The 470,592-nt window shown below is 50.2% G+C and overlaps 18 protein-coding genes and 3 long non-coding RNA genes across 48 annotated transcripts; 10 read left to right on the top strand and 11 right to left on the bottom strand.

The window, feature by feature from the left end:
* Positions 1 to 6,850: 6,850 nt before the first annotated feature.
* On the bottom strand, positions 6,851 to 35,302 carry RPH3A (rabphilin 3A). Of its 7 annotated transcripts, none has more exons than XM_039561023.1 (21): positions 35,196 to 35,302; positions 27,701 to 27,891; positions 27,294 to 27,308; positions 26,467 to 26,601; positions 18,886 to 19,015; positions 18,613 to 18,699; positions 18,121 to 18,283; positions 17,679 to 17,705; positions 15,528 to 15,665; positions 15,311 to 15,418; positions 15,113 to 15,175; positions 14,824 to 15,042; positions 14,063 to 14,142; positions 13,460 to 13,534; positions 12,347 to 12,456; positions 11,686 to 11,812; positions 11,237 to 11,293; positions 10,910 to 11,061; positions 9,776 to 9,857; positions 9,183 to 9,279; positions 6,851 to 8,897 (listed from the first exon to the last, which is right to left on the bottom strand). In XM_039561023.1, the coding sequence occupies exons 2-21, from the start codon at positions 27,775 to 27,777 to the stop codon at positions 8,767 to 8,769; spliced, it is 2,073 nt and encodes a 690-aa protein (XP_039416957.1). In that variant the 5' UTR covers positions 27,778 to 27,891; positions 35,196 to 35,302; the 3' UTR covers positions 6,851 to 8,766. The 7 variants fall into 7 exon arrangements, with proteins under 7 accessions (XP_039416957.1, XP_039416958.1, XP_039416953.1 ...); XM_039561024.1 differs by lacking the exon at positions 35,196 to 35,302 and adding an exon at positions 32,980 to 33,088; XM_039561019.1 differs by lacking the exon at positions 35,196 to 35,302 and adding an exon at positions 30,149 to 30,386 and having other exon boundaries at positions 27,294 to 27,305.
* A 4,542-nt stretch (positions 35,303 to 39,844) lies between these two features.
* On the bottom strand, positions 39,845 to 56,903 carry LOC109144409. The gene is made up of 2 exons (XR_005603175.1): positions 56,746 to 56,903; positions 39,845 to 46,223 (listed from the first exon to the last, which is right to left on the bottom strand). It is a non-coding gene; the product is annotated as an uncharacterized LOC109144409 (long non-coding RNA).
* Positions 56,904 to 58,358: 1,455 nt separating this feature from the next.
* On the bottom strand, positions 58,359 to 81,436 carry PTPN11 (protein tyrosine phosphatase non-receptor type 11). The gene is made up of 16 exons (XM_039561026.1): positions 81,331 to 81,436; positions 77,015 to 77,137; positions 75,779 to 75,973; positions 74,566 to 74,758; positions 73,384 to 73,500; positions 72,793 to 72,906; positions 69,977 to 70,073; positions 69,419 to 69,498; positions 69,158 to 69,316; positions 66,222 to 66,353; positions 65,381 to 65,535; positions 64,677 to 64,744; positions 64,394 to 64,545; positions 62,296 to 62,408; positions 61,982 to 62,073; positions 58,359 to 61,658 (listed from the first exon to the last, which is right to left on the bottom strand). Exons 1-15 carry the CDS (start codon positions 81,342 to 81,344, stop codon positions 62,004 to 62,006), a joined length of 1,782 nt encoding a protein of 593 aa, XP_039416960.1. The 5' UTR covers positions 81,345 to 81,436; the 3' UTR covers positions 58,359 to 61,658; positions 61,982 to 62,003.
* Positions 81,437 to 81,815: 379 nt separating this feature from the next.
* Positions 81,816 to 85,663, top strand: RPL6 (ribosomal protein L6). Its single transcript, XM_039561327.1, has 7 exons — positions 81,816 to 81,890; positions 82,448 to 82,699; positions 82,790 to 82,888; positions 83,278 to 83,421; positions 84,304 to 84,352; positions 84,882 to 85,066; positions 85,458 to 85,663. The coding sequence occupies exons 2-7, from the start codon at positions 82,448 to 82,450 to the stop codon at positions 85,608 to 85,610; spliced, it is 882 nt and encodes a 293-aa protein (XP_039417261.1). The 5' UTR covers positions 81,816 to 81,890; the 3' UTR covers positions 85,611 to 85,663.
* A 1,391-nt stretch (positions 85,664 to 87,054) lies between these two features.
* Positions 87,055 to 90,320, top strand: LOC109144416. The gene is made up of 2 exons (XR_002045184.2): positions 87,055 to 87,473; positions 89,257 to 90,320. It is a non-coding gene; the product is annotated as an uncharacterized LOC109144416 (long non-coding RNA).
* Positions 90,321 to 98,606: 8,286 nt separating this feature from the next.
* On the top strand, positions 98,607 to 165,460 carry HECTD4 (HECT domain E3 ubiquitin protein ligase 4). The gene is made up of 76 exons (XM_039561307.1): positions 98,607 to 98,863; positions 108,096 to 108,613; positions 111,387 to 111,476; positions 111,832 to 111,962; positions 113,054 to 113,162; positions 113,843 to 113,981; positions 115,194 to 115,364; positions 116,168 to 116,360; positions 117,722 to 117,883; positions 117,979 to 118,092; positions 118,300 to 118,440; positions 118,771 to 119,003; positions 119,405 to 119,550; positions 121,321 to 121,391; positions 121,918 to 122,023; positions 122,596 to 122,716; positions 123,565 to 123,693; positions 124,860 to 124,984; positions 126,117 to 126,270; positions 126,558 to 126,658; positions 127,473 to 127,671; positions 128,553 to 128,699; positions 129,831 to 129,935; positions 130,596 to 130,759; positions 131,081 to 131,314; positions 131,448 to 131,640; positions 131,796 to 131,900; positions 131,983 to 132,071; positions 132,387 to 132,562; positions 133,222 to 133,357; positions 133,509 to 133,650; positions 133,743 to 133,909; positions 134,444 to 134,590; positions 134,883 to 135,067; positions 135,479 to 135,632; positions 135,869 to 136,149; positions 136,564 to 136,753; positions 137,587 to 137,668; positions 138,245 to 138,447; positions 138,625 to 138,760; positions 139,382 to 139,564; positions 139,794 to 139,964; positions 140,383 to 140,552; positions 140,878 to 140,993; positions 141,813 to 141,916; positions 142,151 to 142,312; positions 142,448 to 142,596; positions 142,816 to 142,895; positions 143,013 to 143,176; positions 143,640 to 143,877; positions 144,303 to 144,439; positions 144,608 to 144,734; positions 145,345 to 145,482; positions 145,599 to 145,735; positions 145,888 to 146,048; positions 146,217 to 146,398; positions 147,756 to 147,961; positions 148,284 to 148,414; positions 148,580 to 148,785; positions 149,651 to 149,830; positions 150,134 to 151,440; positions 152,951 to 153,158; positions 153,776 to 153,999; positions 154,081 to 154,232; positions 154,657 to 154,763; positions 155,591 to 155,714; positions 156,430 to 156,620; positions 157,162 to 157,308; positions 158,253 to 158,372; positions 158,490 to 158,645; positions 159,461 to 159,564; positions 160,471 to 160,692; positions 160,994 to 161,160; positions 161,581 to 161,776; positions 162,063 to 162,285; positions 162,807 to 165,460. The coding sequence occupies exons 1-75, from the start codon at positions 98,693 to 98,695 to the stop codon at positions 162,255 to 162,257; spliced, it is 13,122 nt and encodes a 4,373-aa protein (XP_039417241.1). The 5' UTR covers positions 98,607 to 98,692; the 3' UTR covers positions 162,258 to 162,285; positions 162,807 to 165,460.
* TRAFD1 (TRAF-type zinc finger domain containing 1) lies at positions 165,112 to 174,148 on the bottom strand. 2 transcript variants are annotated; one of them, XM_039561308.1, is made up of 11 exons: positions 173,619 to 174,146; positions 172,065 to 172,200; positions 171,938 to 171,991; positions 170,558 to 170,813; positions 169,683 to 169,943; positions 169,243 to 169,316; positions 168,844 to 169,059; positions 167,851 to 167,977; positions 167,338 to 167,635; positions 166,863 to 166,935; positions 165,112 to 166,746 (listed from the first exon to the last, which is right to left on the bottom strand). In XM_039561308.1, exons 1-11 carry the CDS (start codon positions 173,666 to 173,668, stop codon positions 166,705 to 166,707), a joined length of 1,587 nt encoding a protein of 528 aa, XP_039417242.1. In that variant the 5' UTR covers positions 173,669 to 174,146; the 3' UTR covers positions 165,112 to 166,704. The 2 variants fall into 2 exon arrangements, with proteins under 2 accessions (XP_039417242.1, XP_039417243.1); XM_039561309.1 differs by lacking the exon at positions 169,683 to 169,943 and having other exon boundaries at positions 173,619 to 174,148.
* Positions 174,149 to 174,211: 63 nt separating this feature from the next.
* On the top strand, positions 174,212 to 200,831 carry NAA25 (N-alpha-acetyltransferase 25, NatB auxiliary subunit). Its single transcript, XM_039561057.1, is given in 25 exon segments — positions 174,212 to 174,292; positions 177,016 to 177,101; positions 178,128 to 178,266; positions 179,885 to 180,003; positions 181,639 to 181,713; positions 182,536 to 182,643; positions 183,039 to 183,117; positions 183,604 to 183,715; positions 184,547 to 184,636; positions 184,959 to 185,128; positions 185,900 to 186,012; positions 188,105 to 188,290; positions 188,292 to 188,313; positions 188,786 to 188,872; positions 189,740 to 189,920; positions 190,477 to 190,576; positions 194,154 to 194,305; positions 194,824 to 194,949; positions 195,197 to 195,440; positions 195,619 to 195,742; positions 196,112 to 196,177; positions 196,603 to 196,700; positions 196,917 to 197,027; positions 197,435 to 197,581; positions 197,714 to 200,831. Coding segments are annotated over 25 exon segments (2,916 nt in total). The 5' UTR covers positions 174,212 to 174,234; the 3' UTR covers positions 197,837 to 200,831.
* A 617-nt stretch (positions 200,832 to 201,448) lies between these two features.
* Positions 201,449 to 206,148, top strand: ERP29 (endoplasmic reticulum protein 29). The gene is made up of 3 exons (XM_039561366.1): positions 201,449 to 201,603; positions 203,005 to 203,143; positions 204,388 to 206,148. The coding sequence occupies exons 1-3, from the start codon at positions 201,484 to 201,486 to the stop codon at positions 204,888 to 204,890; spliced, it is 762 nt and encodes a 253-aa protein (XP_039417300.1). The 5' UTR covers positions 201,449 to 201,483; the 3' UTR covers positions 204,891 to 206,148.
* Positions 206,149 to 206,639: 491 nt separating this feature from the next.
* Positions 206,640 to 220,863, top strand: TMEM116 (transmembrane protein 116). The gene is made up of 11 exons (XM_039561365.1): positions 206,640 to 207,004; positions 207,352 to 207,398; positions 207,530 to 207,593; positions 211,523 to 211,654; positions 215,268 to 215,372; positions 215,825 to 215,874; positions 216,313 to 216,396; positions 216,478 to 216,616; positions 217,323 to 217,467; positions 217,557 to 217,630; positions 218,302 to 220,863. The coding sequence occupies exons 1-11, from the start codon at positions 206,957 to 206,959 to the stop codon at positions 218,500 to 218,502; spliced, it is 1,089 nt and encodes a 362-aa protein (XP_039417299.1). The 5' UTR covers positions 206,640 to 206,956; the 3' UTR covers positions 218,503 to 220,863.
* A 347-nt stretch (positions 220,864 to 221,210) lies between these two features.
* Positions 221,211 to 241,814, bottom strand: MAPKAPK5 (MAPK activated protein kinase 5). 3 transcript variants are annotated; one of them, XM_039561363.1, is made up of 14 exons: positions 241,566 to 241,814; positions 237,673 to 237,746; positions 236,634 to 236,709; positions 235,665 to 235,762; positions 234,588 to 234,696; positions 232,625 to 232,714; positions 231,929 to 232,024; positions 230,830 to 230,910; positions 229,231 to 229,418; positions 227,034 to 227,154; positions 226,334 to 226,464; positions 225,620 to 225,741; positions 225,218 to 225,322; positions 221,211 to 224,254 (listed from the first exon to the last, which is right to left on the bottom strand). In XM_039561363.1, the coding sequence occupies exons 1-14, from the start codon at positions 241,599 to 241,601 to the stop codon at positions 224,160 to 224,162; spliced, it is 1,422 nt and encodes a 473-aa protein (XP_039417297.1). In that variant the 5' UTR covers positions 241,602 to 241,814; the 3' UTR covers positions 221,211 to 224,159. The 3 variants fall into 3 exon arrangements, with proteins under 3 accessions (XP_039417297.1, XP_039417298.1, XP_010396615.1); XM_039561364.1 differs by having other exon boundaries at positions 224,040 to 224,254; positions 225,626 to 225,741; XM_010398313.4 differs by lacking the exons at positions 235,665 to 235,762; positions 237,673 to 237,746; positions 241,566 to 241,814 and having other exon boundaries at positions 224,055 to 224,254; positions 236,634 to 236,711.
* An 816-nt stretch (positions 241,815 to 242,630) lies between these two features.
* On the bottom strand, positions 242,631 to 250,982 carry ALDH2 (aldehyde dehydrogenase 2 family member). Its single transcript, XM_010398314.3, has 13 exons — positions 250,812 to 250,982; positions 249,627 to 249,731; positions 248,460 to 248,600; positions 248,147 to 248,226; positions 247,695 to 247,806; positions 247,137 to 247,265; positions 246,579 to 246,692; positions 246,131 to 246,233; positions 245,295 to 245,479; positions 244,837 to 245,001; positions 244,410 to 244,567; positions 243,554 to 243,668; positions 242,631 to 243,258 (listed from the first exon to the last, which is right to left on the bottom strand). Exons 1-13 carry the CDS (start codon positions 250,932 to 250,934, stop codon positions 243,226 to 243,228), a joined length of 1,563 nt encoding a protein of 520 aa, XP_010396616.1. The 5' UTR covers positions 250,935 to 250,982; the 3' UTR covers positions 242,631 to 243,225.
* A 2,289-nt stretch (positions 250,983 to 253,271) lies between these two features.
* ACAD10 (acyl-CoA dehydrogenase family member 10) lies at positions 253,272 to 264,470 on the bottom strand. 3 transcript variants are annotated; one of them, XM_039561070.1, is made up of 14 exons: positions 264,389 to 264,470; positions 263,594 to 263,815; positions 262,960 to 263,108; positions 262,210 to 262,404; positions 260,894 to 261,052; positions 260,445 to 260,604; positions 259,934 to 260,075; positions 259,579 to 259,647; positions 258,656 to 258,837; positions 257,950 to 258,100; positions 256,896 to 257,041; positions 256,205 to 256,378; positions 255,426 to 255,775; positions 253,272 to 253,666 (listed from the first exon to the last, which is right to left on the bottom strand). In XM_039561070.1, exons 2-14 carry the CDS (start codon positions 263,748 to 263,750, stop codon positions 253,589 to 253,591), a joined length of 2,112 nt encoding a protein of 703 aa, XP_039417004.1. In that variant the 5' UTR covers positions 263,751 to 263,815; positions 264,389 to 264,470; the 3' UTR covers positions 253,272 to 253,588. The 3 variants fall into 3 exon arrangements, with proteins under 3 accessions (XP_039417004.1, XP_039417005.1, XP_039417006.1); XM_039561071.1 differs by having other exon boundaries at positions 263,594 to 263,751; positions 264,389 to 264,465; XM_039561072.1 differs by lacking the exon at positions 263,594 to 263,815 and having other exon boundaries at positions 264,389 to 264,465.
* Positions 264,471 to 264,493: 23 nt separating this feature from the next.
* On the top strand, positions 264,494 to 278,722 carry LOC104688819 (BRCA1 associated protein). The gene is made up of 12 exons (XM_039561073.1): positions 264,494 to 264,657; positions 264,812 to 264,970; positions 265,506 to 265,707; positions 266,490 to 266,679; positions 268,097 to 268,210; positions 268,623 to 268,771; positions 270,652 to 270,727; positions 271,237 to 271,375; positions 271,793 to 271,902; positions 273,455 to 273,544; positions 275,345 to 275,448; positions 276,440 to 278,722. Exons 1-12 carry the CDS (start codon positions 264,576 to 264,578, stop codon positions 276,798 to 276,800), a joined length of 1,776 nt encoding a protein of 591 aa, XP_039417007.1. The 5' UTR covers positions 264,494 to 264,575; the 3' UTR covers positions 276,801 to 278,722.
* Positions 278,723 to 288,167: 9,445 nt separating this feature from the next.
* Positions 288,168 to 337,700, top strand: ATXN2 (ataxin 2). 16 transcript variants are annotated; one of them, XM_039561180.1, is made up of 25 exons: positions 288,168 to 288,359; positions 294,997 to 295,033; positions 296,660 to 296,719; positions 297,412 to 297,483; positions 297,702 to 297,852; positions 304,411 to 304,535; positions 305,737 to 305,828; positions 308,464 to 308,661; positions 309,166 to 309,344; positions 310,872 to 311,081; positions 313,200 to 313,382; positions 314,841 to 315,029; positions 315,772 to 315,879; positions 316,764 to 316,834; positions 317,517 to 317,824; positions 318,254 to 318,317; positions 318,436 to 318,588; positions 319,541 to 319,601; positions 321,540 to 321,724; positions 322,328 to 322,460; positions 326,603 to 326,656; positions 331,705 to 331,850; positions 332,514 to 332,741; positions 336,030 to 336,198; positions 337,039 to 337,700. In XM_039561180.1, exons 1-25 carry the CDS (start codon positions 288,247 to 288,249, stop codon positions 337,065 to 337,067), a joined length of 3,318 nt encoding a protein of 1,105 aa, XP_039417114.1. In that variant the 5' UTR covers positions 288,168 to 288,246; the 3' UTR covers positions 337,068 to 337,700. The 16 variants fall into 16 exon arrangements, with proteins under 16 accessions (XP_039417114.1, XP_039417111.1, XP_039417121.1 ...); XM_039561177.1 differs by having other exon boundaries at positions 319,541 to 319,607; XM_039561187.1 differs by having other exon boundaries at positions 313,200 to 313,259; positions 319,541 to 319,607; positions 336,030 to 337,700.
* A 542-nt stretch (positions 337,701 to 338,242) lies between these two features.
* On the bottom strand, positions 338,243 to 362,226 carry SH2B3 (SH2B adaptor protein 3). The gene is given in 10 exon segments (XM_039561193.1): positions 338,243 to 342,530; positions 342,823 to 342,994; positions 343,296 to 343,489; positions 343,492 to 343,509; positions 343,700 to 343,794; positions 343,889 to 343,980; positions 344,241 to 344,342; positions 354,869 to 355,168; positions 355,170 to 355,652; positions 361,873 to 362,226. Coding segments are annotated over 9 exon segments (1,716 nt in total). The 5' UTR covers positions 355,626 to 355,652; positions 361,873 to 362,226; the 3' UTR covers positions 338,243 to 342,243.
* A 99-nt stretch (positions 362,227 to 362,325) lies between these two features.
* LOC109144417 lies at positions 362,326 to 364,155 on the bottom strand. The gene is made up of 2 exons (XR_002045185.2): positions 363,626 to 364,155; positions 362,326 to 362,886 (listed from the first exon to the last, which is right to left on the bottom strand). It is a non-coding gene; the product is annotated as an uncharacterized LOC109144417 (long non-coding RNA).
* A 2,593-nt stretch (positions 364,156 to 366,748) lies between these two features.
* Positions 366,749 to 369,220, top strand: PHETA1 (PH domain containing endocytic trafficking adaptor 1). 2 transcript variants are annotated; one of them, XM_039561410.1, is made up of 2 exons: positions 366,749 to 366,880; positions 367,384 to 369,220. In XM_039561410.1, the coding sequence occupies exon 2, from the start codon at positions 367,395 to 367,397 to the stop codon at positions 368,172 to 368,174; it is 780 nt and encodes a 259-aa protein (XP_039417344.1). In that variant the 5' UTR covers positions 366,749 to 366,880; positions 367,384 to 367,394; the 3' UTR covers positions 368,175 to 369,220. The 2 variants fall into 2 exon arrangements, with proteins under 2 accessions (XP_039417344.1, XP_039417345.1); XM_039561411.1 differs by having other exon boundaries at positions 366,749 to 366,891.
* Positions 369,221 to 370,511: 1,291 nt separating this feature from the next.
* Positions 370,512 to 398,269, bottom strand: CUX2 (cut like homeobox 2). Its single transcript, XM_039561086.1, is given in 21 exon segments — positions 370,512 to 373,123; positions 373,577 to 373,850; positions 373,953 to 374,141; positions 374,366 to 374,635; positions 375,109 to 375,268; positions 375,723 to 376,498; positions 377,176 to 377,277; positions 378,198 to 378,701; positions 378,704 to 378,832; positions 379,050 to 379,149; positions 379,249 to 379,297; positions 379,437 to 379,495; positions 379,604 to 379,795; positions 380,250 to 380,354; positions 381,048 to 381,096; positions 381,800 to 381,866; positions 381,949 to 382,025; positions 382,851 to 382,959; positions 383,112 to 383,249; positions 387,783 to 387,861; positions 397,763 to 398,269. Coding segments are annotated over 21 exon segments (4,191 nt in total). The 5' UTR covers positions 397,862 to 398,269; the 3' UTR covers positions 370,512 to 372,459.
* A 45,026-nt stretch (positions 398,270 to 443,295) lies between these two features.
* MYL2 (myosin light chain 2) lies at positions 443,296 to 447,266 on the top strand. The gene is given in 8 exon segments (XM_010398327.3): positions 443,296 to 443,347; positions 443,350 to 443,408; positions 444,293 to 444,382; positions 445,019 to 445,094; positions 445,921 to 446,025; positions 446,693 to 446,768; positions 446,856 to 446,904; positions 447,015 to 447,266. Coding segments are annotated over 8 exon segments (606 nt in total). The 3' UTR covers positions 447,114 to 447,266.
* Positions 447,267 to 447,853: 587 nt separating this feature from the next.
* On the bottom strand, positions 447,854 to 454,354 carry CCDC63 (coiled-coil domain containing 63). The gene is made up of 11 exons (XM_039561330.1): positions 454,319 to 454,354; positions 454,091 to 454,245; positions 453,488 to 453,677; positions 452,262 to 452,381; positions 451,603 to 451,784; positions 450,970 to 451,151; positions 450,082 to 450,290; positions 449,610 to 449,981; positions 449,009 to 449,180; positions 448,038 to 448,358; positions 447,854 to 447,987 (listed from the first exon to the last, which is right to left on the bottom strand). Exons 1-11 carry the CDS (start codon positions 454,352 to 454,354, stop codon positions 447,854 to 447,856), a joined length of 2,073 nt encoding a protein of 690 aa, XP_039417264.1.
* Positions 454,355 to 470,592: the final 16,238 nt, after the last annotated feature.

Below are 470,592 nucleotides of genomic sequence, written 5' to 3'. Positions count from 1 at the left end.
CAATCCCTTTTCCCATCTCTTTCCAGAGCCACCATTGAGCCCATTTCCCCCCGGCCAGGCTAAGCTGTTTATCCAAAGCCTCCATCATTAGGTTAACGATTCTCAGCAAAATTATTTTATCCAGAGCCCAGCTCATCTCAAAAACAGAGCAGGAATGCCGGCAGCTCCATCAGCCACAGGAGGGATGGACGCCGGAACCACGGGATGCTCGGCACCGTTATCCCCCCTGGGATATCCCACAAGGTGCAGCATTCCAGGTGCTGCTCAGGACCCCAATCCTGGCTCCATTGGAGCAGGAACAGATCCACCAAGGAGAAGGGATGGCTTTTGTCTCCCTCCATCCCATCCATCCATCCCATCCATCCATCCATGGAACACATGGAGGGCACGAAGCTGCACCCTCCAGGCTCCTGCTTCCCAGTTTAGTGGCCAACCCTCCTGCTCTCCATAGGGATTTGCCACCTGTTCCTGCACCACACAATGCTGGAAGCAATCCCTGGAAAAGCCGCAGCCAAGAGGAATCCGAGGAGAGCAGGAGGATGCCAAGGGCAGGGACAGGGATGCTGCAAGGACAGCCCAGGGTGTCTGGGCTCTGCTCCAGCCCTGGGGACACCTGGACCGCGGTGACAAGGACCTGGGGACGAGGTTTATTTGCCTGGCTGCTCCTTGTCCTGAAGCCACCTCGTGTCCTCACTGCTGTCCCCAAGGCCACCACACCACTCGCATCTCAAAGCCGCGCCAGGAGCGCACTTCCCGTGCCAGCGCCGCATCCCGGCCCATCCAACCTGGCTCCAGAGCTCCGAGGCGCAGCGTGGTCCTCCCGGGAAGGGGACACGCCCGGGAGGTCGGGATGGCATCGCTTGGAAGGGGGAAAGGATGAATTCCCAGCTTTCCGAGCCCAAGCAGGCTCCGCAGCGCCGGCTCATTGCCATTCCCCGGCCGTGCGGGGCTCCCGGCGGGAGCGGCAGCGCTGCAGAGCCTGAATTATTCAGCTCCAGGAGGGACCGTTCGCTGCTGGAGCAAGCGAGGACTCGGGAAGCTGCTCCTGGAGCAAGAGAGGACTCGGGAAGCTGCTCCTGGAGCCAGCTCCTGCGGCAGCGCCCTCCCTGCATCCCGGGGCTGGCTCACACCCCGAGCATCCGAGCTGCTCCATGGATTGGGATTTGTCCCACGGATCTGCTGCCGTGAGTTCAGCAGTGCCAGATCCACGGCGCCGGTCACACCCGCCCTGAGGAGCGTCTGTCGAAAATATCTGAATAAAAAACACCTGGGGGGAAAAAAAGTCAATAAATCGCTGTGTTTCCTTCCCACGCCGAGGCCAAGGCCGGCGGTAAAGAAGTGGATGTGTCTAAAATGCTCCATTCCACCCCAATGCTTCAAAATTCCTCCCCGTGCATCTGTGGCCCTTCCACAGGCCGGCCGGCGTTTGAGGGTTTCAGGAGGTGCGGATTTGGCTCAGCACATTCCCCATCAGGCAGGCACCGATTTTCCAGGGGCTGAAGCAAAGGGAGGAATTCCCACCCCATCATCCCCCAGGCAGGGAAAACAAAAGGTGAGGTGGAGGGAGGAACCTGCCCCAGAGAGCCTAAAGAGGTGCCAGACCCCTTTCCAAAGGCAGGAATACCCCACCCCTGGGGTGTAAATCCTTCCCATCCCAGGGACACGCCAGCATTCCCCGGCCGTGGCTCTCCCAAGCTCTTGGCTGCAGCCGGTTGGCACCAGGACAGGAATTTTTTAACTCCATTTCAGCGTAAATCCTTAAATCCTCCTCTGAGTTAAATGTCAGCGCACCCCACCTCCCTCTGCCTCTCTCCCCAGCTCCTGCGTGGGATGCTGACGAGGGTTCCAAGTCCATTGGGGAAAAAGGACATGGAAAATAACCCGGCATGGATGAACGTTGCGCTGCCACCACCAGCAGCTGTTCCCACGGGTGGGTGGCCCTGTTGTCCCCACCTCCTCCTGTCTCAGCAGCCAGCGGCCACTTCCACGAGCACAGGAGACTTCCCAGCACTTTTGGCCACCGCTGCAGGACCGTGAGATTCCAGGGATCGGGAAAAGGCGGAGTGACCCGCACGGGTCCCTGTGTCACACGAGCAGGTCCCCAACCTGTGGCTCAGCACCTCCCCCGCAGCCCCGGGATGATTTCCAGGGCACCAACGCCACCCCCGTGTCACTTTTCAAACAATTAAAGATAAAGAGGCCCGAGCTCAGCTCATATTTCAGCGTTAGCGCTGCTGCCAAATATCATCACGTCAGCGCCGCTTGTAAAACAAAGGAGATCGATAAGATTCCCACTCCAGGAGGGCAGCTCCGGCTCGGGGTTATCCCGGTGCGCCAGAGCCCGCCAGCTCCTGTGAACCCTTCCCAGGGCCCTGCTGGGCTTTGTTTTCCCTTTTCCTGGGTTTTAAATCCAGCAGCTGCTTAATGGGCTCTGCTCCGTGCTTCTGCTTCCTCCGCCAATCCCAGAAAAATTGGGGTTGGAAGGGAACTTCAAATTCATCCCATTCCACCCCCCGTTATTTTCCACTATCCCAGGTTGCTCCAAGCCCCATCCAACCTGGCCTTGAGCCTTTCCAGGGATGGAATGAGTCTATTTTCCAAGGATATAACCTACCTCGATTACCCTCTGTGCTGCCTGGCAGAGCAGCTTTCCCTTAAGCAGGTTTTCATTCCCACTTTTCCTGCCGGTCTCCAAAGCCTTGCTTCCCCGAAAACTTTCCCGCTGCTCGATCAAAGCCAATTTGCAAGGCCAAGACATTTAAAACACCCCGAGAGCAGCTGGGGATGAAAGGTGTGAGCTCCAGCAAGGTGAGAGCTCCTGGAAACTCCTCCTTTGGGAGAGCTTTGGAGATAAGGCAGCGGCTGAATTCCCCCTCTGGAAGTCCCACCTGCCTTCACAACGGAACGGGAGTCACACGGAGCTGAATAACTCGGATTTTAAAAGGAAAATACTCTTTGTTAGCGGCTGAATAAAGCCCTGATTTGCCGAGGCTCTGGAGATCTTGGCTGCGGTGCTCAGGGTTTCCATGACAGGGCTGTTATCAGGGAGATACCGATCGGCTCCTCAGCTCTGCCCAGCTGGCCCTCAATTAACGATGCTGACCCTCACCAGGGGACAAAGAGGAGTGACAGAGACACCCGTGAATTTCTCAGGCTCCTTCCCTCTCAAATTCAGCCCATCTTCATTTCCAAACACCCCCAAGGCTTCTCAGCGGCAATTCCCTTTGACCCGACCTAAATCCATTTCCCCCCCCCCCCCTCCTTTTTGTCTGCCACCGCTTTTATTCCCCAGTTTGCCCCGATCAAGGCGAGGCTTTTTTGTTTGGACAGCTTTTGAAAGGCATTCGTTGGGATTTCTCCCAGCAAACCTGAGAAATCTCTTATCTCTTATCTCTGCAGCCCGAATGGACTCAGGGAGCTGCTCAGATCTCTGCAAGCAGAAAGCTGCAGCTTTCCAGCCCGACTCCAGCTGCTCCATCCAGCTTGGAAGGCAGGTGCCTGCATCCCGCTTCCCAATCCACCTGTTCCCTGCCCTGGGGGGCTTGGATTCATTGCCCAGCATTCCCAAAATATCCCCAAAGGAGCCGTGTCCGTGTCCCCCACAGCGAGGATGGAGCACCCTCTGCTTCCCCAGCTCCCATCCCCGCTCCTGCCAGGCCCACGTTCCACAATGTTCCCAGCTGATCTCAACTCCACTTGGATTCCAGGAAAACGCGGTTTTCCAGCTCTTAGTGCAGCAGCAGGATGCAAAGGGCTGGATCTGCACGGCAAGGGCTGGCGGAGGGAGAGATCCCCTTCCTGTGGGAATAACATCCCATCTAAACCTGCTCTCTCCCAGTTTAAACCCACTCCCCGTGTCCTGGACAGCGCTGCTCTTTGGGAATGCAGTCCCCAGGGAGCAGCTGAGATGAGCTCAGCGCCACAGCCAGGCTGGGATGGAGCGGTATTGGCTGGGAAACAGCAAAGCCATGGAAGCAAAGCCATGGGATGATGGGAGCAGGGCGGAAAAGGTCGGATTTTTGTGCTTGTTTCTAACGAAATGCCACTTTCCACTCTGGGTGGAAATTATCCCAGGTGCACAAATTATCCCAGCTGAGCCTGGCATGGAGCCAGGTGCTGGATATCCCATCCCATCCCATCCCAGCCACCTCTGAGTGCATTCCTCATTCCAACTCCATCTTCAGGAGCCTGCTCCATGTCCTGGAGCCTCTCCCAGTATAAACCAGTCCCCATCATGCCCAGTTAACATTCAAGCTGTGCTTCATCAGGCTCCCTTTCCTTTTCCAATTCCCTTCCCGTTATCCCGTGCATCCACTGCTACTTTTGTTGGAGTGCGGAGCCTCCTGGAATCCGAGATTTACAGCAGCTGCTGACCACTCCTCTCTCCGATGGCCGTGAGTTACACTCCCGTGCTGCAGCCTGCGATAAAAAAAGGATGATATTTATTGGTTGGGATTTTTCTTCCCCCAAAAAACTCGGGAAATTCGCACAACCACTAAAACACGGCTCCGTATTCCGCTGGCGTGGGAGGAGGTGAGCATCCCCTCAGGGTCTTCATTGGCCTCTCCCACTCAAGATCCAATGTTCCCCTGTGGACAAGACATCCTAAAACTCAGCTTCTTCCAGGAAAAATCTTTTTCCAGACACCACCACAGACCTTGACCCCTGCAGTGGCCAGTAGCCCAGAGGAGGTGGTAGCCAAGCTCTGGGCGTTGGAGTGGAAAGAGAAGGGTTTCTTTTAGGCTGAGGACTGATGAGATGAAAACCATTGATCCCGGCTCGTAATTACATTGTTATCTCTGCCCTGGGAGATAAAGAGATTTCTCCCTGCTGGCTTTTGGAAAAGCTGGGCTCCAAAGCAGATAGAGGAGGGATTTATTTATTTGAGCTCCTCTATTTTTAAAGTGAAATGTTAAAGAGGAAAAGCTTGGTTTATTTATTTAAATTTTTTTTTCCCCCAGGAGATGGAAAGCCAGGGAAGGTTTTGCTCCTGCTCAGTGCTCTCCTGATGCCCTGGGATCAGGCAGGAGATGAGGAGAGCTCCATAACATGGAATTTTTAGAGAAGCAACCAGAAAACAGCACTGCAGGATGAGGTGGATCCCTGGGCGCTGCCATGACCTCCTGGAGCCACAGGAGCCTTGGAGAGGAGCCACTTGGATTTCGCAGGAATGGAACAAGAGCCCAACATTTTGCCAACTCCTTCGTCCCATGCCTTTTTTCCTGGGGTGGTCCTGGCCCTTTTCCAAGATCAGTCAAGGACCTGCCTCAGGTCCTGGCAGCTGCTTAAGGTGCTGCTGCCATCCCCATTTCCCAGCCCCCTGGATGAAGAGCAAACCTGTATTGATTTCCCAGCCACTGCAAATTCCTGCTCCCGACTGGCCTGGCTGGAACCAGGATGAGAATCCATTGATGGCTCCAAAGGTCCAAATCCAGCCAGAGCACGAGGAAAGCAGCTGGAAGAGTGGAATGCTTCCAATGTGCTGAGATGGAATTAAAACTGGGAACCACCTACAGAAGCAGGAGATGCAAAGGATGATCCTGAACAAGCCCAATCCAAGGAATTTCCTTCCGGAGAGGCTGAGAAGAAAATGGGAGGAGAAACAGGAATCAAGGGGACAAAGGATCCTCTCTTATTCCCACGGATTTGCTCCAAATCCCTCCTTGGAATCATTTTCCATTCGGGAATTCACAACCAAGCACGGCTGGTGCTGCCTCACCCACAAACACCGCAGCACCTTCATCCCAGGGAATGTGGGAGATCCTCATCCCAGTCCTCAGCTGGAGCTGGGTGGTCTCTCTGCTGGGACCTCTTGGACTGGATTTCTTGGCTGGGAGGTCTTGGATGGGACTTTTCCACTGGAATTCCTCCACTGGGACCTCTCTTCTGGCCACTTGCTGGGCAGGAAAAAGAAAAAACGAGGAGGAAAACTCAATGGGAAGAACTCAACGCTGGAAAACAAAAACAATAAAAAGAAGTTCAAAAAGCTCAATTTTAAGGCTGCTGGACTTCCCTAGAAACGTTTTTTTCAGAGGAAAAAGCCCCAACTCTTCCCTGCCACTGAAGGTTTGGAAGAAAATCAGCAGCAGGAGCGGGGTGCGATCGTTCCCCCCCAAATTCCCAAATCCCTGGGGATCCTTCCGGCACCTCCTTCCCGCTGCATCCCTGGAGCTCCAGTGACATCTGCTGCTGTCTCTGGGCATCGCCAGCGGCCCGGCCACCGCCGCCACCTCGTCCCCGTCTGGGCACAGCGAGGGGCGATGGCACCACCGGGGATCCGCGGAGCCACCGCCCGCTGCGCCCGGGGGCTGCCACCAGCCCTGCCCTGGGATCCGAGCCTGGAAACGCCCGAAATAAAAGGAAATTAAAGGAAATCGTCGCTTGGTTGGAGCAGCGGCACAACGGGAGCTGCCACCGCCCGAGGGAGCGGCTCCTGCTCCCCAAACTGGGGGTGAGGGAGAGGAAAGGATCTCCCACCACCACTCCTGCTTTGCCCCAGGACATTCAGGCACCAAGCGAGGGGGAGCCCAGGGATGCTTTAAACCTGCACGGTTAACCCAGGATATTCCCAAACACAGATCCCTGTCACCCACAGGAGAGCCAGGAACTCTCCCCCACCCCCCCCAAACTCCTCAACACCCCCAGCCCCACCCACTCCCAGCACCCCCAACCCACCAGGGACTCCCAGCACCCCCAGCCCAGGCTGGTCCTATTCCCACAGGCAATGAAAGAAGCCAAAACCCGGGGTTTTTTTTGTTCTTTTCCAATAGTCTCACTTTATTAGATACCACACCAAGAGAGGATGTTGTGCTGCATGCAGCGGAAGACTGGAGGATTTCTAATTCCTGTGTAACATTTTCTTTTTCTCTTAAGAGTTGTAAACTGATATTTGGCTGTAAAATCACTGCATGCGAGTCTGAATGCAAACAGCAGTAGAAGAGGCTTTGAATTTTCTTTTTTTTTTCTTTTTTTGTTGTTGTTGTTTTTTGTTGTTTGTTTTTCACCATTCCCAATCCATAGGTGCATGCTTTATTTACAACGAAAAGAAGTCATTCAGGGCAGGAATTACCATCAGAAAAACTGAGAAGGGGGGGTGGGGCGTGGTTTTGCACAATACTGAGGAGACTGGCGAGTTGCACTTGAATTTTGAAGATGCAAAGAGGTGATCTGAGCATCCTTTTCCCAAAGAAAGCAGGCTGAACAGGGAATGGGAATACAGGACGGGATAAGGGTGACCTTAAGTGAGCTGTTCTGCACATACAAAGGAGGCTGGGCTGCTGCAGGGCTGGGAGAAATCAAGGAATTGCTTAAATAATGATTTTTAAAGGTATTTTTACCCTCAGCCACACATTTCCCCAGCACAGCTCCGTGCCCAAATGCTGCTCTGGGACGAACAGGAAGGTTTGGGCCAGGCCCATCCCTCTGGAAAGGTTGGAAAAGGGAGAACCCAACCAACTCCAAGAGCGAGCGGCCGCAGCAGAGGGTGCGGGGGGCAGGGAGGTTTCACACATGTGTGGTGTGATGAAAAATTCCCTATATTCCGTAGTGCTTATGGTGCTCCTACCCACAGGGATGTGCTTGGGCTTTTCCAGAGCCAGGGAATGGTCCCAGACCAGAGCAGCAGCAGCTGGAGAGAGCCTGAGCTCTCCTGCTGTCCAGGGTAGATCCAACAGCTCCGGGCCATCCCTAAAAGCACAGCTTGAGGACAAAGGTTCTTGTGCAGAATTAGGAAAAATGAAAGAAAACCAAACCAGGCCAAGTTTGGAAGATCTGGGACTGCTCCAGCTAATTCCAGGAGCTGTGGTGGATTAAAGCAATAATCCTCACACACATCAGGGGGGTGGGGGGAAGGAGCAGCTCCCTCAGCTTCCCTCCTGAGGAACAGCAAGTCCTCGGAAGCAGGAGGGGTCTGAGGGGAGCCAGGGACTGCCCTCAGGGCTCAGCTGGTCACTACTACACAGCTCAGAGGTGAAGAGGAGGTAGTCACAACCCTAAAACACAGCTGGGCTCCCACAGCAGTGGAGCCCCCGAATTCCTGGGGTGAAGGAATCGCCCACGGCGGCTCGGAACGACACGAACCAAGCCAAATCTGCTTCCCTGCGAGCACAGAGCTCCCTAAACCCTCCTTGCCGCTGTTACTGTGTTGGTGGTGGATCTTCTCAGCAAGGGATGTGCCACAACAGTGCTCGGGAGGGCCAAACCAGAGGTGAAGCTCAAGCGGGACTCGCAGGATGGCACCGGTGACACCGGATTTGGCCTAACCACGACGACACGGACACCAGGCGACGGTGACACCCACACCAAAGCCGAGGAGCTTTTTTCGTTATTGCAACTGAGGTATTGAGATCACACAAGCAGGACAGGCTGATGCTCCCAACCTCAGCACTCCGATCTCCCGCCGGGAGACGCCGGAGCCGCGGGGAGCGGAGGCTGGAGGGACACGGAGCGTCAGACACGCGATGGGAACGCTGCCACGGGGACCGGGGAGAGGGAGGGGAACAGTCAGGAGGGAGCTATTGCTTGCCAAAATCACACACCAGGGGAACTCGACGGCCTCCTGCCCCAGCTGAAAATAAATAAAGGAGAATAGAAAAGATCTGGGGGAGTCTTCAGGACGGGGAGGGCTTGGGGGAGGCGGAGGACCCTGGGACCGGAGGCTGTAGCAAGGCGTGGCTGCGCTGGAAGACGGGACACCGGGGACACCGGGGACACCAGGGACCTACAGGGGCGTGGCACAGGGTGGGGAGGGCCGGGCAGAGGCTCCCTTTAATCACTGGCAACGTGGTTCTCGTTCTGCAGGGTGTGCCAGCGCTCGATCTTCTTGTCCTTGTTCTTCAGGCACTCGTACCAGTGTTTCAAGCGCTCACCCTTGGCCGTGATACCCAGCTGGCACCCGCCTGGGAAAAGGGGAGAAGAGCAGACTTTGTACCCAGAGGTGATGTTGATGTTCCAGGAAATACACCTCACACTCTCCTGGATCCAAAAATCACATGGAAACACCTGGAGATGCTCTTCCTGCCCAGAAGATCTCCCAAGATGCTGGAGGTGGGGCAGTGTGGGGTCTGCACTCACCAGATTCCATCACCCCACCCGGGCAGGTGACCCCCACCCCCAATCCCATCCAGCAAACCCCACACCAGGCACCAAACCCCTGCCCCACAAGGCAGAGCCTTCCAGCTCACCAATGTAGTCATTGGATTTTCCGATATCATAATCCCAGACGGAAATGTCCAGGGACTTCTTGGCCAGGTCGCTGTGTTTGATGTCGTAGAAGAACTCCTGCAGAAATGGGAACACTCACATCACGCCCCGAAAGAAAAACATATCCCAAAAGCTGCAGTTACAGGGTTGGACATGATCCCTGTTCAGTCTGGATTCAAAAATCCAAGGAGAGGATGGTTAAAATATAATTAATGAAGGGAAAACACTCCTTCCTGCAGCGCCTCTTTTCCCAGGATCACAGCACCCAGGAGCTGAGCTCAGCCCTTGCACCTACGTGAGCCCTTTCCAGGTGTCCCACCGAAGCAGCACCAGCTGAGAACTTCCAATTCCCACCCCCAGGAATGCTCATCCCACCCACATCCCCAGCTGGGATGACACGGAGCCGGCAGCAGGGAGCTTTCAGGGTGTGCGGTGCTGCCATGGCAAAGCCATGCCCAAAATATTCCCAGGTACAGGAGAGGGAAAGGAGCTTGAGCAAAGAGTCCTCCACCTCCTCCACTCAGCACAGTGATGAGTAAATTTATTTAATAATATAAGAAATATCCATCCCTACCTCGTTAAATTCAGGATTCAACGTTTTCTTCTTAATCTGCGTCTTGTGCTTGGCCTTTTTCCCCATGTCAGGTTTCAGCCAACTGGGGGCAACAGAAAACAGCTCCAAATCCAAGTGCAAGAACAGTGGGAGTTTGTAAGCTTTAAAAGTGAGTTTCTGGGCTGGAAGAGATTTATTTAGGGCCAGTCTCCCTTCCCACCTCCCAGAGGATGTGGGAAAAGTGTGGGGCTGGGGCTGTGGAGCCTGGCTGCAGCTCCAGAACTCAATTTAGAGCTGGGATTAATCAGATCTCTGCTGGAAGCTAAATTAAAAATGGAAAGCCACCATCTTCTGTTTGTGGAAATGGAGAATCCAACAAATAAAGAGAGACTGGGAAGGGAAACTGCTCAGTCCCACTGAGCTACAAATCGATGAACAGAATATGTTCAATGTGAGAGCTACTGAGTGAGTTTTAGGGAGAGCAGAGGTTTTTTTGTGAATACAAAGAATAAAAACAGGAAAAAAGCCCCACCAGGAATGGCCACAGGGACCTCTCCGTGGTGCAGCTCATGAGGGTGGAATAAAAACCTTATTCCCACACATTCCCAGGAGTTACGTGGGTTTCTGGGGCAGCAAGTGGGGCACAGAGGGACATGGAGCCACCTCGGGTCAGAGGTGAAGAGAAGAACCCCCTGTCCTCCAGTTTCCACTGTCCCTGGATTCCCACCACGCTCCTGACGAGTCACATCAGCCCAGCCACGGGTGGGAATCCCTATGGATACTCCCCCATGGATACCAGGGAAGTCAGGCACCTCCACCTTGGGTTGCAGCCCCAAACCCATCCCCACATCCCTCACACGTCCTTTGTTTGCAGACATGCAGGGATCAAAGGTGGGACTCCATGATCTCGAAGTCTTTCCCAACCTTTAACAATTCTGGGATTCTCCACGAGGTCACCATGAGATTTGGGAATATGGGGAGCTCCACAAGGGTTGGGTCAGCATCCCCGAACATCACCCACAACGGGGACACCACCGCTGCTGCTGGACAGCTCCTGCTGCCCCAGGGCTCCAGAGCCTTTGGAAGAGCTCCAAAGGACAGCAGGTGGCTCCATGGCCACGTGCTCCAGCCCGGAGCCGTTCCCAGCTCACTCACAGCTTGACGAAGGGATCCGAGTATCCGTTGGCATCCATGGCCGCCAGGTGCACGCAGCGCACGATGCCCACGATGAGCCCGCCCTGCTGGGTGCTGTACATGAGGGACACCAGGATCTTCCCGCGCTCCTCCACGTCCCCACCGCGATCCACCTGCGGGAGGGAGGGCCTGGAGGAGCCGAGCCAGGAAAACTCGGCGGCGGAGCAGGAGGGATGATGAGGATATCAGGGAATGTCGGATCTCCGTGAAGGGGGGGGGGGATAATGGGGTTTACACAAGGGGTGGTGGGTGGGACATGGATGGAGTTTGGATGCTCCAAGGACTCACCTCCTCTTCGTACAGGGCCATGCCGCGGGATGCGCCGGTTGTGCCGGTGCGCTTCGTCTGGGATGGGAAAGGACAAAGGGATTGCCATGAGTGACCGGGAGAGGCACCATCCCACCACAAAAAACCCTGGGAATGCAGCCCAGCTCCAGCACTGGAATGGAAGGGCCTCAGGAATGTCCATCTGCTCCACCCCAGCAGATTCAACAGGGGACAGAGCAACCAGTTCCTTCCTCCACAGTGACATCGATCTGGAGTCACTTCCCATGGATTCCCACCATGCCCTTATCTCCTGGCCTTGATGGATCACATCAGGCATGGGTGGGAATCCAACTTCTAAAGGTGCCAGGGAATTTGGGCACCTCTGGCGCCCACAGCCCATCCCTGCGCCCCTCAGGAGCCATTTGTTTGCATTCCCAACGGGAACGGAAGGAATTTTCATGGACACTCACTGGTATTACTCTCTCCAGGCAGATGTTGAAGTTCTTTTTCTGGTTGGCTTTGAGTTTTTTCAAGGCAACTCTGGTTTCTCCGATGAACTCATTGTGGCCGAATTTGTCCTCGTCACACACGGAGATCCTGGAGGGAAGAGGGAAATGGGAATGTCAACCAGGCTGCAGCAGTGCCCAACTCCAGAGCCAAACCCCCCCAACCCACCCCTGATCTGGATCTCCTCTGACCAAAAGCAATCAACTCCCAAATTTCTAGTTTGCCCCAAAAACCAAAAAAAAGCAACATTTTTAAGACATGCTTTGTAAGAAATCAAAATGTGGAAGTTTCCTGAGTGGGGAAAGAGCCGCAGATTTTGACAGATATTTAAATAGGCTTCTTTTTTCTGGGATACTGCCAAATCAGCAGAGATACAAAAACCACACACCTCTGTGATGATAAAAATTACAGCAATATCAACAATTCACTACTAAATGACAAGGTCAAAACGCCGCTTTTCCTCTCTTAGAAGGACCATCCAAACGAGCAAATTCATGTTGATTTTAACCCAAAACTGCATTTCCCAGCATCCCCTGCACTCCTGGGGAAGGCTGGGCGTGATACTCTGAGTCAGGACATCCACAGCCCCATCCCATGGGATCCCCAGGCTCCTGCTGTGCTCGCCTGAGGGTTTTCCTCTGCATGTCCTCGTCGGTGATACCGTGGTACACCAGGGTCTCGTTCCACACGGGGTTCCGGGTGTTGCGCAGCGTCTTCGTCCTCAGCTTATTCGACTGCGGACATCCCAAAAAACACGGAGCAATTACACCCCGGAATCCCGCCCTGCCCAAATCCCAGCTCCTGCCAGGGATGCCCCATCACATCTGGGTGATGGTGAGCCAGCCACCCCAGGGGAGCATCAAAGTGGAGCTTGGCATGAGCACCGGGGGCTTGGTGATGCGTGGTGGTTGGGAGAGCCTGGATTTTGTCTCTCCCTCAAGGAGAGGGGGAAAAAGGTGCCCAGGACAGGCTGTGAGGGCTCAGGTCACAGCTGTCATGGTCTAAAGGAGGTGGCAGTGGGGAATCAAGGAGCTGTCACTTGCTCGTGTGTCTTTCACAAGCATGAGTTCAAAATTAAAAAAAAAAAAAATTAGAAGAAGTATCAGCAAAGGAGAACAAGAGAAATCAAAGCAATTCCCAACATCACTCCTGGATTTCCTCCCAACAAGAGCAGGAATCCCCCGTGCATAAAGCAAAGCTGTAAAATCAACCCAATGATTTTATCATCAGTTTTCCCCTGCTTTTACTCCTGGTTCCTCCAAGCAAAACTCTGTTGCAGCCCCTGAGCAAAGCTCCAGCACCGCTGGTGGTCATCCCTTCCTCAAGCTTTGCCCACCAAGACCAGCTCAGCTGGGCTGGGCAGGGAGACTCCCAGGAATTTCCATAATGGAGCCATCATTCTCTCCCCACAGCTCCAACAAGAACGTGCTGCAACTTCCAAGCAAACGGATAATTCCAGCCCTGGCCATAATTAGATTTCAGGGCAGATGTTTTGTGATGCTCCTCTGGAGCTTCCCTCCATCCCTGAGCAGATTCCTGCCTGCAGGATGAGCTGTTCCTCAGGTCTGGGAGAACATCTGGGAGCGTCCTCCCTGTTTGGAGAAACGCCCGGGGGAAACAGCAACGAGCGGAGAAATCAACAGGGAAAATCTGATCCGAGGGAGGGACCTGAGGGGGATTTGAGGAACCTCTGCTCCATCCCGATCCCAAAATGCACCGAACACGGCAACACCTCACCTTGCTGGCTCCGGGCAGGAGGTGCAGCTTCACGTAGGGATCAGCCAGGCCATTGGAATCCATCGGTTTTAAGCCCTAAAGGAAACACAGGATGTGAATCCTCCTTCAGCAAAGCCAGGAGACAAAGCTGCCCACGAAAAACTCAACAAAGAGAAAATGTGGTCAGTGACCCAAGAGCCTCTGCCCTGAGCGGCCGTGGGTGCCAGGATGTGCTGAATCTAACCCACCCCTGGAAAAATCAGAGTTGTAGGATCACAGAATGGTTTGGGTTGGAAGAGACCTCAAATATCACTGAGTTCCATCCACTGCCATGGGCAGGGACACCTTTCACTATCCCAGGTTGCTCCAAGCCCTGTCCAACCTGGCCTTGGACACTCCCAGGGATGGGGCAGCCACAGCTTCTCTGGGAGGACTGTTCCAGGGCATCAGCACTGCCACAGATCTCTCAAGGAAAAAGCCCCCCAACCCTCCCCAGCCAGGAGCAGCCGTACCTGGGGTCTCCCAAGGGAGCAGCCACATGGCTTCCATCCCATTGTAGCAGAGAAACTGGGAGCTAGATGGATTTAAATGAGGGGAAAGATGGGAAAAAAGAGGAGCACTTGCCTTAGCCTTGATGAGGGTGCAGTGCAGGGAGCTGTTCTCCTGGTCGTAGAGCAGGCTGAACTCCAGGGCTCCCAGCGTGGCTGACAGCGAGGGAGGAGGAGGAAACAGGACCTCGTTAAAACCCCAGCCAATAACTGTGTTTAATCATCTCCGATTAGTAATAATTAGAAAGATTTGCGGGTCAAATGTAAAAGCTGTTTAATGCAGTGAGACCGTGCTGGCAGCAGCCAAACCGCCACAAATCCAGGCGGATTTGGGAGCTCTGGACACAGCTCTGCAGAGCAGGGACCGTCCCAGGAGGGCAGCCTGCGGCTTTGGAGCTGACTCCAACATTCACCAGGTAAAGGAGGAGTGACCCCAGGAATTCCACCCTGGAGCAACCTGAGAAGAGGCTCCAGCTCAGGAACAACAGCTCCTCCAAAGCTGGGGCTCAGCATCTGGCCCCTGTTTTGGCTTGTTGGAAACCAGCTCAGGCTTGCGTTCCTTCATCCCAGGGATGAAGAGCAGGCACAGAGGGCATCAGCTGCTCCTATCCAAGCACCTATTCCCGGCCCCGAGCAGCGCTCCCCACCCAGGATGTTCTACCACACATCCTCCCCCCTCAAATCCCCACCCCGGCTCCCAGCCCCACAGGGAAGCAGCATTCCCAAGGACTTTCAGTGCTGGACACCCACCGCCTTCCAATGCGAGTCACGCCCGCCCAGCAACCTCCTCCAAATCCCACATTTCCCAAAGAAACAGCTCCCTCCCTGGGTACATACTGCCTTCATCCGAGTCGTAGCTGTTGGCATCCTCCTCCTCCTCCTCGCGGGGCTGCTGCCGCTGCGGGGCCGCGGATGCCGGCGGGGCGGCCGGGGGCTGTGTGGCAGCAGGGGGCTGCCAGGCTGGCCTGTCCTCCCTGCCGGGGGCCGCGGCAAAGCCCCCTCCCCGCTCCTCCCTGGCGGCTCGGGCCGGCTCCGGGGGTCCCAGCGGGGGGCTCGCTGCAGGAGGGACCCCGTTAGCCCCCGGCCCGCTCTGCCCCCCAGCCCCCCGCAGCCAGCCCGGGGTTACCTCGTCTCTCCGGGAAGCGGGCGGGACCCCCGGGACCCGGCCTTGCTGCTGCTGCCGCCGGCGCTGGGGACAGAGGTGGCATCACCTGGGACATTCCCTCCTTCCCTCTCCCACCGCGCCAAGCCGGAGGGTCCCTGCCCCACCCTGGGGTGTCCCCAGGGACCGAACGCCTTGGCCGCATTCCCATCGCATCCTTACCTGCGGGAGCTGCTGCCGGACCGGAGCCAGCGGCAGATGCGGCAGCGGGACCGGCGGTGGCCGGCGGCGGTGGCCGCTGGCTTTGCACGGAGTTGGTTCTCTTCACACCTGCGAGGACAGGGGACAATCAGCAGAGACCACCGGCAGACGGCTCCCGGCTTTGTGGCCCCCCATTTCTCCTTCCAGGAGCGCAGGGATGCGGGAGCACCGCTCTCACCGGGGCTCCTGCTGACCCCGCTCTCGGCAGCGTAGTCCCGGCTGCCGCTGTCCCCACCGGTGTCCTCGCTGCCACACGGACCCGGCCGGCCCTCGGCCGCCCTGCGGCTCCCCCGGGCGGCTGCTGCGGCGTCGCTGCCTGCAGGGAGAGGGGTAAAGGAGCGGTGAGGCCGGACAAGCGAGCGGCCATCCCTGGGCGCTGCCCAGGCTGGGTGCCAGCAGCAGGGGGACAGTGGGCACGGCCACTGCAGCAGCACCTCCCGAGCCCTGGGCACTGCAGCAGGAGGGCTCTGCGCCACCAAAGCTGCACGCAGCGCTCGGGAAATCGCCAAGGACACGCCGAACCGTGGGGACACCAGAGTGCCACGGGAAAACAAGGCCAGAGGTATCCACCAGCTGGTCCTCAGCACCCAGCAAACCCCTGATGGCATCACAGCTCCGCATTCCTGGGATGGGGGGGGGGGGGGGCATATTTTCCTCCTGCTGATCATCTCCCATTTATTAAGGAGACAGCCGTGGCAGCTGCCTCTGCCTCTCCCTTCCATCACCCAGCAGCCACCATCCCAGCGGATCAATCCCAGCCCGGCGCTCCAGGGTGATGAATTGCAACCCCACGGACGTGACGGAAAAGGTCTCGGCGCTCACCTGGCTGCTGCTGGAGACGCCAGGGATAAATCTTTGCCGTCACATAAATGGGCTGTTTCTCCTTGGCTGGGCTCTCAGGGTCACCGGGCGCGAGGACAAAGCGCAACGCAACAGATTGTGGGGGGAAAGGAGGAGGGAGAGAGGGAAAAACACCGGGAATGCTGAAGAGCAGGGAGGGAGCGAAACGAGCATCCAGGAGCAGGAGCCCCGTGGTGCAGAAAGAGCGGTGCAATAAATAATTTTCCAAGGGATCTGTAGGAAAATCACGGGTACGGCAGGAGCATGCTGAGCACCGGGAGCGATGTGCGGAGCTGGCAAAGCCTTCCCTACTCCGGGAGCCGTCGGATTAATAAAAGCTGCCTGTGGGGCTGGGAGGTTTAACGGCACCAGCCACGGGCGTGATTAAATTGCTGTAATTAAGTGCTTTCCCCAACTGCTGCTGCATGGGAAGAGGGAGATCAGCAGCTGGGAGCAGCAGAAGCTGAGCTGAAGGAAGGGGGGGGATGGAGGGGACCATTCCGGAGGGGAACTGTCCCCTCAGCCCCCTCGTTGCCTCTTCCATGGAGCCAAGGAAGAGGAGGATTTGGAGCCACTGTGCTGCTCCCAACTTAATGATCACCCAAATGAGGAGCAGACGGTGTTGGAGGGGGGTCAGGGATCCTCATCCCCTTGGAATCCAATGTGGAAGTGTGAAAATGGGGGCTTTACTCAAAATGAACTCCCAGGGAGACCCTGTCACTCTCCACAACTCCCCGACAGGAGCCACACGGGGGTTGGGCTCTTCTCCCAGGGAAGAAGCCACAGGACAAGAGGAAATGGCCTCAAGTTATGCCTGGGGAGGTTTGGTTTGGATATGAGGGAAAAATTTCTTCACTGGAAGGGTTGTCCAGCCCTGGCACAGGCTGCCCAGGAGTCCCCATCCCTGTGGGGATTTAACAGCCGTGTGGATGTGGCCCTTGGGGACATGGGTCAGTGGTGGCCTTGGCAGTGCTGGAGGAAAGGTTGAACTCGATGGGCTTTGAGGGCTTTTCCAAAGGGAATGATTCCACGATTGGAAGTGCTGGAGGGTGCAAGGAATAACCAGAGCAAGCCACCACTGCCTCCTCGCCTTGCTCTGCCTCCCGTGCACAGCACAAGGCTCGGCTGCTCCATCCCCCACAGACAGGCACGAACCCCCACAAGCCTCCTGAACTTTCCCCGGCAGCTTTTCCAAGGATTGCCAGCAAATAACCAGGGGGAAAAAAAACCCCACCTGCCCCTCCCAGCAGGACCCACCACCCACGGAGGCGGCTCTGGAACGGCAGCGGCTCAGCCCCAGCGTGTGCGGGAGGTGGGGAAGCCCTGGAATAACCCGGGCCCCCCCCGCAGGGTGGGCGGCAGCAGCGAGGAGAGGTCCTGCTGCAGTATCCCGGGGAAAACTGTGCGGGAAAACGCCGTGGGAAGAGGAGGAGGCAGGGAAGGGGCTCGGCAGAGGCGGCGCAGGGAGGGGACAAAGGCCGATGCTTACCCTCGGTGTCCTCGGCATCCGCCTGGCCTTGGGGGCACAAACAGAGCGAGAGGCGGTGAAGCCGCAGCCCACGCACCCCCAACCCCATCCCGGGACACGCTGCCAACTCTTTCCCCGGATTTCCCTTTTTATCCCTATTTTTTTCAAGGCTTCTCCATCACCGCATCCCTACCCAGGCACTGCCCAAACTCCCAGCCGGGCGCCCTGACCCCCACCCGGGGTTGCTTTGCTCGCGGATGTCCTGCAACCCCATCCCATCCCCACTTGGCAATCCTGGATAAAACCTCTCCAGGCTCCATTTCTACCCCCTTTAGGACACAGGCAGCAGCCACACCACTGTTCTGGATGCTTTTTTCCCCATAGTTTTCCCTTGCCGAGGATGGGGAGGAGCCCCACAGCCTCGCTGGCAGTGCTGGGGGGGTCAGCACCCGCTGTCACCTACCTCGGGTGGGTGCCCGGGAGGGGAGTTTGGGGTCCGGAGCGGGCGGCTCGGCCGGGCGGGGCTCACCCGGGGTTTGGGGTCCCTTCTTGCTGATGGGCATCGGCTGCGGCAGCATCTGCTTGGGCAAACCCTTGAAGAACCAGGCACCGGAGCGTTTCCACACCTGCGGGAACAGGGACGGGGCTCTCAGGCCTTCCTCCAGCAGGTAGGAGGATGTGCAACCCCACATCCCCACCCTGCTAATTAATTAATCAATTAACTCCCTGGCTCGCACTGCAGGGAGCCAATCTCTGCCCACAACAGCCCCTTGGACCCCAAACCTTTTTTTCGTGAAATAAAAATGTCATTTTGTGTAGAAAACAAAACCAATCCTGGAAAGAACCACGCTCAGACAGCGGCTGGGCGGTGCTGGAGGCCCCTGGGAGGTTGAGTCGGTCCCGTCTCGGAGGGGTGGGGACAGAGGGGACAGGGGGACAGCGGGGCCACACGCACCTCCCGCTGCTCGCTGCAGATCTTGCAGAGCCAGATGGCCTGGGGCCGGTTGTTGGTGGTCTGCACCCCGCACTTGGTGCACACGTTCTGCGGGGAGAACAAAGAGCTGGGTGACACCGGGGCCACCAAAATGTCCCCACCGCCAGCGGCGGCTGGGCAACGAGTGACTCCGGGGATGCCGGGCTATGGAAATGGGCACCCAAAATCCGCGGTGCCGCCGGGGTGGGGGTGGTCTGTGGGTCCGGGGGGGTGGAGGTGGGGGGGGGGTCTCACCTTCTTGCAGTCCTCGCAGACGACACAGGCAGAGCCCCTCGTCCCCAGCTGCTCCCCGCAGAGGATGCAGCGGTTCACCCCGTCCCCCAGCACGCTGCGGCGCATGTCCTCCAGCCGGCTCATCAGGCGCCTGGGAAGAGGGCACAGGGCATGTCAGGAAAGGCGCAGGGAATGCCAGGAAAAGCGCAGGATACCAGGGCAGGGTTCTGCTGCCCGGCGGCTGCCTTTGGTCCCGCTGTTCCTTTCCCTCTCCCTTTCCAGCTCTGGGACAAAACCCCGTCCCAGCGGGAAGTAGGACTCCAACAGGTTTCTGTGGCACAATACTGACTTCCAGAGCCGACGCCGGCCCCAGCTCCACGGACGGGGAAAATCCATCCAAGGCAGCACCTTTGCACGGAGCAGTTTGTCCCTAGGTGGAAACCTTTCCACCCAGCCCCAGCAGCTGCCCATGAAGAGCTGCACGAGATCCTGGCAGGGCTCTGGTGAGGACTTAATTAATTAATTGATTTTCTTATTATTTGGGGGAAAATATTGCGTATATTCGATGGGAATTATTGGAGCAACGTGAAATCCCACTGGAGAGCAGGCTGTAAAAACACACCTGGTTCCTGAAAAGGTAAAAAAAACCAAAACAAAACAAACCCAAAACCAGTTCAGGGAGTTTTGGAAAGCCAGCATTGGCTGCAGGAGTTTGGAAAGCAGGAACGAGCTGCCTGCTGAGCAGCCGGGAGCTGGCGGTGGCATCGTGCGCTTGGCTAACCCAGAATCCTGGCCCTAAAAATAGCACAGCAAGAGAAAAAAGGCTGCATTATTGATGCCATTCAGTGAGGAAGGAATGGAGAAACGGAGGAGGAGACCCAAGCCCACCGGAGAGAGCAGCCCCCTGTGGCAGCCTGACCCAAATCCGACGGAGCGTGGCGGGAAAAAACCACTCAGTGTTGCAAAGACGTTTTCCCACATCGGGTGACGGCATCAGATTTGTGGTGACTCGGCTGCCAGTGCCTCTGAAATGCTCATAAACCATCCCCAAGTTCCCTGCATGCAGAGTGCCTCTGGGGTTGGTGTTGGATGGCCAGCATTCCACGGGATCCGTGGGGAAAAGTCAGATAAAGGAACAGCAGCACGAGGGGGAGAGACAATCTGAGCATGGAATGGTTTGGGTTGGGAGGGACCTGAAAATCATCCCATTCCATCCCTGCCATGGGCAGGGACGCCTCTCACGAGGCCAGCTTGCTCCAGCCTGGCCTTGGACACTTCCAGGGATGGGCAGCCTATGCCAGGGTCTCCCCATCCTCCCAGGGTGGAATTTCTTCCCAAAATAAAGCATTTTAGGACGTGCAGCCCATCACAGCCCATAAAAGGCCTCGCTGCAGTCAACAGGAGCATCTCAGAGCCACCAAGCCCGGCCACGCTCAGGGATGGGGATCTGTAATTCCACACATCATCCGAGCAAAGCCCCGGGAGCCCACCAGCTCTGCCAAAACCCACCCAGGAATCTGCTGCTCCTCCCCACGCAGGGGCCGATCCCGCTGGGCTCTGGCTGCCGCTGCAGAGGCGCCTCCCGACACTTCCTAAGGAACCCACAGCGGGAAGCTGGGCTGGGTGGGCAGCAGTGGAGCCAGACAGAGCCAGCAGTGGGGACAAGGCTCTGTTTTCACAGCTCTGGTGTCAGCAGACAGCAGATGGGAGAGTTCACGAGTTCCTGACAGCACCAGGAACAGGGGGGCTCGAAATCCAGCAATCCTGGCTCTCCTCCTCGTGCTGAAAAACACCGTCTTTGAAACCACAGCGAGGGGATTTTGTGCTTTCCCGCTTCAGGGAGGAGCTCCCTGACAGCCTGACTCCCTGCTCCGGTGTGGGATAAGGCTTGGAGCAAGCCTTGGTGGAAGGCATCCCTGCCCATGGAACGAGAGGAGCTTTGAGGTCCTTCCAACCCAAACCATTCTGGGATTTACTCCAGAGGCACCGTTGTCCATCCCTGCCCTCCACATCCATAGGTGATTCCTTCCCAGGGGATAACCCAGCTCTGGAGCCACCACTCACCCCCGATGCCTTCCCAAGCTCCACGGCCTGGGACGAACACAGAAATTCCAGAGACTTCAGCAGAGCTGCATCATCCCATAAACCCCCAGCCAGCAGTATCCCAAAGAAAACCTGGATGCTGGCTGTTCCCCAAGCGTTATTTAAATGGAATGAACCCCAGCTCACATCCCACATCACGCACGATCCCCACAACACCCGGATTTTATCACAGCTCATCCCCACCTCACCCAGCGGGAACATTTTGGGGGAAAAACCCCTCTCTTTCCCAAGGAGCCAAGCACATGGACAAACCCCGTATATCCCCTGCAATTCCTCCCGCTGCGCTGCAGGAGCTCCAAGCAAAGCAGCTTCCAGTTGGAAATCTGCAAGCCCAAACAAACTTATTATAGAAACTGGAACAAATGGCACAATCAAAGGGAGCAGAGGAGGGGAAAAAAAAAGAAGAAAAAAAGAGGAAAAAGCCTTTGCATTTCAAGAGATTCATTATTTAGCTGCACAGATCTCTCCCAGGCTCTCATTTACCGGGAGCTGCTCCTTAAGTGGGGTTTTTGAGCCGCTGGAAGAGCTCAGCAGCCAGGACAGACCTGTGGCACCACTCACAAGCCAAGCACATTTCCCTAATTAAAACATCCATCCAAGAGGGAGAAATTGGGATTTTTTTTTTTTTTTTTTTTTTTTTTTCTTTTCCCCATGACTCAAACGCTGCTGGGAGAGAACTGTAGAAAAAGTTCAATTTCAAGTCCTGGTGTGAACCTGGCAGGAAGAGCCCTGGGAAAGGGGGGGGTTGTGCCCAGGCCCCTGGGCTGGGAAGCTCTTGATAAAGGTGATAACTGGGAGGAGAAAAGCCTGGGTTTGTCTCCAGCTCAATCCAGAGCTCCACATCCATCCTGTTCTCCCACCAAGAACTGAGGGAAGCCCTCACCAGGAACGAGCTGCCTTCCCAAAAGCTTTCCTCTCCCCTAGACATCATTTCCTTCTCGCTTTTATTGCGCAAAACCAGCTCTCCAGCTCATCCCTCCGCCTTTCACGCCTCCAGCAGCATCTTCCTCCCCACTTTCCACACTTCCAAGTGCCCATCCCTCCGGCCTCTGCAAGCCCGACTTCAAAGAGCAGGAAATATCCTTCCTGTTGTTAAAACAGGGGGAAAGAATCCAGGGGTGGAATGACTGGAGCCGGTGGCAGGGAGCTGGCTCAGCCCGGCTCCCAGGGACAGCCCCGGGCAGGGGGAAGAGCATCCCTCACCTGCTGGGGAATCAGGGATTAGTCACTGATGGGAGAGACATAGGAGAGCTGGATCTGAGGTGTTCCTCGTGCACCTGAGGTAGCAGGAATGAAGCAGGGCCCTGGTGGTGGAAACCAGCCCAGGCCCAGAAACACGGCTTGGAAGGAGAAGGTGAGCGGTCCCAGGGTGGTGAGGGACATCCCTGGCTGCTCCTGCCCCATCCCAGAGCCCTGGAGCAGGCAGGGAAGGGCTCACTGGCACATCCAAACATTTCCCGTGGTCTGTGGCAGGATGAGGATCCCACAGGGATGAGGGATCACCTCAATCCTGGATGGCACAGAAGTGCTGCTGGCTTTGGCAGTGCTGGGTTCAGGGTTGGACTCAATGACTTCAGCAGTCTTTTGCAACCTAAATCATCCCATGGAAGTCTCAGCAGGAGCAGAGGGATGGAAAAGGGACAGAATGACTGGAATGAAGCGCTGATGATCCCGGGAAATGAGACTTAACAGCGGAGCAGGAGTTTGCTGTGTTTAAATATTCATCAGCACAGCAGAAATGAACAGCCAAGACGTCCTTAATGGGCTTTAAATTGTGGCAGGGAGGACTTTTAATGCAGCAAAAAGGGTGGGAGAAGAACCTGATCCGTGAGGAAGGACCTGATCCACGTGCTCCTCAGCAGGGATGGACTCAGCCGCCACATCCACGGCGAAAAAATTCCAGAGAAACACAAAGGAGGTCACCAAGAGCCTCGTCTCCCTGGGGAAATCGTGTGCCTTAAAGGGCTGGATATTCAATTAAGGCTCATTTTCCTGGTGGAAAAGGGACAAGAGAAGCAGCCAAGCTTCAGATTAAGGGAATAATAATTAAAACTGGGATGAGAAATGAGAAGCAATTTCCCTCCCCTCCAAGTGTGCGAGGAGCTACAGGTAAAGCACCACCAGGGCTTTTCCAGGCTGAGCCCTCACCCATGGATGAGAGACACCCACAGAGTTTTTCCAGGTATCCCATTCCATGCTCAGCCAGCTGCTTGCTGAGTGTGCTACAGCAGGGTGGTTCTTTTTGCAGTGTTGGAAATGAGAGGAAGGGGTTTTTTTGTGGGGGGAAAACCCAACTAAAACCCCACAAAATCCCAAGCAGCACAAGCTGTCCCCTGGTCACAACTGAACCTCATCTCCTCCAGGAACTGGGATCTCAGGAGACATCCCAGGACACATTCCCAGCTGTCTCCAGCAACCTCCCTGCCTTGCCTTGAGCCTGAATTTTGCTGTCTGCACTCCGGGATGAGGATGCCAGGCTGTGGTTCCCAGGCAGCATCCCTGCCACCGAGGTTAATGACTGAATCCCCGGGGACTCCCGTCTGCTCCAGCGTTATCCCTGTGTCATCCCAGCCATGAGCAGCCAAATTAAAATGCAATCCTGCTCCAAAGCTGCTCCTCTCAGAGCAAAGGTGGGACCCACAGGGACACAGGCAAGCCACCGCACTTTGAGAGGGGACCAGAGGGCCATGGCCAGCTCCAGGAGCCAGCTGTCACCTTCCCTCTGGGAGAGCCAGCTCTTGGCTCTCCAGAAATATCCATTTCTACCTTGGGATGGTTTCAGATCTTCCCCTCAGTGCCAGGACCGTGCTGGAGCTCATTAGGCAGTGGAGCAGCCTGGCTGGGTTATTGATGGCCCCCAATTAGAGATGCAGAGTGGAGTCAATTAGTGCCTGCAGGTGCTCCTGTGGCAGCTGGAAAAGTGGCTCCTCATGGATTGCAGCTGGAATAGCACCACTGTCACCAGAGTGTCACTGGAGCCGGCACAGAGCCACCACAGAGACCCCCCCGAGCACAGAGGGAGATGGGACAAGAACAGATCCATCCCTGCCAGCATGGATGATCCCTCTTCCCGACAGCTGTCCTCATCCCAAAGGATGATCCTGATCATCCAGCAGCTCTGACACACGTCAGCTCCAGCCCAACGTGCTCCTGCTGTGTCATGTTCAAGATGATTCCAGCTCCTCTCATCCTTCCCTGCACCACGAGACAACGGCCCAGCCAAAAAAATCCCCCACGCAGGAAGCATCCCTGTCCTCCAGCCCTCATCAGCATCCAGCTCACGTATCCCGCAGGATCCGTCCGCCCTCGGAGCTAAAAATACTCCTTCACGGGATTAATTTGAGCTGGGTTTGACACCAAGTCCTATTCCACAAACAAAGGCTCAACAAGAGGCATTGATTTGTTCCCAAGACAAGGGCCTGGTGGGACGGAGGAGACAGGAGATGGAGGGCAAAAAATTGGGAAGGATTTGAGGCACAAGGAGGTTCATCCCTAGCCTCAGCAGTGGGATTTGGGATTTCTCAAGGGCTGGCTGTAAAGCTCAGATGAATCCCACAAACACCTCCACTTATTGAGACAACCCCGAGTATTCACCCCATATTCCCCCTTTGGAATCTCACTCCACGTGAGCTATTCCTTACATTAACCAAAAGCAGTGTTTCCATGGAATAATGGAATGGTTTGGGTTGGAAAGCACGGTAAAGCTCATCTAATTCCATAGGCAGGGACACCTTCCACTATCTCAGGCTGCTCCCAAGCCCTATCCAACCTGCCCTTGGACACTTCCAGGGATGGAGCAGCCACGAGATCCTCAGGGCGAGTTTTATTGGATTTATTATTCCCTTTACAGGACTAGAAAAATCCCAGAAAATCCGGCTTTCCAGGAGCAGCTCCCTCAAGCAGCCCGGCCGACCGAGGGCCACCCAGCACCGCCGCCTCCCTGCCAGAGGCCAGCCTGGCAAACCCGGATTATTTTGTAATAGAAGGAGCTATCCTGGATAACGTCCGAGCTGCTCCCGAACGCATGATTCCGTACGAGGCTGATCCAGCCGCTGTCCCACATTCCCGGGGCTGAACATCCTACAGCTCTTGTTGTGCAAGCCAACAAACACAAAGGGGCTGGCACGGCTCCCGCTACGCCTCCACGCGGGAGGGAGATCAGCTGCGGCCGCACATCCGCCAGAATTCCCAGCTTTTCATGAATGGGGATGAGCAAACCTCCTCCGGCTCGGCAAAGAGGGAGAAAGGGAAGAGTCGCTGCAGTTGGGAAACAGCTGCAGGGAATAAATCTCTCCCCGAGATGATTTACGCCTCGTCCAAGGAGCATCGCGTTGGAAAGGAATTCTTACCGGGCTGCAAACGGGCAACGCCAGGGAAAGCTGTTTGTAGGCACTTCTCGGGCATGAATCACCGCCACTCGGAGCCGCTTTCACCTGGCTGCTGCCAAAAAGCCGGGAGAGGGAAGCGCTGCGTGTTGGGAAGCAATGCCAAGGCCCGGAGACACATCCATGGGGCCCGTGCCGAGCCCAGGCAGGGAGAATGGCCGCTGGAAAGGCAAAACCTTCCCAGGGTGTTCACGGACCCCTCCTAACCGAGGATTTCTAAAAACAACGAGGGGATAAATCCAGCACTTCTCTGTAGCCTGAGCAGCCCGTGGCTGCACAAATACACCCCGATATTGAAGGGACAGCAAACTGTTCCTGAGCTGTGAGAGGGAATTTGGAGTTCCCAAAGTGTGGCTCCTGCCTGGGCCTGAGTGTTTTCCCTGCTAGGAAAAAAAAAAAGCAGCAGTGGGTGCTTAAACTCAGCTGGGAAAAAACTGCTCCTCTGTCAGGAAAAGAGGCGTGATCCCAAGGGGATTGTGGAGATCCCCTCTGGAAAAGCATTCCCAGCAGAGCAAGGGGACAGCTCGGCATTAGCTCGTTTCACCTGGCACCGTGGTCCGGGCAGGAAAGGAAGCACTGGCACTTCCCACCGGGCATGCCCCTGGTGAAAAGTGAGGGACCAGTGGCCATGGGGACCCCAGGACCCGCCCCCCCCCCAGCAGCTGGTGCCAGCCCTGAGCCTCACAGACAGCTCATTCCAGGGTGGGCTTAACCCCGGGATGGACCCATCACCCCCCTCCAACCGCATTCCCAGAACAGGGCCAAACTCCTCGGTGCTCTGGCTCAGCACTGGACAAGCGGTGAGCTGCTATTAACGATCCCTTTTCGACTGAAAACGAATCGCACCGGGATGAGAGCAGAACGCCTGGCTCCAGCCCCCCGTGGCACACGGAGCGACAGAGCCACGCCGAGCCGCTCCCTCCCCTGCGCGCAGCAGGTCCCTCCTGGCCCGGGCCCAAAGATCCCCCGCAGGCTCCTTTCAGGAGAAGCTCCGCAGTGCAGAGGCTGCTGCCCAGGAAAGCAGCCAAGCAGAGCCTCCTCCCGCGGCCCCGGCGGGCTCGGGGTCCCTCTGTCCCCGTCTCTGTCCCTCGGTGTCGCCAGCGCCGCCCCTTACCCGATGCGCTCCTGCTCCATCTCCTCCATCTTCTCGGCGCGGGCGATCACCCGGTTGATGATTTCCTTCTCCTCATCCGTCAGCTCCTCGCCCTTGCGCTGCCGCTCGGGCTGCGCTGCCCAGCCCGCTGGGAGCCTGTGGGGACAGCGGGAACAGGGATCCAGCCACGGATCGTTCCCATCCCTGGGTGTGCCCAGGCACCGCTTCCCAAACCCCGCATCTCCATCCTGCAGATCCCATCCAGCCCGCAGTGAGCCCCCAACCACGGCTGGGAGCTCTGCTCTCCATTTCTAGGGGGTTTCATATGGAAACATTGGTTTCAGACGGAGGGAAATCTCCTTTTCAGGAATATTCCCGCTATTTCCACTTTTCCTTTGGCACCCTGGAACGCCAGGTCTGCCTGGCAGCCGCGGGACCGGGGCGGTGGCGCAGGAGTGGGTGGCTTTTTTTTGGGAACATTTCGCCAAACATGGGAGTGTTTCTCCCTGTAACATCATTCCCAACGATCCTCTCTCCCAGCCTGGGCGTCAGGCAGCGCTAACCTGGTGACAGGGTAACGTCTGCCACTCAGGGATGCAAAAGGCAAACATTCTTCACCTTCCTGCTCATTCAAAGACCTTTCTTGGCTCTTTTCCCCTCTGGATTGAACAGCTCCACATGGTCCTGAGCCTTAAGTTCATTAAAACTCTGCGTGACACTTCCCAAAGGTTGTTTTTTTTTTTTTGGGGGGGGGGGCATCCAAACCCTTTTTTTTTCCCTTTTCTCAGACCTTCAAAGTAGCAGGAAAAGAGGAATAAGTGAAAAACAAAAGCAAAGGAGATACTTACTGCTCCTTCTCACTGCTGGGAAGCACAGGGAAAGAGAGGGAATAAGGAATAGGTGAGAGCAGGGATGAGGAGAGCCCAGCCTGGCACCTCGGGGTGACAGTCCCCAACTCCCGCTCCCTCCCCATGAACTCCCACTGCTCCAAAAGAGCAGCTCCAAACATCCAGGCACCACAGCCAGCCCCCATCCAGGCTGGAGATGTGCTCCAGAGGGGGATGTGGTGTCACCGTGCAGGGTGACAGGACAGAGGGACAGGGCTCCTGAGCACCTGCACACCCCGGCTCTGTCCCCACCCCCTCGCTCAGGGGCTTTAGGAGCGAACACGGCAAAATGTCCCCATCCAACGGCACAAAAACAACTCCCGGTGTCCCCACCCACCCTGGGGACTGTCCCTGTGCCCTGCTCTCACCTGGCTCGGAGGGACATGGTCCTGTCACTGGGGCACATCCACCGGTCAGAGGAGCCGCCCAGCACCGCGTCGGTCATCGCCGGCCACCCCGGGCACGAGTTTGGGGACACCAGTGCCCCGCTGGCCGTCCAGCAGAGACGGCAGTCGCTTTGCTCCCAGATGCCAACGGAGTCGTGGAGCTTCCAGCCAGGCTGTAGGGAAAAAACCAACAAAAAATTCCTAAACATCACGCCAGGAAAGGCTTTGTTTGTGGGATTGAGAGGGTTCGGAGCAGGAATGTCACTTCAGCGGCTGTCTGGGTGTTGAGAAGCAGGAGCCTCCAGCCACCTCCTTCCCAGGAGGGCAGCACAGCCTGGGTGTAATTAATGAATCCCCAACCTCACATTAATTATGAGGCTTCAGAGCCAGAAGGGAAGAGGGGGATCCATTCCAGAGCAACAGCTACAAACAAGGGAACTTCTTCCCCAAAGTCCAGCACGTCTCGCTGTCCTTTCCCAAACCACATTCCCTCCTTTTCCATTGTGGTTTACTGAAGCGGATCCAGGAGGGCAAACACAGCACCAGGACTCCAGCATGAGGGCCCATCCACTCCTCTCCAAAGGTTCATCCAGAGAGGGTTCTTCAAACCCTTCTCCTTAAAATACCAGTGGATGTCAGATCCACAGGCTGATCGTTGCTTTGTTCCCATTTTTTGGAGGGGTTTTGCCCCTGTTCACTGCAGGGGGATTGGGACTGGATGGATCCATTCATCCCATCAAGTCTTCTGAGGGAAAACCAGGGATTTGATGGATCTGCCTGCAGCAGAGCTAAAAAATTCCCAAAAAACCCTAAACCCCTCTGCAGAGCCCAGCCATGGACAACGAGGCTGCTCCCAGCCCACGGATCATCCATCCTCCCGTCCTGCTACCCTGGGAAGACACTGCCTTGGATTCCTCCCTGCCTGGAAGGGACTTCTCAGTTCCCCTCATCCCACCAGGTCCCAAAACCAGCATCCCAGCAGGACCAGAGCTCTCCCCAAACTGGGAAATGCACCTTTGCAGGGCATGAAGCAGCTCCAGCAAAACTCTGGCAGAGAAACTGGGGAGATTATACCATGGAAAAGATGGGAAACGGGAGCTTGCAAAACCGCCCGGCCAAAATCACCAACTCCAAGCCAGGAGAAAACACCCAACTTCCCCCAAAAAAAGAGGGGAAAAGGCTCTGCAGCACTGCAGGAGTTCCTCCTCACTCCCTGAGGAATCAGTGGAGGCTTGAGGCTCACCTTGGCTTCATGGAAAACTTGGGGATGTGGAAAAGTATTTTTGGAAAAGCAGGAGAAGAGAGGCACGTGGGTAATTAGTGCTCTGCTGGTTCACACAGCGCCTGTTCCTGTGCCAAACCAGAAGGCTCCGATTAACAAGGTCACTTAACGAAGCAAATTGTTCATTTGAGCCCCCCCCGCCACCTCCACAATCCGCACTGCAGCAGCAAATTCCCACTGGGAATGAATGTCCCGGCACAGCCGGGGGGTCCCGGCGTGGGCGCAGGTTGAACAGGGAGCAAGGGCAGCACCTCGATGCCACCACCCATTTTTGGTGGATAAGGGATTTGCCCAAGGTCACACGGAGCAGGAATGTCCACCCCAAACACTGCAGCTGGGGAAAAGAGGGGAAAATCCCTGGTTTTTCCTTGTGAAGAGGGATCAGGAAGGAAAACTCCTTCCCCGAGCTGGAACTTTCTGCTAATGACAGCGAGGCCGCGAGCGTTCCGCTTTGCTGCGGATGGAGCGGAGCCCGGGGCCGGCTCCTGAAGGAATACACAATCCCTTTCTCCACCTATAAATAATAGATTTGGAAAAATCTACTTTGCATTACTTCCAGCAGCTACCCCCGCTTGCCCTAATGCTTCCTTCGGCATTTTTAACGTACGGGAAAGGACAAAAAACAGCTCCGGGTGGCTTTTCCCTCCCTGCCAAATCCCGGCTCCCGAGCACAAGGATGTGGCCATCCAAGCGGGCATCGATGGGATGCAGCAGCATTTCCTTAGTGAAACGCAAATATCCCAACCTAGGAGGGTGCCAAAACCTTCCAGGGCTTGGCTGAGCCCGGAGGGTCCCGGATCTGCTGCCCTGGTGTCAGTGGGGATGTGAGGAGCTGTCTCATCCCGCCAGCTGCCCGAGGTTTTCCGATGGATGCCGGCAGCTCCCGCCGGCGCCAACGCGGCGTGTCCCGGGCAGAGCCAGGAATAGCAGTGAGGTCTTAATTTCTGGCCTTAAGGAAGGGCCACATGACTCCAATCATGCCGCTCCGTTACTTGTGTGTGACGGAGCCCGTGGATTCCATCGTGCCTCAATAAAGCTGGACTGAACACCTTCCGTGGATCCCTCTCCCGGAGCTGTCGGCTCACGGGCCCACCTCCAGCACCCAAAATCTGGCAGGTGCAGCGTCACAACCAGCAGGTCACACTCACCCTCCAGCAGCCGTGGGAAGGCTGGAAAGGCAGCAGGATCCCCATGGAACGAGCCCATCCGTCCCCACAGCGCCGGCACTGCAGGGCCCAGAGCCACCCACAACCGAGCACAACCCCAGCACAGGGCTGCGCTAACACACCCCTCGAGCCACCTGGAAATGCCAAACCAGAGAAAATCCCGTATTTTCCAGGCTCCCAGGGCAAGGGTGAGGTTTTACTGGTGAGCTCCGCACTTGCCAGCCGATGCCTGCAGAGATTGTCTCCAGCAGCAGACACTGACACAGGCAACCTATTTCTCCCTCCAGCCTCCCGAGCTCTGCAATGCAGCTTTCTTAAATATTGAATAAGTCTGCTGCTCTCACCACCTGCCAGTGCCAATGATGAGGTAATTTTTCCATTGACAAAGCTTGATGTGATTAATCTGGGTGGAAAAAGGCAGGTTTTGGGGATCATCCACTCACCTGGAGCACGGAGCAGCGGCAGCAGCCAGACCCCAACCAACCAACCCAAGCTGCTGCTCCGGTGCCAGGTGGGAGATTATTGGGTGTCATCACCAAGCAGGAGGTTTGGAAGTGGAATGGATCCAAAGTGATCCTCCTTTGGGATGCTGGGCTTTGCAGGTTGGCACCGGAGCAGGTTTATGCTCCACAGCTGGAGCTGGGGGTGGAACAACACGGGATGAGGATGGGATTGCCTGATGGGGCTCCCCAGAGAGAAGAGGGGCATATTTTGGGGTGACAAGGACCCACTGAGACCCCCCCAGAGGAGCAGTGGGACGAGCAAATGCCAAAGTTGGGACGAGCCAGGATGGAATTGTCTCCTCACCACTCAGGGCACACATCCCGAAACACCAAGTTTGGCTGGAAACCTCTCCCAGCTCCTGGGGACGTTTCCAGCCATCTCCCAAGTCCCTCAGGACCAGATCCTGCCCTGCTCCATGCCTGGCACCCAGGAAGGGCTGCAAACCACAGGGAATTCCAAGTCCTGTGCAGACACCTGGCACGGACATCACATCCCACATCCGGCTGAGCCCTGAGTATCTCCCAACATCCAGGCTCATCCTTTCCCAGGAAAAGGAGCTTGCCTACCGTGCACCCCACACCATTCCCTGTGGCACATGCTCACAGCTATAGGGGCAAGCAGCAGGTCCTCGTACTCTCCTCTGGCTCCAGGCAGGATTTGGTACTGCTGGATTTACCCACAGATGGGGAAAAAAGGGGAAAATATCCCCAAAATATCTGCAGGAGCAGCGGTGTAACACTGCAAGATGATCAGCAGGTCACCAGGAGGGGCAGGAGGGCAGCCCAGCCCTGTAGGGTCCCACACACCCAAACTCCCTCAAATCCTGGCATTCCATCATTCGTCTCATCCCACGTGCGAATGGTTTTAGAAAGTTCGGGCAAAATTGGGCAAGCTGCCCGAGGGACGGTGCTCAGGGAACAGCCCACGGCCCAGGCTTTCCTTTAAAGGCAGGAAGGAGGGAGGCAGAGCTCGGCTGGCAGGAAGCTGCTGGGGCTGGAGCTCCTGCCGGACACCTGGACACGTCCGGCAGCAGGACAGGACAATCCCAGAGGGAGCAGCAGGTGACACAGCACGTGCTGTGGGTTCCCACATCCTCCAAATCAGAGCCTTGGCTGAGGCTGAGGGGTCCTGGGAATGCAGCTTTGGGGAAAGACCCAGAGCCAGCGAGTCACAGCCCTGGGGCCACCACATCCGTCAGCCCCACACCGAGCCCTTGCAGGGAGCAGCAGCCCTGCAGCTTCCCGGGTCAGCGTGGCACTAATTAGTTAATTAAAGCTCAGCGTGACAGCCACGGGCCACAGGTGACAGTGACACACCAGAGACAGGAAAGGCAAAGCGATGCCTCCACTGCCCTCCAGTTAAACCCACTCCACAGCCGCTGGGAACAGTCTTTGGGAACACCAATTGCTCTTGGCTTGGCGAATTCCACTGCTGCCTTTCGATCGCCACAAGGTGCTGAGAACTGCCTTTATTCCACTCCCCCTGAATTCCCAGCTCCCCGCCATCCTCCAGACAAAGCTGCATCCCAAGGCAGCTGAGCAGCAGCTCAGTCAGTTTTATTTAAGCAGCACGCTGACATTTCCTCCAGCAGCTCCCTCCCCAAACCAAACACTGTTAGGATGCTGTCGCAAGGATTTATTCCCCTTGATTAATTACAGGAAAGACAATGGGGGGAAAAAAATTTAAATAAATAAACCACTGCTAGGCGTATCTGACTCACGCGGGGCTGCCGGAGGGGCAGATCCAGGTGATGTCTGGGCACACCCCGAGCACGGCAGCAGTGGTGCCATCGCTCCTCAGGAGCTGCTTAGCAACGGAAAGATCCCTGCACGGCTCCGGCACAGGGAGCCGGCATCGCACCCTCGATGCCAGGGACAGGGAGCATGGCCAGAGCCACCTCGATCCCAGCCGGGATCCAGCGCAGGGATCCTCGCACCGCGACAGCGGCTGGGGGAGGTTTAGCCATGGGAAAAGGCTGGGAAGCACCAGCCAGGTGAGCTCGGAGGTAGCGGGTCCTGCTCGCTGCCAGGGGAGGGTGACAGTCCCCACAAGGCGCCCCAGGGACGGCGGAGGGCCGCGGTGTCACCCCACAGGAGCAACAGTGGGGGTGGCATCCCCAGGCTGGGGCAGACGAGCCACGCAGGACCAGGCCTGTGAGGAGGGGTCCCACTGCTGGGGGATCCCTCAGCACCGCAGCACGACCGTGCCACAGGCAGAGCAGCACACGGCCACCAGCTCGGGGTCTGCACCAGCCTGGGACACTCCCAGTTTCCCCAGTTCCTCTCCCCCCACCACAACCCCCTCAGTACCTGGTTTCACGTGCGCCCCATCAGCGGCACCCCAGATCCAAAGCGGAGAGCTGGATCCAAACCTCCCAGGGCTGGAGAAGGGAATTGCTGCCCCCACCACGTGAACCTTTATAAACCAGCACGCCCTCCCCCCCCCCCCCCCAGCCACTCCCCAGCCGAGGGAGGGAGGGGGAATTAATGAGCCCGGCCTTGGGAAGCAGAGCCCCCTCCCTTCCCAGTCCTTGAGCGCTGGGCTGGGACCACCTGGAGCGGTTCATTACTCTCAGCGCTAATTGGCGGTGACTGCAGCGACAGCGTCACCGAGCTGCGGGCGGGAGGAGGGCACCGAGGGCCACCGGCGAGCTGGCACGGGGGTCACCACTGCCTGCACAGCCCCGGCACCTGCGGTGGGCACGGGGAACCGGCTCATTGTCATCCCCCACGGAAAGTCCCTCAAAACTTGAGCGCAAAACGCGGCTGAGGCCCCTCACCTCCCTCAGTTTTCCTCCCCTCGCCCTTCCCAAAGCTGGGAACGTCTCACCCCGCGCGTTCCACGCAGAGCCCCGCAGTGGGCTCCGGGCTGTCACCCTCGCTGCAAAGGGTGCTCCACACCCCAAATGCGCCTTTCCCACCGCCAGCAGGAGCCAGCGCAGCGCGGAGGGAAGTCTGTGAAGGTGCGGGAAGCGGAGCTGGAGCCGGCGCCGAGCAGGGCACGGGGTTGGCACCCAGCGGGGGCTCCGAGCAGGGCCGTGGGGTTGGGATGCGCTGGGTTCCCACCCTGCAGGGGACGGCGAAGAGCTCCCACCGCATCGCCCGGCGCTGCCACAGCGCTGCCCGAGGCTGCTGCGGGCGAGCAGCGCCCACCCGGCGCTCCCCTCCTGCGGGATGCCCGGCGAGGCGCCCACGGGATGCGACAGCGATTCCCGGTGCCGCGCGTGGGGCTCAGCCCCACGGCTCCAGGGCTGATGCCTCCCCACGGAACCCCTGAGGCAGATCTGAGTCAGCCCTCACAGCTCGCTCAATCCCTCCCGGATGAATGATGCATCAAATAGAGCCCGGTGTCACAACATTAACAATATTTATTTTCAGGCTAAGCTGCAGCCTGGGCTTTTGATACCAGTAATTAAAGCAAATGGTTCATCTGTTCTCATCTCTGCATCCCCGGAGCCAACTGGCCGCGTTTGGATTATCTTGTGGTTTTTTGGTGGGGTTTTTTTTGTTTTTTTTTCTTGCAACCTCACGGGAAGAGGGGGATCAGGCTGATCCCACACACGCTCCCAGGATCCCGGGAGGAGCGTGCCATGGCCCGAGCCCAGAGCAGAGCCACGGCCAGGGCAGCTGCCTTCGCTCAGAGCTGTTTCAGCAGGGGAATGAAGGAGTGTTCATCACTACACAAAGACAAATCGCTGCTCCAGCTCATAACCAGAATTATTAGAAAGACACCAGCAAGAGACACAACCAGGTCCCTTTTCTGGAAGAACCCATCCCTGCGAGCCACAGCTTCCAGCAGCCCCAGCCTCATTCCCGAGGTGGTTTTGCCTCCTAGAGGTTCCAGGCTACTCCAGAAAGGTTTTTGGTGCTGTTTGCACCACTTTGGCCCATCCTGGGAAAGGAGCAGCACCTGCCAGAGCCCTCCGGCCGCGCTGAGCCGGGCAGCGATGCCCTTGCAGAGCCCCACCAGGGAGCAGAGCACCCCAAAATGTCCCCGCAGCAGGGTCAGGGCGCTCCCCACATCCCCCCGCTGCCAGGGTTCTGGGAAGGGGCTCATCCTTGGGGCCACCGCAGGGTGTGCTCAGACACCCACACCCCGAGGCCGGGGATAAAAAGCGTATTTTGGGGGCTACAACACCCGCAAATGCCCAACACGCTTCAAAGTTGTCCGCACACGGCCAAGACGAGCAGCAGCACCCAGAGCCTCCCCGCACCCGCACCCGCGGGCGCTGCCAGCCCCACCGCACCGCCGGGGACCCGCTCCAGCCACCGGCCACCCACGGGCGCCGCGGTCGCGGGCTGGGGGGTGTCACCCACCGCCCGCACGCTCCGGGCTGCCGCAACTTTCCCCGGGCCACGAGAGGGGTGCGGGGGCGAGGAACACCCCGGGACGTGCATCCCGACCCCCCAGAGCTGCATCCCGACCCCTGTCCCTGCAGAGCCCCGCGGCACGCCCGGCATCTCCTGAGTCCCCCCTCTGCCACGCCCCGCTGTGGCGCCGGGGGACCCCTGAATTCCCCCCTTACCTGGGCCGGGGTCCCGGCGTTTCGGGGGTCCTGGGGTGCCGGGGGTCCCGGCGCCGCTCTCCGCGCACGGCCGCGCTGGCGCTGCGCGGCTCCGGCGGCAGCACTGCGGACGGCGCGGGGAGGGGACACGGGAGGGGACACGGCCGGGGCCGCCCCCGCTCCGCGCCCTAAGGAGCCGCCCCCCTCCCGGGCGCAGCCCCTCGGCCCTTTCTGGGACCTCCCTCCCGCAGCCGGCTGGGGAGGGGAGGCAGTGGGACCCCCTGTGCCCGTGCTCTCCTCCAGCCCATCCCTTCTCCATCCCTCTTTCATTCATCCTCCTCCCCAACCCTCTCCCATCTTCATCTTCCATCCCCTCTCCCATCCCATCCCGCCCCGTCCCATCCCATCCCACTGCAGGGTGAGGGAGGGGATTCTCCCTCTCTTCCCTGCTCTGGAGAGATCCCAGTCGGCAGAGCTGCCTCCAGCTCTGGGGTCCCAGATCAGGGAGCATGTGGAGCTGCTGGAGCGAGTCCAGGGAGACTCAAAGATGCTCTGAGGGCTGGAGCCAGGCTGGGAGAGCTGAGGGTGTTCACCTGGAGAGGAGAAGGCTTCAGGGAGAGCTCAGAGCCCCTTCCAGAGCCTAAAGGGGCTCCAGGAGAGCTGCAGAGGGACTGGGGACAAGGGATGGAGGGACAGGACACAGGGAATGGCTTCCCACTGCCAGAGAGCAGGGAGAGATGGGATTTGGGAAGGAATTGTTCCCTAGGAGGGTGCTGAGGCCCTGGCACAGGGTGCCCAGAGCAGCTGTGGCTGCCCCTGGATCCCCAGAAGTGTCCAAGGCCGGCTTGGAGCAGCCTGGGATGGTGGAAGTTGTCCCTGCCCGTGGCAGGGGGAGGAATGGGATGAGCTTTCAGATCCCACACCCTCCCCACCTGCAGCATCCACCAAAAGCTGTGGGAGCTGCTGCCCCTCCCGGTTCCCGATTCCTGCAGATCCCACAACCCGGCAGCCCTTTCCCAGATGGATCCCAAATCCCCAGGCACAAGCCAGGACCACGCTGCTTCTGGTCAAGACCTTGGAGAAGGAAAATTCCTCGTTCCTCCAGCTGGATTTCACCACTTTGCTATAAAAGGTTTTCACCCAGCTGCAAGCAAACCCCTCATGAAAACCCTGCTTTTTTGGGGATTTAAACAAATCCCTGAAGAGACAGAAATCCTTGAAGGATGGAACATTTTCCTGCCTTCAGCCAGGAAAGTATTCCAGCAGTCGAGGCTGAGTGTTGATTGGCATCAGCTGGATTCTTGATGCACATTTTCCTCTCTTCCAGGCCCAACTCGGTGTTTCTATTTAGCAAAAGAGTTGCCTCACTTATGCAAAATACTCGGAGAGAGCAGCACAGGGACTTTCAAGCTGATCTGTCTTGACACCTTCCTTGGAGATCCACAAAGAGCAGCAGCGATTTGAAAATCAGATCTAAAAGCGGCTTTCCAGAAAGGAGACAAAGCAACACCTGCACTCCTCTGTTCCAAATCCCTGGCACTTCCACTCTCCTTTTTTAGCCCCTCTTCGACAATAAAAGAGCCAGTTGGATTTTTTTTTTTTTTTTTTTTTTTTGGTGGAATTGGAAGTACAGTTTGGCAGTCGGGGAGATCCTGCAGCAGATCAAAGCAGGGTTATATATTTTTATATATATATTCATTTATATATTTATTTATATATTATGTTCATTTATAGAGTTATTTTTATATTTATGTATATATTCATTCATCTCTTTATTTCTATATTCATTCATATATTCATTTTAATATTCATTTATATCTATGTATTCATTTATATGTTCATTTCTATATTCATTGATATATTTATTTCTATATTCATTTATTTATTCATTTATATATTCATTGATATATTTATTTATATATTCATATCTATATTCATTTCTATATTTCTATATTCATTTCTATATTTATTTCCTCCCTGCTTTATCTTCACACTCGCTGCCCCTCTGGTTCTTCAGGAATTGCTGTGTTTCCCTTGGGATCTGACTGAGCATGGAGCTTCCCGCTCCATTTGACCCCCGAGCCATCCTGCCAGGACGTGGATGGAGCATCAGGCACGGCAGGTCCTGCCTGGAGGCTCGAATTCTGGTGGAGAGGCAAAAATCCTGGGAACTCTCAAGGCTGTGCAGCCTTTCCCTGCTCCAGGCTGGATGCAGCCTCCACTCCGTGGTCTTGGCTTTGTCCCCATTGGCAGCCCCGCTGATTTCAGTGGGAATAATTGAGGGACAACCCCAAATTCATGGATGCAGAGAGCTCCAGGTATCAAATCCGTGCCAGATCCAAAGCTGGAGGTGGCAGGGCTGGGCTCTGCTTCACTTCCAGCTGCTTCCCGTCCTTGGATGCGGCTGGGGATGGGCATGGAGCTGGGCATGGAGCTGGGCATGGATCCAAGCATGGAGATGGAGACAAGGATGGGGCTGGGGATGAGGCTGGGAATCCATGGGGAAACCTCTCCCCTCATTTCCAGCGCGATGAGCGGCACCTAATTGAAGCACCAGACTGGAGATAGGGAGGGATGACGCAGCTCCAGGCCGGGATGATCCCTTTGCTGTCAACGGAGTCCGGTGGAAAATGCAACGTGACCTTCACACAACAACTTTTCTTCTGGTTTTAATTAAGATCAAAAGAGTTCCAGTGGCTGTGGAGAAACTCCCGGAGCTCAAGCACACAAAAACTCTGGATAACAGCTGCTGTCGCCAGTTCCGATACAGGGGAAATAAATCAGGAGCGCGTCAGGCCCTCCCTGAGCAGCTCCAAGGAGTTAAATTAAAAGGATTGATGGCAGCTCAGGCACCCAGGGGAGCGTTTTTCACTCCTGTAAATCACTGAGCTGCTTCCCCCCGAGCCTGTCTGGCCACAGATCCCGATGGATCTGCCTCCAGGATCTCCCTGGAATGTGAGGAGGAGCGGCTGCGCTGTAACTCAGCCTCAGCACGTGCTGCCCATCACACCCACCGAGGGCTTCGGAGGGATTTAGTTCTTGGAGACACAAGAAAGGTGGGAAAGGATCCATGATCCAGCACCCCAATTCCATACCCATCTTCCCCTCCCTGGGAATGACGCTTGGGAAAAGAGGGGGAGGAGAAAAGAGCGGGAGGAGGGTGGAGAAGGAGCGATGGGCACAGCCCGAGCTCTCCGAGCAGCAGGAGCTGAATCTAGGCGGGTTGTCCCAGAATTTTGGGGACCACAGAGTTTGCATCTCCTTTTTCCACGAGAGAAAACCCCAAGCCAAGATTTAGGCTGGAGCATGAGAAAACCATCCCTGGGATTCTCCCTCAGGACCTGCGAGGCCTTCAGCTGGATTCCCCCAGTTTCACCAACGCCCCAAACCCCTCCAGCCCACCCTCAGAAAACACCAAACAAGGCACAAGCCAGAGGAGACATCCTTGATTCATCCCCCCAGTGAGAGTGCTGGGATTTAAAAAAAAGCCAGGAAAAAGAAAAGAAAAGGGAATTTCCCCCCTTGTCCATTGATTCCGGTGGTGCCACAGGGAAGCCAGCTGCTCCAAGGGCTGGAGAAGGGATTTTCTCCTCTGGAGAAGCAGAGGAGGAGCAGCACCTCGGGAAGGATTCCAGGATGTTTTTATCCACCCCCCGTGCCTCCCCCCAGCCTGTCAGCTCCCAGCCTGCCAGGGATGCCAGGGAGCTTCCGCAGCGAGGCGGCTCCGGCATCCCACCCTGCTCCCTCTCGCTCTGGGTGAAAACCCCCCCTCCCCAGCCTCTTCCTGCCTCACCCCAGAGCCGAGAAACCCCACAGGGACCCCAAATCCCTCGGCAGCACCCCCATGTCCCCTCCCCGAGGTGGCACAGGCAGGATCTGGTGTGGCAGCGCCGCAGAGCCCCGAGCTCAGCAGGCCCAGCTCATCCTGTCTGCAGCTCATTACACCCTTTTAATGAGATATGTGCTGGTTTTACATCCATTTCCCGTTCCCGATAACGCCCTGCCCTATAAAACTGCGCTGTTATCCTCGCCGAGGTGAGGGGAAGAATACATTTCCTCACAGGCTGCCTGCATTAATTTTGCAGCGAGTGCCATCAAAGATTTAATCTCCAGCTCCTCTTTTGTTAATGGGATTAGGAGAACTTATTTACTGATTTAATTAATTGGCCTGTCTTGCGCTCAGCCGAAGGCTCAGAACCTTCCCGGGTTTGGGGCTGAGGAGAGCCGAGTGTTGCTTCATTTCGGAGGCTGCGAGGAGCACGTACCTGTGAGCTTTAAATAATTGAAATTCCTCCTGACAGCGCATTAAAAAGAGGGGAGGAAGGAGCTTTCTCTTCAGCTTCCTCTCCCCTCCCCCCCTCAGCGAGCTGTGCCACACCGTCGCTGAAATATTCCATAGATAAATTCCATAACCCTCCAGAACCTGGGACCCCTGGATTTGGTCCTGCTTCATCCTTGCCAAAATCAGGGATTGATCCATTTATCCGCCTCTTATCCCTCTGAAACCCCCAGGGATGGTGCTGGGAGGGTCCTGAGCTGCAAACCTGGGGCTGGAGGAGCAGCACCATGGTTTTATTTAGGGGAGCAGCACCCTGACACCTCTGAATGATTTTATTTAGGGGAGCAGCACCCCTGACACCTCCGATTTTATTTAGGGGAGCAGCACCCCCGACACTTCTCCATGGTTTTATTTAGGGGAACAGCACCCCTGACACCTCTGAATGATTTTATTTAGGGGAGCAGCACCCCTGACACTTCTCCATGGTTTTATTTAGGGGAACAGCACCCCTGACACCTCTGAATGATTTTATTTAGAGGAGCAGCACCCCTGACACCTCTGAATGATTTTATTTAGGGGAGCAGCACCCCTGACACCTCCGATTTTATTTAGGGGAGCAGCACCCCCGACACTTCTCCATGGTTTTATTTATGGGAGCAGCACCCCTGACACCTCTGAATGATTTTATTTAGGGGAGCAGCACCCCTGACACTTCTCCATGGTTTTATTTAGGGGAGCAGCACCCCCGACACCTCTCCCGTGGCTTTATTTAGGTCACCCTGTGCTCGACGGCCCCGCTCGCAGCGGGGGAGGTTGGACTTCACACTCCTGCTCCCGGAGCTGCTTTTCTAGGTCACCAACCCACAGCGGTGGTTTAAAATAGAGCCTCTCCACTTCCCATTCCCACGGCCGGGGGCTGCTGCCGTGCCCGGGCTGTGGCAGCCGCCAGCCGGAGGGAAGGGATGGGGACAGGGCGGCTGCGATCCCGGGATTGGGTGTGCGGGAATGCCGGGGGCCAGCGCTGCACCCCAAAAACCCCCGGCTCCAGGGTGGGCTCGCGGGAGCCGGCAGTCCCTGCAGGTGCTGCTGTCCCCAAGGCCGGCGCCCCGCGGCACTGGGTGGCACCTCCGTGCCGCAGCCGGTGGCCAAGGACAATCCCCCCGCGCCAGACTCGATATAAAGGGATCCCAGATCCCAGCTCAGCCCGGGAGGAGCCGCCTCCAGCAGCGATTTTGGATCCATCTGCAGTCATGAATTCCCAGCCCAAGCCATGTCCAGGCTGTTCCCGGCCGGCACAGAAAGCTGGGAGCGCTCTCCCGTGGGGAGGGGGTGGCTCCCGTGTGCAGCAGGGAGGCGTCGTCCCGCTCCTATCTCCCTTCCCAATGGAAATTTTGCACTGGGAAAGCAAAGGCCGGCCCGGCAGGTGTCTGCTGGCTCCACATCCCGGCTCCAAGAATATCCTCCTGCTCTGCCAGCACACGGAGAAGGATTTCAGCTGGCGGCTCCCCCGCCCCTTCCCAGCCGGAGCATCGCGCATGGGTCACAGGGAGAGGCACAAAGGCTGCCAGGCAGTGCGGATGGCAGTGCCAAGCACCGGGAAGGCCGGGACTGGTCCCGAGCTGGATCCATGGAATTCATCCTCTGATTTTTCCGAGTGACTATCCACAGGTTGTTATCCCATCCAGGGACTCCCTGGCAGCACACAGTGGGATTTGGGATCTGTCTGTTGTTAGAGGGTCCCTTTTCCCACACCCTGGGCATTCTGCTCTGCTCCTGCTTTCCCAGAGAAGCTGTGGCTGCTCCATCCCTGGAAGTGTCCGAGGCCAGGCTGGAGCAACCTGGGATATTGGAATGTGTCCCTACCCATGGAGGGGGTGGGATGGGATGAGCTTTATGGTCCTTCCAACCCAAACCGTTCTATTATTCCATAAAAATGTCACTTCCCCATGGAGAGGGGAAAAATCTCTATTGGATCAGGAGCTTCCAGCAGCACACACCATTCCCACATGGGGATGAGCAAGGAGAACCTTTCCCAGCCACGCCTGTTGTTTAACAAGCTCTGGGATCGATGCTGTCACCGAGTCCTGTCCAGCACTGCCACACACAGGGATTTGGCTGTCGAGTCTTCCCAGCATGGAATGATCAATCCCAGGGGCAAATCCCAGCCTGGCCAGGAAGCTCCAGGGCAGGCAGAGGGTCCAGGATGTGGATTTGGGATCTCAACTCAGCATCCCATGGGACACACTCAGAGCCACCAGCATCTCATTCCAAGGGCTGTTTTCCAGTTTGTTTTGCTTCCCAGCAAATCCTGCAGGATATCGATCCCTGCTCAGAGGAATTCAAGCAGCAGCAGCTGAGATTCCCACAGGAGAAGGGAAAGGTTGCCAGGCCTGCAGCACAAGGCTTTAATTTGGGAGCTGGGAACGGGCTGGAGCCTCACAGGATGTGGGATGGGATATTTCCAACTGCCGGAGTGCCCTGATTTGGGAATAAACTCAAGTGATATCCCCCATTCCAGGCAACACATCCTGCTGGGATGGCTCCTCACAGAGCAAACTGGAATTCTGCAATTTCCCGGCCCCTGGAAGGGTTAATCCTGGAGCATCTCTCCATGAATATTCTCTCCAACACCTGCATCTCCTCGGCAGGGGAGGGAGAGGAGAGGCTTTGAGAGATGCCAGAACCGTGGCTTTGATCTTCAGTGGAGTCACCTCTCTGCTGCTTAAAGGAAAAACAACCTCTGGGCTTTGATATTCCTGAGCAGACAATCACCGGGAGAAAACATTCCTGAATGCACAAACACTGGGAGAAAACAGCAGTTAGCGTGTATTCCCGCTGGATAAAGAGGGTTTTTGTGGGAAAACCTCCTCCCAGGAGGGTGTTTGTACCTTCCTTTTTCCAGGAGAATGTGGAGAAGGTCAGGGAAAGTCACCCGGATCAGCCCAATAAACGCAGGTCGCCCGTGGCCGGGCAGCTGTGGCCGCTGGCTTGGGATTTATCATTCCATGGGCTCCTCCTGAGGATAAAACGCTGCTCCTGGAGCTGTGACCCGGGAAGGGGCTGGGCATTCCCTGGATGGACACACGGACACAGGGCCGGGATCCCTCCGGGATGCCACAGCCAGGGATTGATTGTGGTGCTGCTGCCCAGCATTCCCATGTGGGGCTTTCCAGGCTTTTTCCATCTCCTCGGCTGAGCAGCTGCTCCTGCTGCAAAGGGAGATTTTCCCAGCTCCCTGGCAGCGGGAGGGATTGTAGGGAAAGAGTTAAGGCAGGATACAGCTCAGGATCTCAGTGGTCCCTTTCCCAAAGGATGCTCTGGTGCAAGGACCCCGCGCTGAGTTCCCGTTCCCACTCCGTGCTCCAACAGGGCCACAAATGCACCTGGAAACCCTGACCTGAATTCCCATGGGAACCTGACCACAACTGGCTGTTCTTTCCCAGAGGATAAGGTCTGGGGGTTTGGCAAATTCCATCTTTTCTCCAGCAGACGCAGCCAAAACCAGAGATGGATGCTCCGCTCCGAGTCCTGCACTGGGATATGATAAGAGATAATAAACGAGTTCTATTGACAAGGGAGGAAAGGAAATGACTTGGCAGTAGCTGGAGCCTGCATCCAACCACAGGGATTTGGCTGGAGGCAGCACAAGATCCCTGGAGCAGCCGGCAGAGCCAGGAGAAGGCACCTGGGCAGTGCCAGCCCCGCTCCAGCCGATGGATTGGGATTGACAGCCTGGAATCCTGTGGCTGTAACTGCACATCCACAGAGCCAGGGCTTCCAGGTGGGAATCTAACCCATCCCTGCATCCCTGCTCAGGAAGGGAGATCCAGCAGGAAGGAGCCTGGGGTTTAACACCAGTGGGAAAGGTAGGAAAGGTGATGAGGACATCATGGAAGCACCCGCATGACAGCCATATCCAGCCGGGATCCCTTGGAAGAGGCCATCCACCACCAGAACCAGCCTGTGCCAGAGCTCCTCCTCTTAAAACAGAAGGAAAAAAAGATCTTAAAAGAACCCAGGATGAGCTGCTCTCCCTGGACAGCCCCCCCACCACAGCCCAAGTCCAAATTTCCCTCCAAAACCTGAGTGGGATTTGGAGTTCAGGGGATCAGAGCAGGGGGTTTGGCGAATCCAGCCCTTTCTTCATCAGCGCTGCTTGTCCTCATCTTCTGCCACAGTCGCCACACCGTGGGTGGCTCCTGTCACCCCCTGTCACCCCCTGTCACCGTGTCCCAGTGCCCAGGGTGGCACTGGGGACAGCAGGATGGAGCACATGGCTCCTTCCAGCGCTGATGGATCAATAAATTTTCATCTGCATCACTCTGTGCCTTTGCAGGGAAATAAATCCAACACGTAGGACACGGAGCAGCCGGATCCAGGTCCTGTTCCATGGGACAAAACACCCCTTGCTCCATCCCAACAGGACAAGGTGCGAATCCAAGCTGAATCCAAGACAAGGCACAGCCAGAACTGGAAGTCATCCCAACCCTGGGCTGCTCTGTGCTTTTTTCCCCTGGATTTCTTCATTTCCTTCAGTTCCTTTGAATCCTGGATACCATCCCAGGGGAGCTTTCCCCATCTTGGAGAAATCCTGTCCTGCTGCCGGGCGGGGAAGGTCCTTCGCAGCCCATCCTCAGGAGAAACCTCTGGGATCACCCGAGTGGTTGGAGATGGATGGGAGGCACCGGGAAGGTCCCGGCTCCAGCCCTGAGCTCAAGGAGTGCAAAACCTTCCTGGTGGGAAAAAAGGGAAGGAAGGAAAAGGATAAAAGGGGGGAAAGAAGGAAAAGAGGAAGGAAGGAAGGAAGGAATCAAGGAATCAAGGAAGGAGCGAGCAGTGCTCCAGCCAGCATGGGAACCACCAATCCTGCCACCACAGCTGGAATTTTACACCTTTTTTCCCCCTCCACCTCCCCAAACGTGCCTCTCCCAGAGCCTCCAGCATCCCAGAGGCCCCAAACCCACCCAAATCCATTCCCAGGACCCTCTCCAGAGCTCCAGGCAGTCTGAAAACAGCTTCTCTTTCTCTTTTTCCCAAATCTCTGCCCTGGGAGGGAAGTCAGGAGTGGTGCCAGCCCCTTCCCAGCTGTCCAGGCTGAGCCTGTTCTTTTCCAGGGCTGTAAATCCTGACACAGAGCCTTTTTTCCCCCCCTGCTTTTTCCCATTTGGCAGCCGTTCAGGTTGTATTTGTGTTTTGGCTGCCAGCAATGCAGCATTTACAAACCTGCCCTGGATTTATCCGCTGCAGAGTCGGGCACGGAATTACGCGACACAAAAGTTTGGGATGGGTTGGGAAAGGCAATTTGTAACAGCCGGGATGCGCTGCTGGGCCTCCTCCACCCACATCCCGCTTCTCCTGCCTCGGCTCCTTCCGCAGGGTGGATTAAATGCACATTTTCCCTTCCTTCCCACCCTCCCAGCTGAGTTTTCCCCCTGCGGCATCTCCAGCAGTGATTCCCCACAGGTCAGCCCCACCCCTCTCCTAATTTTGGGGTTTTCCTGGAAGAACTCGTGGTCCCACGGACTTTCCTCCCCGTGGAAAGGGGGTGCTGAGTGGATCCTCCAGCGACACAGCAGATTCCAGGCTGGGAAAGGCTTGAAGGTGCTGGCATGCCTGGCCCCATTCCCGCTGGTCCCCGTGCCTGGAATTCCCCTGGAGAAGGCGGCAGGGCCCCGCTGGGACATCTCCCAGGAGCTGAGGATGCTCATCCCGTCCACCCAGCGAGTGGAACAGCGGAGGGGTGATGACAGCCAGGGCAGGTGCTGCTGGGAGGTGCCAAAGCTCTTCCCAAGGGATTTTCCCATGACAGGGACACTCTGTTCCACTGCTCAAACTGGCAGAAATCCATACGGCTTTGGAGACATCCCACCTTCCCCAGACAGCCCGGGGTGGGATGAGCGTCACGCTCCAGAAATGACTCCTGCATCCATGGAACAGATGCCAGAGGGATCCAGCACCAAGGAAGGACCGAGGAGAGCAGCTGGAGCAGGGATATCCTGGCATTATCTGGGATATCCTGGATCCTGGAGCACATCCCTCCCTGCTGAGCCAAGCCTGGGGATTAAATTCAGTCACCCAGAGTTTCTCCTTTGCAGTGACTCAGCCCTGAGCTATCAAAACTGGCTGATGAAGGGGTTTCCTTCCCAAAACTGTAAACAATTCATCCAAACAGTGCCTGGAGGCTCCCAAACCAGAGGACTTTCCCGAGCCAGGGCTGGATCCAACAGGGCTGTGTGGAGTTTGTGGCCAACGAGCCCCTGCTTTGTCATTTTGGGGTTCAATTGCTCCAGGAGAGAAACCAGCAGCACAATGAATTGAGAGAAAATCGAGCTCAGAGCAAAGAGTGCAGCTGAAATTTCGGGGCCAAAATGTTCCTGAGCTCCCAAACTCCCGGGACAAGGAGAACATCAATAATCCCAGAGGAGCTGGCACCGGGCAGGAGCCTCACAAGGAAAACTGGCGCCTCTCGTTCCCTAATCAGAGCTGATGGGGACTTCAGAGCAGGATTTTGGTGCATTCACCTGCAGGACAGAGACCCAGCCAGATCCTCTCTGAGTCACAGGCACTGGCATCGGCTGAGGTGGCCGAAAATGAGGCAGGGAGGGAATTTTGGGAGCAGGGTGATGCTCAGCGACATCCTCGGCTTCCCAAGGGGACCGGAGATCTCAGCATCTCCAGCTAATCCCGTTTTTAACTCCTCTCTGAACTTCCAGCTCCCTCTCTCCCCGTCAGGGTTTAACTGTTCCAGCTCCCCCTGTGCATCCATGACCCTGCCAGTGGGAAAATGAAGGAATTGGATTTAATTCCGCCCCCATCACTCGGCGAGTCCCGATCTCTCACCAGCAGCCCCAACCCAACGCCACCATTTCCTTCCCCCGGGGCGACTCCTCATTTCCATCGGGATAATTGATATTCTGGCTCGTTAGGTTTTAACGCACAGCTTCCAGAGCTTATTTGAAATTCACTGGAGCTTCCCCAGCTCCAAAGGATTTAAGAGCTGGGGGGGAGGGGGGGAAAAAAAAAAAAAGGAAAAAAAGGGTTTCTGGAATTCTTCACAGCTCCAGAGGCAAAGGACGGAGCGGCTCCATCTGCTCCGCAGTGCAGCGGGAGCAGGGATCGAGTAAATCAAGGGGGTGACGCAGCGATCCCTCCCTTCCTTCGGCAGCACCGCCGCTCTCTCCCGCCAGGCACATGGAGAAATCCCCTCCGGCAGCGGGAAAAATTCCTGCCTGGCTTCCCGGTGTTCCCCGAGAGGGACAGCGGCAGCGCCGGGACGCTGCGCCGGTGAAAGGCTGGGACGCGGAGGGGACCAGGAGCCGCGGCTTGGTTTGAGCATTCCTCAGGCAGGGATGAGCTCGGTGTGGAACTGTGGGAGCTGGGATGGCTCCGGGGGGTGGGATGGGCATTCCCCATGATCCAGACAGCGGCGACAGCCGGGCAAGGAGGTGTGCATGGAGCCCAGCTCAAAGGGCTCATCCTGGGAATCCCAGATGGCATCACTGAAGCACGGAATCACAGGATGGGTTGGCTTGGAAGGGGCCTCAGAGAGCACCGGGTTCCAATGGGCAGGGAGAGCTTCCAGTAGGAATGGGGATAAGGATTGGGATGGGGACAGGGCCAAAGGATGCACTTCCCATGCCATGATGGGAACCAGGGCTGCCAGGACAAGGGAAATAAATCCCAGTGCTCAAAGTGCCTGGCAGCCTTGCCTTGCCTTGCCTTGCCTTGCCTATCCATCGAGGGACTAAACCCCTTCCCAGGGGATTCTCTCCAGGGGTTTGGGGCAGGCAGGGTGGGATCAGAAGGGCTCGTCCCTGGCTCACAGATCAATAGGGAGTGGGCACCCCCTGAGCTGCGCAGCACCCGTGGAGGAAGGAGAGATCCCGGGGATTTTTCTCTCTTTCTTCCCTAATTCCCACTGAGCCCAAAACCACGTTCTAGGACAAGCTGTGGAATACTCCAGAATCGAGAAAGACGAGACGAGGAGCCAGAGGGGAAAGCAAATGGAGTTCTTCTGCTGCCTGATTTTTCTTCCCCCTCCCCCCTTCTTCTTTTTTCTTCTCTTTCTTCTCCTGATTTCCCTCCTTTTTCCCTTCACACCCCCGCCTTTTTCTTCCCTTTGTTCTTTTCCCTAGAATCATGAAGGTTGGAAAAGACCTCTCTAAGATCACAGGATTCGCATTTGCTTCCCTTCCTTCTTATTATTCCCTTTCTTCTTTTTTTCCCTCCCTTTTTTTTTCTTCTTTCTTCCTTTTCTCCTTTTTTCCCCTCCCTTTTTTTTCTTCTTTCTTCCTTTTCTCCTTTTTCCCCCCCCTCTTTCTTCTTTCTCCTTCCCTTTCTTTTTTCCAGCCTGTTTTTCCCCTTTCTTACTCCGGCTGCCTCCTGACAATCCAGGAACCTTTCACCCCACAGAGCCAAGAACTGGAGGCTTCAAGAGAGAGGACAGGAAGGGAAATTTAAAGGATGTCAAAATCCTCGAGGACCATCACGGATTGTGCATCTTCGCCCCCAAGGCCGAGGCACTTCCGCCTCTTTTTCCTGCTTTTTTTCCGCTCCGAAAGAGAAGAAAAATAAGCGGGGAACAAACCGAGTGAATATTTGAGAGCAAATCCCTTCGCTCGGAGCTCTCCCGGCGCCGCGGCCTCTCAAAGGAGATGGGATTTTCCCCCCCGGAAAACGATCCGCTAATGGCATTCCAGAGACACCGGGAGAATCTAAAGGCACAAAAACTCTCGCCAGAGGCAGATTTTATAGGATTTGTTTGTCAGCGGCTCCCCCGCTGTGCTCACACCCCACCCTGCCCTGGAATTCCTCAGGGAATCACGGATAGGGATGCAGCTGCTCCCCCCAAATCCTCTGGACAAGAGGTTGGATTCCTGCGCTGTTGCCCATCCCAAAATCAGCTTTCCGGGAAGTCCAAAAGGATGTCAAGGTCCAGCCCCTGGTCCAGCCTTTCCTAGGCTGCTCCCCACAAACACAGCCCCTGGGAATCAAAACAGCTCCCAAAAGCAGATTTAATCCAAGGAAACCAAGAGGGAATTAAGGAATCCAAGAATCCCAGAGTGGTTTGGGTTGGAAGGGACCTTAAATCTCATCCCATTCCACCCCCCTGCTCCAAGTCCTGAGTTTTATTTTAAATTCAGCTCAGGATCCCTCAGCTCCCTCCTCTCTCCCAAGGCCCAGAGAGCAGCAAACAGGTACCCAAAGCCTCTCCACGGGGATCCCGAAGGATTCTGCCTCTGGAATCGCTTTGTTGAGTTGCACCGGGACACAACAAAGGCTGGTCTGACAAAGCCTCTCCTCTCTCCGCTGCGAAAGGGCTGAGACACAAAACCGGGAGGTGCCAGCGTGGAGAAAGGATTGAAGGGAAACCAGGGAGAGCTGGACACTGCTCGGGGACAATTAATTATTGTCAAAGCTGCAGAGGCAAATTCATAAAAGCCCCGCCGAGGAGGCAGCGGTAATGGGGCTTCAAGAGATTGATTGAAAAAATGAAATATACGGGGCAAAGTAGTTGCTGATTTGAAAGGGAGCAAAAGGAATGAGAGCAAGAGGTGCTTGGAAGAAATCCGTGGTTCCTATCCAGCCCTGGAGCCAACAGCTGCTGGGAATGCTGCTGATAAGGCAGAGAAATTGGGGTTATTTGACCCAGGAGATAAAGACTGAGCTGATGCCTTTGTGCCAAAGCCTGATGAGATATTTTGTGTAGCAACACACCAAAATAAACCAATAAATGGAGATAATTAATGCCAAACTTCTCAAGGATCAGCAAGATCTGGAGCAATCGAATTGGAGAGGTTTGAAAGCGCTGGCCAAGGAGTTATTTCCAGATATTATTTAAATTTTTTCCCTGCTTTTTAAGGCCTTTTAAAAAGTCTGCTCTGAATTCCAGCGGCGTTATTTATTTCCTCGTGGATTCCAACAATCCAAGTTGTTGGGCTGACACTGAAGCCAGGCAAAAAACAAGGGAAGATCCGAAACAGGACTGGCTTAATGAAGGAGTGGGATTTAATTAGTGCCAATCAGGACGCATTTTGGAAAAGCAGATTTCATGATCCCAGCTCTCCCTGAGATTCCCAAACGAGTTTGGGGCATTTGGTTTGACTGTGGATAACATTTGGATGGAGAAGCTGGAACAGTCTAAAAACCACCAGCAGAAGCTGTGAAAGCTCCAAGCAGCTGCTTCCCAAATACCAGGGAAGGGAGAGATGGATGCTGATGGGAACAGAATCGTGGAATAACAGTTCCTGGAATAACAGCTCCTGGAATAATGAGAGCTGGTAATGAAAGCAGATTTGGGGTAGCACCAAAGCTCAGGGTGAAAAATTCCGTAACACTGCAGGCCTGGGAATGGGGAAACATCTGGGAAATCAGAGCTGGAGGTTCCTTCTCCTCCCACCCTGTCTGGATGGACCCACGCACCCAGTTTGGGATATTGATGATCCCTGCAGCTCCAATCCGGGCTCCATCCCTGGATCTGCCTGCTGGCGGTGATTTTCCAGGCTGGGTTTGTGCTCTGGCTTTTATTCCTCTCCTGGGAAATCAGCAGCGAGCTCTGCAACAGGCAGCCAAAAAAGCAAAATGGGGGAAACAATCACTTATTAGGACAATGTGAGAAGGGAAGAGCTGGGAACTGGGATGGATCCAGGCCGGGATGAGGGCACAAGGATGGAGATGCTGCCGGTGCCTCCCCCTGGGAACAGGGATCGAGTGCGAGGAGGATCCCAGAGCCAAGATTCCTGAACGGGGAGTGGGAAGAGCAGCGCAGGGAGCAAAGGCAGCAGCTTGTGGCGGGCAGAGGCTCCTTCCTGCTCTGCAAACCCCTCACGTCCCCGCTGGGCGAGCGGAAAAATCCCCGCTTCCCACGGCTCCGGGCCCTCGGCATCCAGCCCGTGCTCCTGCGCCTCCGCGAGGGATGAGGGGACAGAACGGGACAGCCCGAGCCGGGCGCTGCCGCAATGTCACCTCTGTGCGGAGCAGCGCGGGCTCGTCAGCGTTCCCGTCTCCCGGAGCCGTGACAGGACCGGGAATTCATCCTGCAAGCTCGGCTGCACCTTGGGCTTGCAGGGTCTGGGAGCACAGGGTTGCTCCAGCATTCCCGTGGTGGTGCATCCCTGTCCTCCCCTCCTTCCCGCCACTGATTCCTGCTCCAGAGACCTCTCCCAAGCTGGGATTGATTTCTGCCCAGTGCCGGCATCTCCCAGTGCCTCAGGAGCACATCTCCTTCCCACCACATTCCCAAACCACAGCCAGCCTCTGGCAGAGCCCAAACGCTCCCATCGCGCTTCCCTGGAGAGTTCTATGCCCACGCAGGATCTTCTGGTTCATCCCCAGGCTGCGGGCATCCGTGTCCTCCCCCGCTGCCCCTCCTCCAGGAAAAAGCAGGAGGGAGGAGCACGAAGGACGGATCAGGTCAGGTTTGATGCTCGAGGGCACGGAGGCTCCGGAGCCAGCGTGTGACAAGGTTGGATGAAGCCTCCAGAGGTGACTCAGCGCTCGGGAGGACACCCAAGGATGCACATCCTGCGGCAGTGACCCGCGGATCCCAGCTCTTCCCAAAACCACGGATCACTGGCGGCGGCTTTGCTGGTTCCGAGGCAAAGCAGCACAGCCTGAGCTTCCCGAGGATTTGCTGGATAAATGTGCAGAGGGGACACACTGCCGGGAATTCCCACCCAGCAGCACCCACGGGGAGGGATCCCAGCAGGATCTCTCCCGGAGAATGCCGGGATGAGCTCTGCTCCTCCCGGAGAAGGTTAATTCCTGTGATCAGGGGGGAAAACATTACACCAGCTATCAGCAATTATCCCGTAAATCCAAACACGACAATGGCTGCAATTAACAGGATCCCACCCTGGCACTAATTACCCATCTGTGGGAGGGGAGGAGGGAGCCTGGAACCCACTGGAGCAGCAGATCCCAGCACCGGCTGGGAATATTCCTGGAAATCCCAAGGTGCCAAAATAGAAGAGTCAAGAGCGACTGGAGGGCTCCAGGGGTTCTCCCGCCTCCCAGAGACCCCTGGGTGTCCAGGGTCTTCCACAAAGCTCCTTAAAACTCCAGGAATCCAAGCCTTTCCCAGCAGCACCGTGGCACATTCCCAACCCTTGGATGTGCTGATCCTTGGTACTGCTGTCACACGGGATTTAATCCGGGAGAGGAGCTGATCCCATGCTCACCCTCCCCGCCTCAGAAACCCTCCAGGACCATTCCAAGGGTGTCACTGTGTGCCAGGAGGATCCCAGGGAATGTGTGGCGTGCAGCGAGCACCGTGCCTGCTCCACGCCTTCTTTTGGGAATGCTGAAAGCACCGGGACACCCGGCACAGCCGGATGAAACAACCACCCAACCCCTTTTCCTTCGGGCCCCATCCCCATCCATCCATCCCATGGATAGCAGAGCCACCTCCCCAGGTGGGAGCCAGGAGGATCCTGCTTCCTCCCAACTTTTAGCTCCTCCAAGAGGGATTTTTCCACTTTACTCCTTGAGTAACCTGTTGGTCCCTACTTGCAGCACACGGGTGGGGCTGCGGAGGGCGAGGCAGCGCAACAGCCGGGATGTCAGGAGGAATTACATCAATTACAGGAGAAAATTCCAGGGGGAAGCCACTTTCCTGATTCACATTGCCAACCAATTATCCCGCTGACAGCCCGGACGGCAGCGTTTTGTCGTGGCTGCAAGCTTGGGAAGGGAATTGTGTGGATCAGCTCATCCAGAGCCCCTTTCCCGAGCCCACTGCGCTGATCAGCAGCACACGCTGCGTTTGCCGGCCCCCAGTGATGCCCGGCGTGTGCCAGAGCTGATGGATTCCCAAGGAAAAGCAGCTCTGCCAGGGAAAGGCTGGAGATCGGTGAGTTCTCCCACCAGCACGAGCCGGGCTCAGCCATCCGTCCCAGGAACACGACGGATCCTTTCACTCGGAACAGCTGACGGCGAGACGGGCAGCCAAGGTCACGATTCCATCAGGAACACAAAGGGATTCGGCACCTCCAGGTGGGGAACACAGCCCTGGGTGACGGCTGCCCCCGGAGTGACACTGGCGCTGTCACCGAGGCGGCACTAACGGGGTCCAGCCAGGCTCAGTGGGTTTTGTTCAGGCACGGAATTCATCCCTGGTGTCTCATCGGCTGCCAGCTCTGTGGGAAGCCGCGGAGCTGGGAGCGATCCGGGGAGCCCTCGCAGCCTCAGGGGTGGGGTCAGCGCAGGACGCCCTAAAAACACCGCCCAGACAGAGAGATTTGGGGTGGAAAATGCAGCAAAGGAGCAGGGAGGGAGTCAGAGCATCAAACCCCAACCCAAGCATCAGCAGGAGTTTTAATCCCTGGCACGACCATGCCGGAAAGCAAAGGAAAATCTCCAGAGGTGAAAAGCTTCTGGAGAAGGAAAGGTTGTGTGGAGACCTCACAGCAACTTCTGGTATCTGAAAGGGCTACGAGGGAGCCGGAGAGGGAATTTCATCAGGAGCTGGAGTGGTGGGACAAGGGGGAATGGCTTCAAACCAAAAGAGAGGGGGTTTAGAGGGGATATTGGGAAGGAATTGTTCCCTGGGAGGGTGCTGAGGCCCTGGCACAGGGTGCCCAGAGAAGCTGTGGCTGCCCCTGGATCCCTGGCAGTGTCCAAAGCCAGGTTGGACATTGGGGCTTGGAGCACCCTGGGACAGTGGAAGTTGTTCCTGCCCGTGGCAGGGGGTGACACTGGATGAGATTTAAGATCCTTCCACTTATTAAACCAACCTCACCCCTGGGATTTGGACACTCTCACCCGTTGCTCTTGCCAAAACAAGGCGGTTTTGTTCCCAAGGTGTGCTCGGGACACTGCTCGGAGCCAGGACAGGGAGGTTTGGGGCTCTGCCTGGGAATCTGGGCTGGCAGGCAGAGCCACGGGGGCCTTCCCTCCCCTGGCCCTTGTTCCCATCGCACGGAGCTTTCCCAGGCGAGCAGGGTAAATATTTGCATCCTGGAGATCTAAAAGGAAAACCAAGCCAGCACCAGCTGCGTCCCTGAGGAAGAGTTTCTGACTCCGCCCATCCCTGCTCGTAAAACCCAATTCCTGGCTGGGCCGGGATCCTTTGGGAGAGGGGTTTCATTGGCGCTCGCTGCGGGAGCTTTCCAGCCCGTGCCAGGCTGGTTTGGGTAGCGAGGGGAGCAGCAGCTGCTCCCGCTCCTCTTCCAGCCCCAGCGAAGCGCCGGGAGCGGCAGCGGCTCCGGCTCCCCCAGGAATCCCAGCCAGCTCCCCCAGCCCCAGCTCCCACGGCAAAGGGACTTTCCCCCGTTTGTTCCCTGTGCCAAACCGAGCCCGGAGAGGATCAGGGCTGCCATTCCCACCGCTGCTCCTTCCCACGGGATCAGGAGCATCCTCCTGCCCCACATGGCAGCTTCCAGCTGGGCCATTCCTGGAGGAGAGGAATTCCGAAGGCTCTGAGAGCACAGGGATAAGCCCTGAGCTGGGAAAGCCCCATTCCACAGCAGGACGGGCATCCCATGGCAGCTCCCTCGGCAGCTTTCACCAGCATTCCCAACCTTTTGGCCATCCAGAGGCGCTCCCGGCACCACAACCCCACAGAGGCGGCCCCGGCCGTCCTTCCCAGCCTCCCAAACGCGCTCCCACCCTTTCCAAGGGGTCGGATCCTCAGCGGGGAAGGATCCCCGGGGCAGGCAGGTTGGGACAGGGCTGGCGATGCCACATGACACAGCATCCAGAGGGCCTTGAAATAAACTCCCCCTCCCTGCTCATTCCTGCCGAATTCCCTGCGGGAAGCAGGCGCCGGCACGTGTGCGGCCACACCCCCGCGTGTGCTCCCGGCGCCGCCGGCCCCGCAGGCAGCAGCGCACCCGTTATGTTCCAAAAAAAACACCTCCCCCCCCCCACCCCCCCCCCCCCCCCCCCCAAAAAAAAAGCGTTTTTAAAACCTCTCAGAATTTAGCAACAATCGCCATGGATACCAATCACCGACATCCCTGCGTTGCCATGGCAACGCCTTTCCCCATCCTGCCTGTTTGTCCTGGAGCTGACACACCATTTATCGGGAGCGATAGGGAGAGAATTTGAAAGCAACCTTCCCTCAGCGCACGGAAGCAGAAAAATCCTCCGTGAGGAAATCGCTATTAATAGAGATAAAACAGCTCCAGCACGGATCAGCCCCGGCCTGAGGAGCCCTGTGCTTGCACAGCGCTGCTAAATCCCAGGAAAACGCCACGGGGAAGGCGGGAAGGGGCAGGCAGGGATGGAAAACGGGAAGTCACAGCGATTTTTGCACGTTTAAAGCACAATTAATTAACGCCAAACCTGTAAGAGTGAGGCTGTGATGCAAAGGAATGGGATCCTGGCCCTGGGATGGTTTGGGAAACGCTGCTGGAGGCTGCCCTGGATGATGCCCTGTGGGTGATGCTTGGGGCTGGTGGCACCAGAGCCCAAAATAATCTCCTTTGTTCCAAAACTGGAGCTTCCAGGGGAGTGGATTTGGCAATCCAGCCCTGGGAACTGCACCTGGATGTCTCACTCAGGTTCTTGTGGTGCCGCTGGGGTAAAGAGAGTAAGTTTAGATGGGATATTGGGAATGTCCCACACTGTGAGGGTGGGCAGGCCCTGGCACAGGGTGCCCAGAGGAGCTGTGGCTGCCCCTGGATCCCCGGAAGCGTTCAAGGCCAGGTTGGATGGGGCTTGGAGCAACTTGGGATAGTGGAAGTGGCAGGAGTTGGAACAGGATGAGCTGTAAGGTGCCTTCCAAGCCAAACCAGCCTGGAATTCTCTCTGAAGTATCATCCCTGAAATGGGAATGACCACTTGAGGTCCTTGGACTGACTCAGCTGAATTCCAGGAGCAGTTTCCCAGACTGACATTCCTGGGTGGATCTCAGCCTGGGAAACGGACCAAAGAGAACAGCAATTCCTGCAGCCGCTGCTGATTTGGACAATTACGAGCTGCTGTGGATCAATAAGGTCAACTTCCAGCAGGTCCTTGTGGGAGAATCCTTAGGGATTGATTCCAGGCAGCTTTTGGTGCAATCCCTTTATTAGGGACAGCAGCAGGCTCCGGAGCACAGAGCTGGGAAGGAGGCGAGGGCAGGACCCTGGGAATGGCAGAGATCCAGCAGGGATGCTCCAAGTGCTGCCTTCCCTGAGCTCAGGAGCCTCGAGGGATGGGAATCAACAGGCAATATCCCAAATCTCTGATGGGCTGGAGGGCTTGGGAGCCTGAAGGATGGGAACACATTCCGCACCCATCCCGCCACCCAGTCCACAAATACAGAACCTCAATGCACAAAGATCAGTGGGATCAAGGAGTTTGGAAAAGCCACCGCTCGTCTGTATTTCTCTCTCCAACACTTTGTATCTCTCAAGTGCCATCCACAGCCAGAAATACCCATGGGACTGGCACCAAATTAAAAATTCCAGCCAGGAAAACAATCCTAAACTCCAGCTCAGACATAACACCATTAAATAAAAAGAGCAGAAGGAATCGCAGCACTTCTCAGCCTGATTCCCAGCACAAGAGAGACGAGGGAGTTCCTCCCCCTCCCATTCTCAACGACACAGATAAGGAGATTGGGAAAAGCAGAAGAATCCAAAGACTTTTCCTCCATCAGGAGCAAACCTGCACAGAGTCAGGAAAAGCAGGGAGCTGTCAAGATGAGATGTGCTAAAAATGTCACAGCCCTTCCAACACTCGAGGCATTCCTTGGGAGAGCTGGGATTTTTCAAATCCAATGTTTTGATCTCGGCATTGTTCCGCTGCCTGGCTCCGTGGGGAAAACGGGAAGAGAGCAGCATATTAAGGATGCTTTGAAGGTATCTTTCCCAAGATTTACCAAAGACAAAGGGAAAAATTAGAGACACACTCGAGCCTCAGGCCCCTGTTCAAGGCAAAGGAAGATTTCCAGGAGTTGAGGCACAAGAGCCACGCGCTGAGCTCTGGGGCGATCCCGAGAAAAGGCCTGGGAATGGGAAGGCTCCAAAGGCACAACCAGGGACATGAAACAGGAATTGCCACCCGAAAACAGAACCTGGTTTGCACCAGCTCTGCCAAGAGAGTTGGGCTGGAAAAACAATTCCTCAGGACACAGCAAAGATGTGGATTGAAGGACATCTTCCCTTTTCCTGCCCCGTTCGGGAGAGCAGCTGCGTGACTCAGAATTCCCTCAACCCATAGTGCACAGGAATTCATCCTGGAGAACAGTCAGCCAAAGTTTCAAGGGTTTAGGGAGATAAAGAAACTCGTCCTTGAGCAATATCTGATCACCTCTGTTTGTACAAACACCAAGAACGCCGCAAGAATAAATGGGTTTATACTCACCTACGTGGGAAACACGGACAGCTGGGAGCAGCAGGAGGGGCTGGAAGTGTCACCCTAAGCAGGAGGGGCTGGAAGTGCCACCCCAAGCAGGAGTCAAAGCCAGGAGACACCAAGCATCACCCCAGCACCATCACTTTCAATCTTTGTCAAAGTCCTCAGATTGGAACCTTCCCTCCCTCCCCTCCTTCCCTTTTTCCCTCCCTCCCTCCCCAGCCCCGGCAGGGATTACAAAACCACCCAGAGATGGATGCAAACTGTTGGATGTGTTCATAAAAACAAATAAATCCATCTTCCTCCGTGGGATAATCGCCTTAGAGCCAAGCTGCTGCTCCACAAAGCTCCTGGCCTTGTTTGGATCCTGCTGCCGACCCCCGGCTCTGCCTCCTTCCTGCCATTTCACTGGATTATCTCCAGGATGAGCCTCTGCCTTGAGATTAAAGCTTGTTTTACTCCAGATTCCGCTGCTGTTCAACCAGCACTGCTTGGGTTGAGCTGATTTATTCCCTGGAAAGTTCCAGCTCCGTTTTTAACGCTCAGCCCCGAAAGCGGGAGCGAGGGAGAGGCAGCACTCAGTGGGACCTTCCTGGGATTCAAAGCCCTTCAGGCAGGCTGGTTTCTGGGATCAACAACAGCAAGGACAGCCCTTGTGGGAACATTCCCAATGGATTTGAGAAGGAAAAACCAGTATCGATGGACCTAAGTTATGGAAAACCTCAGGGCAGGCGTTCGCTCCTCCGCTCTGGCCCAGAGGATGCAACATTTTGGGAAGTGCCTGGCTCCAAGTGCGAGGGAGTCAGGAATGCTGAGAGCTTTTGAAGAGCGGCAGGAGGAGCAGCTGGCAGAGGAGCCTGGGATAGGATCCAGCTCCTGCTCCGAGCACCAACCCCTCCCTGGAGTCCCTGCACGGGGCCGGCATTAAAGGACCTCGGAAACAGCAGATCCCCAAAAACAAACAGAGCAAGAGGTGGAAGACAGAAGGAAGGAGCAGCAGGAGTGGGAGCAGCAGCTTCTCTCCCTCATCCCAGCAGAGCTGGCTGGAGCTGAGGGTGACGTGGAGAGAGAAAGAACAGGATTGTCCTTCCTTCCCAGTGAAAACCGATCACACACAAAGAGCAAAAGGAGAGGCCAAGCTCCTTCCAGCTTCGAGCACGGAATCGCAGAATCCTGGAATGGTTTGGCTTGGAAGGGGTCTTAAGGATCATCCAGTTCCATCCCCTGCCTCTATCCCAGGCTGCTCCAAGCCCCGTTCAACCTGGCCTTGGACACTTCCAGGGGTGGGGCAGCCACAGCTGCTCTGGGAATTCCATCCCAGTCCCTCCCCACTCTCCCAGGGAAGAATTCCTTCCCAATATCCCATCCTTGGTGCCTGCAGCTGGAGAACACAGGGACTGACAAACCATGGTTAGAAAATGATTTTTATTTCTTTTTTTTTTTGCCTTTTTTGAATGCCTTTTTTTCCCTTTTTTTTTTTTTTTTAAATGGATTTTCTGCTGTTTACAGATATGGTTTATTCTTGATAACACAGCTTGGCAGCAATAAAAAAGAACAACCCCACTGCAACTGAGTTAAACCCCATAAATACCAGCCCAGAAAACAATGGACAACCACCACTATTTCTATACAGGAACTATTATTTAATGTCACATTTTGACAACTGTAAATGGGCTACAGACCGTGGGCAAAAGGCAAGAGGTGAAGTCTTTTTGAAACACCAGATGGAGAATAAACAGCTCATTTCTCAACATTTACATGATTCACATCAAATTGATGACATCCTAAATGTATTCCTTTTAAAGGATAGAAATTTTGCAATAAAATATTACATTTCATTTAATACTCTGGTACAATACTTCATACAGTGCAGGAAAAAAAAATAAATGCAAGGCCTATTCCACCTAATAAGATCCTTTTTTATTAGTTTTTAGTACTGCAATTAAAAAAAAAAATCACAGTAATGTCATAAATAAACAGGCTTGAAATTATTCATTACCTTTCACTATTGAAAAGGGAGAAATGAACAATTAATTTGAAATAATGGAGCTACGGGTAGAAAATCAAATCCTGACAACACATCTTAGTCCCAGCTGCAAATTTCCTCAGCCCTACAACGAAAAAAGGGAACGGGTTGGATTCTTTTGTTAGCTGTGTCCTGGTTAATCGTGTCTCAAACACTTCTTTTAGGAGGAAAAAAGGCAAGTTTGGTCAGGATTAATAGAACCAATCAGGCCTAACAGGAATTAGCTGGAATTAAGGTTGATCTCTAAAACATTCAGTAAATGGAGTCTGCAGCAGATTCACCCTGGCATCGATCATTGTGCCTTGGCAGTTGGGGTAAACTTCCCCCGTGCTACAAAGGCTTCTCTGAGAGAACCCTGGAGCCCTGCATCCCTTTCCCATCCCTGCTCCAGAACAAGCTCAGCCAGCACTGCTTCCACTGAATTCCCTACAACTGGGAATGCCGGAATCCCACATCCACCAATCTCCCCTGAACCAAAGGATGTTTCTCTTCGTTGCTTCATCTGTCAGAACCCCAAAGTGATTTGCTGGAATTGGTGTAGGAAATACTTTAAGAACCCTCCCTGCCTCTGGTGACAGATTTTAGGGTGCAGGGGCTCCCCTTTGGTGCCCAATGCTGGTTCAGAAAGGAGAATTTATTCCTTTACCCACAATCTTTCAGATCCTGCTCCCCCCTCACTGACATTCCCCCACTGTGTGCTCCCCAGGATTCATACACATTCTGCAGCAAGAATTCCTGCTCCCAAGGAAAACAATTCCAAACCAACTCCTCCAGAGGCAGGTTCTGAATGAGGTCAGGAGGCAACGTTGTGCTGGCCATGGGCTGATTGCTGCTTACACAGGTCCAGCTTTTAAGACACTTCACATGAGCTGAGTGCAGAGAGCCGAGATTCCCTCAGGATCCTTCCCTCCTTTCTCCTGACTTTTCCCCTCCTGACTTCCCAGTATGGAGCAGAGCAGCTCCAGACCCCACTTGGGTGTGTCCCCACCTCGCTACAACCTCTGAAGCACAGAATTTGTCTCTGCACAGAGTTTGAGGCAAATATTAATTGTTCCATGCAAATCTCAAAACGCTTCCAAGTGATCCCTGTTCAGCAGGAGGGAGCTGGGAATAGGGACAGGATGGCAGGGGATGGAGAGCAGGAATTTCACTGCCAAATCACCCTATTTCTCTCTCCTCATCATCTATTCCAGTCTAGGAAGGGCACAAGGATTTAGGGCTAGAGCCTAAGGCCATGACAGTTGAACATGTTTAGGGTGTGCTGGTGACAGGAGTTCCAAAAAATCAAACCCCAAAGCCCCCGAAGACAAAAAGGACAAGAGGCCAAGGAAGAAAATCCTGCTCAACATTAACAAAGCACCTTCATTCAGTTCAAAACTGCTCAAATGTTGGGATTTGCAAAGCACTCCGAGGACCAGGGAATGGAATCTCCCACTTCACCTCTCACAGAGCTGCAGTAATTACATTCCAGGCTCCAGCAGAATTCCACCAGGAAGGCCAATAACCCCATTCCAGCGGCCCTGTGCCCTGCACACACAGCTCAGGCATCCTGTGTGAGGGTGGGAATCATTCCTGAACACCACTGAAGTCACAGAGTGTCCCCAAAACCGGGGACAAGGTGCTGGGGAGACACCAAGCCCCGCTCCTTGGGCCTGGTCCTGCCATCCACGGCTTCAACAGGAGCTGCTGGTCCAGGCCACTGGAAGGAATTCCAGGCCAAGGGAAGGAATGAGTGGCAGCTCACCAGCTCTTCCCTGGGGAGCCTCTGGAAGAGGCTTTGTCTCCCTGACAACCACAAGTGGTTCCAGATGATTCTTCATGGGATTGGGACAGGAAGGTCCAGGCAGATCCCAAAGGCACTTGGGGTGGGACAGTGCCCCTGGTGTGGCCTCGCTGCTCCCTGTCCCACGAGGAATCCCGGGATCCTCCTTCCCCACTAGCACAGAGCCTTCCTAAAAATCCAGGAGGCTCCTCCATAGCTTCCACCTCCCCAGCACAAGGGGAGGAAGGCTCCCTGACACCAACAGTGGGTTACTGGTCTCACTGGTTTTAACATCCTGCAACTTCTTAATTAATACCTGAATTCTGCCGGTTCAATCTCATTGAATTGAGCATAAAGTCACCACAGAGTGTCCTCACAAAGAAGCCCCAGGTCACTGAGGCTCCTGAAGGACACTGGGAATTCCTATTCTGGGCAGAGATCACAGAAAAGAAACTTTGTTTGATGTAAGAGCAACTTTGCATAAATTCCTCCGAAATAGCCCATCCGGTCACGCAGCAAAATTGGAATCAAAGCCACCAATTATCACAAGAAAGCACCTTCATCTCAAGAACTGCTCACCCCAGGAAGCTCAGTCTGAGTTTGAAATGTATCAGGACTAATTTGATCATGCACTTGGTTCTATCCACGCTGGTGATCCACTGTTTTCCAACAATCCACATTGTTCCCAAAATCAGTGTTTTACATTTTAGTGTCACGGATTTATCCATGGTATCGCTCTCCCACCACCCACCGCCCACCCACTGCCCCCCAGAAACCCCACAACTGCTCAAATAAGGAAAAAAAAAACCCAAAACAAACCCCACTAACAGCCATACTGTGAAACCAAAATACTATTTAAAAAAAACCCAAATGGATGACAGTCCAACAGTTTGCAGGATTCAAAACTGACTCTACAAAGTAATTGTCTACCTTGTAGAAAGGATTTCCTTTTATTTGGAAAACGAGCAATTGGAAATTGGAGAGAAGAGATAAAAACAATCTTTAGATGCTCTGAAGTTTTGCCTACTGAAGGATTAAAACCATAAAGAAAAAGGTACCAAGCCCTCAGAGCTCACTGGTCACGTGAAGCTTCTTCCATCTCTTTCTTGACCTTTTTGAAAAACATTTTCATGTCTGAGAAAGGGGAGAAAAAAAAAAAAAAGGAAGGATTATTTAGGAGGAAACCCAGCAGTTCTTTCTTATTCAGGCATTGTACAGAAGTGCTCGGTTTGGACTCAATAAATCTTAACTCAAAGTCTCAACCCTGGCTTAGAAACTGTGCGGGTGCTTTGGCAGTAGAAGGTGAGACTGTGTATAGGTGTCACTAAAATTAAATTAAAACTAGCTTTTGGAACTCAGGCACCCCGAGAGGGATAAATTCCAAGCATTTTGGGTATTGCTGGGTACACTTTGTCCCAGGCCAGGCTGGACACAGACAGTCCCCTGGCCATACACACCTGGAAGGCTCTGAACATCTTCTCATCTGAAACTCTTCTGCTGTTGCATCAGCCCCACGTTTTCATATACTCTAGCACTATCTTCTCTCATTCTGAAATGAAATCAGGGTTATTTAGAGTCCCAACAATCTCACTTGAGACAAAAAAGAAATCCTATTGTACACACCACATAATTCAGGGACAATTAATTTTATTGGATTTATTTCAGAGCAAAGCCCAGGGCAACGGGGCAGGTTCTGGGGTAACTCAGCCTCGTTTGAGGTCTCTTAAGATGAGACAGAACAGCTCAAAACTGAGAGCAGGACTGAACTTACTCTGGACACGTTGGGGTTGGGGTGCAGGGGGGGAGAGGGCTCTGATCGCCGCTCGTCTGGTCCGATAACGAATATTTAATGTTTGTGTACTCGTGACCTTTCCTCTTGCTCTTCTGTGAAGCAAAACACACCACAAAAAGCCAGGTTTGGGGTTAATCCCAGCAAATAATCATTGAGACAGTGCAGCAATTCCAAGAGGAGATAACCACGGGTGGTTTTAGGTTTGTCTGCGAGGGGAGAGCTCAGTTCTGCAGGGAACACAGCACTGAGCACACCTAAAGCTTGGCTCAAGCTATCGCTGAGACAAAACCTGCAAATCCCCATTTTCCCCCATCCCACCACCTCCAGAGGAACACACCCAACCCTCTGAATGCACTCCATCCTCATTTCCTTGGCAGAAAACTCCCCACTTCATTCTTGAGCAGCCAGTGGGCTTCCCACTGACCTTATTTCCAGCTCGGAGCCGGGGCCAACGGAGCGACCCCGTTGTTTGCAGGAGCTCTAATGAAATAATATCTGAGCCCATTAGGTTTGATATAAAAAGCAGCCAAGCTGTTATTTGGATTCTGCACATATGCTCCAGGCTGCAGCCAATTTTGCTGGCACCCAACTCCAGATCCTGCCAGGGAACTACGCCGGGAAAGAGACGGGATATGGATTTTTCCTTTTTTCCAGGCGTCCACAATGCCTGAAAACACCAAACCTACAACGTAGAAATTCAAGTTTTGCACGGAGTTGGGGTGTGGGGAGGGGGTTGTGGGTTTATTTGGGGGTTTTTTAATGCTCCAGCAAGTCCTGAGGCCTGACCTAATCTCACAGCAGAGGCTGGCGGAACCTCTGGGGAGTTCTGACTCCTGAATTCCCATGAAGAACATTCCTAGGATTGAAGCTTTTCCAAGATGGTCTCCTGAAACACGCTCAGAACTCGCCCAGCTCGTTCTGGTGCTCCTGGTGATTCTTAAACCACTCTTAGCCAGCATTTAGCAAAGCTGTCCTGAGCTGTTCGTGGGAACACAGCTTGGGAAGAGTTTTGTTGAGCAAACCTGGATTTGCTTCAATGAATGAAGTCTGGGAGAGAAAGGTGGATTGGTGGACACATGGAATGCAGAATTTGTGGAATGGACCACAAAGACATTTTGCAGGAACCAGCTGATAAAGAGGAACTAACTCAGTACGTGGTGGGAAGTCCCTAGCAGGGAAAATGGTACTAAAAAGAGTAAAAATATGGACTAATTAGCATAGAAAGCAAAAGATACAAATCCCAACTGCTCCGAGGTCAGGGCAGGGAGCAGCAGGGACAGGGAGAAAACAGCAGCTCTTTATCACCAAACCAGGAAACTGCTGTAAAACCCCCCAGAACTGGAGCACAAGCAATTCCCTGAGCAGGAAGGGAGAGGGGAAGGTCTTGGGATGGTTGTCACCACGTATTCCCAAACATTTCTGATCCCACCACGCTCCTGGAAGCGCTTTCTGTTGGATCACCATGCTCACCCTTTCATTTTCCGCTCCAATAGATTGATTTCCTACCAATAAATTCCCAAATTGGAACTGGAGCGATCAGCATCTGATTTTCACCTTTCAGGAATGCAGGGAACAAGATTTGAAATCTCTTTAAAACACAAAGATCACAAGGTCCTGCTTTAATTAACAGACCCTTAACTTTTATTCTTCCTGCACAGGAAATTCGATAATAGGAAGGGAATTTGAGATCTGGGGGCAGGGCTGGGGACAGGGAGGGTAGGAGAGGATTCCACCTCTCACTTTAAAGAGAAAATTCCACTTAGTAATCTATGGAGAGGATTCCACCCAATAATGTAAGGAGAAGATTCCACTTAATATTTTAGGGAGAGGATTCTGCCTAATTTAAGGAAAGGATTCCACCTAATAATTTAAAGAGAAAATTCCACTTAGTAATTTCAGGAGAGGATTCCACTTGATAATTTAATTAACTCCTAAGCATAATGAACTGAAATACAGGAGAGTGTTCACACCTTCAGCCCCAGCCCTCCCACAACATAATTCCTCCCAAAATCCCCCCCAACGCTGCTCCCTGCTGGAATCCTGCCGGGTTCCTGTTGGATATTTGGGATGGACCCACCTGCTCCTCCTCGATCCTGCGCTGGAGGGTCTCGATGTAGTGCTGCACTGCCATGTAAATGAACCTGTACTGGGCCTCTGTCTGCACCATCCCTGAGCGCTGGGACCTCACCATCTGGATGGTCTTGGGGACATCGATGTCACAGTCCACTCCTGGGGACAACCATGGGAATGGGAAGAGCAGGAAAATCAACACGGTGAGGGTGGAGCTCACCTGAATCCTCCATCAGCATTCTCAGGGTGGATCCGTGAATAGGCAGGGAAATCAAGAGGGAGAAGGGTACCTTTCTCTCGGATGATGTCGATGAGGATATCAATGACAATGAAAGTTCCTGTTCGCCCAATCCCAGCACTGGAAGAAGGGGGAAAAAAAGGGAATTTAATTGTTTTGCTCTTTCTGAACGCACAGCAAAACCCCAGCTCAGGGAAGAGTCTGGCATTAGGAGACAGGAGGCTTCCAAATTATAGCCAGGGGCTTCCAAATTACAGCCAGGGACTTCCAAATTACAGCCAGAGTCAAACCACAGAGCCAAAAGTGAGCAGAGACCTCCTGGAAGGGACAGAAATCAGCACTTCTGTCCTTCAGTGTTTATAAACACCCCTGAATCAGAAAAAAACCATAAGGCCAGATGTAAAATTTCCTTGCCTAAAAAAGCATCTCTTTTATAAGCTGAGAACAGCCAAAAAGGAGAGAGCCTTCACAGGTAGGATGGGACACAGGAATTCCCATGATTCTGCACTTGAAATGCTCCAGCCAGGACTGGTCCAACCTTCTCATCCAACGGCAGAAATTCTCATTTATACAAAGTTCACACTCTGAAATCCCTTCCCAAGGGGATCCTGTGCCACCCACCTGGAATGTGACATTGTACAGACAGAAAACAAAGGGGATTCTGAGCAGCTCCCAGGGAAATTTGTCCTTTTTTGAAGGTCTCAGCTCCCCGGGCCAAAAGGAGGAGTAGCAGGAGGAGCCCAGCCCATCCCTCACCTGCAGTGGACCACCACAGGTCCTGCATCAGGAATGCTCTCCTGCTTGTGGTGCACCTCTTCCAGGAAATCCAGGACACCCCCGGGATCGCTGGGAACGCCGTGGTCGGGCCAGGTTCGGAAGTGGTACTGCCACACCGTCCTCTCCGTGTTCCCCTGCGAGGAAGAGGCCAGGACACGGAAACAAAAGCCTTCAGGTCCAAATCCAGCTCCAAAAGCATTTATGGGGCACAGCTGGGTCCGGTGGAGAGGGGACATATCCCAAATCCCACCTGAGCACAGCAGCCACGGCTTCACAACTCTGAAAGGAGGGAACGAGCCAGGGCCCTTCCTGGCCTGGCACCTCAGTCACTAAATCCCCTGATCTGCTTCTCCTCCCTGATCTGAACTGTTCCTTAACAAGGAGTGCCATTTCCATGCTGTTTCCTCACCTTTTTATCCCTTCCCTTAAGTGAATTTTCCACACCCTGGACCCACACACAACTTAACCTTACCTTTCCTTTCCTCTTTCCTTTCCGTGCAATCATTTCCATGAGGGAGCAAATGCCTGGCTGGACTGAAGTGTCCTCAGTTAAAAGCATTATCCCTCCTTCCACATTCCCTCCAAGCTCTGCAGCAGTGCCTCTCCTGCCAAAAGCTGCTTAGGTAGGAGAATCTTCAATTATCCCAAGGGCAAAGAAAAAGATGGATGGAACCAAACGTGGAGCTTCAAGGAAAGCCAGGGCTCCATTTATTAATCTCTGAGTGCTTTTATTGATTCCAGAGAAATGAGCTGCTCCTGCCATTTTTCCTTTGGTGATCCACAAGCTGAACTAAAAGGACAGAGTTACTCTGGGACTCACCTGGCCAACTTTGGAAAGTTTCAGCTCTCTCAGGGTGTAATCGTGTGCTGCACTCTCCTTCACATTCCGGACACGCATCACTCCGTATTCCTTCAGGGAATATTCATCTGGCCAGTACTTGACACACTTACTCTGCAAGATTTCAAAATAAAAAATAAATTAAAAAAAAAAAAAAAAAACCCAACAACAACAAAAAAAAGGGAATAATCAGGCAGGAAAAAAAAAAAAAAAGGCTGCTTTGCAAACTGGTGAACACAACCCTGAAGCTCTCATTTCAGAATCCACAGAGGACAAGCAGCTGACGAGGTAAAGAACATTTTAATGGGAAGTTTCTCCTCTCCATAACAAACACTGGATAATTTCAGACAGCTACAGGCCACGTCTCCTCCTAGCACCTTTTGGGATATTTTATGCCTGGATATTTTCGAAACCTGGAGCTTCAAATCCTGTTTTTTACATCTCCTTCCATCCCTAGGTCTCAAAATACAGAATTCCAGCAGAATTCAGCCCCACAGGCTGTTCCACAGCCCAAACCCTACAGGCTGCAAAAGAAGCAAAGGTCAAAGGTATAAATCATTTCCAGCAGAAATAAAACTGGGATGCTTGCTTTTCCATGGCTTGGGGCAGGAAGGGCTGACACAGCTCTGATTCCATCACCAAAGAGGGTTCAGGCTCCTGCAAAGAGCAGTTCAGGGGTCTGTAGCATCTAAAATGCAGAGTTTTTGGTGTTGCTGCTTCTCCATCCAGATTATCTTTGCCCAGGGATAAATTCCATCCCCTGAGGAATGGATTTTCACCTGTCAGCACTTGGATTTGGCTCCCGGGACAGGTCAGGAAAGAGCAACTCCTGGGAATGCAGCAGCAAAGTAGAAATTGCTGTAGGAGTAGGCTCCAGCAAGAGCAAACACCAAGTCCTACAGAGCAATAGGGTCTATCTGCAGTTATTCTCAATATCCAGGAGAGAACACAGCACAGGGAAGCTCCTTCTGCCAGCCCAAGGCAGAGTAAGATGGTTGAACACATCCCACGTAGGCAACAAGATGCTGTCCTGCTATTTTTGCCCTCCTTTCCCTGTCACAAGGGGAGAAACTGAAGCAAATACCGCTGATTTCAGGGGTGCCAGCAGAAATAACTTGCAGTTTTTTTCAATGCAGAGCTCTGAGCACTTGGTAGAGCAAGTCTGAGCAGCAACGTGATGTTCAAATAAGCTTTGCTCTGCTGGAGGGGTTGCTGAACTGCCTCCAAACCCCCACTCTTTTAATTTCTGAGGATTTGCTGCTTCTGCACTTTAAAGCACACCCAGGACTCAGTGCAGGGCTGGGATGTTCCACAGTTCCTCCCTTCCTCAGGCTATGAGCTCTTGGAGGCAGCTCTGCTGGAAAGGGTTCTCTCCTTCCTGCAAACTGCTTGGCCTGAGATAAAAAAAAGCTTTGATTTGATATCAGGACTGGTATTTGCAATTTTTTACAAAGTGAAATAGGCATCAAAAAACAATCAAGGGTAAAGAAACAAGCAACGCAGCACTGGTGAATTAATCTGGTATTAAAGTGTTTTCTCCAGCAAAAGGGCTGAGCAAACTTTGGGAAGAATAATGGAGAGACTGCAGAGCAGCAGAGGCCATCCAGGAGGTTCTTAAAAAAGAAATAACTTGAAGAAAGAAAGGTGTATTCAAGCCAGCTCTGCCAAAACAACTCTGTCATTTATTTCGGAGCCTCTCCCTCCTTCAGTGCATTCTCAGGAAGGAAACACAAATCCTGTCCCTTTATCAGGGTGATGAAGTGGCAGAACTTTACAAAGACTAGACAAAGATCCACAAGACAAAGTCAAAAAGTAAAAAAAAAAAAAAAAAAATCCACGAGACCAAGTCTAATGGCTCCAACAAACAGCAGCAGTGGCAGCTTTGACACCTCAGTTAGGGAGAGAATCCTGTAAAATCTTCTGTTATTTGTCTTCAGTCCACACACACGAAGTTCCTGGGGGTGAGGAACCCCTGAAATCATTGGTCACCTCCAGAAGAACTTCAGGTTTTAATTGTATTTTTTTTCCCACAAGTGATGCTCCCCTAAAAACAGCTTTCCCTTCAGAAACCCATCATGGGAATACGGGAAAAGGGAAAAAGGTGGGCAGCGGCATGTGGAAGAAGCAGAGAAACTTTAAAAGAAGTGGAGAGAGAACAGAAAGTGTTTATCAAGCAGAAAAAAGATCAGAAGCAATAAATTCCAAAGGTAAATCCATACTATCCCCAGGAAGCTGTATGTGGCTGTTGCCAGGATATCAGCGTTCAGCTACTCCTATTCTTTCCTGCCTCGTGTCATTAGAAAGCAGAAACAAACTGAAATATCCCCAGGTTTGCCAGAGGCCAGGGAGTAAGACAAGATCCCTGTGCTCCAAAGGGAAATGGAGGGGTTTTGGGATACACCATTGCAGGGAAAATTCCTCTTGAGAGCATTAAATCCTGCCAGAGCAGTTCCCAGGTAAGAAAGCATCATCTCTATGTTCTGTCTTGTAATAATAAAATCCCCTAATTCTGCTTTTTTAAGGAGGTCCATGCAGGCTTGATGAGCTAAAATAAATGGCAAGACTTTAGCTCCAGGAGCAGGGAATTCTTTTCCTTCAAGCACACAGAATTCCTGCTTGGCCACATCTCCCATCCCAGTGCCTCCTTCCTTGAGTAAGCTGGAAATCCAGAGATTCACATTCAGCAGCTAAAACTTCAGCAGGCAATCCTTAAGGAAGGGAGGATTGATATGACAGGGATATATCCCCAATTCCCACAGGCACCGGTAAAAAAGGACCCTCGGCACCTTCCAGAGCTCCAAGGAATCTGGTGGACCACCAGATTCCAGCTATAAATCAATTTATCCCAGTCAGTTTAGTTCCTTACTTGCACTCAAATATCACAACCTTTCCCAAGGGCAGCTGGAGTCTGGCTTTACCTTTCCTCTTTCCACTTCTTTTGTGGTCATGACAATAACTCGGGAATTCTCCTGGAACACCATCCTCCAGAAATCATTCACCGTGTTCTGCAGGCAGCCTTGGGTAGCAATGTAGCTTTTTTTTGGCTTTGAGTTGTTGCACTTGGTTTCAAACTCAGGCTAGAGGGAGGAAAAAAAACCAACCAATTTAACAAATGGTGACAAGATTCCCTCGGATTTAGGGAAGAGAAGCCATGGGATGGGAGGTGGGAATACACTCACCATAATAATATTAGCATTGATATAGTCTGAGACAGGTTCATTGGGATCGCCGTCGTGGAGAACAACTCTAGTGTGATCAACTGCAAAAATGGACGTTAATTAATTATCCAACTCAGTAAATTAGTGATTAGAACATTCCAAATTGTCTCTTTTGCTTCCTCTAAAGTGGCCATGACCAGCTGGACCAAAACACATCCATGTCCTGGGAATTCAGGAACACAGGGACACTCCAACACTAAGGCAAGGCAAAGCTTTGGGATTCGCACGTCGCAGTTTTGTCCCCCAAATTAATCCTCTTAAATTGAAGCATTGCAGCCTGTTGAGCAACAGCTGAGGGATATGAGGCTTTTAAATGAAAGCTGAAGATAAAAAGCAATATTACAAATATCCACAAAGTGCAAATGTTTGAACCCAAACTGGAAATCACGGGATAATCCTGATAAGAGGGGAAATTATCATTAAAGAGAAGCCAAAGCCCAGTGGTGCTTAATTAACCCTGTATTAATGAGGGAAATAAACCAGAGGAACATTAAATGGCAATGAAGGATCAATACTCACAGGGTAAAATGTTTTTGTATCTATTTTTGTTCTTGTTTTCCTGGCGCTGCCCTTCCTTGCGGCTGTAGAGGAGTTTGCATTCCTGCTGCTGCAAGGTCTGAGGGGAGAGCACAGACAGGGGGGCTCAAAAGAAGCAGGATGGACTGCTCCATGCTCACAGCAATCCCTTCTCCCAGAGAAAAGGGAGGAGAGGGGCATTAGGTGACTACAAATGGGGTTATCCATAAATTGTCCCAGTGAAGGAACAACCCGGAGAGGGGATTTCTGGAACACAATGTCCCAGGGACAGCAGCAATTCCATACTTTCACAGCCATGCTGTTTTCATGGCAAACCTCCCCACTCCCAAACCTCCCTTCTCCCAAAGCTCCCTGGAGCTGGAGGCACCAGGATCCCAATGTTTTGCTCCAAGTTTTTCTCCCCAAAGCAGTTCTGGCCCCACTAAAAGGAACACTCAGGGTTTGGAAGCTGCTCCCCTCATCATTCCCACCCTCCAGGCTCCTGCTTTTATTTAAAGCTTGGCACATTTGCTCCCTCCTGTCTCAGTCTGTTACTCCCTCACTTAATGACCTTGGATAATTAGGCTCATCCTAAAGCCAGGGAAAGCCAAAGAAATGTAAGAGGTACAAAGTTTCAAGCTTGTGACAAAGGACAGAAAATGGAATTTCCAAATGCACTGCCTGTGGAATTCCAGGCAAAAGGACTGAGAGCTAAACTTTCCCAGCGAGTTAAAGAATGGAAGCAATTAAATGTGTGGAAACCACATCTTCCTTCCTAGAGTTAATTATTATTGCTTGGAGCATCCCTGAGGAGAGATCCACGAGCAGCAGCGACTCCCAACAAGCCCATTCAGAGCTGGAACAACACAACCATAAATCTGGAATATCCTCCTCGATTTCGCTACAACACCCCAGCACTGAGCTCAGAAATAACCATTTTTCAGGAGGAAAAACATTACAAGGACTGTCAGCATTCCTGTCTGGTGGTTCCTGGGACAAGAGGCTCATTCCTGCCTGGAGACAAGTAATTTAAATCCACCATCTGGCCTGGCAGCTCCTGAACAGCACAGACAGGGATTCATGGACAACCTGGAGTGTGCTCCCCCCTCCTGCCACCACGGGGGACAGCTGGAGCTTCCCTGAGGGGAATGGAAAAGCAGGGCACTAAAACTGCTGGGAGAGGGCTTCATTCCCAAAAAAATGAGGGTTAATGCTGACCTCAGTGACAGCAGTGAAGAAGAAAAAGAAGTGCTATGTCTCTCACAGGTAAAATCCTTCTTTTATTTGCTTTTCCTCTAAGACTTTTCCTTCTGTAAGGAAAACACTTTGCTTCCAAGGCCCACTGAGAAATCCACTCCAAGACAGATTTCTTCAACGTGGACCAAGAGGTTGGGAAAGAACTGTGAATTCATAGCTCAGTTAGGTTTTGCCAAACCAACAACCCCTTTCCACACACACGACCTCTGCTGACTTCCTTCCCTCTCCAGATGGAATTCTGGCCATTCTGACCATTCAGCAGCCCTGGATCAAGGACTCTCCCCTTTCTCTGGAAAGAGGAAGGAGAAAGCTTAATCCTCATTTTACCATTTCCCACTGCCATGACCTCACCATCTGATATTCCCCTCACACACCTCTGTGCTAATTCCTTCACTTTTCATGGATTTCTTTTCCTTCTCCTGGCAGTAACCAGAGCCCACTGGACAGCACATTTAGCTAATGGATATTTCTGATCAAAGAGGGGTTCTCCAAGGATGGTCACTTTGCAAATCCATCACTACTCAGGAAGTTGCTCAAACCAGCCTCGTACAGCCCAAACCAGCCTCTCTGGAGCTCCCTCAGCACTTCCCAGTTTCCTGTTGCCATCTGCTGGTGGAATTCCAGACTCCACTGGTGGTTATGTGTCCGTGAAGGTATAAACCAGTCCATCATATCCAGCCTGGAGTGTTCCAAGAGAGGTTGGCTGGGGCTTGGAGCAACCTGGGATAGTGGAAGGTGTCCCTGCCCATGGCAGGGAGTGGGATGGGATGGGATGGGATGGGATGGGATGGGATTTAAGGTCCCTCACAATCCAAATCATTCCACTATCCCAGGTTGCTCCAAGCCCTGTCCAATCTGGCCTTGAATGCTTCCAGGGATGGGGCAGCCACAGCTTCCCTGGGCAGAGTTTCTTCCAAATTCTGGAAGGATTTCTTCCTAATATCCCATCTAAACTTCTTCCAGTTCGAAGCCATTCCCCCTGTCCTGTCACTACACACTCTTTCTGGAAGAAAATTAGAATTTTGCCTGCAGAGAGAAATGAAACACCAAAACAAAACGAAATCTCCAGAAGTCCAAGGAATGCATATAATCCATGTTGCTCCATCCCAGAGCTTTCTACCATTTCCCAATGGCTTTAAGATCCCCAAAGGATCTTAAAAGATCCCCAAAAGCCACAAGGACAAGGGCAATGGATTGACTGAGGAATGGAAGGTTCCCTAAAGAAATGGTTCCCAACTTCCCAAACCGCAGAAGGAATTCGATGGATTGTCCCGGTGGGACAAACACAGGGGTAACATGAGGCTCCCTCGTGGTGAGGAGGATATCCAGGAGGGATTGGATAAAAAGCACTCTGAGAATCAGGAAAAAAAGGCAAATATTTCAAGCCACGAGAGCAGAGCTGGCAAAACTTCAACCCCTGGAAATGGGAGCAAGAACAGGGATCTGAAGTGACGGAGAGGAGGAAATGCCAGGAAGGCAGAACGCAACGTGACTTTAGCAGTGTGAGACTGAACACTGCAGGAAACACTGGAGGAAACATTACTTGGAATGCAAGGAATCACCTCAAACTCTTCCCAGAAGCCCTGCTTGACTTTATCCGTGGTCTCTGCCAGTTTGCTGAGCTCCCTCACTCGGCTCTCGATCTCGGCAGCGTTGATCCGGGTGGTGTTCAGGGGCTGAGGGACACAGACCCCAAACAGCACAGGGTTAGCAGATCACAACCATGGAAAGACAATTCAAACACAAATCCCCTAAGCTAAAGATAATTTAATGAGAATTTTAGCATCCAGGCATCATTTTGGATGTCAGAACTTTGGAATTCAAGCAAAGGGCAGTGAGGAAGGGGATGGTGAACAGTTGCTTTTAAAGTCTCACAGTTTTTATTTAATACATTAAATTGTCTCATTTCTGGACTTGTTCTGCAATCCCTACAGACCAGGAAATTCTGCACTTCAGAGACAACACTCTATCCCTTCACAAACATAACAACAATTATTCCCATTTAAATGACTTTGTCACCCATTTCATCAAGTTTAATCCTTCACTTTTTGCCTCCGAAAAGATAAAGTCTTGCAGGAAGTGTGGAAAAGCTGCATTCCAACAACACATCCTGGAGGTGGCCAAGCTCAGGGGTGTCCTGTCCTTCCACTCACCTGTTTGAGTTGCAACACGGTGCCCAAAGTCTCCACCATGGGGTTCTTCTTGTAATGCTCCACCAGATCTGTCAGAGAGTCAAACTTCTCCCCTCCGCCAACGTCGTATTTGAGATCCTGGAAAGACAAATGCTCCTCAAAATCAATGCACTTCCCACCATCACAGCCCCTTCAGGCTGTGCCTTGCATCAGAAAGAACCTTTCAAATGATGTGTAGAAAACTCTACTAAAATCCTTCTGCTGAAGGATAGAACTTCAATAAACAGAAACACAGACCCTTGGCAGGACATCCCCTTTTTTGCCATCTCCTTGAAAATCAGTTTATCTGCTTTTTTAGAGAGCTGATTCCCTCTGAACTGGGCTCCAGGCAGCTCAAGCAGATACTGAAGCCATGGGGTGAGAATCCAGGAATTAGGAATTTGAATTGATTTCCAAAATTCAGTGTATGATTGGGTCCTGACAGGCTGGTACTGCCTGGCACCACCCCGATTTTAAGGAAGCAAAGCCAAGTTATTTTCCTCAATGGCATAAATGCTAACTGCAAAAAGGAGAGGTTTTCTGGAAAAAATAAACATATTCTGGTAATTCAGCATTTACAGTCCTGGTGGACCATTTTTACCTCCAAACTACTTCTGTTACTTCATTTTAGGTGTTTTTATACAATTAATTCTTTTGGCACAACAAAAGTAAAAGAGAGTGACAAAAATGTGTGATTTTTAAAAAAATCTATGATGATTTTTTAAATAGCAACCCATGGGCATATATTAAATACCAAAATTGTAATTTAATAGCAGTTCAGTGAAAAACAACCTTGTATTAAATTGAAGATTTAGATTTCAAGGCATTCCTTGGAGTGAACACTTATTTTCACAGACTGCTGATCCTCTATCAGGTGTAACTGCCCGAACTGACAGGAGAGAGACATCTGTGGATGAATCTCCATTTATCCAATCACTCCTATTTTGATAGAATCCATCCAGGAGGCTCCCTGAGCACAGCAAAGTGTGATTTGGGCCAGAAGGCCCTTGACAGGAGCCAGTCAGCCAAACAAAACCAATCCCTGCTGGAATTCTGAGGGCATCAGAGGAGTGAATTTGATCAAAGGGATGACCTGCAGCACCCCCAGGGAAAGGGGGAACGTATCCAGAGCTCCTGGGTCCATGGATTTCCTGCTTTTCCTACCTGGCAGTGGATCATGACGTGTGTCACCTTGGATTTGCCATCGTTGCTCTCTCCTTTGTCATCCCCCGTCCTCACGGAGAGGACAAAGTCCCCAGGGTGGCTCTGGCTCTCCCGCACCAGGAAACTCCCATGTTTTCCTTTCTCTGTCAAGAGTTTCTCAGCTTCTCTCCCAGAGAGATGTCCGTGAAACCACCTGGAAATAAAGGGACATAGAAGGTGACACCCTGCTTAGCATTCCACTCGTTCCAGGTATTTGTTATAAAATTGAATCCCTTCTGTTCACTCAGCAGTGGCCAGGTCTAGGGAAAACCTCAGTTTGTAAAAATAATGAATAAAATAAACCTTGGAAGTGTCCAGGTGCACACCAGTGAGGACAGAAATGCTTCAAAGCACTTCCATGGAACTTCCTGCAAGCTTCCAGTGAAGCTTTGATCTGGATCCTTCACAACAATCCCAGTGGATTCCAATACACACCAGGTCACACTGCAACCTTCCCCTCAGTCAAGGCATGCATTCTTCTTTCATTTCCTTCATGAAACTTTCCTGATAAACTTGTGGGAATTTTACACCTTTGAGACCTCACCCTTCTATCCCATCAGGAACTGGAGAGGATAATCCCAGCAGCCTCAATTCTTCAGGAAATAGGGCCAGAAAAGCATCAATCCTCCCCACCTCTGCTAAGCCATTCTGAGGACTGAGAGAACTTGTTTGAGTATTTTTTCTTGTTTTTTTCACTTCTAGGAATACACTGGTTTAGTTCTGACCCCTGACATTTCCTCAAATCCAGAGTCTCAAATTCTCCTTATCAACCACGCTCCTCAGGAGTTTGAGGAATCTGAAGATTTGTATGGCCCTCACTTTCTAGGAAAAGCACACAAAGTTACGCCCAGAAATATCCCTGGGAATTCCTTGCAGCAACAACAGCGCCAGGAGAACTTCTCCAATTAAACATTCTCCCAGTAAAAATAAAGGGAATTATGCCCTCTTCTTTAGTCCTGTCCCACCCAAGGCAGAATGCTGAAGGGAACAGCTTCTGAGGCTTGGATTGCTTCACCTTTAACCACATTTATTGATCTATTTTACAAGGAACCTCCCTGAAATGAATCCAAGGTTGTGGCCGCCCTTTTCCCAGACGGAGGCTGAGCATTAAGAGGGATAAACAGGGCATGTGTTAAGAAGCACAAGGACATCGAGGTTCCACCACTTCTCTGACCTTTCTGATGTGGGGTCAGCACAGTTGAGGGGATATTTCAGCTCTATGACATCTCCATTCTTCTCCTTGAGCTGCCCATGGTGTTCCATGTAATACTGGACCAGCTCAGCCAGCGTGGCAAACTTCTCTCCCCCGTAGAGGTCATAGTAGTCACCTGTGTTCTGGATCTTGATGTGGGTGACAGCTCCAGTTCGTCTGAGATTTGAAAGAGAGGACAAAGAACCCCTTCCCGAGTCAGCTGATCGATCAATCAATCAATCACTTTCACATTTGGTGATGCCTGAGGTGGAAAAATCCATACTCACAATTCCAGCACTGAACTATGGCAGAAGAGCTGAGCTACTGCCCCTCTGCTTCAGCTTCTCTGCCCACCAGCCAGGGGGAACAGGAAAACAATTCCGTGCTGGAGGGATCCTTGAAGGCAGCATAAATCCTGCAGCCTCATGAGTCCCAGCAGAAATCCCACACAAAATTCCACACCCAAGCACAAGGGTGGAGGGTGAGAGGAGTTTGGCATTCTGGAGGGACCCATCAGAGCTGGTTTGCTCCTTTCTCCAGAATTCCCACCAGCTCCCGAGGTCTCTCCCTCAGGAAACATTTGCCTTTGCCTGCTGCCACAGTCTCTAATACGAAGGAAGAGCAGCTCCCTGCAGGAATCCCCTCCTGTGCTACAAGGCCCGTTATCTCACAAGTATCCAAGCAGCACAAACTCTTATCACCAATCCCACTTTTCCCTTTTCCTTTATCTACTTCCTCTTGCTGTCTTTTCCCCATCCCCACCACACAGTGTCAGGGGACAACTGTCACAGAAGGCCTATTTTGGAAGCTGAAAAAGCCACAGTTGCCCTTAAAAACTTGCTGACTTTTCCTGTGTGAGGAGAGTCTGGATTTCCTGCTGGATCACGAATTCCCAACACCTCTGCTGCTTTCAGCTGGTTATCAAATGAATTTGGAAAGGGCTAAAAGCAATGTTATTATCAACCTATTTCTGCTTCCCCTTAACTTTTTTGTCTGGCTGTAAAATCAGAATTTACTCCCCTCCAACCTAGAGCTGGGTAAAAGTATTTGAGGAGCTCTTTGGGGAAAATGGGAGAAAAAGAAGAGGAAGAGGTGAACGACACTAAAAAGTGATCTGTGCATTCTTTCACCTCTTCCACAGAGTTCATCCACAGATCTTTCCCCACAGGACAGCAGCAAATTAAGATCATTACCAAGACTGGAAAGATCCAAACTCACCTAACAGAGAGTGTGAAGTCTCCTGGGTTACTTTTGCTGGGCCGTGCCAGGAAGCTGCCATCGACTCCTCTTGTTAACAGCAGGTTTTCTGCCTCCACCCCAGTGATATTTGGATGAAACCATCTACAAGAGGTTAAAAATAAAGAACGTTAATAAATAAACAGCAGGTTTTCAGGGTTAACTCACGCAGAGTGATCTGACAGCTTCCAAACCGAGTTTTGTACCTAAATTAATAACATTTCCATTTGTTATTAATTCCATCTTGCAATTTTATATACTGCAATTTTTTTGTAAGCCCAAGGATTACACTTATCCACACCCTGACTGCTTGCATTAAAATGATATCAAAGGTACACAACATAAACACAGACCAGAAATGGTATTTCCTTACTCCAGGAAAACAGAGCACACAAAGAAACTGAAAGACAAACAGGAAAAATACCTAAAAATAACACAAAACATCCAAAGTGACACTTGACAACATTTTGAAGGTTAAAACCTGAACAAAACCTCATGGTTTAGGGCACAGCTGAGGGGGTCAGGAAGGAACTCCCCGTGTGGACAGCCCACTGCTCTTCCTCCCAGGAATGTGGAGCCGGGGTCGGATCTCTCCCGCTTAAATACAACCACAGAGGAATCTCCTATTGATCCTCACCACCCACAAACTGCCCTCAATGTCTATCCCAGAGCCCAGGCAGAGCTGGGGCTGGGCTGTGGCCAACAGCTCCATGTCCCCACCTCTGGCATTGACTTTGGAGACTTATTTGGAGCCACTCGGTGTCACCACTGCCTTTGCTCTTATCTGGAATTACCCATTTTTATTGCAGCCCCAAACGAGTTCTGCATGAAAGGACTTGGTGAGAATTTTAGAAGCCAGACCCTAAAAATAAACCATCAGAGCAGGGATGTGAGCACCCCAAGGTCGGCTCTGTCACCCTTGCACTTGGCAATTAAAAAATCACCTTTAATTTTCAGAGTTAAACGCTCATTCTTGCGTGCAGAAAGAAGTCAGCCTGCTCCTCTTTGTACACCTCTGTGTTTTGCCGAAACACAGCAAAATATATCCAAAAAAACCCTCCACAGTCGGGCTTGTCACAGAGAGAGAAGTGTTATATCCAGAAAAATTGAACAGCATTCCTGATCCTTCCTGATCCAGTCAGCATTTCAGGCTACATTGCTAAATCAGCAAAATATGAGAGCACAGGTCTAAATGTAGGGTTATTATTGCAATTGTTGTAGCAATTCCTTCTCTACTGAACAGTTGCCAATATTCCCACCAAAGCCTTATCCAGACCATTCTCTTCAGAAATGTTCTGGAGTTTAAGGGTTCCAGAAAATCCAGATCTCTAGCAAGTCATTCAAATGGGAATTAAGATCCATTTTAGAAGTAAATTGTGTGAATCTTATCGTGAATCTTGCTTTTTTCCCCCTCAGTAAATAATATTCTACTTGCACCACAAAAATCTAGTGAATAGTCCCCATCTTTCACTGAAGAACCACACAGAAAATACCAAATTTATGCACAGGACATGGAAAAAAACCATTCAAAAAATGTTACATTTATCTAATGATTATTCAAGGTCAAGGAAAGTTCTCACAAAAGAAACTGTGCAAGTATCAGTACCTGGGATGAACTGAACATTAAATAACACATTTCAGCCTACAACAGGTAGCCTGGAGAAGCTGATAATATATTTACCATATTTACCACATTTCCACTCCCAAAATTTTACTTCCATTAGGAGAAAACAAAACAAACCCCGCCAAAAAATGTGCAGTAATAACTTGAACAGTTCACAAGCTTTTTAAATAGGCACAGGATTCAAGAGAAACCTCGGTAAGTTTTGGAGTTTACCTCAAAAAATATCTGAACAGACAGAGGAGAAATTATTTGGATTGGTTCTCCAGATTTATCATACTGACATTCCATAAACTTTCACCCATGGAATATCTTCTCTATCCCACCCTGAACCTGAAGGAAGTCGCTGTACATGAGCTGTTACAGTAAAGGAAAAATAATGGTTTATGTACAGAGGCGACTACAAACAACCTATTCTTTAACCAGCATTTAAAGGAGAGGTTAAACACACAAGAGATGCTTTAAACCCCAAAATCTCCCTCCCATAAAATAATCCCAACATAAAGATGCTGAAAACCAAGTGCAGCAAAGCCAAGCTACACCTGGGAGGGTTTCTTGCACTTTATGTAACTCTGGTTCTGCTGGCGCCTTGTCCTCCTGCTCCCTCAGCTCCGTATTTTTGGCTTTGAGTAGGAAGCTGCATTTGTCAGCCACCCCAAATAGCAGAATGGGGGTGTCAGTGATCCCTGCCAGCGGTTCCGGCCGGGAGGACGATCCTCCTTGAAGTGCTGCCATCCCTCGTGCTCCCAACCTTGGGGCTGCGGCCCTTCCAAACTGGGAGGGGACAGCAAAGGGCCAGCACTCCCCAGTGACACCACCCCCCACCCAGGACCTGCTCTGACGCTTCCTTTTATAGGGATGGAATGCATTTTGGGCTTTTTATCCTGCTTTCCCTCCCCATCTCCGTGGGAGCAGGTGCAGAGCTGCCCCAGCCAAGGGCAGTAAATACAATCACAGAAGTCACCCAAACCCACGCTCTGCTCAAACCGGCTCCTCACCGTCCCTCCCGCTGCAATTCCCGCAGCCGGGGGCTTGGAATACACCGTTCCCAATCCATAATTAGTTCACAGCAAGGTGGAAATGTTGGGAAGAAAGTAACCAGTGAAATAGCAAGGTCTCATTTACAAAACTGAGGGGGTATCAGCAAAGCAAGGAATCTTCTGATGGGAAAAAAAATCATGGTGGAAAATCCATCCTTCCTACATTTATCCCTTTTTTTGTTGTCATGGTCCAGCAAAGACCAGCAGGATCTGTGCTCCCTAAGTGACACATTGCCAGCACATCTCTCTCTTCCCAAACAAAAAGAAATAAATCAATACAATTTTCCATGCTGTGATTGGGTTTTTTAATCACCTTTGCAAGAGCAGGAGAGATGAAATCGGTTCTGTCTCAGCTGTCACAACCACAGCACTGGGGATGCGCTGACGGGTACTTTAATTACTCCTATTTATAGGCTCATCAGTTGATATTTCCCATCTTTTCTTCAGCCTCCCTCACAAGTTACAATTTAGAGTTCTGAGCAGAGTAACAGAATTATTCCTGGCAAGGAGGAAGTTCACAATGTTTCCAAAAGGTAACTTGTAGCATTGTTCCCAGCGTGAGCAGGGACATCCAGAAAATCCAACACAGACTAAAGATCCTCCACAGAGTTCAACAAGCCCCAAATCCAACTATAAATGGCCATGGATTGAAACCAACCCATCCAGAATCACCATCTTGAGCAGAAGAAGAGAGAGGACAACTTATCCTTGGAGCAATTATAATTTAATAGGTATTGCTGATAGAGGTGAATCAATTGAAATTGTGGCTGCCCCATCCCTGGAAGTGTCCAAGGCCAGGTTGGACAGAGCTTGGAGCACCCTGGGATAGCAGAAGGTGTCTCTGCCCGTGGCAGGGGGTGAAATGGGATGATTTTTATGGTCCCTTCCAGCCTAAACCATACTGGGATTCCATGAATCTCAGAATAGGTCTGTTTAAAAGGATAAACAGGTTTATACTTATTTCTGCGCCAATAATTCCTCTAAAGTTCAACATTCACCCAAACCTCTGAGCCCAAAAGGACACCAAATATTAAAAGGACAAATATTTAAATCTATTAAGGACAGTGAGAAGCTACAACAAAGAAATGGATTCTGCTGTTTCTCATCGTGCTTTAACAGTGCCACAAGGGTTTGAAATTAAAGTGAATGCTGATAACCGACTAAGAGCGCAGGAACACTCCTTTTACAGCTGGGTCGTGTTTTAGGGTCGGTAAACCAGCGGTGCCGGCCCTCGATGGAACGCGAACCCCGGGCCTCGGTACCGAGCAGGTCCCACACACCAACAGCTCATCCCTCGGCTCCGGTGCTCCATGGGGACACGCACTTGAACCCCCCCAAACCGGAGTCACCGGGACAGCTCCGGCCGCCAGCGGGAGTCGGAGAGACTCTAACCCACCCGAACCCTCGACCCCGGGGAGATTCCCCGGGGAACGGGCGGGGAGCGGGATCCGGGAGCGGGGATATCCCCCCCGGGAACGGGCGGGGTGGGCGCTGCCGGGGTGGGTCGCGGGGGTCCTGCCCGCCCGCGGGGAGCAGCCCCATCCCCGCAGCCCCGGGAGCGGGCGCGGAGGCGCCCCAGAAGCAGCGGCCCCTGCCCGCCGCCCTCCCCGCCGGCCCGGCCGCCGCTCCCGCCTCACCTCCGCGATGTCATCTTCCCCCGTGGCCCCGGCGGGTCGCGGTGCGCCGGCCCCCCCGCGCCGCCCGCCGCTCACATGGGGGTCCCGGCGGGGCCGCGGCCTTCGGGCGCTGCGGGGAGCGCGAACAACGGCGGCCTCGGGCCCGCGAGCGCGGCGCGGCCCGCCCCGCGTCACCGCCCGCGCCGTCATCGCCCCGCGCCGCGCCCCGCCCCGCGCCGCCGCTCCGCCCGGGGGGCTGCGGGACCCCCGGCACCGGAGCGCCGCGGCACCGGAGCCTCGCCCGCGCAAGGGGCAGGGCGCGGAACCGGCCGTACCCTGAGCGGACGCGGGTTAAGCGGCGGCGGCGCGGCAGGGCCGCTCTCCGGGCCGGGGGTCCCGCAGCGCCCGGAGCGGGCGGGGAGTCGGGTGTCCCCCTCGCTGGTGACCCGGGGCTGCCCCGGGCAGCGCGGACCCTCCCGGACTACGAATCCCATGGTGCCCCGCGCGGCGAGCTGACGTCAGACGCCGCGCTGTCCTTAGCCCGCGCACCCGGATGTGAGTCCCTTTTGCTCCCCCGGAAGGTGAGGATGGCGGAGTTGCTGCGATCAGCGCCGGGCCCGCCGCGCTCCATCCGCCGCCATCCGCCCGCCGGCGGCCCCGCCGCGGTTACAGGCGCGGCCCGGCAGCCTCGGGGAGCGGCGGGGGGGCGCGGGGGCCCGGATGGGCGCGGGGTGCGGAGGAGCGGGAGTGTCGCCGGCCCGGGCGGGCCAGGCCGCGGCGGGATGCGGAGGCCGCGCCGGAGCCTCCCGGGAGCTGGGCTGGGGCTGGACGGGGGAGGCCGCTGGGGCCGGCAGCCCAGCGGCGCCGGGGCATTCCCGAGCCGGGACAGAAGTGGCTGCAGAGTCGGGGTGTGTTTGCGTGTTCCCGGGCTTCCCACCGAGGAGCGCTGGAGCTGTTGTAACCAGAGAGCAGGAGCATTTTAAGTCATGTAGAGGCACGCAGGGAGCAGCGCTTGGTCAGCCATGGCTGGAGGAGGTGGCTGACAGGTACTGCAAAAGTGTAAAGGATGGTTTGGATTATTTTATTTTGTTTTCTTTGCTCTGTAACAAGCCCTAAACCCTGCTGTTTGTGCTCGCAGATGGCGGGTGAGAAGGCGCCCGCGGAGAAGAAGCCAGCTGAGAAGAAGCCGGCCAAGAAGAAGGCAGGGGAGAAGAAGCCGGCGGAGCAGAAGCCAATCCAGAAGGCAGCAGGGGACAAGAAGAAGAGGGTGAAGAAGTACCATGCCAGCCGTAACCCCACCCTGGCCCGGGGCATCGGGAGGTATTCCCGCTCAGCCATGTACGCCAGGAAAGCCTTGTACAAGCGCAAGTACACGGCCCCAGAGACAAAGGTAGGGTGGGAAACGCTGTGGGAATAATCGTATTTGTTGTGGTGCTTTTGGTTTGGACTGTGCTGAGTTTTCCCTGTTCTTTGCACACAGATAGAGAAAAAGAAGAAGGAAATGCCCCGTGCCACCATCACTAAGCCAGTGGGTGGAGACAAGAATGGAGGCAGCCGGGTGGTTAAAATCCGGAAAATGGTATGGAAAAGCACTGGGATGCTCGTGGTTGGGTCCAGGTAGCTTTAGGCTGGGTGATGAGCCTCGGGCCTGGGGGATGTGGGGACCTCAGCCTGTGCTGTGCTTCATTGTTGGCAGCTCTCCTTGAGCACAGACCCAGCGTTCTTGGGAGATGGTGGGAATTTAGGTGGGAATTCTGTGCCCTATGTATTGCTGAGGTGGAAGCACACACAAATACAGAGCTGGACTCAAAATATTCCAGGAAACACTCTGTGTGTTCCCAAGCACTGGCTGCAGCAGAAATCCTTCAGCAAGCTGAACTTCAGGGAAACAGGGACAACCCTTTCTGAGGGTTGTCCCGCTGTCCTGTGGAACACAGGTGGTACAAGATGTTTGTTCTCTTTTCCCAGCCCAGGTACTACCCCACGGAGGACGTTCCCCGGAAGCTGCTGAGCCACGGCAAGAAGCCGTTCTGCGAGCACAAGCGGCGCCTGCGGGCGTCCATCACCCCCGGCACGGTGCTGATCCTGCTCACCGGCCGGCACCGCGGCAAGGTGGGCACAGCTGCTGGCACAGGGGTTTGGCAGCATTTCAGCCACCCTGAATTTCTCAGCTGATTTCAGCTAACTCTTCTCGGCCACTGGGTGCAAATCTGTGGCTTCTGTCTGGGTGTTTTCCTTGTCCAGCCTTTAGGGGAGGCAGAGTTGGAATATTTGTTAAATTTAGGTTGTTCTGAGGAGAGCTGGAAGTAAAACAGGCTCAGCCAGTTGCTTGGATGACATGAAAGGAGTCTTGCTGCAGTGCAGAGCAGCAGAGACAGTGCCTGTTTCTGTTTCTGCAGCAGCAAACACAGAATTTTGTCCCACGGTAGTTACTGCAAAGGAAAAATTAAGAGTTTTATTCTTAATCTAATTATCAAGGTAACACTGGATTGTTACATTGGGTTCTCCATCCTCAGGATGGTCACCAACACAGCAGGCATCCTTTATTTTCTTGAGGTCTTTGATGTCATACTCTGTAAAGAATGCTGTCAGAGAAGGAAACCTTGACCAGAAGGAACGAAACACAACTGGGGAATAGCTTTAACCATGTGATGTCTTTGTGGTGTTTATCCAATTCCTGCCTGTAACTCGTACAAAGGATTTGGGTGATGGGATGGCTGCTGCCATCCTGTAGGATGGGGGAAGAGTAAAGCTGGAGTAATTGGCTTTGCTCAGCCTTGAGTGAGGAAGCTCATGGAGAGTCACGCTCAGTTGGAGAGGAGTTAATGAAGTGCTGGAGCTTGGATCACAGGGTGGCAGCTCCTCAGGTGGCACAGCTGAGCCACACCTGGAGCACTGTCAGTGCTTGTACCAGTAACAGAGTACAATTCCAGTTTGGCTGTGGTATGGAAGCACTGGGACCTGAGGATTGATACCACATCTCATTTTTTACAGCGTGTTGTGTTCCTGAAGCAGCTTGATACTGGCCTTCTGCTTGTTACAGGTAAAAATTTTTATTTAAACATGATATTTTTGTTTTGGGGGGTTCTGTGAATTTGGGGTGGATTTTTTTAAGTTTGTTTCTGGGGTCGGTAGCACAACAGATCTACATGTGTTTGCTTTGGCATGTCAGTGTGGAATCACATTTTGTGGTGGAGTAACCACTCCTGGAGGTGTCCACGGAATGACAGAATGTGGCACTCAGTGCTCTGCTCCAGTTGATGAGGTGGTGATCAGTCAAAAGTTGGACTTGATGATCTTGGAGGTCTTTTCCAACCCTGATGACTCTGTCATTTGTGACATTGCAGGGAAGTGGAGAGGAGATAATTAAGCTTCAGTATCTGACTACCTGGAAGAGCTCAGGAAGTAAATTTTTGTATTTAGAGGGCTTTGAGGGCTTTGACTGTTGAGATTTTAGCTGGAGGCAACTCTGAAGGAACTGGTCATCACACAGACTACAAAAATTCAGCTTCAAGGCAGCGGTTTTCACCAGAAAAGCTGACTTTGTTCTCTCTTGTCTTCTCTGCCTTCAGGCCCCCTGGCTGTCAACCGTGTCCCTCTGCGTCGGGCCCACCAGAAATTTGTTATCGCCACATCCACAAAGGTGGATCTCACTGGGGTGAAAATTCCCAAGCATCTCACTGATTCCTACTTCAAGAAGAAGAGGCTGCGGAAGCCCAAGCACCAGGAAGGAGAGATCTTTGACACTGAGAAAGAAGTAAGGGACAGGGTGGTTCTTTCTTTCTCAATGCTCCTGGATAGGCTGGAAAGGGGGAATTAGCAGGAAACAAACGGATTTTAAGTGGTCATTAATAAAGTGAGGTGATGCCATTAAAATGAGGTAACCTCCCTTTTAAATTTGGGGATTTTTCTCACAGGAGAAGGAGTGATTATTCCAGATAAATGTCTTTTTTGACCAAGAAGCACCTTTACTGTGTTGGCTCCAAGGGGTGCTTCAGCACTCCACCACCTTCCCATTATTTAGAACAAATAGAGAAAAGATTTCTTGAAAATCCCAAAACTTAGGGTTTGCCCTGAATTTTCTTCTCTCTCTAAAGGATTCTGCAGTTGCTCCCCAGGAATTTGATGTTGTTCTTTGTGCTTTGCAGAAATATGAGCTGACGGAGCAGCGCAAGGCAGACCAGAAGGCCGTGGATTCCCAGATCCTGGCACGGATCAAGAAGGTGCCTCAGCTCCGGGGGTACCTGCGCTCCACATTCTCTCTCTCAAATGGAGTTTATCCTCACAAATTGGTGTTCTGAGCCTTCTGGAAGCACCACATTAAACTCCAAGGGAAAAAAAGAAAAAGCAAGGATTTGTGGTGTGTTCATTTCAGTCTGTCACAGCAGGTGTTTTTCACAATTCTTGCAGTGTATGTTACTGTGGGTTAAACTCTGAGGGGCTGCAGGTAGTGACCAGAATTTGGAGTGTGCAAAGTTGGGAGGTGGAAGTTTTGGCTGTTTTAGTTTTGTGGTGTTTGTTGGATTTATTTTTTTAACTACTGAACATAAACAGGAATTCAGCTTAACTCTGAGTGAGCTGGGGAGGGATCCTGAAGAGATTTTCCTTCGGGAATAGCAGATAATGCTGGGCTGACACAGTCCAGGATAAAATCTGGATAAAATGTGTGTGCTGAACCTCAGCAAACAGGGAACTTTCTAGAGGTATTTCAGGAGCTATGCCTTAATTTTGAAGTGGAAATGCTGGGAATACTCCACAGTTCTGCAGGATAACTTATTCCTGAAACTAAAAAAATACAGACTATATGTCCCTTTCCTGTTCTTCATCCTTGTGGGATGTAAGGAGTATATCTGCTTAGAACAGAAAGCAAAAGCATGATCTTAATTCTGTAGGCTTGGAAATCGGTTCAAAAACAAGGTGCTTCTGTGAAGGGGAAGTATTTTTGTATCCTGGGAGACTTCTGGAGTCTCTACAAATTTTCCTATCTCAAAAGGTGGCTGAAAGTGAGTGGAGAAAGTTCATTCTGTGTTTCCTTTGTGTTGAACTCAGCAGAAAGCAGTGCTCTTACACAAACCAGGGATGCACAGATCACCAAGTCTGGCACTCTGGAGCTCTTCCTTAGCCAGACTTCTGCAGGAATCCAGGTTTATGTAACTGTACCATCTGTCTGCCCAGTAATTCTGAGCTGAAGTAGCCAACAGGGTTAGACTTGGTAAGAAATAGAGATTTCATCAAATTCATACAGGCTCCATGGAAAGGGGGTAGGAAAGGGAGCGATATAACCCTCCCTGAGGTGGAAGCCATGCTCAGTGGGAAAGAGGAATTGGGCTTGGAGTGCTCCAGAGGCAGTGAAAGAACTTGGACACCTGTGGAGTACCTGGTTTGCACCAAGGGGCTGTGGTCTGGTGCTGGTGGGTGTTACAGTGTGTGGAAGTGAAAGCACTGGGCACTCCCACCATCCTCCTGATGATAATTAACAGGCTGGGAGATCTGGGGGTGTTCACCTGGAGAAGGGAAGGCTCCAGGGGAACCTTCGAGCTCTTTGCACTGTCTAAAGAGGCTCCAGGAGAGCTGGAGAGAGACTTGGGACAAGGGATGGAGTGACAGGCCAAGGGGGAATGGCTTCCCACTGCCGGAGGGCAGCGTTAGATGGGATACTGGGGAGAAATCCTTCCCTGGGAGGGAGGTGAGGCCCTGGCACAGGGTGCCCAGAGGAGCTGTGGCTGTTCCATCCCTGGAAGTGTCCACGGCCGGCTTGGACGGGGCTTGGAGCAACCTGGGATAGTGGAAGTGGCAGGAGTTGGAACAGGATGAGCTGTGAGGTGCCTTCCAAGCGAAACCAGCCTGGAATTCTCTCTGAAGTATCAGTGAGGCTCAGCAGAGGGAGGCAGAGAGCTGCCTGTGTCCCGGTGCAGAATTCCTAGCCTGGCTGGGAGGTGGCTCTGTGCTGTGTTCTGCCCTGTGTTCTTTATTTTCCCTGCCATTGGAATTTTGTCTGTGATTTGTTACATCTTCTCTTGTGTGTGGTTTGGTGGATAATGGACTTAGTCAGAGGTTTTTCAGTTAAAAGGAGTTTTTCCTGCAGTTCTGGAAATGGCCTGTTGACATGAATCAACTCAAAAAAGATACAGAAGGGTTGCACTCATCCCCCTGCAACTGCTAAGGTAGGTCTAAGAAAAATCTTAACCAAATATGCTTAGAAAGTTCACTTAAATTAAAAATTGTGTGTGGGAACACTGAAATGGGGAAAGCCCCATCCAGCAAGTAGAATCAAAAGAGTTCATATGAGCATGGGGTATTGTAGTCTGCAACCCCAAATTCAGTCACACACTTGTGCTCTTGAGGGAAAACTGCAGCACGTATTAATGCTCCAGTCATCCCCTTCCCTCTGGGAGTGGGGAAGTTGCAGTAACAAAATATCCCCAAAACCAATTGGGTGTGGAGATTCAACCATGTTCTCTGGAATTCCTGGTTGCTCTGGCACATTCCTCCTTTGTGGATCAGGAGACACCTGGAACCATTAACCTTGTTTGCTGGGAGGGGAGGCTCTGTCTGCCAGTGTGCTGTCAGGAAGTGATTTGGAAATGGGAGTTGGTTATCAATAGATGCTGGTCTGCAGCAATGGCCTCGCGTGCTGCCACTGCCCCGTTCCTGTCACCTGTGTGACGAGGTGCTGACAGTAACACACCCTGCAAGGTGGGGAGGGAGGAAGGAAGGGAGGAATCTCTCTGCTCCTGTCAATCCCTGAGCTGAGTCACTGGCCCAGCTGGATGCCAGTGTCACACCAAGGGATGTGGGAGCAGAGAAAATTGGAACACCAAATCCTGCCTTCCCGAGGCTGAGCAGCTCCTCAGGCCGTGCTGCAGCAAATGGAGATGGCAAAACCCTCATGTTCCATAAGGAGAGGCAGCTAGTGATCAGCTGTGATGTGTCTGTCTCCAACCTCCCAAATATTTTCCCTGAATTCTGTGAAATCTGCCTTCTTTCTGACAAGCTGCAGGGTGAGGGATGGCAAACAGGAAAAACGAGGCCTGTCCAGGTGACCAGCACAGAGGGATTTTTCAATCCAGATAATGCTGGCCACTACCTGAGCACCACTTGCAGCACATAAAGAGCCTTTGTGTGTGTTCTGGCTGTGCCCAGCATTTCCCATTCCCAGCATGTGAACAGTTCTGCAGCCTGGGCTCGCTGAGTCACTGCTTTTTCCTGGGCAGCCCCCACAGAAGAAGCCAGAGACATCCAAAGCCTCCATCACCCAATGAAAAGTGCTGGAGATGTGCAGCTCCAAAAATAGTGACAGACTCAACCACAGCAGCACTTCATTAGCATCAAATGTGCTCTTTGCTTCAGCTGCCTAATAAAGTGATGTGTAATTATAATAAAGCATCCTTTGGAGAGGAAAGGGAGAGGGATGTTGGCTTTCCCAGGGAATTGATAATAAGATGTGATACCTTGTTATCTCCAGGCACCTATTTTTACCTGGCAGCTGTGCAGTGACCTGGTGGCTGCAGTTCCAGCCCAGTGAGGCTCTGTCCAGCTGCCACGGTGGGCAGTGGGCTCAGGGAGGCAGACTCTGCCTTTGCCTGTGGAATGAGGATCCTTCTGGGACCAGGATCCTCAGGAGAAACTGAGGCTGATCTGCAAGACTAAGTCCTTTCCAGTGCCAGGTTTGTAAAGAACAGTTACCTGTGGCATTTCAGCTGTGACACTCTTGGGTTTGACCTTAATTAAGAGAAGGTGCTCTGGTATCTGGAGTGTGAAGGTGCTTTCATGGGACTGCCACACCTTTTGGGCCAGGTGGTGAGGAAAATTTGCCAAATTCCCAGATGTCCAGTGGCTGGCTGCTCAGTTCACCTGTGCTGTAGGATGTGCCTTGTTATGAAGGAGAGACTGACCCTTTTTCTCCCAGCATATCCCACCTGATCCATGCCCTCTCTCTCTCCTCAGAGTTCAGAACTGTTGCAGAAAAAAAATCACTCTGGATGTTCCCACGAGCTCAATAAAGAATGATCAAATAAATGCCAATCCTATGGATACAGCATAAAGAGCCTCTGCTCCTATCCTGGTTTGGGAAGAGGAAATGAAGTTCCCAGCCACTATTTACCTGTTAATTTGATTTCTCCAGTTCTCCTGCATTGCAGGCTGCACTAAGCACTTGACAACTCATTGCTTAAGCAATTAAAGCAATTAAATACTTATTTTTCTAAGGATCTTATTCATAATAGTCCTTGCTATGTTTTGTTCTGGAAGCCACTGGTTGAGCAAAGACAGGCAGTGCCTGAGTCACTAGGCCTGGGATAGTTGCGTGTGGAATTTGCCATGGGTGCCAAGGAACAACCAGGACATTTTTCTTTATTTAGTTACTTTTTAATTATTTGTTTGTTGTTTGGAGTGTTTAGACCAGAGCAGTCTTAACCCTCTCCCAGATATCAGTCAAAACCCCCATTTTTGTCAGCTGGCTGGCTTTTTTGGCCTCATTTTATGTATTTTTCCACCCCATTATTTGAGTGTTTATCTCAGGGGAAATGACTTTGCCTGATGGATTGTACACAGAGCCAGCAGCTTCTCTGACCTAAGCATGGTTCACACTCCACCAGACATAAACACTTATTAGTTGTAATAGTGATGAGGAGAGAGGAAGCACAGTAGTGAAAAAAGGACTTGAGATGAAAGAAATTCTATGGTTTTTTCCTCAGCAATATTGATTTTTTTGTGCGATCCTGAGCAAGTAACTTATTTTCAGTGAGGTCTGGGCTCCCATACTGCAGAAAGCAGAAATTTTTTCTCATGTCTGGTCTCAAGAAGTGCTTTCAACTTCAGAAAATGTAAAGTTTATGTCTATTTTCTAAAGTACATAAAAGAATAAGTGTCTGCTTGGCTGACACTGAGAGGGGACTGATCTTGTTCTATAAGCTCATATTAACATTTCATACTAAAAAATTCAAACATTGTGTTGTGCTGAAGACTGGCACAGGTGGCACGAAGAATAAATGTTTTCATAGTCCTATTTATCAGTTTTAATGTCATTTTTTGCAGAATTTAGGCTGTTTTATTTGTACAGGGCAGCAGAGCTCAAAGATTCAGAGACTCTGGAGCCAATGTGTGTTTCTGCAGTTGCCTGATTAACAGTTCCTGGTGCTTTGCCTGCACCAGGTTTTAATTGGTTTTAATGATGATCACAACCAGCTTCTCATACTTTACATCTGCTGGGCACTTTGGCCTTGTGACACCCAGCACAGGTAAAAAGTTGCCATTAGAACACCAAGAAACCACACAAAGGTAAAATGATTTCTCCAATCCATTGGAATAAGCCAGTGCGATGCAGAGAGCCACCCCAAGGAACACAAGGAAAGGCTCTAAATCTCATGGAGAAAATAAAGATTAAACCAGAAGCAATTTCATCTTCATCTATGTTGTCAGTCCTAGTGGGTGTAGAGGTTTTCCACTGGCCTGACAGATGCCTTAGGATGTGGTTGTTTTCAAAATTAAGGCTTTCAAGTATCACCATGTGCTGTACATGGGATCCTGTTGTTCAAAATGGCCGTTTTCACAAGAGGAAGTAAAACCGAAGATAAAATGCACAAAAGCAGTCCTTGGTTCACAAGGGAGGAAGGGCATTTTTCAGAATAAGGCCCTAAAAAGAGTGATGCACCCTCAAAATGATGTCACCATTCAAATTCCTGGTGTGAGTGTCCTGCTGAGCTGAAAGGAAGATCTCTTTTGTGGAATTTCACAGAAATTGGTGGGGAACCAGAATTCTTCCTTCAAGTAAACACAAAAAACCTGACCAAATGCCCCTGTGGAATCAGGGAACTGAAAGCACAGCAACTCTTGCTCAAAGGAGAGGCACATGGCAGAGCCCCTGTGCATTGCACCTTGTCCACACGGCTTCCCTGAGGCCTGACAAAGTGCAAAAAGGAGCTTTGTGTTTGTGGGAGAGAAAAAAGCAAACACATGCCCAGAGCAGAGCATGGAGGGAGAAAAGGAAAACTGCTTTTTGAGGCTCCTGATGCAACAGAACCTTCGAGAGGGTTGGGGTTTTTTGTTCAAATTCTGGCTTTGGTCAAAGCACTGAGCATAAAAATGTGTGGTTTATTGAATCCAACACTCCAGGAAAGACTTGCCTGCTTTGTAATTAAACAGACTTCATCAAGGCAATGTCTCACATCATTCTGTAACTGCCTTCTAACACAGACAACCCATTAATCCTCAAACTGCCTGACAGCTTGAATAAAAAATATAATTAAAATAATACAAATAACAGCACAAATTGCGTGGTTTGGGCTCCCTTGAAATAACTGCTGATTTCACAAGTGCCTGAGAAGGGTGTCCCAGTGTGAGCCAGGCAGTGCAGCTGCTCCTGTGGATTTATAATTCTCATTAGAATTTCTATCACTCTGCCCATCCTGTCACCCTGAGCTTCAACTTTTCATGTCATTCAATTGCCACCACCCCAAGCCTGGGCAGACTGGGTAATCAAGCCTAAAAAATGGCTTTTTGATGTGTTTGTCAGGCCCAATCAAGAGCCACATGATATCAGAATGGAGCCCAGCACAAACAATGTGGTGCCTGTGCTGCAGGAGGAGGGCTGGGCTCTTGTCACCTGTCTGGGAAATGATAATCTCATGGAGGGGGAGATGCTGGTGGCTTTGGGTGACTGACAGCACTGCTCTAGTTCTCCTGTTGATTAATTGATTGTCTGTGAGTTTATTTTAGTTGAAGTTTAGTTCTTCCTGGTTTCTCTGTAGGCTGCTCGTGATGTTCTTTTTAAAGAAACACTGTGCTGTTGTTAAGCATAAAGTGAAGGTTTATGAAGCAATTCCTACTGCCTGTCAGGACCAGGATTTCATAAGCACAGGCCATTCCACTGCAGCACCATAAACTCACCTCTACCACATCACAAATGAAGAAACTCTCCTACCTGTAGCAGCATGAAAAGATTTTCAACCATCCTGGCTTCCCTCAGGGGCCAGTCCAGCCCAAATGCGGAATGATGAACTATTTGGCCTTTCCTGGTTTGTGCCATCTGGCTGGAAGGAAAATAGGGAAAAATAGGTGAGTCACTCAATTAGTGGCTCTCAGTTTTGGGTTTGTTTTGAATACCTGTCACCACTGAAGAGAAAATCAGCACAAACTAACATTTGTTTGGGTCAGGGATTCACTGCCCTGCCTTCCTTTTGTGAGGAAAAAGGGTTGGTAGAGCTGCAGTGCCTGCGCAAACCTGCTAATTAGGAATTCACAGCCTTGGAACTGATCTATGAATTGCAAGTAAAAGACAAAGATGATGAAAGTTCAAAAGCCACCTCATTTATAATCCTCATTTAAAGTCCTGTTTTGGCTCTTCTCTTTGGTGTCCTGTTGGTTCAGACTCTCTGGGGACACCTTCCACCATCTCAGGTTGCTCCAAGCCCCCATCCAACCTGGCCCTGGACAAGGGAATTGTCCCAAAATGCAGTTTTCCCCTGGAATGTTATATTGCAAATGTCAACATTTCAGTTTTTTATTCTGATTGTGATTGAACATTTAAAATAAATATTCTGTGAAGTTCTGCCCAGATCTCAGCTTTGACCAATGCGTGCACGGAGCCATCCATATGGGGAGAGAGAACTTTTCCAGGGATATCAGTTCTGGAATTTGGCCATTACAGCTCTTGTTCAGTGTGAAGTAATAGGAATTTCCCCTGTGTTTAAACCAATCCCTGTTTGAGGGAATCCCTCAAACACAGGGATTGCAGGATTAGTATTTCAACCAATTCACTTGGGAAATTAGAGAAAATTCTTGAAATAAAAATGTAGACACTCAAATTATTTCTTGATAGGCTAAGAGAAAACCAGATGATGACACTTTTTCTTTCCAAGGGTGTTAAATAAAATTTAGGTAAAAGATGGGGTAAATCTGAAGGCAGAGATGCCACCTTGTAATGTTTACATGTTTACAATATTGAGCAGAATATTGGAGCAGGTTTTTTTTCATTTATTTATCCCTTGTGTTACTGCACCAGTTTTCAGAGAGGTTGAATTTTAAAACAGCACAGAATAGCTGTATTTAAACCTACCTATTTTTGGATAGTAATAATGAGTCTTCTGAGACATTCGAGATTCAGAAATTCAGGACAACCACTCAGGGATCTGCTCAGCTCCCAACCACTCTTCCTCACTGATGGGCACCATTTAGGTATTTCCCTCCAGAAAAGACTATCTGAGTAAGAAAATGAGACCTGAGATTAGGGAGAGCACTGTTAAATGCCAGCACCTCAAGGGACATGAGTACAAGTTACAGAAAAACCCAGAGGAAAGATCAGGCTTCCAGAGTCCATGGCCTCCAGAGAAAGTTTGAAAGGACAGGGATTATTCAGTACAGAGATGATGGAGAGGAACTCTGGTCACAGCCCTCATGAGTGAAGACAGCAGGGGAGGGAGGAAATAAACTGTTCTCTGTGCCTGCAACAGCTGGAAAGTCAATGGAAAGGGTTAAATTGCAGTAGCACAAGTTCAGTTATGGATTAGGAAACTCCCTAAAGGTAAAGACAATTCAACAATGGAAGAGACTGAACAGAGAAGCTGTGGCTGCCCCATCCGTGGAAGCGTTCAAGGCCAGGTTGGACTGGGCTTGGAGCAGCCTGGGATAGTGGGAGGTGTCCCTGCCCATGGCAGGGGGTGGAATGGGATGGGCTTTAAGGTCTCCTCCAACCCAAACCATTGCGGATTCCCTGATTCTGTGACTGCAGATGGAGTCTCCACTGAGATGGGCCAGGTGTGGGTCACAGCACTGCATTGAGTTGTCTCTGAGAAAACATTCCACCATCTTTATTATGATTCCATAATTTACATGTTTCCTGTCCAATTTAAGTAAGGCCATGTTTGCAAGATAGTGATTCATACTCTTGTTTCCTATAACTCTTATTCATTTCAATAAAAATATCTTTCTATTTGTTCTTCCTCCCTCAAGCCCACCTTGCAATCTTCAGCAATTACTGCTCTTCTAAAAGAGAAAAATGTGAATATTTCCCTTTGCAATTAAAATAAATTTCTGAGGTTTGGAATTATTTTATTTCAAGGTCTGGTTTCTTCCTTCTCTGTCAAACACTGATTTTTTTCTCCACTTCAGTCCTTTCTAAGCGTTACTTGGAGAAACTGTATTTTTTAATCCCAGATAACGTGCCAAGAAATGCCAGTATTGCTTGGGTAGTGGCCTTATTAATGATGGCATTTGGGCTCCCTAAATAACAAGTACCAGGCAGAGGAGCCAGGATTCAGGGTCTGCAAATCTGCTTAGTGCAGACCACATAAAAATAGCAACTTGTTTTTCTTTTTCACACATTTCTTAGTGCCACAGTGGTCACTGAAACTGGAAGCGTCATTTCTAAATGAACAGGAAGATGCACAGCAAAGCCTTGGGATGAAAAGAGTGCTCCCCACACATAATAGCTGTTCATGTAAAATTAAACTGAAGGGTGAGACAATGTTGCTTTAAATGCCTTTACATAACAGGCAAATTTCAAGAAAGAATAGGGAATTTCCATTTGCAGCTCACAGGAGTTAATTTTTGCCCACAGACCACGAGCATCTGCTAAATCTCAGTATCTATGATGTCCAGAGAAGCACAGGGATACAGGAGACCTGCACAGGAAGGAGCTGATCCCGAAATCCTGCCACAAGAGGTAGAGGTAACCACAGCAGCTCAAAGAATGCTCAACGTCTGCCCAAAAACAATGGAAAAAAATGCAAAATAATGGAAGCAAAAGAGTGGCTTTCTGCAGGAGCCTATTTACAAGTTGAGGGTTTTATTCCTTCAGCTTGATGATCTGTGCCACAAAGTTATTCTGGTCTATTTTTTAAGTCTTCCCATAAAATAGACCAAGACTTCTTTGTAGTTGCTGCTGTACCCCTCTGACTGCACATTGAAGCTGCAGTGGCTGACATTTGCTGGTGACAGGCAGAACACAAATATTATATTTTTTTCATTACATTACACAACATCTTCTGCAGCAGATGCCAGGCAAACTGCATGGAGTTTGCTGCATCCAGTACAGCCCTAGGACTGAAAATTCCATGTAGGAAGCTATATCAGCATTCCATTAATTCCTGAATGGCAGGCACTTCAAATAATTTAGGAAATCACATTTACCAGTGATTATTTTATTTACCTGCAGTGAGGCAGGACAGGGCACATTTCTCACTTTTATTCCATTGCATTCATTCAATAACTGCTTTTTAACTTTGAATTGTCAACTCAATAGAATCCAGAAGAACTCCAAATAAGCAAATCAATAACTATAAAATGGTGAATATCCCTTCTGCTCAGCTTGGGAAGTCTTCACACAGATATGGCTAAAAGGAGGATTTCCAAAACACCTGCACAATGTGCAGCTCAGAGCCAAGGGAGCTGTTTCCACTGGGGGCAGCTCACGTTACTTCCCACAGAAACCCACATGGATTAGGATCCTTCCTGGGAGAAACTGTCACAAGAAAAAGCACAGACCCTGCCAGGGAATAATGTGGCCACACACCTCACTCAGTCAGTGCCTCACCTGCTGGGGAAGTTTCCAGAGCTTTGCTCGCCTCTCCTGGCTCTGAGTCAGCTCCTCATTCCAATAAAAGGCCTTGGCTTGCATCCCAAGGCAGTGGATTGAATCCACAGCCATGTCAAACACGGATTCTCCATGTGGGAGCTGCTGTAGCAGCCACATTCCTCTGGGATAAAGCAGTCCAGGAGGCCTTGGAAAGAGCACAGGAGAGCTGCAGACAAAGAATTCTCAGCCTGGGGTCACCCAGCCTGTGAAACAGCCCTTTAGAGAACAGGTACATCCAAACCTCTGGAAAACACTGCAAACCCCTTCTGCTGATGTCCTTCACATTGCTTGTGAAGGGAACATCCCTTTTGACTCCCAGCTCTGCCGTTTGTGTTGATTTTGTGGAAGATCCTCAGCTAGCACCATGATAGTAGTACCACAAGATCTAAAGATGGAATTTATTTTCTTTTGGTGGAATGTTACTCCCACTAAAATGCACACACGCTTTGTGTTTCTCTCCCTCTATTCCCTCTGTCACGTGTGGATGAATGAAAACAATGCAAAACTCCCACTCTGGTAACAAAACAATAACACCCGTGGCTGTCTCCCCATGAAATGTTGTGACTAATCCAACCCCAGCAGCTTTTCCTTTGCTCCAAGGAACCTTCGGGAGCCTGGCTTATCTCCCCTGCCAGCACTCAGCTGCCATGTCCCACCTGCCATAAAATCTTCCAATCTCAGCATTCCCTCTCTTCTGAGTCCTCTCAGGGCTCAGGGAGGATCAGGGTCCGTCTGCAGTCATTGTTCTCTCTGTCACGTCTTGACCAAAAATAACAGATGCCTATGAAGCTTCTCCCTCATAAAAACCTTTGATAGCAGCTCTGCACACTCTCCCTGTTCAAAAATTACTGCAGCACAGAGGCCAATAATATCTGTTTCTAGAATAAAACCAAGCCTGGAGACTCTTCTACTCTCTAACACATGAATAGCAGGGATGTCCCACCAAACAGTGCACAGAGCTATCACACAGATCTCTAAATTACTGCTTGTGTGAACTTACCTGAACCCTGTGTCAACTGAACCGGCCTCAAAAACAAGCTACACAGTGGTGTGAGTGCTCACAGTGCTGAATCAGTGCTACAAAAGGGCTTTGAGTGGGTCCTGTGTTGAGTGGTCACCCATTACATGGAAAAAAATGCTTCTTCTCAACCAGATTTAATAGGATATTAATCTACTGGCGGTAGATCTCGTTTTACTCCAGCTCTGAATAGGCTTTTCCAGCAATAGCACAGCACATTTGTTATAATGCACTAATATGTTAAATAATTTAATCTGATCAAACAGGTAAATAAATGCGTAGAGCTCCATCTCTGTTCAGTTGTGAACAGTCACTGTTCCATGAAAAGCAGACACTTGCAATGGGAATCCCACAGCAATTACCCACTAAAACTATTTAACATTTATCACCACGTCTCTCTCATTAACATGATTTGTCTCAGCGGCATGTCCTTTGCTGAACATCCAGGTACAGCTGCCTGTGACACTGGCTCAGGGCGAGGTCTGAGGGAGCTGAGGGTGAAATTAGACTGAGAAGGAAGGATCAATTTCCTCTGGATCCCCTTTTTTTCCACACATACTGAGGTGTTGCAACCCTTTTGCTTTACACCCTCTGGAATGCTCGGTACACAGAGGTATGGATTTTGAGGGACATACCTGCTCGCTCATGAGTCCTTTGGGAAAAGCTCCTAGAGAGGTGACAGGATTCCTGCAAGGAGTTGACGGAGGGGGACAAGGGGAAGGGAGAAAGGGAAATCATTCTGTGGGGAGACAGAGAAAACGAGGGTGAGCAGAGGTGCAGGAGAGGAGAAACAACCATGTGAGGAACGTGAGGGACCAAGAGGGATTAGCCCTGGAAGGACATGCGGAGTTTCAGAGGGGCTTATGTCAAGCCAAGAGGGTTGAGAGGGAAACTGAGGGGAACAGCACTGAGGGAGCAGCTCTCGGTCCGGGCAAATGGTGGCGGGAGGTGAAGGGCTGAGGGAGCGGCCATTGCGTGAGGGCGAGACCCCGGGGCAGCGCTGAGGGGAGCAACCCCTGGGGGATGAGGCGAGGCGCTGAGGGGAGCGCCCCGCGGGGCGGGTGAGACACTGAGGGGAAAACACCCGGTACGGGTGATCCGCTCCCCACGATGAGGGTGAGGCGCTGTGGGGAGCGCTCCCGGTACGGGTGAGACACTGAGGGGAGAACCCCGGTACAGGTGATCCGCTCCCCCCGATGAGGGTGAGGCGCTGTGTGGAGCGCTCCCGGTGCGGGTGCGGCGTGCTGTGCCCGGTGCAGGTGACCCGCTCTCCCCGGTGCGGTTGATACACTCCCCGCGGTGCGGCTGATCCGCTGTGGCCGGTGCGGGTGAAGCGCTGCCGGGAGCACACGCGATGCGGTCCAGCCGCTGCCGGGAGCGCCGCCGGTGCGGGCGGAACGGCGGGAGCGGCCCCGGGGGCGGAGCTCCGGCGTTGGGGGCGTGTCCCGGCGCCCGGGGCGGGGCCCCGCGGGCTGGGAGGGGGCCGGGTGTATTGTTCCCCGCGCGGTGCATGCCGGGCCCGCCTCAGCCCCCAACATGGCGTCGCGCTGTCAGCGGTGTGTGTGAGGCGGGCGCGGGACGCGGGGCTGCGGGCGGGCACGGCGGCTCCCGGAGCTCCCCGGAGCGCCGCCGCCGCGGTGGCAACGCGCCGCTCCTCGCTGCTGCCCGCCGCGCCCCGGCTGTCCGGCGCTCAGGCCGCTGGGGACGCGCCTGCCCCCGCCCTGCCCCCGCCATGGGCGGGTAGCGGGACCCGCCTCGCCTCAGCCCTGCGGAGCCCCCCCGCCCTCCGCGCCATGGGGTCCCCGGCGGGCGCCTCGGCGGCCGCGGCCACCGACTCGGCGCAGTGGCTGTCGGTGAAGGAGGAGACCATCTTCCTGCACGACGGGCTGATCCGGGTCACCGACCTGGCCGAGCTGCCCAGCGAGATCATTGGGGTGGCCGAGCCCGGCGACACCGAGCTGGAGGTGAGGCGGCCCCCCGAGCTGAGGGGAGGGACGGGGCAGGCCAGGGGGTGAGGGGGAGGATGCCCTCGGGAGAGGGGCACGGTGGCAGCAGAGGCCTGAGGCGAGGAGGACGGGGGGATGGGAGATGGGGGTGCAGGGAGGATGACTAGGGGAGGATGGGGGGTCGGGATGGAGGATGCTGGATGCGGATGCAGGGTGAGGGATCTGGAGTACGGAGCCAGCCGGTGTCGAGGCGTTCTGCTTGTCTTGAGTCAATCTAATTTATTTCAGATAATAATGAAAGTGGAGCTGGGCAGGAGGGTGGTGAGGTGTTGATGTAAATGGAGGGTGAAGTATTGGGGCGTCCTCCTTGTTTTGGATCCGTAAGGTTTGGAAATCAGAGCCGCACTCACAGATTTCAGTGTGGCCTTTGGCCCGTTTATTTTTATGAAAGGTTTTGTATCTTCTTGCTGTTACTTTTGGACGGTTTGTAATTCATCAGCCTTACAACGAGATGCTCAGGGCTGCCCGGGTGTTTTAGTCAGCTGTTGACAGTGATCATTATTACGGAGCCGGGAGGGCAGCCCAGATTTTCATCCCAGCTTTTTACCTTCCCAAAGCTGCCCGTGGTGTTGGCTGCAGGCAGGCGGTGCAGCTGTTTTATCTTAGGAGGAGCCGCTGAAGGACTGAATGTCACGGATTATAGGTTGCATCTATTTTGTAGACTGCATTTTTTTTTTTTCCCCCCTGTGTGCCTCCCTTCTCCTCTTTCACCCCGCCCTCCTCCCCAGCAATGTGGCTCGCAATGACACAGGGGCTTTGTCACCGGAGCTGAGCGGTGGGAAGGGACAGGGGGACGATCCAGCCGGAGCTTTATGTCCGGGCTGTGTTTGGTCCCAGGCGTTTTAGGCCAAAAAAAAACGCCTTTTAGTGAGGCTTTAGCTGCTGTCTGGGGTGTTGCTGAGAAGAACCCACGAGCAGTCCTGACAACATCATTGTTCATCGGGTCACGTGGAATCTTTATGGGGTTTGGGGAAACTTCCCCCAGCCTTATTTATCTAAGAAAAGATATATTTTGCTGAACGTGCGTTTTTTGTCCCGTGTGTTGGGACACTGGCATGGGAAAATCAGCTGCTCTCATGAAATGGATGTTGGCAAATATCACATGAACAGGAAAAGGGAGACTTTTAAGGTGGCTGACTTATCTCTGCGTGTATAAACATGGAATGATTCTCCCTTGTGATCAGAGTTGCTCTGGCATTCAGTGCAGCTTGGATGCAAGAAAATATTTTGATTCCATGACATAGTTCTAGAAGCAGCATTGAGTCTAAAAACTGTGCTAGGAAAAAAACATGCTCCCACAGCATTTTTCATGTTATAGCATAAGAAAGGAGGATATCCTTTAAAAAACAAACAAGACCTTATTTTAAGATCTTGCCAGGCAGGCCAGAAGTGTGTTCCAGCCTGAAACTTGACACACAGCTTCACTTGACAAACACTTCAGCTCTGGAGAATTTTTTGTTAGTGTTAGGAATGTCCTAAAACTCCAATTGTTTGGGAGAGATAGGAATGGAATTGGTGCTACTGTGCCTATATTTATTATAACGAGTGTTTCAGCAATCCAGTGCCACTGATTCACAGCATTTTTCCTGCTCCAGAGATTCTTTTCCTGTTGTTCATGTTTGCAGTGCAAAACTTTAAAATAAATAATTAAATAAGACTTTTTGCTGTGGTGCTTATTTCTGATCAGTACTGATTTTGACTTATTTTGATCTTTATTCTTAAGTCACAGCTTATTCAAACCTTTTATTTCTGTCCACTAATAGAATTGATGATCACAAGTGATCAATTTATTTTTAAGCTACCTGCAGATTGGTTTAGAGTTTGGTGTTGAGGGGGGAGGGTTTAAAAAAAAAATGAAAATTCACATGGTGAAAATGTAAAATATTTAGCTCATAACTTTTCTCTGCCTTTTTTTAATGCTGTTTTTATTTAAATAAGGGGCTACTTTGGTGATGTGGAATGGCCTTGAGGAGCCATTTTGTGGAAATAGGTGCACACATCTGATGGAAGCGTGGCCATGCAATCGACTGCTACACAAGAGCTCATTTACACTCTTTCTACTCCTACTTGCAGTGTAATAAATATCTTTGAAAATGGTCCAAACAGAAATCTCTTGGGATGTGCTATTGGCCAAGGGTAGGAGATGCTGCAGCTGCTGCTTTGATTAGGAAACTTCTTTAATTCACTTCTTGTGCTTCATCAGTGGTGGTCAGAAGCCTGGCTGAATTTCTGAGCTGAAGTGCTTAATTAAAAATGTATAATGTTTAATACTTTAATGGGTATTTTTTGGGTGGAGAAGTATCATTTTGGTCTGTTTTGCTTAAATACCCGTTTAATGAGCTTATTGGTGACTAATGTCAGTGTGTTTGGATGTGTTTCCTTTGTCCTTCTGTTCAAAGGTTCTGTCTATTTATAAAAAGAAAAGCAGAGGAAAAAATGTTTCAGTGCTGGTGTTATGCCAAGAAAGGCTTATAAAAACTTACTATTTTGTTATTTTGACTCCCATGCAGCTTTGATTTTATCTTTTTGTATATTTGTGTACAGATCTATTTGTACATATATATTTTATTGGTAGGTTACAAGAGCCCTAACCTTCTCTTTCAACTTGTTCTAGGAGTATGTTTAGTTTTAGAGAGTGTGGAGGTTTTTGCTTTGTTTTTTATTTTTTGTGATGATGTGTGCCAACTTCTTCGATTGTCTCAGCATATTTACAAAAAATGAGGTTTTTTTTTTTTTATTTGATAGAATTTTGTAATGATATGCATGAAACAGCCGCTCCTGGTGCGAGTTTCCCACTAAAATCCTCTAGTCAGGAGAGACCTGGATTAGTCAGTGATTACAGAAGCCTTTGGACCCTTGTTTTAAACCCTTTCACACAGAGAAATCTTTCGAAGTGCAAAGTCTTCTCCTTCTTGGAGACAACCTTAGGTGACAGAGCTGGAGGTGTTGCCGTGACATTTTGGCCGGTCAGTGCTCACCCAGGAGGGACGTTCAGTGGAGGAAGAGCTGTTCCTTAATGTGCCCCAATGGGAACTGCAGCACTTCCAGAACCTTCCCAACCACGCATCTTTCCTGGCGTCAGTTACCCCAGGAGCCTGGTCGGGGTTTGTCTGAAGGAGGGGAGGTCCCTTAAACCAGGGAGATGTGGTCTGGCACCTCTGCAGAGTCACCACAGAATCCAAGAATGGTTTGGGGTGGAAGGGACCTTAAAGATCATCCACTTCCCCCTCCTGCCATGGGCAGGGACACCTTCCACTGATTTTAACGTGGAGCTGGAAGTGTGGCTCCTCTCTCAGTAGCTGTTGGGATCATGTGTGTGTATGTCTGTCCTCATCTGATGTTTGGACTCTCGTTAAGCTCTACTCCTCTAGGACAGTGTGAGGTGCTGCTGGGCAGGTGTTGCTCTGCACTGAAAACAGTTACCTTTAATCAAGTGGAAGTTAAAGAAATAATAAAAATGAAATAACTAAAGAAAAAGTAGTGGCCTTTCCTCTTCCCCCCAGCATGGCCTGGGCTGGCCCTCCATGGAGAGGTTGAAGAGCTGAAGTCCGTGCTGTTTTCTCAGCATGTGCCAGTCCTGTGACTGACTTGTATTTGCCATAAAATGATTTAGACTGGAAGGTTTCTGCTAAACTTCGAAGTTTTCACCCATTTTCCTCCCGGCCCAGAGAAAACATTTTGTCACTTTCCCCTGATTGCTGAAGGAGAGAGCAGTTCCCTGCAATTATCTGGGTCAGTGCTTCCCAAACCTTTCTGCTTGTGACCTTACTGCCGTCTACAAGCGTCACCTCTGTCAAGCTGAAAGTCCCTGATGCCACCATCAACAATTGACTCCTTCCTAAGTGGATGACCCCTCCTGGGGTTGTGACCTCTGACTTGGGAACTGCTGATCCAGGCGTGTGGCAGGCTTGAAACACCCTCATCCTGCCTGTGCATCCCCTTCCAGTGCTCCAGTATTCCTCTGTCAGGACCTGGCATTTATTAAACTCCTCTAATATTGACCCCTGTGCCTCTGACTTCTGATTCTTGAAGTCTTATTTTAGTTAACCTTGTAGAGAAACATTAGGAAACTTCTCAAGGATGATTTTGCAAATCTGTTTCCCAAATATAGATCTTGTTACCAAATGCAGCTGATTAATTCAGTGATCTGCACTCTCAGATGTTTAAATTACAAAGATTTTTCTTTACCTTTTGCAGCCATTTTCACCTACTACTTGAGTAAGCGCCAAAGAAATATTTTAATGAACAAATAAAGAAGCAACACTTTATAGCATTTTATTTATTTACAGCTTGCTTTCACTCTGTAATTCATCTCCGATATGAAGTTTCCTTGGGAAATTTGTATGGTTACAAAAATTATTTGGGATAAAATTGTAAAAGTGTCTCTTAGTGCTTATTTCTGAGCAGTGAGATTTCTAATGCTTTCACAAAAGAAAATAGTTCCTGTTCTTAGCTGAGTTGTTAAAAACCTGCACTGCCCCACACAGGAGGCTTTGGACAAGAGAATATGGTTAAAATTTCTTGGAGCAGAAAAAATTGGAACAACCTTGAAACTTGTAGTTTTTAACTGCAACACTAAAGCATGGTGTAAAGTGCAGCAGCTGCTAAGAACCTATAAAATTTCAGTAGCTAAAACATCAGGGAGAAAATGTTCACACATATTTATATATTTGACACATGGTGTAGCAAGGAAAAGGCTGTAAAGAGAGGTTAGGAAAATGTTTTAGAAGAAATTAAGATGGGTTTTGCAGCAAGGCAGCTTCGTGCTGGGTGTCCCAGAAAACGCCAAGAGCAGGAATGCTGTTCCCCAGCAGAGCAGGAGACAAGGAGTAAGGACACAGGGTTGTTCATGGAGCAGTTTCAGTTGGGATGTGTATTTCAATCTTCAGGGTACCTTTAAAGCTGTCACTTGTGCTCTTTCTCTTACAGAATAATCCATACTTTCTGTAATTCAGTCTTTTTACATTGTTTTATTGGTGTTTCTAGAGACAAAAGAGCCAAATAAGCAAGTGGTGCTGCCTCTCTGCTAACTCTGTACAAAAGGAACGACCATATACCTGTAATGGGTTGGTAAAAGTAATAGAATTAAATTTTTTCATGCTGCTGTTAAAGATAGTTTGCAATTTTGAGGTTGTTTCTGATTTTCTGTCTGGTTTGTACCTCCTGTGAAATGGGAATAATTCCTGTTTAATACTCAGGGGGGTGTTAGGGATGTAACTGACCCTGATAAATGTTCCACCATCTTCATCTTCACGTGTGAACTTCAGCCAATTGAACTCTGGAGAAAAAGAATTAAATGTTATTGGGGAGATTTAGAGGCTTCCCTTTCCAATATGCAACTTTCAGATAAAAACCCCCCTTGGTGCACAACGTCACCGCTCCTCAGTTCCCTGTGTAGTAGAATGAAAACACACACACCCCACAGGCACCGCTGCCAGCACCAGGGAGAGGACAAGGTGCAGGGATTGTAGCCAGAGGAAAAAGCTGCCTTCTAGTGACAGCTCACATTTAAATTTACTTAACAGTGTCATAAAACCTCAGGCTAAAACTCTTCACGTAGATTAGTGTGTGTTAATTGTCCTAGGTCTAGTATTTACTATCAGCAGAAAAACCATGTTGCCCTAAAAATAGGGAATGTCAGCCACTCCTTTCTGGAGCAGAATTGGCAAACACTCTGTTTAATGGGAAGAATTACCTGGGTAAGGTCACATAGTGGGATGCAAAAGGACAAATATTGGATAGAGTGGGAAAGATGACACCTCCCCAGAATTCTTCTAAAATTAGATACCTTTTGTGCTTCTCAGTGTTGAAGAGGATGTTGAAGACCAATTAGAGTGATTGAACTTTGGCTCTGCCATTTTCTTATTAAAATATTGACTAAAATTGATTTAAAAGATCAAACAAGGAACTAATGTGTAAAGATAAGATACTGTAAAATTAAAACAGTGGGAATTAAACTTTCTGCTAACACAGTTTTAGTTCTATGTAAGTAGCTACTTGGGTACCTTGTTCCGTAGCAAAGTGATGTGTTTGTTACATCCTCTACATCCTCTTAGATTCTGTTCAGGCCTTGTTAGGAATGTTTGGGAAGTGATGGATCAGGGACTGGTTCAGTGAGCCGTGTGCTGGGCTGGGTTTGATGCCTGCCCCTGACACCTCCCCAGGTTCTGCACAAGGAAATATTGAGGCACCCCAAAAGGGTACTGGAGATCAGTCCCAGGTCAGAGCTGAAGCTTGGGTGTAAATCCTGAGGCAGCAGGAAAGGGAATTTTACCTTTTATAAACACTGGTAGTTGTGTTGTCTGTATCAGAATTCGTGAAAGAACACGATGGGGGTTCTCTTGCATTTTATTTTAACTTGTTTTGACTTCAGATGGTTAGAAGATGACAAACTTTGCCCGGAGATATGAGAACCCTGGCAGGGGCTGGGATTCCTGGGTGGAATCTTTAGTGTATCCAGAGGGAAGCACTGATGGATCTGGCAGGGACCAAGTGAAGCTCTGTCAGTGTTGGGGTGGAAAGGGCTGTGTTGGCTCCCAGGGAGAGCCAGAGCAGTTCTCTGGGATGTATCCAAACCCTGGAAGCTCCCGGGGTGTTTGTCCCAGCCTCACTGTCTTGAAGCTCCTTTTTGGAGGTAGGGCTGAGTATTGACCTCTAGTAAAAAGGCTTTTGAGGAAAACAACCTTGAATTTCATTTGCTGAAGTGTCCTGTGTAGCAGATGACCCCACACCTTTCTTCTAATATCTTCTTACTTTCTGGAAGTACAAATGCCTGCTTAGACCTTCAGATGATGTTGGATAATTAAGGATTTTTTTTCCACTGGTTCCATAAGCTGTGTGTGAAAATCAGATGATGTAAACTGCATTATCAAAAGTCTCTAAGTCCCATTTTGGAATGATCTTGTAAATGTGTTGAAGCTAATGTACTTCCTGTATCATTTACCCAAATTAGTGCTCATTTCCCTTATGAAAGACCAAAGCAAAACACTCGTACCAATCCCAGACAGACCATCCATGCTTTTAAAGCAAATTGGGAACTGTGAGATCAGGGAGAAACTAAAACTTCAGCAGGAAAACGCTTTTCATCAGCAAAACTGCACATATTTGACACCGACTCGTCCTGATGCTACAAGACAGACTCAGAGCTGTAGAACCATATCAAAGGCAAAAAAAAAATTCACTTTCCTGTTAAACTGTGGGATTCGAGGAGCAAGACATGCAACACCAAGTACATCACAGCTTGTCTTTTGTGGTGGTGTCTTTTTTATTAACAAAGACCACAGACCTGTTTTCTTCAGCATTTAACTCTCAAAATGCAAACATTAATTCTCTTTTTCCTCCATTTCTGCAGCTTGTTGTCACTTAGTGGAAAATCCATCCAGTTTAGTTCAAGAAAATCAAAAGCCAACTGTTGTAGAAAGTGATTCCATCTATAACAGGAAACAAACTTATTTTTGAGACAGCAGAACACAAAACTTAACAGGAGGTGGTTATTTTAAATGTGTAATATGTGGTTTAGGAATTAATATTCATAATCTCTTGGAGAAATTAATTAAAGGAGGTTTATTAGGTATGAGGAGCTCAATATAACATCCATTCAAGTGTAATTACGATGTGAATTCCTTTTGAGTCAACTTTTCCTGGCTCTAGTGGTAAATGTCCTACTGCAAAGCTGTTTCCCTGCCTTTAGTCAGGGGCTGTGTGGCACTGGCAGATGTGATTTGTCCTGCAGCATTTTAACAAGCTGTTCAGGAGTCTGCAATTAGCCAGAAACATTCATTTCATGATCTCTATGACTCCTGCCTGCAATTAAAAAACCCCACAAAACAAACAACCCTGGATGCCATTACCTGTGGCAGCTTTGTCTCTCACATTGCCCTTCCCACATCTATATTTATTTATTAAATGAGAGAAGGACAGTTTAAGAGAATAAAGATGGGCCAAAGATTATATTTGAGGGTGGATGAGATGAGGCACTTTGGAACGTGGCCAGAAGCCCTTTGGACACTGGATCCAGAGTATCAGAAAATGCTTGGCTCATGGCTTTCCTTGAGCCTGCACAGCTTAAATGACTTTGCTGATCTCCACTGTTGTTGTTTGCTGGAGGGAGAAAAGTTGTCTGTAAATTACTTAAAATTCTGAGTTTTCCAGTCCCAGGCTGGGTACTAAACCATAAATGCGTTTTATATCATGGTTTACTTGTTTTCCCTTGCTCCAACTTGGTCTCCAGTTTTATTTAGAAGTGCCAAGAAAGCCTCTTTCTTCTGTCTGAAATGATGAGGAGGAGACTTTTAGGGTTTTCAGCTATGGCAGCAACTGGAAGTATTTTGAGAAAGGTGTAGCTAAGTGCAAGATGATAAATTGAGGAGGGGAAAAAAGCAAGGGAGGGAGAGAGTGTAACAGAACTCTTGGTGAATTGGAGAGAACTGCTTGGTTTGTTTGTTTATTTGAAGAGCTCCAAAACTAGAACAAGCACGTTCTTATTACACAATATTAGTGACCTATTAGTTTTCATAGAAGGGCTCTAAACCCCTGGGACCCTCCAACCTCGCAGTTCTTTTGAAGTTTTTAGCAAAATTGCCTCGATTACAGAAAAAAGCTCCAGAGGAGGGGAGTGTTTATTTTCCAAGCTACTCTTTTGCGTGTGTGTTTTTCTTTGCAATCTGTGTTATTGTTGTTGTTTATTGAAAGTTTAAAAAGCCCCCTCAGCAACCCCCAAGCCTGGGTTCGATGAGGATGCTGACTCAGCAATAACAGGCTCGCAGAATCCCACAATAGTGGGCTGGGAAGGGATCTCTGGACATCGCCCAGTCCAGCCCTCTGCCAAGGCAGGGTCACCTGGAGCAGGTGACACAGGGACATGTCCTGAGAGGGAAACTCCACACCCTCCCTGGGCAGCTGTCCCAGAGCTCTGCCATCCTCCATGGATAGAGGCTCTTCCTCATGCCGAGGTGGAATTCCATGTGTTTTTACTTTATGGCCATCACTCCTCCTCCCGAGATGGGCACAACACCACTTGCCTGTTCTTTGGCCTCCAGTGTAGCTTTATTCATTCCCAGAAATTAAAAATAATATCCCTCCATCTGTTATAGAGAACAGCTGATCTAAAAAATCACACCACAGCCATATGGGATTTTTCCCCCCCCTCCCCTCTTAAAACCTCTATAAATACCCACTTTTCCCTTTCCAGATCCTGACCTTCGAGACCAAGAACCCGACGGAGCTGGCGGAGCGCTTGCGCTCCGTGTGCGGGAACCAGAGCAATGCGTACGCGCGGCTCCTGGAATACCGGCTCAACGCCCTGCGCGGCCTCTGGAACGCCCAGCGCCAGCTGGCCCTGGAGGAGCAGCACGACCGCGAGAGCTCCGGGGATGAGGAGGCCCTGGCCCTGCTCAAGCGCCAGGGGTTGTTACAGCAGCCGGAGCAGGCTCCATTCACCTCCCGCATGGGGCTGCTGCTGGTGTTCCCGCTGATCCAGTCCCAGAGCAGAACGGACCCTTCCCTGTGTAACATCACTGCTGAGGTGCTGCTGAATTGCCTTCGGGACTGCCAGCCCCTGAGCCTGACCAAGGAACCAGCCGACTGCCTCAACGGGATTGAATCCCTGCTCTGCTCCTGGCTCGAGGACACGGCGCCCTCCGGCCAGCACATCCCCTACAAGCAGAAGGAAAATGCTGCTGCTGCCCTGGTTGCCTTGGCTTGTGCAAGGTAAGGGAGCTGTGCTGAAATAACAGAGAATTGTGGGATTGTTGAGGCTGGTCGTAATGCCCTGGAATACTTAAATTCAAAGGTTAAACTGGGGTTCCTTTGGTTTGGCATAAGGAGAAATCCCAACCAGATGTTCTCAAGAGGTCACAAGTACACAAAAGTTTACTGGCAAAATAGAGAGAATTAAGGAACTTTGGCAAAGTCCAGCCATTATTCACCATTAACCATATGCCCAAACTCCACATCCGTGGTTTTTGAACCCTTCCAGGATGGTGACTCCAGCACCCCTGGGCAGTGCTGTGGTTGATGTTGGTAGTCTGTTTCCATTGCAACAAATAAAAAATGATGTGACTGCACTGGTGATACTTATTTTTAGCTTGCACCAGCCTTTCTCTTTCTGATATTTAAATATTGGGTTGGAAAGGGTGAAACTGCTAAGCATTTCTTTTTTGCATGTGTTTAGCATATGCAAAAGCAGAAGGATCTGGGTTAGCAATGCCTCGTGTGCATATTGCTGCTTCTACTGCAGTGAGCTGCTCTAGGAATGGTTCCAAATGTGTTTATCAAGGAGAAAAGTTGTCTCTTTTTCCCTTTGTCCTGCCCCTTTGTGCACCTTTAGTTGGCTGGAGAAGGTGGAACTGCCAGGTTTCAGGGCAATTCCTTTCAGATTTGATTTCAGTGTTGTCTCTCAAATGTCTGGAGGTATTTTTTCATTTTGTTGCCAGTGAAGAGTTCAACCCTTGTCCTGCATGGGTTTGGCATCAGGTGATTGAGGACAGATTTGGCAAAATTGCTTTTAAACAAAACCTACTTTTTGTAGAGGATGGGGCTTGGGGAGAGGGGGAAGAAATACAAATCCTTGGCAAAGCCCCATGGATGTGGCTTGAAAGTCACAAGGAGCCTTTTAGAAATGTTGCTTTCAATGTTTCTTCAGGTTGCAGCCTTGTCTGTGACATTTAACTCTGATTTAAGGTGTTGGGAGTTCCCAGGATATGGCACGATTTGCTTTAGGAAAAGATTTATTCAAATGAAACCCACTTAATTTCTAGCACACTTGTTTTAATGAAGTCAATGAGAAATTTATGGTATGTGGCAAATTATTCTGTCCTGACAACTGCCTTATCTGAAAGGCAATGTACTTGAACATAGCTCAGAGAAATTGGATTTGATAAACACAATCTCATTTCTTTTTTTCCTAGATGTCAATTTGCAGGAAATATGGGATGTTCTGTTGCAGCCGAGCTAAATTTCAAGTAGAGCTTTTGAACTTCAGGTCGATGTTTTATTTTCTTTGCAAGTCTGTCTTGCATTGCTTAGAGAGTTGAAATATCCCATTGTGCTTTGTTCACCTCTGAAAGCCTCACACTTTTCCTTTAAATATCTAAGTCATATGTTGAAGAAAAAGCCTTCAAAATGAGACCATTATTGACATTCCTGGTTGCAATCTTGGGTGCTTCTTGTTGCTAAAAATAAGGCAACAGGGTAAATATTGCTTTAAATAATTAATTGAGGTGCTTTAATGTGTTTGGTGTCAATTTTCTCCAGGCTGAGGTTTATCGGTGGAAGGAAAGAGCTGAAGATGTCACTGGGGAAAACAGGGATTGGGGTGTGGAGGAGGAAAGTTTGGGAGCTGACTGACCACATGTGACAGCAAAAGGTTGGATTCAGCAGAGTGCAGGGCAAGGATCTCTGCAGCTGATCACTCTGTTTTGTGAAGAAATCAGTTCATAACTGACCTAAGACATAGCCAAATTCTCCTACTTCGGTGGGCTGTAATGCCTGGGCATAAAGCTACCAGCTCTTCCAGAAAATGGCTCTGACTTTTAAAACAGAAATTGTAAAATACAGATTTTTGAAGATGTCTGGATCTTCCAAATTTGGGGTTGTGAGGGGACACCTCATCTCAATCCACAACTTCCTCAGGAGGGGCAGCTCGGATCTCTGGGAGCAGGGACAGGACACAGGGAATGGCTGGAGCTGTGTCAGGGCAGGGTTAGGTTGGATCTCAGGAAAAGGTTCTCCCCCAGAGGGTGCTGGGCACTGCCCAGGCTCCCCAGGGAATGGGCACGGCCCCGAGGCTGCCAGAGCTCCAGGAGCGTTGGGACAGCGCTGCCAGGGATGCCCAGGGTGGGATTGTTGGGGTGTCTGTGCAGGGCCAGGGGTTGGATGATGATCCTTGTGGTCCCTTCCAACCTGGGGTATTCCATGATTCTGTGAAAAACAATCAGAATCTTGATAAGAAATGGATGAGTCTGGTCTTTCCTATTTGAGTCAGGAGAGGCATCTCTAGGTGGGAGTGCAGCAGCCCTTGCTCACACTTGGGCTCAGCCCAGTAAGATCCACAGGTTGCACTGGAGACCTAAATGTGATTAATCAGCTCCGAGGCATCCTGAAAGAGCTGCCTCAGGAGCAGTGTTGAGATGTTTTACCAGGTGCCTGGATTGCTTCTATGAACCTGTTGTTGATGACCCAGCCTGTGGCTGCTGCTCTCCCTCCCTGCCTGGGGCTTCAGCCTCTTCCAAAAAAAGGGTGGTGGGATTTAGGCCAGAGGTTCCCCAGCATTCTGCCTCTCTGTCCCCCTCTCTTCCTCCTTCCCCTTCCTCCCCGAAGAACGAACATCCTCCAGGAAAGAGATGCCAATTAGAAAAGAAGCTGATGACATATCTTGGCTGTTCTCTTGTTGTGGTTCTGGGTGTTCTCCATGGCTGCTGTTGTGTGTGTTCAGTCTGGCTTCAATAGACATCTTTAATTCATGTTTTTCTTGTCCTTTTAGAGGGTCGCTGAAAACCTTTGTTCATACAGTGCATCTATTACAGAAACAGACTGAGCTGGGGTCCCTGCCTGTGGCTGATGTTCTCTACAGGTTTGTAGTGATTTTTCTCCTTACAAACTTTTCCAGCAGCTCTGAAAATGTGTTAAGTCCATGCAGGGAGAAATGTCTTTAGAAGTGATTAAAAGGCTTTAGAGTTATTGGAAGCTTTAGGAAAGACTGAGATTTAGTCATGTGCAGAAGACATTAGAAAATCAAATCTAAAAGCATTGATTGGGATTTGGGTGTTACGTTTTTCTTTTTTCATTAAATACTGGTGATTCCTTTAAGTGGCTTATGAACTCTGACAGAATAATTACTTCAAATATGGCTTTGTCTTAACTTTTAATTTAGCTCATTTTTGCTACCACTATTCTTTATGGAATTTTATTTTATTTTCTGCTTAAAGGTTGTTGCTTTTGGAGGGAGGCCCTGGATCCCCCTCCTGCCTGCTTGGAGGGAAGCACATCGTGTCCTGGGGCTTTGAGGACATGTTACCTGCCCCTGATGCCAACACTGGTGCCAGCAGTGAAAATAAAGGTGAATTATTTCATCCCTGTCACTGTTAGCAGGGGAGGACAGGATGCTTTTAGTGCTGATAATTGTTTAAAGATGAATGTAAAGCTTTAGTGTTGGGGCTCAGAAAATGTTGCTTTTTGGTTGCTGAAGAGCAGCTGCTGGTTTAAACTGGGAGGTTATAGGAAACAATCCAAAGCAGTTGATCCAGTGACCCTTCCTGACTCCAGTGGGAATTTTTCAGAGGGGTCAGACAGAGTTTGGATATTATCCCCTCGTTAGGCCCTCAGTGAGTATAATCACTGCCCCATGCAGTATCCCTGTATTCAATAGCCAGCTATCAGTGGCACAGCAAGTTTATTTTTAGAAGTACAAGTTCATTGGTTTTTTTCCTTCTTCCCTACTCTGCTTTTGTTTCTGCCCTGTTGGTTTTGAAGTTCTTTTTTTAATGCTTTCTTTTGTATTTCTTTCTCTGAATTCATTCTCAGTTTTTACTGCTTTGTTTGCTTACTTATTTTGCAATAAATAAGAGTTCACGTGGTTTTAGAAATATTAGTTCAAGCTTTGATGACATTTAATGCAGTCCATAGGAATTTAAAAATCTGAATTGGAGACATCTCTTTTTAGGTGGTTAGGCAAGAGAGTGAGTGGATTTTTTCCTTCCCCAGCTGAGTGTCCAGATCCTGTGAACTTCAACAGATTGACTGGACTTGTGTGTCCTATCTTGATTATTAATAATTACTGTTGTGTTTCAAATACATTTTGGCTTAATTGAAGTGTTCAGAGGTGGAAGGATCTGCTGAGAAGCTTTAGGAGAATCACAGAGTTTGGCAGAAATGCGATCAAGGCTCAGTGTTAGATTCTTCTTCCCTCTCACACTGAGACCATCTGGGCGCCTCTAAGGCTTGAAGGAGATGTGAAGAAACCACTGCGTCTCTTGGGCTGTGCCTCTGTTACAGCAGCTCTCAGAGGACCAAATAATAAATTCAGTGTTAAAAAAGGGTTGGTAGTCACCTGCCATGAGCGTGTGCTGGTTTCCATAGGGTGTAACACCCAGGGAGAATTCCCAGCTGGAATGTTACAGAGGTCTCTGTCTGTCCTTGCTCCTGCTCCAGATGCAGACCTAGGCCGGTGCCTTGCAGCTGATGGGCTCTACTTGTACACGACCAATTCCGTGGGCAGAGGGATAAGCAAACTGGGATCAGGATTGCATGGAACTCTGAGGTGAGGGACACTTCAGTATTGGCTGTTCTGCAGAGCTGCTTAAACCCAAAAGGTCCTGTTTTGGGAAAAACCTCTCTCAGATATTGGGAGTAGCAAGACTGGAGCCGTGTGGAGTTTGGAAGGAGATGATCCCTAAGGTCCCTCCCAGCCCAAACCAGTCTGTGATTCTGTGATATTGTGAATTTTCATTAAATGCTATTTTAATGTGTTGGTTTTCTCATCTGAAATTCTTCTTGAGTGTGTTTTGTCTAAAATTAAAGAACAATTGAGGTTGGAAGGGACCTCTGGAGGCCATTAGTTCAGCCTCCACAGTAGCAGAATTTTAGATTCAATTTTATTTTTTAATGTTTAGTAAGTTGGTTGATTCTTTGCTGAGAGGGATATAGTGCAGACCAGTTCTATGACTTTTTATTTATAGCTGAGTTTGTGAGTGTTTGTTTGCTAATTATGTCATTCGTTAAGTAATTAGTGCAGCTGTGACTCACTGTACCTCCTTGCTTCTTCGTGGCTTGAAAGCCTCGAGGCTTTTTACCCTTAAAGCCTTTCACAACAAAAATTGCTGACTTGAATATAAGTTCAGTCAAAGTTCAACACTGCGGTTGCGAGTTGTTATTTGAAAAAACCCCAAAGAAATGGGGCAGGGTTGAAGGAGTTTGAATATCCTGGTGGGTTTTTTCCAGGGGTTTTGTGTACTGCCGGAATGAGGAGCTGGAGACGGGCTGGGTGGCTTTTGGCAACGGCAAACTCCTCCATCGGCCCGTGTCCTTTGATAGCAAACCTCACTACCTGTTCCAGCTCGTGGATCAACATACCCTGCAGGTAAAGGGGCCAGGGTTCTGGGACAGGAACAAAACAGGCTGAATGAATCACACATGTTTTAGCTTTAATTAGTTTTATCCTTGAAGTTTCTTACTTTGTGAAACTGCATTTTTCTAACCCTGCCTTGAAGTGATTGTGTGGTGAATGTGTAAGTTATGGTAGAGATGTTACTGTTTCAGTGTGTCTTTTATAGATACATATGTATTTCTCTATAATTACTCTGTTCTATGTTATGGAGTCCTGATAGAGCTTGTTCAGCCTGAAGGAGGCTGAGGGGAGCCTTCATCCACAACTTCTTCAGGAGGGGCAGCTCCAATCTCTGGGAGCAGGGACAGGACCCAGGGAACGGCTGGAGCTGTGTCAGGGAGCTTTAGGTTGGATGTCAGGGAAAGAGTTTTGCCCCAGAGGGTGCTGGGCACTGCCCAGGCTCCCCAGGGAATGGGCACGGCCCCGAGGCTGCCAGAGCTCCAGGAGCGTTTGGACAGCACTGCCAGGGATGCCCAGGGTGGGATTGTTGGGGTGTCTGTGCAGGGCCAGAGTTAGACTTAAGATCCATGTGGGTCCCTTCCCACTCAGGATATTCCATAATTCCAGTGTGGTCACATCTTAAGCAATCAAACAATAGCAAAAAGGACTTGGATTTAAATCAAGAACGTGTTCTTCCTGAACAGCTTTGTTCTTCCACTGTCCCAAAATTCAGGTGTTGTTTCAGATCTGGCTGTGATTTGTAGATAAACAATTGTAGCTCTTTGTAAAACTGGGGTAGTTTGTTTACTTTGGGGATTTTCCTGCTGTGGTTTTAAGGATGGATATTCACATTTATGTCCAGTGTGTTTCCTGAAACTGAGAATGTTTAGATTCCCCTTTTCTTCTCAACTTTCAAGCAATGTTTGAGAGAAGTTGCAGAAAGTAGGTGGCTCAATAGGATGTGTGTTTTCCTTGTGGGACTGTGGGTTTGTTCTCCATCATTAGAGAGGAGATGATAGTTTTATTTTTAGATAGGTTAAATTGGAGATATATGAGCTGGTTTGGATATTTGGCAAATATCGTAGAATAGCTGTTGGTAATAAATCAATGTAATGCTACTGCTAAGTCCAATATTAAGCCTCTTCTGCACTAACTGCATTTGATCTCTATTTATTTTTCATACTGTTCATACTTCTAAGGCCAAGCTGCAAAATCAGATCCGTTAAGATGCTCTCTGTCTCATAGGTATGTCAGATAATCCCAATGCCAGTAAATCACTTCCCAGTTGGCAGCACTATGACCACCGTACATCTTTCTTCAGATGGCACCTTTTTCTACTGGATTTGGTCTCCTGCAAGCCTCAACGAAAAAACCCCCAAAGGCCACTCTGTCTTTATGGATATTTTTGAAATTATAGTAAGCAAATCATGTGTTTCCTATGCCTGATGTTGGTAGCATAACCCAGTTTAATTAATAATGAGCATTTTCTAATTGACATATTAGGTTTGGATATTTATGGGTGTGATCTGAATGGATTTATGTGAAATAACTGAACAGAACAGAAGGTGAACTGTCCAATTCCATCTCCAGAGGATTATTATATTTAGCAATATGAATTCTCTTGTAGCATAAAATGTATTTCTTAATGTCTGTACTTCTGCTCAGCGGAGGAGGATGGAGTGGGATGGTGGAGCTGGAATTGGGAGGCTGTAGTAGTACAACTCATGGAAAATCCCTAACGCTCTAAATCACATCTTCATTAAGAGATTCATCCTGCAGTAAAACATCCCCTGAACATCATGGGCTGAGGAAATCATTGCTCACACTTTTTGGCTGGAAAAATGTTTCAGAGCTAAATGATTTGCAAGTGAAACACCACTAAGAAAATACAAGAGGATTATATATTTTTAGGCAGAGTTTCCTAAATAAACTCAAATTTATGACAAGCACTTCTGTCTTTAGGGATAGGTGTAAATAGAAGATATCCTATTAATTATCTCAATATTAAATTATTCTATTGAACCATAAAGTCACAAACAAAAAAATACTCCTGTGTTGCTTTCAGAACTTTGTTTTTGCAAGAACTTCTGTCAGCAAAGTTTCACTTTGTATCCCTACCTGATACATTGTGGTGGTTCATTTTACAGCTCAGTTCGGGTGGCCTCTCACCTATGGATTTCAACATCTAAAGTAGTTTTTTTCCCCCCCCGTTTTACTAGGTAGAAAATGGCATTTGTATAGCAAATCCTCTGCAGGAAAGAATTATCCTGATGAGGAAGGAGGGGGAATCTGCCAAGAGCATCAATGAGATGCTGCTGAGCCGCCTGTCCCGGTACCGCGCCTCCCCCTCGGCCACCCTCGCTGCTCTCACGGGCTCCACCATCTCCAACACCCTCAAGGAGGACCAGGCAGGTCAGAAACGCTTTACTTTTCATTTCTTAACACACACAGCATCCATCCTGGTCATTACTGACCTTGTAGGACAGGTTTAAAAAAAAAAAAGTGTGTATTTTTTGTCTTTATTCCCCAAATACGTGTTTGGAAGATCCACACAGTATTTGCTTAATGCTGGAATTATCAGCCCCTTTGCTAAATTAGGATTGTGAGGAAAGTTTAGGAATGGAAAATGGGAAGAATGCTTGTAACACCCTTTTCCAATTCCATTATTGAACTAGTTTGGGGAATCTGATAATTGCATTTCTCTGCTGGCAGCTCAGCTGGGCTTCTAATTGGTGTGTAAAAATGGCCTGCAGGTTTGAAAATGGAACTATTGCTTCACAAATCACTGGAATATTCCAGATCTGAGGTGATTTTGCACTTTTTTGAGGTCATCTGCACAGTGTTTGGGTATTTTTATGGAAACAACCCAAGTTAATGAAGGAATCTTGAATGAACTACCTTGATGGCTTTCAGGATGATCCAGAACTTTGTAAGATTTTTCTTAAGATTTTATTCAGTTTATCTTGAATTATTTCTATTCTTCCTTCAAAAGTCATGAGTTTTCTTTCTTCAGTTTGAAACAATTGAAAGTATTTCCATAAAAATAAATTATACATGAAATAGCTCTGCTTCCAGGGAATTTGGCAAGGAGTTAGATTGGAGAGCTATTTTAAAGGTTGTGTTTTGCCATTTAACAACTCAAGTGCTACTGAAAAAGGAGAGTAAGTGGCTATTCTTGGGTAATTCTTGAGTCAGCACTCAAAAAGTGTTGATCAGCTGTTGCAAGAGGGAGATCATTTGGGCTGTCTACATTTCATGAGGAGCAGGAGACCTTAGAATAGTAAATGCATACTGAATCTCAAGTGATCTCTGTATGTGAGGAGATCATTTGGCTCCAAGTGTTTTCAATGTAATTCTCACCACACAACTCTTCATAGTTTTGGTTATACCTAATTCTTTATTGGTTTTAATTTGAAGTTGTTTTCTTTGGTTGAATAACCCGTGAAACTCTTTGTAGCCTTGTGGGGATTGATGCTGATTGTGTGGGGTTGGGAGGCCATCCCTCCACGGAGAAGTCATGGATGCCCCATCCCTGGAAATGCTCAAGGCCAGGTTCATAGAGCTCTGAGCAACCTGGTCTCATGGAAGGTGTCCCTGTCCACAAGGTTGGAATGGGATGATCTTGAAGGTCCCTTCCAACCCAAACCATTCTGGAATTCTGTGGAAACTTCTTAACGCAGCTTCTAAATACCGATTCCTTTGAAGCCCTGAGCAGAGCTCTGCCTTGTTCTGCAGAAATGCACTTTGTGACCTTTCTCTGGTGCACGTTGCAGCTGCCAACACGAGCTGTGGGCTGCCCCTGAAGATGCTGAGGAAGACCCCGATCTACACGTGCGGGACGTACCTGGTGATGCTGGTGCCGCCCCCGGGGGGCTCGGGCAGCTCGGCCACGCGCTCGCTCTTCGGGGGCACCAGCGCTTTGTCCTCCTTAAAAAGTAAGTCAGAGCCATTTGTGACAGATTGGGAGTCCTTGGCTGTCTGAAATGCAATAAACTTCTCAGGAATTGATTGGAGCTGTGTTTCTGTGTAGTTCTTGCCTCCAGCCTGGTGTTCAACATCTCGGATGGGCAGTTCACCAGCAGGGCAGATCTCATCGATGCTGCGGGCAGCTCGCTCGGACGGGGGGCTCTGGTGCCAGGGCTTGGTAAGGAATATTGCAGCCCCTCAGATCCCAAAGAATCCATCTGGGTTTGAGTTTGCAGTCAGCAACTCTGCAGTGGGCGAGGTTGCATATCTGTGGTGAAATTTTATAAACTTCTAAAGCAAATAATTTGGATTTACATCGCCATTACAAGATGCTTCAGTCTGGTTTTCTACCAAATTGATGTGCGAAATATTTTCCTTCTCTTAGGTGCCTGTTATGATACAATGAATAACATGATCTGGACGTGCTCCAATGATTATATTGATCAGTGGTGCAATCCTGGGAACCAGGCATTCCACTGTGTGTGCCAGAGGCTGGGAGTGAGTCACGTCATCGCAGAGCCCAAAGGTGAGGGAACCCACAAGTCAGCACTTTGTACAAAGGGGAAGTGAAACAGAGGAGATTCAGAGCATAAACAGAAACTGCCTTTCTTTTAAAAGCTGAGTTCATTCCTGAAAAGAGTTGTAAATATTGGTCGTGGTTTAGCTTTGATTTAAGAGCGGGAAAAGCACAGAATAAGATGTGTGGAAGATCACAGATTCTTGCTGCCTTCAGTACATTAAAAAGGTGTTTTGGGTAATCCTTTTGTGCCCTGAAGTTGATTTATTGCATTTTAGAAGCAAAGGCTGATGATGCAGTCTGTGTTTGTAGACAGCGTTTGAACTCCTCTCCTTCCAGGGGATGCAACAACCACAAACGAGGTCATTAACCAGTTACTGCACCATGTTGGTGCCATGTGCATCCACCAACTCAACCTCCTGGCAGCCAGCAACAACCTCCCCATCAGCAATTTTTTGGGGAAGCAGCATCCCATTGAAGCTCATCACTTGAGCAGCATCTGTGACATTATGGAGAAGGCCATGGTCAATGGAGACACCTGCATCATCCGCTGCATCCTCGTTGTCTTCCAGGTACAGAACCTTAAATGCACTTCAAAATTCACATGGAAAAATTAAAAACTTGCTTTGGAGTACAGGCAACCACTGGTTTCATTTTTATTCAATTTTTTTTTTTCTCCACTGGAATCCATGTAATAGAGGTTGATTTAGCAGTGGCTTTGCAGTATTTTGCATACTCATTTAAGAGCCCTAATTTAAATTTAGTCTCTATCTTTACAGATTAAAATAAAACCCAGAGAGTTTATTTCCTTTTTTCTTTCTATTTTTCCCTCATTTTTGATTCAAAATCATATTCTGGCTCTCAAATTTCTAGGCCCACACAAATGGTTCAAGAAACTGACAGCAGAAAATAAGTTAATGTAAGTAACGTTTATATTTTTAATACTAATATTGTTGTGTTTAATTTTTCTTAGGTGGTTTTTAAATTTTTCTTCAGCCCCCAAACTGAAAGGAACAGAGATATTGTCAGAAGGTCTGGCCTGTTACTGTGGCAGTTACTGATGGCCCCAAGGGATCAGATCTGCTCTGAAATCCAGAAGGAAGTTTGTCTGGCTATTAGGTGAGTATCTGTTCTATCAAGTTCAACTTTAGATTTTAGTTTGTTTGAAATGTAGTGACTGATGAACACAGCAATTGTACTCAGTTTAATTTTAAATTAATATGAGAAAATTTAGTGTGATGGATTTGAAGTCAGGATAAAATTATTACAGTTTGTCTGTGGGAGAAATGTGTGTTGGTCTTGATGAAGTAACAGGTAGTAATTACTTTCCATACTTTTAACTTGTTGCTTTTTTCTTGTCTTTCTTATGGATCTTTTTTTTCCTAATGTTTATTATAAAATAGTTGCTAAATTCAAGCAAAGTTTTCTTGAATGAGTTCCTTATTTAGTGGCTGTGGTGTTGAGAAAAAGGCAAAGCTGGTGTTGACAGCTCTTAAAGTGACAACACTGGAGTTCTCTTGAACAGAAGGAACATCAGGAGGAGCAGAATTAATAATACTGGAGGGATTAATAATACTTGAGGAATGCTCTGAGACTGAATGCCCAGGGAAAAAAAGAAGTGTGGTGGTATCTCCTGAAAAGGAGATAATGGAAACCTCAGGGCCAAGGAATGCTGGCTCCAGCGTGCCAAGGACAAATAGAACCTGTTCCAGTGGGAAGTGCTCCAGAGATTGAGACCAAAATCTTTTGAAGATCAACCTGCATTTTCTTGGTGTGAATCACAGCATTCCAAATTTCTGTGGCTCTGTGCAACTCTGAGTGAAGAGTTCAGGAGGATTACCTGGCTTTTTCAGGGACCTGCTTTCTGACATGGAAAAGTGTCTACTGTCACCTGCAAGGACACCTTGTTTATTAACCCTGGGTGTTCCAGTGACTTGTTAAACAGCTCCAACGTGGGGATTGGGTGATGTTTCCTTCCTCCTGTTTTCTCCTTGGGGGATTCTGGTGCCAATGGAACCCTCAAAGGTAGCTGGCAATGTGTGATAAGTTTTCCTGAGGTTTCTATCTGCGTGGATCAGCATGAGCTAGAGGGAAGGAAGCTGCAATAATCTGTGCTCTCAGTGTGAAGCTGAAAAACATCCCAGTTTTCTGTGAGAGTGTTACTGAAAAAGAAGAGGCAAAGGAAATGGCAAAGTTGCATAGTGATTTCAGTACTTCAGACAGGCATGAAGTGCTCCTTTGAAGTGATTGTGGTCTTGATAGGGGAATTCACATAGAAAGGACAGAGTTCATCAGAAGTTAGAGGGGAACAGTCTCCACCTGGAATGTTTCTGCAGAGCTGGGGTGTTCCTGAAATGCTCCTTCCAGGAGCTCCTCTGTAGCTTAAACTAACACCTCTGTACAGCCAGTCTTCAGGAAGTACAAAACTGTAGCATTAGTGACTGATTTCTTGATTATTGTATTTGTATTTTCCATTGTTCTGGTCACAGAGAAGCCTCAGCTCTTACCCCATCACCAGAGTTTTTGGAGTTTTTCTCTGAGCCATTATAATTTTTCCTGACACCTCTGTTTCTTAACAAACTGATTGTGCTGCCCTGTGTGCATGTGATTAATGGGGAGTTTTCCAGAGGGAAGCAAATAGCTCTTGGAGAAGCTTCGGGACCTAAACAATAAAATATAGTTGATTACAAGAGATTCCTGGAGAAAACAGCTGCATATTTCCTAATATTGATGTTAAAATCTGGAGGATGCTCTTCTAAGCCTTTACAGAGACATTGTAAATGTTCCATCAGATGCTGAGTCTGTGGTGCCATTTGTCACATGTCCATTGAAATGGTTCTGCTCACTTCTAAATTCATCAAATAATGCATGGCTTTATTTTTTCCTTAGCTCTGGTTTAAATATCCTGTATCCCGGAGAAGCAGAAATCAATAATTTGTTGAAATTGGTCTTAACTGAAGGTGAGAATGTCTGATGCCAGGTGAGAGTGGGGTTTTTCTAACTGAGAACAAAAATCAAATACATCTCAAGCTTAGAGGGAGAACAGTTTGGGGTATTGGGCACTACTCTGCTTTAAATCCATTTTAAATCTGCTTTTCTAGGAAATTGTGGAATGCTTCAGCTTCTGAGTGGCTGCATGGCCAAGGGTAGGTCAGGTGGAGAAAAGGAATATTTGCAAGTACCCAGGAATCAGAGGAAACGTTAGACCTCAGTGAAGGGGGAATAATGTCCTTGAGTTCACCAGGAAATGGGAATCTGGGCTTGGAAGCAGCTGATGCTCAGTAATTTGTCACTTCACAGGAACGTGTTGGGAATTTCCACCAGTGCCACAGGCAGGGAAAGTGCTCCCAGTCTGGGACAGCAGCTCTGCTTACCCTGGGAATGCAGCCATTCCTGAGCTCTAGTCTGTGTTAAACAAGGTATCAGGGGAAATGAAATCTATTCTGTAAAATTCTGCTTTGCAAAAGTTTTTTATTTCCTTTTTAGGAGAGAGGAACAGTGGCCTCTCCCAGCTCCGGGATGTTATCCTGACTAATTTAGCTGAGCAGCTGCAGAACAACAGATTTGGAAGTGAAGATGATGATCATTATAGGTAAAAAGCCTCCCCATTTATAGAGTATTTTTCTGTTATTTGCTTGAGGTGAACTTGCAGGAACTTCTGCTGGAATGGCTCATTATGTCCCTGCTGTGTGACCTGGATGTTGTTTGTGTCTGCGGGAAGGGGAGATTTCATTAGGATGAGGAGAGATTTGATGTTTTAAAGCAAACTTTGGAGGCTTCTGTACCCAGACTGGGTTTGGGATTCCTTGTTCCTTGCAGTGTTCATGATAAATGTGAATGATAATTTCATAAATAGGATTTTATGGCATTTCTCTGCATATCATAGGTGACTTTCCAGCAGTAAAACTGCCAGTCTCAAGTACCTGTTCAAGTTGGGAGGAGTCTTTTAGAGGAGCCATAAGAAATCACAGATTTACCTCAGCACAGTGCAGCAAACCCCTGGAAATCTGTTGCACTTGTTAAACATTTCAGGCTTGGGGGGTTTTTGTGTCCGAATTTGGGTTTCCCATAATCAGGGATCCAGCTTGCAGCATGAGCTGAGCTGTACAAAATGCACATTTAATTAATGATTAACATTTTCCACCTTTCTTGCCTCTCTTGAAGACTCAATGATGAGCTCTTGCACTACATCCTCAAGATTGTTGTCCGAGAATCTTGTGTCTTAATCACCAAGTGCCAAACTGTATCTAAAGATGACTTTCAAAGGCTTCTTTCAACTGTGCCTGTAAGTAAAATGTGTTTTGATAGAAGTAGCTCTGCCTTTGGCTTCTTTTCCTCCTTGAATCCATCCTCTTCACTGAGTACGTGGAGGTGAAACTTCCATAGTTGTGTCTTAAAAAATCCAGGAGAAGAATGTCTTTTGTGCTGTGCAAGGAAGAAAAGAATAATTTCTCACAGCAAAGTAAATCATTCAGTAATGCTGGAACAGGTTTATACGTGGATTTATTTTCCAGTTGCTCTGGTTCCTGTTCATTTTAAAGGAACTTTGTGAATCTCAGTATTCAAAGCATTGCAGCAGCTTAAAAAATCAAACATGTACTTGTGTATTATGGTTCCTACAGGCTGAAGGAATTATCAGTGACAGACAGAAATGAGTGAAAGCTGACATTTGATGGTAAAAGTACGGGCAGGTATTTTCAGCAGGATCAGCTCCCTGAGAAAGGCAGGTTGAGCTTCCATAAAAACACTGGGAGGGGACAGGAAGTCCTGGCCTGTGCTGCAGGAGGGTGGGAAAGGAGGAGTGGCATGGAGCCATCACCTTCAGGAGTGTGAATTACATTTATCCCTCTGGTGGCATGATCTTTTAATAGTTCATTAATTCTTAGAGTTCCTGAATATTCCTATAATGTTCCAAACCTGAACAAAGTTTTGCTGCCTCTTTATATTTTTGTCAGTTACTTCACAAAATTCAGCGTTTTGCAACTGGTTTCTTTACTTAAATAGAAAAAGTTACTTCTTTGCTCTTGCTTTTCTTCTTCCTCAACCTTTTTTACCTCTTTCCAACTTCCAAGTCTGAGGCTTGCCCAGCTCAAGGGTTTGGATAATGCAAAGTTTTACTTATTTGTGTTCAAGGCTGCGTCCTCGTGCTTGCGGTACCTGATGGCTGTGCAGAATCACCTCCTCAGTAACACTATTTTGATTAAACCTGATGACAATGATGACAGTGACAGCTCCTTGCAGGGAGAGACATTGAAGGTACAGGTAAACACCAAGTTTTATTCTAGTATGGCTCTCTCCAGTCAGTGTGCCTGTAACACCTTGTTCCTGCAGTGCATTTGCTGTTTGCTGCTGGTTCTTTTCCTTTGGATAGAGTTAAGTAGCTGGAGAACAGGAAAAAACTGTCCAGAGTAAAATCTGCAGTTATTTTATGTTCAGGATTCCAGCTTGCTTTCCCTGTTATCAGTGAGAGCAGATGCTTTCCTTCCTAAATATATATATATATATATAAATGAGATTTTAAATATATTTCAGCTAATAAGTGCTAGTAGGATTCCTGGCATGGGAATTTCCTTTCCTGGACACATTACCCCAGACATGTTTTCTTCTCCAAATCACTCAGGTGGTCCTTGAAAAAATACTTTTAAATAAATAGAAAAGGGGTTTCTCATTTCCCTTACCTGGCTGCTGCTTCATTGCAGTTTTAACAAACAACCTCCATCAGTTGTCTGAAACAGAGAGGATAAAGTTTGTGGCAAGGAAACTTTTAGAAGACAAAGTTTGAGGACAGGCTTTAGTTGGTATAAGTTTATTAAAATGCTGCATTTCACACTGCTTCAGCCAGCTCCCAGAAGCCAGGTTTGCCCTGGAGTGCAGGTTGTCTGGTCATAGTAGTTCTGGTAATAATTCTTCTCTAATGGAATTGATTTCTGAATTTCTGGTATTTTGCTTAGCTGGTTTTCTCTGCTGCTCTTTGAGGCTGTGTGTGCTTGTGAGCTGCTGCAGTTGGAAGTGATTTGTTCAGGCTTATTGAGTAAATGCTAAATATTGGAGTATTTTTCTTGTGTCACTTATTCACCCCGTGTTCATTGTTCAGTTTCTCTCTCTGCAGTGCTCCTCATCCCTGCTAGGACATTGTGTCACCAGTCCTGTACCTTGGCTGGCTCTCAGCTCTCTCCTGTGCTGGACTTGGGGCTTCCTTCCCTCTAGAAACTGGATGTGCATCCTGTATAAAACATGCACCTAGTTTCTCCCAGCACTTTGGGGCTTAACATTAATCAAATTTAAGTCTTGGATGAATCTCCTGCTGCAGGCCTGCCAGGTCACATTATCATTCTTTTCATTTGGAAATCCATCTTTTTGTTCTGTCGTCCTTTTTGGGGGGATTCTCTAAGAATTTAAGTATCCTGTAACTCTTTTTTTTTACTTAGGAACTCAAGACCAGCATTTTGTCTCTTGCCACACAAATTCTGACAGGATGTGATGAAGTCTTAGAAATGCTGCAACAAGTCACTACAGCACTAATTAACAGTGACATTTCTGACAGGGAGCAAAGGTAAGACAAGTGGGAGGATCCTAATTTGGTAACAGGGAACTGTTGCTCTTTGTGGCTTATTGTACAAGCACTGTTAGCATTAATTAGTCTTTATCACTTAATTTTTGAGCTCTGAATGCACAGGAACTGTTTCTTCCTGTAGCAGTTGTTTAGCACTCAGCTGGTGGAGAATTTAGAATCACTCTCCATGTCAGTCCTGATCATCTGTAGGTTGATATTTCTATAGGAACCTCAAATTGGGAAGTCAGTGAAATGCTATTTATGAGTAGGATACCTGGAAGCAAACTCTAATTAGCTGGGAATACTCCTGTAAGGTAGAACAATCTGTTTATTTTTAAATTCCTGATTATTACATCCCTAGTAGCTGGACTAGATATTTATCCATGACAAGCCTTGGATGTTGGTTTGATATCCCACATATTCCATCACCTGCCCTTCCCTGTCTCTCCTCCTCTTAAAAGTACACCTTGGGAATGGGATGGAAACAAAAGCTGTGAACTTTTCTCTCCTCAAACAAACAGCTCCGGTCCCAGCTGTGCTTCAGGTTGCACTTTCTGCTTCTCTGTGCCTGCAAGATTAGTTGTGTTTATTGACAGCACACAATTCCTGGGTGATATTTTCAGATGAGTTCATGTTCTAATATATTTTTGTAGCTGCAGATTCTTTTCAAGTCCTTTGAGCTCCATGTGCTGGGAGCTGATATCCACACTGGTGCATTTGTGTTTGATGGGGACTTTCATCCTGTGCCCAGGGGAGCTTATCCTTCTCTAAGTAATTATTAAACTGTTGATTTACTGTCTCTGCTCTCTGATTGTTCAGTGAGAATTGTCAGCAATTCAAGGTCACTGACATTTGGGAGAAATTGTAGTGGTTTCAAGATTGTTTTGGGGATTTTGTTAATAGAATACAAACATTCTCTGCTGAATTTTGAATTGCTGCTACAAGATAAAACAGTCCTGGAGTCTCTGATGGCACTGCTCTTCTCCTAAGTACACCCTCCTAGGAGAAGTTCTTGCACAGTCTGTGCGGATTCTCTTAAAGTCAATTTTTTGGGTAGTTTCAGAAGTGACTAAAAGCAGAAGTGCTGCAGTATGAAGAGAGTTGTTCTGTGTAACTTTGGCTCTCCTTACAGGTTAAAAGGCCTGGAGCAGATCACAAAGGCCACCATGCTTGGCCACCTGCTGCCTGTGCTGCTGACATCCCTGATGCACCCAAACCTGCAGACCCTGACCATGGCTGATGCCCTGATGCCTCAGCTGGTGCAGCTGGTCCTTTACACCAGCCAGGTATGGGCTCTGTGCCACCCCTGGGCTGCCCAGGGCCAACCCTGGGGCCTGCAGCCTCCAAAATGCTGCTCAGCCTCCTGCAGAGGCTCATCCACACATCAGAGTTCAGAGTTTCTCAGCAGCTGCCAAAGCTGCTGATGCTGAATGTTAAATTTGACTGCTCCAGGAGCTGCTCAGTAATGATTTATTGTCAATAGCAACAGTAGGATTGTTAATTATTTCAATAATGAGCTCTTAAAATGCTTTCCAGTTTGCATGTCCCTAACACTGTGTATTTTGGGCCACAGACTGCACTGCTGCTTAAAACCCAGTCTCCAGTTTTCTCAGAACTGAACAGTTCCCCCAGTTGTGCTCCAGAGCAGAAAGGGAAGCAGTTACCTGATGAGAGGTGATTTTTCTTTACATTTGGGTCTTTTCATGGGATAAACTGAACTGTAATGTCCATCTGGCCATTGCTGTGGGATAAAGCAGCAGTTTTTATTTGAATTAACTTTTAAAGGTATGCTGGAATGATTTCTAAGGCTGTCTCAGTTTTATATAAGCTTTTTCAAAAGGCAATTAGTTCCAAATTTTTTTCTGTATATAGAATTAAACTATTAATATCTTCAGGTTGTTTACACAGAATATGGTTTGTTTTGGTTTTTTCCCTCACCTCAAGCATTAGGAATTAATTCTAAATGTTCCTCTCACAATAAATTAGGCTAAGGAGGACCATCAAGAGGAAATGTAAATTGCTCTGGCAGCATGAGATACAGAATTAAAACCATTGCAAAGCCATTAAATGGTTTAATTTACAGACAGAAATAACATTTTTAACTCCTGCATTTAAATGCTGTGTCTCAGCTCAAAGTTTTCCAGCTCCTGCTTAGAAACAGAAACGAACAGCTAAAATCAAATGAAAATGCTTATTTGCAGCATTGGAGGATTTGTAGTGTTAAAGAATTTGTGATGATGTGATTTTTGTGAATAAGAATATGTATAATGTATGAATAATGGTATATATGATTATATTATATTATAATAATAATAATATATGGAATATATGAATTCCCTCAATCCAGTCATGCCTAAAACCAGGAGTCAGTTCCTTGTGTCCCTGTATCAGTACTGAGAAGTGATTTTAAGTATTTTATATCTTAATGTCTGATTGATAGAAATCCGTGTGCTGTATTTTAGGCCCAATTTCTCCCTCTTAATTTCAGGATGCTGGAAGAGAAGGAAGAGCCAGGATTCCTGACTGGTTTGAAGATCCCTGCTCCCTGGGCTGCTGGGAAGACCGTGGAGACAGTCCATCCCGTCAGGGATAACTATAAATTTAAGGAAACTGTCCACATTCCAGGAGCCCGCTGTTTGTATCTTAGATTTGACAACAGATGCTCCTCCCAGTATGATTATGACAAGGTAAGCAAGTGCCAGCTCAGCACCTCTGCAGTGAGGGAATTCCCTCAAAAAAAGTAGTGGCAGTTCTGCCATGGGAGAAGTGTGGGAGGCTTCAGGGGCTGGGGGCTCAGGGGTGGTTTGGGTTGGTTTTTCCTCCTCAGAAATGCTATCAATTCTGGTTTTTTTAAAAATGACTTCAGGCCGGCTCAGACAGTCCAAGTTGGACATTTTTACTGATGTTCAGTTTTCCTTATTTCCCGAATTTTAATCCAGCTGCCTCCTTTGATCAGCACAGCTGGTTTAAACTGGGCAGAGCTGGAAAGGTTCCTTTTTCCCTGATGATAAATAGCTTGTTTACCTGGATTAATAGGAACAAGTACTTTCATTTTAGGAAAACAACCAATAGCACTTACCTACTTTGTATTATCAGAGAGCTGCTTGCTAAGTGCTGCTGTTTATTCTTTGGCATAGAGCAAGCTCTGGGACGCTCATAAATAACTAATGGGAGTATCTTCAATATTAATGTCACCCATTACTGATTAAACTCCCCCAGGCTCCTCATGTTCCCACCAAAATCACTGACAAACCTTTGGCTTTGCTGGGAGCAGGATCAGCCCCTCACTGATAGGGAAGGAGTTTGTTCTATGGCTCAGGGCTGGCAGTCAGGATTTCTCCTGCTCTCTGCTCCCAGCCCTGCTGTGTGAGCAGGGGCCGAGCCCCTCGAGTCCCTGCGTGCCTCAGTTTCCCCATCTGTAAAATGGGGATAATAATACTTAACCCTGCTGCCCTCACAGAGCCTGTGAGGATTGGTTCATGTGCATGGAGCGCTTCGAGAGTCGAAAGCGCGGTGGAAGTGCTAAGTATTATTATTATTATTAGGTTTTCTTGTTTTTCTCTTACAGTCTAACAGTGTATTTTATGTTTTGAAGTTGGTGATCTATGCTGGTCCTAGCACAAACAGTAGGAAGGTTGCTGAGTATGGAGGCAATACACTGGGATATGGCAGCCGTAGTGTCTTAGGAACGGGGTGGCCCAAGGACTTAGTGAAGGTACAGTATTACCATCCACCCCTATTTCCCATAGAAAATTCCCTTTGGAAACCATGCCCAGCCCATTTTACCCTCACAGCTATGCATTCCAAGCTTTTAAATGTACAGTTATCCATGATGAGATCTGCTCAGTGAGCTGTTGTGTCCTTGGGGGATATCTTTAAACTCGGCTCTGTGTTCCGTGTGATGCTTCCCTTGGAGTTTGTTTTGTGTCTTACTGGAGTTCCTGATGGAGATGTTTGAGTCCTGGAGTCTCTGATGGCACTGCTCTTCTCCTAAGTACACCCTCCTAGGAGAAGTTCTTGCACAGTCTGTGCAGATTCTCTTAAAGTCAATTTTTTTTGATAGTAACCCCCAAATATATCAAGTAGTAAATGTAACAAACAACTTCCAGCTCTTTCTGTTGGGTTTTAAAATTTCATTGGCAGTAAAACTAAGACAGAAGAATCCCTTAAACTCCTTGAAACCTCAGCATTTCAATCCTTTGGTAATGTGTCCCCTCACACTCTCTGCAGTGTGATTTTATTTTTGTTTAATTTGTGCTGCTACCTTGTCCCCCACTAAAACTGGGCTTTTTTACATAACAAAAACACGTTGTAAAAAAGAAATCAAGAGGTAATAAACTGGAAAGCAATTTCAGACAAGAACTCCATTGTTCACAATTAATGGAATTCGGTTTATTTTTCACAATGGATTTTGATACAGTTCTTTTAGCAAGCTCCTTGATTAATTTGTTGTCATTCTTCTAATTGAAGAACTTGTTTGTCTTCATTCAGGAAGAGAATTGTTAATTATTGCCTGGTTTCTTGCAGCCAAACAGTGAAAATCAAGGCTAAGTAACATACTGATAATTTCTGCTTTTGATTTTACAGCTATGGTGGTTCTTTCTGTTTTGCTGTAGTCAGCCAGCAGCAAAATTAAGTTGTCTACTAAAAGACACCTTTACAAAAAGGGAAAAATCTTAAATCAGAGTATCTCATTTGAGATAAAAACAACACCCAGAAACCTGTCATTAAAAGCATTAACCTATAAAATAACCACTTGTGTGAAAAGCCTGCTTGTTTGCCTCAATTATTAAATATATTTTCTTTTCTTTCCCCCCCCCCCCTTTCCTGCCGTGGATATTTGAAGGTGGAAGGAGACACAGTCACGTTCTCCTTCGAAATGCGGAGTGGTCGGGAGCACAACACTCCGGACAAAGCCATGTGGGGCTTTGCCTGCACTGTCCGAGCACAGGTATTCCAGGGGGAGAATTCCAGGGGGAGAGCTTCAGCTTCCACTGTCCCCTGCCTGCCACAAATTCCAGATCGATAGAAATGTGCTTCCAGCTTGGCAGTTTGAAATGGAAACCAGCAGCGACTGGTTTGGGCAGTGAGACAAATCATGTGTTGGCAATGAAAAGAACCCGAGTTTGAGATGAGGCTTAGGGATTCATGGAGATAGCTGGTATCAAACATGTCTTATCTACCTCCTGAAGCCAGTTCAGCATCCCTTGCTGCTTGTAGGTCAGGATTTCTTTGTAACAACCTGAAAATTGGAGATGTCCTGAGGAAATAATGGTTCCAGCCCACGAAGAAGAGAGGGGAGGGATGCTGGGATCAAACACAGGGGATCTTGAATCCCACTACAAGTTAGGACTAGGGTGACTGAGCCAAAAATAACTTCACCTGTTCCTTCTTGGTTCGGGAAAATAATGTTTAAATCCCTTATTTCTTGCCTTGAGTTGTTCTTACAACTTGCTGTTAATTGTTGAGCAATTTTTGTGTGAGGGTTAAGATTGATATCGAGCTATACCTTACATAGAAAAGATTATATATAAAATCTCCTATCTTGAATAGACGGGAAAGGCCTTCCTGGTGGATTGCTTGGTTGAACTTCTCCCTGTTCCTTCTGCAGGAATCCTCAGAAGATGTGTCAGGAGGTTTGCCATTCCTGGTTGACCTGGCCCTGGGCCTCTCTGTGCTGGCCTGTTCTATGCTGAGGATCTTGTACAATGGGCCAGAAATTACCAAAGATGAAGAAACCTGTCAAGAGCTCTTAAGATCTAAACTCTTACAAAGGTAAAAATAATCAATTTTGATCTGAGTGGTTTCTTCTGAGGGGAGGTGACTTGTATAGTTGGGCTCAGGTCTTGTGCTTTACAGCGATGTTTGGATCAGTTTTCCTGTAGTTTGTTCAGCAGTTTGTGTCACCTAAAACTGAGGGAATGTTCTCCAAAACAGAGGGGTTTTTAGAGTAAAATGAGGGTTGGGTTATGCTTGATACAAGCCACACTTCATTTATTAATACTTAGTCTTTGTAATGTGTCATTGACTGAAGTGTCTTTCTCAATGAGGGGGGAAATAAAAATCCCTTTAATTGGTTTTTATTTCCTTTTGCAGGTGCCAGTGGCAGGTGGAAGCCAACGGGGTCATATCTCCAGCCCTTACTCCAAGCCCATCTCCATTGCCTCTCACTATAGAGGAGGATAGGGAATTCACATACCCCTCTGATGTGCTCGTGCCTCCTGTTGGACACTACTTTGATCTGCCCAGGATTAGGCTGCCCCCAGGAATCATGATCAAGCTCAGGGAAATTTCTGGACGTGCTCGGCCTCAATTTAGACCCAGTATAAAGTAAGGAGTCCTTGTTTCCCTCTGGTTTTTTAACCGCGTTTGTGAATGCAGCATCTGATGATTTATAAATATGAACTGTCCAAGTTGGTCTCTTACTCCTGATTAATGAGTTTGGCTTTCCCTGGAACCCTAGGGAAGTGATCCAGCCAGAAGTCATGGAGGAGATGGTGGTTTCCTGTGTGATTAAACATCTGAATTTAGTTGATGCTCTCCAATCCCTGATAAATTTCCAGTACCAGGAAGAACATGCTGAAGAATATGACTTACTTTGTAAAATTATGGGAGAGACCTTTAAGAAGCTGAATGCCATGGAGAGACAGCTGCAGGTAAAAAGAAAATGATTTGAAACAACAGAAAGCTTTTTTTGAGAATAAAGGTGTAATTTAGCAGCACAGAAATCCAAAATGTACTCAAGATTTCTTCTTTTAAACTCCCTTCTACACCTTAAGTGCAACAAGTGTGACTTCTGTCTCTTTATCAGAGTGTGGCTGAGCTGGAGCAGAAGTGGCAGAACGAGGTGGATGATGCCATGCACGGGAAGCTGGAGAACAATGTCCCCTTTTTTTATGATTATCACTTCAACGAGGTGAGCACTGGGGCTGCTGTGGGTGCTTGTGCCTCACTCTGCTCCCTCAAACCTGTTCATCCTTCTCCTTCCCTTTGTTTAGAGCAAGATGAAGGAGCTAGAGCTTCTGTGTTCAATGAAAGAAGTTTCTTTTGATGGAAGTGATCTTGAGAACGTGGTCCTGGCATTAAGGTCAGTATTAGTGAACATTTAGGCCTCAAAGGAGGGGCAGCTTCAGGGGAATTTCAGAGAGTTCCAAAAGTATCTGATGAAATGATTAGAAACTTCTGTGCTAAATATATTAATATTAATACCTACAACTCCTTGTGTTTGCTAGCAAATCACTTGTTTATTTCTTCCATGTTTTCTGCTTTCTCCATTGTTGGCATAGAACATATTGATGCCAAAAGTCCTCTTTAACTGACCTTTTCCACAGTAACACTTCCTTTCTGAAAGCATTCAGACATCATTGACTTTGCTTCTTTTACTTCCCTTTCATAATCCCAGGGAGAAGTTTTTCCAAGAGGTGAATTCCCTGATCCAGAAGACCTCTCATCCCTTAGCAAAGACAAAAACCTTGGTGAAGAGCTTGATGAACAGAGCAGAGCTGTTGTTGCATGTCACCATTGCAGCACAGTCTGGGATCACCAGAAGCATATCTGGGACCCCTGCAGAAACTCCAGGTACAACTCTAATTACCAGCAGTTCCTAAAGATAGCATTTATTTCTTATTTGTCCCTCTTTTGCTCAAAATTAAACGGTTTTTTTCCTAATTTAAGTGAATTCTTTTATAATAAAGTCGAGCCTTTGTTTTCTGATTGCCATGATGATGGTAATTTGAGATCTGAGTAATAACAGGTGGAATTTAAACTTTAGTCTCTTGATTTATTGGGGGAAAATACTTAACCAAATCAAAAGAAATCTGATTTGAAAAATACCTGAAACAGGAAAACCCTCAGAGCTGTTTTTGTATTTTGTTTGTAGTGAGATTGAGCTGAAACTTCCACACTCTTGTTTACGTGTTTCATATGAAAACTGCAACTTGCAGTTCTCCTTCTAAATCTCCCTTGAGAGATTCTTAACATGTGCTGATTATTATTTTTTTAAAGTTGCATTTGGAAGTTTGTGAATTGAAGCCTTCAGCTGCAAATCTTTAACTCCCAACAGGATTGAAAACAGGAAAATTCTCAGATCTGAGTGGCATGTTCTTGCTTAGATTGGGTTTTCTCTACCCTATGTTTCAGTTTTCAGTGGAATATCCAACACTGATTTTAAAGCCAGTTTGTAAATAATTCCCTGCACCAGGAATGAACTTTTTATTTATTATTTTATAATACTTCAGCCTGTAAATCAGCCTCTGAGACCAAGGTGATCTCGCACGCCGTGCGCCAGCCCGTGTTCCTGCGCAGCATGTCCGCCCCATCCGACCTGGAGATGATTGGCAACGAGGACATCGAGTTTGCCCGGGCCAGCCAGAGGTACAGCAGGGTTGAGACCTTCCCTTTACACCTCTGTGCCTGTGCTGTTCCAATGATCAACTTGATCAAATCTATCCCTGCCAGCACAGCAGGATTTGTGCTGGTTGGATCAGCTTCTGCTGCCAGGTGTAACATTCCTGTTCCCTCGCAGGCGCCGGCACGTCACCAGCCACAGGAGCAGCTCCTTCACCCTGCTCCAGTCCCTGGCCATCGAGGACAGCAGGGACAAACCCACCTACAGTGTCCTGCTGGGGCAGCTCTTCGCTTTCATCGGGACAAACCCCGACCAAGCCGTACGTCGTTATCTTATTTCGGACTCCAACTTGCACAAAACCAGGAGGTGCCTTGTTTGTGTCTAACAAAAATCCCATCCCAAACCTTGCAGGTGTCCAGCAGCAGCTTCCTGCTGGCTGCTCAGACCCGCTGGAGACGTGGGAACACCAGGAAGCAGGCCCTGGTGCACATGAGGGAGCTGCTGACGGCCGCAGTGCGCGTCGGGGGCGTGACCCACCTGGTGGGCCCGGTGACCATGGTGCTCCAGGGAGGCCCAAGGTGGGTGCATTTCTCCAGAATTCGGTGGTTTGGTCTCTGTGGAAGGGAGTAAATTGCTTTGTGTGCTGGAAAGCCAGAAGTGAGTAGCTGTGAGGCAACAAGTTGGCAGAGCTAAGGTTGCAACAAATACTTTGGCTCTTGTGGGGTAAAAAGGCAGAAACTTCTAAGAAATGCTTTTATTTATCAGTAGATGAACTTTCCTTTCGTACTGGGCTGACATGTTCCCAGGTATGTATAGAGGACATCCTTCTCCCTTGATTTAATTCCAAATAAATGTTAATTAGCTATTAGTGGTAGATTTAGCTGATACTGTCATCTAAATGTAATAAATGTTTTGTATTTTGTTTGTAGTGAGATGTCTGAGCTCTAACTCTCTTGTTTACATGTTTCATGTGAAAACATGAGTGACCTGCAGTCTTCCTTCTAAGTCTCCCTTGAGTAATTCTTAACATGCACTGATTATTATTTTCTTAAAGCTACCTTTGGAACTTTGTGAATTGAAGCCTTCAATTCCCAATCTTTAACTCCCAACAGGATTGAAGAGCTGACGTGTGGTGGGATGGTAGAGCAGGTCCAGGAGGCTTTTGGAGAGACAATGACGTCAGTGGTGTCCCTGTGTGCCCGGTACCCCATCGCCTGTGCCAACAGCATTGGCCTCTTGTGCACCATTCCCTACACAAGGTGTGGAAGCGCTTGGGGAAGGGAAAGGGGGCATCCACACCTGGCTTTAGTAGGCTTTGCCTTAAGGAGAAGCATTAAGTAGTATAAATACATCCCCTTTCTTCATCTTGGGGAGCATCTGAGGCCATCCAGTTCAATTCCCTCACAATTTCATCTGGGGAGGGTAAGGGAGAGGCAGAACCATCTTTCTGCCGAGTGAACTAATTACTTACTGAGCTAACAGCAAGTTCTGGATTCCCGTTGTGTCTCTTTGTGATGGAGAAGTTAATTCCACCCTGGATTTCTCCTGCAGGAGTGAGGAGAAGTGTCTGGTGCGTAGTGGCCTGGTCCAGCTCATGGACCGGCTCTGCAGCCTGAGCAGCCAGACAGAGTCCAGCTCAAATGAAAAACAGACCAAGAAACAGAAGGTGGCCACCATGGCTTGGGCTGCCTTCCAGGTGCTGGCCAACCGCTGTGTGGAGTGGGAGAAGGAAGAAGGTAGGAACACGGGAAATATCTCCCAGCTGTGTGTGTTAGAACTGCCTGATGAGTGGTGTAAATGTGTTTAAAATAGGGCAGTCATTCACCATGACATGGGACTCTGTGGGTTCCTAAGAAGTGAATACAAAATTCAGTTGATTTTTTTTCTTGTTTTTCGATTCTGGCTTTTTTTCTCCCATGGAAATAATTTCACATTTTGCCACTTGGTTCTGTGTAAACGTAATCAGAGAACACGGAGATTCTGAGGGATCATTTGGCATTTCTCTCATGGTAGAATTCACCCATAACGCACATAAACTTACAGACACGTGGCTGTTGGCTAGTGATGGATGTGTCAGGGGTTATTTCTGTGGTGTGTACATTGATTTTTGTGGATTACAGCTGTGTATTCTTCCATCCCTTCCAAAGGGGGTTCCACAGACGCTGTTCACTCCGGGCTGGCCAGGCAGGTCTCCAGCCTGCTCACCAACCACCTGGCCAGAGCCACCGAGTGCTGTGGCAACCAGGCTGCAGGGAATGATGCACTTCAGGATGTCCTCAGCCTTCTGAATGACCTCTCAAGGTATGAGGCCTTTGCTCTGGAGTATTTTTTTCCTATGTATCAAAGCCCATGTGGGATCTTTGGTGGATTTTTTCAAACCATTCTAAAACTGACCCTTAATCTTAGTGTTTAATCAGTGCTGTCAAGTTACGGAAGAACTGTTGCAGATATTTTGTCAGACACTGAAATTGCTTTTAATACATCTTGTAAATAATAAATTAATTTGGTTTTAATTTCAAGATTCTTTTCCCTTTCAGGAGTCACATTGGCAAAGCCATCCTGAGCCAGCCAGCCTGTGTGTCCAAGCTTCTGTCCCTCCTCTTGGATCAGCGTCCTTCTCCAAAGCTGGTCCTTATAATCCTGCAGTTGTGTCGTGCTGCGCTGCCTCTCATGAGTGTTGAGGACTGTGGAAACGTGGAGTTGCCTCCCTGGAGTTACTCAGTGCCCTCTCTGAACAGTGAGCAGGATGATCCCAGTGACCCAGCCTCCAAGATTGCCTCCCTGCTGCTGGCAAAGCTGGCGGATTATGTCGTGCCAGGTACCAGCAGCTGTTTGGTGTTGTGCCCAAGGGACTCATGTTTCATGGAACCTTGGAATGGAAGGCACCTTAAAGCCCATCCAGTCCCACCCCCTTCCACACCTTCCACTATGCCAGGTTGCTCCAAGCCCTGTCCACTCCCAGGGATGGGGCAGCCACAACTTCTCTGGGTAATCTGTTTGTTCCAGGAGCTTTTTTATTGACAGAAAGCTCAACTATTGGGAGGTATCTGTCAGTGCTGAAAGTAGGATATTCCTGTGACTTTCCATTTGCTTCCTAATTTCCCTGTCCTCAGACCAAGGTGGGTGTCCCAGCGATGTTTCAGACACATCCCAGGTGTGTCAGCATTAGTTCCAAGGGTAAGAAAATTCATGGTTGTGTTTCTTTGTTTCCTTTTCTCCTTTCTACTTCAAGGCTGCCAGACAGTCCTTTCTCCAACTGCCTCTGAGCCAGATACTACCTTGGCAAAAGCCAGCCCTAAAAACTCCATAAAAGGTGATAAAGATCCTGGAGAAGAAAGTGAGGCAGTGGATGGTAAACTCTCTATTTTTATCCATAAACGAGAAGATCAGTCCTCCCATGAAGTCCTCCAGCCTTTACTAAGGTAATTTCAGCTCACTGGATTGGAATTAGAACCAATTTTACCAATTCACTTTATCTTCTCCTTTTTTCCAGTGCTCAGCTGCAGAAAAATACATCCTAGATGGAAGAGTAAATGGGACAGCAAAGTGTCTGCCCAGTGTGTTGTGTTTACTGGCAAAGCAATAAGATAATGCAAAGGAACACAGGAACATCATCTGTCTGAAAACAATCACATGAAAAATTAGCTCCTTAGATTCTGTGTTTGTGATGGAATCTCATTGATCTTGTTTATGGTGTGACAGGCTGGGCAGGACTAACAAATAGAACTGTCAAGGCAAAGTGGCTTTAAAAGCACTGATTTAATAATGCATAAGTTGGACACTAATTTGCTATTAAACATTCTTTGGTATTCTCAGCACCCACCTGGATGTTGGGATCACTGAGTGTCAAACAGCCCAATGCTGTCACCTCCTGCATTTTGTGTTGTTTCATCTTCCCTCACTCCATGGGTTGATTTTGAACCTGTACTCTAAAAATTACACTGAAAGGTACAAGTGAAAGGTGAACTCGGAGCCCTGGGCATTTGTGATCAATAAAAACCATTTCATGAGACTTGTTCAGGGGGAAAAAGTTAAATTGCATTGCAAATAAATGCATTCAATAGGATTAAATTCCCTCTGTAAATGGGGTATATCCTTAACTGCCTCATATTTCTCTTGCTGTTGAGCATTCAGCTGCAAGGGTGGCTTCAAATCATTTCAAACCACCCCTAATATATGAAATTGGGCTGTGTAGCTCAGCTGTGTTTTCCAGCAGTGAGAACAAAGCTCCTGTGTTTTGTTTCCCCTCCAACAGTAGCTCAGAAGGCCGCCCATTCCGACTGGGGACTGGAGCCAACATGGAGAAGGTGGTGAAGATGGATCGGGACATGACAAAAGTAAGAGGAGGAATAACTAAGGAATTGTTCAACATCCTAAAAATTGGTGGCCAGTCAGAATTCTTGGGTTTTACTGATGTTAAGTCCCCTTTGTTAAATGTTGTTTTATTCATCATTCACCTCTGTAAATACAGATCCCATACAGGGGTAAATGATGAAAAAGAATTTCAGCTGATGCTTCCTGCAACCGTTGTAGGTCAGGTTTAAGCCCGTTTAATATTCTCTTTTCTCAAGTGTTTAATGCACATTGATAGTGCAAATTTTAAGCCACACACTTGAACTAAAATTTCATGTCTATTTTCAGGCATGTTCTTGAGTGTTTGCACCAGAAATACTCATTTGTAGCTTTTTGATCAGAGAAACTGAACTGTTAATCTAAGAATGGAATGTTAAAGTCAGTGAATTGATCCCTGATCTCTCTGTAGATGATAAAAAGCAAGAGACAGAACTTGTCCTATGACTAATCTACCCCCAGGAGGGGGTTTTGCTGTGTTCTCAGCACTTTTACATGAACAGAGAGAGCAGAGTGACCCAAGTGGATCTGACATTTGCCTTCCATGGCCATTTCCTTTGCAGAGTGGCTGCTGCGAGGTCATTACAGAAGAAGCTGCTGCAGCTCTTAGAAAAGCAACCAAGTGGGCACAATCTGGGCTGATAGTGAGTGTGGGGCCACCCATAGAGACTGTCAATCCAGAGACCAGCAGCGGCTTGTCCACTGGGGACAAAAAGAAGACTGCACAAACATCCATTTGCAGGGAGAGGAATTCAGAGCTCGCCAGGTAAATCCCTCAGTCTGCATTCTGCTTTTCTCTCTACCGATACTTGTAGCTCTCCCAAAAAATAATCTGGCTGTTCATAAGCTTCCTTTTTTGTGCTGTATCTTGTTGACAACTGAAGCTTCTTTTCCTTCTGTGGTTTTGAACTGAATGGTCCAATTGCCTGTGTCTCCTGCGCAGGACGGATCCTGTGAGGCCGTTCATCAGCGGGCACGTTGCAAACAGCATGGCAGCAGAGGTGATTGCCCTGCTGCACAGCCTGCTCATGGCCCCAGAGTCCAATGCAGCTCAGATCTGGACAACAACTGCTGAAAAAGTGAGCAAACACAACCACGAGTGGCACATTCCTCACTGGGGGTTGAGTAGTTAGAGAGTCTAATGATTAGCAAGGCCTGAGCTGCTCCTTTCTGATATAGCACAGAAACAGTTCACACCAGGGTGGAACTGCACAGACCCAGCCCTTTCTCAGCTGTCAGGGTGGGACAAATACTCAAAATCGACCCATCATTAGATAATTGCTGTCATTCTTTTCAGGCATTAACAAAGTTGTTTGTTAGGGAGTTCCCTTGCCTGTGGCAGGTTATTCTACCTTGGCTGTTCTCGTGGCTGTGGCCTCTGGGGGTACAAAGTGTTGGCTGGAACAAAACACGTTGGGTTTATGTTCCTCTGAATCCCCCAGCACCTAATCTATTCCATAGGTGAAATCCTCAGCAAAGACTTTTGCCAAGACTGTATTTATCCTAAAAGTTACCAGGGAATGGTCATGGCTTTGATGGTGCTCACACTTCAGAGAACGTGGAATATTCTGAGTTACATAATTCTCTTCAAGAACAAAAACGATTCTTCTGAGACTGTGTGGGCTGGAGGCTTGGGGCACTGGTTTTTGTTGGAACTGTGCTTTGAAGTCGTTCCCTGGTATTTTTGCTTCTGTCTTCAGGTTCTGTCTCGGGCTCTGATGTACATTCCACAGCTTGGGAAATACGCAGAAAGCATTTTGGAGAATGGGAGTAGCAGTGGAAGGAAACTGGCTAAACTTCAAAGGATTGCTCGGCAGGCAGTGGCTGCCCTGTGTGCTCTGGGTGGCTTTAAGGAGACAATTAAAATAGGTTCTGAAGTTCAGGTAATTCAGCACTGTTCACATTTGATATCTTAGATGAGAGCTGCTGCTCTCCTGAGGTTTTCCCTGCCCTGGGATCCTTGGGAGCAAGATGTGCTTGTGGAACAGCAGCGTGTGGAGCTTGTTTGCTACAACACCCCCGTGTGGTTGTGTGTGCAGTTGGTGTGTGATGTCAAACACGGATTCCTGCTTGTGACACCTTCAATCTCATGCAGCCCTTCTTTGGTTGTAGGTTTTAGGCAAAGGAATAGCAGGAAGCATTGGAGTTGTGGCATCTATTAATGAGCAAGAAGGTATAGCTACGGTCAAATTCCCACCCACCACTATAGACACTAGAAAGACCTCCCAGGCATCAGACACTTTAACTATTCCATTATCTAGGCTCTGTGTTCCAAGATCTGAGGTATGGGAGTTTTAAATATCCAATATTCAGTATAATCTCGATTCTTGCTTTATTTCTGTCACAGCATACTGATTGTTAACCTGCAGCATGTAAAAAAAAGGTTTCATCTTTGCTTATAAATGATTTGTAAAGTTTGCCTTGTTGTTTTAAGCATATATTAACAATATATTTAATTTCTCATTCAAGTAACATGAATATTCATCTTTTGTGCTTAAATATATTCCATTGCATACTGGGTTGGGGGTTTTTTTGGTTAATTTCTAGCTTGGTTTTGGGGTGGGTTTATTTCTTTTATTGGTGTTTGGTGCTGATTTTGTGATAGTAACATCTAAGAATTAACTCCAGGTAATAAAACACCCTCATTTCTTAGAAACTAACTACTTGAATTTAACTTTTTACCGTGCCCCCCCACCATCAGGCATTGCCTCTTCATAAACTGTCCATTACTGAGAAGGTAGTACAGGCAGTCCAGTCCATGTTGCTCCCTCAGGAGGGAAGTCTCTCTATTCACACCTCACTTCCTGCAACAGGAGATGGCTCAACCCCAGTAATGGCAGTGGTCCGGCTCCTTGCTGAAATAAGAACCAGGTGAGTCCTGGCTTTGTGCACCAACATCCAAGGGAGTTGCATGAGTTCCTGTGCCCTTCCTCTAGGGGTGTTGGCAGTAGAAATTCCTCCTTGCTCCCTTTTAGTGTCTGGGTGTTGTTCATGAGTGTCCCTGTAACACACTGAGCAAATGCTTCAGTAAATCCATCTATGAAGCAGCGAAAAGCTGCCTTTGGGGAGGGTCCAGCTAAAATCAGAGTTAAGTTTAAGACTACTCTTAAAACACCCTTGAATTCACTACTGTAAAGCCAGCTTTGAATTCAGCACACACTTTGTAACACTTTAAATGTATTATTTTTCTCTCCAGAGCATGCCTGGTGATGGCTCAGCTGTTGGAAGACAGCTCATTCTGTGAAGAATTCATTCAACAGTGCCCAGCTGCTGTAGAAGTTCTGAATTTGGTGGCCCAGGAGTGCAGCCCTGGTATGTAGCCAACACCTTCTTGGCATATTTGGGTCAGAGAGAAAGCAGCTTTTAAAATCATTTCAGTGTTTTGTCCTCCAGCCACTCAGAGTTTAGGAACTGGCACAGGACAGGGTGTCTTGTCACAGCTGCAGAGCTGCTGATGTAAGACCAGCTAATAATCAGCCTAAATCATTAAACATTAGGCATTAATTTAGCCCAGAACATGATAATTCTGTGTATCAAGGAAGCAAGTCCTGGGACTGGTTCTCCTCTGCACTCTCTACTTCTCTTGCTTCCAGCATATCCTACTCTGTATTCCTTGACATTATCATTTGTATGTTTTCTTTTGATCACCTTTTTTGCTGGTTTTTGCAATGCTTTCTTATATTCCTGGTCCTTGAGCTCTCCTTGTTTAAGGATCAGCAATGGGCCCAGCGGAAATCTCAGTTCAGGGGCAAGTTTTAGGAACATGCCAGAGGAAAAGTGGCTGAAGTGAAGGGTAGGAGCCAAGGGATTTTGGTGTAAAAGGGCAAGGATTGATTTTTTTGACAGTAGGCATGATTTTTTTTGCTTTCCTGCCTTTGCTGGGCCATAAACTTGCTCGATAACTTTATATCTTAATTAACACAGCATTATCTTTGCTAACCAAATATAAATTAAACATGAGAAAACACTTTGCATACGTTGTATTTTACCCTTAATTTCATAGTTCAGGTAAGCGAGGCTGATCAAACCTCTTCAAAGTGCAAATACCATATTTATTTCTGTACTAAGATCACACTGCTGGACTCAAGGAAGCAGCTGGAAGCTGATGCCTGGTTTGGGTTGTTGTTGCAGGGGAGAGGCTCGTGGTTGTGGAGATGCAGTGTGAGAGGTTACGGATGTTGTACCGCGACTGTGCTCGGCCCCCTCCTCCTCCCCTCCAAGCAGACAGGAGACAGGTGAGCACAGGGACAGTGCTGAGCCCTCTGCCCTCAGAGAACCCTCTGCTGCTGCCCAAACTGGGAGGATTCTTCTTGAATTATCTCCTTTAATGTGAATTTCTTGTGAATTTTGCATTGGGATGTGATTTGTTGTAGTTGTCTTAAACGTGCACCTCATAAACTGTGTGGTTGTATTTTAGTGGGTGACTTGAATTGTGATTGGTAGAATAAACTGCTCTGTTGTATCTGCAGCCCAAAGAAATCACGTGGAGCCCATCCAGGGTGTTCCCCCCAGTGAGAGCCTGCATGTTCTCCTCACACCTCACTGCTGTGACCTTCCTGGCTGATCCCAGTGCAGGCGGGGGACTTCCTCGGGGCACCTTTATCTATGCCACCTCCCCAGTCCCAGTGCAGGTGAGACCTCACAGCTCTACAGCACTTTGTCATTTAATATCCAACAGGGCATGAGAAGGAAAAGCAAGAAAATTGCCTCCTCAACCTTTGTTTTGTAAATAATTTTTAAAAACGTGTTATTATTTTTATTTCTAGGCACCGTCGTTCTACTGGGAAATTGAAGTGGTTTCCTATGGAGATACAGATGATGACACTGGGCCAATAGTTTCCTTTGGATTTGCCACAGAGGCTGAAAAACGGGATGGAGCTTGGACAAACCCAGTGGGCACCTGCCTCTTTCACAAGTAGGTTGGAGGTGCACATCAAAAACCATGCTCAGTGCATTTGTCAGCAAACTGGGGAGGAGGCTGTAGTGGGCAATACATACTTTTTAACTGAAATGCTAAAATGATGGACTGGAATATCTCTGCAAAATAAGGAGAGTTTCAGTATCACAGCTTTGGTGGGCTGTGATCCTGCTCTGTCTCGATGCTCTGTCTCATTCTGTCCTTGTTGCCCCTCAGCAATGGGCGAGCAGTGCATTACAATGGCTCCAGCCTGCTGCAGTGGAAGAGTGTCAGACTGGATGTGACTCTTTCCCCTGGTATGTGAGAGCACGGCTAAAATCCTTATCTGCTCCATCAGAAAATCCTCTAAATGTCAGGGAAATGCTGGATGAGAAAACTGATCAAATCCTTTTTGTGATTGTGTTTTTCTCCAGGTGATGTAGCAGGAATTGGATGGGAAAGAACAGAAGGAACTCCCCCTCCTCCAGGGCAGCCAGCAAAGGGCAGAGTTTATTTTACATATTGTGGGCAGAGACTTGTGCCCTACCTAGAGGATGTGTCTGGTGGAATGTGGCCAGTTGTCCACATTCAGAAAAAGGCAAGTTTGTATTTGTCATTCAGTGTACTTCCAGAAATATTAAAAACATGATATAAAATATTGAGCCTGCTCTGTAGAAAAGCAAATTGATCTTTTTTACCTTTCTCGGGTAGGCTGAGGTATTCATTAGCCCTCCCAGGTGCATGTGTTGTGTCATTATTTTGGTTTTCCCTGCCCATTAGCACAGCAGTGTGCAGCTGGCCTGGCAGGATGCCCTGTGCTGTGCCAGGAGCCCTTCTCTTAGCATTCCTTGCCAGCACTGACATTGCTTCAAAGCACCCAGCTCAGGCTGCTGCAACTTGAAGCTGGAAAGCAGGCGAATTCAAAGCATGTGTTTGGCAGCTTAAAGCTTTCCAGAGTGCCAGCTGGGCATCCTCGTGGCGGGGAGGTGTGATCAGCTGCTGACTGAGGCAGAGTGAGGGCTCAGAGCAGGATCTGAGAGCTTCCCTGCATCCTTTTGCAGAACACCAAGGTGCGGGCCAACTTCGGCTCGCGGCCGTTCGCCTACGCCGAGGGCCAGGCTCACCGCAACGCCGCCGACCTGTGCCTCGACCTGGCCGAGGAGATCAGTGCCAACTTCGAGGCCTTGCCCTTTGCCATGGCCTCTGACAGTGACAATGATGCTGGCACCAGCATCGCCTCCGACCCTGGCACCCACGGGCCCCCCTGCAGGATCGCCGCTGTCGCCACGGCTCAGCAACGTAAAGTGCCTTTAATTCCTTTTAAAGCTTTCCCAGCAGAAATGCCAAGCAAAAAAATAGGATTTAAACCCAGCCTGGCTGCAGTCCTTGGTCCTTAGGTAGTGCCTGTTTAGGTGGGGCAGTAGCACAGAAAGCCATGTTTATCTGATTTTAGACAAGGCAATTAAAACCATCTTCTTTGGTCTTCCTCTGTATGAATACACAAATTATTCGTAATTAGCGCAGCTACAATGAGAAATGAGCTCATTGGGGCTTGGGATACAATAGTATGTTACGGTGGATTGGATCACCAATTGGTTATGCTGTGTCAAAAGGAATTGCATTCCCACCCCCTGCCTGGAGAGCATGGAATGTTGTGTAGCTCCAATTTCATGGGATGTCTTTGCATGCATTAGCATCTCATTATTTCTGTCGGTGTCTTGCAGAGTATGACAGTGACACATCCTGCCACTATAAAATGGAGCTGAGCTATGAGAACTTCATCACTTCAGGCCCTGATCCTCACCCCCCTCCTATTGCAGATGATGAAAGTGATGATGATGATGACGATGATATTCCCAGGGTGAGGAATGTGGCAAACTTTGCCTCCTCTAACTTATAACCTACAACCAGATCTTGTCATTTAGGTTTTGAAATTTGGCCGCAAGAGTTGTTCCTGCTTCCCTAACAGAAATACAGCTGCTGGTAACTTACCACTTCTTGGTGTTCTAAAACACTTCTCTCTTTGTAGGAGGATCACTATGCCCTCTTGGTCAAAGCCTGGGAAACCAAAGTTTTCCCTACAATTAGGAGAAGATTCCGTAATGAGGCTGAGAGGAAGTCTGGGTTGGATCAGATTAAAGGAGCTTTACAGTTAGGTATGGCTGTAGTTATTTCCATGCACGTTATTTTCTGTGATGGGCAGGAAGTGTGAGAGAACACCTGTGTTTCTTTCATATTTTACCCTATTCAGGGCTGGAAAACTTAAACAAAAATTCACTTGCTGTTTCCCTCCAGTGCTTAGAATTTGGTTTGTGCTCATGCTTTTTTTTTAACACTTTTACTAAGTTGGACTATTTAAATAGGGAAAGTGGTTTCAGAAATAGTGACAGAATTCATTGTGATGTGAACACAGAAGCATTCTGGAATAACAGTTGGGGAAGAAACTATATCCAGGCATTTTCTGTCTGTGACTATCCAGGAAAAACTTACGAGGTTTAAATAATAATGAGATTTGGGAGTCTTGCAGAATTCAGGTCTGGCAGGACAATGTGTTTGTGGGAAAGTCACATTAAGAGCGAGGTAGAAATTCTGAGCCTTCAGCTCAGGAAAAGCTCTGCTTTCTCAGGAAAACTCCCAATTTCCATCTTTCAGCCTGACTGAGAGAATATTTAAGTAATTAGAAAACTCACCTGCTTGGGATCTTAATGAGAATAAGAAATTTCAAGTGGCTGAGGGAAATAACTTGCACTCCCTGCTGTCTTTCAGGAATGGTTGATATAGCAAGGCAAACTGTGGAATTCCTGTACGAGGAAAACGGAGGCATCCCAAGGGATCTCTACCTTCCCACCATCGAGGATATCAAAGATGAAGCAAACAAATTCACAATTGACAAAGTACGGAAAGGTAAGGGCAGCACAAAGGATCCTGAGGGGTAAAGAAAAGCTCAGGCTTTTTGGGATCTACTGCAGAAATTGTCTCCTGAGGAAAACACCTTCAAACCTGGTGTCCCTTTCTGCCAGGTCTCACGGTGGTGACTCGCTCTCCTGACAGCAACAACGTCACCAGCAGCGCTGTCGGAACAGCTCTACCCAAGTTTGCCATTCGGGGCATGCTCAAGACATTTGGCCTTCATGGGGTTGTTCTGGATGTGGATTCAGTGAGTAAAGACACATTGGGAGGGCTTTTCATGGGTCAGCATCACACAGCTGGGAGCACAGACCGCTCAGGATGCTGGGTTGGGGCTCTCTTGGAAGGAAAAATGTGGTTGCAATTATCGTGTTATTGACAGTGCTGGGTTTGGTGTTGCAGGTGAATGAACTGGTGCAAGTAGAGACCTACCTGCGGAGTGAGGGAGTCCTGGTGAGGTACTGGTATCCCATTGACATGTTGGAAAGGCCACCTGCAGGATACAGGAGGACTGCAACCAACGGATTGGTCACCCTGGATAACACCAACATCCAAATTCACAGGTGAAAAAAGAAATGTGGTTACAAGGCACTTCATTACCTGAATTTGAATTACCTGAAGAGCATTTCTTGTAGTTCAGTTACCTGCTACAGCTTCTTTTTAAGCAGTACAAACTTCATGGTTGGATTTAATGTTAAGGAATTAATTGAATTAATGTTTGTGTTCCCTAGGGAGCTGTTGAGGAGTGAAGCTGCCCTGGCCAAGCTCTACTGTCGCATGGCTCTGCTCAATATTTTTGCTCCCAAATCTCCCCACATGTTCACTCGGCTGTTCCACATTCCTGCCATCCGGGATATCACCCTGGAGCACCTGCAGCTGCTCTCCAACCAGCTTCTTGCACCACCTCTTCCTGGTAAACACTTGGTTTTGTCACGGCTCTTTTTGGTACAGTATTTTTCTGGGGACAAAAAAATGAATGAATTTGGTATGTCTTTATTAGCTGGTTAATAATGGTGGTATTTGAGAATGTCTCGATGGACTCCTGACCTCAATGATAGGTTCCAAACTCAAATTCTTGCTCATGATCTAATTAAAAGTGTTCAGGAGAGGTCAGAGCCTAAGATCCTAAGAGCCTAAGATCCTAAGAGTCCTAAGATCCCACCCAGTGTGTTCCTGTCCCTTTGTCACCAGTGATCTTCTGTTTATTGGGGGCACTGGGAGCATCCATGTGGGACAACCCCAAGGAACTGAGACCACTTCAAAGTCCCTGGGTAGTAAAGCTAAATGCCAGTTGGGTCTCAGAGTTTTCAAAATGGAGCTGTTCTTCATTCACAACGTGGTTTGTCCTTTTCCCACGGGACTCCCAGCTGTGGGTAGAGAATGTTTGTGCTGAATCATGGAACAGAAGCTTTGCCTCATTCAAGTGAGTGTTGACAAAGACAGTGATCGTGACAAAGCCCTTCTGCATGCAGAGAAACGTGTGTCACATGGCTGGAGTATAAGGAGGAAGTAGGAAGTGCTAAATATAGGTTATTAATAATAGAAAGTGATTATTTACCCTTGGAAAGAGTCCTTTTCCCTCTTTCAATTCCTTTGGAACTTGGCTGCCTCTAACAGATGCCGCCTTGGAAAGGATCCTCTTGCAGAGTACAGCACTACTTTGCATGGCTTTAAGAATAGTTTTGCAAGCTTTAATTTAGTTTTTCCTCTTTAAAATTTATCTAATTCAAGTCCTGCTAATACATCCAATTCCCAAACTGGCATTTTGGTGAATTGCCCACTCCTTTGAGGTCTGCTCTTTGGTTTTCCTTGACTTCTCCTGGGAGCTGCACGATGACAGCCACGAGGTGTCGGGGCTTGAGAGCCACTTGGGGCTGCCCAAAAATGATCTGGTTGCTCTGTGGGGAAACCCTGAGAACAGATAAAGCTGCTTTTCCCTCTGGTCACTCATCCTCATTGTACTTCAGCAATGGATCGATGTGTTCCTGCCTTCCCAGGGGAACAGAGCCAGGGTGATCCCACAGCTCCGTGTTGGCCCTCGCCAGGGCCTGGGCTGAGGCTGGTGAGGGGCACAGCTGGCACTGAGAGGCCATCCCAGCCACAAGGCTGGGCCTGGGTGGATCCTTTCTCCTGCTGACTTTTAGGCAAGGAGTTTTCCACTTGAAAACAGAGGTTGGGAATCTTCCAGGTGTTCTACACCTTTTGTTTCCCAGGCTACATAAACATTTGGAGCGATCTCCAAATTTGTGCTGTTCTCCTTGTTATTCCAGATGGAACCATCAGCTCAAGCTCCATTCTCCTGGCCCAGTCCCTGCAGCACTGCATCCATTCCCAGACCTGTGCTGCCACAGACCTCTTCTACCAGGGCAATTCCCAGGCCATCAGGGAGTGGCTCACTGTGGCCATTACTCGGACGCTGCATCAGGGAGAGGAGAGTCTGTTGGACCTCACCAAACAGATCTGCTCCTTTCTGCAGGTAAAACATTCACTCATGTTTTATGAGAGTGTTGGGTTCCCTTCTCAGGAGCCCTTGCTCTGTGTGTGATTGTAATTTCCGTGATGGTTCCCTCACAGGGAATTGTTTCTCTGGATGGATTCTATTATCCTGATTGCAGTGGGCACACTGAAAACACAAAGCAGTAGCAATGCTCTGGATTGAATTGAAATGAAGTGGCCTCCCACTGTGTCATAATTTACAATTAATTAAATACTTTGGCTATAGAGCAGTCTATAAATACAGAAGAGGGAGGAGGTTTGCTGCTGTTTGGGATCTTTCACGAGGAATTGTCCTGTTACAGGCGGCACCAGAACAGTTTCCCGCTGAAGAATTCCCAATTTCCGAATCCAAAGTCAACATGGATGTGAATTTTCCTGGGGCTGCCTTTGTGATCGTGTCCTGTAAGGAAAGTCAGTCTGGATTCCGAAAAGAGTGAGTCATGGAGAGGGGCAGAGCTGGGTCTGAGCCTGGCAGCCCCGGGGATGCAGTTACTGATTTTTTTGAGAGTTTTGTCTTCTCCGAGACTTGTTTTAAGCGGTGGCTGGGATGTTTTCCAGCCTGTTTGAGCCTAACCAAGCTGTGCTGCTGTTTCCCCAGCTCGTCCCTGTACAAGGCCCCCTGGGCTCGGGTGCTGGTCTATGGGCTGGGGCACAAGGTGAAGAGGAACGGGCAGCTGAACCTCATCGAGGCCGTGTGCTACCCCCGCGACGCCTCCCCCACCAACACCGGCCTCACGCCGCCCCCCACCACCAACCAGTACCCGGCTGTGATCACCCCCACGGACAGGGTGCACATCAAACTGGGTGAGCACAGCCTCAGCACGAGGGAAAAGCCTTCACTGTCCTCTCAGAGCTCGGACCAGTTTTATTATGGCTTCTGGAGCACCTTCCTGTGTGCTCACCAGTCCTAGCAGCGCTTAGGACAGGATTTTTGTACGAGGAATTCATTCTTAACCAAAAAAAGCCTGGTTTTATAAACACTGGCAACCATCTGATTCTCATTTTTATATTCCAGGAGTTCACCCAGCAGTGTTTGTATTCAAAACATTTTATTCAAAATATTCATTTCTGCAGTGTTGGTGCTGTTGGTGTTTGAGGAGCTGTTTCAGATGGAGAATAATTTTTTATGGCTTTTTTAGGTGTTTTTAGGACCCTCTTAGCCACAGAGTAATATATCTGCAGTGTAGCAATACTTAGGTCACCCCAGCTTCTCCAGCAAGAAAAATTATTAATATTCTTTTTACTCTTGCCCTAAGGGAGAGACAGTGGGATTTAGAGCAGTGAAGGTGACTGGGTGCAGTGAGTTCTTAAAACTTCCGCTTGGAGATCCTTAAGTTCTTCTGCTGATGTTGTTTTCAGTACCCATCAGACAGAAATAAATTAATTTGGGGCAAGTTCTGTATGTATATTTAGATATGTTCAGGCTCAAAATTGTTCTGTTTCTTTATGTGAATAAAATGTTCTCTGTGCATTTATAATTATAGATTATATCAATGTACCAATATAGAGAAACATTCCTATTTGTTTATTACAAGGTGCTGCAGAGAAAATTCTCACTTAACACAAGTTTAGCCTTGAAAATATCTTAAATATTACTGTTTTTACAGTAATATTGTTTTTATCAATGCTCAGAGTCATGATGAGGATTTTCTTGGACCTTTTTGCTTAGGAGTGTCTCCTCCTCCTGGAGCTGTGTTGGTCTTGCATTCCCTCCCCCTGGAATTTCCCCTGGCAATGGCATTCACAGAACAGCTCTTAACCTGGAAATTGGAAGATGGGGATGGAAAATCCGAAGATGAACTGGATACTATTCCTGCCTCAGTTCTCTTGCAAGTAGTGGAATTTTTAGGTGAGAATGGAGTATCTTCTTATTAATGAGCACTGATAATGTGCTGGCTCAGGTGGGGAGTTTAGGAAACAAAAATTACAGTTGAAATTTTCTGAGCTCTTCCACTATAAGGAAATTTTCTTGAAACTCCAGAAATTTTCTGTTGATTTGCAGTTCTTGGAATAACCTTCCTGTCTAAGTGCTGACACGACATTGCAATGAGCTTTTCTGGTGCTTTTTTTAATGGAGTTACTTTTGCAGCTGGTGTTGTAAAGCTGCTAAGAGTGAAACTGCTGACTGCCATGCCTTGCCTTCCTCACACAGGGAATTTCCTCTGGACAACTGACATGGCAGCGTGTGTGAAGGAATTGATCTTTCACCTCTTGGCCGAGCTGCTTCGCAAGATCCACAACCTGGAGCAGAAAAAGAATCCAGCAGGGTTGTCCTCATCCATTGCCCTGCAGCTGAACCCCTGCCTGGCCATGCTCATGGCCCTGCAGTCAGAGCTGCACAAGCTCTACGATGAGGAAACCCAGAACTGGGTGTCTGGGAATGCCTGTGGTGGCTCTGGGGTCGGAGTGGCCGACCAGGGAAGATTCTCCACGTACTTCCATGCCCTGATGGAAGTGTGCCTGGCTGTGGCAGAAGTCACCTTGCCCATCAACATGAGCGTGACAGCCAATGTGATCTCATCCACCAGCGCCCCAAATCTTAGTGACTCCTCCTCCTCCTCCTCATCTTCCCCAGGGCAGACACCACAGAGCCCGAGCTTGCTGTCCAAGAGGAAAAAAGTCAAAATGAAGCGGGAAAAAACCTCATCCTCGGGGAAAAGGGCTTCATCCAGGGCGGCCGAGACGGACGCGGCGCTCCTCAGCATCGGGGGCAGCAAGCCTGAGGACATGCTGTGGTTCCACAGAGCTCTGACCCTGCTGATAATCCTCAGGCACCTGACCAAGAAGGACCCCCAGGGGCTGGGTGTGACCAACGATGCCGTGGCCGATGCCTGCCAGGCCCTGGTGGGGCCCACGGCCCACAGCCGCCTGCTCGTCATCTCCGGCATCCCCACGCACCTGGAGGAGGCCACCGTCAGGAATGCCATCAGGAAGGCCTGCAATGCCCACGGGGGGGTCTTCAAGGATGAGATCTACATCCCTTTGCAGGAAGAGGATCCCAAAAAAACCAAGGACAAAGCAGAAGGAGGCGAGTGCAGGACGGAGCTGGAAAAGCCGACGGTTTCCAGCAGCGCCGACAGTTTGGACATCAGCAGCTCCAGCAGCGTCACGCCGGCCATGAGCGTCAGCGCCTCGGCATCCACGAGCCAGGCTTCCCTCTGCAGCTCCCAGGGCATATCCCGGACTGTCAGCGACATCTCAGTGGACCAGTTCCAAGCAGGGCTGGAGCTGGCCATCCCACCAGGATTGCTGGAACAGCCACACGTGGTGTCTAGCCAGGAGAGTTTGGATCTTTCCCACTGCAGCACCGGCAGCCTGGGCAGCCTGGGCAGCCTTGGGGAGCCGCTGGACAACGTGGAGACGGCGTCGGTGTCGGACGTGGGCTCCATGTACACGGTGACATCTCTGGACAATCAGCCGCTGCTGTCACGGCCCATCAAGGGCTTTGCTGTGGTGGAGGTAACAGAGAGGGGCCTCTGGAGCTGGGGTTTTCTGGGAGAATGGGATTGCACTCTAGGAACTGGCTCTTTCTCCATGGGTGCAGGGTCAATGTATGTCTAAGAATGCCATGTGAGTCCAGGGAGACTGGGAATTCTCAGCTTGGACAGGATGGCTGAGGAACACGGAATTCCCTGCTCCACATTCACAGTGTTGGGAACAATCCCTGTGTCTCAAAGGACAGAGGGGACCCAGTAGTGGAGTGACCCAGCAGCAATTGGAAAACAGAAGGAAGAAGGGAAGAAGTCTTGTGTGTTGCAGCTTGTAGAGCTTGTTGTCACAGGGTGCTGCTGAAGCCAAGACTGTGAATAAATTCCTAAGGGATTAAGTTCCTGGAGGATTGGTAGCTGTGGAGCACAGCAGCCACTGCAGCTTTCAGCTGAGGAAATCTTTAAACTGATTTGCAGAGGCTGGGAGAACACATCAGGGGGAAGATCAGTTCATTTCCTCTTTCATGTGCCTTTCTCCAAGGTTTGCTCTGGCCACTGCTGAGATGAATTTAGAGACTGGGGCCCTTTTGGTTTGACCCACAAGGCAATTATTTAATGTTTAATCAGTGGATTTTCACCTATTTTGAACCACCTATGGTTTCCTCTATAAAGCTACTTTAGGAGAGATGATAAATTTTGTTGCTGTCTGGTTCCAAATTAATTTCTAAAAGCATTGTGGGTGGTTGCCATCGGTGCTGCATCACTCCAGGTGTTCAGCTCTGCACAAGAACCTCCCTCTCTGCTGCTTCCACAAATTGCCTGCTGCAGATTTTATCAGGACCTTCCAAAAGCCCAGCCATTCCTGATAGCCTGGGAATGGAGAGGGATGTTTTTGTATAGTCTGGGATTGTATCAGTTCCCCTTTTAGAAGAAAAGCAGCTTACTCAGATGGAAACTCTGCAAGTTGCTATTCTTGAGCTGTTAATTGACATTAAGACATCATTGAAATACAGAATTAAATGTGTACAAAAAGCTGCCAGAGTGTTCACATGGAAACTATTCCAAGTCTGGAGCTGCTCTGACAGTGGTTATTCTAGGAATCAAAGGAAGTTACTGTTCCCCTTCCCAATCTGTGTGGCTGAGGCTTCAAGGCCTGTGCTAATTTTGATTTTTCTGAGTGGAGAACTGAGGCAGGGACAGCAGAATTATGAATAATGCCAGGTTACCTGGCTGACCCCTCAGCTCTTCCCTGCTGTTCCCAAGGGCTGTCTCCAGACTCACACATGGGATAGCTGGATCAGAGCTGTGCCTGATTAACTCCCAGCATGAGGATTTCAGTGGGCAGATGTTCTCAGAAAGGATCTTTTCTAGGCTGAACCTGAATTTTGGCATCAAATTATTGATGCAGCAGAGTGTTAGAAGAGAAACAATAATGATCATCTGGATGGGGAGGGGGAAAAAGCTTAAACCCCAAATTCCCATGAATGGAAGTGAATTTGTTTTCTCAGAATTGCTGTGAATTAATTTCAATGTTTGTACAGATAAGGTCAAGAGCTAAAATAGAGAAAATCCGAGCCAGCCTCTTCAACAGCAGTGACCTCATTGGCTTGTCCAGCCTGGATGGGGAGGATGAGCTCATGGAGATGTCAACTGAAGAAATTTTAACTGTTTCCACTGTAAATCAGAGTTTGTTTGACACCCAGGGGAGCCCAGCACTAGAGGATTATTTCAATGATAAGTCAATAAAAGGTAGGTGGTTTGATACGGGCAAATCTCACTTGTATTGGGCATTTTTGGGGATGAGCAGGGCTCAGATTCTCCTTTTCTGTATAAATCAGCGGTGACAACGAGCCAGGGAGAAATTCCAAAGCAAGTTTTATCCCTGCAGGAGCTATTTGCAAGCTGAACATTGCTCAGTTGTCCACCTAGCTAATCAAATAAATCATAAATAAATAAACAAACCGCTCCTCATCAACCCAAAAAACTACTGATTTAATTCTTTCGGGACTTCTTTTGAGAAAGTAGCCGCCGAAATAATTTTTGACTGCTTGGTTCAGTTGATAGGTGTTGGTGTCTGTGTGCACAGCGTAATTTTTATCCTGGTATGATAAATAATCTGCTTTTTTCATCCCCACTACTCCCACAAGTAGTAATTAGAGGATGTGGCCAGTTCTCTGTCTTTAATGGGGTGCAGAAGGAGCAGGTTTTTTACTGCAAAAGTGATTTCCCATCTCAAAGCAAGTGCCATGTAATAGAATATTTTATCTGAATGCAAAATGTATTTTCACATTTCCAATTCTAACCAATTCTCGTGGTATTTTGTACCAAATTGCTGTTGGTTTGGTTTTTTTTTTTCTTTTCATCAGGTGAAAAACTGGTGCCAGGTGCTCGGGAAGTTCTCACAGAGATCTTTAAAAGCTGCATCCATTCGGAACAAATGCTGAGCCTGACCCCAGCCAAGCCCATCAAGGTGGCTGACATTTACCTCAGCAAGGAGCAGATCAATTCCCAAACCCCTGGGAACCTCCTCCACGTCTTCTTCACCAATGTCCGCCCTCCCAAGAAGGTGCTGGAGGACCAGCTGACCCAGGTAGTGCTTTGCCAACTGTTCTCAGCCTCTTTTGGTGTCGCTTGAAAGCACTGGGTGACCATTCACTTTCTGTGTTGGAAGATTTTAAGGAAATACGGAGTTCCCAAGCCCAAATTTGACAAGAGCAAGTACAACAAGGCGGGCAAGGAGCAGCACCCGGTGAAGGTGGTGAGCACCAAACGCCCGGTCACCAAACCCCCCACCAAGGAGAAGTCCATGCTCAACAGTGTCAGGTGGGTGTCCTCAGCCTTGTGGCACTTGTGGAATGTTGGATTTCACTGTAGAAATGCAGGTTTTTATCCCCCCTCCCTCTGTGCTTCCGTGTGTTGGGATGGGGAAAGTGACTGTGACGTTATTGTCAGAACAGCTCAGATTGCTGGAAATTCTTCAGCAAAGTGGTTTTTTCCAGAGATTGGGGTGGAGTTGTTGGGATCTATTTATAGAACACTGGAATTGTGTTCATCATTATTCTATCCCAGTGCAGTTATTCCAAAATACGCATCAGGTTGGACAGGGTTTGGAGCGACCTATGGAAAGTGTCCCATGGCAAGGAGTGGGACTGGATGGGCTTTAGGATCCTTCCAACCCAAACAATTCTGGGATTCTCTGAACAGATGAAAGGAAACTTTTGATCCTAACACCTACTTTGTCCCTCAGCCGAACAGCCTTAAGTGAGAAGAAACCCACTGTAAAGCCCAAATCTCCTGAGAAGAGCAAACCTGAGGAGAAGGACCCTGAGAAGTCTCCCACAAAGAAACAGGAAGGTGGGAGCTGCAGGGAATTTTTTCTAGTTTTGCATCATAGAAAAGAAATATTTTTATTGACATGTTTAGATAACCTCACAATAGATTTGGTTTGTCTTTATTTCTAACAAGTCTAACTTAATTTTTTTTAAAATAGTGATTTAAAATTCTGCTTTTATTTGTGTGTCTGTGATTCTGGGCCCATCAGCATGAGAGCAAATAGTTCTTGCAGCTGTGTGTAGGACATGTCAATAAACCAGGCAGAGAATTCCCTAAAGGGTGTATTTCCAAGGCTTTGGTGTAGTGAGGGTTTGGGATATTATGGGGTTGAACCAGGTGGGTTTAAATTGTGCTTCTCAATTTATATTGGGAAATGCTTCAACCACAAGTGGAAAATTGGATAACGGAGATGATGGAGATACCTCAGAACTTGTGGAGGAGGGAGCACAGCCATGCCATGACAGGGGTTGTGCTCAGAGCTTTTCTCTAGTCAGGTGGAAGAGTGAACAGACACGAGTTTGGATTCCCCTCTTCCCTGTAGGAAGTGCCAGGTTAGCTCAGAAAAGGGGAATTTTCAGCATCCAGCCAAATAGGGATCCTTGATACCGGGTTAGAGGGAGCTACTCCAGAGGGCAGTGGGGGATTTGAGCCCCTTAGGGCAGTGAAAAAGGGCAGTGCCACTGACTGAGGTAAGCGTGACCAGCGTGTGATAGATAGAGCTCCCCAGGAAGGGATCCATGGTGGGATGGGAGAGCAGGAGGAAGCTGGCAGCAGCCACCTCCTGCTCCTGTGTGGGGTGAGAACTTCATGGCAAGTCATGAACTCTTTGCTGGTCTGTGGTTTGCCAGTTCCTGAGGAGAAGTACCTGACCCTGGATGGATTTCACCGGTTCGTGGTGGACCGCTCCAAGCAGGACATCCGCAGCGTGTGGAGAGCCATCCTCTCCTGTGGCTACGACCTGCACTTTGAGAGGTACAGCTTGCAAAGCTCTTTGAGAGGGTGATACTGATACTGTGCTCACTTCAAAAAACTTGATCCCAAGTGTTCCTAATCCAAGAAGCTTTAACACTTTCATCAGTGGCTGCAAGGCCTGTAGAGGAAATTGCTTATTTCCTCAAAATATGTTTTAAAAGTCACGTGCTGTCCAAATGCAGGTTCCTGACTTTCTGTGCACAGCATGGCCAACAAAATCAGATGCCACAGTGTCCTTTAGAGCTTCCAAACTGTATAATAAATTATCCCGAAGAGAACTGTAGCTCCATGTCTGTTTCTGGTTTCCTTCCCTAGCCAGTGCACTGTTTAGCTGGCAGGGTTGGTACTGAGTCAGAAATGCTGTAGAAGAGGGAACTGTTAAACTTCTTTTTATTATTGTAGAGGAAGAAACTCCCTTAAATGAATTCTCCTTATCTCCCTGTGTCAGGCCACAGGCTAATTGCCCCTTATCATCTCCAGAGGAGATAGGCACTAAGTGAGCTTAATAGGCTGTGCCTTTGTGCCTAATTACTTAATACCAGTGAAGGAATGGGGGTGATAAATCAGCTCTTGGCCTCACGCTGGGATTCTTGTCATGCTTAAGGAAAGGGGAGCGAAGAGCAGGGCACCAGCTTGTACTCCAGGTGTAGTCCTACTCCAGGTGTAGCTGCCCAGTGCACTGTGAGTGAGCAGCTCTGCCCCTGTCCCCTGCCAGGTGTGCCTGCATCGATGCCAGACACGCGCAGAAGGCATCGCGCAAGTGGAGCCTGGAGATGGACGTGGCCCTGGTGCAGTACATCAACCGCCTGTGCCGCCACCTGGCCATCACCCCTGCACGCCTGCACCCCCACGAGGTGTACCTGGATCCAGCTGATGCAGCAGATCCCAGGATTTCCCGTCTCTTGAGTATGTCTGGGTGGTTTGCACGGAGGCTTCTTTCAGGGCACGAGCTGGGGAGGGCTTCTGGATGTCCCCAGGTGGGGGGGACTTTCCTTTGGAGGCTCAGTGGGATGAGGGGAGTGCCGAGTCTGGCTTTTCTCTCTCTTTGGGTGTGCTTGGGCAAAGTCAGGGATGCACTGCAGCTGCTCCCTGCTCTCCACACAGAATTCCTAGCTCAGGCTGGAGCTGGAAATACCTGGTGAGTTCAGCTTGCAGGGGAAGGAAGACTGGATTTTCATTCTGGACTTAGGCAGATTTTAGTCACCTAAATCCTGTTCTAAGCACTTGAAGAGGAAAACTCAGTGATAGTGGAAGATTCTGGACTCACACCCAGAGACTGGAGATCCAGGGAGGAACCTCAGGGATCACGGCTGTTCCTACATCCTCAGTCCAGGGATCAGAGGGGCTGCTTTGGAAGGAGCTTGTGTGGCTTCTGGACCAAAGCTGCTGGGATTTGCAGGAGCTGGGGGATCTGTTCCTGCTTCTGACTGGGAGTTTCCCCCCGCAGATGTCCCCGTGGAGAGCCTGCGGCTGCGCTTTGCCCTGCTGCAGTCCCTCAACACCACGCTGGAGACGTTCTTCCTGCCGCTGGTGGAGCTGCGCCAGACCGAGATGTACGGGAACAGCATCGCTGCCTTACTGCAGGAGGCCAAAGGTCAGCTGGGCACTGCCCCCAGGGCACTGCTGCAGGGCACTTCTCTCTTGGTTTGCTTTTAAGGAGAGGGGGATTATCCTTGTGAGTAGCTCATGGACACTGTGACCACAGAGGGAGTTGTTCCCTCTTCGGTGTCTGTGGGTCTTCATCCTCTTGGGAGTATCCATAAATCAAAACTCTGACTTAGTCACAAGCAGATCGGGTGAAAGTCCCAGGACTTCGTTGTTGTAGCATTAGCAAGATCAAGAAAATACCTATAGTGCATCAGAGGATTTTTACAGCCTTCATTAGGCACCAAAACCCCCAAGATTTGGGTCATTACATTTCCCAGATTTGTTTTCTGAAGAAGATACAAAATTCACCAGGGATGTCACTGTGTGAAAGGAGGTTTTTGTATTGGCCCAGCTGGAAAAAAACACTCCTAAACCAGCGTGGGGGAGTGAGGAATGTTGAGAGATTTCTCTTCATGGAGATATGAGGTATTAAATGTATTTTTGGGGCAGTGTCACAGCCCTATTTTTTCACATCATTTCTTGCCTGTAGCTTTACTGTCAAAGCATCTCAGATTGCTGGAAACTATTTGGCAAAGTGTTCCTGTTTACAGAGATTGTGGTGGAGTTGCTGGGATCTATTTATAGAACATTGGAATTGTGTTCATCAGTGTTCTTATTCCAGAAAACATGAGGAACAAATAGATGGGACTTGGAGAAACCTGGATGATGGAAGGTGTTCCCTGCCCATGGCAGGGGGTGGAACTGGATGAGTGGAATCATAGAAACCATTCCATGATTCTATGAAGTATTTTTTTTTTTTTTTAAATTGGACTAGCCATGTGTCACCTACCTAATGAAGGGGAAATTTTTATTCTACCATTGTCCACTGGAGAATTTCAGGAATAAAATGGTGGGTAGATGAACTCTGCTGAAATGTGTTTGTTTCTTCAGGTTTAATCTTTTATGACACAAAAGTCACTGTCATGAACAGAGTGCTCAATGCCACTGTCCAAAGAACTGCTGACCACGCAGCTCCAGAAATCACCCTGGATCCCCTGGAAATCGTTGGAGGTACGGGAAGCACCGATCCTTTCCAAACCCCGTTTGCAACGAGTCAGAGCTGCTTTCCCCCAGCCCTGCTGCTGATCCATGATGCTGGAACTTGGTTTTTCCCTTTGTGTTGAACAGGGGAGATCCGTTCCTCCGAGAATTCCTACTTCTGCCAGGCTGCCCGGCAGCTGGGCTGCGTCCCCTCGTCCCAGCTCTGCGTCAAACTGGCCAGCGGGGGGGACCCCACCTACGCCTTCAACATCCGCTTCACCGGGGAGGAGGTGCACGGCACCAGTGAGTGGGGACAGGGGACAGGGAGTCTGCAGCACCAGGGAGTGGGGACAGGGGACAGGGAGTCACCAGCACCAGGGAGTGGGGACAGGGACAGCCTAGGTAACGTTAGGGAAATCCCCCAGGGACAGCCCAGCTTTTCACCGGGATGTGCCTCATGTAAACGCTAAGGAGCACAATTCTCTTGTGCATGGAAAAGAATGGAATCCCCCAGGATGTTGGCTCTCTTTGGGGTGCTGGTTCCTCAGTGTTTGCCCCAGGAGGAGGCTGGGTGTAACCCCGGGTGAGGGGATTCAGCTTTGCAGAGCTGTTCAGTGGGGTATTGAGGCAGATCCCAAAGAGCAGAGGGATCCCTGCTGTCCAGATCCATGTGGGCTGTGCTGGTTGTGGTCCTTGGTGGAGATCCATGGGGGAATAGGGAGTCAGCCCAGAACACACTTCTCCCATCACCAGCTCCTGTCACCTGCCTGAGGTGTAAGGGGAGTGAGCGTGCCCCCATCAGCTGAGCCATGAGCTCCATGGGGCCTTCTCCCAAGGGGAATTCCTGTCTTTCAAAGGGCTGTGGTGGCACTGACAGTGTTTATGAGGAGATAAATGTTCTGGCTGTGGCTCAGCATCTGTGCTGATCCCTGGAGCATCGCCTCCATTGTTGTAGGACAGCCCCATCCATCTCCTAATCCAGCACCAAATCCCATTTGCAGGCCAGCTGGTGGAACAAATATTCCTGCTGTTCTAGAGTGCTGGAAAGCAAAGCAGCACTTAGGAATTCAGCAGGGAACAAAGGAATATTGTCATTGTTTTCCCTCTCTCTTTTCCAGGTGGATCTTTCCGTCACTTCCTTTGGCAAGTGTGTAAAGAGCTCCAGAGCTCCTCCCTCTCCCTGCTCCTGCTGTGCCCCAGCTCTGCTGTCAATAAGAACAAGGTGTGAGATCCCAATGCCAAGAATGAGGGGGTTCTTCTCTTTCTGAATGCTGGGTTTGAACAGGAGTGGGACACATTTGGTCAGAGGTGCAGAGAGGCCTCAGATCCATGAAACCAAGCAGGTCCCACATCCTGGGAGAGCTGGAAGTGGGAGTTGGTGAATCCCGTGTTGCACCTCGTGTGCAACAGGTACTTGGAGAAGGAGCCCAGGCAGCAAAATGCAAAATGGAGCAGAATTAAAACTCCTGGGCAGAGTTCAGAGAGAGGAGGTTCAGCTGTCTGATTTAGAGGTTGTCTGTCCCAAACTGGTGAACTTCCAGGAATTTTTGTTCTGTGGCCTTACCCCAGGAATGTCACTAGGAAGTTCAGTCACGTTGCCAGGAGAATAAAATGCTCCATCCATGCTATTTAGAGTCTTACTTTGTGCAGTAGATGTTCTCTAGAAACAAGATAAAGCTGATGGTCCAGAGAATTCTCACTACCTGAGGTATCATTCCTTCCTGGGAATATTCTCAGAGTGGGAAACAGCTCCTTTTCCTCAGCTTAAGACCAACTGTGTAGCAAACCTGGCTCTGCAAATCCAGGCTAGAAACATCCCACAGCTGAAAAACTTGGATCTCAGACTGGTGTAACAACTGCAGAAAATCCTGTTAGTGCTGATCAACAGCTTGGCAAAATGGGAACCAACTTTTCTGGGGTTGATTTGATCAGGAGGTGCCAAGATAAGGTGATACCAGTGTGTAAAATACAGGGACTCCCTGCAGTGCTGGAGCAGATCCTCTGGTATCCAGCTGAACATCATCCTTCCTGTTCCAGTCAGGAACACTTCCACAGGCCTGCTAACACACAGCCCCTCAGGCTGGGGCAGCTGGTGAATCCTGCCCTGTGTGCCCCATTTTTCCCACAGGGGAAGTACATCCTGACCCCCAGCCCCATCACCTACGCCGAGGAGCAGCTGTTCCACTTCTTCGGGCAGCTCCTGGGCATCGCCATCCGCGCCGATGTTCCCCTGCCCCTGGACCTCCTGCCCTCCTTCTGGAAGACCCTGGTGGGAGAGCCCCTGGATCCCGACGTGGATCTGCAGGAAGCCGACATCCTCACCTACAACTACGTCAAAAAATTTGAAAATGTAGGTCCCTGTTCCCTCCTTTTTCTCAGGATTCCCCCACGGGTGCATTGCTGCCCGCCCTCGGTGGTGTTTTGACTCCTCTTTGACTTCTCCTGTTGCCCTGGAGAAGTTCCCTGCTCTCTTCTGCTGCCGGGCACGGTGGAATTACGGCTTCTGAAAGATTTACTGGAATGTGGAATTGCTAAACCAGAGCAGAACCCCCAGTGCAGGATTTTGCTGTTGGAATGAGTCCCTGTTGTGGGGAACCTGGGACGAGGCACTGCAGTGCTGGTCACAGGTCCTTGTCCTTGTTCCCTGACAGATCAGTGACGAGACGGAGCTGGAAGCTCTGTGTGCCGAAATCGCCTCCCAGCACCTGGCGACGGAGAGCCCCGACTGCCCCAACAAACCCTGCTGCAAATTCACCTACCTGAGCCTCACTGGGGAGGAGGTGGAGCTGTGTCCCAGGGGCAGGCACGTCCCTGTGGGGTAAGGAGCAGCCTTCCAGGCAGGATATGGCACAGAACATCTCTGGAATGGTTCTCCAAGCACAGCATCTCCAGAGGTGCTTTTGTACCAAGTTGGAATGATCTGGGAAAGCTTTGCTTTGGGAGAAGTTGGCAGAACTTGGGATCACTGATGCTGTTTGGGTCTGTAAGAGACAGCTGAGGAGCAGGGCTGGTCCCAGCTGTGGGGGACCACTTGTGAGGGATGGGCAGGTGGGAGGAGAGGAGGAAGCGGAGGACAGCAGAATTGATTGGGAAGCATCGGAGTGCAAAGCGTGTATTGCTCACTCTGGATTATTCCAGATCAGGATCTCTCCTTAAAACCCTTCCATGTGAAACACGGGGTGGGCCATGAGGGCTCTCCCACGTGCTCCTCCCTCATCCCAGATGTGTGTCCCTGCAGGTGGGAGAACAAGGACGTGTACGCGGCTGCCATCCGGAGCCTGCGGATGCGGGAGCTGCAGACCCCGGAGTGCATGACAGCAGTGAGGGCAGGGCTGGGCTCCATCATCCCCCTGCAGCTCCTGACCACGCTCACCCCCCTGGAGATGGAGCTGAGGACCTGTGGCCTTCCCTACATCAACCTGGAATTCCTCAAGGTGCTTTGTGGGACACGAGAGGGGGATCCTCCCGTGGGAAGGTGGGAGGGGAGAATCTTCTGCTTTTGGTGCAGCCGGGACATCCATGGGGAACTCTGGCCTGTGCTTGGACACCCCTTTGCCCCCAAGGGGCTTTATTAAGATTTCACTGGATTCAGGAAGTAATAGGGTGGGGTTTGTGCAGAGAGGAGTAAGAGTGTGAACTTCATTTATTTAAAAGCATAGTGGGGGAGATTCCTGAAGGGAGAGGGGAGAGCAGCAGTGGATGCGTGTCCTGTTCCCTCAGGCACACACCATGTACCAGGTGGGACTGATGGAGACGGACCAGCACATCGAGTTCTTCTGGAGCGCCCTGGAGATGTTCACGCAGGAGGAGCTCTGCAAGTTCATCAAGTTTGCCTGTAACCAGGAGAGGATCCCCTTCACCTGCCCCTGCAAGGACGGCGGCCCCGACACCGCCACGTCCCCCCCTATCCCATGAAAATCCGCCCCCCCCGACGGCGCCGCAGGTACGGAACAGCCGCTTCCCGAGGGAAAGGAGCTGGGTCTGCTCCCAGCACCATCCTGGCCTTCAGCCCCCTTTAACTGGCATTTAGTGCTCAATGACAAAGAGGGGCAGGTGGTTATGGGGGTAAATAAAGAGAGAATTGGGTTTTAAACCATGTAAAAATAAAACATCACACAAACTTGAACTGCATCCAGTGGAAAGTTCCCTGCCCGTGGCAGGAGGGTGGAACTGGATGAGCTTTAAGCTTTTAACCCAAACTGTTCTGGGATTCCAGTACACTTAAAACTTTGCCTTGTAGAGATGCAGAGAGACTTTGCTATTTGTCTGAAATACTTTTGAAATGATTAAACTATTGGAAAAATACTGGCATGAGGCCTGATGGAGAAGCGCAGAAACACGTAAGATTCAGAAGACCCACAACAGGCAGGGATTGGGTTTGGATACCCTCAGGAAGGGGCTCTGGGAGAGCAGGAGGGAAGTGCTGGGTTGAATCTTTAACCCCTCCCGCTGCCTGTCCCGCAGGTTCCCCGGATTCCCGGTACATCCGAGTGGAGACGTGCATGTTCATGATCAAGCTCCCGCAGTATTCCTCGCTGGACATCATGCTGGAAAAGCTCCGTTACGCCATCCACTACCGGGAGGACCCGCTCAGCGGCTGAGCAGGAGCAGGGAACGCCTGGAGGTGACTCCGTGACTCTGCCGAGTGGAACCCCTTCAGTTCCCGTCCAGCACCTCCCGTGGGACGAGCTGGGGGTTAATTTATTTCCTGAACCTTCGTTCCCGTTACAGTAATTCCCGGAAGACTTCCATTTTGTATTCGTAGACTTTGTGGTGGACTGGTTCTTTTGCTGCCTTGTTTGTGGAATATTTGTAGGATAGTTTAGTAAAGACCGGTTTGTGTATAATTTAATTGGGGAAAAAACCTTTCCACCTGTACATTTCTAATTTTGTAATCCAGAATGCTCTGCCCCGTGCAACCACCACCGGCAGGGAGGGCATTCCAAGGCCGGGAGCCCTCGGAGGGGAAGGCTCATGGATCACTCTCCCCCGAGAGGTTTTTGAGTACAAAAATGTCAAGTTTGGGTATGGGGAGGGAATCACATGGGCAGGAGCAGAGCACAGGCAGGATTTGTGGCACTTGCTTGAGGTTTGAAGCAGGAACTTCGCTGCCAAACTGCTTTTCCACCTTTCCACCACTTTCCTTGAAATTTTTTTAAACTCTGACTAAGCACACGGGGGCTGCCACAGGGAATTGGGGGGTTCAGCTCAACACTTTTGGGAAAATTTCCAATAGAACAGTGAAAGGGCCGTGATTCCGTTGGGTTCCTGCCCTAGATGTTCTTGAATGTCTGCTTTGCTTAGCCACAAAGTAATTTATTGTAATTAAAATATGAGCAGAACAAAACGGCTTCTCTCCAAAGGGTGTAAGATACCACAGTCCATCCCGAAAATCTGGGACTTGATCCCATTTCCCAATGAGCTCTCAGAGCAACTGGGGGGTGCTCAAACACCTGGAACTCATTTTTGTACTCAAAAATCTTTGATCCAAGAGCAAATTATCCTAAAATCCGTGACACCCGGCAGGAGGACGAAGTCACCCGTTGGAAGATAAAGCTTCTGTTTTGTATGGAAAGCCGGGAGCCGACTGCGGAGCGGGAACAGCTCCACGTTTCACTGGTGTTCTGTGGAATGTTTTGGGTGCTTCAGAGCAGCCCCTCCACAGGTGTCTCGTCCCTTACCAGGATTTCTGGGACACTCCAGCTTTGCTGATCCGTCGGATCCCGAGTTCTGAGGAAGAGACCATCCCGGAATCCGTCTGTGCCGCGGGCTCGGTGCTGCCCGTGAGCCGAGTGCCGGCGCGGAGCCGCCCGGGAGGCTCTGGATGAGGTGACTGAACCTTCAGCTCGGTGTCCGATGGCTCCGGAACATCTCCCGGGAATCCCAAATGTATTTATTGTACATTATTGTGAATAGTGGGAACGCTGAGTGCGTGGGATGCGGGAGAGGCGGTGTGAGTTCGGGATGGGTGTCCTTGTTCTTCCGTGAGCGAGTGGGAATGGGAATGTGTGTGCAGCAGTCGTAGGTAGTCGTCGGCATCCGGAGTCTCCCAACCCCGTGGTTAGGAAGCTGTTACCCTCCCAATGCGTACTGCCCTGTCCAGGGAACAGATCCATGTAGGAAGAATATTTACTCTTGAATCTCGTCCATTTCCTGGTAGAAGCGTTTATGTAGCTCAGAAACCACTCGGAGCAAGCGGGAACACCTGGAGTTTACAACGACCAAGGGAAAACGAAGCCGAAGGAGCGGCTTGGAGCCGGTTTGTTCCCGTTGGGAGATGTGTTCCCAAACAGGAAACGTGGGGAACGCCGGCTGAGTTCCATGGCAGAGCTGTGGCCCCGGGCTGGGCTCTCACTGGGCTTGTCCTGGGTTCCAGTCCTGGAATGCTGAGGGGCCATCCCAGTGGGCTCCAGAGCTCCGTGTGCCAGCGGTTCCCAAGGCTCCGGTTCCAGCTGTGAGTAAGAAACTGCTGCTACTGTGTGTGTGCTCCTTTGGGAAGCACATCCGAGTGGAGCACACCTGCACCGGCCCCGGGCGTGTGCTGGAACGTTACTTGATCCGTATTTATTACAGTTAATTATTTATGATTACAAATAACGAACTTCTCGTCGCTGCCGTTTGCACCTGGGGGTGTAAATGAAGCTTCTTCTACAGGACAAATGTCGCACCAATAACCAACTTCCATCGACTTTGGTTTGTTCTGGAGAACAGGATGAGCCCCACAAGAGGAATTGTGGGGGTTTTTTGGCTTTTTTTTTTTTTTTTTTTAAATTCCATGCTCCTGGGAAGGAAGTGCTGCAGCACCTCGGCTGTGGCTCAAATGGCCTTTTAATTAAAGCTTTTCTAATCATCCTTAATTCCTTGTGCTTTAAATGAACTTGACATTGTCTGTACTAGGCTTGTTTGTCGAAGCAAAGATTGGTTTGTGATGATTATTATTATTTTTTTTAATATATATTCATTCAGAATGTAAAATTATACTAAACAATGGAAAAACTCTGGAGCTGGGTATTAGTTCTAGCTTGGTGTGTGTCCATCTCGGTTCCGTACACGGCATTAACCTGTAAGTGCTCTTGGCCATCGAGTGTACACCTGCATAAAGGAGATTCTTAACATCCCTGGAGCTGTTTGTGTCCTTCTCTGGGGCTGCAGGGAATGGGATCTGCTGCTGGAGCTGCCCGAGGCAGAGGAGGAGAGGGGGGAGGAAGGCAGCTGCAGGTTCTCTGTTGAAATCCCACTTTTAGGGGTTCTTTGTGTGTACTTGGAATAAAATGTAAGGATTTTGTACCCAAGGGGAGCACGGCCACTGCTGAGGTTCTTCCTCTGGGATATTCCTTGTGCCTGAGGCACAGCACAGGCTCTGCCACCTCAGTCATCAGTTATTTGTCATACGACTGATTCCTGACCCACAGCACCCCGTTATCCGTCCCGAACCTCAGGGACCAGCTCCCATTCCCTGATCTTCCCACAGCCCTTCTCCCCAGGGAAGAACAGAGGTTTGGTGTCCCCCAGTTTTTAAATATCTTTTTTCTTTTTTCCTTGTCTAAATAAACACGTGGGGGGAGCATCTGTAAAATGTCTTTCCTTGAGGAGATCCCTCCAGCCATCGTTGGGCTCTGGCTGTTCCAGTGGGACGGAGCTGGCACCTGAGACGAGGCCTTGGTAATGACCCTGCCCCAGGGGTGGCTAATTAGCCCTGCCAGTGCCATCTGCTGCACCTCTTTAATTAGGCTGATGCCCACAGGTGTTTTCCAGGATCTGCTCCACTTCCCTAAGTCCCAGGGCAGGGAATAATGGTGGGAATGGATCTGCCAGCCCTCACAAGGTGGGGTTGGGACATGCCCTCGTGTCACCCCATGGGATAGATGGCACTGCACAACAGTTTGGGACAGCATCAGAGAAATTTTATTCCAAGGAACCTAAAAAGCTTTTAAATTGAAAATGCAGCACTGAGAAGCCTTGGAGCCCCAGCCCCTCGACCCTGCTCTGTGTGGGACAGCTCCAGAACACCAACTGCTCCCTGCTGGAGTCACCGGCTGTGCCTGAGCATTCCAGGGCAGGACACAGCGGGAGCTCGGGGTGGCACAAATCCCACGCTGGGGCGGCACAAGGAGCCCACACGGGCACAGAATTCAGGTGGGGCCCCAAGGTGAGATTCTGCTTGATGCCTTGGGGTGGTGCTCAAGGCGATCAGAGACATAAAAACCTGAACTTTGCTCTCACAGATTAAAAATAGAGATTTAAAAATGGTCACTGCCTAAAAATTGAAGCTCAGTGTTGAAATTTACTTGCACTCAGACCAACAGGTCTGGCAGAGCCTGGGAACGGGACCAGGCGCTCCACGTTTTCCACAGGCACCGGCTCACTCCTCCGCCTGTCCGGCCGCTGGGCTCTGGGCTTTTGCCTTAAGGGAGGGGAAAAAGAAAAATGCTGTTCTCAAGTATGACTTGATTAGGGAGGGCTGTAAAAAGCAGCTCCTTGTCCCGGCAAAGCCATCAGGAGCTGCCCCTGCAGCCTCACCTTGGAGCTCCGGCGCTGGAGGCCGCTGCGCCCGTCCGACAGCCCGAGGCTCCTTCCCCCTGCAGTGCTGGAGCTGTGGAGCAGGGACAGGGACACCTTCAGAGGAGGCAGGATAAACACAGGACAACACAGCAGGGAGACAGGGAAGGTCGAGGGGGAGGCCCTTTTGCCTCCTCTGACCCTGGCCCAGATGTTTCAGCAGCAGAACAGCTCCTGTTCAGAGCCCAGGTGAGAGCAGAGCACTTCCATGGACAGGGAATGAGGCCTTATCCTACATTTTATCCCAGTGACCAGTGGGCCTGTTCTATTTTGAGGTGAAAACCTAAATTTGTTGTTTGAAACTCAGCTAAGCACCAGTCAAATTCAGCTGGGTGAATCTGAAAGCCTTTGAAAACCCTTTCAGCCACGGGCAAAGGCAGGGGAATCCAGATTTGCACCACAGGAAGCTGAATGGACCAGAAGGCAAAGGTGTTACCTTGGCTGGGCTGGAGAAGTTCTGGAGGAGCTGGAAGTGAAGGTTTCTGCCTGGAAGCGCTGAGCAGGTCTCACTCGTGGCACTGTCCCAGCTGCAGAGTCACCTCTGTCCTTCGGTGTCCCCTCGCTGCCATTCCCCTTCCCGGGCTTCCCCCTTGTGGCAGGAGCGTCACCAGCTCTCCCTGGGGGGGACAACGCTGCATTCCCAGCCTTGGCCGTCTCCATCCTCAGCCTGGACCCCGGAGCAGAGCACAGCCCCAGCTTCCCAAAGCTTTCTGTGTGCCAAGGAGAAACATCTCCTGCAGGGACAGGACATGGAGCTCAATGGGAACAGCAGCTACAGCATCAGGAACAGCCCTGTGTCCATCCCAGGATCTCCAAGGACACGGTTCCAGTGATTTAATCCCTCCCTAAACCCAGACCGAGGGGACAGGATGGAAGATTTTAGAGACAGAACAGGGTAACAGCATCTCAGTGCAAGCACAGAGGAGCTCAGGCTGTGCCCTGCCCACACCTTGGTGCCGGATCCGTCGCCGAGCCGGCTCTGGCGATTCCCGTCTGTCCCCGCAGGGCTGAGGAGCCGGCAGCTCCCGGGCTGGAATGTCACCTGTGGGGCTGGCAGGACGCAGGTCACAGTGATGCTGCAGCAGAACACACAGTGCTGGTCAAGTGAAGCTCACTCAGGTGAAAATTCCTGGGAAAACACTGCAGAGCAGCAGCGCTCAGGGAGGTTAAGGTGAGTAGGGAATTGTTATCGTGGAACCCCAGAATGGTTTGGGTGGAAAGAGATCTTAAAGCTCATCCAGTTCCATTCCCCTGTCAGGCTGGACAAGGCTTGGAGCAACCTGGAATAGTGGAAGGTGTCCCTGCCTATGGGAGTGGGATGGGATGGGCTTCAACATCCCTTCCAACCCAAACCATTCTGGGATTCTGTGATATGCTCTGAAGTTTTATCAGATCTCATTCCCAGAACACAGATTTTGCTGTCCCTCAGGAGAGGAGAGGCCCAGAACAACCAACCCAACTCCAGCTTCACCAGTTTGTTGGGACTAAGAACGGGAAAGAGCCATGACACAGAAAATGGCTGAGCTCAGCATTCTCCCATCTTGTCTGTAACAGCAGCAAGTTCCAGAGGACTCTTCCCTGGGCACACCACTCCCAGGGCTGGAGTCTGTTCTCTGCTTCCTCTCCCACCCAGTTTCACCCTTGTGCTCCTCTCCCCCCTCAGCTGACTCATCCAGGGCTCAACTTCATTTTCGGTGTGACTCAAACGTTCTGATTGTGCAACTTCAGGCCCTTTTGTTTGGTTTCATTACCAGAGCTTTCAAATTAATCCAGTACTTCTCAGGAGGAGCCTCAGTGTGGCACAACCCTTCACATGGATCCCAGAGCCTTGTGTGGCAAGATCTGAGCCAGGGACAGCTCCCTGAATTCCTGAAACGTGCCACAAGAGCCCCCGGGACTGGGCCCATCCTTGAACTGTGACTCAACAGATCCTGTTCAGTACCTGGTGATGAAAAAGAATCTCCTCTTCCAGTTGGATGCCACAGAATTCACATGGAATCATGATGTCTCCTTCTGCCTGGACAGCTTGGGGCTGGGATGAAGGGACAGCCCTGCGGCTGTTGGACACCCCAGCTTGCAGACCACCGTATTCCCATGGATTTGGAGAAGAACTTCTCTTACTGAACGAGGCAAAGGCACTTGCTGGGTTACACCCTGTCTGTTAGACACGCAACACAGAAAAATCACCTTTTCTGATAAGCCAGGTGGGCATTAAAAAAAAACTGCTTTTCTTGGCAAAGACCCAAACACCAGAGTTCTCACGACGTCACCCACACCCTTTTCAGTGACAGCCACAGAAAAGTCTTCACTGCAAACCCCAAGACACAGGGAAGTCCCAAACCTGGTGAAGGATCAGATCTTCAGCAGGGCACAGCTCCTCACAGAACTCACAGGGCAGCATGATCACATCCTTGTCTGCAAGGGAGGGAAGGGTTATGTGCTCTGTGGAGTCTGGTAAAAACACCTCTTGCTGCACCATGAAACCCCTTGGTGCCATTTCTCCTCTCAGAACAAGCTGCACTCCAGGCTCCCCCCAGATCCTCCTTCCCACCATTTTTACTTCCACAAGAACCTCGTTCCCTGCCTGGGCTCCCACCACACACCAAGGTCAGAGACTACAGCTTTTATTTCTTCTTCACTTGCTGCTTTGCTTTAGAAGTCTCAAAAAGACTAATTTTGACCTTTTGAAATACCTAGATAATCTTTAACATTACCAATCCAAATTTTCCTTTTCCCCTCCCTCAAATTTAAAGAAAAACCCCACCACAGCAGCGTTTATACCTATTTTGCTATGGTTTGATGTATTAAAGGAGCCTGGAGAGTCACTGAAGATGTTGGACAGGTCAGTTCCACCCAGATGGGCAGACTGTCCAGGCTCTTTGGTGTAGTTGTCTTCCCAGAAATCCCTGGGAATCTCAGCTGCAGTATTATGGTGAGGATTATTCTCACTCTGCAGGCTGAGAGCCAACACATAGTCCAGGTCAGCATTCCAGTCTTCAGGAAGTTGGGAATGAAGGATTTCAGGTCTCTCCAGCTCATCCCCTTCAAAAGATAAATATTGTAAATTTGAGAGAACATCAACCCTGCCACCAGCAGCTCCCTCTGGGCATCAGACTCAACCCCAAGGTTTCACATGTGGACTCTCCTGGAGTTCAGCATCTCAAAGCCAAGGGTGTTTGTACCAAATCCAGGAGGATGAAGGAGAAAAATCATGGCCCAAATTCCAGTGAGCAGACAACTCCAGCTTCATTTTTAAGCCAGGTACTTTGAGACAAAGAAAGGAAGCAACTGGGCTTTCACCCCAAGCACCCCAGCACTCCTTATTCCATGGGTAAACATTCCCACTTGGGGCCTCTGGAGTGTTCACTACTCTGTATTTTCACAGAAAGGAATCACAGAACCTTACACCTGGACCAGCTACCAAATGAGCAGCCAGTTCTTCTTCCTTTCTCCACTTTTTCTCACTTTTGATTCCTTTGTGCTGTTCCCATAAATGTCCTTAAGGAACATTAGAGGTTCTGTCCCTCGAGTTCTGTCCTTAAGGGCTGTGTCCCTGGAGTTGTGTCCCTACGGTTTTGTCCCTGGACCTGTGTCCCACAGCTGCTCTAACTCTCCTTCTCCCTCCCTCTGGCTCTTCCCAAGCCCATCCCCGGTACCTGCTCCCGGTCGGCTCCTCACGGCTCCATCCTCCTTCCCAAATCCCGGCGCTCTCCTGCTCCCCTTGGCTGCCTTCTCCTCTCTCCCACAGACCCGGGGATGCTCCTTGAGCTCCCTGACCAGGACGTTGCGGCCGCAGCGCCCGCAGGGCTCGGTCCTGGCCCCGCAGTAGAGCTCGTGCTCCTGGAGCTTGTTGAAGGCCAGCTGGATGTCACAGAACTGGCACAGCACGGGGCGCAGGGGGCACGAGGATGCCTGGGAAAACACATGGGATTACTCTTCCCACGTGGAACACTGAGGTTCTCAGTTTGCTCAGCTTTGGAGCTCTCTGTTGTCTCCTCAGCCGCATGCAAAGCCTCGCTAAGGAATAGCCTGGAATAAGCTCCGACGTGGGAATGCAACAACGACGTGCTGGAGGCACAAGCTTGGCAGCTGAAGCTCTGCAGACACTCAGGACATGATTTTAAATCTGCCAGGGTCACGTGGAGCTTTCTGGAGCTGGGTTTTAGACACAGACCTGAAATCCAGCATCATTCCATGAGTACAGCTAAAATCCACGCTGGTGTTTGGGGAACAGACTTGCACCTCATTTACTGCTCAACAAGAACTGCCTGGACATGTTCTTTACCCCACATTGAACAGGTAAGGTGCCCTTCAAAAGGGGTTAAAAATAGATAAAATACAAGATATTTGCAGATGCTGCACCAATAAACAACCTGCACTAATAAAACATCATCATTTGCTTTACAAAGCCAAAAGCACCACACACACACAGGCAGGATTAGCTACTCCCAGGGTTTAGTACTGGACAGATTTCCAAAGAAAATCCTTTTTCCCCCAGCAATCAGCAGGCTGAGGTGGCAGTTCCAGAGCTGTCTCTAAAGGAGCCCACGGGAAGGGAAGGGACTGACATTTATAACAAGATTGTCTGTGACAGCAGCCAACTGGATTCAGAACTCAGAAAATCCCACTCTGTCCTATTTTAGTTTATTTTACAGGCTATTTTTAAAGTCTGTTTGGACAGCTTGAGTTATTAAAAGTCACATAATGGCTCCAGCAGAAACATGAAACAGTAAAGGAATGAAAAAAAGTCAAGTCAATCGTATTTTAAATAGCTATTTTTCAACTAACAGGGACAAAAAAATCACCAATTATCACAGATACCCCTTTGATATGAAGCCCTGAGCGGCTCCAGGACTTTAAGGCAGTTCCCAATCCCTTCTTCCAGAGGCTGTGAGTTTAGGAAGCATCACTCAATAAAAGGATGCACAAGCCCCAGGCTGGAATCCAGGTGCTGGCTGACAGAAAGGCTCTGGAAAATCAGGGCTTGGAAACACCACAGCATCCCCCAAGGGTTCAATAATATAAAACCCACCAACCTCGTGATCCTTCAGGAGGCTGCTTTCCATCTTCATCCTACACTTGCAGGTGACCTACAGCAAGGAGACCTCATTAGATTAATTACCACAGAAATGAGCAGTTTCAGAGCAGAGATGTGCCTCTCACCTGCACATGTTCAGACTCAATGTGGTTCTTCATCTCAGACTTTGGGATGGAGTCACTGCAGTAGGGGCATATTTCAATATTTCTTCTACAGTGGATTTCATGGATGATGAAATTAACTGCAGGAATATCCTTTTTGCTGTGAGAAAGTCGCTGAGGTTACTGAGCAGAAACACGCTGACAACACATCCAAGCAGTTGTACACAACAAAAAAGTAATGCTAAGAAAGATTTCAATGAATTCATGGTTCCAAGTGAGTAGAGAAAGGTGGATGTTCATGTACTTGACATGCAAAAGTCACACTGCATTAAGATAAAATCCAGGTGGATTTATTTCCTTACATGAAAGACACATCTTGCAGCACAAACAAGTTATCGCCAGATTCGAGTTAATAAATTAGTCTGAGAAGATAAAAGTTCCTTCCTGAAAACAACTTGGCTCTGAGAGGCCAAACAGCGGTTTTTTCTGGGGGAGGGGCAGGAAATCCTGACAGATCCCGTTCCAGGAATGATGGAACCATGGAATGGTTTGGGTTGGAAGGGACCTTAAAGCTCATAGGAACACCTTCCACAGACCAGGCTGCTCAGAGCCCCAGCAGGCTACTCAGTACCCCCCAAAATCCCCCAACTCATCTAATTTCTAATATTCTCACTTTCTGTCTTGAAACCAAACACAAAAGGACCAAAAGGAACTGAGGCACCTGGAGCTCAGTCCTTACTTCTGCCTCAAACAGGCAGCATCATTTCCACGTGGATCATGCCCTTTCCAAGAAATCCACCTTGAAAACACCCAATTTAACTTTATAACCTCTCGTTTGCTAAAACTACAGCTGTTTAGCTTTCTCCTCTGCCAGATCCCCGCCAGCCAAAAGCCTGGCAAAGCAACAAAGTCCAACAGCAGCAGCTGAACTGCACAGACCAAACAAACCAGGCTGATGTTGTAAGAAACTGTTTGGATTCTGATGTCTCTTGGGGAAAAACAACAACAGAAAAAGTTAATTTCTTTAGCTGCTTGTATTTGAGACAGAACTTGTGAGGTGACTCCTTGTCAGCCACTAAATTCCCAATGCTGGGGCTCTGCAGAGATGTGAAATCAAAGAAAAAAATTTCCACAACAACACTGCCTACTGACCCTATTTTTATATTTCTGCTCCTGAGCCACGGAACTGCTGAAAAAAGCTTGGAATCGTGTACTTTGTGTGGACCTCACTGAAAACCGAGCCTGGATTTTGATGCTAACGTTTCGGTTTCTATTCAGTTCCCCACTAAGCCAGAAGGGAAATCCGACGCCCAAACGTTTTATAGAAAGGCAGTACGGTCGTTATCACGCCGGATCCCCGGGATTTCACAGCACTCCGAAGAGTTGTACCCCGATGTAACGTCGGGGCCGGCTCGGCCCGGCCCTCACCGACCCCCGGCCCGGCCCTCACCGACCCCCGGCCCCGGCCCTCACCGACCCCCGGCCCCGGCCCTCACCGACCCCGGGCCCTCACCGACCCCCGGCCCGGCCTGGCCCACACCGAGCCCGGCCCCCACCGACCCCCCGGCCCGGCCTTACCAGTTGCCGCAGAGCCGGGACTCGGCCGCGGGCACGGCCGCGATGGCCATGGCTCCGTGCGGTGCCGGGCCCGCTTCCTCACACCCCCGGGCACCGGGCCGGGCTGCTGCCGCCTTCGCCCGGCGGGGAGAGCGCCGGGAGGGACCGGGCCAGGGACCAACGAAAGCGAAAGCGCGGCCCTGCGGGGGTCGGTCGGCGGTGCCGGTCTCGGGTCCCCCGGCCTGGTGAGGGTCGGCTGCGGGTGCCGGTGGCGGGTGCCGATCTCTACTACCCCAGCCCGGATCTGTGTCGGCGGCCCGGCCCGGGTCGGCTCGGGTCAGGTCAGGTCGGTGCCGGTCTCTAATGCCCCGGCCCGCGTCGGTGGCGGTGTGTGATGGCCCGGCCGGTGTCGGTGTCGGTGTCGGTGTCGGTGTCGGTGTCGGTGCCGGTGCCGGTGCCGGTGCCGGTGCCGGTGCCGGTGCCGGTGCCGATGCCGATGCTGCTCTCGGCCCCGCTGTGGCCCCGGCGCCCCCGGTGAGTCCCGGTGCCCGCGGCCGCCCCGCAGCCCCGCCCCGCCGGCCCGTTCCCCGTTCCCCGCCCCCGGCCGCGGCTGCGCGCTGCGTTCTGCGCTCTCATCATGGCGGCGCGGGGCCATGTGCAGGACCCCAACGACCGCCGCCTGCGGCCCATCTACGGTACGGACCCCCCGCGCCCCCGCCGCCGCCCCGCCGCCGCCGCGGCCCCGCCGAGTCCCCCCGCTCCCCTCCCGCGCTCCCGGCCCCGCGGCGGCTGCGGCGCCCGCCCGGCCGGGCCGGGGTCCCGCGGCGCCCCGGGGTGTCCCCTCGGCCTGGGGAGGGGGGGGGGGGTCGCAGCCGGCGCCGCTCGCAGCCGAGGTAACCCCGGCCGGCGCTTTTTGCGCTGCTGCGGAGGAGCCGGGAGTGGATTAATCCCTGAAGGAGCAGCCGCGGATGCCCCGGAGTTGTGTTGGATGTTGTGGCACGGAGCGGTGACGCTGTTGGGGGAATTAATTGGGAGGCAGGAGAGAAGTGGAAGGAGACGGTGTCTTTAGGAATTGTCCGGTGTTGTGGTGTCCCCGGGTATTTCCGAGGGTGTTCTGTGCTGTTGGGGTTGCTTCAGAGGTTGTAGGCAAAGGTTGGCTCTATGCAAATAGGGAGAAAGAAAAGGAAAACACTTCCCGGGGCTACGGTATCGTTTCGTCCCTAAAACTGAAGATTTGATAGAGATTTAGTAAAACGTTCTTAACTTTTTCAGCACGGATAAAAACCTCTCCCTACAGACGCTGCCCTGGTTTGGGGGCTGGACGTGCTTTGGGATGTCCTTTACTGGGGCAGAGGGATGGTGCAGTACAGGCTGAGTCCGTGATGGGTTCCAAGAAAAGGGAGGAAGATGCTTTTGTTCGATTAAAAGTGTTCAAGTTCATTGCAGTTTGTCTTTATGTAACGGTTTTAAGGTTTTTTCCTTAGTTTTCCACCCCTTCTGTGATTGGCAGTTTCATTGATGTGCAGTTATTTTTGTCATAACCTGTGTAAGAAATTGTATTAATAGAAAAATCTGGGTAAATTCGGCTGATTTTGAAGTAGATGATGTTGAGGATCTCGCCGTGTTCATTTTGGGGGAGAGCTTTAGAATTCCTTTCTGCTCGTTCTGGGAAGGATTATCTGCAGTGCAAGGTTTGAACTCAGGCTGTGGTGCTGCAGAACCCAAAATAAAGTGTGTGATAAACACACAACTTCCCCACATCATCAGCTGGGGAGCTGCAGTATGAGGTCCAAGGTCTGGCTCTGGATTTCAGAGTGTGCTTGGGTTTGTGCCGTGGTTCCCCAGGATTCCTCGACAGCTCTGGTTATCTTTGATCTTGACTTGTTCTCCCTTCACCTGAAGGTTCAGGTGTTGCATTTCCAGCCTTTGAACATCCCCACCTACAGACTAACGTAGGCTGAAGTTTATTTTCCTTTAGCTTCATTTCCTTTGGAAGCTGCTTTGACTTCCAACAACCTGACTTGTTAGGAAAATACAATCTCTTCATTCTGCTGTGGTTTAGGGAGGTTTGAGGGTTATTTGATTTACTTTGGGACACCCAAAGCTGAGATGTTCTTGGCACAGCTGTTAATCCCAGACAGGCAGCTCGGCGTGGGGGATAATTTGTGTGTCACTAAACTGGGTGACAGAGCCTTAAATCAAGAAGCCTCTGATGTGCTGTTCCACACCTTTGAAACCTCTTCACTGAGAAATCCCCCAAAGTTTTAATGTTAAAGGTGACACAGAGCTTTTCCTAAGTTAAAATACCCAGTGAAGACAGTGTCTTGTGGCTTCAAACTGGATTTCAGGCAGCAGTGTTTATTTTGGTGAGTGTGGAGAGACTGCCTCCTGAGAGGTTTGCTGTGGATGGGCTCAGGAGCCCAATTAGCTGTGCTTTAAATATACACCATCCACCTGGCCACGGGAGCAAACATAGAAGCTGTTGAATGTAAATCTGTAAATCAGAATAGATGCACAATTTGTGCCGAGAATTGCCAAGGCTCACCTCTCAGTAAAAGAGTTCTGGCTCAAAATGGGAAGGACGGTTTTGATGAGGAAAAGGTGTGTGATGTAATTTCAATTAGCTGGCAGGAGAGAGGCCAGAGCAATGTGAGCAGCCCCTTCCCTGGGCACGTGAGGGGCAGCAAAGCTGGGTTTGGTGAGGAAGGAGGAATTTTTGAGGGAAGGGGAGCATGTGGGGGTTATGTCCTGGTCTAAAACTGCTTGCTTGTCATTGTATAATAACATGAAGATCAATCTGAAAATTGTAATTCCGAGCTAAAAAAGGAGAAAATGGTCTGGAGATGGGTTTTCTGCAGCTGATAGTGGGATATCCCCCTAGGAAATACTGATATTTCACAGTTGTGTCTTCAAAACCAGTCTGGTGGAAGAGTAGTGATACTCCAAGGTGACAGGTTTGCTCTGCCTGAGGTTTGGATGCTGTGGACAAGTATTTCCCACTTTGCTGGAGTGTGAGTGTTTGGTTTCTAACCTCCTGCCTGTTAAAAGTCATTGAAAGTCTCCCAAAGACACACCAAATGAATTTCTACTTTTCCTGCTAAAGCACTGGAGCTGCATTGCCAGCAAAGAGCTGTTGCTGCAGAATCCTCTCTATTATGTGTCTCTTTTGTTGCTGTAATGATCTGTATGGAGTAATTACAAAAGCTTGTTTGAATGACTAAAACCAGTACAACGAGATGAATCCTTCATCCCTGAAATGACACGTTTCCTGAATGTTTGGCTTAGGAGGAACTGCACAGGGAAAATGTGGTTTGTGCTGCCGGTGTGACAGCAGATGCTCCATGGTAAAATTGGAGGTGGCTTTCCAGAATGGCCTTGGGTGTTCTGGTGTGATTTTGTGTGTGCTCTTCCTCTGCAGATTATCTCGATAATGGCAATAATAAAATGGCAATCCAGCAAGCAGATAAACTGCTCAAAAAGCACAAGGACCTTCACTGTGCCAAGGTGAGTGGGACTGGGGGGCACCGAGCTTGTTCTGCCTGAGGCTCGGGATGTTCTGCTGTCCCTTTCTCTGGGAACTTCCACAGTGATTTCTGAGCCCTCTGGAATGTCTCTGTTCCAGCTCAGCTGTATCTTGTTTGCCTGAAAACTTGTACAGACCCCCTGGTAGGGATTGGAGTGTTGGTCCCACCTGAGCTGATTGTCAGCACCACTCCAGGTGACCTTGGCATGTGGGCTGGGCCTTAAAAATGCCTCTTGGAGCCGTGGGGTTGGGATACTCATCTGTAGGAGTTTGGATCAAAACATTTCCTTGGGAGGAATAGCCTGAGGAAAATGTAATAAGGTGAACAGGTGTCCCAGAAAAGCTGTGGATGCCCTATCCCTAGGATTGTTCAAGGCCAGGTTGGAGCAGCGTGATTTATGGAAGGTGACTCTGCCCGTAGCAGGGAGTGGAACTGGATGATTTTAAGGTCCCTTCCAACCCAAAGCATTCCAGGATTCCATGATTTTGGAGGCATTTGCTCTTGTGCTGGTTCACCATCCTCTTTGCTGTGCCCCTGTTGAGGGAAAGGGGTTCTCTTCCTCTCTTTCCCAAATGTGTGACTCTCTTTCTGCTTTTCTCATTTCCCTGGGGGTTTCCCTCTGCACTTCACACCACTTCTACATTTTGAAAACTTCCCCAAGCTGCAGCGAGTGTCATTGACCTGAATCTCATTTATGTCACTTCCCTCTGGCCAGTTAGTGAAAGAAAATTAAGGAAAATTGGCAGGACAGGTCAGTTTGCAGCCTCTGGGTAGAGAAAACCATGTGGTGATGCCTCAGGGCAACCTCAACATTTATTAAGGACTCAGAGCCCTTCTTTGATGCTGTTGCATTTGGGAGTTTTCCTCTCCAGCCACGAGGATTAGAAGCTTAATAAAACCTGGAATTCTGCAGAGGGAATGAGGTGTTTGAGCTGTTCCCACCAGGAGGGAGAGGGTTTCCAGTTGCAAACTGTGTCTCTGAGAGCTGCCTGTGTTGTGTCCACAGGTGCTGAAGGCCATTGGCTTGCAGAGGACTGGCAAGCAGGATGAAGCCTATGCCCTGGCACAAGAAGTAGCAGCACTTGAACCCACAGATGATAATTCCTTGCAAGCACTGACCATTCTCTACCGGGAAATGCACAGACGTGAGTTTGTTCCTCTCCCAAAAAATCTCTCTTTGTGTTCTTCCAGAAGGTTTGTGCCCCACAGTTTGGTGGGAAATGTGCAAAATCCGGGATTTGTGTATGTGAGAGACTGTTAAGAGACCTGGAATTGAAGTGATGCCTGTTGTAGTGCCTGTAAGGCTCTAGTGATCTTCATAAAGCTAAAAAACCCTCGTTCAGGCTTCTCATGAACACGATTGTGTAGCAGGTCCTAAATGAAGCGTGTTGATAATGATCCAGCAGCCTGGGAGTTCACTTTTGTAAAGGAAACGACTGGAATTTGTTGTCAGTAGAGTGACAGCTGACAAATCCCACAGGGTGTGATGTAGTCAAGGGGTTCAGGCCTCAGGAAAATGGTGAAAAACAGGAGGGAAATCCTGACCTCCCAGTTTGACCACATCAGCTTTGTCAGGTTCCTCACAGTGATTTGTATTTTCAAAATACTAAATGTCAGTGTTGGAGTAAAGTTTCCTGTGCTTTTCTGAAAGATGCCAGACCTTCTATCCTGCTTTTCTGCAGCTTGAAGAGTTGTTGTTTCTGGCAGCTTCCTGGGGAGTGTGGTGTGGTGGTACCAGTGTTTATTGTGGAGTTTGGTGGGTGGTACCACCAATATTTATTGTTGAACTGCTGGAAAAATGATCAAGGGTGAAACAGCTCCAGAAAAGGGTGTTTGCATCAGTCTGCAAAAGAGCAGTGCTTACTTTGTCCCAGTTTATTTCTTTGTGTGTTTGTGGAGTTAAAGCATCATTTGTTGAGTAATACCAAAATTTTTTGTGTATTTTTTGACTTCAGCATAAACCCCTGTGAATCACAAGAGCCTCTCTGTGACTGTTAACAAATTTAAGCTGGGCTTTGTAACTTTTAGGTTTGTAACTCAGGAGCTGGTGGGTGTGAGGCACTTCCACTTTTGGTCCTGCAAGAAAATTGTAATTAGATGTTTTATATCTCTGTGTCAGGGGTGTATAAACTGTGTGAAAGACAAATTACATTTGGTTTTCTGTCACTGCTCTGAGCTACAATTGTTTGTGTAAGAAAAAAAATGTGGAAGGATGAAAATGTGAGAAAGTTTTGCATATTGTACTATCAGAAGTATTTTGTCATGGTAGACCTGCTATTAAAAAGTATAGTGTGAAGTAATTGTTTAGAGTACTGATATAGGCAATTGGGAAATAGCAGGGTGTGATTAATATAAATAAACCTGTGATAAGAATAATTAATTTGCTCTTAGGCTCTGAAAGTGTTTGTTTTGATACATAATTCACGTGGAGCAGTCATTCTGCCAGCAATAGAAACCTTCATTCAGTTTAATGCTCAAAAATAGACAAACTTACTTTAAAAATAGACTTAAAATTCTTCTGAACAGTTCAGTTGCTGCTGTTGAACTCTGTTTTGATTTAAGTCTATTTTGAGGTTTGTTTGGAGTTTTTAAAGCACTTTTCTCCTTTGCCTGATGTTTGTAGTGCTTGGGGGCCAGAGCAGCATTTCTGGGGCTGATGAGTGCAAGGAGTTGCTGTTCAGAGCATCCCTGGTGCTCTTTAGGGAGCTGTGCTTTAAAATATTCCCAAGTTGGTCTTAACTCCAGCATCTGGTTTTGGTTTAGCCGAGCTGGTGACTAAACTTTATGAGGCAGCTGTGAAGAAGGTCCCCAACAGTGAAGAGTATCACTCCCACCTCTTCATGGCCTATGCCAGGGTTGGAGAATACAAGAAGATGCAACAGGTATGACCAACAACTTGTGTTCTGGATGGTTTAGAGTGTGTTTTTCTCTCTCTCTTACTCTCATTTACTTGTTATGAGTAATCTTCCAAAAAAGCTGAGCTGGCTTAATGCAGAAGTTAAACTCTTGGTTGGTTTTTAGAAAGAGGCTTAAACCTCATATTTTAGGGGGTGGGTTGTCTGAAGACAAAAGTTTTCCTGAAAGCTGGGCCTTTTACTGGTCTGTGGTTTTGTATTGGCAATGTATTGCAAAGGAATTCTGGAATAGACACATCTAGGAAGAGCTTCTGATCCATGTTTTCACACCTGATTCCCTCCTTAGTTCTCTGTTAACTTTAGAAAGATAAATCCTCCCCGCGCTCTTACTTGAGCATCTAAAATACAACTTGTATTGATGTCATTCAGTGAAATAAAACTAAAAAGCACTTGAGATACCCCCCTCTCAGTTGGCAGCACAGTGTCACACTGGTTGGGTTTGTTTTGATCCCTTCCAAATGAGGTGCCTGGAGAATGCCTATAAATGGAAGATGATTTTCAAGGCCTGTGTGCTCACTCTTCTGTGTAAAAAGGCACAGAGAGCCAAGAAATAAATGCTAAACTCCCTCTTGTTCCTGCTGTGACTTGAATTTTTGCACAGGTTTGGCTTAAATAACTAAAAGGAGTTATTGGTGTACCTGAAATGACAAAGTTCATGTTACAACCCAAACTTCAGATGTGACTGATCACAATCACGAAAAAATGCCACAGATAACAATAATTAACATTTATGTGACCTGTTGTATGTCTGAAATGACATAAAAATGTGGATCTCGTTAAATTATCACTTTCAGTATCAGTCGAATCAAATCATATTATCAATATCCCATTGTCAGAGGGGGATGTTGGCCTGTGCTTTTGGATTTAGAGATGCAAAGAGAGTGTGGATGGGGACTGATTAGGGAATGAAAAGAAACCCCAGTGTCCTGTGCTCTGGAGTATTCCAGCTGAAAATCCTGGAAAATGCCAGCTGCAGTCAGGGAATTGGCACAAAAGTCCAGCTGTGGTGGTGTAGACTATTATGTAGCTTCTTAAAATTAATTACAGATTTTGTAGGGGTAAAACTGTTGTCCTTTTGTTAAGTACAGGCGCTGTGAGGGAAATGTGGGAATAGCTGTTAATGTGTGAGGGAAAATCATGAATTCTTTGGCTCTGCTTGGATTCAACCAAGTTTTCTGCTCGACCTTTTCTCCCCCTGCTTTGCATGTGGAGGCAACCCCAAATTTGGGGTCTGAGTGTGTGTGAAGTGAGTGTTGAAGGGCAGTTGGTTCCTCGAGGCAGGCGTGGGTTTGGTGTGTCCTTCAGCACTGGAGGTATCCCCTCATTCCTAAAGAAAAGATCTGCTTCCTCCTGGAGTTACCACTTCCAGTTAAAGCTGTCATCTGTGTAGGCAATCAGTGCTCACTGCTGCTCCTTGTCAGACCTACACAAAACCCTTGGAAACATTTCCAGCCTCCCTTTTCCTTAGGGATGTGTGTCAGGAGGGAAGAGCTCACGGCTGGGGAGAAGTCCTCCCATGTGCTAATCCCATGTTGTCCATCTTGAGAGCTTGGAAACCATTCTATTTCAAGAATGATGAAACTTGTGTCTTCTGTTTTTCAGGCTGGAATGGCACTTTATAAGATTGTTCCCAAAAATCCCTATTATTTTTGGTCCGTGATGAGCCTGATCATGCAGGTGTGTACAGTGTTGGGTTTGACTGTTGCTGCAGTGGCAGTGACGGTGCAGAAACATTCTGAGGGAAAATATTAGAGATGATTTTGGGTAAAATGTGGGTTTGAGCTGTTTCTGGTGTTGGGAGAAGGACTGAGCCCTCCTTAAGTAGCATTTTTGTTCTGGTCCAAAAGAAAGGCTGAGGTGTTTTTATAGTCCAATTTAAGTGCTGCCTTTCCACCTTTATACAGCTTAAATTATTCTCTCATCTGCACTAATACCCACCTGTCGTTTTGGCAGGGACATAATGAATAAATCCTCAGCTCTCTGCAGTTTCTCAGTCAGAATTGTTCCTCACTAACGAGGTTATAAAAGCTCTTGGAAGGAATAAATGAGAGCTCTGGAATTAGCAGCAAGTCTGCAGGAATAGGCACAGATCAGCTGTGCTGATTCTGGTTGAGGCAGCACATTTGGGCACTGATCAGACACAAAATCAAACAAAAATAAGCTTGGAGGGTTTTAATCATATTCTCTAAAATCCTGTGCTGTGTAAAACACAAAAGTGTTCTGGCTGCATGTTTTTACCACAAGGTTTGTGTGCTCAGACATGCAGGGCTCTGGTTGATCTGATCAAAAATGAGCTTTTCTGTGTAGCTCTGATTTTATTGCTGCCTTTTCCCAGAGCAGTTGCACTCTCAGGTCACAGATGGCAGCTCCAAACAGGTGGCTGGGGGTGATTGGAGCACCTGGGTTGGTTTTTTTTTTCCTCTTCCAAAGTGAAAAGAGCAGTGGGTGGGACGTCACAGAAAGTTGCTGAGCTGTTACAATAATCCCTCTCTTCCTCAGTCTATCTCAGCACAGGATGAAAACCTCTCCAAGACGATGTTTTTGCCACTTGCTGAGAGAATGGTGGAAAAAATGGTGAAAGAGGATAAGATTGAAGCTGAGGCTGAAGTAAGGCTTGGTTTGAACTTTGTTGAGACGAGGAATGCGCTGTTAAGGGAACTCGATTGCCTTGGAAAACTTAAAATAATCAACAATGTTCTGGAATTGAATGTGAATGTAGGGGACAGAAGGAAAACCAAAAGCAGGGCTTAGGAGGGCCTTGGAATGCTGTGGCTGAGGCAGTTTTTTGGTGTTTGATTTGACTGATGAAGTGCTTTGCTCTCTGGGAGGCCCCAAGAAAAACCTGAAAACTAAGAATGGAAAAAAAGACCTAAATTTGAGTGTTGCACCCTTTGGGATACTAAAGATAGCTTTGCAGGCCTGGTATCCCCTATTTGCTTTTTTGGCACACCTGGGTATGATTTTCCTGGCAAGTTTCATTGCAGTGTAATGTTTCTTTTAAGGTGGAACTGTACTACATGATCCTGGAACGTTTGGAGAAGTACAAGGAAGCCTTAGATGTTGTGAGGGGAAAACTTGGAGGTAATTGATTCTTTAATAAATCAGAGTTGTGTGGACAATACAGCAGTTCCCCTTTGCTTCAGACTCGTGCACTGCTTCAAAAATATATGTATTTTAGGAAGCCTGACTTAGCACCAATTTTAACCTCAGTGTAAACTCTGGAGGTGTTTGTGCAACCTGGTTTTATCCACTTGTTTATGGTGTTTAAACACTATTCAGTGCTGAGCTTTGCAGTGGCAAATTGGGATCATGTTCTTGGTTGTAGCTGCTATCTTCAAAAACGAAAAGTCTTCAATATCTGCATTTTAGAGGAGTTTAACTGAAGATTAAAATGCACTTGCAATTGGGATATGAAGGCTTCCATAGGAAATCTTTCTATCCTCTGAGGGCCTCCCTGCTGCTGTGTTACACTTGGTGCTTTGGTGCTGGGCTGGAATAAGAAGGTTTATGCAAGGAGTAGGGAAGAAATGCAGGGATGAGCTGAGCTTTCTGTGTTTTTTGCTGCAGAGAAGCTGACGAGTGAGCTGCAGAGCCGGGAGAACAAGTGCATGGCCATGTACAAGAAGCTGCACAGGTGGCCCGAGTGCAACGCACTGGCCAGGAGGCTGCTGCTCAAAAAGTGAGAGGGGAGGATTCCTGCAGTCCTGCTGAAAACATGGAGCAAAATCGCTGCTTGGTTGGGAATGGCCTTGTTTTGGTGGCTTTTGTGGTTAAAATAGGAGGCTATCAGGAGGCTTTTCCAGAGATTGCACTCCAAAGCCAGACATGGTGACGGTCACAGGGAGAGTCAGGGTCAGGACTGGAGCTGCTGCTTTTTCAGGCAGAATTTAGCAACACATTAATGCAATAAAAAGTTGTTTACCTCCTTATTTCTAAATTCTGTGCTGATTGTCCAGCTCTGACTTTGCAGTTCCCATCCTGTCCATGATTTATGTTTAATTCTCTACATCTAAATTTCTCCCACTTGGCCAGACTTTATCACGGGGAATGCGTGTAATGCTTGGAACAGATGCATCAGGAGACAGAACATTCCAGTGTGATCAAATCTGTCTCAGAACTGTCAGGAGAGATGTGGTGTTTGCTTTTGAATTTAGCTGTGCTCTCATCTTGGACATAAGTTAAATGCAGGAGAGAAACTTCTGCCTTCACATTTTGTGGGGATGTTGCTGAGCTCTGACTGGAATGTGAATTTTACGAGGAGAGTTTGTAGCTTGCCTCAGTTTTGAATTGAAATGGTTTTGCTTAATATGTTTCCAGAAATTCAGGATGAGGGTGCTCCTAAGATTTGAGACCTTTTCAAGGGGAAACATTTTTATGATTACAGTTGGGATTTTTCTGTAATATGATTTTGTGCTATTCCTTAATTAGCTTTGGCAAGAAATGAAGTTTTTAACTGTTAATTGTTTTGGCAATTCCCTAAATTTTGTCCTGTGCCTGATTTTTGTTTCAGCTCAGATGATTGGCAGTTTTATATAACGTACTTTGATTCAGTGTTTCAACTCATTGATGAATCCTGGACGCCTCCAGCAGAGGAAGAGCAGTAAGTTGAGAGTTTTGCTGTGGATTTCTTTTCCCTTTGTGGTAGAGCAAATTGTTTGGATTCATATATTCAATATTAGAGTGACTTCTTGATGTCAGAGCCCAAATGATGTGTTTTCCCTGCTTTTTTGTGTGTTTTCCATGCTTTTATGTGGAGGCTGGGAATAGCTTATGGAAGCAGTTTGTTCATTATAGAACTCTTCCAGCTCATGTTTTCTGTGGCGATTGAGTTGGAGAATCCATCATTTCCCTCTCCTGGGAGCGTGCTGAGCGTGTGTTATCAGTGGGAACTCTCCAAGAACCTTTTGCCTGTGTGCTTGCAGTTCTCTGGAAGGAGAGGTGCACTGTTCCATCGAGCAGGCTGTGAACTTCATCGAGGAGAGGATAACGGAGGAGTCCAAGAGCTCCCGGCCGCTCCGGGGACCGTATTTGGCCAAACTGGAGCTGATCAGGCGCCTGCGACACAGAGGCTGCAACGATGAGTACAAACTGGGTAAGAGCCCCTGCCTGGTGAGGAGTGGGGCTGTTCGTCCCTTGGAGAGAGGGGGAGAGAGCACAAACTTGGAACAAACTTTCTGCTGAATCGCTGAGTTAAATACAGTATTCAGTAGGAAAAAATACCTGCTGTTCTGTATGTAAAGAATGTTAAAAGCATTGGAAGATGAGCTTTGAGAAAAGGCAGGTATTTCCAGACTGCTCCAGGGCTTGGAACAGCCAGCAGGGAAGTTTTCAAAATGACCTCTGGGGTCTAGGAGCATCCAGTCACTGACATTGTGTTCCTGGTGGAAAGTCTTGCTGTTGACACTGGAATCTCTGGGTGGGTTTTTGATTTAAGTTTTTATGGCAGCACTGCTGGGTTTTGCTTTTTAAAAACCTGCATTACAAAATGGCATTTAGGGAATCAGTGAAAGGGATGTGATTAGAGCAACATCTGTGCTATTTCCTAATTCCTTTTGTTTTTCCATCCCAAAAGAAGCCGTGGTGAGATAAGCGGAGGTTGCGTGTGCCTGCTTGGATTGCTGAGCTCTTATCTGCTAAAGGAGCTTGAATGAAGCTCTTGGGCTTTTTTTAATGTGTCCTTGGTTACCAGAGACATTGAGCCTCTGTTAAAATCTGCAGTAGTGCATCTCTCTGTTTTCTAAATTGCTCTGTAATCTTGAAGGGGGTGAGGGGGGAAAGGCATGAACAAAGATTTCTCATAGTGATTTTACAGATTCCACTTGTACTGGAGCATGTTAAAAAGGTGACCTGGCCTTTTTCCTAGGTGATCCAGAGGAACTAATGTTCCAATACTTCAAAAAATTTGGGGACAAGCCCTGCTGTTTTACTGATCTCAAAGTGTTTGTGGATCTCCTTTCACCCAGCCAATACACAAAGGTAAGGAATATGAAGAAGTGCTGGCAGGAATTGCAGTGGTGGTTTGCGCTCTGGTCCCTTTATCATGAAATACCTGTGGATCATATTAAAAGACTGGAAACACCAATTTTTTAATTTCTGTTTGAAATTCAGGAACTCTTTATGCTGTAGAAAATAATCATGAACATCTGAACACTTGAGAAGTTTCATTCAGAGGATTTTTACTGGATGGTTAAAGCTAAGTTTGATCCTGCAAAGTCTCTGATCTTGTATTCCTTTGGCATTTTTATTTCCATTTTTCAAGGTGGCAGGGTGCTTTGAGCTCAAAGTTACCTGTTTAATGGGAAAAAGCTGCCCCCTCATTTAATGGAGGGAAGGTGTCACAGATGTTTTGCTTGGCTCTGGCAGTGCCAAAGAAGGGACATGCTGACCCCACTCCGGGGGTCGTGGAAGCACCTGTGGCAGTTTTTTCCAGAACCTCTTTCTGAACAGCTCTCTGGAACTGAAAAGCTCATTTGTGCAGAGTCATGAGCAGCCCAGAGTGACTTCAGCAGCTGGGAATTCTGTCACTCACCCCAGTGTTTGTCTGAGCCATTGTGTCCAGGGCTCAGCGCTGGGGAAGGCAGGGAATCTGGGATCAGCCAGAGCCTGGGGATAAAATGTTGGTAAACAAAGTGTAGGTGGAGAGGTTCTCTTGGTTTATTAAAATATTTTTTGACTCCTAATGCAAGCTCTTCCCACAGCCCCACTGCTCATGGGACTGGTGGCTCTGGCACAGAGGGGTGTTGCTGATGTTTTATGTTTAAAGGTGTGTTTTTAGCCCACTGGCAAGAAATGTGGCCAGCAGGATCCTGAAATCCTAGTCCTGGAAATGGTGATTCTGTTGCAAGGGAGCCCTGAAGTACTGAACAGCTTCCATCCTAACTTTCCAGGAAACAAATTCTAAACTAGGGGTGAAAAAACTATGTTTAATAATAGTTTAGACTACAGTTTTGTCACAGTGCTCGTAAAACCATGACTCTGACTCTAAAACTTTGTCTGCCCTTAAAACTGGTGCTGATTTACTGAATGTTTTCTGGAATATATATAGTGTCAAACTGATGTATTGGAAAGTTTTCTGGCTGTCCCTGAAGCAGCATCTGCAGCAGTTTAACTTGGTCAAGGACACGAGGAGCTGAGGAGGTTTCGTGGTGCTGAAGTGCTGATGAGTTTTGAAATGAGAGTTCCACTTCAGTAGCTGAGATTGTGGTGATCTTGCTGGGCCACAGACATGTGAAATAGTCCAGAAATAATGGTCATGACACCAACCTTGACTTCCTAGAGGTGTGAATTGGAGAGTAGAGCCAGTGATGTGGTTGACCTTGCTCAGCTTGGCAGAGTTTCAAACTGAAAAGATCTGTCAACACAGCACTCATCAAATTCTTTGGGAAAACTGGAAGTGGTGTGTGTTGTGCTTGGTGCTGCTCCTCTCTGGCTGTTGAGCTTTTTGCCTCAGGCTTGCATTTGATGCAGTTCTTACATGTCAATACCAAGTGTAGTAAAGCTGAATTCATTGGCTTTAACTCAAATTTAACTGTTGGATTTTAGAGCAAGAAGCTGCTGCCCAGCCCTGTGTGTTGTGAGGAGTCTTCTGTCTCCCATTAAAACTAAACAATGAGAAGCTGCTTTTCTTACAGCTTAATTCCAAAAAGAAGTCATTAATCAGAGTTGATGACCTCACTGAGTACTGCACTTTACTTCAGAGCTGAGGGAAAATGTAACACTGCAAAGCCACCATTGCCTACAAGTGTGCTGTGAAGCCTGTCAGTAACTAATTACTTTAATGCCTCTTATTACCATGAATGTTAACAGGTGCTTGAACTCCCTGGCAGTGTGAATGAATTGGAAACCTGCCTCTGATTTTTCTTCCCTCCATCTGTTTGATGAAACTTAGTAAAACCTATTGAGTGCAACTCAAAAAAAAAAAAATCTCAAAGGCTGCTCTTGAACCACTGATTCAGTGTGACATCAACATCGATATTTCCACCTTGCTTTTTTGGCTTGATTGGAGGGAGGAAATGCTGCTTCCCATTGGTGCAGCGCTGCAGCCTTTGCTTTGGTGTTTCTCGTGCAGTTCATCCGGCAGCTGCTGGACGTGATCCCGCTGGCGGCGGCGGCCGAGAACGAGGTGGCTCTGCCTGGTGACATCAAGGCCCTGCAGCAGCACCTGTGTGTGGTGCAGCTCTCCAGGCTGCTGGGGATCTACCACGCCATGGAGAAGAAGCAGAAGCTGGCGGTGGTGCGGGAGCTGATGCTGCGGGTACCGCCACGGGCTGGAGTTCGGTGAGGAAAATCTGTAATGCTGGTAAAACTTGGCTTTGTCCTTTCTGATTCTACCCTTCACCTTCCCTGAATTGTGGTTCCTTTTAATTTTTTTCTTTTCAGTTGTGTATCTTAAATGAGGCTTTCCTGGGTAGTTCAGATGGTATGTTTGTACTTTGCAGAATTGCCTGTGCTTTTAAGCAAAGCCAGGTTTTCTCACTGGTGTGCATAGGACACATTGGTGATCAGGAGTTATTTTGTAAATCTTGCAGCTGTGGGAGTCAGTTCTTCTTTCAGCAGATGTCAGTGTTTGAAGTGCCCCAAAGGCCACTCAGTGGTGTGTACAGTTGTTTGGATTTTAAGACAATTCTGAGTTTATAAATGAAGCTGTGGTGCTGTCTCTGATCGTGGTGCCACTCAATAATCCTGACTGTGAGATCAGCTGGCAGCACTGTTACTAATTCAAGGGGTAACTGGTTTTTTCTCTTTTTAGGGAAATCTTGTTTGAAAACTGAATTGCAGTTTTCAGATTATTACTGCCTGCTTGCAGTTCACCTGCTGCTTGATCTGTGGCTGGAAGGTACGTTCCCAAAACTGTGCCTTGCTTAACACCTCTGCAGGAGGTTGCGAAAGGCAGACTGTGTCCCTGTGGCCAGTGAGTGCCTGGCATGGCTTGTTAGGCCTGGAGCTTTCTGGGTTGTTTTTTGCAATATGAGGTATTTCAGGAGTCCCTCTGATCAGCTGGTGTCCGATCTGAATCTCACTGACCTCTAAACAGATTTAATTTTTCTGATTAATTCCTTTTTTCTCTCCCTTTGCATGAGTTCTGCTGACAGCTCCTTTCTGATATCAGAAGTGTTTTGAGAGTGTTTCTTTCTCTTCTGATATACTTTGCCTTTTGGATTCCTTGTTTCTAGACTTGCTGGGACCTGTTCCCTGAATTAAATTTGCCTCGGCTCCACCCCTGCTCCTTGTGTTAAGTCTCTTAATGCCAGTGTCCAGTGTGGGACGTTCACGTGTATATTCCTGCCCTTCCTTGTAGTTACCTGTTACACCCTTGTCATTCCCAAGGAAGATTCGGTCTTTAACCTGAGTAAATCCATGGTCAGGTTCCTGGCAGGAAGGTGGATGTTGGCTCTTGAATTCCTGGCTCTTTTGCAGTGTGCAAGCTGGAATTCCCAAACAGTCCAGGATTCATCAGGGAAGGTCACTTTGCTTGCAGTGTGCTCTGTGCAGATGTGAGCTAGATATTCCCTGGGACGGATTATTCCCCCATCATTCCCTCAGGGAGCAGCTGGAGTGCTGAAGCAGGTGTTACATCGGACCATCTGCACACTGAAATCCCAGGCAGCGCTCTGAGCATTGTGTAACATGGGGAAGGGAATTGTGCCGGGGGTGCTCGGCGCCTGTCCCTGCTCACACCTGCCTGTGTTGTGTCTGTCACCAGGTGAAGAGGCGGCCGTGTGGCAGTGCCTGACTCTCCTGGAGGAAGGGCTGTCTCACAGTCCCTCCAATGCTCAGTTTAAGCTGCTGCTCATCCGGATCTACTGCCGGCTCGGCGCCTTCGAGCCCGTCTCGGAGCTCTACTCCAGCCTCGACGCCAAGCACATCCAGCACGACACCATCGGGTGGGTGGTACATACTGAGAATAATCAGTCCTGCTGCCGCCCATCCTGACAGCTGCAGCATCCACATTTCAGCAGACTGTCACATTTTCGCGCGCTGTTGTGTAAAGTGTTCTGGGATTTTGGGAGGCACATCCACTGTATGCTCCCCTTTTTTGTAGGGTAGCTTCCCCATGTGGTTTTGATGTGTGTTGGATTTTTTTAGGGTATTAATTAATCTGAAGGAAATTGGTGGAATGGCTGGCTGGCTGCCAGGCAGAGCTTGGTGTTCCAGCTTGGGTTGTTGCTCAGCAAAGCCTGGGAGCACCAGCAAAAGCCAACACACCAAAAGCCCTTGGCTGGTGTGTTTGGGGGTATCTCACTGAGCAGCTCTTGCACACTTGAGGTGAAGACAGAACTCTAAGCCCTCACATACTGCTTTTAAAAAACGGAGAATTCATTCCACTGAAAGCCTGAACTTGCCCATGAGTGCTGTTAATGCTGTTAAATGCCCAGATGGCTCCTGTGCAGCTGTTTGCCAGGGCAGTGGCTGACGTTTGCCTCGTGCTGTTTGTTGCAGTTATCTCCTGACGCGCTACGCCGGCTCCCTGGGCCACTACGCTGCTGCTTCCCAATCCTGCAACTTTGCACTCAGGTTTTTCCACTCCAACCAGAAAGATGTAAGTTGAAAGAAACTCCCCCCATAACTTTGTAACACAGCAAAGTGTCTTAGAGAAGCCCCTGTGCAAGGCTTGGGGAAATGTTGTGGTTTAAAACATAACAAAGAGCAGTGGTAGGTGCAGCTTTGTAATAAAAGGTTGCTTCAACCTCCATTTTCTACTACAAGTTTGTGACTTTCTATTACCTGAGGTTTTGCTTCAGCTTCCTTTCTATTAAAGCCAGTTTTAATGCTCCTCGTAAAACAGGTAGGATTGCTTTTAAATTAATGCTTGTGATTTTGTGCAATAATTGAAGTGGAATGTCATGTGGAAATAAGTGCTGGTGTCATAAATCTGGCATTTTGGAAAGTTCTAGAGCAGCCAGGGATGGTGGGTCAGGATGGGGATGGCACATGATGAGTCCTTTATGTTACAATCACTGGAGCTGTGTGTTTTAGTGGATGGTGGGGGGTGCACTTCACATTAAAGGGACCATCCCGTTCTGAGGAGTGAGAATATATCCTGTGTATTTAAATTTTACACCTTGGGCACTGTTGAGAGGTAGGTGAAGAAGATTATTTTGATTTTCTAAGAAACAAAGGTGCAATCCAGTTGTAAATCTGCCAGTCAGTCACTGGCTAAGTTGGCTCCCGAGGCTCTGCAGTCACACAATTTGCTTTCCCACTATGCCAGCAATAGATAAAAACCACGGGAATTATCTGTACTGAGTAGTAAAGATGCTCACACAGAAATCACTCAGAAGTAGCAGCCTTGCTCTGTTGGCAGCCCAGGTGATTCCTGTGTACAGGATTCCCATTGCCATTTCCCTGTGCCTGGAGAGTACATGCTGAGTTCTGTGAGCTGTGTCTGACACACAGGTTTTCCTGAGGGATGCACGTGGATTGTACAATGGGATGGGAGCTCGCTCTGCTCTGCATCCCTCAGTTGCTCTTTTTTTTTCTGCTTGCTAAGAGGCTTTGGATTCCTGGGAGTGAAGCCCTGGATCCAGACAGCTTTTTTTTTTTTTTTTTTTTTTTTTTTAACTGAGGTGTAACTTTTCAGTCTCATTTAAAATTCCTTTGGTGGATGTTAATGAAAAACATCCCTGGAACCAACTGTCTGAATGAAACCCATGACTGCTGGGCGCCAGGTGGAGAAGTTAACTGAAAAAACTTCTGGATGTGATTCCTCTCCTTGGGAATGCTGTGCTGTAAAGCATCAAGAAATCATCTTTCCATGGAAAACAATGTGCAGCAATTGAGGTGTGGTTCCCTTGGGAGCAGGTTGTTCTCTGTGGCATGAATGAAGGTGCTTGTGGCAGAGAAGAGTTGGATGTCTCCAGTGGCTCAACATCTGTACATGGATGGTGATGGCTGCATTCCAGGTGCTGTTGGCAGGAAAACACAACTCGTGTTCCAGAAATCCCAAAAAGATGTTGCCTTGCTCCTACACCTTAAAATACTGGAATTTCAAGAGGGGCAGAAGTGGTGCAGCAGGAGGACAGAATTCCTCATGTGACAAGATGAGGATGAGATTCTGGAGCCCCCTCACATCTTGTCTTGGAGACAGTGTTGCAGCCAAAGGACCATGAGCTGTTGTTGCTCTCAGGTAGCCAAATCTCTCCTGTGTTCTGGACACTTCCAGTGGTTGTCTCCTTAAGATCCTTTTGTTGGGAAATGCCTCTAAAGCAGTTCTTGCAACCGGGAATTGCAGGAGGCGAAGGCTCAGTTCAGGGTGCTGTTCCCTGAGGATGGTGGTATGACAGGCGTGGGGATGAAGAAGGATTCCTTGCCATAAAACATGTCACAAGGTCAGGATCTGCTCCCAGTTTCTGACTGCTGCGGTTCTGCTGGGGTTGCCCCTTCATGAGGCAGCTCCCACTCAAGCCTTGTAAGCATATCTGCTGTGTTAAAGGAGGATTATCCTTTAAAAGTTCCCTTTTTACAGATTTCTGGTGCTGCCTGCTCCTCCCTAGGTCGATGCTGAGATAGCTGGAATGTCACAGCACAGAGCTGTGTGTGGGACTCTGCCTGGAGCAGGAAGTGTGGGATGTAAACCAAGTGGTCTGGCATAAAAATAGAGCTCCTGAATCAGGCTCCTTGCTTTGGATAAATCCATTCTCCTGACTTGCTGAACTTCACAGCCTGACGTGAATCCTGTGTCAGAGTGGTCCCATGAGTAACAGCCATGTGGGATGCTGTGCAATCCTGCCACTATTCCTGCTCTGGGAGACGATGCCAAGGACAGGGAGGAGAGAGAAGGCAGCATTGCTATATTTGGCCAAAACTAAAAAGGCAATTTTATCCTCCTCGAGATAGTCCTCCTTCAGCTATGCAGAATCACTAGTAATCTCTCTAATTTTCTTGTGTCCATCCATCTTTAATCTCTCCAGATACTGCAGGCAAACCACTCCACCGTGTCCTGGGGGGATTTTAAAACCACGTGGATGCAGTTGAATTAGAGCCCATAGCCCTGACAGTCACTTCTGCAAGGCTGTTGATCAGAGGGTATGTTGTTGAATATTTGGCATATTTTTTTCATTTGGTGCAAATAACCAAATTACTTAGGGGAAAAAAAAAAAGAATAAAGACAACTCCTTAGAGGACTTTTCTTGGTTTGGAGGGAAAGGAAAGGTGGTTTGGTTCTGTGAGTGTTGCCTTCTGGTCTCTCAGAGCCTTCCAGACAGGTTGAGTCTGTTAGGACCATACAGAATTCAGTTAAGTGGAGGCCTTTTTTGGTGCCTCTCATGTTTAGTGCAGTTCATAACTTTGTTCAGAAGAAAATACTTGATTTGCCAGAATTTCTCAGTTGTGGACTAATTCTGATGTAAAAACTCAGCCATTCCTCATGGCTGGGAGCAGAAATAGTTCACTCTGTGTTTACAGATAGACATTTTCACTAAAATACTGCTTGTTTGGGGCTCCTTCATCATAAAAATCTCTTTTTTTGGAGATTGCTTGGACTGAAGTGAAATATTGGCTGCCTGCCTTGTATTGCTGCATTTCATCAGAGGGAAAGCAAAATATCCCATCGACCCTGAGAGTTTCCTTTGGTGTTTGTGTTGTGCTATGTACACACTGTGTGATGCTATATTCAAAACTTTAATAAAAAAGAGAAACAAAAATTGTGTGAGTAATTTTTTTTTTTTTAAATCTATGTTGTGGTGATATGTGATGCACATCCAAGTCAGTTCCAGAAAATCTGGGATATATTTCTTTTGCCTGGAAGTATTTCTCACCATGAAATGATGATTGAATGGTTTCAGTCATGCATCTAAAAGGAAAAGGAAGGAAAAAAAAGTCTTCCAGAAGCATCTCTGTGAAGTATTTTTCATTGTGGTGACAACATTTAGTGTTGGTTTGGTTGTTAAACTTCACTGCCCATGGAGCATCTGGGCATTCCCAATTTAAAGTAGCAAAACTGCTGGGGTGACCTGGAGAAGCAGAAGTGCAAACTTCTCCCAGGGATTGAAGATCTGCCATGTCCTGCACCTCTGGGCTCATAAAAACCACAGAAATGCAGTTTCTTGGCAGTGATCTTGTTGGTTATTCCTAATTTGGGAAGTCACTAATGAGGGCTGGTGTGTGTTGTGTTCCAGACCTCAGAATACATCATCCAAGCCTACAAGTACGGGGCGTTCGAGAAGATCCCGGAATTCATCGCGTTTAGGAACAGGCTGAACTCCTCACTTCACTTCGCACAGGTTCGCACCGAGCGGATGTTGTTGGACCTCTTACTTGAAGCAAATATGTGAGTACAGCTCCTGCAGGGGAAAACTGGGAATGGGCAGAGCACGGGCCAAGAGGGACCTTGGGGAGTTGGACCTGCAGAGACCTGGGAGTTGAAGCTCTGCCCCTAAAGCTTCACTCTGCTTTAATGGTCTCAGGTTGCACCGAGGAGGTTTAAAATAATTCCTTCATGGAAAGTGTTGTCAAGCATTGGAACAGGCTGCCCAGGGAAGCAGTGGAGTCACCATGCCTGGAAGTGTTCAGAAAACGTGTGGGAGGGCACTGAGGATGTGGTTTATTGGTGACCATGGTGGTGGTGCTGCCTTGGTGGTTGGACCTGGTGATCTTAAAGGACTTTTAAACTTTAAGCATTCTGTGATTCTGATTTGCTGTCCCTTCACATCCTTGTCAGTGCCATGTGTGTCACATTCCTGGCACAGGGAAGAGCTGAGCAGTGCACACAACATGGTCTGTTAGTGAGTTGTTTTCCCTTTGCAGTGATCAGATGTTTGATTGAGTGCTGCTTGTTCTTACCTACAGATCAACCAGTTTAGAAGAAAGTATAAAGTCCATGAGTCTGAGCCCAGAGGAGGATGACATTCCATGGAAAGATCTGCGAGACAACAGAGACCTGACAGTCCTGTTTAGCTGGGATCCAAAAGACAGGTGAGTAGAAATAACTTCAACTCACACATAGCAAAGAAATTCCTTCCAGGGTAATTCCCATATTTCAGTGTTCCCTGGGCTGGCTGACTTAAGCACCATCCACCACTTCTGGCAGTACTGCCCTTTTAGATGTTAATAGTTTTCTGAATTTCTGACCACTCCTTCCTCTTCATACAGAACTGGAGAGCTTTGGGTAGGCTTTTGTGCCTGGAGCATTTGCCTGAAGAGCTTTGGTGCCTTTCTCTAGGGACATTTCTGAGGAACATCGGAAGCTCTCCCTGGAAGAGGAAACCCTGTGGTTGCGAATCCGGTCCTTAACTTTGAGGCTGGTGAGCGGACTCCCAACTCTTGGTCACACCATCCAACCAAAGAACTCTGAAAAGACTGCAGAGAACGGTGTCTCATCCAAGATTGACACGATCCGAGCCCTGCTGCAGCAGCTGGAAGCAGCAGTGGATTCAGGGAAGAAGTTTCTAGAACAAAAAATCCAGGTACCAGTAAGACAAAAGCTCTCCCCAAATGTTGACCATGAATGCATCGTGCAGGCTGCAGAGTGCCCTTAACTGCCCCTGGGTTTGTGGTGTGTGACTGACTGGGAGATGAGCCAGGCACTGGGTGGGATGAGGAAAAGCTGCAACACTTTTATCTTTTTCTTTGCTTCTTGCCTAGTATCCTGTCCTTGGCCCTCCTCCTACCCGAATGGCTGGCTTCTTCAGCAATGGCAGCTGTCAGTGCCAGACTAGCTTGTTTTATCTTGTTAGTGATATTTATGAACTAGATACCAATGGCTTAGGTAAGTGTTTGGGGCAGGGGTTTGACCACATTGCCGTGGTGTGTGGTGGGAGGGAGCCACATGTCTCTGTTTAGTCTGAAAACTGCTGGGCGTTGGAGGATGTGGACTCAAAACTGTTACTTGTGTGTTAATTTTCTGTCTGACACTAAATTATCTGAGAGCCAGTGCCTTCATTTAATGTTTTATGTAAGTCTTCATTTTTGTACAGTATATGTTGATGTAATACTGGCTTCTCTTTGAAAGCAGTTGCCTTTACTTTTGACTACTGACACTAAACTGCATTTAAATGCCTCTTGGTGTTCTGGAAGCAGAAAATACAGAAGTTTGTAGCTTATCTTTTTTTTTTTTTTTTTTCTTTCTTTTTTCCAGAAGATTCCGCAGAAATCCAGGAAAGAATAGGGAATAGTTTCAAGTCTTTAGTAGAACGACTGACAGGTAAATGGTACTTCAAAGAGCAGGCACTAAGGCAGAGCTTCCTGGCTGTCTGAGGATGGCTGTGGAGTGTCTGCAGGGATGGGCTGTGGTGATGCATCTGCAGACCCTGTGAGAGCTTCATAACAAGGCTGGGATTGCCCTTGGCTTGTGTGCTGAAGCTGCTGCGTGCTCAGAACGTGCTGTGCCCTTCAGTGCATTTATCTCACAGCCTGGGCAGCTCCTTCTCCTGGTGCTTGGGTCAGTGGGGGCTCATCAGGGATGTGGAAATATTTGTAATGAGCCAGAGGAGATGGAGAGGACTCATTGTCTCAATGGTCAGTGCCCTGACAGTTCCGCATGCTACCCTCAGATACCTGTTGTACAGAAAATGCACATTTAAGATGATCTACTTCATCCTAAACAAGGCTTTTCTTTTTACTTTTCAGACTTGTTCAATAAATGTAAAGGTGATTTGATTGAAGTCAGAGATGGCACCTTGAAAACTCATCCAAACCTGCTAGAAAATTTAGTCTTCTTTGTTGAGGTATTTTTTTTTTTTCCTTTGGAAGCTAGAAATTTGAGAGTACTGTGAGGTAGAAATGTTGGGACTAAAACACAGTGAAGGTTTGATCTCAGTCACTCATGGGAACGCGGATTTTGTTGCACATTTTAATCATGCTGAGTTTTACCAGGAACACTAAAATGAGTTCAGAAGCCTCCTGTAAATGTAACTTAGAACATACTTGTACCTTTTTTCCAGACGATCTCCATTGCCCTGTGGGTATCGAGTTACTGTGACAGTGTCCTCCGACCTTTTAAATCCAACCTGCAAAAAAAGAAGAAGAAAAAAAAAGAAAGCAGTGTAGCAATGGTACAAACAATATTTCTTTCTCTCTTCTCCCACCCCTAAACACAGCTTATTTATACTGAAAGAAAAATCAGGATAGATAACATGAACTGGTTTTCATAAACTTGTGGAGATTGATGTGGGGTAATGATTACTTGGGGCTGATTTTGGCTGTTTAAAATCAAGTGGTGACGTGTCATATGTGACATCATGTGACAGCTTTTGAATGGGAAATACAGTTCAGGGTGTCACTGAACTTCCTGCCTGGAATGCTCCACAGTAAACTTGTCAGCTGGGAGTGTTTATCTGGGTGGGTAAATTATAGCTTAGCACTGGTGGGAAGAAGAGAATTATAGACATTACAAAGTGAGTTACATAAAGTGGACATTAATGTGTGTTTATAAATTAAAGATCTGTGTTTGTTTTTATAGCCACCTGTATTTACCCATTTCCTGGATTATGTAACTGAACTCCAGACATTAACTTCCAATGTAATAGATCATATCAAAGGGCTTGAAATCATTCTGACTGCACTAAAACTTGAAGAGCTGTCCTTCAAGGACACTCTGCTTTTACAGGTAAGAGATTCCCTGTGCAAACACTGTGGTCCTCAGGAATTTCCTTTTGGTGTTTGAGACGTTGGAGAAAGTTTAAAGGGGGGGTTTAAACAATTGCTGTGGAGTGAGTGATTTCTCTTTTATACTTTGCAGGAAGAAAAAAAGTTTACAAAGACTGTGCAAGGGAAGGTCCAGAGCAGTTACCATCACTCAGTTCAGGAAATTGGAGAGCTGCTGAAAAAGAGACTCGATACCATTAAAAAACTAAAGATTTGAGCAATGCATCCCTGACAGACTCCACAGGGGAGTGACACCAGAGTCCCAGACAGAAGCAACATCCACTCTACCATCACTTTAATCCAGAACTTCCTCATAATGCATGAAGGACTTAAAATCATGAAACAATTTTTTTAGGTATTACAGATGTATTGAGCTGATTTAAATTATTGTACATAAATGAGAAGCAGGGACCCTTCCCGGGGTTTGACCACTTTTTATACATGTTCATAAGCATATTGCAGCAGGAGAAAATTCACTTTCTTCCCTTTTGATCTCTAGAACCAACTGGAGATGGTCTTTAGAAGCAGCAATAGCAATCCAGTGTAAAGCATCTATCTCCAAGGATATTTTCATCACCATACAGTGTTCATAATTTTTGTATGGTCCTTGCCTTAGAAATGCAGGAATTGTAGATCCACGTTCAGCCGCTTCTGATGAACTGAGCCCAGCTTGGAACTGCCTGTTTTGTCTGCAAACCACCTGGTCCTACTGACAGAATTCCATGTGTTGGTCCATCAGGGAGAGGTGAGGCCTCTATGGTGGGCTAGGAATCATCTGTGCCCAGAGCTGGGGCAGGTTCCTCCAGGAGAGAGTGGGAGGGAGGAGGTGTCTGTGCACACGGGTTGTTTTCTGCAAATGTGATGAGGAGCAGACTTCAGAGAGAGAGAGAGATGGGAATGGGTGTTTCAGCAAAAAAAAAGACAAAACCAGAGACCTTGTATATAATGGCTGCAGTGAAGTGTGACACTGCGCTGGTATCCTGTCAGTTTAATGTCAAACAGCAATGTCATGACTTTTTAAAAAAGTGTATTTAGATTACTGAAACTTTAAGACTTCAATATTTTAATAGAAATGAAATCCTATTGGCTTTGGTTTTAAGTTGGCAGAGGTAACTTTTGCTTCCGCTGTGGTCTGAGGCTGAGATCCTTTTTGTACCTGTGTGCTTGCTTTTTGCAGTTTGAACTTTGATTATCCAAGCACTGGCTCATGAAGCTTTCTGTTAGAAAGTGTGACCATATCATCTGCTCCCACAGAATCTGCATTTCTGCTGGGTTTTTTCGTGTTCAAAGAGCAGTGCAGCCTAAAATTGATAGGCAAAAAAAAGTTCGTGTACCTGCAATACAAGGGACAGGTCAGACTCAACAGATTCCTCATCTCCTGGTTTAGAGCTGCAGGTATCCGAGTCTAGATTTAAAGTTTGAAAAGAGCTGACTGCCTTTGTCATCTCCTCTGTTTTGTTAGTAATGCTAGAACGTTGATGAGAGTATTTTTTTAATAAATCCCCTGTATTAAAAAAAAAAAAAAAAAAAAAGTCCCATAGCTGCTCTTGCTGGATTTAGTTTTGCTTTACCCCATCCTGAAAGGGAAAGAAGAAGAATGTCTGCAGGTTGTCAAATTGTAAAGGATGTCCTGATGGTTGAATCACAATGTCTGGTAAGTGCTCTGGGCTGGAGGAATACCAAAATGTGTTAAGTCTGTTTTATAGTAATACTTTTACTGGGAAAAAAAAAAAAAAAGAAAAAGAAAAAAAACCCCAGAACTGTAATGTTGTATAGAAATACCTTTTTTGAAAGAAGGGTATGCTCCTTAAATTAAAGCAAGGCTGGTGAGTGAAGGTGATGCTGTCAGATGTGTAGGGTGAGTGAAAACAGCCCCAGTGCTGAGGTGGTGCAGTTCAGAGCAGCCCTGAGCCAGAAATGGGCACTGCCCTTCTCAGCTACGGGGACACAGTGGCAGTGCTGCTGTCCCTGTCCCCTCCCTCCCCACAGCAGTGCTGGTTCCAGAGGGCTTTGCACAAACACCAGCAAAGCTGACACAGAGGGGACGGTCCAGGGCTGATCCAGGCTGGAGTTGCCTTCCGCTGCTGCTACACCAGGTTGAACTCAGTCGTATCAATAAGTGATGGTGACAATGCAAGTGAGGTTTCAGGTTAAGAGAACCAAGCGTTTAAAATCCTCCTGTGTGCCTGAAAGCAGAAGTTGGGTTTAAAAAAAGTTTCCTGCATCCTTTGAAAGCAGAACTGAAACTGCTGGGGGGACTTGTGTCATCTGAGGCAGGGGCTGGGACAGGACGGAACCATGGCTCGCTCACTTCCAGCACAGGGAATACTGACTGTTCTCAGTGCCAGCTGCTGTTCTTTCCACTTCCAGCCACTGGGAATGACAACCTTGTCAAACACAGAACTTTTTGGATTACCCGGTGTTTTCTAAAAGCAGAGGCCATCTCTTCCCAAGCTGTAGTTTCTCTAGGAGGAAACTGTACAAAAATGACTCCGTACTGACTGACTGGGGGCTTGGTTGAGGGAGAATTTCTCTCCCCCTATAAATTGTGTACAGTTAAATATATTATATATTTCTTACGAAAGAGCATTTCCCCTCCAGAATACGTCCCACATGGACCTGGTAAGAAATTCAAGCTATAACCCATTGCTGCTGTTCCCCTTTTTTCCACTCTTAGGGTTTGTTTTTGTTTTGGATTTTCTTTGGGTGATGAATTGAAAAACATACCTAGAAGAAGCTACCAAGACTACTGTTTACAGACTGAAAAAATACTGCTTTTATACTACTGGGATCATGAGCCACGATCCTTTTACAGATTTCCTCAACTCCTCTCAGCTTAAAATCAGTGTCTCATGTAGATAAAGGTTGGAAATCTCCTACCCTGCTTTGTCTACACACAGGACAAACTGTACAATGCTTGTTTGTGTTGTCCATCATTTTTGTACTTTTTAACTGTTCAAAATTTGCATTTATATTTTGCAATCCTTGATAATCATGATTTTATTTTAACGGCTAGTAAACTTAGGGAATTTTTTTTTTGTTGTATTTGCAGCCTTATCTGAACTTCCTCTTCCTTGATTATTGTTAATTTATGACTGTAGGAGATATGTACGCCTCAGCCTTCTACAGACTTAAGTGACACAACTGCAACTGAACTGCTTTAAACTGGATGGGTTTATAATTTATATAAAAGTCAGTTTCGTTACAAATCAGTATTGTTGCCTCATTTTTCTGCCTGGCTGGTCTGGATGCGATCAAGTGCTCGTCTGCACTGTCTTTGTAAGACCCATGGTGACGCCAGATTACGCTGGTGCAGGACAAGCAGACCCTGCAAAGAGGAAAGGTGGAAAAAGAGGGGAAAATGCTCATTGTTTTCCATCTGGGGATTAAGTGCAGAATGATGTCTGCTGGGGGGAGGGAGCGGGGATGGGTCAGTGCTTTTACTTGATGAGCTGTCAGTCTGCTCTTTATGCATTGCTTGCTTGCTTTTCATCCAGTCTTTTGATGATAAGGACACGTTGTGTCCACACTTGAGTCTAAGTGCAGGCTGGCAGTGCATGAGATCTCCCATGGCAGCACAAAAACCTCTGCTTGAGAGGGCTGCGGCAGTGCCCACCTGGACAGAAACGTACACCCCACAGCTGCTCCGCATGGCCCGATCCTGCCTCCTCCCCTTTCGCTGCCTTCAGCCGCTCTGTTGTCCTCATTTCACCGGCACCAGCGGCGGCCCCGCGTGCTGTCCCCGGGGTCGCGGGGCTCCTGTGCGCGCTGCCCCTTCCCCGGGCGGCGGGGCGGGGCGAGCCCCCGGCGGCGGCCGTCGCGCCGTCACGTGGCCCCGCAGCTCCGCTCCCTCCGCGCTCCGCCATGGCTGCGGCGGCCGCCGCCGGCTCGGTGCTGCTCTGCCTGCTCGGCCTGGTGCTGCCCGGCGGCAGCACGCTGCACACCAAGGGCTCCGTGCCGCTCGACACCATCACCTTCTACAAGGTACGGCGCGGCGGGCGCTGGCGGGGCTGGAGGAGCGCTCGGGAGGGGGTTGGGCGTGGGTTCGCTCCGGGCCGTGTGTCCCGCGGCCGGCGGCAGCCCCGAGGGGCCGGGGCGCGGGGGGAACGCGGGGGGTGCGGCGGGGCCGCGGGCGCGGGGCCGCCACCGCTGCCGCCACCGGCGCGGGGAGCGCTCGGCGCTGGCGGAGCGGCCGCGCCGCAGCCAATGGGAGCGCGGCGGCCGCGGCCGGCAGCCAATGGGAGCGCGGCGGCCGCGGCCGGCAGCCAATGGGAGCGGTCCAAGTGGAGCCGAGCCGCGCGGTCCGGCCCGGCTCGCTCCGGCCCGGCGGTACCGGCGTGGGGAGGTCCGGCCGCAGCCGCGGGTGCTCGGCCAGCGCCGGCCCGGTCCCCCGAGCTTCGGGCAGCGAGCAGAGGGCCGCTCTGGGCCGGTGCTGCGCTGTCTGTGCCGGTGAGCGAGGGCAGGACCGTGCAGGGTTAGAGTCGGGGCCGTGAGCGCGCGCTGTTTGGGTGGTTTCACTTGTTCATCAAGCAGCAACAGGCTTTTTTTTTCCCACCGTTTTTTTTTCCCCTTCACTAAATCACTTTGTAAGGAAGGCATCTTCCCAGGGCCTTGTGCTCTCCCCACCAGGACACTGACTGCTCGGCAGGCCCAGGACGGAGCCTGCAGCCAGCTGTGCACACAGGTGTTGTGCAGTGCCTGAGCAGGGCTGGCAGAGCGCTGTGTGGGTGGGGAGCTGTGGTGCAACCTGAACCTGTTCGCTAGAACAAAAAGATTTTGCAAGGTCTTCTCCTGCAAGGAGGGGAAAATCCCTCAAGGAGTGACACAGTCCATTGCCAAGCTTAATTGGAAAAGGCATCATTTGAGCACAGCAAGATGGAAGTGAAGATGAATCAAAGTGTGAATTCTCCACTTCCTGAACCAGTACAACACCTTCAGCATCTCCACTGCCTCCCTGTGCCTCCTCTCGTAGCCAAGAGTGCAGCTCTCACACTGGGATGCTTCAGAATGACAGTACATTTGGTCTCTCTCCTCTTCATGTCCCACTGGAAAATGTTTTAGCTGATCTTCTTCCAAGATGCCAGTCAGAATTACAATAAGCAAATCTTATAATTAAAGGCATTATCAGATCCCCCAAACCTAGCAGGTGCTATCTTTATCATCTGGTGCAGGAAAACAGACACCCAAAGCTCAGTCTTTCCTCCACACAACAGTGAGTCATTTCTGAAATTATAATTATATAAAATTTCCATTCTCCTCTGCATCTCCTTATTGCACTGGAAAAAAAACGACAAGCAAAAGCAACCTTTTGTGACTTGTAGATTGCTCAGACCTGAAATGATCAAGCTTTGTCTTTTTTTTTTTCCCTTTTTCTTCTTGCTTTAGGTTATTCCAAAGCATAAGTTTGTCCTTGTGAAGTTTGACACACAATATCCCTATGGCGAGAAACAAGATGAGTTCAAAAAGCTGGCAGAGAGCTCAGGCTCCAGTGAGGATCTGCTGGTGGCTGAAGTGGGAATATCAGGTGAGGAACTCTGAGTGCAGGGGGACAGTGTGGGCTGGTGAGGAGGGGATGAATTTCACAGTGATTCCTGCAGGTTCTGAGGCAATTCTGGGGGTGTGAGGGATGGATGTGAGAGTGCAGCTCCTGCCCTGGCTGAGCCTGGCTGTGCGTGGGAGAGCTGCTTATCCATCTGGGCTGGGTAATGAGGAGTCAGCCCACGCTGCTGAACTGCTGCCACCCTCCTCATCCCTAGCACTTCTTGCCTTTTTTTTTTCTCTTCTTTGCTGAGAGAAACCTTTTTGTCCCACGTGCAAGCAACAGACCTTATAAGAATCACACTTTAGCCCAATCCTGCTCAGACAAAGAATATTTAATGTGATTAATTCCATGCAGCAATCTCTGGGGCAGCACAGCAAGGGGTTGTTGCACTGTGCACTGCTCTAACTCGATGTGATTGTGACTGGATTTAAGAGAAAAGGAGCGAAGAATAGATCACTGTCACCTCACATGCTCTGGTTTTGTAAGTTGAATTAAGAATTTAGGCTTAATTATCAAACTGTGAAGTTTTACCCACGCTGATATTTCTAAACATATGTGGAATTCTCTTAAGTAGCATAACTGAAATGTTTTTGTTTTCTGTCCTCAAGAATAAATATGATTTATGTAAGATGAGTAAATGTCTTGTAGCTTGGCATGCTGTCAGAACCAAATAATTCTCTGCACATAGACAGGAAAAACTCTTATTTAACTGTAAAATCAGATAAAATCAATGGATAGAGGAAAATAAGAGAAAAAAGGGTATTGATTTCCCATAAGGAGGACGGGGTTTGTACGAAAGGTCCTGCCAATGTCTTACATTCTCACAGTCACAACAAAGCACCATTACAGTCTTTTTCTTTGGAAAACCCAATGAATTTTTGCCTTGCACAAATGATTTTACGAGGTGTTTTTGTGTGTTTCAGTGTGTGGCATGTCCTTGGAACAGGTTCCCCAGGGAATGGTCACGGCCCCAAGGCTGACAGAGCTCAGCGAGTATTTGGACAATGCTCTCAGGCACAGAGTGGGATTTTGGGGTGTCCTGAGCAGGGCTGGAAGTGGGACTTAATGATCCTTGTGGGTCAGGCTCTTTCCATGGCTCTGTGATTTCCTGGCAGACAGGTTATTAGGACATGCTGAAGCGCTGGCTACAAATATTTGTGTAGGAGGGAATCCTAAATTAATTTTTGATTAACTGTGCTTTTCTGTGTTTTGTTTTCCCTTGACAGATTATGGAGATAAACTGAACACTGAGCTGGGGGAGAAGTACAAGCTGGACAAGGAAAAGTTCCCTGTTTTTCACTTGTTCCAGGATGGTGACTTTGACAATCCCTTACTTTATGGTGGTGAAATCAAGGCTGGGGCTATTCAGCGCTGGCTGAAGAGTAATGGCATCTACCTGGGGATGCCAGGCTGCCTGAAGGAGTATGATGTGCTGGCCAGCAAATTTGTGAGCACCACAGAGAAATCTGATCGCCAGGCCCTCCTGAAAAAGGGGCAGGAGAATTTAGGAAAAGCAAAAGAAACCGAGAAGAAGTCAGCGGAGCAATACTTGAAAATTATGAGCAAGATCCTGGAGCAGGGAGAGGAGTTTGCTGCTAACGAAGTCGTCCGAATCACAAAGCTGATCGAGAAGAACAAGATGAGTGATGGAAAGAAGGAGGAGCTCCAGAAAAGCCTCAATATCCTCGCTTCTTTCCTGAAGAAGAATAGTGAAAAAGATGAGCTCTAATGTGTTGGAGAACTCTGTACAAGCTGTGAAACATTGTCAAGAGTCCTAACCAGTTCTCCTTAATGCAAGCAAACTTCCCGCTGACTTCAAGAGGGCAGCAGATTTCCTTCTGGGATTCTCAGTTTAGAAGATCGAGAGGAAGACATTCCTTAAAAACACAGTGTTCTAAATGTTGGAAAAATCACCTAAGAGCAAGACCACCAGTATTGTGTAATATTCTCCAATAACAGTGTTAAAGCAGACAACAAAAAAAAAGCACTAGATTGGCCGGAAGCTCATTCCTGGTGGTTTTTACAGCTGTTCCCTGGCTAACAAATAACAAAATTCAATCTCACATACCATCTTACATGCTGGGAAAGGTACAGATTGGGTGCCCTCTACATCCCCACCTTTCCCTGTCCGTAATATCTTTGGGTTTTATGCTTGTTAATCTACCCCTCACACACTTTGTGTTGTACTAGCTGGGCTCTAAGTCTTTTTCTTACCTGTTGTTGACTAAGAGATGCAGAGCTTCCTTTTTCTGCCTTCTCCTTCCATGGCTTCTGTCCCTCTTTGGTTTGGGTATCATCCAAATGCTGGCAGTGAAGACCGTTCATAGCTTGCCCCTCATTTTCTGTCCAGAGCAGCCGTTTCATCAAATATTCTCCTGAAATCCTTTGTTATACCCTGACACAGTGAGTGATGTGAGTTCTGAGCAAGGACAGAGTCTCCTTGAGGTGCTATTACACTCAGTCTCACCAGTTTGTGCAAAAAATTCCGTTTTCAGAGGTAAATTTGGATGAGTTTTCTTAAAGCTGAAGAGGGGTTTTATCTGTCCAAGCTTCATGAACAAAATGTTCTTCTAGCCTCCAGAAGCAATTGGCACTGTCAAATTAAAGCCTCATCAGTGTTTAGTAGTTCTAAATATCTGATAATGAGGTCTTGTAATAGGAACAGAAGTATCTGTGTCCTTAGACGCCTCATTTGTGTTATTTTAAAGGAGATGCCTGGCCCAAGGATCAGGTCAATCCTCAAAACTGTAGTTCACACTCTGTGGAATTCGGATGCTTCTGGAAGGTGCTGAAGCCCTGGTCAGGGTTACAGAGCTGAAAAGAGAAACACCTGTGAGTTTTACCTTAGAAGTATGCTTTAAACAAAACTGATTCCTGTGGGAGCTTTGCTGCCTTTTCAGTCTTGGGGTGGGTACAAGGAGCAGATGTTGCTGCGAGATAAAATGTATTAATAATGCTGTAATAAAAAAAAACCAAGTTCCACTTCAGAGCTGCTTAAAGCACTTTATGGAGAAACCACTGCCGATTCCGTGGTCAGAGGGGAGGCTATGACTGATCGTCCAGATGATGCCAGCTGGAAGCGACGTGAGGGAAGCCGAGGGTGTCCATCTGCCCAGCGCTCTCTCCCCCTCAGTAGCGGCGGAGGAAGGACCCCGGCAGGGTGGACAGTCCTTGGGAGGGCTGTGTGGAGTCATGTCCCGCCTGGCTCAGCCCCGCAGCCCCTGAGGGAAGCGTCTCCCGGGGCGCTGAGGGGAGCAGTTCTCCAGGCACTGAGGGAACTATTCCCCGGAACTCTGAAAGGAGCAGCCCCTGATAGGATCAGCACTTGAGGGGACCGAGCCCTGAATGGAGCAGCTCCCGGGACGCTGAAGGAACCGTGCCCGGGCTCTCTGAAGGGAGCGGTCCCTGCGCGCCCCTCAGCGCTGCCACCGCCCGCGCGCTCCTCCAAGCGCCTTCCCGCCCCCGGTGCTGGTGACGTCACGGAGGGGCGGGGCCGAGGCTCCGCGGGGTCCCCTCAGGGCGGCTCCGTGAGGGGAGCCCGGGACGGCGGTGACCGGAGCGAGCCCGCCCACCGGGGCTCGGCCGGTTCTGCCCCCGCAGGGATGCGCGGGATGCCGGTCCCCGGGACGCCAATCCCGCTGTTTGCTCAGGGCTCCTGCCCCCTCAGCTCCTCTCTGCCACCGAGCGCTCCGCGCAGCCGACACCGCCGGAGGGGGCCGGGTGCGGTGCGGCCCCGGGGCGGAGCGCGGGCGGTGCTCTCAGCCCCGGAGCGGTGCGGCGGCGGCAGCGGTACCCATGGCCCTGCCGGCGGAGGCGGACCGGCTGGATGGGGGCTGGCAGGAGGTGAGCGAGCCCTGGGGGCAACGGCTGCCCCCTCCCCGGGACCCCGCTGTGCGCGTCTCTTCCTCCATCCTGTCACGGTCCTTCCCCAGCCCCGCGCCCCGCTCCATGCCCGGCGGCACCGGCAGTGCTGCCCGATCCTCCCCGAGTCCCCGTCCCCGTTTGTGCTGCTTATTCCTCTTCGGGATCCTGCTGTCCCCAGTCCCCGGCCCGTGATGCCGCTCCCCGCGATCCCTGCTCCCTGTCCCCGGTCCGTGCTGCCCGCCCCTCTCCGGGACCCCGCGGTCCCCGGGCGTTCCTGCCGCGCCGGGGGCCGTGTCACCTGAGCTCCCTCCCGTCCTTCTCTCCAGGTCTACTCTGCGCTCCAATGGATCCAGTTCACCATGGCCATGCTCAGGTACGACACGCTGCCCATGGAGTTACTGGCGCGAAGATTATTTTTCCCCGAAAAACAAAAAAAAAAAGAGAACTCGCGTCTCCCAGCGAGGCGGACGCGCTCCTGTTCCAACCTGTGCTTTGTTTTCTCAGCGTTGTAGGTTCCAGCTCAATTATTGCCTATGCCGTTTTCCAAAACGCAGTGCGGTCCCCCGAGGTAAGGTCTGACCTTCCTTCTCCCTCCCTAAGCCTTGGTGGTGGTCCCTGCAGGTGGGTCACACCCGTAACACAGACCCTCTCCGAGGAGCAGCTGCAGGTCTTAGGGTCATGTGGTTAAACCTTGTTTAATAGCTGGGAGGCAAAGGGCTTGCTAAGAATTGGGCTTTTTGTCTTGGTAAGAGGTGAAAGGACTGACCTTGAACCTGTGCTTCTGCAAGGAGAAGCAGGTTCCTTAGTCCTGTGCTTTCTGCTGCTCCTGGAATGTCCTCCACTTGTTCCTGAGAGCAGGCATTTCTTAGCGTGCCCTACTCAGTGCAGACAAATTCCTGGGGGCTGAGGAGTTGTGCACAAAGCTGCTGAAGTGCAAACTGGAGCTGGTCCCATGGAAATGCTTTTACAGGTGTCAGTCTTTGGCTGTCTCCAAGGAGTTTTTCTGGGCAGATGTGCTACTAAAACTGACCCCACTCAATGCTCAGACAAAAACAGGCTAGAAAGCAGTTTATTGTGCTGGGCTCTGCAGTGGGGCTTTGGAAGATTCACCCCTGCCATGAACATTCCTACTGCTGAAACAGCAGGGCTCGGATGCAGACATCCCTTGGGTTGGGACAGCCCACACGTGCACTGCAGATGGGGCAGAAATGCACATCCCGAGTGCATTCCATAGTTGTGTGTGCAGGGAATCCTATGGGGCTGGCATATATCTGACATGCTAAGCACATGGCTGGCTTGAGCACAGAATCCACAGCCCTCCAACCCATCCTGCCAGGCTTGGATGTCCACACGCAGTCCCTCCGTGTGTCCCGGACTTCCTGGAGGCAGTGAGCCAAGCTGATCTCTGTGAAGTTGGGATTTGCTGTCCAGGATTTGCAGGCTCCGCTTGGCCTGTGGACCACGCAGGAAGTCAGTGGAGCTGGTAGCAGCTGTATTTGTCCTTCCCTCATCTTCGTGTTCTTTGTGCATCGTGGGCTTGATCTGCAGCCCGGAGAATGGGACTTCCAGGGAATGCAGGGAACTATCCCTGGAGGAGCAAGGAATGCAGGCAACTAACACATTGTTGGATGACACAGGGTGGGAAGGAGAATGTGAGCCCATGTTTGCAGGGCAAATCTGTCCTGCTTACAACAGGCAGGACTCTTTACTCCCAGCCAGCCTCCTGGAAACGCTCTGCCCAGCACATCCAGAATAAACTGCAGAGATCTCCATGCATTCCCAGGGAAGCATGAAGGCTGGGACTTCACCTTACTGCTGGAATGGAAAACCTGCTTGAACTTGTGCTGCTCAAGGTGCACATCAAAGCCTCCTCCTACCACATTTGCACCTGGAAAGCTCCAGATGTGATTCCTTCCTGGGGTCCTCCACTCTGGAATGATGTGGAGCTGGGTTTGGCAGGTGCCCTGGTGTGACTCAGCAGCCTCATCCCGGGTTACTCAGGAGCCCTTCTGCTCTCAGTCATGTGATGGGGCTGTGGCTTGGGAACTGCTCGTGAGCCACACATGGCTCCAGGTCACTGATGGGCCCTTCCTGCTCCAGAGGGTCCAGATGTTTCTGCTCAGATTATTTCTGCAAATCTGGATAGGAGGGCTGGATGCCAGCTGGAGGGACTGGTTTGCATCAGCCTTCCAGGCTCTTCTGCTGCCAGGGGAGATCTGTTGCTGGGTTTCAAAAACGGCAAAATCTCCAGTAACTTCCCCATCGTCTTGTCCTCATGTCTCGGGTCTGAAGTAGAAGTTTGTAAACAAAAGGGCTGGAAGAGATCCATACCAAAGCTTGCCACAAACAGCTTATTCCCTGAGTCATGAGGACCCACAGCAAAACGTTTAAAAATAAACAGCTCTGGAGGCTGGGAGGAGAAGGATCTTAGAAACACTTCCCTTCCTGTCCCCAGCCTCAGAAATCAAATATTGCATTCTTAAAGCTTTTTTTCTGTCTCTACGGGGTCAGTAAAACTCTTCAGCCTGAGGTAAATCATTGAGAAGAGGTGATGGCAAGCAAGGAAGGAACCTCAGCTGAACAGGTTTGAGGAAGAACCTGTAGCTCAACAGGTTTGAGGAAGAACCTGCAGCTCAACATGTGCCTGGGCTGTGGCCACAGAGCCAAATCCCCGTGTATGCTGCAGCTGGAGCTGCCAGGATGTAAATCATTACATCTTTACAGTCTCTTCCTCTATTTTATAAATACCAGTGGTTATTTTCTTTCCCCTTTTGCAAGCCAGAGCCACACTTGCCACTGTGTCACCTACTTCTTTATTCAGGTCTCTGCCACAACAGCTCCTCGACCCCTCAGCAGTGCCTTGCTCCAAGGGCACTTGTGCTGGAGAAAGAGGTCACCTGTTGGATTGCAAAAGTGGCTTCTTTGCTTATTTTAAAGCTGTTTGGTTTAACCTGCCTTGATCACAAACTGGACAGTGTCCCCAGCCTGTTGTGCCAGGGCTTCATTTCTGCACCAGCGAGGAAAAGCCTGGTTAAAAAAAGTCATTTATAGATGAAATTAAATAAAAATTAACTCCAGATCTTTATGCCTCTTGCTACTTCATGCCATAAGAACAAATCTGGCTCGATCAGATCTACCTTAACTCTTATCAGTCTTCCTAAACTCTTTCTCATTGCATGTGGGAACAAGTATAACACAACGTGATGCGTGCCATACATTTACTTCCAGGACAGTATTGAGGCAAATCTCACCAAAAGCTCAACTCCGTGAAAAGAAATACAAAATCAAAGCCTCCTGTAGCGTTTTCATGCTGTGTTTAGCATTATAATTTTCTGTAGGGAAAGAAAAACACCATAATTTTCTCTCCTGGATGCTGAAAATGAGGTACGAAAAGCTTCAATTAAGAATGTGGGTAATTTGACCGCTTTTCCAGAGTCTCTGCTCTCCCAATAACAATGAAAATGTTGGCCAGAATTTTGCACAAATGTTTTCCTGCAATGTTTACAGTCCTGGCCAGTGTGTGCAAACTGGAAATGGGCTGGAAACTGTTGTTAAAGGAGACGTGACTCCTTGCCAGCAAGATGCAGCAGAGACTAATGGCTCTCAGTGGAAATTAATCCAGCGTGTAAAACAAACCCAGCTGTGGCAGTCACCCAGCCTTAGTCACCAGCTGAAATGACATGGAACACATAGAAAAATGTTTGTTTCAAATCATTCCAGACCTGAGGAAGGGTTTGTGTTTACCAAAAGTTTGATTTCTCTGTGAGTTTATTTAAAACATGATGTCTCTTCTCCCTGCCAACCAGTCCCGTTCTGCAAAATTTTACATTATGGATATTTGGGATATTTTCTATAAGTTTTGATGCTGCTCTTGGATCCTGTAGCAGAAGTGGTGGTTAGAGCAGAGTATGTGCATGGAACAGCTCCTGAGAGCACAAATCCACGTGGATTTTGCCTGCAAGGAGAGTTGTGTCACCAGAAGAGCTGGGGGGTGACAGTGTTCAGATAACACCAGATAACCTGGTATTGATGTCTGAGCACAATTAACCTTTCTGCTACAATTGGTGTAGTAATTTTAAATCGCCGAAAACAACGATGATATTCATGAGTAAATGTTGAAAATTTTTCACCTAGTACCTTTCCTTTGAACTCGCTTGGCTGTGAAAGTAGAGGAGACTTTTTTTCCTTGAAGCTCTCAGGGTTTGCTGCATATTAATTGAATGGTCTCAGAAATATTGTCACAGTGCATCCCTGAGGGTAAAATCATCCCTCCACCAAGTGCCACTTATCCCCCACTTACCCTCAATTAAGGCTTTCAAAATAACTTTGCAGCGGGATACTGTTTTCTATTGAAATATTTTCCTCACCTGCAGAAAAGCCTGTAAAAGACTGTATTTAATATCTTTATGTCTGATAACGGGGTAAAACTGCAGCTGTGGGGGAGTGTGGGAGGGTTGTGACTCCACTCACACCTGCTGAGCCTTTTTCCTTTTCCAGGTGCGTCCACTTTTCTACCTGAGCCTCTCGGACTTGTTCCTGGGCATGTGCTGGCTGGCTGGGGCCCTGCTCTATAGCTCACCCACCTCCCAGCAGGACCTCATCTGCTACAACCTGCAGGCCACAGGACAGGTGAGTGGCCTTGGCTCCACATTCCATAATTAACCTCATAATTTTGTCGTAATTAACCTCGCTGAGTGATCAGAGCGTGGCTGTGGGGGCTGTTTCTAGACAGGCTTTAGCAGGTCCCTTGGCTTTGTGTGGAAAAGGGAGATGATGACACTGGGGTTTAGGGTCCTCTGGTGTGTGAGAGGAAAAGAGAAGGTGGGATTTTGTGGTTGTTTGTGTGAAATGAGCAGATGGGGCTTGATCTCTTTCCCATTGGATTCGTGCCCATGGATCTCTCTGCTCTCACGTAGCAGCTTTTCTATTCCTCTTCATGCTTCCTCCAGCCTGGGCAGGAACAGACACATTCTGTGACTTGCTTGAGCTCAGACTTAAATTACTCACATGAACATCCCAGTTCTTGCTCTTCCCAAGGATCCTCCATCAGCACAAGCTCAGCCTGAGTCCCATTGACTGAGCTGCTTTCTAACTGATTCCATGTGCTGGGGACCAGTTGGAGTAGGGTGAGTGAGCACTGTTTTCCTGACAGTTTGCTGTTGCCTCACTCAGTTCCCGTTTCAATACCAGACTTTGGAAATATTGGCTCTCAAAAATCTCTGCAGGGTCCAGCTGAGCTTGGGCCTGGGGGGGTTCATAAGTGATGATCCCTGGAATTAATTATTTCCTTTTAAAGGACATGGCTGGGAAGAGCAAGGGGCTTTTGGAAGTCTTGATGTGTAGGCTCAGGCAGCTCCATGAGAGTGTGGTGGTACCCACAACTGGGAACTGAATGTCCTCATGGAGCAGCAGCATCCAAAGCTGGAAAGGATCTCCATGTGCCTCAGAGAGGGCAGGGAAGTAGCTGCAGGTGCAGGATGGAATTGTTCCTGCTGTTGTGTGTCTGGGGATGGCCTCTGCAGCCCAGGCTTGTTTCAGCAGCTGGTTTTGGAGGTACAAATGTGTTGCTGAGGGTGGTGAGAGCAGCTGTTTCATCCCAAGCTCATCTCTGGCCTCTCCAGCTCTGCTGTGCTGCTCTGGAGGCTCCACAATATGTTCATGTTGAGAGATGAAACAGTGAGGTGTGGGTAACTTGGCCACTTGGGAATGATGCAGAACAACATCAAAGATGTCTTCAAGGTGATGGTACAGGGAAAAATGAGGAGAGCTCGGAAGAGGCTTTCAGAACTGGGAGGTGGAAGGAGCAAGCAGGACTGAGGGTGTCCCTGAGCTGTTTTCCTTGGGGAACTGTCCCTGGGGGACAGTTCTTGATGCTGGTGTGATCCTTATAAGGCCTGGAGAAGGCAATTTGCACTGCTGGAGGAGAAATAGGTTGGATATGGACAATATGCCCATAATTTCTCAGCTCCCCTGCACTTCTGGCTCTTTTCTGCCCTCACTTTTCTAGCCTGTGGCTGTGCTTCTCAGGGACACCAACGCAGGATAGGACAAGGTAGGATCTTTCTTTTCATGCTGGCTGGGCAGAGCTGGCCTTGGGCCAGTTCTTCCAGAACAGGGCTTGTGGTGGAGTGTGCAGTCACACCCTGAGCTCAGCCAGTGTCCCCTGGCTCCTCTCCTGTGTGCCACCACCACTCTCCACAGCACAGGGACTGCCTGGGTGGCAGAGCCAGATTGTGCCTGGCAAGAGCTGTCACTGCTGTTTGCTCTGGGAGAAATTAAAACAAACTGAGCCTTTTCCATAGCAACCTTTCTCCCAGGGCACGTGACAGTGCAGGACCTCCTCACCCAGCACCTTTCAGTGCCCTTGAGAGGTGAGAACACCTTGTGCGTAAGAAGGAGCCAGTAACAGGTTGAACCAGCAGCTTCTGCAGAGCAGAAGGGATCTGTAAGCTGATGACATGAGTAAATAAATATCTCACTGTGTTTCTGGGTGTCTCACAAACACCTGTGGCTTTTCTGCACACCAACACTAAGAGGGTGTCGGATGTGCTGAGGTGAGGACGAGCAGAGACAGCCCAGCAGTGGAGTTTGCAGCCTTTGGAGAGGCTTACACTGCAGTCCCTGTGATACCTCAAGGCACTGCCTTGAGAGCAGGACAATATTTTGCTTTATTCAGGCTGTTTGCCATTATTTGTCACCATGGGCTGATGTTGCAGTGGATGGAGCTGCCCAATGTCCAAACTGTGTCATAAAGGAGGAGATTCCTTTGTTTCTTGGATTTTCCCTGTTTCAGCCCCAGAGCTTTGATTGCTATGAATGTAAATACTGCTCCCTTTGCTGTCCCTCATTCTCACCTCCTCCTGCATTGCAATAATCAAGTCCAGATTGTGGTTATAATTGCACAACTCCCCTACATTCTTCCAGTTCAGTTCCAGTGGCCTAATAATGTCCTGGCAGGCTCTGTTCATGCTGGGGAGCACAATGGGAGCCACACAAGTGGGATAATGAGGGATTCTTGTGTCTCTGCTTTATCTCCTTGTGGGCAGTGCTGCAGGACTGTCCCCAGCCCCAAAGCTGGGGCTCGGGAGAGCAGAATTCCCTGCCCCTCCTGCTGGCACCTTCACAAGTGGCATTTGGGTCCCTGTTCCAGAAGGCAGCGCTGACATTACATGAGCCTCTCCCAGGCGTCCTGAAGTGCAAGGGAACGATCCTTGTGTTCTGTTTTGGCCTTCTCTGGAAGTAGTTGGAAAAGGGCAACAACCTCTCATTAAAGCTCATTTAATGAGCTGGAAAGTCACTGCAATATTCTTGTGGCAGCCCTTGGACTCGGCCTCTTGAGCCAGCCAGGAGCATTCGCAACCTCAGTGAAGGAGGCCGAGTTTGTTTAGTGACCACTTTCCCAGCCGTGGATGATATCAGGGTGGCAAATGTGTGCTCCTTATCTTTTTGGCAAAGGATAGGAATGGCCCAGGAAAAAAAAAAAATCCTTTGTCCAGCCCTTCCTCTTTGCCTTTACCACTGAAGTTTGTGTTTCCTGTGACAAACACAGCACATGCATGTACATGTGATTAGGCAGCCTGGAGCAAGCATGGATTTGGAAACAAATGTGAAAAAGATTCGGGGGGGTTTATAGGAAGTTTTAGATAATTGGTCTCATCTCAAGCTGGAAGCAAAGGCTATGAAACTCTCAGTGTGCTCTATCCTTTCTCTTCTTTTTCCTGTGGAGGAAGAAAGGGGTTTTTGGGATGTTAACTCAAGCTGAGGGCAGAGAATACCTGCCCTCACATTCCTCTTGAAGTATCCAATTGTTTTCTGTTTCCGTGAATTCTCTTCGTAGAGAGCTCATTATGCAAGAACCAAATCTAAATGTCACATCTGTGCTGTGTTTCCTAATGGACATAGCATTGAGAGGGTCCAAGTGCCTCTGAAACCCTCACTGCCAGGCTCTGAGCCAAAAAAATGAGCCAGATCACAAAGATTTTTATTTCTAAGATAGTCCTGCTGTCATTAGTTTTCCTGTCTCCTGTCTGAGGCCAAAGTGAAGCTGCTTTTGTGCAGTTTAAAGTGGGAATCTCTCTCCAACCTGGCTCTTCCCAGCTGGATGTGAGCACAGGGGCTGTGCAGGGACCCTCACCTTTGGCAGGTGTTCATCATCCTGCCTCTGTTCCATGGGATTTGGGAGGAGCTAAACATGCTACAGGAATTGTTATTCCAGGACTGAAATGCTGTTTTAATTTCTCAGATATTCTACGTGGCCTCTTTCCTCTACACTGTCAACTACACCTGGCACCTGTACATGGACCTAAAGGTGAAATACAACCAGAACCTCTTCAGGGTGCCTCCCCAGGCGAGTGGGACTGATGTGGGACTGGTGTAAAGGCTGGGAACTGAGGGACAAGGACACAACACTCAGGAAAACTCTCCCTGCATTGCAGGCTGAGCAAACACTTCACACACCCCGTGACCAAAATCCTTGCAGTTGTTTCCTCCCTCACACCTGAACAGGGAGGCACCACCGCTGCCGTGACCAGGATGTGGGTTCCCAGGTATTCCTGCAAGATGGCACCTTCCTTATGCAGCTCTTCCAAACAAACCCATAATCTCCACTGCCCTACACAGCTTCCCCAGACATTTGCTGTGCACAGCAACCTTCCTATCCCAGCTGTTCCATCTGGAAGTTCAAGAGCAGCAGGCTGGGCAGATCCCCCTCAGCTGCTGAAATGCTCCCTGGAAGCTGCTTGCTGTGAACCAGGGGCTGTAGAAAAATGGTAATTTCATTAGGATTTTTGGATTTTGCAGGTTGTAGATTATGCAAGTTGTGTTGGCCGAATAGCAACGATCTTGTCAAGGTAAGAATTCATTCTCCCTAGTGGGAGAGTGTGGATTTGGTAAATGAAGAGTTAATTCTCCCTGGCAGGAGGATGTGGATTTGGTAAACTGCAGTGTCCTGATCTCTGTTTCCTACTTGTTTTGAAGCAAGTTTTACTAAAAGCTGTGAAGCTCATCTTTAACAGCAGTGACCACATGAATGCAGAGTAAGAGGTTTTTTCAACCAAGTTAATGATAACTTTATTAACTGGATGTGGTTTTCCAGAAGGTTTCCCTTTACCAATGATTAGCCCTCACAAATGAAAGCACCAATGTTGGTAAAGCTGATAAAATACTTTTCCAGAGCACTGCCAATAAAAACAACTTTAAAGTCCTCTGTAGTGATGGGAGAAAAACCAAGCAGTGCCCAAGTGGAGCAGTGCAATAACCCATGACTGTGCTGTCCTTTCTCCTCTCAGCCTGATCCCTTTGCTCCTCATGGTGCCGGTGTTTTGCCTGGGTAACAGCAGTAATTGCTACCAGAACTTCAGCCAGAAGCACGGGTGAGCTCCCTCCCTTCCTCTCACAGCCCCAGGGCTGCTGGGGGTGGGCAGGAGCTCAGGCTCTTCCCTGTGTCCCCACAGGTGTCTCCTGATGCACACGGAGATGGCCGAGCCCCCCAGCGAGCCCCAGAGTCTGAGCGGCTCCGTTTGCCGCGCGATGCATTTCTACAGCATTGGCGTCTTCCTCATCTCCTTCCTCATCAGCTTCGTAGCCATCCTGGTAAGGCTGGTCCTTGTGTAGTCCTGGCATGGCACCACAGGCCAGGCAGTCATGGAATCCTGGAATGGTTTGGGTGGGAAGGCATCTTAAGCTCACCCAGTGCCACCCCTCCCATGTGCGCAGACACCTTCCGCTATCCCAGGTTGCTTCAAGCCCTGTCCGACCTGGCCTTGGACACTTCCAGGGATGTGGCAGCCACAGCTTTCCTTGGAAGGATTTGTTCCCAATATCCCATCCAACCCTGCTCTCAGTGTGAATCCACTGCTTACTCCGTGCTCTTGGTAAATAGGGCAGGGGAATAACTGTGTGCTGCTGCTTCCCTTTTGGAAAGGGTGGTAGGGGAGGGAAAATATCACTGTGCCACCATATAAATCCATCTGGAGTCCAGTGTTCTGTCAACTCATCCCAGAAATATTTAGTAGGATTTAGAAGGCTTGGAGCCTGGCAGGAGAGATCACCTCCTGCGTGGGTCAGCAAGAGGTGATTAATGGTTGGACTCTTTGATCTTAAGAGAATTTTTCCAGCCTAAACAATTTAATGATTCTAAAATCAATTCAGAGTCTTCCGTTTAGAAAAGGCCACGTGCAGAGCAACACCTCCCCCAGGATTTCAGTGCTGTGTGAAAAGGTTGGATGGACTGGGATCCACCCTGGATGAACCCAGCAGATCACAGCCTGAACAATAACATTTGCCTGTTCTTTTCCAGGTTATCCTCAGTCAGGCCCGAGGTCTGTACAAAAGGTTTGTGAACTCCACAGGATTCCTGGGGGATCAGCAGTGGGCCATGATTAAGATGGTGGAACAACGGGTGGTTTTCTACCCCGTTGCCTTCTTCTGCTGCTGGGCCCCAGGTGAGCAGAGAGTTCCTCCCACAGCATCCCCCTGTGCAACTCCAGAGAGGTGGGGTTAACTTCACCCTCTCATCCATCCCTTTCCACAGCTGTCCTCCTTGGAATACTGAAATTGACTGCTTCAACAACCAGCAAAATCTACATGGCTCTGCTGATCCTGCAGGTAAATGTCTGCCCCTGCATCCTCCTGTTTCCTGCCTTCTCACCTTGAGTACTCCTGCCCTGCATCCAGTCCCTGCTGGATGCAGCTGGACAAGGATCTCTGCTGTGTGAGCCCAAGTCTGGTTTGTGCTTTTGCTTGGCAAAGGTCTTGGTTAGGCAGTTTATGTTTTTCATGGCCTTGAAAAGGTCTCAGGGCCCAAAATCCCAGCACTGTAACAGTTTAGTGGTGAACACAGTGCTGGGTGGATGTTTGGACTTGGTGATCTTGAAGGTCTATGATTCTGTGGTCATGGAAACTGTAGCAAATAGGACTAGAAAGGATCCCCAGAAACTGGGGTTTTTTCCCCATGTCTTTGAGTTTTCCCTATGTCCCTAAATCTCCAAATGTGATTCCTTAACAACACTTGTCCAGCTCCTTCCTGTGCCTGAGGCAGAAGTTAGACATTTTATTAAATTATATAGTTCTTATATTTATTTAATATATTAGTATATATAAAATATATTTGTGTGGCATTTATATTTAATTAGATATTCATTAAACATTTATTAAAATAACAACGCGATTTCTCTGTCATACGGAAGATAAAACCCTGCTGGAAGGGGGAGGTTTTCCAGGGATCTCAGAGCACGGTGCAGTGCTGGCATCCCTGATTCCCCCGTGCTCTCTCCCAGGCTCTCACCGCGGCTTCCCAGGGGCTCCTGAACTGCCTGGTGTACGGCTGGACCCAGCACGTGTTCCTGTCCCTGAAGCGCGGCTCCCTCCGGGACGTGGACACCCAGACCCCGCTCCTGCGCTCCCAGAAAAAGTTCTACTCCAGCACGGCCCCCGCCGGGCCGCCCGACACCGAGGGCTCCTCCTCCACCCTGCTCTGATGCAGCCCTGCCTGCAAGGAAAGAGGCAGAGTCTTTCCAGCTCCTCGTTATCCGGGGATGGAACTGTCCCTCGGGCAGCACAGCCCGAGCTCCAGCGGGGCTGGCAGAGCCAGGCGCTCAGTGGACATAGTTATTTATTTTATGGACTCTAAAGGGATTCTTTCAACGTGGTAAATCTTTAGTCCAGACTTTCTCCTCCTGGAAGTATCCTTAGAAATGCAGCAAACCCCATGTAACGGCTCAGAGACCTGGTCCAGCTCCTTGGAGGTTGGGCAGAGGAGGTTTTACTTTATTTCTCCAAGTCTTTGCTTTTACAAATTAACAGTAAAGCAAAATGAGTATTTTTCAATGTCTGCCTTTTAATTCACTCTAACCATGAGAACATGCACCACCCTAAGAGCCAACTGCAGGGAGTGAAGAATTGCAAAGCAGGACAAAACCTGCCTGGAATTTCTGCACGTTTCCCTTCCCTTCCTCCTGCTCGGCCACAATACTCCCAAAAATCAGCTGCTTCGACTCTGTGGAGCATCCCTCATGAACCAGGTGAGCAGGACTTTGTCTGAATCTCTCTTTACATTTCCGGATGCTCACATGAATTATTTGCTGAGGTCTCAACTTTCTATAGAAAATAAACCAGATCTTAAGCTGTGTTGAAAACAACTCTTTACCTTTACACTCTTTATTTTCTAACAGCTTCACTTTTTGGGTCCAACCCAAATTCTTCACATAGCAGGTTCTACAAGAAGAGGAAATACTCCAGCTTTGTGTAATTAACTTACATAATGTAACTGTGTAAACTCTGGGTAAGTCACACAAGGGCCCTGGAGTTTTGGTCAATTACTTATTTTCTCCTACAGCGTGAGACCGAGTGAAACAATTCAATATTGCTGTTCTACAGGATAAACCCAAGGTTTTCAGCCATCTTCTTCCACCTGGTCCTTCAAATCCTCCTCAGGAACCCATTCTCTAGTCCCAACGTTTAATGTCCCCTCTGGGGTCATGAAGTATTACAGGGAAGTTTTTTATTCCAAAATATTTCTGCCTGAGTCATGTAATTTACCCCGTCTGTCAATGATACAGAACACTCGATCCTGGCTGGTTTTCCCTGCCTTAGAGCCAAGTTTCCTTGGAATAACTGTATCATGGGCTGTGCAACCCCAGGAGAGCTGGAAGAGGCTGAGCAGGAAGAGCCTTTGGAGCAGGAAAGAGAGGCCCCATTCCAGCAGGAGAACTCCTCTGGCTCTTGGGACACAGCTTGGATGCCACAGGCACTGCTTCCCAGGCTGGAGAGACAGTCAAAAAGCTGCCTGGAATTCAGCAGCAAAAATCCCATGGAAGAGCCCCGTGGATGATTCAGTGTTTCTCCAGCCCCAGTTCAAAGGCAAATATGTTGTGGGGAGGAAGGGATCTGTGCCCTGGCACTGGCAGGAGCAAGCAGGATGTGAAACATATCCCAGGAGCCTCCTGCACCCTCCAGGGACTGACCCCGTTTGTGGAGCCAGTGCAATTTGTTTAAAAGGGGATTAAGACTTCCTAAGTGATGGAAGATTACCCGGGAAACAATGATTGGATTGCTAATGGACCATCAGAGCTGTCAGTGGGTGCTGACACAGTCCCAGGGCTCCTCAGGCAGCTCAGCAGTCACGCAGTGTTTGTTTGAGGGGAGTTTTCTTGCTGGAAAGAGCCATTCCATGGGCCACACATCCTCCTGGGACATGGGAGAATCCTTTTGGCTCACAGCTGGGGTGGCTGCTTTATGTGCTCCCAGGAAACTGTTCCCTCACTCCCTTTCCCAGTCTGGATGCTCCGAGGGTCACTCACCACCCAACCCTCTCAGAACTCCTCAAAGGCACCAAACAGAGGGAAATTCTCTTACAAGGAAGGAGCCTGAGCCCTCACAACTGTCCCATCTTTTGTCCTGAAGTGCTCCTGGGACAAGGCTGTGTCTGGTTCCTGTCACCAAGTCAAGCCCTGCTCAAGGATAACAAAACTATTTCCAGAGGCAGGAAGGGTCCAAGTGCCAGCGCCGTGGTCAGAAGGGTGAGGGGAAGCACTCCCTGCTCCCTGGAAAAGCACAGGGCCAGCAGGAACAAAGGCAGATCCATTTCTCACCACCCAGTGTCCCCCAGTCCTGCCCCAAGTCCCAGCAGGGCTCCCACTTCAGCCAAGCCCAGACCCTGCAAGGATCATCATCCCAAAGGAACCTTTCCAGTGTCACTGAAGACAGAAGGACTCATCCCTCCCTTCCCTAACTGCCCAGTCCGACCCCACAGCTACTGGGAGCACTGGGCAGGTGCTGCTGCCATCTGATGGAAAGCTGGGCTTAAAAAAGGCAATTTTGGGTTATGTTGCCACAACTTCCACGGGATTTATCCAGCCTCTCCTGTCATCCTTTCATCTCAAAGCCTCATTCAAGTGCTTATTCCCATGGATAAGGGAGGGGGGATGGGGGGCTAGGGGGTGGCAGAATAATGGAATCATGGAATCTTTAAGGCTGGAAAGGCCCTCTAAGACCATCATCAAATCCAAAAATTAACCCAGCACCACGGCATTCACCACTAACCACATGCCCAGGTGCTGCATCCACACCTTCTGGACACTTCCAGAGAAAAGCAGGGTGGCAGGAGAATTGTGCTGCCATTCCCTCTTGCTCCTTCCTCCCTTCTGTCCTACAGGGATTTGGGAACCAAACAAAAGCAGCCAGGAACTTCTGAGTTTAGTAAAATCATTTATATACAGGATGGGTAATATTTACAATGTAATACTGATCCAAAAGGAACTAACAGGGAACACTGAGAAGGAGAAATGAGAACATTTTAACACGCAGGAGTTAAACATGGGGACAGACTCTGGTTTCCAAAAGAAAATCCAAAAGTAATGACAGCAAAACTTTGACATGTTGCTATTTCCAATCAAAAGCTCTTTCACTAATCAGGTTCTCCTAATTTTTAGTATATATATAGAAAAGCTTCAAATAATCAAGTCACAGGAGAAGTCAGATATACAGAAAATTTTGAAAAGGTCAAATGATTTCAGAGATTTTTCTTCACTTAAATAGAATTCTAAAAAAAACCCAAAACCCACCAACCTCCAGAACTTTCCCACATCTTTTTAGTGTTTGTACAAAGAAAGTCTTCTTTGATCCCACACTTCCAGCTCAAGATATTTACAATATTCACAGTCTGCTATAAAGGATCAGTAGCTTTATTACCAAGTCAAACCTCAGAGAATCAAGACAAGGTGTCCTGCACTTGCTTCAACTGAAAAATAACAAAACACAGGAAGGAGAAAGCCAAATGCTACTTGAAAATACATAAATGGATCCATTAAAGTTATTGAGCTTTGAAATGTAAAACAGAACTTTTCCAAGAGTAAAAAAAATCAACTTTCTCATAAAAACAAAACCATTTGACCTTGAGTCTTCAAATTGTGTTTTCTTAATCTGTCCCTCCTCCCTCTGCTTCAGATCAGGCCCCTTCGTATTTATCACAGACAAGAAAATGTAGAGTAAATCCATCAAAAGCAGTTCCTTATGGCAAAAGCCCTTGGAAATTCGTACAAATGTTCCCACCTCAGGATCAGCAGCACTTAAGGGATGAAGAAAAGGAGGGATCCTGTAACACACATCAGATCCCACCTTCCCTTCTGACTGCACCTCCAATCTGATCCATTTTCCTGCCTACAAATTCTGGCTCCCAAAAAACTGCCTGAGGGTTTTCCTCCTGGGAGGGCAGAGTCACAAAGTGCATTTTGAGGGGATTTTTTTGCTCTGCCATTCAAACAAAGGTGATTTCCTTGTTTCTGTCTCTATTTGCCACACTTGAAAGTTTCAGTTTCCCAGAAAAAACATGGATTTCAAGTTCAAAATGAAACCATTTCAAGACATGACCTAGAATTAGAATAAGGACAGAAATGCACGTAACAGGGCTTGGTGGTACAGCCAAGAAATGACAAAAACTCTCAATTTTTGCCAATTCTCTTCAGTTTTCATCAACAGGTCAGTGCACAAATATTCCAGCTAGTGTCAGAGGTACAATTCCAGCTCACACAAACACTCCTTGCTCCCATCAGAGGATGGATAAGCAGGGACTGTTCTTACCCTGCAATAAATCAGGCATTGGAAAACTGTCCACAGGATTAAGGAAAGCTGACAAAAGAGAACAGGAAACAAAGCATCTCCTTCACGTAGAAAAAACAAGTCACCTTTAGAAAATTGTATAGAAAGAGTCAGACACTGCTTTGCCATCCAGCTAAAGCTGCAAGGAAGTTTTGGTATAGAAAAGAGACAAAAAAAAGAACAAGGCTGGACTTCCATAAGAGAGAACTGGGAGATTCATGGCTCAGGTTTGTCAATGTAAACCCAAAAATGGATGAGCTGTGAAAGACAACAACGTTCAGGAGTGGTCACTGATGGCCCTGGGTTGGCACTTCAGTCTGCAGACCAAACTCACCCGATGTCTGCACGGGTTTGGTACCAAAATAGCTCTATAAAAAGCCTCCGCCCGGTCTCGAAAGAAAGAGAAGCAGAAAAGGTAGAAAACTAGAACTATGTACAGATTCTTCCCATTGGTTTGCTTTATCAGGATTAAAAAAAGCAGCTTTTGGAGCCAATGTTCCAGACTAGAGTAAGAACCTGCCCTGGGGAGGCAGCAAAGGATGTGTGGCAAGGAGCAGCCCTGCAGTTGTGGCTCCCCCAAGAAGGAGCTTGAAGGCATCAGAGAGGGGAATTTGGGCTCCAGAGACAGATCCCAAGGGTTCCCCAGAGCACTGGGAGCCTGCCCAGGAGCAGCTCTGCCAAACAAGAGGACAGGTCTGAACCCAAGCCTTGGATCTTCTAGGAAGGAAAGAATGGGAATACAGGGGTGGATCCCACACAAACAAACCCCAGGCTGGTCTCGGCCCATAGAAGATCCCACCATGGAAATTAAAATAACTTGTGCATAAGAACTTGAACATTCTTCTCTTCTGTTGTTGGACAAGGTGAGAAAAAGAAGAGTTTTGTGCTGAATGGCTGATTCAGCCTTAAAAAAGCTCTGAGGAAGATGAGGAGAAAGAAAGGGGGTTAAGCCTTACAGAAGGTCTGAGGGAGATGGGGAAGATGACAAAAAAAGAGAGTCACTGCTCAGAACTGAAAATTCCAGCAAGCACATGGCCTCAGGTGCCTGGGCAAGGCAGCAAGCCAAACTGAAGGGTATTGAATTGATTTTTCTCTACCTAAAGACCTGGAATTTAGGTGCCAAGGGGAGCTGTGAATTTGGATTTCACAGCACTTGCTTCAAGTACTCACTGAGCAGGGGCTTGAGAAACTGTGGCTCTCCTTCGCATACAGTCACTGCAGGGGCTGGATGTGGCAGGTGAAAGGCAGCTTCTGCAACTGGTTATTAAGAAAAAGAATGGTTTTTAACAATAAAATCCACCCCATTTAGGGGGCTCATGATTAACAGTACATAAGTGATCATATATACCTCGAGGAACTGAGTTTTAAAAAAATATTACAGTACCAATGATTTTTTTTTTGTATCTACAACTATACAGCATTTTCAAGCAGTATGGAAATTTAATGAAATAATTATGATTTATTAATTTACATAAAAATACTTTTTACAGTTAAAGAATAAATCTTAAATGGTAAAAAAAATAAGATTAAGAAGCTCCAGCTATTGAGAGTCGTGGGAGTTTGTCTGCTCTTCAATCACTTGTTTGACAATTTCTGCCAGTTTTAGTCGATCCACTTTGTCTGTGAATCCTCTGCCTGGAAGGGAAAAAACAGGGAATCAGCTGGAGCTAGACACAAGGAGGAAAGCAATCCTGGCTGGAATTAAACAGTGCCTCACACAGACTTAGGGCAACATCAGCACAGGATCCAAAAGGAATTATGGTCCATAGTTCTGTTGGAAAAATTGAGCACTTAAAAACCTAAATTAAAGCCAAGCAAATAGAACAGGAGAAGAAGCAGGACCAAGCCCTTGTGAAGCTTCCTGATGCCCCTGGACCCTTCTATCCATCAGCACCTGCTCCTGGGGGCTGACACCTCTGCCAGCCTCTTTTGTCCAGGAGCCACCTGAGCATTCCCAAGGTGACTGTCCCGGTTTAATTGTGCTTCCCACCCAAGCTGAGCTGAAGAGCTGCTGTGCTGACAGGGAGAAGCAGCCTCCAGCAGAAAGAGGGAATAAACAGCTAGATGGAAAGCAGCTCAACACAGCTGAAGAGATTCCTAAAAGAATCAGAGAATCCTGGAATGGTTGGAAAGGACTTTAAAGGTTATCTGAGTCCACTCCCTGGGCAGGGACACCTTCCACTACTGCAGGTTGCTCCAAGCCCAGTCCAACCCCTCCTTGGAGACTTCCAGGAATGGGGAAGCCACAGCTTCTCTGGGCAACCTGTCCAGGGCCTCCCCACCCTCCCAGGGAAGGGTTTCTTCCATATATCCCATCTATCCCTGCCCTCTGGCAGTTTAAAATTGCTCCTTTTCTATCATGATCCATTTGTGCTGTCGTGTTCCTGCTGCCTCTGAAAACTCAGCCCTGACCCTCAAACAGAAATTTCAAAGCAGCACTTCCACCCTCATTTTGGGAACACCAGTTCTGGGAGAAGGGCTGAAACAGTGTCAAAACCTAAACCAGCCCAAATCCAATCAATCTGGGGTTATTTCCATAGCAGGAGGTCTGTGCTTCCCCCGTTTCCACATTCCCTGTGGGAGAGCAGGAATTCTCACCATTCCAGCTGAAGCTCTGCAGGGTGTCTCGCAGCAACTTGCACTCCCTGTTGTATTTCCAGGCCTCCTGCATCACTTCATTCAGCTTCTCATCTTCATTCTCTCCTGTTTGGGACAACAAATGGACACGGAAGGTTTGGCCTCGTGCCTCACTCAGGGATCAGCAAACTGGGCAGTTACTCCTGCTCACCCCAGATAAACCAGGAAATGGGCTTTAAACCAAATATTCCTGTTTGAAAGTTCTTTTAACAGCTCTGCACGTCACTAAAATTCCACATGAACCCAAATCCCAGCCCAGAGGCTGCCCAGGAGTTTTGTTTTTCCTTCCTCACCACTGACACAGACAGACCCAAAGTCGGTGTCTTGCACATTTAGGAATAAAACGTTCTTAAAAGTGGCAACCTTTACCAGCCTGTGGTAGAATGCACTGAGCAATCACATCTCTCAGCTTCTCCAGAGCCACGTTGGAATCGTTGCTTCCATTCTCAGGGTCATGGATGTAAACACCATCCTTTGGCTTGGTGCTGCAGAAGAACAAGGGGGAAATAATTAGAATTTGGGCGCAGCTCAAGCTCGTTACTTGTTGTGTAACTGCTCCAGTATAACACAGCTCCTTCCCTCTCTGGGAAACTGGGAGACAGGTTCAGCGTTAATTACAATTATTGTCCTATATTATGAGACCATTTGAGGTATGAAGAAAAAGAAATATTCCTTTAAATTACTTCAAATAAGGGTAATCCTAAAATGCATGAGGCTATTTTTCAGATTAACTCAAGCAAAGAGAGAGAGAGAGAGAGATATTACCTGACTTTTTCAGTAAATAAATGTCAGGATGAGAAAAAAGATCTTGGAATTCTTTGTCCCAGTTTGCCTTATCTTACACGTGACCCACCATCCCATTTAATACAGGAACAGTATCCAACCTCCTTCCAACCCTCACTGCCACATCTTGGCAGACAAACCACACTGTGCCACTATTACTTGACTGAGTAACACCAGGAGTGTGTTAAACCATCAAAACTGTGCCATTCCCAAAGCCTGTGCCATTCCCAAAGCCATCTTCCAGCCATCCCAGCTGGCTCCACATTGTCCTTTCAAACCCAGCTTTGGAGTTACCCCAGGAGTTTCCGCTTGCGCAGGATCGGGTTGTTCACGGAGTGAAGGGGTTTCAGGCTCACTTTGAGGTCTTGGATTCTCATGTTTGCAAGTTGTTCTGCGTGAGCCTGTTGGATCCCTGCCACCATGGCCTGGAAAGACAAAAGGGGCACTTGGGTTTGCCATGGGTGAAAAAAAAGAGGCACCAAAATCTGATTTATTTTGGAGATGTGTAAGAAAATCAGGTTTGCATGAAGCAAGGCATGGTTAGAACTAAAATCAGTGACAAAATATCCCTAGGGGAAATAGGACAAAGGATCATCTCCTTCTCATGTTCACAAGATTGACTGAACTCCTCTTTGAGCAGAAGTTAAAGGAAACAAGGACTATTTGTTTAATTAGTGAGGTCATTGCTGCAGTGAGGATAAAACATGGCAAAAAAGAGGAAAGACCTATGGAAGATTCCTCAGGCTCTGCTCTCTACCATCAGCACGTGGCTGCTCGTTACCACCAATCTGGAAGCATCTCCTTCAAGCCCAAAGTTCACATTTTATTTCCATTTTCATTCTTAGTTCCATTTTCTCCCCAAGATCTCAGGCTCTCCTAATGCAGAAGAGAAGCTCCTTATCTGCATAACCCCAGATAAGAGAAAGCCCTCCACCCATCCCAGAGCTCTCCTGCTCCTGTGCAATATTCCTGATAAAAGAACTGCTGGTCAGACCTTGTCCATCATCAGCTGGGCAGAGGGCAGGATGTTATCCAGGGCCTCCGTGGAATTGAGCCAGGGATGGTCCAACACCCCCTCAATGGTCAGGCGTTCCTCAGGTTTGACCTTCAGCAGCCTGGAGAGGAAGGAATAAATCCCTACTGAGGGGTTTGTTGATTTACAGAGCATTCAAGCATTTTAAAGGCCAAAAAAGAAACTCCTCCAAAAGCTCAAACTGCCCCAAAATCAGCCCCAAATCTGTCCCAGCTCCCTGACCTTGCTGTGGTTTAATACTGTCCCAGCTGAGCCAGGGCAATCCAGCACTCAGGGCAAAGGAAGGTGCTGAAGGCATTCCTGTGCTGCTGAATTCCACAGCCACTGCTCCCAGGTGGGAAATCACGTTCCAGAGGAACTGGAAATGATCCAGACCGGTGTTCTCTGGAAATGCACTCCCAGAGCTCATCCCCAGAACAGGTTACACTCATTCCAAGGACTCTGGGCATGGAAACTGTGCAGGATTCACTGCTCCCACCATGCCACTCCTCAGCTTTTCTCCCCCCCAACAAATCCTCAAGTAACGAACACTTTGGTTCCAGCTCCTCAAAATAAAAAGCAACTTTATGCTGAGATTGCTGAAAACTCCATGAAATCAATTTTCTCTAGCATGAAACCCTGGAAAGAGGATTTGCAGATTAATTTGTGTGCTCATGACGGGTACAACTAAGTAAAAAAGCAAAATTTCCCACAGAGTGCTGACAAGTCATCCCAAAGTCTGAATGAGAACAGGAATGACTCCATGAGCTTGTCACACTTCCTTAGACAACTCCAAATCAGCTTCTTGGCTGCAGAGCACAATTGTTTAATGTACCAAGAAAGTGGAAATAACTTGTGCAAAATGTCAGCAGCACCACAGGGGAGTTCAGAAATCCCACTTGCTGCCAACCAGGTTAAGTTCCCTTTCGATACCAGACACAAGCATTCCTTTTCCATGCACTTTCCAAATCCTAACCCATTATCAAACCCTCATGAGGTCAGAAATGAGCTCGACACACTTGAGAGGCAGCAGCTGCCTGAATGCCAAACGTGACCTCCAGAAGCCAGAAGAAGAGCTGCCTACATCCATAGAATGTAAATTTAGCTGGAATTAGATTAAATCTGAACGTATTCCTGCACCCTAAACACAGCTTCAGACTCCCTGGTTGGGAAAAAAAGCAGGAAAGGGAATCCTGATAACATTAGAAGGAGAATGAAATGAACTGGATCCATGTGACAATACCCTGAGAGCTGAGTTTTATGGGAATTTTAGAAGACAATAAAACCTTTTGCCTGTGGAGTTTCTGTGTGAGAATAAAGAGCTGACCCTGCTATAAAGGAAAGTTAATTTGGTGAAAGGTTGGGCTCTAAAAAGTCCCAGCACCCTCTCCAAACAATGTGAAATCCTTGGAGAATTTACAGTACATCTGAGGAGCCAGTGACACTTTTAAATTACTTTCCCAACTGATTTTTTTCCTATTTATGTTGCTTTTATTCTCTCTGTTCCTCTGGTGATGCAAAGGCAGTAAGTCCCTGTCACTTTTTCAAAAATAAGTGAGGTCAAGCCCTAATCAGTGCCACATTCTTGCTCCCAAACACACCAAGTCTTTGAAACACTCCCAGCTGAGGGATGTGCCCGGCATGGAAAACAGACTCCATTAGCATTTGGAATAAAACATCCATGCAAAACCTTATCTTGGAGTCTGGCACCTCATGACAGATCTTAACCTCCCTCTCCATCCTCTTGCCTGACTCTTTTTAGGCTGTGTATGATGTGCACAGGGCTTTAGGGGACAGATTTACCATATCCCATTAAAGCCACTTGATTTTCACAGGAATTTAAACATTATCCCAGGAAATCTGTGCCAGTTGTGTTATCCTGAAACCCTTCAGTGCTCCTGCTCCACTTAGGCTAAACACACAATTCACCCCAACAAAAGAGATGTCAAAATTAAACACTTGGGCAGGGGAAAGAAAAATATTTCCCAGACTTGGTTTATGCTGAATGTGACAGAGAATCTGTCAGCTGGATGAGCTGCAGACAATCCCCTCGCTGCTGGAAAAACAACCCTTGGGATAAGGCACTTCCAGGTGCTTTTCCAATTCCTTAACATTGAAACATTCCAATTCCTTAAACACAAGCACAGAGCAACAACAGGAGTTTCCTCCATGGACTCACTTTCTCACAATGTCTTTTGCCATTTCTGAGATCTGGCTCCACTCTTCCTCTGGGAATTCAAAGCTTCCTGTCATGATCTTTTTCCTCATGTCCTTGGGAATCGTCCGGCTGTGGTGCTTGGAGTAAAAAGGGGGGTATCCACACAGCATCACGTAGATAATGACCCCCAGGGACCACAGGTCACAGCTCTGCAAGCAAGGACAGGGTCACTCAGGGGAGCAGTTTGCAGCAAACAGTGGGGGAGCGATGATAAAAGCTCTGTGTGATTCCCTACAGGAACAGAACCAGCTCAGCTCCTCCTCCAGATCCACCTTCATGGATAAATCTGGCTGCTGTGAACAAGGCAGCTCCGTGCTCCAAACTGAACAGTTTCCAGGTGGTTGGGAATTGTCTGGGAGCAGCCAGGGATACCTGAATCCTACTCCCCCAATCCCATAAAAGAATCCGGTTGTTTACAATGGGAGGCTGAAAACAGAACCACCATCCAACAAAGCAGCCAGCAGGGATATTAAATCAGAGCTGTCTGTGGTGACAGCCAGGGAGATGAAGGAGCCAGGAGCAGGACTGGACTGCCATGGAAGGACAGAGCACCTGGAAGCCTGTCAGGGTCTATTTTGGGGAGCCAGGCGAGTGTCAGACGCTGCTTTTGCAGAGTCACACTTGGAAACAAGGCCCTGCCTTCAGCAGCCTTTTCAGCCAGTGCCACCAGGGCTGCACAGCTCAATTCTTCACATGAAACATGAAAAGAAAATCACTCCCACCTTGTAGATCCCAAATCAAGGGACAAGAGAGAGAAGAAGAAACTCCATATTGAAAATACTACTGGCACATTCTAAAGAGTTCAGAAACAGAAGTGTCTGCTACAAGCACCAACCTGCCCCTCCAGGATGGAGGAAAGGCAATCAGAGCCCTGAAGAAGGTAGGTTTGTGATGCAGACTAATTAATATTTGCTTTAACTCTCTCTATGAGGCTACTAAATGCTAACACTGCATACCAAAATACCTGCTCAGGCACGTGGTGGAATAAACAACCATCCCTAAAGCTGGAATCAGGGAGATCCTTACACTGGGATCACAAACCAGGTAATTTGAATTAAAGTTGACACTCCCAGAACATTCAGTGGTTCAAGCACTGCTCAGCCAGCAGAAGACAGCGATGATAATACAGAGGAGAATGTCTTGGAATGCCCAAAAAAGATTATGACCTTTCAGGGCATTTCCTGCCATGATTTTGCCAAGATTCCAGCAGCTACACAATAAATTCTTGGTTGTTTTCCAGAAGATCCAGGTACAGAGCAGTTTCTGGCACAGCTGCCTGAACAAGGAATGCTCTGCACATCCAGAAACTCTGACAGCAGGAAAGAGATTCCCTTTGAACAGAGGTGAGACAACTTCCCTCATGGCCTCACTCCAGCAGAGTCATTCTACTCTCTCCAAAATCTTGTCCAGATTTAGTGCTCCTTAAGAGCATTTGTGTGTTTTTCCTTTAATTAGAGGATCATTAATGAGGTCTGGATTAAGTATGCATTTCATTATTTGCTCTATCAGAAGCACCAATGGGGTGGGGAAGACTTTTAAAGCTGTTGTTTCCCAGCTCACCTTGTTGTAAGTGTAAGGAGTTGGAGAGGTGGGGATAATACCAGACTTTTCTTTCTGATGTCTTCTTTGTGCCTCCAATACCTGGTGAGAGGGAAAAATAAAAAAAAAAAACAAAGAAAAATCCATCTCATCAACAGGCACCACAACCAGCAAAGCCTATGCCAAAGATTCCTGAGGCTTTTCCATTCAGGAAACTTATTCCAGCTACTGAAGACTCTACCAAACTCCAATTTTTCCCCCAAAGAAAGACTGGAGCTTTCTACATGGGGAAAATACTAAAATATTTTGCTGCTTTGACTGAAGTCTCCAGTTCTGCCTGAATTAAAGCAACTGCTCACAACCTCCAACCCCTCCATGCTTGGAGCTAGAAGCTAAAGTGTCTTTGGAGGGTAACCCAAGCTCCTTTTTGCCTCTCCCAGGAACAAATCCCATCAAATCCATCCCTTGCTGATCCAGTCTGTGGCTTTGGGTTACAAGGAGCCCCAGCAGGCTCCAGCTGAGAAGGCGTTTTCAGAGCATGCTCTGATCTCTGAATTGCCCTTCCCAGTGATTAAAGGCTGCCCAGCACTGCAATTAAATCTCCATCTGCAGCTGCTTTTCATTTTCTCCAGGACTCCAACACAAAGGACAGAAGAGAGGGGAGGAAAGCAGCACTACAAAGAGCAGCCTGTCTGTAATTAGAGGTTGTGTTTAATGACAAGGGGCCAGGCCAAGGCACCCAGGTACCAACCCTCTGCCAGTGCCCTTTGGGAGCAGTCACCTTTTCAGAGCCTTTTTGTTCCAGCAAAGTCCTTTTTAATGGAATCCTGAATTAGCTGAGCTGGAAGAGGGATGGCAAAGCAGGGATTTCTCCAAAGCAGCTACTTTAATACAGCTAAAGGCCAACTGTCACCATCAGTGCTGAGCAGAGACTGGGGAATTTGACTTATGAACAGATCCTCGTGGCACTCCAGCTCCAGAGGTGGCTCATATCCAATTCCTCAAGATTCCTGCACCCAGAGCCCTTCCCAGGACAGCAAAGGGTGTTAAAATGATGTGGATGTGGAGGCTCAGGCATTAAATGATCCCCCTTGAGCCCAGAGCTGGAACTGGTTGTTACCTGAGGTGCTACGTAATAGGGAGTGAACTGGGGTGTCATCAAGTCACCTTGGTCTACTTTGGCAAACCCAAAGTCACACAATTTAACAGGTGCATCCTAAAACAAGGAGAAGAGGCTTTATTAGACAAAGCTCATTAAATCAGTTTTTCTAACCCATAATTCTCCCCCCCCCATCCTCATCTCACCTTTTCCAAACATCCACCTCATTGTATTTACACCCTCACACTCCACCAGGCAGCTGAAAGGTCACAAACTGACCTTTCAAAATAGAGGTTTTGCTTTTCTGGGTGCTCTGGGCCAGGAACAGCCCCCGCCCCTCAGGGATTGGGAAAGCACTGAGCCCCTTGTAGGGGGGGGTCACTGCACATCCAGGCTGGTTGTGAGACAAAGAATTGTTTGGATCTATCAAAGCACTTCTAGGTAGAGGGTTAGAACATCCTGATGAGGGGGCAGAGAAGATTTTGTCCTCAGCAAAGCTGGATCTATGTTCAGGTGGAGAACCTGACTCCTATTTAACAGCAGCAGCAAGGACTCACTGCCCTCCAAGGAGATCAGGGGATGGAAAAGCACCAAGTCCATCAAGGTGGTTAAATTTTGTCACCAAAACATTCATGTCATTTTGCCACTATTCTGAGAGTCACCCTTGAGCCATTTTACAGAATTCAGCAGCAAAAGAATTCCAGATGTTCATCTTACCAGAGAGTTATCCTTGAAGAGGAGATTCTCAGGCTTGAGGTCTCTGTGTGCAATGTTTAGTGAGTGGCAGTGCTGCAAAGCCAAAGCTATCTGGAAAAGGGCACAATAAATCAGCTACAACCACTGACCTCCTCCTGCAGCCTGGACATTTATTTCAGCTTTACAAAGGACATTTCCAACACAGCTCAGACCCCAAACATTTCCACTCCACTTGGGTGGAGTTCCGAGTTAGGACAAGCCTGGCCCTGCTGGGCAGTGGTGCAGTGAAGTGACAACTGGGACATGAATCCCACCAAGAGTTTCGGTTCAGTTTGCACTCGAAGCAAACAGAAAACAAAAGCCAGGTTGGCCTGGGCTTCCCAATCACCTCAGTTTGAGAAGTCAAGGCATTAAGAGGCCCCCAAAGTGAAGCAGGGGGTGCCAGTGCCCCTTCCCTGCTGTGCCAGAGCTCCAGGGTGCTGCCCTGGCCCAGCAATTCCACCCTGCCGGACACTCAGCAGCAAGTTCTTGCTTCAGTACTCCAGTAATTCACTGCTCTTGTTCCTGCCTGGAGATCCAACACTCAGGCAGTTTTATTCTTTAATTTCTGATGGTACTGCCTGCACTTTAATCATGCTGTGGATATCCCACAGAAATGCATCCCTTGATTCTTTCAAGGATGCTTCAGGAACCTGCAATCCAGGCAGGAAACCTCCAGGGACTGCACGATTCCAAGTGCAATTCATTTAAAGAAAAGCCAAGTATAAACATTTAAACAGCATTCCTGAGACAGAAGTGAGGCACAGCCACACAACCCTTATTTGGAAGTATCCCTACTGGATTCTGGAGGATCCTACCCAAATTTAGAGTCCTTAAAAAACTCCAAATTACTGTCACAAGAGAACTTCACTGCTAATTTAGCTCAGCAATAAATACAAACACATTGCCAGAGAAAATGAGTGCTGTGGCAAGTTTTAACCATTCCTGGGTACAACACAGTGATGAAGAACCACCAGATAAAAGAATTTTATAAAGACTTTCACAATTCAAACGTCATTTCTATAAACATTAAAGCAAAGAGTTACTTAAGACATGAAGAACCCAAGTGTAGACACAAAATTCAAATCAAAGTCTTGATTTCTGGTAAAGTTTTACAAGATTTTCCCACCATGTCAGAATCAAACAGCCCAAAGGATGTCAAACAAGCTGTCAAGAATAATTCTGTACTTCCACCTCATTTCTTTGTTGGATGAGACCAAAAAGTACCAGCACAATTAGCATTTCATTAGAAACAAGTCAAAGCACAAAAGTAACATGAAATATTTTGCCCCAGGTTCAAACATTCTCTCTCCAGCTGAGGGGAACTGGGGATGCCAGCACTGAAATCCACAGAGATCCTTCTGTGAGTCCCACCAGGCACTGCCAAGGAACAAAGAGCCTGATGGACACCAAAACCCCCTGCAGAAACCACCGTGGAAGTTATAAAGTACAGCACTCAGGAGTGAGCTGGGAGAGAAATGGTGAAGGAAAAACAACATTGGAACAAACAGACACAAAATCAGAACAAACAGAAACACTCCTTGTTATCTTCCAGGAATTCCATAAGCCCAAGCCCAGAACCCAGCCTGAAAACCCCTGGAGAGAAATGCCAAGGGTGTCACGGAGATTCCGGAGCTCGGGAGTCCTGCTGGAGGCAACACTTTTAGGACAAGAGGAATGACAAAGTTCTCTTGGAAATGTTCTCTGGACACAGGTGAGGAAAAGTGTGGTTAAGCACAGCAGCCCTAGAGAACAAGCCCACACCTTCAATCCTTTATTCCTAGTAAAGCTTTGGCATTGTCAGTTATAACAAAGCAGGCAATGATCATCGGATCAGAACTGAGGATTCTTTTATTTCATCCTTTTTTCCCACCCTTCCAGCCCCAGGAATTGTCCCTACTTTAGCCAGAGCATGATGGATTTGCTGGGACAGGGGGTGACTTGCCTGCTTTGTTACTTGGCTCGCTTGCTTCTCAGTAAAGTGCCGGTGCTGGCTGATTCTGTGGAAGAGCTCTCCCCCTTCCATCATCTCCATTACAATTAGGAGCCGAGCCCTGTTCAAAAGCATTTCATGTTGTTACATTAAAAATCAGCAAAAAGAACAGAATTGCTAAGCTAAGAATGCATATTTCACACAAACACTGCTTTCTCTATGCTGCCTGGGGCTATTTTGGTGCTCTCATTTTGCCTTCAAGCCTAAAATCCGCAGGATTTTCTGGCTCCCAGTGATTGGCAGCCAGGAATCTCCAGTTTGCTCCTCCTGATGGGCTCCCACATCCAGCTGGAACAAACTTGACATGGATACATCCAGCTCCACCCAGCATGGACCTGGAAGCTGTGTGGACACTCCAAGGGATAACTCTGCCCTCAAGGATAACACAGCACGTGGATGCTTTGGAGTGTGGCTCCCCATTATTTTAATTTCCAGCTTTATTGCCATAATTATGAAGGGTAACAAATAGGAAGGTGGAGATCAGGGCCAGATCCTCAAGGAATTAACTCCCAAGTTCCCACCACACAGCAAAATCAGCTACACCAGAGCCTAATACAGGTCTCAGCTCTTTCATTCTCTCAGCTCTGATGATTTTCTCCACTAAGATCCCATCAGAAGACAATTATTTTTATCCTAAGCGATAATAATGCACGAAAAATCACTCTGCTCCATGTTTTCCTGTGTTCATTTTAAGCAGGACAATGCATTGAGAGTTTTCAGTGCTGAATTTCGTATTTTTTTAGAAACAATTCTTTCACACAATGCAGACTGAATCAATGGAAAACCTAAAAAAATGGAGATGCATTCAAAACAGGGAGTGAAGGAGGCAAAATAATTTAAATACACAAAAGTCAGGGGGAGGAAAAAAAGCAAGAGCTGCTTGGTCTGCAGGATAATTATTATATCTGGGACCCCTTTTAAATAATAATTCTGTGATTAAAACCAAAACAAAAAAAAGCAAACTCCACTATACCTTGGGCTAAACATGGAAAGCAAGCGGTGGGAATGAATCACCCTATGTAATCTTACCTGGGGCTGGATTCATGTGGGAACTGCACACTGTTAGCATAAACTTCAATTATTTGAACAATATTGGGATGTGTTGCACACATCATGTGCAGACGTACCTTGAAGAGAAGGGAAGAGCTGTTACTGCACACAGGGACAGGCACCTGAGCCCTGCTGAGCACTGCCACTGCTCATTTTGGGATAAAAACATCCCAGGCTGGCCCCCAAATTTGTTACAGACCACGGAATCACACGCAGAGCTCCAGGGAAAGCTCAATCTTTGAGTTCTTTATATGAATTTAAAGACAGAACCAGCTCTAAAGTAGCAACGTAGATGCGATTGGAACTGAAAATTAATGAATAAGCCCTAAAATTCCATAATCTGGCTTCTTTTGTGGCTCAGTCCTTCAGCACCCACAACACCTGAACACCACCTCCCATCCCAACATTGTGGAACAGGGCACTTCAGGAACTCTCCTCACTTTAAAGCTCCCTGGGCTGCTCAATCAAGCCAAGCTTTTTGTGCACAGATTATTTTTATGAGAATTTTAAAGGAGAATTTGCTCAGTAACAAGAAATGGAAGTTGCCTAAACCTTGAGGACAATTAATCCTTCCTTAAAATTCCTGACAGCTTGGAGGAGTGCCCATCATTCCACAGGCTGACAGCTTGGCACCTCAGGAACTCCCAACCAGTGTCAGGAGCTGCTTTAGCTCCTGGAACACGGATAAATCCATTTCCAGAGCAGCTTGAAGCATTCTTGGAGCAGTGACATCCCAGAGTGAGATGTATGGAAACAAAATTCCCTCTCAAACTGGTTCTGTTCCATCACATGGCACGCAGGGAGAAGAACAGCTTTAAAACACAGCTCAATTAATTACAAATAAATCTCTGCAAGCACAACCAGCACATGGGGGTTTGGTGGTGAGGTTTTATTTTTAAAACATCCCAACAATTGAAGAGTTTTTGGAGAGAAAAGCAGGAACTATACCTCATTTCGAGCTTTTGGACGATCGAGGAGGATTTTCAGTGCAAAGCGTTCTTGGGAGGATTTTTTCATGCAGACTCTGGTATTACAGCAACAAAATCATTCAGTCAGCAAGGATGTTAAAAACAGACACCTGAAGCAATTGCTTTGTGGCTCTCAGTTTGCTCTCCACGTGGGAATTCCCAGGAATGCCCCCAATCTGGGATACACAGGGCACAGCCCAGCTCTCACTCTAAATTCAGCCTCAAAGAGAGATTTGGGATGGAAATAACCCCAAAGCACACCTCAACAGCCCCAGTGATGTTGGAATAAATAAAGTGTTTGGAATAGATAAAGTGCTTTGGGAAGGAAATCCTCGTTTTGGTGTAATTTTTTCTTTTTCCCCCCATTTAACACTGACAGGTGAGGAAAGGGCTCATGTTTGAACAGGCAGCTAAAAAGAATAAAGCACAAAATGGGAGTTTTAATGAAGACACAGCAACACAAAAAGGATGAGGAGAAACCAATGACCCACACAGGAAGATAAATGATGAGAAAGACAAAGGGAGCTCCAAGGAACAGCAGCACAGTTGTTTTCCAGCACAAATTCCCTTTCCCTGAAGGGAGAGAGGCCTTGTTGGAAAGGTGTTTTGCTTGCCAGGAAGTATCCAGAGGTTAGAAATCCATGAGGAGGCAGGGCTGGGATGCAAAGTGGCAGTGTCTGCTTTGGGTTCATGGAAAAACAACTGGAAGAGCAGGAAAGGGGCAGTGCTGAGGCATCAGGATCCAAGCATGGGGGTGGTTCAGGAGGAATTTCTGTTGTTGTTACTCCACAACCAACTCCTGTTCCCTCCTGGCTGTGGGAACAGGCCAGGACAGGGAAGGGAGGAGAAGTTTTCCTTCCCACATTCCCCAAAAAAAGACAAAACCCCTCCTGCGTGACCCACGTGGGGCAGAGATATTTGTTGTTTATAACTTTCCACGTATCCCATCATCATCACATTTAGTAAAATACTCACTGACTCCTCCCCAGGTCAGCGACAATCCCGGAGTGTTCCCTTACCTAACGGGCCCACTGATCCCAGCTCCCAGCTTCTGAGTCCAGTTAATGTTGTATTCCTCTAAAATGGAGGTTTCCTGTTCAGGAAAGGAGCAGCAGGAGGGAAAACACAGTCAATAAATACATAATAAATCAAATTCCTACAGCCTTCCCAAAAAAACCCCCAGCTCAGCAGATATGGCTGGCAGGAAAGTGCCTGCTGGGGAGTTTGCTTCCCTGAGGAAAATGAAATAGAAATATAAATAAATATAAATGCTCATGTCACGATTTACCTGATTAAAATCATTCCCGTGCAGCTGGAATTTTGGAACAGGATTATTGAGAGCAGTAAATGGGATTTTGTGGTTTTAACACCCAAAGTGTAACAAGGGCATCTCTCCCTGACTCAATTCCAGCTTCCCACCTATAAATGATCAATCCCAACGAAACAAGGAGCCCATTTCAGCATTAAAATGCATTTTTTAGTCACAGAGTACAACGGAAAATGGGAGGTTTCAAACCTTTGGAACCGTCACCCTGTAAATTAAACCCTGCATGATTAATTTTAGATTTTTCTGATAATGAACCAGGCTCCGTTTGTGCAAATCCATACAAACAGGGCTGGGTTTTGTTAGGCCACAGCTTGGGTGCTCTCAGGCTTAACCATGTCCCAAGGCAGGCTGTAAATCCAGGGCTCAGTGCTTTGATTGATGCCCTGTGTGCTGGGCCTTTGTTCCTTTATTAAATTCCTGCCTCTGCTCGGGATAAATCACAGGAAAAGGAGCTGCTGCAGCACCAGCACTGGGGGAGCGTAAGGAAGCAGGTAAAAGAATTCCCAAATACACTGGAAATTCATGGAAGAGGCCACCACTGGAGGTTTTATAAAAGGTTTAGAAGAAAGGGGCAGAAAAGCTCAGGGGATCACCCACATCTGTGGTTTTCAGGAGGAGCTCAAAGAAACTTCTTATCAATGCAGCTCAGATAAATTTCATTTGTGAGGAGCCTATTAGGGAAAAGCTGGTTTAATGTGCCCGATATTCAGCTGCAGAGAACTGAAAGCAGCAGGGGTGGGATGAAAACACAGCTTTAGGAGGGCATTAACGAGCAGGGAAAATGTTCATTGTTTTAAAAGAAAAAGGCAACAATTTTATTTCCTGCACTTACTACATTTGAATCCCAACCTTCATCCCAAAGCACCTTTCCAGCTCAGAAGTTAAAAGGAATAATTCAGGGGTCAAGAAACATAAATGACACCAAATCCAGGATTTGGGAGCTCTGATGCCCACCAATGCCCAGCATCACTTCCCCCTCCCAGCTCAGGAATGGGAGCTCCAACTTCAGCAGCAGGAGGTCCCATTTGGCAGGTGGAAGTTGGACTCCACCACCTTGGGGGTCTTTTCCAACCTTAAGGATTCCATGATTCTGATCCCAAACAGCTGGAAATGCTTTAAAAGCACCAATGTATTTGAAAATATCCAAGTGTTTCAGCTGGGAAGCACAAAGGCTTTGTCTCCTGGCTTGGATTCCGTGGGTATGGAATTCCTGGGCTCAGCTCCACATCTGGGAATCCCCTGCCCCCCACAGCAGCCCCTGCCCAGCTCCAAACTTCCAGGCTGGCTCAGCTGGGATTCATCTGCTGTGCCTGGGAACAGAAGAGGAGCACTTCCAAAAAAACCTGCAGGGGTGCAATTCCTCACAAGAAACCTTTCTGCTCTCCCTCTGAGAGGAACCTCAAACCTCTGATCTCTCCTTACGTTAATTTTCAGTGGGAAAAGGGGATGCTGACACAAAATATACGGAATTACAGCAAAGTTTCACTCCCACTTGGAGCCAGGATCTCTCCAGCAGCGAAATTCCCTCCCACCAAGCCTCAGCCAACAGCTTGGGCACCCTCCCAAAGTGCAGAGTCAGCAGTCTGGGATGCTCAGAGCCTGGAAAAGCAGCATTCCAAGAGTTCTCCCAGCTTGGATTGCACCAGGCTGCTTTCACACACATCGGGATTGCTCAGCCCCTTCTGACTTGTTGGTCTGAAAGGTCTTTTCCAACCTTACTGATTCCACGATTCCACTGGATATTGATGGGAAAAAGGTTTGAAAGAAGGAGCTTTGGGAGTCATGGAGTAACTTGAAGGAGTGCAGGCTGCTGCTGCTGCTTGGACAAACTCCATGGATCCAACAAGAGCAACGCCACATCCTGGGGAATTCCACCTCCTGCTCCTTCAACCTCCCCTCAATTCCCACACATGGATCACTGTCCTGAATCCCAGACCTTGAACCCGAGCTGAGACCAACCAAACCTGACCTAATCCAAGGATTTGAGAAGCAGAAAAATCAGCATAAAGTATGAAAGTACTAAATTATGGGGTAGATTCAGACTGTGCCCAGAATTCCAGGGATTTGCCCAGGGAGGTTTGGTTGAACCTCTCTGGATGGGGAGGAGCAGGAGCACAGAGCTGTCCCTTGATTGTCACCTACTTCCACAACTGCTTCAGCTTTTCAGCTTTAAACCCCAAGAGTTCTGATCTGGACCTTCACCTTCACATGAAATCCCACAGAAATACTTAAATCCTTTTATTCCCCCAAGCCTTCAGGATGGCTCCTTCCCTGGAGCGTGCCAAGAAAAACACAGGCAACAATTGTGACACTCTCAGGGGTTAATTACAACCCCTTTAGATTTCCTTCCACTCTGGGCTTTTTCAGTGCAAACCCCACAAATTTTCAACATGGAAATGCTCAAAGCCAGGTTGGAAAAAACTTGGAACAACCTGGGCTAGTGGGAGCTGTTCCTGTCATGGCAGGGGGTGGGATGGGATGAGTTTTAAAGTCCCTCCAACCCAAACTTTTCTGGGATTAATCAACTGCACAAGGTAAAGAACCTCCAGAAAACATCGGTTTACATCCCTTTATCCCAAAAGGGAATTCCCCAGCTCCCACAGGAAACCCACCCAGCCACAGCACAAAAGGATCCTGAGCTCACACCCTGAAACCCTGGATCTGTTCAGCTCCAAACACACAAATCCCACACTCCAGAGTGGTTTTTCCACAGCAGCACCTGAACAGGAACTCTGGGAAGGCTGCCTGACATCCCAACGGTTTGCCCAGTTGCAGGGAATGAGGAAGGGGTTAGGAAACAGGGTCTGGAAACAGGGTTCTGACTGCTGGAAAATGTGGGAAAATTCTCTTTAATAAAGGCTGTTCTTTGGGGTTTGATCTTTGTAGCTTTCAAGCCTCATCAACAAGATTTCATCTGTGAAACAGAGCAGCCAACAAGCGCTGAGTGGTGTCCAGGTGTTAGAAAACCAAATTACTTGGTGGCGGAATTGCCTCGTTAAGGTTTAGGGCTTGATGTGTTTCAGTGATCTTAGATCTTGGGGATGATTAACAAAGTTTGGGAAGAAGGCTTTGGACGCAAGGACTACAGAATTTATGGGCCACAAGGACATTGGGCAGAACCTCCAAGATAAGGAAGAAACTAAAAACCCAACCCTGCATCTGGATTGAAATCAGCTCCCATTGGGTAAAAGGTAATTCCAGCAGGGACAGATCATGATCACCAACTCAGAGACAGCGAGCCAGGAAACGAGAAGGACTGAGCGTGGCACTAATTAACCCGGGAAGTGAGAGAATCATTAACCAGTAGAAGATAAAACACTAATTAACAAGAGAACTCAATAACTTGGGAGCCAATGAACACCAATTCCTTTGTTTGCTAAAATGTATAAATAGCAAAAAGTTTGGACTCTCGGGGTGCTCGGCTGGCAGCATCCTCCGCCTGGCCCCCTGCGCACGGTGAACAACCTCTCCTTCCCTACCGGGCTCCGTTTGTGTTAAAAACACCCCAAATCGGCCACACGGCCACCGTGACCCGGCGCCCCCAGCCCAGGGCTCCCCCTGCCCTCCCCGGCGGCTCCCGCCAACCTTGATCGTCTTGTCCATGTCGTGATCCTGCGACATCGTCCCGCGGGGCCGCGGAAGCCGCCGGGCACGGCGGGGCCCGGGGGCGCTGGGCCGCGTCAGGCAACGCGCAGCCCCGGAGGAGCCTTTGTGCCGCCGCCGCTCCGCCTCATGCCCGGCCGGGCGGGCCGCGGGTGCCGGACCCCGCGGCGCGGGGAGGGCGCGGGGCCCGCGCGGAGCCGCCGCTCAACCGGGAGGAGCCGCCCGGGACCCGGACATCGCCGGCACCCCGCGCCGGGCAGCCCCGCCGGCCGCCGCGCCCCGCCGCAGCCCCGCGCCGCCGCCGCGGCCCCCGTGAGAGGACGGAGCGGGACCCCCGCGCCTGCTCCGCGCCCGCTGCGAGATTTTGGGAGCCGCCGCCACGGCGCTAGAGCGGTTTGCAGGCGACTACCGGCAGCTCTAAAAGAGCGACCACACCAGTGAAGCCCCCATGGGGCTTTCGAGCCAGGCGGCGCCTTTTGATGACGTCTATGATAATTTACCCTCGGGGCGGGGCAAAGCGCTCCGGCTCCGCCCCCTGCTGGGAGCGCGCGGGGCGGGGCGGAGTGAAGCGAAGTCTCGCGAGATCTCGGCGGCGCGGTCTAACGAGGGGAATTGCCGCCCGTCGGGTCCCGAGATCTCTCGCGAGATCTCGGGGCGCCCGCCTGTCTGATGAACCGGATGGCTCGAACTCTCGCGAGATTTCGGGCGCCCGCCCGCCTGAGGGGCGGTGGTTGTGCTTGGGGCCGTGAGGGGGAGCGGCGAGAAGGCGCCTCAGTACCCGCTCTGTGCCCTCCTCCGGCCGGGCATGAACCGTCTTCCTCAACAATCACACCTTGGGCGTGTCTCCCAGGGCGCACCTCCCTCACTCAGGCTCAGACGCCCCTCACACTTCCAGCCGCGCTGGGGCCAGGTACCAGCTGTAGTTTTGCCTGTAAAATTAAGACAACACAACGACAGGGGGCAGGGCAGAAAGTCAGCGAAAATCCTTAAAAATTATAGGTGCAAGGATTTGTGTGCGCTTGGCACAATCCTCCAACAAAGGTAGGGTTGACTGCACTGAGACGAGAAATGTTTATTTGGAGTGGCTACAAGGAGCAGGACAGAACAAAAAAACCACTTTTTCCTCACAGATTTCACTCTGCTTCCTGGCCCAGGTACACACTGAACTCAGTTCACTTTGCTCACAGAAGAGAAACACAGTTTATAGGACAAGGGTTACAGACCTAGTTCTGGAAGCCAACACATAATTGTTATTTTCTATGATATAAACCCTCCTAGACGAAACGAGCATGTAAATGATTTCTCAGGAAAAATAAGCTTGTTTATCAGAGAGAGATGGAAAGATGACATCCCTCTCCTACGAGTGATTGCACCCATATAATACATACCCAAAATGTACCCAAAGTAACCACCCATCTTGTTAATGCTCAACCAACTGTATTTGGCATTTTAAAAAGATAAAGCCAAGTAGTTTGCTTTTTTTTTTTCTTAACAAAAGCTCCTTTAAACACCTAAAAAATACCTCTTAATGCAGAGTTACGTATTTTTGCATACTAAATTTTGTGTGTTGAGAAGAGCTTTCCTTTGTGTGCCATGAAGCTGCATAATTATTTCCAAATTCGTGGAGAAGGCTGCTGTCCTTTTAGGAGTTTTTCTGTGGGATTTTGATTGTCACCTAGAGGGGGGAAAAAAAAGTAAAGAAAAGTCACAAAGTTACTTGGGATTTTTCTGGAGAGTTCTCAGGAGTATTCACAGAAAGGGTGAGAGGCAGGAGAAAATCCAGTGTATCCCAGTCAGGGACAGGTTTGGAGACTGGGAAGGCTCAAGGAGAGGGGGAAGCTCACGGTTTGGGTCACAGTTTTGCCTCAGTTTGGTTTCAACTCTGAGCCTAGCCCACACCAGCAAAGGCACAAAGACAATCTGGAGCTACCCCAGAGGGTTGGGAAGGCCGTGGATCCAGGGATACTCACGTTTTTCACCTCCACATAGGCCTCCAGGCCGTACTCTCCCAGCTCCCGCCCGTTCCCTGAGGCTTTGTAGCCACCAAAGGGGGCCTGGGCACCAAACACATCATAGCAGTTTATCCTGGAATGGAAAGCAAGGATGAAACACCTGTAGCTCAGGGAAGAGCCCTCTGGCAGCACATGGGATATCTGAGCTGTTCACAGCAGAGGGAGGGTGGAATTTCTGGGCAGGATCCCCTTATCTGTCAGTTCCCTCAGCCAACAGAACCAATCAGCGCTGGAATTTATCAGGCAGGACACAGAACATCACGGAATCCACCCCCATCTCTCATTATTCCAGGGCCAAGTGTCCAGGTTGCCACTCTCAGCTGCAACTTCCAGGGATGGGGCAGCCACAGCTCCTCTGGGCAACCTGTGCCAGGGCCTCACCACCCTCACAGGGAGGAATTTCTCCCCAATATCCCATCTAACGCTGCCCTCTGGCAGTGGGAAGCCATTCCCCCTTGGCCTGTCACTCCATCCCTTGTCCCAAGTCCCTCTCCAGCTCTCCTGGAGCCCCTTTAGGCACTGGAGGAGGCTTTAAGGTCTCCTTGGAGCCTTCTCCAGGCTGAACACTCCCAGATAACCACTCTCATAGGAGAGATGCTCCACCCTAAATAAATAAATAAATAAATAAATAAATATAAAAACCACCTAAGTTCCCATTATACCTGAAGGTCTGACATTACTCTGAGCAAAGTACACGTAAAATTAGACCCAAAGGACAGACAGGCTATCAAAGAGCAATCCCAATGAGCCACGGCAGCACCCAGGGAAGCTTCCAGCAGCTGTGGGGGGAGGCAGGGAGACAGTTCAGGCTCACCAGACTGTCCCAGCCCGCAGGCTCTGTGACACAAAGTTGGCTTTGTCCAGGTCCTTGGTGAACACTGCGGCTGCCAGGCCATACTTGGAGTCGTTGGCTCTCTCAATGACCTCCTCAATGGTTTTGAATTTCAGGATCTGCATGACTGGCCCAAATATCTGCAAAACCCAAGCAGAGCATGGGAAAATCTGTGTAAATGGATCACAGGGAGGCCATGGGTGATGTGGGGCTGAAAGTCGCACAGGACACGAAATTCAGCGTCACTGCCCCTGTTAACAAAGGGCCCAGGATGTAACCAGAAGGGAAGATCACGTAACACGGAGAAACCTCGGGTTCCACAGCTCATGAACAGCCAGTGCTTGTAAACCTGGGGGTTTTTACATCAAGAGGTGGGAAGGGGCTGGACAGGGGGTGCTGCAGGACTCACCTCCTCCCTGGCAATGGTCATGTTGTCCTGCACGTCCCCAAAGACTGTGGGCTGGATGAAGTAGCCCCTGTCTGCAGCGGCGTTGCCACCACACAGCAGCTTGGCTCCCTCCCGCTGCCCAGCGCTGATGTAGCCCAGGATCTTCTTGAACTGCTCCTCATCCACCTGAGAGCCAGGAGGGGGCACACGTCAGCTCCACTTGGAAAAAGATTCCTTATTTCAACAGGCTGCCAAGCCAGCTCCAAAGGGAAATGATCATTTTTAAATGCCAGCAGCAAGTTTTGGGATCATCCGAATGGTTAATTAACTCCTCCCTCCTGCACCAGTGAGGAGATAATGGGCACAGTTCAAATGAGGTTAATCAATAAACCAAAGGATATTTCCCTTCTAATCTACACAATGACCCAAGACTGGGATTATTTCATGAGATAACAGCTCAGGGTGTTTCCTGCTCTTACCTGAGGCCCCTGCTCAGTTTTGAAGTCAAAGGGGTTTCCAACCACCCTGGCCTTGGCCTTCTCCACGCTCCTCTCCACAAACTCATTGTAAATGTCCTCCTGCACGTATGTCCTGGACCCAGCACAGCAGCACTGTCCTTGGTTGAAGAACAGGGCAAAGTGGGCTTGATCCACAGCCCAGTCCACTAGGATGGGGGAGAGAAAACAAATAAGCAGATAAACCCAACCAGAGTCCAGGACTTCTTTAGGACAATTATCACAGAGACTGCTGGGGATACAAAGTCCCTTCAGCTAACAGCATTCGCCATGGGTTAGTAGGGCAGGAGTTACAGACTTAATTCTTATGAGGGTCTATTAAAGCAATCCAGACTAGAGAAAATTATCTGAGGCAGATTACAGTTCTCATTGGAAATTATCGGGTATTAAGGACAAATTTTCTTCCTTACTTAACTGCCATATAAAAGGCCATGTGTTGGCTCATCAAGACCAAAAATGAGTTTATACTCAAGGGATGAGGGAAGCAGGACTTCGTAAGAGAAGAGTGGTGTGCTCCAAGAGAAATGAAAACAAAATTGGAGCAAGGACTGGAGGAAGATACTGAAACAATCATTGTTTGTTGGTAACTGAACTTCCCAGCACTGGGAAAAGATGTGGGAGTGGAGAAGCACTGATACACAAATGCAGCAGCTACAGCAGGAGGCACAGAGTGGTGGTGTCCGGGCTGGAGCCTCACACAACACGGGAGAGTTTTCCTTCCCTTTCCTTTCCCCTCCAGCTCTGCTTGGAAGTGGCCAAGGTAAAAGGCACAGATTAAACATTGCACAGCAGGTACTCACTGTCTGCATCAGACATGATTATATTTGGGCTCTTCCCTCCAAGCTCCAGGGTCACCCTCTTGAGGTTACTCTCTGCTGCAGCCTTTTGGATCAGGTGTCCAACCTGCAGGGAGAGCAGAGCAGGTGTTGCAATTAACTCCCACATCAGCAAGGCCTGGCAGGGCTCTGGGTTTACATCTCAGTCAGCACTTCAGTGTTAATCCCCTCATTGTCAGGGCTTTAAGTCCGCCTAGAGTTTCACCCCCAGTAAGAAGCAGCTCAAGGGAAACAATAGGAAATATTCTAAATATTCAAATCAGAACAAAAGAGTCTTATGTAATGCAAAAATACACATCAAACCCTGGAATCAGCCTTAAATGAGGTGTAGAAGGCAAAGCACCTCCAGTATTTTATCCAGCAATGAGATACTCCGTGGTCCCAGGGGCTGAAGGTTCAGGTGCTCCCTTACCTCTGTGGAGCCGGTGAAGGCCACCTTATCAATGTCCATGTGGGAGGAGATGGCAGCTCCTGCCGTGGGCCCATAGCCAGGGATGATGTTCACCACGCCTGGAGGGAATCCAGCCTGGCAATTCCCAGCAGGACACAGCAAGGTTATTCCTTTTACACTCCAAGGCTTCCCCTCCCCTCCTCTGTTTGTGCCCCTACCAGCAGCAGCCTTTACTCCTTTGATTTCCCAGGGCTTTATTTTAATGCTGTTTGCAATAACCGGGACATAACTCCTCTTCCCACCCCATATCCCGAGCACAATTTGAAGGTGTATTTACAGATATAGATATAAATACAGATGTATGTTCACTTTCTGATCACCCTGAAGTTCATTATCTAATCAAACCTCAAAGAGTCCTTCCCTAATCAAGAGTTACATGGTCTGCATATGCATTTATATGAACAAGGGGGTTTTTTGCTAAATCAGCTGCTGAGAGACCCAGGACAACCCGTCCTTCCTGCAGACAGCCCTTCCCTGCTCCTGTCTCCAGTGGTGATGGAATCCTGGCCTTGTCCTCACCTCTTTGATCAGATTGGCCACGTAGAGAGCGCTCAGGGGGGTTTGCTCTGCCACTTTCATCACAACCACATTCCCAGTGGCCAGGGCAGGCCCCAGTTTCCAGGCTTGCATCAACAGTGGGAAGTTCCACTGAAAAACAAGGAGGGATTTGCTGGCGTGAACGTGAAAGTTTCTGATTAATCAGTAATTAACCAGTGAGCTCCACTCAAATCAGCACTTAGGGAAGAGCCTTGGATCTTTCCTCATCACACAGAATTTTGGGGTTAATTCTAGGTAGTAGTTTAAACTTAATTGTGGTTCTGAGACAGGTAATTCCTATAAATGGGGTTAAAGCCCCCTTTTTTTTTTAATCAGCAGATACAAAGTAAACCTTGCTCAGAGCCCATGAAATGAACAGGCAGTTCTGTACTCCCGGAGTGAAGTAAGAGCCCTCCCAGCTGGTGCAAGCCCGACTTTGTTTACCCCTGGGAGGAAGCAGGGGTTAGCAACAGAGGGGAACTTACACTGTAACACTGAATTCTTGCAACGCTGCAGGAACTGCTGTTACATTTTACTCACCGGGATGATCTGTCCACAAACTCCCACTGGCTCGTGTCTTGTGTAGCAGAAGAAGTCTCCATCTAATGGGATGGTTTTGCCATGGAATTTATCTGACCAGCCTGCAAAGTATCTGGAAACAGTAACAATTTGGTCATTGGAATTAAAATAACAAGTCTGCTGCCAACAGAAGATGAGAGACTTCCTCCAGCTATTTGCTTTCTTCTCTTTTTCAGTCACTTCAGAAAACACAACCCAATGCAGGTATTTCTGAAACAGGTGATTTTAAGAATGGACAGTAAATAGAAATATTTGTGTCTCTCATTGTCATTTCTGTGCTGTAACAGATCACCACCCTTTGTGTGACTTTGGGAACTCAGAGGAATTACAGCAAAAAGTAAACCCAAAGTGTCTGATATGAAACCAGATCAGTCAGATCCAGATCCCACAGCACCTGTGGCCTCCAAACCTACCTGAGACATTTGACCACCATGTCCAAATCCACCAGGTAGGAGATGGCGTAGGGTTTGCCGTTATCCAGAGTTTCCAGTGCCTGCAAAAGACAGCAAGGTTTCCTGAAGAGCCGGGGGGAAGTCACAAGCACAGCTTTGAGTCAGATCTCAGTTTGCTGGATCTGTCCGGCATGTTGGCCTCCCAAAAGTTCTTCCCCCCACCTTTGTAAGTCTGTCCCACAGCCTGAGCTGTGGATGAAGCCCCCAGCCCACCCAATGGACAGAACCCCCCGTGATTTCCAGTCCCTGCACTGCGGCAGAGCACAGCACTCACAGCCAGGTAGGCACGGTCCCTCTCGATCAGGTCAGCCAGACGGTTCAGCAGCTTGCCCCGGTGAGATGCGTCCATCCTCCTCCAGGGAGAGCCCAGCTGGAATGCTGCCTTGGCTGCCTTGACGGCTTTGTCCACATCTGCCTGCGGGGGAGCCCAGGCAAAGGGTGAGAAAGGGTGAGAAAGGAGTAACCAGGCCCCACTCCCTCTCTTCAAACAACAAAAGCTCTCCCTGCTCTCCAGGAGGAAACAGCCTCCAGCCAAACAGCACAAGAGGCTGCTCCTGCCAGGCTTTTGGCAGCTGCCCCACTGCAAGGCACTCCTCGATCCCAGGGCAGGGGAGCACACGGGTACAGCCCCTGGGCCATTTTCCCCGTGAGCACCATCCTCAGCACAAACACTGCGCTGCACCAGACACAGCTTTCCCACCCAGGCTGCATCCGTGAGGAGCAAGGAGCAGGAGTGGCAGTGGACCAGATGGATGCAACAGCTGTGCAGCCACAACCTCTGCCTGTGCTCACCCTCTGTTATTTCAGCTACACGGAGTGCAAATATCATCAGGTTATTTCTGCCATGCCACCTGCTGGGTTAATATTTGCATCCTAGAACAAGGCATGGGGAAAGCTCTGGAAGTCTGCTTTTGGCACTTTTTCAGAATCCAATCTAAAAGGGTTTTTTCCTTGATCAGCTGTCTCTGATCCATGATTTTTGTCCTGTCGAGGCATTTGCTGGTTCCTACTTGGTTCTCTGTCCTGGCTTGCTGCAATGGTCTTGCCGGGACAAGCCAGGCTGCCACAGAGAGGCAAACAACAAAGGGTTTTCCTCACTCACTCCTCCCTTGGGGAACACACACAAGTTTCCAGACTGCAGGATAAACCCAAAATTGCTGGGAAACACCACCTCAGCTCTGCCACCAGCTCCCAGCAGGGCCTTGCATAAGGCAGGGGATGATGACATGACTTTATTCCCCACCATTTCTTTTTTTAAAAAAGCAGTAGTCAAGGAAGAACAGGAGCAGCACTTGATGTGGTATTTGCATAGATGAGACACTGCTGCAAACACGGCTCTCCTGGAGCTGCCCAGGTGAGAGGTGGAGTGGTGTCTTCCTCTGCAACCCCTCTGGACCCGCTCCCATGGAAAACAAACCCATCTCATCCCAACAACATTTACCTTATCACCCTCAGCCACCTGGCAGATGACTTCTCCTGTGGCTGGGTTGATGGAAGGGAAGGTTTTCTTGCTGACTGCATCGTGCCATTCGTTATTTATGAAAATCTGCAAGCAAAAAGCCAAGCAGGGCTGAGCCTTCGAGCCAGATCCCAGGGAGATCAGGGGGAGCTTTGGTTCTTTGATGGCATCTGAGGAGCCTGGTTAATTAAAAGGGCTTAACTTGACTTGTGTGGGCTCCAAACCTGCAGCGATATGAAGGAGATACTTTAGCCTAAAAACACATAACAGAGCCTCCAGTGAGTAAAGGAATTCACAGCTCAGCAAACAGCACGTGAATTGGAAGAGGTTCCCATCTTGGTAGGTCCTTGCAAAAGCTGGAAGCCTGGCTGGAGCTGTGCAGGGACACTGGGGAGCTCAGGAGACTGAGAAGTGAGAAAATGCTTTAGGCATGGACAAGTGAGTTGATTTTGCCCAGAGCACAAGAGCTTTTGCAGCATTTCTTACGGACTTATGAGCCTTAAGGGTCTTTCCCAACCTAAATAATTCTATTATTGACAGATTAACCGATTTTAGGCTCCCCATGCACCAGAACCAGGTGTTAACAGCAGCTTTTTACCAACTCCTTCTTTCTAAAGGTATTTTTTTTTTTTTCCAGGTCGATGGCAAGGAACTGGGAGTGCAAAGATCGTGGTGCTCGCCAAGAACTTGCTGAACGCTCAGACAACCGCCAACGGCCTGGGCATGGCCACCGGGGAAGGATTGGCCGGGTGCCTTGGAGTGCTGCCTTCCACCAGCACCTCGCACAGGTGATCCCACAGGATTTTCCTGGAGCAAGGGTCTAATCTCTGCAGATAACCAGCCAAGTACCTTCCCCTCCCTTCCCGTGCCCTTTCTCAGAGTTTTCTCCATAGGTCGTTCGCACCGATGCGGGGTTGCCGAGCCCACCGCGGGCACGGGGACAGAGCCCGGTGGCGGTGGGACTCATGCCCTGTGCCCCGCATCTGCGGCTGCACCCAAGGCTGCTCTTTTCCAAGGCTTTGGGCCCGAATCCCCGGCTGCTCCGGCGCTCCGGGTTCAGCGTCACCCCGGGCTGGCCCAGCCCCGCGCCGGGCTCGATCGGCGGACACGGAAGCCCCAGACACCCCTGCCCAGCCCGGCTGGCCCGGGCTCCCAGCGCGGCCCTACCTTGTTATAGGCGATGTCGGGGCGCGGGTTGGGCGCCGGGATGGGGGAGGCAGCGGCGGCCGAGAAGGGAGCCCGGAGCAGGGCCGGGCAGAGCCGGGAGCCGCGCACCACCGCCCGCAGCATGCTGAGCTCAGCTGGGCCGGGCCGGGCCCCGCAACTCGGGACAGCCCCGCTCCGCTCCCCCGCCCCGCCCCGCCCCGGCACCGCTCGGCACCGCCCACCTCGGCTCGGTTTGGCTCGGCTCGGTGCTGCTCTCAGCAGCGCAGCACGGGGAGAACCAGCCTGGCGTCCTCGGTTCGGATGGAATAGGCTCGATCCAGCTCGGTTCGGGCGGTGCTGGCTCAGCTCAGCTCTGCTCAGCACGGTCCCGTTCGGGTCGGTTCAGCCCAGTTCAGCTCAAGTCAGGCTTGGTTTAGTGCAGCGGGGGTGCCTCATCCGTGTCCAGCACCGGCACTAACTGTCCCTGTCCTTGTCCCTATCCCGTCTCTGCCCTCTCTCCGTCCATACCCAGAGAATTTCGTGCCTAATTGCAGGCAAGAACTAGGAAAAAAGAGGAAAAAAAATACAGAAACACCTCCGCTGAGCTGGTTACTTTTGAAGGAAGGTGATGAGGGAGAATTTGGGGACCTAGACCCTCGGTTCCATGGACGTGCCACCATTACCGTCCAGCCAGGCATCCAAAAAACCCTCCCGTGTGTAGGGGCAGTGGAACAAAGCCAGGGAAGTGCTTTCACAACAGGGAGCTTCTCGGTGAATGCAAATGAGAGGCTTTGTGAAATCGCTCCCATCAATGGCTAAAGGGCTTCTTTTCTGGTTTGTTTTAGATGCATTGTGCAACTTCAGTGTATCCAAGTGCAGATTCACGTGCAGGGAACAGAGGAGCGCTCGGGTTATCATCACCATCGCTAAGGAAGCCACAGACCAAAAACACAAAGAGTTTTTAACCTCTAAAAAAAGACCTGGGGAATACCCTGTGTAAGAGACTGCACCCTCTGGCTTCTTCAGTGAGGGGTCTGTGAAGGGTGACAGGGATAGCTCTGGTTTATTAAAGGGGCCAGAAAAATTGTAGGATATGTGAGTCCAGGAATAATTTCACCCACTGTCCTGGACGACCCAGGTCACTGAAAGTCTTGCTGGAGGTTCCTGCATTTGCACTTTCCAGGCGTTTCTCTCGGGAGAGGGGAATATCAGCCGTTTGGTGCAGGGAGGAACAGCACAGCCCAGAGAGGCAAAACGCCCGCCCGAGGTTATCCAGCAGGACACGGATTAGGCCGTGTGTTTCCTGGATCAGCTGAGAAGAAATCCTCTTGTGCTGGATCTCAGCCTCTCTCATCCTTGTCCACCCGCATCCCTTAAAGGGTGACGGATTCCCGGTCAGTGGCTCCTGGGCAGCCCTTTCGGAGGTGGCACTCGCAAGGACCTCTTGTTCCGACCTGTTCTCCCTCCTGTCACAGCCCTGCGCATGTTAAAGCACCAGTGGGAGATGCCAGACCGGTTTCACCTGCAGAGATGTGCCCGTGTCTCCCGGAGGGAGCGGCTCAGGGTACCCACAGGACACGTCACAGAGCTGAGCTCCAGCTCGGGGCTAAGCTCCCATGTGTGTCCTGTCTGTCTTCTGATGATCCCGGAGTGGACAACGCATGACATTGAGCACTAGTCCTGTGTTAAATAAAGCTTTTCTTCTCTCGAGCAGCCCCTTCTCTCTCCTGGGGCTTGGAGACAGATCCAGCAGCACTAAAAACCTTCAGGGCAGACCCGTCTCTCAGCCCCCTGAGCCTGCCTAAAGGCGGTAGGAGGTGCAGGAGTCAGGTGCCTCCTGGGAAACCATCCCAAATGGCTGGGCTGGACAGATATAGGCTCAGCTCCCTCCCCCTTCCACAGCAGAGCTAAATGCTTAAGGCTGAGGTGGAATTTCACCCTGGAGCTTGGGAGAATCCAAGGCTCAGATTACCAGCTTCCCTACAGCCTCATGGTCCTTGTGCTGAGAGCCAGCATGGCCCCTCAGGGCTCTTTGTAGCACCCCTTGTGCCCCTGAGGGCTGGGAGGTGGTGGCCACCCTGGGCAGATGGGCTGTGAGGCTGTGCCCATGCTGGAGGAGCTGGAGGATCCAAAGAACTGTGCCCATTACTTTAATATTGAATTAATACTACATATAAATTGCTTGTGCTCATAAAGTTACCATGGTTGTTCCCACAGTTCTCCCCTTGTTCTGGCCTCTGTGAAGCACTGAAAGCCCCCATTTGATCCAGTCTGCATCCTCCATGGTCCCCAAAGAGACCCCAGAGATCCACTGCACTCATGGGACCATGGAGTCCTCTCAGTTCCTCCCAGCTCCACGGGGCAGGCACTGCCTCAGCTCTGTAGTCTCCCCTGAATCCAGAGACCTCAAGTTCCTCCCACCACCAAAGACTCTTCCAGAATCTGCATGTTGCTGGAGGTTGTGCTGAATGAGGAGAGACATGCTGGTCCATTCTCTTTATTCCCAAAACCAAGTCTTGCACCCCCAGCCAGATCATTCCCAACCAACTCTCCCTGCTGCAGGACTGACTTCCTGCAGCCTCATGATCCAAGGATGGATTTTGCCCTGTATTGAGCCAGGCAATAAAGGCACTAAGCACAGATAACACCAAACACCACTGGAATTGAGATGCTCACAGGCTGCAGCCTCTCCCATGTCAGAGGGGCTGGTTTGGGTCCCCATCCAAGGTTTCCTGGTGCTGCAGCTCCTGGCTCAGCTCTGGTGTGGAGAGTCCTGTCCTGTGAGCCACCCAGGACCCTCAGCCAGACGTGGAGCTCAGGTCTGAGGGAAGTGCTGGGCTGGGATCTGCACTGTGGAGATTTTCTGCTCCAGGGACCTGTGGGAGAGAGAAACCAGAGCCCATGTGGGCACACAAAGGGCTGCAGGACCAGGGCAGGATGGCAGCAATGTGCCAGTGCTTTTCCAAATGCCCTGGGGACCCCGTGCTAGGGAAACATCCTCACTGGGGATCCCACAGCAGACAGGACAAATCACCCCTCATGCTCACAGGCCCCAAACTGCAGTGGCATGGAGGAGGCCCCAGAAGGGAGGGGTCCCAGTGTTGCTGGTTTTAGGTCAGGGAAGGCTCAAGCCTCAGGAATTTGCTCACTTGTCTGCCCTGATCCATGGCCTGTGCAGCCAGCAGAGCCACTGCCTTGGTCCTTGCACTCTGTGCCTGGGGGAGGAGGATGAGACACATTGATGGTGTGGTGCCCCTGCCACTGACCCCCTCTGACAGCCAGACATGGCTCTGAAGGAGAAACTGAGCTTCCCTGTGCTCCTCTGGAGAGGATCTCCCTGGGGAACTGCAGGGACAGGCAACCTTTGGGATCAGTGTTGAAAGTCTGCTGGCTCCTGGTGCGAATGTGGCAGGATCAGCTGAGATCCTGCCCTGCTCGGCCAGGAATGCCTCAGCCAAGGGCATCTGGCTGCCAAGCTCCCAGGGATGAACCTCTCCCTGGCAGTGCCAGCTGGCACAGGGCAGCCTTGCCCTTGCCCTTGCCCAGCTCTGGAGCACTGTGGCAGTTCCAGGCTGGGAATACTTGGCCATGTAACAGTTCTGTGTGTTATCTTGCTGTTGCAGGCAGCAAAACTTCTCCCCTGGCTTTCACAACACTTCCACAACAAAGGCCGACAGTGCAGGGATGATGCCAAGGGAAAGAGCAGTGGGATGGATGTGGAGGTGGCAGGGATGAGGGGGATCTGTGGAGCCACACACAAGAAGCAGCATCTCCACAAGCCCAAGGCATGGAGTAGAGAGAGTGTGGCAATCCCGATGTTTGGAGACTTGGCAGAGATGAATGTTTCAAGGAAGGGCAAGGAGATCTGCTCATCTCAGCACTTCCAAACTCCCCACAGCTGCTGCTTCCCTGCCCTTTCCACCTTCTCAGTGGATCAGCTGCCAAGTGCCCTGACAGGCTGGTGTTTGCTGGTTTCTGCCAGAGCACAAGGGAACACTTTGGAAGGGCACCTGGATATTTTTTTGGCAGCTAAAAGAGGTTAAGTAACGCACTAGAATTTGATAATATAATTAGAATAATTAAGAGTACAATCTTGGTAGCAGCCCAAGGGTGGGGTTGTTTGCTTCCATTCACACTGTGAATGGAAGATGGGGAGGTGCAAGCAGCTCCTGCCCCATCTGAGGGACCTCCCAAGGAAGCACCAGAGGGACACAGTGAAGGGAATTAACTCAGCCTTTCCCAGGGAGAGACAGGAGTGACGTTTCCCTGGATAGGGAAAGGTAAGGAATGATCATTTCCTCCTGGACTGGCAGCTGTCGAAAAGCCCAAGCCCAGCCAAGCTCTGGGCACACCATCAGCACGGATGGCAGGACCTTGGGGGAACAGCACCAGTGACCACAGCTGGACTGGTGTTAATCTGCTCCTCTTGGAAGGGAGTGCCAGCCTCCAAAATCACTGTTTCCCAGGATATGAACTCTGCTACAGCCATAGGAACCCAGCCCTTTGCCTCCAAGCCACTGGACTCCAGGAGTGCCAAATATCTGATGTGATCAGGAGAGCCAGGACACCTGGAGGCCCCAATCCCCACCCTGGGGCAGGTGCAGCAAAGCAGCTTCAGGACAGAAGATCTCTCACCTGCAGTTCTGGCAGAGAACATGGAGTCCTTCTGGAATGGGAACTCGGAAAGTCCAACTGGATGCCCATATTTTCCAGCTTGCAGCAAAGACCCTGAGCCATCCCCAACAGGCTGCTGGGAGTGCCCAGGGGGACTCTGGGCACAGGGGCTGCCCCAGGCCGTGCCCAGGTGCTGTAACTCCTGCTCAGGAACGGCCCTTGCCCAGCCCAGGTGCTGGAATGTCGTGCGAGCAGCTTTGTGGGGGGGAGGTTCTCAAACACACGGAATCCTTCTTTTATGGCAAAATCCCAAGCCAGCTCAGCCACAAACTCTGCATCCTTGGGGCTGCTGTCACCTGGAGCTGGCCTCCCTGGGTACAAGAGAACAGCACACTTGTTTGGAAGATTTGGTGTTATGCACTCACATCCCAAACAGCACCACGCGCCCTTGTCTGGGCCAGCCCAGCAGGACTCGGGGAAACTCCTCTCTAAGGCTGTGAAAATAACATCTAATTTAATTCTCATAAAGGCTCCAAGGCCACACCTGATGTGTGCAGCCAAAGAGCACCAAGAGCTCTCACCAGCTCCCCGTGAGTCCCTTGGCAAGGCTGGTGCTGAATTGGAAGGTCTGAGAGCTCCATCTGTAGGACACAGCTCTGGGCTCCCAACTTTGGCCTCTGCTCCGCTCTCCCAGGAAAGAAAGGACCCCACAGCACAAACTCCAGGCCTGTGCTGGAGCAGGGAGGCAGCTCTGTGCCCATGGCTGTGCAGGGCACTGCTGGCCTGGCTGGGCTCCTCACCTGCCAGGGAGCCACGGAGACGTCCCTGCAGCATCACAGCCAGGCGGAAAAAGGCAAAGGCCAGGTAGAAATTCCAGTTCTCCGGGTGCTTCACTCCCATGTGGCAACAGTACATCTGGGAATACTCCTCTGCCGTGGGAATTCCCAGGTGCCCCAAGTCACACTTCCTCAAGCCTGGAAGATGGGAAGAGGTAACAGTGAGTCAGCTGACAGAGAGCAGCTCAGAGCTCCCTAGGGATGGTGTGAGCTTAGTGGCACAGCCAGGCACTTCCATGGAGACACCTGCACCCTTCCAGGACCTGCACAGCTGCCGTGCTGGCCCCATATGGAACTCCGGTTGGCAGCAGCCTGCACCCCAAAATGTACACAGGGCAGTTCTCCTGATTAGGGTGAAACTGTGACTGACAGATATCCCTCCTAAATGATGGAACCTCTCCATTTAACCCTATTTTTTTCTTCTAAACAAGTGTATAACTTAGCGCACAAACCACTCCTGATCTGCTTCACAACCTTCCCACCCAAAAGAGCTGCCCAGCTTCCCAGCTGGACTGAGAGGGAGAATAATGCAAACCCAGAGCCCTTTCCAGCTGCACTGAGCCCCACTGCCAGCTGAGCTGCTTGGGCAGGAGCTGATCTGTTTTGAACTCTGGTTCCTCTGCTTGTGCCAAAGGTAACTGTGCCCCCTCTGTACCTCTGTGAGCACTAAAGTGGGCTGGCAGGAAGAAGCTCATACAGCTATTCGCCAAATCACACATAGGATCTCCTAGAGTGGCAAACTTCCAGCCCAGCACAGCAAGGACTTCTGGCCTGTCTGGATGAAAGACCAGGTGGTCCATCCTGTATCAGAGAGAAAAAGAGATCAGAAAAGTCTCCAGAGGAGGGAAAAACCCCAGGGCTCAGCAGCAGTAGGTGCTTTCAGTGCTCTTCACTCTCTTCAAAAATTCCTGAGTCCTTTGGAAGGCAGCACAAGTGAAACATTAATTTCTGCAAGCAGAGGATGGAGGTTACTCAATATTGAACTCCCTGGTTAATAATGGACTAAACTGTGCTTTGGAGAATGAAACCAAGTTAGTCAGAGCCTCAGATCAATGGCAGATGCTACTGGACAGGGTAACCAGAAGATGAAGCAGGCAAGTCACTGTCCAGGGGATCTCCTGGTCATTCCAAAGGCACAGAGCTCCTGCCATGTGCTGTAGATTATGCACAGCCCTCACCAGTGTGAGCCCATGAGAGGGCAGGAGCCCACTGGGGAACAACCAGAGCAGACAGCCATCCTGCCAGGGTGCAGAGAGCTCCTGCAACCTCGGCGAAGGAGCCTTGGTCCAGACCTGGCACTGCAGCCCCACAGCCCTGGCAGGATCCAGCTGAGCTCTGGCAGCACAGAAGCACCATAGCATCCCTCCCCTCTGTCCCAGGCACCCCACTCCTGCAGGACTTCACCTGGAATACCGGCAGGTTTTGTCACCCAAACCCCTTCAGCACCAAATACCATTGGCAAGAAGCACCAGGGCTGATTCCTGAGTACTGCAGGAAGAGCTGATGATCCTCCAGTGTTAGACCAGCATTTGCAGCCACTGGGTGAAGAAACTCAGTCCCTGGGGGATGCTGACCCTGACCCTGATCCAAAATCCAGCTTTTGGACTGTTTGAAGCTGCTGCCCCAGCCCAGTCAGCACCTTTTGGAGTTTGTGGATCATTTTACACTCAGTCCTTCTCTCCTGCCTGGGATGTGCTCCAGGGCAGTACCTGAAATCACCGTGCACCACTGTTGTCTTCTGGGAGTCAGGAAAATGCAGAGGCAGCCACTGGATGAGCCTCTCCATCGCTGGGATAACATGAGTTTCCACAGCTCGATACTGCTTTGTCCAGGTCTCAACCTGCTGCTGGATGTAATTTCCTGGAACAGAGGAATGGAGGCTCCCAGGGAAAGGCACAAAGAAAGGCTTCAAAAGGGACACAGAAAAAGTCAAACAGCCAAGTAGATCTCAGACCAGAACCCTGAGTTAAGCTCCAAGAATTTAATGGCAGTTTCCAGGTGTCTCATACATTCTTAACTGGGCACTGGATTTAATACTCAGGTGGAAATAATCCAATCCTGGACAAAAATGTAACTTCTCCACCAGCTCCAGGAAGCTGAGCTATCTCTGCAGAGGGACTGGAGGGGATGCTTGGGGAGGTTTGCCCAGAGACGGCAACAAAGAAGTTACTCCTGCACCTACAGTGGGCAGAGATGGCAACAAACATGGCAGGAAGCTCTGGGAGCTAGGAGAGCTCTGGGAACTCATGGGAAACCTGGATTTAAAGAGCTCTCCACACTCTCCCACCACAGCTGGGCATTCAAACTCTGGACTGCTCATCTTCCCTTTTCTCCCTGCCCCCAGTTTGGTCCATCCTGCCTATCCCTTGAAATGCTGACACACAAGAGAAGAAAGGATCCAGAGCCTCCTCTCACCATGCTCCCTGAGGTCCTGCAGCTTGGCTGCTCCGAGGTCCAGGCTGTGGATCCTGGCCAGGACACGTGCCATGGCACCGTAGCAGGCGCGGCGCCGGCGCGGCGGCACCGCGGGCAGGGCCACGGCGCGGTGGATGTGGCCAGCACAGTGCTCCAGCAGGTAGAAAGGTGTGCCAAGGATGCTGGGGAAGCAAATTGGGATCAGTGGGGCTGAGGTCAATCCTGCTTCTACCCTCCCAAATCTCACCTGCACCCTGAATGTGCCCTCCAGGCCTCACCTGCATGGGCAGGTGAAGAGCAGCCCCAGCAGCACTGGGGTGCCCACTGGAGCCCAGCTCAGGCTTTCCGGTGGCACATGGCTGTGGCATGGTCAGCCCTGGTCCTTCCAGCCACAGGAAGGTGAGCTTGGAGCCAGGCTCCAGCTGTTTCCCTGCTCCCTGCAGTGGGTGTGAGCTGGGCTGTCGGGCTCCTCACAAACACCAGGAGCAGTGGACACACATCCATCGAGCTGCAGCGCAGAGGCCGATTCCTGCAGCCAGCAGAGATCTGAGCCGGCTGCAGGCCTGAGGGGTGTCCTGTCACAGATTTGCTGCTGTCACTGCTGTCTGAGGTCTGGCAGTTGGAAAAATCCCCTCTTTATTGCAAACCTGGGCACTCTGAGTCAATGGGAAGCCCTACAATATTGCTTTATAGCTGCTTTTCAAAGAGAGTATTTGGATTAATTGCTAAAACAGGACACACCTAAACCAAGCCAAATAAAAAAGATCCTGTCCTTTGAACATCTAGAGGCTCCTCCAGCCCCACACTGCACAAATGCTCATTAGACCAGTGCACTTTGTGAGCTCTGGCTCCTTCTTCTCTCCCCTCTTCATTTTTGGGGGAATCTGGCTGCAGTTATCAAGCACAGAGTGAAAGCAGATTACCTTCTGTCCTCACAGAGAGCAAGCACAGGGGGCACAGGAACACCAGCTGCAGAGAGAGCCTTCAGGACCCTGCCAGGGAGGGAGAGAGGCGCAAGGGAATCAGCCCTGGAACTGCAGTGTTGGAGGCAGACACACCATATCAGAGTCCTGGGCTCAGTTTTAAATACACTAAAATAACGTGGCTGGGGGAGGTGAAAGGAGCACACCCCCATCTTCCCATGGCCCAGAGCCCCCAGACCTATCCCACACTCTGGAAAACAAGGGGAGGTCATAAATGATCCTCCCCACGTGTCCTGCCGCTCTGGTGTTGAGGGAGCTCCTCTGGCACAGCAAACTGCAGCAGCGCCCCTCTCACCTGTATTCCCTTGGGACAGAAGGGCCTGAGGGGCCATCGGGAGGCTCCTCCTCCTTCTTCAGCACCAGCAAACGACCTCCAAACTTCACCAAATAGCTCCGGGTGGACTCTCCGTGGTCGAACTGCCGTAACTCCAGTGGGGCTGGGAGTTGGGAGCAGAGGGTCAGCACTTCCCCAGGTTTTCCACCCCCTTCCTGCACTTGGGGCTGAGATCTCACCCTGTGTCCCTGGGGAACATGGCAGTAGCTCATGGATGTCTCACAGGACAGGAATATTCCTGAAATCTCTTGGCAACTTGTGCTCAACCCCTCCCATATGAGGAAGTCCTAAAATGTTGTTTCTCATTTCTGGGGAAGTGATGGATCACTGGAACTGGAATGGCTGTGCTGTTTGCTTGGAGATTAGGAGCCTTTCCTTAATATTATTTTTCAATCCATATGTCATATGGAAAAAGCCAATGGCTCCAGAAAATCCAGGCTTTCTGATGGAAGGGCCAAACCCCCTGCAGTACCTGTTGGATGGGCACCAAGAACATCTTCAAGGTACTCCTGCAGACGATCCTTTGGGATTTCCATGCCTGGTCTCACTGAACGAGTATAGGGAACAAACCCTCGCAAAGGAAACCCCAGATGGGTTTCCAGCTCTTTGAGTGCTGCTTCTGGATCATCAACCTGAAACCAGGAGGGAGACAGTAGCACTGGGTGACAGCTAGAAGACAAAATTTCCTGGGAAAGAGAGAGACTTCCCTGAGGTTAAACCGGGTTTGGAGCCACGAATGAAACAGCCCAGAGCAGTCTTTGCCAGCCATCCCTTCTTTAACCCCACCACATCCTGCAGGGACAAGCACAGGTTTGGCAAGAATCAGCCACTGCCACTGGAAAATCCTGAGCTGTTCAAACCAAACAGTTTCTGGACACCAAATCCATCCCCAAATCCCACCCTGGCTGTGTCACTTTGTACCTTCACTGTTTTCATGCCAAGCTGGGCTGCTGCCTTCAGGTTCTGGCTGCTGCTGTCCAGCAGGATGGATTCCTGTGGCTGGACACCCAGGCGCTCCAAGCACAGCTTGTAGATCCCAGGATTTGGCCTGGGCATCCCTTCCTGATGTGATTCAACCATCTACAGCAACAACAGATGGATTATGCATGAGCCTGCTGTGCCCACAAACATCTGGGCAGTGCTGGAAATGGAGATGGGAGGGTGGGAAAGAGACTGGTTTAATTAACGTGAGAAATAAAGGACATGGAGCTGGATGGGGACTGTGTAGGTGCCAACTGCCTTGGCTGTGGCTCCTCAGCTCAAATCAGCCAAACAGGATAAGCCAGTCCTTGGATGGGAGATATCCAACAAGGTGTCCCAATGTGGGAGGCTCACTGGCCAATTGCTCAGTGCTGTCCAAGGAAGCCTCGGATGGCAGCACATTCCAAAGGCTCTGGAAAAGCAGTGTCCTGACCACTGCACCCACCAAAGCCACCTCCACAGCAGCTGTGTTGACCATAACCATCCACCAAAATTTGGATCAAAAAAGCTTTGACTCAGTGTCTGAACACTCCCACTGCTCTCACAAGCATGAACAATCCAAGCAGCCATTCCCCTGCTCTGGTAACACTCCAGGAATAGGAATCTATAGGATGGATATAAACCCACTGCTAATGGAAATCCACATTCAGTTCTTTTTCCCCCACTAATGGCTGTGACACGGCTGTTGCTCCTGTTCCAGGAGCACCACACACCAGAGAGGCCGTGGGTATTGGAGCCTTGAGGTTCATGGCTCATCTGTGTCATCTCTGCAAAGGTGAAGGGTGTTGGGAAAGGAGACTCCGCTGCGAGAGGGGTCCTTGCTCCTCACCTCACACCGGTCAGCACATTGGGGTAGTGGTTTTTTTGGAGTATAGGGGGTGCTTGGCAATTCTTTGAAGAGTCCTTACTCTTTTAGAGCTTTTTTGTTTGTTTTTTAAAGCAGGCAGGGCACTGAATAATAACATTTATTTCTTGTCTGGTGTTCCAGCTTGCAAGCCCTTTATCTCCATCGCTGCCCGTGCCTCTTACACAGAGACTCGTGGCTGTGTGGGCACTTTGCAGTGGATTTGCAAATGTCACTCAGCTCCTCTCCAAGTGCCTAGCAGGAATTATGTCACGAGATGTTTTCCCAGGCTGTTCCACTGATGTCAACCAAACTGTGCTGCTGCTCATCTGGTACCTGCACTTAAAGAATTTCAGCTGCTGCTTTTACAGGTGGAGGAACAGAGCCCCATTTGGGATCCACTCAGACTTACCACATCAAAGTGCTGTTGGTCCGGGGGCAGAAACCTCTCTCCATCCCCCAGGCACAAATTGTGGCTCAGCAGAGCTGTCTTAAGCCCTTCTGCCCGGATACACTGAGCTGCTTCTGCCATTATGGGGAGCTGTTTTATCATCTCATTTCGGATTAAATCCCAGAGAAAAGAGTCCACTGGAACACGGACATTTGCCTGAGGAACACAGAAACCCCAAGAATGATAATGGGCCAGATAATGGGGTGAAAATAAGAGTGGTTGGGTAGGCAGGGTTGCCTGATCATCTTATCTTGCTGTCCTGCTTCCTCTGGCAGCAGAAGGCAGGCAGGGGATCTCCCAGCTAAACTGCTTTGCCCAAATAAACAAATGTTCTCACATCCCTAATTCTACAGCAGAGATAAAGGGCTGATTTTGGGAAAGAGAAATCACTGGGACTGTGCCTGCCATGGGATCAAGGCAGGTTAGAGACAAACACTGACAGACCAGCAGGCAGGAAAGGAATCTGCATTTTAGACTGAACTGTTTAAAAAGGACTTTATTCCAGTAGGAAATTAAGGCAAATTCATCTGCCTGCCCTGCCCAGGTACCAGGATAATGGTGCAAATCTGCCCTGTTCAGACAGCAATGCTTCCTAGATGGAAAATCCAGACCCTTCAACCAAAGGATTTCTTTTTAAAGCTCCTCTTTCCTCACTGGACCTGTTTTCATGCAATCAGGAAGCACAAGGAGAGCAGGGGGGAGTTGGCTTACAATCTCAAAGCACTGCTGTCCCAATTCCTGCAGAAACTCCACAGCTGTCAGCTCTCCTCTGGAATACTTGAGAGAGAGGCTGTTCTCCCCTCCAGACACTGCAGCTTGCTGGATGGTGCCGGCTGGAATACAGCTCTGAGCCTCCCAGTCTGCATGGAGAACAGTAGGGAAGACAGGAAAGAGCATCAGCAGGACTGGGAAATCAGCTTGGAATCCCTCTGAGGTCTGATGTGCTGGCCTGGGGTGATTGACCCAGCCCAGAGGGAAGAGTTTGGGCATTCCAGGAACTGCAGCACCTCATCCCTGTGTTCAGTGTGGAGAGTTCCTAAACTCTGGTGACCTGTGACAGGACCAAGACAATGCCTGGAGCTGTGCCAGGGCTCAGTTAGGTTGGAGATCAGGGAAAGGCTCTCCCCCCAGAGGGTGCTGGGCACTGCCCAGGCTCCCCAGGGAATGGGCACGGCCCCGAGGCTGCCAGAGCTCCAGGAGCGTTGGGACAGCGCTGCCAGGGATGCCCAGGGTGGGATTGTTGGGGTGTCTGTGCAGGGCCAGGGGTTGGATTGATGATCCTTGTGGGTCCCTCCCAGCTCAGGACGTTCCGTGATTCTGTGGGATCAGGAATGGGAATACACACCTGTGGCTGTCCTGTGAGGGGCTGGGAGCAGCACCCCGCTCTCCTCAAAGATCACAGCTTTGTAAGAGAACGCTCTGGATCGCTGCTGGGTCAGCAGGAGCTGCCGGATTCCAGCACAGAGAAGGTTCTGGGCACAGGCAGCGCTCCTCAGGTACATGCTGGAAACCACAAGAAGGGCCAGGGAAACTCACACCTCAACCAAAGAGAGAGGCTGGAACACAACTGCAGAATTACAGGGGAAAATGTTTATTTATGCACACAGAATCATGGAATGGTTAATGTTGGAGAAGATCTCCAAGATCATCAAGTCCAATGTCCCTGGATCCACCAAACCCTATGGCTAAGTGCCACTTCTGCACAGGGATGGGGCAGCCACTGAAGTGTCCCACACAAAGCAGGGAGACCCGAAAGGGTCCAAATCCCTTCAATAGTGTTGGGGATCACTCATCACTAACACACACTAATTACTGATCATAACCGGTGATCGGAGCCACATGGGGTCAGGCTCTGCTCCCGGGGAACAAGGGACACAACAAAAGGAAATCTGTGCCAGGAGAGGCTCAGGTCGGACATCAGGAGGAATTCCTTCATGGAAAGGGCTGTCAGCCATGGGGAGGGGCTGCCCAGGGAGCTGGAGGTGTCCAAGGAAGGGCCGGGCGCGGCGCTGGGCGCTCTGGGCTGCGTGACACGGCGGGGATGGGCCGGGCTTGGACTCGGTGCTCCCGGGGCTCGTTCCCCTCAGGGCCCCCGGGGTCTCCGGCTGGGAGGCGGCTCCCCGCTCTCGCGGGAACGTACCTCCAACTCTCGCGAGAAGCAGCGGCCGCCCCTCGCAGCCCCCCGCGCGCTACCGCAGCCGCCACCGCCGCGCCGCCTGCTACGTCACCGCGCCGTGACGTCACGGGGTCAGAGGGGAAAGGTGCGGGAGGCGGAAGCGGCGCCGGTCCCGGTCCCGGTCCCGGTCGGCGGCGGCCCCGCGGAGCCCATGAGCGTGTCCCTGGTCGTGATCCGGCTGGAGCTGGCCGGGACCTCCCCGCTGCCCGCGGGCTTCGCCTACAGCGCGGCCGGTGGGTTCCCCCGCCGGGGGCACGGGCGGGGCGCGGGGCAGCGCTGCCGGGCCCGCTCCGCACCGCGCAGCTGCCGGCGGGGGCCGTCCCGGTGCTGCCGATCCCGGGGCTCCGCGCCCGGCGCTCCGTCCCAACGCCTGCTTTGTCCCCGCAGCTCCGGACATGGCAGCGGAGAGCACCGGCGCGGCCCTCGCCGCCGTGCCCGCCTGCCTGGAGGGGAAGGGCCCCGGGGAGCGGGCGGCCATCCTGCACCAGCACCTGGGCCGCAGGGAGATGACCGACATGATCATCGAGACCATCCAGCCGCCCGCAGGTACCGGCTGGGGCGGCGGCCCCGTGGCGGGGGGAACGTCCCGGTGCTGTTACCGGGCGGGCAGGGCGGGGGGCCCGGGTGGTGTGGGGTGTGCGGGGCCGGAGTCGGCCCTGCAGTTTGGAAAACAGGCAGAGAAGTTCCGGAATGTGCTTTGGGATGCGGGTGACAGCTGGTTATTCGTGGTGACCACTTCCACTGACCTCATCCCAGTCCACAGCTTCCTCCCGACGGGCAGCTCCAGTCTCCGCTCTCTGGGAGCAGGGACAGGACCCAGGGAACGGCTGGAGCTGTGTCAGGGAGCTTTAGGTTGGATCTCAGGAAAAGGTTCTCCCCCAGAGGGTGCTGGGCACTGCCCAGGCTCCCCAGGGAATGGGCACGGCCCCGAGGCTGCCAGAGCTCCAGGAGCGTTTGGACAGCGCTGCCAGGGATGCCCAGGGTGGGGTTGTTGGGGTGTCTGTGCAGGGCCAGGAGTCAGACTGGGTGATCCCTGTGGTCCCTTCCCCTCAGTAATGAGGAAACTTTGCCTTTGTGAAAGATGAAGCAAAAGCTGCCATGGAAAGAAGGAAGTCCTTGGAAGCTGCATCAGCTGAGGACAAAACTAAACAGGAGGATCAAAGCAAGGAGTGTGAGGCTGCTCCAGACTCGCCTTCCAAACAGCTCCCTGACCAGATCTCCTTCTTCAGCGGGAACCCCTCGGTTGAAATCGTTCATGGAATTATGCACCTGTACAAAACAAAGTAAGAATTCCTGACTAATGGTGGCTCAGGTGGGAGTGGGAGGGTGAGTTGGCCACCCCGGGCCTGTGGCTCCTGAGTGGAGACAAACAGGAAGGGTGACTCGATGCTGGGAATGCAGAGGGTCACTGGTGTTAATGGTGGAGTTTGGGTCTGGCCCTGGTCCCCCAGCTGTGGGTGACACTGGGGGTGTTGAGGGCTTATACTGGGTTGTAATAGTGTAAGATAAACACAAATTTAAAAAAAAAAAACATTTGAAAGCAGCTTTCCAAAGGATCCCACAATTAAATCATGATCTTTGGGGCCTTGGTGACAGGCATGGGGAGCTGTGTGAGGCAGGAGGTCTCATCCAGGGGTTACAATTCACCACCACTCCCCTATGATTGTGTGAGAACTCCCATTTCAGCTCTTCCTGAAAGCCACCAGGAAGAACCCCCAGATGGGCATTGGGAATAGTAGCAAACATTGCTCAGTTGTTCTAGGAATAGTGCTGAGCATCTGGGGCTTGCCAGCTTCAGCTGTTTTTGTAGAAAAACAGATATCAAACTATTCCTGGCAGTCCCATTGTTCTTGGAGCTGCCCAGGTTAATCCTTGGCTAAACAGGATGCCTGTGATTGTTTATGGTCACTCACCACAGCCTCACCCTCCTCCTCAATGTGAGGGATAAAGTTTGACAGCAGAGTTCCTGTGGCTCTGTGGCTGGAGCTGTGTGTCCAGCTGTGTGTCCAGCTGTGCCCTGCCCAGGGGGAGGTGAGGTGCAGCTGTGTCCCTGCTGTGTCCCCAGCAAGATGACGTCCCTGAAGGAGGATGTGCGGCGCAGTGCCATGCTCTGCATCCTCACTGTGCCCGCCACCATGACCAGCCACGACCTCATGAAGTTTGTGGCCTCCTTCTATGAGGTGATCGAGCACATGAAGATCATTCGAGACTCCACCCCGAACCAGTACATGGTGCTCATCAAGTTCAGCTCCCAGGTAAGATGCCTTGGCTGCAGGAGTGTCACACTCAGTTGCTGTTCAGGGGGGTTGGGTGGCTTCACTGGGCAGCCCTGAGCCAGGGTTGCACTTACCCGTGGAGAAACAGCCCTGTCCTCCTTCCCAGAGAATTCCCGGGGCTGCTGAGGTTAGTCCCACACCTGGAAGCAGTGGATGCCATGCTCTGGCTGTCCTGTTCTTGTTGGCAGGATATTTTTCAAGAATCAGTCCATTTACAGAGCTTTCTGCTATCTCTCAGCTTGTTCAGAGTGTTGTGCTGTGCTGAACAGAAAGGAGCTGGCCTGGGGAGCTCCCTTTGTTTTAAGAAAGGCTTTTCCTGCTTTTCTGAGGAGCTGGGTGGTCTCACAGCCACTGCCAGTGTGGAAAGGACAGAGCCTGAGAGCCTGGGGGGTGAATTGATACCCAGATAACACCATTTGCTCCTTCAGGCCCCTTGGACTGGGCAGCTTTAAATCCCCCCCTCCAGCTCTTGTGTGGACCCTTTCACTTGGACATTCTCTTCTCCCAGCTGCACATGATTTATTTTGGGGTTCAGGGAGAGGTTTCTCCCAGCTGTGAATTCTGCCTGAGAGATTTCCCAAGCCCTTTGTGCAGGTGGAGGGTTTGTGTGAGTCCTGTGCTAATTGCAGTAGTTACAAAGATGGTTTTGTATCTCTTGTTGCATTAAATTACACAGGCAAATATCTGGTGCTAAACAGCCTTGCACCAAATCCCTAAACTTGTGCTCAATTCACCCTGAAATTCCTGTTTCTCAGGCAATTCCCTGCAGCTCTGTTGACCCCTGATGGCTGTGCCTGCAGGTAGCAAAACAAATCTCTGGGGCCTTTATTCTCCTGACTGGAATCACCAGGAGTATGGGAATGTGGCATTTCATTCAGCTGATTGCCTCAGTGCAGTGTGGTGGCTGTGGAGAGAGGGTTTGGGGTGCTCCTGGGGGAAAAGGGATGATGGATTTGGCAGGGTTTGGGTTGGTTCTGCCTCCTTTGCCCTGGAAGGTGCCTGAACTGTGAGTGGTGAATGGGTTCTCTCCCACAGTTAAACTGCTGTTCCTGACACCATCCTGCAATGTGGCCCTCTTACATTTTTGCAGAGACCAAATTTGCTTTGCAAATGCACTGAAATTGCTGACAAGGGGTAAAACAGGTGCTGAAGGGAAATCCCTAATTCCTGCTGAATGCTCCCATGTCAGCGTGGTGTCACTGCCCTGAACTCCACTTGTGTCTTCCAGAGGTGATGCCAAACCTGGCGCCAAAATGCAGTGCCTGGAGCTGGCTGAAATCCCTCCTCTGGTGTTCCAGGGAAGAAGAGAGGATATGGGAGGTTTCTTCTCCTGTCCCTTGGTTGGATGAGCTGGGAGTTTCCTGTTTTTAACCAATTTTCTCTGCTCTGTGCCCAGGCTGATGCAGACAGTTTCTACATGGCCTGCAATGGCCGGCAGTTCAACTCCATCGAGGAGGACGTTTGCCAGCTCGTGTATGTGGAAAGGGCTGAAGTCTTCAAGTCAGAAGATGTAAGTTGAGTTTGGGGTTTTTTTTCCCTGCACTTCAGAAGGTTTTGACAGGATTATTTGGAGAATAAACTGCAACAACAGCTTAATACATCAGCCCCAGCCCCGTTTCCCATTGCACTGGTCCTTGGGAGAGTTTGTGTGGCGACTCCGTTTGTGCCTCAGCTGTGATCTAAACCTGCCTTGGGTTGTAATTTAGGGAATCCACAGAGCACAGTGGGGCTGGTTGCAGGTGCAGCCCCTTCACTGAGCCCTGGCTGTGGCCCTTTGAATGCTGGGGATCACTTTCTTATCTTTCTAATAAATTCCCAACTACAGCGTTCCCGTGTCGTGGTGCTGGCGGTGATGGGAAGTTGGACTTAACTGCTGGGGATGGGAAGGTGCTGAGCAGTTTCTCTCTGCTTGGTGCTTGCAGGGAGCCAGCCTGCCTGTGATGGACCTGACAGAGCTGCCCAAGTGCACCGTGTGCCTGGAGAGGATGGATGAGTCCGTGAACGGGATCCTCACCACGCTGTGCAACCACAGCTTCCACAGCCAGTGCCTGCAGCGCTGGGAGGACACCACGTGAGAGCCTGGGCTTTATTTCCACCTCTGAGGCCCTGCTTGGAGTGGGGGGGGTTGTGCTGACAAAGCTCTGCTCGTCACTGTGGGGGCAGGAATTACTGCAAGTCCTAATGTTCAGTTTTTCCCATTAAGGGGCTCCCAGAGAGAAATCTCCCCGCCAAAAGTAATTGAAGGATGATTCCCAGGGGCCTCGCTGCTGAGGCAGGGAGGGAGTTGTAGAGGAATGCTGATTATTTCAAAATACTGTAGGAGAAGAGTGCTGGGCTAAACAGCCCTGGCTGCACACACAGCCCTGCTTCACTCAGCCTTGGCAGCTTGTCCAGTCCCTTCCTTGGCATCCTGCAAATGGAGCTGGGGGGCCCTGTGGGGAGCCCTGCAGCCTTCTCTCCCACCTGGATGCTGGGAGGGGAGGAAGAGGAGGTGAGAAAGAGCAGGTGTGCAGGGGCAGGCAGGGAAAGAAGGGATGATGACAAGGTGCCTTAGTAAATCAGGCAGGGGAGGCTCCTGTTGTTCCAGGTGGGTGTGGGATGAGCCATGGGAAGTCGTGTCCCTGGCACAGGGAGACCCTCCATGGCACTGGGCAGGGCTGGGGGTTGGACCCGTGTCTCTCCTTAAAGCAGCTGTTCCTGCTGCCACTCACCCTTTCCTCTTGGTGCTCCCAGCATCCCAAATCCCTGTGGGGTGGCATTTTGGTGTGCCGGGAGCCCCCGACTGGCACCAGGTGCTGCTGTCAGCTGGGTGTGTTTGCCATTCCTCTGGAAGCTTTGCTGGTTTACTGCACCTCAGGCAGCCACAGACACTGCAGCAGGAGGCTGCAGATCCTCCCTGTGGCTGCTGCATCCCTGCTATCCCAATTCCTGGATTCTCTGATGGAGTGTGAGGAAGATTGTAGCTCTCTGTGATCTATCACTCCTAAGCCAGAGTACCAGAACTCAGTGAGATCAATCAGGTTTGGAGCTGTGCAGGCTGATGGGCTGCTTTGCTGCATAAATCCAAAGCACGGTAAATTTGGGGCAGTGGAGCATAGCCAGTGCAGGAGCGAGATCCCAAATAGCACTTAAATATGGAATATACAATTTAAGCTGGACTTATGCTCCCAGTCTGAAGAAATGACAAAGGAAAATCCCCATTCTCCTTGCTCAGGCACCACGGAGGCTGCAAGTGCCTGAATTTGTGTAGGAACTGACTGCAGCCCAGTTGTCTCCTCCCTGGAATTATTCCTGGGGCTTTCCCAGCAGCTAATGAAAAATATATAGACAGTCCTGGCAGCAGGATGCAGCCTCAGTTATCCCATTCCTGGCCCAGACTGCTGCTGCTCCAGGGCTGGACACAGCTTCCTTCTGGTCTGGGGTGTTCTGTCTCTTTGTGGCAGCACTGGGAGTTCCAAAAGAGATAAAAGATCTGGATCTTTGGTAGATCCAGAAGGGATTCCTGCTGCTGATTCTTTTAGGGTACAGTTATGGGGTGTTCTTCCTGGGAAGGCTGAGATTGAATCCTTTGGGTTGGGGTGGGACTGAAGCATCTCCTCAGGGTTGTTTTAAGCACTGAGGTGTGTTTGCAGAGTGTCACTTGGCTGTCCTCAGCAGGGTAATTCCGACACCCTTCCTCAGTGTGTAGCTTCTGTGTAAATCCCTTGGACTGCAGCAAAACCAGATCCAGCTGAAATGTCTTTGGGAGAACTCTTCTTTGTTCTGTCACCAGCTTAAAACCAGTAACTTTGTGTGGAATGAATTTGAGTGGGGTAAATGTGAGCTGGTGGGTGATACAGGGAGCATCCTGCTGCACAAGGCACTTCCCTGGAGCTCTCTAGCTCTCTTCTTAATGACTGCAATGTGGAGATGTTGCTTCCTGTATCTCATGACGTTCTTGTTGCCCTCCAGGTGCCCTGTGTGCAGGTACTGCCAGACTCCAGAGCCCGTGGAAGAGAACAAGTGTTTTGAGTGTGGAGTTCAAGAAGTAAGTAGGTGGGTGGATGGTGAGATCTAGCCTAGATCTGACTGCACAGCTGCTTGGGTTGCTTTGGGCCTTAATTCTTGGGCTGATTTTGGGCTGGTTTTACCAGCCAGTGGGCTTTCAGCTTTCCTTTTGAGTTGCATCAGTGCTGGGAAGGGGTGTTTCCTCACAGGTTTCCTGTTCTGATGAATTTCTGTGATTCTTAGGAAGATGAGTGTGACAGCAGGGAGCTAACCCAGCCTGCTGGTGGTGGCCCTTCCAGTCTGTGCCCTCCAGAGCTTGCTGGGATCCCTCATTCCTTAGCCAAGGCCACTCTCCCACCTGGTGGTGATTTACCCAGCCCCTGCAGGGCTGTAACTGCCTTTGATGGGCTGGGACCCCCTTGTCCTTGGCCTTCCCAGAGGAGGGGGAGTGGGAACCCTGCTCGTTCCTGAGGGTGTGACTGGAGCAGGGGTGGGTCACGCTGTCTCAGGGTGCTGCTGCCCCCCCAGAGCTGCCTGTGTTTGTTGCAGAACCTGTGGATCTGTCTGATCTGCGGGCACATCGGCTGCGGGCGCTACGTGAGCCGCCACGCCTACAAGCACTTTGAGGAGACGCAGCACACGTACGCCATGCAGCTCACCAACCACCGCGTCTGGGACTATGCCGGGGGTGAGCCTGAGCTGCCCTTTGGGCACCCTTGGGAGCAGGGGCTGAGGCACAGTTTGCTGGAGATGGAGGAGCTTGTGTCCATGCTAGTCCCTGGCTTTGGGGAGCAGCCATCTCTGCTCTATCAGCAGCTTTCATGGGGCTGGAGCAGCTGGAGGAGGGAAAACGGGACTCTGTCATGAATCGGGGCGGTCCTACAGCATCCCTGGAATGTTTTTTACTCCCTTTCCATCAATTTGCCCATGGCTGTTGTGATAAATACCCCATAAGGTGGCTGGGAGGAATCTGCTAAAGTAGAACGAATCCCTGTGGTGTTGGGTTTGTGCCTTGCAGAGCAGCAGGGTCTGGGTGGTTTGATTGTGCTCCGTGACTGGGGGTTCCTCAGCTCTGAGTGCCCATAGTTGGATTTTCTCTCCCCAGACAACTACGTCCACAGGCTGGTGGCAAGCAAAACTGATGGCAAGATAGTTCAGTATGAGTGTGAGGGGGATATGTGCCAGGAGGAGAAAATTGATGCCTTACAATTAGAGGTAAATATTTTCACTTGTTGGACTCTGCGTTGTGGAAGTGTTTCCAGCCCCACCATGACCACTGTTCAATCCCATCAGCTGAAGCAGCAGATCTGCTCCCAGCCTGGAGGAATTGTCTCCAGGCAGGAGCAGAATGGGTTTACTGCTTTTTTTTCCCCTTTTTTATTTATTTTTTTTTAAAGCCTCTCCCTGGCTCTGCAGTGCTGATGCAGCGCAGTGTGAGCTGGCTGCAGTGTCGTGCTGTGGTCACTGGTGATTGAAGAGGAGCTGCTTATGCTGCTGCAAACAGGGGGCACTGGAGGGAGAAGTGGGTCTGAGTCACTCCCCAGACCATTCCTAGTGGCTCTGTGGCTTGGGTTCAGAGCCAGGATCTGTGTGGAGCTGTTAATTTGGATAGTTTAGCTCCCCAACTGAATGAGGGTGCAGGAATCCACAGCTGTGTGCTCACCTTGGTGAGCACAGAGAGCTGACAGTCTGCTGCCAGCCCTGTGCTGTTCCCTTCTCTTGAACAGATAATGATTTATTTATTTTTTGTACCTGTTGCCCAGCTTCTCCTCTCCTAACTAAAGGAGAGGAGCTTGAAATCCCTGCTTCACTGAGCAGACACTGCAGCACGATTTCAGCCGCATTAGACACGAGGGTTTGTGAGGAGGAACAGCCCACAGAGACCAGACTGGAGGAGCTCATTGCTCACATAAATATTTGGTTGCTTTTCAGTGAATTTTCTGAATAACACTTAGATGCTAAACCAGCTAATTTTAACCCTTTTTTCCCGTAAGGTGGTTGCCTAAAGCGTGTAAGTTCTCTCTGTCTTACGAGATTGAAATATTTCAAGAGAGAATGAATTTGGTGGAGTGTTTTGGCACTCAGAAATTACTGAGAGTGATCAAGGCTCTGTGCATGTTTAATTCTCTAGTGAATGCCTAATTTGATGCTTATTAGCCTGATGAAAAGGAGTAATCACCTTTTTCAACCTTCTCATGACTCATTTGCAGAACTAAAAGGGAAAAGGTGGGATGTAGGGCATAGATCCTTGTTCCAGTACCAAAATGGTGTTGGAATGGGCCATACATGTTGGAGAAGAGTAATTGGGAATTACAGAGAGTTGAGGGTGCTTTCCCAGGAATCTTCTTATAGGGAAGCTGGATATATACGTTGATCCTTCTGCCTTGGAGTTTGGGCTGTGGGTGGGAACTCTTCCCCTCAGCCTTTGGGGTCTCATACTCTCAGGACAGGGATGGGTGGTGGTTCATTTTCCTGCAGACATTTATTGCTATTGCCATGAAAAATCTGTCTCTTCCTTGAACAGTTCTTGGCTTGATACTTTCACTTGATCATTGTTGTGCTCTGAAGGCTTTCCTTAATTTCAAAAAACCTAAAGTGATTTGGTTGGGAAATCAAACTGGTGAAACCCTGCACTGGATCTGCAGCTGGGATGTGTGTCCAGAACCTCCTGATTTCATCTGGTTAAATTGATTTGGGGATTGGATCCCTTTGGGCTCCTTAACCAGCAGGGCCACCCTGACTGCTCTGTGTGTCTCTGTGTTTGTAGTATTCCTACTTGCTGACGAGCCAGCTGGAATCCCAACGGATCTATTGGGAAAACAAGATTGTCCGCATCGAGAAGGACACAGCTGAAGAGGTGAGCTCTGCCCTGGGCCTGGGGGAAGGGTCCTGGCCCTGTGCAATGGGAGAAGAAGGAGCTGATGGCTCTCTGGTTCAGCCTGGGTGCTGTGTGACGTGGCCTTGCACAGCCTGCTCTGCTCCCAGCTGGGAAAATTGGCTCCAAGATGGATCTGTCCCTTATCTGGCTGCTCCCAGGGAGCAATTTGCTGCTCAGTGGTGCAGAAGCAGGTACATTGCCACAGAGATTGCAGCTTGATTTAAATGTGCTGCTGGGGAAATGCAGCAGTGGTGGAAGGAGCGCGTGGTGCTGCAGGATCCCGGAGCCATCCGTCTCTCCGACACGGATCTCCAGGGAATGTTGGTGGAGCAGAGACAATATGACTTTAATTTGCTCGGCTGCAGAAGGTGGAACTGTCTCTGTGCTCCAAATGCATATTGATTTGCCCTTTCTTTTTGATCCCCTCTCTTTCCTCATCACCCTTTGGGAAAAGTTCAGAGTCTCCTCCTATAAAGCATCCTGCAGGCAGGACTGCTTCAAAATGTCACCAGGAAAAATCCAGGGAGGATATTCTACTGCTTTTTCACTCTACGTAGATCCTTTCAACCAGGTTTAAAGTGAGTCAGGATTTAGAATTGAGTCCTTAACTTTCTTCAGGACTTTTAATTAACCATTTAAGTGTCTGCAGTTAAGTAAAAATAGAAATTGTGACCATTGAAATAGTGGTCATTGACCTTGTTCTAAAGAACAGTCCCAGAAATCTTATGGAAAGCCCTATAAAAGGAAAATATTTTATCAAAAACCATCTTTCGAGTGGCCAGGAGACGCAATCCACAAAGCAGCTCCAAAGTGAAACCACTCTGATCCACGCCCCAAACGTGGTTTCACGTTTAAAGATCCCAATAATTTTATCCGTGGCACTTGTTCCGTGTAAGTCTTGTCTGGATTGGTGCCACCATGCAGAGTATTCCATTATCGGTACTCAGGCTACTTCCCCAAATTAACCATCAGCTGCACAAACATTCCCTGATTAGGGCTGGAAGGCTTAAAACCTGCTCTCCATCCATGTGTGCTGACACTGACATTTGTCCAGACTGCTCCTCCAGGAAAGCATTTTCCATTAAATCCCTGCCCCACTGCATGTGAGCACCGATAGAGGGGAAACAAGAATTCCTGACTAAACCTCCCCTAAGTCTCATTCTGGAGGCTTGTCACTTGGAGAAGGAGAGCTTGGCTTTCTCCAGGAGCAGCACCTGGAGTGGGGCAGCAGAGGGAAGAGGAAGGCCATGGCCAGTGGGTGTTTGTGTTTGTGTGAGGGAGATATTGGTGTCAGTGGGTCAGTGCCTTCTGACAGCTCTGCTGAGTCAGCCCCGAGCAGGGCAGCCTGTTCGTGTTCACACTCAGACCACAATCTCTGAGGTTTAGTTTAAAATGAGCAAAAACCCAGCCTTGTAACGCCTCAGGGTGGAAATCTGAGTTTGCTGCTGGATCCAGAACCACCAGAGAGTGGCCAAAGGAATGCTGGATGCAGGCAGGAAGAAGTTAAGGAGCTGCTGCAGCTTTTGGCAGTGCCTGGCATGGATCTACAGCCGGAGTTGCTGTTCTGTGGGAGCAGCTTCCACGGCAACGTGGCTCCTTGTCTGGGATCCGAGGGTGACACAGGGGGTCCTCAGCAGAGCAGAGCCTTGGCTCCAAGCTTTCCTTACCTGGGGACAGGAATTGGTCAAAGTCTAGAAACCGCTCCAGAAAATGGAGTGTCCTGACGAAAGTGCAGCGGACTTTGAGCTGTTGGAAATGCCCCTGTGTTTGTTTTTACAGATTAACAACATGAAGACCAAATTTAAAGAGACCATTGAGAAGTGTGACAGTCTGGAACAGCGGCTCAATGACTTGCTCAAAGAAAAGCAATCAGTGGAGAGGAAGTGGGTACCGCTGCCAGGTTTAGTTCCATGGAGCCATTAAAACACCGTGCGCTGACATCCAAAAAGAAAAAAACCCTGCTATGCTGGGCAATTTTGAGCTGTTTAAGCTGGAATACTGAGAACATGGCTTGCTTTAAAAAAAGCTCTGATTTCTGTAGGTGTTCACAAATGGGAAGTGTCTGAGTGAGCACAGCTTTGGGGCCCTCAGCTCCCTTTCCACGCTCTGCATGTTTAGCGTTCAGGGATCCTTCCTCTCCCTGCTCCAGGGAGATGCCAGCCTGCTCTGCTGTTGGTGGGTGCATCCAAAGGGATGAAAGGCAGCTCAGCAGAGGCATCACCCAGCACAGAGGAAAATACAGATCTTGGGAAGTGCCTGGAGGAAAGATGTCGAGCCTGGCAATTGCCGATCTGTGTGCTCCCTGTGTCCCCTGTTCCTCCCAGCCCACATCCTGTCCAGCAGTCCTGGCTGGAGCAGGGAGCACAGGCAGTGAGTGAGCAACAGGCAGAGGAGGGTGCCAGCAAACTGCCAGGGCAAAAGCAGGGTTTTGGGGAGCAGGAAGCCCTGTGTGTGAATCACAATGCTGATACCCTTGTGGGAGCATCTTCCTTCCCAGGGAAGTGGTATTTTGAGGGTCTTGGAGTGTGGCAGGAGGCCCCTGACTGCCCTCAGATGTCTCAGGCTCCCTTGTGATCCCTGTGCCCTTTTTGGCACCCATTCCAAAAGCTGCAGGTGTGTGTCCAAGGTCAGTTCCACCTCCCAGGCACATCCTGCCTGTTGCCTGTGCTGTTGGCTTTGGCATGAGATGGAATTGCCTGACCTGGGTGGGATTTCAGAGTCTTCTTGTATTGCCTCCCCTTGCCCATCTTTGCTGGAAAACCAAATTCCAGGTGTGGTTGGTGGGCTGGGGGTCAGTTGCCCAGTGAAAAGCTGAGGTGCTGTTTGGTCTGGGTGGGCAGTGCTGCTGTCCTAACTTGTGCTTCTCTCTGCAAGGTGTTCCCAGCTGAACAACAAAGTGGCAAAACTCTCCAACGAGCTGAAGGAGGAGCAGGAGCTGAACAAGTGCTTGCGAGCAAACCAGGCCTTGCTGCAGAACAAACTGAAGGAGGAGGAGAGAGTGTTAAAGGAAACCTGTGAGCAGAAGGACCTGCAGATCTCCGAGATCCAGGAGCAGCTGAGGGATGTCATGTTCTACCTGGAGACGCAACAGAAAATCAACCACCTCCCAGCTGAGACCCGCCAGGAGATCCAGGAAGGACAGATCAACATTGCAGTGGCATCTTCTGCCAGCTCCTCCACAGCAGGCACGGGCAAACCTTCCTCCAGGAGAGGCCGTGGCAAGAGGGGGAAATGAGAACAGGAATTCTCTGCTCCCACCCTGGAACTGGCCGTGCCAGCAGCAGGCCAGGCTCACCTCGGGACTCGGGCTGGGAACACCCAGCTCACTAAAGCTCAGCTAGAAATTGTCTCCAGAGCTGCTCATAAAACTGGCTGCCAGTCAGTGGAGGTGTCTGTGGTATTTAAAAGCATTTCACTGCACTATTTAGCTGTTTTTAGGCAGATCTTGGTGACCATTTTGCCTTCCCTCCTTTTCAGAGCCCCTCCTGTCATGCATTTGACTTTCTTGGAGAGTGTTTTGGGGTGGGGGGGTGTGTTCATGTCCAACATCCTATTCCCTGCAGGGATGCTGTAGAGTAGGCTCAGCCGAGTGTGTAAGGCTTCTCCAGTTCTTCTCCTGGATTAAAAGTATTCTCAACTAAGAAGTTATTTAATAAACAGTGTAAATTAGGTTATATACATCTCCTTTTTGTATGTGCAGTCCTGACACTGCAGAACTGCCTGTGCAGGAGTAGAACTGTAGTTTGGAAAGAAAAAGGAGTGAGGTGTGGAAAATAAACCATCTTAGCGGTGTAAGAAACCAGGCAAGTCCTAAAGGCCAATGGGCTGGGAATTTAAAGGCTTTTAAGGGACTTTGCTCTGATCTCTCTTCATTTTAAAGGTGGCCTTTGAGTGGCCAGTGGTTGCTGTGCTGCCTGCAGGGCAGAAAGGGTGGAAGTTTTGTGTTCTGGATGCTGTTTAACGTGGTTATTTTACAGGTATTTTACAAATTAAGTAGTCATCTGTGAATTGGGGAACACATTCCCAGCATTCCAGCACTCCTGGAGCAGGGGGGGGTGTGTATCCCCTGACCCAGTGGCACTGGGAGTATTGGTGTAAGCTCAGAGCTGTTCTCCTCAGAGCCAGGTGAGGAGGGGGACAAGCAGAGCCTTTTCCAAACTCTCTTCCCACATTCTCAGAGCTCCTGGTGCTGGCTCTGTGGCGGAGCCGGGGGCGCTGCCCCTCCACTGGATCCTCAGCAGGAGCTGCAGCTCTTGGTTCCAGTTCCTGTGCTCACCAAAACGTGGCACTATCCACAACCTCAGCTGGCAAAGCTTCCATGTGACTTGCCCCAAAGGGACACGGGTCCTGTAAGGGAATTTTGTGCACAAATCTGGTTTGGTTTGGGTTTTTTGTTGGTTTTTCACTTAACATCTAAGACTCGATGCTCTGGGGTGGGAAGTTTTCCCTGGAGAAGTGACTGTCCTGGTTGCTGTTGTGCTCAGAATCAGAGAATTTAAAGGCTGATCTTTTGTTAAAAATGCCAGGGGAGTCCCCAGTTGTCTTTCCAGGCCACAGGATGATCCTGGTCTTTGTTGGAACAATCATGACCTTAGTTTGGAACACTGAAACAGCTCTGGCTGAGCAGGTCCAGCCTGGAACACGGGCATGACACAGGCAGCCCTTTATTGCTAGAAGTTGTTCTTTTTTTGGCCCATTGAAAGGGACAAGTTCCAGTCCCTGGAATGACCCTGGGAAGGCGGGTGGTTCTCATCTGCTTCCTGGCTGCATGGACTGAGAGTGTTGAACTTCCTCCTTGGAATTACAGGGTGCTGTTAGTGCACTCTGGGCATCCACTGCTTGGCTTTGGAGATCTGCCCCCACCACCTGGAACTTGGACCTTTTCTAACTTTGTAGCAGGAATGTACACTCACTTTTCAGTGTGTGGATTGTACTACCAGGCTTCTGCCTTCTGTAAATGACTCTAAGGACCTAGAGATGTACAGCACGGCTTGCTCTCCTAGAGAAACTATTTTATTTAAGATATATTTTTACACCATTAAGATCCTCTGACCTTTTGCTGAAGGCTTGCTTTGTGTAGAACACTAAAGATGCTGTACTGTATCTTGGAATTCATTTTCAAAAAATGTGATGGAAAATTAAACCAGCGTGCAGTTCTTTCTGTGTGTGTGTTCCACTGGAGGGGAGGGAGGAGGTTATTTTGGAACTCGGATAGTTTTTAACTCAAAAGCAAAGCTGTCCAAATGAGTTCTTGGTCATCTTTGGACGGGGGAAGTTGGGCTCCGCTGAGCTGATAGGAGCAGATAAGGCTGGGCAGTTATCTCTGGGTAGCTCTCACAGGAAAAGCAAGAATTGTTGAATGCTTTATGTTAAACCAAATCACTCTCAGTCCTTGAGTCCCCTCCAGCTTCTACAACCCTCCCAGGTGCCCAGAGACCCTGCAGTGTCTGTCTGGGTGTTTATTCACTGCTGTAGATCATCGGGCTCCCTCAGCCTCCCTCCCTTGGGAGACTTCCCACGAGGAGCTGGGGCTTGCGGTGAAGGGAAAAGTCCCACGTCAGGCCGGTCTGTGACTCTTCCTTACCCATCATCCGGCCCCACAAGTGCCTGGAAAAAGCATTGGCCCTGGGACCTCAGCCTGTGGTCAAGTTTTGACATCAGTAGCTGGAGCAGCAGGTCAGCCCTGGCCATGACTCACTGTCACCACCACAGCAGGAGGCTGCAGCAGCGTGAAACTCGCCAGCACTGAACAGCTGAGATTGGCCGAGCTCCTGCTACGGTTCCAACCCTTGAAATAGACTTTTTTATTTTTAAATCCTGAAAGGAGCACACCTGTCCCCAGCTGAACAGCACAGGGGTTTGCTGGCTGTGCTGGGTGCTGTCCCAGGGAGCCGGAGGACACAGCCTGCCTTGGCACTTGCCACATGGGTTGTGTCGATTAATGAAGAGATTTTCCTGCAGGAGTGAGAAATGAGGGACCTGCTCTCCCCAAAGCACTGCTGCTGGCCAGCACGTGCTGGGAACTTCACTGGATCCTGGTGCTCCCTCTGGAAAAGGTCCCTGCTTCATCTTCCGGCAGGGAGGGAGCGGGACACCAAAGTGATTCTGTGAGCAGGGACAGGACAGTGACCAGGAGCCTCTGCTGTCACCACCATGGGGACAGCACCCAGGTGCCCAAGAGAGGAGGTGGGCAGGGGCTGCAGGAAAAGCTGCGGGATTTCAGTGGCCAGGGAGAAGCCCAGCTGGAGCGGGGTCCCAGCCAGCAGCCGCACGGAGCTTGGCAGAGTCTGGAGGATGCTGCGATGATTCACTCCAGCAGCTGTTCCCCAGCGAGCGCAGGGAGAGGCGGCTCCACGGGCTGAGGGGGGAAGGCAGGGCCAGATGGCTCTGCTCCCCTGCTTAGGAGAGAAGTTTAGGGCAGCTGGGGGTGAGCTGGGGCCCAGGGCTGGATTGTTGCTGCTTCATGACAGGAATGTTCCCCCTGAGCCATGGCAAAGCTGGATTGGTGGTTTGGGGTAACACATCTGACACTGCTGTTTCTGGTTCCAGGCACCCAATCATTTTCTGTCCCTTGCGAAGAACCTGTCCCTTAATGGCAACTAATCCCCTCCGTGTCACCATTCTGCCCTCTGAGGAGCCAAAGTCCTGAGTGGCTTGTGCCCGAGGAAAACCTTGCACGGTGCCATGAGCAGAGTGGACACGGAGTCCCCTCCACAGATGTCCATCTGTCCGAGCAGCTGGAGCCCCCCACAGCCGTGCCCTCCAAGGGGCCACACTGCTGTCCCACCACCTGCTCTCGGCTCCCTTTGCCTTTTCCCCGAAGCCCAATTCCCTAAGGCCCACTGGAAAATTCCTGCCTTGATCTGCACCAACTGACTTGTCTGTTCTCGCTTGAGCTCTGAGAAATTCACATCCATTTCCCCAAAACCTCCTCCCCCCTTCTTTTTTTACATAAATGGGCATTTTGGTCTAATAATTGCATTTTAAAGGCAAACTCACCCAGCTGCTCCACAGCAGGTCCCACACTAGGACAGCCAGCAGTGTTTGGGGTGAGTTTTGCAGCACAGGAGGGACATTTGTGTATTCCTTCCCCAGCCTGAATTCCTGCACACGTTTCCCAAGGCAGGAATGTGCTCAGGTTCACCCCAGCCTCTGAGGAGCAACAGTAAAATAAGGACAGGTTTGCTGGGAGCAGGAAGCAATCAGAGATATTTGCTTTCATTCCAAGTTAAAGCCCCACACCTACAACTTCCTGCCTCTGCACCACCCCTGAGCAAACACTATTTATAGCAGCAAGAGCAGTTATAGCTTTGCCCCTTCTTGACCTGGAAGTAATTGGTTAATTGAGTTAGACAACAAACCTCAACACACTCTCATGGTTTCCTTCCACCTTCTCCCAGGGAGCTGCAGAGTCAAACTCCTTCCATCCCAAGCTGGTTAAAAACATCAAACACCTCCAGGAGAACAATGTTTACTTCCCCATCAGGAAACTGGGCCCTCTTGAACCTTCTTCAGGGCCAACAGCTCCTCTAAAGCTGCTGCACCCGGGGGGTTGCTGCCTTGCTGGAGCTGGAGTTGGAGCTGGGGTAGGGGGGGCTCTCTGGGGAGGGTTTCCTGAGCTGTGCTGAGACTGGGAAGCTGTGGAAAGCTTTGCTGCTGCTGCTGGGAGCTGAGCTCTGAGCAGAGGCATCTGAACTCACCAGGAAGCTGAGATTTTGGTTTCTGCAGGTTCAGTAATGTGCTGATTTGGTAGTTGGAGAGGTTCTCTGGGTTTGTGGGCCCGAGGGCAGTGGGTGAGGATGAGCTGTGTTATGTACATGCTTTATTCTCAGCCTGAGATCCTGGAGCTGTGCTGATTTTTCCTGGAGACAGACTGCAATGAGCTGGTTTCCTTGCCTGTTTTCTGTGTCCCTATGTGGTGGCAATGGCCTTGGAGAACATTGTCAGTGTGGGACATACCTTGGTCTCCTGGATGAAAAGACCATCCATCAACAACAATTTACAGGCCTCTGCCTCCCAGTCTCCTCTTCCCTCGTTTGTGTGTTATTTGGGATATTTATCAGTCTCTACTGTGAGGGGACATTCTCTGGGGAAGAAGAGCCTGGGTGGGCTCCTCTTTGGGGTGCAGGGAGACACCCACTTCCAGGTGTGAGTGAGGTTCCAAAGCAGTTTCTTGCTCTGTGTGTCAGGGTTCTGTAAAACTAAACCAACCCCACAATAAATCCCTTTAGCATCCAAACCAGGACTAGATCTCCCAGAACAATTCCTCTGCGCTACTGGGAATCTCAGCCCAAGCAGAATTAACATAGGCTGGAGAAACTCCTGGTGCTGTTGGCTTGAATCCATGGTCTGTGTGGAGTCCCAGTTGGAAAACCTTCTGTGAGGGCTGGAGTGGGAGATGTGGCCAAGCAAGATGGGTGAGCTGGAGTTACCCACAGTTAACCACAGGAGACAGGGATGCTGCTGCAGCCAGAGGCCCTGTGCTCAAGGAGGCGAGGCCAGACGGTCTTGTCCAAGCACAGCTGTGCCAAGAGTTTCCCTCTGCAAGTGCAGGGGTTGCACAAGGAGCAAAGAGGACTTTTCCCAAGCAATTCTCCTTGGCAGCTTTCAAATGTGCTCTGGCTTCTGGTGAAGAAGAAATCCCAGCTGGATTTTGCTTGTTCAGTGAAGGAGCACCAAGGTGCTGCCCTGGGATCTGGGAGATCCTGGCCTCCACCCCTTCCTGCAAAACCCCCTTAGCTTCATCACAAGGAGCCAAACACCTTCTCCTCCTTCCAAAAAATCAATGTGGAGGAATGATCAATGGTGTAAAAGCCGAGGCTTATGTGGGAATGCAGGCAGCACTCTGCAATCACAGCATTTTCCTCTGCAGCGATCGAGTCAAACTGCAGAAGCAGTTAAGAGGATTAGATATTTTTGATCATATTTGCAGCTGTGCTTGCTGTAACCGAGAGGAGAAATCCAAATGTCTCGCCTTGGGAAGTGACTGAGAGCCTGGAAGGGAGCGCTCCCTCAGGACCCCGCAGCCAGGGTGTGCTCAGACCCCACTGCTTCCCAGAGCCACGAGGAGCTGTCGTTCCTGCAGCTGGAATTGTGGCACTTGGCTCCCCCAAAGATCCAGGCTGTGAGCCAGCCTGGATGCAGGGCTCCGAGCTGCAATGGTGGCTCCAAAGTCTCAGCAGGTCCACGTCTCCCAGGTGCCAGAGCTTAAACAAGGAATGCTGTGGAAGCCCTGCCAGGTTCAGAGCCAGATGTGAGACAGGAGATCCCTGGACATCACCAAGGATTTCTAGCACTGCAGTGCTAAGTAAGGAAAACTAATTCCACTGTACAGTTAAATTTCAGTGTCTAATTCTCACACATTTAGCACTGTTGGAGTCCAAATAAAAATACCTGACTGTTCCCTCCAAACTCATCCCTGCGGAGATGCTGGGAATGCACTGCCAGCGCTGCAGTAGGGAGCTCCTCTGTTTTTCCCAAGGGACACTTCCAACTGGCCCTTGGCCCCCAGGATGGGCTGAGGGGGAGTATGGAATCAATTCATCCCTTTTTCCATTCTTAAATAAAAATGTGGCCTTGTGACCAAGGAAGAAGACATCGCTCCTTGAGCCATGGAAGTGGCTGGAAGTGCTTGGCCCTGCTCACAGAAGCTGCCTGGGCTTTCCCTTCTCCATGGATGGAGCCCCTGTCCAGGACAGGCAGGTTCCTCCTGAACCCAAAATCCCAGATCTGAGCCCCAGGCACGACACGCTGGAGGAGGGGAGAAGTTTCACATCTCACTCCCAATTTGCCTGATGATTTTAGCACAGTGAACAGGGGAAAGAGCACCAGAGGTAACAAATTCAACCCTTTCCAAACACATTCATGTGGTCGTCATCTGCCAAAAACATAAAGCACAATCATAACCCTAAATTTGTCCTTTGAACGTACCTGTGCCTGCTCTGTCGTAGTTTCCTTCTAATCTCCAGGGATTAACACTGAAGTGCATTGAAACATCTGAGGTGAAGGGCTACAGTGGAAATTCCTTGCAGGCTGGTAATAATAACTGAAAGCTTCTCTGTGAAGCAAACCTGAGGCTGACTTGGTTTTTAATGGACATCTGTCTGTAGGGGGAAAAAATGCCATGGCAACTGGCTTTCTTGTTGGCACGGCAGCCTCAGCGAAGGGCCGGGGAGAGGATGGGTATGGGAGGGTCTGTGTGGCTGTGCTGGGAAACCTGGAAGTACTGCTCGGCCAGGCTGGGAGGCAAAGGTTGTTTATGCTCTGTGAGCACCAGATCTTGAGGGATTTAACAGCTAAATCTTGGCATAATGATTGCTTTGTGTGCTGCTGCTGCTGCTTAGCAGGAGCCAGGCTGGGTTCCCCCTTCTCTTTCCTAAAAATGTGAAATCTGAAGGCGTAAAGCACCTGGTTGGTGATTTCCTGGCACTTTGCTGGGCAAGGTTGGTCCTCCCAGTTTGCAGCTCTGACCCAACAATCATTGCAGAGCCACAGCTTCATCAGATGGATCCTGGGGCTTTGCTGGGTGAGGAAGGAAATGCTCTTCTTGTGTCCAAGGCCTGTGCAAACTGAGCAAGGGTCATTCTAGTGTTGATTATGGGTGCATAAGCTCTGGCACTTCTGTGCCTCCCTCCAGAGCTCCGTGGACATCGGCATTTCCCTTCATCTCCTCTTGGTTGCAGGAGAAGCAGCTGGAAGCATGGCTCAGCAGGGACATCCATCATCTGAGCTGGAGGGCTGGGAATTGGGAAGAAATGGCAATAAAACTGCAGATCAGAAACTGTATCTGATGGGAGCTGGTCTCTGCTTGGAGCTGAGCTGTGAATCTCGGGGGCTGGAGGCAATGGGAAGACTGGGGTTGGGGGGGAAAGGCAGAGGTGGCAGCAGCTGTCCCTCGTGGGTGGTTTGGAGTTTGGGGTTTGGTTTTGCTGTGCCACCAATTCTGATCCGGCCAGGGGTGTGTCACGAGTCAGAACTGAGGGCAGCTCTGCTGACGAGCTACATCGTATCTCTCTGGGAAGTGCTGCCGGTGTGTCAGAGCACCTGATTTGTTTTCCTAATATCCTTCCAAGCGTTCGGAGATCCCCGTTCCCACAGCACTGTCCACAAAGCTTTAGCCTCTGAGAGGAGGGGTAGGGACAATGAGACTGAAGAACTGAAGCCTTCAGGGGAGAGAAAACACGTGTTTGGAAATGCTCAGTTCTCTGAGCTTCTCCAGCAGCTGATTTTGCTTAAAGTAAACCCCTGTCCCTGTGCTGTTGTCCCTGTGTATCCAGGCGTGTTTTGCCTTGCTAGATTGCTGTTGAGGATCACCCTGGGCAGCTCAGGGAAGGGAGCACAAGATGAACAGCAGGTTAGATCAAGGAAATGTTACATCACACGGCACTTCCTGCTAAGTGCTGCTATTATCAGCCTCACTTATCTCCACATGCAAATACAGCCTGCACATGTAGTCACACATCTGGATGGAAACACTAGTCCCGGAAAGGAGCAGCTCTAACTTGGATCGTGGACAGGAGAGGCAAAAGGGAACATGATTCTCCATTAGGAACAGTTTCCTTTCTTTCTCGATCACGGAGCAGGTGACTGAATTCTTAATTTTTCTCCAGCTACACCACCACATCCACTGTTGGCTGTTCTTTGTCACAACATCATTGACATCCAAAATATCAGCTATAAATGGTGGGGAAGAGCAAAAAAAAAAGGGTGAGAAATTGATAAAACCAAGCCATAAAATAGTAAAGATTGGGAATGGTGGGCTATCAAAGAAGAGCATATTCAGGCAGAAGTAAAGGGAGTGATGTGCCCTAACAGCAGTAGAACCCCATTACACTGGGAATTTGGGGAGTTCACTGCAGACACACTGCAGTGTCCATGCTGGTGGTCCCTGGAGAAGCTGGCTGCCACTGGAAACCACCCTGCACCTTCTCTGGTGGTCATACCTGACAAAGCTATTTTAAATGATCACTTCTACATTTACTTTTAATTTGTTTTTTTATAAAGATGCTCGACAAAGAAAAAAGGGAGGGCACAATGAAAGCCAAACAGAGCTTAAGAAAACAAAGAATACATTGAAGGCGCAAACAAGTCAAACTGCAACTGCTCTTGAGTCATTACTGAGGATGTGAACATCAGTCTATTCATACCCTGCTTTCTGAGCATGTAATGCCACCCTGAAATGTACTTCAGTGTGTTCACGTCATGCCTTAGAAACGATCTCTGCCTGTGGAACTCGTTTCTGTATTTTTTGACATTCTTGACTATCAGGACCCCACAGCCCCTTCAAACTGCTGCAGGTGCTTTAATGGTTCTTAACCTTCAGCCACATAAACAGTCACTAATTGCTGTGAGTTGTGAACATTTTAGGCTGGAAAAGCATTGAAGTGATGTCCTCTAAAAACCCCACGTTAAGTGACCTGGATATGTTATGCTCAGTGTCTTATCAGACTTCCTTGTGCTTTTTATTAACAACTTCTTTTTCAAAGTTGCTCAAGGTTCAGGACAACCAAAAGCTGTAGAACTTACAAACAGCACCCTAAAGAGGTTGGTTCACAGAGTCATGGAATATCCTGAGTTGGAATGGACCCATAAGGATCATCCAGCCCAACTTCTGACCCTGCACAGACCCTTCAACATCTTCATAGCCTCTTTTGGGCACTCTCTAACAGTTCTGTATATTTCTTAAATTTTTATATCCTATTATATACTACTACTAAATCTATTATTAGTAGTACTGTTATTATTACTACTGCTATATAGTTACATGTTGTCTTATATTGGTTAAGTGCCTTTTCATTCTGGATTTTACACACACATATATAAAGGACTTTTCTTAGCTGCTCTTAGGGCAAGTTATTTATCCTATCACATGCAGTGAACCAGACTCCTGCTCTTACAGTAAATGGTCCCAAAATTGGTGCCAGTGCCTCTGCAGGTGCTGATGTCTCCCACAGAAACTCTTGGGCTCCAGAAATCCTCAGTGTCCTTCTCATTCAGTTCCGTGGCTGTGAAAGAGTGGAGTGTCTTGTGAGTTCACTAAAAGGATTAAAATATATAATTTCATTAAATCACCAGCTCTGTTTAGAGTATTTTCAATGGGAAAATTCTTAATGCTGAGCCCATTTTGGGTAGAATCTGTCATCGAGCTCATAAAGCGTTAACCACAAGGTTACTTGGGCCTGTGAGGTAAAACAAAGCAATCAGTTTAAAAGGTAAAATGTAAGGAAAATGCTAATTTAAGAAAGCTGTTCAATATTTGTTATCTTTTTACCATTGTGTGCTGCCACCCACAACTCTTCCAACTGCATGGGAAAGCTGTTGCTTTAGGAGCAAGGTGTATAAATAATGCCTGCCTAAGAGCACTGCTCCTTTTTATTCCACTGGAATCCTGTGGGATTTCTAGAGCATTTCTATGAATAGATTAAACTCTGAGCATTTTGAGTAACCATGGCTATAAATCAATTTAGCTCTTGGTTTTCAAGTTGCATCTGCTCTTACTAATCCTGTATGTGCATAGTTTTTGGGGTTTTTTTCTCAATAGGACCGACCAGGCTTTATTTTTGTGTATGGGTTTGAGTTGGTGAAATTCCCACCCTGCACCAAGCCAGGTTCCACACACAGCCACTGCACCCTGGATTTCTGCAGGGAGCCTGGTGATGGTGGACAGGTAACACGGAGTGAGGGGAGAAGAGGCATGTTGAGCTTAAATATTTTATCCATCAGCACAATGCAAATTTTAATTTCTTTACTACGAGGGGAAGCCCTGACTGCTCCGAAATCTGTAAGATGGAGGGGCACTGCAGGGAAAGCAGCCATCCTCCGGCCCCATCTTGCTTTCCCCCAAGAGCAGGGATGTGTTTAGCAGCGATGGCTCGGGATCTCTGCGGATCAGGGCAGCAGCCGCTCCGCGGCTCGGCAGGGCCCGGCTTCCTCCACCGGCATTTCCCAACCGGCCGGGGCTCGGCCATTTTTCCTCCATTTCGTTGTCTCTCGACGCCTGGCTTCTTTTGAACGATGCGCTGCGGGCCGAGCCCGCCGCCCTCCCACTGCCGCTCGCTGGGGCCCGGGGAGGGGCGAGCGCGGCCGGGCCCCACCAGGCCGCGGCCTGCGGGCCCGCAGCGCGGGGAGCGCTGCTCGCGGGGGCCGCGCGGGGCCGACCCGCCTGGTGTCACCGGCGGGTGCGGAGGGGGCTGAGCGGGCGAAGGGACCCTCCCGACCCCGCCGGGGCCTCACGGCCGAGCCGGGCCGGACCAGGCGGGCGCTGCCGCCGTCCCGCGCCGCCGCCGCCTCACGTGTCCCCCCCTCCCTCCCCGCCCCTTCACCCGCCGCAGCACCGCCGCCGCGCCCTCCGACTTCCCGTAAAGAGTCCGCTCCGCCGCCCGCCCCGCGCCCGCCGCCACCGCCCCGCCGCGCCCTGCCGGCCCCGCGGGGGTGCCCTAAGCCCGCGGGTGTGGTCGCCGCGCCCCCCGGCCCCGCCGCTGCCCTCGCCCCGTGGCGCGGCCCGGCCGCCGCCCGCCCCCCCCGCGGATCCCTCCGCGCCGCGCTCCGCTCCCTCCGCCCCGCTCGCACTGTTTGGGAGCAACCGGCCGAGCCAGCGGCGCCCCGGCCCCGCCAGCGCAGCGCGGACCGGCCGAGCGCACCCAGCCCGGCGCGACCCCCGGCGCTCTCCCTCCCTCCTCGCCATGTCCCTCAAGCAAGCGGCGGCGGCGGCGCAGCCCGCCGGCAACAACCGCAAGCCCCCCGGCGGCGGCGGCCCCGGCCTCCCGTCAGCCGCGGGGAGGCAGAACATGGGAAGGTGGGTGCGCAGTGCCGCGGGACCGGCCCCGGCTCCGGCCCCGGGCCTGGCGCGGGCGCCGCTCGCCCGCCCCCGCCGCCCCCCTCCCCCCCGCCCTCGCCCCGCACCGGCCTCCATGGGCGGCGGCGGCCGGGGAGGGGGGGCGCGGGGCCCGCAGCATGGCGGGGCCGGGGCGGGGGCCGCGATGGCGGCGGGCGCGGCGCTCGCGGCCCCGCCGAGGGGGTTCCGCAGTGCCGGGGCGAGGCCGGGCCGCGGCCGGTGCCCTTCAGGCGCGGGGAGGGCACGGCGCGGAGGCTCCATTTCGGCCCCCTGCGGGGCCCGGGGCGGGGGGCGCCGCTTCCCCCGGGCCGACGTGACCCGCCTGCTGAGGAGGGAGCGGGGGGAGCGGGGGGCGCGGGCCGCACGTGTCGGGGCCGGCGCGGGAAGGGCCGCGAGCGATGGCGGCGGGGCCGGGGGGCGGCCCGGGCGGGGAAGGGGGCGGCGATCCGGCCCCGCGATGGCGGCGTAGCGCCCTCGGCTCACCCGGGGGGGGATTTTTTAATTTATTTTAATATCTAGGGATCGTTATTATTTTTAAATTTTTATTTTTATTTTTTTTTAGTATTTTTATTTATTTATTTTTTTAATAATGGAAATCGCAATAAAATTCTCGCGGGAAGGCGGGCCGCACCGCGCCGCTGGATGGTGGCTCCAAGCGCGGCCTCGCTTTCTCCCAGATTTTTGGGGCAGGAATCTTGCAGAGGCTGAGCCCTCTCCTCGCCTCCCCCCCCCCTTCTCCCCATGCTCGCTGCCTCTGGAAGACTGATCCCGCTCCTGCTCCTTGATCGTTAGCTACACAAATCCACTCATATTTTTTCCCTTTCTTTCCCTCAAATAATAAACTCTGTAGTGCTGTGAATTTTTCTGGGGCTGTGGGGGTCATAACAAACGATCAGAGCAGGACGGTAACAGTTCTGAAGGTCACAGTCACTCAGAGCAGTTTCATTTCGAGTTTTATTCATCTTCCTCTTCAACTGGACGTTTTTTCCCACTTGGTTTTGTGCACTGGCAATAAAACAGAATTTACAGTGGCCCCATTGTTGGACATCACTGGAAATAGGGTTTTACTTTGTTCCCAGCCAGTGGAACTGGAAGCGGAAGAGCTTTGGAAGGGTTGAAAAGGACAAAATAAATAACAACAACAATACCTCAGCAGCTCAGAGCACCAGTTTAATAGTTTTTACACATGGCATTAGGTGGGATGTGATGTTTACTGGGCTCTGTCCCTGCCAACACACAGTGGCACTGTAGAGGTTAACGTGAAGGGCAACAAAACCTCCAGCTTATTTTTTTAGATTCAGCCTGATGGTGAGCACTTGCCCCCATAGATTTGGGCATGTGAGCTTCAAATTCTCTCCCAAGTTTAAGATTAAAGCCACTGGATTTCTCCTACCAGCATTGCCTTTGTGGTTCTATTGGATAAATTCCACTTCAGAACTCCTTAGGGAGTTCTGGTGGGGCTGCTGAACAACTGACATGTTCCCTCAGAGGTGTTCACGCTCTTTCTTTCTTAATTTTTCAAGTTATTTCTGAATGGAGGGTCTGTAAAATCACAGTCCCAGGCCTGCTGGAGCCCCGTGGAACACCTTCAGAGAACTTCCCCTATAGCTGTCCTTAAGACAAGTCTGGTCTTTTGGGGAGTGCAAATTCAAAGGTGGTTCATGCTGCTAATCTGTAAATGAAAAGCTGAGTGGCTTTTCTGTTCAGAAAAATCAAAATTTAAGTGGCCTGCATCTTGGTATCAATGTAAACATCTCCAGCTTATGCCAAGCTTTCCACCCAGCAGCTCATTTCCCTGCAGCACTAACATTCCCATGCAAAAAAAAAAAAAAAAAGTTACTTTTCATGGCTAAGTTGCTCTTGAAAGCTTAGTTTGGGCAGAAAACTCATTGATAATTAACTGTCCTGGGCCTAATTTTCTGCTGTGAGTTTACAACTGGAAGAATTGGGCTGAGCACTTGTCCTTCCACCTCTGATCATGAGGGAAGGGTCAGCTCTGCTCACTGTCTTGGTCTCCTTGGGTTCATAATGCTGCACATCTGTATTTCAGATTAGAAAAGGTAAAATGCTGTGTGAACAACCAAGATGTTCCAATGTTTTTCACTATACTGTCAATTGCTTTTAGACAAAGGGAAAAAAATCAGAAATGAAGGTATCCTTGAAAGTGTTTGAGATAAAAAAGAAGGATTAATGCCTTTTTTATAAAGAGGCCCCAAGTGAAATGCTGTGTTTGTTTAATGTGCACTATGGCAGATGGGCTTGGGCTGCAGGGGAGATGCCAATAGCACAGCGAGCTGTAATTAGGGAAAATGTAGGTTTGGTTCACAAACCTGCTCCTTGTGCTCTCAGAATATTATCTAACACCTACTTTCTGTGTTTGGGTTGAGTTTTGCTGTTATGCAAGCCCAGGAGGGTTAGCTGTCCTTTGGCTGGAAGTTGCATCTGTCCCAGCCTTCCTCCAAGCTCTTCATCCTTTTTTGTTGTTAATTTTTCCCCATCGTTATTTTATCTGAAGGCAAAACACCTCAGAGTCAGGGTTTGGATGTTTCTTCTCTTGTTACAATTGTGGCAGAAGGGATTTTTCATTTTGGTAACTTGCTTGCCTAACTGGACTTGGGGGTCCTGTAAGAATACACTGAGTGTCCTTTAAAAATGGCTTTTCCCATCAAAAAGCTAAAACTGAAACACCCCATGATTAAGTCTGAAAAGCAAACTTCTTGCCTCCATTTATTTTCCTTCTTCCTTGACATCCCTTTTTTAAGAGCCTAACTGAAGGCTTAAGGAAAGAGCATGAGAGGTGTTGGTGCTGTTCAGATGGAAGGAAGGGGGAATGTTGAGTGCCAAGGTGCTGGAATTTAATGGCAGTGACTGTTCTGGAGGTCTGATCACACGTGCCAGTCAGAGGTTTTCTAGTTGGTTCTGACATCTTTGTGTGGGTTTTAGTGCAACTGTGCTAAACTGCTGAGCAGAATGACTGGTTAACCTGCAGGTCTCTTTCCTTATCGCTGTGAATGCACTTCAGGGTGATATTATATCCCTGGTTTGGAGTAACTTTTAATTTAACAACTGATTCATGGCAATGTCTTTGAAGGTTCTTCAATGACTAAGCCCATCAACAGGTTCCAGGTGTGCACTGGGCCAGACTTGAGTCAGGTTGTTACATATCCAGATGCTCTAGAAGCTGTCATCCTGTGTGGAGACAGGAATTGGCATTATTGATGTCAGTATCGGGAGGAAAACTACAGAAAATAAAGCTGCAGGACTTCTTGCATAATCTTCATTTGACAGCTTCGATTCATTTGGCTTTATAGAGCCAAGCACTGCGCTGAAATAAAACCTTGCACTTTGGATTTCTCCCTTAGAAGAAAAGCTTTGCCAGCTCTCTGCACTAAAGTTCTTTAGACTAGCCTGTAAATTTGTTTTCCGAGCTGCAGCAATGTCAGTCAGCGCTCCAGAAACATCCATTCCCACTCTTGAAATTCAAGTCTTTGTAGCTGCATTGCTGCTCCAGACATTAATTGCAGCGTGGCTGCATTTGTTTCTTAGTCTCAACGTGAAGATGCTGCTGGAGAGAAAACTGGAGACTTTCTTTCCCATCCTGGAAAGACTTTGTTTCCCTTGCATTAACTGGGAAACTACAAATGCGTGACCTTGTTTTGCTTATACAAACACTCTACTTGGCATGTAAACATTAAGGAGGGAGGTGAGGGATGCTGAGGAAATACTCGTAAAAATAGAAAAAAATGTGCAAGTTGCTGCTGGGAAAAAACATTTATAGTGCAGCTTTTGGGCCCTGATGATGAGAGACTTTGCCTCTTGGGGTGTAACTGCTGGACTCAAGGAGTTGGCTACTAAGTTTAATTGCTCAGTCATTACTTTGTCCCGACTTTGTGACTTTGCTTCCCCAAAGCAAAGGGTTTCCAGCTTGGATTTGCCAGGCTATCCTGCCTTCACCCAGGTTTACCTTTAACCACATATCTGCAATGCAAAATGAATTTTTAAAAAAATTTATTTTGCCGTATTAACCCTAATGAAAATGGGTTTTTAGGCAGCAGTGCCAAATTGCTGTTGAGCTTTCCTAGATTCCCTCACCTCCATTTTTTAGTGTTACTTTCCTGTTCTAAATTATGTTAAATATCTGGCAAAACCCATCTACCTTCTGCCTTTGTAAAGGTCCTAGGTTGGTTTTTTTTCATATATTGCATTGAAGAGGTGTCAAATGATAGTTTGAACTTCAGTCTCCACCTATTGGAATGTGAAACTCAAGTTGATGGCCTTGGTTTTAGCAGAAGACACAGTTTTGGCTAAATTGTTGCATTGGTAGGATTGGTAAATATATTTCTTTTTTCACCTTGGTGAATGTGGGTTTTTTTCCCCAATGGTTTGGGATTAGGAGTTGTAGCTGGAAAGGAAGAGGTCAGGTCTATAAAGAGACCTATTAGATCAGAGAATTTCTGCATTAATTCTTGGCTGATGTAGAGCTTGGGACTCCTTGCTGATGTGGATGTGCACAATCAGTTTGTTTCTTGAAGAAATGTGGGTAGGAACAGTAATTTTGGAAATGTGGTAAGAGATGGCAAATCTGAAACGCTTGGGTTGATGGAGGGGGTGCTCCAAACTTTCTGCCTGGTCTAGCAACCCAGTTATTTCAGGTCTAAGAATACTTTGTCTCAAAAAATGGGAGTGGTTTCTCTTGCACAGACCCGAAACTCTTTCGCTTTTGATCTACAGCTGATGGAGGAAGGAGGATCTTCTAAAATCTAAGAGAGCAGCAGATGGAACTGGTGAAATTGTTTGACTCTGGCCAAGTTCTGTGAAGTGACCGTGGTGGTCGCATTTTTGATTGTAGTAGAAGGACAAATCACAACTGGACTGTACCTCTTATTTGGGGGTTCCACATCTGGTGAAATGACTTTTTCTGAAAGAGGAGGGTCTGAATATTGTGCAGAAATGCTGTTCTAGGTTCACAAGGGCTCAGTTCTCTCAGAGGCCATTTAACAAATGTCCAGTTTGGTAAATGGTGAGAGTTGCTCCAGAGCAAGCCTGAAATTGTGAAGTTGCCCTATGGAAAGTTAAGGTTGATGGGTAGTTAAATAAAGGTTATTTGCATCAGAGCTTTTTTTTTTGTGATATTAGCACTCTGCAATATCCTGAAAATGCCTGCTGGGCACCTCAAATCCACAGTTCCTGCCATCAGCCAATGCCCCAAGCATGTGTGATGCTCTGAGACCACAGTTATGGTGCAGAAGGTTGTTTGAAATGAGTCAGGTGATAGTTTAGTGGTTTTTCATTTTTTCCTCATTAAGGCCTTTCATGGCTCTCTGATGGCTTTGCTTATTTCAGCAGAATTTATTGGAGGTTTATTTATGTTCACTGAGAGAAGTTCCTTTGATTTTTTGACTACTCTGTGAGCTCTCTTTTATAAGGGCCTGTTATTTTGGGGAGTAGGTTAGCCCCAGCTTGGTGTTTTTAAAAGCATTTGAATGCAGCTGGCACCTAGTGAAGGTGTTCAGGAGCTCTGAGCAACCTGGTCTAGAGGAAAGTGTCCCTGCCCATGGCATGAGGATGATCTTTAAGGTGCTCTCCCACCCAAACCATTCCATGATTCTGTGACATTCAGTTGGATTTAGATTTCAGCGTTGTTTAGATAATGCCAGACATGATTCTTCAGGTGTCTTTAATGAAATGGTTGTGTGTCAGTAAGGTGAGTCTATTTAAAAAATTGAGGGTTTTTTTAATAGAACAGAAGATTTATTTTTGCCTCACATTACAGTGAGCACTCCTGAAGTCATAACACCAATCCAAATCACTATGAGAAGTGTTTGAAACTAGGACTTCTTGGTACAAGGAAGGAACTTAGAATTAAGACACACCAGTGGGGTAGTTGAAGAATTTGAGCTGTTGGGGACTTTTTTACCTGCAGGGATGCTTTGGGACTCAGGTGCCTGAGGAGGAGGGCACAGACTGACCCTTCTCAGTGTGCAAGGTGTTCTGGGCATCCCGACGTGTCCTGAGTGCTACACAGTGACAGATTGGCATTAGGAGGACCTGGTGTTTTGGGGGGATGGACAGACTTACTGGGTTTGCAGGGTTGTGAGAGCATTTAGAAACGAGCTCTGTAGGTAGAGCCTCACAGTCAGGGCTCCTCTGTGGCCTGTGGCCGGGTCAGTTGTTTGGGTGGCCCAAATCTGACCCAGTGACAACGTTCCTGGCTCAAGGAAGGGACCCTGTGCTGTGTAGGGTTTGAGCCTGAGCTGGGTCCTGGTTTTGGGTGCCATTAAGTTCTGGAATTTGCTTTAGTTGCAGGATTGTTCTTTTCTTCTTACTCTGGTTTTGTAATGACATAAGCTTAGTATTTTCTTCATTTTGTCCTTTAGTTTATCACAGGTAACCCCCTGCCTGCTGATGGCACTTGGTAGGTCAGCAGGTTGGAGATAAACCCAGTGGGTCCTTGTCAGGCTCTGCTCTCTGGGAATGCTGGTTTTCCTGATCCCATTCTGAACTCTAAATTAAGATGGGTTTGGAATTCTTGCTTGGTAGGAAATGCAGCAGTTTCAGCAGTAATTTAATCGTATCCCATGTGTGTGTTTAATTCCAGAGGCCGCAGCAGTGGCAAAGGACCACCTCAGCCTACGGTAAGTTTGTGGTTTCTCCTCTTTGTGCCAGTGCAGGGTAGGAGGAAACAACTTACAAGAATGGCAGATACTGGAATATTCTCTCCATTTTTTCTTTGGGATACCATGGTGGGTGGATACTTTAGAGTGAGATACAATTTTCTGAAGAGTAGCATCTCACATTCATTTAAGTCTCCTGGGAGGGTGAAGGGAGGAAGGTTCACTTAAACTTTTGCCTACACTAATATAAATATTCTGCATTTTCTTGCAATGACAGCTGTAAATATAAATAACATTTAACTTAAAGCAGTGCTTTTAAAATTCCTGTCTGAAAATTCTAACATTGGCTTTTCTCTTAAACAGATGACAGTAAGGCAGCACTTAATGAAATAAAAATAACTACTCTGTTTAGCTTTACTATGAAATTGCTAAACCATTATTCTCAGTAATTCCAGTGTACAGCTTTAGTTGTTCTCAAGGCTGTGTATTATTGGAGTATAGAAGTGTCTTGACTTGCAGAACATCATTTTGTCAGAGCTAAATACGTGGATCTCGATTGAAAGAGTGAACCTTTGAACTGCACTAATCAAATATTTGCCAATTTGTTGCTGGCCTGGTTTTCAAAGATGCCTAATTTTGAGGAATAGAGCAGAAGCAGGAAGGTTTAAAAGGGCTAAGGGTTTACAAGTTTGCTTACATAAATGTTTATTGAAGATACCAAGACACTTGAGGAAAACTAAAGAAGCTTTGAGGAAAACTGGTGGAAAGAGTCATAGGCAAACACTAAACATCCCCAAGTCTTGGTCTGTATGTGCTCTGTGCTGAGTGCTGAGCACAGGAATGTCCCTAAACATCTCTGTTCAGCCCAGGAAGGTAGCTGACACTTAAAAATACATTGTTGGTTGAAAATATCAGAATATGGTCAGATCCCAAGAGCTGTTTTAGCATCTCTTGTTTTACAAACACAAAGCTGACAGGAAGAGATACCAGGTGTTGCAGCAAAACACCTGCACTGAGGTGAGTGTGTCCTCCAGCAAGCTGGGGATACCTGCCCAGCTCTCCCAGTCAGGATTGCAGATCCTGGTGTTGCACTGAGTTACTTTGGATCAAATTAATGACAGGGTTTGTGGCAATTTGGCACTCCACAATTTGGTGGCTTTAGCTCCTGTTAATGTGTGTAATCAGCACTGGGAGATGAAAGGATGAGGTTGAGCAGGCCTGAAAGCACCTTTTTGCTTCTGCAGCACTGCAAGTGCCTTATTCTCTTGATGATTCTTAAACCAGCAGGGCTTTTTCTGTTTAAAAACAAAGCCCTGCCAACATCCCTCAAATCTGTGCATATCAGCTGCACCCAACCAGCCAGAGAATTTCCTTAATGGAGTGACAATAGGGGCTCCCCCTGGTATTTCTAGCTTGTTTGGGAGGATGTTAGATCTTCAACTGGTCAGAAAAAAGTCAAGGGCCCTCTGGAAATCTCCCCTGGCATGTTTAATATTAATATTTAATACCTACATTCCATGTGTCTTGCCTGAGTAAAGTTTTGACCCAATGTTTCTGAGAATTTCTGTGTACTGAATGAAAGCCTGGGTTGGGTGCTCTGGCTTTTGGAATTTCTTCAATATTCATGTTGTCTTTCTTATTTTTCAGATTTCTTTCGATGGCATCTATGCAAACATGAGAATGGTTCACATACTCACATCAGTTGTTGTAAGTCTTCATATTTGGAAGAATAGTTCCTCTAGTGACAGGAAATTTTTGACTAATTCACTGATGGTAATATAGAGGAGTGAACATTAAACACTTTTTGCCAAGGTTGAACTTGAAAGGATCACAGAAATTTTAGGCTTGGAAAGATTTAACTCTAATTTGCAGAGGTACAGCAGATTTCTTAGGTGTGCTGGTTGTATTTTGCATTTTCTGTCTTTAGAGAAGTTCTGGATAGATAAAACGAGTCTGTGTGCAGGGATTAGAAACCTTTCTCCCCAGATTTTAAGGGAAGCCCTGACATGGCAAAATGAAGTAAGGCAGACTGTCCCACATCTGCCTGAGGCCAGGATAAGCTTTTATTCTTACTTGTACCCACACAGGCACAGATTTGGGGTTTGCACAAAACCTCCTTTGTGTGTTTTAACTGGTCAAGAGCCTTGTGAGAACCAAATATTCTCCTGTGAGTATCTCAAATCCCTTCAGGACTGCCCATACACACCCAGCTATTTGAATTTGCAGAGCACAGCAGTGCATTTATAAACGGGCAGATGCTGAATGAGGAGATTTCACTAAGAATTGAGCTGTATTTTTACACTTTGGACATATGTAAAGTACACATGTTTAAGAAAGTCACTGTAATGTCATTTGTCAGGTTGGCAGAAAGTCATATTTTCATTTTTCTTGCATTCTAGGGATCCAAATGTGAAGTACAGGTGAAAAATGGTGGTATATATGAAGGAGTTTTTAAAACCTACAGTCCTAAGGTAATTTTCTACATTTTGACTCTTTCGTATTGTGAAAATTCCTAATTCTGAATAACCAACATTTGATTAAAATTGAAATATTTACCAGGAATTGTTTTTACTGGTCATGCCTAGATTTACACAAGCAGATTGTAACTACCTAGTTTTTGCAAATAGGTGAAATTATTGAGGGGGTGACTGTGCATTAAAGCAGAGCCTTGTGTTTGTGTCTCCCACAGTGTGATTTAGTGGTTGATGCTGCTCATCGGAAAACTGCAGAATCCAGTTTGGGGCCAAAACGGGAGGACATCCTAGAGAGTATCTTGTTCAAGTCTTCAGACTTTGTTATGGTGCATTTTAAGGATATGGATACCAATTATGCCAGAAGAGGTATATTTATTTTTATTTTTTTTCTTAATATTTTAAGATTATAATTCAAAGTTTTTCAAAATACATGCTTTAGGATCCAAAAACTGAAGTTCATCTTCAGACTCGTAATTCTTAAAGAGTGCAAAACTTCAGCACCTCATGAGATTAGAAATGTATCAATTTAATTTTTTTTTTAAATTTGAGCAGCTGATTTGGTGTCTGGAAAGCAAAGCCTTTGTGGTTTTATGAAATATTTTGTAGATTCTGTGAGAGGTAGACACATAAATGTCTATCTAATTTTCTGTTAAGTGTTATACAAGAATCCAGGAATACACAAACTCTTTAGAAAAAGATTATTTCTCAGAGTTGAGATCTATAGAGTCTATATGGAGGTTACTTCTGTGTCTAAACATGCATTCATAGAAATATTCTAAAAGTACTACTGCAAACAAAGCTAAAAATTCTTTTTAAATCCTCTCTTTGTGTTTCAATTTCTGTTTTACTGCTTCTAGACCTGTAGGTAAAGCTCTCCAAAATACAGAGAGGTGGCAGACAGGTCTTAAAATCTTAAAGACATCAAAACTGTCCAAATTAAGCAATTTTGCAGGCAACCTTCATACTTTAAATGTCTGACCTCCAAGCCCCTGATTATTTTTCTGGAACCTAAGAGCTCGTGAAGCAGTTCTATTCCTTTGCAGATTTCTCTGCTTTTGGGCAGCAAAACTCCAGAGTCTTTATGTGTAATGTTGCTGATTTGGTGGGATAAGGAATAAAAGGAAATACACAGGTTTATGTGCCACGAGGTGAAATTGTCTCTGTGTACATTTACAGGTTGATTAACAACTGTCACAAGGGCTCAGTGGTTATTGGAACACAGGTTTTATTCCCATTAGCAGGGACTTAGAGATGTGTAGGGATATGAGGACGTTTAATGAGAATTTCTCTCTCCACCTTGTGTTTGTACCTGTGGATGTTCTTGCCTGATTTAAAGCTGCAGAATGAGAGATTTGTTGTTTCAAGGAATTTTGCTTTTCCCAGATGATGATGCATAATGTCAGAGCAAATGCAGCATTGAAATGCAGATAAGTTCCAGGTTCTGGATGGGATTTGGAATTTAAATTACGTGAGAGCTGTTTTATAATGGGTCTGGTATGAGCATCACTTTCATGTAAATGCAAACTGGGCTCTCCCTCACCCAATCTGTACAGATTTGGAGCAGACTGAGTGAGGAATATACTACTGCTTCTAGGAATAATTGCTCAATGGACATTTTCTAGAAGAAAATGATTGTTTCAGGTTGAACAGTCCCTCAGTTCACTTTATTAGGTGGAATGGCTGAGTCTAAATCTCTTAAATACTGGAGAGCTGAAATAAAGCCATAGAGACTTGGAGCAAGATAAACTGGAAGGCTGCAGAGCTTGATAACTCAGAGTGGGCAAATTAATCTGCTTTCCATTTTGTCTCAAAAATACATTATCTGGAAATGACACTTGAAAGTGTAACTCAGTCTCTGATCACACCTTCAAATTGGAGCAATGAGGGGCTTTCTGGGAAAATTAAATAAGCAAGGATTCTAAAGGCTGGAAGTTTATGAATGTGCTTAGAGGAAGTGCTGGTCGTTTGTTCTTGTAAATATAAACCCAAATCTTTGTGGTACTGGATGATTTAGAGTGAAAACTGAGTCTGAACTTGTGCCTGAGGAGTTGGTGCTCCTGGTTTTGGGAATGGTCCCTGCCTGGTGCTCTGGTCACACTTACACAGGAACAGAGACTTTAAAATTGCCTAATTCTCAATGGGTTCTTGGCTTTCACAGGCAAGTGAGGAGAATTTGGAAATACTTGGTTGGAAAGGCTTTAAAAATATAGTCAAAGAAAAGGGCTTTTCACAAGCTCTCTGTTGGGAGGCTTACCTGGAGTAGGGATGTTGGGGTCTGATGATCCTTGTGGGTCCCTTCCCACTCAGGATATTCTGTGATTCTGTCTGTGTAGTTTCTTACTCTGTAGGAAACTTCTAGACTTTTGTGGAGCCCTTGAACTAAATAAATTTCTGCAGAAGCTACTGTTTTGAAATTTTTAGTGCATCCTGGTCTCCTGATTCAGTATAAGTTGCTATGGATTTTATTCTGGCATTTGTTCCCTCCTGGGCTGGAGGGATGTGGGCAAATGGTGCTCCTGGCTGTGGGTCTGGATCTTCTGGTCCACCCTCATGTTTGAGTAGCAGAGATGTTCTGTGGATTATAAAAAAGAGACTGGAAGAGGATTGGGAAAGAGCAGAAGACGGGGAGAAAGGGAATGGGATGGAGTGTCCTTTCAGAAGAAGGAAAATAGAGCTGTGTATGAAAAGCCTCTGCCAGAGGCTGCCAAGCAGCTGCCAGTGCTATCACAGCCCTGCAGCTTTGGGGCAGGGAGCTGATAACCAACCCAGAGAGTTCAGGGGAGGGAACACCAGTGCAGGCCTGGGGGGGTGGAACTGGGAGCAGCACACGTGGGTTTGTGCCAAGCATGACACTGCACCTTCAGAGGCACCCGTGGAGAAAGTGTGGGGTGTGCCCAGATTGTAGAAATTGGGAGGATTGGGAGAAAAATTGGTAGGTCTATGTAGAGAGGAGTGTTGTAGCTGTTAACATTTGAAAAATCAATCTGTCCCTGCTTCCCTGCCCATGTTTGCAGCTCTGTCAGTCTGCACAGCCCTTGCAGCTCCTGTAGGTGCTTGTTAGGCTTCCAGAGGAATGGGAGGGAGTCACCTGAGGGTCTCTTTCTGCAGAATTGAGGTTTGCTGCAGTACAGGCAGGCTGATGAATGAAACATGCACTGGAAAACTCAGGTGAAGCCGTGTTATACCCATCACCCCCCCCTTCAGACTGTTCTGTCTGCTTTTAAAGAGGAACTGACACTGATTTCTGTATGTGCAGTGGAAATCAGCTGCTAAAAACCCACTCTCAGTGCAGGCTGAAACCCTTGGCTGCACATTAATGTTATCACACCTTTCTGCTTCACCTTTGAGTGCTGAGATCTTGTTGCTGCTGAGTGATTTGGGCTCCTGATTGATGCAGGAGGTTCTGTTTCTCCTGATTCTACAGAAGAAGTGTTTCCTGGAGCCCTAAACACTGATCAGTCCACAGAGCTGGTTTGCATGGGATTCAAATTGCAGTAAGGCTTTGGAGTTGCCTTCTTGGCTTCTCTTTAAAGACAAGACAATTCAAACATCATAACTGCTGTTAAAGTAAAAGACTTCTGCAATGTTTTTATTGTTTTTTGGCACGCTGAGGAAAATACTACAAATCCAGTGAAAAGAAAGGCAGAAGAGAATTGGTTATTTAAGTTTTTCCTTGAATTAGGACTGAAAGTGGCATCCTTCCAGAGAAATTGTTGCAAGGGGAATAGCAGAAGGCATCTCATGAACAAAGGAAGGAAATGTTGGCTCTGCAGAGCCGGTGGTAACTGGTTTCAATGTTTCAAATCAGTAGTAAATAGTTACAAAACAAATGAGAGTTTACTGTTAGAACCTTTAAGGTGAAACCTCAGTTTACTTTGACTTGATCAAAGCTTCAGTGAGTGGCATCAGCACCTTTGGCACAGTAACACTGATTGGTTTAATGGCATTTCAGCTGCAGACTGACACTTAATTGCATATTTGTGCTCTTCACCAAAATCTGTTTGTGAAAACAAGCATGTTAGACACTGAAATTAATTAAACCCGGACTCTTAATTGCTCTGTTCTGGCACTTCTTTTCTTTAACTCATTTAGTAGCACCCACTTGAAGAATTTGCCCCAGCTGAGTTTTTCACAGAATGTGTATTTTTAATTTGTCTTAGTGTGAATTTCCATTGCATTGAGTTGTTCTTGGGATTCTTTTCCATTTACCAGGCTTTAAAATGAGGTCTTTGATACCACCCAACTCCTTTGCTTAGGAAATGTCACATTAAGCAGGTACAGAGGCAACAGGGGCTAATTGAGTGTTACAGCCTCAACCCCTTGTTTCACCAGGTTCCATTTGATCTTTAACTCGGATTTTACTGTGTAGAAAAGGGATTGATTAAAAATTTGGCCTTGTCAAGGTGTCATGTGAATTGCTCGTTCAACAGCTCAGAGATAAGAGGCACCAGATAAGAGGGAAGCTGAGCCTGTGCAGTGTCTTGTCAGTTATTGCTCTGCCATTCAGTGCTTGTAGCAGCAGCTCATGTTTTACCTTCTACTTTACTAATAATCTTAAGAGCCACATTTTTGTTTTGGAAACTGTCATTTTTAGAGTTTCTTACGTTCATTCTCAATTTCGTTGCTGATTAATTTTGGTAGAGGCTTTGCTGGGTTTTTAATTCTGGTCTCCCATGTGCCTGCCCTGCTGTTTGTTCCAGGAAAATAGTGATCTGTGCCTTGAGGTACCATCCTGCTGCATTTAAACTTTGCCTGGATGCTCTTGAGACCACATTGTCTGACTGGGAGCGCCTTCGTAACTTGAATTTCTCCTGTCTTTGGATTTTCTTTGAGTTGTAGAGGTTAAAGGGGCACAGTCTCGCTTGTGACTTTCGTTGTAAAATGGGAGAGGAATGCAGAGCAGTGGAGCTTCCTGTGGCCTGTGATACACTGGATTTTCTGGGAAACTTACACATCTTACTCAGACCTGTAGCACTTGCTGATAGTGGAGTTTTTGTTTTGACTTGGGTGTTTTTTCCGTCTGTATCATTACAATAACAGCGCTGCTGAATGTTTATGTGGCTGTTTAAATAAGAAAATTAGTGGGTTGAGTAGATGAGTCTTGTTAAGCTGGTATTTTATTCACAGTATCCAAAATGGAACAGTTGTGTGGAGTTTGCCTGGAGGAATTTAATCGAAATGAAGGAAACACCCTTCTGAAACACAGATTGCCTCCATCAGGTGCTGCCATCAGGCTTCTAATTTGTATTTATCTAATCTCACTGGAGAGAAGTTCCCTCCACTCCCAGAGATGCAGAAACAAATTTCACTTTCCTAAAAGACATAAACAGCCTCCAACTTGGATTTGGTGTAAAATGTCCCAATCTGAGCAGATCAGAAATGAAACATGGAATTAATGATGTTTGGGACGGGAGCAGCACTGGTTTATCTGAGTTAAGCTATGGGGTATTGATGAGGTAAATGTGGAGTTTCCATTCTTAAAAATTCTTTAAAATTCTTTAAAATGTGCTCTTTAGCTCCTACTTGGCTGTGGGTTGTAGCACTGTGTTCCTGTGTAGTCTCAGATGACATTTGAACACACATATATAGTATATATTATAATAGACTATATTTTAAAAGCTGTTTGTGTGAGCATTTCATGGGATAGTGCTGGATGTTATTAGAGAGACCAAGCACAGTGAATTTTTATCCAATATATGTGCAGAATTTCACTGTGAGATTGGGTAAAACAGTGTCAGCAGTGTCTTTAAAACATCTTCAGAGGTTGTGTGAAGGCTGTTACATCAGTGGCCAACTTCATATTTTGGGAATTCTTTTCATAATAGCTTTAAAGTTCATTTTTTTTTTTTTTAGGAAGATTTTTAGATCTCGCCAGAAGTTAATTTAGGCCACGTTTTTCCTTATCTGGCAGTGCCTGGTGGTTTGATTTCATCTTTTCTGAAGATCTGAAATGTTTGCTCTTTATTTTATCAGTAGAATGATGATAGGAAATTCTAGATTGAAGACTTATTTATTTTAGGCTTACTTATTTATGAGCTTATAACAAGCTTATTTGATTTTTTTAAAGTTCTGCGTGTAGTTCTGAGATCCAGTTGCTTACAAATATAAAAGCTTGGCTTCCTTGGTGAATGGCTTTAGATATATTTTTTACAGCACTTTTAATACTCTGGTAGTATTCCTTCTTAAGTCTGGCTTAAATGAAACATGAATGAGTCAAATGTGATCTTATTTTTCGATGTTTTTGTCATTTTTATAAACAATAGCAGAACCTTACTGGTTATTTATTCTCTTCTGTTGTTGAGAAGAAAAAGTAGAGAGTTCCTGAATTTTTCTCTGTGATTTGGATAAGCTGCTGCTTGGAAAAACTCTGGCAGGAGAGGAGACCCCTCTGTTCATGTCACAGGGAATGGGAGCTCCAAGCTGATGGAAAATTGCTCTGTTGATGTGTTGAGGAGTTGTGGAAATAGAAGAAATTCAGATATTTGAAAGGAAAATCGTATTTTGCCCATTTAGGGAGTTGCTTTCCTGCTTTTTTGATATTTGCACAATATTGTGGTGTGCACTTGTGTGGGCTGGTTGGAAAAGAATTTTGTACAGGTCTTGTGTTTTTTCTAGAGGAATATGGATCCTTGTGTGGGTTTTTTTCCTCTTTTTTCCCCCAAATGTACATGTAATTGTAGAAAATATCTTGAAATAACTGAAATTATTTCTATTTTCTGATATGAGAGAAGTTAGTCTGTACTTCCATAGTTATTCTCAGTCTGGAGTAGGCACCTTTCTGATGTCCAGCAGCTCCAAGAAAAGGGGAATGATATTTATTGTTCCTGTGATTCAGTCCTATTGGGTTGTTCCTCAGATAAAAACCAGTGTGCAAACTTACCCAAACTGGTCTCACTGGTCTCATCCCTCCCCACTCTCTTGCAGATGCTTTTACTGATTCAGCCATCAGTGCTAAAGTTAATGGAGAACACAAGGAGAAGGATCTGGAACCATGGGATGGAGGAGAGAACACGGCTTCCGAGGAGCTGGAGGCGCTGGAGACAGATGTCGTAAGTGATGCTTTTTATCTTCTCTGGCCATCAGTAGAAAATGAGCTGTTTCCCTGGACATGCCTTGAAATAATTCCTTAATTTCAATCTAGTAATGAACTTTGGAGGAGCAAAATTGCTGTCCTGCATTGTGCTGGTGGATGTTCCCTCTTTGCCAGCAGCTGCCACAGCCCTTTGGAACAATCTGACTAAGAATAGCTGCCTTTCAAATGCCTCTTTTGGCAAATCCTGACAAACGGCAGCTGCTGTGGTAAGAGCTGTGTTGGACTCATGGAGCGAAAGAGCAGCTTTTGTTAAGGACTCCAAATCCAGCAATGCCCCAAAGTGATTTATGTTTAATCAGAGCATTCCTGTCTGACTGTCATTGCACTTGGAAATTATGGTGAGGTTGTGCTCGGCTAAGTGTCCCTGGGCTGCAGATGGAGGGAATTGATGGAAGCCTGACCCAAGCACAGAGACAGTCTCAGATTATGAATCATTAGATGAAGAGTATGGCCTCAAATGCCATGTCCTCATATATCACAGCAGTCAGCTTTTCCTCAAGCAGAAATTCTTGTAGCCAGGTATTCAGCCTGCAGTATGTCCAAGGAGATAATATGACTGATTAGAGCATATTAACTTTGGCTAGAACAGATCTCCTGTCAGTTTTGGTGCCCGTACTGTAGAGCTGAGATTTATTGGAATACCCAGTACTCTCAGTGCTTTTATAAAATACTCAAACCATTTATTGTTGTGCTTGAGTGCTGTGATAGCAATTTTACTGAAGTGGGGGAGTTGTGCAGATCAACAGGAGTCTTCAGCCTGTGGTGTCTCTAAGTTAATTCCATCAGTGCTTTTGAAAAGTTGCAGAAGTGCCAATTTGCACTTTTTTGTAAAAGACAAAAAAGATGTTCATGTATTTCTTGCTAGCCAGTAATCTTCTAGTACAGACTGAGCATGTATTTTAAGAAACCCTCCTGAAAACAACACAAAGACTCACAACAAACAAACAAAAAAAGGAATTTGAAGGTAAAATGGTTGTGCAGCTGATGAGAACAAAGCTCCCTGAAATAAACTGTGGCATTAATAACTTTGTTAGCTGGACAGTGAATTCATAAGCCCAGGAAAAAGGGCAGAAGGTTTAACTTCTGCCATCAGCCCTTAATTTGAAGGGAATGTGTTTCCAGTGTCATTTTGAAAAACAAGCATCGTTTTCTTCTAGTCTAATGGATGGGATCCCAATGACATGTTTCGTTACAATGAAGAAAATTATGGTGTAGTGTCAACTTATGACAGCAGTTTATCTTCTTATACGTAAGTCCCAAAATATTTTGTTATTGGATTTGTATTGAATGTTCTCCCTGGTTTGACAAACTTTATATTCTGCAGCTAATTTTGCATAGTTTCTGAAGTTGTGGAATCGAATAACTGCAAAAGCAATGAATGAATGGTGCTTAAGAAACCTTGCCAGCTTTCTGTGAATAGTTAGATGTAGAAATCTTTATATATTCCCTTAAATGGGCACAGCTCATTCCCATTGCAGAGTTTTCTGAATTTAGCCACGCAATAACGCTTGTTTCTTGCAGAAACTTCCAGAAATAGGGTGGAAAGCTGTGAAATTATCTGTACATAGCTGCTATACCTATAGTTTTTGTTTAACCTAGCAGAGCAGTTTGGCTAAATCCTGATTTTATTGAGACAATTGATCTGGAAGATGCTGGAATGTTGAAAAGCTGCTGATAACCAGGGTGGGGGTTGTGTGCTTGTTTAGCAGACTTGTCCAGCTCTAAACTGAAGTTTTAGTTAAATATAATAGCAACTGGAATATAGAAGTAGTATAAAAGCTGCTCTGGCTACTCTGGCAGTGATTTATTCCCCAGAGTCTGCAGCTATAATGTTCACTGCAACTGCAACACAAATGGACTGCAGATGTTCACAGCCATTGTGAAATGGCTTCAGTATTTCCCCACTCTTTTAACCCCGAAACAGAAACTTACTTTTTTGAATATCAAGGAATTGCAGTGAATATTTTGATTTTTTTTTTTTTTTTTTTTTTTGGTGTGTGTGCACTTGTCTGCAGGTCTCTGGTTGAACAATCTGATTTCTCTGTTTTGTGCAAACGGACCTGTAACATGGTGATAATCAAAGTGTCCTAATCGGCTTATGTTTGAATCCCAGGGAAGCTGTTCTTTCCTTCCCTTCACTGCTCTAAGTACTTTTTGTACTTCTGAACTTTAGTCTTCCATCTTTCTGCTTTCTGGATATTAATGGAAACAGATTAAAAACATGAAGGTGGCTTTAAATTAATTCCATTTTTTTCTTCCCCCCTAGTCAAGCAACTTGCTTTGTGTGTCAGTCTGCTAAACTGGGGAGCTCTTTTCCTGATTTTCCAACTCTGGGATGAGCAGCAGTGTAGTTAAATGCTTAGCTGAAGGATTGTAAAGGATTTATTGTTTGATTGTTTTCTCCTCCTAGAGCTAAGCAGTAGCAGGTATAGTTTGTCAAACTGTGTCAAGGTACAAGTTTGTGTTCCAGCAAATGTATTGATCATCACCAGGATTCTGAACAATGTCATCCTGTCCATCCCCTTTTCTCTCATCTTTAATGGCCTTTTAGAAAACATGAAATCATTCCCTGCCTCTTTAGGTTGCCATACTTCCCTTCATTTTTAAAAAATTTATTTAAATAAATGATTATTGGGTGTTCTCCTTTATTGTGTTATTAACACAGGGGCCAGGAACCAGGTTTGTGTTCATGTCAATCTTATTTGAGCCAAAGCTTTATGATGAAGGGCAAGGGTTTTATTGAATATTCTTGCAGTTACCATTGATAAGGCCAGTAAATGTTTTGACTGGCTAAAAATGTGGGGAAAAACTTGTGCTGCAGTAGCTGAGTGCTGGCTTGGAATTTGGCAGAGCCACTTGTTTTCCTCGTTCTGCCACCAACACTTGAGCAATTTTGCATATATTATTTTATACCTGGCTTGCATCTCCACCTACTTTCTTTGTATTTCTTCTTTATATTATTCAAAATATGGGCTGTAGTGATTCTATAGTGCCCAGCAGAGCAGCTCTGTTCTGTATTTTTATGTAGCTTATTCTAAAGTAAGGTTGGATGGAAAACTGAAGTTAAAATCGAGTTTTGCAACTCGAAGTTAAAATCAGGGGGAAGAATTGTTTTATAAAACCTGACGCAAAAATTAGGACAGGTAAACCCCAAAAATGAGTGGCAGAAGGAGGTGCCAGGTATGATCTCATCTCTGGTTGGGTTTTTTCAGTGTTTCAGTTCTCACTTATTGAATTTTGACTTGGTGGCTTTCCTGAGGGATGCTTTTTGCAATATTCCATTGCCTGCCATAGAGAGAGACATGGAATGGGTGGGTTTGAGGTCCTGGCACATGGCAGATGAGTCAGGGGTTTCTGGTCCTGTGCTCTGAAGTGTTGCATCCATCTTTTCTGCAGTTCTTCATAACTGGGAGAACTGAAATTCTATGGCTGGAACTGTCAAAGGATTGAGGTGTCACTCTCTAATTTCAGTAGGACTGTGTCTGCTGGGAATGTGTAAATAACTAAAAAAAATTCAAATTTGGGCTCTTGGAGCAGCTTCCTATGTAAACAACAGTCTGAGGCTTTTTATTCCTGATGTTCTCAACCGTGTTAAAAATTGGAGCCTTTGCACAGCTTTAGGGACTGGGGGTTTTACAAATCCTATGGAAACATTCTGCACCCTGACCTCAGCTCTCTAGGCAGGTAAATGACCCTAAATTTGTTCCTAGTATCAAACCAGTCCAGGAATTTTGTATTAAATAAAAGACAGCAAGTCTACTGGCTTAGAAGCAAGATATTTTTTCACTATGACTCGGTTAGAACTAACACTGTGTGATTTTTGTAGCTCCTTTGTGCTTTTGAATGCATTTCAGAGATTCTTTTCCTTTCCATTGTCTTTTTAGGGTGCCATTAGAAAGAGATAATTCAGAAGAGTTTTTAAAACGGGAAGCCAGAGCAACTCAATTAGCAGAGGAAATTGAATCAAGTGCCCAATACAAAGCTCGGGTTGCCTTGGAAAATGATGAAAGGACAGAAGAAGAAAAATATACTGCTGTTCAGAGAAATGCTAATGAAAGAGAAGGACATGGTGTGAACACTAGGTACTTGAGTACACTCTGAATAGTATTTTTATTTAAATTATGGAGGTATTTTGGTACTGTGGCAGTTTGCTCATTGATACTGGGCTTTTTCAGCAGGGCTGATTAGGTTTGGAGCCTTGTGTAAACAATCCTGTGCTGGTTTTGGCACTCAGGCTGACTTGGACACCTCTGCCTGGCCCTGTATTATCTCTGTAGTGAAACAAACTTCCCCATTCTGACCTGTCACCGTGGTGAATTCGTCCCAAATTACAGGAAAGGGCAGTGGTTTCGGTGTGTCCTGGAGAATTTCAGGCATTACTGCTAAATCCTTCAGTACCTGTGGGCTCAAAAAGTGGGCTGTGTGGCCACTATCAAAAGCCAATTCATGAGGTGACTGTTGGGTCAACATCTGATACTATTTAGACTTTTCCCCTTGGCTTGATTGGAGAAAAAGAGAGAAAGTGGGGTGCTTTTTGTTGCCTCTCAGTTCTGTCTCAACACTGATAGAAATTTGCTATGTTTCAGAGAAAATAAATACATTCCACCTGGACAGAGGAACAGAGATGTCCTGTCTTGGGGAAGTGGAAGACAAAACTCACCGAGGATGGGCCAGTCTGGATCAGGCCCACCAATCTCAAGGTCTGGATCCCACACTTCAGAATTCAGCCCTAACTCTGGAGCGGATCAAAGAGTAGTTAACGGAGGCAAGTATCTGGAATCTCCATGAATGTCCATCATAACACTGCAGATAATGACCTCATTATGTTGAAATGGTGTGGGATTAGGACGTGTATTCCCCAGACCAGGTTAGCATTAATCATTTAACACAGAGATTATGAGCTGGTTTTGGGTTGAACTTACAAAGGAACACTCATTGCACTGCACTGGCTGCAGCTTTGCAGAGCAGAAATGTCATTTCTTTTCCTTCTCAAACACCTTTGTCTTAGATGATGGTGCACTGTGTGGTTTTAAAGATGAAAAACTGCAGCAGCACTGCAAAGCTCTGTGTGCAGGAGCAGCAGTGCTGACACCTGGTGAAAGGGAGTGGCAGGAGGAATCTTCCCTTCCTTTCTGCTTCTGTTTCCCATGGAAAAGAATAAAGCCACTTGCTGACTTTATGAAAACGAGAGGGGGGAAACAAGAACAGTGTTAGGGAAAAGGAATCCAAAGCCTTCTCTCCAAATGGGTATTTGAGTATTTTCTGCTGGACACAAGGGTGATATTTCTAACCAGACATCAGTAGGCACTGCATGGCAGGAATTGGTGTCCCAGAAACCAAACACCATTTCTGGAGATGGATTTCAGCAGTAGCCTGTCCTCGAGGCATTATTTTAGAATTTAAAAATGCTGTTATAATAAGTTGCTGTGAATAAATGAAAAATGTATAATACTCAAGTGATCTATCTGGAGAGGAAGTCTGAGAAACATCTAAAGGTAAGTGAGACTTCCTTTCTAAAGCCAGAGTCAGCTGTATGAAGGATGGACAACTGAGCCTTGCCCAAACAATGCTAACCTTGAAATTTGTCTGTAGTATTTGTGGTTTCTGTCACCCTATTGCTCTGCTGAACCAACATCATAGACCTAAAATAATTCAGAATGGCTTGTAAATTCAATTAATTCTGCTTTGGAAACCATGAGCCCCATATCCTAGATTAAAATCCTCCATGAATAGCTCAGATAAGTGATAAAGGCATAAATGTCAGGATTCAGACACTGAACACCGCTGGTTTTTGTAAAGATCCAGCTCCTAGATGGATATTTACTTATCATTTGGTTTGAAAGTAGCAGTTTGTGTGGTCAGTACTGTTTGTGAACAGCTGTTTGAGAACCTCTGGTAGCTGTTAAGGACCTTGTGGAGTGCTGGGTGCTGTGGAGCATTGCTATGCCAGGCTAACAGATCAAACTTTACTGTCTATTCCTTAGTAGTGTTTGTAGATCCTAATTAACCCTTTGGGGAGCCTGTGACATTCACAAGTTCAATTTGACCCAAAACCAAGGCAAACCCAACCCTGCAGAGACTTTATCTCCTCAATTACCACTCGATCCATCCCCAAAGGGTTAAACCGTGGGAAAAAAAAAAAAAAAAACAACAAAAAAAATCATTTTGTCATATTTTACTTTTTTTTTTTTTTTCTGTTGACCTCCCTTCCCCTCCCCTCCCCCTTACCCCCACCCCCCATAATTTTTTTCTTTAGTTTTTATACTTTCCTTCATATCATTTGTTCTGTCAGGTGTTCCCTGGCCATCGCCTTGCCCATCTCCTTCCTCTCGCCCACCTTCTCGCTACCAGTCAGGTCCCAACTCTCTTCCACCTCGGGCAGCCACCCCTACACGGCCGCCCTCCAGGCCCCCCTCGCGGCCCTCCAGGCCCCCGTCTCACCCCTCTGCTCATGGTTCTCCAGCTCCTGTCTCTACTATGCCTAAACGCATGTCTTCAGAAGGTACAATATACCACGATTTGTTCATGTTTTTGTTTTGTCTTTGTTTAACTCCTCCGTGAGTTTTTAATTATTGACAGAGTTGGTTTTTTTTGGTTTTTTTTTTTTTTTTTTTTTTTTGGTTTTTTGGTTTGTTTTCCTCTTCATTACTTAACCTATGATTTGTGTTTAACTTTAGTTTATCAGGCTATTTCTATTAACCTTTTTTTTTTGTTTGTTTGTTTCGGTTTGTTTCGTTGGTTTGGTTGGTGTTTGGTTTTTTTTGTTTTGTTTGTTTGTTTGATTTGAAGAGCTTTACAAAAACGAAAGAAAGCTGTGAAATTTCCCGAGTTTGGTATGAAATTAAACTCAGCTTTGTAAACGCTGCTCAGTGTCTTAACTTAACCAACAGCAACATCCTGATAACTGATGCACGATCCTGATTGCACGACCTGATAACTTTAGAGAGTATTTTTAGGATTATAAATTTATATAAAATGCCAATTTAAACACAGTTGTTCCACAAAAAGTGTAACTAAATCATTGAATTACCTTTTGGAAAACAACCAACAATAATAATGATAATAAAAATGCTGTATTCAGAGAAGTGAACTGTGGAATGGGGTAGGATGGGCTGCTTCAAAGGTGAATTTGTAGGAAATTTTTACTCAGAGCAATAAATCAGCTCCCTAGCAGTCAATAATACGCAGAGAAAGGCTGACCTGTGAGCATTTGGTAGCTGTGTGCAGAATTAGCCCAACTAAATTCCTCCTGGGAGGGTACAATAAGGAACACGTTTTATAATTTTTATTTCAAGTGCACTTAAACCCTGCACAACATGGTGTAGCAAGCCTATAAAATGCAAAGTGGTTATCCTGAGCTCCCTGGAAACTTGCAGTGGGTGCTGTAGCTGGCTCCACTGGAGCCATGGGAGAGGAATGATCCCTCAGACTGAGCAGGAACACTGGGAAATGCTCCTAACCAAAAAGGGGGTGCTAGCCACATCTGTCTGGCCTACTGTCCATTTATTGTGGTTTTTTTCTGGAGTAAGAAACTGAGAATCCACCTGCAAATTGAATTATTTTTCAGCACTTGTGGTTGGTTTGTCAGGCATGCAGTGAACTGCTGCTTACTGCAACGTTTAATTCCTACTACTGCGAGATTATCCCTGGGAAATGTGTATTCTTTAAAATACCTGGATGAAATTTGCATTGAAGTGGACTTGAGATTCATGGTTAAAATAGAGGCTGATGTTTAAAGATTTATGTAACTGAAAGAGGTACTTGGTAATTTAGTGGTTTACCTGAAACCCAAAAGCCATTATCTGAACTTGACCCTGTTATTGACCTACGTTAAAAATGAACTGCAATCAGCCAGATTCTGTTCACACACGGTTTTTCCTTTTGAAGTATCAACATTTGAGTCTAATCTTGTGAAGAAAATGTTTATTAGGATGTAAGAACTGTATTGCTGCTTAGGTTTGAGCATAGCTATGGTGTGGCAGCTGTAGAGGCTGTGCAGAATTCCTGTATTCACTTACGACTTTGGCTTCTGGTGTTAAACATGCATGACTTGAACCTTGGGATAACAATCCCTTGTTTAGTTGCAATTTTTGCTGACTTGTAAATGAATTGTGACCTGCTGCAGGCAATTCAGCCTCGCTGCAGAGAATGCTCTGCTGAAATTCCCCAAGAGCATTGGTCAGCCAGTGGTGACTATAAATGGTTGGGATCACTGACCACCTGACAAAAGCGTTGGGAATTTTTTATTTTCTGGAAAAATGTTTGATTAGCCTGGAACTGGGCTTATCCAGGGGGAGCTGCACCACTGACCTTTATGGCTTGGCTTGCACTTAGCAGTGGTGGATGCTTGGATTGAAACATTTTCAATCCAGGCCTTGCACACCTGTTTCAGTGCTGATAAAGCCTCTGAATATCCAGGAGCTGCCCTGGGGAGGTGATGAGTGTTGGCAGCCTGGCTGGACCAATGGCTCGGCCTTTTTAGGATATCAATGCCAATTGCTTGATTTTATTGCTGCTTTTTTGAGAGTTTTAAGATTAAATCCAGTTTTAAGAGCAGATGTTTGGGTTTTCTGTGCTGGACATTAAGCACTTATTGTGTGGGGTTGTCTTTTTTCCTCAGGGCCTCCACGGATGTCTCCAAAGGCTCAACGGCACCCTCGAGGTCACAGAGTCTCTACTGGTAGGGGTACAATTTCAAGTGGCTTAGAATTTGTATCTCATAATGCACCTGGGGAAGCATCTACTGCTGCAGTGGCACGAGGCAGCCCTTCAGGTGGGACGTGGTCATCAGTTGTCAGTGGGGGTAGGTAAAGCTTGGCTTATTGCAGATGGCTTGCAGGGGGATCCTTAGAGTGGGCATGCTCAGCAGAATCCTGCCTTTGCAGGCAATTCAGGCTCTGAATAATCAAATACTGGGCTGAGGTTGGAGTGGGAGAAGGATGTTCCAAGGTAGCTGAGTGAGAATTGGTGAGTGCAATATTGTCCTAACTGCAGAGTCAGGTGCTGGGTGAAGAGAAAGGAAGGAAAAGTGTGGGAATTAGTTGTTGAAAGGATTAATTTTCAGGGGAGTTATTGGAGGAGTCAGGAGGAGTTAGAGACTTGCCACTGCATCCCTGAGTTTGGTTAGTGGCAGTGTGGCTGGGTTGTGGTTTACTAATGAAGGAGGTGTTTGGATAGAGGTTGGTGTTAAAAGATGAAATGATACTCAGGTTAAGTTAGATGTATTTCTCCTTTAAAATTTACATGGATTTTAAGTGGTGATGTTGTTCTTGGCTACTGTAGGAGCAGTTATAGTGGGTGTCTTTTTTTTTTAAACAGTTAATGTATTTTTTAAAAATATTTGACTTAAAAGTTAAAGCTCAGTCTTGTGCCACAGGTGAGGCCATGTTCTGGTGGGCTGTCAGGAGCTGGGTGTTTCCTTGAGGGCAAGAGAGCAACAGTTTGGTCCTTTTTAGGTACTTTTGGGGTATTTTTTAGCAGTGCAGAATTCTAGAGGAGCGTAGTGGGAACATTTCTCAGAAAAAAGATATAATTTAGACCCACATAGACTTGTTGCCTTGTGGAAAAGACTTCAACTCTTCTTTTGTGGCATTATTTGTGTTTCATCTTCCCTGTTTATACATTATTAACATGCAAGTAGGACTGTTAAACCACTTACCTGCCTTTCTGCTCACTCACTGGAAGTTAATATGTGACAAAAAGCACAAGTGGGATGAACAGGAAGCAGGAAATACAACTTACTGTTCAAAGAACATACAACTTTTCTTGCTGTTTTAACACAGAGGCAAAAATATACTTAAAAGCACTCTTTTTTTCAATAGGCTGTGTTGTTTTTTTTCCAGCTGGCAAACCTCCAAAAGAGGACGCTGTAAAATGGATTTTTCAGCCCTCTTAAAAAATGTTTTACATCTGTTTGTGTGGAGACCTGACCACCTTTTGTGTTCTGCCTCAAACTGGGTTAATGTGAGCTGTTGTAGTTGTACTGCTGGGGACTTGGGGAAGCATTTTGCAGATTCTTGGTGGGATTAGAGGGCAGTGATATATTTTGGGGGACAGTCTGCAGAGAAATCACCCCATTATCTGAAATGCTGCGTTGTAAAGAACTAGGAGATGTGCCTGAAAGGTAAACAGGTTTTCAGTTACTTTGTAATGTCTCACAAAGTGTTTCAAAGCATGTTTTTAGCCATTTTAAAACTAAAACAAACTGCTGAGCCAGCTGGGGAAGCTCATCCTATAACTGCTTTTTCCTGTTTGTTTCTAGTTCCGAGATTATCCCCTAAAACACACAGGCCTAGGTCTCCAAGGCAGAGCAGCACTCCCATGGGACCAGCTCTGCCTTCTCCTCAGCCTGGTACTATTCCCACTGAATCTGTTGCCATGCCTGTTCCAGCTGCCTCTCCTACACCTGCCAGCCCTGCATCCAACAGAGCAGTCACCCCTTCCAATGAAGGTAAGGAGCTCTCACCACCTTGCAAATGCTCTTTTTCCCTAATTCCTGACAAGGAATGTGCCTAGGCAAGAGCAGAGCTGCTTGCTGAATGATGGGGAAACTTGTGATGTGTTAAATTTTACTGGGAGTTCCCAATTTCTCGTGGTGCCAGCTTTAAACTAAGGTTGGAGAGAGGCTTTTTGAGAAGTCTTTGTGCTGAATTTCTTGTGCCCTTAAGGAATAGGGGTTTATAGATGTCTGACTTAATTGAGGATTTCTTTTTTCAAACTGAGCTTTTGCCTCTTTTCTGTGTTAAAGAAACACAGGCCACTGGTTTCAAAAAACTGTTTTGAGCACAGCTAAAGGAAAGCTGGAAAGAAAGGGGGAAAGAAAACCATTCAGGAGCACAGTCAAATGTCTAAGAACTCTCAAATCTTTGTAGCATTCTGTGTGAAGACCTTGGACTTCTGAAAATAATTGGCTCTAAGTTTATATTTTGTTCAGCCTAAGTTAAGGTTCTGTGTATGATGAGAAGGATGAGTTTAACTGTGCTTTTTTCATTTGGCTTTAAAAACAGTAGGGTGGGGAGGGAGGGAGGATGGTCCTCCAGGCACCAACTAGGTAGCAGGAAATGTGTAACTTAACAGGTTTTTCTTTTCCAAGCTAAAAATGGTTAAATTTCTTCCCTATGTCTCCCTTGCCTTCTCTCTTTGGTCAATTTGAGCTGTGTATAAGAGAATAACTTTGGCAATTTCTTTTCCAGCTAAAGATACAAGGCTTCAGGACCAGAGGCAAAATTCTGCAACTGGAAACAAGGAGAATATAAAGCCAAGTGAGACTTCTCCTAGTTTTTCTAAACCTGAAAACAAAGGTTTGTATCCAAAGCTTTCATGTACTCGAGTGATGTAGGAATTGTGCACACTAAACCTGCTGTCCTGGCTGCTTTAGTGGGCATTTTAAGGAAGGCTTGGAGGCAGCCTGGTGTTCTACAGTGAAATTTGGTCATGCAGTTGTGAAGTGGCACTTTGAAATGTTTGTGACTCATTCCATCAACACCAAGTGTAGAGATGCTCATGTGGATGGTGTGATTTCACTTGGTTTTTTTCTTTCTTCCCTCCCCTTCTTTCTTTCCCCTGCTCACAGAGCTGCTTTTTAGCTGCCTTTGGACTGAATATGTTTCTGCTTAGAGCTGTGCTCACAATACCTCTGAGCATCATGGTCAGCAGAGCTTTTCTAACTGTGCTTTTTCCTATTATTTCCTTACATTTGTTTGTCTCTGCAGCATTGTTTGTTCATTCAGTTCTCAAAAAAACCAAAAGCTGAGAACCAGATTCTTTCATTCTCTCACTGGAGAGACCTTTAGGATGAGTCCAACCGTAAAGCTCACCTTGCTCAGTGTTTCTCCTTCACTTGCTGTGTTTTGAAATGCTGGCACAGGCTGGGTTGGGGGTTTTGTTGCATGTTCTTTGTGTTCAGTGAGTTCTGCAGTCCCTGCACCTCAGGGCTTCTGCCTTGGTGTGGTGCATCAGAACTAAAGATAAATCAGTTATGTAATGCTCTGCTTTCACAGAGGCTTTCTGTGTGCTCATACACATAGTTCATGGAATTGTACCAAATTAAAACCGAAAATAAGGCGCTGGATTTCATTGTGATATCTGCAAAACCATTCTCTTTCTGCAAACTTAGCAATGTGCAGGGTTGTGTTTAAAACTTGTATTAGAAATGCTTGGACAATGTTGATCTTATATTTGGCAGGTGTCTCTCCAATTGTTTCAGAGCATAGAAAACAGATTGATGATTTAAAGAAATTTAAGAATGACTTTAGGGTAAGTTTCTCTCTGTTAATGGTGTCATCATTCTCACGTGCATCCAGATTATTTTAATGAATTGAACACATTGCATAGGTTAACAGCTCTTTATACTTTTGCTTAATTTATGAAAATATCTGTAGGAATTCATGTTAGATATTGTAAAATCAATGCTGACTCTTGCTAGTACAATTGCCTAATGCGCATAAATGTGAATATTGACTGTACACTGAAAACAGGACTTGAAACCTGTTTGATCATTAGGCACAAATAATTATCTCACACTCCATATGGAGGAGCTGTTGCAAAATTAAATGAAGAGTTTTGCTGAGGAAAATTGAAGATGAATTCATATTACTTATTTCCTGGTTATAAGGGTTTATTAAATCAGGTTAGCTTTTCAAGTGGTGCTGTTAAATCACTCAGGGGATGAGTTCAGAGGGTTGTCTGAAGCTTTCCTGTCACTCCCTAATCAACATACAGGTCAGCTGAGTGGCTGAACAGCTCCTTACACAGTGCCAGCTTAAACAGTGTTCATGGATTTCTTTTCTAGTAGAAATGGAAATGTGTGTTTTAAAAGGTCATTTCCAGATGATTGAGGCCTGTGGGACTGTGTTTTAATCTGTGTCTGTGACAGCATTAGATGGTCTCTTTGGAGTTTTGTATCAATTTACTGAATATATCCCTTGGGTTTTTTCAGTTACAGTCCAGTTCCTCTTCAGATGCAGTGGATCAGCTGCTAAACAAAACCCGAGAAGGTGAAAAATCAAGAGATGTAGTTAAAGAAAAAACAGAGTCCACCCCTAAAGAATCTATCATAGAAGCTGGCAGTAACACCAACTCCAATGGTGGCAGTAGCAAACCCAATAGTCCCAGTATTTCTCCTTCCATAAGTAACAGCTCTGAGCAAAAGCGAGGGCCTGAGGTGACTTCCCAAGGTGTACAGACATCCGGGCCTGGAAGTAAACAAGATAAAGAGGATAAAGAGGAGAAGAAGGATACTTCAGAGTGAGTAATTTTGCATTTTGGAATAAGCACATCTTTATTAACATCAGGCCTTGTGTAGAAGTCATGACTGGGTGACACATTCCTGACTGTGAGTGCTGTTACACAGGAGGAACAACAGGTGAAAGGACTGCCCTGAAAGTCATCTCCTGATTCAGTGCAGAGCTCTGGTCCTTTTGATGTCTGCTTCACATCTAAAAGCTTATTTCAATGTTTTCCTGGCTCACGTGAGCTGTGGTATCAACTGGAAAACATTCATGGATAGTTGTAGTAAGAGTCCCTCAATGAGAGTGGCTTTTTGCATGCCATGAGGTATTTCACTTCCCAGAAATCTGACTCACAGATAGAAATGAGGTGTTTCTTAAATTATTAATTGCAGATACACTTGTAAAAGAATAATGCCCGACTAAATTTTTTGTTCTTTGTGTTTAGGCAAGTTAGAAAATCAACACTTAATCCTAATGCTAAAGAGTTCAACCCTCGATCTTTTGCTCAAGTAAGTGATTTGATGCTGTTGAAAACAGTGCCTTTGAGTAGATCTTTATAAGCCAACCTTTTCCTTGGAGGATGCTCAAACTAACCCTGCCATATCCATTGCTCACCTCTGTTTGTAGCCGAAACCTTCTACTACACCAACCTCCCCTCGTCCTCAAGCTCAGCCCAGCCCCTCCATGGTGGGGCATCAGCAGCCAACCCCCGTGTACACTCAGCCTGTTTGTTTTGCACCAAATATGATGTACCCGGTTCCAGTGAGTCCAGGCGTGCAGGTAAAGTGCTGCAAACTCCTCAACACTGCACAGAGATCCTCAGGAAGCTCAGGAGACTTAAGAATCACAGAATGGGTCGGGTTGGGAAAGACCTTAAAGATCAGCTTGTCTCAGCTTGGGAGCTCTGAGTTAAAACTGAAATAATACAGCTTGTATTGCTCTTGTAAATGTAAATCATATTGTTGTGAAGTTTTAGCTGTGTAAATACTGACTTTTCCCAGTGCTCCCTCAATCTGGATGTTCAAATAGTCCCAAACACTTGTAAATGCCAGCAGCCTGTATTTATGGTTGATATGTGCAGGTTTCCTCCCTGGTCCTGCAGGCATAGTCTCACCCTCTTTAAATGTTAAGCAAGTGTTTCTTTGTTTCCATCTGTGTCCCACTGGTTCCTGGTTGTTGTAGGGATCACTGGGATTTCAAATCTAGCTCCATTATCATAGAATCATGGAATATCCTGAGTTGGAAGGGACCCACAAGGATCATCAGCCCCAACCCCTGGCCCTGCACAGACACCCCAACAATCCCACCCTGGGCATCCCTGGCAGCGCTGTCCCAGCGCTCCTGGAGCTCTGGCAGCCTCAGGGCCGTGCCCATTCCCTGGGGAGCCTGGGCAGTGCTTCCTCTGGGAGAAGAGCCTTTCCCTGATACCCAGCCTAACCCTCCCCTGACTCAGCTTTATACCAAAAAGCTGTTGAGAGGCTGTCAGGTTGAGCCCAGTGCCTGCAGTAGCAGCAGTAGCGTTCCTGGGCTGGTTGTTGCCAACCATCTGGTCTTAGTTGAGTGTCCGTGCAGACTCGATGACACTGATCCAAGAAAATCTCATAGGTTAGGCAGAGTTCACTAAACCATGTAACAGAGCAGAGGGAAACACATCAAAGCTGAGTGGGGCCCCCACCCCAGCTCACACTGAGTTTTTAAAGGAATATCACACCTTCAACTTGTTCTGTTTCAGCCTTTGTATCCTATTCCCATGACGCCCATGCCAGTGAACCAAGCCAAGACATATAGAGCAGGTAAAGGTGAGAATAATACTGCCTGTTTGGTTCTCAGTCTGCATGCAGCATGGCTAAATGACAAATGCTTGTGTGTTTTCTAATCTGTGGTAATTTGGTTTTCGATCAATATTTTAAATGCTATTTTTAATAAAGGGAAGTAAGTGGAAATACTAATGGATTTATAGATAAACTAATTCAGCCAAAACATGCCAGGTTTGAGTAATGGGGGGTTGCTTGGATTGGAATCTGGTTTGACAAACAGGAAAACGTCTCTGTTACTTGGAGCATTAGGATAAGCTGATCATTTCCTGTATTTCATAAAAATTACAGATTTTTTTAAAGGGGACTTCTCTACTGGTTTTCTTTACTGGTTTGCAGCAGTGCCCTCATCGGTGCTTTAATAGAGGGGGGTTTTGTCAACATGCAGAGTCACTGTTTCTTCAGGAAGACTTTGCTCTGCTGCTCTTCTGGAAAGAGCTGGTTCCAGTTTGTTCTTGTCCATTCCTGCTGCCCCAGTGACTGAACAGCTGGACTAACAATGACAATGCCACGTGTTCAAGTGACGCCCGTGGCTGTGGAGCCACAGTGGGTGGTGAGATGCTCCCTGTGCTGGGCAGGGCACTGAGGGAGCAGCAAGTGCTGCTCTTGTTCTTGTGTCCAGGGAACGCTGTAGCTGTGCCCAGTGAATGCTTCTGCAGTGGCAGCCAGTGCTGCAGGACAAGAACACCACTGCAGCTCCAGTCACTGCAGGAGGAAATTGTTTCCTGCTGTTTAGAAACAAACAAATGGCCTTTATCAACCTAGGGGAGACAAAAAGCTGCAATGTATTTGTGTGGTCAAACACAGTAACTTCACTGTGGCCTCACCCCTGAAATCTTCTGCTTGGTAACACTGTTTTAATCAGAAATACATTGCTGAGTACTCACTGGACGGGTGAGGCAGTTCCAATTCTGAATTCCTTTTTAAGTTCCAATATTTTCTCCAAATCCATCTGTGTGCAGCACAGCCCTGAGGGAGCTGCCTGGGTTACAGCTCTGTGCCTTTACACTGTTGAAGGTGCCTCCTGTATTTACTTCTTTTTGTTGTTGATTTGCAGTGTAAACACAATCACTGAGTGAATTTACTGATGTTTTCAACATTTCCCTCTCCTCTCCCTAAGGGATTTGGGACATTGCCCCTGCAGTGGAGCTTGCAGGTGCTTAAGGTAGCTCAGTTAATAGTTGCAGCCTGACTACAGGAAGCTGGAGCCCTCCTGGAGCCCTCCTGGAGCTCCCATGCCCGTGCTTTGTAGGCTGAATTAGTTTGTTCCAAGTCAGTTGGGTGGTCAGCTCCCCAGGAGAGCTCAGGTGATCCCACATTGCTCTGCTCTTTTCGTCTTTCTTCCCTCTTAATTATTCCTACTCCTCTTTTTATAGGTTTTGTCTCCCTCAATGTTGCCTATGACCTAAAAGTTGCTTTCTGCTGCCCTGAGGGGTAGCAGGGAGCTCAAATACCTTGAGTTGTGGCTGCATGGTGACCTTTATTGTGCTCTCCTCAGCCATAAACACAAGCCATTTTAACATAAACACTCAGATTTCCAGCTGATGAACAGTGGCCAAGTAGTTCCCACAGAGGGTGAATTAAACCTTTTGAAGGGGACAGGATTAATTGGTTAATGTAGGTGTCCTGATACAACCTTTCTCTTCCATTTCTGATTCTTGTCAGTCTTTCTTTCCCTCCACCTTTATTCCTTCACAAGAAAGGCAGGGCTGGGTTTGTTGCTGTGGATATCATGTGTTTCTTGGAGAAACTCTTCTTCACACTGTTCCTTTCTGACAGAGCTCTAACCCATGGTTAAAGCTGTGGGGTGAGGATGTTCCACGTGGTCCCAGTAACATTATTATAATGTAGAACCTTTCAGGAAGATCACAGTTCTTTGCCCTGTGTTTCTAACGTGAGGCAATCTTTGTTTTCCAGTACCAAATATGCCCCAGCAGCGGCAAGACCAACACCACCAGAGCACCATGATGCATCCTGCCTCAGCAGCAGGCCCTCCAATTGTAGCTACTCCACCTGCTTACTCTACACAATATGTTGCATATAGCCCCCAACAGTTTCCTAATCAGCCTCTTGTGCAGCATGTGCCACACTACCAATCTCAGGTAAGAGTCCTTTCAATGCTCCTGATCAATCCAAGCACAAATAATGAGGTGGCTCAGACCTTGTGTCCAGTCCTAAGTCACTCTGAAGAGTTTCTGTGTTCTGGAGCACACGTGGTGATCTTGGAATGTGCTTCAAAGCCTGTAACAAATTTTAAGGTCCTAATGAATTTTAAGGTCTTAACGAATTTTAAGGTCAGTTTAGAAGTTGGCATTTATTATTGATAAGGTTTTTTTAGCTCTTTGAAGAATTTCTTTAGGTCATGGCCAGCACATCTCCTGGTTAAGCGTTCTAAAAATAACTTACTTGGTGGACTGCTCTTACTTCAAAGGCTGTTAAATCCACAAGAGTAATTGGATAAATATATAAGCTTAGTGCATTATTGGAGTGGCAAAAATTGGATATGCCAATGTTTTCTGTCAGATTTTAGCCCTTAAATTTTGGAAACAATGGGGACAATCACGACAGTGTGAAATCCTCAGCTCTGTCTCCGTTTGAGCAAGGCCGAGCCGCCGCTGTATCAATCACGACTATTTAGGTGACACGAGTTTCTTTGGAGTAATTCCCCAATTAACCATGTGGTTTTTCCTTTGTTCTGCCTGCAGCATCCTCATGTTTATAGCCCTGTAATACAGGGCAACGCTAGGATGATGGCCCCACCAGCACACGCACAGCCGGGTTTAGTATCTTCCTCTGCAACACAGTACGGTGCGCATGAACAGACACATGCTATGTATGGTAGGAAACGTTTTGTGTTATATGTAACTTTTTAAGTCCTTACTTTGTGCAGGGGATGTATTTAATCTCAGCCTTCAAACGTGGGTATCGTTCAGTAGATGTGGTTTATATTTCATAAGATGATGATGATGATGATGAGCAGAGCATTGAAAACTGAGCCAGCCTGGTTCAAATGAAAACTCAAGTGTGCTGATTTCGGTAGGATGCCAGTGACCAAGATGAGATTTCAACCTGGGAGCTGCTAAAGAATATCTGCTGAAAGAAGTTTGTTCAAGTTCTCTTGATGCTCTTGATACATCATCCCTTGTTTGTTCCTTGATTATAATTAGTACTTGTTTTATTGCAAGGTTATGACCTCAGTTTCAAACTTGACTTTAGTTCTGGCAACTAGTGAAATGCTGTCTTTATGATACTACTGGCATTATTAACAGTATGAACACTGCTGTTTAAGCAAAATAAACCATGTGTTGCTTACCTTTCTCTTTTGGTAAGTCAAGAATAAGTATATGGAACAGCTCATGTATTGCTCTGACTTGGACAATTAGTCTCTAGCATTATCAGATGGGCATTTTTCACTTACAGTGAAGTGCTGAAAATGTGGGTTACCTTGTGACAAAAGTAAAATGTTCAAGAACTTCTAAAGCATTATAAATGTATGATAAATCAAGGCCCAATTTGGAGGAAAAAAAGCTCACTGCAAAACATGCTATTGAAAGAGGTAGAGTCAAGGTTGTTTAAGGCTTGGAAATTGTCATAAAATGTCAAAACAGCAGATGGTCTCTTGAAAACATGGCATTTCAATACTTGTTATAGCATCTGAGGAAAAGTTTTATTGGGTCACGTATATTATTGACTTAGATTCTAATAAAAGATTTTCTGTACCTTTAGACATCTTTGTATGTTTTCGGGTGCTTAGTTTTACACTGCTACTTAATGGAAGTCCATGATGTGTCATGAAAACTTACAGAGAATCTGGAGTTTAGTGGGAAATTAATTCTGATTTTAAGAGGTGTCTTACCCGTCTGAAAACATCCTGACAGATCTCTGGAGTGGTTTGGTAACAGAGTTAAGAAACAAAAATAACCTTTTTTGATGCTCAGAGGAAGAGCATTTGAGCTCATTTGTGCTGAAGCTGAAATGGAAGTTACTTGTAGAGATTAATCTTTCTCTCACAGGTCTTTGCTAATTGTATTACTTTGATCTTTTCAACTCTTGTGCTTGAGGTGTCCATGTAAACAGATCTTCTGTTTGCTTTTTCGTTAGATTAAATAGAATTCCGATAAAGTGAACGATCAAAGGCTTTCAGACCTTTATTGGTGAAAACCCTCCCCTCAAATTCTAATTAAAATAAAACCAAACATGAGATAATCTGAGATTTGATTCAGAATGGTTGCATGTGACTTCCTAGCAATTTCCCATTGTTCACCATCCTTATCTTCTGTAATCAGTGGGTTTTGCAGTGTTGAAGTACAAGCCCATTGCCTTGCTTGGCTTTGATCAGATGTCTGTATAGTTTTTTTCACTGATATTCTGACTTACAACTGTTAGATCTCATTTTGTGTTGGTTTTGCAGCTTGTCTGTTGTAGATATGTGACTACCTGCCAGTGCAAACAACTAAGTTGGGTCAAACTTGAGAATTCTTTGGTATTTCCTGCCATGTAATTAAATATTACTTTCCCAAGAGCACCTAATTTAACAGAAATGGCCTGTCCTCCTGTGTTCTTTCAAGTAGCTACTTGGTGACTCTTCTAAATATTCTCCCACCTTCCAGTAAATGATGGAGTGCTTGAAATTTTTGTTACTGAAACCATTCAACCCAAGAGGATCATGAACTCCATGTGATAGACCTTTTTTAAGGGTGTGTTCTTGCCCCTGTGCAGACGTGTTTAGTGAACGTGAACTGTCTCAAAGGTACCCTTCACCTTCCAAGGTGACAGTGACACATGCAATGTTTCCTGATGTTCTGCAGCACCCTCTCAATTCGCATTTTTGCAAGTCTTCCATGTGCTGAGTGCTTGAAGACCTGGCCCAGATGGACTGTGCTTCCTCAAAGTGTGTCCAGCTGTAACGTGTCCACTTCAGCTTCCATTTATCCATATGTGGGAAAAGGCAGGAATGCCAGAGGTGACCAATCTGAGCTGCTCGTGGAGCCCATTGCTAAAGAACATCATGTTGGAATTGTGCACATCTGACTGAGTGACTATAAGGAAATATCCATAACTTATGTTCTGTCTTTTGGGAATCTTAAGTTTACCCACATTTGAACTAAATATACCTGTGCACTTTGATTCTGGTCCTCCCTTAAAAATAATTTGAAAGTACAGAATAACAACTTTCTGAGAAACAACCACCGCTGCTGCTTTTGATTTTGCTCAAACAATTTCCCTTTTGGCTCTTTAAAATTGCTATCTGATTTTTTAAAAAATACATTATTACTTATTTTTAGCACTGATATCAGGATTCAGCGGGCCACGCTGCCCTTTTACTCTTCAAGGTACTGGTGCTTACTTTGAGTTATTCCTGCAAAATTCACTCAGTTTTTCTCCTGCATATGTGGTAGAGAGAAGATGTCTGCAAGAACTACTGTGCTGAGACCTGGGGGTTGGGGGGAAACTGCTTATCAAGTATTCCTAAGGTGTGAAATGTTTTCTGGTAAGATCTGAAACTGCACCTTCACTAATGGTTTGGGACGAGTTGAAAGTCTGTGGCAAATAGTAACAGCCTGGCAGCGAAGAGAAATTCCTGTCGATTTAAGGGAACCACCCTCACTGCCAAAAGTTTGGGGTTGTTTTCCTTCCTGTCTTGTGAAGAGATAGCTGAATCCAAAATACATGCAGTGACCTAATAAGCACTCTTCCATTTTAAAGAAAAGTACTTTTGTCTAATGCTGTTTAATGGGATATTCCTGCACTTCTGGGATTTCCTTGCCAGTTCACTGTGTCACAACCCCGCTGTTGACAAGACAGAGAAGCAGAGCTGCGTGGTCCCAGTAACCCCAGCTAAACACAGGACAGAGGAGTGTTCAGATCACTGGGGTTTTCCCCTCACAATGGGGAAGGACAATGTCCAAACAACTTTCTTCCCAGCCAGATGATAACAATGTCTGTGACACTTCAGCTGTGGAGCCGTCCCTGTCCAGGAGAGTTTGAAATGTGACACTCTTACCTGCCACACAGCTGACCTGGAGGTGTCGTCCTTCCCCTGCTCAGCTGCACCTTGGGTTCAGAAGGTTCTGTGTCTGTCTGGCAGCTGCTGGCTCGGGGTGGCCTCCCAGTCCCTGTCCTTGGGCTGCTGGAGTTTGCTGGCCACAGTCCCAGTTTGGCTCCTGTGTCACACAAAGCCCAGACCAGGCTTCTGCTGCTGGTAGAAAATTTGGTTCCCGAGTAGAGGGTGGATCTGTCCATTCCTGTGACAATGAACTTGTGGTAGTTTTCCATGTGGCTGAATTGTTTCCTGATATCTGGAGTCCTTTGAAAAACTTAACTTTTGTGTTTAAGAACTTGTGTAAAACCAGACCTTGGTTTTGCACAGATGCGTTTCCTGTTTTTTGTGCTCTCATTCCTGTCCCTGTTCTCCCTTCCCCTTTCCCCTTCTGCATATGTTTTACTGGTCTGGTGTTGTCTCTAACTTTATCTGGTTTCTGTCTCAGCAGTAGAGTAAATTCTATTCCCCTGATAGTACAATGGTGGATATAATATAAACCTCAGAGGATTCTCCAGGGACTAAGAGTGAACCAGTCACCAAAGGTGTCTTGGAACTGTTCAGAATGGCAGTGCCATAGCTGAAAAAGCAAGGGGCCAGTTTCTGCTCTAGTGTAATTGTATTTTAACCTTCTTGTTGCAGTGAACAGTAATAGACCATGAATTGACATAAAGTTTCTTTTTGTGTTAATTAAGAACTGCAAGACCTCAGTGTCACAGTTAAGAAGGAAAGCTTACTTGAGACTTGTGTTTCATCTCCACTCATTTGTAAAACAAAATATCTAGCTCTAATAGCAGCTGAGTAAATAAAAATATCTGCATGGTTCTAGAGTCTTCAAAAAAAAATTTAAAAAAAATTAAAACTGACACTGACCTTTCCAGAAGATGGGAAGTATGCACGTGGCAAGAGGCTAATTTACCTTTCTATTTCCCAAATTCAGCATGTCCCAAAATACCATACAGCAAGGAGACAGGCCCTTCTTTCTACTTTGCCAGTGAGTTGGGTTTTTTGTACTAATTTTGATTGTACAGAAAAGCACTTTCTAAAGAACCACATGTTAAAGGAATGGGACGTGTTGAGGGAACAAGTTTCCTTGCACCAAACCAGGATGTGGAAAACGCAGGAAGGTTCCTCTCAGTGGGCAGGGGATGGAGCTTTGGGACAGATTTATATGATCACAGGAAGCTGAGTTGTCAATTCTTCAAAAATTTATTTTGAGTATAGAATAATCTCTGACTTCACTACCCAGTCTTTTCATCTGCAGCCAGAAGTGGGCTCTAAGAAATCCTTCCCTGTGAGGGTGGGAAGGCCCTGGCACAGGGTGGCCAGAGAAGCTGTGGCTGCCCCATCCCTGGAACTGTCCAAGGCCAGGTTGGACGGGGCTTGGAGCAGCCTGGGCTGGTGGAAGGTGTCCCTGCCCATGGCAGGGGGGGGAACAAAATGATCTTGAAGGTCCCTTCCCACCCAAACCACTCTGTAATTCTGTAGCCTCTGCTTAAACCTGGGGGAGCTGCATTGCTCCCTTCCATGAGCCAAACAGGATTTTTAAACCTGACAAGTTACCAGCTTCCTAAAAGGAGAAGTAACCTGGGCCTCATCCCTGTAAAAAGCTGTGGCTCGAGTTCTGAGCCCCTGGGAGGAAATAACTCGAGTTGCAGCTGAGGTGGAGGAAGTTTTCTGTAGAGCTGCTGCTGAAGGAGTGCTGGGAACAACTTGTGCTCATGATTGTATGGCAGGGATGAGATAAGGGCTCCTTGGCAGGTGAACTTTATCAGTTCCATTCCCTGGCTCAGGTGGGGGCTGTGCTGGTGCCCAGCATCACTGTAGAGGAGAGGGACTGGTGCTCTCTGGACACAGCAGCCTGATCCAGCTCGTCCACACTTACTGGGAAAGGCAGAGAACTGCAAAATACTGCCTTGTCTGCTGGTGTTCAGCAGCTGCTTTGAGGAAGCTGAGGTTTGAGAGGGGTGGTTGCAGGATGAACTCTCACCCAAGACATGGGAAAGGAGGAATTGTGGTTTCAGGGTGTTTCTGTTCTTGCTGCTGTCCTGCCGTGGCACTCGTTGCTGTGTCTGTCTGCAAGTCCGTGCAGCTCATGCCAGGCACTCTCCTGGGTTTTGGTGTTTGTTTTTTTTTTTTTTTTTTTTTTGCATTAGCTCATGCAAGAGGGATGTGAGAAAAACCATTTGTTCTCCAAAAATCTCCTCTGGAGCAGACTTGCTGTGTTTCTTGTACCAGATTGGTTCTGCCTGAGCAGGGGCTGTAGGATGCTGAGCTGTGCTGTGTTCATGCCTCTTGGTTTGGTGCACTGAAATCTCTTTAATAACCTCGTTCCTTTCTTGGATTATCTTTGGAGTCCACTCTACCTGTGTAAAATGAGTTCTTGAAATGTTTGTGTGATGAAAGAAACATTTGCTATTTCTTTGCTTCCTACCATTCAGGTCTTTTAAATGTAGTTATCCTCACCATCTTACTGGCTCTGGCAATAGTTCTGAAGTTTGTTCACTGGTCAGTTCTTGAAAATAGGCTCTTCAGTGCATCTTTGGACTATGACCAATGCTGACCACCATTGGCACCACTGAAATTCCAGGGAAAAGACAAAATTACAAAATGACACGATGTGGTTTCACATATTCCCTTGTAGCTGGGAGTTCTGCTTGATCTCTGCTGCTGTGACCTCTTTTGATTTCAGCTCCTTCTGTGGGTTCTGTGGCTGACTACTTCTTGTTTGCTCTCAGAGAAATGGGGTGCAGTTCTGTAGAGTTGAATTCAGTAATTCAATCCATGTGATGTTTTTTTCCCATTCTGTGATTGAGTCGCTTCCCTCCCTCATGTCCCTGCCAGGTCAGTGCAGTGAAATATTTCACGTTAGAACCAATTTGGTTAGAAAGATGCAGAAGTGAAGCAGGTTAGCCCAGGCAGAGGAATTTAAGGCCTAAAAGGTGAGAAGCCCAGTGTATTTGTGCTGGAATGAGCTGAGGTGACTTGCAGCCAGATGTGTCCTTTCCTAGAGCTTTCTTGGCACGTTCTCAGATAATAGGTGGCCATTTAGAAAATGTCCAAAATACTGACAATTGGGGGAAAATGTTGGATAATGGGTTTTGGTTGGTTTTTTTCACCTCCTGTCTTGTCTTATTTGCTGTTAATTTGTGTAGTGAGCTGTTTTGATGACCAGGCAGAAATTCCTTTAAAAAATCCCAGGGACAGTGTTTTAGTTCTGGCTGAGCAGGTGAATTTTTCATGATTTTTACAAGATTCCTTTGACAATCCTGCTGGTCTCAGAGATTTCATTGGCTTGGCAGGAATTACTTGCACTAACTAAACATGAGAAACCATTTACACTGCTGGAGTTGGAGTCTGAACTCTGGTTTTGAACTGGGAATGCATTTCAGACCTGCTGAGTTGTTCTTGGTTTGTGTGCAGGGACTGGCCAGGATGCAGAGAAGTGCCCAGATAACATTTTTTGAAAGGCACTTTTAATATTACTATTAAAACATAATTTGCAGCAGCATCTGAAGTGATTTTAAGCTCTACAAGTTTGGTCATTAGGGTGATCTGTTAAAGACAAAATGAAGGAGAGGAGAAACTAGAGAAATAAATATTCTTCAGTATAAAAAAATCCAGTGCTTCAAATCCAAAGCTATGGATAAAATATTAGGTGGTTTTGGAAGAGCTGCCATTATGACAAAAACTTGATCCTCCCCCTGCTTTATATCTATTCTTTAGGGTGCTATTCCTTGGTTTTACTGGTGTCTAAAGAGAGAAATTCCTTATTGTGAAGTTTTAGTGTAGAAATATCTGCTTCAGAATAACTGAGTTTATTATTCTCTGGGCCATAAAGGACCAAAAGATGAATTGCACAAATGGTTTAAGGGAGTCCCACATTATTTTGGGGGCTCTTAACAAGTGATGTGGGAAGCCTTGAATATCTTACAACTTGGAATTAAATTTCACATACATTTTAAAGCCTCTTGAATGGAGTTGGAGTTAATTTGTAGTCAGGCTTGCCAGCTCTGTGGCTGAGGCACTGGGAGGATTGCAGGTCTCACGTGCCCTTTGGCAAGCAAGTGATCCCTCCTTCCATTTATTTCTATTACTTTGACAAAGATAATAACTTCTGACCTTCTTCAGAGTGTGTACAATAATGAGGCTGAGAAGTTTTCCTCCTGTAGAAAGCCATAAACTTGGTACTGTAAAAATGATCAGTGTTGCCATTGATAATTTTAATGTTGTCAGAGGAGGAATGTCTGAAAGTCAAGTAGGATGCTGCTGCAAAATACATTTTAGTAGTGATACAAAAAAAGCCCCCAAAAACTTGGATTTAAAGCGTAACAAAACGCTGTGGCAGAAGATCCTGCTGGTTTTGACAGTGAGCTTAGAAAACATTGAGGTGGTTTTGAAACCCTCCCCTCAGTCAGAAAGACTCAGAGTGTACAACTGTGCTTGCACACATGGATAAGAACGTTAGGATCAACTCCAGGCTGCAGGAATTTAGTTCATCTGCATTAATAGCCTGAAACTGCTCATCACTGCGAGGCCATTTGCTCAGTGAAGATTTAATGGAGCTTGCCAGGGATTAGGTTAAATGTGGCAGGCAGTTATTTTCTAAAGCAGGAACCTGTACGGGGGAGAAAAACCTCAATCAGGCAAAAAGATCCTGGCTCACTGTATTCTGGTGAGTTGGAATGTGGTAGAACTTGGATTTGTAAGGTTTATAGCAAACCAGACTGGAGGAAAACTGCAGTGGCAATCAAGTTCTCATATAATACCAACCCCATTAAAAAAACCCTATAACCTGCTAGATATTCATCAGTAATTAACTTCAGAGTGCACCAAAACAAATAAGGAACAGTCAAAGGAAATATTGAGGAGCAGGTTGATAGTTTTCTTTGGCTGTTTGCTTTTTTAGCACTGTAGTCAGCAAAACTCTCCTTGATCTTGTGGGCTATGACATCAGAGGGATTAACACACGTTGTCACACACAGGAGTAGCTGCAAACACAGCCTGCTTGTTGCACAAGACCTAAAAGAAATAGGGGAAACATCCTCATTTTTAGAGTCCTTCTTTCCTGTTGCATGCTTTGTGTTTAAAGGAAGACTCATTGTCATTATGGCTTTTCATACTTGCTTAGATTCCCTCAAAAATTTAAAAAAAAAATAGGATTTAGTGTGGCCCATTTGGAGCAGGAGCAGAGCAGGATCCAAGAAGGAACTTGGTGTTTGTTGTTGGAGACTGGCACAGCTGTAGCAACAGATGTGGCTTCACTGGGGTGAAAGTTTTCTGTTGTTCAGTTTCTTCCTTTTTGGGAATTTTGTACCTTATTTGCTACTGTTTCAAGGAATGAAGAATTCCGTGGCAGTGTTGGGAAATTCACAGGATGGTGGTGATCCAGAACAGATTGGCCTCGAGGGCAGAGGCAAAATGGGTTATTTTAGCCCAAGAAAGTGGCTTCAGCAAAAATTTGATGCTCGAGCAGCCTCAGTTTTGTCAGCTGTGATGTTTATTTACTCTGGAGCACACAGGCAGAGTTTGTGCTTCCCTCTGACTGTTCTGTGAGCAATTTCCAGAAGAGTAGCATGGTGAGGTTAGCCAGGTATAAGGCCAAAGAATTTTTTTTGGATGGTGGAAATAAAAATGGCTCGTAACACCTTTGAAAAGTATATCTCAGGAAATCCTAAATTGTATGAAAATTATAAATTTGATCTTTGAAACTGGTCTGTTTGACAAAACAAAAGATGAAATACTGCTTTTCTCTATGTAGTATCTGTTACATTGTCAGGTTAGGGAAGATGAACTGTCTAATTATGGTTGTTTATAGATTTTCCTGCCAAACCAAACTACACAAAAGCAAGGTAAGATCCTCAGCTATTTGCAAGATAAATACATATATATATATATATATATATTTTTTTTTTTTTAGAAGGGGGAGGGAATATATTTACTGAGTGTTTGAGTTGTAGTGAAATCTTCAAGTGCAGATGGTGACTTGATAGAGGTGCACGTCCTGTACCTGGTGTTAAATATTCCTCTTTTTCATCCTAGTTTCCACTGGCTCACTTGCTCAGCAGTATGCCCACCCTAATGCTACCCTGCATCCGCATCCTCCACATCCTCAGCCTTCTGCCACCCCAACTGGCCAGCAGCAAAGCCAACATGCTGGAAGCCACCCTGCTCCAAGCCCCGTGCAGGTAACACAACCCAGGGACTGAGCAGCTTTAAATTGTGTTTAATTGCATTTAAGGGTTTGCAGCTGACTGGTGCTTGATGTTGATATATTGATTTCTTTGAGAGGAAAAAGGGTAGGATGGAGCAGAGTCCAACTGTTCATTTCTCCCTGGTCACATGGGATGGGGGATGTTTCAATTTAAGGATTATGGAAGGATCATAATTGTGTCAGTGCTTTCATATGAGTGAAGTGGAAATAGCAGATAAATGCTGAGAAGTGTTTGATTGTATTTTGTCAAAGCAGTTGAAAACAAAGTGGTCCTTGGGGTAGTGCTGCATTCCTTAGCTCCCTCCTGAGAATAACTCTGGGGGCAGCTCTGAGGCAGTCCCAGCTCCAGCTTCTCCATGGTTTTACCTGGGGGATAGTGCTGCATTCCTTAGCTCCCTCCTGGGAATAACTCCGGCTGCAGCTGTGAGGCAGTCCCAGCACCAGTTTACCTGGCAGTCTGGGTTCTGTTTGCCAGCAGAAGCTGAGCCTGGTGGGGTTGTGTAGAGTTTCCCCATGAACACAAGCGTGGCCATCCTTAGACACAGATTTGGAACTGAGAGCAGTTTCCCACTCCTTTCTCCTTCATGTGTGTAATCCCTCAGCCCTAACCTCAATGATCTCTTGTGTTTTCTTGCAGCACCACCAGCACCAGGCTGCCCAGGCCCTGCACCTGGCCAACCCCCAGCAGCAGTCGGCGATCTACCACGCAGGTCTAGCTCCAACCCCTCCTTCCATGACGCCAGGCTCCAACACGCAGTCTCCACAAAACAATTTTCCTACAGCACAACAAACAGTCTTCACCATTCATCCCTCCCATGTTCAACCTGCATATACCAATCCGCCACACATGGCCCATGTCCCCCAGGTAAACACAGTTTAACAACCTTCAAGACTAAATGTCTTAATGCCACAAAGTTAGGACAGTCGGGCCTGCTGAAGTGATTGCCAATCTGTCACCTCTCAGCACAGACTTACCTGTTGTTGTTATTTAGGTTTCTGTCTGTACATTGCCTTTATTTAGAATTTGACAAGGTGTATTTGGACCTCAGCTTCCAACACCTAGTGCATCTGCAACTGTAGTTTAATGAAGACATCTTAAGCTGGCACTGCTACTGAAATAAATTGAGCTCTCTTCCCAGTTCCTGGCTCCCATCCTTGTCCCTGCCCCACCACTCTGCTCACAGAACTGCTTGGCCGTGGAGCAGACCAGGCTGGGGACGTGATTCAGCTGAAATGTGCTGAATCCCTTTTTAAACTGTTTCTTGGTCAAATAGGTTCCCTGCTCAGTCAGGTGCCTGATCCCAGGAAGAGCTGGCATACAGAAAGGTTGGAGGTGGGAGCTGAGTGCAGAAAGGCTGAGTTGCTGCTTTTGGTGGCAGTTTCAGGCTCTGCATCGTAGACAAATTTATACAAATACATCCAGAAAAGGACATGACAGGATTTCCTGGGATTAGCAAGGCAGTGCAGGGAGAGAGAGGAGAGAGTTAAGGTGACTGCAGGACAATCCTTGCAGAAAGAAGTCTCGGTGTGTGTGTGGGGTGTGTGTGTGTGGTTCTAAATGAGCTGCTTACGCTGAAGATCCCCAAAGATTGTTGGGCAACCTAAAACAACAGTCTTTGCTTCAGAATCAGAAACCCACTTCTCTTAACTGCTCTCTTGTGGTCAGCTCCCTGAGAAAAAGGATTTGGGGAAGGGAAGCACATGATAGATTAATCAAGAGCTCCGTGGAAAGCAGTGTGACAGAGATTTTCTGATGTTTACTAAATCTCCTGGATTTAGTGTCCTTTCTCGAGGAATGGGCAGTTCAATCAGTAATTTTTCTGCACAATTTCTTCTTCAGACCATGAACTTGGTGGCTGGCTTCTGCCTTCTCATACAGGTTAACAGTAGTTTGGGATAAGGTGACTATCTGTGATTAGGGATGTTAATCTCACAGGTGTCCAGTCCCTTGCAGAATTCTGATAAAATCTTTGCTTTGGTCCTTGGGACAGTCAGTTAAGTCAATAAATCAATAGTTCTTTAGGAATCCTTTTACTGATGTTGAGTTTTTAGCTTTTTGATTCTCTCTTAGGCTTTTGATTTCTCTGCTTTTTTGAGGGAGGATAAAGAGAGGATGGCCAAAGCTGACAATTGCTGTGGCATCTTGGCATGTCCTCCCCTTCTCTGGTTTCTGCCAGAAACAAGACTCCTGCTCTGCTCTGGTGTGAAGGCACTGCTGTCAATGCCTGGGTTGTGTTTAGAGTTTCTCAGAGGGGTCTTGGCTTAGTGGCACGTCCAGTGCTGTGATTTGAAACATGAAATATTTGCTTGAAGGCCATCAAGGGGTAAAGCTGTGCCTGAATTGTGCCCTGGCCAGGCCAGGGAAGCAGAATGTGACCATTGCCTTCCTTTCTGTGTGCCAAGCACTTAACCAAATTAAACAAATCAGATGCAACTTTGAGTCAGAAATGACTGCTCAGGCAGGATTTTTAGCAATCACAGACAAAGCCTGCCTTGCCCTTGATTTTTAACTTGTGCAGTCTCTTCTGTAATTTTTTTAGAATGAAAGCTGCAATTTGTGATATTTACACCAAACTAATTGACTTTCCTAATGAAGTAGTTCCCTCAAAAATCTCTAGTGAAGGAATAACTACAGTTCTGTCAGAAATTTTAAATGCATGTAATTATTCCATCTTGGGGAAACTAATCACTGGATTTAATGGTTTTTTAGCAGCCTCATTCCCAGCTTCTAAACACAATTCTGAAATACCACGTGGTAAGAATTTCAGTTAGGCCAACACAGGGGATCAATCCAATTTCCCTTCAGGTTATCAGATGAATCTTGAGCTGGTAGATATCTCACTTGAGAACCAGTACTTTAAAATTCATTACAGAGAGCTGTCAGCTGCCAATTTGCAAAGTGTTTGAGCCACAGCAGAAAAATTTTATCCACTGTGTGTATTGACTCCAGCTGCTCTATGAATAGCTGCTTTATAATGATGGCTTCTACAATAGCATGTTTGTCAAAGTCAACGTGGAGCCAGTCCTGGGAGGTATTTCTGTTCCACAGCCTGATCTCCTAAACGTTTTTTAGAGCAAGAGTGAGATTTGAATTGCAGTTCCTGCCTTTAAAGGCTTCTGGGGTGCTACTAACACGTGCAAGTCTGATCAAAGAGTTTGGGGAATGTCTGTGATGAGTCAAGTAACCCTTTTTGTCTTGAAGAAATAAAATTCTAGCCACTACCTGCTATCTGTCTTTACTGGCATGGGAGACCTGTGAGGCTGCAGTTCTGGGATATGGTAGAAGGACAAAGCAAACCTTAGGTACAGATGATGGCGTTTTGGGGCTTTTTTCCCCAAGAGAAATCCACTGAGAGCTCTGAGTTCCTTTGTGCTTTTAAGAAATTAATGTTTGCTAGGTTTTTAAATAGAAAAAAAAAAAAAAAGGATGACCTCTAGAGACATGAACTGCTCTGAGCTAAAGAACCCACCAAGCTCCTGAACTTGTTTGCCAGAGGTGATCAGCCATGGGAAGGATTAATCTCCTTTTCCACTGAGATTTAGCCCTGATTGCTCAGATTACACAAGAACTGCGATGAGCTGAACTGGAAGCAGAACAAAGCTGCCCTGAGAGTGTAAAGGGATGAAATCACTCATGTCAGAAGGACTTGGCTGAGCACTGTGTGGGCACAGGTCACTGGAGAGGACAGGGAGGTTCCCAGGGCAGGGAGCCAGGAGAGAACGTGGGGTTGTGCAAGGAGAGAGCTGGGGAAGGGATGCCAGACTCCCAGTGCCTGTGAAGTTCCTATCTGTACCCTCTAGGAAGTGCTTTGATGTAGGTGACTAACAGAAATGTTTGGAAGATTTGTTGCTGAATTGTTTTTTTTATTTTTAATACCCCCCTATTTAATGCTGGCAAAATGGCTAAAATTGAGAATGTGACTCAGAGCCAGCAGTAAAGACTTGAGCCCTTTTTTTAATTATTATTTTTCCTTTTTGTTGTTTTTTTTTTTTTTTGTGTGTTACAACCTCTTCCTTAACCCCTAACCTAGTTTAAAAAAAAAAAATGGAGAGTAACCCTCCGGATTTGCAGCCGGAGCAAACTTTTGCCAGTCATGTGGCCAGGAGTTGCTGCCTCCTTGTGACCATGATACTAAAGAGCTCTTTGTTTCAGGCTCATGTACAGTCAGGAATGGTTCCTTCTCACCCAACTGCCCATGCTCCAATGATGCTAATGACGACACAGCCTCCCGGTGGTCCCCAAGCCGCCCTCGCTCAAAGTGCACTACAGCCCATTCCAGTCTCGACAACAACACATTTCCCCTATATGACCCACCCTTCAGGTGAGGAGTGTGTGCCCGGGAGACCTGCACCCTAACTGAGCCAGGTCGGAGTAGTAACAACTGGGAGAAACCAGATTTGGGGAAAAAAAAAAAAAGACAAAAAAAACCCAACCAGCCTTAAGATGTCCTTGTATTTCGCAGCTGCGCTTTGGCAGCCTAGAGGAGCGTAGGTTTAGCTGGTGAGATGTACCTAATTCAGGGAATATTCTGCTTTTTCTCTAGCTGGAGTAGAGAAAAAGAAAAGTGTGAGACGCTGGCACTGTGGGACTGAGTTTTGCAGGTGTTGCTGTGGATTTGCCGTGGGGGATGGACTGTGTGTAGCTTATAATGATCGGAGGTTTTATTAAATCTTGATGATTTCACAGGAGTGAAATGTTGTGTGGGGGTAGGGCTGCTGATAAAGTGACAACTGAAATCTAAACTTTAATTCAGAGTAACATTCTGCAGCTTTGCTTTGGGGGAAAAGTAGGAGTTGTGTGACTTCTTTCCGCTTTAAATTTAACCTTATTTAGGCTTCTTTGATTATTCGAGTTCAAACAGCCTCTGAACTTCTGTAGTGATGTAGTTTTACCTGATGTTTCTTGGGGAATGTGTGAGCAGAACAAAGCTGCTTTCTGAGGGCTTAGGAAGGGAAAAAAAAAAACCAAAACCATCCCAAGGACATCTTGATGTGCAGGGTTTTGTTTTGTTCTCTAAGAAAATAAAAGCAAAAAAAAAAAAGAGGAAAAAAAAGAAAAATAAAAGAAAGTTGAGCTCAGTAGTTGTCCTGTGACCACTTTACTAGCAAACTGTTGTGTGGCTTGCCAATTTATTATTTACATTTGAACTTTTTTTTTACAGTACAAGCCCACCACCAACAGCAGTTGTAAGGCTCATCTGGAATAACTGAAAGGCTGGATACCTTTTGTAGGCCAAATACCCTCCTTCTACTGCTTCTGCCAACTGGAAGCACAGAAAACTAGAATTTCATTTTATTTTGTTTAAAAAAAAAAAATTTTTTTTTTTTTTTTTGATTTCTTGTAACATCCACTAGGAATGCTAACAGTTCATCTTGCAGTGGGAGAGATTCGGACTGAGTAGAGGCATTTAGGAACTTGTGGGCTATTCCATAATTCCATGCACTGTATCTGAGTCCTGCAAGTGCCCCAACTCTGCTTGCTGAAAACTGGAAGTTATTTATTTTTTAATGACCCTTCAAAGTTATGAACTCGTCAGCTAGCAAAAGAAGTAACAAGAGTGATTCTTGCTGCTATTATCACTAAAAATCAAGACTTGGAGATCCCTTTTACTTCTAACTAAACTTGAAACAGGTTCAGTAAAAAAAAAAAAAAATTCTAATCGTCAAACGGATGAGTTATTATTTATAAATCACGTTTGATGAGATAATCACTATCGTGAGACAGTGATGTAACTTTTAAGTTAAGAAAACTTTTACTTTGTAGATAATATAAAATAAAAACTTAAAAAAAAAATTAAAAAATAAAAAAAGTTTTAAAAACTGACCCTCCTCGGTGTTTGTGTGGTGATTTATGAGTCTCTTCCCGTACAGGCTTCTCCAGCTCTGATCCTCACTGGAGCCAAGGTTTGCCCTGAGTCTGTTGGGTGCTGCTGCTGCAGGGGCATTGCAGAAATCAGGGAAAGGTTTGGGAATCACAAATTCAGTACAGTTTTCCAACAAGGTTTTGTGTCCGGGTGATTTTGTGTTCCTGATCCCTCAGCCCTGGGCTGCTCCGGACGGTGTCGGGAAAGGTCCCAGCTGGGCCTTCGAGGTGATAAAAGTATAAAAGTCCGTGGTGCTGCTGGAGAAGGAAAGGAAGGGTAAGAATTCCCTGGCAAAAAGCCTTAAAAAGATGAGGAGACAAAGGTTATCCCTGCTCCCAGTGCCGTGTCCTGACTGTCCTGTGTGGGGCAGGCATCATCCCATGGGGACAAACCAGAGGATTTTCATGTCTGAGGGAGCATTTCTGCCTTTTAGCATCCACTATCCACTAAAACAATGTCCAGGCACCTGGAGAGAATCAGACTGAAGGCTACAAGTGAGAAATGAGTTCTAAAAACAGTTTATTAAGAGCAGATTTTTTTTTTTTTTAATATTACGGTAAAATCGCGTTATTCAAGAATAAGTTACTTGTACAGTACATACAGAAACAATATATAGAAAAAATTACTATACAAGAAGAACTTTTCTGTGCAGGTGAAAAGTAGAACTTTCAAATTAATACACTCCAACAAAACTGTTGGCTTTAATCGTCCTGCTAAAGGCTGATTTAGGCAATACACAGTCGCCTCTCTGCCTCTGGGAGCTGCTGGGGAAGGTTGGGGCTGTTTGGATCAAAGCTAAAAGTTTGGAATGCTGGATGACACCAGGGTTTGGTGGTCCAGATGAGGAATGAGAAGCTTTGGCTTCTCTCTGGATCTTTTCCTAGAAGTTTCACCCCAAAATAACTTCAATGCAAACGGATGGGTGAGGGATGGTGGTGTCAGTGTTCGGTACCTGCTGGTGCTGTTCCACAGGGCTGGGATGTGGGAGGGAGGGAGGGATGGAGACCTCAACTAATGCTTCATGGCAGGGGCTTCTTCAGAACCTGACACCCCTGAGGACACGAAGGCCACTGAGCAGGAGGGGCTGGCAAGGGGGAGAGGAGAGGGAGGAGTTCTGGCTGGACCCAAGTCTTGGATTGTGCCCTAAACCAGGTCCCTGGTGTCACACAGAGTGAAGGCACTGCCTGGTTTACATCTTTATTGCTCAAAACTGTCCTGAGTAGCTGGATGAAATGGGGCTCCCCACCCGAGCCCCTCCTGGGGGAGGCCACCAGGCCTCCAAGAGCTGCTCCTGAGGCTCCTGGCTTCATTAGGTGGGATCTGAACTCGTGTTCCATGAGCCCAGCTCCAGGGCCGAGGCACAAACTGGTGGCCACACCTGACTTTATTTCTGAGGAGGCCGCACCTCCACAGAGCCAGCCAGGGGCTCTCCCCTTGGCTTCCCCTCTTCCCAAAATGCCAATAAAAATCCCACAGGGGCTGGGGAACTAAACCTGCCCAGCCCTGGGCTCTTCTCTCGCATCACAAGAATATAAAAACCCTGCAGAATGCTTATATTCCATGGGGTGGAATGGCTTAATGCTCTTTGCCCACTGCTGTAATCCAGAGGAGTGAGTACCTTAGGGCTGGAGTAACGTGCTGGCAGGAGCAGTGTCAGGCTCTGACCTGTGTCACGAGCCAAACGTTTTCTAGGAGAAATGGGATTTCAAACTCAGTCTCCCAGGAGCCTAGGAAATAGCCCAAAAATCCCCTCAGGTCCTGCTGCAGCAGATCAGAAATGAGGAGATGGTGGAGCTGGGACAGCCCTTGGCTCCCTGTGGGTGAGTGTGGGGATGGAATTAAATAATCAGAGGGACTCTCCTGCTGCTCACTGGTGGGGAGAACAGGAGTTCTCCCCCACTGGCGTTTGTTTGCATGGGGGAAGTAGCTGGCGGGGAGATAATGAACCCAACGTGTATTTTCCTAATCAAGCACAGCAATTTCCATTTAAACTGCAGAGAACCCCCCTGTAATTAAACTGCAGGTTAAAAATACCACATGCACACGCATGTCTCAGTTCTGGCACTGGAACAATAAAGTCCTGGCGTGCCAAAACAACCCACCCCAGCAGCATCTGATTTATCTGGCAAGGATTTCTCTGGATTCATCTGGCAAGGGATGTGAATAGCGATGCCTTTTTCCAGCCCGTCCTTTCTTTGCAGATGTGGGGAGATTGGGGTGATTCCACCTCACCTTTTGGGGGAAAACCCCTTTGAACACAGTCCCCTGGAGCTCAGTGGGAATAAAAACAGGAATCTTAGCACGATTTAGCACATCCCTGTGTTTCCCAAGGTTTTGGGAAACAGGCAGCAAGTAAGGAAAGGAGCCGACAACTTGTGCTGTGCTGTCCCCCCTTCCCTTCCCCATCCCCATAAATGCAAGAGCACGGGGAGTTATTTATGAGCCTCAGAGGGAGCTGCCTTGCCTGGCACAAGCCAGCCCCGGGGATGTGCTCCTGCCTCTGGCTGCAGCCTTTGTGCTGCTCCGGGGAGGAGAATGGGATGCGGATACAGCTGAGGAGCCCAGCGAGGACAGGGCTGGCTTTGTTTCCCCATCAGCCTCTCCGGGGCTGGCAGTGCTGCAGCACCAGTGCAGTTTGCTCTTAATGCTCCCAGTTTCAGGCACGAGTGTAGAGAAAGCAGGGGAGAAAAGCCTTTGCCTGCTCTAAATGCACAAAGCCCAGGAGAGAGCCAGAGCAAGCAACGGGGAGGCACAAAAGGAAAACCTGAATGGTTTCTCCGGTTGATAGTTCCCGTTTGTCCCTGCAGCATCTTTTGATTTATAAACCCAGATTTGCTCTCACGGCTGCTCCTTGAGCTGTTTGGCCCCAGATATTTTGGCCTTGCCCTTCAGCTCCTGACCTTGGCTCACCCAGCACCTGCTTCACACCAAAGCCCAACCTTGAGGCTGGAATTTTGTGGAATTCCCTAACTCAGCCCCACAAGGCTTTGTGTTTGCTGCTTTTCAAATTAATTGCTAAATCTTAATGCTCCTGAGGGCTCCCACTTGTATTGCAATTTCAAGGAAAACAGAAATAAAAAAGCTTTCTGTCAGGCAATCTCAAGGCAAGTTTTGCATCCAAAATCCCAGGGAAGGCTGCGCTGGGAAATCTGGAAGTTGAATGCTGTGAACATCCCCTCCCGTGTGGCGCAACAGCTCCAGCCCTTCCTCTTTCCTAAAATAACGGCAGCTTCTCAGAAGTGCTTCCTTTCTCCCAGCTGCCCCAGGCAGGTGAAGCAGCCCCAGGGGCTTGGGAACAGCAGCAGAGTTTGGGGACAGCTGGGGATCAGGGGAGGCTGAGACCCAGGGATTTGGACAAGTTTTTCCTCCAGGTGAGGAGGTGTCCCCAAGGACACCCCTCGCCTGCAAGAGGCCGTTGTGTAGCTGGAAATGCCACCAAGCTCCTGGGGACATGGTGTTCTGGGGGGAAAAAGGCAAGAAAGAGTGGGGGGGGCTCTTTAGGGGGAAAACTGACTTTAGATTTGTGCCTAAAATCACTGGGATAAAACAGTTCCATTGCCAGGATAAAATGGTTCCCTCACTGGGGTAAAATGATTCCATCACCAGGATAGAACACCTCCATGACCTGGATAAAACAATTCCATCACCAGGACAAAGCAGTTCCATCACCGGGATAAAAACACCTCCATCACCGGGATAAAACCCCATTCATCACAGGGATAAAGAGCCTCCATCACCGGGATAGAACACATCCCTCACCAGGATAAAACGGGATAAACCCCTCCCTCACCAGCAGGAGTGGTTTGTGTCAATCTCTGTGTTAGTTCTCAGCTGGTGCCATGGCTAAGGATGGAGCAATTAGTGTTCAGTCTCAATCAGCCGGGAGAGCAGGATGAGGATCCCTCGGGCTGGCACAGGGAGTGACCACGGCTGTGCTGGGTTAAAAAGGAAAAGCAAGAAAAAGCCAGTTTTTGCCTTAGCTAAAAAAAAAGCCCAAACCCTGCTCTTCACCCATCATGGGAGCTCAGCTCAGGTCGGGCTTTGCTGGTGGGCTCAGCAGCCGGGGCAGGAGGACGAGGCCTGGAGCAGCAACTTGGCAGTGAATTTATAATCCTTTTTTTCATGTTATCCTGGTTTGGTTTTTTTTTCCCTTTCTCCAATTCCATGGGTGTAACACAAGACCCCGGTTCCTTGGCTGGGCTCTGTCGTGTCAGGGACAGGCAGGACACCGGGCCCGGCACAGGCACGAGCGGCGTTGTGTAAACAGTAATGAGAAAGCTTTGATAAGAACAACAAAAATAACAATAAGAGGCCCTTTAACAGGCCAACGAGAGGGAGCACACCCGTACAGGAGTGAAAAATTACCCCCTTCCTTGCAAAAAATACAATAATAATCCCTAACCAGAAGGAAGAAACAGGTACATTCTTTCTCTCGATGGATCCCCAGAAGGTCTCCAGGATTTCTCCACCCGAAAGTGCATCCCAGTGCTGGCGCGGTGCTGCTCAGAGCGGCGTGTACTGGTTGTCGATGGCACGGATGTGGCCCCGGCCCTGAGCCTCCACCTCGTAGTCCGAGTCACGGGGCCGGGGCACGGGGGCCGAGGTGGCCCTGGCCGGGCGCAGGCTCTGTGCCAGCTCAGCCGGCGGCGGCACCAGGTGGAAGATCTGCTCCGCTGGGGGACCCGCGGGGGGCTCCTCGGGGCAGGAGGAACCGGCGGGGACGAGGCTGAACTCGGGGCTCCAGCCGGGAAAGGGCAGCAGGAGAGGGACCGTGGTGCTGGAGCCGGGAGCTGCGGGCAGAGGGAGATGCCGATCAGGGGGATGCTCCGGCCCCATCGCCCCTGCTCTGGGGGTGCAGGGTGCATCCCACGACCCCCGCCCCACAGCTGGTGGCTGGGAGCAGCTTCTCCTTTCTCAAAAGAGGAAGCTGGGAGCTTGGGAATCACCTTCTGTGCCACTGCCCCGAGGCTTCTGCTTCCCCACTCCTCGAGCGCCCAAAAGGCCCAGCTCTGCCCAGCCCCGAGGCACCCACACCCAACCCGGCACCCTCCATCCCTTGGGAACATCCCCCTCCCCGCACACCTTGCGCCTGGGGCAGGACGACGACGTAGCTGGAGAGCCGGACATCGCAGGCGGTGCCGCACTCCAGCGGGATGGGGTAGCGGTGGAAGTGGTGCAGCATCTCCACGATGGAGGAGAAGCGGAGGTGCTGGACACGGCACTGGCCCCGCTCCGTCAGCGCCAGCCGCAGGTGCTGCGGGGAGGAGCACAGACCTGTTACCCTCCCTCCACCTCCCTCCTGGAGGAGACAGGGTGGGGAAGCAGGGATATTTGGGATGGGGGTCACGAATGGTTTTAGCACGATGTGCTGCATCCCCAGCCTGTGGTTCCCTGGGGAGGAGGGCACCAGCCCACTGCAAGCATCGGGGCAGAGACCAGGAGAGCATCTCCCTGGGGTGGGATGCGGTGGGACAGGGACTGTCCTGCAGCAGCGGGGCTGCCCCAGGGGCTCCTGTGAGATTCCCCTCCCCATCCCAACCCTGTCCCGCCCGTACCTTTGCTCTGCCCTGGAAGTTGAAGGTGAGCACGTACTCGCCGCGGCGCGTCTCGCTCTGCCGCACCAGGAACACGCCGTGGCCCTCCAGCCCCCCCAGCTGCACCAGGTGAGCCGCCTTCACGCGGGAGATGGGCCCGTGGAACCAGGGGCAGGAGGAGAGGAACTGCTCCATCTTCGGCCCCGCCGCCTCCCCGGGCCCCCCGGTGTCGCCCCTGCCAGGCACAGGGATGAGTCCCTGGGAAATGGGGACCCCTGCCCATCGCCCCCATCCCCTCCCCTCCAGCTCTGTGTCCCTCTCGTGCCATTTGGGGAAGGCCAATCAGCCCAGCCATGGCAGGAGCTGGTGACCCCCCGGTGAGGGATACTCTGTCCCCAGGGTCCCCTGGGTGTCCCCCCGCTCACCTTGGCTGAGGGGATCGGTGCTAGTGGTGGGGTTGGCGGCTGTGGGGTCAGGGTGCCGGCACATCAGGAGCTCAGGGTCACCCGTGTCAGACCTGCTGGGGATGGGAGAAGCCAGGCTGAGTGCTGGTGACGGGGACACAGAGCCACTGTCCCCATCCCCAGGCTCAGGGACATCCGGAGGGCGCTTACCCCCTGCGCATGCACTCCCGGATCTCGGCCGTCCAGCAGCTGAGCTGCTGCTCATCCCCTGCCTCAAACAGGATGTCGGTAGCGTTGGTGACCTGGGGGACATCGGAGAGGGACATGGGGGCTTCAGAGAGAGAGAGAGAGAGAGATGTGCATCCCCCTCCCACCCACCCATGCTTGGGACCCCAGCAGGGACAGCGCATCCCCCACCCTGCACACCACATCCCCCTGTGCATCCCCTCCCTAGAGAGGAAGAGGAAGTGAAATTTGGCACGGGAGCTTTTGGGAGCCACGTGTGCCCCAGAGGGTGGGAAAGGCCTTGGGGGTGACTGCAGACCCTTTCAGCAGCTCCTACCTTGAGGACAAAGGTGTGGAGGTTATCGGGCATCTCGAGGCGTGTGCACCTCCGCATCTCCTGCACGGCGGAGCAGGCAATGAGCAGCTTTGGCTTGGAGCCCTGCGAGGGGAAACACAGAGCCTGAGCTGAGCCTCTGCACCCCAAAACACCACCCCACACCCCAAAACACCACCCCACACCCCACTGCTGTACCAGGTCCAGGAGCCACCCGAGTCACAGCAGCCAGCAAGGAAATACCCGGTTCTGCAGGGAAATACCCCACCAGCAAGGAAATACCCTGTGTGGTGAGGAAATACCCCATGTGGTGAGGAAATACCCCCCACGGCACTGCCCACCTACTGTCAGGGCACCCCAGGGGGCTGGGTGACATCTCAGTGGTCCCAAGGACCCTACAGTGGAGGGGTGGGTGGAGGAGAGGAGGGACAAGGGGGTTCCCAGCGTGGCAGCGCGTTCCAGGGATGTGGCACCGATGGGGAAATTGGGCGGCAGTCAGGGAACATCCTGCTCGTGGGTGCAAGGGTCAGTAGCGTGCCAAGAGCGCTCTGGTGGGTTTGGCACTGATGCAGGCATGTGACAAAATGCTGAGCAAACACTTCTAAAAAAGCTAAAATATCCCTGTGGCAGCTTTCGGTTCCTCTGCTGCCCCGCTGGCTGCCGGGAGGCTGAGGCATGTGGCACAGGACCCGGCTGGACCCAGGGTGCCAGGGGGGCAAAAATCTCCTGAGCACCTCTGCACCAGTGCTGGGTGATGCAGCCAATGCTCCGTGCTCTGTCCCACGGCCAGAGCCATCCCCTGCATCCCAGCAAAGCCCAGGCAGTGCCACCACATGCCAGGCACGCTCATCCCCCTACACCAGGCTTGCTGCACCACAACGTTTTGGCTGGCTGCGATTCACACAGTGGCTTCATCATCCCATGGGATGCTGGCTCCAGTGGCCCTCCCCACTCCACAGCCACTGTTCCTACACAGGGACAATGTCCCTACATGCTGGGCTGTGGCACTTCACCCCACAACAGCATTTGCCAACCAAACTGCCCAGATTCTGCTCCGAGCTTGTGATCCTCACAGCAAACCCACACCTGCTGTGTCCCCAACCCCCTGTATGACACCAAGAGTGTCCCCACCGGACACCTCCTCGGTCACCCAACCACACTGTGTTCAGCTGTGCCTTTTTTTGTTTTCCATCCCCCCCTCCTTCCTCCCTCTCTCAGCCGAGCACTCGGTGTTCTCTTGGGCCGGAAACGCAGCGTGAGAGGGATCAGCCCTTATCAGCATCGAGCTGCACCGAAAAGAAAGTTCTTAGAAGTCGCTCGTGTACGGCGTCATGCACAGGGCTGGTGACACCGCGGTGGCTCCGGCACCCCCGGGCCTGCTGGCGACAGTGATTGCAGCTGTGCCGTGCTGCAATCACTGTCACCGGGCTGCCGTGAGCCGCCACGCTGGCGCCGGGGCTTTATCCCGAAGGAATTTGGTTTTTCTGCCACCTTTGGAACGTAACCGTGCCCTGTGCAAAGTCCTGTGCGGAGAAAGTGAAAGGATCGCTCATCCTGGCTGCTTTCCCACACGGGGGTTGTGACGTCCAGCATGACCCTGAGCGGGTTTTATCAACATCCCAACCACAGCGCTGGGGTCGGCTTCTTAGGAAATCGGGAAATTCCAGGAAAAGGGAGTTCGGAGAAGCCCCCTGTGTGTCTTGGTGTGGAGAGCGCAGCTGGAGCGTGAAGGGAGAAGGAAATGATGCAGCACAGAGATACGGTGCCTGAAAAAGCAGGCTGGCTTCGGAGAAGTGCCTGCCGCAGGCACGGTGCCCCCGCTCCCGGAGAGCCGCACCTGACCGCAAGATGCCCGGCTCGATGCGGCCGCTACCGGGAAAGGGAGTTCTCAGTAACCAAAAGTGCACACTCAACACACCAAGTGCTCACCCACGGGCTCCTTCTCGGCAAGAGGTGCCCCAGCAGCCCTGTGGGGATGGGTAACCCCCGCTGCCACCTGGGTTGGGGTGCTCAGCATGCTCAGGATGGGATGAAATGTTTGGGATGTTGCTCCAGCTCAGCCCCAACCCCACTAGCATCAGCTTCCACATGGAGATTCACCTCACTGCTCCCCAAAGGATCCTGTGCAAATGGGGGAAAGCCCAGCATGAGGCTGAGCACCCCCCAAAATCACCTGGGACGGGGCATCCCATGAAGCTGTACTCCCAAGCCCCCAGAACAGAGCTGCTACCCTGCCACTGCTGTGGCATTCCCGGCATTCCCAGTCCTGGCACACAAAACTGGGCATCCTGGGCTCTGCCATGGGTCATTCTCCAGCTCCAGCAGGTCCCTCACACCTCTCCAACAAGGATATTTGGGATTTATGGGGTTTTTCACAGCAAAGCTCCTTCCAGCTCGCCCACCTGTGCCAGGAACGCCCTCCCCACAACGCTGTGAGCTACTGCCTTAAGGAGCACGTCCTGTCTGGATGCTCAGGGGACACTGAGGGTGCTGGGGGAGCTTTTGCCACTCAGCTGAGGAGAAAGGCGGCTCTCCAAGAATGAGAGTGGTGGCACAGCAACGATGGCAGTGGCACGATGATGACAGCAGTGGCATGGTGACGATGGCAGTGTCTTGGTGATGATGGCAGCAGTGCAGTGATGAGGGTGGTGGTCTGACATTGATGGCAGTGGTGGCACAGCGATGATGACAGCAGTGGCATGGCGATGACAGCAGTGTCATGGTGACAGTGGCAGTGGCACAGTGATGATGGCAGTGGCACAGTGATGACAGCACTGTCGCTGTGACAATGGCAGTGGCACCATGATGATGATAGTGGCACCATGATGATGATGGTGGCATGGTGATGATGACAGTGGCTGGGCCATCAGGCTGAGTTTGCACAGAGCAAATCCTTCGAGAGCACCAGGAGCTGCCCCCGGCCCCTCCACGCTCCAGGGGTTTCCCCATGCCGGCTCTCACTTCCACTCTGAGTCACCAGCGGGAGGTGGGGAAGTGCCCGAGCCCTTGTGCAAGGTCCCCAACGGATACAGGCAAGATTTGTCACTTCTTGTAAATCACGGAGCTCTGTGTCCCTTACGCAAGGGACAAACCTCAGCCAGAGCTGCAGCGCTGAGCCCAGCTCGGCCTGGCTGTGCTGGATGGACACAAAACCATATCCTGTGCCTGCAGCTCTGGGGGAAGTTGTGAAGTTTTCCAGGAGCATGGATACACGCAGATCTTCTCCAGGGAATGCTGGGTGAACAGGGTGGGAAACACATCCCCTGGTGCTGGGGCAGGGCAGGGGGAGGCAGAGGGGCCCTGCAGGGGCTGTGAGGGCTTCAAGGGTCCTGCTGGAGGATGCGAAGTGTCTGCTGGAACTGCCATTGTCCTCAGGGATTCACACCATGGGTAATCCCAGCCTTCATACTCGGGGATTTTGTGTGGCAGGAAATCCCAGTGGTTGCCCTTGGGAGTTTCACCATAGTTAAACCCAACGCTCATCCTTGAGGACTTTGCACCATGGATAATCCCAGTATGTGTCCTTAGGTGTTTACACCACAGCTAATCCTGGTGTTCATCCTCAGGGATCTGCACATGACTGATCCCTCTGTCCTCCAGCAGCTAATCCCAGTGCTCCGGGGGAGCTGACAGCACAGCTCATCCCAGTGCTCTTCCTCGGGTATTTGCACCATGGCTCATCCCAAGGGAAGAGGTCCACCCTGGACAGCCCCTGCCAGTGCTGGTTGTTGGGACAGGGACTGGAATCCCACTGATTTGGGCCTTCCATGCCTGCTGCAGGAACCCCTAGATCAGCTCAGCTCCCCCTGGCCCCAGGGTGACACATTCCCAAAACATTCCTGCCTCTCTGCAGGTGGAGACCACTCATTTGGAAACCTGACAGCAGCTCTGTTCTGGGCTTGGGGAACTGGAGCTCAGAGGTTCCCTGACTCAAACAGGAGCACGGGAGGTGATTCCCACTACCGGCTGCTGTGCGAGCTTAACATCCCCCAGCCCCTGGTCATGACCTCCCAAAAAACCCTCTCCGCCCACCCCAAAGCTCCTCCAGCATCCTCAACCCGACACCAGAGGCACAAAGGAGTTTCCAGGACAGCCTGTCTCCGAGCATCCCGCGGGCCGTGGCAGGGGACAGAGCTGTCCCCGAGGGGACCGAGCTCAGCAGTGACAAGAGGCACCGTTGTGCTGGCCTGAAGCGCTGGCTCGGGGGCGGCCGGGGCACAAAGATCCCTCTGTTCCCATTCCGGGCGGCTGCCGAGCGCCGGCGAACGGCGATGGGAGAGAACACAGCCCGGACCCCATCGCCCCCCTGAGCTCCGACTTCCTACTAAATTCAACTGGGGTGCTGCAAAACAACACCCCAAGAGCCGCCGGGTGAATCTGTGGGGTGGGATGTGGGGGGTTCAGGCAGGAAGCCCCACCCATCCCTGGGGCTGGTGGCTCCTCTTTGTGCATTGATAAACCTCCCTGCTCTGCACGAATGAGCCAGCATTCCCAAACTGCTGCAAAGCCCCCCAGAACCCTGCAAAGACCCCAAAACCCTGCAAAGCCCCCCAAAACCAGTGAGCCCAGTGGCTCACAGCAGGGCTGAGGGAGATGGGGGCTATAAAAAGGATCTGTAAACAGTCGGCATTCGCCAGCCCCTTGATTTTTTTTTTTTTTGAAATTTATTTTATGCCAAATTTGGTTCCAGCGTGGGCTGCCTTAATAATTTCCTGGAATAAATAACGAGCATGGAAAGTAAACAAGGTGTCTGTGTGCAAGTGGGAGCCGCAGCAGCCGGGACTGAGTCACCCCAAACCTCGGCCCCAGAGGGATGGGGGGGTCCAGCATGGACCCTGCAAGCTCCCCACAGTCACTGGGATGGGCTGGGATTTTCTGTCATCCCAAGGTTTTGCATCATCCAGGGGGTTTTGCATCACCCAGGATGGTGGAGAAGGTTCAAAATGCCGTGAGGGAGCATTCAATCCACGGGATGGGTATTTTCATCCCTGCCCCTTGCCCAGGGCTTTGCCTGGCTGGAGGAAGTGAGTTTGCCCAAAATGTTCGCTTTTAAATAACCCCAAAATGACATTGAGCATCACAGTGCCCATCACAGAGACTGGAGTTGGGACCTGGTGGGAAGGAGCAGGGTCCACCCCAGCCGAGCTGCCACCACGGCTGGGATGAATCCTTGAATCCTTCCAGACCTCGCGCTGCCTGCGCAGGCTCTCATAAATATTTACCTTTGAAAGACGCAGCTCTCAGCCTCGAAACAACCACATCCTGGGCCGTGAAAAGAGAAAAAAAAAAAAAAAAGAAGAAAAAGGGGAAAAAAAGAGAAGACAACCACCCAAAAAAGCCCCACTAGGCATCTCACATCAGCTGCGGGGACCCAGCGCCCACCAGCACCCACAGCTCTTCTCACCCCAGCTGTGGGAAGCTTTGCTGGGGGGAAGCGACGCGTTCCCTGAGTGCTTTCCCAGTCCCTTTTCCTGTGGTTTGCTCAGTATCTCCATGTTTTGCTCACTTCTCAGGCAGCACGTGGTGCTTTCCACCCCGAGCAGCTCTGCAGCATCCCTGCGAGGGACACTCCGATAAACAGGGAGGGCACAGCAATGGGACAACACCCCCCGAGAAGGGCAGATTTTAAAGGATGGGATTAAAAGGACGGAATCTTTCCGAGCCCACGACCCCAGAGTTCAATGAAGCACAGGTTGGGGTCCGTCCTGCACCCTTCACCTCACACCCAGCGAGCCCCGGCGAGCCCCATCCCAGCAACAGTTTCCAAAATAAGAAACTCCGCTCTTCAGCAATTAACGCCGGGGCTGTGGTTACGCTGCTAAAAGTGTTTTTTCCGTGCATGACCAAGGATGGAAAAAGTTGTGGTTAATAAATGACAAATAACCTTTGTCTCCTCGCCCTCCCCCCCCACCCCGCCGCGCGCCCTCACCCCCGCGATACCCAAAAACAGAGCAGGGAGGAGGGGGAAGAGAGCAAAAGTCACCACCAAAATCTCACAAAGCCCTGAGGCCGCTCAGCCCTCGGTGCCTTCGAAGAACAGCGGGTGCCGAGAGCGCAGCGCCAGAGAGAGGCTGCCCGAGGGTTTTGGGGCAGCTCCGGGTGCCTTCAGGGGAGGTTTTGCCTCTCCCAAGGGATTTTCAGGACACCCAAAGCCTTCCAGGTCATCATCACAGCAGTTTTGCCAGCTCCTGGCTGTGTGGTCCTTGGGAGAGCCCGTGAGAGGGATGCGGTCCTTGGGGTTGCCAGGAAAGGGATGCGATCCTTGAGGATGCTGGGAGCAGGATCACAGAATCACAGAATGATATGGGTTGGAAGAGACCTTCAGAGGCCACCCAGTCCAATCCCTCTGCAATGAGCAGGGACATCACCTAGATCAGGATGAAGGCCCTGGAAATGCCAAAAAAGGGATGCAGTCCCTGGGAATGCCAGGAGAGGGATGCTGGGAGCAGGACGTTTGGAGAGGGATCAGACTCACGGAATAGTTTGGGCTGGAAAAGATCTTGAAAAGACAGCAAGTCCAACCCCCTGCAGCGAGCAGGGACATCTCCAGCTGCATCAGGACAGGATGCAGCCCCTGGAGATTCCTGGAGAAGGATACCAGGAGAGAGATGAAGTCCCTGAGGATACAGGGAGAAGGATACTGGGAGAGGGATGAAGGATGCCAGGAGAGGGATGCAGTCCCTGGGGATGCAGACTGACACAAACATGCTCTTTCCTGGCCCAGGGATGGGATGATGGGATGCTGACCTGCTTCCCATCACAGGCAAAACTCTTCTCATGGTGCTCCAGGGAGTAAAGCTCCCCCTCCACCACAGGCCCTCCATTAATCCTTGGCTGAGTCGCTCAGGCCACGTTTGAGCAGCTCCAGGAGGAGCAGGGACAAGGAACGGGGACCAAAACACTGGGATGTGCCCCATCCCGTGCCAGACCAGCTGCCACCCACAGCCCCAAGCACCAAAAATCAGGGACAGGAACCTGCTGGCTCAGGAGGTGGCAGTTCTCAGAAACCAGATTCAGGTGAAAGGGGTAAAAAAAAGAAAAAACATCGAAAAAATGAGAGAGAAAAAAAAAAAGGAAGTCAGAGCAGTCTCACACTGAGCAGAGATAAAAATACTGCTCCTCCCGTGGCTGCGGCGAAGACTTCGAGCCGTGGCAGAGGCTCCAAGGGCTTTCTCCGGAAGGAGTCTTCCCGGCTAGTCCCGGCGTGCCATCAATTTACGGGATGCACTGGATTTCATTAAAATGCTATAAAGAAAGCAGCACAAATGCAAATCCCATTTCCCTTCCCCTTCCTGTAAAAACATCTGGTCAACAGAAACGGCTCGGGACATTTCCGCTGCGAATCACGGCTTTCACGGAGTTTGGGATTTGGCCATTTAAGAGGTATTTGGGGCTGGGGCTCAGCTAAGGAACAGGGCGGCCCCAAGGCAGACAAACCTGGGTTTGCCAGCTTTGGTTTAAATTTATGAAGGTGGAGAGACCTCAGTGGTACGCAGTCCTAAAGGTTATATGGGATTAAAGGGTGTGGGAGTGGAGAAAGCCCTTAATGCCTCTAAGGAAATCAGGGAGGACTGGTGAGCATCGCCCTCATGATGGACATCAGAGAATCCACCTGGGCTGCAATTGCAGGACCATGCCCAGGGTTTTCCAGTGGCAAATATATATATATATATATAGCCATATATACAAACACTACAAGTATCCTGATATCCCTCTACTCCAGCTGCTCTTCCACTGAGCATCCTCACCTCGCTCCTCACACCCCAGCACCCTCTGGAATGTCCCCAGGGTGGCATCCAGGTGCCCCCCAATGCTGTGCCCTGCAGCCAGGCCATGACCTTCTCCCAGGGGAGCACCAAATCCCATTACCTCCAAATCCCTCCTTTGCAAAGTCATTTTTCCAGTGCTCGAGGGAGGAGGGAGTGATGCCAAAACCAAGCCAGCTGCAGCTGTGAGCATGGGAAGGGGAGCTGCTCCCTCTCCCAAAATCCTCATCTCCTCTGGCACACGCCTGGGGCAGGGGATGCCCACTCCAGGCAGTGCCGTAGGGATCACCGGATTCTCCAGCACAGCTCCCTGACCCCTTCACCCAGCACAGCCACCCAAGCAGTAAATGGGATCAGGGCTCTTCAAAGCCCCCACTCCCTTTGATGCCGGGCACGTTACAGGATTAAGCTCAGAGGGCCCATTGGAGCACCAGGAGAAACGGGGAAAAATGAGATAAAAGCTGCCAAAAGCAGCAGGACCCCCCTCCTTTCTCCACACACCTGCCTTTTCCAAGGTCATTCCAAGGGGATGGATGTTTGGGGGCTTGGCTTGATGCCGTAAAGCCCTGAGGCTGAGCTGAAATTTCAATTGCATCCTATTATTTGCCAGGTGGGAAGGGGAGGAAGGGGGAAGAAAGAGGAGGAAGGGAGTAGGGTGCTTCCAGGGAGACCCTGAGGGTGACCAACCTCACAGTCCAGAGACCAGTTGGGGTTAAAAAAGCCCAAGAACTGGTTTTACAGTTGCTTATTAAAAACCATCAATTTTCTAAGGTGATCAACAGCATCCTCAAATCCAGAACAGACCCATGAGATGGGGAAAAGGCAGTGGCAAAGCCCTGGGAGCATCCCAGGGCAGGAGGTTTGAAGGGAAGGGGCTCCTCACAGCCATTCCCGGGAGGTTGTTGGTTGTTATTTAGTTATTTTAAAGGAAAATAACCCCCCAACAAACTGTTCTGTTCTCACTGCTCCGTGGTTTGCCCCTGTGCTGGGTTTGGGGAGTGGCAGCCACCAGCACCGTGGGGGAATTTCCACCGCCCCCGGAATTCAACCGCAGTCACTGGGAAAGGGTCTGGATTGATTGTGCTGTAAAGGAGATGGGAGCTGGCCCTGGCCCAGAGAATTGGAAAGGAAGGAGCCGCCCTGAGAATATTTGCACAGGAAGCAATTTAATCCAGAGACTTGCAAAATCCAACAAGGAACATCCCCCACTTCCGCAGCCCTGGCTGAGAAACCCCCAGCTCGGGGCTCCGGGGACCGTGGGGTCTCCGGCCTCGTGGTGATGTGGAGCACCAGGAAATCTCCATCCCCTGGAGACTGCAAGGAATAATGCTCAGAGCAGAGGGGGAACTCAGTGTCTTCTTTGAAGTGTCTCCCACCCCTGAGTCAAAGCTGGTCAGGGAATGTGGGGAGAGGAAGAATGTGCTGGGCTTGTTTCCCAAGGGGGAGGGAAACAAATAAAGAAAAAGGGAGGAGAGGAATAAAAAAGGGGGGGGGTATAGGGAGAAAAAGATGGGGGCAGGAAAAAAAAAGGGGGGGGAATTGAAAAAAGAAAAGGGGAAGAGAAAAAAAGAAAAAGGGGGGAAAAAAGAAGAAGGGGGGAAAAAAGAAAAAAGAGTTTTAAAAAAAGAAAAAGTGGGGGAAAAGGGAAAAAAGGGAGAGAAAAGGGGTGAGGGAGGGGGAAAAGGTGGTGCTACCCAGCTGCTGAAGCGCCCTCCAAGCGCCTCAGAGCACCCCTGACCTCCCTGTGGCCCGGGATGGGGACACACACTCCCATGGGGACAAACAACTGCAACCCTTGACACGACGGAGCAAAACCAGCTTTTACTTTCAGATGTTACAATTTTGACGTTGTTTCTTTTTTTCAAATATTTAATATTGGAGTCGTTTGACGGAAATAGCAGGAATTCAGCCAGCTGCTCCCTGACCCTGCTGCCCTGAAGGCAGGGACAAAGCTCCAGCTCTACCGGAGGTTCCTTCTTCCAAAGCACAAGTTTGTCATCAAAGTTAAACGAGCACAGAGGAAAAAAAAATGGAAAAAGAAAGGGAAAATTCATCCCATCGCGCCTGCTCAAGACCTGCCATGTGGAGGAACCGTCTTTTCACAGATTAAACACCCCAGCTCCCCCCACCTCGCTCCCCACTCCCTCACATCCTGCATCATCTCCGCTCCAGCCACGTCCCAGCACCACGGGAGCTCCCTGGAGCAGCCGAGAGCTGAACTTCCAGTCACAAAACTCCTCATGGAAAGTAAAACTACAGGCCCCAATGGGAGCAGAGAAAGGCACCGAGGCCAATTCCTATTTTCCCTTTCCTCTCCCAGCTTGCCCAGGCGAGCAGATGCTCAGGCAGCTGAAGCCACAGCACAGGGGACAGGGTGAATTTGGGGTTCATCAGACTGGGTGCCCCCTCACCTTGCTGGGACGGGTTCATGAGGCTGGGATGAGTGGGATGGAAGCCACCAGCCTCTATCTTCAGCTTGGAAGGCAGGCGCTCTGCTTCCAGCTAGAAAACCCAGTTCTGAGGTCCCAGCAGGGAGAAATGCAATGACATATTGCCCGACTGCAGCAATTAGCACACCTTGGTCTCAGCACCTCTCACTCCCCAAACGTGACCCCACACGGGTGGCTCTGTCTCCTCCTCAGAGGTGTTAAATAAACAAGGCCCAGCCTCGCGTGGCTGCAGCAGAGGGAAAGGAGCGGCAGAGCAAACCCATCCGGGCCCCTCATGGTGAGAAACCCTCGTGCTGCTGGATGCACCGCAGCCCTGCTCCTCCCTGCAGGATGCTCCAGCATCTGGGCATCATCCCCAAACAAGGGACCCACAGCATCACCCGGCTGGGATGGGCAAGAGGCGGCAGCTCCTTACCTTGGGCGGGTCAAAGAGCTCCAGCACAAACTCCTCGTTGTCGGGCGGCCCCGCTCGCCGCAGCACCAGGCGGCAGCGCTGCCAGCGCGTCCCGCTGTCCAGGGAATTCTCATCCAGCAGCCCGTACTTGAGGAGCCCCTCCTTGCGCACCTCGGGGGGCTGCTCCCGCGACAGCCCCCACGGCAGGATGCGCTTCCCCAGTCCCGGCTTGAGAGCCGCCTCTGCCGCCTCCCCATCGCCATCCCCGGGGAGGGCATCCGAGGAGCGGCGGCGGAAGAGGCTGCGCCAGCTCCTGCGCAGGCTGGCTGAGCGAGAAGGGCCTCCGCGCCGGCCCCGCCAGCTCCTCCGAGCTCCAGGACTTGCGCAGTCCAGAGGGAGCAGCCTCAGGGGCTCGGACAGGCTGCTCGGGACGGGTGCCGGGCTCTCCCTCGGCTTTTGTGGGCACCGTGCCCAGGGAAGCGTCGGTGTGGCGCCGGTGTGTGTCCCGGTAATCCCGCGCCGGGCCGGCGGGCAGGATACGGAGCTGGTTCATGGCGATGCCCTCCTTCACCTCGTGGCAGAAGTACTGCTGGAAGAGGTCGGTGAACTGCACCGAGAAGTTCTCGGCGGCCAGGAGGTCATGGTGCGGGTGCTCGGTGGCGAAGCGCAGGTAGTGCCGCGCCAGCTCCTTGGCGGTGCTGATGGCGTGCAGCTCGCAGAACTCATGCCAGCCCCGGGGATGCGCTGGCGTGCCGGCCGGCAGCGAGTGTCCATTCATTGCCGAGGCTCCAGCAAGGCGGCCACGCTGCAAGACAGAGCACACGGGTGGTGAGAGCAGTCCCCACTGTCGCCACGTGTCCCCCGCGCCCGGCAACCCCTGGCTGGCATGGCCATACCCCACTCGGAATGTGTATCCACAGGGCAGCAGCCCGGGGAAGGCTGTGGTCAGCTGGGTCCCACTCAGAGCTGCCTCATTCCCATGGATACATTGGAAATGGCCAGGGGACAACTGCTTCCCAGGGAGCAGCACGGCCACATGACCAACCACTATGGCCACCGGCGGCCACCAGCAGTGGCCACGCGGGGCTCCCAGCCCCCCAGCCCAGCCGCAGCTCCTTACACGCCCATCCCCACCTGGCAGGGCCGTGCCTCAGTTTCCCCACCTGCGCGGTGGGGAGCGGGCAGGTCCCGGTGCGGGGCGTCTGCGCGGCTTCCTGCCAGCACAGCTGCCTGCAGCTGCCCGCCGCCCGCGGGGACGCCTGGCCCGGCCACATCCGCCCGGCTCCTGCCAAGGCTCCGCAGCGCCGGTGGGTTTTCCCTCCAGGGACCTATTTCAACGGAGCTGATAAAACTGGAACGGGGGCGGGAGGGGAGGAAACAACGTGAAAAGCTGCAGAAATCCAGGGATGGAGCTGCCTCGCTGCCAGATCCTCCCAGCCCCACCGGCCTGGGGAGAGGCGGCCACGCCGCCGGCACTGCCCGGGGTGAGCGCGCGTTCCTGAGGGGGATGCTCCGCTGCCTGCGGGACCGGAGAGCTGCCGGGCTCTGGCAAACCACACCGTATCTCTGCCCCCAGCAGATTTGGCTGCGAGGCCAATCTGGCACCGTGGCTGGCGTGCAGCCGGCCCGGCGTGCCCGGCTGAGCCGGCAGTGGTGCCCCCCGGGGCCGGCCCCGCTGCTCACCAGCGAACCTCGTGCTCGCCCGGGGCACTTATCGGGGCCGTGCACTCCGCTCAGGAAGGAAACATCGGCCAACCCACCCGGATCCTGCCGCGCCGGCACGGGTACCGCCGCCTCCCCGAAACTCCAGCAGCAACACCCCGGCTGCTGGGAGGGGAGGAAAAGCGGATTGCTTTTGTCAGGGGGAGGAAAAATATTAAAAAAAAAAACCCTGAGGGGCCAGGAGGAAGCGAGCGGGCGATGAGGAACGCGCAGGCACAGGGGATCGTGTTTGCAGCCGGCGTGGTGATAACGCCGGGAAGCGGGGCTCTATCTCTGCCCACCCGCTGCCCAGCCGAGCACGTCCCGCGAAGGTTGCAGGCGAGGGGAGATGTTATCTGCGCCCCGCCAGCCCCGGCTTCTCAGAAGAGCCGCCCAAGGCTCGGGGCCGTGCGGCGTCCCGGCAGTGCAGGGCATGCGCCCGCCGCAGCCCGGCCGAATGCCCCGGCAGGGCCCCGTCTATCAGCGCCGCCAGCCTGCCGGTGACTCAGCATCCTCCGCCGCGCTCCCGCTTCCTCCCGGCACCCGGGAATCGCCGCCGCACCACCCACGCCGCCGGCACGCTCAGAGGGATGCGCCCGCAAAACGCGGAGGGAAGCGGGGCACTCGTGCGAATGGCTCCACAGGCAGGTGGGAGATTCCCAGGACAGGGAATTCGCCTTCCAAGATTCCAGGCTCGCTTCGCGCCAGCTTCGGGAGAGGTTTGTGGCGCAGGAAAAGCCGGGCTTCGTCTGTGCCACGCGGTGGGAAGCAGCCGAAGGCTGTCTCCAGTGGCAACGTGCTTTTCCAACATGACGATGGGAAATAACTCCCCAGTGCTTCCTCCTCCCGGCACTGGTGCAATGCCGACCTCACTGCTTCTGCCTGGCGCACTTCCCACGTGGAAAGATCTATCCCGGATGAATCCATGCTGGAGTTACCACAGCAGCCTCCCGCTCTTCTGCTCAGCCCCAGGTTCCAGTAGCAACATCCACAGGGATGTGAGTTCCTGCTGCCCGGTGAGCTTCTCCCTGCTCCAGCCCGCTGTGCTCCTCAATGCTGGAATCCAGCTGCTTTAAAGCAGAATTTACATCTTATTCCTCATATGTCCCCGTGAGGAGCTCCTGGCCATCCTGCAGGTTGGATGAAGTACTTCTTGTGAAAACTGATTGCTTTAATTTGCTCTGAATGGAGAATCCAGCCCATCCTTGGACACACCAGGGACTAGTTGGGATGGGGGGGCTTCTATCCCTGCCAGCTGCTGGAAGAGCTGTACATCACCCAGCCCGCCCCACCTCGGGGCTGTTCTTGGGTGCTGAGGTTGTTTTGGGGTGCTGAGGTTGTTTTGGGGTGCTGGGCCAGGAGCTCGAGGAAGAGCGGGACGGGACGGACCGGCCGCGGTGGCTTTGATGTGGGCTGGGACAGCGAGCTGGGGCTTGTGCAGGATCCAGCCCTGCAGCCCAGCCACCCCCAGGAGCTTCCCTTAAAGTCTTGCCCAACCTGAGCGTTGCTGCAGCGGCGGTGCCAGCACCGACCGGGATGGGAATCTGCGCCTGGATCCAGCAATGGGTTACTTGTCCCAGTAAATGCATTTGTTGTTTAATTGCAGCCAGAGGAGCCGGCAGCACCAAGCAGTGCCAGGGCAGTGCCGGGAGCCAGCGCCGCAATCCTGCCACCCGCTCCCGGAGGATGAGCATTCAGAGCCAGCTGGCCTCACCACGGAGGAGCTGCCAGATCCAACTCACCACCTTCCTGCCACGGAACAGCCATCCAAGGGCTGTGGCCACGCAGGAAGGTCACCCTTCAGCACCCAGCGCCGCAAATCCGGCCTCAAGGGGAAGTGTGAGGGAGCAGAGCCCACGCGGCCGTGCCCAGTGCCCTGTGCCCAGCCCTGCTCACACACTGTGTGCTGGCAGCCCTGGAGCATGTGCAGCACCAGCACCCGAAAATGAAACCGGCCCCACTCGCTGCCAGTTCCACGCCAGGAAAATGCACGCCAGCGACGTGAATAGGAAATGTGATTGATGCGCTGGCTCTCCCAGAAATAACTGTTCCCAACCGGAGGAGAAGCGTCCGGAGGCATTTGCAGCTCCCTTTATAAGCACAGGACTATTCAAAACTCATCCCAAGGACTATTTTCAGGAGAGGGTGAAGCGAGGGGCTGGGAGACGCCCTGGCCGGCCCCACAGCTCCCCGCTTCCCCAGTGGCAGAAATACAAAGTTCCCACAATCCCAAGAGCGGGAACATTGTTCCTTCCCAGGATGTCCTCCATGAAAAGAGCTATTCTGAGCTGGCTGCAGCCTTTCTTGGCATGGCCACGCAGCCGCTCCGAGGCGGCTATAAAAGGCTGGGTTACAATGAACGGCACTTTTCAATGGAAGAGCATCCGGCACGGCGGGTTCAGGGGGATGCAGGTCCCTGGGAGATCCAGCCAGCCACAGGTGGGCTTGCAAGGGCAGGGTGGTGCAGAGCATGTCCCCAGGATGGGGATGGTGCAGCCTTCTCTCTGCATCCCAATCCCCCGTAGATGGCAGATGCTGGAGGAACATCTGGATGCACCCCTGGATTGAGGGGGATAAGCAGGGTGCTGCAGCCTTTTGGGGGTGGGCACGGAGATGCTGCCACTCAGGGAGGCAGGAGGGGAAAGTGCAGGGGGAGAGGTGGGGAAAGGGTCTGGCTGCAGCCTCGGGATGTGGGATACACCCAAATATTTACAGCATCACTATACAACAGCCAAAGCCAGTGCCAGCACAATCCACCGCAGAAACTGTCCTGCTCTTCCCTCTGGAGCAGCCGCCCGTGATGGTGAGAATTCTCTGGGTTTCCTAGAGGGTGATGGCACAACACCATCACTCCCTGTGACCCTCTGGCTGTTTCCACACAAGCTGGAGAATCCCACAGGGTCTCGGGAGCTTCCCCCTCTCTTTTTTGTCTGAACCAAACCAGCAAGTTAAAAAGCAAGAAAGGAGCAGGACGGTGAGATCCCCCGATCCACACATCCATACAGGCTGTAGGGAATCCGTTTAAAAGCCAGGGAGGGAAGGCAAGTTTTGCCCTCCTTCCTCTGCTTTCTGACAGGACATAAACACCCCTCTCATTTCACCTCCTGGCACCACACAGCTTTCTATATTAAAGACCCAAACCGGCCTTAATCTACAGCTCTGTGTGGGCTGAGCAGCACCACAGGCCTCTGGGGATGTGGGAGATGTTACAGCACTTCAAATCTGAGGGAAATTCACCTGTTTGGCTTCCCCTGACCACTCCAACAGGACACACAGGATGGAGACAACCCAAACTCATCTCAGGTCAAATCCAAGCTCCACTCTGGCTCGGCCCACAGCAGCTCACCAGGACAAGCAGCTGTGGCCAGCCCATCTCCCCAGAAACCTTCTGCCTTCTTCCATGCTGTGGCATCTGGCACCTTGTAGCCTGGTTTGCACCATCACACTCTCCTACACCCACTGCCTGCGGGGAAAAGCCCGGCAGCGGGGTGGCCTCTTTCGACAGGGCTTGTTTTGTTGCATGAAATGAATCGCTGCGGTGTAGGCGTGGGAGAAACCGGGTGCGGGGAGCGCTCCCGGGGGAGCGGCTGGCTGGGGGTCCCTGGGGACAGCAGGGAGCAGCCGGCAGCTCAGCTCCCAGCCAGCCTGGCTCTCCGGGCTCTCTCCACAGCAGTCCCCCAGGGATTGCTGGATTTGGCCCTTTCTCCTTGCCAAGCCGCGGCAGCACCACAAACCCCACCAGCGATGAGAGCTTGCACTTTCACTTTGTGTCACCCGCCGGGATTTGTCCCGACACCTTCACAGTGTCCGTCAGTCCCACGGGTGTGTGGGTGGGGAGGATTTGCTCTGGCAGAGGATGGAAGATCCCTCAAAAGCCACTGGCACCCGCGCCCCAGTCTCTCCAGCATGACACAGGGTGCTGGCAGATCCGCAGCCCTGTGGGCTCTGGTGAAACCAGATCTTACCAGAGGCAATAAATACATGAAGGTAAAAGAGAAAATAGAAGAAGCTTTGGGGAGGGGAGAATGCACAGGGATGAGACTCTCCTGCCCCAAAAACAAGTTTAAAAGAAACCCAAAGCATTGTTCTGGTCCCAAACAAGTCGAAGTGAAACCTCCCACTAATTCCATGGGCCTTTAAACTCCAGTCCCATTTCCTGCCAGCAAATCCAAGTGCAGGGAGGACATGCAGGAGCTGGCAGCGCCAGGCCCCTGCACCAGCCACCTCTTCCTCTGGCTGCAGCCCCAAAAAGTCCCTAGGCCACCAGCCCACAACTCCAACACATCTTGAATCAATTTACAACAATATCGAAATCGCAGCTCAACAACTCATCCTTGTTTCCTTGACAATAAATCCCAGCCCGGGCTGCAATGACCGTGTCACTGCCATGAGCCAGTGGGTCCGGGCTCTCTGCGGGTGACCCTGATGGGTTTTGGCACAGGCAGGACTGGGCACACTGGCAGGGCATGGGAAGGCCACGGGGATGCTGACCGCTGGTGCATCGGCCTCGTGCCAAGCCAGGGAGCCAACAAAGTCTGCAGGGAGCAGAGAGTCAGAGGAGCCGCTTAGCAGGCTCCAGGTGGCACCTCCGCTTGGCACTCGCAGTGGGCACGGGGGCAGAAGCAAGGCATGGCCCCCTTGGGCAGAGCAGGACCCCACAACATGGGGCAGGTGGGCATCACCCCACGGGACCCCCAGAGGAGTCACCGCCATGGCAGGGGCTGCAGGGGTCCAGGGGGAGGCAGAGGAGAGGGGCAGAGCTGGTTCCCTGCATGCTGCACCCCCGGCTCTGGGATCTCCAAAATAGGGATGCTGGGAAACGGGGATCGAAGGATCCCAGAAGAAGAGGTGCTCTGGGGTACTGTGGTGCTAGAAGGATGGGGGTCCCCAGGATGGGGGAACAGAGCCCCTGGAACAGGGAGTGCCCACGGGGAAAACGGGAGCTGGGAGACCAAGGGTCCCCGAGGGTGAGCACAGTCCCCGGAAAGAGGCAGCCCGAGCGAAGGGCAGGGATAAGGCTGTGCCGCATAGAAACGGGGTGAGGGGGAAGGGGCTGCTGTCCGAGGGCTGGAGGCTAGCAGAGGAAGGGGCTCACGACGGCAGAACGGGGGCACCGGAGCTCCGCAGGTGAGAGAATCCAGCCCGGGGCTCCCGGGGAAGCTCCGGGGGCTGCACAAGCGGAGCGGCCCCCTCGCTGCTTCCTTCCGCCGCTACTTTCGCTTTGCAGCGGCTGCTTCCCGGGGCCGCCCGTCCCGGTGCAGCCCAGCCCGTCCCGGTGCAGCCCAGCCCAGCCCGTCCCGGTGCCGCGGCGCGCTCGCGGTTACCTGAAGGAGAAGGCGTCCGGCTGCCGCTCGCCCATGATGGAGCGGCGGAGCGCCCGGGACGGGGCGGGCGGGACGGGGCGGACGGCTCGGCACGGCTCGGCTCGGCTCAGGCAGGAAACCCGGGCAGGCGGCTCCGCATTTCCGCCGGGCGGAGGCGCGGGGCGCGGACCCCGACCCCGGACGGGTTATGTAAAGCGGAGCGGCGCGGCCGGGGGCGGAGCGGAGGGGCCGTCCCGTCCGTGCGTCCGCCCGCCCGCCTGTCTGTCTGTCCGTCCGCTCGTGTGACTGTCCCTGTGTGTGTCTGTGTGTCTGCCGGTCTGTCCGTCCGTCCGGGCCCCGCCGGCGGCTCCGCGGGTGCGCCCCGCTCCGCGCAGCTCCGCGCCGCCCCTCCCCGCCTCTGCCTTTATCTTATCGCATCCGCGCCCGCGGAGGCAGCGGCACAAACAGCCCGGCCGCACTCCCGGGGTGGATTTATTTTTAATTTTTACATCTATATATATAGTTTTAGTGACTTTTAGAATGTTTCCTCCGTGGATTTGGGGGTGTCCGCTCCGCCCCCCGGCCCCAGCCCCACGGGAGTCGGGAGGGAGCCCGACCGTGAGGTCTGTGGGAGGCTCGGGAGGAAAACACCGCGCTTTCCTGTTCCTGCTTGGCCGCGTCTTCCCCCGGCTCCGCGGGCTGGGACCCAAGGGACCTCTGCGGTGGCAGCAGTGGGCCAGATGCTGTCTCAAACCCCATTTCTCATAATTTTCCGAATTATCTTGTGGCGAAAGGCACCGCAGGCTGCTGCCCACGTCCAACCGAAGCGGATCAGGACACAGGGCCCACAGTTGTCCCACACCGTGGGCGAGGGCTTCAGCCGTGACAGAGTGATCACAGTGTCCCTTTGGTCCCAAGCAGGACTGGGGACTGGTGTGGGTGGACACGGGTCAGGCTCAGCCATCCTGGTGCCATCCTGCTGCCATCTCGTCCCAGGGGAGCAGGGGCCCCACGGCAGAGCTGCAGCCGCCCACTCTGCCATGAGAAATGGAGGAAAATAAACTTCCACTGCACCCTTTTCCAGTAGAGGGCTGGGCTGTGGTCTGTACCGTCACGTCTGGCCCATTGGCATTCCCCACTCGTGTTACTGGTTGTGCCAAGAGCTCCTACGAAGCCTTGTCCGGAATGGCAGCAGTGCCAGGGACAGAGGGACAGATCCCCACTCACCCTGGGCAGGCAAAAGCCATGGCAGAGTAGCCGTGGTGGTGCCCAGGGTCTCGTGCCCACCCAGCACGCCAAGCCAAGGAAACCCAGGGATGTGGCAGCTGGGATTTTACAGACACCACACAATGGATTTGTGGGTGTTGGGAAGGTGGAAGCTGCAGGAATTTGCCCTTGGAGAGTGGGCTGAGAGTCACTGAGATGTTTGTGAACAACATCTGTGTCACCCCCAGTGGGGTCCATCCTCAGTGGTGCTTTAAATACACCTCAGTTGTTCACTCCGTCCATTCCCAACCCATCTTCCAGCGAAGAAAAGACTGAAATGCCAACTCCCTGCGGGTGCTGTGCAACCCCTGGACCACAGCCGGTTTGGATGCAGCCCTGCTGCCCCTCCTCCAGCCTCAGCAACCCCCCTGGATCCGATCTGAGCCATAACCCCACAGCCCTTTCGGGCATTGCCTGCTCCAGGGATCCGGGTGACTCTGCATCCAACCAGCCCTTCCCAAACCCTACAGGGAAGCGGCTGGGAGCAGCTGACGTGATAAAATCTTACCTTAAAATCTGCTTTTTAATTCCTCCTGCCGTTGCTTTATGCATAATTGCACCTTCTGGCTCTTTTCCTGAGAACGCAGGAGCGGCCGGCGGATCCGGGTGCCTGCCCCGCTTCCCGCGGGCGGCTGTCCCAGCTCCCAGCGATCGCACTTTTCTTTATCAACTTCATCTATGTCAGAAGCGCCCTCTCAGCGTCCTCAGCCCCAGTAGCCTGAGATTTCTCTTTTGTTTTGCTTCCTGTATGGATTTTCTTAGTCCCCAACTGCTAATTCACTACCCCTGACTTCTGCTTTTTTATTTTTTGTTTGTGTATGTGGAGCTGCGCAGATGCTCTCAAACACACTCACTCACTCAGACGCTGCTGCTTCCCTTCCGCTCTGTGCTGCCCTCAGCTTTTAACCATTGCTGCTTTCTTCTCCTGTAAAACCCTTTACTGGCTCCCAGCCGTCCTTCCCGCTTCCCTCTAATTCCTCTGCTCTGGCCCATTCTGTTTTCAGGATGGGTGGGGTGGTTTGGAAGTGGCTCATTTGCATTTCTAAAGGTGGGATGTGATGGGTTTCAGGTGACCTCTGCCATCCCACACTGAGGTAGTGTCCGCCCCAAGTGTCCGACCCGGAGGGGGCCTGTGGATGACAACACGTGGAAATGCTTGGCTGTGAGGCTGTATGCTGAGCTGGAAATGCCCCCCAAAATCTTAGCCTGGCTTTTACGTGCCCCTTCCGAGGGCTGGGTGGGGATGTAGGTGGTAATGGAGGTGGTGATTTAGGGATGATTGGGGTGGTTATGGAGAGGGTGGTGATGGAGTGGGATGGAGGGAGTGACGGAGGCGGTGCCCCGAGGCTGGCTGCCCCCGCGTACCCGCCAAGCCCCGCAGCGCTCCGGCCGCCGTGGCCGGGCTCCCGCCGCCCTCTCCCGGCCCTTCCCCGCGCTGCAGCCGCCGCCTCCGGCCCTTCCCCGCCCGGCTCCGCCTGTCCCGGAGCGGGGCGGAGGGGCCCGGGGACAGCGCACCCCGATCCCCGGCTGCCAGGCTGCAGACGGCGTGGGACGGGGAACCCCGCGTGGGAGCGGAGCGGGGCAGGTCCCGCACCCCGAAAGGCGCCGGGGAGTGTCGCGCCCGCCCCACGCCCGCGTTTCTGTGACAGTCACGACTTGTTCGCCTTGAACCCCAAGGCACAGCTTGGGATCCACCTGCGGTCCCTGTGAGATGATTCTCTGCCGGTCGTTTTGGAGACCCGCACTCCTTCTTCTCCGTGTGCCGGCTGGGCACACGCACAGCGCCGGCTATCCGAGACCCTCCCGGCACCCCCAGCACCCCAAGATTCCCGGCACTGGGAGTGACTCAAAGCTCCCACTCACCTCTCTGAGCCGTCCAGCACCCGCCGCTGTGTAACCGCACCAAGTCACCGGTCATGGGAGCAGCAGGAAGCAGAAGCCAAGGGCATCCCACGTCCAGAAATGCTCCTGGCACCCCCTCAGCTCCTTTCAGACCCTTTTCTTCTCCCTTTCCTCTGCTGTCGGGCAAGCTTAACATGAGAGTTCATTTTCCCATCTTTCCCATCAAAACTTTACAGGGGAAACTGAGGCACGGGGTCTGGTCTCCTTGCTGGGCGGATGCTGGGGGACGACAGGGAAAATATGGAGCCGCTCAGAAGGGGAAGTCCTGGAGCTTGTGCAGCAGCACGCGACTGTCCCGAGAGAGACCCAAAGGGAAGCAAAAATCCACAGGGGAATTTTGTCTGTGTTTCTGAGGAATTGAGGTGATTTTCCAGAGCAGCTGTGGAGGAGGAACAACCTCTGCTGAAGTGGCTGGTGAGGCTGCAAGAGGAAAACGTGGCTTTGGAGTCCCAGGAAAGGAAAGCAGAGCTGGGAGTGCTGCTGCCTTTTCCCAATCACCCCAGCTGCTCTAATAAAGATATTGCTTCTCCCCATGGTTCTTCCCCTTCTAATCGTGCCTCACGGAGAGGCATCTCTCAGCAAGGCAGGGAGATAAGTGGTGCAGAGACCTGAGACTTCCCACCAGCGACCTTCAACAGAGCTGCTCTGCTCAGGAGGGAAGATAAAGCCCAGATGGTTTTAGTGCTGCTTTGAATCCTTTTTTATAGCCTGAAAGTGAAAGTCTGGAGGTGATAGAGAAAACCCTCGGTGAACTGAAAACCTCTGACACAAGCAGAAAATTGCCAAGTCCTGAGCAGCTGTGCAGGGAACTGGGGGCCTCTACGGGCAGGGAGTGGACTACAACCTATGGCAGAGGTTAGGGACAGCAGGATTTCTGCGATGGGAACCTCTAAAGTGGTCGCCAGTGCCTTGATTGCTAAAGTACACGCATGGCTGTGGAGCAGAGCAGGGGGATGAAGAAACTGGAGGAAAGGGACAGAGATAAGGAGAGCAAATCCTTGACGCCGGTATTTGCTGTGGCATGGTGAGGACAGCGGCACTGCCAGGGTGGTCCTGTGAGCCTGGAAGGCCAGCCAAGAGCAGAAGTCAGACTGGAGGCTTGTCCCCACTCAACTCCTTCCGTCCCTCTGCACTGAGACCGTCCCACACTTGGCTGTGGCCCAAGGATATGGCTGCAAGGTCAGGAGAGCAGCCAGGACTTGCAGCCTGGTCCCCTGCAGCATCTCCTACCCACTCAGGACCAGCTATGTCCTGCCACCAACCCTCTTTGTGGGGCTTGTGTTGTCCACCTTATCCACCAACCTCTGTCCGTTCCCTGCCAGATGCTCCCAGAATCCCGAATCCTTTGCCTCCAAAATGTGATCAAAAATTCAACGTTGTGCAGCCACTTTCAGCACTACATTCCTGGGTTTCCCACACATGAGTACGTCCATGTGCACATCCCTGTGTACATCCATACATTCATCCCGGGATGTGCACTTCCCCTGCATCCTCCAACGCGTGTCCTCATCTCTCCCCCCATTCCCCCCTCGCTCTTCCCGGTTCTGCCTGGCCCTCAGTCCCGGTGCCCGGAGCTGTGACCTGCCGCGGGCTTTGGGCCGAGCCAGGAGCTCCCAGCTCCGGGGCCGAGCTCCGGAGCGCTTTTCCAGCTCCTCCCTCCCGGCCGCGGCCGCGGGGATGGGCGGTGGCGGAGGCGGGCGGGAGCAGCGCTCCGCCCGCGGGGCCGGGCCGGGCCGGGGCGGTGTGAGCCGAGGACAAAGGTGACCGTGCAGGAGCGGGGCCCCAAAGCCCCCTCACACCATCCGACCCCGGATCCAGCGCTCCCGCGGCCACCACGGCCACGAGCGTGTCCTTGATGAAGGTAGAGTCCAGGTGGGTGGGAAGCCTGGGACGGCGAGGCCACCAGCGATTAGGGGACAAGAGGAGCGGTGGCCTTGCCCGGGTGGCAGGGTTTGTGGCCACGGTTCTCTGGAGCGGCAGCCGGATCCACGGAGCCGGCCAAAACCCTCCCTGTGCGCCGTGGGGAGGAGCGGCGCGACACGGAAAACACGGCGCCGGCGGGAAGGTCACCTGTGCCAGGTGACGTGGGGCACCGGATAAGCCCTGCCTGGGGCTCCTCAGTGGGAAAACACTTTGCTGGGGAGGGGAACCTCGTCCCCAGCGAGCCCTGGGGAACCACAGGCCACCCGGCATCCGCTGGACTCAGCACCTTGTCTGGGAGCGGGCTTATCCCAACTATCCCGGCGTTGTTTATTCACCGGCTCCATTTCCTGGGCGCCAGCGCTGCTGCCAGCAGGAACAAAAAGCCGATGGTTCATTTCCATGCAATTAACGCGCAGCGCTGAGCACCCTCTGTCCCCGCAGGGCGCGGAGCCATGAAGCTGAACGAGCGGAGCTTGGCCTTCTACGCCACCTGCGACTCCCCGGCCGACAACGCCGGCTTCCTCTACAAGCGTGGCGAGCGGCACACGGCCTATCACCGCCGCTGGTTCGTGCTCAAGGGCAACATGCTCTTCTACTTCGAGGAACGGGACAGCCGGGAGCCGGTGGGCGTCATCGTGCTAGAGGGCTGCAACGTGGAGCTCTGCGATTCAGCCGAGGGGTTCACCTTCGCCATCCGCTTCGGTGGCACCAAGTCCCGCACCTACGTGCTGGCAGCGGAGAGCCAGGCGGCCATGGAGTCATGGGTGAAGTCGCTGTCCCGAGCCAGCTTTGACTACATGCGGCTGGTGGTGCGGGAGCTGGAGAAGCAGCTGCAGGAAATGCGCCAGGGTCTGGCTGGGGGATGTGGAGGCTCCCAGGAGCCTCCCGGCCCCTGGAAGCCGAAGCCGTCGGGGCTGGAGCAGTCCCGGGAGCGGCTGCCGACTCTGCCTGCCATCCTGCCGAAGGAGAACGGCTGTGCGGTGTGGAACAACGTGCTGGGAGCGGACCAGGCACCTGACACCTCTGGCTGTGGTGGGCACGACGAGGAGGAGAACCCGCGGCCGCCGCCGCTGCCGCCGCGCAGGCGGGTGTCGAACGGCGAGGCTGCGAGCGCCGGGGCGGCTGTGGCGGAGAGCCCGTCCACCTTCTGCCGGCTCCACGAGCAGTACAGCCGGGAGATGGCCCGGCTGCGGCAGGACTGGCAGCAGAGGCAGCGTGGCCCCCAGCCCTGAGTGGTGGCGGAGGCCTGGGAACCTAGCAGGACCAGGGGCAGCGTGGATGTGGTCATCCTTGGTGCTGGCCCAGTCCCCTCCTCACCCCAGGGTGTGCAGACCTGGCCGAGGTGGTGATGGACACCTGCTGGTGGTGCCAACGAGGGCTCGGCACCAAGGGACACCAGTGGTGCTCTGTGATGGTGAAACGGGCACCACAAGGCTGCACCCTCCAGCCGTGCCCCCATGTGGGTGTGGGGTGCTCCACTCAGCACAAGCGAACTACAAACCGCTCACTCACTGAGGCCTCCTGGGAATCGACCGCTGCTCTGGCTCTGCTGGGGCCTCTTGATGCTTTTACAGTGGGATCACGCATTGACAACTCTTGGAGGAGGATTTTGATGGGATCTCGCCTGCCTGAGTGCCTGTGTGGGTGTTCCACAATGGAGAGCCTGCTACCGACTTCCCCTCCTGGCCTGGCACAAGGCTGAGGTTGGCTGAGCTCTGACAGATCCCTCTGCTCCAGCAGGATGTGGTTTGTAATGAAAATATCAGTGACTGCAGCCCTTCCTTAACATCAGCAGCAGCTCCGCACGCCTCGGGGAGGGGAGCTGGTGACACCCAGCCCCAGGCATTACACAGGGAGCAATTGCTGCTTGCAGCCTGGATGGTGAATTTGGGGGGGGGGTCAGACCCAGGGGGAATGCAGCAGCTGTGGGCACTGCCTTACTGGTGGATATTTTGGGACAGCACGTCATCCCCATGCCAGCTCACTAAGGGGAAGCATCGCTTGTGGTGGCAAATGGGAACATGTGTGTCAGCAGCAGAGCGTGAGGAATGATTCGTGTGCCAAACCGGAGCAAAGCTGTGTCTCATGCCTGTGTTTGTCTCTTATTTCCCCAACAGACACTCAAGCTGCTGGTCCAAAGGTGGGGTGACCCACCCCAGAGCAGAGGGAGCACTCAGGGTGCCCTGGCTTAGGGTTGGGTGACTCCAGCTCCCTTTGCTCCTTTGGGACAGACACAAGATTTTTCTACAATAAAAGTTGTTTCAGAAATTCCCTCCCATCCATGGTCCTTGTTTGTGCCTTTAAGCCCCCTTGGGGAGGGGGGTCCAGGTGGGAATACTTGATTTTAGTCCTCCTCCTGTCCCCACCACATCTGTGGGGTTGGTCAGGAACCGTCACGTGAGGGGGACGTGGTCAATGCCAGGGTCTTGCAGAGCCCCACGTTCTGCCTGCAGGGATGGGATGAGATGGGATAGTGTCACCCTGGGAGCATCAGGACACCCAGTGCCAGGGTGGTCCCATGGCAGGGACGGATCTTAACCAGGACAAAATATCTGTCCCCTTATCAGAGCCAGTGTTGGTGCTACAAAGGGACCAGGGACTCTGCCCTTGTGAAAGTGGCCAGCATGTCCCCATGTCCCTGCCCACACATCCCACCTGCATGAATGTCCCCAGCTTCTCTTTAACTCGGGGCCTTGCAGGGGCTGGGCAATCACTTCTTAGGGAAACCGAGGCATGAAGCCAGCCAGGGTCACCCGCTCACTGAGAGCCCTGCAGAGCGTGGAGCCTGCTCCTGGCCAGGCACAGCATCCCCCCGTGGAATTTGGCATCTGGAGCAGTGCCAAGGGCAGCCGGGGTGCAGCTGCACCCGGAGCACCCAGATGGTTCACGCGGCTCCGTCCTTTGCTGCAGGGGAAGATTCCGGTTTCCATGGCAGCTGGCCCAGCTTCTCCAGACGCTCAGATATCCATTAAAAATAAGTCCTTCTCAACATGTTAGCTGACAAACAAGCTTTAACAGATATGCAACATATGGATTTATTAATTTATCAGACGCAAACAGCCCTGCCTCGTGTCAGAAGCTGCTGGCTCGCCCAGCGATGGTCGGCTCTGAACAAGAGCCGCGCTGGGGCGCGGTGCCATCGGCAGTGCCATCGGCGGTCAGGGCTTTGGGCAACCTGGTCTAGTGGAAGGTGTCCCTGCCCATGGCAGAGGATTGGAATAAGATGATCCTTAAGGTCTCTTCTAACCCCAACCATTCCATGAAATGATGGTTTTATGATAAACCAAGCTGAAACTCATGCTGGAGCGTGCTGAGCTACCCCAGGGAGGGGAGCAAACCTGCTGCAGGGATGAACACAGGAATTTTGTGGGGCAGGATCACACCCTGAGCTGGACTAACCCCATTTAACACCCTTTTTTTTATCCCCCAGTCACTGGGATAATGAGAGCTCTTGCCACAACCCCAAAGCAAAGCTGTGACTTCTGAGGGTGCCAACACCGGGCACTGGGTGAGTGTGAGAGGAGTTCCCATTCCACCACCTCCGGACAAAACACACCTCAAGGCCAGAGTCGTATCCAACTTCTGTATTTAGTGGCTCTTTACAGAACTTGTTCCTTCCAAAATTGTTAAACAAAGTTCATCGATCTCATAGAAACTTTTGAAGTACAGAACATGAGCCTAACAAAAATGTGATCAGTGTGTCCCGTTGGCTTTCATACAACAGGATTGCCGTGCTCAGGACTATCCTAAGTGCTTCCTCAAATCCCGTTCCACTAAAGCTCCCTCCAGCACACAACGGAGAAGGCAGTCAGTGGTCACACCTCCACCTTCCACAGCGTGGTGGCAGGGAAAGAGCGGCCATGGGCACCCTGTGGCTCGCCAGGGCACGGGAGGCAGGCAAGGAGAACCATGCCCTTGCCCAGCATTGCTCATCCACTCCCAACCCGAGTATAAAAATACCTTCTATTCTGATAAAAACGTCTGCAGTGGAAAATCAGTCAATGCATAGCCTGGGAGCCTGGCAGGGAGCCCTCCCGGGCCTTGGTGGGTGATGGCTGATGCTGTGTGGGCAGGGGACAGGGCAGAGCAGCCCAGCGAGGGACACTCCACGTCGTTTAAAGGCATTTCGTTAGCAGAGGCCGGCTGGAGGTGGTGGGGTCGGGGAGGTGACGGGGAGCGCACCGGGTGGTGCCACCACCGAGCTCCTGCGTCTGCACAGGATCAGCCCTGGAAAGCCAAAGCTCAGTGGTGCTTTGCCCAGCTCAGGGCTGAGCTTGCCCAATTCAGGCAGGAGCCTGATACAACATCCCAGGGCTCATCCTGGCATCACCAGCAGCCACCACCTGGGGACATGGCTGTGGGAAGGGGATGCTCCTCCTGCCTGGGCTCTCTCCCTAAAAAGTGCTTCAGCTTCAAGAGCTGGCTGTGATGCTGGAGCAGCCCCGAGCAGGGCTCAGCCTGCGAGTGGGTGGCTCACAGTTTTTGGGTGCTCACCTCAAGCACTGCTGCCCCAGGGGCAAAGCTCGGAGGCTCCATCTTTTCCTTCCCCAAACGGACAGGGAACCGGGATGCCATGGATGTCCATCCCCAGCGAGCTGGTACCATCCTCAAGCATCACACCCAGGTACATCTTCCCATCCCACTCCCAAAATCCCAAGCTCAGGTTGCTTTCTTTGCTTTTGCCTCGTTTTCTCTCTTCCTTTGGGAGCTGGCACGAGCCACACCACGCCAGGTGGGAGCTGGCACCGGCCGCCGGCTGGAGGAAGCGCAAGGGACGGCGTTGGGACCATGCTACATCTTGTTCCAGAAGGCTATTGCAGACATTTCTACAACATACACAACCGCACGGGACATTCTGTGTTACAAAGGCTTCCAAAAACATAAACCACCAGAACTAAATACATACTCGATGGCGTCGGGGGGTCGCTTTAGAGTCTTCAGGGACTAGGATGCAGTTTCTGGCTGGGGCAGAAGCGATGCAGTGTCTTACAGACAGGTGGAAACTGCAAAAGTTTCTTAAATTTGGTCAGTCTCATAGTGCTTCTTGATGGCTTTGCTCAAAAAGTCTTTTCTGTGGGTTGTTTTTTTTTGTTTATTTGTTTTTAATCTCATCCAGTGGCAAACTACAAGACTTCAGTGTACATTTAATGACACAACTGCTACATCATCTTGATTTTATAGCTATCTTTTAATATCAAAGCAGCTTAAGCTGTTAATAAATTCCAAAGTATCCTTTTATTAAAATATCTAAAAGAGGTCTATAAATATTTTTTGATTTTTTTTTTGTTTGTTTTTCTTTTCTAAAATTGTTCCCAGTTTTTCACATTTAAAACAAAGCCGGAGGTGGGGGGGGGGGGGGGGGGGGGGGGGCAGCTCCATAGGGGGGGTCTCCCCTTTTCCATGGACGCTCCTCTTCCGTGGCTCTGGCCGCTCGTCACCTCTCGGTGCACACTGCATTTATCAAAATATATATGTATGTGTGGGGGTGTATATATATATTTAGGGCAGCGGGGGGGCTCAGAACTCCCACTCGAGGGCTTCCTCGCGGTTGGCAGCCCGCTCCAGGCGGTGGATGATGTTGTTGAGGTTGGCCATCTTCTCGTGGCGCCGCTGGACGCTGGTGCTGAGCCGGGGGCCAGGAGCCGGTGGAAGCGCTGGCGAGACCGGCCCGGCAGAGGATGGTCCTGGTGAGGCTGAGCCGGTGAGGCCGGGCGAGGAAGCTGCCGAGGGTGATGTTGGGGACACCTCCAAGCTGCAACGGGATGACCCCGCAGAGGACTGGGAGCTGTCGGGGTGTGGCGGTGGCGGCGGTGGGGGTCCCCCGGCGGTGGCACCGGCGCGGCCTCCCCGCCGCGGGAGGCTGCCGGCGCTGGGGGCGGCGGCGTGGGGGGCTGCCCCCCGCTCCTCCTGGGGGGGTCCGGTCCCTTCAGCCGCTCCGGCCGGGCTGCGTGAGTCCCGCCGGCGGCTCCAGCCGCCCAGATCCCCCTGCTCCTCCTTCACCTTCAAGGGCACAGCGGCGCAGGGGGGCTCGCCCCCCACGAACACGGGTTTGTGATCCTCAGCGTCTGAATCGGGGCTGTGGGGGTCCCGGCGCCCGGGGATGGCCGTCCCGCCACTCTGCTCCGGGTCCGTGTCATTGTCCTGCGCACCCTCCACCAGCATCTCCCGGCGCATCCGTGACCTGTGGGACACAAGCACGGAGGGGTGGCAACAACCACCCATTGCCCCATGCCGTGGCCACCGCACGTCTCCAGCCAGAAAAATGGGACAAGAGTCCACTACGGTACCACCCAGGGATGAAACCTGTGCTGCTCCCCAGGGTTGGGCTGCTGTGGGGATGGATCCCATGCTGCAGAGCAGCCTCTGTAAGGCTTTCTCTCCCCCATTGTGGAGCTCCCACTCCGGGATGAGCAGGTGGACAAGAGCATGGTAACCTCTTTAGGTGCTCAACATGCCTTGGTCAAGGTAGCCAACACCACCCACCAGCCTGGGGTGCACCTGGGGACCTCCAGTGGGTGTACACCTTCCATCTAGGGAAGAGCGACCAGGAAGGCTGGAAGGGGAACAGTGACACCCCCTCCATGGCACAGTACCATCAGTCCCCCAAAGCCTGGGAGTTATAAGTTGTAAGTACCTGTAGTTGTGGAACCAGTTGATGACGGTGTTGGTCTTGAGGTTGAGCTGGAAGGAGAGCAGCTCGATGGTCTGCTGGGAGGGGTATGGCTCCAGCTGGTAGGCTTTCTTTAGGGCTTCCTTCTCCTCCGGCGCCAGCACCACCCGCGGCTTCTTGATCTGCAGCAGGCTGAGGTCCTGCGGCGGCACGCTGGGGCTGGCGCACTCGGAGCGGGCGCTGGGGGACTCGCTGTCCGAGCTGGCGCTCATCAGCCCGTACCGGCGCTTCAGGTAGGCTGCGGGAGAGGACACCCAGCTGGCACCGCTCGCCCCCCAGCCCGGGACCCCCCTCGGCCAGCACCCCACTCCCAGCAGGGCCGTGCCACCCCGTCCCTCACCCTTCTTCTCCAGCTTCTTCATGTCGCGCAGCTTCTCCACGTTGTGGGGGTCGTTGAGCCAGAGCTGCATCCGGACGAAGGGCTCCCTCCCCTTCAGGCTCAGCTTGTGCCACGGCTTGGGCCTGGAGAGGAGATCGGACACCGAGCCCTGCGTCAGGCCCAGGATGCTCTCCCCAAACAGCCGCTGGCCTGGCGGAGGAGAAGCAGAGGTGGTTAGAGGGAGTAGAGCAGCGGGATGGGTGCTGCAGTCCCCCTGCAGGGCAGGTGCGCCCCATTTCCCAGCCAGCATCCTCCCGGAATTCCCTTGAGCACCCACAGAAAAACATCGGGGGGTGGGGAAAGATTGCATCTACAGCAATTGGGGTGCTGGATCCAGCAGCTCCCAAAAACCTGGGCGGAGAGAGGGTCCGTACCTAAATTGTTGTCCGTCAAGACCTCCTTGACCTTCTTGGTGATGGAGTAGGTGTCCAGCTCGGGGGACATGGCGACGATCTCCTGGATGCCCATGGGTCCCTGGCTGTTGGGATACGTCTTCCCGCCCAGCGCAGGCGTCGAGCGGCTCTCGGGCTGCTGGTTTTCTTTGCTGCTCTCCAAGGCCAGGGTGAGGGGCTCCTGGCAGCCCTTCTCATGCTCAGCAGGGCTGGGGGGCGGCGAGGGGGACGGCTGGGGCTCCACCGGGCTGGCTGTGTGACACCGGGGCAGAGGGGTCAGCAGGGATGGCGGGAGGGGACCGTGTGGGGGCCCAGCAGGAGCAGGAGGGTCATTTGGGGGATGCCTGTGGCTTTGCCCTCTGGGGAGGGGGATACCAGCCAAGCCTCTCCAGTGGCTACGGCAAAGCGGGAGGTGGTGGTGGAATAATTAAAGAGAGAAAACACCACTTATATAATAAAAAAAAGATTCCAGTTACTGCTTTATGTCAGGCACAAAGCCCAAGATTTTTTATGTGGCTTTCCTTTAATTTTTGTGTTAAATGAAGTGGGTTGGGGATGAAAGGGGCTTCCCAGGATCAGGGTATTGGCGTTGGAAGTGGCAGGGACAGCTCTTCCCAGTGCTGGGGTGGGAGCAGGACAAAGTCACCAGGATGCGGGGGATGGACACAGAAGTGGTGGGGACACTGATGGCACATGGGGACCATGGGGACAGTGGTGTCACTTACCCTGGGAGGGTGTGGGCTGCTGGCTGATCCCCTGGCCCAGCTGGTCCGTCAGCCAGAGCTGCATGCGGATGAAGGGTTCCCGTCCCTTCTGCGTCAGCTTGCTCCACGGTTTGGGCCGCGACAGCATGTCACTCACGCTGCCCTGGGACAGTCCCAGCACCTGGGCACCACGCAGGTGTCACCTGCCGAAGGTGGGGTGCACTCCCCCCGGTGCTGGGAAGCTGCCTGCCCTCCACCCCCATGTCAGGGGAAGGGGAGCAGGATGCCACCCACTGCCACCCCTGCCCCACGGCATGTCTGGAGCCTTTGTCCCCAGCCCTGATTGCTGAAGGTGGGTCCTCTTGGGATACCCGATGGGGTGGGAGGCTGGTCCCCGCAGGGCTCTGCTCAGGGGACTGGGCATTCTTGGTGGGAAGTGCCACTGACCAATTGGTGTTGGCCACTGGGAGACTGCTTGGGGTTGGGTCAGACCCTGAGGACTCAGAGTCCTCCAAGGGAAAAGAGACCAGGGAAAAGGAAGACTCTGGAAGGAGCTGGTGAAGGCCATCAATGAGCCCCAGGCTCTGGGTCACGGAGCAGAGGGGACAGCAGACCCCCCTTCTCCAGGCTGGTACCTTCTCTCCGAAGATCCTCTGGCAGATGCCGTTCTTGGCCAACTTCTCCTTGACCTGCCGGGTCAGCTCCAGCGTGTCCACCTCCCTGTACATGTACATCTCGTACTGCTCCGGCGTCAGCGGTGGCACCGTTGGTTTCAGGGTCCGTGGCACGTACGTGGGGTAGTAGGACAGACGCCCACCAGCCGCCGGCTCCGCGCTGGCTCCCTCCGCCTTCATCTCCGACAGCCGGTGGGGCTCCTCATCTGCTGGCGGCAGCTCGTCCTCGTTGGTGCCGCCCTCGCTGGGCTCGCCCCGCGGCCAGCCCCGGCCGTTGGCCATGCTGGAGTAGCTCGAGGAGGAGGAAGACAGCGAAGGCGACACGGAGGTGTAGGGCCGGCTGAGCAGGCTTCGCTCTGACGCCCAGTGCTGGTCGAAGTAGGAGCCAGCGTCGCCGATCTCCGACTTCACCTTCCGAATGATGCTCTGGACAAAGGCAGCAGGGGAGAGCACGGCCAGGGGCGTCTGGGGGGGGCCAGGGCTGGCCCCGCTGCTCTCCTCCTGCTTGACATAGGCGGGGGTGATGTTCTGGCTGACGGTGGCCAGAGTGGAGCGCTCAGCCGGCGCCGTGTCCCCCCCGCGCCCGCTGGCCCCCGACTCCATGTCCAGCAGCGCCTGCTGCTGTGCCTGCATCTCCCGCCGTGCCTGCTCCAGGATGCTCTTGATGGCGTCCTCTGAGCTGCTGCCTCCTGCCCCGTTGGCCACTGCCTGTGAAGCTGACGGCGTTTTGGGCTCCCCTGCAGAGAAAAGGGGTGAGGGAGTCCTGAGGAGCAGCACGCGTCGTTTACTGTGTGGCCGTAATTCAGTGTGGGAGAAAAGGGGTTTATCCCACTCTGGTTTGGACCAGCAGCACCCGCAATGCAAAAGTTTCAACACCCTGACTCAAAGCCAACCTCTTTTTTGATGATTGCAAAATAAACCCCATTACCAACAACGCAATAGACAAACATGTTTGTTTTCCCTGTCTGTTTTTCCACCGTTCCCGTCTAATTTAATTCTCCGGGATTCTGCTTTCTCAGCAGACTACCTGTTTTAATGTATTTCATTTCTTGTAATTGACTGTGAGAGCAGCTGCTTTAATGATTCCTTGTGCCAGATGGATCCTGAATCCTCATTTAAGCATCTGGTTTGGGGCAGGGGGGAGGAAAAGAATGCTTCCAAAGTTTTGGAAAGGCCAGATCAGAACTTCGCTGCACAGGGACTCTTCCATCCCATATGGTACTTCTTTCCAACATGCCCCAAAAAATTCTCCATGGATGTCAGTGGGTGAAATACCTCCAAAAAGCCCATTTTTGGGATGGGACCCACAGCCGCAGAACACCCAGCCACTGGCGCCCCTTTGGCTGCTGCTACCACAGGGCAGAGCAGGGACTCAGGCACCTCTGGTGACACCCACTCTCATGCTGGCACCTACCTCCCTTCTGCGACTCAATCTCCTTCTTCGCCTGCTCCAGGATGCTTTTGATGGCGTCGTCGGAGCCGGTCTCTGGTGTCCTGATCCGCGGCGTGATGCTACCTGATCAAAGAGGCAGGATAACAGCTTTGTCACCGGCGCTGGTTTTACAAGCTCTGCTTGTATGTCAGGAAGTATTTACTGCTCCTCATGTTCGGTTATTTTTAGGGATGCTGGTTTGAAGACGAATGTCACTCCCGATTAGTCACTACCAGAGCGCAGGGAGCCCTGGTAGCCCTGGCTGCCAGCTCCAGCATCTCCCAGCACTTTGCTCGCCCCATCCAAGGGCAGCCGCTCTCCACCAGGAGCAGAGACACAGGCACAGGGACCACGTCCCCATCCCCGGCACTGTGCCCTCCTGGCTGTGCAGAAGCATTAATGATGGATCAGATCCAGGGGATAAATCAGAGCCCTCCAGGCTGGAACCAGCAGGAGCATGGACCATGGATGGGCATTGTCCAGTCCTGGTGCCACCACAGGGACTGCAGTGACCAGCTGCCGCTGCTGAGGTCCCCAGAGATGGGAGTCACCATTCAGTGGCAGTGCCAACACTGCACTGAGGTTCCGCAGCACTAAAACTTCATTATTTTAACGAAATATTCCCGAGCACATTGATTCATATGGCACAGAACAGCCTGATGAATAATTAAATGGCACTTGTCAGAATAAATGAGTAAAGCACGTCCAGGGATGCAGCTTCCACAGCAATGGGTTGTTGTTAATTACTGCCGTTTGCCGGGGCTCATCCCACCCGGCAGCCGGCTCCGTCCCACCAGGGAAAATCCCACCAGGGAAAAGTGCCACGGGCAGGACCAGCGTCCCAGCCCATCTCGCCAGCACATCAGGCGAGTCCCCCTGCCGTGGCATGGGGCACCCTGGAGTGCTGCCAGGGTGAACTGGGGTGCACTGGGAGGGGATCCCACAGCATCACTTGCAGCATCCTGGGACAGGACCCGTTGGCCGGGGCCACCCCAACCACTCACCTCTCTGGCGCACCTGGATAGTCCTCAGGGCCAGCACGTTCTGCTCGTCGGAGAGGAACTGCTTCATCTTGATGAACGGCTCCTTGCCCTTCACCGTCAGCTTGTGCCAGGGCTTGGGCCGTGCCAGGATCTCGCTGACGGAGCCCTGTGACAGCCCCAGCACGTAGTGCCCGAAGACCCTCTGCCCGATGTTGTGCTTCAGCAGCTGCTCCTTCACCTGGAAGGCGATTTCGGCCGTGTCCAGCTGCTCCTCCTCGGCGGAGCTGCCGGCGCTGCCCCTCGGAGGGTTCGCCGGGCGGGCTGGTGGCACTGGCGGCTGGCGCGGGGATGGGGTGCTGGGTGCTGCTTTTGGCCCGAAGAAGGAGGAGGGGAAGGGTGGTCCCCCGCTGCTGCTGTCGCTCTTGTAGCTGGGCAGTGGGAGGTGTGGGGCCTTGGGGTCCCCTGAAAGCCGCTCACCCCCCGGGAAGGGGGACAGCGAGAAAGTCCGGGGACCATCGGGGCCACGCCGGGGCCAGGCAGTGGTGGGAGGGGAGTGGGGGACGCGGGGTCATCGGCTGGGGCGTGATGAGGGGATGGGTACGGCTGCTCCATGCCCAGAGGATCCTTCCCCGACTCGTCTTCAGAGTGATCCTCCTCTAGAGATGAAGGAGAGAGAGGGAGACACACTAGAGTCCCCCTGGCCATGGCTCCGGCACAGCCCCGCAGCCAAACAGCTCCTGCCTCAGTTTCCCCAGGTGACATTCCACCCCCTGTCCTTCCCCCACCCCACCACAGTCAGAGCAGGATCTGTCCATGCCACCCACACTCCCACGGATGTTCCCAGCAGGATTCCACAGAATCCAGGGTCCCTACCAGTGTTGGCCAGCAGGCTGGGCTTCTCCAGCAGGTACTTCTGGGAGGGGTAGAAAGCCTCCTTCCCCAGCAGCAGGGCCTCCTCCGCCTTTGAGATGCTCTGCAAGGAGCCAAGCCGAGATGGGGACAGGCGGCGGAGGCACCGGCGGCAGGGCTGGCACAGCCCGGCCAGCGCCTCGGAACGCACCGCGGCACTTGCCTGGGGGAGGCTGCAGCCGGCAGAAGCCACCTTCATCGCCTTCAGGATGCTGGGAGAGAGACAAGGGGGTGACACGGTGGCCGTGGCCGAATGTCACGGCTGTGGGAGCGTGCCGTGCGTGCCAGCGAACCTGGCCAGCCAGGATAGCGGCAAGGAGCCACCAGCCGTGGGTGCTGGCCAAGCCATACCTCAGCTCTGTTTTGATCTCCTCGTAGTCCGCCTGTGCCTGCAGCTTCTCCTCCAGCTTCTGTGGAGCAGAGGAGGGCAGTTCTCGCAGCTGGCTGCCAGTGGACACCCGGCACAGCCGGACCCTCATCCCCCATCCCCAACATGCCCCAAGCCCCAGTGGGCACACCTCGATGGCCTCGTTCTTGGCAGCCAGCTGCCCCTCCAGCTCGGCGATCTGGTTGGCAGAGGACTCCTCCAGTTCCTGCAGCGAGCTCTGGAGGTGCTGGACGTCCTTCAGGAGCCGCAGGATCTCCCGGTCCTTGGCAGCCAGAGCTGCCTCCAACCTTGACCCTGAGCACATGGAATAGTTCACTTTGTCCTGCCAGGAGAGGGGACACTGTCAGCTCCCGGCCGCCCAACGTGGGGACAAGGGCCACCCTCCCCATCGGACATGTCCCCATAGGAAGCAGGTGAGCCCAGGGCTCAGCCCGGTGCAAGGGGGACCCTGGTGACGGAGCCCTGGGCAGGGACAGATCTTCCTGCTGCCCTTAAAGGTCTCCCAGGTGTATTTCGGTGCTGTGGGGGTGCATGTCCCCTTCTCCGTGGGAGGCTGAAGGGCACAGCCAGAGCCACCACTTCAGGGTGGAAACATTCCTCAGGAATTTTGGGCTTGCTCCCCAACATGGTGGGTGCTCTGAACACAGAAATGTGCTCCTGCATCAGTGGGGTGCTCTCAAGTGCAATGGGACATTCCTGGCTGTGACAGATGCTGCTAGACATAATGGAGTGCTCCTGGCCCTGAGGGATGCTCCTGGCCCCAGGGATGCTCTCACCCCCGTGGTGCCCGTCGGGGAGCAGCAGGCCAGGCGCAGGGAGCTGTTGACAGCTGCCAGCTGCTCCCGCAAACTCTCCACTTCCCTCTGCGCCGCCTCCGCCCGCTGCAAGAGAACAAAACAGGAACAGACCGGGCACTGTGGCTCATCCCACCCCACATGGGGTCCAGGATCTGCCCCAATCCGCACCTCTCCTGAGCATCCTGCTCCCACCTCTGGCATCAGAAACCCAGCCCAGGTATTTAAGCTCCCCCCATGTATTTAAGGTCCCCGTGTCCTAACACGGTTCCCGATCCTGATCCCTGGGCACAGCTCCAGGACACTGCCTTTTTCCACCCAAAAGGATGGTTTTGTTTATACACAAATTGTTCTTTAAGCCTCTTTTATTATCCACGTGCATTTATTTGCATACCTCCATTCTCAGAATCAAACAAAACTAATTAACAGGAATGGGCAGGACCAGGAGTGATTACACTGGAATCTAACACTGGAGCAGTGTGGGTTGTGCCCTAAAACACCCGGGAGAGGCTGGAGGTGACGAGTGCCAGCTCCAGCAGCCAAACAGAGCCTGGCAGAATCCCAAACACACCCTTGACCCCACACATGGGGCAGGGGGTCCCACCAGGGGGAGGACACCCGAGCTCTACTTTGTAGGGATTCCCAGTCCTGCTGCCTGGCAACTCCATCCCGGTTTTGGGGACAGACATCAAGGGCACACAGGTGCTCAGGGTGGGTGCCGCATCCCGGGCTCTGCGGGGCCAACCCCATCAGCTCCTGCAAAGTCAGCTCCTGGCTCACCTGGTTGGCTTTTTCAAGGTTGGTCATGATCATGGCGACTTCGTCTGCCCTGTGAGAGGAAACAAGACCAGGGCACCTTTAGGGATAAGGACTCTGCTGTTGGAAATGATACAACTTTTACATTCTTTTGTCACTTCAGTCCGCGGCTTGTTCGCCTTTGCCCAGGGGGAGGGGAATTGAAGTTTCTCTTCAAAAGACTGTTCACCGGGGAACAATTGGGAGAAGGCAGGAGATACACAGGAGATAAGCGAACATTAACAAACATTACCCCCCTGGTGGGTCGGAGACACCTGGTCTGGGAAAAGATCGATAAGAGAACCAAACAATGAGGACCCAATTAGCATCGAAGCAGAAGGGATCAATAACTGATAGGAGATTGAATACAAAGAATTGTGTAATTTAAGACCAATGAATGTGAATTTCTGCGGGGTTTTTGTGTATAAATACGTGAAAGGTCTGGTAGAGAACCACGTGTGATGGAATGATTTTCACTGCACAACCCAGGCGTGTGTGGATGAAATCATTTCTGCTGCACATCCTGGCTAGAATCTAGTAACACCTTGGTTCCCCAACACTTAAAAGATGCTGTTGGAGAGTTTCTGTTTCTCCCGCAGTTTTGGTGACGACTCAGGATGCTCCTGCAGTGGCCTGAAGTATCTCAGCTCCTCAAACAGCACCACGGGGATGTCCCAGTGCTGCCCAAAGGGGCTCAGCTCAGCTTTGAGCACGACCCAGCTCTGCTGGGAGCTTACTTGGATGCAGCTTCCTCATCGTATTTACAGCGCAGCTCCAGCAGCTCCGTCTGGGTGGCCTTCAGCGCTGGCAAAAGGAAGAGGAGGGTGAGCTCTGGGGTGGGGGCTTGGCCGCCCATGGTCAGCAGCCCCTGTCCCGGCCCTACTACCTGCGTGGAGCACTTTGATCTTCTCCTCTGCCTCCCCCAGCCGAGTGGCCAAGGTGACCTGAGCTTCCTGCAGGCCCCTGCAAGAGACGGGCACCAGGGATGTACCGGGGGGCACCGCGGGCATGCCAACCCCACAGCCCCCCCAAAATCACACAGAGACCCCTCACAGATTCCCTTCCTCCACCCCATCGCTCACTGAAGCCAGGAAAGGCCCACCAGTGGATACCAGGATGTGTTCAAGCCGTGTTACCCCTCAATGTTAAGGGGTTTATTGCCAAGTGTAAAAAAATTCACTTTGGGCTGAAAACGGTCCCTGATCCCTGAGGCTGAAACCCCTCTGAGGGGGGGATGACAGCCCACCCCCACCTGTAATTAACTGGAGGAGGGGGAAGCAATCAGGGAAAAGTTATTCTGCATTATTTATAGCCTGCACTTGCCAGGAACTTACTCGCAGAGATCTGCAATTTAGGGTTTAAAGATTCTTCATTTGTTTCCCGGTGCAGCGTGTTAAGGAATAACAATGAAGGCACCGAGAAGGCCGGGAGCCTCCAAATTAAAAGGTCATCTAATGAGGTTCATCCAGCGGCCTGGATTCAACTCACGAGTTCCAGCAAAGCCATGTGCCAGGGAGACAGAGCAAGGGGACGACAGGAGGGACCTGTCCCGGCTCTGCCCGCTCATGCTGCTTCCCCAAAACCACCTGGGACTGGGGATGGACAGACAGACGGACACCGGCAGTGTCTGAGACGGTGTCAGGTTTCTGAGCAGGATGGGACCGGCTCCCAACCGGACAGCAAAGGGAAGGAGAAGGAGGATGGACAGACACCCCCGTGCAGGAGCGGGGACAGAGCCACGTGTCCCCACAGCACCCCAAGACGACCCCATTCCCGGCACTCACGTACTTTTGCTTCTCTGCCTCATTTCTCTGCAGCGAGGTCTCTGTGCTCGCCGCTTTGCCGTCGAGGCCGGGGAGCGGGGGCTCGGCTGCCGGCGACTTCCCGTCCCTGCGCTCTGCGGGGGGACACAGTCACACGGCTGCGGAGGGGACACAGCGGTGGCCAGGGGGCAGGTCCTGGCCCTGGGACACACCCTGCATTCCAGGGAGGCTCAGAGGCGGCACACGGGGAGCCCCGGCTGCCACCGTTCAGCCAGCGGGGCGGTACCTTTGGTGCTGACGAGCTCCGTGTGCTTCTTCCAGGGGCGGCTGAGATCCTTCAGCGGCGGCGGCTCGGGCTCGAGGCGCTGGAGCTGCTGCAGCCGATCCTCCAGGCTCCGGGCAGCCTCCAGCACAGGAGCGGGGTCTGCGGGATGCGGGATGCACGGTGAGCCAGCAGGGATGGCCTCCACCGGCCCTCTCGCACCTCCCCATGCCGGGGGGGACACCCCGGGTCCTGCCTTTCCAGGTGCTGTGGGGACACCCCGGGTCCTGCCATTCCCGGAGCCATGGGGACACGCCACGTCCTGCCGTTCCAGGTGCCATGGGGTTATCCCTGGGGTCCTGCCTTTCGCTGCCAGCCCCGAGGCACAAAGGGACGGGCAGGGGGCACGGGGGCATCGCCTCCCGGCGTGAGCCGGTGGCACCCACGGCACCGGTGGCTCCGGTGGCTCCGGCAGGGCGGGTTTGGGCGCAGACAATGGAGGTTTGTGCCGAGGTAAGCAGGTGCATCCGGAGCCGTCCGTCTTCCCTCTGTCAGCATTACACCATCATTAGCTAGTGTCTGCTCAGCGGGGTGTGCCATTATGTCTCCCAGGGCTGATGTAATTATACATTGACATAATTAACCCAGCAAGCCCATTAAGCAGGCCAGCTAAAAATTCATCTATAATTATTTGTTGTGTGCATGCTAATGAGTCCATCTGCACTGCCATTGTACAACAAGAACAAATTAATTTACAAGTCTGGATTTTTTAATAAGTTCAAGAAAATGCCTCCTATTGAGCCAGGTTAATACAGGTTTGGGGTGTTACTTTTGTTGGGGTTTTTTTTGTAGAAAAGAAGAGGAAAGAAAATAGATTTGAATTCTCCAGGGTCAAAAAGTTAGACAAACAGGGAAGTGGGATGGAGTTGGGCATACTGCACACAGACGTGTGGCAGGCGTCCAAGGGTAAAAGATAATAACAGTGATGGAAAAAAATTCCAAAAACTGACTGCCTCCACTCGGAATGGGACGCAGAACAGCTCTGCTGCTCAGCAAGTCCCTGGCTGAGACAGAAGCTGTGGTGGGATGAAGGAGGCCATGTCATGGGATTTAGGGGTCAAACACAGCACCAGATGACTTTGGGGTGAACCTGCCCAAAAGATGCAGGATTTGGTCCATGCCCACATGGATGCTCCTTGCAAACGAGAAATTCCAAGACATGTCCTCCTCCAAATGGGATTTGGGGGTCTGTCTGCCCCACTGCTGCCCTGCCATCCCACGGCATCACAGCTGGGCCCACCACAGCACCCACAATGTGGTTTTCTTGCAGGATGAGTGACTGCCAGACCAAAAGCCCCTGGAGCATCCTCCTCCACTGGGGATGTTCTCCCTTCTCTCTGCTGGACATCACACAGACCCCACAAATGGATGCAGTAAGAGGTTTGTGCCCAAATTCTGGCTATGAGGATCCAGAGGCAAATGCTGAGTGCTGTCGGCTTTGGCACTGAAACAGGGACTTGGCTGCAGCTGGGACCCTCCTGGGATGCTCATGGCATCCCTCCGCTCCTGGCATGTCTCAGCTCAGCATCCACAGGCTGGTTCCCCACCCAAGGGTGAGGGAAGGCGGCGATGCAGCACAGCCCCAACCAGCCAGGATGCTCCCACAGCCATTAATAACCCTTCTAAGTACACGAGTGGACGTAAGGATATGGATAATTAAACCCTGCTCTCTGGGGGCTGCTGGGGTCCCCCCTGCACTCCCCAGCCCTGGGGGTGTTGGCAGGAGGCTCCGTGCTGCCTCTGTGGAGGTAAACTCTGGGACAGGCCCTGTTTGATCCACACCAGCAACTCCTCCCGCCTCCAAGATGAGAAATAATACGGGAAAAATAGGTCTGAGCGATAAAGCTCCAGGGATTTTCCTCAGGTCAGCATTTTCCTTCCCATGAGCTGCAGCCCCACTGCTGAAATACAGCTGGGGTGATCCCCCCGTGTGCTGTTCCCTGTTTGGAGCTTCCGGCCTGGGATGAAGTGGTGGGAGCAAAGCTTTGGGAAAGGAAGAACAAATCTTTGCTTCAATCAGGGCAGCGCAGATGCCAAATTCCCAGCTGGAATAACTGCACTGAGCTAATGCCACACTGCCCATCCACTGGGAAACGCCATCCTCGGCTGTGGGGCTGGCTCTGCCACGTGTGAGGTACTGGGGTGTCATTCCTTGCTCCACGGATCACATCTTCCATTGGGACAGGTTAGTCCTGACGCTCGCCAGCAGCACAGATGGGTGACGGGTGACATGAGGGACACGTGTGCCTAAACAGGACCTTAGGGCACCACACACTCCGGGGCCACAGTGCATCACCCACCAATGGCACAGCCAGCTCCCACAGGAAGGAGTGTGTCCCTGTTCAATCCCTGATCTGTCGCTCCTCACCCACCAGAGATATATTTTATATATACAAATTAAATAAATAAATACTTATAAAAGTGCCACCACTAGCTGGCGTCATTGGCCATCCTTTAGTGGCACCAGCAGTGCTGCAGCAGGATCACAGAATCACGAAATATCCTGAGTTGGAAGGGACCACAAGGATCCAGGAGTCCAACCCCTGGCCCTGCACAGACAGCCCAACAATCCCACCCTGGACATCCCTGGCAGCGCTGTCCCAACGCTCCTGGAGCTCTGGCAGCCTCTGGGCCGTGCCCATTCCCTGGGGAGCCTGGGCAGTGCCCAGCACCCTCTGGGGGAAGAATCTTTCCCTGATATCCAACCTGACCCTCCCTGACACAGCTCCAGCTGTTCCCTGGGTCCTGTCCCTGCTCCCAGAGATCGGAGCTGCCCCTGCACTGCCCCTCGTGAGGGTGCTGTGGATTGGGATGAGGGCTCCACTCAGTCTCCTCTTCTCCGGGCTGAACAAACCAAGTGCCCTCAGCTGCTCCTGACATGGCTCCTCCTCCAGACCCTTCACCATCTCCATGGCCCTCCTTTGGATGCCCACTAACAGGGATGAGGGCAGTGGACAGGGATCCCTCCTGGTGTCCCCAGGGAGAGTGAGGCCGTGGGTCTTTCCCTGTGCTGGAAGGGGTCTGGGCCACCAGCAGACCCACTCCTGGACACCCCTTCTCTGGCCACTGGAGCACCCTGAGACACCCGTGTGATGGCGGGGTGGGTGGGAGGCGTTCTGGGTGCTCCTCACCTTCTCCTAAGCAGGCACAGCTCCAGGGAGCAGCAGTATCCTTGGGGATCACCAGCTCATCCCTGTGCCAGGGCCACCCGACCCAGCCCATGTTCTGTGCTGCTGCCTGGCTCCAGAAGGAGCACGGGGCACCCGTGGTGCACCCATGGGACACCCACAGTACCTCCATGGCATCACCTCTCCACCGGGATGGCTTCTCCTCTGCCACCCCATCCCAACCTGCTCAAGCACATCCACCAGCGCCCTATGAATCCCTCCACGAGTCAAAGTCAGCCTTAAATCAAATCATCCCCAACAACAATGACATTAATTATGCTTTTAACACATTTTACTGCTTCCCCCCCTTCCCTTCACGCCACATCTGTGTGAACAATATCCAAAAGATTTACGGTTTTCTCCCGTAATTACAGACACACAGCCAGCTCACTTATCAAAATACTTGCTGAGCAATCAGGCTCCGTTACAGTCTCTGCCAGAGATTTGTGTTGACAGCAGCCATTCAAAGCAAAAAAATGTCGAATCAGGACTTATGTGGCGCTTGGAAAGTATTCCACAAAGAGTTCGCCTGTCGAGAGACATGTGGACATGGAACAGACGGGGATGAACCGCAGGAGGGAGGATTTGGGGAGCAGGAGGGGAGCAAGAGATGATGCTGTGGAAAGCAGAGAGAGGAGAAGAGGAGGAGGAGGAGTGCAGAGAGCACAGGGAAGCAGTTTTGGGGCGTGCATGTGTGTGCCTCCATGTGCAGGCGTGTGCAGGCGGGAGGAGGTGGCGAGGGAAGATAACTGGGTTCTGGAAACCGAGCTGACATTTGGTTCTCGTAGCACAGGAGAAAATTTAATGAGGACAAAAATATGTCTCCCTAATTCCCCTAAGAAATCATTAAAACATTTTGTTATTCCTAAATGTCTGGAAAATGAATTAGTGGCCCTGCAGGAGCCTTTCCGCACATCTTCAGCCGTTTGCAGCTCTCAGCCCCCGACGTGCCGGGGGACGCTCCGTGCCTGGTGAACACAAACCCCCCCGAAGTGGGGAGCAGCAGGAGGGGGCTCCCAGCCCCTCACCTGTCCCTAGGACCAGCTCTGCCAACACAAACCTCAGTGCTGCCCCGTGCCTCAGTTTCCCCCTCCCAGGACGGCGCGGCGCCCCGGCCACAGGGTGACACGGGCAGGATGTCCCCGTGGCTCGTGCTGCGAGCCGGCGCTCGGCCGTTTCGGTCAACTTACCATCAAACAGACAAGCGGGAATAGCCGCAGTGTTACTACACGGGCTGAGCAAATGTATTCCTTTCCTAACGTCAAGATGCATTTGGCTCAGGGGCTGAAACACAGCGATGGCAAAAGCTGCTTCCTCTCCTCTCTTCGGCTGGGATCTCCAGAGCACCATGCGCCGGCCGCGGTCGGCGACGCCAGCCGTGCCGGGGACGGTGCTGCGGTCCTCGCTGGCTCCTCTGGGCACTGGCGCGCGACTCGTTAGGCAGCCAGGTCGCCACCGTGCTGCTTACCTGGAGCTTCGAGCAATTGCTTGTAAACGCTCAGGAAAGCCGTCTCAGCCTCCTTGCTTCTCTTACTAAGTGCAATCACCTGCGGGGAGAGGGATAAAGGGGTCAGGGATGGGCTTGGAGGAAGGAACCGGCCAAGCCAACGGGACCGGTGCCACCAAAACCGGCACGCGGCTCCGCGTCCGCTGCGTGCCCCGTGCAGCCGCTCGCTGCCTGTGGCTAAACTCCTTGTGCCGCTGCCATGTCACGTCGCCCTAAATCATTGATGTGCTCTGAGTAAATGAAAATTATAATTTAATGTCGGCGCTTAAATAAGAAATAAAGAAGCCTGCCCGTTGTTGTGCCTGCCGGGGCAGATCCAGCGCAAGGCCTTCCCCAGCCACCCTCCCAGGACGGCGCTGGGGGTGGAAGTGATGCTCACACCGAGACTGGGACATGTCCTGTCCCTGTCCCCCTGGGCTATTGGGGTACCGGGGTGCTGGTGACACTCACACCAGCTGCATCCCAATAACCCAACAACATTAATCTGCTGCGTGTTCCCATCCAACATTTATGAGCATGAATCATTTACTCCCTTTAATTTTTCAAGGCACAATGACACCTCGGGGCAGGAGCTGCTGCCCACCAGGTCCCCTTGGTTACCCCTCACCTCCAGCCCCACCTGGAGCGGATGGGATGGGGCACCAGTGAGACACGAGGACACAGGCGTCAGGGATGGAAGTGACCCATTCCCAGCTGGAAAATATCCGGCTGGAGGCAAACTGGGCACTCACACCAGCTAGTGATGGAGAAAGTGGTGCCCACCCAGCAGACACACTATTGTGACAGGGAAATAGTCAATTAAATTGCTCTTAAGCCACCAATGGGCTAATTATGAAACAAAGCCTGAACTTTGGGCCTCAGTCCAGTGGCAGCTCCCACACCGGAGCATCTTTTCCCTCCTCCATGCCAGCAGAGCTCCTGGCTCACCCCGCCAGCCCAGGTTGCCATCGCTTGTCATTCCAACCCAAAGCAAACGGCTCATTTGTAATCCAGCAGCCACCTGAGCAAGCTGCCTTCTCCTCTGGAGCTCGCAGGCACTGGAGCACAAAGATCATTTTTCTATTGTTAAAATTGTATAAGCTGGGCTTTTTATAGCGGCTCGTACACAAACCTACTTTCTCAGCACCGCGGCTCCAGCAGAGGAGGAATTTGGGGGCTTTTCTTCAGCGTTCTGCAAAAATGCTTGGCTTCAGGGTGCTTTAAAATAATAATAGTAAAGAGGGGAAGGGAGGGAGGAGGCACCAGGAGCTGGCACTGCCTGTGTGCTGGAGCAAGACAGCGCCGTGCCTGCTGAATCTGCCAGTGAGGGTGTGGGGACACAGCGGTGCTGGGCTGCTCGTGGCATCAGCCCTGTGTGACCTCCCCACTCCCAAACCCTTTGGCCTGCACAGGAGGGGAGCAGGAGCAGACACAGGGTGATGGGGATGCCTGCACCTGCCCCAGCTGCTCTGGAGAGCTTCATGTCCCCTGAGCTGGCATCAACCAAAGGGTGCAGAGCAAAGATCCAGCCCAAATGTTCTCCATTCCCTCTCCATCACCCGTGCCTGTCCCTGTGCATCCCTAACCTGTGCCAGGGGCAAGGAGCTGGCCCAGACTCCAAACCAAGCTGTTTGCACTGCATTTCATTCCTCAAGTCCCATCACAGAGACAAAGCATTTCTCAAGGGAAACCTTTGAAGCCTTTCCCTCTCCTCAGCAATCCCTACGGAGATCTGAGCATCCCCCTTGGGAACATTGTGGCTCTGGGGTGGGAAGGAGCCTGCAGCATCTCCGTGCCACGGTTCCCTGGACCTTGTCTCTCCTACTGTGGGCTCACCAGGGAGAGACCCAGGTTCCCTCTGGGTTCATGAGAGGGGTGAAGCCACCCTTCAGCCCAAATTTCCAGGGAGCACCCACAGCATCCATTAACTACCACCAGCATCTTAACTGGAGCTGCAGGATCTGCCATTTGCTGGCAAGCCTGTTCCATCAGACAAGGAATCTGGGGCCATTTCACCAGCCCAGCTCCTGCCCTATCCCCTGCGCTGGGCTCCAGCACATTCCGGCCCGTATCGGTGCCAGGGCACCACCAGCATGGGCGAGTGGCAGGATGGTGAACCAGGTACCCACTCAGCTCTTCCCGAGTCCCACTGAACTTCTAGGAAATGTCAATGGAAAAAAAGATATTTAACATTTTCAGTGATCTTTTCTGGATGGGGGATAATTTACTCAAATGCCAGGGGAGATTCCTGCCGGAGCAGCTCCGAGTCCCGCACAGGGATGACTCAGCCAGCACTGAAACTGCTGTAATTCCTCACACAGAGCTGAAAAAACACCCAGGAAAAGCCCACATCAGCCCTAAAATCAAGGTTTTATAATTAAAACACCTCAATTCTCACTTTCTTGGTGCAGAACCAAACCCTCCATCCACACCCAAGAAAGCAACATCTAAAACCATGCTAAAAAGAGGAGAAAATGGCTAAAAATGGAAGCAGCCCAGGTTCAGTGGGACCAGGATGGCATCACTCCCATTCTCCCCATCACCACGATGCCCATCAGCGGCACAAACCCACCACCCTCTGCTCTCCTTCCGCCTGCAGAGCCCTCGGTGCCCGCAGCGAGCTCTGTCTCTGCATTAAACATCCAGGTACTCGCCATTCCCACTTTTCCCCCCTCCATCTCCCTCCGCAGCATCCGTGGGCTCAAGGTGAGGCGCGGCAGCGGCGCGGGATCGCCGCCGTCTGATAAATTACATTTACGCGCCGGGTCCTTTTCATGGCTGGTGACTTTCCAGCAAAGCAATTATCACTGCAGAATGCGTAATAGCCTAATTAATTACTATTGTCAGGCTGGCCTCTGTGCCATGATTATACCTTCTGAAGCCAACTTTTTAAACATTTGGAAGCAGAAATATTATTATAATTGACTGACAAAATGGTAAAACTCCCCCGGCGCAGCCGGTCCTCCTCCCGGCGCGGCGGCGAGCTCGGAGCGTCTGAGCGTCCCCGCTCCAGAGGCGCGGGATTTGCATCGCACCGGCGGAGAGTTTATTCTTACATCCATGAGATCAAGTGCAGGATAAGTAGTGGGTTATTTCCATCTAAATACTGGTGGCAGTAAACCACAAATGAGCTCTTTTTCAGCGTCGAGGAACAGCTGTCAGGGGAGAAAGCGGCAACAGAGACCCCAAATGTTGAAGAAAACTGATGAAAAAATTAATTCAAGCCTTCGCTATTTTCCCTGGGTGCTTTTTTGCTGATGTGTAAAGAAGCTGGGGAGAGGGAGAGGGTGGCAAGGAGGGGGAGATTGGGAAGGAGACACTGTCCTGGGAGAGCTCTGGGTGGTGGGGATGGACAACCATGAGGAACCAGCCACATGTTGGGGCCTTTTGGTGCCTCCATGTCCAACCAGCTCCTTAAATCCACCACACGTGTGCACAGAGCCACTGCGCACCCACAGATTCATCACACACCCCCACTGATCCATCACAACCCCCTCACACACATCCACAGACCCATCAAACACACACAGACCCATCACACACTCCCCCAAACCCACTGCACACCCGCCCAGACCCCATCGCACCCCCCCGATTCCACAGCCCCCCTCCCCATTCCTCCAAAAGCAGGAACAGCTCCCAAGATTTTCACAAGGCCAAAAAGCAATTCACGTCAAAAAGATCAATAATATAAAAATAAAGCCTGAGAATTCTAGTTAAAGGGAACATCACAGAAATATGTTGTTCACGTCCATGATTCGGAGATTAAAAAAAAAAGGGACGGGTGGGGGGGAAAAGAATCAATATAAGTTCTTTAGATGATGTTATTTCTAATGAGAAATACACCAAGACTGCTGCAAATAACTGCTTAACGGAGGAAAAAAATGCATTAATAATTTACTTCATAAAGCACGGGATCCCGAATGAGAGAAAATTGCTGCTGGTTCTTAATTTTGTTGTAATATTGCCTGACAAGTTCAGCGATGTTTTGGCAAAGTTCTTGAGAGCAGAGACAGAGAATGTTCAGTTCACTAGGTTAGTTTTCCCCCCTTTTTTTCCACACCATCCCAGCCCTGCTGGCCCAGGGAGAAGGAGTCCAAGCTCTTCCCTTCCCCTGCACCGCAGGATTTCTTGGGCTGAGCCCCCACATCAGCGACAGGGAAATATTTCAAGCTTATCCACCCTCCCCACCATAATTTAATCCACGGGTTTTTTTGCTGGCTGTTCGAGCTGGTTCTTTCCTTCATTTTTTTTTCTCCATTCTTTTTCCCTGAATTTATTTTTTTAGTGCATTTGCTGACAGTTGGCAGCTCCGAACCATCTGCCACCAACACAAATCCCGAAATCAAAGTTCTCAGCATCCAACCCAATGAGGAACAGGCTGATTTCTGACCATCACCACGAGAAGGTGCCACCTGGGCAGGTTAATTCCCAGCAAGGCCAGATTTCTTGCAAGTCCCCCATAATTATTTTCCATGAAAAGTATTTTCCTGGAAAATTATGTTCCTGGAAAATTAATTTCCTGCAAAAATAGGCAAAATTCCCTGTGTGGCTGACAGCAGTGGTCCAGGTTGGTGGGGGATACAGGCAGGGATGCTCAGGCTCTGCAGCCCTGGCACGGATGATGTGGGGTGATGAGGGGCTTCCCACTGATCCCTGGATTCGGGATGGAGCTGGGATGGAGCCAGGCTGGCCCCGCACCCCGAGCATCGCAAAGTTTCACCTCCTATTTAGCAGAACAAAACTTTTAATTTAGATGTTTTCATCTATCTATCAGAGTGAAAAAAAAATAAGTTTAAAATAATGACTGTAATAAATGAAGGTAATTAATTGTAGTTTGTTCCTTTACTGTCTAGTCAGCTTAATTTTACCTTTTCATCTAATAATGAGAAAATAATTTTTGTGCTCTGAGGGTTAATGATATGTAACTGCAAGAGCTGCTAATTGCATGTTGCAAACTATTCATCAAAATCCCCATCTGCGCTACTTGATTATGTTTGCTAAATTATTGCTTTGAATTATCTTTCATAAAGCAACTTTTGTAATTAGCAGGGCTTTCGCTCTGCTCTTTTCTCCGGCACAAGGATATTCAAACTTTGTCCCTCTCAAGCTGTTGCCATTAAACTGCTTTTGGGGAGAGAAAGGAGCTGCCCTTTAGTTGAAGAGGGGGGAAAAAGAAAAGCTGGGTTTATCCTCTGTGGTTACAATTTCTTCTCTTGGTCCTGCTACTCCTTCACCAAGGAAAAAAATTATACAAGAGCTGAAATATTTAGGAGATGTATTCAGGAATAGGAGAGAGAAGGAGCCCATCCACACCCCTCCAGGTTAATATTTAAAAATGTTCCTTTTTCCCCTTTTTTCCTTCCCATTTAGAGGAAGGAGCAGAGGGGGAATGTTTGCCATCCATCACCCCGATTTTATGGGCTCCTTCCCGTGACGCAGGTGATGGAACACTCGGCTCTCCCTGGTTAATATTCATGGGGAGAGAGGAAAAGTGGGGTTTGAGGGGGAAATACATGGGATGGGAGAGATGCAGGCTTTCAAAAATTCGAAAAAGAGGGAAAAAGGGAAAAAAGGGGAAAAAGAGAGAAAAGGGTAAAAGGAAAAAAGGGGAAAGAGAGGAAACAAGGGACAAAGAGGGGGAAAGAGGGGGGAAAAAGAAAAAGAGAAGAGAGAGAAAAGACTAAAAACCAGAAAGAGGGAAAAGAGAGAAGATAAGAAAAAGAAGAAAAGGAGGAAAAAGGAAAAATAGTTGAAAAGAGAAGGAAAATAGAGAAGGATTAAAGGGAAAAAGGGAAGGAAAAAGAGGGGGAAAGGAGAAGAACAGAGTCCTGAGCCCCCTTAAGCCTGGCTCCAGAATCAGCAGCACCTCACTGATGTCCACCTTGCACTGCCTGGCACCAAAGCAGCCTAGAAACCCAACCTCAGGCGAGCAGAATCCACCTTTTGGGATAAAATCCCCCAAAACCTCCTGTGGAAAAAATTCCCTGGTGGGAGGAAGGTGGCAGAGCTGGGGAAGCAGCTGCTGCTGCGCTGGGAATTGCATCCTGTTCTCCCTGACACCCCCATAAATCCGGAGCCACTTGGGCGGAAGGGCCGGCTGGGCTTCCCGAAGGACATTGCTCATATTCCTGGAGCGGATCTAATGAAGACTATTGGAAAAAATGCAGTATTTAAAAGACTGAAAATGTATTCCTATTGTTATCACTCTCTTTTATGTGTTTATGCACAGCGCATCGGAATGAATCAATACTGGAGTGCCCTATAAATAAATGAGCATATCCGTAAACCCGGTAATAAAATGAAGTGATGAAAAATATGGAAATCAGTCACATTTGTGTAAATCCACTTATTGTTTACTTTAATATTTTCCTATGCATTCCCGTAGCTCCGAAGAGACAGATTTAAAACCAGGTAATGCTCAGCAGATGACAGATCCTAATGTGTCGCTGCTGGCGAGCTCGGAACACCGGCAGCTCTCCAGGGGTTTCCATCCAGGCACATTAGAGGAGCAGGGGAAGCAGGGCCTGAAGAGAGCATTAAATTGCTGGGGAGAAAAGAGGTGCCCTGAAGTGCCACGAGACTCTTGTTGGCATCAGGGACCAAAACCGAGGCTCAGGCGGAGCCTCGGCGGGTTTGGAGCTCCTGGCGCAGGATGGAGGATGGAGAAGTCTTCCCTGGCAGTGTGGTGGGCTGGGACTGTGTTGTCCCACCCCAGCGGTTCGGCTCCTCCTCACATTCCCACATTCCAACCTCATCCAGAGGATCCTGGCCATGCCACAGCATCCCCTGGATGTGCCATGGCCTCTTCCAGCACGGCACTTCCCGGTTACATCGAGGCATTTCCCGGCCATGGCATCTCCTGGCCATGTCACTGGACTTCCTAGTCATGCTATGGCATCTCCTGACAACACCATGGCATCTCCTGGCCACACCGTGGCACCTCCCAGACACATCTTGGCCCCTTCTGGCCACACCCTGGCACCTCCCAGCACGGGTGGTTCCTTGCCCTGCCTGGAAGCTCTGTCCACTCTGTCCCTCCCAGGGCTCTCCCCATTTCAACCCCCCAGGAGCCAACAGGGTGGGAAAGGCCTGGGATCATCCCCAGGATCATGGGTGGTGAGGGCAGGTCCTGCCCCCGGTGCCCAGCTCTCCTCTGAGCATTCCCTACAATGCTGCCAGCTTTCCCTCCCACCCAGCCAGGCTGGCAGAAACACCCCTCCCCACACAGCCTCCAAGAAAAGCTATTTTAGAGTTGCTCTTTTTTTTTCCCCTTTCTCGTCTTTTTTTAATTCATTTTTTTTAACAAACAGCCCATCTCCCCCCATCTGGGCTGCGAGCTGGGTGCCAGCAGCTCCGCGCCAAACGCTCAACGTTTGCTTTTTATAAATGCCTCGAAACCCAAAATTCCCTCCCGCACTGCTGGGAGGCATCCAGGTGGATCCTGCATCCAGCAGGATGCTGCACCCCCCATGAAACCCCTTCCTTCTATCTCTGCCCACCCAACAGAGCTACTGGAGGTGGCAAGAACCAGAAATCCCCAAACCTCAAGGTTAGGGGCTAGAATTTGCCTTTAATTTGCTAATTAGCTTCCCTTTTGTTAGTCACTCACATCTACAGCTCCCCAAAATCTCGTTGCTGGGGAGGGAAATCTGCTGTCCTGCCGAGTTAATTCCCTAACAGCAAATCTCCTGAACCTCAGGTACGTTTTTCCCAAATTCCCAACTGAGCTCAATTAAATGTTTATGAGACTCGGTGCTTCCCCCCTGCCACTCTGCCAGCGCCAAAGCAACGGCACGAAGCTCCTTGTGGAACAAAACAAAAACAAAAGGTGGACAAAACCAAAAAGAAAAATAGAGGGAAAAATAAAATAAAGGGGGTTCAGGAGGGTTGGGGTTTGAATTTGAGGGATACGATTCCCCCGGAGCGGTTTTGCTCGGTGTCGCGCTGGCAGTATCGACAAGGGGGTTCACATGAATAATTGAAGGAATTCTGTATTCCCTGCAAAAGAAAAGGCAAGCCGAGAGGGTTGTTGAGATAATCAGGAGCTCGCTAATCAATATTCTCAGCCCCAGCCTCCTCCTCGCTCCTCCAAAAGGAGCAGTGCCATAAGCTCATCAGTAACTGTAAAAAAAACATCGCACTCCGAGTGTCAAAATAGTCAAGCACAGCATATTGTATTGCCAGATTTCCCTCCCGGTCCACCCCGGTGCCAGATTCCATCCATCAGCAGGGAGGGAAGCCATCCAACGATGACTTACTTACGCTTAAGTGTTCATAAATAAGGTTTTTAAGATATAGATGGCTTTTTAATTTTGGTGGAATGCAGGAAAAAAATAAAATGGAATGAAAATGATGGGGTGGATGCGCTGGGAAGAGACTTCTTGGGTGATGCCTGGTAAATCCCACAGCCTGGGGGGTGTCCTGGTCCTTATCTGGCTCGGACCACGGTGAAAACAGCTGGAAAAAATTTAGGCTGGCACCATAAACTGTGGCAAAGGCTTTGTCTGGTGGGGAGATATGGCGAGAGGACATACTCCTGCTACAGAAACCTCATTAGACAGACTCTAATTACTGCCCTGCAGTCGGCGGGAAGAGACAGACACCATAAAACCTGGGTGGGGGGGTGGCCATTAATTGCTTTTTGATAAATTGGGGGCCTAGGTGCTGCTGGCCGAGGTCAGGAGGTGTCTGCCTGGGGCTCAGCTGTGCCCCGAGCTCCGGCCCCCAGCGATTCAATCCCATCCCCAAACCCGCCCACCCTGCTCCCAAAATGGGCACTCTTGGGGCAAATTTGGTTTGTGAGGAAAAGAGCCACCTCCATAGGATCAGCAGCTGGTCCTGACTGCAGGACCTGCAGTTTGCTCCATCTTCCCGTCCCAGCAAAAACTCAAAACTCCCATGAAGCCAGCCTTGCACCCCAGCACCGCAGGGATTTAAGCTGTGGCTACCTGAATCGTGACGGATTTGGCTCTTTCCTCCCTGGCATCACCAAAACCCAGCTGGCTGTACCGTGATGGGATATGGGGCAGGAGACCTGGCACAGGGAGGCAGCAGCCTCCCCTGCCAGCCAGGCCACAGGGCAGGCAGCTGACCCCAGCCATCCATCACCCCCTTCCCTGTATGTAAATCCCTGATGCCAAAGATGTATGGAGCCAATTACCAGGGGTCGCTGCCGGGTGAAAAATTCAGACAACGAAGCTCCTGGTCTCCGATGAATTTGAGCGAGATTGCAAGTTACTGCCTTTTATTGGACAATATAAATATTTCACCGTTATATAAAAAAATATTGGTGAGAAAGCAGATAAAGCCGGGTCCTGTGTGTATACAGAGAAGCAGGGAGTGAAAAACGGCCGTCAGCATCTTTTTAACAGCCTCTGGTGTGGCACAGGAACAGCTGCAGAGGGGTTGGATGGCCATGGTGGCACCACGGGACTGGGGGATCTCAGGGACCCCCAAGGCTATGGTGGGAATGGGAATGATGCTGGAAGGAGCCCACACACACGGACAGAAGCGTGGTCAAAGGGGTTGTGTCCTGAGCCAGCCGTGATGGGGAGCAACACGTGGGGTGCAGAAGCAGACGTGGAAACCTTGGAGGCTCAGCACCATTCCCCAGAAGTGGATGCTGTCCCCAAGCCTGTGCCTACCACAGAGGATGCCCAGGAGGGCTGGATCAGGAGCAGCATCACCATATGGATCAATCCCAAATACATTTTGCTAAGTCTTTCCTAATTTTTCCTTCTGGGATCGTATCTGTCCCCACCTGCAGACCCTGTGCCAGTGCAGGACACCCTAATTTCATGCTCACCAACACATCAACCCTTCCCTGTGACAATGAAGCAGGAGGAAAGAAAAAATAAAAAGCCTATAGGAATCGATACCTCTTTCTCTCTTTCCCTATATTTTATTAAAAACTTTAACATCAATATTAATGTTTAAATCCTCACCAAGCTGAGTTTAATTACCTGTAAACTGCATCCACAGCTACGTGGACTTTGCTCCTCGCCGCAGTAAATACAGCTGAGAAGGAGCAGTGCCAACACCTCCGAGCATCCCCTTCCCATTCCCGCAGGAGGGGATGTATCCAGTCTCCCCCCCCAGCCCTCAGCAGCACCTGGGGAGGGGATGGTGGGTGATGGAGCCGGAGCCACGACCCCATCTGAGCGTGGATGGAGCTGAAAGGAGAAAGGGGGAGACGAGAGAAGGGAAAAATTGAGATCCCGGGAAGAAAATGATGCGTAAATATAAAATATCTGGGACTCTCGCTGCCAAAAGGAATCTGCTTCCAGCCACTACATGAATCACACTGGGGGGGAAACGAGGGAGAAGCAGTTGAATGGAGTCCATTAGTGGCTGAGGACGATGAATAACTCGCAGGCAGCAGGAGCCGCTCTGGAACGCGGCGAGGTCATGGACAGCTGGCATGGAGGCCTGGGAGCTGCCAGGGAAACCAAGAGGGGCTGGGACCAGATCCCACTTAACCCCCACCAGCAGCCAACTCCACCCTTTCCCTGCTGTGCCAGAAAAGAGGAACACGAGCTGGTTGTGCTTTCCCAACTGCTCCAGCCACAACTTTAACTCCTGGCACGCGTGGGCACCCAGCAAACAGCACAGCAGCAGAGGGAGCAGGGATTGGTCCCACTGGTGCCACCGGTCATCCCAGGGCTGCCAATGGTCCAGGGCACAGATGCTGAGTGTGAGGTTTCAGCATCTAAAATGGAATCGGGGTTTACAGAGCATTATCGGAGGAGCCGTAATGGGATCTCGCAGAGGGCAGAGATTTGAGAACTGCATCAGATTCCCATTCCTGGGAAGGCAGGAACAGGCTGTGTGTTTAAAAAACTCATTTATCAAGGGATGCTATCGCATGCTCTGGTGTTTTGCTGGTGCTCACAGGCAGCTCCAGAGTTTTTCCATCCTGCTCCTTCCCAGAGGCCAAAGAGGGGCTGATGGAAGGGCCCAGCCTGGTCCTGCCCCTCCAGACCCCACATCCTGGCAAATCCCCCACCAGGCTTCCCCTGCATCCCACAGCCTCAGCTCCTCCCAGCCGGCTTCATCAAGGCCCCTTCCCTATTAGATCCATCCCAGGCAGCTTCCCAAGGCCAGGGCTGGGATGGCAGCAGCAGCGTTCGAGGGCTACACTCCCACAATAATATTCATTTCCATATTCATTCCGTGTTTATCTCGCAGATGTACGGATCCGTTACAATGGAGAAAAAAGAGAACTCAGAATTTGTTCTCAAAAGATATTCAAATTAGTTAATCAAGAGTCCTTTTATCACGTGTCTCCTGTACCAGCAGCAACTATCCATCGAGATAAATGATCAGCTGCTAATAACTGATTACACTGCAGCAAGTGTTTTCTTATCCCCATTACCACCATGTTTAAAGACATTTTATAAATTTCTAATTATCGTAAATTGTTTCTCCTTTGGAAAACATCTTCCCATAGTCTTCAGCTGTCAATTTGCCCTGAAAACCTCTCTTTGAAATGAGCTCATTGCAAGATGCTTGGGAAGCAGAGAAAACTGTTTCAGGCTCCCTGGAAGCCTGGTGGTGGGATGCAGCCTGGACACCTCCAACCAGGGGCGGTGGGGGACCAGGATTCTCCTCCATCCCTTCATAAGTGGATCAGACTTGAAAATAAAATAAAAGCATCCATAAGTGGGATCAATCCTGGATGAAGGTGCTGCCTTTACTTGGCCAAGGAACTGCGTGGTGGAATGGGCCACGGCTCCAGATGGATTCGCTCTCCAGCGAACCACGGAACAATAAATAAGCCAACAGTTCATAAAACAGCACAAGGCACCAGCTCCTACCAGCTCCGGCATCCAGGGGCAGGTCTGGGCTTGGGAGGGCCCTAAGTAAGATCCCACTGGTTTTCTGTATATTTTACCACTGAAAGCTGAAATAGTGGAGAGGGTTTGAAGCCAACCAGGACTTTAAATCCAGTGGTGGCCTTGAGCCGCCACTCCAGCTGATTTCTGGGCCCCATTCATTATTGTAATCAATCAGCTTAAAGAAAAACAACCACAAAAACAACAATAAACCACCCTCTAAACTCTCTAAGGCACTTTAATGGGTCCTTTCATCTTCCCCAGCCATGACCACAGGGCTGGAGCCGCCATCCATGTGCTACGGGCCAGGATAGAGCTGGGAGGGGGAGCCACGATGGCACAGGCAGAGCATCCATGTGCTCCTGGCAGAGACTTGGGATGCAATGAGCTCCCCTGGCACCCAATATTCCCCAAAAGCACCAGTCATACATCCCCCCTTGGGTGATGGTGGCTCCACTGGTGACATTCAGTGCCTGGGAATGACCAGGACAGGCACATCCCAACTATCCCAGACCCTGAAGTTATTTGCCAGGGTTTGGCTGAGTGGCTCCATGCTGGAGCTGGTTGAGCCAAAGCTGCCGGAGGCAGTGGTAACATGGAGACACAGGATGGGAGGAGGAGGAGGAAGGCTGCCCAGGATAAGCTCCCTGCAGAGGATCAGGGTGTCCAGCCAAGCACGTTCTCCAGGCAGAGCAGGGCCCGTGGCTGCCAGGAAAGGGAGGAGCAGCCGACGGGACGCGGAGCCTGGCACGGAGCAGCCAAGGTCCTTCCTGGCTCCAGGGGGGCTCAGACCAGGGGAGGAGACGCCGCAGGCACCAGCCATGCCATTATATGCTTTATTGATGCTGTTCTGAAGAAAGCTAATCAATATATTAGATTTCCCAAAGAAAGAAAACACCAGCTGCCAGCAGCACATAACTCCTCCGCCGCCGCGCTGCATTTTTCCATCAAGCCCCGGAGCCGCGCGTGGCTGCGCAAGATGAGGTCACGTTCAAGAGGAGACCTCCTGCTCCCCCGGCCACCAGGTCAGGGCCAGGGCCACGGCCACTGCTCTGCCACATGCCAAAGCCCACAGTCCCTGCCTGGGGTTGAAGTTAAAACATGAGATTCCCCAAATATCTTGCACCAGCATCAAGTGTGGGATGCAGGAAGAGAGTCCAGCACCCAAACAAACCCAGCCTGGTCCAACTGGGCTCCCCAGGGAACTCCCAATCCTGATGCCTGTATGGACCCACAGCCCCCATTTGGGGTTCACAAGGGTTCCCAAAGAGCTTTCCCCATTGGGAAGAGCCATTTGGAAACCGCCCTTTCCCAGCCACATTTCCCTCTAGAGACTTTCCCACAACACTGATCGGTCCCAAACGTGGCCACTCTCCAGCCCTGGAGAGAAACTGGAAAGCACCACACCAATGGGTGCTCCTGGGATCCCAGCACATGGAACCCTGGAACACCAAACCCTGGCACCTGATGTGCCCTGCTCCCCACTGCCCACTCCCCATCACTGCTGCTGGTAGTGGCCATTCCTTGAACCATTAATGCCTGTGCTGTGGCAGCTCCAAAAGCCATTTAAAAAGAACAGGATAAATCCACGCTGGACCGGCAGGAAAGCAGACTGACGTCACAGGGAATTGATTAGTGCTTTAATAGAATTGGATCATTGGGAGGGCTGCAGACCCTGTTTCAGAAACCCAAATGTTATGCAGATTCACATTGAAAACCCTAAACCAGGGCGCATTTATTTAACCAAGGCAGAGTAAATGTCCCACATTTCCCCAGGATTATCTGAACCATATCAGATATAATCCAATGATCTGTAAAGTGATTATACCCAACTGAATATACGAGATCTCTTCTGGTAATGCAATATTTCATCCAGCTGCAGACATTAGGAGGAGGCAAACAAAGGAGGAGATTTAATAAGTGGAAATAAAACTATAGGCAGAGATAGTTTTAAATTTTTCTCTTTTTTTTGTATCGCATCTAATTGCAATCAACAACAGACATCTGACACAGTGACAGCATCAGCAAAATTGCTGCTGAGAGCACAGAATCTTTGTCTAAAAATAATCAGACATTCAGCGCACCACTGTTTGTTATAATGGTAATCGATGCTGGAGGCTTTGAATTCCATCAATTTATAGATCTGCTCTGTTCTGCCTGGTGATTGTGTTCTGCACACATCCCCTCCCGCTCGGCGCAGGCAGCGCCGGGGCACTGTGTGATTAAGATAAGCTCAGATTCCTTTCATACATTCCTTATCAGCTCTAATTCTCCACCAGGCAGAGATGTTCACAGCAGTTAAAGATTAGTTCAGCTTCTCAGACGCCAAATTTGAGGGTATTGATCAATAAATCAAATCACGGCAATCAATCGCCCGATCCAAGTCTAGCCGATGCATTATTACTGGCGCCTTCCAAGCCGAGGCTTTTTCATGGGTTTCATCAAAACGTGGCTTCCCTGGCTCCCCGCCAGCTCCCGGGCTGCCTAATAGACTCCGCAGCAGAGGAGCTCCAGCCCAGCAGAAGAGCAATAAATCTCTCATCAAACAGCCGATAGAGAAACAAGATGAACATCTGTTTTGCTGCAATGAAACTCCTGTGTTCTTCAGAAGCTGCAAACCAGGTCTGACAGACCACCCCAAAGGCAGCTTTGCCTTCAACAAAGCAGCAAAGCAGAATATTTGCCGGTTATTTCAATCAGGTAATTTAAGAAGACTTTGCATTCTCCTCTCTGCAGCTGCCGGAGCTTTACAGACAGGATTCCTGCTCAGTCGATAATAAAAGCCATCCTGGGACCCTGTACTATGAAGGCAATTTTATGATACCCATTATGTGGCAATGTAACTTCATTAAAAGCTGTTTATTCCCTCTAAGCATTTTAAGCACTTTCCCTCACCCATAAAGAAGAGCCTCTCAGTGCACTGGGAAGGTTATTTGTGCCGGGAGCTGCTTTTGGGGATTTTGGAGTGGGATGAGGGTCATGTCAGCAGTGGGATCTCAGCAAAGGGGCTTCTCCTCCCATCCAGCAGTGAGTCAGGAGCTGCTGAGAGGCAGCTGTATATTATTTTAATGATACTCTCCAGATGAGCCGCGTTTACTGGAGCTCCATTCAGGTGACATTGATTATTTATTTCTTCTATAAATTAATATGGACAAGTGCCCCAAAAATCTGCCTTCACTGCAAGGATGGGCTGGCTCCTCTGAAAATTTGCTGCATACCCATTTGCTTTTCCATTTGGTGTCTCAGGCCAAAGAACTTAATTTTCTAACCCAATGTTATAATTCAGCATCCAAGGATGAAGCTGTAACCACGGCAAAGCGAGACCCAAACCCCATCCTGCAGCCAACTGCATTCTGAGAGTCACCTTGCTCCGAAGGAGGGACAAAATGAAATCCTTCGAAACAACCAAGCAACTCCTAAATCTCCAGTTTAATGCTCCTTATTCCTGCTGGTAAATCTAGTCCCCCAAAAACCTGATAGTCTAGTCCCATCCCGGTGCTCAGCAAAGTATTAATTTATTAAGTTCACTCTTGATAAGCACAGCTGATAGGTAACAATAAGGACAGGTTGGGGACAACTCTCCTAAAAGCTGCCAAAACATGGAGCTGAAGTGTTAATCCCCCATGGCAGGGATTTGTCTCCAGATGGGATTTAGGGGCACCTTCACCTCTCCAGGCTGATGGGGCAAGGTGGGTCTTGGAGCTACCAAGGTGGCCACCAGCAAGTGGCTGTTTGTGGCCTGCTGACATTCCAGAGTCAGTGAAAATACCCAGCAGTCACCTCCTGGTCTAACGAGGCGTCCTCGATTAGCCCAGGCTCCCAGTGGCCTGGGAGAAATTATCCCTAGAGCAGCGCAAGACAGCCCAGATTCCTCCATGGTGCTTAAACCAACGTGAATTAAAGAAGAGAAAAGGCAGGGAATGAGAGGGAGAGAAAGGGGTGAATCCCCAATTTTTTTGCTCCTGGCAGATTTTCTACTCCAGCCACCCAGGTTTTTCCCATTGCACAGATGCTGCGATGTTTTTAGGGATTGGACTGAGAGGTCTGTCTAGGCAGGACCACCACACACTGCTCCCACATCCTCCTGAGTTAATACTCCCCAAAAAACAACTCCAGGAACACGCTCAAAGGACGCAGCTGTGTCTTCACCAATTAATAATTAGGACAACCATTGGCATGAACATCCTTGCTTCAAGGAAAAGAAAATTCCCTCCTTACTCCCTTCAAGAAACCTGCACCTTTCTCCAAATAAATGTGTGCAGAGACCTTGCATGGCTCGTGGGAAGAGTGCAGGGTAGGACACGATCCCGAGCTCATCAGTGAGTGCCAAACTCAACAGCAACAGCTCAATATCCTCCCATAAACACACACACAAACATATGGAAAATACTGTTAATGGCTCAGTATTTCTTTAAACAGAGTCGCCAAGGAAAAATAGAATTACCAGAATACATTTTAATTGATTTACAACAGCACTTAGTAACAGTGATAAAAGAAAAACTTGTTTTATTGGACCTCCTGCTAATTAGCTGGACTGACTCTGGGTTGGAAAAGTATATTCCTGCAACCTGGCACAACCCCAGCAAGCACCTAACACCAAACAGCTTTTGAGCATGGAAATTCCTTTAGGAGAATCAGAGAAAATACAAGGCCAGGTGGTTATTGACAAGAGACAGCAGAGGAAAAAGGGCTGCTTCGAGGATGGAGCCGTTGAACAGGCTACACCAACCCCTCCAGCAGATTCCAGCATCCCCTTCCCATCCATAAATATGCCTTTATTATGACTTTGATATATCCTTCCCTTAACGACTTTTAAGGGCAGCAGATAAAGTCGAAAGAAGTGCACAGGCAACAGGCAAATGTTTAATATTCAATAAATGCATCAATTTTACATACAGACGCAAATGGGGCTTTATTGAAGAATTGGTAAACTTCCTTGGAGGAAAGTAAGTGCGTTTTAGCCTTCAAGGGGTCCCCAAAGAATAGCAATGGAATGTGATTTGTGATAAAACTCAGCTGCTCTATAAAAGACGTTAAATAAATGTTGCTGTTTCACTGGGGATATACAGAATTGATTGCATTATAGACCGATTGGAAGGCACACGTTCCCCGCCAGCCACCCTCTCGCTCCGCGCAGCCCCTTCCCATCCTCTCGTGTTGGCTTCTTAATTCCGGCACAGAATTTTCTGGAGATGCTTTAAAACAGCCCTTCCCTGTGGCTTTGCCTGCTATGGCATCCCAAGCACCAGCTGGGCCGGATCTGGCCTGATTTCAGGGAAGCACCGGACCCTGCAGTGCAGGGTGAGAGCCACCATGGGTCATGGAATCATGGAATGGTATGCGTTGGAAGGGACCTTAAAGGTCCTCTTGTTCCAACCCCACTGCCATGGGCAGGGACACCTTCCACTAGACCAAACTGCCGTTCTTGATCCATCCCAGGCTGTTCAATTCCTGCAAAACCCCAACACTCCCCTGGTTTTGCATCACCGCGGTCGACAGCGCAGAAACCGGAATCACCATTAAACACAGAATGGGGGATGAGAAGCAATTAAAACCATTTTCACCACCGAGACGACGCCAAGTCCCCGAGCGTCCCGAGCCTCCTCCACCGGCGCCGGGGGACCCATCAGAGTGAGGAGCAACACCCGGGAAGGGTAAGGCAAACAAACCAATCTCCGACAGACAAATGAGAGGCCAACGGTAGCACCGCGGCGAGCACAAACTGTGATATAATTGTGCTGCTGCTACATCATCTTTAATCAATAACATGATTGTGCACAGCCCAAAACCCAGCCTCCGCCAAGAAACAGCATGTTGTTAAAAAGCCCAATAGCTTTTTTTTTCCCTGCTAATAGGTGGCTCGTTCCCTCAACCCTGCTGATTTTTTAAATAAAGCTAAATTCCAATAATTGTTTAATGTTTATTTTTATTTAGCTCTGGTTCACCTACCCTGGGCTCTCTGTGTCAGAAATTGATATTTTGCTCTGGTGACTGGGGAAAAAATAAAATAAAATTAGGAAACTGGTGGTTATGCCTTGTCATAGTTAGACTGTGGTGTAACTGCAGCTCAGGGTGGCCTCCTAGGTTCTCAGAGTCTCTGTGCTCCCTAAATTCGTATTTGCTGCCTTTCCCAGGGATCAGCTCGCCCCAGGACCCTTGGGTTCCCCACAAACAAGGGCTTTCCTATAAACACGTGATTAATTTTTTCCTCTGCCTAATGAAAGCCTGGATTCAAGCCCAAAGGAGATGTTCTTGCTTTCCAGGTGGATTCATCCCTTTAAAACCCACCAGTGCCACACAGCAGTGCTGCTGCCTTCCTGTCCCCCACCCCGAGCAGGGTTGAAGGTGATCCTGGAAAAGTACAGGAAAGCTACAACCAATTCCTTTAGGAGATCCATCACGTCAGATTAGCAACTTAGTTTCTTATTAGCTATTTTCCATCCTATCATATTAATATTTGTTTTCACTATACAATGCAGGAGTCTTATCATATTAGCAACTTTCACATCACATTAGTGAAAACAAATACTAATACAATACAATACTAATATGACATGATCTGATGGGAAATTGCTAATACAGTAAGACTCTCCTACCATATTAGTACAGAGACATCGTGTGTCCCACTTACAGCTCTCTCTGAACTGGGTAAATACCTGGCATTTTCAGAACCAGCCACGCTCGTATCCAAAGGTGCCCGTGTGGGACGGGAGGATGTGTAGGGTCAGGCACTGAGGGCCCTGCTTTGTCCCTGCAGTGCAGAGGACCGACAGCAGATGCATTAAATTGCAATGAAATTCCTGATACAGAAGTCAATCAGAGAAATTTGGGTGCCCTCACCATGGGACTGGGTGTCCTGGCTAGGGATGGAGATCCAAGCCAGCTGCCACAACCTGGGAATGCCACGCGGGTCCGGGAAACATCGTGGCATGAAAACTTGTACAAGCACTAATAATTTGAAGGAGAATCCAGTTAAACCAAGAGCCTGATACGTGGTTCCTGCATCAGCAGCTGCCTCTCAACCAAGCCCCCAACACTCCCTGAGCCCTGGCACAAACTGTGGGAGCAGCCACGGTGCTGGGAACTGTCCTGAGGTGCAGGAGACTCCATGGTCAGTTTGCAATAGGAACTGGAGTGGGGAGCACATCTGAGATACCAAGAGGGAATGTCCTGGGGCAGAAATGCCATGAGGAGGAAGTGGGAATACGGAGCTGACAATGAGGAGAAAAGATGGACCTTGGGAAGCCCCAGTCAGTGTCCCTAAGACAGGGGTGTTCCCCTGGAGCTCGGGGAGTTCACTCTCAGCAGCAGGCCAGGAATGAGATATGATCCATTCACTAGGAAAAGCAAACAACTTAAAACACCAGCTCCATCAGGAGTTCACCCTCCCACACCAGCTTTATTCCCCCCTTCCCACCAGCACCTGGAGCCATTTCCCTGCTCTCTTGCTTCAGTTCTCACACAGGTCGCAGCTAACATCTCCCAATCCCTGGCCACCAGCTTCAGGATCAAAAGCAAAGCGGGGTTTTTGCCCCAGCTCCATGGTAAAGCCACCTCCAGAGCCGCTCTCCAGCTCAGCCCTGGCACTGACACACCCCAGGATGCTCCGTGTCACCCCGGCCAGCTGTGTCACAGCCGGTGTGGGAAAGCGCTCCAGCACGGAGCGAGGCAGCGCCTCTCCTGCGAGCCATGCCCAGCTTCGGCATGCTCAGCAATTTTCTATTCTCTCAGCAATTTTCTGTTCTACTGAATTAGTAGTTTGTATTGAATTAGTATTCATTTTCCCTAATATGATATATAAGCATAATCATGTTAGTGACTTTGATATCGCATTAGGCTCCAAAGCAGGAACACGTCCCGGCCCCCGCAGCGCCGGTGGGGAGCACTGCGGCCAAGGAGGAGCCTTCTGTGGGAATACTCCAAATGTGAGGCTGGATCCTGCTCTCACCAGGCTCCCCCAGTCCCACGGGGCCAAACTGAGGTCGGTGCCCAAGGCAGGATTTCCCTGCTGGTGATAGCAAACCAAACGAAAGGATGCTGCATCCCAAATGAGTAACTTCATTTAACAGACAAGACTCCCAAAGGCAAAAGCAGCAGGTGCACAGCAGCAGCCAACAGCGACCATTCCCAGGGACATGTCCCTGGTGGCACTGGGTGCTCCTCACAAAGCCATGGAAATTTGGGAATCAAAACTGAGCTGACAGCAGGATGCAGGCAGGGTAGGTCGGGGTTACAGCAGGGATGGGAGATGCTTGCTCTGCTGGAGCCAAGAGCTGGCATTCTCCCATGGGAAAATCCCAGCCAGCACTGAGCCTGCCTCAGTTTTCCCACCAGGATGACACCAGGGCCCAATCCTTAATTAACTGATGAAATTGTAACGAGCAGAAGCAGCAAGAGGGAGATGGGGGGACAGGGAAGGTCCCTGCCCTGCAGGGAGCAGACAGATCTGGGAGAAAGGGAAGAGCACCAGAGCCAGCACAGGGCCGCTGAGGGGCAAAGAGAGGTGGTTCCGGAGCTCATCCTGCACAGCTCCAGGAGCTTGGCAGTGGGACAGAAATGGGCTGTCAGGATGGGGGGTTCCAGAGCTGCAGCACCAGCACACAGCTCCCTGCTGCCGGCCGGCCACCTGCCACGTCCCCAAGAGCTCCTGTACGGGCTCAAATTGTCTCCACACCAACGTGAAATTGTGTTTCTTTTAATCCACAGCCCACAAGGCTCCGGCAGCACCACGCCTGTGCCTCTGACCAGGATTTCTTCTCCCACCACAGGCATGAGCAGCACCACGAAGGACCAAAACAGCACTGGGGCCAGAACCGAGCTGCCCAGTGAGCACCGGTCAGCATCAGAACAGTCAGGTTGTAAGAGCTGAACTTTCAATATAGGTTTATATACATCTTTTATATTTTAAATTTATTTTTATATAAGATACATATATGTATTTTTATACATAGAAATCCCTACCTGCTGATGGCCACACAGACACCCCTGGAGAGCCAGCGGCTCTCAGCACCAAGCACCCAACCAAGAGCCCCGAGGTTTCCAAGGAAAATGCTCCCAGCCATGCACAGATGTGCACACACGCGTGCAAACACACACAGAGGCATCTTTGAAAATCCTAAGAAAACCCTGAGTCTTCACTGTCAGTGCTGTATATCACTTTGAGATATATACCATATTAGCAAAAAGAACTGAATTATATTGCATTCATGATGCAATTAAACACTTCACTAGGAATCAATGTAAAACTGATGAGGCCTGAAAGTAGTGCATATGGCTTAGAACATTATAAAACATTACCTTCACTCAAATCCTTTTCAGTAGCAATTTAAATCTTCTTACAGTTACTGCTGCCAATGGTAAACCATCTACTGATTCATAACAGTGCATGGGAACGAATGAATTTTTTTAAAAATTTATTCAACTACTAAATTACCCATGAAACCGGAATAGCTGACAGAAGTAATCTGAATTATTATTAGCTCTGCAAGTATTCTGCATTAGCCAATTTAAAACCACGGCTCACAGGCAGAAACCAGTTAGTACAGGCAGGGTGTTAAATGACTGCCATAGTTCTTCATTTTACTGCTGCTTACGTTTAAAGGTCAAGAGATAAAAATTACATATGACTGCAAACACAGAAAGGGTGTTTATCTTTTTTTTTTTCCCCATGAATCAGGTCAACCAGAAACTTCCAAAACATTTGGAGAGATGAGTGTGTAAAGCACGATGCTGCTGAACTACCTCAGGATTTAGGAGGGGGTTGTGGAGCTGCAACAAAGGGGGTTGCTCTGCCTCCTCATCCTCATCGCTTTTCACAGCAGAAGAATGGGAGAAGACAGGAGTGAGATGGTCCTGAACTCCAAAATGTGGGCACGGTGTCATGACCTGACTCCCAGCCAAGCTGTGGGTGCAGGGATGATGCTCCCCACAGCAACAGAGGGTCCTGGGTGAGGAGCAGGCATGGCTGGAGGAGCTTTCTGACCCCTCTCCATCGACTCCAGCACCAGGAACTGCTCGCAGGAGGATGAGCAATTCATCTCCAGCTGATATCCCTGCTGGACTCCTAATCCAGCGGGTGATTAATCAGAGAGCAAAACTACCTGGGGATTTGGGCACCGGCTGCTCCCGGCAGTGTCAGACCCTGGCGCTCCTGAAGCAAGGGCAGGGGGTGGCACCCAGGGACAGGTGCCCACTGTGCCATAAATCCTCCATTTACAAACCCCCTCAAGGTGAAAGCAGCCCCTCAGCTGCCAAAAGTGCCACAACCTCCTTTACCTCTCCCCTGGGGAGGGATGGGCTCAGCACCTCAGGGGCCCCGGTGCCCATTTTGGGGGTGAAGAACGTGTCTGACCCCCCAAACAAAAGCAGTGATGGGCCAAACGATGCCACACCCCCATCCCACGAGGATCTCACGGTCACTTTGCCCGTTTTCCATGGATGGAGAGGGCAGGCCGGGGCGGGTTTCCCGCAGCAGCCCCCGGTGCTGGCGCGGAGCGGAGGCGGTGTCTCTTTGCCTGACCATAACACTGCATCATCCTTTCTCTTCCTATTTTCAGTTTTATTAGCAAAGCAGCACAATGTTTATACGAGTGGGTATTACATTTGCCAGAACAATTACGCTATGACAAATGGCACATCAATGTAATCCATCAACTCGGCCCAGACAGGAATCCTTTATCCCGGGCTGCCATTAATTCCCAGCCGGGTCTCTGGGGTCCCATGCGTCAGTAACCATGACAACCCCGGGGACGCCGGGCGGCGATGGCATCCTGCTGGGAGAGACGGGAGAGACGGGCACCTCAGCAGGGCGCTGGGATTTCACCTTTGGCACTGGCACACCAGCCTTGAGATGGGACATGGGGGAGGCATTCGTGGGGTGAGACCCCTCCATGAAGGGAACCAGGAGCCCAAAGGCAGGGTGGGGACACCAGGAGAAGCCGCAGTGGGTGGTGGCACAGGGGGGTGGTGGCACTGGAGGATGGTGGCACAGCCCAGGATACAGCAGACAGCTCCCATGGGGATTCTCCAGGGTCTCACATGATGACTGTGCTCACATCCCCTCTCCCCACTGAGGACAACCATTTAAGGTGCTTTTCCCCAGCCCATTTCCATGGAAATTTTTGGAGCATCTGTTAAAACACATCACCAGCGACTGAGATAAAGTTAACCAAAGGAATCCAATGTTGGATCCTTCCAGTGGACATGGAGAACAAGCCTCAGCCCTGCAGGGAGCCAGGCACAGGGGGACAGGGCTGGCATGTGGCATGGGATGGTGGGATGGCCACCATGGAGCTCTGACATCCTGCCCCATACAAGCTCTGGTCAGGGGGTGTCCAGAGGGCTCCTGCCCAACCCCTCTGCCTGGAGCCACATCCCAGTCAGCTCTGAACCCCTCCAAGGATAGAGGTCCCAGCATCTCTCTGGTCCACAGCTTCAGTGGATGAGCTTTTCCCTTCCATCTGCATCCCACAGGATGGAGGCCCTTCCCCAGCACAGACACCTGGGAGCACACATCTTTAGGGAAACACAAGCTTGGAACGAGCTGAAGGATTTGGGGTCTAAACAGCGAATGCAGAGCTCTCCTCTGCTTCCCACTGATGGTCTTTGGGAGAAGACTGCAACTTCCAGGAGTTTCTACGGCCCGTGGTGGGTTTGGAGCCGTGAGCAGCACCTCCAGCGCGAGCCAGGATCACGTCTGCTCCCTGAGCACCGCATTTGGAAGTAACCAAATGTCTCAGGTCCCACCAGAACAAACCCCAAACTTCATTACGAGACGATATGGCAGCACCAAGCCCTAGCCAAAACCACCTGCCCCTCAGCAGGCACATCCTTGGCTTCCCAAATCCACACCCAGAGATGCCTCAATGCTCCCCCCAGTCTGTGAACACGCAGCTTGGCCACTTCATCACGAAAAAAGGAAGACAAATTCCACCAGGCAAAACTTCCCAGGAGCCAGTGCATCCCCCAGAGCCAACTGCTGCTACTCAGGAGCCAAAACCAAGAGGAAAAATCAAACCTTCCCCGTGGCCACGCTCTACGAAGCACCAAAGGGTTTCTCCTCCTCTGCCAAATCGATGTGGCCCTGACCCAAAGGTGCACGCAGACATCCTCACCCATCTCCCCTGCTTCATTAAGCCATTCCCAGAATCATCTCATCCCCATTTATAATGTTCGATACGTGGTCTGAAGACTTCTCTAATCCAGTAATTAGATGCAACGCTTCGAGGGATGAAACTGGGAGGGAATTTCACTCAATTACGCTGCATTTTCCAAGGCCCTGATTTCAAACCCCCTTCCATTGCCTCCATCCGTGCTGAGAAAGGGCTCAGCTCACTTTTGGGAAAGCAGATGGATTTGGGGGGTAATGTCACCACCCCAAACTCTTCATCCCGCTTGGGATTCCCCCTCATCCCAGCACAGATATCCAGGAATATCCCTGGAGCATCCCTACGCAGCACAGAGCCATCTCTCTTCCTATCCATCCCCAAGCAGTGCTGAACAGAGAGGAAAATCGAGGTTTTCCCCATTTTTCTGTGGGTAACACCCTGGCTGCTGCAGATGCCACAATAAAAGCATTTTCTCTCCAGCCTCTCCCACGTGCGGGGCCAGGAGACGGCTTTATCCCCCTGAATCCTGTAAATCATCTCAAAGCCATCCTCACAATTTATAGGGAGGACATTAAACATTATGGCCACTGACGGCATCAAATTACGCTTGAAAAATTGAGTTCTGCCAGAAAATGAATTTAAAAACTAAATTAAATTAAAACCTAACTAAATTAAAATTAGGTTTCTAAACTAAAATGACTTTTTAATATTTTCAGGAGGAAAAAAAACCCCACCACCCTTCTGTCAACTAATAAAATTTGCCAGTGTCTTTTATAGCTGACAAGCCCTGTCTGAGAGCAATCCTGGTGATGCTGCATAATAAATAACTGGGATAGAAAAGGTGGAGGAGGATGGGATGATCAGCTGAGCCGTCTCAGCTCCTTCAAAGGGGGCTGGGAAAGGACAGAAAGACCCTCAAGACAATTAAGAAAACCATCATAATTAACACAATCTTGAGCAAACACCTGGATGGAGCAAATCCAGCTGCGACCACAGCGTTGCAATGATGTTGACACAGGCCTGGTGCACTTGGGATGTTTGGGGATCATCCCAGCCCATGGATCATGCATCATTCCATGTGGACACTTGGCTAGGGGTGTTGGAGGAAGCTCTGCTGATGCAAGATCCAGGGATTCCATTCATTGGGAATGAAGGCATTCAGATATTCTTTTCCCCAGGTCCATTCCTGCCAGATCTGCAGGGACCCTTCACATCCTACAAATTGTTGTTGCTCTCATGAGGATGGGGAACATGGACCAGACCATCCTGGCCCATGGATCGTGTGTCATCCCATGAGGATGCTCAGTCACGGGTGTTGGAGGGAGGTTTGGGGATGCAGAACCAAAGGATTGGGGAAAAGATATCTCTAAATGCCCTCATTGCTAGGTAGGAATTTCCTCTGCTGGATCTGCAGGGACTCATCCAGTCCTACAAATCTGGGTTTGGTTTCTCATGGATGGTGACCACAGACCACATCATGCTGGTCTTGAACAGAAACACCAACCCTGAAGCACCATAAGGTGCCACCTACTCAGCTTCTCTCCCAGCTCAAGGCTCCGAATCATCAGCTGAATCTTCCTAAAGTCTCTCCCCGGTCATTAATGGCGGTAATTAATTCATCGCGCTTTTTAAAGAGCGCTCGACGTATGAGCTGCCCGCTCGCATCTCGATCTGGGCTGTCAGGGCTGTGATAGAGGAGCTGCACACACAGCCTGGGTGACCATCCGTCTATCGATCCTCGGGGCAGGCACATTTAACACCAGCGCCGTAACAGGACGCGGCCAAACGAGCTTTGGGAGACGGGAGAGATCCAACACGGGGCCAGCGGCTCCGCCAACACCTCCCAGCACCCAGGAACGATGCAGGGATTTGGCCCTGGAAGAGCATCCAGAGGAGTTACACCAGGAGGATGCTCCAGATTGCAAACCACGCTTGCAGGCAGGGAAGAGGCTCAACAGCAACGGCAGCTCCTTTTAAATGTTCTTTTTAATCTCTCGATATTATTTATTGCTCCGTTAAATTGGCAGCTCCCTCAGTGGGGGACATTTTCCTCCCCCCGACTCGCTGCTGCTTCCCGAGATGCCAGACTGGGGGCCAGCCTGCGAGACGCCAACCCAACGGTCCTCTTTCAACAACATTAATTATCTCGAGCTTTCCATAACAAAAAAAAAATAATCTTGATCCCACTGGCTGCCAATAGTGGAGGAGCTGGCGGAGGAAAAAGCTTTTATCTCCACATCTCAGAGAAGAGCCTCGTGTTTGATCAGTCAGGGTGGCTTTTTTTCTTCCCTCTTTGTACATTTTGAACTTTATAGACTGATTAATTCCTCCTATCACGGTAAACTGCTGTGTATACTCTCGAGTGTTGACTTGATTTTCTTTCTATTAAAAAATAAATATCTTCATAAGAAATTAAAAGAGCTGAGCACATCTTTGCTCCGTAAGCAAGCTGGGAAGAACCTCAGCCTGGAAGAGTGGGATGGAGGAGGGGAGGGGAGGCACGTGGAAAAGACTTCTTTATTTTAAATTAAAGTTTAGGATTAAAGGCATCAGGCTTTCAAGAGTTATTGTGAAAGCCTTTTTAAAAGTCCCAAGTGCATAGTCCATAATCTTCTTTTAAATGGCTAAATTTAGAACCAGAAGCCCTCCAGCCCTCCGAACTCCAGCCCTCCACGTCTGGCGGACGGCACCAGTGAGGGCTCGGAGGCTTTTTAATATGATCCCTATTTCACAAATACCAAACAAGATTTACACTACTTTTGTAAGCCCTGGGTCCACAAAGCCCAGCTTTGCTGGGCTCAGTATCAGTTAGATAACAAACAAGTGCCTGCCCCTGCTGCCCATCAGCACAAGGGATGGAGTCAGGAGAAAAAGATTGCAGACATTGAGTTCAAAAGTTAATTTCTCCGGCTAGGCAGAGAAGGCAGAGCCAGGCACCGTCCCAAATATCGACAGGCCACATCAGAAATTCCATTTATTATTATTTATTCCCTACTTTTTCATTTTGCCAAATTATCTTAACCCTTTGCCTCTTATCACGGATCAATGGCAGAAACTCTGGTTGGTCACAGAAAAATAACGTTTACATTTTGCTCTTTTACTTTGCAGTTTCAGCTCCGCAGTTGTGTCCAATACACAGAGAATTTGACTGTGTTTGCAGCTATTTGGGTTAATAAATGCTTCCAGATTTATGGTAGTTATTCATGCAAGGACCACATTACACGTAAATCAATACCAGAATGAACTATTTGCTAAAAATATAAATACCATGTTTAGGCTTCAATGATATTAGCAAAGTGGGATTGTTTGGGGCTGTACGTAAAATAACTGCACCTGTTGGAGTGATCAAGGGGATCAGAATAGTGCTCAATGTTAGTCCACCCTAAAAATAAGAAATATCACCAACAACTGCTCTTCCAGAACAGCTCCCGAAACCCCAAGGGGCTGGGAGACTTTGCTCTCCATCCACATGAATGCACAGTTACAGAAATCAGAAATAATTGCAAGTAAATAAAAATAATTTGCAATTAAAAGGCAATTAACGCATAAATAAATATAAAAGCTGCTGCAAACCCACTTGCAAGGAGATGCCAGCCTTTTTTGGAGATCTGACCTCTCCTGCCCATCCATCTCCCAGTGCAGACCAGAGCTGGACCCACAGGTGGCTGCTGGTGGCTTCTCCACTCCAGCCTGACCATCCCCATCCATCTCTTTGGCTGGTTACAAGGGAAGGAAGCAGAGACTTGGGGTTTATTTTTGTCCTGGTTTTCGGTTTTCCCTCTCCAGCCAGTGCTGGGCATCCCCGTCCCACAGCAAGGATGTGCCACCCGTGCTGTGGCAGGATGGGTGTTGGGAAAAGGACCCCTTCCTGTGGGATCCAGGGCTGTGCTGAAGAGAGACATCTCTCCCTGTAACTCCATAACTCAGAATAAAAAGCCGAAGCTCGAACACAGCGCAATTAATGCAGGAAGCATCGATTCCTGCGCGGCACCAAGCTGGCTCATTAATCCCAGGTGCTCCTACAAGCCAATTCCAGCACTGGCCTCCCCGCCACGGGAGCCAAATGGGAGAATATCGGAGGCTGAGATTCCTTCATGCTCTGACCTTTCATCAGCACCGAGCTTCAGACACCACACACCCGCCACCCTTCCCAAAACCACGTCAGCTCCCGGTGCTGCGGAGCCACCATCCTGGGAAATGCCAGCACGGGGCTCTGATTCCAAGGGCAGCATCCCACCTGCCTCTGCCAGGGACTAGGGTCACACAAGGATGTCTTTTTGGATGTGAGGGACAAGCCACCCACACGTGCCTCGGCTCAGCTCCTGCCACAGGATCCTTGCAAAATCCCCCTTAACCCTTCGGTCTGCCCAGCAGCACCACATTCCCCCCAGCATGGATGGACACAATGGGATGGGGGAATTCCCAGAGCTTTTGGGAAGCTGCTGGAAGTCACTTAACCCCCACAAACCATCACAGACCAAGGTCGATGCTCCAGTGCCACCTGGCCAGGAGAGCATCCCCCCACGCCGGCTGCTAGCTCCAACAGCCCTTGCATAGGGTGTCCTGGATGTAAACACACAGCTCAGGCAGACAAAATATAACCCTGAGGGGAGGTACAGTTGCCTTTTTGACCTAAACGCCCCCAAGCTGGCAAAGTCTGAATGCAGAAATACATCCCAGGCAGCCAAAACATAACTCCGAGGAGGGGAAAAGCTGCCTCTTCACCCCAAACACCAGGCTCTGTATGGCTGGAGGCTGGAGACCCTCTGGAAGCTGCAGAGAGAGAGAGAGAAGGGAGCAGCCTGGCTGGATCCAAAGCTTCCAGCACCCAGAACATCCCCACACAGCACACAGGGCCACATCCCTGCATGGGGGACGGATGCAGCAGGCGGCAGGGAAGGCAGCAGCATCCTCCCCTCCGGAACAAATGCCAAATCTGGTTTGCACTTGACAGAGCCTGACAAGAGCAACAATCACAGATTAGTAGGAAAACTTCTTGCTTTTCAACAAAGGTTAATAAATAGTGACAGCATTAAGTCTCTTCTGATTAACTATGCTGAAAGATATTATTGCCGTTTGGAACACGGAATCATTATTGGATTAACCACAGTGTATAAAAATGAAATGTGAGTTTTAATCTCCGGCACAGGCCGGGCAATGCGGAACAGCTCCCTGCTATTAAATTCCCCAACTCTGGCTGTGGAGAGATTCCATCTAAACCACGTTGCCTTTCCAGTTTTGGGTTGTTTTTTTTTCTTTCCTCAACTATAACGAAGCCACCGCGACTCGACTTGAGAAGCGTCTAAAAACGAGCCGCAGGTTCTGGCTAAAATTAAGCCCCAAATCCCCTGTCATTTCCCAGTCCAGCATCTCCTGTGGAGGATTTTGCTGTGCTCCATCCCCTGGCATGGAACAGCTAGGGAGGAGGGCAAGGAGCAGGAATTGCTGCTCTAATTAAGGAGGTACTAAATTAAGCACTTCTGCCCACGGGTTACCACCCCAATGTTTCCTCACCCCCTGGATTTGGGCTGAGACATCTCGGGGGGCAGTGCCTGAGGCCAAGGCAGGGACAACTCCTCACTGGGGTCAGCAGTGCCAGGTATCCCAACAGGAATCAACCCATGGAGGGATTTCCACAGGGACAGTCAGTGGAAACGGGATAGATCCAAGCCAGGGATGGGGTGGGATGAACACAGAGGGCACTGTCCCCAGGGCCCTGAGCCCAGGATGAGCTTCCCAGTCACTTTAGGAGACCCATGGTGTCATAAGGGACATCCCACTCCCAGTGCCAGGCTGTGCTTGCTCCATCAGTGCCTGGAGTGGGGCAACAACAGGCATGGGAGATGGGGATGGGAGACAGGGATGGCTCAGCTGGAATTGACCTACAACAGTCACCTAATCCAAGATGTTCAAAGGGAAAAGATTTTCTGAGAAAACAGTTAACAGGAAAACTCTCAAATCCAGAAGGCTGAAGGCAGTTCCCAGACTGACCCTGCTCATGTCCATCCAGGAGAGAGGGAAGGGAAAACATACACATACAGCTCAGGATTTGCTGTAACTTAACAATTTCCATACATCACATCAATTCTCTTCAGCTGCTCACAGGGCATTTGTGCCCAAGCTCAAGGCTCAAAATAGAGAGAAGGTGCTGCTGCATTTAATTAGACAGACTTGGGCCAAATCCAGGCACAGTCCAGCCTAATGCCAGCAGAGTGATGCCAGGAAGGAATTTTACCCATTTCTACTTAAAATTATCTACTGAAAAAGAAAAGCTCATGACTGAGAATTTTGTCAGCCTGCGGGTGTGCTTGGGATTCCTCCCTCCAGGCCTCCCACCAGGGCTTAAAATACCTCCAGGCTTGGCCAGGGGATAATATAATAAATATCAACCTATAATGAATTACAGGTGAAAATTGGAGGGGAAAGAAGGCAAGGCCACATCCCACTCCCAGAGAAAGGATGGATGGGGGAGTGGGGAAACACTGCAGATCCCACCACAGCCCCGCTGGAGCTGTCCTGGATGAGGCCATGGGACAAGACTCGGCATCCCAGTGAAGACACCAAACCCCAGAGCACCCAAAAGGGCTGCCTGCCTCCCTCTTCCTCAAAAAAACCCCAAACTAGTAGCAGAAGTGGTTCTTTTTCACAAAACCCCATCACTTTTACGAAAAGAAGAATGGGTTTTCTCCAGAAAAGGCATTTCTGAAGATGGAAATTCTGGGGAAAAACAAATCCAAACATCTCCCAAAAGAGGCAATTTCTGTGGTTTTATTTTAGGAGGATTCTCTCCCTTTTATCATTCCCACTGTTGGCTTCACACCCACCTTACTTCACTGCTCAGCACCAGGACTGGTTTATAACATGACACAACAGCTCCACTATTCCATTATTATTATTTTTTTCTTATTTTTATTTTTAAAACTCTTAAGAGCAGCTGCTACTTAGCACCAATTGAAACCCCTTATCTCCCTTTCTGGATGAAAGGGGGGGATCTGTTTGTTGTAATAAAACCAGTTTGCACCTAGATCAAAGCCTGCACTGTTTGCATCGTCGGGAAAGTGTTTGACACTCGTGTCAAAGTGTCAAACTCTTTCATTACCACGCAAAGAGGAGACACTTTGACTAGAGGAGATAAGATGTTTCCGTCAATCAGCATCCAGAAACAGCCTCCCTACGATGATTAAAAAAATATAAAATAACAAGGTGGTTTCAGCCTCAGCATCCAAACAGCGGCAGTGCAGGGAAGAAATGGAGTAATAAATAATGGGATGAAAGCGAAGCTCAAGAGCAAGGCATGAGCATCCCACCATGCTCCTCCTGGGGTCACCAGCCAAGGGGGAATTCCACCTGATAAATGGGAAAAAGCAGGGAAAATAAAGAATCGTTGCCCAAAGGGAGAGGGGACACTGGTGCCGGCTCATTCTGCCATCAGCCCGTGTCCAACATTTGAGGATGGAGTTTGGGGGATATATCCCTGCCCTCACAGGTGGGAAAAGATGAGTCAAGCCTGAGAAATGTCAGAAAGTCTAAAAACAACCCAATTCTCTGCCCACAGAAAATCCACATAGGAGCTGTTGGTGGTTGGAAAGGCTTTGGTGAAACATCCTGAAGATCTGTTGCTCCCTATTTCTGCTCACTCCTCCCTAATCCATCTCTTACAGTAACCCAGAGTTGGGGTCCACATGGTGACATGTAGACCTTGGACACTCGTGCTTGGTGCCAGGAGGTGGCACATTGCCAGCAGTGTCATTGAGCTGTGCCAAAAGCAATAAACACCCTGAAAATCGGAGCTTCTTAAGGGTGGGTGCAATTAATGAGTTTGTTCGAGGGAAAACAGAGCTGGAAGCAGCATCCAGCAGTGGTGGAGATTAGAGAGAAAAGCCTGCTTGGACCAGCCACGTTGGAGTAGCTATACAGGAGCACTTCATCCATATGTAAATACTGCTACCAGAATTCCAGCACAGCTCCAGCCCCCAGAGCGATGAGAAGTTATCAGCTGAGCAAACTCTGCTTGTTTAATTTTCTGTTGCCTTCAGGCACATTCACCTCACCCAAATGCTCTGCCTGGAGGAAGGAGACATTCCTCAGGCTCCCCCTCCCATAGGATCCACATGGATTCACAGGAGCAAGAGGAGACCGGCCGCATCCCACACTGAGGGTATTTCCCAGGTTAATTCAGGTTGAGCTCTGGGCTGGAGCGAGTGCAGATGCAGATCCTCTCCGCTGACCTCTTTGCAAACTCCTCCTGCAAAATTGGCTTTTAGCAAAGCCACTTATCACCTTAACCATCTATTGATTCCCTGACTCCTGGCCAGAGCTCTCAGGATCCAGCAGCACGGGCAGGAGGAGCCGAGGAACACGACAGCGAAGGACGGCACCAAAACATGGGGTCAAAAAGGAGGCTCGGGGAGACCTTCTGGCTCTCTATAACTCCCTGAGAGGAAGGAGCAGCCAGGGTAGGGGTCAGGCTCTGCTCCCAGGGAACAAGGGACAAGAGGGAGCTGCTCCAAGTTGTGCCAGAGGAGGTTCAGACTGGATATTTGGGAAAACTCTTTCACTGAAAGGGTGGTCAGATACTGGAACGGGCTGCCCAGAGCAGGGTCGGAACCACCATCCCTGGAAGTGTTCAAAAGGTGTGGCACCTGGGGACATGTGCTGGTGAACATGGTAGCATTGGGTTAATGGCTGAACTCGGTCTTTCCCAACCTTAGTGATCCCATGGCTCAATTCCATCACCGAGCTGGGACCTGCCCAATGCAGCGCAGCGCCAGGACCCCCATCCCACATGGCAGCTGCAAGGAGAATAAACAAACAACACCCTCCCCACCAGCATCCCTCCCCAGGGAATCATCCACGTGACACATGTGCCACCTAAACCCGACAGGGACAGCCAGGAGTGGCCAGGAACAGCAGCACCAGGACGTGGCTGCAGCAGGAGCTCGCTGCCTCCCGCCTTTCCCAGCACTATCGATCTCCCAGCAGTTACAGCCGGTATAATTTTTTGCTTAGCTTCAAATACCTGGCGATCATGAATTCTTTGGCCACAAGGTTATAAAGCATTCTCTAAAACATGAGGAAAAGATTAAGCCTGCTTATAGTTAATAATATACTGTACACTGTCTATCAAGCTGGCTGTTTGCTATTGAGAGCCTACTATTAGACACTTATTTAAAAGGCCTTTCAAGGCTTCCCAAGAAAGTGCAGTTATGCATTTTTTTTCTGGCAAGAACTACTATAGATAAACATCAATTCACTCCTGCGGATCACAGTCGCAGTAAATAAATTTTTCAGGAAGCTAAGTTCCATACAAAGCTTCCTCAAAGCTCCCATTTCACACCACATCAATGTTTTGGCCTCTGAGAAAGAAAAAGCTCGAAGGTTGCTTTATCCACAGCTAAATTATCAATTGTGGCTGCTTAAGAAAAAAATAAAAAAGAGAGTGCTTCAATGAGAAATCGGAGTGGGAGGTACACAGCACCTTGGCTAGGTGGTGATGCTGGGTGGAGACAAAATGGGGAAAGACAGGGATTTGCTGGGAATGGATCTGGACCCTCTATGATGGCATTGGCAGCTCCAAAATCATTGCTGCGGCTCCGCATCACGATGGTGAGGAGGGAGCAACGAGCTCTGGGCCAGCTCAGCAGCCAAAGCCTGCACTCCACTCTTTTACAGCTCTTGGAAGTGGCAGCCTGGGATTATCCATTATGAAGTGTGTCACCAAAAAAGCCCCACTCCGGTTGTAACCGTAACAGCCGCAGCTCCTTGGATCGCTCGCGGGGGTGGGATGGAGGGAGAGCTCAGCCCATGGATCCACAGCGTGCCAGGAGCACCAACCCAGCGGTCCAAAAGTGCTTTTCAAAGCAGCTTCCTGGGATTCAGCCATGGGATAGGAAAGAGGCACAGGAAAAGCGTCTCAGCTCACCCCTACTTAACGATGCCCTTGTAATTTTGGTGTCTCACGGTGTTGCCACCCGCTGCCCACCCAATAACACAGTCCTTGGGGGGCACATCCCAACCCTGAGCTCCAGGACCTGCTGGCACTGTGGGAGCCAGGGTCATGCTAATATCCAGGACACTCCATCTGCTCTTTAAATAAAGAGATGCTGGGCTCTGTCATTATGGTTTAATTATTAGCCTAAAAAAAGACCAAAAGGCAGAAACCCTTCCAGGCTCAGGTTATGCATCCTGGTGGGAAGGGGATTCTTCAATAAGAGAAGGGATGGGCAGAGAAGACCACTGCTGTCAAAAGGTAAATTTGTATGGTCCCCACAGTGAGACCTAATGAACCCAAACACCCTGTGGTGCCCAAAATTATTGCAGCATCATACTTGGCTAAACGGCTCAAAAAATCAAGGAGGAAAAAGGAGAGGATGGTGCGCAGGTCTTGGGAATTCCAGATCAAATCCATGCAGCTTTGGAGCAGCACATGGGGTTGTACCTGGGACTGGCTGGGGTACAAATTCATACACCCAAAATGAATCATAGAATAAAAAATGTTTTGTGTTGAAAGGGACCTTGAACATCATCTCTTTCCTCCTCCTGCCATGAGCACAGGGACCTTGCACTATCCCAGGTTGCTCCAAGCCCTGTATAATCTGGTCTTGAATACTTCCAGGGATGGGAACCCTGGAATAAACCCTGAGCTGCAGAGGAGCAGTCCCCTTGCATGGCCTCAAAGAGCAAAGGAAGCAGCAAAGCACCACTTCCAGCCCCACCTGTGCCATTTGCTCCCACCGTGGCAGACCCAGCTCCCACAGGGCAGCAGAACCAGCCCTGGAGCTGCTTTGGGTCAATCCTGTCTGGAGCAATGATACTAAAACCCAGGGCCCATCAGCAATTCATTCACTCAGCTGCTAAACACAAGGACAATTTTTGGAGTTAATAAGTTACCAGAGGAGCCAAGAACTGGGCAAGTCCCCAGAGCAACTCCCACTGCCCTCATCAGGCACTAAACGCCATCATCCCCATCAACGCTTTCCAAGCACCCTTATTTAATAAAAACCACCCAGCAGCCCCTCTACTCTTTGCAAAACTGTTTTTCTTCCAACTTCTGTCAGAAAATAAGCAGCAGATGCTCAAGAGAAGAAGCACATTTTCCATCACTAAAATAAACTTAATTTGGAAGTCCTGAACTTGTGACACCCATTGCTCTCCTGCAAATAAACCCACCAGGGATGATATAATTTGCATATTTAACCTTCTCACCGTGCTAATGATTTTAGGAGAGGCTGATACATCACCTGTGTCCGCTGAGAGCAAACACCCATTACCTGCAGAGTTATTTCCAGGTTGTAGGAATGAGCCCTTGGGATTATGGCGCTGTAATAACTCCGGGCACCGCAAAGCTCCAGAGGAAACCTTGGAGCGAGGCTGGTTGTGACCAAAGATCAGCAAACACAGAGCACATGAGTGTTCAGATGGGAGCTGGAATAGGCTATGGCACCCAACAGCATCAGGAATCCATCTCCATGTTCACATCCCCATCTCCAGGATCCCCAGCACCAGCCAGAGGCCTCAGCACATTTCTCGCGATGCTTACATCACCACCTCATCAAATCAACAAAAAAACTACGTTTATAAATTCAGAAATGCTCCAAAAATTTTAAAGAAGAGGCCACACTTTCAAGAAAGAAATGAAGAAAACAAAAAAAAATCTACCAGGAGCAATTCCTCACCCCCAGCCACAATCCTAATTGATCCGAGAGAGAGTATTTATTTAGGTTAAGGAGACAGCCAGAAGGCACAAGTTTTAAAAGTAAAATCCCAAAGGGCTCAGGGCAAACCCATGCAAATTATCATCGCAATGAGTTCTTATCTATATCAATATCTGCCAGTGACAGAGTCCCCAGCCAGCCCCCACAGAGCCATCGTACCCTGGTGATGCTCTTCCCAACATTACACTGATGAGACTTTTAGCTTTTCTGTTATTAAAAAACAGAATTTGATTTTCAGGGAGTCCTGTGATGGTGGTTGTTAAGCACTTGACTGGCTTCAAGCCAAAAATTTGACCCAGAGGATTCCAGTACAAAAACCTACTAATTTATTATTAAAAAATAGTATTTATTTCCTGCATGTCTTTACAAAAAGAAACACATGCAGTTTATCAAGATGCAGTGAAATATGTCAACTTTGGAATTTTCTAGTGCCCAAGTAATCAAAACCAAATAATTTAGAAAATAAATAAATAAAGCTTTTGCCCAGGTGCCCCACTCAGTATTTAACTTTCCATGGGGATCCAGCTCTTTTTAATGATGAAATCAAAAGCTATTCCCTCAGAAACTTTACTCACAGGCAGGAATTCAACCGGGATATTTCTTCATCCCACCAGAGTTCATTCCCTGCTCTCCCACAAGCTCATCCTGGTGGCCTTCAGAGAGGGGAGCTCCACGCAGGATGCTCAGGAAGAGGTGAATGACATACCCCCAGAATGTCAAATTTTCTGTGTAAGGTTTGGCGAGCGGTAAGTAAATGTTTTCCATCGATAACAAGATAGTTAAATCAAAGCTTCAGCGGGCCCTGAGCAGCAGCATGGATTTCCCACCCAATCAGTGGATGGATCAAATACCTGGCACGAGGCTGCAGATAATCCCAGCGATTTATTTTGGGGGAGCCAGGGCGAGGGAAGGCGGGGGGGAGGCTCCAGCCCCGGCGAGGATTTGCGTATTAGTAAAAACAAACAATCCTGTAAATAACGAGCCCCTCGTCCTGTCTCCACCACGCTCCTCTTATTGAGTGAGTCAGATGTTCTGCTGATTAAAAATTGATCCATTTCAAAATCTAATCAACAGAATAGGATTCTTTCATATGTTATCAAGGCAGATGCTGACAACAAAAACCAAACCTGTTATTAACCCATGAACCCCGATGACCTGAACCTGGCTGGGCTCTGCAACTGTAAATTATTCAGTAGTCCAAGAGCAATACCCGTAAGCCTGATGAATTTACGCCCCGACCGGAGCTGGTGGGGGTTAAAGCCAATATCACAGACCCGGGGATCCCTGGGGACACGGTTCATGACACGCTGCCACTCTGTGTCATGCCTGGGAATACATTACTGGCATCTGCTCGCCTTCGCCTTGCAAATGTCTAGCCCTTTTTTTTTTTTGGTAGTTTTTTCTTTGTTTTTAAATGACTTTCCAGCTTCAGCACAGCCCTGGGGGGAGTGGAACCCCTCAGTCCTGCTGGTCTCTGCTCAAACCCTGTGTCACCACCGCCACGGAGCAAATGGTTTGTGTCCCTGCTTCAGCCACAGCCCAGCACTCGTCGTTCAGTGCCTCACTCAGCCACGAGGAACAGGAAAACTGGGGGGACAACTGGGATTTATCTTGATTTAACTCATTGTTTTTAAGCCCCATTGGCATCCCTGGCCCACGCTGCTCAACCCAGCATGGAGACATCGCCATGGGGTGATGCCACTGCTTGGTGGCATCTCACTTTGTGGGCTGGTGACAGTCCTACATGGTCACACCAGGGCACTCATGTACTGCTGGCTTGTCCCTCCCCAAAAACACCCAAAAGATGATGATGATGCAGAGAAACCCCGGCTCTGACACAGATTCCAACTCGGAATCACTGCCAGAGGCATCACCACAGCATCACTCAGTTCCCCAAACCTCAAACCAACATCTTTCTCCAAGTTTTGGGGGAAAGCAGCAGTTTTAAGCATAGATTCTAAAGCTTTTTGAGGCAAAACCCCCTGCCCAGCACTGCTGAATCCTCTGTTTTCTCCCCTGAGCTGCCCAGGTGCTGCCCCAGGCTGGCTGATCCGCCTGGCTGGAATCAGAATGGGAAAAATTGGCGCCGCATAAACCAAGTTCAAAGATGACAGCTCTTCTCTTAAACAGTAATATATTTATAAGCGTAATGACTTTCTGACCTCTCCTTAAAGCCCGAATAACCCCTGGGGAGTCCCCTCAGACTGGCCACAATCGATCCTGGCTGGGCTGCAGCTCCCAGACAGTGGCACCTCCTGGGGCGGCTCCAGGCAGGAGGCAAGACCCCTCCTGCTCCCCCCAAAATTCCACCAGGTGCCAGCACCACGCTGGGGTTGTTCTGTTATTTAATAGTGAGGCCCCACCATCCTTCACCCCACAACCTCAGGGGGAGCCCAGCTGCCACCATAAGGCTAAAACCGCCAAATATTGGCCTTTTTTCTCTATATTAAATCCAAAAGTGCTTTAAAAACTACACAGAGCACTGCTGGCAGTGCCCACAGGGATGCTCCTGGACACTCTGGAAGGGAAGCCCAGGCTCTTCCCCAGCAGGGATTTTGGAGCACTGTGCCCTTCCTGGCATGCTGGAGTCACAGCCCATTCCTGCAGCCCCAATGTCAGTGCACAGACGTCACCTCCATCAATTCTGGATCCAAAGAGGACTAAAAAACCAGCAGAAACAGAGCAGTTTTATCCTTTTTAAAAGCCTGCCTGGATAAAGACTCCTGGCTGGACATCCCCACAGCCAGAGCAGGTGGGTTCCCCCTGCTTTGGGATCCCTGGATCAAACCCTGGCAGCTGCTTCCCCACATCCCTCCTTGTGCATGGCCCAGCCTGCACGGATCCCCCCAGCACTTCAGCATCCTTACAGGGATGTGCCCACGGATACCAGAGTGATTCAGACATGGAGAGCACAGCAGGGTTTTGTCTCTTAATAAACCAGATTTCCTATAAAATTCCATCATACCACAAGGCAAAATGGGCAGCAAGTCTTGGAGGAGGAACTGAGGGATGCATCCAGTCTGGAGCAGCCCCATCCTGGCCCAGCCAGAGATCCATGCCCACAATCTGCAGGGGTACACAGGAACAGCTGCTGGTTTGCCTCACCATCCTCCTCCTCCTGGCCGGGGCAGCCCAGCTCACCCAGCACCGACCTCGGCTCCCTCCTCCCCATCCCATAATCACACTTGCGCAAAGCCGCTGCCGTACATAAGGAAAAGAGGAAACATCCTTGGAGAGCCTCACAATCAGACAATTTTTAAGATCATGGAGCATTAAACCATTCCCAATAGGGTTTACTAATCAAACAGCCAAATCCTTCATAACCAACCAATCCCTACAGAGCAATTAAATCCTTCCCCTTTAAAACACTTGGCACGCCGTCTGGGGAGAAAAAGAAAAATTTGCAAAATTCATTTGATAAATTAACCAGGGAAAAGAAAGAAGTGAATCAAGCTTTGTTCTTTTCATTTTTTTTAATTATGGAATTCACAATGCCTGAATAATGTTTAATAAGAACTATGAAAATTCCTAACAGTATTACAACACAACACAAAAGAATTAACCTGGTTACCGTGAAAAATTGCATATTTAATTAAGAACAGAGAGTTCAAAACTATCCAGAGATTTCAAAAGTACCGTTGCCTAAGGGGCTAAATTACACGCTCGCAGTGCTGCTAACAGGGCTGGAGCGCGCAATCATTACCCAAGTGTCCCCATTAAGTGACAATGGGCAGATGACATCAAATTCATTTCAAAAGCAACAGGAATTGAAGCGTTCGCTTGGGTAGTGGAAAGGAAAGCGACTATCCTGCTGGTATAAACCAGACCCCTTGTTGATAAAGGCAATAATTAAAGAATAATGTTAATTAGCTGCTTTTATTTGAAGGAAAAGTGCGGTGGCAGGAGACGCTGCCTCAGCGGCGTGTGCCGAGCAGAGAGCGGAGCCGGCAGAGCCGGACACGAGCTGGAGCCGTGCCCAGGGCACAGCCCCGCCGCCCCGGGCACCCGCCAGCCCTCGGCTCTGCCAGGAATGGGACTGGGAGGAGTTTGGATGGGTTGGCATCAACAGAGCACAGCCCCGCTCTGGTGCCAGAGGAAGGGAATGGGAGCGGCGCGGCCACAACATCCCACTCCAACCCATCCCAACAAATGTGACATCAGCAGCCACTCGTGGGGAGAGACCCCCGCAGACTCACAGAGTCATGGAGTGTGCTGAGCTGGAAACAGCCGAAAGGATCGGAGTCCAACCCCTGCCCCTGCATAGGCACTCCAACAATCCCACCCTGGCAGCGCTGTCCAAACGCTCCTGGAGCTCTGGCAGCCCTGGGGCCGTGCCCGAACAGCCTTTTCCTGATATCCAACCTAACCCTCCCCTGGATGCAGCTTACCCCCACCATCCCGAGGGAGAGCTACAGCACAGGGGTCTCCACCAGCCTGTCTCCTGGAGGGCACCATTCTCCACTGACCCCATCCCAGCCGCCGTGCTGGGCATCACAGGGGGCTTTTAGCCCAACCTGTGCCCCCACAGAGCCCACGGCTTCTCCCTCAGTCAAGAAACTGGGGGGACGAGAGGGGTAATAATGACCCAGCTCCCAGGGCTGCAGCAATGTTTGTGCAGCGCTCCCAGAGCCGCAGACGGAGGCAGCTCTCCCCGTCAGCGTGATTAATAAGGAATAAATGTCCTCTGCAGCCAGGCTGAGCAATAACACCCCGGCTCTGCTCCGTGCTAACAGCACACATTACAAGCCCTGCTGCCAGCGCAGGTAATACTTTATTATGTTATCCCGGTGGAAGAAAACAAAGGATGCTCGAGGTCCTGACTTTGGTGTAAAACCACGGGAGCGTTACCAAAGGCAACGGCGGCATGCTCGGAGCGGCTGACGTACGGCACAGCTCCCACCAGAGGGACATTTATCCGGGGTTCAAATTGGTTATTTACTTTTTTGGGGATCTGTGTTGCAGGAGGAATGGCTGGCACAGGCACATGCCAGGAGTTAAATATTAAATTGGCCCCGCTCTCGCTTAAATCACAGCAAAGTCAGTGCTCAGGGGTGCTGGGGCAGCTTTGGGGAAATCACTTAGTGCTGCACCAAAGTAGTCAAAAAAATAATTAAACAGCAAGGCCACGTTAAAGAATAAAAGGCACTGAATCCATTTTGGGAGGAGGTGTCAGCACATCCAGGGAAGCTCAGCTTAAAAAAGCCACCAGTGGTGGGAATACTGAATATTGCAAAGCAGGAGTCAGGCAGGCACAGCCAAAATAATTCACATTAAATACAGAGATGAGGTTGAAGGAGCCCATCATCACACACTGCCCTTCTGATGGGGATCCTGCCTGAAAAACTGGGCTGAGCAGTTATTGCCTCCCGTCACCCTGCATCCTGAGCTGGGACTTGTGGGCACTGGATGTGGCTGACTTGGCAAGCTCTGCTGGAGCTCTTCCTGCAGAGATGTCCCCGAGGACCCTCTGGATGGGCAAACAGTCCACCTTTCCCCAGAGAAACTCAATGCTCAGCCCTGCGCTCCCACCCACTGAGCCCTGAGACATGGGCTGAGGCACCCACAGCCCCTATTCACCCCAAACCCTCACCCAGCACCAGAGCCAAGCCAGGAGAGGGGGAATCACATCCTGAAAGGGATCTCCAGCAAGCCAGAGCCAGCACATGGCCAAATCCTGCTTCCCACATTGTGCTGTCTTGGAAATACAGAACAAAAGCTGCAGGAAAACGTGCACCACAAAAGAAAAAAAAAAGAAGGTTATTAAAGAAAACTCAGTCACAGATCCTGTTGCAACACACAGGAAAAAGTGTTACGAAAGGGGAAAACTTTTTAATAAAGTCTGCAAGTATATATTCCTCCTTTATCAACCTCAAGATTTATTGACCCGAGGAGCCATATTGACTGAATAAATCTTGATAATGACCCCAGCAGAAGTCAATACCTGCTTATTATCTCCCAAGTTGGGGAATTACATCTTTCGGTAATAGGAGCAGGATGGTACAAAATGTTCTGAGAAACTTCACCCGGGCTTTTGGGGTGGGGAATGGATGTCTCTAATGTGCCTTTTCCTGTCCCAGAGGGAATGTGCTACACCATGAGCTGCAGCGTGGGTTCTGTCTCCAGGTCTGGTGCGGGGGGAGTACACACCCATCGCTTCCAAATCCTAAATAAATCCCATTTCAAGGCATGCTGAGGAGCAGGATGCTGCAGCTCAGCCTCCCTCCCTGCAAACAATGGCCTTGCAATTTCAATTTGCTGTGTTGTGGAGGCAGCTCCCAGGATAATTCCCCGAAATTTGGGATGTAGGAATTCCTGCAGCCAGGGATGTGGTGCCATGATTACACCAGCACCCAAGGGAGGAGGGGAGAAGCACCAGTGCCATCCCTTGGGACATGCAGCCACCTCTGGGAACCCAAATACATCGATTTTCTCCAGCCAGCAAAACCAGGAGTGGAAAATAGGGGAGCAGAGCTGCCCTTGGAGCCCCCAAACCCACAGGTAAGCAAAGCCCCCTGCACATAAAGATGATGCTTCTTTTGCCAACAGCCAGCTTCCCATTCAGCAGAGAAAACAGGAGCCCTGGGACCAGCACACACAACACTTTGCCTGTGTTTTTATTCCAGGTCTCTGCAGACAGCAAGAAAAATTAACTGAAGGGAGCAGCTCTGTGCCAACATATGGAGGGAGATGCATGGCGAGTTCCGCAGGCTCTGCTGAGGTTTTCTAGTTAAGCAAGTGCCTCCTGAAGGACTGGCGGGCTGGGAGTGCACTGCCTCCTAATCTGCTCGTAAATAATAATTGGCATCACCCAGGGCTTTAACATTCTGCTCCACCCGCGGCGCAGGAGCCGTGCCCAGCCCTGCCAAACCCATGCCGAGGTGATGCCGCAGCCCTGGCACTCCTGGGAGCAGCTCCCTGCTCCCCATCCCGTGGGGCATCTACACAAGAGGCACCCCATGGCCCCCACCCCTCACCACTGTCCCCCATTTCAGCGGGCACAGCAACCCTGAGCACTCCACTCTGTCCCCACACCCCTCTCCAAGCTGGGACACCCACCAGGAGAGGGCCGGGCTTGTGCTCGTCCCTGCAGTCCCACAAAAATCAAATTATATTTCCATCCCTGTCCCCTCTCTGCCTCTTGGTCACAATCCCTCTCTTCCCCTCCTTTTTTCCAAGGCCACAGAGACAATCCACTAAACTGGATCAGGAGGCCAGCATGTACATCTCTAATGGGCTGCAGCACGCACACAATTAATTAATGGATTTATTAATTAGGGAAGAAGTCACTCTCCAGGCTGGAATTGGGGTCACCAGTTTCTAAAGTGAGAACTGTGGTGCTAAAGATAAACTCTCATTTTCTGCAGCTCTTCTTGTCTGGCAGCATCTCAATTATTCAGCCAGAAAAAAAAAATTAAAAGAAAAAAAATCAGATTTCACTTCAGGAACTTCACAGTCTGACTTTCTGGCAACGCTCAATCCTGACCCCAGAGCAGGTGGGACCAGAAACATGGCCCATCTCCTCCTCCCTGCACATATAAATTGGAAATAGTAGAAATATCAGGTATTAATGAAGGATTTGTGGGGGTGGGATGGATGTGGCACCTCAGGCTGTCCCAAGCAGGGAACTGCGGTGGAGGCACAGAGGAAGGGGACACCATGAGGTGACAATAACAGTGACATTCTGAATGCTGCAGACACCGAGGTTTGAACTTGTTGATGTTGGAGCATCAGCATTTCAGTGACCAGTTCAGCTGGACCTCCTTGGGGCACATGGAAGGAGCGTTTCCAGCTGCCATAGCCCTCGATCCCTAAGGAAACAGAGCTCCTGCGTGAAGGACAGAGGCGTCACCTGTGTCCCCACCAACAGGGCACAGCCCTGCAGGAGACAGCAGAGAATCCACCTGAAGAGCTCTGGTCACTGGGAAGCTCCCAGGAGGAGCACACAACCATCAGACAACAGCCAAGCCAACCATGAGACAGACATCTGCCGAGGCCCCGGCTCCGTCAGTGCCACTGCGCCCAAATTCAGATTAATTGTTCAGACCAGATGATTCCACAGCCAATGCTCCCCACGCCCCACTGCACCGGGAGCAGCTGGAGCCACTGGAAAGCACAAACTGCCTTCCCAACCTCACAGGACTTCTCAGCCAGCCCCGGGCACTGCCTGCACTTCCATAAACCCAGAGATTTCAGCTTGGAAAGAAAAATCCCTGCAAGACGGGGGCACCCAGAGGCCCCTTGGGCTCCCCCCACTTTTGCTTGGGCACAGTGGCCACAGCCACCATCCCAGCCTCCAGCAGGGATGGAAGGTGTTAGGTGCTGGAGATGCTGGAGGAAACTGGAATGTCCCACCAGTGTCCCCATAAGAGCCCTAAAAACACAGAGCACCCTGAGCATTTGCAGAGGTGAAGCTCCCCCAGTCACAGCCCCAGAAATGCCTTGGCCTCCCCCCAGGGTTATCCTGCTGCTCCACAAGAATGCAGTTAAGTTTATTAGTCCAAGCTCCAGGAATGAAGCTCCAGCCAAGAGGACTGATAGCTTATTTACTGCTGTCGTCTATATAAAGCAGAATTTTGACACATTGTTAAATGATGCACATTTAGATAAGTCAAGCTGTCATATCATTTAATGGATGTCTAAACTCCCTCTGTAGCTGATATGTAAAATTTATGCACTCCAGAATATCAGAAGGTTATAATATTTTAATCACATCCACAGTTGTGGATTTTTAATTTTTTTTTTTTACCTCCTTCTCCCCTAAACTTTAAACAGCAAAAACACTTCATCAACCAGACCACGCTCCGAGGCTCCCGGCTCTCCACCATCCGGCAGAGCCGCCGAAGTTTCTGCCCAACTCCGGCACGCGGAGAGAGAGCATTTGCATTCCGGGAAATAAACCCAAGAACATTTTATTTGACGAGAACCAAAGGCTTGGAGCCGTGTAGCCAGAGCTCATCTGCATAATGAGATGTGAAGACATTTATAAAAGATGGCTCTAATCGCTCTCGCTCGCCGTTGTATTTATTACCCCAAATCAGCAGCTCGCAACTCTTTGCCCATTTTTTGCCGTTTTAATGCAGAACGGGTTGGATTGGAGCAGCACCCGGCACGCAGAGCATTCCATAAATCCATACGGTGCTGACCAGAACGCAATAAACCCCGAGCAAATTAAACCCCAAAACCCCCATGAAGGTATGAATCCCGCTCTGACTATCACACACAAGAAAGCTGTAAAAAAATACTGCATTAGTAATGTACACAATAAACCAATCTCATAACCCGGTGAAATACATCTGGTATTATCTTTGATAGAATTTTATCTCTTCTCATTTCCGCGACTCTCTGCCGTAAAAGGGCTCAGCGCCGTTTCGATCCGAGCGCTGCCGAGTGGCACATTATCCCTGTGTTTTCCATATGCCCACCATTCATCAGGGCGGCTCAAACTCTGCCATTCCCGGCCAGCCCCAGGCCACCAGAGCTGCTCAGACACATCCATTAAAAAGGAAGGGAAAAAAAAAAAAAAGGGGGGGGGGGAAGCTCTTGGAAGAATAATAAATGGATTACTTGCCTTCCTTTTTTTTTCCTTCCCCCTCTTGTTTTCCTTTTTTTTTTTTTTTTTTTTTTAATGGAGGGCATTAGGCCAAGCTGGCACAAGGTCACCTTTCCCAACGTGATCCCGGCGAGGCGGCAGAACTGCTGCCTGGACAGAAGTCAATCGCTGCTGCTCCCTCTCCAGCTCCGCACCCAGCCACAGGCACCGGCCAGGCGGAACGGCGGGGAAGGAAGCAGAGCCGCCACCTTCCAGCCCACCTCTCCCTCCGGCAAAGTTCGCCCCCGACAGACCCACGGCAAAGTAGCTGCCAATATTTATCTTTAAATAAAGGTTCTGCGCGCACCCAGGAAAAGTCATTAGCGCGATTTAGCGAGGAACGCTTTTGTATCCGAAGCGCTTAGAGCCGTAATCCCTTCCCGGCCACAATGCCAGAACTGAGCAGTCATGGCAAACCCACCGGCCGAGGTACCTGCGGTACTTTTCGGGTCGCGTAGCGCAGATGCAGCACGTAATCTGCTTAAAAGCCAAAATGTATTAATGCTGGAACTGTTGATCCAGTACCGGAGCCCCATAAATCGCATTTCAATTTGTTTACTCTCCTCCGAAGCATGCTGCATTTTAAACTCCGGAATATCCTACGGGGATAAACCCATTTAATATCCGTGGAAATGCGCGTTTCGGTTGTTGTAGCGGCTCCAGGTTGGGTTTCATCCCATTATGTCGGGAGAGCCATTGTGTTAATTATCCACCTCCTATTTAAGGTGCGCATTTAAGGTCACAAACTGTCAGCAGCCCCTGGCAACCTTCCCCCGCACACGGTAACAAAGGACTTACCGGGAATTTCACAGACCGAGGGTACCACGGTGGGATACGGCGGCCGTGACCTGCCCGGAGCCACAAAGGAGCTGCCTCCCCCCCGCCGCCTCCATCCCCGGTCCGAGCGGCACCGCCTGGTACCGACCGCCTTCCCGGCGCTCAGGGCTGGCCGAGCCCCCGCACCGGCCCCGCGCACCGGCCCTGGATAACAATGGGAGGGCGGCGGGGCTCCGGGCAGCCCCGCTCCGCCATCCCCGCATCCATCACCGCAACCGCGCGGCTCTGCCCGCCCCGAGAGCGCCGGGGGATGCGGGGACCGAGCCGCTCCCGCTGCGGGCGGCTCCGGGGACACTTCGCAGCCCGCGGGCACCTGCGGCTCCGCTCGGCGGGCGGGGACCGCCAGAAACTTGGCGGGGCGGCGCGGGGGGCCGCGCTCCCCGCAACTTCATCCCGCGCAACTTCCCTCCCTCCTCTTCCTCCCTCCCTCCCGCCGGGGCGGAGCGGCGGCCGCCCCCCGGCCCCGCTGTCACCTCGGGGGCGGCGGGGCGGGGGCCGGGGCTCCATCGCGGCTCCATCGCCGCTAGCGCTGCTCCATGCTCTGCTCCAGGCTCCCGGGCGGGCGGCGCCGAACAAAGAGCGGCGGCGGGGATCAATTTCTGATACCTATCGATGGGGAAGGGCGGGCGGAGGGAGGGGGGCGGGCGCGGGGGGAGAGGAAGGGAGGGAGGGACGGGGAAGGGGGGGGGGGGGAGTGATCCGGGCGGCCACCCCCATCCCTCCCTCCCGCCCGCCGCCAGCCCCGCGCCCGCCGCCGCCACCGACCTGGAGCCGGCGAGCATCAAACCGTGTCCGGTATCGACACATCGATCCCACGTCGGCGGCCATCTTGGGGGAGCCCGGTGGCGCGGAGGGGCGCGGAGCCGCGCGGAGCGAGGGGGGGGGCCCCCGCCTGCCCGCCCGCCCCCACCGGGGGCGGCCCCGCCGCGCCCCGCCCGCGCCCCGCGGCGAGGAGGGATGGGGCACCCTCCCGGTCCACCCCTCTCCCCCTCGGGGCGACCCCCGAGCATCGCCCCCCGCGGCTCTCGGACACCGACACCGCCCCCCCCCACCATGTCTCAGTCCCGGGAAGGGGCGCGGAGCCCTCCGGGCGATGGATTTTTCCCGTCCAAATCAAGGTTTTTAGCTGGAAAAAATCACCAGCCGGAAGCTGCCAGTTAAACTTTTCCAGGTTTGTTTGGTTTGTTCCTCCTCATCTGACCCTTCCAGCACCTTTGACCTGCTGGGAATGGCTACAGCAAACACGCTCCCAGCGCTCCGCAACCAGAAACCCCCCAAATTCAAAAACACCCCAAATTCAGGTTGGTTTAGAGCTGTATTTTGAAATTTCTCAATGGCTCTGAAGAATCCAACCAACTTCAGCAGAAGAATGGAACCCACCCCGCAGCGTCTGGGCACTGAAAACGGATGTCCCAGGAATTCCCTCCCTGCTTCCGCACCAAAAAAAAAAAAAGAACTTTACGTTTTCTACCCCAAGTTGCCCCATAGCCTGTTGTACTGACCACACCAGCATCCAAGGGGATGGAGAATTAATTCCCAATCCCATGGAGAAGCAGTACTCCCCATCAGAGCTGTGCCACAGTTGTGCTGAAGGGACCCCAGCCCCCCCCCCCCCCGCCTCGGCTCAATTTTGAGCACAGAAGGACAGAGCTGCCCCTCGGGTGCATTTTGCAGGCGGGTATTTGCAGACCAAGCAAGTGCAGAGGTTTAATATCCCTGCCAAGGAGCAGGGAACGCCCCAGGCCGTCGTGCAGGCAGCATGCACAGCTCTGCTCCTGGAGGGGCTTCAGTGACAACTCCACATCCCAGCTGCCCTCCCCGAGACCCAGCATGGGCAAACACTGCCCACCACCACCCCATGGAGGGGGTCCCCAGGTGTTCCCAGGGGTTCCCAAGCTGCTTTGCCTCCAAAGCTGCAGAGGACGAGGGCAGGATGTTCATCACTATCCTGGTCCCTTTGTCTTACCTGTCCCCTTTGGATCCCTGTGCTCGGAAGGGCTGGAGGGAAATGGTCGGCACAGACACCAGCAAACCCAGAAGTGCTCCTGCAGTGGTCACTGCTCCTAAAACTCTGCTTGCTGCAGCAGATCTTGCAGTGCTGGAGCTGTTCTCTGCACAAGGCTGGGGAGGAAGCAGCCCCTCACTGCCCAGGTATCATCCTGCTGCTGGTCCCTGCATTTTGCAGGGCTCTTGGCATTCCACCAAATCCAAAAGTTTTTGGAAAAACCATTCCAGAGTTTGAGTTCAGAAGGCACCGAAGAAAAGGGACACCCTTCAAACTGCACCCTGCTCTGCAGGTGCCTCCGATTGGCACAGGGACAGGTCTGTTCCTGGGCCAGGAAAATTGTCCAAAAGGGTGAGGCAGACACCCAGAGTGACCTTGGCCCCACGCTGTAGCACAAACAGCCAGGAAATGATCTTGTTCTTCTCATCCTCTCCACTCAGAGAAATTCAGAGCTGCTCACAATCCCACAATTGCAAAACGCCTCAGGCAGAAGAACAAGTGAACAGAAAATCAAAGAAAGACTTGCGGGAGCCAAGGCAGTTTGTGTCAGAGAGAGCCTGGATGCTCCTGTGAGCCCTGCACCAGCCTCTTCCCCACCTTCAGAGCTGGCTTGGAAAGGGGCAAATCCTTCTTATGGTCCTGCAACAAACACATTGCTGGAACTAGGGAACCCCAGAAGGAAATGCTGAGCTGAAATCCCAACCCTGGTGGCATCAACAGCAAATTCCATGGATGCTCTGAGACCCCAGCCACAAGTGCCCGGGTGCTGCTCCTACTTGAAGGCATCCAAGCAAAAACCTCCACATGTGCTCTGGGAAGTCAAGCGCTATAAATAGATCCCCTTATCCCCCCAAATCACAAAAATCTGGGAGTGGAAACCACTGGGAAACCACACTGAGATTTGTAATGAGATTGGGACTGCTGGTGGTGCCAGGCAGCTGCTGTATTAGCCGAGGGTGGGAGCACAGGCTGTGCAAGGGGAGATCCCACTTGGGAATTCATTTCCACACCTCCCTCAGGGCCAGGGGGACGTTTGCTCATAGATGGGTCAGTAAATCCAGGTGGGATGAGTGGTCTTTGTGGGGGGACAGCTGGCTTCTCTCCATGCCAGCAACAGGGATTGCCCACCTTGTTCATGACCAAGGTGCTCCAGGGATCTGCACCAGGACAGGTCCCAGGCAGGGACCTTCTCCCTGTGCCCACAAAACTGATCTCACCCCCATAAATCACCACCCTGCTCTGCTGCCCAGGGAACAGAGGAGCCTGCTCATAAATCAGGAATAAAACTAACTTGGCGTCTTTGGTGAGCAAATTAAATTGTGGGCTTTGGAGGAATGTTTCTGTTTGGCCAAATCATTAATAAATCAATGGGACCGTAAGGAAGAGGAGAAGGACAGCACCCTGTGCCACCTGGAGTGAGAGCTGCGGGGTGGCACAAACCCCCCATGTCCCCTGTGTCCCCTTGGGTGCTGCCCCACGGCCCTGGAGCACCCCGGGGAGAGAGCAGGGGGACCCTGGTGCTGCCACCCTCCCTCCACAGAGGGCTCACCTGCCCCGGGGAGCGCTGCGAGGTGCAGGTTAATAAATCAGTTTGTCTCCAGCCCCATTTGCTTTGTATGCCTGACAATAGCCCGTTGTAAATGGCAGCCCCTTGCCTCCTCTCCTGAAAGGCTTTTAATTAAAATATGGAAGGGGCTTTTCTGTGTACTTTAAAAAAAAAAAAAAAAAAAAAAAAAGGATTTCAGCACACTCCCGTTCCAGGCGTTAATTTATTCCTGCCTTCCTGCCTGTTTGTGATCCATGTAAGTCCTTTGTGCCGTGATCCCGCCCCACTAGGCAGCCGAGGGGCGATGCTGGCAGTGAGAGCTGGTGATGGTGACCCAGTGCCAATGGTGAACCAGTGCTGATGGGGAGCTTGCTCGGTCACCCTCTCCCAAGGATGGGCAGAGGGACACCAGGAACCCAAGGGACAGAGAAAACAGGGATGTGTGAGGCCCTGGGGCTGCCCAGGAGCTCAGGCCCAGCTTCAGCCCATCCCTTGTGGACACTGACAGCTGCTGCAGGGCTCTGTCCCCATCCCGTGCAGGGGAAGGCACTGCAGCCCCTGTCAGCTGCCCTCCAGCAGGTTTGGTCCTGGGGTCCCAGAAGCCCTGGCAGAGGTCCTGCTGCCCTCCCTGTGCCCCCACTTCTGCATATTTGCCACTTCCAATGGGAAAAGCCAGGGCCATCCCAAGGCTCTGCCAGGCCTCTGCCAGCTCAGGGATGCAGGATTCTCCACAGCAGTGAGGTACAAGTGAGGTCCCTTCCGACCCAAATCGTTCTGTGATTCCATGACAGCACAGAAGCCCATTACCACAGGTGGTGGAGCTTCATGGCCGTGTCCCATCTCCCTGCAGCCCTTCTTCCCTCTCCCTTTGCTCCTCTCCTTTCTGCTTCTTTCCCTCCGGGTCCTCTCCCTGCCCACTCCCTCCATCCCTTTTCCCCCATCCCTTTTCCCCCATCCCTTTCCCCCATCCCTTTTCCCATCCCTTTTCCCATCCCTTTCCCCCATTCCTTTTCCCCCCATCCCTTTCCCTCCATCCCTTTTCCCCCCATCCCTTTCCCTCCATCCCTTTTCCCATCCCTTTTCCCCCCATCCCTTTTCCCCCATCCCTTTTCCCCCATGCCTTTCCCCATCCCTTTCCCCCATCCCTTTTCCCATCCCTTTTCCCCCCATCCCTTTTCCCCCCCATCCCTTTCCCTCCATCCCTTTTCCCATTTTTCCCATCCCTTTTCCCCCCATCCCTTTTCCCCATCCCTTTTCCCCCACCCCTTTTCCCCCCACCCCTTTTCCCCCCACCCCTTTTCCCATCCCTTTTCCCCCCATCCCTTTTCCCCCCATCCCTTTTCCCCCCACACCTTTTCCCATCCCTTTCCCCCATCCCTTTTCCCCCCATCCCTTTTCCCCCCATCCCTTTTCCCATCCCTTTTCCCCCCATCCCCTTTTCCCCCCATCCCTTTTCCCATCTTTCCCCATCCCTTTCCCCCATCCCTTCTCCTCTCTCCCTCCCGCCGGGACCGGGCAGCGCCCGCACAGCGCCCGCTACAACGTCGCCACCTGGCGGCCACCGCGGGAGCTGCAGCGCGTCCCCGCGGGCTGGGTCGGGGGACAGGGGGGACACGGGGGGGACACGGGGGGACACGGGGGGGACAGGGGGGAACACGGGGGGACGGGGGACACGGGGGGACACGGGGGGGACCACGGGGGGGACACGGAGGGACAGGGGGGAACACGGGGGACACGGGGGGACAGGGGGGTGGCTCGGCCGGTCACGGTGGGGACACCGCCGGGGGACGCTAAGGGACATGGGGGGCACAGGAGTGCAGGGTGAGGCAGCGTGGGGAGGTCACGGCCCCCCTCGGCTCCCCGCGGTGCCCACGGGACGTGCGCTGAGCTGTGCCCGGCCTCAGCCCTCGCTGCCCCCCGGGTGCCCGGGCCCCTCCACCGGCCGCCTTTCTGCCTCGGCTACTTATTCCGCGCTCATTTCCTCTACTATTAGCACATGCTCTTTAATTAATTTTCCTCTTTTATTGCTTCGCCCAAATTATCTCAACCCCGGCGCCGTTCGCGTGCTCGCGGTGGATAACGCTGCTATTTATGGCTTTCCCTGTCAATGCTGCAGCTCAGGAGGCCAGGACGGCCACCTCCCCCCGGGGCCGCATCCCGTTTGCAGCGCAGGGCACAGCCCCGGGACAGGCCAGAGCTGAGGAATTGTCTGTCCTCATCCCCATCCTCGGCGCAGCCGCTCCTCGGCTTTCCTTGGCAGGTGGCGGCTCTTCCCCAAACTCCTGAGCTGGGCAAATCCTCCCGGCCATAACCACGGTGCTGTAACTGTCCAAGGGAAAACCGAGATTAATCAGGCAAAGCTGCTGCATCAAATCTGTCTGGAATAAGCTGTTATACATGGAAACCTTCTGAACACCAAGGGGAGAGGGATAAAACCCTCCAAAAGCTCCTGAGGATGCTGCCAGCAGAAAGGGGTTGTGTGGGACTGTGGTGAGCAAGGCAAAACCTCACACAATGGAAACTGAGGAGCAGGGATGTGCCAGAGGGCACAGAAACCAGAGGAGAAGAATTTCAGCCACCAGCCAGCACCATGGCACATGGGTCACCCCCACGACTCCCCTCAATGCAAGCATCAGGGATGGGGCGACCACCTCCAGTATCTTCCAGCTGCAGCTCCGAGCTGCACAGGAACCCATCTTTCTACCTTTAATATGATCTCCCCCTTTAAAATAATCATTACCAATAAACAAATACAGCAGCCAGTGTATATAAGCATCAAATTAAGTAGCTACATGCATTTGTTATATTTGATATAGCCTTGTTAACTGGAATTTCCCAGGTTTGGAATATGTATTGATTTCAGCAAACATATATTACTTTACTGTAAGTACCAGCAGCCATTGTAGTTAATATACAACAGTTTAATTTAAAATGCATTAGTTTAATAAAAATGCATAAAACAGAAGGGAATTGCATTAGCTTCAATAAAAAAAATTCAATTTCATAAATATTATCCAGTGTTAAAATGCATTGATTTCCTGGGAAAAAGTATTGGTCAGAGGTAATTTACATTGGTTTGGATGGGAACGTCCCGGAGTGTTACATATGTATTGGTTTAGTCAAATGTGTCTGATCACAGAAAAAAATACTGGTTGGAGCAAAGGATATTCATAAAGAACCAGCGCGGAGCAAGCGGCAGCAGGGGCTGGCTCTGGAGCATCCTGGTGCTCTGAGGTGGCTGTGCCTGAGGCTGGACACCCCAGATCAGCTCCGTGGATGCTCAGGCTTGGGAGTACCGGGATGCTGCCGGGATCCCCGGGACACGGAGCCATTATCGGCCCTGGGCAGGCCTCGGCCGGGGCGTCTCGCTCAGGCGGAGCTCGCGCCTGGCACAGAGCGGGGGTTAATCAAATCCTTTTGACTCCATTTTTTATCGAGCTCAAGAGGGGCTGGCCTGTTAATTAGAAAGGCTTTTTCATGTAAAACACAGGCTCTTTTGCAGATAAGAAAGGACGATGCTTGATTTTGCCGTGGCACGGATACGTGTGTTATTCCTTGACATCCATTCACAGGCTGCAGCCACTTCCCACAGCTCTTTTGTTCACTCCAGGGCTCCAGAGGCAGATTTGTGCATACAGACACATTTAAAGCACTCAGGTTTTCCTGGGGGCCAAGAATCCCCCCAATATCCACAGTAGGAGAAGGATATGATGAGCCTAGAGGAGCTTCCATCTGCGGGCTGGACCAGGATCCTCACGGGAGAGCAGGATCTGGCCCGTGCAGCACAGAGGATTTCAGCTGACAGCAAGAAGTGAGCAGTGGAGCAGATGCACCGTCTTACAAATCACAGCAGAAACCCTGGCAGCCATCTGCACCCCATCCCCATCCCGGATTTCCGTGCCACCCTCGGCACCGCCGGCCCCTCAAAGCCCCCAGGCACCATCTCACCCCAACCACAACCTGGGCAACACCGGGGAGAGGACCAAGTTTGCCCTCTTCCAGGCAGAGCAGGCAAAAATGGTTGTTCCTAAAAAAATAATACTCTGGGAGATCTCCACAGCTTCAGGGCTTCCTCCTGCACCCTTTTCCCCCATCCCGTGCCGTGCCCCGGCACGGACACGGAGCCGGGGACGGGGACAGGCAGCGCCCAGGCGGCGCCGGTGGCTCCATGGCCAACCAGTCCTGTGAAACCACCACACATCACTTCCCTGATGCTTATGGATTTTTCCTTAATGTCACAAATTAAGGTAATTGGGCTCGGCTGGCCGATGAATCCAACTGAACTTGGCAGAACGAGGGACCGTCCGTGCCGAGATTGATCCCTCTCATCCCTGGCTGTGCCCGGGGCTGATCCGGGCCCCAGCTCCCGGCCCCCGCGGCTCTTTCTCCTGCCCTTTTGCTCACACAGACCCCAAACCACATCCTGAAATCCCTTCCCTGAGCTGCAGCTCCATCCAGAGGAGATGGTCATCCCGCATCAGGAGTTTTTCTCCTCTCCGGGCGCTTTTCCCTACGCATTTCCCTGCTGCCTGCTGAAATCCTCCCCGTAATGCCATCCTCGCTGGCTCGGCCGTGGCAGCCGGGCGGCGAGTGCCAGGGATTAAACACGATATTTGTGACCTCCGGGAGAACAAGGGCAACGTCTGGGCAGAGCCCGGAGTTCCAGGGATCTGGTTTCACAATCCCTTTTGTTCCCAGCCCTGTCCCAGCCCTCCCCGCTCGCCCACCACCCTCCTCGGCGTGTAGAAGGGACAATGCCGGGCAGCGAGGCCGCCAGCCCCCACGGCCACCGGGTCACGGCCGTGCCAGGCACCGCAGGGGGGGCTGATGGGCATCCTTGGGCTGGCAGCACCATTCCCACCCCAGCATGCCCGTACATCCTCCTCCAGTCTCATCCTCGGCAAGGAGAGAGGGAGGGAGATAAAATGAACAGGCTAAAAATACTGAAGACAAAAGGGAACCACCGAGTAGCCCGGTCCTGGCAGCCACCGGTCCTGCTCCACATGGGCAGCTGATATGGAAGAGGTTTTGTGGGATTGCTGCCGGCCTGCCCGTGGATTCCTTGGCTCTTGCTGCAGGAATGCTGAGCCAGAGTGTCCGGGCAGTGTGAGTGTCATCACTCCCGGGTGCTGCAGGACGTGTCCCCGGGACAGAGCCCGGCATGGGGAGAGTTAAATGCGTGTGTCCCACCGGGACCAGGGCGAGCAAATGTTTGGCTCGGCTGGGTGACAGGTGCCTCGGTGGGGGGTGACACTTGAGAGAGGAGCTGCCCGGCTCTGGGGGAGCTCAGCATCCGCCTCCGGCCTCGCCGCAGCGCTCTGGGATGAGGCTGCAGCGGGATGTTCCCCATTCGGCCACAGGCAGGGTGACCAGGCAGCTGCTCCTGCTCCTGGAGCATCCCAAGGGAGGGGATCGCAGTGCAGGGGGGCTCCTCTGCCTCCAGCAGCCGAGCAGCTCCCGGCTTTGCCGTGCCAGCGCTGCGATGGGGCACCATGGCTCCCAAAGACGCCTGGAAGCACCGAGGAAAAACATCCATGCCCCAAGGTTTGCGGGATTGTAGCGGGGGCGGTCCCCTGGGGCCGACCCCTCCCTGCGTGTCCCAGCGGAGGGGACAAGCCCGGCGCCAGCCCGAGTGACAAAGGCAGGTGGGATTGTTCCCGTGCAGTCCCGGGTCAGCATCCCCAGTGTGGGAGCTGGGGGCCACCCGGCACTTCGTTAACCTTGAAACCCTCCCGGGCTCACATGTCACGTCAGCCGGTGACAACAACAAGCTGCTATTCCAGATTAGAGAGAGAGGGGCAGAGAAAGGCAGAGACAACAGGGTTGGGGGTGGCCAAATTACCCATTACAGCCAAAAGTGGGCATGGGGCTATTTTTAACCCCGAGGGGGGTGTATTTATTGTTCCAGCCGGGGGGAGAGAGGGAGTGCCTCCGGAACACCCCTCACAGCGACATCGGTGGCTGAGCGAAGCCATGGTGAGTACCGAGAGCCCAAAGCTCCAGCAGGAAGAGATAAAATCCATTAGATTTTTCACCACAGTAGCTTGAAGGGGCAGGGAGCGATGGACGCAACAGGGAACTGATGGCCAAGGGTCCTGTCTGCCCTGGAAAGGGAGTGAGCAAACTGGGGAGCATCTGGCTGGATCAGCAGCATCTCACAGGGAACAGAGACAGGTCTCTCATGCTAGCAGAGCTTTCAAATGAGGGCAGATGGTTTTGGGGTCCAAATGCCATTTTTCTCCTTTCCCTTCCTTCATGCAGCGAGAGGAAGGGACATTTTGTCCCCCCAAAATCCTCCTCCTGACAGACCCCCATGAGAGGAAACGGCTGCAGGAGTGGGCACTGGGATGAGGGATGATGGGCAGGGTGGGACAGTGAAGGGTTCTGCAGACCTCTTTAAAATGCACGTTGACCCATTTCTGGTTGTTTCAAGCCTCAGTGCAGGAGGAGGGGGATTTTTAATTAAGCCACATTTTAATATCTGCACAGCAGGGTAAAGAAACACCGACCGACCACAACCCTCATGTGCACCCTCAGCAGTGCTCCCAAAACCAGGGTTCCAGTGGGGAGATATCACCCTGGTGCTGACCCTTTAACCTGCCTGTGGGAGAAGTGATTTCACTCCTCATCTTTCCTTGGACCTATTTGGCTAAATTCACCAGGAGCTGTAATTTAAGCAGGAGTCTTAATGCCCCTCAGTATCCCAGAGCTGCAGGGGGGAACCACCAAGCCCCCAGGAAAGAAAGCCCCAGCCCAGAGTTACCATGAAGGAGTCAAGACTAAGAATAGGGCACTTTCATGCTTTTATTTCACCCCATAAAAAGCCAGTGAGTTAATAGTACATACTTGGACCCCTGCAGGCACCCAAGAAAGCCAAGAAGAGGATTGAAGGTGCTAATTCCAACGTCTTCTCCATGTTCGAGCAGGCCCAGATCCAGGAATTCAAAGAGGTAGGTGGGTTTGGTGGGAAGGACTGAGGGTCCTTGATGCGATGTGACCTTCAGCTCCTTCCTCGGTGCTCTCAAGTGACAGCTGGTTCACACCAGGAGGCAGCATGCCTGGTTTTGGGTCGTTTTATTTTAAAAGTGAAAATAACAATCAGTGACACCGTTAAATCCGGCATCGCCTCCAAGCTTCCGAGGAGCCCGCGTCCCACAGAGGAGCCGGCAGCACCCAGGGGAGCTGGAGCACGTCTCCCAGCTCACTCCCACCTGCCGTGCCAGGAGCTCTTACCCCCTGCACAGCAGGCACGTGGTCCTGTGCAGATTCCAGTTCCAGGGATAACTGGCCCCAGTTGGAGGAGCTGATGGCTCATGCTGGCCTCTCTCCCTGGTCTCATTCCTGGGTGAGAGGGCTTTGGCCAAAGAAAGGCTTTGTACAGCACTGGGGTTTGGGTTGCCATCACCCTGGGGTGCAGGACTGTGTGGGATTAGGGTGGGCAAGGCCCCCAGAGCCCATCCTGGGAGGGCTCAAAATGCCCTTGTCCCACCCAAGCTGAGGGGAGAAGGGGAAAGGCACTAAAGCCTTTGCAAAGGCTGATAATTCTCCCTCTCCCTGTGCTCCCTGCCCTCCTCCTGTGCTTCCAGGCGTTCACCATCATGGATCAGAACCGGGATGGCTTCATCGACAAGGCGGATCTGAGGGACACCTTTGCTGCCCTCGGTGAGCCCAGCTTTAGCAGCCTCCCCTCCCCAACAACTTTGCCAACATTAGACTTGTTAATTGAGAAACAAGGGGGGGCCCCCATTTAACCAACCCCTGTCATTAACTGGATCCAAGAAAAACCTCCTGACACAAACCTGAGCCCATTAGCCTGGGAGATCCCTCATGGGTGACCCAGAGCAGCTCCCACAGCAGCGCTGGTTTATCCCCTTGGTACTGGAGCCAGCTCCTGGATTGCACAGCCAATCAATCCCTGCCTTTTCCGTGCTTAGAAGCACCTGGCTGTGCCCATCCCATGGCATCCCAGGGAGTGTGGGCATTAAGGGGATTTAGGGGATTTGTGGGAGGCTGTGACACTGCGAGCTTGGCTCTGCCATCAGAGGTCAGCATGAATCAGCAACGGGGCCCGGGAGATCCAAGGACAACCCACCCTCAGGAAAAAGGATGTAGGCATTCTGTCCCGTTTGCTTCTGGTGCTGGGGGACAGGGAGAACCCCAGTGCTGGTGATCTTGACCCAAAACACCTTCCAAGGAGGGCTAAAGCAGGCTGATCCATGGGGTGGTGAGGGAGGGATGCAGCACAGCTCAGTCCTTTGCATCCTTCTTTTCTGTGATCCTGGAGCCTGAGAAGCCAGAGCTGGAAATGATTCTCTTACCTCACTCCTGCTACCTCCATTCCTTGTCAGACGTGGCTCCCTAAGGATGTGCCACTTCCCTTCTGTGGGGGAAAAACGCCCAGGGAAGGGTTCTGCGGTGTGTGTTTTTTAGCCCCCAGCACACAGAGCCGGACATGGACCCGTGATTGACCCAAAGCTGCTCTCCCCAGGGCGCCTGAATGTGAAAAACGAGGAGATCGATGAGATGATAAAGGAGGCACCCGGCCCAATCAACTTCACCGTGTTCCTCACCATGTTTGGGGAGAAGCTCAAGGGTGAGAGGGCACCTGGGGAGCTGGGGAGTGGTCAGTGGGGGTCAGTGGCATCCCTGTGCCCCAAAACCCCTGCAATACCAACCATCCCTACGTCCAGAGATCTGGATCTCATCCCATGTCTCCCCAAATTGTTGTGGGGGGGGGGTGATGGTCTCCATGCCTCAGTTTCCCCAGCCATTTATAAACCCCAAAGGGCTGTGCTGCTGCTGTCCCATAGGAAGCAGGGACAGGAGTTCTTGCAGCACCTCTGAGCCTGCTGACACCAGCGGTGCCACCAGTGGCCCCCTGGCTACAGCCAGGCTTTGACCCATCATCCCACCCCGCTGCACCCTGAATCACATACTTAACCCAAGGAATGCAGATCTCCAAGAGGCTGCAGGGCCCCAAGGGCTGTGCCTGGAGCTCTATAAATACGCTCCAAAGATTAGATAAATGCCGGATGCCGGAGTGGTGGCGACACCGCCTGCTCTGTGCTCGCACCATGACCCTACGGCTGCTCCTCTACATGCCACCAACTTCACCCAAGGCTCGAGCTGCAGGGCCAGCATTCCTGCAGGGACCCCACTTTCCAGTCTGCCCCCCATTTTGCCCCCGAGGCTGGGAGAAGCAGGAGGCTGCAGCTGGCTTCCTACTTCATCTCCAACAGCCATGGCTTTGTCACCCACAGGTGCCGACCCGGAGGAGACAATCCTGAACGCATTCAAGGTGTTTGATCCAGAAGGGAAAGGCCTGAAATCTGCCTAGTGAGTTCAGGGATGCCTGGGGCAGGGAGTGAGGGGGGTGTCCCCATAAGGACATCCCCAGCGCTCGCCGCGCTCTCTTGTTTGCAGCATCAAAGAAATGCTGATGACGCAGGGGGAGAGGTTTTCCCAGGAAGAGGTATGAGCTCCTTCCCACTCTCTGCCAGCTTCCCTCCATCCCAACAGCCCCATTGCTCCTCCCAGCACTGGTCACACATGTCACTTTTCACCCTGGCTCTTCCCTGGCAGATCGATCAGATGTTCGCTGCCTTCCCTCCAGACGTGTCTGGCAACCTGGATTACAAGAACCTGGTCCACGTCATTACTCACGGTGAAGAGAAGGACTAGCCCAGGCTCAGGGCTGGGGCTGGCACTGCAAGATCACCTCTCCCTAGGTCACACGGGGGTTCCCTTTCCTCTTCCCCCGGAGAGGCATGTGCCTGGGAATTTGGCACAGGAATGGCATCCACATTAAAGTGCCTTTTGGCAAGAGGAAATCCAGCTGCTGGTGTGAGCAGTGCTTGGGCTTGTGTGGTGTGTCTGTGCCTTGTGGGAGCCCTCGGACCCTTCCAGACCCTCCTGGTCCTGGCATCCCAGACCTACTGCACGTCACCCTCGTGTGTCCTCATGTCCCTCTGCCTCGCTGCCTCCCACTCCCAGCCCCAAACCAGCCTGTTCCACACTGGGCTGTGCCCATCCCACTTGGTCCCACAGCCCAGGGCCAGCACTGAGCTCAGATTTACTTTAGGCAACAGAGAGTTGTCAGCTTCTGCCAGCTTAGCAGGGAACACCCTGTGAGCACCCCCTGCATCCCACCTGCCAGGCCCTGCCCTCAGGCAGGGTGCAGGATTGGGACCGTGGTCCCCACCTCTGGCTGTGGGGAGGGCGTTGGGCTGTGTGACAGGAATGTCACCTTGTGGTAGAGCAGCTGATCCCACCCTGGCTGCAGGTGCTGTCAGCAGTGGGTGAAGCCATGCCAAAATATCACCTGGTGAGGTTCTTAAGCCTGTGGAAGGTGTTGGGCTCCTTCCAGAGAAGGAAGATGGAATGATGTGCAGGACACAGAAGCTCAAGAATGAACTGCTTCTTTAATTTGTCCCTGTTGAGCTCCTGGATGTGAGTCTCCTCCTCCTCTTGCCTGAGCTGGGGGGTTTGGCCAGCTCCTCCTCATGCCTCCGGATGATGAGCTGACGCAGCTGAGCCCGGCCCAGCGGCTCTTCCACTGCTCAAGAGAGTGGCCATCCCATAATACGTGGCTTACAGGACCCATACACCCAGTGGGGCAGGGCAGGCTGGAGGGGATGGACTGGGAAGGACATTTGGCAGCAGGGGTTGGCCAGGCAGCCACGGGGGAATTGCTGCTGCGTGGCCACGGCCCCTCTCCCCCACCTCTCTGCTCACCGATTTTGGGGTCAGTGGTCTCCAGGTCAGGGGGGGGCGGGCACAGCTTGGCCCGGTTCATGACCCAGAGGAGGTCAGAGGCTCTCTGGAGGGGGCTGATGAAGGACTGGGAGCGCTGCTCGCGATCGATGGACGTGTAGCGCAGCAGGGACTCCCTCAGCAGGAACTCCTTGATCTTGTTCTCCACGGGACCTGGGCAGGAAGGAGCAATGTCCCACAGTGTCCCTGCACCAGGACCCTGCCCAAACCCACCCCTGGCTGTTTGCAGAGCAGGGGGTCCACTCACTCCCTAGAGTCAGAGGGCCAAGGCTGGGTCATGGAATCACAGAATCACAGAGCCATTAAGGTTGGAAAAGACTTCCAGAATCACCAAGTCCAACCTCATACTGAACATCCCCTGCCTGTTAAAGCATAGCACCAAGTGCACATCCACTTTATTTTTGGAACACTTCAAGGATGGTGACTCCACCACTTCCCTGGGGAGCCTGTTCCAATACCTGACCACTATTTTCAGTGAAGGAATGTTTCCTAATATCCAACCTGAACCTCCCCTAGTGCAATTCCCCTTGTCCTCTTGCTGGTTGCCTGGGAGAAGACGTTGACCCCCACCTCGCTTCAACACCCAGAGCAAAGATGAGGGTCTGGGGCTCTGCTGGGATGTTTATACATCCAACTTAGCTCCCAAATTCACTGGGAAGTTGGCTTTGAAAATTCACCTTGTGGACAGGCATGGCTGATGGGGCAGGGGAAGACAAAAGCTCAATTAAAACACAGTGCAAGTGGGTGGTGGAGAGACACAGCCCAGAGCATGTGGCACGGGAAGATGGGCAGCCCTGACCTACCAAAAACTGGCACCAAGCTCTCCCCGAGAGGCTTCACTATCTTTGTAGTGTCGCAGTCCATGTCCTTCAAGAGGGTCTCCATGCGGGATTGGATCTGTCCCAGGAGTTTGCTGCTCTCCTTGCATTTGTTTTCGTACTTGTTGGCTTCCTTGGTGGTCTCTGTTATTTTTGCCTATCAGCAAAGGTTTTGCCAGGTGTCACACCAGCCCCTCACTGATCCCACCAGCCCAGAGCTGCCCAGTTTCAGTCTGGAGACAGAATCACAGGATCCCAGGATGGGTCAGGTTGGAAGGGACCACAGTGGGTCATCTGGTCCAACCTCTGCTCAAACAGGGTCATCTCAGAGCACAGGGCACAGGACTGTGTCCAGACTGTTCTTGAATATCCCAAGCTCCCCATACTGGGCCACGGCTGGCAGGAGCCCTGCAGTCACCCTCTCACCATGCTCTGGGAGCTGCCCAAACCTTTGCAGGGCCCTTTTCTGCCCACACCTCTCCAGCCACTGGCCAGAGCAGTGTTTGCAGGACCAGACCCCCTGGGATGAGTGCTGAGACGGACAGGGATATGCTGCTCTTCCAGAGGGAATTCATGGCCACCTTACCTCCAGCTCCTGCAGGACATGAGTCCGGGTCGTCTCTGCTTGTTCCTGCTCCATTGTGATGGCCATCATGTCATCCTGTGGGAACACAAGCACCGATGGAATGCCTATCTGGTGTGCCAGAGGGAGGCTGGGGGCACCCCTGGGAGCAGGGACATCTCCAGGCCAGGAGGGCAGGGGATGGATAACCCCACTTCCCACTCCAGGCAGCCCCACACGGTTCGAGGCTCCTGGCTCTCCGGGACACTGCAGTATTTTTGCTGGGTACACGGTGGCAGCATTGAGACACGTTTGGCTCCGAGAGCACAGCGGAGTTCTAGTTTTGGCTACTCCTTTGCATCCTTCTAATACCACCTTTGTGGCCGGAGTCAGGCTCTGGTGTGGGCAGTGATGCCAGACCCTCGGGAGAGGAAAAACCCACCCCAACCCAAAAGCACTACCTGGAAAGGGGAGACGTGAAAAGCCTGGAACAGACCTGGATCTCCTGGATCCTCTGCTTGAGACCCTCATTCCTGACGTTCAGCCTAATGGCATAGCCAAAGAGGATGAAAAATTTCCTGTCCTTTTCAAGGAAGTCCTCCAAGAAATCGTCGATGTCTCCGTCCGACAGCTCCAGCAGACGATTGTAGGCCACCTCATAGCTCTCCATTTGGCTCCGCTTGGCCCTCTCAGCTGCCTCAAGGGCTGAGAAAGAGACAGAGAGCCATGGTTGCCCTTTGCAGAGCCTTCCCTGCAGTGCTGTGGGGTTCGGTGCAGTGCTGGGGCAGGAGGGAGCAGGGCTGGAGGGGCTGAGGGTGCCTCTTTCACCAGGAAACAGGCATGTCGTGGGAATGGAGCTAACACCAAGGGATCCCCTACCAGGAGGATGGAATGATTAGATTAGGTTAGATTAGATGTTAGGAAGAAATTTGTTCTCTGTGAGGGTGGGGAGGCCCTGGCACAGGTTGCCCAGAGAAGCTGTGGCTGCCCCATCCCTGGAAGTGTCCCAGGCCAGGCTGGATGGGGCTTGAAGCAACCTGGAATAGTGGAAGGTGTCCCTGCCCATGGCAGGGGTGGGACTGGATGAGCTTTAAGGTCCTTTGCAACCCAAACCATTCTGTGGTTCTATGATTAAAGGAGCCGTGGCTGCACACAGGAGCAGCTCCCTGTCCCAAGGGCACCCCAGGACACTCAGTCTCACTCGGTTATCACTGTCCAGCCTTTTGGCTTGTAGGGTGAAGCTTGGGTGGGGGAGGCTGTGGGTAGGGCAGGGGTCCTGCACTGGGTTTGGGATGCAGTGCTGTAAACCACCACAAGCAGCCCCTCCATCAACTCTGTGGACTTTGGGCTTGTGGTCCCAGCCACACACATTCTCCTCTGATACCTTCCCTCTGTTTGGCCTGCTCCTTCAAGTTCGAGAGATCTGTACATTTGGCGAGGAAGAAGTTCTTCAGTCTGGTCTCCTGCTGAAGGGCACACTTCCTCTCCAGCAACTTGATGTTGTACTGGATAGTTTCTCTGCAGCGTATATCCCGAATGTCCGAGATCCGCCCCAGATCCTCCATCCTGCAAGCGGAGAGCAGCACTCACTCGGTGTGTATGTAGAAGGCTCTGTGTTCCTGGCCACTCCCGTGACCTGGCAAAGCCCCTGTGGTGCTGTGCCTGTTTCCAGCTCTCATCTGGATGAAGTGGAGTTAGTCCAAGGCCAGCAGCAAACCAGCACAGATTTTAGCGGGGTTTTGTACTCAGGCATAGTACCCAGCTCGGGTGGGACTCAGAGGAAAGAGACTCTTCCACAGGGCAATTCACCCCATCCAAAGAAACACCTGGGATAGGTGGAATAAAACACCCTGGAGGTACCAGTCTCCCCACACTGACCAGACACCCAATTTGGCACCCAGATCCAGATGAGAGCAGTGAATCCTGTCTCTGAAGAGAAGTGTCTCTATGCCAATACTCATCGCTGGCATCACCCATCAGCCCCAAGTTTCACTCAGAGGGTGACAAGGCCACCTACCACTGCTCATAGTCTTCCGTGGCTTGCTCGATAGCAGCGTTCAACAATTTATTCTGCTTAACCAGCCTTTTTTCCAGCTTCAAGTAGCAGTTGTCATAAATGGCTTTCTGGATTTGCAGGCTTACAGTCTCTTCTCGGAGCCTGTTGTTTCGGGTCATGATGGTGTTGTACCGGACAGTGATCTGGGAGAGCAAAGCAAAAAGTTGGGAACTGCTGGGGGACTGGGGGGTTCAGGTTGCTGCTTAAAGACCTTGACCAGGGCAGGGTCAAACACAGCCCAAGAGATTTGAAGCTGGCCCTGCACTATCCTCCTCCCCAAGAGAGGAAAGGCAGCAGAAGACCAGGTCAATCACAACAGGGACATGGAGCTGGCTTTGTCCAAGGCAAGGTGGCTCCAGGCAGCCCAGTTTGATCACAAAACAGGTGCAGACCTTCAGGCCTCTTGGCACAGCACAAGTGCTGCATTTGGGTCACCAAGCCTGAAGGAGCCTTTGAGATATTCTGGGAATGATCAGGCCAGGGGAACAAGCCAGGTGCTTTATGCAGCTTGTGTCAACCAAATACATTTGCACCACTGTGCTTTGTCCTGACCGAAAAGGTCTCAGGCTCCTGTGTGACCCCACACATGTTCTCCAAAAGTCTCCAAAATGTTTCCTTACTTGACTTAGATGCATCTCCAGTAACTCGATCTTCTTCTGCAGGTGTTTGTGACTCTTTGCTTCCAACACCCTCCAGGTTGTGTCTCTTTGCTTCACAATCTTTTTTTCCAGCTCTAGAACCTGCACACACACAGGGAAAAAGCCCAGGAAGTATAACCTCCGCCCCTACATTCTGGCCTCTTGTCAGGACACGGAGCCAAAGAAAATCCCCTCTGTTGACCTGCACTACAGCAACCATGCCATTAATGAGCTCGCAGTTCGAGGAGCAGCTTATATCCCAAAGGATCACATCCTGCACATGCAGAAACATGAACTGTAACTGGGAATGGGTTTGTTTTTGTGTCATGAAGAAGTGCAGCTGCTTTTGGAGGGAACTCCAGCAGGTGTTGAACACGGCACAGCAGCACTCTGTGGAGTGGAAGAGGCAGTGAGGATGGGGCTTTGGTAGGGGTATTGGGCTGGCCAGGCAGGGATCTGTGCAGTCCTTCCTCGGAATGAGTGGAGGAAAACTTCTGCCAGAAGTGGGGAGTTGCCAGAGGAAATAAATCCATGGAAGAATGAAGCAGTTGGAGAACAGTAAAGCGGGGGGCAGGTGGGGGAGGGATGACTCAGGCAAGCCAGAGTTATCATCCCTGACGGGAAGCTAACCCTGTTGGGAAAGCTCTGCAGCACCTCCGGCAACAGCAAACTATCCAAGCATGTTCCCTGGCTTCCAGCATGGGCAGCTGGCTCTGAGAACAAGGCTGAAAGGACCTGTCACTTCCATAGCCCCACATTTCCCTTGGCCTCCCACCCCACTGCTGCCCAAATCCAATCAGGATGTCCTCAGGAGAAGGGATGGGACATCCCTCAGACGCTGCTGCTCCTCCTCTATTTGCCACATCTCAGGCAGCACTGTTCCAGCTTTACCTCTTTTTCAAAAGAATAAAAAAAGTGAAGGGAGAAGGAGAGGGATGTTTGTGGCCCCGTGCTGCTGTGTGCCATCCCACAGGGGTGCAGGGACCAGTGGGACAAGGTTGAGAGTCCAATCTCATTTTTCCAGTCAGTGCTGCTGACTGAATGGGAGCCTGGTTCTACCCATTTGTCATGGTCATGTGTCACTTGCCAGGAGGAATATTCCAAGGCCTGAACTAAATGCGTTTTACATTGAGGGGTTTCAGCCACAGGTCTCACTCTGTGAGTCTGCCCTGCTGTGCTCAGGCAGGGAACAATCCAGATGCTCTCACCTGCTTGACCAGGTCAACTAACAGGGCTTTTCTTTCTTTGATCAAGGCATCATTCTGCATTCTGGTCTGCAAAAGGCTTTGGACCTTCATACGGTTTCTGTTTTGCAGTATCACATTACTCGGGGAATAGATCTGGCTCAGCATTACTGTCACATGTCTGTGCTCTTGCTGCAGATTTTCTATTGCTTCTCTGTAAAAATGGAACAACAAATGACATTTAGCACATCCCATCTGCCAGGGCAGGTCCTTGCCCCTCCCCATCTCTGCACTGTGGTCCCCAGAACTCTTTATAAAAAAGAGGGAGCAACTTTTTACATGGGCAGATGATGATAGAACAAGAGGGAATGGTTTTAAACTAAAAGAGGAGAGATTTAGACCAGATGTTAAGAAATTCTTTCCTCGGAGAGTGGTGAGGCCCTGGCACATGGTGCCCAGAGAAGCCGTGGCTGCCCCACCCCTGGAAGTGTCCAGGACCAGGCTGGACAGGGCTTGGAGCAACCTGGGATAGTGGAAGGTGTCCCTGCCTGTGGGATTCTACAGGTCTGTGATCTCGGCATGGAGGAACTTCCCAAGCTCCAGGCGGCCAAGCAGAGCTGTACTCACTCCTGAGCCTGCATCTGCCGCCAGATATCGGCATCGTAGAACTTCCTCTTGTACGCCACATGATGAAAATGGGTCTGCAGCTGCCTGATCTCCACTTTAGCCCTTTTATCCTTCTCTTTAGCAGGGAGCTCCGAAACCTCCGCCGAGGCTTCTCTCTGCCACAGACAAGGGAGGGTTTGGTCACTTGAGCAAACGCAGCTGGCAGTGGCAGCGGGTGAGCGGCATCACTAGCTCCAGCTCTTCTTTGGCACCTGAGATATCCATCACCACGCCAAACACGCAGTGCTGGCTGAGCTGGAGCCAGCACCTAAATTCCAGGACAGGGAGAGACCTCCACCAGTGAGGAGGGCAGGTGATGGCAGGTGGTCACCTCTTTTACCACCCAGCACAACAGCGAGGACCATGTGAGTCAGAACCAGAGCCGCTTGTGCTGGGGACATGGATGAACCCAACGGGCTGCCCAGGATTGGAGCAGGAGTGCTCCTGTCCCTGACCATCAGAAGGTGACTTCTAGCTGACAAACTGCCCAGCAGGTAAGCACTGAAGGCACTTAGACGCACCACTACCCGTGTCCTCAGATGATTCAAATTCCCCAATTCTGCCTCTCCCAACACCCAAATCTCAGTCCAGGGCCTCATTCCTGGCACAGGAGGGCTGCAGAAGCAGTCCCACTGCTACCCAGCACCTTGCTGGCAGAAGCAAGTCTGGCTCCCACTGCTGGAAGTGTATTTCCATGGGTAAGATCCCCACAGTAGATCCTCCACAGTCCCTGTGAAGTTCAGCTTCAGTTTGTCCTTCTTTTTTACCTTCATTTTTCCTGTCTAACTCTGACGGTTGCTCTGCAGACACCTCGGGAAGGGAACAAGTGAAACTCTGCAGGTACAGGGTCGCTTTCCAAGGGAAGAAATGAAACAGGAGTAATGGGGCGGTTGTGTCCTCCTGCCCATCCCTCAGCACCCGCTAGCGTGTTTGGCACATGAGGAAACCATCACAGATGGCTGCAAGAGGAATAAAAGGAGAGCATTTCTGGTGATGTCATCGTGAAATTGTCGAGTTTTATAAGTAGGGGAAGAACAGATGGTTTGAGCTATTCCATCCCCGTTCAGTACCTGGGTTTCCATAGAAATTCCAGCAAGGCCAGTCCCCCCCACCCTGTGCCAGTGGGCAGAATCCCTGCAGAACACCTGGATTCAGCCCCCCTGTCCCACTGATGCCAGGCGGGCACTAGAGTGGACCCTGCATCCCTTACCCCCAGAACTGGTCCCCAGCAGCCACACTGCAGCCCCTTGGGTCTGCCTGTGTCCCCTGACACTGCTCGGCCCCACACAGGGCACTGCAGTTCCTCTCCAGCCAGGAGACAGAACCACGGTGGCAGTCGGGTATTCCCAAACATCCGCCTCTATTTCCAGCAGGAAGCTCAGGAGAGGGGAGAACCTAGAAGGGAACTGGGCCCAGTCCCACCCTGCCCTGCCCCACCCCAGGTTCTGTGGAGCAATCGCGGGTCTGGTTGCCATGGCAGCGTCACTGCAATGGAGTGTGGATGGTGCTCCATGGATCACCAAGATGGATCAAGCAAGGAGTTGCTGGGACCCCACACTACATGGACCAAAGGGGTTTTCATGCCCCCAAACCAGCCCTGAAGCACATGCTCCAACACCTCCCTGGCTGCGTGTCCCCAGCAAAGAGAAACCCTCATTTGGAATTGACCCATAACCTGGCATTCGAAGCCTTTTGCTCCAACAGGAGCAGCCAGGGGTTCACCATCCCCAGCAGTGCTTCTGGATCACGGCTGCTGCTCCCTCCCCATCTTTTTCCCAGCTCCACATCCAGCTTTTCGGGCTTCCAACCTGGTTTTTATCTGTTTTACTCATGAAGAGACCATCACCACATCACTGCCACCGCTGTTGGCATCCAGAGCAGCAACAACTGGTGTGCCAAACTGGGGAAGGACGCTGGGGACAGGGACCGGCTAGGTGGCTGATTAGGGGACAGATTGAGGCTTCTTGCCCGCTTCTCTCCTTTCCATGCAGGGAAGCACATGGGAGCTGTGGACTGAGTCATAAGAGCCATGATAATCCTTTCCCTGTAAGCCGGAGCGCGTGGCCAGCTCCCTCCTGGGGACTCTGAACGCTGAGATCCCTGGAGGGCAGGAGCACGGGGGCTGTGTTTTGTAGCCCTGGAGTTGCTTACTCAGCTGTGGGATGAAGGGGAACAGAGCAGTGCTGAAGGTGAGCAAAGGGCAGCCTGTCCCAGTTTGCAGGGCTGCGGCGAGTTCAAAGCCACGAGCAAAATCCCTGACCAGAGCATCAGCACCTCCCCCTTATCCCAGAGACTTTGATGAGCTAACAGCCCAGCCACCAAGTTCCAGGCTAATTCCCAGCCAGACAGGCTCTGAGGAGGCATTTAATTGGAAATAATATTCATGGCAGAAAGCAGAATGTGGTGTTTGATAAGAAAAATCACAGCCGAGGGCAGAGCCACACTGGGAAGGCACCGGAGCCTGAGGATCCCACCAGGGCTGGGGGAAGCTCCCAGAGCTTTTCATGCTGTTCCTGCATGATCAACAGTTCTGTGGGATAATAACAACAACCTCTCCAAGGGTGAGGTTGTCACTCAGCCCTGGGGGCCCTGGCTGTGTTATAGTACACATCCATGCTCCTCACCCTCAGCAGAAACAGGGCCAAACCTCCAGTTCCCAAAAAAGGTAGAGGTGTAGGGATAAGCATTATTTTTACAGAAACAACGCCACTCAAAATCTTGTTTTCCCTTGGCTTGGACTAGTCCAGCCTCAAAATACAGCCCATGCTGTCTGTCCTTTTTGGGCTCTTCTCCATGGACCAATTCTCAATTGTTTAGCAATGAACAAGTCAGTAAATTAAACTATTCAGGAGGGCACTGATTTGGTAGAGTCTGTGTCTGTCTCCCTCATTGCAGAAGCACTGATTTGACTAAAGAGGATTCTTTTCACCCAAACAATGCCTGACTGTCACACTTGCTCTCAGGGAGGGTGACTTCATTGTCTGGATGGACTTTTGAGCAGAGCAGTATTGGGAGCAGGAGGAGATTGTTCATAACATCTGAATCCAAAAAGTCTCCAGCCTCTGGGAGAAACAGAAGAAAAGTGACTTTCTGTGCAATTTTCAACTTAACCCATCTTCCCTGATTTAACAAGTACATTCAGCACTGATTGACATGGAGAAATTATTCCTTCAGCAGCAGATCTGGGGGCTAATTAAAACTCATTGTACTATTTTAAGGGATGAATTCTGATCTGTGCAAGCCGTGTAAACTTTTCCTGATTCCAGCAATGATTTTCCTGTTTCACCAGGTCCAGTTCATGGGGACTGCAGGGGATGGTCAGAGCTGGGCTGGCTCTGAGCTGAGCTCCCACCTGGGAGCGTCCCATCGACGTCAAACAAAATCTCTGGGGTAAACTGGAGAATTGGGCCCATATTTTCATGCAAATGTAATACATTCATGTTACTTAATGCCTATTTATAATAAATCCAGAACTTAATTCTACTTAACCCGTCTTTAGTGTTTGACACATGAAATCGGTGAGTCAGAGGGCTATATATGGAACTGTCAAAACTTTCTTTTTTCCCTCCTCTAAAAGCCTGGATTAAATCATAATCAAATTCCCGGCAGCTCCAGCAGCAGTGCTGGGACGAGCAGGAAGATGCTGACAACTGCTAAGGCAGCTGGTGGTGGGGAAAGATCTTCTCAGGCAACAAATTGATGGCTAAAACCTCACAGAAAAGGTTCTGAATTCAGACACACGCTATGTCCATTTGCTGAAATCATAGAACCAGAATGGCTTTGCTGGAAAGGAATCTTAAAGCTCATTGAGTCCCACCTCCTGCCATGGGCAGGGACACCTTCCACTATTCCAGGTTGCTCCAAGCCCCATCCAACCTGGCCTTGGACACTTCCAGTGATGAGGCAGCCTTCAGGCTTCTCCGGGCAACCTGTGCCAGTGCTTCAAAACCCTCTGAGTAAAGAATTTCTTCTTAATATCCAATCTAATCTCTCTTTTAGTTTAATACCATTCCCCCTCGTCCTATCACCATCTGCCTGCGTAAATGTTGTCCTGTGGACCTGCAGGGATCCCTTGGCCTCATGGTGTCACCTTACCAAGACCTGGCTTGTGAACGGTGTCCCATGAGCACATTTTCTAGCCAGGCTTTTATTTCTTTCCTCTGATGAATGCTATCTTCACATGTGCATGAATCAGCCTTCAACAGGCAAGACCAGTTTTGGCCCAAAACCGTCATGAACACATTGAGAGTTGGAGAGCTGCAGCTTTTTGCAACTGGCCTGAGTTTTGCTCTGTGTTTCTTACAGAAAATGTTTCATTTCTAATACACACCGTCTACTCCTCAAATGCTGAGCTGTTCTTTCCCTGCACGATGTCACTTCTTCCAGCCTGTCCCTCCTGGATGGGGTAGAGACATCTCTGTACAGGCAAATGACTTAAAAGTTTTAAGGCTAATTGGGAGAGGTAAGGGGAGAGGAGGGTGTTGGCTGCCTCCTCGATTACAGCTGTAATTTCTCCACACTCCAAGAGGAAATTGTCATCGTAATTTCCTGCAGATGGTTTTCTTCTGAATTGCTGACACCAAGTGAAATGTGATTTCCAGCAGTGCACTGTCTCCTCCGTGGCTTTACTGGGTATTATTTCAAGCGTCGCAATAGGAGCAAGCTCCCCAAGCTTTGACTGACTTTAGGAAAGTAAAACTCGCCCACAGCAGGCTCTGCCGCTCCAGCAGAGCCAAATAACATGGATTTCACCCATCTGTGCTAACTCCCAGCCACCTTTGGCTGCAGGAGGTACACTGTGCTGAATTACTGCTCAAAGGCTGCTGCCACAGGGGGTGAATGCAGGAGGAAAATAGTCGAGGATGTGCTGAAAGCACAGAAAGAAGAGACCTCCAAAAATTTCACTGGCCTGAGGTCAAACCTGGCACGTAACAAGCACACAGACACTGCAGGATGATTTTAGCTAAAGCACAAGAACAGGGGACTGAAGGACAGAGCCATTGCAGAAGCTGCTGTCACACGAGGCCGTGTCTGACCTGGAACAGGGTTCTCTGTGCCAGCATGGGGTGGTGAGAGCCTGGCACAGGTTGCCCAGAAAAGCTGTGGATGCCCCATCCTTGGAAGTGTCCCAGGTTGGACAGGGCTTGGAGCAACCTGGGATAGTGGAAGGTGTCCCTGCCCATGGCAGGGAGTGGAATGGGATGAGCTTTAAGTTCCCTTCCAACCCCAATCATTGTGGGATTCTATGACTTTATTTTTTGTTGTGGTTTATGCAAAAGTGCACAAAGTTACTCTCAGTGGTTCTGCTGATCCCTCAGCAGTTTTGGAAGCATCAAACCCAAGCAGGAGGCAGGGTTTTGCTCCAGGCTGGGATATGCAGTGCACCAGCTCTCAAAGTCTGGCAGAGCACTTGGCTATGGCTGAGCCAAGCTAATAAACTCCCACCGTGACCTCCCACATCCCATTCCTCCCCAGGGAAGTCTGCTGGCAAATCCAGACACTGTGCTGGAAACCCTCCATGCCAGATTGAGCTGGGGAGCACTGGGAGGGGGGCTGGGAGGGTGGTTTGTGGCTGAGGAAGCAGCACATCACAGGGAGAGTTGGGAAGGAAATTCCCTTCTCCACAGACTCCAGCGGCTCCGTGTCAACTCTGGGCAGAGCTGGGCAGCACAGGAGAGCACAGCAGGTACAGCCTGGTTTAGAAGAGCTATTTCCAATTAATCGTTCCTGATTACCGTCCCGTGCAAGGCTCCTGGTCAGGACTAAGGATACCTTATTAGTTGAACACACTCCGCATGTGGCTTAAGGCAACTGAGGATTTGCCTATATAAGATCACTCAGGGAAACTGTTCTGAATTATCATTTAAAGGCAATTAATTAAACTGCTGCATGAGTGTTCTGCACCATCTGCATCCCATTCTTTTCTTTTCCAAATCAAATGAAGGCCACTTGATCTCTGGGTTAAGCACAGGAGGAAAATTTCCTGGGGAGCCCACAAGAAACACGACTGAAATAAATCTGCCCAGAGGAATCGCACCCCAGGCCCAGCCTGGTGGGGGGATATTGACATGGATGGTTCCAGAGCTTTCTGTCTCCTCAGTTTTGGCTTTATGGGAGAAGTTTGGGCACTCTTGTTCCCTTCCAACAGCAATCACAGCACAGGGAAGAAACTGAGTGCTCCAACTGCTCTGCTCCAGCTCAGTGACATTAATGCCTGATTAAGTAGGTGACAATATCAGACAGTAAATGCTCAGCCAAGCACAGGCAGAGGACCCGGGTGGATCAGCAGTGGCCCTGCCCAAGATTAGCCCGGCGGCTGGAGCAGAAAGCTGAGGATGAGGCAGCCAGCAGGTCCATGGGCTGAGGCAGAGCATAAAGCTCCCTGGAGAGGAGTCAGCCCAGCAAAACCACTCGGAGCCTTTTTGTTTGATTTAGGACATGTCTCCTTGTAATTAGCCTGGCTTGGCCCCGCCGTTTTTCTGAAGCAGGATTGCAGACCTGCTCACGCCAGGAATAGCCGCTTTCCCAGGCTGCTGCCGGCACCAGCCCTGCTCTGGAGCAGGAACAGATTGTTCCGAACAGTCTGGTCCATTTGCCGTTCCTCCAAGCTGGCTGGGTTTGCTGTTTATTGCCACTCACTCAGCAACTGATCTTTTGCAAGATCCCAGCTATCAGTGCCTCCCCTCCCGTCTGCCGTCTGCCGCTGCTCATGGCTCTTGAGGTTAGTCCAAGGCTTTACAAGAGACATCAGCTGATTTTTGCAATAGTTGTTACTCAAGAGTTCATTTAAATTAAAGCTTTAGCAAAGAAAACCCGAAGGGTTTGGGCTGCATATTTCTCTTAGTGTAAATCTGAAGCAGCTTCCAAGGAAACGCAGAGGTGACATGAAGCAAAGCTGGGTTATAATGAATCCTCCTGGGTGTTTTCCCACATTTCTGGGACTAGTTCAAAAGGGAGCTGCACAGGGATGAGTGGGAAAAGGGAGCCTGTTTCTAACCCTGCTGCCGAAGGAGATTTGCCGTGGATTGGATGTGCAGGGAGGTCATTCCCACCAGCCAGGAGCGTCCTGTCCCACCAGCCACCAGTGGTCCCTGCCTTTCCCACTGGTACCTTTCCAGGTTGGTGGGGGCAGGCTGGGAAAGCCAAGGAGCACTGGGCTGGCCGGGGCAGAGGGATACAGGGATGCAGCCATCGCCTGCTCACTGCTCAGAGGGAGGAGAGCAGGAGGCAGCAGAGCTGCGCCAGTTGCTTGGCAACTCCCTTGCAAATCTCCATCCTGTCAGAAAACATTTTTTCCAGCGATTTGGATGGGTTTTCACAGGTGCAGGATCAGGTTTGGATGATCAGGTGGTTTTAAGAAACCACACATTGTACCTGGAGGAGCCACACACCCGCTTTGACCAGAAGCTGGATTAGGCTGATCCCAGCTCAATCTCTGTGTCTCTCCATCACTACAGGAGCAAGGCTGGGGTGGCATCATCCCCTGCTCACCCCAGCCAGGCTTTCCCCTGGCATCCCATGCCTCAGCTGTCCTTCAGTCCATACCTGGCTTCCTTGAACCCCCAAACACAGTGGCCAAACCTGACCTGGAAACCCATCCAGCTCTTCTGGGTAATCACTGTGACCTTCACTTTGTGTGCAGAGAGGAAGGAGAAGGAAGATGGGCCAGGTTGTTCCCAACTTTTGATGGAGAACAAGCAAAGCAGAACACCGAGGGCAATGCTGGGTTTGGTAGTGGAATTAAAAAAAAAAAATAGGCAAAATAGCCCCAAATCACTGCCAAGAAGGCTGGATCCCGGCACACAGAGCAGCTCTGCACATCTCTACTTTGCTCTACTCCCACTTGCATTTCCCATGGGACATGCTCCTGGCTTTGTCGCCTTCAATCTGAAGAGCCACTGAGGTGGCAGCAGGTCCTGCAGGAGCCCAGTGTCACCATCAGTGTCACCAGTTATCAACCAAGAGAGGAAGGATGAGCCACCCAAAACTCCCATTAACCCCCTCCGCACTTCAGCACGAGCCCATTTGTGTGGGAGCTGATTCTTCTGCTTGGAGCTAATGAAGAGGGAATTTCCTCAAGGGAAATAAAATGGTTTCAGCCTGAAAAGGTTTTTCTTTTCGGGATTTTTTGGTTGGGAACAGAGGCTGGAATTTTCCTCTCTGAGGTTGCTGACACAACCCCTTCTCCTCCAGTGTGGGAGGGGAATTTGGCCTGCTGATATTCTGTGCCAAGTTTAGATTGGGATAATGATATACTATTCAGGTTTCTATAGATTCTCAGGTCACTTTGAAAACATGAATTAATCTTGACAACGCAGCTGCGAGGAAATGGAGATTTCATTGTTCCTGATTTAAAGAGAGGGAAACTGAGACCTGGGGAGTACATGGTTTTTGTGAGGTTGCAGAGAAAACAAGCAACAGAGGCTGGGAGCAAACCCAGGGTCCCGAAAGCCTTTCCGCTCCTCGCCGCGCTGCAGAGCCTCCTTCCCACACAAACCCGTTCTGGAGCATCGTTTTACACCAGCCCAAAATGTAACTCCCTCTTTATATTTAGCTCCCAGGTTCTGTAAAGGGACGTTATGTAACAGACCTCAAGTGTGGCATTTTATAATTTACCAGCTCAACTTGTGCTGCTTCTAGAAAGCCGCCTGTGCACTCTATTCCCCGGCTGAGCGCAGAGTCCTCGCCCATCTCCTCCTGGGATGGAAAATGATCCCTCTGGGCACCCATCTGTGGGTTTAAAGCCCCGTGGCATGAAGTCCCCACGGCCCCAGCCAGCCATGCTGTCTCCCAAGCAATTAGTGCTGTCGCCAGCTCCATTTTTATTGTCGAATTCTCTGCCCCTGCAAGAGAAAGAGAGGAGGAAGCTGGATGTGCTGCTCTTGGAGGGCAGACACAGCCCTCGCTGGTGGAAAACCCTCTTTTGGGTTGCAAAATGGTTCAACAGGCTCTGAAATCCCAGTGGAAGGTGGGAGGGCACCTCTGACCAGCTGCTTCCATCCATCCATCCATCCATCCATCCATCCATCCATCCATCCCTCCAGTGAAAATGGGTGTCCCCAAATCTGGGAGTGAGTGAGGGTGATGCAGCCAGCAGCCACCATGTGGTGAGGCTCTGCTGCCACATGGTCCCTGTATTCCTGCTGCTCTGGCAGCGAGAATCTTCCCTGGACTCAGCTGGTCCTGCCAGGGGACAGGAGCCTGCCCCAGCACAGAGCAGGCAAATACCAAACCACATCTGCACTGGCAGCCCACAGACCCCTGCCCCATCCGTGAGTTGAAGCTTCTCAGTGCTCTGAACATCCACTGACTGTTTGGAAATCTGGGATGTAAGGAGGGAAACAGCAGGGAAGCATTTTTTAGGATCCATCCAGCCACGGAGGCTGCAGAGATGCACTGCAGGTAAAGCACCGTTGCAGGGCTGACACCTCCAAGGTGAGCTGCTGCTGCTGGCAGGACAAACACGACTGACAGCGTTCCTGGCTCCAATCCTTGCCTGCAGGCAGAGGCGAGGAGACACATCAAGGAATATTTGCTGAAGTGGCAAAACCCCCTGGCTCACCCCATCTCACCTCTCGGCCCCTCTGCTGCTCCTGGGGCCTGGGACAAGCCAGCAGCAGCCCTGGGTGGGCAGATGGATGGGCAGACAGCCCTGTTGTGCTCACCTCCAGGCCAGGACAACAAAGTGATTCCTCACTTCTTTCAGCTGAGCTGAGCAATAACGTGGAATGGCCTTAAATCCTCCGTGTGCCTTTTCCAAGTCATTATTTCTATAATGATATATATAAACTGGAGCTCCGTGGAAGTTTTGCCATAAGCTTGGGTGCCTGGTGCTAATGAGCAGCAAGAGCTCATCCAGCTGCTCACTTCCTTCTCCCCCCCAAAAGCTGAGCACTCGACTCCCAGATTATTTTAACCCTCAACATCTGCAATAAACAGCAGAAAGGACCTGGCGTGTGGCTCAGAGAGGGATGAGGAAATGACCAGAAACCTCAAATCCTGAGCTGAAAATACAGTTTTACTAAAAATACACGTCCAGCCTGTTTCAGTGCATGAGGCTGTCCCCACCCTGGAGTTTCAGTCACATCTCTGAACATCATCATCAAACAAGTGAAGCAGAAGAGCATTAATTAATCAAGCAGTTGATGGCACAGCATTTAAAGGCTGTGCTTGGGAGAACCAGGAGCATCGAGCAGAGGATTGAAAACATCACTTTGTGCTCCTGCTGCAGCCCAGGGGAGCCAGGGACAGCCCTCAGCCTGACCGGCACTTCCAGAGTAGGATCAGTGGCAGCACAGGGATGTGTTCACCCAGCCTGGGCAAATATGACAATTCCCATATTAATCAGAGCACAATAAAAACCACCAAACAGGAACGAGCTCCCAGAGTGGCCGAGCTCCCACCACGCAAGTATCGTGTATCGAGTGTTTTCTCCTTATCCTGGCCGCCTGTATCGCTGGGATTCCCAATCTCTCCTTGAAGCGCTGGTTTGAAGCCCCGGGGAATTCAGCAGCAGTACCGCAGTTTCACCAAGTGACTCACAGCTCTTCACCTTTAGATTTTATTTCCTCCCCGCTCCCTGCTTTTTCATGCAAATGTTACTCTGCCAAGGTGCTGCGGCTCCCGGAGCATTTCTGGCATGGCCTGCTGCTGCTGGAAGGAGTGAGTCTGGATGAGACTGGGCAGGTCCCTTTGCTAGCTGGGGCTGGGAAGAAAGAGACTGCAATATGCACACTTGAGAGTAAATAAATGCGGAATAAAAATAAGTGCAATCTTGAAAAAATTAAGTTAATTAAAACGTGTCTGCGGTCAAGCAGAAAAGATCTGCTGCCCTGTACCACCTCCTTCTTCACAGCTGGCAGCAGGGACCACAGCACCCAGTCACAGCACAAGGGACACTGGGCAGCGTGGGAGGAGAACACCCAGGTCTGGAAAGGGTCATTTGAGCAACCAGAATTTAAAAGGGTGCAAGAAGAAAGAGGGCAGAGGCCATGGTGGCTGCTGGCCTTGTTTTAACTTGTTGCCCACACTGTTGTGGAAAGAGAGAGAGAAGTGAGGATCAAGCAGAGAAACTGTGGCTGCCCCATCCCAGAGAGTGCCCAAGGCCAGTCTGGGCAGGGCTTGGAGCAACCTGGGATAGTGGAAGGTGTCCCTGCCCATGGCAGGGGGTTGGAATGAGCTGAGCTTTAAGTTCCCTCCCAACCCAAACAATTCTGGGATTCTATGGCTGGGACAGCAAGCACGTGCTGTGCCAGGACCATCCCCATGGGTCCTCTGCAGAGGTCACATGGCTGTGAAGGCATCTCATCATCAGGGCAGGTTCCACAGCATCCAGGACTTGCATCTCCCAGGGTCCTCAAGCCATCCCAGAGCTCCTGCACAGACCCCAACAATGAGCAGGTTTTTGGGGTCAGCTCACAGCTTGTGTCCACCCCAAGTTTTTCCTCAGCAGTTGCCCCCATATCACTGGCCCTGGCACATGCCATGGATATCCTTCCTCGGCTGGGGAAGGTCAGTGACCTTGCCACAGTTTCTGTCTTGTGTGTGCCAAATCGCAGCTATAAAAGGGAGAAAAGTTCAGCTGCAAAATACAGCTCACCTTTTTATAGAAGAATATGGTATCTGATACATTCCAGTTGAAACCCTTCCAAAAAGCCAGGTGGGACTTTTTCTATACATATATATATATATGTCTAAACAAAACCCTTTCTTTCTTACCAAAAAAAAAAAAAAAACCAAAAAACAAAAAACCCAGAAATAAAGAAGAAAAAAAAAATGAACTCTGGCAACTATCCCATGCCGAGAAAGACATTTAATTGAAGCCACACAAAAGGCAGTCGGTCTCACCAGCAACTGCACTTCTATCGCCTCCAGAAAGCCTGACGCACAGATTCAAAACCGAGGATGAATGTCAGCTGTCAGGTCCCTAAGGCTCTGCTGTGACCTACATGCTACTGAGAAAAAAAACCACCCAACACTTGTTTGAGGTTGTGTTGGGAGAAGTGACAAAGGGAGCACGGCTTGGCAGAGGGGCGTCACCCAGCGGGAGCTGGGATGAGGCAAAGCCCCTCTCCCAGGGTGTGAATCCATCAGTGCATGGAGTTACCCAGGAGCAGCTTTCACTGGTCCCTTCCTCATCCCCTGTTTGAAAAGCTAAATGCACAGCAAGAAGTCTGCAGGGAAGTCCAAAGGTGCTGGAAAAGGAGTGAAAGCAGAGCCCAAGAGCTGGAGGTCACCAAGGCTTTGGCCGTCAATGGAGGCTGCAGAGAACAAAGTGTGGGGTGAAAGGGGCTTCTCTGACCCCCAGCAGGTTTCTCTGTCTCTGAAGATGTTCCTTCTTCACCTCCAGAGACTTGTGATTCAGGCTGAACTACCTGGGAAGAAACGGTTTTGTTGGGAAGAGTGTTCTGTGAGTTATCATCAGACAACTTCAGGCAAGCACAAACTTTCATAAACTACTTTCCTTCTAAAATTCTGCCTCGTAGCCTCAAAATCTTCATTTCCTCTTCATGCACAACAGGAAGGGACCTGTTCCTGCATCACCTTGCACGTGCCAGATCAATGAGAGTGTTGGGATGTTGGCCTCATCCTCGTAGGGAATGCAGAGTCTCACATGGGGGATCTCTTCCCTGCTTGGATGGGAATGCAGTAAAAAGATGTCATTATGCCTAAATGCATCCTTGAATCATCAAAGCTGTTCTGGCTGTGGGGTGAACACTTCCTCTAATCTCTATTTTGCTTTTTAAATGGAAGGAATGGACTGCCTGTGTCCACAGCCATTCACTCTGAGACAGAAGCTTAGCATCAGCCATCCGTGCCTGACCTGGAGCCGATGCAATGCTGAGATCTCACCCAACCCCAGTCTTGCCCTGGGCTGAATCTCACCCACTGCACAAACACACAGGGGATTCTTCCTCCAAACAAGGAATCTACTTCTAAACTGCAAAATAATCACGTGAAGCAAAACATGGAGACAAAGAATGGGGAAAAGGAGTTCCAGCAGAGCAGAGACTGGAACAAAAGCAACAAGTTTCCAAGGCTCCCTTTTCCCCCAGATTAATGTTCCCGACTCTCCTACCTCACCTGCTGCCTCACAGCTACGTGTGCATGGAAGCATTGACGTAAAAGGCTGATTTATTGGCTAAACCCCACCATTGTGCACTCTGTCATTCGCAGCACTTGGATTTATCACCACATCCAGACCAAAACACTCGTGATTCATCAGCGAAGGCACCCGGCTGGAGAGCAGCGTGGGAGAGAGCCTGGCTTCATCGCTTTGGATCTGTCTCTGCTGCCGCCCTGAGATGGGATTGCAGCTCCCAGGGTTGTGTTTGCTGTAAAGTGCCGTGGGTGCCATGGGGAGCCTTGCCCACCTTTCCCTTGGGTCCAGCCCAAGTTTTCCCTCTCTGCTGCTGGGCTAAGCCCCAATGTCCTCTCCATGAAGTTCCATGAAGCTGCCCATTGAATGGCCTGGAGGAGAGACCATCCCAGGAGAAGGAGGAGAAAGAGGGTTTCCTCAAGTGGCTTAAGGCATCCGCTGGATGCAGGTGCAGGTTTTTGAGCCAAGAACACAGCTCAGCTCGACTTGGGCTGGGGATTTCAGTGAGTTTAATCCGTTTCGTACACACTCCCTCAACTGGCTAATTACTGCTAATTACACAGGCTTGAACTCTGGCCATGCTCTCTTGGAGACCTGGGAGAAGCTGCTCCTGAGTGCCCAGGAGAGCCGATAGGGGACCATATCTGCTGCCACAAGGCAGCTGTGACAAAGGCAGCTGTGATAAAGGCAGCACTCACGGAATGGGCTGGACACCAGGACCTGAGCGATGCCGGTGGCAGAGGATGGGTCCCTAGGGATGCCGGGGCAGAGATGCCCCAGCAGCTCACAGTGGTGTGCCCAAACTGCAAGGACAAATCAGAAGAGAATCCAGGGATCAAAGGTGATTCCAGCCACGGATCCCTCCGAATCCTGTCGTACCAATTTTGGCGCAGTGTTACGTAAGAGCAGCCCAGCTCCTGAAAATCTGCCAGGCTCGCAAGCGGAGAGCAGCAAGGAGGAGGTGAGAATAGAAACAAATAAATAAGAATACATGGCAGCTACCTCCACAATGGACCACGTTTCCAGATGCTGTATACAAGCAGAAATCCCAAGTGTCCAAGAGCTGCCAATGGGATTGTTCTGGAATTTCAGGAGCGTAAGGGAAAACAAAATCTGGATCAACAAAGCTACTGCCCTCTGAACACTTGTTACCTGTCGCTGGGAAGGCTTTGGTGCACCAGCCTTCAGGCACCTGCAGGTGGGATTTGCCACATATTCCACCTGCATTTCCATGGGAAAAGGCATCAATGAGTGAATTAGAGATCTCTGGGGTGCATGGAAGCTCTCTTCCTTGCTCCTGCATCTCGTGTTCAGTGATGTGTCTCCCACTGGCAGATGCACAGCAGCCATTTGACCAACAGCAAATCACCAGAGCTTCATTCTGTTTTCACTTTCCTGCTCCCTTGACAGCCCTCCTGATCCTGCTTTTTCATGGGTTTTAATTAGAGAAGCAGCTCAGCCATGAAGCTGGGCTGAGATCAGGGGCCGTGTCCCAGGCTGCAAACATGCATCTCTGGCCAGTGCAATGAGGAACATCCACGATGTGCTCCCTTCGAGCCACGTGACGCTGCAGTTGCACAAAAATGTCCCACTTTGAAAAGCAGCTGCCTCTCCTTGTTTTGCAAGGTTTGCTCCACACCACAGGATAACTCACATCCCTCTGTACCACCACATCCAGGTGCTGAGAGTGGCTGACACTGCGAAGGGAAAGGCCAGTTGTGCTCACCCCACCATAAACCAGCTGGAAAAGGGGCAAACAGCCCTTTGCTGGGTGTACAGCACTGGCTGCTGCCCATGTTTTTCCCTTTCCCCTCAGAGAACAGCTCAGCTGAGCCCTGTGGAAGCCCACAAGAGCTTTCCAGCCGGTTATGCAACTCCCTTTGGCGGAGCAAAGGGATTCCTGAGGAAGAGGGGAAGACGGGGCTCCACTTGGTGCCAAAGCGGCGTCAACTGATCCGCCACGGCTGCTCTCCACTTAAAGTAGGACAAAGCCTCCTTTGGAGCTGTTTCTCCTCTTTTTCCAAGCAGCAGAGCCGACGACATCCCAGGGATGCTCAGCCACGGACAGGACACATCAAAACGTCTCTTGTGCCTCGTGTAGTCTTAAAAGTCAGATTCATCTTAGAAATTCACCAAGAGGGTGGAATGTGCTGGGTTTTCCTAATCCAAATAGCTGTAGCAGGAAAAATCCTATTGTGGTCACTGCTATATTAGGAAAAAAGGGACTTATGACATTTTTATATGAGAAGGATTTTATTGGTAGTATTTTTGTGAGTATGAACCTTCCAAAACTGGCCAATAGAATATTTTTCCGTTTGAAAATACCTTTCACCAGAAACCCATGAAGTACATCAGCTTTTAATAAATAAAAAAAAAAACACTAAGAGGGGAGGAATGGCAAATCATATTTCTCCCGTGTCAAAATCACCTGTCTCAAAATTTTCTGAGCTGAATTTTTTTACTTTTGGTATCAAAAATGTGATTTTAACAAGCTCGAGATGGACTTGACATAGAGCTCAGTGTTGACAGCTACTGTTGAGGGCAGATTTCAAATGGAGACCAGCTGTTGAGACTGGGAAACCACTGGCTTGGTGGAAATCAAGGCCTGGCTGTGGTGTGCAGGGTACACCCGTGAGAAGAGTGTAAGGAAGTCTCCAGCAGGAATCCTGCCGCTGGCTGGCTGGGATTGAGGTTTCATTCCGTTTCTGCACAAGGTTTGAGTCCTTGGAGAGCCCCAAGGCAAAGCTGGAGGCTCAGGAGCAGCCGGCAGCCCCGAGCTCCTCACAGGGTTCTGCACAGGAGCACACAGGATCCACAAGTTTTGTTGCTGGAGGGAGATCACGGCACTGTGTGTTTTGTAAATAAAACATGACACTAAGAAAACTCCTGCCTGTGCGTCATCACCTCCCTTTGGAACAGGACACGGACCCTTCCATCTCCAGATCAGCCTCGCAGCTTGTTCCAGCTGCTCCTCTTTTGTCTGACAAATTGGTGCCATCCACCCCCAAAACCCTGCTGAAATTTGGGGGTTAGCAAAATATTTTAGGCATGAGAAGCAAGAGGTGTGCATGAGGCTTTATCTTGATTGTAACACCAGGCAAGCTGGGTGCAAACAGAAGGAGTTATGAAAACATTGGAATCCTGGCTGTGGAGCAAGTTAGGAAAAATAACACCTGACCTACAAGTCACCCATTCTTGTTCTGGCAGTGTTTGCAAAGCCCGTGTAGATCTTTGTTTGAAATGTACACAAACACGCTGAATTTCATGGGCTTAGCAAATATGTAATCTACAAGTGTGGGTGCCTCGCGTTTCTTAGGATCCACCTACAAACAGGGATATATCAGGGAATATTTAATTATTTTTT

The sequence above is a fragment of the Corvus cornix genome, chromosome 15 (genome assembly GCF_000738735.6).
Source record: "Corvus cornix cornix isolate S_Up_H32 chromosome 15, ASM73873v5, whole genome shotgun sequence".
Lineage (NCBI taxonomy): Eukaryota > Metazoa > Chordata > Aves > Passeriformes > Corvidae > Corvus > Corvus cornix.
The sequence above is the reverse complement of the archived record's forward strand: the minus strand, read 5'-3'. Positions and strand labels throughout refer to the sequence as shown.

Bases quoted from the DNA above. Each gene is read 5' to 3' on its own strand.
- RPH3A (XM_039561018.1), bottom strand. From the start codon at position 30,193: ATGGGGATCCTGCTGCCTTTCCAGCCTTCCCACGGCTGCTGGAGG. The intron at 11,813-12,346 runs GCGAGCACAGCA...TCTTCCCTCCAG, and splicing joins ATGCAGAGGAAAACCCTCAG to GATCTCCGTGTGTGACGAGG. The intron at 9,858-10,909 runs GTGAGTGAGCTG...TGTTGCCCCCAG, and splicing joins TCGGATCCCTTCGTCAAGCT to TTGGCTGAAACCTGACATGG.
- PTPN11 (XM_039561026.1), bottom strand. The intron at 73,501-74,565 runs GTAGGAAAAGCA...TTGTCTTTCCAG, and splicing joins ACGTCATGATCCACTGCCAG to GATCTCAAATACGACGTTGG. The intron at 65,536-66,221 runs GTGAGTCCCAGA...TCTTCCTCGCAG, and splicing joins AACTTTCCAAAGTTGGCCAG to GGGAACACGGAGAGGACGGT.
- RPL6 (XM_039561327.1), top strand. From the start codon at position 82,448: ATGGCGGGTGAGAAGGCGCCCGCGGAGAAGAAGCCAGCTGAGAAGAAG. The intron at 84,353-84,881 runs GTAAAAATTTTT...CTCTGCCTTCAG, and splicing joins TGGCCTTCTGCTTGTTACAG to GCCCCCTGGCTGTCAACCGT. The intron at 85,067-85,457 runs GTAAGGGACAGG...TGTGCTTTGCAG, and splicing joins TCTTTGACACTGAGAAAGAA to AAATATGAGCTGACGGAGCA.
- HECTD4 (XM_039561307.1), top strand. From the start codon at position 98,693: ATGGGGTCCCCGGCGGGCGCCTCGGCGGCCGCGGCCACCGACTCGGCG. The intron at 135,068-135,478 runs GTAGGAACACGG...TCCCTTCCAAAG, and splicing joins GGAGTGGGAGAAGGAAGAAG to GGGGTTCCACAGACGCTGTT. The intron at 153,159-153,775 runs GTAGGTGGTTTG...TCTTTTCATCAG, and splicing joins CAATGATAAGTCAATAAAAG to GTGAAAAACTGGTGCCAGGT.
- TRAFD1 (XM_039561308.1), bottom strand. From the start codon at position 173,668: ATGGCCATCGCGGCCGTGCCCGCGGCCGAGTCCCGGCTCTGCGGCAAC. The intron at 167,636-167,850 runs GTGTGGGCAGGG...CTGTCCCTGCAG, and splicing joins GCGACGGATCCGGCACCAAG to GAGATGTTTCTCCTTGGCAC. The intron at 166,936-167,337 runs GTAACACCTTTG...CCTGCTCCACAG, and splicing joins ACTTCTCCAGCCCAGCCAAG to CTCCAGCACTGCAGGGGGAA.
- ERP29 (XM_039561366.1), top strand. From the start codon at position 201,484: ATGGCTGCGGCGGCCGCCGCCGGCTCGGTGCTGCTCTGCCTGCTCGGC. The intron at 201,604-203,004 runs GTACGGCGCGGC...TTCTTGCTTTAG, and splicing joins ACACCATCACCTTCTACAAG to GTTATTCCAAAGCATAAGTT. The intron at 203,144-204,387 runs GTGAGGAACTCT...TTCCCTTGACAG, and splicing joins GGCTGAAGTGGGAATATCAG to ATTATGGAGATAAACTGAAC.
- TMEM116 (XM_039561365.1), top strand. From the start codon at position 206,957: ATGGCCCTGCCGGCGGAGGCGGACCGGCTGGATGGGGGCTGGCAGGAG. The intron at 215,373-215,824 runs GCGAGTGGGACT...TGGATTTTGCAG, and splicing joins TCTTCAGGGTGCCTCCCCAG to GTTGTAGATTATGCAAGTTG. The intron at 216,397-216,477 runs GTGAGCTCCCTC...GTGTCCCCACAG, and splicing joins AACTTCAGCCAGAAGCACGG to GTGTCTCCTGATGCACACGG.
- MAPKAPK5 (XM_039561363.1), bottom strand. From the start codon at position 241,601: ATGTCGCAGGATCACGACATGGACAAGACGATCAAG. The intron at 235,763-236,633 runs GTATAGTTCCTG...CTTCTCTTCAAG, and splicing joins GTCCAAAAGCTCGAAATGAG to GTACGTCTGCACATGATGTG. The intron at 230,911-231,928 runs GTAACAACCAGT...CCCTCTCACCAG, and splicing joins CCTATTACGTAGCACCTCAG to GTATTGGAGGCACAAAGAAG.
- ALDH2 (XM_010398314.3), bottom strand. From the start codon at position 250,934: ATGCTGCGGGCGGTGGTGCGCGGCTCCCGGCTCTGCCCGGCCCTGCTC. The intron at 249,732-250,811 runs GTAGGGCCGCGC...TTTTGCTTGCAG, and splicing joins CCGACATCGCCTATAACAAG to ATTTTCATAAATAACGAATG. The intron at 247,266-247,694 runs GTGAGTAAAATG...CTTGTTTTTCAG, and splicing joins TTTGTGGACAGATCATCCCG to TGGAACTTCCCACTGTTGAT.
- ACAD10 (XM_039561070.1), bottom strand. From the start codon at position 263,750: ATGTACCTGAGGAGCGCTGCCTGTGCCCAGAACCTTCTCTGTGCTGGA. The intron at 263,109-263,593 runs GTGTGTATTCCC...TTCTCCATGCAG, and splicing joins CCCTCACAGGACAGCCACAG to ACTGGGAGGCTCAGAGCTGT. The intron at 253,667-255,425 runs GTGAGAGATCTT...TCTCTCCCACAG, and splicing joins GTTCTCTGCCAGAACTGCAG to GTCCCTGGAGCAGAAAATCT.
- LOC104688819 (XM_039561073.1), top strand. From the start codon at position 264,576: ATGAGCGTGTCCCTGGTCGTGATCCGGCTGGAGCTGGCCGGGACCTCC. The intron at 271,376-271,792 runs GTGAGCCTGAGC...TTCTCTCCCCAG, and splicing joins CGTCTGGGACTATGCCGGGG to ACAACTACGTCCACAGGCTG. The intron at 275,449-276,439 runs GTGGGTACCGCT...TCTCTCTGCAAG, and splicing joins AAGCAATCAGTGGAGAGGAA to GTGTTCCCAGCTGAACAACA.
- ATXN2 (XM_039561176.1), top strand. From the start codon at position 288,247: ATGTCCCTCAAGCAAGCGGCGGCGGCGGCGCAGCCCGCCGGCAACAAC. The intron at 313,383-314,840 runs GTAGGTAAAGCT...GTTTGTTTCTAG, and splicing joins GTCATCAGTTGTCAGTGGGG to TTCCGAGATTATCCCCTAAA. The intron at 326,657-331,704 runs GTGAGTTGGGTT...TTTTCATCCTAG, and splicing joins CCCTTCTTTCTACTTTGCCA to TTTCCACTGGCTCACTTGCT.
- PHETA1 (XM_039561410.1), top strand. From the start codon at position 367,395: ATGAAGCTGAACGAGCGGAGCTTGGCCTTCTACGCCACCTGCGACTCC.
- CCDC63 (XM_039561330.1), bottom strand. From the start codon at position 454,354: ATGGATATCTCAGGTGCCAAAGAAGAGCTGGAGCTA. The intron at 454,246-454,318 runs GTGATGCCGCTC...TGTCTGTGGCAG, and splicing joins CCAAAGAAGAGCTGGAGCTA to AGAGAAGCCTCGGCGGAGGT. The intron at 449,982-450,081 runs GTCTGTTCCAGG...TGCCCACACCAG, and splicing joins AGAGGATCCAGGAGATCCAG to AGCCTGACTCCGGCCACAAA.